Genomic DNA, 576,716 nt, shown 5'->3' on the forward strand with positions numbered 1-576,716 from the left:
GTGGTGAATTAACCCCTTCCATGCTCATGACGAGCTCAGCTCGTCATGCAGTACACTGCTCGTGTGCTCATGACGAGCTGAGCTCGTCATGAACAATGGGATTCAAGGGAGGTCAGCATCCGGGATGAATTGCCTTAGCATTGAAGGTGTTAAAACTATCGACAGAGTCTCCTTCCACAGGAGAAACTTTAATGCATTGTTTAATTTAAATCATAGGTAACCAGAGCACCTGAGTAGTGTATGCCACACATAATGGTGCTTGCTATTGAAAATTTTTACCGTATTGCATCAAGATCCTTTTTGTGTTATATCTATAGTTAACCTTATTACTTTATCTTTACAGATACACATGCTAGGTGAGAATCGTAAGTTAGCCTAATTTGTAGGAGAGAATGTCTTTCCATCCTACACTACGCACACTTTAGCATGTGCGCACACACTTTCTGGAGACTGAGCGAGTTGCTCAGCCTTTAATTCAACTGGTCCTGATGAAAGCCAACTGAGCTTCTGGTCTTTGGCTGAAACATGTAGACCGCTTTTAGGATATAGGAGTAAGGCTAAATAAACTCTACAATATCTGCACTTTTTAATTTTTAATCCTATCACAGAGCCCCAGTATTAAAGTTCTCCTGTGGAAGGGGACCCTGTAGATAGTTTTAATTCATCACCGTACATATAAAAAACCAAAAAAACAAAAAATACCAGCTCCGCTGCAAACCAGGCGTCGTAGCACACCTGGGATGCACTCAGCATCTTGGGTGGGAATCCGATAATGACGCATGCCACCAACTAGGTTGGTGGTTGAGGGTTCTTCTAAAAAACCTTTGTAATGCACAAATTCATCTGCATGAGCCTGTTCTTCTTTGATTGAAATAGTATAAACATCATCCAGAAAATATATACTATATAAAAAACTATCCACAAATATAACCAGTAATGAGACAGTCAGCAACCTCACAGTGAGAATGTTAAGATTATGGGAACTCTTGTAACCAAATAAAGCAGATGATACCAGTACTGCACAATATTTAAACCAGGGTGTCTTGTGACTCACTGTATATATTAACATTTATAAAGTTCTAGTTTTCATAAAGTTCTAATGCTCATGGGGAAGTGCAGATAAATTCAGAGAAGCAATGCAATATATTATGAAAATATACAATATGGATTTGGAGCTCATAAACAACTAGAGTTTGTAAAGTTCGCAACATATATTGTTTAAAATAGTGAATTAAGATTCCCCAGCCTAAAATTGGTAACCTAATTTACTTAATTTAATGTTTGCAACCGTAAAGGTTCAAAAATTCCTAAAATCTATAACGAACAAAGCACATACCAATGCATTTCAATAGCAGTATCAAAGATAAGGGTGAAATAAAGAACAGTGTCGCAGAGCTCATTTGTGTAGGCGATGGATAGGGAGGCTTGGCACCAGTCAAAATAAAGTGAGCAGTCTTCAGGCCTTCATTCTGGACACAGTGACATGTAGCGTCCAGGCATGTCTTCAGTAGGCTGCAGGGCAACTCAAAATTATCTTTCTTAAGTTGAAAAGTTGGGAAGATGCCCAGTAGCGTTCAATGTTCAATGTATTTTACAATATTAAAGGCTAAGTAAATCAGGTTGTAATAGAGTTTCCCTCTTCAGAGATGCCACTGGGATAATATGCTCTCCAGAATCCTTCATAGAGAAACACAAGGGAAGAAAAAGGTGGGGGATTGCATTTTCCTCTTAGGGCTGCACTCCTAATTTTCAAAATACCTTTTACCTTAACCCACTAGTCCGAATGTTCATTAAGGGTTACGGCAGCGGTGACTACAAGTGTCAGGATCTCAGACAGGCATGCAAGTAGCTGTGGATTATGACGTTAATCCCACTCTCTCCCCATGATGTTGACACCCTATGCCTGTTAACTCAAGGCAGAGCAGATACACTTAAGGGAAATAGGGCTATAGAAAAAGAGAGAATCAACACTAAATTCCACAGATGACCCATCAGGAGCTTCAAAATAGTAGAAAGGATAGAATGCATTTCGTGAGCATCAAGCATGGGCAGTCTAAAAGAGGTATATAAAGGCTTTCCTGTTTTCAGTTTCTATTTTTGGTAAATTGTGGTGGGGGTTTTTCAATGATTTCAATACCTGAAAAAAACAGTAGTGATCAATGGTTACACATTTCTGCACCATTAAAAACAATGGAATGTTTTCCCAGTGTTTATGAAATGTTTTGCTTTTATTATTGCTTGCTTTCTGTACTGATTGTGCATGGTATATAGGCAGTGTATGTACAGTGTATATGAGGTGTAACTACAGTTTTACAAATCAAATTTATTTTACTACATCATACAATACTTCTTCAGTGAGTCTTCGGTCATGCACCATTTCTATTTCCTTCCCATTTAAACTTTTATCTGTGAAAAGGCCCGCTCTACATTGGCACTTGCAATGCCAAAACAGCCAGTGCACAATTTGCTAGCTCTGGCCACCTACATAGCTTTCCATGCCAATACATGTAAACCTGAAGATTGTGATTCTCTGGGACAGATTCTGCAACATATGCATTAAACTGGGAGCATATGCCCTCAGAGTTATTGAAGAGGTAAAAAATGAAGCAGCACTTTTTAAGAATGTAGTAAAGATTACTTTTTTATATCACTATTAATATGCGATTGAAGATCCTCACATTTCTTGCATATGGCATCATCACTAAGCAAAAATTCTGTGAACTCTAGCCACACGGATAAAATAGCATTCACAGCCTCTAGGACTGAGAAACACAGGCTATATGACACAGATGGGCTGCACCTTTCTTTGATGCCACACAAAGCACAAAAAGAGAAACATTTGAGTATTAGTTACCGTGCGTAACTAAATTGTCCACCAGAATGGACTACAAAGTCAATAGCATTCTTCATTAACTCTGAAGGTTGTAAATATGCTTTCAGCATACCATATAGCAAGTGCCAAGGATCTCTTACAGGGAAACACTTCAGCTCAGGTATCGATTTTTACAGGTCATCACACAAATTTTTCATATACATAGCTGAATCCCTGCAAATACAAACAATATCACTCCAATCTTTGTTGAATTTGGTAAGAACTTTTTGCAGCAGCATTCCAAGTGTGTTCCTTGTTTTCCAAAATTCTGGTGCCATGTTTTCACCACTATCTCAGATGCTCGGTGTAGCACCCTTTCCACATATACCTGTCACTGCACCTTGCATTGACTGTTTAAAGCCTGGGGTGTTTGACAATTCACCTACTACAATTGCTAAATTACTAGAAAAGGGGGCTGATATTTCAAACAGTTTCAGCCATTCCCTGTCTGTCGATAAATGTGATCGTACATATTGGGAATATTCTTATGAAAAACCAGCAATTTCAAACATAGTCAAAATATCAAATATGATTTTGATATTTCCTGATTTGTTTAGTTTATAAAATATTCACATATGACCAAAACATGCTTCTAAACTCTGCACTTTTAGACCAAAGACCACACACCTGAAAAAAGCAAATGTTACCTCCCAAAAAGCAAAACTCAAGTAGAATAATATTAGCCCAGCCTTTCTTGCTGCTACCTTGTATAACAAAGTTATATTGTATTGGCCCCTTCAGGAAGAATTAAAAATGACTTTTTCACTATCCTTTTCCTTTCTTTATTGACATTTAGTTTGTGGTTCTGCAGGTGTTTTTCCAGTGTTTATATGTTTACACTGGTGAGGGCTTTTTCCCTTTCAGTGGGGTTTTATCAGTTATTATAGGGTAAACCTAAAACAGGATAGCTTAGGTATATAATAGGAAGGAATGGGAAAACATTGACAGTTCTCTGCTTAATCACGAATGCAATTGTTCTGCTGTGTAAAAGGTTTGTGTTGCTGTAACTAGTTCCCAGCCATTTGGAATCAGGCAGACAACTGAACAGGATAAAGGTGGATGCTATTTGGAAACTTTGAACTTCATGCTACTGTGATGCTACATTAAAGGGATGATAATTCAGTATCTTCAGTAGAATTGGTATATTTGAAAAAAGGTGGAAGAGACTGAACCATTAAAATAGAATGACCCCTAGAAGAACAATACAAATAACCAGTAAAGCACAAAGGGTGTACATTAATCAAAGTCCTTTGAAAATATCATTAAGTTCATGTTAGTGAGGCTTTGTATCTTCTCTTTCCTCTTCAGAACATATTCTCTGTATAGCCTGGAAGTGACTAACCCCAGCACCTTGTGGTCTAACCCAATAATGAGCACAACCTATTTGTTTCAGAAACCACCAAGACGAGAACCTGTACTTCCCATCTGATTAGGTAACTAAGCCAGGGCAACTATACATGATAATTTGGTGCTATAATGTTTTGGTCATAATGTAGGGGAAGGAAGAAAAGCAAAGCAAAGGCTGACTTACGTTTTTGGGAAGCAACATCAGTCTGTCAGTGCTAGGGGACACAAGAAATGAAGGGTGGTATCAAGTACTTGATGTACTAAGGGACAGGCTTCAAAAAGTAGTTCTAAATTGCGTCCCAACATTTTGTGACCTGTCTCCCATTGTGTGATGTCATCAGTGATGTCACTGACCATATCATCAGTGATGTAATATGTGAGGTCATAAGCAGTGTGTAGAGTTGCCGGTGAAATGATGAGCATGCAGGCAGAAGTAGAAACAGCAGGAGTTTTATTGTAAGCACTAAGCTAGAGACCTCATCCTTCAAAGTCCAGCTGACAGCTGACTTGTCACTGAGGCCCAACATTCAAAGTAAGTCCATTCCACATTGGAACATAACACTCAAGCTAATCAAGATGGAAAGTTTACAGTGAAGAATACCACAGCACCTCCCTCCCATCAACCACACATAAAATATGAACGTAAAACAAAATTAAGAACTGAGAAAACAAAAACAGAAGTAACAAAACCGCTTAAGCAGGAAGAAACAGTTTTCTCCATCATAGACCTTCTTACTTCACCAGCAGGTGACAGCGTTGATGAAGAGGACCAGGCATCATGTATGACACTATTAGAACGACAAAAAACAATCCTGCTGAGGTTTCAAACCTTATGATCTTGTGTCCTGATTGCGTTACCTAAAAGTTTGATAACTCTTATAGTCTTACTGAATTTAGAAAGACCAAACTTCCTTTCAGGTAATTTGGTCCTTACCAAATCCCCCACACATACAACTGTTCTTTTAACAGCCTTCCTCTCATCATGTTCACACTTTCTTCTATCCATTTTCTCTAATTCTTTCTCTTTCCATGTGGTGGTATTACGCGTGTTATCCAAGAACCTGCAGTCTGGCCAAGTTTACTTGAAACCCAAGAAGGCTTGAGTGGAGTACAAGCAGATCTACCTTTAAACAAAATGAAGGGTGTGACACCAGTGGAAGAATGTGCAGTGAAACTGTACTCACAAACTTTCTTTTTCACAGCCTCCTCCCAATCACACCTAGAAACAAGAGCTAACTGCATAGCTTTTTTAAGAACCTTAATAAATCTCTCGACAACATCGTTGCTTTCTGGATGGTACACAGCAGCACGCTTGTGACCGATGCTTCTCTCACTCAAAACTTCTCCACAAGAGCAGAAGTGAACTGCACCCCATTGTCAGTAAGAACTGAACTCGGCAAACCCTCATAAGCAAACAGTTCATCTAGGAACGAGATTACTGAAACAGAATCCACACAAAGTTACTATTTTGATGAAGGGCCACCTGGAGAACATATCCACACACACTAGAACATATTTGTCTTGACTATCTCATGAGAAGTTGATTTTTGAGGAACAGCACTTGAGGAGGTCTTTATTTCTTTGACCTCGGTAGTTCCCTTCTTCACCTCAGAACTGTTTTTACAAATCACCTCAGAGCATGTATTAGAATGTTCATGTAATTTAAGTGCAGTTATCACTTCTTGGAGAGTAGGGTTGTCCTTTTGCCATAGATTGTCTTTTGCCTTTTCGAGAGAAGAGCCAAGCATTAATTGGTCTCTGAGCCGCTGATCTAAAGCACCAGCAAAAGAACAGGTGGAAGCGAGTTTACGAAGAGCAGTAACATATTGCTCAACTGTCTCATCATGCCTCTGCATTCTCTTCCCAAAATGAAAACGTTCCAACACCATGCTCAGTTTAGGAAGATAATGCAGATCCATTTTCTTTTTGCATATCTCATATTCATTAAGAGAATCAGCATCAGGTAACTCAGGGAGATTTTCAAAAACATCTTGCCCCTCTGAGCCCAAACAGTGCATGAAAAGGGAAGACTTTCTCTCTGCACTGAGCAAAGTCCCACACACCCTGGCATAATGAGTGAAAACCTTTTTCCATTTGAGCCAAGGGATAGGAGGATCGCCGGGCTCAGAGAGAAAGAAAGGCGGAGCCGTGATATTCTGCATGGTAAAAAAAAACAATTGTAACCACCACACTTTTTATAGTAATGAACACTCAATACAAGTAAAGGTAGAAATTGACTTATGGCTATGAACACATATAGGAGAATTTATTTATTTATTTATTATTTATTCTTGTAGAGTGCGACAGCTACCCAAAAAGGGTTTCCCGGCGCTGGACAGGTAGGGTGCTATAAATGTCAACCGTCACATAGTTTTAATGGACAGGTGATGTGTGCTGATTACTGGTTAAAAAGCCAGGACTTAGTGTTTTTACGAAATCAGACATAGTTGGTTTCCGTCCGCACTTGCGGAGGCAATGAGTTCCACAGTGTTGGGCCCAGGTAGGCAAAGGACCGGCCACCCATTCAGGCGAGTCTAATTCTTGGTACACAGAAATACTCCATGGAAGATGAACGGAGTTTACGCGGAGGGTTGTAAGGATTAACAAGAGCTTGAAGGTACTGGGGAGCTGTTCCTGCTTTAATCTTAAACATGTAGCTCAGGGTCTTGAATTTGATACGACTCTCAACCCTGAGCCAGTGAAGATCCCGAAGAGACCAGAGATGTGACTGGATATGGGGATGTTATTCAACAATCTGGGTTCGGCATTCTGGACCAGTTGAAGACGTCTGGTCACTGTTTTGTTTGTCCCTAGGTAGAGCACGTTGCCGTAGTCCATCCGGGGCGTGATCAGGGCATGGATAACGGTTCTTTTGATATCGGTGGGCAGCATCCAGATAATTTTCTTAAGCCAGCGCAAAATTGTGATGCAGATGGCTGAGACCTTGTTGATCTGGTGTTGCATGGTCAAGGTGTTATCAATAGTGAACCCTACATTTCGGACAGATTCGGCTGGCAGAGGGATGGGGCCCATCTCAGGAGGCCAATGTTTGGAGCTCCATAGATCATATTTTTGGCCTAAAATTAAAACTTCGGTTTTGCTTCCGTTCAGTTTCAAGAGGTTCTGGTTCATCCAGTCCGCAATTTTTCTCAGACCTGACTGTAGGGGGGATGTTAAGCCTTAGGTAGGATCTGAAAGGGAAAAAGCGATTTAGGAGTCATCCACGTAGGTGAAAAGAATAAGGCCTTCTTGTTCCGCTAGTAGGGCTAATGATTTCACATAAAGATTGAAGAGAAGGGGGCTGAGTATCAAGCCCTGGGGCACCCCATTGGGAGATTTATGGGTATTTGAGGTTGACGAGTTAGAGAAGATCTGGAAGGTCCGATGTGAGGGAAAGGAGGCCAGCCAACTATGTGCAGCTTCGCCTATACCTATGGCCGTCAATGTTTCTATAAGTATAGTGTGGGAGATGGTGTCAAATGCGGCACTGAGATTGAGTAAAATCAGTGCCACTGTGTCTCCTCTATCTAATAGCAGGCTTACGTTTTCTGTGACTCCCAGCAGAGTTGTCTCAGTGGAGAAACCGGGACGGAACCCCGATTGAGAAGATGGAGTATAACATTGTCCTCCACAAACTGCGCGAGATGGGAATGAACATGCTTTGCGAGTATCAAGAGAGAGAGAGGACTAGAAAGCTAGTCCGAGTCCCTGTAGTTTATGTGTGATATCAAAAGAGACTAGCTTAAATTAAACCAATATTGTTAGGACTCTGGTTGGATTTGTCATGGGCACCTCGTTGGTGAGTTCATGAAGCCCTCACCCACCAACCTGGTTGGTGGCATGCTTCATCATCGGGCCCACCCAGTGACACCTAATGTGTCCCGGGTGTGCTGCGACGCCTGAATACAGCGGAGCTGGTATTTTACTGAGAGTGCAGTGTGAGGTGTAAAGTGAAGTGTGAGTTAAAACGGCTTGGCGGTGGTCCCAGTACCTGAGGGTAAATTACATTTTAATAACTGGGCCCCGTCAGCGGTTGAAATAAGGCTTGGGGATGTTTAAGGGAGGCAAGTTACTACCTCCTACATCCATCAGTTGGTCGACATGTTTCAGCCAGTGCCTTAAACTAAATCTGGCTTTCCTCAGGACCTTTTTAAAATAGAGTGTAGTGCAGGTTAAAAAGGAGTGTAATCCAGGCTATGTGTTACACTCACTAAGGTGTTTCTCTAAGTGTGAGAGGGGATTCCCTTCTCATATATGCCTGTACCGACAACATTGAAGTCATAGACAAAACATGTAAGAAGAGGAGAGTCAAATAGGCGTCTTCGCCACATAGTCATATACATAGAATGCCGAATCTACAGTGCTCAGTGGGCAGACTACAGTCGGCAAAAGTGTAATGGCACTGGTGGGGGGGTGGTGTCGCTAAAACACGGGTATCACACATATGCATGAGATACAAAGTGTGGTGGGCGTAAGTTAACACTCTTACGCTTAGATTTTGCAGCCAATGCTTCCAGGACTGAAGCGGTATGGGTTTGACCCTGTAGGGAAATAATGTTGGCCACTGGGAGTTAGAAACCTGTAAGGAGGGAAAAGCACTTACCCAGAGATTGTTGCTTGGAGGTTGTCATACTCACAGCTTTTCTGGTCAGAGCCTGCCTTGTACCTGTTGCACCATCCTCATACTCCGGTAGAAAGAGCTGGCAGTGGCACAAGCCTTATGGTACCTTCTTAATTCGTTTTTGTAGATGACTGCACGTTCCGGGGAGTAATTATTTCTCCAGCTACGTTTCAGACTTTTGCATTTGGATTTTGCTACTTTAAGCGATTCATTAAACCAAGGGGCTGGGGTCTTATGCATGTTGTATTTTTTCTTGGACAAGGGGAGACTGGCGTTAATGGCGTCGGAGAGCCAGACTTCAGTCCTAGCTGGGGGAAGGAGTGCATCCAAGGTCAGCTTGAAAATATTCATGTCTAATTTTTTCCAGTCTCTTTTTAAAATGCTTGCTGTAGTCCTTGCGTTGGGAGTGCTTGCTGGGGAAGTGATGTTAAAATTAGCGAGGAAGTGATCAGACCAGTGAAGTGGGAGCACAGGGGCGCAGTGAATGTGGGGAAGGTTGGAAAAAATAGTGTTAAGAAGATGACCAGCTTTGTGCGTGGTTCCTGAATTGCAGAGCAGAATATTCATGGCAGCTAGGTCAGCTATGAAATTACTACTTGTCGAGTTTAGGGGGTCTTCGAGATGCAAATTCAGGTCCCCTAGAATGGAAAAATTTGGGGCGTTCATGAGTAGTGGGGCCACAAGGTTGGGGAATTGTAGGGCCAACTCATTCGAGGCCCCCGGTGGTCTGTACAGTAATAGTCCTGAAAGAGTGAAATGTGAATGTAACGAAAGTTTGAATAGCGCTGCCTCGCAATTAGATGAGTTAAGTGGATCAAACTTACATTGAAATGTGTTTATGAAATCTACTGCTATGCCTCCTCCTGTCCTGTTATTGGGTCTGTCTGCTCTGACAATCGCATAATTGGAGGGTAGAGCCTCTGCAATGCCAGGGCCTGAGCTGTCATGTAGTCATGTCACCGTAAGGAACAGGGCATCGGGTACTTCATTCGTTAGCAGGTTGAAGATGTCCCTTTTATGTTTGCCTAGGGAACGGCAGTTGAGGCTAAGAAAGGAAAAATTTAAGTCTGGTTTAATTTCTGGGAGAAAGCGGCGGCACCTTTGAGAAGGACACAAAAGAAATTTGCAAGATTTGTAGACTTTAGAGCACAGGGAGTCCGGATGGAAAATGTTGCAGTCAGGGTTATCCTTTGGCCTCAGTGTATGGAGTTCGACTGAGGAGTAGATGGTGGATATAGTAGGGAATTGGGCAGGGGTCTTAGCCCCTAGGCCCGTTTGGGCGCGGACGGGCGCAGACGGGCTTGCCTTTGGCACGCCTTCGGCGCGCCTTCAGCGCGTCCGCTGCGCATGCGCTTGTTCTGGGCCCTAAGTAGTCTAGCGGCCCCCAGAGACTTCAGAGCTGACCCCGACATCTGCCGGAAGTGTAGGGATTAGTGAGAGGATTCCCGTGCCAGCCCTCCGATCAAGCGGCACAAGCCGTGTCGGACCGGGGCTGCGGGAGAGTGTGCAAAGGGTGAGGTAAGCACAGAATCATGAAGTAATAAAATCACAGTATACACAGTTTAAGATCATGAAAGGAGTGTCAATAAGTATGGAAAGATGAATGTCTAAAGCTTAACTCTATAGATAAATAGTACTTATGTTAGAAATACACCGTAAATGACTGGCATATGCTGTGCCAAACAGCGAGGTGAATGAAAGTGATGCTTTCAGTAATGAAGTATAAAACAGATGACTGGCATATGCTGTGCCAATCAGCGAGGTGAGTGAAAGTGATGCTTTCAGTAATGAAGTATAAAACAGATGACCGGCATATGCTGTGCCGATTAGCGAGATGCGTGAGCAATTATATCCCTCGAATGCAACAGTATGAAAGTGCTGTGCCGATCAGCGAGTGAAAGACCGGCTTCAATGTAAAAGAAATGGCTTACTTGAGGTTGACTCAAACAAACACTGTGCCGATCAGCAAAACCACAACCGGCATTGAAGACGTGTTTGTGGCTTTGATGCAAGATAATTTGAGAAACGCTGTGCCGATCAGCGAGAATGTAACCGGCGTTGTTGAAGTCTTGCTTTGCGTCTTGGCAAGATGGCAGATGGGTTGATGACGTCAGCGCGGAGCATAGTCACTCACGCACATGTTGCATAGGTAATGCGTCACACCGCTTTAGTTATAGGGAAGGATTCCAGTCGCTGGGCAACTCCTCACCAGGGGGTCCAGAGAAGAATTTCGGTTTCCGGGTCCAGTTGCCGGGTAACCAAAAGATGCTGGTCGAAGAGGATGATGGAGGAAGACAGCTACAAAGGTAAGATTCGTTGCTAGGTGCTGTTTCAAAGGTCAACACAGCGCGCTTGCAAAGTCGTTATAAACGATGCAAAAACAAGGCTTTACTTTTGAATAAACTTCCTCAAAGACATTCAGAATGAAATACAGGTGAAATAAAACTTGCTTGAAGACACAAAGCTGATTAGTTCAGATAATTCATATATTCGCATACAGCCTCTGATCCCTAAATTAACCCCTTCGCTGCGGATGACGAGCTGAGCTTGTCATCAGCCACGGGTGGCATGTGCTGATGACGAGCTGAGCTCGTCATGTAACACGGAAAATGGAAAACAGCCGCACAGCGCAAAAATCACCACAGCAGCGATGCGGTTAAGTAAAGGGAATAACCGATCATATAGTCAATTGGAAATTGATTTAAATTCCTTAAAAGTCCAAAGGAAGACAATAGAAAGTTCAAAATTTTTTAGAGATGGATAAAAAAAATGTCTCTACCTTCAGTGGAAAGTTGCAGCTGGAACTAAATGTAAGTTGTCTCCGGTGAAATGATGAGCAGGCAGGCAGAAGTAGAAACAGCAGGAGCTTTATTGTAGGCACTAAGCCAGAGACCTCATCCTTCAAAGTCCAGCTGACAACTGACTTGTCACTGAGACCCAACATTTAAAGTAAGTCCATTCCACATTGGAACATAACACTCAAGCTAATCAAGATGGAAAGTTTACAGTGGAGAATACCACACAGTGCGTTGTGGGGGTATGAGATAGTGTTAGCTCAGCTTATTATAACTGCTGAATTTCATTGGTCTTGTACGAGTGAAACCTGAGCCTTACTATAACGTCTCTGTAACCTTTGTTTTTTTTCAGTGAATTTAAAAGTATTTTTTATTGCATTTCCTAACTATAACGTACCTGTAACCTTTGATTTTTCAGTGCATTTCTATGGTTTTTTAAATGCTAATTCTTAAATATAGCTCCCTGTAACCTTTGTTTTTTTTAGTGAATTTCTATGGAATTTTACGTAGTAGTCACTTTTGCCGAGTGGTGGAGAAAGGGGCAGGGAGTTGGACCAGCTCTCAGCAATTCTACTGTGTAGGATTAAAGGTGGTACCAGGAGGGCTTTTTGGCCCTCAGGGTCCCTCAGGAGTAAAGTGGACTTCATCCCCTAACCAGTAGTGAACCATGATCAACGTTTTCAGAGTGGTGGAGAAAGGGGGTGTGGCCTCCGAAGACCTCTTAGTAATCCCGCTGTGTGGGACTTACTGGAGGTAACAGGAGGTGTAGTTGGCCCCAAAGGATGTCCTTGAGGGCAAATACTCCTCCTGTAAGTCCCACACAGCAGGATTGCTAAGGCCTGGTAGGAAGCCACACCCCCTTTCTCCACCACTCTGCAAGCTTTACAGGCAGCAGCAGGGGACTACGATGGGCAAGTGCTTCACCCCGACCCACGCAAATCTTTTCGTGGGCTGGTGGGAGAAGCCCGTGGTCTGGAGGGATACACCAAATAATTGGTTCGAGAACATGATATTCTGGGCCCGCTACATTGATGATTTATTAATTGTGAGGCGTGGCAGCCGTTCCTCAGCAGGGGAATACATAACTTTTCACAATACCAATGACTTGAACCTGAAACTCAGTGGGACATTAGCAACACAAGTATGGTCTATTTAGAAGTGGAGGTTTATGTAGCAGTCAGACATATTTTGACACAGCTGTATCGGAAACCCACAGCGGGCAACTCTGTCTTACACACCAGAAGCTTTCACCCAAGGAGCATGATTAACAACATCCCCTATGGGGAGCTCCTATGGCTGAAACGCAACTGCACAAAACCAGAAGAATATCTCCTAGCCAAAGAAGAAGCAGTTAGGCATTTTAAAACCAGGAGATATTCACAACACATCCTAAGTGCAGCTGAGTAGAAGGCTGATAAAATCACCAGATCAGAACTACTCATACCAAAAACATCACATACAGTAACTCATAGTAGTGAGGCCAAGCCTGCTAGAATGATTATCCCATATAACTCTAAGACCCCACAAGTGATACAAATTTTCCCCAAAAAATGTGGCATATCCTCCAGACAGATTCCATCGTGAAAAGCGTCATTTCTGCACAACCCCATATCACATACAAATGCTGTAAGTCCATTAAAGATCATTTGGTCTTCAGCCACTACCACCCGCCCACACAAAAGAAAGACAATGTCACCAGCTTTTATCCTTGCATGAAGAGTAAGGCTTGCAAACACAGTCAGGAAGTCAACAGTTACAGCACCTACAAATGTGGACCCAAAGCCATGAGAAAAATCAACCGATTGCTAAACTGGAACTCGTAATTCACGGTACACTGCTTGGAGTGCCCATGCCCAAAGCGGTATGAATATATGAGGAACTGGGTGGACCCTATACCATCCAGCTAGACAGGGTCAATATTAAGGTTCACTAACAGGGTACTATGTGTACTATGTGTTTGAAATAATGCAGAAACTGATAAAATTTATTCAAAACAGGTTGCTTATAAAATATATCCCTGTTGGGTGGTTGTCCGGAACCATAGGCTTTGGGCAGCTTTTGTTGATCTCTGCTTAAGACTGGCAGCAGTGTATCTTTGTATATATTTGTGATTACATGTCAATGTGAACAGTCATTGGATGTTTTTTTCTGTGCAATGTGGATTTTTGTCTAAATTCATTTATGTCTAATTGTAGATGAAATATAATATGTGTTTTGTAAATAATGAGAAGTGTGCATTGGTGTTCCTTATCTAACACCAAAAAATCTTTTTTTGGACATAACAAAAATATTTAAACATTGATAGGATTAAATCATTGCATTATTATATTTAATAGTTTGGTCTTGCAGTGATTGATAGTGGTTAAATGCAAAGCGGTATAAAGGCAGCACTATCCATTCTGCAAAGAAGCATCATTTAGAGCATATGCGTGCAATCACGAAAAAAGATCCAACTTATCCAGTTGCACGCCATTTCCAGATTGCACATAACAGTAACTGTTATCAGTTACAATTATTTTGTATAGATCAGGTCCCTAAGCATGAGAGAGGTGGTGACAGAGTTAGAAACCTATGAAGAATGGAGTCGAGATACATCATTGATCCCAATACCATGGCACTCACAGGGTTAAATATCACAGAAGAACTTAGGTTCACCTAGATTAACACTCGAGTCACTATGTACTGATTTTTCTTTCCAAGCCTTTCTTTTATAGTTGAGGGTGACCTGTCGTCATTCTTTAACCAAGCCCATTCTTTTGAGGCAACATGTAGTTTCCAAAAATACTTGCAAAATGGCAATTCTGCCGATTGATTAACCAAGGAGATTGATCTTGCTGATGTTGCAGCCTATGTCAGCCCATTTGCCGAGCTTAGAATTTATGCTCACAATCAGTAAGGCACAGTATCAGTTGTAAATAGAGGAGCAAAGATAAATATTTGAATGCATGATTTCAAAAGGTGAAATTTTGTATTTATAAGTAGATTTGTCTCCAAGTGATTTACATATCTTTGGTAAACAATTCAATTATCTGCCTTAAGATAAATGTACATATATTCTGTAAATAGATTTGTATATAGGAGTATCATTGCCAGAGACATGCTAGAAGATGGCCGCCATTGTAGATACCAATCATGGGTAAATGAGTTTTATTGGGCCATCTGTTCATGAAACTGATTTTACCGTCATCACCATGCACTTTAAAATGGTGGTTTGTAGATTTGTTGATTTCATGTTAATATCTAGAAAATCTGCCTTCCTGGTTGACAGTTTTGAGGTAGAGCCCAATAACGGCAGCGACCATAACCCCCTTACTGCCTACCGATACGTAACTGCCCAGGAGATGGAAGGTTGTTGGTCGCCCCACTCCAGTATAACTTAAAGAATGGGCTGAGAATGAAATGGAACAAGATATATCCCTTCACAATTTGAGGAGAGTATGTTCAAGGCTCACTTAAGCTCCATCCTGAAATTCCTCGATCAAGACTCCCCCCAGAAATGGTGATACAGGGATTCCAGGGAATTTGCAGGGATGTATCTAGAATTCTGAAGAATCCAATAGTAAAAAGGGAAACCCAGGGGCCTAAATTGTTCATTGCAGTATGCACAAGGGCCCGAAAGGACCTTAAGGAAGCACTACATACCAGCCCACGAGACAAAAACCTAATCAAAAATGCAAGGCAGGTACATACAAGAGCATAGTCACCCAGAGGAAGCAAGAACTGAGAAGGTTGGCCTGGGAGGGTTTAGAGAGAGCAAGTTCACTCAAAGACTCTAGGAGTTTTTGAGGGGTAATAAATCACCCATTATTTTCAAAAGATTCAAGGGAAATGGACTCATTGAATCCAGATAAAGTGTGGGAATCGCACAATACAAACATATTCAACCTGAATGGTATTATTGACTAGGTAAAATGTCAAGATGTCCCATTAAACTCAATTACTGCACGCCACTTGAGCTCTTCCCTGTCAGTGAGTGAGGTTGAGGATGCCCTTAGGAAAGGGATACACCTCAAAGCCCCAGGCCTTATAGGGTACTTCTTTATTTATTTAAAAGCAATACCCAACTCTGGACACCCCTCCTGACAAATGTCTTCAGAGCAGCAATAATTGGCCCTATTCCACCATCATGGAAATAGACCATAGTGGTACCTGTGTAGAAAAAGGAAAACGAGGAAGCCTGGCCTGTTATAGGCCCATTTCCTTAATCAACGCTACGGTTAAGGTGCTGGGAAGGGTCATTTTAGCGCTCCTTGATACCTGGGTAGATTCCTCTCGGTTAATGTCCCAAACTCAATATAGTTTTAGAAGTGGCATGGGGACAAATGAACAGTGCCTTAATTTGGAATTGATCATGGGCAAGTACATGAAGGCAAGGAAGGGGTCAATCCACTTTGCCTTCATGGATTTGTCCATGAAGGCAAGGTGCATTTGACACAGTCAATAGAGGAAAGCTGTGGTCCATGATGGGGGTTTGAGGAATCTCTCATCACCCTCCTGTGTAGGCTGCGCGCGTCTACCACGATAGCCATATGATTTGACCCTGGGAGAGAGAGGACCAGGCCCATTGTTTCTTCAGAGGGAGTTCATCAGGGGTGCATATTGGCTTCCTTTCACTTCCTTTTGTACACAAATGGCCTAGAATCAGCCCTAATAGATCAGGAATTAGACTTCCCCAGAATTGGAGGCAAACCGATCCCTTTGCTGGCATATGTTTTAATGGCTCTAACTGCAAATAGTTTACAGAAGTCCCTGAATGTTTTTACTGATTTTATGTCAGCTTTGGACCTCAAAGTTAATTTTACTAAATCCTACATTATGGCTTGTGGCCCAAGTCAAACGAAATCAAGATAATTTATTGTAAAGGGCAAGACCCTTGATAAGGTCTCCAATTTGACTTACTTAGGGAATACCTTTAGTAATAAACTGAACTGGGACAATCTTATCACATCTAGGGTGAAGAATACTAGCTCAAGTCAAGTCAAGTCAAAGAATTTGTATAGCGCACTACATACCCAGAGGGTTTCAAGGCGCTTAGGAAGGGGGGGGGGGATTACTTGTCAAATATCCAGGTTTTAAGTTGCTTTCTGAATGCTAGGTGGTTCTGGGTAAGGCGAAGGTATGCGGGGAGTGAGTTCCATGTTCTAGCAGCTAGGTAAGAAAAGGATCTGCCTCCCATGGTGGTCTTGTTGATGCGAGGTACAGTGGCGAGGGCTTGGTTGGAAGAACGTAGTTGGCGGGAGGGGGTGTAGAAGGACAGTCGTGAGTTGAGGCATTCTGGTCCGATGTCGTAGAGTGATTTGTGTGCGTGAGTTAGCAGTCGGAAAGTGATTCTCTTATTGACGGGTAGCCAGTGGAGGTCTTTCAGGTGACTGGAGATGTGTTCGTTGCGCGGGATGTCTAATATGATCCTGGCTGAGGCGTTTTGGATTCGTTGGAGTTTCTTCTGGAGTTTTGCGGTAGTACCTGCGTAGAGGGTGTTTCCATAGTCCAGTCGGCTCGTGACCAGAGCGTGGGTGACTGTTTTCCTTGTGTCGGAGGGGATCCAGCGAAAAGTTTTTTTGAGCATGCGAAGAATGTTGAAGCAGGAGGAGGATACGGCGCTGACTTGTCTGTTCATTGAAAGTGAAGAATCCAGGATGACGCCTAGGTTCCGTGCGTGGTCTGTCGGGATGGGTGCTTTTCCGAGGGCTTCCGGCCACCAGGAGTCGTCCCATGCAGATGGGGATGTACCTAGGATGAGGACTTCTGTTTTGTCTGAGTTCAGTTTCAGACGGCTTAGTTTCATCCATTCGGCAACTTCTTTCATTCCTTCGTGTAGGTTAGTTTTGGCGGTGCTGGGGTCATTGGTGAGAGAAAGGATCAGTTGCGTGTCATCTGCGTAGGAGATGATGTTGAGGTTGTGTTGGCGTGCGATGGCTGCGAGGGGGCTCATGTATACGTTGAAGAGGGTGGGACTGAGAGAGGATCCTTGTGGTACGCCGCAGATGACTTCAGAGGCCTCTGACGTGAATGGTGGAAGACGGACTCTCTGGGTTCTTCCGGTGAGGAATGAGGTGATCCATTCAAGTGCTTTTCCTTGGATTCCGATGTTATTGAGGCGTTGTAACAGTGTTTTGTGTTAAACTGTGTCGAATGCTGCAGAGAGGTCAAGGAGGATGAGGGCGACGGTGTCACCATTGTCCAGTAGAGTTCGAATGTCGTCTGTAGCTGCGATGAGGGCGGTCTCAGTGCTGTGTTTTGCTCTGAATCCGGATTGTGAGGGGTCGAGGGATTTGTTGGCTTCGAGGAAGGCGGCGAGCTGGTTGTTGACAGCTTTCTTGATGACTTTGGCCGGGAATGGTAGGAGCGAGATGGGGCGGTAGTTTTTGAGTTCGGTGGGGTCCGCTGTGGGTTTTTTCAGAAGGGCGGTGAGTTCAGCGTGTTTCCAGTCTGCCGGAAAGGTGGCGGAGATGAAGGAGCAGTTGATGACGTCTCGGAGGTGCGGTGCTATGACGGAGTCTGCTTTGTTGAAGATGTGGTGAGGACATGGGTCTGTGGGAGATCCTGAGTGAATGGAGTTCATTAGGCGGATGGTGTCTTCAGTGGAGATTGGGTTCCAATCGTTAAGGGTGTTCGCCGGGGGAGGATGATCAGCAACTGGTAGGGTGGGTTGGTTTCCGGGTTGGTTGTCAAAGCTGTTGTGGATGTCTGCAATTTTGTTGTGGAAAAATGAGGCTAGGGAGTCGCAGAGGGTTTGAGAGGGGGTGATGTCGTTGGAGTTGGCCGAGGGATTGGAAAATTCCTTGACGATGTTGAAAAGTTCCTTGCTGTTGTGAGCGTTGTTGTCAAGTCGATCCTTGAATGCTGTTCTTTTGGCCTTTCGGATTAGTTGGTGGTGAATGCGGGTGGCGTTTTTGAAGGCGTCCTTGGTGCTGGTGGTTGGGTCTTTTTTCCAGGTCTTTTCAAGGGTGCGGCAGAGTTTCTTGGACTTCTTGAGATCATCGTTGAACCAAGAGGCCTTCTTGCTGCCAGGTTTGTTTTGACGTTTTTTCAGTGGCGCTAGGGTGTCAGCGGTTTTGGATAGCCAGATGGTGAGGTTGGCGGCGGCTTCGTTAGCGTTGGATGAAAGGGCTGGGGTGTTTTGAAGGAGCGAAGCGGAGATTTGGTCCGTGGTGATTTTGTTCCAGTTCCTTTGCAGGGTAGGTTGGAGGTGGATGTTGGGTTTTGGTTTGTTGTAGGTGAAGTGGACGCAGCTGTGGTCAGTCCAGAGGAGGTCTGTGGTGTGGCTGAAGGAGACATGGTTGCTGGATGTGAAGATGGGGTCGAGTGTGTGACCTGCGATGTGGGTGGAGGTGGTGACAAGTTGTTTAAGTCCGAGATTGGCGAGGTTGTCCAAAAGGGTGGCGGTGTTGCGGTCGTTGTTCTTTTCAAGGTGAAAGTTGAGGTCTCCCAGAAGGATGTAGTCTTTGGAGGGGAGCGCGTGTGGAGTGATGAAGTCCGTGATGTCTTCACTGAATTTTGCGCGGGGTCCTGGTGGTCTGTAGAGGAGGGTGCCTCTGAGTGTAGTCTTGGGGTCGACGTGGATCTGGAAGTGAAGGTGTTCGGAGTTGGCGAGGTTGGCGTCCGAGCTGGTTGATATGCGGATTGATTTCTTATGGACGATAGCGATTCCTCCTCCTGTGCCGGTACGGTCCTTGTGAGTGATCTTATAGTCTTCAGGGATGGCAATGGTGATGTCTGGTGCGGAGGAAGCGTTCATCCACGTTTCCGTAAGGAAGGCGACGTCTGGAGAGATGGTGTCTAGTAGATTCCATAGGTCAATGGCGTGTCTGTGGACCGATCGGGTGTTGAGAAGGATGCATTGTAGGTGGGTGGGGTCGGGAGTCTGTGGTGTGGTCGTATCGGAGATGTTGTCGGTGCCGATGAATTTGCAGGAGTAGCAAGAGAAGGGTCCATGGGTGTATCCGGGGGCGGCTTGGACGCAGTTGGGAGCGCGACCGGGGTTAAGGGCTAGGAGGGAAGCGGCATCGTAGGTAATGTGGGGGGGCAGGGAGGGACGGGGGCCAGGGGGTCGGGCGCAGGGCGCGATCCAGGCGCGGACGGGCGTAGACGGGCTTACCTTTGGCGCACCTTCGGCGTGTACGTAGCGCGTGGACGCTGCGCGTAGTTCCATCTGTCCATAAATGGATAGTGGAGGGGGCGGAGTGTGGGAGGGTCGGCTGGGAGGCGGGCGCGGGGAGGAGACACGGGGAGAGGGTCAACACAACAACAACAGCAAATGGCGGTAGGGTAGCGCGGGACAAATCAGGGGCACAGTCGTCGTTCTGAAATGCTTAAATTAAGTTAAGCTCAGATTAATTAATTATTTTACCGCTACGTGGGAGCACAGATAAATAAGTAAATCAAAGAAGTTAAGCGCAAATTAATTATTTATTTTCCCGCTACGTGGGAGCACAGATAAATAAATAAATCAAAGAAGTTAAGCGCAAATTAATTATTTATTTTCCCGCTACGTAGGAGCACAGATAAATAAATAAATCAAAGTAAACGATACCAGGCGCTAGGAAAACGCCGAGGCACTTTCTCTGGACAGGCAGGGAGCGAGTGGGAGCGGCCGCTGAGTACACCAGTACTCAGTACCAGTACTGACCACCAGTGGGTGGTCTTTTCCGCTTTGCATGTAAGTTGAGCCACAAGCCAGTAGCGGAATTGATTACTTTATAGAAATCAAAATGCTTATCTGTTTCTACCTACGGGGCAGGAGTATGGGGATATCACAAAAGTACACAACTACAAACGCTAGAAAACAAGTTTATAAAAAGATTGGTGATGATCCCAAAAAGTGCCTCCATAGCTTTCTGCCACTCTGAGGTAAGGATGGATTTCATAGCGGATCAAATTAATATCGCCCCACTGATCCTTTGGGCTAAAGTCTGGCTGTCGGAAGACTTACAGCTCACAAAGGAAAGTATCAAGGACTGTATGACTCTGGACAATGCCGATGCTATTCCATGGCGCTGCCATTTGAAAGGAAAATTCAATGAAATTGGCCTAGGGCACTATTATGATAATCCTGCCTGCATCGATATAAACATGAAAGTGATCATAAAATATGCATATTTTGTTGAGTTGGACAATTGCTAGCTGCAATCAGGTCTGCAACCTTATTCAGATTGGTCCTTTTTATATTAACAATTTTAACTGTCTTTTACCACAAATGTACAGTTCGGATTCCTTTTGACTATGTTCCGGCTTTGCTCGTTGCACTTTCTTTTGGCCTTTCCCAAACAGACAGGATGGTGAAATAACCTTACTCCTTGTCCCTGCAATAATTCAGCACAACAAAGCGCCTTGCACTTTATTTTATTTTGCACACTTTAAAAGGAGCCAAGGGCACAGTTCCTTATTCCAATTTTAAGAGAAACTCGCTCCCGTAACTATCAGGAGGGTTTTAATCTCTTGCACTCCTTATCTACTGAAGTTATCTGTTCTGCAGTATTAACTTTTATTAGAATTGCACTTTTAATAAGGAACGGTATGAAATGTAAATGAAATTGGTGCTTTCTTTTTAGAACTTTGAATTTTAAACTTCTATTATAATTGTGGAATACTTAAGTCATGTGCCATATTAATGTACAAATTCGACATGTAAACTTTACCCATCTTGCTTGTATGTTATACTTTTATGGTTCATTTGAACCGAATAAAGTTATTTGATGATATGATAGTTAGGTTAGGTGCAAAGTTATAAAAATTCACAGAGAAAAAAAACAAACTTTTTAATGACATTATAGTTACGTTTTGGAATGAGACACGAGATATTGTTATAAAAAACACTGAAATATTCAGTTCTATTAGTGAACTATTTGTTACGTGCGTCCCATCACACACTGCTTATGGCCTCACATATTATATTATATCACTCTGGTGCGAACAGTGTTCCCAGTACCTAGAAGGTCCTAAAAACAGTGCACATGAAGAACAAACATTACATGTGTGACAGTGAGAGGAGCACCTGCAATTCTTAAATATTTTGCTTGACATTTCTGGCGTAATTGTGTCCACAAGGGTCCCCCATGACTGGAAGATGAAACTAACCATTGCTGTTTTAGATCAGTTTATAACAGCATGCCATCAGATCTCCTTAAATGTTGTGCACATCACCTGCTGTATTTGGATCGATGGTGCCAAAAATCAAAAGGACTATGACATAGGTTTATTTCAAACCATTTTCTCTGGATCAATGTGTTTCCTCAGAAGATGGTCCCAAACGGGGCACTGTAAATCTCACAATATCACAAATGAGCCTCGCTTTCTTGATCACTGTCACCCTCAAGACAGACACTTAGGGGGTCATTATGATGGCGGAAGGACCTACGTCCGTCTGCCATCCCAGAGGTGGAGGGACCATCCGCAGGGGCAGCGGCGGTCCCTCCATGCAAATATTTTCCTTACTGAAGCTCCTGTAGCTAATTTACAATAGCCTCCCACTGTCACCAGCTGATGATAGCCTTGATGAGGTGTGAAAATTGGCCTAGATGTCTGGAGGTGTTTTTGGTCCCCTATCAGAGAGACTACTTGGGTTGTGCCCAGTAACTTAATGTACTTCAAGGAAGCCTTCCCTAACACAAGAAAATGTCAGATGACACTTGAACAGACCCCTTCCTTTCCTCTCCCAGAGAAAGGGCTGTTAAGTAGCCTGCCCACACCTCTGGGTGGGCCGAAAGGCTCAACACAAGGGGAGAAAGGTTCCTCCATCTTCGACTTAGTGAATGAGGGACACTATTGGATTGTTTGCAATAGGGTACACAGTAACAGCTGCAAAAGTGTGGAGGTAGGGTTACCTCTGAAAGCCTTTAATCCATTGATTCAGGAAGGGGCCAGGAATCATTCCCACCCATAAGCAAGTGGCAGACATAAATGTGGCACCTCAAGACATCATCTTCAGAACTCTCTGGGCCTGTGGAAGATCAGAAGAAGGACTGCATCTGCTGTTTGAGATCTGTGAGGAGACATGAAAATCCAGATCTGCACCCCCTTATACCCAGGACAAATACGTGGACTCTAGGGCCAGTTGGCTGATCTGCTGTGTGGATACAGGAATGCAATCAGCTGCCAGAGGCATCAACTGGACCTGGACCCTTCTTGATCCTCATGTGCTCTTCCCAAGGTCCTGAGATCCTTGGTTGTGTCTAGCTGGACTTCTCCTTCCATTCCTGGTTATTTGGGAATTAGAACATTTTTGGACTTCGAGACCTCCAGACAATTGGGACAAGTCTACCAAGTTGATCCGCCACAGCACAACCTCACTGGGCTGCAGAGACAGGTTTCACTTGCTCAAGTTTTCTCAGGAGCAGCACATTCATGTCATCAGAATCTCTGTGAGAAATGATCTGGCTTCATGGAGCCCTTCTCAGACAAAGCCAGCAGCCTTGCCCCATTGGAGGAATTTGAACTCTGAAAAAGAGTCTAAGTCTGAAGGTAAAAACCTTGATCAGGCAAAGAAAAAGTATCCGACCAGTGTGAAATTCAGATTTCCCCACTCTGAACTTTTCCTGCCAAAATCAATGGCTTCACCAAGACCTTGTCCAATGCCTATATGATATCCCCTATGTTGATGCACCAAAAATCAGCCTTGCACCACACGCAACCTTTGCATCATGGTGCAGAGATGTGTGTGTGATGTCTAAAGTAGGCTTTGAATTGGAACCTAATCTTCTAGTACGAATTACATATATCTTGACAAACTGTAATACAAGCCACACATTGGATGGGTGCTGTACAGCAATGTGTGGAATGTTTGGAAACATAAATACATTTATCCAAAGTAGAACCCACTTCAGGGGAATGTTATTTTTTATACAAAGCCTGATCTATTCAAGTAGGCCAGACTTTCCTTCCAAAGCTATGGCTGATTGATTGTACAGTAACACCCAAGTTCCACCCAAATAACGGTCTTTTAAAGCAAAGTAGTGGAAACACTATTTGCACTGAAAAAAAGGGCACTGCTTTTTAGTGCAATTGCCTTTTGTGTTGGAAAGTAAATACCCTGACAAGAGTGTGTGCCTCTTTGTATCGCTTTGTGTCACTTAGTGGTACTGCAAACACTTAATAAGTCTGCCACCTTTTTGTTGAAGCAAGGACCTCGTTACCAGACTTTGTGAAAACCTTGGAGATTGTTTTTATGCCTTGAAGGTGTGATTGGAAGCCCAAGCTAAATACAGAAATCTATTCTAAGGAAATAAATTGTGTTTTGGAAACTAACTTAAGTACTAATTTCCATTGCACGCGTGTATTCTAATCTACCTGAAGAGATGGAAAATATGGTAATCATCTTCAAAGATTGTTGGCATTACACGGCACATGCATTTTGTGCTTAAGTGAAATATATGTGCTTAGAAAAGTGATTCATTGATACGAACACAGACTATATAATTTGTATAAAAGGAACCTTGAATATATTTCAGAACCAGAAAGTCTGTACCCACAAAACATGATAGTTGTCTTTAAATAAAAATCCAAGTAATAACAATTACATACATATTATGTATTTATCAGTTTCAGGAATGGCAAGCGTTCTACCAGTATGCCCATGAGTCTGAGCCATAGAGCTATTCTGGAGGTATATAATTTGCTAGAGAAAATTTTCGATGAGTTTACACTGACTTAAGATATTTGAAATATCAATCTTGTTTTTAGGTATCCACTGTTAGTAAGTAGATGGCAGTACCAAGTAGAGTGAGGAATCAAAGTGGAGACTGATTTCCTAGTAGTGACAAACAGCTACATTTGTTTTTCACTACTGTGAGGCCTACTCTTCTTATAGACTAGAATTGAGAATTCCTTAAAATACTGTTAAGCTGTAATTCCTGAATAGAAAGGAGTAGCTGCATCATGTTTTGTATCTTTGGAATGGTAAGGATAAATACTCTTTACTAGTAAAGTAGGATTTAACATTACTGTTTTAGACACACCCACTTCAAAGGTACAACTAAGTATATAGGTACTGGGGCTCTGCCCATACCAAACAGTAAACTACTGGACATGTGAAGAACTCTGCCAGGAGTAAAAACTGCTGTGCCACAAGGATTGCCACTTTGCCTGACTGTTGCTCTGAAGGAACTGCATTCTGCTTTGCTGAGCTACCCTGCTGCCTCCTGATCTCTGCCATGCTTAGGACAAGGACTGGCCCCATCTCACTTGAACCCAAAGTGACTCCAAGAGCTTACTGGCTTGCGCCCTGTTCTGATGTTTCAGGCTCATCAAAAACTTCCTTCAAATCTGTAAGAGCAGCTGGACTCCTCCATTTGTGAGTCCTTGCAGGTGGTGCCAATCCAGTCCTGGGCCCTTGAAAAGAGATTTCCATACACCGGATTGACGGCATTGTGTCTTCGATGTTGACGCATGCTCCATCTAAAGTTCTTTTTGAGCAGGACCTGCATGAGTCCTGCAGCTATCCGGTCCTTCATTGCGGTCGGCCTGAACTTTGGATTTGCCCAAGTCCAAAGCGACCTCAAGCAACTCCGAAGCACTATTGACTTCTAATCACTACTTTTTTATTTATTCTTTAAAAATTAATAACTCCAGTTCTACTAATTGGATTTTTTTGTCATTGTTGTCTTGATTTATTCACACAATTATTCTCTAGTTTCTAAACCTGTGTGGAGTATTTTTGTGGTGTTTTCAATGTGTTACTGTGTGTGTTTTGTACAAATACTTTACACATTGCCTCTTTAGAATGACCTGACTGCTCTGTTTCAAGCTACCAGAGGGTGAGCACAGGTTATCTTTTAGTGTGACTTAATGGACAGAGTGCATACCTCTGCCGATTAGAGATCCAATTCCTAACATTGCTCATGCTTCTTGACCTAAAGATAGACTGCTGTGAACTGCAAATTATGGGATTTTACCCACAAACAAATGGTTTGGGATACATTTACCAGAAAGTGACACTATATCTAAAATGGCATTTCACTAAGTCATTTTATACTTACGCTCAGAGTAAAGTAAAATCATCTGCTCCTAAAGGAGCAAAGAAAATGGGAGGAAGGCATAATTAATCACTGTCAGCTTTCTCCATTTGGGGTAGTGTATTGCTTAATCACAGTTGACAGTTTCAATGATACTTGATCTTCTATTGTTGCACCCCACTCAAACCGACTGGAAGATAATTGTCAAGATCAATACCCAATAATAGTGGGGTAAGAGGACCACGAATAACCCTTCCAGTACATAGCAGATTTAGTTTTGCTTTAAATGAGAGCCTTAAGAAAAGCCAGGAAACCCTAATTCAATGAGTTGTAAGCCAGGGATCGTGGTGATGACTGCGACAGGAGAAGGCAAACTAAAGATTTATGCATTGAGGTGAGAGGGGACACAACTGCAATGGCTGCCAAGTACTTCTGTAACCTCAACCATTCCAAAGCAAACACGTGGTATTTAGGCAAAAGTGAAGAAAGATGCATCTGCAACTGGCTATTTTCACGTTGAAAAGAAACATAAATTTGTGCTGATGACACAATGTAGCATGCTGAATGTGGAATAGGAGAAGGTATGAAGTGGAGGAGCAGGGAAAACCGTCCCCAGCAGCCTCCTCAGAACAAACATTCTATAGGTAGGATTATTTTCTTCTCATATTGTCATGTCTTCTGCATTAAGTCTACACACGCCAGACTTCAGTAGAACATTCATCATTACTTCAGGGTCCGCTAATGTAAGTTTGGAATAGGGGACATTGTGATAAGGAATAAATGTGACTTTTAGCTTTTTGAATGTCGCCCAACCTGTTTCCCTCATCTGTGCCTTTATCTGGCATCAATCACTTCAAGTCATCAGGTTATAAACAGGAAAACGATACATAGACACCTGATACATTAGTAAAGTTGGGGATGGTCAGTTTTCATGGGTCAAGTGGATTGAATTGCTCTGACTCCTGTATACATTGCAACAAGGAAGATGAAAGATGTGGAAAAAATATAAAGTATCTGAGTTCTGAAGATTATTTATCTGCTTGGGAATTAGAAACTCCCAGACCAGTGAATGTCAGTGCGCGTGCTAGAGATGAACAATGTGTACATTAAATAACTCAACTGGTGCGCCATATGACCTTGAATGTGTCCTTTTATCAGCAGCCCCAAATCCCAAATTGCAAATCCCAAATTCATGCCAAGGCCTTGGGATAGGGGTGTGCATTGTTCGTCAAAACAGGTCAGGGCTCAGTTCTGAACTCTACATCCTTAGGTTGTTGCAAATCTACACTTACCTTGACAATATTTTGGAAATTGCTATTGTGACATACAGCGCCAGAGACCACTGACCTACAACAATATTAATAAAAAGAAAGGCTAACATCTCGGACACTCCAAGAGAACGAAACACCAGTTAAATACGAGACCACCAGTATGGCTGGACTGGGCAGCTCTTTTATTCCACCAGGCATTTCCCCAGTGGGTTGGAGCGACTTGAGGCCGATTTTTGAAGAAAGGGGGGCGCTGCGGGGCGCCCCCTCACTTATTCAGCTCCCTAGAAAATTACATTAGGTAGGAGAAAGGTGAGAGTGGGGGGGGGGGTGGAGTGGAGTGACAGCAACGAGAGTGGAGGAAGGGAGTGGTGCTGGCTTAACATTTTCCCCAGAGCTGCTTTTGGTGCGCTTTCCTGCCCGGGCTATGGAGATGGGACGACCAGATCTTAGGAAGCAAAAACCGGGACAGGTCAGACATAAAAGTAGAACTAATGCCATCAACCTTACTTCTATGTCTGGCATGTCCCGATTTTTGGAAGAAAAAAAAAAGCACGCATGCAGGGTACATTCACATAGATTATCTATGGCAAGACTTCTAGCCCCAACCCTGACTACCCCTGCCCTCCTCTCCGATGCAGCATTCATGCAGCCGAGGTCATTCTGCCTGAAACAGATACATTACTTAAGGAAAGCACATATTTTATTTCTCTTTTGCAGGTGACTTGACCTTTGTCTCAAAAACCGAGACATGTATTTAAAATAAATGAAAACGTCGGACACCGGGACAGTCCTCTGAACACCGGACTGTCCGGGGAAATCCGGGACATCTGGTCACCCTATATGGAGAAGAAAAACGTGGATTACATGCTTACATTTGACGGAAAGAGGAAGATCACTTGGCGCTGTGTAATCCGAGCCCTTGACATGAATCCAAATGAAAGGAAAACTCATTGAGAATTCCAAGCAGAGCACAGACATAAATTCTATCACAATGGAGAGAAATGATAATTGAGTGTTAGTGGCAGCCTAGACAAAGGAAGCTTTCTTCTCATTCTTTCTCTCACGGCTGAAGACCCACGTCTAGATAGTACACATAATGGGTTTTAAGTACTGTTTAAAATGTGCCAATGAAAACAACGCATCTTTTGACGCTGTGGGTACCCTAACACCCAGGGGATAACAGCAAGGCGCCCATCTACTTCAACAAACATCAGTACATTGTTTTTCAATTCCCCCTTCAAGACTCGAAAACATGTCTGTGCTCCTATTTGTGAAGGATAAAATAAATATTTGTCTGGAAAATAATGATTTAATAGCCGAATGAGTTAAACTGGGAGCTCACAGGAGCCCTGAAAATTCATTATAACACTAGCCCTATACTGCATGGCAAAGTTGTCCATTCCCAATACTTTTTTCCACCCAAAAAAATACAACATATCTATTTCCAGGTCAATTTTTCATATTCATTGGGTAAAATTGGTTACAATGTCATGTTTTTATGTCAGTTAAAAAAGTACCTTATGAAATGTCTCAATAATTTGCGACTCTGCACTTTTACTAGGAGTATTATTTATCCACAGCAGCAAATCATTCATGAGCCACAATGAAAATGGTATACTGCTTTTGGGACTGAATAGAGTGAGTGTAGGTTGACTTCCTCCCTCCATGTCATTATGGACACGGTTTCCAGTCCTGAACTTTTGTGGGACCTATTGCATTCTGGGAGTTGGAATCTCACTTTGCTTCCAATTCCAAATACAATTTAAATCAATGTTTTGTTACTGGTGAAAGGTTCAAGATTGGAGCACTATTGGCCGACACATATTAAAAGTGGTAGGGTGGGGGAGTGCAAGGAGGCACATGAAGGTTACTAATAAAGAAAGAAAATGTACATAATGCTGCTTCTGTCGCCTCGGTGCTCCACTGCTTCCTAGTCCCAGCAGCCCCAAGGACAGCATCAGAGATTCCCAGTGCAATCCCCATGCTGTTCTCAGGTAGCATGAGAGCAGCACAGGGATTGGCTTGAGTGGGCTTGTTTATCGATTGCTCAAGAATTCTGTGCTCTTTCTCCAACTGTGCTACACAGCTGGGGTGGAGAAACCTAACTGCGCATGTCTGTTTGGCTGGCCCAAACAGACATGCCCAGTTAGCAGTGCACATCACGTCACTCCATCTGCCATGCCCCGGCCCTACCCCTCCCCTCACACTCTGACTCAGCCAGCAGCTGAAAAATAAAACAGTAATAAAATATTGTTTTATTTTTCCGCTGCCGGCTCTGAGCATTGGGTTGACGCTCGTCTACCATTGCGGAGGACCCGCTGCTGGACTGGAGACAGTGTAGGCTATGACCTGGAGTGGGTTAGTCACCCTACTTGAGGGACCTTCAGCACATTGTGCACTCAACTTTTGATATTATTTATCCAAAGATATATAAAAAATAATTTTGGGAGAACTGCAATTTGTGTTGGTGATATTAATTCATATGAAATAACTTCGAGAATTTATTTCAGCTGGAGGCTTAATTCATTTTTTCCTATCCATTTAATAGTTATTGTAGTATTGATTCCAACACATTACACGTTGTATTTCAAGTTTATATGTGCCCAGATGCATTTGGAGTAATACGGCTCCCAGTTTAGGTATTTACATTGTGCACTCAAAGGAGCCAAATCTCCTCTAGCGACCGAGGTCATTCCAGGCCATCATCAGCTTTACACAAATTCCCCATTTACTGTGCAATCACGTCCTAACAAAGGCCTTTTTTAGTCTACAGCCAGCAAGAGCTGGGCGCCTGAACTGGCCTAGCCGGATCTGAACTTATAAGTCATTGGGTGCATTAAAGCTGACTTAGAACACAAAGCAGACCAAGCAAGCCCTTAGTACAATATGTTTTACTGTATCACGTTACCACTTAAATACATTTCATTGCATCTGTTTGAGGTTAAAATGTTCTTTGAATAAGGGCGTGGCCGCGCAGGCGACTAAGATGGCAGTTGTGCTTGAAGCTCCGCCGGCCGGGGACTTTGCAAGCCTGATTCTAACGTGATGGGCGTGTTCTAAGAGGACAGACTCCTAAGTATCATGCGTCAGATGACCTGAGGAGTGTATCGGTGTCTGTGGTGGGCCGCTCCGATATGCAGAACAGTGTTTACCAGAGACTGCGTAGTGGAGGCCGGAGTGCGGAGCCCTGGGCCTTCTCGGAGCCTCCGCTGGTGTAGAGGCAAAACAACCAAACAACGAGGTGAGCGGAAGCCCCCGGTCTGTATTGGTTGCCGGTACCGGCCCCCTCCTCCCTGCTGGGCGGCCACCCTCCCCTATCCTCCCCCTGTTGGTGCTGAAAGCTGGGCTTTGTGGCGGACGTGGCGACTGCGGGGGCTTTGACGGCGCTGGGCCGTACCGGGTGTGCTGGCTCTCTCCCCCCTGGTGGGCTCCGGACGTGGCATGGAACATCGGCCCATCGGAGTTGGAGTCTCGGGCTTTGTGATAGGCCTGATACTGGTGTTTGAGCGGGCCCCTGCTGTTTCTGCCCTAATTTGAGTTTGAGAGGCCAAAGAGGAGCGCTACTGTCCAGAGTTCACGTGCAGCTGCCATCGGCCCACAGTTATGCAATGCTGGGCCCCACTGTTGTGCTGAGCTGATACAGGGCACGATGTGATTAAAGGAGACGTGCCCGGTTACCCACACGCTGGCACTCCTGTCTGTTGTTGCTGAAGCGGGCGACCCCGATGTTCCCGCTATCTCGGCTGCTGACTGCGACCCCGCTCTGGGCTGTGTGACATCACTGAAGGCCTCCATCTGCGGTTTGCTGACCAGCGTTGGAACACTGTAGGGCTCTTCTCTGATGCAGCCTGATTTGACCAGCTAATTAAGATGCAAGTATCTGTCCGCTTTGGGGCCTTGTCTGCGGTGCGTGTTGCAGGGGCTCAGGTGTGCAGCCTGCTGCTCCGTGGGCCGGAACTGAGCTGCTGGGGCCGTAGGGCCGACACCTTACATATGCAAGCGCTGCGGTGGTCCCGACTGGGGGTGCCCCTGCATCCACGTGTGAGCTTGGGGGCTCAATTCTGCTGCTTTGCGCCTGTCCTTAGGGGGCACTGACTTCCTTGTTACGCCATGGGAAGGAAAGTTCCCAAGCAGCAGACTCTGTCATTTGAGAGGTCATGGATAACGCATCTGAAGACACTACGGACCTGTCCGAAGGGGCGAGGGGCAATGAGGACTTAGACGACCCCGCCACGCTCACAGATGCCATGCTTAGGGAAATGAAGGCTGGTTTCAAGGCCCTGGACAGTATATTTGATGCGCTAGATAAGAGGGTAGCGGATATGGGCACAACGGTTTAAGCGCATGACCGTTGGCTTGATGTTGTGGAGGCTCGTGTTTCAGATGTGGAGGACAGAGCGTCGCAGAAGCACAAATGGCTAGAGAGGGTGGAAAGGATCTTGAAAGAAGTGGCGATAAAGAATGAAGATTTAGAAGCCCGTAGCTGACGGAACAACTTCCGCATTATTGGCGTGCCAGAGACGGCCACCACTGGCCGCATGGATGTCTTTGTGGAACAACTACTATCAGACTTGTTTGGCAGGGAGTCATTCATGCAAGGATTTGTGGTGGAGCGAGCCCATAGGTCGTTGGGTCAGCACCCCAAACCCGGACAGCGCCCAAGACCCATCATTGCTAGACTTAGGAACTTCAGGGTCAGAGACACTGCCCCTCGAGCCGCCCGTGAAGAGGGGGAGGTCCAGTGGCAGGGTTGCCAGCTATCATTTTTTCCAGACTTTACAATCGTGGTGCAAGATGCACATCTCAAGTTTAACGGCGTGAAGGCCACTTTGAAAAATCTAGGACTCAGGTACGGTATACTTTACCCTGCCAGATTAAAGGCTGTTTGTTCTGCGGTTGTTTGAGGTGTATGCGGAGGCGCTTGAGGTTGGCATCATCCCGCCCACTTTTAGAGAGGCTGTCATTATCCTTCTTCCCAAGCCTGGCAAGGATCCTTCGTTCTGTGGCTCTTACCGGCCCCTGTCCCTGTTAGATCTTGATTATTACATATTGGTCAAAGTGAATGCTATTCGGCTATCTTTATTGATGGAATATATTATTTCAACAGCTCAATCTGGCTTCGTCCGCCATAGGTCCACCTCGCTCAATTTGCATACCTTGTTTGCGGTACTCCATAGAATGGACCCTGATACACCGGCCGCTGCAATACTTCTAGATGCCGAGAAGGCTTTTGACTCTCTCGAATGGCCTTTTTTTCTTTTGGTGATGCGTCGTATGGGAATGCCGGAGTGTTTTGTCTCAACTGTTGCCCTTCTGTACACGGAACCCACTGCTAGACTACCCCTCAATGGTACAATCTCCCAGTCTTTTCGCCTGTCCCGTGGAACACGACAGGGTTGTCCCTTGTCCCCACTACTTTTCATTTTAGCAATGGACCCTTTGGTGCGTTATTTCCAAGAGAAACATTTGCATCGTGGTCTGCAGTTTCGAACGGGCCCGCTGTTGGTGTCCCTGCATGCAGAAGACACTGTTTTATATGTACGGCACCCCCAGCTCAATCTCGAGCCCATTATCAGGGAAATTCTTTGATTCAGCAGGTTCTCTGGGCTTAGTATTAACTGGCCCAAGTCTGTGATTTTTCCATTAACAACCAGCACGGCTGCATGGGAATGCGAATTTCCACTGAAGTGGTACCATGAGGATGTCAAATACCTTGGGCTTTATGTACACTTAGATGCGGCTACCATCATCAGGTTAAACTTTGGCCATGCGATTAGCTCGTTGGAATCCCAAGTTGAGAGTTGGTTGTGTTTGCCCTTGTTGATGGTGGGTAGAGGCACCATTTTCAAGATGTTGATCCTCCCGAGATTTTTATAACTTTTTAACAACATTCCCATCCCTCTTACCCAGTCCTTCTTTTTGCAGCTGTGGCAACATCTTGGCCTGGGGAGGCAAGAGACCACGGGTGAACTGGCAGATTGTGACTCTCCCGTTTGAGAGGGGTGGGTTTGGGGTCCCGGATATGTATTTATACTACTTGACGGCACAGTGCTGCTGTTCTCATGCATGGTTCCATCCGGTCGCCCAAATCACCTATTTGAAACCAGAGGCTGATTTAGTACTTCCACAGACACTGGCCACAGTTTTACTAAAGGGGGCCGAGGGACCCGCGGGACATTCAGACGGTATCCATCACTAGTTGGGCATGGGAGAAACTGCGTTGACTATTGGGTTAAGACTTAGTACATTCCCCGGCTCTGCCGCTCCCAAATACCCCATTGCTGCCCATTATGGGTAAAACATTAGTGCAACGCAAATTGGCGTAATTGCAGATTCATACGATTGGGGACCTCTTCCCCGATATCCATGTATTCCCAGTGTCAGAGGGATTGCGATTCCAAGACTGCTCTTTTATGGATATCTTTGTGCTACGACGTATGCATTCCATGTTACGGGGGGCCTTCCCCACATTCCCTGTTGCACCAGAACCTGCATCACCGCTAACGTTAATTATTGAAATCCCGTCAGGTGCACATTTGATTTCCAAACTGTATAAATGTTGCATCATGGATCGCCCTGTTTCTGATGTTAAAAATCGCATGGCATGGGAGCAAGATTTGGGCTGCCCTATCACTGATGACCAGTGGGAGCTATGCTGTAAGGTCATGAGGGAGGGTTCCCTGAAAAGCAGGCATAAATTGCTTCATTTTAGGTTTCTCCACAGGATGTACCACACCCTGGATTGGTCTCATAAGACAGACCCTTCCAGACCGCACCATTGCCAGAAATCTGCTGCTCCACGCGCAGACTTTGCACATCTCTCCTGGACGTGCCCAAGCTTACAGCACTATTTGGTACAGATATACGCCACACTGGGACACATGCTATCTATGACCCTGGTTCCTACACTGGAAATTTCACTGTTAAGCTATATGGTAAATTTCCCCAAGAAGGTTAGGAGATTTGCAGCACTTATATTCCTGTTGGCCAAGAGGGAGGTGGCATAGATGTGGGGCAGGAAGAGAGCACCTACATTGCAGGCATGGCTTCGCAGTCTGGCGTACAGTAATGTGAACTGCGAGGAGTATGAAACCCTTATGCCCAGTTCCTCACGACCTATAGATATATGGGGCTCATACAGAGTGTATATCACGAAGATGCGCAGAGAATCTGACACACAAGTTGAAAACGGCATTGTTACTGAAGGGATTGGTTAGGAGAGATATCACAAATAGCTTTTTTTATGATGGGTTTTAGTCATGGTCTTTTTATGCATGTATGCCAATGCATCTTGAGGGGTGCGGTTCGGGTTGGGAATAGATGCAACAACGAGGAGCACCTGAGATGTGGAAACTGACTGACAAATAGGGTGATTTATTTGCATGCTATTGGGTGATCTGGATCGGCTTATGACCCTGTTCATTTTTACTGTTGCCATAGGATCTGATATGTAACATCTGCCATGTTATATAACCATGTGAGAAAACACCTTAACTATGTACCGCTGTGATCATTGTTTTCTGCCATGTATGTATAAAACTGAAAAATAAAGATATAAAAAAAAGTTCTTTGAATATTTGTTTGAAGGTAAACGTCCACTTTATGAATACATTTTAACAAGAAAATGATATTTCCAACAGTGTCACCAAAAAGAAAAGTGGGGCTCTGCAAGGTTAGGTGAATACAGATTGTAGCTGCGGACTAGGATTGTGCAAATTCCTGAAGCTCCTGTGTCAGCTACTCATAGGACAAGAGTGGCACCAGAAACAACTGCATCACCACCAGCTGCAAGTAAACCAGAGGGGAAACGAGAAAAGGCTTGTAGAATGTAAAGAATTTGCATTATTCTTCAGCATTTCCTATCTGAATCCCTGCAGTTCACCAGGCCCATTTTCTAATAATGCCACCCATTCATTGGGGAGTGGAGTTGGCCTATCAGCTTGGGCTGTCGACCTCGAATCTAGGAACCTGGGTTGGAGTCTCGGCAATGAGGCTGAACATCCTATGATTCTGTGCTAATCACTTAATCTGCCCATGCCTAACAGAAATGAATGTGTCCTCATGTAACACAACTGGTGCTATGTAAATCTCTCCGATACCTAAAACTCTTTTTTAACACCTTTCCATTTTCCATTTCGTGCATCCATTTTGAACTATTAGTAAGATAATAAACAATGACACTGTCATTTAGCCTCTCTGCTATTGATGTCCCATTGCATGACAGCACATAGGCCACCTTTGAAGGCCTTTAGATTGACATTTTGGATCAACCGCTCCTCCACTGACTAATGACCTACGCCAGAGGTTACATTCGATAGGAATCGAACCTTTGAGGTACAATTGACATAGTTGGTCAGTCCCCATAGTCCTCTGAAAAACATTTCCCACAGAGAGTTCAAAGGCTAACATCTGAGCTATTATAACCACCACTGCAGAATATACTAATATATTTGGCTATTCATAAAGGTAAGTGTTAGACCTGACACCTTTGGCGGTGTATTCCCCCAGACTTCTTTGTTTTCACTGCCTTGTTTTACAGAAACCATTTTTGTTGGCATTAGGACCTCACTCTACCCCTGCTAACCAGTGGTAAAGTGCTTGTGCTCTCTCCCTTAAACATGGTAAAATTGGTTTACACCTAACTGGCATCTTTCATTTACTATTAAGGGGTTGATTCCGATTTGGGAAAAAAAACGTCCGCACGATTTTCATCTGGAGCCATTGCCGTACGATTCGTACCCGTCCGTCCGTGTCGTGTAGTACGATCCATATTCTGTCAATCCGTCCGAATTGTAGCGATACATACGTATTGCAAGGCTGAAACAGTGAATGGTACGACTCGTTCACATGCCGTACGACCTGACGAGTACGATCCGGACCGGGGTATGAGGACGCGATTCGTACGGTCCACGTCAGGTAAGGGCGATTCGTACAGAGAAGCACACAATCATTTACACACTGTACGGTGCATACACCCCATGATCGCAAGGGTACGGTGAGTACCCCTGCGATCTTGGGGTGTACGCACCGTACCCCGCGATCGCAGGGTGTACGCACCGTACACCCAGCGAACATGGGGTACGGTGCGTACACCCCAAGATCGTGGGGTACGGTGCGTACACCCCGTGATCTCAGGGGTACGTCCGTACCCCTGCGATCATGGGGTGTACGCACAGTACCCGCGGGGGGCATTCCGTACCTGTTTCAGGGCGTACTCTGCTTTTACGGCTGTTTTCAGCTCCCGTAGAAAAAGGGTCGGACGGTGCGTACCCGACACAAATCGTACTTGCCGGGTCGGAAAAAGCAGCAGCGAACCGTACAGATGTCGTGTCCTGAGGGAGATTCATACGGGGATTTGATTCATACGGTCTTTGTACGATTCGTAAGGAGTCCAGCTCCTGGTATGAATCGTACTTCGTTGTACGTACGGGGGACGTTGCAGGGTACGATTCGTATGGGAAAAACGCTCCGAACGGCTATTCGGAACGGTTATTCCCGAATCGGAATCGACCCCTAAGTGTCTAGTATCTGACTTGTTTCCCGTATCGTGGGTTGTGGTACACGTTCCAGTGTGTTTTTTCTGAAGGCCGACTCGATTTCAACGTTTAGGGTTTATTATAACCTTGTGGACACTGGAAGATGGGCTTCCTATAAGAATGACCTATGCTATTTGAATTGGATCCTTCCAAGTTTTAAAGAATAATAGATACATAAGAACATCATCTCTCTCCTGAGTGGATTTCCCTTGGACTATTTGGCCTGTGGAAATACATTGATTCCTACCACCGAATTGAATGTTTTCGGGCATCCTTGGGTAATTTATCGTTGATATTAGAACTCGGCTTCAACCTAGTTCCACTGTACACATTAGCGGAACTATCTCTAGAAAATATTATCGTGTCTTTATTGGACTTTTCAAACATTGGATGAACATTGTCTATATACTCATTTGTACTTTGAATTGAAGAACCGGGAGTTACGGTTTGCAGTAAACGGAATTCAGCTACAACCGCGTACAGACGTCTTCTAGAATCTGGATTGTATTTTATTCATCCGATCTGACTTATCACTAACCAGACTCATCAAATGAAGCGTGGTCCATCTAATAATCTTCTTTTGACCTGATGAAGTTCCAATTGAAAAAGTCGAGGCCATTTATAGGTCATTGTCCCAGTCTACCATCCAGGAGAATAACATAGCACCTAAGGCTTCCATACCACTGCTGACTATTCCCAGCCCTACTCTAGAGGAATTTAAAGCCTTGACAATGAAGGTTAAATCCGGCTCACCTGATGACCCCATGAGACCCATTCAATTCCAGGAAATTGCTGAGTGCTGCTACCCGGCCATGCACAGTCTCATTGAGCTGTCTTTTAACACCGGCTGTGTGCCCAGTGCTTGGAAGCAGGCTACCATCATTCCCATTCTAAAAAAACGGCCCTTGACCCCACCAAATCGGAACATTATCGGCCGATTTCCCTGCTTCCTTGGCTAGCGAAATTAGCAGAATATCATGCTAACCGCATCCTGTCACTCCATCTGCAGGAAGCGGAAATACTGGATAAATCGCAGAATGGGTTCCGTGCGGGTCGCAGTACTGAAACGGCTCTTCTAGCAGTGGTGGATAACATCAGTAAGATGTTGGACCAAGGTCAGACGGCGGCACTGATCCTATTGGATCTCAGTGCTGCGTTTGACACGGTGTCCCATCAGATCCTCCTCCATCGCCTTGAGGAGGCCGGAGTTGGAGAGAGAGCACTCGAGTGGTTTCGATCTTTTCTCACTGATCGAACTTTTAAAGTATCCACTCCCCCTTTTCTTTCTGCTCCTCGTCCGATCCTGCAGGGTGTCCCGCAGGGGTCGGCCCTTAGCCCTACCTTATTTAATTTATATGTTCAACCGTTGGCTGAGGTCGCCCATAGTTTTGGTCTCTCCATGGTGTCATACGCCGATGACACGCAGCTGGCGGTGGCACTTAATGGAGAGACCAACATGGATGCTGCCACTTTTCAGTCCGCGTTAAAAGCTGTGGCGGGCTGGATGGCGAACAATCGCCTCCAACTGAATGCCTCTAAAACCGAGGTTATTATTTTTGGTAGGGAAAGCGAGCTTTGGGGCGATCAGTGGTGGCCACTTGAATTGGGCCCTGCTCCCACCCCAGTGGCTGAAGTTAGGAACCTTGGGGTGTGGTTGGATGATAAACTTTCATTCACCGCCCACACTAAACGGGTTGCCGGAACTTGTTTGGGTGCCCTGCGGTGTTTGCGACCCATTTTTAAGTTTTTTGATGCTGACACGAGACAGATCATTGTCCAGGCCACAGTCTTGGCTAGATTAGATTACGCCAGTTCTCTGTTCTTAGGCGTTAATCAAGCAGAACTAGTTCGTCTCCAGCGGGTGCAAAATGCGGCCGCCAGGATGTTGGTTGGTCTTCCGAAGTTTGTTTCTGTGCGCCGAACTATTCAGGATCTTCACTGGCTGCCCGTGGGGCAAAGAATCAAATTTAAAACCCTTTGTTTAACTTTTAAAATCCTGAAGCTGGCTTCTCCCCCCATTTTGTCACAATTAATTTGTCATTATGAGCCATCTAGAGTCCTCCGATCCTCAGGGACAAACCTTGCTGTAGTGCCACGTTTTAAAAAAGCAAGGATGGGCGGACGCTCTTTCTCTGTGATGGCAGCAGCTCTCTGGAATTCCCTGCCTGCCTCTCTTCGCTCCATCCCTGATCTGCTCCCGTTCAGAAAAGCCTTGAAGACCTTTTTATTTTCCACTGTTTAGTCTTCTTCTCTGGTTATTAGTTTCCGTGTTGTGTTTTTTACCTTCTCCTAAGCGCCGGGACGCCTCTTGGCTGCGGCATCCGTTGCGCTTTATAAAATAAAATAACATAACATAACATAACATAACATAACAATAACAGGAACGAAACGCGTTGGCTGTTGTCCTGTGTTTTTATATGAGGATGAATATAGATCTTTGAAAAAGACAAAACTGGTTGAATAGTGACTCCATCCCTGGTGCTGCCTCCACCGTATCTGACACAACATGCGATCAGGGCTTGTAATTTAAATGCTACAAGGGGGCTGCAGCCCTCATTGTGCCACCGACTAAAGTGGCACTGTAATACATGTCTTAAGTCTTCAACTTAGGCCTGGAGTACAGTTTTAAACTGTCATTTCAACTTGGAAAAAAAAACTTTTGCCAGGTCTAAACTTTTCTTTTTAATACTTATGTCACTCCTTAAAGGCTCCTGGGGCAGGGTGCGTGGTATTTAAAAAAGTAGATGTCACACATTGAGGGGTAGAGTGCACACCTTTTCGTCATTTTCTCTATTTACTCAATTGAAACTGTATATTGTGTGCATACCGATAACGTGGTCAACCCTACAACCACGTGAGGCAAAAGCGATGTTCGTTGGGGGGAACGTATTTTCGCTCCCTTGCCGGAAGCACAGCTTGTTTACGTACTTTATACAAAAGATGCCACAATTCAATCCATTTCATGGATTTATTTGGTTATTCGAGTTTTCATTGATCATTCTTTTCCTCCGTCACATGAAAAAACAATATTTATTATATTCTGATGCGGTAGATATGCCCATCAGGGCCTTTTTCTAAGGCAGGAAACATACATAACATCCTCGGCAGTGATTATTTCCCAATGCATTTCGGGCTATTTCGTGCCCTTCTTCAGGGGTTCACTACAAATATAAACAACAACATTTTTAGACTTATATATTTGTCAAACATTCATTGCATACCACTATTTGTTACTCATTTTTTAAAGCTGTCTTAAAATTCAATGTATTAATCGGCGTATTCCCTCTAGTAACCCACAACACTAAGCTGTTCAAAATGTTCTTCCCTCCTTCCTTATCATAGTCACATGTTCTGTTCAAAAGCACGGTCTTGTCTCTCCTACTACCTCCGCATATAAACCTTTTCCATAACGTTCACAACCAACCTCATAACATCCCTCTCGTACCTGTGATGCAGTGCATAAACTTGATTCTCCTCGCTGAAAATGGGCTAGTAGCTCTCTCTCACCTGCATCCCTTTTAAACTCTTAAAGTCATCACCTTCGTAGCCCCACCCCTTCATCACCTTCTTACCACTATACTACAAAACTCATAATCCCTCTACATGACACCCGTATTGTTGTGACAAAACACCTTAGTGCAAACTCGATTAATTGGTTTGGGATTTTTCCTTTGTTGTGTTTTTACTTTATTACTGATTGAGTGCTGCACACATACTTTAAAAACATTGCCTCTAAGTTAAGCATAACTGCATTTGTGCCAATCTACCAGAGCATTACGCACATGCTTGTTTAGTGACGTTTGTGGTTGACCCTGACATACATTGTTTTTATTACTTGAGTAGGGCTCTCAACCCTCTCAACTATTAACCCCATGCCTTACAGTAAGTTAAACTTGTGAGTAATTAACACTTGTAAATGTACTCTTATATTTTGTGTAACTTTACGTCTTTTGGCTAATTATAAAACCTGAATGTTAAGTTACTTAAAAGTGTAGACTTGCATGTATCTATCCTCTGAATATAGGAGTGTAGCCTAAATTACAAGGGTAAGCTATTACAAAAAAAAAACTCACTAGTAAGGGAATAGGAATTAGTGTTAAACTAAATTAACTTTGTTTAAATAGTTAAAAATAGACATAAATATAATTTAATGTTAAATATTTAAAAATTGTACTTATTTGTTTTTTAATAACAAAATACTTTAATAACTGTTTTGGTTTTAAAAGTTGATTAAAGATAGTTAAATTACATGTAATTATTTCTGTGCCTCACATTTGATAAACAATAGTGCATAACGAAACAGTAAAAGAATTTCCTTAGTTTGGAATCTATTTTCTAATGTAAACTTCAAAGAAATAATTTGAATGTTATTTAATATATTTTAAATAAATAATTTTTTAATCTAAAAATCAGTTAATAGTGCTGTAGCATTTAGTTCTTTACAATGTCAAACTCCACTTTTCCATCACGAGTTTCCTGAAAAACAAATGCAATCAACATTAGACTGTGCCAGCAGTGCTCCCAGACCCCAAAACCCACCCCCAAACACCCGGAACCCCCCCAAACAGCACCCCAAAGAAAAGCAAGTGAGCAAAAACGTAAAAACTTTTTCACCTCCGATTTTCTCCAAAACACTTTTATCCGGTATAAGACCTTCCCAGCAATGGCCCCAGACCCGTCAACCCAGGCGGAAACGTAAAGAAGTCCCAAACTGGGGACTGGAGATGTCTGCTGGTGGTGGAGGAGCTACTTTGACTTTCAATGCCAGATGAAGTGGAGGATGGGCGTGGCTGAATTTGTTTCTGTAGTTGACTTACAGCACCACTACTTGAGGTAATGGAGGTCTAGCTGGAAGGAGGTCCATGCCGGCCCTTCTGACGAGAAAATATGGAAGCTGTAGGTCGTTTTGGTGTTGTAGGTAACTGCATTGGTGGTGGTACCAGTGCCACGCCACACACATGATCATCCCACTCAGCAGCCGTTCGGGATAGGGTGAAAATGTTAGTCTGCTGCATGCCCGCTGGGGCTGGAGTGACGTCTGTGATGACTGGGTCGTCATCAGACTGTTCATCAGTAGCACAAGACACTACTTCTTGTTTGTCATCATCACCCATAAGTCGAAGCCTTGCGGGAACCTTCCTTTTAGGCTTGGCTAACTTTGTTGGCTCATGGCGTGCCTCACTCTCAGACTGCATTTGTGGGTTCCAATCAAGATCAAGGTCATCAGAATGAAGGGGGCTTGAAGAAGAACTTGTAGTAGTAGTAGCCCTCCTTGACCTTTTTCTTGCTGCGGATCTGGTAGCCAATGGTGGATCATCATCAGGAGGAGTGCCTTCCTCGGATGATACCTCCGCTTCAATATCAATTTCCTGATGTGCCCCTACTACTGGAGGAACAAGCGTTGTAGGCAGTTGTGCCGCTCCATGAACCCCTACTTGCACCTCTCCATGCACCTCTACTTGTGCCTCTCCTTGTGCATGTACTTGCACCTCTCCTTGCCCATGTACTTGCGCCTCTCCTTGCCCATGTACTTGCGCCTCTCCTTGCCCATGTACTTGCGCCTCTCCTTTCCCATGTACTTGCGCTTGTACTAGTTGCACTTGTGGTTGTTGTTGCGGCTGTGGTTGTTGAACACTTGCCAGCTGAGTTACACCTGGCGTTGATTGGATGGTACTTTTTTGTGATGAGCCAACATCACTGGTCGATGGTGATTGAGAAAGTAAAGTGGCTGCCTCAGCAGCACTCATGGTCTTGGACCTAAGTTGGCGTGGTGGCACTGAGCCCAATGAAGCGGAGGGGCTGCTTATAGCTTGGTCCCCGGCAGGCACCGCTACTGCTGGAGGCGTAGTTTTTTTCTCTCCCAAAAAAGGTGTCGGTGGGCACACCAGTTTCCTTGGTAGGTGGTGCCACTTGCTTCTTCTGCTCTTTCTTACTGGCAGTGGCACTGGCAAGTTTTTTAGCTGAAGCGCTATGGCCAACTTTCTTTGGGGCCATCTTCTTGAGATGTCAGAACAGCAGGCCGCAGTTACACGAGTTGCAGAGTTGTCTTGTCTGTGGCCACACGTGACGTCATGTGACGTTGTGCTGCACACACCACTGCAGGACTTCTTCCTGGCACTGCTGGTTCTCTTGTGCACCTAAAAGCAATGGAAGTCAGAGGAACATCAGTTATACACCCCAAACAGTTGAAAAACACTCAAAAATCACCACAATCCCATGCCATCCATGCCCTCAATGATGTTTAAATTCAAGACACCCCGCAGAAAGACTAGGCCCATGCACCACTGAGTACCGCTGGGCATAATGGTTAAAAGCAAGGCAAACTGGGGGCAGGCCTGAGCACCCTGCCTGGCTTCAAAATGGCCCCTTGACCCCCACCACATGGCCAGGCCCTGCCTGTACCAGCCCTCAAAATGGCCCCCACCCACATGGCCAGTCCCCAACAACACCCCCAAAAATCGAAAAACATATCAAAATCACCACAATCCCATGCCATCCATGCCCTCAATGATGTTTAAATTCAAGACACCCCACAGAAAGACTAGGCCCATGCACCACTGAGTACCCCTGTGCATAATGGATGAAAGCTAGGCAAACTGGGTGCAGGCCTGAGCACACTGCCTGCCTTCAAAATGGCCCCTTGACCCCCAGCACATGGCCAGGCCCTGCCTGTACCAGCTGTCAAAATGGCCCTCACCCACATGGCCAGTCCCCAACAACACCCCAAAAAATCGAAAAACACATAAAAATCACCACAATCCCATGCCATCCATGCCCTCAATGATTTTTAAATTCAAGACACCCCACAGAAAGACTAGGCCCATGCACCACTGAGTACCCCTGGGCATAATGGATGCAAGCTAGGCAAACTGGGTGCAGGCCTGAGCACACTGCCTGCCTTCAAAATGGCCCCTTGATCCCCAGCAGATGGCCAGGCCCTGCCTGTACCAGCCCTCAAAATGACCCCCACCCACATGGCCAGTCCGTCCCCAACAACACCCCAAAAAATCGAAAAACACATAAAAATCACCACAATCCCATGCCATCCATGCCCTCAATGATGTTTAAATTCAAGATAACCCACAGAAAGACTAGGCCCATGCACCACTGAGTACCCCTGGGCATAATGGATGAAAGCTAGGCAAACTGGGTGCAGGCCTGAGCACGCTGCCTGCCTTCGAAATGGCCCCTTGACCCCCAGCACATTGCCAGGCCCTGCCTGTACCAGCCCTCAAAATGGCCCCCACCCACATGGACAGTCCCCAACAACACCCCAAAAAATCGAAAAACACATAAAAATCACCACAATCCCATTCCATCCATGCCCTCAATGATGTTTAAATTCAAGACACCCCACAGAAAGACTAGGCCTATGCACCACTGAGTACCCCTGGGCATAATGGATGAAAGCTAGGCAAACTGGGTGCAGGCCTGAGCACACTGCCTGCCTTCAAAATGGCCCCTTGGCCCCCAGCACATGGCCAGGCCCTGCCTGTACCAGCCCTCAAAATGGCCCCCACCCCCATGGCCAGTCCCAACAACACCCCAAAAAATCGAAAACACATAAAAATCACCACAATCCCATGCCATCCATGCCCTCAATGATGTTTAAATTCAAGACACCCCACAGAAAGACTAGGCCCATGCACCACTGAGTACCCCTGGGCTTAATGGTTGAAAGCAAGGCAAACTGGGTGCAGGCCTGAGCACACTGCCTGCCTTCAAAATGGCCCCTTGACCCCCAGCACATGGCCAGGCCCTGCCTGTACCAGCCCTCAAAAATGGCCCCACCCACATGGCTAGTCCCCAACAACACCCCAAAAAGTAAACAAACACTCAAAAATCACCACAATTCCATGCCATCAATGCCCTCAATGATGTTTAAATTCAAGACACCCCACAGAAAGACTAGTCCCATGCACCACTCACTACACCTGGGCCTACTGGCTAGTGAGGCTTTACAGGCAAACCAATTTCTTTTTTAAAAAATCAACATATAACAGTGAGCTAAAATTCCATGACAGAAATGAGAATTAGGTTAAAAAAATTACAGAAACAGTTGTATCATGCACCCATGACTAACCCTGGGCCTACTGGATGCTGTGGCTACCCACCACAATTTATATTTTGTTAAAGTTGTGAAAAAAGTTTTAGAACTGTAGTTGCCTCAACTGCAATGCTCCAAACACACAACACCATCTTACTTGTAAAATCTCAAGTCCGAAAGTGATCCAAACTCCAAAGTCCAAAAAGTCCTCAAATACAAATCCAGCAGCAGTCACAGAAAGTAATCCTTCCAGCTCAACAGCCAAATGAAAAGTGACCAGTACATGCACAAAGCACTGGGAGGAGCCTGCTGGACAGGAACAGGAAGTTGGAGACTCTGAGGCCCTTCCTTCTTCCCACCCCACCCCAAAAAATGGACTCCTGCACCAAAAAGTGCAGTCAAATGTCAATCTGAGGATTTATTCTGATCAAAATCATCATTTTCACAAGGTTTATGCTTCCTGCGGTGGATTTCTTGTGCAGAATTGCAATTTTTGCAATTTCGGGAACGCGAGCTGTTCGAACATCCCGCGGGAAGTCAGCTGCATGCCGTTGCAGGCATTTATGACGTACTCGCGTTCGCCGTGCAAGATGGCAAGCCGCGATGACGTAATTGCGGATTTTACGCCCACGCTTAGCATAAAGTATCATACAGTCAATTGGAGTAGAGTGGACCAGCGTAGAGTGGAGTGGTATATAAGCATGGGCGAATTTTGCGAATCTGGCGCTCGCGAATTTTGCAAATTTGCGAACTCGCAATCCGCAAAATCCGCAAATTCTCGCGAATTTGAGGATTTTTTTTTGTGTTTGCAAGGGTTTCTGCCAGTTCGCGAGGGTTTGGTACCAGTTTGCAATCGCGAACTTACTTGTCGGCTTGCAACGGTCGCGACTATGTTGTTTCTACGTCTGGTTCATCATCACAGGTTCCCAGCACCCTCCGTTTCACCACTGCCACCCTCTGTTTCACCCATGCCACCCTCTGTTACATCAATTCCACCCTCTGGTTCATCATCACTGTAGATTATGGGGGGGAAAAGCAAGCACACCTGCCCTCCTTCAACTGACATGAATTAATTTGGGGTTAGTTTATTAATGTGTCACTGTTTTAAAATTCCAAGTCTGGCACCTGCTTCCTTATCAGTAATTTGCTTTCTGTTGCAGTGCAATTTTTTTTCCAGGACCTTTGTGGCCTACTTGTAGCTATTCTATGAGCCTGCTGTGAGGGTCAGAGCAGGGTCATACAATTGTTGCAACTAGCAACTGAACTCTGGAGGGGCCCCAGTCAGGAAGCACTACAGGGAATGGTTACTAATGATGAATTTGAACTCTTGCACCTGCCGAGTGCTTTCAGTTTTGCAAAACTCGTTTTTCTGCAATTTCGCGGGATTCGCGGGGCGCGAACACGCGCGAGACCGGATTCGGAAGCCGCGAATTCGTGCGAATATGCGATTTGTTTTTTTTGCGGTGTGTTAGTTCGCAAGGTTTTATGCGTTTTCGCGAGCCGCTTGTAGCGCAAGGCGCGAAGTTACCCTCGCGGTCGTTCAAGGGCGCGGCCATCTTGTTTGCATGACGTATTTCCGTTTCCGGGCGCGAAGTGTAATCTCGCAAAGTGTGCGGCTCGCCAGTACAATTTCACGAGTGTTCGCGAGGAAAATCTTGCGCGAACTTACCCTCGCGGTCGTGAACGGGCGCGGCCATCTTGTTTCTCATTCATTGCTATGGTTCTGGGCATGCTTTTTGTATCCTCTCTAAATCTCTGCCATCATTTGCTTGTTTGAAGTTTTTTTTAATCTATTTTACTTATTATCTATCCCTCTATTTTTCTAGCCCTATATTTTTGTGTTTACTGCTACTTTTGGTTAATTTTAAACTACTTTTTTAAACTCTTTTCTTTTCTTCTCTTCCCTATTCTATTTTCTTTATTCCTTTCCGCCCAGACCATGGTGAAGGGAGCCGGGAAGCATCCTGAGAAGGGGAAGGGTCCCGCACCCCGTGCCCGGCTCCCGTGCGGGCGTTTGAGGGGGGAGCTAGTGATGCCACGGGAGATCTTTAGCGCGGAGGAGGTGGCCGCACTAGTGTTCTATGTACAGCGCCACCTCCCCAGGACCATAATGGCAGGCGGCAAGATCGGAGGCGGGTACGGGATCCGGGAGCGCCGGAAGCGCTGGGAGAAGGTGTGCCGGGCCATGTACCACCACTCTCGGGTCCGGCGCACCTACAACCAGGCCACCCACCGCTGGACGGATGTCCTGACCCGTGAACGAGATCTGCTCGACCTGCTTGGCCTTGAGATCCCCGGGCTTGGTGAGTAGTAGTAGCTATTTCTTTACTACTCTGTTTTCTCCTGCTGTGTTATTATATTGCAAATTTTAGTTTTTTACCAAGAGCAATAATGCTGCTCATTACATTGTAGGTAAATTATATTTCAAAATCTTTGGTGCATTTCAGGTGCACTGCTCTCCTTCTCAGTAGTGTTGCTACTATGCTTATTTGTTTTCGATTTTGTGTTCATTTCATTGGCCTGTGAAATTATGTATGAGTGTAGTTTAAAGAACTGTGTAATGCTACACACTAAGGTTCAGATTTTTAATTACCGGCGCATCCCTGCAAAGTAGCAGGGATGCGCCAGTAATTGTGCGCCACACCACCATCACCCATGGTGCGCCGTATTTACAATGCGGCGCACCATGGGCCCAAACATCACCAAAGCGTTACGCATCTGTGCCGTAAAGGCGGCGCATTGCTGAAGTTGCGTCGCAACGATGGCGCAGCTCCATCAATGCTCTGGGGTGCCCTATCTCCCCAATGCTGCGTCAAGCCGTACGTCTGCTTCAAGCAGGCGCAGGGTTTGAGTCACGCATCATTGTCGTTAAAGTGAGTGATTGAAATCTTGTAGGTTTCCCTCAGCCACTTTTAGGATGCGTTCCTGCGCAGGAACGCCCTCCCTTGCGCCGGAACACCCCCTATTGGCGCAGGGCTTTACAACGTGATGCATCTCCCATATATCACGTTGTTAATATACGCCGCACCATTGCGCCTCTTTTGTGCTGCCGCTGCGTCACAAAAGTCAGGCAACAATGGAGCAAAAGAGCGGCAAGGGGCTTCTAAATCAGCCCCTACAGACTCAAGTCCAGCCTTCCTTTCTACACATTGCGATAAGAAGAAATAGTGGTGGTGGATTGATAGTTTGAGTATTTTAATGACTGGTTAATGTAGTAGGAAACTTTAGTGTTGTCGCTGATCTGCAATCACGATGGACTTTGGCTGTCACTTCGCGTGCTGCGGACTGCTGCCTGCCAATCCTAGGCAAACCTTTTTAGTACTTTGTTTAGTGAGTTACATAAGAAGTTTCCAATTCGACGGTCCGCAAATCAAGCAAATCAAGCAATACTAATAACGTAGTAGACCACAAGAGATTGGTCAATAATATATCCCGTGGAATAGTTGTCTATTTGCTATTTCGCCAAAATATTTTGTTAGTTCTTTTGAAATGTTTGATTTGGTTGACTAATATCCATGTTTTCTGTTTTTCTTTCTTTCATGTTGTACATCAGCTTCCCCAGGGGCAAGAGGAGGACACAGGAGGAAGAGGAGGAGGAGGGTGCTGTTGAGGATGCAGGCCAGGATCGGGCAGGCGAGGGCTCCTTTGCTGGCCCCAGTAAGTTTTAATTTTAATATAGAGTACTTATTTTTTCCCAGCGTTCCTCATTCGATTTTTTCTAAATCGTCTTTGATCTTCTTGTAGACTGGATCTAAATTCTTATCCTGCCTCGACTATGACTTCATGTGGTATTACTAGATTATTCTTATTAGTCTGTCTGTGTAGCTAACTAAGATTGCACATTTGGCAATTCCATTGGACTCCCATTCTAGTCAGCAATAGCTCTATGCACTGAGTGCAGTCCTCTGGGATTGTCCATAATGTCTTTTCAAGTCTTCTAAATGTTTATGCTTTGACAATTGCCAACAATAAAAAGGTGAATGACCACCAAGAAAGAATAAGATACTACTTTACTTTTGGTTTGGATTGGAGGACAATCCATTCTACTACTGTTGCAGGGACAAATCTGCACAAACAGAACTATGGACACTAAATAATGCATTGCTTAGCTTTTCAATTATAATAGGTGCTGTTAGACTTTCCACATACCTCAGTGATAACAGACTTTGTAGTTGAACCCCCAATCTCCTTACTGACTAGATAGTGTGGCCGAGTCATTTAGCTCCCAAAGTCACCGATGATTATTCCCCAATGATGTCAGAGGCACGGACTCATGCTTGCAAAAATTGCAAAACCTTTAGCTCATCCACTCTAGTCTGGAGAACCAAAAACCACAGAGTCTATTTAAGTTTAAAAGCTTTTTTAAAAGTAAACATATTTATTAAAATCAAGTTTGTCATAAAAGTAAACGTTTAACTGAAAATGGAAAAGTGCTTAGTGCTGACGATTAATTGGACACATTTCTTGTGGTCGAGCCGAGCTCTCACCTGGTTTGAACTTGATCCTGCTCGTGTTCTTAGAAGTCAAGCTTCTGTCTGTTAGGAGAAAAAGTGGTGCGTGTTAAAAATAAAAAGCAAGCATTCATCAGTTGTGCCAAAAAGTGCAGCAAGACAACAGCCTTCCCTGGAAAAAGGGACATTTTTACTTTAGAGTAGACAGTCACAAATTAATAAATTGTATACTGTTTTTTTCACATTTCTTTCTTCCTCCTAGACCAAATATTATATAGTAGTGAGTGGTGTATTCTAACATTATTAAATGTACTTTGTAGGTGGAACATCTGGAGGCGGGACCAGCGCGGAGGTGGTGTTGGCATTGGACGAGGACAACTCTTGTGGAGGAGGCGGTGAAAGTGCCGGACAATTCTGTGGGGGATGACACGGTGGTGGCGGGCAGAGGTAAGCTATATATTCCTTACTTATTGAGATTGAAGACTGCAGAGTGTGCTTTCTGCATGGGTGTATTATAAATAAACCAGGTAGTAGCCTCCTCTAAATGTACTTCGACTTAGCTGTGAAGTTTTTGGCGAGAAGAATCCCAATCAGATCTGAGATGAACTTGATGGATGGGATGAACGAAAAGCGAAAGAAGGGTGTAAGTAAGTGTGGAAGGACGAGAAATGTAATGATGACTGGCAAAGAAGAATGATATGTGTTTGCTTGGTCCCCGAGGTGGCTGGGAATGAAAGAATATGGTATGGTGCATGGCTGGGTGAATGATGAAGCAAGGATGGGTGGAAGGAGAACAGCCTGGGTGGGTGAAACAGAAACTGTATGTGTGCATATACTTTGAATGGATGGATGCCTGGATCTTTCATGGTACTATCTGTCTCTTAGATAGCATATGTGTATCTAGAGAGAGTAGACGGTCACTGGATGAACTAAGTGTTACTTTGAAGAGCATGTGACACCGCACCCGCACGTCCGTTCCAGTGTAGGAAAGGCAAGGAAAGGCAAGGAAAAGAAGTTGTAATTTTGTCCAAATACTACCATGAATAGTAGCAGTAGTTTGTATTGCAACTGCAAGCACAGCATATATCCGGTTATTACGGTGGACACTCCCTACCTCTCTTAATAACTTTAGTTTAGTAGTAGTACGTCATTCATGTGTGGGTGTATCACTGTTTACTCAATAATAAGCAAAGCACCTAAAGTCATCCCATATGTCATCAAATACATCCCATGTGAAGTGATAGATAATCAGATTATTTAGCTTCTTCATTTTCCTTTTCTAATACTCATTTGCACTGTAGGGTGAAAGCTAAATTAATTAAGCAGTAGCCCTTTTAACAGGGTATTCTCAGTGCCACCCGTAATAGAAAAGTAAGAGCTTCACCACCTGCATGTACTAGACCGGTACAGTAACGCAAGTCTGTCTCACTCACCATGGTGTGCGTCTGTTTTTCTCGGGTGCAAGTTCACTGCGCTGGCATAGTGCTCGTAGAATTTGTTCCTTAAACTCCCACTAATGTTAGAGCAAGGATGAAGAAGTCGGAGGTTACATAGATACTGTCCTCAATAGTTATGCACTGTGCTTTCAATTTGCTACTTGTACTGTGACACAACTTTCTGCTCAATCATTTTGTGTTAATCTTAAGGAGCATTGGTTACAGACTATGTCTTTCTTTCTTCATATAGTTGCTCCTTCCAAATCCAAGAGACCATGAAGGAGGAGGGAGCTGGCTCGAATGGCCCGGCAACGGAGGCTGGATGCCACTGTCGCTGAATATCGGCAGCTGGTGGCCCTGGAGGAGGAGGAGACGCAGTCTGGTACTACAACAACGTCCACTGGGACAGCTGCACCCTCCTCCGTGCGGGCTGCCGGCCAGCGCAGTGCTCCAGCGGTACGGAGCCGGGCTACCAAAGCCAAACGCCACCGCTGAGCAGCAAAGACAGCAGCTGCCCCCCACAGGATTTGCAAGGCACACCGGCGCCGCTTATCCCTCAGACTGTCCTACCTGGAGCAGGAGGTCCTGAACTATAAGAACTTGGTGGAGGGCCTCCGCTTTGAACATGCCACCCTCCGCAAGGAGCATGATGCCCTGGCTGCTAAAGTCAACAGCACCCTGCCGTAGTGTCCCTTGCCCCTTTTTTAGAGACTTTTGGGGGGTGGGAATTGGGAGTTGGGTTTTTTGGGGACTTTTGAAGGACAATCGTTGGGGTTAGGGAGGGTCTTGCGGGAGATTATTTTGTTAGGGCTATAAAAATATACTTTTTGAAACTTTATCTGACCATACCTGTTTTTTACTGCTTTTGAGTCTGGTGGGTGGGGGTTTAACAGTAAGTTTGTTTTCCTGAATAGTCCTAGGACTTTAGTACTACTACCGTCAATCTCTCATCTCTCCTAATACTCCATTATACTACCTCCAACCAAACGCTTATCTTACCTGTAATTTCTGTTTTAAAGTAGGGCTAGGCCCAGGGCTGGCTCCACGGGAAATGGCGATTAAGGTTGCAATCCAGGGCGGCTGAAATTTCCTCCTCATTGCGGTGGTACTAGTGGTGTGACACAGTGGCAGTTGCATGGCTATGGAAAAAAAGAAAATGAAACCTGGTTTGTCCTTACTGTAGCATTACAATGGCACGATAGAGAATATAGCAGGTGACAGTACACTAGACTACAACAGTGCCACAATGTAGCCTAACAAATGGTAAAGTATTGATAGTATAACTTGTACTTGTGTAGGATTTCTTTGACATTGGCTACTACTACAAGAAATAGTACTGAAGCTGAGGAGTCTAGAATATATCCTCGGATTCCTTCACCAGCCTGTTGCTATGACCTTATCCTCCCCAGCAAGTGTGTGGAATTATTGATGTCATTTAGTCACACATCAAGCAAAACCAGAGGGTTAGGGTTTGTAAAATGGATGGGAATAGGGGTTTCTTTTTGGGTAGGTTTTGTTGAGAGAAAAAAAAAGCACAGCATGGACAAACAATAATTGAACATAAAGACATTTTTGGGTACAAAGCTAACCATAAAGCTTTTACGTGACATAAAAGAAGTGCATGCACTACTGAATGAATTGTTACAGAAAAGTAAGTAGTACTTTCGACAACCGTGAATGACAGAATGCGACAGTACAGGGCTACATTAAATTAGGTTTAAAAAATAGCCGAAGTAAAACCTATAGAATGGCTGTAGGGATCAATTTAGAAGCAGAGAGAGATCCAAGAAATGCAGTCACACACACTCATTGAAGAAAAGAATGGATACTGTATCTATATTGTTGTAGTTGTCCTGTTGAATTTGGTAAGTAAGTTGCATGCAGCAAACAATTCCTCTTATTAGCGGCACTCCTCCATTCCAGCTGACGCTTCGTCCATCAATGTTGGTGACCAGAAGACACCCTGTCCACTGCCTTCCTGGCGGATGCTGAATTGCGTCTCGCTAATGTGAAGCCTGACTCCATCCTTTTTTCCCCATTGCACAGACTGAAACCCGGCCTGTAATTATTGAACAAAAAACAGCACTGATAAATAAATATAAGGTATGTACGCTGTGTAGTGCAAAAAGTCACACTTTGATTTTCCTAATAGACAGTACAACATTTTTGAAAGTGCGTACTCTTTCTGAGTCACCTTTTGAAGGATAAATAAGTATGGGCAAATTAATTCAGCAGATCTTTCCCCTCAAGCTAGGTGTACTGTAAACTGTGTTTTAGAACAAAATTAGACCTTCCCAGCAGTGCTTCCACCCAGACCCTTACTAAAGCCAGTTGCAAAAAAATAGAAGACCCCCAATCAGATCTCAAAAAACGAGGCCTAGCAGAAAACTGGTGACAAAACGTACTTCGAAAGTAAAAGTAGGCCCAAATACCCCCTTACCCACCGTGGATTGTATTCAAACCACTTGCAAGCAAGCAAAAGTATCCATAGCCAGCATCGCTCCAAGACTCGAAAACCCCCCCACCCAAACACATGCAATAGAAATACTGCTAACCCTAACGAGCCCTAAGTTAAGAATAGTGGCAGAGGCTTTCTTTAACTATGCCAAATCCCCCCTTTCCCACCATGGATTTTCTTCAAATGACTTGCAACCAAAATTACACATTCTCACGAGTGCTCTAAGACCCCAGAACTCAGTTGCAAAAATCTAGAACACCCCAAAACACATGCAATCCTGCTGCTAGGGCTAACCCTAACGAACCCTAAGTTACAAAAAGTGCCAAAAGGCTTTTCCTTATGGATTTTGTCCCAACCACTTCTATCCGGTATTAGACCTTCCCAGGAATGCCCCAAGACCCGCCAACCCACCCGCCAAAAAGCACAACACCCCCAAACAGCCCAAAAGCAAAATCTCATACTTACAATATTTCTCGGCCTTCGGGCCAAACGCGCTGTGCAGCTAGGCCATAACTCCAGTTTTCCACCACGGATTTCCTGAAAAGCAAATGCAATCAAGATTAGAGTGTCCCAGCAGTGCTCCCAGACCCCAAAACTCACCCACAACCAGCCGGAACCCCCCCAAAGAGCACCTCAAAGGCAAGCAAGTCAGCAAAAACACAAAAAAAAAAGCCTCCGATTTGGTCCAAACCACTTTTATCCGGTATTAGAGCTTCCCAGCAATGGCCCCAGAGCCGTCAACCCAGGAGAAAACGAGTAGAAGACCCCCAAACAGCCAAAGAGCAAAAGTACAAAAATGGGGACGTAGTCATTTTTTTGCCAATTTCCCAAATCACTCCGCGCGCGCTCTGCAGCTAGGCCCTAACTCCCCTCTGCCACCATGGATTTGCTTCAAACCTCTTGCAAACTAAAGTATCCATAGCCAGCAGTGCTCCCAGACCCCGAAACCCACCCACAAACACCAGGAAGCCCCCCAAACAGGCCCCCGAAAATGCTACATTGAGCAAAATATCAGAAATAGCAAAAACAAATCAGCGTGGATTTTGTCCCAACCACTTCTATCCGGTATTAGACCTTCCCAGGAATGCCCCAAGACCCGCCAACCCACCCGCCAAAAAGCACAACACCCCCAAACAGCCCAAAAGCAAAATCTCATACTTACAATATTTCTCGGCCTTCGGGCCAAACGCGCTGTGCAGCTAGGCCATAACTCCAGTTTTCCACCACAGATTTCCTGAAAAGCAAATGCAATCAAGATTAGAGTGTCCCAGCAGTGCTCCCAGACCCCAAAACTCACCCACAACCAGCCGGAACCCCCCCAAAGAGCACCTCAAAGGCAAGCAAGTCAGCAAAAACACACAAAAAAATCTGCCTCCGATTTGGTCCAAACCACGTTTATCCGGTATTAGAGCTTCCCAGCAATGGCCCCAGAGCCGTCAACCCAGGAGAAAACGAGTAGAAGACCCCCAAACAGCCAAAGAGCAAAAGTACAAAAATGGGGACGTAGTCATTTTTTTGCCAATTTCCCAAATCACTCCGCGCGCGCTCTGCAGCTAGGCCCTAACTCCCCTCTGCCACCATGGATTTGCTTCAAACCTCTTGCAAACTAAAGTATCCATAGCCAGCAGTGCTCCCAGACCCCGAAACCCACCCACAAAAACCAGGAAGCCCCCCAAAGAGGCCCCCGAAAACGCTACATTGAGCAAAATGTCAGAAATAGCAAAAAATAAATCAGCGTGGATTTTGTCCCAACCACTTCTATCCGGTAATAGACCTTCCCAGGAATGCCTCAAGACCCGCCAACCCACCCGCCAAAAAGCACAACACCCCCAAACAGCCCAAAAGCAAAATCTCATACTTACAATATTTCTTGGCCTTCGGTCCAAACGCGCTGTGCAGCTAGGCCATAACTCCAGTTTTCCACCACGGATTTCCTGAAAAGCAAATGCAATCAAGATTAGAGTGTCCCAGCAATGCTCCCAGACCCCAAAACTCACCCACAAACAGCCGGAACCCCCCCAAAGAGCACCTCAAAGGCAAGCAAGTCAGCAAAAACACCAAAAAAATGTTGCCTCCGATTTGGTCCAAACCACTTTTAGCCGGTATTAGAGCTTCCCAGCAATGGCCCCAGAGCCGTCAACCCTGGAGAAAACGAGTAGAAGACCCCCAAACAGCCAAAGAGAAAAAGTACAAAAATGGGGACTTAGTCATTTTTTTGCCAATTTCCCAAATCAATCCGCGCGCGCTCTGCATCTAGGCCCTAACTCCCCTCTGCCACCATGGATTTGCTTCAAACCTCTTGCAAACTAAAGTATCCATAGCCAGCAGTGCTCCCAGACCCCGAAACCCACCCACAAACACCAGGAAGCCCCCAAACAGGCCCCCGAAAACGCTACATTGAGCAAAATGTCAGAAATAGCAACAAAAAAAATCAGCGTGGATTTTGTCCCAACCACTTCTATCCGGTATTAGACCTTCCCAGGAATGCCCCAAGACCCGCCAACCCACCCGCCAAAAAGCCCAACACCCCCAAACAGCCCAAAAGCAAAATCTCATACTTACAATATTTCTCGGCCTGCGGGCCAAACGCGCTGTGCAGCTAGGCCATAACTCCAGTTTTCCACCACGGATTTCCTGAAAAGCAAATGCAATCAAGATTAGAGTGTCCCAGCAGTGCTCCCAGACCCCAAAACTCAACCACAAACAGCCAGAACCCCCCCCAAAGAGCACCTCAAAGGCAAGCAAGTCAGCAAAAACACAAAAAAAATGTTGCCTCCGATTTGGTCCAAACCACTTTTAGCCGGTATTAGAGCTTCCCAGCAATGGCCCCAGAGCCGTCAACCCTGGAGAAAACGAGTAGAAGACCCCCAAACAGCCAAAGAGAAAAAGTACAAAAATGGGGACTTAGTCATTTTTTTGCCAATTTCCCAAATCACTCCGCGCGCGCTCTGCATCTAGGCCCTAACTCCCCTCTGCCACCATGGATTTGCTTCAAACCTCTTGCAAACTAAAGTATCCATAGCCAGCAGTGCTCCCAGACCCCGAAACCCACCCACAAACACCAGGAAGCCCCCAAACAGGCCCCCGAAAACGCTACATTGAGCAAAATGTCAGAAATAGCAACAAAAAAAATCAGCGTGGATTTTGTCCCAACCACTTCTATCCGGTATTAGACCTTCCCAGGAATGCCCCAAGACCCGCCAACCCACCCGCCAAAAAGCCCAACACCCCCAAACAGCCCAAAAGCAAAATCTCATACTTACAATATTTCTCGGCCTGCGGGCCAAACGCGCTGTGCAGCTAGGCCATAACTCCAGTTTTCCACCACGGATTTCCTGAAAAGCAAATGCAATCAAGATTAGAGTGTCCCAGCAGTGCTCCCAGACCCCAAAACTCAACCACAAACAGCCGGAACCCCCCCAAAGAGCACCTCAAAGGCAAGCAAGTCAGCAAAAACACAAAAAAAATTCTGCCTCCGATTTCGTCCAAACCACTTTTATCCGGTATTAGAGCTTGCCAGCAATGGCCCCAGAGCCGTCAACTCACCCGCAAAGAAGTAGAACACCCCCACAAGTGCTGAGTCTTTCTTCATTGGGCGTAAACCAGCCCTCTGCTTTGATGGAAATAGGAGTCTGGAGGAGGAGGATAGAGGAGCATGTTCTTCTGAACTTGTGAACCTGAGGAATGCAGACTGCGGCAGCTTCAAATCAATAAGCAAACAAGTGAAGACAGTTCTGCTGATGGGCTTGTTTTTGTGATTAGGTGATTAAATTTTGAATTATATTAACTGTGCACAACAAAGAAAGACAGACACACAGGAATAAAAGTGAATAAGGACGAAAAAGAAAGTTATTGATTCATTGTCTCATTTTCAGGGCTCGGTGTGAGGGTCCAGGAATAAGAATAAGGCTTTGTCATCATACTCTGCCAATTCAGGCAGGGTGAGCTCAGTGTCACCTGACAGAGAAGAAATTCCCTCATCTACGTTGCTGTCCACCTCGTCTTCATCCGGCGTGCTTTCTCGTACTCTGTAATCTGGTGGTATGAGGTGCTGATTCGTCTTGATCATTGTTAACCTCTCCACATTTTTGGGCGAGAGGCGGCTCCGTTTGGAAGTTACAATGCCACCAGCAGCACTGAAAAACCGTTCAGAAGACACGCTTGCGAGTGGGCAAGACAAGTAGTTTAAAGCCAGGTTGGAGAGCTGTGGCCACAATTCTTTTTTCCCATGCCAATACGCCAATGGGTCAGCATTAACATAGACCTCTGTTGAGTCATTCAGATAGTCCTTCACCATCGACTCAAGGTCCTCCTCCAAGGTTCCTCCACTTTGCTTAGCTGTTGCTGTGACCTTTTGAGAACCAAACCCAAGCCGAGCTAGCCAATCCTCCTCAGCCTCCAATGTTACTGTTGTTTCTGGTGCAGATGATCCGGTTGCCGGTGTCTTTAACGGCTGAGAGGTCACTTGTTCCACAGCCACAGGTGCAGAAGTGGATTGTTTTGACTGGGGATGGCCTGCTGATGCTGATGTACTGCCTTTTCCTTCAATTTTCTGCCATTCTCTTTCAAACCTCTTGGCTGAGAAGGCTAGCCACTATTTGTACTTTGTAACATCTTCATCAGCAAAAGGAAAGAATGCTCGGCCTGCCAGCGCCTTTTTGTAGCGTGGATCCAGAATAGTAGCACAAATGTAATGCTGGTTTGAGTGGATCATTTTAAGACGTTCATCACCTTGTAGGCGCTCTAATAATTTCTCCGCCAAAACAAAAGGGTCTTGTTTTTTTTCATCTTTTTGAAACACAGAACACACCTCCTTCAGTTGGTGCTCCAGCATGTACAACAATGGGATAGCTTTTCCCAAATTACAGTCCTCCTTGCTGACTGCACGCATGAAGACCTCAAAAGGACGAAGCATGCGTGTCAGGCTTTTAACTATGTCCCATTGCGCCGCACCCATCCTCAGGTCCTCCTTCTGAGCTGTACCCTGTGTTAAGAAATAGTGATCGAGTACCGTATACTGCTCATACAGACGCTCAAGCATGTAGAAGGTTGAGTTCCAACTAAGGGTGGGCGTAAAATCCGTTTCGCGGGCGAATTTGCGGATTTTCCGCGATTTCGCGATCAGCGAATCTCGCGAAATCGCGTAAAATCCGCGAATCAGCGGGGACGAATTTTCCGCCAAGCAAGGGTTACAGCAGCAGGTGCAAAAGTTGAACCTAATTTCTTTGTAAACTTTTACAAAAGGGTTACAAACAAATTAACTTCAACTTGGACACCTGCTGCTAATTGCTTCCTGGCGCCTCGTTGCCTACTTGCAACTATTCTCTGACCCTGCTCTGACCCTTGAAGCACGGTCAGAGAATAGTTACAAGTAGGCAACGAGGCACCTGTCCAAGGAATTAAACCGCATCAGGAAGCACTTACAGATATAAAAAACAGGAAGAAGGGAGAGGATGGCAAATACACTCATTTTGAGTTGTCAGGAGGGGTTAAACTAAAAGAGACCTTTACAGCACAATTTTTATATGCATTTTGCTAAAAATAAAAAGCTGTATGTTCTGTAGGGGCAACTCAGGAATCTGGCCCTTCAGAGATCCGGCCTCTCTTTCTTTCTCTCGTTCTCTCTCTCCCTCTCTCTTTCCCTCTCTTTCTCTCTATCTATCTATCTATCTATCTATCTATCTATCTATCTATCTATCTATCTATCTATCTATCTATCTATCTATCTATCTCTCTCTCCCTCTCCCATAAACGACTGCATGGGTAACTTCGCTATGCAAGTGGCTCGCGAAGACGCAAAAATCCCCGCGAGCACGCAAAAAACCCCGCAAACACGCAAAAAACCCTGCAAACACGCAAAAAACCAAAAATCCGCAAATTTGCACAAATTCGCGAATTTTACGGATCGCAAATTCGCAAATCCGCAAATTTGCGGATCGCGAATTCGCAAAATTCGCCCATGCTTAGTTCCAACGTGTTGCCACCTCCTTTATGAGTGCTTTCACTGGCATTCGACGTTCATGTAGCAGGCTCCTCAGATGCTTCCGGGCCTTAAAAGAATGGCTGAAATGGTTTCACATTTCTCGGCAGTTGTCCACTACCCTGTACGCTGCACTGTCTTTATCACTCAAGAATTTTTTGACAACCAGGTTTATACAGTACGCCAAACACGGCACTCTGAAATAGTCACCCAGCTCCATGGCCTTAACTACATTGGCGCCATTATCGGTGGAAACATAACCAATCTGGCGTTTTTTGGGGGACAGCCAGTCAAGGACCTTTGTGTTAAACTCATCCAAAATGTTTTCTGCTGTGTGACGTTTCTCCAAACCAAACATGGCTAGTGTTGCATGTTTCCGAGCAGCTTTAAAAACTTGGTCCGGGTCAACACCTGCGTTTAGCTTTGCTTTAACCCCTGAAAAAGAGACCCAGTGTGCAGTGAAGCACATGTAATCAGCGCCTGCGCCACTGGTCCACATGTCTGTTGTCAGATGTATAGTGTGAACAGCACTCTTCTGCAAAGCTGCCCCAATCACCTCCAGAACATCTTCATGTAGTGCTGGAACCGCAACTCGGGCAAAATAGAACCGGCCAGGAACCTTCCATTTAGGGCAGAGTGATGCCACTAATTCTAGAAAACCAACCCCTTCTACAAAAGAAAAAGGGAGAAGGTCCAGAGCTAGCATTTTAGCCAGCTTAGTGTTATACAGACGTGTCAGTGGGTGGTTGCGTTCATATTGCGCTTCTGTAAACAACATCTTTTTAATGTTGCCCTGGACCAAGCATTTACGGGATAATGATGATGATGATATCTTCGACCCAGTTACGCTCGCTGATGAACTTTTTCGCATTGGTGTCTCACTCTCTCCCACACTCTTAGTGTGGCTCACATGGGTTGTGCTGCTGACAGGGGTACTGGGTGTAAGTGAAGTGTTTGACACGTCTTCTTCCTCCTAGTCATCATCAGATGAAAAATCAACGTTTTCATTACGTGCAATTAGGGCTTCCTTGATCGCCTGTAGGTGCGCAAACCATTGGAAAGCGTGCTGTCTCTTAAGATGACCTCTCTGGCCTCCGGTACCATAGTTGGTACCAAACTTACCACGACTAACTGCAACCTTACAAATGCTACAAATGGCGAAGTTTTCCCTTTTTGGGCAAACACTAAAGAAGTCCCAAGCTGGGGACTTGAAATGTCTGTGGGGGCCGGAGGAGGCAGCGATACTGGTGGCGGTGGTCTTGCTGCTAATGCCAGATGAAGTGGAGGATGTGGATTGCCGAACTTTAGTACGTTGTGCACTTTCACCACCACTAATTGAGGTCGAGGTGGATGGAGGTCCCTTCTGGGGAGGAAGAAATATGGAAGCGGTACCTGTTGGTGTACTAGTTAACTCCAATGATTGTTGTGTTTCCATTGCCTCGTCGACATCATCATCACGCTCAGCAGCTTCTTGGGCTAGGGTCAAAATGTCTCTTTGCTGCATGCCCGCTGGGGCTGCAGTGACCTTTATGATGACTGGCTCGTCGTCGTGAGAGGCTTTATCAGCAGCAGTATCCGCCACTTCTTGTTGAGCCTCATCACACTCCATAACTATGAGTTTTTCGACGACCTTCCTTTTACGCTTAAGTACCTTTGTCAGATCATGGTGTGCCTCACTCTCAGACGGCTGTGCTGGTTCCCAATTTTCATCCAGTTCATCAGAAGGAGGTGGGCTTGAAGAAGATGTAGACACCCCCCTTGATCTTTTCCTTGCTAGGGATGTAGAAGACAATGAATGATCATCAGGAGGAGTGGCTTCCTCAAATGATACCTCGGCTTGATTGTCGATTTCCTGATGTGCCCCTACTTCGGGAGGAACAACTATTGTGGGCACTTGTGACCATCCATGCACCTCTGCTTGCGCATCTCCTTGCGCTGCCTCTCCTTCCACATGTACTTGGGCTTGTACTTGCACATGTGGTTGTTGTTGCGGCTGTGGTTGTTCAACACTTGTCAGATGAGTTACAACAACCTGTGTTGATTCAGGGACATTGCTGCTACTTTCTTGCGATGAGCCAACATCACTGGTCGATGGTGATTGAAGAAGTACACTGACTAACTCTGCAGCACTCAAGGGCTTGGACTTAAGTTGGCGTGGTGGTGGCGGCACTGAGCCCAATGGAGCGGGGGTGCCGCTCCCAGCTTGGTCCCCAGCAGATCCCGCTGCTGCTGCAGGCGTTCTTGTTTTTTTACTCCAAAAAACGTGGCGGCCGGCACACCAGCCTCCTTGGTAACTTGCTTCTTCTCCTCCTTACTGGCAACTTTCTTGCTAGAGGAGCTACGGGGACCTTTTTTTGGGGCCATCTTCTTCATAGCAGGTCAGAACAGCAGGCCGCAGTTGCACGAGTTGTCTGTGGCCAGACGTGACGTCGCGTGACGTTATGCTGCACACACACACCGCTGTAGGACTTCTTCCTGGCACTGGTGGTTCTCTTGAGTCTTGTGCACCTAAAAGCAATGGAAGACAGAGGAACATCAGTTCAGTTATACACCCCAAAAAAATTAAAAAAACACAGAAAAATCAGCACAATCCCATGCCCTCCATGATGTTTAAATTCAAGACACCCTACAGAAAGACTAGGCCCATGCAACACTCACTAGTCACTACCCCTGGTGAAAAGGCCACAACAACAGGCCAAAAAAACGAAAATCACAGAAAAATCAGCACAATCCCAAACCATCCAGGCCCTCCATGATGTTTAAATTCAAGACACCCCACAGAAAGACTAGGCCCATGCAACACTCACTACCCCTGGTGAAAAGGCCACAACAACAGGCCAAAAAAACGAAAATCACAGAAAAATCAGCACAATCCCAAACCATCCAGGCCCTCCATGGTGTTTAAATTCAAGACACCCCACAGAAAGACTAGGCCCATGCAACACTCACTAACCCTGGGCATAAAGGTTGAAAACTAGGCAAAATGGTTGCAGGCCTAACAACACTGCCTGCATTCAAAATGGCCCCCTCCCTCCCAGCACATGGCCAGGGCCTGTAGCAGCACTCAAAATGGCCCCCAGCCACATGGCCTGTCCCCATGAACACCCCCAAAAAATCGAAAAACACAGAAAAATCAGCACAATCCCAAACCATCCAGGCCCTCCATGATGTTTAAAGTCAAGGCACCCCACAGAAAGACTAGGCCCATGCAACACTCACTACCCCTATTAAAAAGGCCACAACAACAAGCCAAAAAAACGAAAATCACAGAAAAATCAGCACAATCCCAAACCATCCAGGCCCTCCATGATGTTTAAATTCAAGACACCCCACAGAAAGACTAGGCCCATGCAACACTCACTACCCCTGGGCATAAAGGTTGAAAACTAGGCAAAATGGTGGCAGGCCTAACAACACTGCCTGCATTCAAAATGGCCCCCTCCCTCCCAGCACATGGCCAGGGCCTGTAGCAGCACTCAAAATGGCCCCCAGCCACATGGCCTGTCCCCATGAACACCCCAAAAAATCGAAAAACACAGAAAAATCAGCACAATCCCAAACCATCCAGGCCCTCCATGATGTTTAAAGTCAAGACACCCCACAGAAAGACTAGGCCCATGCAACACTCACTACCCCTGGTGAAAAGGCCACAACAACAGGCCAAAAAAACGAAAATCACAGAAAAATCAACACAATCCCAAACCATCCAGGCCCTCCATGATGTTTAAATTCAAGACACCCCACAGAAAGACTAGGCCCATGCAACACTCACTACCCCTAGGCATAAAGGTTGAAAACTAGGCAAAATGGTTGCAGGCCTAACAACACTGCCTGCATTCAAAATGGCCCCCTCCCTCCCAGCACATGGCCAGGGCCTGTAGCAGCACTCAAAATGGCCCCCAGCCACATGGCCTGTCCCCATGAACACCCCAAAAAATCGAAAAACACATAAAAATCAGCACAATCCCAAACCATCCAGGCCCTCCATGATGTTTAAAGTCAAGACACCCCACAGAAAGACTAGGCCCATGCAACACTCACTACCCCTGGTGAAAAGGCCACAACAACAGGCCAAAAAACCGAAAATCACAGAAAAATCAGCACAATCCCAAACCATCCAGGCCCTCCATGATGTTTAAAGTCAAGACACCCCACAGAAAGACTAGGCCCATACAACACTCACTACCCCTGGTGAAAAGGCCACAACAACAGGCCAAAAAACGAAAATCACAGAAAAATCAGCACAATCCCAAGCCATCCAGCCCCTCCATGATGTTTAAATTCAAAACACCCCACAGAAAGACTCAGTGCACCCACCACTGAGTACCCCTGGGCAAAAGGCCCCAAAACAGCCCAAAAATTGAAAATTCCAAAATTGTAGTTGCAGCAACTGTAATGCCCCAAACAAACTTACTTGTGAAATTTCTAATCCAAAAGTGATCCAAAGAAAGTCAAAAAGGCCTCAAATCCAAATATCCAGCAGCATCCACAAAAAGTAATCCTTCCCGCTCCAGATCCAAATGAAAAGTGACCAGGAGATGGACAATGCACTGGGAGGAGCCTGCTGGACAGGAACAGGAAGTTGAAGACTGTGGGGCACTTCCTTCCTCCCACCCCCCCCCCTCCCCAAAATGGACTCCTCGCAAAATAAGTGCAGGCAAATGTCAACCTGAGGAGTTATTCAGATAAAAATCATAATTTCCAGAAGGTTTATGCTGCTTGCTGGTGGATTTCTTGTGCAGAATTGCAAATTTTGTATTTTCGCGAGTGCGAGATTGTTGCTGCTCGCCGCATCTACAAGCTCGCAATTGCGAAGTCCCGCGATACGTGATCACGGCTTACTCGCGTTGACAAACTCTCGCTGTGCAAGTTGGCAAGCCGCGATGACGTAATCGCGCTCGCCAAATTCCCACGGGATCCCGCAGCAAGATCCAAAATGGCGCAGCACTCGCAAAATATCGAGAAAAACAACTCGGCAAACGCTGAATGACGGTAAGTAAACACCGCGCGCCGCAAAATTGTATCACCAAGAAAAAAAAATCCGCTGCGTGCGAATTTGCGGATTTCTGGTAAATTCGCGAGCGTTCGCGGATTGCGAATTTACCGAAAATCCGCAAAATCCGTGAGCGTAACGGATTTTCCACCCATGCTTAGTGGTATATAGTGCAGTAGCTCACAGTACAGTGGCATACAGTGAAGATGCATACAATGGAATAGCATAGAGTGGGGTGGCACACAGTGGAGTGGCATAGAGTGGAATAGCATAGAGTAGAGTATTGTACAGTGGAGTGGCATAGAGTCAAGTGGCATAGAGTTGCTTGTCATAGAGCGCAGTGGTGTATAGAGGAGTATATGTCAAAAGAAAGTTCCCTTTGGGCACCTTAATTTAATGACACCAATTCTTACAGACAACTAGACAAATATCCTTCAGTCATAAAGACCTGTCACTTGGAGCAATGCAGTAAATAACAAAACAATTCTATAAAAACAAATAAATCCAGTTTGCACAGTTTATTCATGTATTTAAAAACAGTTAAAAAGACATATATTAAAATAAATTTGAAATTAAAATTGGGAACACAGACAATATAAAGAAGGAACAATTCATATACAAAAAGTCAGCCTAAACAGTTCGTAAGACTAGAAAGGGAGGTACACAATAAGGGTTAATATTCCCCAACAGTCAGAATAGTCCTTGCTCAATGTATATTGCACTTCTCCCTTTGTTTCAACGCGTTTCAACGGACAATTAAGATATAGCCGCCTTCCTCAGGAATATATTAGCTGTCTTCCCAAAAGACTTCTGGAATTCAAACAAAATATGTTTTAGATTCCAGAAATACTCTAGCATAATCCTGCACATAAAACTAAAATTAAAAGAGATACAGAATTCATGTCATGTAAGCATTGCTCCCAGATTAAGTACATCATACCGTGGTACACCTATAGACAATTTGGTACATTCAAAGACATTAGTACTACTCCTAGAGTTAAGGACAGCAACATATTTACATTACTAGTACATAACTAATACATAGACACATTACCAAATATACATTTGAAAAGACATTTTTATACAATAGTCCACTTAGAAAGGTCTTAATATACTTTGTCCCACCAAACATAATACTCCTAGATGTTTATAGCTTTAGTACATTGTTCTTTATGTTGATCAATAGACATATGTACCTGCTACTCTTAGCAGTTAGATATGGTTCATACTGGCTAGTGGGTTGATTATAATGTAAACCATTGATCCGTCCCCACTTGATGGATAAAAGCCTATATAAAGCACTAACCTTTAGAGAAAAACTGTCTGAAGGTAGAGGATTGGAGCCTCCTTCCTTGCTCTAAAAGACTGTGTCTGGATTGGGGACACAGAAAGGTAGGAGGAGGGCCTGAGGGATTTTAAAGACCAAGACACATTCCCTAGCCACATGTAGAAAAACAAAAGAGTGTCAGAGGGTCTAACTAATCTATGTGTGGGTCTTTAAACTAACAGAACAGTGTCAATTCATCTATCCAAAACAAAAAGAAGAATTGTTGGATACCAGTGATCACTTACAGGTTATCCATCAGTCACCACACGGAACCGCCCTTCATCATTTGGCATTCCTGTTGTTCACAATCATTGGTACGTCACTGGCTCAGACAAGGAGAGGTCAGTTGGTATAACCTCCCGAGAGCCAAGTGGCGGCCAAATAGTGGTAGAGTGTCACAAACTACCCATCAATTCGTTTGGTGGGTGACTGATTTGCAGTGCTGTGAAAAGGGGTGTGTGGATAGGGTGAGTGGAGATGTATAAAATTGGGTAAGTGAGCAGTAATAAGAGAACTGGCTCAGACGGAGGCTAAGGAGTACAGACGGAGAGTGCGGTGCTTCCCTCGACCCCTGAGCCGTTGGCAGGCGGGGTGGAGCCTTCTACTCCTACTATCATGTGACAAACATACTTTCTACAAACTAAAGAATACACCTCACATATCAGGTGATCTTTGCTCATGTTGGAAGAAATACAAGTATTGAGTCACTTTTAATTTATTTTTTCACTCCACTTCACTTTTTGCAGTAGCATTTATACGTTTTCCGGTCCTGATGAAAGCAATGGACTCGATAGTCCCTAGAAGTTTGCTGAAACATGTCGACCAATTTAATATCAGGGTAGATATTTGTTAAAACTACCTATGCTGCTTTTTAATGTTGGCGGAGCGAGCATGTGACCTAATAAAGTTTTCTTTGTTTTGGTTAGATGAATTGACACTGTTCTGTTAGTTTAATGACCCACACATAGATTAGTTAGACCCTCTGACACTCTTTTGTTTTTCTACATGTGTCTGGATTGACCTCACAATGATATCTGTAATGCATAATACATAGGGCATAAATATATATATTTTAGCCCTTGTCATATATAGAGGGGATATATAAAGCTATCCATATATCTACCTTGTTCAAATAGCCGTCTTCTGTTTATACATGATCAGCCAAAAATAGATAGGTAAAAAGGTCTAAAATCACAAGGCACATTAGACATTAGCTAACACTCTCTTGGTTATAATCGACATTCCTATTTATGACCAAAGATGTGATAATTACACCTTTCTATCTCTTGCTAGTAAACAATCGGGATTCAGTAATAATTTCGATGTATATGATGATTAAGATCAGACCTATAAGAAATTACATATGTCTCCTTAGTAATCACAGCAGCATTAATTATAGTCGCATAGTATGAGTGAGACACAATGTCAATACTCACTTTTAAAGGAAATTCAGATGTGATCGCTTTGCACGCGGTAATATGGCCACCGATATTTAATCTTTATTGGCGCACTAAAGGTTTAAAGATAGACAATAGCCACCGATTAGTACTGTAGTTTTATACATCTTAGAGGTCTAGAGGTCTAAACGTGCGACCGCTATACTCACATTAGTTATCGTATGCTGAAGGCTCTGCGCTTGGGAGCTATATCCAGTCTCCCAAGATTGTTTCTGCTCGTAAATACAGCCTCTGTGAAAAAACGTATCACAGGCTGAGGTTACAAAAATGGTATAGATTTTAGAGATGTAGAGTGGAGTGGCATAGATTGGAGTAGTGTACAGTCTAAATATTGTACAATGAAGTGGCATAAGGTGTAGTGGCATACAGTGGAGTGATCTAGAGTAGAGTGGAGTAAAGTGGAGTGGCAGTAAGTGAAATATAGCGGAGTTGTGTAGAGTGGAAGAGCGTAGACTGAAATACCACAGGTGTAGTGGCATACAGTGCAGCGGCATACCGTGCAGTGGAGTACAGTAGAGTGGCATGGAGTGGAGTGATGTAGAATGGAGTGGAATAGAGTGGAATAGCATAGAATGGACTGGCATGGAGTGGGGTGGTGTAGACTGAAATATCATTGAGTGGAGTTGCATAAAGTGGCTGGTGCATAGTCAAGTGATGTAGAGAGGAGCAGCACAGAGTGGAGTGGTGTAAAGTGGAGTGGCATGTAGTAGAGTTGTGTTAAATGGAATGGTATAGAATGGAAAAGCGTAGAGTTCAGTGATGTTGAGTTGAATGGCATAGAGTGGAGTGGTGTAGAGTGTAGTATTGAACAGTGGAATGTTGTAAAGTGTAGTGGCATACAGTGGCTTAGCATAGAGTAGAGTGGAGTACAGTGAAGTGGGAGAGAGTGGAATAGAGTGGAGTTGTGTAGAGTGGAATAGCACAGGTGGAGTGGCATACAGTGGACTTTGGTAGAATGCAGTTGCATACAGTAGAGTGACGTAGAGTGAGTGGTGTATAAGCATGGGCGGAAAATCCGTTCCGCTCGCCGATTTTGCGGATTTTTGGTAAATTCGCAATCCACGAACGCTCGCGAATTTACCGAAAATCCGCAAATTCGCACGCAGCGGATTTTTTTTTCTTGGTGATACAATTTTGCGGCGTGCGGCGTTCACTTACCGTCATTCAGCGTTTGCCGAGTTGTTTTTCTCGATATTTTGCGAATGCTGCACCATTTTGGATCTTGCTGCGGGATCCTGCGGGAGTTTGGCGACGCATCGCGAGAGTTCACAATTGCGAACATGTAGGTGCGGCGGGCAGCAACAATCTCGCACTCGCGAAATTACAAAATTTGCAATTCTGCACAAGAAATCCACTAGCAAGCAGCATAGACCTTCTGAAAATGATGATTTTTGTCAGAATAACTCCTCAGGTTGACATTTGCCTGCACTTTTTTGGATTTGAGGCCTTTTGACTTTCTTTGGATCACTTTTGAATTAGAAATCAACTTTCACAAGTAAGTTTGTTTGGGGCATTACAGTTGCTGTTCTGCAGAAAAACGAGTTTTGCAAAACTGAAAGCACTCAGCAGGTGCAAAAGTTCACTCATCATTAGTAACCATTCCCTGTAGTACTTCCTGAGGGGCCCCTCCAGAGTTCAGTTGCCTATGTTTGTTTGGGGCATTACAGTTGCTGTTCTGCAGAAAAACGAGTTTTGCAAAACTGAAAGCACTCAGCAGGTGCAAACGTTCAACTTCAAACTCATCATTAGTAACCATTCCCTGTAGTGCTTCCTGACTGGGGCCCCTCCAGAGTTCAGTTGCTAGTTGCAACAATTCTATGACCCTGCTCTGACCCTCACAGCAGGCTCATAGAATAGCTACAAGAAGGCCACAAAGGTCCTGGAAAAAAAATTTGCACTGCAACAGAAAGCAAATTACAGATAAGGAAGCAGGTGCCAGACTGGAATTTTAAAACAGTGACACATTAATAAATCAACCCCAAATGAATTCATGTCATTTGAAGCAGGGCAGGTGTGCTTGCTTTTCCCCCCCCATAATCTACAGTGAGGATGAACCAGAGGGTGGCATTGCTGTACCAGAGGGTGGCATGGGTGAAACAGAGGGTGGCAGTGGTGAAACAGAGGGTGCTGGGAACCTGTGATGATGAACCAGATGTAGAAACAACATAGTCGCGACCGTTGCGAGCTGACAAGTAAGTTCGCAATTGCGAACTGGTACAAAACCCTCGCAAACTGGCAGAAACCCTTGCGAATACAAAAAAAAAATCCGCAAATTCGCGAGAATTCGCGGATTTTGCGGATTGCGAGTTCGCAAATACGCAAATTTGCGAACGCCAGATTCGCAAAATTCGCCCATGCTTAGTGGTGTACACCAAGTGGCACAGAGTGGAGTTGCACAGAGAGTAATGGTGTAGAGTGAAGCGTCGTATAGTGACATAGAATCTGGCGACCTACTGTGGAATAAAGTAGAGTGGAGTGACGAAGATTGCAGAGGCGTATAGTAGTGTGGCATACAGTGGAATGGCATACAGTGGAACAGTATAGAGTGGACTGGCATAGCTTGGAGTGGCACAAACTGGATTGGCATACAATAGAGTGGTTTAAAATTCAGTGGTATATAGTGAAATAGCATAGAGCGGAGTAGCGTTCTGATACCTTCGGGTCTAGCCAGCGCTATATAAAACTTTTTAAATAAAATAAAAATAAAAATAAGTGGCGTATAGTGGAATGTCATACAGTGGAGTGGCTTACAGTGGAGTGACGTACAACGGAGAGCATTGAGTGAAGTAGCTTTCAGTGCATTGGCTTAGCATGGAGTGTCATAGGATGGAGTGGCATTGAGTGGAGTGACTTACAGAGAAATAGTGTTGAGTGTAGTGGTTTGCAGTGGAGTGGAGTGCAGTGGGATACAGTGGAGTGGCATACAGTTGAGTGGCTTACAGTGGAGTGTCGTAGATTGGAGTAGCGTACACTGGAATAATGTAGAGTGGAGTGGCATGGAGTGGAATACCATTCAGTGTTGTGGTGTACAGCAGAGTGGCGTAGAATGGAGGGTAAATATTGTTTACAACAAATCTTTTACAATGCGGACTTTGACCCTGCATACCTTTTCTCCGCATAGTGCTCCTACCCCGCATTCCATTACTCCACATTTTTTTACACCGTATGTGCACTTACCATGCATGCCTTTACAACGAAAACCGTTGTAAAGGTATATATGGTAAATGCACATACGTTGTAAAAAAAATGTGGGCGATCCACGTCGTTGTGAGGAAACCGGCTTTTCAGTTTCCTCACATCGACGTGCACCGCCCCTCACAGAAAGGCGACGTGATGCAGGAAGCAGAAGAAGAGATAAACCGCAAAGAGAGTGAGGTAGGGGGGAATGGGCATGGGGTGGGCATTCATTTTTAAGGGATTAGGGTAGTGTTTGTGTAGTGTAGGGTAGTGATTGTGGAGGGTAGGGTAGTGTTTTAGGGTTTAGGGTAGTATTTGTGTAGTGTAGGGTAGTGTTTGTGTAGTGTAGGGTATTGTTATAGGGTAGTGAGTTAGGGTTTTGGGTAGTGTTTGTGTAGTGTAGGTTAGTCTTTGTGTAGTGCAGGGTAGTGTTTTTCGGGTTTAGGGGAGTGTAGGGTAGTGTTATAGGGTTTAGGGGAGTGTTTGTGTCGTGTAGGCTAGTGTTTGTGTAGTGGTTTAGGGTAGTGTTAGTGTAGTGTAGGGTAGTGTTTGTGTAGTGTAGGTTAGTGTTTTTTGCAGGGTACTTTCACTTACCTTTAAAAATTTTACTAGGAGTATACCTTTAACACGCATGCCTTTGTGTTGTAATGGCATGCATGTTAAAAGTATACTCATGGTAAATGTTTGCTTTGTCATAAATTGCGGGGTGATTGAATTTGCGTGGTAAAAATTTTGTGGTTATGGTATACGGAGTGATTGTTAGTGGAGTAACGTCATATATTCAGAATGGAGTGCCGTAGACTGTACTATTGGAGCGTGGAGCGGAAATGAATGCAGTGAAGTGGCAAGGGGTGCTGTGGTATAGAGTGAAATAGCGTACAGTGGTTTGGCGTATAGTTGAGTGGTATACAGGGGAGTGTCATAGAGTGGAGTGGAATAGAGTGTAAAAGCATGGAGTGGAGTCGAGTGGCATCGAGTGATGTTGAGTTGAGTGGTGTAAGCTGGAATAGCATACAGTGGAGTGGCATAGAGTGAAGTCGGGTGTGGTGTACTAGAGTCAAGTTTAAAGAGACATAACATGAAAGTGTCTGAACTGATGTAGGTTAAATCTGGCAGGAGTATACATTATGGCGTTGAAAAGGTTATTTTTGGTATTAGCTGTAAATTGGTTAAGTACTGTTAACAGTAAAAGTGTCAAAACACTTGGAGGGTCATTATGATGGCGGGCAGACATCAGTCCGCCCTCCCATGATAGCGGTGCTGGGACCGCCCGCCAGACATGCAGCAATCCCAACAGTGCAATTAGGATGTGCCCGCCATAGTGGTTGGCGCATCCAGACCTTTTAACATTGCGGACGGTGCTGCTGGCTGCAGCATTGTCCGCAATGTTAAAAGGCCATGCTGAGCCTTTCCCCGCACTACGTGGCAGGCACCACACGATGCCTGCGCCGCAGTGCAGGAAAATGCCATGGGTACCCCCCAGTGCACGCGCCCAACACAGAAGGGGGCCAGCAAGAGGCCCCCCAATCCAGCCTCTGCCTGTGTTTTCGCAGATGGAAGACCGCAGCGAAAAGACAGGCAGAAAGTGATTTCCTAATCCCTACGTCGGTGCCTGCAAGGTATCGCCGCAATGCTGGCCTGTGTTTGGGTTCTGCAAGGTGGGCGGAAAAGGACCGCCTGTGGAACCGTGTTGGACAAGTTTTCCGTCCACCGCGGACACATTGGGATTCCCACTGCCATCCTAATTTGGCAGTGGGATTTTCCTGTGTGATAGCCGAAGGACCGCCACCGCCGGCCCAGCGGTGGCGGTCCTTACGTCATCATAATGAGCCCCTTAGTTACATATTGGGCCATTGTTTACCTCTATAACTTAACTGTATACAGCGGTACATGCCAATCAGAAGGCAGTACATAATTGGCTAATGGCTGCCTTTACAAAAATTAAAGGGCAGCTATGTAGTTTTCACCACACTTTGAATGTGTTCTGGGCTAGGACATTACTTATAGGTTAGCAGTAGTTTTTATTGTAGTTCCCTACCTATTACCACTTTATTAAAGTGGTAATAGGTAGGCAATTTTCTAAATATTTATATATGCTTTCAGCACCAGTGGTAATTCCCGCTGCGGTGTTGTGGTGTTCCAAAGCGGATTGTCCGGTAGAGGAGTTTCATAACGATAGGACGCAACGATTACGGATAGCGTTCTTCGTTTAAGGTGAGATGACATTGCCGCTAACTATTAATTCGCCATGTCAGCTGACGCATTAAGGGGCAGAGAGGAAGCAGCAATAAACCTCTTCGACGACTCCCCGGCCGAGGAGTCTCTTGGAACTGTTCCCACTGATACTGTGCAGGAGGGGGGCATGAGCCTCCGTGAAAATTACAAGAAGGCAACAACGAAGAAAAGCAGGCCGTCTCAGAAAACCCAAAAAGAAGTTTTACCCCAAGAAGAGGTGGAATTAACACAAGTAAATATAATCCATGATAACAGCACCCTAACACCTGACAATCCATCTGTTATCAATTTGACTCCCATTGCTCTCACCAATCAAGATATAAATATTTTGTCGCTGGGGTTAACATACAGTCCCGCGAGTAACTTCAATTAAGCAAGCACAAGAATTGATGTATTTAACTACACATGCAAATTGAAGTTGAAAAACATTTTTTGAGCAATAAATATCAGCCTAAAACATCTGTGGCAGTGGTAACATCTCCATTTTCAGGATTGGTTGCTAAAGACTCTGGCTTACTCCATGATTTGTTTTCATTACGCAATGAAGCTCCGATTTCAGGAACTCCGGAGCTATGCTTGTTGTTGGATATGGCTAGTCATACAGATTTTAAACCAAAATCAACTTTTACCCCTCTAATGTTGTATGACAACATCAACATTTTCCATGATTTAACAACAACAGGGATCAAGAAACTTCATGTGATGACTTTGAAAGAAAAGAAACAATATGGGGCAAATAACCATAATTACAACAGGTTGGTCAAGAAACTGCAAGCTGGCAACACTATCATTATACGCCAGGCCGACAAAGGCGGAAATGTGGTTTTGTGGCCTCATTCTCTTTATCTGCAAGAGGCCTACATCCAACTCAATGATCCTCTATGTTACAAAAGATGTGACATATCTACTGTCAGACAAGTTCAAGCAGAATATTACACACTTCTAACAGGTTGGAGGGGTGCCGGCCTTCTCAGTCTGGATGAGTTTAAGTTTCTTAAAAAAGACCACCCGGTTATGCCTGTCTTTTACTTGATCCCCCAAATTCACAAAAACCTTACAAATCTTCCGGGCAGACCAATTATTTCTGCTCGGAATGGGTTGTTGGAAAATGTGACCATGTACATTGATTTTTTTCTCCAGGATTTTTTTAAAACCTTGCCATCATACGTACAAGATTCTGGGGATTTTCTCAGACAGTTGGAAAATGTACATTGGGATCATGATTGTTGGTTGATTACGTTGGATGTTTCAGCTCTCTATACAAGCATTTCCCACATGGATGGGTTGAGAGCTGTTGAGTTCTATCTGGGTAATAGATCGATTCACCTACATGAACATGATAAGATGTTAATCTGTCTGATCTCTTTTTGCCTCCACAACAACTTTTTCTTGTTTAACAATCAATATTTCCAACAAGTCAGGAGTGTAGCCATGGGGGCCTGCTTTTCTCCCAGTTATGCCTGTTTGCATATGGGCTACTGGGAGGAGCAGGTCCTGCTTGGCGCATTCAATGATGTGGTTGTTGAACACGTGGTACATTGGTACCGCTATATTGATGACATCTTTTTAATATAGTGGGGTACCCAATTACAGGTGAGTGATTTCATTGACCGTTTGAACCAGAACTCGTTTAATCTCAATTTCACCTCCACTATCAGTCAGGAAAGAATTTGCTTTCTAGACGTAGAGGTAGTGGTTCAGGACAACAAATTGGAAACTATGTTGTACAGGAAGCCACCAGCTGGCAATAGCGTGCTGCACGCCAAGAGTCATCATCCAGCGCCTCTGATTTGCAGTATTCCTTATGGGGAAATGCTGCGAATCAGACGCATTTGCAGCACGGAGAGCCAATGTAGGACAGCTCAGGAGGAGAGCAAGGTGCTGTTTTTGGCAAGGGGTTAATCCAAGAACTCATTTGACGTTGCTATACTTAAGGTTAACTCTATTTCAAAGAAAGAAGTTCTGCTACATAAAAAATCTAAAATAGCGGACCCAGTCAATATCAATCCACCAGTCAGACTGGTATTAACGTAGAGCCGGTAACACCAAGCTCTCCATAAATTGTCACTAAAAACTGGAATCTGATATCAAGTGATCCAGTGATTGGCAAATTTATGTACGCTAAACCTGAGATTTCATTCAGAAAAGACCGCTCTTTGAGCGATTACTTTGTGAAATCTAGTCCGGAGGTGTTAACTAACATCTCATGGCTCAAAGCCAGCAAAGGCTTCAGAAAATGTGCTGTCTGCAAGGCCTGTAAACACGGGGTGAACAAGATGCAATTTATTACACCCTTTTCAGAAACCCCCATGTTATCCACAAACAATTGACGTGCAAGACCGAGTTTGCTGTTTACGTGCTGGAGTGTCCATGTGGCCTGCAATATGTGGGGAGTACCAAATTGCAGGTTCACAAACGGATACTCCCGCACATAAGTGCCATTAGCACCGGTGATGCAGCTTACCCGGTTGCACGCCATTTTAAAGATCTTCATGAAAGTCATAGTCAACTGTTGAAATATTTTGTCATTGACGCGGTTCCACCGTTGAGGAGGGGGGGAAATTGCGAGGCTATTTTACGAGCCCTTGAGACAAGGTATATTGTAGAACTCGACAGCAAAACTCCCTCTGGCCTCAACCCCAGTGAGGATTTTACACCTGTCTATAGTTTCGTTATTTGTCCTCTTCACCACTCTGAAATTTGTTCTGTATGCTCCATTACTTACTTCCCCTTTTACTGTATAATCAACGTTAACTCATGGGAAGTTTGGAGGCTCTGGCCTCTTCTCCTTCAGCACAGTACAGGGGTTCTTCCTTTTAATCTGGTTTTAATTGTTTTTTATAAAGGAACTAGCAGCCCGTCCCGACGTTGTCCGGGTATGAATTGCTGCCGGCCAGTAGTATATTGTTTTGTAGGATTTCGTTTTGATATCATTTCTTATCTGTGACAGGCCTGTGAAACGCTCCGATTCACAGTGCACTGCTGATGCACTTAAGAGTGCGCGTTCAGTAGTGTGTGAACTCGAGTTTCCCTACTTTATTTTTCCTTGCAATTTTATATAGCGCGAACTCGACAACATGGCATGAGCACAATTTACATTGCAGAAGAACACATTCATTTGTGGTAGGCACGGGGAGACAAAGCAATTTGCCTGGAATCACAGGATGTTGAGCTGATGCAGAGATTTGAACGTAGCATCCCAGCTCTAAAGTTCGCAATTCTAGAACTTGTGGCGGGAGGTGTGTTTAAAAGTGTATGTCAGTGCTGGCCATCAATGAGAGAGACCTGTGCATTTTTCAAATGGGTGGTGAAAAAATATGAGTATTTTGCTGGAGATGTGTGCCGCCGTGCCACCAATGTACTTACCGGGGGAGGGTAAACATCCATTATTCCGCAACTTTCTTTCCGCATACCATCACTCCTCATACTTTCATTATGAAAGTACCATGACTCCACAATGCCATTATAACGCATGACATTACATTTTATATGCTTTTACCTTCGTTGTAAATGCATGAATGATAAAAGCATGTTTTTTTTAATGTTTGGATAAGGTAAATATGGCTATAGGGGTATATGTTTTTGGGTACTGAGGTATATGTTTTGGGGTGTTTGGGTATTTTAAGGGTTCAGATATCGTTTTGGGTATATGGGGTACAGGGGTAGTTTTAGGGTTTAGGGACAGGTATGGGTTTTGGGGTACAGGGGAATTTTTAGGGTTCAGGGCTGGGTTTGGGTTTTGGGGTATAAGGGTATTTTTTGGGTTCAGGGGTTGTTTTGGTTTTGGGGTACAGGGGTATTTTAGGGTTCAGGGCTGGGTTTTGGGGTACAGGGTTTTTTAGGATTCAGGGCTAGGTTTGGGTTTTGGGGTACAGGGGTATTTTAGGGTTCAGGGGTAGGTTTGGGATTTGGGGTACAGGGGTATTTTTAGGGTTCAGGGGTAGGTTTGGGTTTTGGGATACAGGCGTATTTCAAGGGTTCAGGGCTAGGTTTGGGTTTTGGGGTACAGGTGTATTTTAGGGGTCAGGGGTAGGTTTGGGTTTATGGGGTACAGTGGTATTTTTAGGGTTCAGGGCTAGGTTTGGGTTTTGGGGCACAGGGGTATTTTTAGGGTTCAGGGGTAGGTTTGAGTTTTGAGGTGCAGGGGGTATTTATAGGGTTCAGGGCTAGGTTTGGGTTTTGGGGTACAGGGGCATTTTTCGGGTTTAGGGATAGGTTTGGGTTTTGGGGTACAGGGTATATTTATAGGGTTAAGATGGGTTAGTGTTTAAGGGTGTTGGGGTATTTTAAGGAGTAAGGGTGGGTTATGATTATGGAGTGCAGGGGTATTTAAAGGGAGCAGGGTGGGATTAGCACACGATATGAGACATGGCATGAAGGGCGGAACGTACCACACGCCCCCAGCGTTTGTCACTTCCCCAGCACACGCCCACAGCACAACGCAGACATGCCCACAAGGGACTACTTTGCTGGCACGGTTCTTTTACCTTTTAAATGTATATGGTGGGCGTCTGCACAGCCCATGTCCTTCTGCTGCAACTGCCCTTTCCAACGCTGTATTGGGTGTTGTGATTGGTGCTGTGGTTCCTGAGATTACCCGCCTCAAAGGTTTGGGCTCTCTCTTTATTATATTAGTATGGATTGATTCTTTTATACCAAGTGCCCAATTTGCACAGTATTTTTGCATTATGTTACGTTTTGCTTACACTGTGATGCCATTATAATGTTTGTAAATAAACCCACCGTCCAATTTATCATTACTACCATGAATTTACCCACTTGAGTTATATCAAAGGAGGATGTTTTACCATGTGTACATTATGATAATGTGATGCACTTGACGTCTCCGACCGAGTAGCAGTCACTTTTTTAGTGTTATATTGCTGAAATTATGCTTTGTGTATTATGTAAGCTCTTTCATTGCAAACATTGTATTTATATATTGATTAACACTTTTAACATGGTTTGTTATCCTCTTTGTGTAATATTTATGCTTTTTACATCAGATGGGAAGAAATTAAGTTTTCTATGTCGATTAGGGCGGACTTGGTGTTGCAACCAATCACGTATCTTGTTTTGGAGCACTAGCATTTTAAAAGTCATCTGTTCCCTTACTAGCTTTGTGTGAACAAGGCCTCTGGGCAGGCCGAAACGTTATGCTGATGACGGTTAAATTTAATAAATAATTCTTTCACCTGCAAGCTTGGTCGGCTCTCGTTTCTTCCTCCGGTGATATCCTGAAGACTGTGGGACCGCCGGAGTTTTTGCTCAAGTTTGTCTGAGCATATATATATATAAATATATATATATATATATATAATATTACCTACTGGCGGTCGCCAGTAGGTATATATAGTTAGGATTTTTTCTCTATGGGATTTTTGAAAATTCTATGTTTAATAACTTTGGCGTTTGTGGACGGAATTGGCTGAAATTTTCAGGAAAATGGAACATTTTGTTTCTGAGCAGCCCCTGACAATTTGGGGGGGTTTCATCAAGGGGGGGCCGAGAAAAAAGGGGGGTCCCAAAATGCGTTTTTCCCATGTTAATTTCCATAGGGCGGTTGGCCTCACTTTTAGCTCGAACGGCTGAATGGATTTGCACGAAACTTGGCAAAATTGTAGGGACTGTTAGCCCGATGTGCCTTTGCTAGGTCTCAATATATGTGCTCCAGTGGATTTTGAGTAATTTAGGTTCAAAAAAATATATATATCTGGGCGGAGCCTAACCACACATCTGATCTGATTGACTGTCAGCACTTCATCCAAGAAGTGTTGGCAGCCATCTTGGGACCAATATACATGATAGCACCTCATTAAAAAGCATTGTAGTTAATAGAGGGTTTTAGGACTTTAGTTACATTATAAATCATTTGTTGATGGTACCATACTCGTTTTTGGAATTGTGGTGGGTTCTAAGGTGATTTTACCATGTGAAAAAGCCTTCTGCTGTGATATCATGAATATTGTTTGAAAGAAAACTAATATCTCATGATTTTCCCACAGTGGTTTGGAAGGGGATCTATAAGCTAAACTGAAAGCATATTTTCTGTAAATTCACATTATCTTTCTCAGTCATGTGAAAATGAAGTCTGACATTCTCAGTAAAACTTGTACATCCAACAAGGACAGAGACTGTCAGTTGATTCCTTTGTGCTCTACTGCAGCCTCCTAAAGTGTTCTAAAGAACAACTAGGGCGCTAACAGTCCTACGTATTACAAAGGTATAGCACACCTAGAGCCATCGTGATGGGAATAAAGTGGTAACTCTTAAAACATTTAATTTAAAAAGGAACAAAATGAGGGGGTATATTATGCAATAGAAGGTATTATTAGTGCTGCAGAAAGAAAAATTAGGGCACATTTTGAGTGACTTTTCAAATCCTCTTCTATTTCATTAAAAAATTCTGACATGCAGTCTCCCAAAATGGCCACCAGAGACAAAAGAGCCCAAATGTAGCCCAAATATCACCCAGATGTAGCCCAAGTATAGCCCAATGACAGAATGTCCCAGAGTGTTCTAAAGAACAACTAGAGCGCTAACAGTCCTACTTATTACAAAGGTATGGCACACCTGAAGCCATCTTGATTGGAATAAAGTGGTAACTCTTAAAACATTTAATTTAAAAAGGAACAAAATGAGGGGGTACATTTTGCCATATGAATTATGATTAGTGCTGCAGAAAGAAAAATTAGGGCACATTTTGAGTGACTTCTCAAACCCTCTTCAATTTCATTAAAAAATTCTGACATACAGTCTCCCAAGATGGCCACCAGAGACAAAAGAGCCTAAATGTAGCCCAAATATCACCCAGATGTACCCCAAGTATAGCCCAATGACAGAATGTCCCAGAGTGTTCTAAAGAACAACTAGAGCGCTAACAGTCTTACTTATGACAAAAGTATGGCACACCAGAAGCCATCTTGATTGGAATGAAGTGGTAAGTCTGAAAACACTCAATTTAAAAAGGAACAACATGAGGGGGTTAATTTTGCCATAGAAAGTATGATTAGTGCTTCAGAAAGAAAAATTAGGGATCATTTTGAGTGACTTCTCAAATCCTCTTCTATTTCATTAAAAAAATTCTGACATGCAGACTGAAACATGCACTTTGAATACCAGCAGCAGACGTCCCTGGTGAGCAGTAGCTTTACTACAGTGATCTAATGTGCAACTAGAGTGCTAACATTCAGAATTTATGGCAAATGTGTGACACATCTGAATGCCTTCTTGATGGAACCAAAGTAAACAAGCATTGAAAATGCAATAGATCTCGCCCTCGTTTAAGTTAAAGCCATTCTGTTTGTAATGAGGTGGCTTTTTAGCTTTGCTTTTATTAGTGTTTTTTCAACTTTCATGTAAATAACATGCATCTGTATGCATATAGGTATATGTATGCATGCATTTATGTTTGTATTTATATAGATATACAGATGATATATGTTTATATATGTATGTATATATATATATTCACTGAAAAAACCATAGGTTATAGACCATATATAGTTAGGAATTAGCATTTACAAAACCTTGAAAATTCACTGAAAAAACCATAGGTTATAGACCATATATAGTTAGGAATTAGCATTTACAAAACCTTGAAAATTCACTGAAAAAACCATAGGTTATAGACCATATATAGTTAGGAATTCGCATTTACAAAACCTTATTTTACTCACACAAAACCATTGAAATTCCATATATAGTTAGTTGCACTAACTATATATCGCGCACCCGCAATCCACTGCTGATGATGTCACATATTACATCATTCATGACATGGTCAGTGACATCACTGATGACATCACTGATGACATCTCAAATGACATCACTGATGACATCACTGATGACAACATCCAGTGACTGTATGTTTCTGTAAAGTTAAAATATGTCTTACATATTGAAGAATGAGTGGATGTATACGTGTCTGGATGAAGGATTTAGTAGGTGCATGACTGACTGTATGAGTGAGTGATTAAATGTGTCTCACTGAGTGCATGGGTTAGTGACTAAACTGTCTTAATTTGTGCATCATTATGTCTGTTGTTCAATAAACTGTTGCATGTGTTGATAAGTAGCTATATGAGTAACTATATGGGTTATTGATTGGTTGCCCAAGTATTTGTATGGGAGACTGAGTGTGTGTGTGGGTGGCTGGGAGGTGTATGACTCTGTGCATAGATGTGTGAGCAGTTGATTCACTAGATGTATGGTTTCAAAAGTGCATGTGGAAACAGCTGTATGGGCGGTTGACTGTGTGCATGAGTGTATTGGTGAGTGAATGGATATCTCAGTGCTACATGTCAAAGTAAGTACATATGTAAAACATAGTACATGTGAGAGTTGACATATATAAATAACTGTGCATAAGAGCCAGTGAATGTGTGAGTGGCTGTATGGATCATTGTGAACTTGTATCAGGGATTGTATAAGAGAGTAAATATGTGTTAGTATATGTTTGAATAAGTAAAGTTTGTATAACTGTATAGTTGAGGAAATGGAGGTGTGATTGATTCTTTGCATGACTGACTAGGTGTGTGAGTAACTCCATGGATGAGTGACAGTCTGTGAGTGTCTGTTTACACTGATTGTATCTAAGGTTATATTCGAGTCTGAAGAGGTTCATCGTATTATCACATGAATGATATCATCAGTGATGTGATCAGTAATGTCAAATGAGATGTCATCAGTGATGTCATCAGTGATGTCATTTGAGATGTCATCAGTGATGTCATTTGAGATGTCATCAGTGATGTCATCAGTGATGCCACTGACCATGTCATGAATGATGTAATATGTGACATCATCAGCAGTGGATTGCGGGTGCGCGATATATAGTTAGTGCAACTAACTATATATGGAATTTCAATGGTTTTGTGTGAGTAAAATAAGGTTTTGTAAATGCGAATTCCTAACTATATATGGTCTATAACCTATGGTTTTTTCAGTGAATATATATATATATTGCTTTCTCTTCATTCGACACCACTCATGCAGCGTCACAGTCAATCCTAGACTGTCTCCAAAATGAATAAGTCAGCCCCAGTATAAGGTACAGTGTTTTAATCCATTTTACAAAATAAAACCCAGCAAGCCCGCATGACGCGTTTCGCCTCTAGCCAGAGGCTTGATCACATGATACATTGCTTGTCTTAGAAGAGGTTACTTATGGAGCACAAAAAGGGGCGGCAGTGTTTAATCATGGCCGGCCTGAATTTAACCCCTCATATTCACCTTCATAGTTAAACAGATGTGCATTAATTATAAAATAAAGGGCATAGTGCCCGTTGTTTGAAGAAACCTCATGGTCGTGAACTTGTGCAAAATACATTTGATGTGCAAGAGTACGCAATTATAAATTATCTCCATATATACAAAACTGTACATTATAAAAGACCTGGAAAAATTGTTATATAAATATATATGTATAAAAGAACAATTCATATTCATTGTCATATATACTCTATTTACAATAAATGACAAAGTGTCAATTAATATCTTAATTTTCTCCATAAAAATCGCTACTCAACTACAAATATTATTAGAAAAATTTAGACAATAAATATCAAGTTCCATAAAACCTCAATAAATATTGTACAAAAAAGACACGACCAATTATGAAATTTTATCTATATATAACTAAGAGGCATCATCCACTCCCCAAAAAAAAGGGGATATATCATTATGAGAAGATAATCTTCAAAACATTTCATATGAACTCCAACTGTATACTACATACTCCTCATCCAAATTATCCCTAAACCCTATGTGCAAAAAATGTGCAAATATGTGTTTAATAACTATGTATATAAAATTCATGGAAAAAGGAGAGTGTAGGAGGAGGTTATTATATATTAATATTCATCCTAACATCACCCAAGATGTTATCATGCTAAATCCCTTTCACTGACAAAATTCACTATACATTGGTACTCTTGCTTCCGAATGGAATAAGAGATGCGCAGTATCCTAAAAACACATTATGGCTCAGGTATATTATTACTCAAATAATTATTTACAAACATGTATACAGATCTTGGCTTGCATTAAGGCCACGTGGGGCCTTACTATCGAGTTCTATTATATACCTGGTCTCCAGTAATCGGAGCAGCGCATCCCTGTCTCCTCCTCTCTTAAGTGGCATGACACAGTCAATGGCATAGTACAGTAGGCCCGAAGGGACACTATTATGCAGACTTTCAAAATGGGGGGCCACCGGGTAGGTCTGATCTTTTCCCACGATGTCCCTTATGTGCTGCAGTACCCGCTTATGTACCGGTAGGCGGGTACTACCCACATATCGAAGATCTCATGGGCACTGCAGCACGTATACTGCAAATTCAGTTTTTTAATCAATATATAAATATATATATTCATTAGTGTTTACCGCGCTAGTACATACAAAACATTGCAGTAGTTGAAGGAATTATTTTTTTTTTAAATATAAAAGTACACTGTAGCATGCTGTATTTGTGAAATATAGTGTAGGTAGTACCATGGTACTGTGTACATTTGTAATAAATTGAAACGAACTCTATGGTACACTATGTTTGTGAAATATAGTGCCGTGCAGTGTTTTTTACCAATATAATCTAGTAAAAAAAGAATAAGTACTGCGGTAAGTCCTACGTGGTACTGCAGTACTCAGCTACCTTTTATTAAAATATATAGAAACTTATAAAAAATCCCTACCTATTACTACTTTAGTAAGTAGTAATAAATAAGGAAAAATATACCAGGATAATGTAAAATGTAGCAACCTAACTCCTATAAAAAAATAATAAAAATATACATAAATAAAAAACAATTACATACTCTATTCTAAAAAAAATCCTATAAAAGGGCGGGGATGCATGCATTGGGGGGATTATAATGTTCTACTCTAACACCGATCTACAAACATTTGGGAAACTGCATACACTAAGGGGCAGATTGACTATTCTAACTCCAGTCTAACAAACATAAACAGAGCATCCACTGATTGTAGGAAGCCAGAAAAACAATAAATTCACCCATATTCATAATAGATGATGGGACAGATATTGTCAATTATATCATGGCCGCAACTGTAATACTTTTAAAATAGGCAGCTCGAAACTTTGAATCTCCAGTTTGGACATATAATTCAGCATGGGCGACCATACTTGAGAACATGTCTTCTTCTCTGTATGATTAAGATCATGTGAACATTTCACAAAGGCCATCAGCTGCCAAAGATTCTCAACTACTGTGCGATGCTAGGTGGGCTATTTTCTCTCCAATATATTGCTATCAATGTCCTGACTACCCTAAGCTTGTGATATAATAGAGTAATTTCCTTAAGATCACCAATAGTCCTAAAAATGTCATCCCTGAATCTGCTGGAAACCCATACCTCAACACAGCAAACCTCCTTAATCTGGCTTAGAACCTCCTATGAAAAAGAGTAATTTTGAATCACCCCACCAAGAGTGCATCATAGTTCCTTTTTTACAACAAACACTACCTGCAAATATCAGGCACATCTGGGTAGATCTGGTAAAGGTGTTTGGGGAATCAGATAACATTGATATAAAACTGTGTAAGTCAATTATTTAAGAGGCACAGTCTCATAGGTTTTACAGAAGTTTAACCATGTTTCCCTCCAATCCTCCTCAGAGATATCTTTGTTGAGGTCTTTTGTCACCGAACCTGAACCTGAAAGTTCCAAAGGGTCATATTCTAAGCATACCTTAGAAACTTAAGGAAGCCTGAATCCATCCCTCAATACCCAGGATGGTCCTCACAAACATTTCCATCAATGTAAGTTCTTTGATAGCCTCATGTCTAACTGAGGGACACATTAACCAATGTTATATCTGGAAATATTGTAGCCTATCATTTTCTGGGATGGTGTGTGCCACTGGCTAGTTATAGTTAGGTTAGCGTTTTCATAGGACATGTGTTTTGTGTTGCTAATAACTAGGGCACCATTTGACAAATCTCCACAATACGTTCTGAATGCAGGCAGGGAAACAGATCAATGATTGCTCCAGCCCACAGGTCGTTGCATAAATAGCTGCTCCTTCTGGGTGGGAGCAATGCCGGCTCCCCAGCATGACCTCGAGCTCCCTTCTCAGCCCCGAATATATGTACGGTGTGTTCCCTGGGTGGGCACTAGGTCACCCACCTGTACTAATCTCAGGGCTCATAAAATATGTCCCCCGGGCCCTCTTCTTTGAAATAAATAAAGCCTGGGGTCCCCGGCTCTAATGAGATTGGGGAGGGACAGCCGCATGCCACCCTCCTCTTTTAAAATGCATTGTTGATTTATTGGAGCATAATTTCTTCTGCAGTGACAGTCCAAGACAAGTGGGTTCTTTCCTTGTCGTCTCCTGGTCCGAGAGTTAAATCCACAGTTCTTCCTTTTAAATTGCTGCTGAGTATGTAAATGCACCAAATCACCTAAAAGCTCTGACCATTTGTCCCCGCCTCTTCCACGTTAATAGTAAGCAAAAGAGCAGGCTCCTGATGAGTTGTCCACAGGGTCAGGCCTTGGACAATGCACCACAGGGAATTGGCTTTAAGTATGGTAAGAAAATACTGCTTTACGTTAACAGACATTTACTGAAAAAAACAAAGCTTAAAGTAATATTATAGTTACATGTGATAAAAACAGCTGTTTTTCTTTTTTTTCATCCTTGGGAATTCACTGGAAAAGCAAAGATTAAAGTATTGTTATAGTTAGGTGAAAATGTCAGTGACAATATTAGTGTTTCAAACTAAAAAGACTACAGAAATCTAGCAGTTTTAGTTAGCAGAGCAAACCATAACTGCACTTCTGCCATGCACTGCCTATGACCTCACATTTTACATCAGTCATGACTTTTCTATGACTTAATTTATGACATCTCTGATGACATCACAAATGACTTCATTGATGACATCACTGTTAACATCATCCAATGAGTGTGATAGTTTGTTTTATAGATTATGTAGTGGTGGTTATTAGACCTGACATTATTAGCATTGTTTTGCCCCAACGTTTTGCCTTCTGACCTCCTGTTTTTCTTGACCTCAATTTTTCTGGTCTGAGGACTCTGACTGTTAGCCAGTGTTAATGTGCTTGTGCTACTCCCCTAATATATGGTAATTTTGGCTTATACCCAATTGCCATATTTAATTCGCTATAAGTCCCTAGTAAAGTGGTACTACCTGTGCCCAGGGACTGTAAATTAAATGCTACAAATGGGCTTGCAGTACTGAATGTGCCACCCACTCAAGTTGCACTTTAAACATATCTCAGGTCTGTCATTGCCGCCTGAGTGTGTGCAATTTTAAACTGCCATGTTGACCTGCCAAAGTAAATTCTTTGCCAGACCCAAACCATCCTTTTCAAAACATATGTCACCCCTTAGATAGACCCTTGGCCTAGAGGGCAGGGTGCAAATATTTAAAAAGAAGGATATGTACTCTTAAGTTTTATATGTCCTGGTAGTGAAACATTTTTAAATTCGTTTTTCAATGCTGCAAGGCCTACCTCTCCAATAAGATAACATTGGAGTTACCATATCACATTTTATAAGTGTAATTTCTAAATGGGAATAGGTAACCAGATCATGTTTGGTGCCTCTGGAATCACAATTTCGAATCCTAACTTATGGTGAAGTCAGATTTTAAATTGCAATCCTGGAAATATCACTTTTTGAAAGTTGCTATTTTCTTGCCTAAGGGCCTTATTGTGACTACGGTGGTCCATTGGACTGCCGTAGACGTGGTGGCGGTCAGTGGACTGGCAGTCCACCCAGCATATTATGACTTTGGTGGTTGGACCACCACAAAACCACTCCCAACGCCAGGTATCCGTAGTCCCTGGCACTCTTGCAGCGCTGTGAGGCTGGTAAAAGCTGGTGGTGTCGCTGTGGCACCACCATGCATATTACTAGTTTCATCACCGCCATAGCTTTCATTGTGGTGCAACCTCCATAAAAAGTGTGGCAGTGAGGAAACAAAGGGGGTCCTACAGGGCCCCCTGTTGCCTCTGTACCATGGGATACATGCAGGGGGGAACATGGTCTGTCCCCCTGTCTGCATGCAATGCCAGTTTCTGCAGCGCATAGACAGTTGTGGTGCCTGTCACCGCTCTCCTATGAGCCTTTAAACATGCACTGCCATTGGCCATCTGCTGCAGGACCACCCGACCTGGATTCCAGTCAGAATTTGGTAGGCGGTCAAATTATGGCTTTGGCGGAGCGGGAGTGGGGCTCTGGCGTGGCGGCCCGCTCCCACGTTGCCAAAGTCGTTATAAGGCTCTATGCCATTTGGTGCCTGCTCCCTGTCTTTGGGTCACATGACTGGGTGTGTGTGACAACTGGGCTGTTTATACTATAATCAGAATGGCTTACTTGAAATAATGATGATGTGGAGTGCATTCTAGTATTTTTTGAAGCATCTACTCATCCTTGCTGGCTTTGGTTGGCCTTGGAGTGAAGGAGATGCATTGACAGGTTAAAGATGATGACATTATGGTCATACCCATCAATTTGTCTTTGTGGGTGGGCTGTGAGTTTTATTATGGTGATGCAAATGTGCATTCTGATGTTCCCACTGATGAGTATGGCAGCACAATGAGCAATTTCAGAGATGACAGCAGGTCAAAGAAAGCACTTTTCACTTGGGATGTTGAAATTGTTTGCATAGGTGGCATCAACTACCTTGATGACATTTGACAGCTTAGATCTGAATATTGGGTTGACACAAGGTTTACACTGGGAATTGGAAACCTATTTTTTCCTGGCTATCATTATTTTGTGGCACATTTAGACGTATCCGATCAGCAAACTGATGATGCTCAATGATTGGCTACATATATATATATATATATATATATATATATATATATATATATATATATATATATATATATATATATATATATATATATATATATATATATATATACGAGAATCCACAATCCTGCAGCGCAACGAACACCAGCGCGAAACCAGGTACAGACCACAACGAAGGAGAAGATTCTCAAATAAGTGCTTTTAATCCAAAACGGGCAGCAGCATGACGCGTTTCGTCCGGGAAACCCCGGACTTGATCACACAACATACCCAGAGACACAGGTGATTTAAATACTGCATACATCACGAATACTCCGCCTTACTACTACCATAGAGAGTGAAAACATACTTATGCTTAATTATACCCTTAGTCTATTTTCGTATCTATATGTCTTAAAATTGCTTTTTAGAAGACAAAACGATTTCAACAATAAATATCGCTAAAAGTAATATACAATATTTAACTTTGTTGAAGTTATAGAGGGCAAGTGCCCATAGACAGTGTGGTGACTCTATGCATAAATAGAAAAACTCCCAAGGAGAAGGCAGAAGCTCTATACAGTATAAAATAACCTACACAAAGTGCAAAAGTGCTAAACAGTACAGATAATGTGTATTCTATGAAAGTGTTAACGAGCAGTATTACAGACAATGTCACTGGTAATAGCAGCAGAATAGTGCAACATATAAAGTGATAAGTGCTAAAAAGTGCATAGTGAAATGAGATCGGCTAATTATTATAGTTCCAGGTATTAGCAAAAAATGCCAATCATTATAAGAACCGAGAAGATAAATATCAATCCACAGCAGGCAAGAACCTAATCCAGAGAACCTGAGATATTTACATTTCATCCTAATATATTCATGAATTTACTATAAAAAATTAGTTGAATTTATATAATCCCCATAGCATTTCCAAAATTCAGTAAAACCATAAAAGCAGTAAAACCAAAATTTCATAAGATATGCTAAAATTGATAAGATGTTAAAAGACTCATAAGATTTGCATATCTGAGGGAAAATATTTCAAATAGACCATCACAATTACATTGAATTAAAATAATTATACAATGTAAAGTTAAAAATGCATAAAACAGATTGAATCACAGGAAATTGTGAAGGTCCTCACCCATGTTTAAACCATTCAGCATTTTGCTGTTTAGAAGTACTATATAATGGCTCTCCAATTGTCGCAGTCTTTTTTCCCTGTCCCCTCCTCTTTTGAATAAGGGGACCGCGTCAATAACAAAATATTTCAAATTGTTCAAGTTGTTATTATGGACTAATTTGAAATTACGCGCCACCGGATAATTGGCATCGGAGTTGACTATAGCATGTAAGTGTTGTAAAATACGATTAAAAACCTGTATTTTAGTGCTGCCCACGTATTTAAGGTTGCACGTACATTGAAGAACATAGACCGCATGGTCAGTTTTACAAGTATACAGGTTGTTAATTTTGCTAATAGTCTCTGAGAATGCTTCTTTATACTCTGAGGTGTTAACTCCGAATTTACATACTCCACAAGAGCTACATTTAAAAAAGCCAGATCTATTGGATAGCTTCACAGATCTATTAGTAACTTCAGGGCTAGTTTTAACCAGCACATCCCTCTTAGAGGGGGCTCTACGAAAAGTAATTGCTGGAGATTCTTCCAACAGGGGTGCTAGAGTGATATCAGTCAAGAGGATTGGCCAGTTAGACTGAACAATCTGTCTAATTTTACGTTCCTGGCAATTGCAGGTGGTAATCAATCTAATTTTAGATTTTTCAATGCCTCTTGCTTCACTTTCTCCCTGCATAATGGTAGGAGCCTCAGAATTAGCAGGGGCAATTATGGTGTTGGTCATCACCTTTTTCAAGGATTTAGTGAGTTCATTTCGATCATACCCTCTAACTAAAAACCTTTAAAAAGATTCCTCAAGACAAGAATTTAGGTCCACCTCATTATTATAAATTCTTTGAATTCTTAAAAACTCTCCGTAAGGAATGCTTTTAATGAGGTGTCGGGGATGATTGCTCTGGGCGTGTAAAATGGAGTTACCTGCAGTAACCTTTCTGTGCATTTTGGTCATAATAGAATTATTGAGAATATAGATTTCAACATCAAGAAAATAAACTCTAAACTCACTTATAGTGGCTGTAAATTCTAAGTTCAAAGCATTGTTATTGATAGTATTACCAAAATCCTCTGCTGAACTTTCACAGCCATGCCAAACTATGAAAACATCATCTATGAACCGCCACATATTGACAATGCCAGTCTCAGTCTCTCTCAGATAACCATGGGGTCGGCCAAGGACATGCTTCTCCCACCAGCCCACGTGCAAACACGCGTAGCTGGGGGAGAAGCATGCACCCATCGCCACACCCCGCAGTTGCTGATATACTTCATTATTGAACAAGAAGTAGTTGTTGTTGAGGCATAGATCAATCATTTTAACTAGCATCTTACTGTGTTCATCAAATTTGATATTTTTTTCACTCAAAAAGATTTCTATCGCTCTAAGGCCATCACTGTGATTTATAGAGGTATAAAGAGAAGAGATATCCATAACCAGAAACCGATATTCAGGTTTCCGTACTACCTCACTCAATTTATTAAAAAAATCACCAGTGTCTCTTATGTAACTCGGAAGAGCCTCCATAAAACTATGAAGAAAAAAGTCCACATATTTTGATATTGTCTCTAGTAGTCCATTCTGGGCTGAAATTATTGGTCGCCCAGGTATTGGGAGAGTGCCTTTGTGGATCTTAGGCAATAAATAAAGGGTAGGGGTAATGGGATGATCCACCTTCAGAAATTCAAATTCTTTTTTAGTTATAAGGCCATCCCTCTTCATTGAGCCAAGTTAGTGTGGATTAATTGGTTAGTTTTGTTGAGTTCATTAAAAGAGGCCTTTCTATAACAATAAGGATCGTTTAGTTGCCTCTCAACCTCTGCAATGTAGACTTCTCGTGAGCAAAGAACAACATTTCCACCTTTATCAGCTTTGTTCACTATGATGTTTCCTTGTTTATTGATTTTTTTCATGAGATTAGAGTATTGCTTGTCCCTGTAGCTCCTATGTCTCTGGCTATTTGCCACAGTAAGATTCAATTTCTTTAATTCCACAATCATCCGATCACTGAAAATGTCAATGGCGTCCCCAGGCATAACAGGGACAAATGAAGATCGGAGACAGAAAGGACTAGTTGCTGCACTCCCACTAGGGATACCCATAGATTTAAGTACAGTTTGGGTATTGCCAACAGTATCCTCCTCTGAGGTCAGTAGAGAAGGGGCAGTTTTAAGTGACAAAGTGTCAGAAATAGCAAATGTCCTACTAGGTTGAGAATCTTGTACAATTTTTTGGGCTTGATTGCTTTTTTTGTTCAAGGTATGGAATTTCAAAAGCTTAAGTTTCCTAATGAACTTAAAAACATCAATCCTTGATTGCACATATTTAAAACTGTTTTTAGGGCAAAAAGAGAGACCCAAGGACAAGAGTTGAATTTCAGTTTTATTAAGAACCAAGTCGTTTAATTAATCACAGCATTCTCAATGTTTTTGTGGATTTGCTTATCTTTCTCCTTTTTATATTCCTTTTCTTTATTTTTGTCATTTTTTTCTTCTTTTTCTTTTTCCTCGTTTTTATGATTTTCATTATTTTTATTTGTTTCCAGTATCACTTCCGTACAGGACACTTCCGTGGTCGTGGTGGTCAGGAGATCAGTAATATTTATATAGTTCCTTGGGGATTCCCCTTCCCTCTTATATATATATGACACTGTTTCATGGTTGAAAAGCAAGGCACGCAGTGAGAGGAACAGTGCCTCGAATTCACTTGAATTGAAAAAAGTTGGTTTTGGAGAGAATGTAAAGCCAGCCCACTTGGGAAACAGTTGTTGCTGCACTACAATAACCAGGTGTCCTTGCGAGACCGCGCCCACTGCGGCAAGTATTTAGAACTGAATTGCAGCGTACAACGAAAATAGTGCTTTCAGAAACTCCGCCACATCGGCCACTGAGCAAGGGATTTGGTTTGTCCTGAAACGCGTATGGCGACTAAGAAACTTTCCGAGAACTGAACCTTCTCACTGCTTGCTGGCAAAACATGAAATAAACCAAAGTGTAAGATTACTTCGAGTGGTTTCCTCCTAATGTGCTTACCTGTTTGGTTGGATATATATATATATATATATATATATATATATATATATATATATATATATATATATATATATATATATATATATATATATATATATATATATATATATATATATATATATATATATATATATATATAAAATTCATTTATTTCACAAATAGAAAGAAAATACTTTTCTGTCATCAAATTACTCAGAAGATGCCACGACTGCCTCATTATACAGTGCCTAAAGAATAACAAGGGAAACGTTTTTCTAAATTAATGGTACAAGAAATGCCAACAGTAATCAATTACATTTTTTCTCAGACTACTTCTTCCGTAGTCAGATTCTGCAATCCTTAGAAGATCATTTGAACAAATAAAAAGCACCTGGCATATAGGGAGAGAAAAGACAAGAAAAATCACAGCCTCAGTGCTATTTTCCCCCAAAAAGTAATTGAAAAATATACATCTACAAATGGCAAAATTATGAGAGCACTAAAATGATGACTAATACCAATTTCTTCAATTAAGACAATGCTAGTTTTAACACATTTTGTTAAATAGAACAACTAACTCAAACCCTCCCAAGCCATTCTTTATAGCAATTTTTTAAATATTTTAAGTGAAGAATTAAAAAAAACAAATTACATGTTTCTGTCACTGCAAATTACTATAATAATCCAAAGAACTTCACAGAAAGCAACCAATTAAAGTATAGAGCAATAGCAAACTAAACATATAAACGTCAAGACCATCTTCAGAGTAAAACAAGGTAAACAACGAGTGAACATATCCAAACCTTTTCAATTGTAAATAATATTACATGTGCAGCATGTAAATTAACACTCATGTTTCATGTCGATTTCCTTTTCAAGAATATAGAAAAAATACAAAGATGCCGCACGCATCATTTCAAAGGTGAAAGAACAAATGTTAAAGCATTATTGTAACCTTTATTGTGAAAAAAAAGCACACTGAACCAAGGGATAATTGGAAGTGTGTCAATTGTTTTCTAACCTGCTGCAGGGGCAGGGAAGGTAGTCAGGGACAGAGAAGGTAGTTAAAGGACTTTGTTGAGAGAACCTCAGAACATAACTACTACGCTTCTACAAATGAAATAGCAAATAAAGAACCAGTAACAAAAATCATGACACTGTCATGCACTCCCAATGAGCCTTCTGGTGCATTTTTAACAGAGATCGCACACAATTTCCTATCCCCATTGCTGGACAAAGGCGTGTCATCCCAAATTAAGTAAGGTGTGAAAATTAAGTGGGATTTCTCACCTGAGATCCCCCTTACATTCCAATGCCAAAGAGCTAAATAAAAAAAAGGGAAGTTGCACTATTTAACAGAAAAAATACAATAACTATACAAAAAAAGGATTTAAAATAAAAGAGTACAGTTAAATTAACCGTATGCTGTACTGCTATTCCATATATTTGAAAAACAAAAAAAATACAAGGCCCCGGTAGGCACTTTTTCTAAAACTCTGCACAGGGACAAAGAGAAAACAACAAAACTCACTAAATATAGCAGATATTAATACCTGAGAAGACCCCTCAAACCCTTTTCTTACATTAAGAGTACCTGAAACATTAGTATTAGTTAAAAAATAAGTTTCTCATCTCTCTAACACAGTACCACATCCATCCAGCCTTCACTGTGACCCTCCACTGACCAAATAAACTGGGAAAAAGATTGTTTCCTCTATGAGCTTCAGTGTAAATCTGTAAAAAATAAATACAATTATTTTATAATGTTATTAAAATATACAAATATTTTTAAAAGCTTCTCAATGTTTCTAGATTTTTTCAAAAGAAAATTGAATAAATAAACAAATTATAAAATTTTAAAAAAAGATTAAAAAATAAAAAGTAAAATTAAAATTGCTGCTTTGTGTTGTGATGTGTTCTTGCACAAACCAAAAAAAACAAATGCCTATCCTGAATCCTAAAGTAAATTGCCCCAACACATAAGAAAAATCCTGTACCCATAAATATATTATCCATAATGATGCATTCTGCAAACTGAGCTCCTAAAACCCATACAGTCACTCCCTTGTGTGTGTCACACAAAATAAAAAATTGAATAAAATCTTGCTGTTAAATTCCAGACCCTTGATGCATAAGATGTAAAATTCCCAGGGCCATATATGTTCATGTAATTTGGGAGAGTGTGAATATTTCCCATTACTGGCAGGAGATTACAAATGACTTGGGACAGGTCGTGGGATGTGTACTTTTTGTGAACCCTAAAATGGTGAAACTGGGTAATATGGATAAATGAGTGGCCCGCGTAGTGTTAAAACTGTATGGGTCTATTACTGGCCAAGAGAGACATTGCCATAAAAGAGAAAATTTTTAAGAGTGATGGATCACTGTACCATGACCGTTGGTATACAGAGCACGGTGGATGCCAAATTAAATAAATCAAGATTTGGTGCAAATGCTAACAATATTCCCATAATTCCCATTGATCTGCTCTCATGTGGTACTTTTGGTTTAAGTATTATAGGAAATGATTATGACCAGTGCACTGTAATATACTTGTGCATGTTTTTGCTCAAATCATTAAACAGAGTTCATGAAAAAAATCCTTAGAGCCCCTTATCAGTCAATCAATCAACAGGGATTTGTACAGCGTGGCTAATCACCCGCAAGGTTATCCAGGTGCTGGGCTTCTGCTTCAGAAGGTGGGATCAGTCGAACAGTCAGGCATTGAGTCCCTTCCTGAATTCCGGGAGGGAGGATGAGCGTCAGAGGTGTAAGGGAAGGTCGTTCCAGGACTTGAGGCGAAGTATGAGAAGGGGCATCCACCACTGTTACTACAGTGGATGAAGGGAATGTGTGTGAGGGAAGGGGAGTGGAGGTGCCTGGACCTTACCCCAAACCATCCTGCTAGCACGGTGTGGCATATCCTTGGTGGCATCTAACTACAACCCACAGCAGCCCAGCCATCCCTCCAACTTATAAAAGCTCTCTGACACTAAGGAGAGACTTTTCTTTCTGCTGCAAACCTGTGGATACATCTGAATGACATCAGCATTTGAATGAAAGTCCTGATCCCAGAGATGCTTCATGGAAGAACATTGATACATGTTAAAGTGAGGCATAGACAGTCAATACACTTGAGGTAAATCGCCCAACAGAAAATGTGAGTTATAAAAATATAACCTTACCTTTTTAATATTATTATCTGAACAGTTCTAAACCACTTCAGGACCCTCTCAAAATCTGCAAAAATGGTGGCAAGGAGCTTTAAAAGTAGGCTATTATTCACTTGGTCAAAGGTCACAGAGAGGTCCAGCATAAAGATAATGGAAAAATCTCCATAACATGATGCAAGCTTAAAGAGCTCTTGATTCTTTGTCATCCTTAAAGGCCATGATAATCTTGAATTGCGTCGCACCGACGTAGGGAATAGGAAATCACTTTCTGCCTGTCTTTTCGCTGCGGTCTTCCAACTGAGGTAATATAAATTTTTATGCTCAATTGTGTCCCCTACTACGTACCCCAACGGCTCCATGTACGTGCTTAAAGTGCATGTAAGTTCCCTCCACAACCCGCTATGAAGACGCAAATACATTTGCGTCCAACGTTAACATGTCCTCTTTCAGATCCGCCATGAATGGATCAATAATTCAGTTCCTAAGTATGCCGTGCCACCATCTTTACATGGTGCACTTCCATGTTTTCATGGCTCTGGCGAAGGCCCTGATTTCTGCCATCGAGCCTTTTCCTGACTTCTGCCTCTGAAAGCTGCAGTCTGGACCTGCATCTGCAATCCCTGAACTTTGACTTACTCCCTGCGCGGCAAGTGGTGCCCGGCTCTGCCTGACTGCCTGCCAAAACTGTATTTAGCCTTCAAGTTATCTGCTCCGCTCCTCGAAAATACATTCTTGTCCAGTAGTTTAGGTAAACATCCCCCCAGCTGCAGAGTAAAGGGCCCGGCCTTTCTGTCTCCATGTAAATAATTCATAGCTCCTGTTACCATGGTAGGCCCATGGCCCCTCGCATTACACGTAGACACATATGCACGCATTAGCAGTCAGTATAGAATAGCCTCTGCCCGAGAGACCTTTCCTTCTAAGATAATACAGTTCTCCAAACACAAAATACCAGATATGATTTAGGAACAAGTCGATCTGACCCACCAGACTTTTGTCTCTAATCCTAGCGCTAAATGTCAAGTCCCCTTCACCCTCCAGTTCCACGTCAGTCACACGTCATGCTGCTGCGCGCGCATCTATGCCATATATTTCTGTTGACACTGCAGGATTCTTCTAGGGATCCACCCACTTGCGTCACTTCTATGACTGAAATGCTGAAATGTTTTTTTCTTCTATGTGACGTTTCTGGCACCCACCTCCGTGTACACCCTTGTGCACGCCTTCTGATTACATATTGTTACGCACATGTTTCTTATCTTGTTTCTTTCAGCTGTTACGCCTTCTGAACCCATCACCACTGTAATGATACTATATATACTGTGTACTGTTAATAAATCATTGTACATGTCCATGATTCCCTTCCTGAACCCTCGTGGTGATGGATCATGCTACCTGGTTAACCAATTCCATTTTATGGAATAAAACCCCTTAAACCTCAGATGCCACGGACTCTGTGTCTCTTATTTTGATTGAGCTATTTTATTGAACTTTACCACATAGAAATTAAGTACCAGGTAATTTTATTTACCACATAAATTGGCACCCCAGATGGGACCCTCCCCCACCTTACGCGCCGGCGGTGCGTTACAGGCCTAGTCCCCTGCCGCAGCCGGACGGACACTCATGCGCATCCGCAGGATTTCCTGCATCTCCCTCAGGCCAACGGAGGTGACTGAGACTGCGATCGACACCCAGACGAGGCGGTGAGGAGTGCGGAGGATCCCAACCCGAGTCCAGCCGAGAGTGCAAGGTCCGAGGTGTCTTGAGGCCCACCAGTTCCGAAGTTACGTCACGAGTCGAGTCGAGTCCGGTCCAGGGTCCAGCCCAGTGTCGAGTTTTCCGAGGCCTTCTGTTCCGTGCTTCCCGGTGAGTACCGTTGCTGGGGACGCATCTAGACGGGTGCATTAGTTTGCCCCGGTCAAAACGGGTTTGGGTACACAGACCCGGTCTGCACTGTTTAGCAGTGTATCTGTGCTGTTTAGCAGTACATCAAGTAAATGTTACTAGTTAATATGTGGTTTTCTGTTCGAAATGTTTAAATGTGTTCTAATGTCGTGGTATGTGTGATTGTTTGATCTGCATTACTGTGTATATTGTATTTATACTGTTCGAGTTCGAGTAAGTATCAAGTATCAAGGTTCAAAAATGCCGCTGTTCAGTAAGTTACGACAGATAGGAACTAGAAAGGGGATTCTAGAAGAAGCAGTGCCTGTTCCACCTAGGGACACTCCAGGGCACTTTATGTACCACAAGCATGGCTTAGATGCCATACTGTACTTAGACTTGTGGGTCGATTATACCAAACACTTAGAAGAGAAATATAGATGGCCTGTTTCAGGAACATGGGATGCCGAGTGCATCATGAGAGTAGAGGAAGCATTATTGAAAAAGAAAGCCCGACAGTCACAGAAAGACGCCATAGAATTATGGCGTAAAGAATCACATAGACGTACAGAAAAAGAATTCAGAAAAGCAGAGAAACATAGAGAAGATTCAGAAAAGACTCGAGAAAACGAATTAGTCAAGGAATGTATACGAGTTCGAACAGAACAAGTAGGCCGACAACTAAGTACGCTTAATAATGGCATGTATCCAGTTCGGGCCGAGGGCCTGCCCAAGGCGACCCCAGAAGTACCAAAGAATCTGCCCCCTTCATTGGTTCCGACTAAATTGCGTCACAAGACCGCAGCAGAGATTTTTCTTTCTTCCTATTTGGATGATGCAGCTCCAGCTTATACTCATGCACCTGCTCATGTACCCGTCCCACATATACCTGTACCCCATAATCAGCAGCCCCCGGGTCCGCAACAGCAGGTCCCTCCTGTCCCGAATCCTGCACCCCCTATAAATACGCTTAATCCTTTTGGGATTGGCCTAGTTCAGGTCCCAACGCAGCCAGGTTATGGTCAAGCCTCCGGCTCAGGAGGCGCATCAGGAGGTTTTTGAACCCCGCCGCAGTTACATCGAGTGACAATGAGAGATTTCGCAATGGCGCGGACACCTAAAGGTGCCACAGCAGAACAGCTCAGACAACAGCTTACAGATTGTAGATACGACACTGTGCCTGGTACGTCAGGACCCATGTTGTTAGCGTCCTTACGCTTAAGACGAGTTACAGATTATCTGATAATGTTACCAGAAATGCCAGAACATCTAGACAAAATGTATCATTTTATTAGAACAGGAGAAGGACCCGAGAGTGTTGGTGACGGCATGTCACGTCAGAAAGTTGAGAACAAAGGTTTAATTATGCGATTTTTGGTTAATTGTTTGATAAGAGAACAAGATCAGGCAGGATTTCCACAAAGTGAGATGGATAGATTGAACAGATGGAGTCAGAACATGGCTGAGGGTAAACATGATAGAGAGAAAAGTATACATACTATGGTTAGAAAGATCCGTAAAGAAATCATAGATATACATGCTCGTCGAGAAACAGATGAGCCACTCGAATCAGACGATCTAGCCTCCTCCCAGGAGGAGGATGAATCAGAGAAAACAGTAGAAACATCGCAGCTAATAAGTCAAGACATGATAGCCTATGTAGGTAAGGGTAGATCCTTTGATAAAACGTTACGCCCAGAAAGCAAGCAACTTTTTCACTCTGCTATGTCAAATCCGAAAACGCCTGAACATCTATTTCAGGCTACTGATAAAGTACTTCAACATCGGATGGGGTACCATGTACTCAATTCTATGGATGAACAAGAATTAGCCAGGTCAGCAGTGCAATGGGCTGACAATTCTAGTATGTATAATGATGATACAGTAGCGCGAACCTTTTTGAATCTGTCCCCAGACGAACAGCGACTGGCTGGTATGTACATGATACAACACCTTCTTTTGTTGTATAAATGCCAACGTTCTGATCCAGGTCCCTTATCTGATGTACTAATAGAACTACTCATGAATAAATGGAGAGGTCTAGGTACCGATCTAATTAAAGTAATTTTAGAACAGCGACACAGATATAGTGCTTTCTTGAATCCACAGTTTGTTTCAGCCCCACCCCCGGAAAGGAAAATGTTTTACTTCGACAGACAGAATCCCTTACGAGAAGTACATCCAGTCCAGAATGCCGATGACACCCTTAGACGTGTATTCGTATACACACCGTTATCTAAAATGGAATTATTGGAAATGAAGAAAATAGTACCTAGTCATGATAAAGATCCAGCAGGTTTTCACCGAGAAATAAAAGACATGTTACTTATGGGAGACTATACCTATCCCGACATTATGAAAATATTGAAAGTATTACTGCCTGCCGGTATTTACGAGAAACTCAAAGAAAAAGACTGGGAGGTGGGAGAGCAAAAGATTGATTGGGCTGCATTAGAGAATGAAGAAACGACTCGAACTCCAGGTCTAGGGCTTGGGGACAAAACTAAAGCATTACCAGGATTGTTAGTACAGGTTTTGCCAAGATTATTGTCAACTAAAAAGGAAGACTGGGATGCAATCTCAGCCTGCAAACAGAAACCCGATGAAGACACTAGTGATTTTTATTCTAGATTTGAGAAATGTTTTATTATTAATAGTGGCCTGAAACCAAGTAGCGAGTCATACCCACATCTTTTTGTAACGAAACTAGTTGAGAATTCCTTGCCTCAAGTTAAGAATCGTGTATTAAAAGTCGAGAGCACATGGCAAGCAAACACGCCTTCCCAGATGTTACAAATGTTACAGTACCACCAGAACAGAATTAGGGAAGAACATGATCACGAACAAAGACGCATGAAAGACACGAAAATGAAAATGTTAGTTGCTCAGTCAGTTCCAGCTGACAGTCAGAAAAAGGGCATGACACAGTCCAATAATTCAGCAGTTCCCGTTAAAGGGACATGCAACTACTGCAAACAGCCAGGTCATTATATAAATGAATGCACTGTTTTAAAATACAATATAGCAACAGGTAAAACTAAGGAGAGACCGCGTCCTCCTAGACAGGATCAGGTCCAGCAACACGTACCACAGAATGTACAGCCTATGGATGCTCCACAACAGACAGTACAGACCGTAGCGGTACCCCAGCAACAGCCAATTGCCTCAACACAACATGCAACTCAGCAGATGTACCAGTATGCACATACTGACTATCCCGAGTATCAGCGATACACATGAAACAGCCTAGAGGGGGAAGTTGGCTTGCCTCTCATTGAGATTCCTGTAGATCAAGAGGGTCCTTATGTACATAGTCAGGTATTAGGGAAAGAAAGAAAGTTTTTGATTGATACAGGGGCAAGCAGAACAACGATAAGTCACGACGAGGTTCCAGGGGCACCCCTCTCAGGCTCACAGAATGTTTCCCTTGGTTTTTCAGGAAAATCTATTGTTAATGAAGTATCGAAACCAGTTCCTCTAGCAGTTGGTCCGTTATCACGAACTACAGACTTATTGCTTACGAAATCATGTCCAGAAAACTTGTTAGGTATCAAGACACTGAAGGCTCTAGGAGCAGTCATATGTTGTTCTCCGGAAGGAGTTAGATTATTTTTACGTGACTTTAAAGGTCACTATGTGTTGAGAGATATTGATCCCAGGTTACAGAATGTTCCTGCACAGTTATGGGCACAAGGCCCAACTGATGTAGGTTGTATGCACATTACACCATATCGAGTTACACTCAAGCCAGGAGTTGTTTTACCCCGAATTCGACAATACAAGTTACCCCCAGATGCTGTAGTGGCTTTACTGAAAATTATTGACGAGCTCATTGCCCAAGGAGTGGTTGTAGAGACCGACTCCAATATCTGAAATTCCCCTATCATTCCGATTCTTAAACGCACTGATCCGAGTGCACCTCCAGTTTATCGATTAGTTATCGATTTACGCGAATTGAATAAATGTATTGTACCACAGTATCCTGTGGTCCCAGACATATCGTCTTTATTGACTGCAATTGATTCTGAAGCCACGTTCTTTACTGTAATTGATCTGAAGAACGCCTTCTTTAGTGTCCCCATTGATCCGGATAGCCAATACCTTTTCGGATTCTGTTTAAATGGTCGCAGCTTCAAATTTGCACGCGCACCTCAAGGATTCACAGAAAGCCCCAGCATCTATAGCCAAGCATTGAAAAGACAACTTGACAGTATCCACATGCCTGACAACACTGCCCTACTCCAGTACGTCGATGATCTGTTGATCACCGCTCGAAGTGAACACGAATGTGAACATGCATCACTGACAGTCTTACATTTCCTGGCTGATAAGGGACACAAGGTGTCCCCTTCGAAGTTACAATTCTGTGTTCAGCAAGTGGTATACCTTGGGCACTTGCTGTCCAAATGGGGGAGACAGCTAACACCCGACCGTATCCAGTTAATTGTAAATATGTCACAGCCCAGAACACAAAAGGAGGTACGGGCCTTTATAGGCCTCACTTCTTATTGCAGACAATGGATCCCTCAGTATGCATTTCTAGCCAAGCCACTTATACAGTTGACAACACAGGAGGCAGCGTCATCGACTGTCCTCCCTTGGACTCAGGAACATACACAGGCTTTTGACGAATTAAAGAAAGCTTTATGTCAAGCACCTGTTTTAGCGACACCATGTTACAGCAAACCTTTTACACTTTTTGTCACAGAACGTGAAGGTACTGCATTGTCGGTCCTCACTCAAGACCAAGCAGGTTCACACAAACCGTGTGCCTATTTTTCTAGTACATTAGATCCAGTAGCCCAGGCTTTGCCTGCGTGCTAAATCAGTAGCAGCAACAGCTCTAGCAATCAGACAAAGTGATTCTATAGTGTTAGGACATCAATTGACAGTACAAGTTCCACATTCCGTGGAAGTTCTTTTAAACCGAACACAAACTCAACATTTGACTATAGCACGACTGACAGGATATGAATTGACATTGTTTCAGCCACACATAGAAATCAGACGCTGTAACACATTGAATCCAGCTACACTTTTGCCATTAAATATGACAGACCCTTTGGCACATGATTGTGTTGAAGTTGTTACCATTACGACAAAACCCAGACAAGACTTGACAGACACCGCATTACCAGATCCAGACCTGACACTTTATGTGGATGGTTCATGTATGAGAACAAGTATAGGAGAGTTAGTGGCTGCATATGCAGTAACAACAGAAACTGATGTCATAGAAACACATCGTATTGACACCCTGTCAGCCCAAGCGGCAGAGCTCATTGCTCTGACCCAAGCCTGTATTCTAGCCAAGAATAAGAAAGTTAACATATACACAGATTCCCGTTATGCATTCGGAGTTGTACACGACTTCGGAGTCCTCTGGCAAGAACGAGGTTTTTTAACTTCACACGGTGCCAGGATCCAGCACGGTCCCCTCATTCAAGCTCTGTTAGAAGCAATACATTTGCCTACAGCAATAGCCATCATGAAGTGTAAAGCACATATTAAAGTCACTGACAACATTTCCCAGGGCAACGACCTGGCAGACCGAACAGCCAAGCTTACAGCACAGACTCACACACCTGACTTGACAAAGACAATAGTCCCGACGCCAACTCATTGCATGACAGTTAAGGATCCCGCCCTAGATGTAATTGACATACAGACACATGCTACACCAGACGAAATCAGGAAATGGACTGAACTAGGAGGGATCCAGACAGAACAGGGATGGATGACGAAGGGAAAAGCCACATGGTTTCTCCCCGACTCTATGGTTCAAGTTATCATTAACACAGCACATAGTCCTGCACACCTAGGAGAAAAAGCCATGTTGGACAGCATTCAAAATCTCTGGTTCAATAAACATTTACGAGCAGCAGCAAAACAGAAAGTGCGTACTTGCATGATCTGTTGTCAGTTCAACCCAGGTAAAGGCATTCCCGTAGAGCAAGGTGGATTTCATCCTCCCGATCACCCTTTTGAAGTCCTCCAGATGGATTATATCCAGATGGAACGTTGTCGAGGATTTAAATATGTCCTCGTAGTTGTCTGTGCACTTTCCCGTTGGACAGAAGCATATCCAGTCCCAGATTACACTGCTCCGACCACTGCCAAGCAGCTGGTACGTGAATTTTTCCCACGGTACGGTTTGCCCCGTGTCGTGTACTCAGATAATGGACAGCCATTCTCGTCCAAGTTAATGAAACAGGTATCACTCCTGCTCGGCTATCAATGGAAGTTTCACTGTGTCCGACATCCCGAGGCAGCAGGTCTCGTGGAACGTCACAATCAGACTCTGAAAATTCGTCTCGCCAAGATTTGTAAAGAAAAGGGCGTAGACTGGATAGTTGCATTACCCGTTGCCCTCTTCTACATGAGGATGGTAGCGCACTCGAGAACAGGGCTATCCCCGTATGAGGTGGTCTTTGGCAGGCCACCGAATATGTGGGGGACGCCTCTGCCTAGAAAAATCACAGATGTTGACTGTAATATGCTGACAGATTACCTTGCCTCCTTGATGTCTGCACTACAATCATGTCGTTCACAGGTTGCTGCAGCCTTTCCCGACAACACCGATGTAAAGCCACATGGGATCATTCCGGGGCACCTTGTTCTCGTCAGGAACTTTGATCGGAGGAGTCCGCTGGAGCCCCGTTGGCAGGAGCCAAAACTTGTCCTGCTAACCACGAGGACTGCAATCAAGGTCGAGGGCCGCAAAGGGTGGCTCCACTCCAGCCACGTCAAGATATTTCATGGACTGCTTCCAGTTACAGACTCTCAGCCCTCCCCCTCTAAGGACTGCCCAGATTTCAGTGACTCTAAACTTCCCCTGATAGAGAAAACTCCGTCCGAGGAGTATAAATCCAAACTAAGGTCTAGCAAGTCAGACAGTTTAATTGTTTAAGTCCTCCCCTAGGTGAATCGGTTAAACCTGATTCTGACATGTACCCGTTAGACCCCGACAGAGAGAGAGATAGACAGAAACAGCTCAAGAAACATGAATATTGTAAAACTCTCCGCAGTCACTGTATAGTGACATTATTGATTATGTTTTTCTGAGCTTTATGATTATTACTGCAAGTATACTGTTAAACTTATACTACCCTATATGCAAGCGTACACATTCTTCTTCAAATGTCACTGTCGAGCACACTTTCAGTGAACTGCCCCCGCATGAATTGTCATACAGACTTGCGCTGCGCAACAATACATTAATTAGTATGTTACACCATTCCCATCAGACCAGCAATGCTACCAATTGTTGGATATGTGGCCGACTCCCCCCCTATCAGAAATATAAGGGAGTTCTGCCCCTCTTTCCGTACCCGTTCACACACAATGGTTCCTGTGGTGCATGGTTTAGTTTAATAAATTCCTTAGATTCTGACTCCGTAGTTTACCAAGGCAATTGGGTATGGGGAAATCTGAACACTGTTCTGCACAAAGTATGTTTCCCTGACAAGGAGGGTCTTCCCAAAAGGACAGGGACCGATCTAGAAAACGAAGTATATGGATTAGGTAACTTTACACTCAACCTCATGATTCTGAATGTCGAGTCCGAAACCAAGCCAGACTTACCTTCTATGTCAGTATTACCTGTTAAAGGTGAATTATGTGTCAGAAAGAATGGTTCAGTACACCTAGGTCATAGCGAATGTACTACTGTAGTCGAATTTAGTGATAAAGGCAAGTCTACATTCAAAGCTTCCTGTCATTCCTATTTTGTTTGTGGCCATACAGCATACATACGTTTACCTCTAGATTGGGATGGCACTTGTTACATTGCATTCCTTCTGCCACCTGTTTTTCTAGCCCCACCTGACTATCATAGGAACTCCCACCTAGTACATACTAGACACAAGAGAGATCTCCCGATTGTAGACTATACTGAAACAGCATGGGAGCAATATACAGATTTCAATAAAGGTTTCTTTCCCTACTTAGGTACTGTCTCGAATAGTAAACTGATACGTAGATTGACCAGAACCCTTGAAGCAGTAGTGAATGAAACTACTTCCGCCCTAGGCAACTTAACAGAGGAACAGTCTGCTATGAGACTTGTTGTCCTTCAAAATCGTCTTGTTCTTGACGTCATCTTGGCCGATAGGGGCGCAGCTTGTAGAGTCATCGGATCGAGTTGCTGTATTTTCATTCCACAAAACGCACCTTCAGTATATAAAGCCATTACCCGTCTTCACAAAATTGCTAGTCAGATACACCAGAATCCAGGCACCTGGACTTGGTCCGGTTGGTTCTGGAGCGTGTTATCCACCTGGGGATGGAAAGTCCTATCCTTCCTAGGAATAGCCCTTCTCATAGTATTCAGTTGTTGCCTATGTCTACAATGTGGGGCGGCGATATGCGTCTTGTGCGCCACATCATGTATTCCCCATTCAAGTTCAAGTTCAAATTCCCGTCAGAAAAAGGAAGAGCAAATGATGTTATATGAACAAATAGATGGATTAATGAAGATTGATATATCATGAAGGGTCCGTAGGGGACAAGGAGGGAATGAGGTAATATAAATTTTTATGCTCAATTGTGTCCCCTACTACGTACCCCAACGGCTCCATGTACGTGCTTAAAGTGCATGTAAGTTCCCTCCACAACCCGCTATGAAGACGCAAATACATTTGCGTCCAACGTTAACATGTCCTCTTTCAGATCCGCCATGAATGGATCAATAATTCAGTTCCTAAGTATGCCGTGCCACCGTCTTTACATGGTGCACTTCCATGTTTTCATGGCTCTGGCGAAGGCCCTGATTTCTGCCATCGAGCCTTTTCCTGACTTCTGCCTCTGAAAGCTGCAGTCTGGACCTGCATCTGCAATCCCTGAACTTTGACTTACTCCCTGCGCGGCAAGTGGTGCCCGGCTCTGCCTGACTGCCTGCCAAAACTGTATTCAGCCTTCAAGTTATCTGCTCCGCTCCTCGAAAATACATTCTTGTCCAGTAGTTTAGGTAAACATCCCCCCAGCTGCAGAGTAAAGGGCCCGGCCTTTCTGTCTCCATGTAAATAATTCATAGCTCCTGTTACCATGGTAGGCCCATGGCCCCTCGCATTACACGTAGACACATATGCACGCATTAGCAGTCAGTATAGAATAGTCTCTGCCTGAGAGACCTTTCCTTCTAAGATAATACAGTTCTCCAAACACAAAATACCAGATATGATTTAGGAACAAGTCGATCTGACCCACCAGACTTTTGTCTCTAATCCTAGCGCTAAATGTCAAGTCCCCTTCACCCTCCAGTTCCACGTCAGTCACACGTCATGCTGCTGCGCGCGCATCTCTGCCATATATTTCTGTTGACACTGCAGGATTCTTCTAGGGATCCACCCACTTGCGTCACTTCTATGACTGAAATGCTGAAATGTTTTTTTCTTCTATGTGACGTTTCTGGCACCCACCTCCGTGTACACCCTTGTGCACGCCTTCTGATTACATATTGTTACGCACATGTTTCTTATCTTGTTTCTTTCAGCTGTTACGCCTTCTGAACCCATCACCACTGTAATGATACTATATATACTGTGTACTGTTAATAAATCATTGTACATGTCCATGATTCCCTTCCTGAACCCTCGTGGTGATGGATCATGCTACCTGGTTAACCAATTCAATTTTATGGAATAAAACCCCTTAAACCTCAGATGCCACGGACTCTGTGTCTCTTATTTTGATTGAGCTATTTTATTGAACTTTACCACATAGAAATTAAGTACCAGGTAATTTTATTTACCACACAACTGTGAAAACACAGGCAGAGGCTGGATTGGGGGCCTGTTGCTGGCCCCCTTCTGTGTTGGGCGAGTGCACTGGGGGGTACCCATGGCATGCTGGCCTGTGCTTTGGTTCCGCACGGTGGGCGGAAAAGGACCGCCTGTTGAACTGTATTGGACAAGTTTTCCGTCCGCCGCGGACACATTGGGATTCCCACTGCCATCCTAATTTGGCAGTGGGATTTTCCTGTGTGATGGCCGAAGGACCGCCAACCCCGGCCCAGCGGTGGAGGTCCTTACAGTATCATAATGAGCCCCTTAGTTACATATTGGGCCATGGTTTACCTCTATAACTTAACTGTATACAGCGGTACATGCCAATCAGAAAGCAGTACATAATTGGCTAATGGCTGCCTTTACAAAAATTAAAGGGCAGCTATGTAGTTTTCACCACACTTTGAATGTGTTCTGGGCTAGGACTTTACTTATAGGTTAGTAGTAGTTTTTATTGTAGTTCCCTACCTATTACCACTTTATTAAAGTGGTACTAGGTAGGTAATTTTCAAAATATTTATATATGCTTTCAGCACCAGTGGTGATTCCCGCTGCGGCTTTGTGGTGTTCCGAAGCGGATTGTCCTGTGGAGGAGTTTCATAACGATAGGACGCAACGATTAGGGACAGCGTTCTTCATTTAAGGTGAGACGGCATTGCCGCTAACTATTAATTCGCCATGTCAGGTGACGCATTAAGGGGCAGAGAGGAAGCAGCAATCAACCTCTTCGACGACTCCCCGGCTGAGGAGTCTCTTGGAACTGTTCCCACTGATACTGTGAAGGAGGGGGGCATGAGCCTCTGTGAAAATTACAAGAAATTGGAGAAACTAATGATGAGAGAGCAGGCTAAGTGGAGGGAGCACTGCTCTTTGAGCCGATATCTCGAGGTGGGGTGCATTCCTCGTGGCTTGAAAATCATGCAAGCACCAAGCTACGAGCAACCAGATCCTAACATGCTCAATGACTGGGCAGAGTGCAATTTGGAGTCATCCCGCAAATTGGTTACCATTTTGGTAAAATATGCAGAAAGTGATCGCGTGCTATTACAGCAGCAGATAGACCAATTGGAGGTTGAAATCGGCTCCATGGAAAAAGGAGCCGAAGTAGTTTCCACCAAACTAAGGAGCCCATTAGGATCGCGGACGGACTTGCGTCCGTCCGCGACCCCTGAGTAGGAGGGAACCTCCGCATGGCCTGCGGAGTTCTCTCCTGTGAAATTAGGATGTGACCACCACCCTGGCGGTCACATCCTCTATTTTTACCATTGCAGCGGGTGCGGCTTCAGGCTGCACCCGCCGCAATGGTAAAAATGCATACATTGCATTTGTATGCAGAAAGCGGCAGGCACCGTGCGGTGCCTGCCGATTTCTGCATACGAATACAGGGGGGTACCATAGGTACCCCCCATGTGTACCCCCCACCCCCCCTTCACCCAGGGGGCCCGCAAAGGGCCCCCGAAGTGAAGTTCCACATGCTTTTTCACGGCGGAAAACCCGCAGCGGAAAAGCATTTTTTTAAGCACATCCTAATGTGGCTGGTGGTGTCTGAGAGACACCACCACCATATTAGAGCTTTTCCTCTGCGGTTGTAAGCCAACCGCGGCAGAAAAGCAGCGGACTGAAACCAGGACCCACCAGCCTTCCTAATGTGGCGGTGGGTCTTTGGTGGGTCTGCAGCGGATTTTCCGCATCCTCCGGGCCGGCGGTGGCTTTCGCCGGCCCAGAGGATGCGGAAAATCCGCAATCCTAATGAGCCCCTTAGGGGTGAGATGATGGGCAGATTGAGAAAAGAAGAGGACATTCTTAAAAAGCGTAAAGCTTTTAAGTTTCAGCGTGATAAAGTTGATTACCAGCAGGGGCGAATCTTCACGTTCGCAAGGAAATTTGATGCTATAAAGGCTTCCAAAGGTCCTGCCAATTCGGATGTGTCCTTAGCAGGATCTAATAATGTGCTAGCCTCTGGTTTAACAACTTAGGCTTCTGATGTGAGTTCAGTGCCTGAAAGTGGATCTAATTCAGATACAGCAAGATTTGATCCACGGTTGGGGTTTACAAGATTTTCTCTAGCGCAGGAGGTCGACTGCCTGCGGCAGGACAGACGAGAAACCCGGCGACCACACAAACCCAACCAACCCGCAAACAAAGAAACAACAAAAGGCGACAACAACGAAGAAAAGCAGGCTGTCTCAGAAAACCCAAAAAAGAAGTTTTACCCCAAGAAGAGGTGGAATCAACACAAGTAAATATAATCCATGATAACAGCACCCTAACACCTGATAATCCATCTGTTATCAATTTGACTCCCATTGCCCTCACCCATCAAGATATAACTATTTTGTCGCTGGGGTTAACATACAGTCCCGCGAGTAACTTCAATTATGCAAGCACAAGAATTGATGTATTTAAATACACACGCAAATTGAAGTTGAAAAAACATTTTTTGAGCAATAAATATCAGCCTAAAACACCTGTGGCAGAGGTAACATCTCCATTATCAGGACTGGTTGCTAAAGACTCTGGCTTACTCCATGATTTGTTTTCATTACGCAATGAAGCTCCGATTTCCGAACTCCGGAGCTATGCTTGTCGTTGGATATGGCTAGTCATACAGATTTTAAACTAAAATCAACTTTTACCCCTCTAATGTTTTATGACAACATCGACATTTTCCATGATTTAACAACAACAGGGATCAAGAAACTTCATGTGACAACTTTGAAAGAAAAGAAACAATATGGGGCAAATAACCATAATTACAACAGGTTGGTCAAGAAACTGCAATCTGACACAACTATCATTATACGCCAGGCCGACAAAGGCAGAAATGTGGTTTTGTGGCCTTGTTCTCTTTATCTGCAAGATGCCTACATCCAACTCAATGATCCTCTATGTTACAAACGATGTGACATATCTACTGTCAGACAAGTTCAAGCAGAATATTACATACTTCTGACAGGTTGGAGGGGTGACGGCCGTCTCAGTCTGGATGTGTTCAAGTTTCTTAAAAAAGACCACCCGGTTATGCCTGTCTTTTACTTGATCCCCAAAATTCACAAAAACCTTACAAATCCTCCGGGCAGACCTAATATTTCTGCTCGGAATGGGTTGTTGGAAAACGTGACCATGTACATTAATTTTTTTCTCCAGGAACCTTGCCATCATACGTACAAGATTCTGGGGATTTTCTCAGACAGTTGGAAAATGTACATTAGGATCATGATTGTTGGTTGATTACGTTGGATATTTCAGCTCTCTATACGAGCATTTCCCACATGGATGGGTTGAGAGCTGTTGAGTTCTATCTGGGTAATAGATCGATTCACCTACATGAACATAATAAGATGTTAATCTGTATGATCTCTTTTTGCCTCCACAACAACTTTTTCTTGTTTAACAATCAATATTTCCAACAAGTCAGGAGTGTAGCCATGGGGGCCTGCTTTTCTCCCAGTTATGCCTGTTTGCATATGGGCTACTGGGAGGAGCAGGTCCTGCATGGCGCATTCAATGATGTGGTTGTTGAACACATGGTACATTGGTACCGCTATATTGATGACATCTTTTTAATATAGCAGGGTACCCAAAGTGATTTCATTGACCGTTTGAACCAGAACTCGTTTAATCTCAATTTCACCTCCACTATCGGTCAGGAAAGAATTTGCTTTCTAGGCGTAGAAGTAGTGGTTCAGGACAACAAATAGGAAACTATGTTGTACAGGAAGCCAACAGCTGGCAATACCGTGCTGCACGCCAAGAGTCATCATCCGGCGCATCTGATTCGCAGTATTCCTTACGGGGAAATGCTGTGAATCAGACGCATTTGCAGCACGGAGAGCCAATGTAAGACAACTCAGGAGGATAGCAAGGCGCGGTTTTTGGCAAGGGGTTACATCAAGAACTCAGTTGACGTTGCTATACGTAAGGTTAACTCTATTTCAAGGAAAGAAGTTCTGCTACATAAAAAATCTAAAAAAGCAGAACCAGTCAATCCCAATCCACCAGTCAGACTGGTTTTAACGTATAGCCAGCAACACCAAGCTCTCCGTAAAATTGTCACTAAAAACTGGAAACTGATATCAAGTGATCCAGTGATTGGCAAATTTATGTCAGCTAAACCTGCGATTTCATTCAGAAAGGACCTTCTTTGAGCGATTTCTTGGTGAAATCTAGTCCGGAGGTGTTAACTAACATCTCATGGCTCAAAGCCAGCAAAGGCTTTAGAAAATGTGCTGTCTGCAAGGCCTGTTAAACACGGGGTGAACAAGACGCAATTTATTACACCTTTTCCAGATACCCCCGTGTTATCCACAAACAGTTGACGTGCAAGACCGAGTTCGCTTTTTACGTGCTGGAGTGTCCATGTGGCCTGCAATATGTGGGGAATACCAAGTTGCAGGTTCACAAACGGATACTCCCGCACATAAGGGACATTAACACTGGTGATGCAGCTTACCCGGTTGCACGCCATTTTAAAGATCTTCATGAAAGTCACAGTCAACTGTTGAAATACTTTGTCATTGACGCGGTTGCATCGTTGAGGAGGGGGGAAAATCGCAAGGCTATTTTACGAGCCATTGAGACAAGGTATATTGTAGAACTCGACAGCAAAACTCCCTCTGGATTTTTACACCTGTTTATAGTTTCATTATTTGTCCTGTTCACCACTCTCAAATCTGTTCTGTAGGCTCCATTACTTACTTCCCCTTTTACTGTATAATCAACTAACTCATGGGAAGTCTGGAGGCTCTGGCCTCTTCTCCTTCAGCACAGTACAGGGGTTCTTCCTTTTAATCAGGTTTTAATTGTTTTTTTATAAAGGAATTGATTCTTTTATACCGAGTGCACAATTTGCACAGTATTTTTGCACTATGTTACGTTTTGCTTACACCGTGATGCCATTATAATGTTTGTACATAAACTCACCCTCCAATTTAGCATTGCTACCTTGAATTTACCCACTTGGGTTATATCAAAGGAGGATGTTTTACCAATTTTATATTATGATAATGTGATGCACTTGACGTCTCCGACCGAGTAGCAGTCACTTTTTTAGTGTTATATTGCTGAAATTATGCTTTGTGTATTATGTAAGCTCTTTCATTGCAAACATTGTATTTATATATTGATTAACACTTTTAACATGGTTTGTTATCCTCTTTGTGTAATATTCAATCTTTTTTCATCAGATGGGAAGAAATTAAGTTTTCTATGTCGATTAGGGCGGACTCGGTGTTGCAGCCAATCACGTAACTTGTTTTTGAGCACTAGCACTTCAAAAGTCATCTGTTCCCTTACTAGCGTTGTGTGAACAAGGCCTCTGGGCAGGCCAAAACGTTATGCTGATGACGGTTAAATTTAATAAATAATCTTTTCACCTGCGAGCTGGGTCGGCTCTCGTTTCTTCCTCCGGTGATATCCTGAAGACTGTGGGAGCGCCGGAGTTTTTGTTCGAGTTTGTCTGAGCATATATATATATTCATGCCTTGCCGGTGGTTTGTGATGAAAAATTGCTGTTGTTTAATATATTTATATATATATATATCGAGAAAGGCTGTGTGCCGAAATGCGAGGGAGTCTGTCTTGTCTGTTGAAAATAAAGCAACTCTGGAAATCGAAAATCCTGTGAGTGTGGGTAATTCTTTACAACGTGGAGGATTCGAGCAGAATATATATATATATATATATATATATATATATATATATATATATATATATATATATATATATATATATATATATTACCTACTGGCGGTCGCCAGTAGGTATATATAGTTAGGATTTTTTTGAATAGGGATTTCTGAAAAGTCTATGTTGAATAACATTGGCGTTGATGGACGGAATTGGCTGAAATTTTCAGGAGATTGGCACATTTTGTTTCTGAGCATCCCCTGAAAGTTTGGGGGGGGGGGGTTTGTCAAGCGGGGGCCGAGAAAAAAGGGGGTTCCCAAAACGTGTTTTTTACATTGAGTTTTCCATATGGCAGTTGGACTCACTTTTAGCTCAAACGGATGAATGGATTTCTATGAAACTTGGCAAAATTGTAGAGACTGTTTGCCCGATGTGCCCTTGCTAGGTCTCAAGATATGTGCTCCAGTGGATTTTGAGAAATTAACGTTCAAAAAAATATATATATCTGTGACAGCGTCCCGGTTAGCGCCTCGGTTCGCGTACCAGATGCGTAACGGAACTTCGCGAGGAGAAGCGGATTGGCTCTCCGGTGACTGTCAACATTCTAAACAGTCCGGAGCGGCCGTCATCTTGGACATTTTGGAGGCAGAGGCTGTGATAGTACGAGGGGACTCGAGGAGGGGCTGCATGATCTCAGAACAGACTGGTGTTTCACCACGTCTTGCTCCTTGTGGGTCCCGTGACAGAGGGTGACATCAATCTACTCTCTCCCCCAATTTCCACCAACCCGGATTGCTGACATACCTGGGCTCTCTGGGAGTTGTAGTTCGGAGTACTTACACGATCTGCAACAGGTGAGCTCCAATTGCAGGGGGGAGGAGCGGACCCGTGCTCACAGCATCAAAGGAGGCAGGACACACACTCTCACCGTGGCTGTTATTCTGGTGATGGGCGCTGAGGAAGGCGGAAGCCGAAATGCATTCGCCGCCACTGGATTTGCACTGAGAAAATAAAGCCTCTTCGACAAGTTTCTCCTCTGGGCTTCTGCTTCTTTCTTTGTTGGAGGGAGGTTCCTGTTCATATTTTCGCGCTTGCCAGCAGCGTGTTACAGAAGCCCCTGTCACGTCGTGGGTCTGGACTGTCAACTGGCACGCCTCACGGCTCACTTTGTTCTTCCAGGAATGGAATGGGTCCGGACCCGCCCCTGCTTTCATGAGGACAGACGCGGTTGAGGTACATACCTCTCCCTGTGGCAATCTGCACTGTGCATATAGCCCCCGCATTTTGGACATTTTGGAGGCAGAGGCTGTGATAGTACGAGGGGACTCGAGGAGGGGCTGCATGATCTCAGAACAGACTGGTGTTTCACCACGTCTTGCTCCTTGTGGGTCCCGTGACAGAGGGTGACATCAATCTACTCTCTCCCCCAATTTCCACCAACCCGGATTGCTGACATACCTGGGCTCTCTGGGAGTTGTAGTTCGGAGTACTTACACGATCTGCAACAGGTGAGCTCCATTTGCAGGGGGGAGGAGCGGACCCGTGCTCACAGCATCAAAGGAGGCAGGACACACACTCTCACCGTGGCTGTTATTCTGGTGATGGGCGCTGAGGAAGGCGGAAGCCGAAATGCATTCGCCGCCACTGGATTTGCACTGAGAAAATAAAGCCTCTTCGACAAGTTTCTCCTCTGGGCTTCTGCTTCTTTCTTTGTTGGAGGGAGGTTCCTGTTCATATATATATATATATATATATATATATATATATATATATATATATATTCACTGAAAAAACCATAGGTTTCACACCAGTTATAGTTAGCTGGAAATTTTACTGATATAAAACCATTGAAATTCCCACGTTATAGTTAGTCGGACTCACTATAACTTGCGCGTGCAATGCACTGCTGATGACATCACATATTACATCACTCATGACATGGTCAGTGACATCACTCATGACATCACTGATGACACCATCCAGTGAATGTGTGTCTTTCTGAAAAATAAATATGTTTTATATATGTATATGTAAAAGTCGATGGGAGAATAAATGTTTAAATAAAAGTCTAAATGGATGTTTTTTTTTAAAAAAAAATATTGAATAACTGGCTTATTAAGTGTATCTTAGTGAATACATATATTAGTAAGTAATGTTTAAATATTTAAATATATGTATCAGTGTTTCACTTTGTGTATAAGTGGCTGCATGGGTTGGTGAGTAGCTACATATGTGTGTATATGAGTTATTAGATGTTTTTTTAGTATCAGTATAAGTGTCTGTATGATTTGGTGGGAGTGTTACTTAGCACATAGATGCATAAATGACTGACTCACTGTTTGTATGTGTTTTAAAGACAGCATATGTGCCGGACTGTATGGGTGAATGAGTGTGTATATGTATGTGTTAGTAAGTGAATGACTGTCTTACTAGTGTCTTTATCAGTAACTACATATGTTTTAATCTAGTATATGTGAGTATTGATGTATATAAGTGAGTATATATGAGAGTGAGAGATTGAAAGAATTCTTGTTTTAATAAGTATGTGTTTCTATAAGTGATTTTTTAAGAGAGTAAGTATGTGTAAGTTTCTTTAGAAGTAAGGTGATAGAGTGTGTATAGCTGTATATGCTAAAAAATTGATGTTCAATAGTTTATTTGCATGTGTGAGTATGTGTATGAGCAACTTTTGGAAGACTGTCGGTGTGTTAACGGATGTATAGGTGTCTCACTACATATGATGAGTGAGTATATGTATGACTGACTATTTAGAACTGTTGATGAATGAGTGGATGTGTATATAAATGGTGGAATTACTGAATTGGTTGTTGCAACTGGTATAGATATCTTCACTTTTTTGAAAATATTAGTTTCTATTTTTGAATATGTGTTTCAAGGGTTACTTTACAGTGAAAGGAGGTCAGTCACTCTGTCACAAGGACGGTATCATCAGTGATGTCATGAGTGATGTCACTGACCATGTCATGAGTGATGTAATATGTGATGTCATCAGCAGTGCATTGCACGCGCAAGTTATAGTGAGTCCGACTAACTATAACGTGGGAATTTCAATGGTTTTATATCAGTAAAATTTCCAGCTAACTATAACTGGTGTGAAACCTATGGTTTTTTCAGTGAATTTAATAGGTTTTTTAAATGCTAATTCCTAACTATAACTGGTGTGAAACCTATGGTTTTTTCAGTGAATTTCATAGGTTTTTTAAATGCTAATTCCTAACTATAACTGGTGTGAAACCTATGGTTTTTTCAGTGAATTTCATAGGTTTTTTAAATGCTAATTCCTTTGTATATCGAGTTTCTAACCTTTTTTTTTTTTACAATTTGCTGTTTTTTTTTAAGTATTCATTTTTTTTAATAATTTTTTTCTTTTGCGCTCTGGGTGCGCGCTCCGGGAAGCTTTCAGCTAAGCTCTCCGGTAAGCTTTTCCGAGAGCTCATCTGAAAGCGCACCCAGAGCGCAACTGTCGTTCGTGAAAAAAAAATATGAATGAAAAGTTAATAATAATGCAAAACATTTCGTACCATACAAATAAAATTTGTTTTTTTTAATATGGAAAATGATTATGCATTTCTATAAAAGATTGATGACGTCACTTCGGCGCGCAACGTAAGTGCCCTCGGAAGCGCATACGTGCGCGGCGCATAAACGCACGGAAAAGCGCCTACGATCGCGCCACGTTTGCGCCCCGGAAGCGCCTACGATCGCGCTGCGTAAACGCACCCGGAAGTGCTCCGGAGCGCGCAGCGTAAACGCGTCGGGTCATGTGACCCTAAAATAACACTTTTCATTGGTTGCTAACAGTTTTTTTTTACAATGAATGAAATCCCCACCCATTTCCTTCACTTCTTCTTTCACTTTTGTGACTGAAAGACCTGCCTTTTTTGCTGCTCCATATTCCTGGATTCATCATGGCTGCCAGACCATCCAGCAGTGAAGATGACTCCAATGATTTCATTGATGAAGAGCCTCCTACCCCAAAGGTGAAGGAACATTTCATCTGGAAATTTTTTAAGTTTCCAGCAGGCCAGAAGAAGGTGAATGCACCAAAAGTAGAGTGCAGGATCTGCAAACAGGTCCTGTCACGGGGTAACCCCCCAAAAAAATACTCTTTTGGCAACTTCACCATGATTCGCCATGTGGAGAGGAGGCACCCCCAGAATTTTGCCCGGGAAAGTGTCAGGGCTCTGGCACAGGAGGTTCCCAGAGATGGGGCCTCTACATCAACAGGAGGAGCAACTTCTTCTGGAAGAGAACAATCTCAGGGGCAGGTAGCAAACATTCAACCTGCATTCAACCATGGGGTCGTCAGATGCAGATACTGCAATCAACTCCTCACCTATGGGGAGCAAAGTGTCCTGCTCATGGTTCGGGCATTGGAGAACCATCACTGCCCTTCCCACCCCTAATTTTTTTCTTTTCTTTTTGCTCCTGTTGAGCAGTTTCTATTCCCTGTTTTTGTTCCTCTTCAGTTAAAAGAAGAAAACCAAAAGTTCTTTTCAGAACTACCTCCAATTCTCATCAAAGAGCTATAATCTTAAAAAATGAAGAGTAAGTGAAATATAGTGCATTGATAATTGAAAGGAGAATGAGTAAGAAAGAACAGAAAGGTATGAGAGGTGAAAGGAAGTGAAGTAGGAGGAATGAAAGAAGGTGAGTGTTAGAAAAGAAAGTTATGACACAGTGAATAAACTGGAGGCCTCATTTCTGAAAAGTGACGCATCGCTACGTGAAAATAGCGATGCGTCACTTTTCTGGACGCACTCCTTATGACATTCCAGATATGTCATATTTAATATATGACTAATCAATTCGCAAGAAGTTACAGATATGTCAGTATTTCTGACATATCTGTAAACACAAAAGTAACGCATTGCAGGAGTGCGTCACAAAAGTGACGCAACTCCAGTAATGTGTCCTTTCACATGGAAAAAGCACCATGTGAAAGGTTTGCTGTGAAGCAGGCGCAAGATTTTGGCGCAACTGCATCCTAAAAGTGACGCACTGCGTCATTATTACCAAGCTTTTTGCGGGGCAACACCCCCTCTGCATGCATTATACCTGACGCTATTTTTAAAAAGTGACGCATCTAGGTACATGGGTCACTTTTTAAAACTCTGCGCCATATTGTATCTGCATCAGGTATAATGTATGCAGAGGGGGCAATCCCTCGCAAAAAGCTTGGTAATAACAACGTACTGAAATCTATGAGATTTCTCTGCGTCACTTTTAGGATACTATTGCGTCAAAATCTTGCGCCGGCCTCGCATCACTTTTATGTTTACACATATGTCAGAAATACTGACGTATCTGTAACTCCTTGCAACATGATTCGTCATACATTAAATATGACACATCTGGAATGTCATAAGGACTGTGGACAGAAAAGTGACGCATCACACCAGCAGTGTAATAAAATGTGCCTCGTTGCACTATATTTAAAGGATGCAACAGCATCCTAAAAGTGACGCAGTGAAATCTCAAACATTTCACTGCGTCGCTATTACAAAGCTTTTAGTGGGAGAACACCCCCTCTGCATGCATTATACCTCACGCAGATATAATGTGGCGCTTGATTTTAAAAAGTGACCCATCTACCTAGATACCTCACTTTTTAAATATAACGCAACGAGGCACATTTTTTTACACTACTGGTGCAATGCGTCACTTTTCTGTGCGCACTCCTTATGACATTCCAAGTAACGCATTGCTGGAGTGCGTCACAAAAGTGACGCAACTCCAGTAATGTGTCCTTTCAAATGGGGAAAGCAGCATATGAAAGGTCTTGCCTCAGTCTAACACCTGCTGTAAAGCAGGCACAAGATTTTGACGCAACAGCATCCTAAAACTGACGCAGTGAAATCTCAAAGATTTCACTGCGTCGCTATTACAAAGCTTTTTGCGGGAGAACACCCCCTCTGCATGCATTATACCTGACGCTATTTTTAAAAAGTGACGCATCTAGGTACATGGGTCACTTTTTAAAACTCTGCGCCATATTGTATCTGCATCAGGTATAATGTATGCAAAGGGGGCATTCCCCCGCAAAAAGCTTGGTAATAACAACGTACTGAAATCTATAAGATTTCTCTGCGTCACTTTTAGGATGCTGTTGCGTCAAAATCTTGCACCTGCCTCGCATCACTTTTATGTTTACAGATATGTCAGAAATACTGACGTATCTGTAACTCCTTGCAACATGATTCGTCATACATTAAATATGACACATCTGGAATGTCATAAGGAGTGCGCACAGAAAAGTGACGCATAACACCAGCAGTGTAATAAAATGTACCTCGTTGCACTATATTTAAAAAGTGACGCATCTAGATAGATGCGTCACTTTTTAAATATTGCATAACAATGCGCATTTTTTTACACCGCTGGTGCGTCACAAAAATTGACGCACAGGAAGCGCAAAACTAACAGCGCAAGGCCTTCATAAATATGGTCCTGGATTTTCCCCGTGCTTCGCCGGTGCGCGTACCATGCGCTTCCCCCGCGCAAAACGAAAAAAATTTTTTAATGCCCTGCAGGACCCTATTTTAGTCCCTACATCAAACCTAGGGGGTCAGAGGGGGTCTACTCTTCCCCCTTATGGTCATTTGCCCCTTTTTTTTTCAAACCCCTTGTGTCTCGATTTTACCGAGACACAAGATGGCGGCCGCTCCGCACTGTTTAGAATGTTTACAGACAACTGAGAGCCAATCAGCTTCCTGCGCGCAAGTCGCGTGTCGCGCCTGGAGCGCACTCCGGTGCGCGCACGGGAGAGCGCCTATAGATATATATATTTTTTTGAACCTAAATTACTCAAAATCCACTGGAGCACATATCTTGAGACATAGCAAAGGCACATCGGGCTACCAGTCCCTACAATTTTGCCAAGTTTGGTGGAAATCCATTCAGCCGTTCGGGCTAAAAGTGAAATCGACCGCCCTATGGAAATTAACATGGGGAAAACGCGTTTTGGGACCCCCCTTTTATCTCGGCCCCCGCTTGACGAATCCCCCCCAAACTTTCAGGGAAGGACCGGACCGCCATGAGACCATTTTCCTGAAAATTTCAGGCAGATTCGTCAACCGGCGCCAAAGTTATTCAAAATAGAATGTTGAGATTTAACATTGAAAATTATCCTAACTATAACTACCTACTGGCGACCGCCAGTAGGTAATATATATATATATATATATATATATATATATATATATATATATATATATATATATATATGTATATATTACCTACTGGCGGTCGCCAATAGGTATATATAGTTAGGATTTTTTTGAATAGGGATTTCTGAAAATTCTATGTTGAATAACATTGGCGTTGATGGACGGAATTGGCTGAAATTTTCAGGAGATTGGCACATTTTGTTTCTGAGCGTCCCCTGAAAGTTTGGGGGGGGGGGGGTTTGTCAAGCGGGGGCCGAGAAAAAAGGGGGTTCCCAAAACGTGTTTTTTACATTGAGTTTTCCATAGGGCGGTTGGACTCACTTTTAGCTCAAACGGATGAATGGATTTCTATGAAACTTGGCAAAATTGTAGAGACTGTTTGCCCGATGTGCCTTTGCTAGGTCTCAAGATATGTGCTCCAGTGGATTTTGAGAAATTAACGTTCAAAAAAATATATATATCTGTGACAGCGTCCCGGTTAGCGCCTCGGTTCGCGTACCAGATCCGTAACGGAACTTCGCGAGGAGAAGCGGATTGGCTCTCCGGTGACTGTCAACATTCTAAACAGTCCGGAGCGGCCGTCATCTTGTCTCTCGGTAGGATCGAGAGACAAGAGGTGGAAATAAACAAAGGGGGAAATGAATGAAAGGGGGCAAGGTAGACCCCTCCTGACTCCCTAGGATTGATGTGGGGGCTATTAAAGGGCCCCGCGGGGCAAAAAAAGAAAATACATTTTTTTTCGTTTTTTCGTGTTGGAAGCGCTATCCGGTACGCGAACCGGGTAGCTCACCGGTAGTGTAACGGGAGTCCGCCATCTTGTGTTTCAGACGAATTTAGTCACAAGATGGAGGATAAACAATGTTGGGAATGGGTATAAGGGGGCACGGGAGACATTTCCTGACCCCCTAGGTTTTCTGAGGGTGGCTGAGGAGGCCCATATATGTAAAAAAAAAACCTTTTTTTCAAATTTTCGCACGGTTAGTGCCCGGTCACCGCACCGGGTAGCGTTCCGGAAAGCGTAACAAGGGGAAAACCAAGGGAAATAGTAAAATAATATTTTCGAGTGCTTTGAGGTAGGGTAGCTCTGAATAGAGCTGTTGTGTTGTGTAGGTGATGTAAGTACCAACATGTAGGTACCAATGAAGAGTCTAAAATTCAATGTACACCGTCTCCTCTGTAGATATTTTGTATGTTCTAATATGGGTTATTTAAATGTAAATGTGTGGAAAAGAACTTCATGCTTTAAAGCAATTGTATTTTTGAACTGATTGTTCTTTCCTCTTAGTCCTCCTCTTTGTTTTTTTTTCCCCACACTCTTCTTCAGCATGATAGTTGATAAATTTGTTCCCTCAAAAAATGTATATACATAAAAAAATTATATTAAATACTTATAAAATATATTTTTCCTTTAAAAGAAGAATACATTTTACAGCTTTTGATATTTGCTATCTAAAAAAAACCATTGAAATTCACAGAAAAAACCATAGGTTATAGACCATATATAGTTAGGAATTAGCATTTACAAAACCTTGAAAATTCACTGAAAAAACCATAGGTTATAGACCATATATAGTTAGGAATTAGCATTTACAAAACCTTATTTTACTCACACAAAACCATTGAAATTCGCATATATATAGTTAGTTGCACTAACTATATATCGCGCACCCGCAATCCACTGCTGATCATGTCACATATTACATCATTCATGACATGGTCAGTGACATCACTGATGACATCACTGATGACATCTCAAATGACATCACTGATGACATCACTGATGACAACATCCAGTGACTGTATGTTTCTGTAAAGTTAAAATATGTCTTACATATTGAAGAATGAGTGGATGTATAAGTGTCTGGATGAAGGATTTAGTAGGTGCATGACTGACTGTATGAGTGAGTGATTAAATGTGTCTCACTGAGTGCATGGGTTAGTGACTAAACTGTCTTAATTTGTGCATCATTATGTCTGTTGTTCTGTAAACTGCTGCATGTGTTGATCAGTAGCTATATGAGTAACTATATTGGTTATTGATTGGTTGCCCAAGTATTTGTATGGGAGACTGAGTGTGTGTGTGGGTGGCTGGGAGGTGTATGACTGTGCATAGATGTGTTAGCAGTTGATTCACTAGATGTATGGGTTCAAAAGTGCATGTGGAAACAGCTGTATGGGCGGTTGACTGTGTGCATGAGTGTATTGGTGAGTGAATGGATATCTCAGTGCTACATGTCAAAGTAAGTACATATGTAAAACACAGTACATGTGAGAGTTGACATATATAAATAACTGTGCATAAGAGCCAGTGAATGTGTGAGTGGCTGTATGGATCATTGTGAACTTGTATCAGGGATTGTATAAGAGAGTAAATATGTGTTAGTATATGTTTGAATAAGTAAGGTGTGTATAACTGTATAGTTGAGGAAATGGAGGTGTGATTGATTCTTTGCATGACTGACTAGGTGTGTGAGTAACTCCATGGATGAGTGACAGTCTGTGAGTGTCTGTTTACACTGAGTGTATCTAAGGTTATATTAGAGTCTGAAGAGGTTCATCGTATAATCACATGAATGATGTCATCAGTGATGTGATCAGTAATGTCAAATGAGATGTCATCAGTGATGTCATTTGAGATGTCATCAGTGATGTCATCAGTGATGTCATTTGAGATGTCATCAGTGATGTCATCAGTGATGTCACTGACCATGTCCTGAATGATGTAATATGTGACATGACCAGCAGTGGATTGCGGGGCGCGATATATAGTTAGTGCAACTAACTATATATGCGAATTTCAATGGTTTTGTGTGAGTAAAATAAGGTTTTGTAAATGCTAATTCCTAACTATATATGGTCTATAACCTATGTTTTTTTCAGTGAATATATATATATATATATATATATATATAAATTCGAAAAGTTTCGCCAACTTTGGAAAAGCCCACAAACAGGTAAACTTTGCCGCTTTTGTTTATTAAAGGTTGCCGTGTACAGGAAACAAGAGTTACAGCCTGCATAAACAATTGTCCAAAGGTCAGTCCGACGCGTTTCATGCTCTGCCGCATTTCATCAGGGACTTTGGTTTCTGAACATGCTGAAAGCATTGCGTGTTTTAAGCACTTTCATTACATCACAAGTCCCCGCCTCAGTGGGCGTGTCCACGTAGTGAATCCTGGTACTTGCAGTGCCTTATTTCCACAGTGGGCTGCTTGCTTTCACTCGTCCATTTATCCGATGTGTTACCCCAGTGGGTTGAGGCATGTGCTCATTCCTCGTACCGGCATCTCGCAACCTTTAATTTGGCTCCTGTTCCTCACGCCGCCTCACCATCTGGCGCTGCAGCAGGTCCGTTTTTCCAAACAGCAATGCTTACAGCATGTTCAGAAACCAAAGTCCCTGATGAAATGCGGCAGAGCATGAAACGCGTCGGACTGACCTTTGGACAATTGTTTATGCAGGCTGTAACTCTTGTTTCCTGTACACGGCAACCTTTAATAAACAAAAGCGGCAAAGTTTACCTGTTTGTGGGCTTTTCCAAAGTTGGCGAAACTTTTCGAATTTATGTTGGCGGCCACGCCCGGGTCGCGGAGGAGCCCCGCTGTTTGGAAAAACGGACCTGCTGCAGCGCCAGATGGTGAGGCGGCGTGAGGAACAGGAGCCAAATTAAAGGTTGCGAGATGCCGGTACGAGGAATGAGCACATGCCTCAACCCACTGGGGTAACACATCGGATAAATGGACGAGTGAAAGCAAGCAGCCCACTGTGGAAATGAGGCACTGCAAGTACCAGGATTCACTACGTGGACACGCCCACTGAGGTGGGGACTTGTGATGTAATGAAAGTGCTTAAAACACGCAATGCTTTCAGCATGTTCAGAAACCAAAGTCCCTGATGAAATGCGGCAGAGCATGAAACGCGTCGGACTGACCTTTGGACAATTGTTTATGCAGGCTGTAACTCTTGTTTCCTGTACACGGCAACCTTTAATAAACAAAAGCGGCAAAGTTTACCTGTTTGTGGGCTTTTCCAAAGTTGGCGAAACTTTTCGAATTTATGTTGGCGGCCACGCCCGGGTCGCGGAGGAGCCCCGCTGTTTGGAAAAACGGACCTGCTGCAGCGCCAGATGGTGAGGCGGCGTGAGGAACAGGAGCCAAATTAAAGGTTGCGAGATGCCGGTACGAGGAATGAGCACATGCCTCAACCCACTGGGGTAACACATCGGATAAATGGACGAGTGAAAGCAAGCAGCCCACTGTGGAAATAAGGCACTGCAAGTACCAGGATTCACTACGTGGACACGCCCACTGAGGCGGGGACTTGTGATGTAATGAAAGTGCTTAAAACACGCAATGCTTTCAGCATGTTCAGAAACCAAAGTCCCTGATGAAATGCGGCAGAGCATGAAACGCGTCGGACTGACCTTTGGACAATTGTTTATGCAGGCTGTAACTCTTGTTTCCTGTACACGGCAACCTTTAATAAACAAAAGCGGCAAAGTTTACCTGTTTGTGGGCTTTTCCAAAGTTGGCGAAACTTTTCGAATTTATGTTGGCGGCCACGCCCGGGTCGCGGAGGAGCCCCGCTGTTTGGAAAAACGGACCTGCTGCAGCGCCAGATGGTGAGGCGGCGTGAGGAACAGGAGCCAAATTAAAGGTTGCGAGATGCCGGTACGAGGAATGAGCACATGCCTCAACCCACTGGGGTAACACATCGGATAAATGGACGAGTGAAAGCAAGCAGCCCACTGTGGAAATAAGGCACTGCAAGTACCAGGATTCACTACGTGGACACGCCCACTGAGGCGGGGACTTGTGATGTAATGAAAGTGCTTAAAACACGCAATGCTTTCAGCATGTTCAGAAACCAAAGTCCCTGATGAAATGCGGCAGAGCATGAAACGCGTCGGACTGACCTTTGGACAATTGTTTATGCAGGCTGTAACTCTTGTTTCCTGTACACAGCAACCTTTAATAAACAAAAGCGGCAAAGTTTACCTGTTTGTGGGCTTTTCCAAAGTTGGCGAAACTTTTCGAATTTATGTTGGCGGCCACGCCCGGGTCGCGGAGGAGCCCCGCTGTTTGGAAAAACGGACCTGCTGCAGCACCAGATGGTGCGGCGGCGTGAGGAACAGGAGCCAAATTAAAGGTTGCGAGATGCCGGTACGAGGAATGAGCACATGCCTCAACCCACTGGGGTAACACATCGGATAAATGGACGAGTGAAAGCAAGCAGCCCACTGTGGAAATAAGGCACTGCAAGTACCAGGATTCACTACGTGGACACGCCCACTGAGGCGGGGACTTGTGATGTAATGAAAGTGCTTAAAACACGCAATGCTTTCAGCATGTTCAGAAACCAAAGTCCCTGATGAAATGCGGCAGAGCATGAAACGCGTCGGACTGACCTTTGGACAATTGTTTATGCAGGCTGTAACTCTTGTTTCCTGTACACGGCAACCTTTAATAAACAAAAGCGGCAAAGTTTACCTGTTTGTGGGCTTTTCCAAAGTTGGCGAAACTTTTCGAATTTATGTTGGCGGCCACGCCCGGGTCGCGGAGGAGCCCCGCTGTTTGGAAAAACGGACCTGCTGCAGCGCCAGATGGTGAGGCGGCGTGAGGAACAGGAGCCAAATTAAAGGTTGCGAGATGCCGGTACGAGGAATGAGCACATGCCTCAACCCACTGGGGTAACACATCGGATAAATGGACGAGTGAAAGCAAGCAGCCCACTGTGGAAATAAGGCACTGCAAGTACCAGGATTCACTACGTGGACACGCCCACTGAGGCGGGGACTTGTGATGTAATGAAAGTGCTTAAAACACGCAATGCTTTCAGCATGTTCAGAAACCAAAGTCCCTGATGAAATGCGGCAGAGCATGAAACGCGTCGGACTGACCTTTGGACAATTGTTTATGCAGGCTGTAACTCTTGTTTCCTGTACACGGCAACCTTTAATAAACAAAAGCGGCAAAGTTTACCTGTTTGTGGGCTTTTCCAAAGTTGGCGAAACTTTTCGAATTTATGTTGGCGGCCACGCCCGGGTCACGGAGGAGCCCCGCTGTTTGGAAAAACGGACCTGCTGCAGCGCCAGATGGTGAGGCGGCGTGAGGAACAGGAGCCAAATAAAGGTTGCGAGATGCCGGTACGAGGAATGAGCACATGCCTCAACCCACTGGGGTAACACATCGGATAAATGGACGAGTGAAAGCAAGCAGCCCACTGTGGAAATAAGGCACTGCAAGTACCAGGATTCACTACGTGGACACGCCCACTGAGGCGGGGACTTGTGATGTAATGAAAGTGCTTAAAACACGCAATGCTTTCAGCATGTTCAGAAACCAAAGTCCCTGATGAAATGCGGCAGAGCATGAAACGCGTCGGACTGACCTTTGGACAATTGTTTATGCAGGCTGTAACTCTTGTTTCCTGTACACGGCAACTTTTAATAAACAAAAGCGGCAAAGTTTTTACCTGTTTGTGGGCTTTTCCAAAGTTGGCGAAACTTTTCGAATTTATATATATATATATATATATATATATATATATATATATATATATATATATATATATATATATATATATATAATATATATATATATATTTTTTTTCATTATTGTGTACCCCGCTAGTACATACAAAATATTGCAGTAGTTGAAGGAAATTATTTTTTTTTAAAATATAAAAATACACTGTAGCACGCTGTATTTGTGAAATATAGTGTAGGTAGTACCATGTTACTGTGTACATTTGTAATAAATTGAAACGAACACCATGGTACACTATGTTTGTGAAATATAGTGCCGTACAGTGTTTTTTACCAATGTAATCTAGTAAAAAAAAAAATAAGTACTGCAGTACATCCTACGTGGTACTCCAGTACTCAGCTACCTTTTATTAAAATATATAGAAACTTATTAAAAAATCCCTACCTATTACTACTTTAGTAAGTAGTAATAAATAAGGAAAAATATACCAGGATAATGTAAAATGTAGCAACCTAACTCCTATAAAAAAATTATAAAAATATACATAAATAAAAAACAACTACATACTCTATTCTAAATAAAATCCTACAAAAGGGGGGGGAATGCATGCATTGGGGGGATTATAATGTTCTACTCTAACACCGATCTACAAACATTTGGGAAACTGCATACACTAAGGGGCAGATTTACTATTCTAACTCCAGTCTAACAAACATAAACAGAGCATCCACTGATTGTAGGAAGCCAGAAAAACAATAAATTCACCCATATTCATAAAAGATGATCGGACAGATATTGTCAATTATATCATGTCGGCAACTGTAATACTTTTATAATAGGCAGCTCAAAACTTTGAATCTCCAGTTTGGACATATAATTCAGCATGGGCGACCATATTTGAGAACATTTCTTCTTCTCTGTATGATTAAGATCATGTGAACATTTCACAAAGGCCATCAGCTCCCAAAGATTCTCAACTACTGTGCGATGCTAGGTGGGCTATTTTTTCTCCAATATATTGCTGTCGATGTCCTGACTACCCTAAGCTTGTGAGATAATAGAGTCATTTCCTTATGATCAACAATAGTCCTAAAAATGTCATCCCTGAATCTGCTGGAAACTCATACCTCAACACCGCAAACCTCCTTAATCTGGCTTAGAACCTCCTATGAAAAAGAGTAATTTTTAATCACCCCAGCAAGAGTGTATCATAGTTCCTTTTTTAAAACAAACACTACCTGCAAATATCAGGCACATCTGGGTAGATCTGGCAAAGGTGTTTGGGGAATCAGATAACATTGATATAAAACTGTGTAAGTCAAATATTTAAGAGGCACAGTCTCATAGGTTTTACAGACGTTTAACCATGTTTCCCTCCAATCCTCCTCAGAGATGTCTTTGTTGAGGTATTTTGTCACCAAGCCTGAACCTGAAAGTTCCAAAGGGTCATATTCTAGGCATACCTTAGAAACTTAAGGAAGCCTGAATCCATCCCTCAATACCCAGGATGGTCCTCACAAACATTTCCATCAATGTCAGTTCTTTGATAGCCTCATGTCTAACTGACGGACACATTAACCAGTTTTATATCTAGAAATATTGTAGCCTATCATTTTCTGGGATGGCGTGTGCCACTGGCTAGTTATAGTTAGGTTAGCGTTTTCATAGGAAATGTGTTTTTGTGTTGCTAATAACGATGACACCATTTGACAAATCTCCACAATACGTTCTGAATGCAGGCAGGGAAACAGATCAATGGATTGCTCCAGCCCACAGGGCGTTACATAAATAGCTGCTCCTTCTGGGTGGGAGCAATGCCGGCTCCCCAGCATGACCTCGAGCTCCCTTCTCAGCCCCCAATATATGTACGGTGGGTTCCCTGGGTGGGCACTAGGTCACCCACCTGTACTAATCTCAGGCCTCATAAAATATGTCCCCCGGGCCCTCTTTTTTGAAATAAATAAAGCCTGGGGTCCCCAGCTCTAATGAGATTGGGGAGGGACAGCCGCATGCCACCCTCCTCTTTTAAAATGCATTGTTGATTTATTGGAGCATAATTTCTTCTGTAGTGACAGTCCAAGACAAGTGGGTTCTTTCTTGTTGTCTCCTGGTCCGAGAGTTGAATCCACAGTTCTTCCTTTTAAATTGCTGCTGAGTATGTAAATGCACCAAATCACCTACAAGCTCTGACCATTTATCCCCGCCTCTTCCTCGTTAATAGTAAGCAAAAGAGCAGGCTCCTGGTGAGTTGTCCACAGAGACAGGCCTTGGACAGTGCACCACAGGGAGTTGGCTTTACGTATGGTAAGAAAATACTGCTTTACGTTAACAGACATTTGCTGAAAAAAACAAAGCTTAAAGTAATATTATAGTTATGTGTGATAAAAACAGCTGTTTTTCTTTTTTTAACACCTTGGCTGCTAGAGGTTTTCCCCCCCGTGCTGGATTCACAGAGTTCCCTTTATTCATGACGAGCTCAGCTCGTCATAAGCACAGCTCAACCGTGCCTCATGACGAGCTGAGCTCGTCATGAGCAGCGAAGGGGTTAAACTTTGGAAATACACTGGAAAAGCAAAGGTTAAAGTAACGTTATAGTTAGGTGACAATGTCAGTGACAATATTAGTGTTTCAAACTAAAAAGACTACAGAAATCTAGCAGTTTTAGTTAGCAGAGCAAACTATAACTGCACCTCTGCCATGCACTGCCTATGACCTCACATTTTACATCAGTCATGACTTTTCTATGACTTAATTTATGACATCTCTGATGACATCACAAATGACTTCATTGATGACATCACTGTTAACATCATCCAATGAGTGTGATAGTTTGTTTTATAGATTATGTAGCGTTGGTTATTAGACCTGGCATTATTAGGGTTGTTTTGCCCCAACGTTTTGCCTTCTGACCTCCTGTTTTTGTTAACTTCAATTTTGCTGGCCTGAGGACTCTGACTGATAGCCAGTGCTAATGTGCTTGTGCTCCTCCCCTAATATATAGTAATTTTTGTCTTATACCCAATTGCCATATTAAATTCTCTATAAGTCCCTAGTAAAGTGGTACTACCTGTTCCCAGGGACTGTAAATTAAATGCTACAAATGGGCTTGCAGTACTGAATGTGCCACCCACTCAGGTTGCACTTTAAACATAACTTAGGTCTGTCATTTCCGCCTGAGTGTGTGCAATTTTAACTGCCATGTTGACCTGCCAAAGTAAATTCTTTTACAACAAAAACAGAAGTAGCATTCCACTCCATCCAGACGCACAGCATACTGCGTGAAACATTTTCACAATTAATCCATAGTTTGTCAAATATCCATTCTCTTTATTCCATTGATTTCAAACTGTTTATCCAATTTATTCACTTGTTCTCCTCCTGCCACATGTGAGGCGGTGTCTGTGCACTTAAACTTCTTCTGAATCAAATATGCCCATCCAGGCCTTTTTTCAAAACATGTTGTGTACAGAAATCATTATTGATAGTGGATGTAATTGACCCAATGCATTTCAGGCTCTTTGTAGCCTTTCTTCAGGGGTACACTAAAACGGTAAAATATTCACTTTAGCATAAATTAATGTGATTACAGTTCCAAATTTCCGAACTACGTAATGCCATATGGTGTTGTTATTCAAAACTAACGTTTTGCCTCTAAACGCGCAAATTGCGCAAAACATATCGTGCACCGAAACGCCCTTCAACCACAGTGTTCACCCTCCTTTTATACCACTAAAGTAAATTCTTTTGCCAGGCCCAAACCTTCCTTTTTAAAACATATAAGTCACCCCTTAGGAAGACCCTTGGCCTAGAGGGCAGGGTGCAAATATTTAAAAAGAAGGATTTGTACTCTTAAGTTTTATATGTCCTGGTAGTGAAAAATTCTTAAATTCGTTTTTCAATGCTGCAAGGCCTACCTCCTCAATAAGATAACATTTGATTTACCATATCACATTTTATAAGTGTAATTTCTAAATGGGAATAGTTAACTAGATCATGCTTGGTGCCTCTGGAATCACAATTTCGAATCCTAACGTATGGTGAAGTCAGATTTTAAATTGCAATCCTGGAAATATCACTTTTTGAAAATTGCAATTTTCTTGCCTAAGGGCCTTATTATGACTACGGTGGTCCATTGGACTGCCGTAGTCGTAGTGAGGTCAGTGGACTGGCAGTCCACCCAGCATATTACGACTTTGGTGGTTGGACCACCACAAAACCACTCCCAACGCCAGGTATCCGTGGTCCCTGGCACTCTTGCAGCGGTCTGAGGCTGGTAAAAGCTGGTGGTGTCGCTGTGGCACCACCATGCATATTACTATTTTCATCACCGCCGAAAAACGTCGCCCTCGAGTGCGGGCCTTCTTGACTCTATGAACAGTGGCCAAGTTGCCTTGAGATGAGCGCAGGGACCTGGAAGTTTTATAGGGGTAGAGTGTTGTCCCTAGCATTGGGGGCCCTTTACCCTGCAAGTATCTGTGAGTGATACATAGAGCCTTAAATTTGATCCTTTCCCGGACAGGCAACCAGTGGAGAGCTTTAAGCGCTGGTTTTGCTGATGCTCTCCGGGCGGTGCCTGTCAACAGCCTCCCTGCTGCGTTTTGGGTTCGCTGAAGGATGTTAATAGTGGATTCAGGCGCAGCCATGAAAAGGGCGTTGCTGTAGTCTAATCTGGATAAGATTAGACCTTGAATGAGCAATTTTTGGGACTGTGTCGGGAGTAGGGAGAGAATCTTCCGGGCTGAGCGAAGTAGGCCCACACAGGTACCAGCCATCTTTTTGGCCTGAGTTTTCAGAGAGAGGTCTTCCTCCAACCAGAACCCTAAGCTTTTGAGTTCTTTCTTAGGTTGTGGGAGAGCTCCTAGACGCGATGGCCATATGGAGGTGGGAAGGCATGTTATTCGATGACCCAGAAGCATAAGCTCTGTTTTTGTGCCATTGAATTTAAGTCTTGAGTCACACATCCAATTATAGATTCCTGCAAGACAATCATGCAGATTTCTAAGTTTATCTTTTCCCAGGGAGAATGAGACAACCATTTGGGTGTCGTCAGCGTATGTGACAGCTTTGATCCCAAAGGGAGTGACAACATCCTCCAGGGGGGCCATATAAATGTTAAATAATGTAGGGCTCAATGAAGAGCCCTGAGGAACCCCACACTGGAGGGGGAAAGACTTGGATTGCACATCACCTTCACAAACCTGGAAGGTTCTGTCCTTCAGGAAGGATGTGAGCCAACGTAATGCAGTGTCTCTCACCCCTAGATTGAGGATTCGCTGGATCAGGATCCTGTGGTCTACAGTGTCAAATGCAGCGCTTAGATCCAGGAGGATCAGCAAAGCCGATCCTCCTGAATCTAAGATGCACCTGGCCTCTTCGACCACTGTCAGAAGGGCATCTTCTACCTTGATGACATTTGACAGCTTAGATCTGAATATTGGGTTGACACAAGGTTCACACTGGAAATTGGAAACCTATTTTTTCCTGGTTATCATTATTTTGTGGCACATTTAGACGTATCCGATCAGCAAACTGATGATGCTCAACGATTGGCTAAAAAGACTCATTTTCATGAATTTGGCATTAGTTGCAAATGTCAGTTGCTACTTTGTTGCATTTTACATCAAAGTACCTTACATCACGGTTTTTCGTTGGATAGCTTTACATTGTGATATAATGGATATCTATGTAAGATAACTGTACCATGAATACTGTCATGTTGTGGTGCTATTTTTTCCATTGCATTTGTTTGTTATAATCATAATATTAGTATTTGTAAACATTTAATTATTCGTTCATACAGTTATTGCTAATATGTAAAACATTGCACCTACAGGAAATTATTTTTTTTTTACCCCAGCCAAGAAGGCGACCAAACATATATATATATATATTCACTGAAAAAACCATAGGTTTCACACCAGTTATAGTTAGCTGAAATTTTACTGACATAAAACCATTGAAATTCCCACGTTATAGTTAGTTGGACTCACTATAACTTAAACCTATGTTTTTTTCAGTGAATGCACCCGGAAGCACTCGAGCGCATACGATCGCGCAACGTAAGCATCCGACGCGCTTACGCGACGCGCCCGGGGGCACGTAGCGTAAGCGCATCGTGTCATGTGACCTAAAAAGAACACTTTTTATTGGTTCAGGACAGTTTTGGATTCCAAATGATGAAAGCCCTGGTCATGTGACCTGAAAATAACACTTTTCATTGGTTCAGGACAGTTTTTTTTCCCTAATGATGAAAGCCCCCACCTTTTTTCCTCATTCTCACTCTGTACTTTGAGTGAAGAAGACCTGTTGAAAGACCTCTCTGTACTTTTTTGGACTAAAAAATGGCTTCAGTAGCAGCAGGAACATCTCAGCCACCACCAGCACCACCACCACCAAGAGGACCACCACAACACCACAGTGGTGGAGATGAAGAAGAGGAGGAGGAGGAGGAGGAGGAGGAGGAGGAGGGGAGGAAGACATTCCTGCCAGAAGATAATACCCCATATAGGCCAAAGCAGCACATTGTATGGGAGTTTTTTCCATCCCAAAGGACCAAAAAAAAGTGAATGCGCCAAAGGTTACTTGCCAAATCTGTGGCACTCAACTGTCAGGGGGGAACCCTAACAAGAAATACTCATTTGGCAATAACACCATGATTCGCCACATGCAGCGCCTGCATCCTAAAAACTATGCTGCGGCAGAGGTTCGAGAACTGGCCAGAAACCCTCCCCAATCTTCACCCAGCACCTCCAAAAGAAAGCAACCCACTCCATCGGGACCAGAAACAAGGGAGATGGTCCCAAACATACAACCCCAGTTTGGGCAATACAAGATCACTTGTATTTTTTGTGATAAAACCATCACCTATGGTGAGCAAAGCATAAAGCTCATCAACCGTGCTGGTGACAACCACAATTGCCCCAAAAAAACATAATTTTTTCCTGATTTTTTTGTTGCTCCAGTTGAGCCGTTTACAATTCCCTGTTTTTTGTTTCTCCCCATAAAAATAACAAAAAAAATATAAAATTGTTCATAAAAGCCAAAAAAAAGGGCGCGTATCCAAGATGGACGCGTGAGCACAGGGCTCCCGAGACCCTCTCCGCCTCCCGCATCTATCCTGTAAAGTATCCTGATTTGGACGATGGGTACTTTTTGCTGATGCCCTGCTGATGCAACAACTTCTTCCAAAAATCGATTTGGCTGCCGGGAACCGGACTTACTGCACTTTGAAACTTGCGGCCTATACCGAAGACCATCCACGGGCTTGAGTCCTCGAGGTACCCAGGTGGCAATTGAACAACAACGGCTGGTGTGACACGCCCGCTGCCCCTGTGGCACTTTCGGTTTCGCTCTTGGTCCTTGTTGATGGCGACTTGCTGCCGATCGGCACGGCTGTCCTGACTCTGCTGCCAGCCCTACGCTTGCTCTCGTTCATTGCCCTCTCACCTCCACAGGCTTGTCACGAGGGGAATCATTCTGACCAGATCCCAAAGGTTCCGTCAGAGCTCGTCGCCCATCATGGCGGGCAAGGCGGATGTCGAGAAGCGTGCCACCAGAGGCTCATACCGAGGAGGGGTTGCTCAATCCCAGACCATAGATCGCTTTACACGCCCGAAAGGATCCCCAGGCGGAGCGAGCAAGGTCCTTGAGAAGACTGGTGACGGCCCTCCTGCAACTGAAGAGCCGACTTTGAAGGATGTTATGGGCGCCATTGCAAGTGTTCGGACAACAATGGGCCAGCAGTATAAAACCTTGGCAGCTAAGATAGACACGGTGGCGATCAAAGTCAATCTTATCAGGACGGACTTGGGGAAAACCAATGAGCGGGTCAAGTCCCTGGACATCAAGACCGCGAGCCTGACCACGGATGTCTCGGATCTCCAGACCGAAGTCCGTGATCTTCGAGCGGCCAATGGCTTGTTCGCCCGTCGGCTGGATGATTTCGAGAGCCGGGCCAGACGCAACAACGTCCGCATCGTAGGTGTTCCGGAGAACTCCGCAGACTTGTCTACATACCTTTTGGTGGAAGACCTTGTTTTAAATCATCTGGCACCAAAGGGCCTCAGTATTTTTTTCACGGTGGAGCGTGCTCATAGAGTCCCTGGTGGGAAGCCCAAACTGGGGGCTGCTCCGAGGCCTATAATAGCCAGGATTTTTAATTTCCGGGACAGAGACGCTATCCTGCAAGATTCACGCACCAACAGTTTTTACCCGGACTTCACACAGGAGGTGCAGAAACAACGTATGGGCTTTACGGGGGTGAAAAGGCGACTCAGGGACATGGGACTGAAGTACGCCATGCTTTTTCCGGCCCGCCTGAGGATTGAACATGAGGAACGTGCATTCTTTTTTGACCGCCCGAGGTGGCCAGTGACTGGTTAGACACTTTACCGACCCATCGTGACAGCCCAGAGAGTTCGAAGGGCGCCGCAGGAGGCTTGGAAGAGCAGGAGTAGTGAGTCTGCGCCGGCGGGCCAATTTTATGGACATATGGCAGTGGCTCTGTGACTGTTATGCCTATATAGTGTGGATACCCGGGGGTGGGGGGTATCGGGACTCTTCCTCCTCTGGGGACTTTTTTCTCTCTTCTTGTAGGTTAGTTTAATGGGGCGACAGGCACACTGCAAGTTGGGGTGGCTTTTTGGTCTACCACCGGGGCGCAGGGTGGGGGTGTGTGTTTTTGAGGGTTCTTTTGGGGGCGGTGGGGGGGTCTTTTCTTTCTTGTTTGTATCGAGGCCGCTCGTTGTTTCATATTTTATTCTATGTGCCTGTTTTGTGGCGGAGGGGACAGGGTGTTCATTTCTGGGATGTGGTGTAGGGGGCTGAGGGTGCTGAGCTGGAACGTTAACGGTCTTGGTGATAGGATAAAACGGGAGATAGTTTTGCAATATTTGAAGCGGTGCTCCCCGGATATAGTTTTATTACAGGAGACACATTTGGTAGGAAATGCATGCCATGCACTAAATAGACGGGGCTACCGTCTGGTGGCCCATTCCGGATTTACCACTGGATCGAGGGGGCGGGTGTCTTGTTAGGAACTCCCTCCCCCTGGAGATAGACGACACAGTGTTGGACGATAGAGGCCGCTATGCGGCTATAACAGGTCAGTGGGAGGAGAAGACGATCTCCATTTTGTCTGTGTATGTTCCACCCAGTCTACAGTCCACCACGTTTAGTGATTTGGGCAGGGTGGTCCTGGGGTTCCCTGATGGTATGTTGGTCGTGGGTGGAGATTTTAATTCAGTTGTTAGTGGGGATGAAGATCGTAGCCCCCCTAGACTCCTCCCCACATCGCAGCTGTGGCTGGGGAAATGTTTGGACGTGTTGGGTCTAGCGGATTGTTGGAGGCAACTGCACCCTCGACAGCTCCAGTATACGTTCTACTCAGGAGCTCATGAGAGTCTCTCGAGACTCGATTATATCCTTGTACCGGCGGTGCAGATGGTCTCTGTAAGGGAAATCAGGCATTTAGCTAGAGGGATTTCAGATCACTCCCCACTCTGGCTCACTATTGATGTACAGTTGGAGGCCGGGGGTCGTATTGCCCCGATTAACACATGGCACCTTCGCAACCCCAAAATTAGAACGGAGGTGATTAAGGGTATGGATTTCTACTTTGCTGAGAATGAGGGATCGGTGTCCTTCCCTGTCTCCTTGTGGGAGGCTTATAAAACTGTGATCCGTGGTCAGACTCTATCCTTGATTGCTAGCGAGAGGAAGCGCAAGAATGCGGAAGTGGTGGGCTTGGGAAGTGAAATCACTGGGTTGGAGGAACAGATGGAGTCTGGGGTTACGCCTGAGGTTTTACATTCTTTGGCCCTTAAACAGTTTGAATATAGAGCGCTGGTGACTGATGCGGCCAGGGCAATGAATCGTGAGCAACAGGGGCGTTTGTATGATGTTGGTGACAAGGCGGGAAAGCTGATTGCTTGGCTAGACAAAAGAGATAGATTGAATCGGGTGGTGCCTGTTGTTGAAAGAGTACATGGTACGCGAGTGGTGGGCCCGGTTGAGATAGTTGAGGTCTTTGCCCAGCACTTTCGGTGGGTTTACGCGCCAGTTTCGGATCGGCCGGAGGAGGACTCGCACTTGTTGCTTCGGGATATCGCATTGCCTAGCCTGTCGGAATCGGAAAAAGAGCTTATGGAGGCGGAATTCTCCACCGATGAAGTAGCGTTTGCTATTCGCTCACATCGCTCCGGGAAGGCCTCAGGCCCGAATGTTATACCAGTCGAACTGTACAAGCTGTGCCCTGACAAAATGGCGCCGTATCTTCGTCGGATGTTCTCGGCATAGTGAGATCTCGGGTCCCTTCCCCGGGATCAGAGATTGGCGTCCATTGTGGTCATCCATAAAGATGGCAAGCCCCGTGAACGCTGTTCATCGTATCGGCCGATCTCGCTTTTGAATGTGGAACCCAAGATCCTGGCAAAGCTTCTGGCTAACCGGCTGATAACGGTAATCAGTGATTTGATACACCCGGACCAATCTGGCTTCATCCCTCATCGAAACACGGCGCTCAATCTTCGACGTCTTCATGGCGTTTGGGCAAGGGCGGGGTCCCTTGATGAGCCGGCCATCTTGGTTTCACTTGATGCCGCGATGGCCTTCGACACAGTGGAATGGCCATATCTGTGGGCGGCCCTTGCTAAGTTTGGTTTTGGCCCTAAGTTCATCGGGTGGGTCAGACTCCTGTACGAGTAGCCGTTGGCTCAGGTGGTGGTTAACGGCAGGGCCTTGGAACCCTTCGTTCTCGGTCGCGGCACGAGACAGGGATGCCCTTTGTCGCCACTCCTGTTTGCGCTTGCCCTTGAACCCCTGGCTGCGTGGCTCCGTTGGGAGCCCTCGCTCAAGGGCATTCGATGGTCCCCTGACTTCGAAGATCGTATATCATTATACGCCGACGACATATTGTTGTACCTTACCTCTCCCCGTAAATCGCTGTGAGTCTTATTTGATATCTTGAGTTCCTTTGGGAGGAATTCCGGTTTGGTCATCAACTGGGCCAAGTCCTGTATCTACCCGCTCACAGGAGAATTACCTTCTCTGCCCCGCATTTGCCCGATACCCGTTTCTAGAGTTGGCTTTAAGTACTTGGGATCTACATTTCATTCGACCCCACAGTACGTTATGAGCGGAATTTATTACCTCCACTTGCCCGGCTAAGGTCGGATGTTGCGGCGTGGTGTGGCTTGCCTTTGTCCCCCTTGGGAAGAGCGGCCCTGTTCAAGATGATGGCTCTCCCCCGATTCTTGTACGCCATCCAAAACACACTTGATCTGGTGCCTGCTAGCTATTTCCGTGAAATTGAAGGTCTCCAGAGGAAGCTGGTGTGGGGTGGGCGACCTCACATAGCATTGGCAAAATTGACTTTGCCATGGTATGATGGTGGTATAGCGTTGCCTGATATTAAGCGTTACTAATGGGCGTCTCAACTAAGCGCTGTTAACCATGCCATGTACAGTCCTGTTCCGAATCCCGCATTTGAGATGGATAGGTGGCAACTTCCCGGGGGCGACTATAATAGAGCACTCTATTCTAGAGCCGCCAGGAGCAACTCGACGGGCCATACCGAGGTGGCGGTACGAGTGTGGGGTAGTGCAACTGCGGCCACGGGATGGACGGACAGGCTGACTAGAGCGACCCCCCTATATGCTGCGGAGAAACTGGGTGGTCTATGGACGTCGAAAGGGTTCGATAGATGGGACCTTATTGGCATTAGTAAAGTGGGCGATCTCTGGGCCAAGAACAGAGTTAAGACATTTGAGGAACTTAAACAGGAATACAATTTGAGTGATAGGGAATATTTCCGATATCTCCAAGTCCGCCACGCACTTGACTCGGTTTTCCCAGCTGGAACTACGATCCCGGAGTCTTCTCCCCTGGAAGATAGAGTGCTTGACGGGCATGTCCCTGACAGCACTATCGCCCTCATTTATAAAAAACTCATCAATGACCGTTCGGACCTCCTTGTACAGCTTCGGGCTGCCTGGACTGGCGATGGGCTGGAGTTGGACGATGAAGATTGGCAGGCTGCGATATCCTCCCCTAAAGAGGTCGCGATTCCGGCGCGTCTCCGTCTGGTGCAACTGAAGATTCTCCACTGTGTTTATGTCACGGGTCCACGTTTGATACATATGGGTTATTCTGTGGATGGGCTGTGTAGGCGTGGTTGTGGTGTGCTTGCTACCTTCCTTCATATTATATGGGAATGTCCGGAGGTAGTGGTTTTTTGGAATCGATTGCATGCGGTGATGGGTGAAGTGACGGGTATTGAGATGTTGCCTGAGGCCAGTTTGTTGAACATTTGGGAGCCGAATGACTGCACTGTTGCCCAGACTCAATGGGTCACATTGGGCAACATGATTGCGAAAAGAGACATTGCTCAATTGTGGGGATCTCAGAGGGCACCATCAGTCTCACTTTGGGAAGAAAACATGGATTGGTGCATGTTTAGAGAAAAAATCGTGTATGTATCCCGTGGTAGGCCCAAGAAATGGGGAAGGATATGGGGTCAATAGAATTCATACCGAGGAGAGATCTGCACTCCCCCCTTTACTGAAGCTCCCGACATTCCTCAATTTCCTTGACTGTGCATTCCGGTTTCCTAGCTTTCAGTTATATGTGATGTATTGTTTCGCTCTCGGCCCCCCTCTCCAGGATCTCTCCTTCTTCGTAGCTATGCCCATTAATCATTTGTCTCCCCCTGCCGTATGAGACAGTCACTGCATTACATGGTACCGCCTCGACTCTTTTTTGTGTTTTAATTTTTGTTATTTATAAAAAATATAAAATGTGAAACCTTTTACTTATCCTCTTATTGCCACAAGCTCTCCATTATATCGTGCCTTTTCGCTGCCGGGCCCTCGGGTTGTCGGCTGATGAGCTGTGTATTATTGTGTTACTGATATTACGTGCAACTGACCAGCCTCCGTGGTTGTAGGTCTGTAACTGTACTCTCTTTTTACAGAATACAGAATCACTAAGGCAGGCTGCATCTTTGTAAGCCGGAGGGCAGAGTGACTTCGAGTGTGTTCCTATGCTTCAGGGCATTTGCTTCAACATTTTCACACGGAGTCCTGGCCGTGGGGAGCTGCACCATCATCACCTGGGAGAGAACCTGCAACCAGATGGTGAGGCTGCCGTTTTTAACTTTTCATTTTCGGATCATCAAGTCACTCTATATGCTAAATCTGCCTGCCTGTGTGTGACATCACCTAATTAAGGAAATAATGACAATTGAAAAACGAAATCACACAGATTATGCATTTAAAACTTACGAAAGGAACACTGTTTCCCAACATGCACTATAATTAACATTGCTTCAAGCACACGCCCACAACAGGATGTAATGCAAATGATTAAAAAACGGAAATGCAGGCATGAAAGTTTCCGATGCTTTGTGTGTTAAGCCCATGAGGAAGGGGTCAAGGAACCCTGAAACGCGTTGGCACTTTAATAATTAATGGAACATTAAGGCAGGCTGCATCTTTACAAGCCGGAGGGCAGAGTGACTTCGAGTGTGTTCCTATGCTTCAGGGCATTTGCTTCAACATATATATATATATGGCGAGATTCTCAGGCTCAAAAGAATCTGTAGTTCCCCCTCTGATTATGAACATTGCCTAAATGAGCTGTTAGCGCGTTTGAAAGATAGGGGTTTTTCTGACACCATTCTGAAAAAAACAGTCGAAAAATCTGAACTCAGATCCAGAGAGAGCCTGTTTCCAATATCTCAGTTAGAATCAGAACAAGACAATATCTCTGTCATCCAAGAAGACGGTCCGCGTATGATCACTGCTTTCAGTAGTGAGGACAGAAAATTAAAAGCCATTCTAAAAAAGAATTGGCCCATTGTCCTTAGTGACCACATTCTGAACACTAAGTTGTCGGCCAACCCTATCATCACTTTTAGACGGGCCAAAAGTATGGGTTCTGCTTTGGACAAAGCAGCCCCTGAATTGAAGTCTAAAACTCCCTGGTTGAAACCCTCTAGGGGTTTTTTCAAATGTTCCAGCTGCCGCGCGTGTAGGTTCGGTATGAATACTCTACATTATTCTACTCCATTTGATGCAGAACCTAAAGTGATCACCGGCAATTTCAATTGCAAGACTGACTTTGTCGTATATGTCCTGACGTGTACCTGTGGATTAAGATATGTTGGAAGCACCAAACTGCAGGTACACGTCAGGATTTTACAGCATCTACGCGCCATACTTCATAGTGACCCAGCTTACCCTGTAGCTCGTCACTTTAAAAGAAAACATAATAATGACTTATCCTGTTTCAGATACTTTGTGATTGGAGCCATACCCCCCCTCAAAAGAGGTGGGGACAGGGAGTCATTATTAAGGCAGCTGGAAACCAAGATGATTTTAGAACTGGATACCCGTTGGCCGAATGGATTGAATAATATTGATGAAATGCATCACTTTCTGTGATACGTCTTTCTGATTCAACAATCCCTTATGCATCAATATCTTCGGACCCGGCAAATTACTTTTTTCTCCCTCTTAGTTAGGTTCCCTATTTCGAGGTTGAGGCCGGGCCTTATATCTGTCCCACACTTACGAATTTCACCCAAGAAATTTGGGATGACCATGGAATATGTGTTGATTGAAATGTGAACGCTTTGACCTATATGTGTGTAACTTACTTACTCTAGCTCATATAAGGTCATTCTGATTGTGTACTTTTCCTTGACATAGATACTTGTATATAGACATTTATATTTTTATATGTTTATCTATATACATTTCTATTTTTCTAAAAAGTTTTTCTACTTTTGTACTTTGACTGATTCTAGATTTAAATACATGAATTATCATATTTATCATGGTTTTTACTCTTTGTATATATATGCATGTATATATTATATTGTATATATGTGTATATATTACTGTATGAGAATTTAGGTGTATTTATTGGGTTTTTATCACAATTTTTTGATACTATTTTATACTATTTATTACAGAGTGATGAATCATGTTCATGAACTAGGCATATTTAAATGTTTCCAGGGACCTGAGAAACTGTTTTATGTCATGATATTCCTTGTCCCTCGATTAATGAATGGTATTGCACTGAACTTTTTTGCTCCCTTTCCTGCCTTTTCTCCATTTTTGCACTTTATTTCACTCTCACATAGCACTTTATTGTCTGCCTCTGTTTTATGATTATATAGGCACTTTATGTATCATATTGTATGTGGTAATATTGGTACGTCCAATGAGAACTCTGTATTTATACAGTTAGATTTTGTTCCATTATTTGACGTTATCATGCGGTAGGTTTATCTAACTCCCACATTATACATGTAAGAACCTTGGATTCATCCGGTGAATATTATCAGTGCTTATGTTTTGTCAGAGACTTAATAGCGGCAGTATGTCTTCACTTTTTAATTGTCACATGACACACTACGTCACTGTGAGGGGGTGTTCCCTTGTAACCTTGCATTTAAAAAAGCATTATGTCTTCATTACATGTTGCAGCGTGATCAAGGGCATAAATTGCCAGAAACGCGTAGCTGCTTTCTGTGTACCGAAAATAAAATCTTTCTGATGCTGGATTAACGTGGTCCGTCTTCCTTCTGTTTGCTGGTGTGCTAGCTGGAGACGCCGTGAGATTCGGAGGAGTCACGTGGTATATATATATATATATATATTCCAGTACTCTATCCTTGCCGAATCCAGTCACCAAACCACGAACTCAGATAGACAACGCGGACCCATTTTCTTCGTGCGTTTCTTATTTATTTAAAGTTTTTTCCGCCCTGCATCAGTATGCCGCCATGACGCGTTTCGGTCCGACCTGGACCTTGATCACATGACGCGTTACTCACGGACCAGTGCCAAATTTAAAGTGCAAGGTAACACAAAATTGTAAACAGCTGTGACATTACAAAAATAGAACTGAAAAACAGACTATGTAACGCACAATGTATATACAACAGACTGCAAAAGGAATACATGGAAAGTCCAGTGGAATGTACAAGTTAAAATCACACATATTTACAAATAATTTCATAAATGTACACCTTCATATATGTAAAAATATATATATATATATCTCATTAAAAAATATATATATATCTTTCAATAAATAAAGTCATTTCAAGTGCATTGCTCCTCAATTGATTTACGGAACACAAACCACATAATAATAATATGCAGCAAAACCACTGGTCACACATTATACGTGCGTCCATCTGCAGTCTGTAATAAGCTGTTTATATTAATATAACCCAAGTGGGCGAGCACTTAACCAAAATTAGGCATCCTGATCCTAGTATTGGATGATCGATTTTATCAGCTGCCTGAAGTTTTTTAGGCGAGAAATTTCGTGATAAATTAACAGTGAATCAGTGAAAAAAAATTCAAAAGTACTACATTCGATTACAACTAATAACCACCAATGTGTTCAGTGAGTATTAAAAAAAAGACAATGCTTAGTTACATAGTTTTAGCGCAGATCTATATGTAGAGAGACATGTGGAGGCATTCTATAGTAGAAAAATGGAGAGTTTAAGCAGTGCCCTAGCAGTATATTTTCTCAAACAATGTTTCCAAACCACCTAGGCAGTGCAAAGCTGACCAAGATTACAGTCTATTACTACAAGGACAGTGAGATTAGATTTATATACATGTGTATAAGTCCTCCGTGGTGTTAAGACCATTTGGAACTTTGGAATTTAATTCCAAAATGTATCTAGTCTCCAACACTCTTAAGGCACTATCCCTGTTTTCCCCTTTGCGCGATGAAGGTATACAATCAATGGCAAAGTACTGAAGCAAAGTGTTGTCACTGCCATGTTTGGCCTCAAAATGCCGTGCTACCGGGTATGTTTGGTCCTTGTTGTTGATGGCCCGGAGGTGTTGGAGGATCCTCATGTGCACGGGTAGCTTAGTACTGCCAATATAGCGCAATGCGCAAGGGCATTCCAACACATAAACAACGTATTCAGTTTTACAAGTAATACGTCGTTTGATTTTAACAGGTTGGGGCAAGAAAGGAGTATTATATTCCTTAACATTTTTGGCATGCTTACAAGCTTTGCAATGAAAACACTTGAAAAAGCCTTTTTGTTTGGAGAGCCAATTCGTGGGGGGCCTGATTTCAGGATTACATTTGTCCAGACTATTACCCATGGATCTGGCTTTACGAAAAGTTATTTGAGGGGTAGGGTTGTCCCTAAGTAAGTCCTCGCCTATAACAGGGTCCTTCAACAATAAATCCCAATGTCTTCTGAGTATTTTTCTAATGGCCGCCTGTTGTTTATTATAGGTGACAATGACCCTCACCTTTTTACTGGCACCACTAGCCGTGACAGGGATTCTGGGGGATAAGGCACTCTCACGATTCAGAGACTCAGTTTTATGAATGGCTTTCTCTATAATCGCAGGACTATATCCCCTTCGAAGGAACCGTTCCTTACAACTCATCTGTGCCAGTTTACATTCCTCCTCATCACTACAGATACGTTTGATCCGCAGCATCTCCCCGTAGGGGATGCTGTTGATCAAGTGCTGGGGATGGTGGCTAGAGGCATGGAGAACCGAGTTTCCAGCAGTAGGCTTACGATGTAGTCTAGTACATATACTGTTATTGTTAATATATACTTCAACATCTAAGAAGACTACCAAGGTCTTGCTCATGTGAGCAGTGAACTGCAAGTTCAGTAAGTTATCATTTAAGCTGTCGATGAATTCCCTGGCTACTTCCTCCGACCCCCTCCACAAGATGAAGAGGTCATCAATATACCTCAGCCAAAGGGGGACATGTGCTTTCAAGATGGTTTCATGCTCTCTTTACAGGACCTGCTCCTCCCACCAGCCCATATGAAGGCAGGCGTAGCTGGGGGAGAAGCAGGCCCCCATAGCTACCCCCCTTATTTGCTGGAAAATGGTGTTATCGAAAGTAAAATAGTTATGTTCCAAACATATTTTAATCATATCCACCAACATCTTATTGTGGAGAGAAAAGCATGCAGGTCTACGATTAAGGTAGTATTCAATCGCCCTGATCCCATCCCGATGACTGATAGAAGTGTAGAGGGATGTAACATCCATGGTAATTAAAATCAAATCATCAGACCAATTGTTGTCACGAATTTTTCTCAAGAAATCAGAGGTGTCCCTAACATAAGATGGTAATGTGAGCACCCATTCTTGTAAGAAAAAATCCACGTATTTGGAGGTATTTTCAGTTAAACTCCCAATACCCGAGATTATGGGCCTGCCAGGAGGTTTTTCCATATTCTTATGCACCTTGGGAAGAAAATATATCGAAGGTACAGTAGGGTAATCATTATGCAAAAAAAGATATTCATCATTGCTGATTAAACCACTACTTTTCCAAGCTAGTAATTTGCCATAATAATCCAACCAAGATGACTTCATTATTTGTAGATTACTACGTTTATAACAAGAAACATCATTAAGTTGGCTATAAGCCTCGTCCATATACATGAGTCTAGGCCAGAGAACAATGTTGCCCCCCTTGTCAGATTGTTTTATAACAAGTTCCTCACTGGCCTGTAACTTTTTCATCAATTCTATGTAGCACCTTTGTTTACAATTCATTTTAGTGTTACATTGATTAGTGACTCTGTAAAGATCTTTCAAATCCGAGGCAACCAGTTCATGAAAACGGTCTAAGTTATCATGCATCGTGATAGGCAAAAAAATCGATTTTGGTTTGAAAGGAGTTTTAGTAGTGCAACCAAAATCCATACCTTCCAACCCCAATGCACCAATGGGTTCAGTTTGATCTTCCTGAAGTTGCTGTAAGTCAAAGAATAAATTCACATCACCGGCAGATAGTAAAGGTGGACTGGTTGCATATTGAGGAGTCTTAGTGCTGTCCTTATTTGCCTTCGTTTTGTGAAATTTTTGCAATTTTAATTTCCAGATAAATCGAAACACATCCATTCGGGTTTCAGAATAATTAAAATTGCTTTCGGGACTGAAAGAAAGGCCAAGAGAAAGTATCTGACATTCAGCCTTATTCAATGCGATGTCAGAAAGATTGATAACAGTATTAGCGGTGTCTTCAAAATTCATTTTCGGTTCCATCTGCCCTTTGTTGTTTTTTTCGGAGGTTTGCTTACGTTTGCGCTGCCTGTTGCGCTGCCTCCTGACCCCCCGCTTGGCGTTTGCGCGCCTTTTTGTTGCTGCTGTTTCTTCCGGGGTCTTAGCTTGTCTCTCCAGTCATGGCAAAGTACATTCATTTCCTCTGCCCGGGAAATATATATATCGTTCCAAACTCCTACTGATCGGCTCTGGACGCCGATCCAACAACGCAGGTACAGACCACAACAGCGCTTCAAGGTACTTTCAAAGGTGGTTTATTGCTCCCTTGTCACCAGCATGACGTGTTTCGGCTACGTCACGGTAGCCTTGATCAAATGACCATAGGAACCAATAATCGTGCTTAAATACAGTGCATGTACAGATTGGAGGGGCGTCAACAAAAATAGACATGAAAGACATACTTTAACTCATCCTCCAATGCTACACTTCTTCAAGTGAACCCGGTGTAATAAATACATTAATTTCATCTTATAAAAATACATGGATCATCAATAAATATTCCATATAAATGTCCTACCATGGCTAATACATCGGAAGTAATATTAAAACTTATGTAAGTGATTATGCAAACAGTCTATTAATATATTGCTGACTCGAAAATTGCTCGATAAATCAATCTGAGAGAGAAAGTGCAAGTGCAAAAAATAGTAATAAAGTGCAAAACGTGTAAAGTGCAACAGTCAAAATCCTTAAATGGGATTTAAATTCCTGAATATGAGAGACGCAATTGGGACGGCATGTTAAAACCCCTAATCAAGAGGGTTACATGACGTTTAAAAACCAATTGTTGTATCAATCACATTAAAATACTAACACAGGGTATAATCAGAATGGCCAATTGGATTAGAAACATTATTGCATAGTGCCTTAATAACACAGGGTAACAATCATATATACAAGGACCAATATATATATATATATATATATATATATATATATATATATATATATATATATATATATATATATATATATATATATATATATATATATATATATATATATATATATATACATATATATATATATATATATATATATATATATATATATATATACATACATATATATATATATATATATATATATATATATATATATATATATATATATATATATATATATGTATATCAAATTCATATATTCCACAAATAGAAAGAAAATACTTTTCTGTCATCAAATTACTCAGAAGATGCCACGACTGCCTCATTATACAGTGCCTAAAGAATTACAAGGGAAACGTTTTTCTAAATTAATGGTACTAGAAATGCCAACAATAATCAATTACATTTGCACATTTTTTCTTAGACTACTTTTCCCGTAGTCAGATTCTGTGATCCTTAGAACATCATTTGAACAAATAAAAAGCACCTGGCATATAGAGAGAGAAGACAAGAAAAAAACACAACCTCAGTGCTATTTTTCCCCAAAAAGTAATTGAAAGATATACATCTAAAAATGGTAAAATTATGAAAGCACTAAAAAGATGACTAATAACAATTTTTTCAATTAAGACAATGCTAGTTTTAACACATTTTGTTAAATAGAACAAGTAACTCAAACCCTCCCAAGCCATTCTTTACAGCAATATATTTAATATTTTGAGTGAAGAATTAAAAAAAACGAATTACATGTTTCTATCACTGCAAATTACTATAATAATCCAGAGAACTTCACAGAAAACAACCAATTAAAGTATAGAGCAATAGCAAACTAAACATATAAACGTCAAGACCATCTTCAGAGTAAAACAAGGTAAACAACGAGTGAACATATCCAAACCTTTTCAATTGTAAATAATATTACATGTGCATCATGTAAATTAACACTCATGTTTCATGTCGATTTCCTTTTCAAGAATACAGAAAAAATACAAAGATGCCGCACGCATCATTTCAAAGGTGGAAGAACAAATTTTAAAGCATTATTGTAACCTTTATTGTGAAAAAAAGCACACTGAACCAAAGGATAATTGGAAGTGTGTCAATTGTTTTCTAACCTGCTGCAGGGGCAGGGAAGGTAGTCAGGGACAGAGAAGGTAGTTAAAGGACTTTGTTGAGAGAACCTCAGAACATAACTACCACACTTCTACAACTGAAATCGCAAATAAAGAACCAGTAACACAAATCATGACACTGTCATGCACTCCCAATGAGCCTTCTGGTGCAGTTTTAAACGGGATCACCCACAATTTCCTATCCCCATTGCTGGACAAAGGCCTATCATCCCAAATTAAGGGCCTCATTAAGATGGCGTCCGCCACCCCCTAGGTGGAGGGACCGTCCGCAGGTGCAGCGGCGGTCCCTCCGGTGCAATTAGGATGTGACCACCACCCTGGCGGTCACATCCTGGATCTTTAACCCTGCGGTGGGTGCTGCTTGAAGCAGCACCCCCCGCAAGGTTAAAAAAGCATGATTTACATTTACATGCACAAAGCGGCAGGCACCACGCGGTGCCTGCTGCTTTGTGCATGTAAATGCAGGGGGGTACCATAAGTACTCCCCATGAGCACCACCCTCCCCCCCTTCAACCTGGGGGCCCGCAGCGGGCCCCCAAAGAAAAGACTGTATGCTTTTTCGTGGCGGCATTGCCGCCGCGGAAAGGCATGTCCCAATGCAAATCCTAATATGGCTGGCGGTGTCTGATAGACACCGCCATCATATTAGAGCTTTTCCGCCGCGGTCGGAAGGCGACTGCGGCGGAAAAGCGACAGACGGTCTTCCCGTCCGCCGATGACCCCCCAGCCATCCTAATCTGGCGGGGGGTCTTTAGAATCACCGCAGCGGTGAATCCGCATCCTAAGGGCCGGCGGTGGCTTCCGCCGGCCCGGAGGATTCGGATTCACCGCAATCCTAATTGGCCCTTAAGTAAGGTGTGAAAATTAAGTGGGATTTCTCACCTGAGATCCCCCTTACATTCCAATACTAAAGAGCTAAATAAAAAAAATGTAAGTTGCACTATTTAACTGAAAAAATACAATAACTATACAAAAAAGGATTTAAAATAAAAGAGTACAGTTGTATTAACCGTATGCTGTACTGCCATTCCATATATTTAAAAAAAAAAATACAAGGCCCCGATAGGCACTTTTTCCAAAACTCTGCACAGGGACAAAGAGAAAACAACAAAACACACTGAAATATAGCAGCTATTAAAACCGGAGAAGACCCCTCAAACCCTTTACTTACATTAAGAGTACCTGAAACTCTAGTACTAGTTAAAAAATACGTTTCTCATCTCTCTAACACAGTACCACATCCTTCCAGCCTTCACTGTGACCCTCCACAGACCAAACAAACTGAGAAAAAGATTGTTTCCTCTATGAGCTTCAGTGTAAATCTGTAAAAAATAAATACAATTATTTTATAATGTTATTAAAATATACAAATATGTTTAAAAGCTTCTCAATGTTTCTAGATTTTTGCAAAAGAAAATCGAATAAATAAAAAAATTCTAAAATGTAAAAAAAAGATTAAAAAGTAAAAAGTAAAATTAAAATTGCTGCTTTGTGTTGTGATGTGTTCTTGCACAAACCAAAAAATACAAATGCCTATCCTGAATCCTAAAATAAATTGCTCCAACACATAAGCAAAATCCTGTCCCCCTAAATATATTATCAATAATGATGCATTCCTGAAACTGAGCTCCTAAAACCCATACAGTCACTCCCTGGTGTGTGTCACACAAAATAAAAAAATAAATAAAATCTTGCTGTTAAATTCCAGACCCTTGATGCATAAGGTGTAAAATTCCCAGGGCCACATATGTTCATGTAATTTGGGAGAGTGTGAATATTTCCCATTACTGGCAGGAGATTACACATGATGGGACAGGTGGTGGGATGTGTAATTTTTGTGAACCCTAAAATGGTGAAACTGGGTAATATGGACAAATGAGGGTCCCGCGTAGTGTTAAAACTGTATGGGTCTATTACTGGACAAGAGAGACATTGCCATAAAAGAGAAAATTTATAAGAGTGATGGATTACTGTACCATGACCGTTGGTATACAGAGCACCGTGGATGCCAAATTAAACAAATCAAGATTTGGTGCAAATGCTAACAATATTCCCATAATTCCCATTGATCTGCTCTAATGTGGTACTTTTTGTTTAAGTATTAGAGGAAATCATTATGACCAGTGCACTGTACTATACTTGTGCATGTTTTTGAGTTCATGAAAAAATTCCTTAGAGCCCCTTATCAGTCAATCAATCAACTGGGATTTGTATAGCGTGGCTAATCACCCGCAAGGGTATTCAGGTGCTGGGCTTCTGCTTCAGAAGGTGGGATCAGTCGAACAGTCAGGCATTGAGTCCCTTCCTGAATTCCGGGAGGGAGGACGAGGTTCGGAGGTGCAGGGGAAGGTCATTCCAGAACTTGAGGCGAGGTATGAGAAGAAGCATCCACCACTGTTACTGTAGTGGATGAAGGGAATGTGTGTGAGGGAGGGGTAGTAGAGGTGCCTGGACCGTATCCCAAACCATTCTGCTAACACAGTGTAGCATATCCTCGGTGGCATCTAACCACAACCCACAGCAGCCCAGCCATCCCTCAAACTTATAAAAGCTCTCTGGCACTAAGGAGAGACTTTTCTTTCTGCTGCAGACCTGTGGATACATCTGTATGACATCAGCATTTGAATGAAAGTCCTGATCCCCGAAATGCTTCATGGAAGAACATCGATATATGTTAAGGAGAGGCATAGACAGTCCATACACTTGAGGTAAATCGCCCACCAGAAAATGTGAATTATAAAAATATGACCTTACCTTTTTAATATTATTATCTGAACAGTCCAAACCACTTCAGGACCCTCTCAAAATATGCAAAATGGTGGTAAGGGGCTTTAAAAGTAGGCTATTATTTACTTGGTCAAAGGTCACAGAGAGGTCCAGCATAAAGATAATGGAAACATCTCCATAACATGATGCAAGCTTTAAGAGCTCTCGATTCTTTGTCATCCTTAAAGGCCATGATAATCTTGAATTGCGTTAAATATTTTTTAAGGTAATGGGATGGAGCATAATACTGTTCAAAATTGCAGCACTTACTTTTGACCACACATGGCACTATTCCAATCCTGAGGAGCAGAATTATAAACCTAGCCATGATTTTCAGCATGTTCTTTTGATGAAAGATAAGAAGAGGGATCATCAATATGTAGGACAATAAAACTGCATTTACCAGCATTGTGACCACTCCTCATGGTAAGTCCTGCAAGGTGGTATTCCTACAGGATACAAGTGAATATTCTCTGTAACTTTTCTCTAAAGTTATAGTTGAGAGTTTTGCATCGCACAGCTGAAGAAGAAATTTCAGGAATTACACAGTTGAGCGGCCATAAGATTCAAATAAGTATAAATCTTCTTGAAGTTTTCTCCACTGTTCATTGCAGGTCTGTATTATACTCAGCAGAGGTGAGATCATGTCTGAGAGATGGTATTGATCCAGCGGGTTACCAGCAACAGATAATCTAAGACCACTTACTCACCTGGGCCTATAAATTCATTCACAACAAACTGGCAATAACCGATGGGGTCATGATTTTTTGTAATTCTCTAGATTAGTCTTTGATCTCTAACTAATCTTTCACTGATCAAAAGTTCTTTGCTCTGGTCAATGGACTATTAGTTGGAACTAGTTGATGGTAAAATGACATATGATTTTAATGTACTTACTTTTAGAAACAATCATAGTCGGGATGTCTGTTAAAGTTTTATCTCACATTAAATTCAGATGAACCACTTACACAGTACAGAACAAACTCCGTCTCTCACGGAAGGAAGATTCAAATAATCAATCAAGATGCATTTCATTTATTCTATGCAATGATGCTGCATGAAAAGGGAGAGGATAGAGAGAAAAGTACATAGGCACATATACAGATATAGGTATATTTACCAAGTATGGTGTGGAAAACCAACTCCCAGGCCTAGGAATTGGAAAGGGTCCCCCAGGAAAGGTCTGGCGAACAAAGGCTCCAGGACAGGAATCAGGACAGGACAGGCAACCTCTCTATCACCGATGCTTGCGCAGCACCCCTCTCTGTCACTCTCTTCCTCCTCAAGATTCTTCCACCATATTCTTCTAAATTAATTTGCTTAATAAAATTGGTTCAGCAATTCGATTCTTCTTCAGCTTCATTCGTCACTCTGATAGCCTCTGGTCTCATCAGCATTTCTGTCTGGATCTGGTGCTCTCGGACAGCATCCTGGTCCCAAGCTAAACTAACTAACTAAGAACTCCCTCAATTATACCTTTCCGTATGCTAGTACCACCCATTAATGTTTCAAATTTATGAAACTCCTAACTCTGATTGGACAGGCAAGGGGAGGTGATCATCACACCATGCTTATTTTCTAATATTTTCTTTAAGCTCTTTGTTTAAAATCCCACCCCTTAAGTATTATACATCAATCTTTATTCCCACCCATATTCACAATGTAATTGTCACACATTAGAAGAAAAAACAGTAGATCTCATGCATTTCAGTGGACTGTCATTTCAGTTCCCTTGAAAGTAACAACCTTCAGCCTTGGCCAATGTTTAAGTTGACAGCGCGTCTTTCAGTCTGGGTTCACTGCGCATGTGTGTTAGAACTAGAGGGAATGGATTGTAGTTCAGAACTCTAGGCCTGTAACAAGCACTATTGAAAGAGTCAAAAAGACAAATGTTAACATTAAAAATAAATGGTTTCACTGTATACCATCTATCTCTACTCTAATCTCATTTATTTATTATTATTCTTCCAGCATTAGCATTAGTAGAATAGCTGGGTTTAGTTTTAAACAAGCAGGTGGCAAACATTTGAGTTTCAAGCAGCCATTTTGCTAGCTACTGCACAAATGCCAAAAGTTTCCATCCAAGCATAGATTCGTCTTACTACGTAGATGCAGTAGATGCATGTGCACTAAAGAATTTCGGTTAGCGGCCATTTTAGTATCACTCTTGCGTTACTGTTTAGTAAGACACATAGCCAAACTTCAGTCTTATACTCAAATGTTGTGTAAATGCATGTTATTTCCACAATACACATTTAATACGGGGATAGTGGTTACCAGAGAGGATTGCATTCAAGCAAGTCTCTTTTCCACGGGTCCTTGCTCCATCAATCCCCTCTCTGATGGCATTTTAAAGCCATCACAAAATTTCCCACCCTTCATCAGATGCAAACTTTAACATTTTTTTATTTCTTTTCTTCTATCACTCCTGTTCTCATCTTTGTTCTTTAATCTTTTCATTTGCTCATGGAACTTCCCTTTCATTTCTTCCAACTGAATCTCTTCAACATTTCTTTTGTTTGGTTTTCCATTTATTTCATATCTTCTTCTTCTCATTTACACCATATTTTTTATTGATACCACTATTATTGTTATACCTATTAAAGGGAATACTGTTTGTCCTGGGAGACTTTTCTTTATTTTGGAAAACCAATTCCCTACTGATGAAATACTTTTTGTTAGTTTGTCCCATACATTATCAACTTCCAGTGGCTTCAGTTCTTCTTGCATTTTTGTAATATTCTTTATATATCCTTTCATTTCAGTACTTTTATCTGGAATGTAAGTGCAATAATGTTGCGCCTTCAAAAAGTTACAGACTCCGACCTCTTTAGCTGAGTATATATCAAGTGTAAGTCGATTTTGTAAAGCCATAGACCTAATTGCAACCATTTCTGTATTAATCATCAAGAAGCCTCCAGCAGTATCAGTCGATAGACGATCAACTACTGTTGACAATTGACAGATTCTATGAGAATTTAATATGACTCCCACTGAAGGTATCAATGCACTGAATTTGTCACCTATTACTTCTGAAAAGCTAGTTCTCTTTCTATGTATTAGTTCATTAGCATTTTCATTGCTTCCAGTGATTCTTTTGACATGGAATGTTTTTGGAAAAACTATTCCGAAATAGCAACTCCCATACCACCTGGAAAACAGCTTATAATAAGCTTCATTCCCATACACATAGTAAACTATTGGAATTACTAGATCAGTTCTCCCTTTTAGTCCCCAGCCTCCCAAAATTAGGAAGTTATGTTCACATTCAATCGAACCAATAAATATGTTATTATAATTTGTCTTTAATCTATGGAGGCATATTTTCCCTGTCTTCACAAAATCTAGGGCCATCGCAGCATGTTCTTTACCAGCTGTGTAAATTCCCTCTTTCTCTGCCCATGATGGAATATTGTGTTTCTGTTCAGCAGCCTTTCTTTGGAAATCTTGCCTCCTTTCCTCAACTAAATTCAAAAATACTTTCTCTTCTTCAGGGAAAGAACATGTTAAATTATCTTTGTGTGCCATTTCTATATTTAATGATTTCAAAAATGTGCCCATAAACTGTGCATCTAAACTACTTCGTACTGAATTCATATTCTTTCGAATAGGAGTTTCTCTAAACACTACATCGATATAAGAATAAGAATATTGTAATTTCCCTGTTCTATAAAATAAACTTGACAATATACTACAAGATATACCATATGTTAAAGGTAAATCGTGATATGTCACTCCTTCAGCTACTGAAGTAGGTAATTTCATACAAACATAACAGTCACTATTCTCCCAAGTATCTACAAATTGAAACAATAGTTTTGTAAACACGTTTAAAGAGGTATCATTATCAGTTACTGAGTGGTGTAAATCTTTCTCATCTGATGCTTCTAGTTCTACACTAGCTCTTTTTATGTTAGCTGCCTTTTCATTATTGTTAGTGTCGCTCTTTTAATCAGTTATCAAAAAATAGGGGACTGCTATCGTTAAAAATAACCAAACTAATATTACTAACAACAAACTACATATACAAATTCTACAACATCTTTTTAAACAATTTATTTGTGGTCTTATTGTAACTCTGGTTTCAGACATTTTGATTCAAGAAGATTTCTCTTATTTCTTTTAATTTTGGAATCAGTATATTTTTAATACTTTATGGAGGTCTCACTTTCCTTTCGTCAATCTGCTCTATGTTTCCTTCTTCTTCAGATTCTTCATTATGTCAAGATTCTCAAATTCTTCAAGAATCACATAGGTCCACTCAGATCCCTTGAACTTATTATTTAACCCCTTCGCTGCTCATGACGAGCTCAGCTCGTCATGAGGCACGGTTGAGCTGTGCTTATGACGAGCTGAGCTCGTCATGAACAATGGAGTTCACCAAGGATCAGCACAGGAGGGGAAAACCCCTAGCAGCCAAGGTGTTAATACCTTCAATCTTGGACTTCTATGAATGTTTTTAGCAGTTGACTGTTCACCTTGTATTTGGCTTTTAACTTCGTTTACTTGTTCTGTATCTTCACTTATTGTTTTTAAACGATATCTTAACCTTTTGACCCCACCTGGCCAATTGTCACATTTTCTGACCTTTTTTTGCTTGTACTGCACTCTGACATTATGGGTCTCTTTAAAGAGCCCTTTTATTTTCGTTACATTGTGGCACAACTTGATTTTCTTTGTCTTCTTAGTTCCTTTCTACCTTTCTGTGTCCAGGACTTGTTTGTGTGGCTTTTTCTGCCTGAACTCATTCTTCTGTATCAACCTGTCCCTGTTTGGGTATTTTTCCAGATAGCTCTTTTTCTTCTTCTTCCTGAACTTGTTCTTCTTCTCCTATCTGGTCCTGCTCAGGTCTTATTGCAATTTGAGCTTCTGCAGCCTGAACGTGTTCTTCGGTCCCTGCTCAGGTCTTTTGATGTTTTTGTTGACCTGAGTATGTTCTTCTGTCCCTACCTGGTCCTGCTCATAATCTCCATTTTCTTTGTCGGATTCTTCTGGAGCATGTTCTTCTATACCTGTCTGGTCCTCACTATTCTCCTGTTCTTCTAATTTTGCTCTACTTTGTGTTTTGATGAATGTCAATTATTGGTACCCAGTCCGCCTGACTTGTGCTCGGTTGTTCGTTGTCAAAAGTTCCAGAGTCCCTTGCTCCAGATTCTTCGACTGTACAACGTTCAGCAACTTTCACTGTTTGTGTCAGTTGTTCTTCTTCATCAGGGGCTGGCACCCTTTTTGTATGACTAGCATGTACCCAGTTTGGCAGTCCTGCACACTTCACTGTTGTGGTAGTGACCAATATGACTTGTGGCTCATCCCACCTTGGTGCTAGGCACGATTCTCTGGTGTGATTCTTTATTACCAACCAATCTCCAGGACTCAAATCATGTGCTTGATCCAGCTGCCTGGTCACTGCGTCTTCTCCAACCTGATGAGAGATAGAATGCACTAGGTCAGCCAATCCTTTGCAATAGTCCAATACCAGATCATCAGTTATGCTCAGTAATCTATGTCCTGGTATAAATGCCTGTCTCATTCTCTTCCCATGATAATCTCATGGGGACTCAGTCCTGTGTTCCTGTCAGGAATACTTCTGACTCCCATCTGCACAAAAGTCAACGCATCTGGCCAACTCATTGAAGTGGATGCACACACCTTTGCCAATGTTGACTTTGCGATTCAATTGCTCTACCACTCCAGAAGCCTCTGGGCAGTATGCACAGTGCAGTTTCTGTTCAATTTTGATTGCTTCACAGATTATTCGAATTATTTCATTGTTAAAGTGAGTTCCTCTATCTGATTCCAAAGTTACTGGAAAACCAAAACGAGAACTAAGTTCCCTCAACAATAATCTAGCAACAGTTATGCTGGCATTTCTTCTTGTGGGGTATGCCTCCACCCACCGTGAAAACAAACAAAGAATCACAAGGACATACCTCAACCTCCTGCAGGGTGTTAGTGCTATGAAATCGAGCTGTAACCTCACAAATGATGCTTCTGCTTTTCCAATTTTTCCCCAACTGACCACTGTCTTTCTTCCTGGGTTTATCTGCTGACAGGTCAAACATTTCTGGCAAAGACTTTCTGTGTCTGCCCTAAATCTTGGATTGTACCAATCTTGTCTGAATAGCGGAATCATTGCATCCCTGCCTACATGTGTCTCCATGGTACATTCTTGCTATTTGTGAGAGTAAACAATCTGCCATAGCTGGTCTGCCGTCATGGTACACCCACACATCAACTGCTTTTCTTCGTGTGCAACCCTGCTTTATCCAATTTTCCTATTCACTTTCTTCCACTTCCTCTTGCAACTGTCTCACCTCCTCCCATGTTACAAAAACTGAAAATGACATACGTAGGCAGCTGATTCCACTTGTTTCCATTTTTCTGTTTCTTAACATTGTATTTTTAGCATAATACTGAGCAATCTGGTCAGCGTATTGGTTACTAGCTGTCACTTTGTCATCTCCTGACTGGTGAGCAGCACACTTGACCACTGCTAGTTCTTTTGGCAATTGTATTGCTTCTAGTAATTCTTTCACAAATTTTCCATTTCTAATAGGGGATCCTGAAGAAGTCATTTATCTCCTTTGTGACCATAATTGGCCAAAATCATGCACAACCCCGTAACCATATTGGATATCAGTAAATATGGCCACTCTTCAATTTTTCCAAATTTTGCATGCTTTAATTAAAGCAATCAGTTTGGCTACTTGTGCAGATTTTACTCCAGGTAACCAAGATGCTTCAACAACCGCAGTTAATTTGCAAACAGCATAGGCAGCATTCAGTCTGCCTTCCTCGAGCCGTAGACAGGAACCGTCAATGAATAATTCGTGTTCTGGTTCCGTCAGTGGTTCTTTCTGTATGACAGGACGTGGTTTGGTGCACATGTCAGTAACATCTAAGCAGTCATGCTCTACCTCATCTTTTACTTCTCCACATTTGGGATCTGGTAATAGGGCAGCTGGGTTCATCATTGTACATCTGATCACTGTCACATTTTCTGCTCCAAGAATGATTCTTTCATACTAAGTCATCCGACTAGGGGTAAGATATTGTGTTCTAATTCTTGTTGATAATACCTCCACTGAATGTGGAACATACACCTTTACTGGATGTCCCATCACAATTGACTCACTCTGTTCAATGCTCATACAAGCAGCAGCAAATGCTTTTAAGCAGCCTGCAATGTTAAAGCCACAGATTCCAAGGTGGCTGAAAAATAGGCTACTGGTTAGGTAGGTTGGTAGGTTAGGACTGAGAGTGCACAACTTTCTCTCTCACAACAGAACAGTGCAAACTCTTTTGAATAATCTGTCATTCCTAGGGCTGGGGCCTCACATAAACAGCTTCGTAATTTTACAAAGGCTTCTGCACTACATCCCAAACTATTGGATCTTTTACTCTTTTTCGTGACATCAGGATTAAAGGCTTCACCAGTAAGGAGAATCCAACAATCCACTGTCTACAATATCCTACCACTCCCAGAAACATTCTGATTTCTCTCTATGTTTGAGGTAGTTGCATTTGTCTTATTATTCTTAGTCTTTCTGTGGTTCCTTTTCTCACTCCTCTATCTATTTGTTGTCCCAAATATTTAACTCCTTGTTTGCAAAATTGTAATTTTTCTGGTGATACCTTGTGTCCTCCGTCAGCCAAAAGACTTAATATTGCAATTGAATCGGTGACACAATCATCTCTGCATTTTGATGCCACAAGCAGGTCATTACTATAATGCAATAAAACTGACAAACTTTTCTAGACACTTTTACAAAATTTGATTGAAAATAGATGGACTTTCAGTATACCCTTGAGGGACATGAGTGCATGCTAAAATATGATCCTCAAATTTAAAAGCAAAAAGATAACGACTGTCAGGGCGCAAAGGAATCGAGAAAAAGGCTTGACACAAGTCAATTACGGTAAACCAGCCAGCATTCCAGGGTATCTGATACATAATCACTGCTGGATTCGGCACCACTGGAAAACATGGTGGTACTACAATTTTATTGATTTCCGTAAATCTTGCACTATCCCGTACTTTCCACTGTGCTTTTTGAGACCTCTTATAGGCGAGTTACAAGGACTGCTCATTATTTCTTTTAGAATGCCTTGTTTAATCATTCGACCAATTTCAGAAGCTACTCCTGCTTTAACTTCTGGATTCATCTTGTATTGTCGAGTGTTTGGATAAACTGCACCTTCTTTCACAGTCACTTTTACTGGGTCTAAGTTTGCCATTAGACCTACTTCTTTTCCAGTGAAATCCCATACTTCTGGATTTATTGCAGCCTTCAACTCTTCTGGTAAGTCATTTTCTGTCATTAATGAGTACATTTCGTCAACTTCTGTACATTGCTTAGTGAACATTAGTTTGTAAACCATGTCTTCGTCAGGGGTTTGGAATGCAACACATTCCAGTGTGCAATAAATCATGCAATTCATTTAACACAAAAGGTCTCTGCCTAACAAATTCACTGGACTTGAATCACAGACTACAAATGTATGCATATCTTTGAATGTTCAAATCTGTACCATCCATAGGGTTTTAAACTGCTGGTTTGAAACTCCAACCATTTGGATCGCATCTCCCAAGAGGAGTAGGTTTAGGATGTCTGCTGTTCACACAGTAGAACAGGTAGCACCAGTATCTAATAGAAAGGTGGTGTCATTACCTTCCATTGTCCCATCTACAAATGAACCTGACTGATCTATCAGTAAGGATGCACAAAGTACATATTCCTCTTCTTCCTCCCTCAGGCACCGTCATTGCTTATACACATCTTCCTTAGCATTAGCATTATTCAGTAAAAAATATTGTGATACCACTGAATTTTTCTTACCGCTTCCTAGAAATCTGGTGTCCACACTGTACTGTGCCTGATTCACAAAATGTGGCATAGGGGCAGGTGGCAATTGATACTGCTGATTAACTACCTGCTGTGGTTGATTCACAAGTTCCTCATTCTGCGTCTGTGGATTTAAGTTTGGATTTGGGCCATTATTATTCTGGAGATTTTTGCAATCGTTTTTCCAATGTCCAAGCTTTCTGCATCAATGACAAGGATACTTTTTCTTTGCATCCTCTCTGCTCATTCGTCCTTTTGTTTACCACTACTTGCCACATCACCACTCTGACTCTGCTATTTTGTCTTTCCATCTGCTTGGCCATCTGATTTTATTCACTGCTGTTCTGCTAATTTCACTTGTGCCGACATCATCTTTTCCTTCAGTTTCCTATGCCTATCTTCAATGTCAATGCCAAAGTACTTAGCATTCTTTAATATCTTGTAAATAGTCTTGCTTTGCCAACAAATCTGTTGCTGTTGAATCATCTGACTAATCTCAGATTTTAGTCTGGTAACAAATCGATAAACAAAATGTCCCATATATTTATCTCCAGTACTTTTGAATCCTCTATACTACTTAAATACCTTCAATAACCTTCAATAACCATTATGAACAGATTCATTTGGTTCCTGAGTAGTTCTGTCTATTTTTATCCAATCTGTTTCTTTTGGAGGTATCTTCCCTTTCAAAAACATAGGGCCATATTAGCAAGCAAATGCGATAAAAATCGCAAAACGAGCTTAGCGCATTTTATTTTATCGCCTCCTATTGCTGGATCACATCACACTCTTAGCGGCGTATTATCAACGATTTGCTAAGATGCGATATGAAATCCAGCTATAGCGGGGATTAGCGGGAGAAATTCTGCGATAATGCGAGTGCAATACTGAAAAGCTTGATAATAGGCAATTATGGACTTAACATAACAATTCACCTCCCATGTTAAAGGTGGTTAAGTAAACAATTTTTCAAGTGTTAAATAGTTGCGATGAATGGTGCTTAGCGCACCTTTATTCATCGCTTCGCGGATATGGCTCCGCATTGATAATAGAGCGATGGTGTGTTAGCGACATTATTCATTACATTATAGTGGGGAATGCCTACTTTGCATGTTATTAGCGATAAATATCGCTGACATGCAATGCGGCAAAAAAAGGGTGCCAGAAAACTGTTGCTAACAGCTGTTAGCGACAACTTGCTGATAGGGCGATAAAACGATCGCGGCTTTAGCGGCAAAAAGTGCCGCTAAGGAGGCAATATTGCCCTTGATGATATGCCCCATTATTACTTGATGATTTTTTTTCATCACATCATCTGAAGGTGCTCCTGTCTTTGAATCTCTTGGATATTCTGCACTTGGCCAACCAACTGTAATTTTACATTCTGTCCATAAATCTGCAGGCACTACTATATCAAACGAACCATCTAAATTTTGCAGCAAAAAAATCAAACTTTCCCAAACCTTTCAACTTGCCTGTACCATTGAAATGATTTCTCTCTCAACTTTGGGAACTCGTTTGTAAATGACAAAATATTCTGTTAAGTCCATGGAACATGTATGTATCCTCCACTAGGTGCCTACCTCATAGGACACAATATTTCTGCCTTGCCTGTTTCTTTCATTAAATAGGCAGCGGACGCTTCCTTAGCCTGTGCTTCTTCCTTTTTCTTTTGCCATCTCACTCTCCACTTATCAAGATCTCCCCATTTCTGCAAAATATTCAACAATTCTTTCACTTGCAACTTCCTTCTGGACGCATTCACATTTTCCAAATCCTTGTCAGTAAAACCACTTACACATTACAGTACAAACTCTGTCTCTCACAGAAGAAAGATTCAAATAATCAATCAAGATGCATTTCATTTATACTATGTAATGACTCTGCATGAAAAGGGAGAGAATAGAGAGAAGAGTACATAAGCACATATCCAGATATAGTAATATTTACCAAGTAGGGTCTGGAAAACCAACTCCCAGGCCTAGGAATTGGAAAGGGTCTCCCAGGAAAGGTCTGGCGAACAAAGACTTCAGGACAGGAATCAAGGGCAGGCGGGATGACGGTGGTGTCATGGCAGAAGGTATGCTAGGCTCATAGGAGAGCTTAAACAGCATACCGCCTCTGTGACACTGCCTACAGCACATTTGTGTGAAATGTTGCATGCACTATGTTATGCATGCCACACAGTGCACACACGACCATGCATTTTTTGGGGGGGCATCAGATGCTCCCCGTATGCACCCCCATAGGCAGATTGGGGGCCCCTTTCCATGCCTTTTCTGCCAAGCATTTAATGGATGCTTGGTAGAAAGGTAGTTCGTAATTTGCTCTGAAGTGCCGCATTGGCACCTCTGCATTTCCTGCCTGCTTTCCACACCACCATGGTATCCTGGATCTTGGTTGTGGTGCTGGTCTTGTGGCGGTCCCACCTCCACTATCGTAATATGACAGTTTGACTGTTGGTGTGGTGGCAGTCGGACCACCACCAGGACCGCCGTACTTGTAATAAGGCTGTAAATGTGTATCTGTAATTACTAATTCAAGACAATACATATCTACATCAAATGTATTTGATAACAATAAGAATGGTCTCTTTATATCTATAGGACATAATGACGTTATTTTCATGGTTGTTGCACTCACCTATCTACTATAGAATTAAACATTGTTATTTCTGGTAAAATACAGTAATATTTCCTAGGAATAGAGAGGTATCACCAGAACATAAATCTTCAATGCTGGGGAAAAAGCTAGAGGGCAGCTAGAGCCATAACGTACAAATAAGAAGTCTAGACAGAGATTATATTTTCTTCTAGTAATAAGGAACCAGGACAGATGGTTTGCAACCTAAATTTTATTAAAACACGGAAGCTCAGATTATGAATACATCTCTTAGATTAGTAATCCCCAAGCTGTAAAAATACATCCAGATCATTAACCTCATGCGCGCTATTTGAATTCAGCACCTATGCTGAGATTTAAAAAAACCCATGTTACATGACGAGCTGGGCTCGTCATCAGCGTGCGAGGAGGCTACACCATGACGAGCCCAGCTCGTCATCAGCGTGGAAGGGGTTAAACACTATTCCTAATCTGACATTCCATATTTATGTCCTTACTGTTCAGAAGACAGAACAATGTTGTAAAGTTGCACCGTACAGTTCTTCTGATCAGTGTTGTGAAATCCTCCTTTGGTAAAGCTTACTTTACCCCAGAGCATCTTGACAAAGTGAACAAACTGATCTCAAATTTTTGCACAAAAATATGATTTTTTCAACTTCAGCTTCTCCGTTTCTTGATCTGCAAAGAGTGCATACAGCAGCAGATGTGCAGCACGCAGTTCCCAACTCATTTTGCAGCTCTGTTTGACATGATTTGGAATGCTTTCAATACTTCTTAGGTATTGCAGAAGCTTTTAAAGAAATTGCTCTTGTTTACTGACTGCCTAAAAGACTGTGCTTGCTACTTTTCCACTGATGTGGTCTCACTTACCTCCAATTTGCTCACCCGATGTTTGCCTGTTGTCATCATTTCAGTTGCTGTCATAATTATAATTCTAGGACAATAATTTTGATATAGGTTTCTGTCAGAGCCCATTTGAGAGAGCCACAGAGCATGCAGTGCTTACTAAGCCTAACCATGGTGGTTGAGTCTTTTTACTTCTGAGTAAACCTTGGCCTAACCTTCTATGAATCCTAAGCAACTGGGCCAAATGCCCCTTCTGCAGGTGTCTCTCAGTGGTAGCTGTGGATGAGCAGTCACAGCTTCCTGGGGGGGAGTGTCAGTAAATCAATGTCCAATCAAATACTTATTTTTATAATAAAAAGAAGGATTTTATTTCTAACTCTAGGCATTCAAAGCAATGTTATGACATATATAAAGAATAACACATTTCCTCTTGAGGTCGGGGCTTTAGTGTTTCACTGGTAAACCCCAGACCCACCTACTCTTTGTAATGTGGTAGGGGTTATTCCCCATTTACTGGTGGGCACATCAAGGGAAAGTGCACTAGTAGGCCTAAACTATCCACTCCAATTATTAGCGAACTAGTCAAAAGTGGCTTGGCAAAGAGCACCCTTGAATGTGAATCCCATCGGGCTCGATTGGCCCATAACCAGTCTTACCCGCTCCAGCAGTGAGGAAGCATGTAGTGTCTTAGCGGGTGCCCCATTTACTGCCATGCACAATGCTCCAGTCCTGTTCAGAGAGTTGGCTGTATGTGGGAGATGCAGCAGCTACCAGCACGTGTGTTATGCTCTGATATTACGTGGCCGACTCCAGCAGTAATCAGAGGTGCCCCAGTGCTCTTCATGCATGGTAACTTCTGTGCTCCCATAAACAGAGAGATGAGATTCCACTGGTCCTGGTCGCGGTCCCAGTGATTTAGTTATGCACCCACAATGTCCTCCTCTGTCCATGGGGCCAGTTCAGGTACAATAGTCAATGTTTTCTTGTCACCTGCTTTTCACTGGTGGCAGCCCAATCCTCAGAGCAATCTTGATTTTGGCAGTCCCTTACTGCACATCTGTCTATACCACAGTAGCCCCTCTTGGAGTATGGGGAACCTGCTAGGCCCCACATAGGCTTGCCACATCCCTATCCAGCAATAATGTCCAAGGGGAACCTTTCTGGCATCGAGGGTCACTGTAAACCACAACCCACAGGCTTCACTCATCCCTCAAGGCACTCTGCTCATGGCTATCCTTACGGCGGCTCTCTCTTGCCGTATGGGGATTGCAGACATGAATTTGCAAATGGGTAATGACCCAATCAGTGCAGCAGTCATCTCCTCACTGCTCACCCTTTCAGTTCACTTAGCTGAGCACCCAATTGCACCCTTCAACGCTCTCCTCTTTCTCACAGGGTGCACTGGCCATGGCAAGCAGACAGGCAGTCATGGCTGATTGCCAGATGTAAAATATTTGGGGTCTCAACTTCTCCTTCTAATAGTCCATTTCCAGACACCAAATGTGATTTAGGGCCTGGATCTTTGAAGTTTTATATTAGGGTTCTGTTTCCTTTAAAGTACACACTTCTCCTCCACCCCTTCCTCTTTAAAGGCTGTCTGTCACAGCAAGAGAGACTCTCAAGCTAATAGTTGCATAACACAGGCCGTTGGAGTGACTTGAATTACCACCTGTATGTCAGCCACAGTACTATGTGCATCAAATAGTCAATCCTAGACTCCCAGCACTACTATTTATAATTCCCTTATCAGCCCCATCCCCTTCCTGAGATGTGTCCAGGCTCCTTCCTTGTGAAATCTCACTGAATCAAAGAGCACCCTTTGAAGTGTACAGGGAGAGTCTCAATCTCTTCTTTAATGTGCTCCACCCAGCTCACAGGAATGTAGCAATACACAACTCTGTCTGGAGGGATTCCTCTACCTCCTCATGTCTTCACCAGGCATGCCTGGCCTTCCTAAAATGGAACCCAGGTTCCTGCATGTAATGTACTATTACAGGCACACTTGAATTCAATGTATTCCCACAGCCCACACATTAATCAGTGCTGTTACTGTCATGCATTGTGCCACCCCAGGGACACATACATTTAGCTCACACATTCACTCTGTGCCACACTGCTCAGTATTGAAGACTTTCTGTTTTGTGCCATGGTGTGCCACTTGCAAGCACATACTCAGCTAGCACACACATTCAACATGCACACACTGCACAATACTTCATCCTTCCTGTATTGTATTTCTTGCAGGTACATATACACCCAGTACATGCATTCACCACACTCACACATCACTACATCTCTCATGTAACGTACCCCTTGCAGGTGTACATACATTCAATACATGCATTCATCATGCATGCACTGCACAGCACTGCTGTATCCCTGTACTGTACTCTTCCCAGGCACACATACATCTAGCGCAGTCATTGCTCTTTCACTGCGAGCCACTTCATAGTTAACTGACATAGGACAATGGTGAGTTAAGCACACAGCAGCTAACCTTTAAAAAGATGAATGGGCTGATTGGGCTCACTCCAGAGATGCAGGCTAAAAAGGACCTGTTCACTCCTACGGATCACTATACAGTATGCTGCCATCACTGCGCTAATGCTGGTTAACTCTTTGTGAGGGTTGTTGCCTTTACCACTATGAGGGGAGAGTTTTGGGGGCCCCTCCCAGTCCAACAAGACCACAATATGTGAGAAGACCTAGATTATGGTGCACACACATGATCTGTGTTTGTTATACACAAAAATCAGCATTAAGGATCAAGACATCTGTACAGTTGGTTATTCAGGGCTGAGATATGCGTCCATTACCATGCAGAGGAATTTTCTTTCCCTGCACCTCCAGAAAAAGATTGGCAACATGCCGTCGCTTCTTATCCAAGGATAGATTTGCTTTTTAGTATGCACAAACTATGAACTTTGAGCTTTTAAATGCTTTTACCACCAGCAATGAGGCCTTTGATTCTTTTGGAACATCATCATGAATGCTGCTTATGGATCCTCTTTATTGTTCCCTTATGAGCTGACATATCATTCTGCTCTAGCGCAACTTGTGTCATTGATATAACCGTGTTCAATGATTTCTGTTTCTTCTTATATGGTATCTGTGACTAGTTAACCCAGACCTTTGGCCACTTTTCTTCCATGCGCATCAGCAGGTCATCCAACTACAACTTAAGTAAGTGTTTGTTCACCACAACATCTAAGATCCAACTTCCTGTTTATTTACTAGCACCTTTGATAATTTCGATCTGTTGTTTTCCCTTTGCCGTCTTTGATTGAACCTAGGTTTGATCCCATTGATTTGGATTTTACAGGCATGACTACTGCACAAACTTCACTTTAGGACAAAAAACACAACTGCTGGCATATTTTCCAAGACAGAATATTTTTCTGAATCCATCTTTTGCACCTGATTTAACACTCTCCTGCGCAGTAGGATTATACCTATGGCTATTGCAATGCTTGATTGTGGTATCAATATGCAACAAGATAATGGTATATAATCACATGTAATGATTTGTAATTGAGTATATTTGTCTACTTACGACACATATATTCATATGTGTACTAAAGATACCTATTATCATTCGAGGCATGTCATGTATTTTGTATTGTGTCTACAGGTACCCATCATATTGTGCACCTTTACAGATGGAAAAACTTGGATTAGAACCTTCAATCTGCCCAGTGTGTCCTACCCATTATTCTAGCACTGATAGTGCAGTGTCTACTGGGCAAGAAATAGAGAGGTGGTGTGTTTTCTGCAACCTCTTCCCTCTTTATCTACAAGTTTACTATTTAAAAAAAAAAGACATGCATTTGTCTTGCATGTCTCTGTCTACCCAAGATAGGGTGAGTCACATGCTAGTCAGACTCACCAGACCTTTGCTTTTTTTCTTTTTTATTCCTACATGGATCCTTCACATCTGTCTTTGCCCTTTTTCTTGATCGCGAGATGTGGAACATGCTGGATTAGGCCTGCCTTTATGCAGTAGATTGCAGAGCCACAACCACGTTGTATGTGAGAAACATCGAGGAGTGGGTTATTTTCTGTACGCAAAACATAAACCTGCTAGCGGTATAAAAAGATACAGTCAGAGCAACAGATGGTCCCATGACCACAAGCCCTGTGCTTATAAGTGAAAGGCCAAATAAAAGGGTTACAAAAGTAAAAAAAAAAACAACCTTAAATTAGGAAATATGAGCAAATCCAGAGTTGCATGAAGCTCCCAAACATTTACTGGAAACAAGTAACAACCCCAAGGGAAGAGCCCCAACTTCAAGAGGCACAAACCCTTGAAAACATAGTGATCCTAGGGGTGTCCATTGTGTAAAATCCCCAGCAGCTTTCACAGCATACCCTCCTACTTACTAGGGGCAAACAATGTGATTGCTTGGAAAATATTCTACACAGACAACATCCATTTTATGCTCTTCGTCTCAACCATTAATCCCAACCCCTGGAACAAGTTTGCTGCCTGCAGGACTGGAGTCACCACCTGGATGAAAACCAACTGTCTTAAACCTATCACGGATAAGACAGAAGTCATGATCTTCAGGAAGAACTATCACTGTGGGATTCCACCTGACTGCTGGCTGAACATGAACCTGCACACCCCTCACCAACTACACCAAGAACCTCTGGATCAGGGGTCTCCAAACCGGTCCTGGAGGGCCGGATCCATGCCAGATTTTTAAAATAACTACATGTATCTCAATGGGGATATCCCAAAAATCTGGCATGGATCCGGCCCTCCAGGACCGGTTTGGAGACCCCTGCTCTGGATCATCATTGATGGCCTACTGAACATTACTGCCCAAGTCAATGCCATTATGCCCCCTGTTTCCACACTCAGAAGATGCTGAAAAAGTTCTTCAAAAAGCTCCCATTCCTCACATGAAAAACCAACAAACAAGTTCTCATCGCTAGCAAGTCGGATTACAGGAACACCCTCTATGCCAGGATCAGCAAACAGCTCACCAGATGACTTCAAACCATTGACAATTCAGCAGCCAGGATCGTACTCAACATGCTATGTTGCACACACACCACACCACACCTTAAAGTGTTCTACTGGCTCTCAATTGCCAAACAAGCCCATTTTCAAACTCCTCACACACACCTTCAGAGCATTACATAACACAGGACCAGCTTACCTCAATAGCCAAATCTCATTTCACAGACCATACAGATACAGACTCCTACTTCCACATATCCCACACATACGCAGAACCTAGACGGCAGCAAGGGCCTCTCCTACATTGCTCATATAGCCTGGAATGACCTGCCTCCACACATCAGAGCCACTTCTTCAGTTCTGAAGTTATGCATGTACCTGAAGACCTGGCTCTTCAAATAGACTCACCCTAGGCCTGGCCACAAATACACCTACTTCAGCACTATGCTACCTACCAGATGATAGTGTGATGTGCAAGTAAGCATAACATAAAATGAGATAACCTAACCTAACATAACATACCATACCATAACATAACATAACCAATCCTAGGAAGCCCAGTAAACCCAGGACTTACTTTACATGCCCCAGGCTTGAATCTTGTGATGGCTAACTGTGGACACTGAAACATGCAACATGCAGTGCATTGCGCTCCCGACCCCGACCCCCCCCCCCCCTTATTGGCCAGTCAATGACTGAAGGAAGGGTGAAATGGTGGGACTAGACTTTTTTAATGATCTAAGGCTGATTCATGTGGTGCATGGATGAGATGTGGGACACCTCAGGTAGAAGGTAGTGGGATGAGAAATGGAAGAAATGGATTGAGAAGGTAAGGCATGGACAGCTTCATTGCTCGGGTACCCTTAAAATGACTAAGAGATGCAGGGGTGCTGCATAATGATTAATTTAGAGGCAGGTTGTGAGTGGTGCAAATCCTACTCCTTATCATTTGTGTAGCTGGGGGGTTCGAGCCCCTTGCGGCACTTTTGTGTGGGCGGCAGTGGGTGCAAGGTAAGTCGACTCCCGGCCGATCTGCACCGACCGTCACTGGGCATCAAACTCAGGAACCACCCAGTGTGTGGCAAAAGCTCTAACTACGCCACTGCTCCTTATCCTAAATATGCAGTTCAGCGTTGAGTACTTTACATTGAATGAGCTTGTATAGCTAACACTGAATCCGCTTCAACAGCATCTCTTAGGACAACGATGCAGAACTAAGGGGCATATTACCAACGAGTAGCGATATTTATCGCTAAGCATCGCCAGAAATTATCGCTGAGATAACTTGCTATTAGAAACGTTTATCTCAATAGTGATAAAAATTCTCACGCTAACTGCCAAATGAGAGATTATCGCTGGAAAACCAACGATAATCTCTCAAAGTTTGGCGTTAGCTTGATGATAGGGGCTCACAAACTTAGCCATGATATCCACCTTCCATAGGATATCATGGCTAAGTCAGGAAAATACCAGGTGTAAAAAAAGCAGCGCTAACCGTGGTTAGTGCGCTTTTTTTGTCTCTAACAGGGTTAGCGTAAAGCTTGATAATAGGAGAAATGTCGCTTAGTGACATTTCTCCTATTATTTTACTCTGGAACGCCCACTTTACATCTCATTAGAGATGCAAAGGGAAGGATAGTGAAAAAGGGTGCTAACATGCGAATTTGCGGGTTAGCACCCTGTTGCTGATAGGGAGATAATTTTATCTCCGCTTTCTTGGCTTTTAAAGCCAAAAAAGCAGAGATAAATCCCTTGATAATATGCCCCTCAATGTCCATGTAAAGCTGGGGATAGAACTGTGACTTACATTTTTCAACTTAACCCTCGTTCCTCTATGGTATAGCCCTCCGTGTTGCCTCTTTGTTATTCTCCAACGCTGCGTTGAGTTGACATGCCTTTTACAAACACCCAATATTCTGCTGAGCAGCTACAAGTTTTCCTTTGATACAGCCGGCCCTCCCACCCTTTGAAGTCAGGAAGCGCCAATATGCTATAACAGTTCAACCTTTCAGTTCTGAGCTTAACTAAGCTGTAAATCCCCCGCTGCAGAATCCGGAGGCTGAATATATGGTTCCCAAAGTTCAGTAAAAAGACTAACTAAACATTGGCATGTGTATCATTAGGATGTAAGCTGGACAGACAAGCATGCGAAATCCATTTCCAAAACACCCCGCAAAACGCCCTGTGTCACTGTCAAATCCAAAGGGTGTAGTGACAGTATAAACACAGAACAGATTTCCTAAAGGAGTCCTCCCCAGCGAGGAAACGTATTTGTGAATGTTTACAAATGACCTATTAATAAAAAAAATACTACTAAATAATAAGTCACCCATATGTTTAGAAAACACAAGAATCCACTTTTACTGCAGGAAAACATTTTTTCTTCACTCTCTCCAAATCACCCACAAACCAAACGAAAGTACTTTTATTGCCTGAAACGCTTTATCCAGCTCGTCTAAAATGGAATACTTTTTTGTAAAGCAAAGAAAAATCATTAGAGAATATATGTAATAATTCGAAAGAACTCACCGCTAAAATTCAACAAAGTTTCTACAAAATAATATTGAAGTGTGTTTCACGGCACATTCTTCCAACTAACACTTTGTTATTGTGGAAGAAGCTGGGCATTTGATTGTATAAACAGTGGGGAATGAACACGAGTAGTTGGGCAAATAATACAAATTCTGTGTCGTAGAACTGCTTCGTGGGAAAAAAAAACAAATTCCAACATAGCAGTGCTTCCTAAACTTTTCAGAACCAGGACCGAATTTGTAGAACTTTGTACGACCCGCCTAGCTTTATTGGGCATGAGGCGGTCATTTTTAAAAATGTTATTAAAGCATCATGTTTTAATGCACTGTCAATTACATTCAGCGCTTTTTCCATTGAAATGGCCTTTAAAGTTGCACAGAAATGCAGCTTTACTGTGAAAAGTATATTGTAAATAAATGACAATGTATAGAATTCGGGCTTCAATATATATTTATCATTTGTGCATCACCAAATAAAGTGTCTTGACTTGTATTGAGCCTATTTACATCTTTTTTCTGTCACACTTCAGAATTCCAAATTAATGAGTTTTCCAACTGCTGAATGTGTACAGTTCAATTACAGGTATCTACATGTTGTTGTGCGTTTTAAAAAATGTCATCCTACTGCCATTCCTTTGAGTCGACTATACTCCATCCAGATTGTCACTTTGCACTGCTAAATTAAGAGGAGTTTACAAACAGCAATCCCCACGTTAAAAAAAATGAACAGCAATTTGTCAAAAGATGCAGCCTGACATTTGAAATGTGTCTTTAAAGTACAGAACATTTGACAGGATTACTTCAGAATGTAAAGGCAAACTTGTTCATACCGACCGTATTCCTTCTTTTCCTTTCAAACCATCCATTCTCTGTCTCTCTCTCCTTTTCTCCTCTTCCTCGGTCTCTCTTTATACTCCACCTCCTTCCTTCCACTCTCTTCCACAATCTTTCTCCTCTTCCTCTCTTTCTCCCTCTCCCTCTCTCTCTGTCTGTCTCTTTCTCTCTCTCCTCCACCCTCCCTCCCTCTTTAGGCCGCCTGCCTGCTGCTGCAGAGACTGACAAGATTGGCAGAAGAAGCAGCAGAGGGAGTGCCCCTTCAAAAACCAGCCTCCAGTGACTCCTGCATATGAGAATATGTCCGACCGTGATCACAGAGAAAACAGTTTATGTAATAAATGTCCTATTTTGGTGTCTCTCAATCATTTTTAACAAACAAAGATCCATTCCCTGGCAAGAGGATACAACTGTGACCTCCATGAACCAGTAATGAGCACAATGTGGAGGTGACACACTTTGAGATAGAAGTTAGCAACAAAGTTTCTACTTCAATAAAAACGACTTGAATAAAAAAAAAAAAGAAGTGGGCAACAAAGAAAAATTATATGCAAATTTGAGTCAGTGACAAACCAGATTAAACAGAATGATTTTGGTTTACTTGCTGTGAAGGACCGGGTTTTTAGAACCCAGCGGCGTCAGGGAGAACGCCTGAAACCTTTGAGTTCACCTGTCTTGGCAAACAGAGACACGGGATACTTCTTGATGACGTCAAAGACCAAAGTTTATTGGCTGCAACCAGGAACAGAGATCTATGAAGCACACACGGGTGGTTCGCTAGAGACTGCACAAATTCAATAAGCGGAGCATGGTCTTTTATGCCACAAATCAAGCTTCAGGCAACATTTTAAATTAGCATTCGGTGCATACAAACTGACCAATGACAGTTTAACAGTTCAAAAGTAGCGTATGACGACAATCTCAGACAATCCCATTTTCCGTTGTCCAGCCCACCAGAAATGACCAAGCAAATTCCAGGTTTCCTGTTCGATCAGGCCGGACAAACCCATCATAAAGCCTTCAACCCAAATCAATGAATATGTTGTAAAGGAAAGGCAGAAACAGATTGGAAAGGAGATAGAAAGGTGGGAGCAATGTACCATAAACCCGGGCACGTCCTGCTCTTTGATCTTTATCAGGCCAGCTGCTGAACAAGGAACTGGCTCAGCGAGGTCAGCCTCGGGCAAGGAGTCAGTTCGGCCAGGTCACCCAGGAGTCAGCTAAGGCGTACGTATCTCAAGGACTCGTTCGGCCACAGACATCGGGCCTATGTTAGGGCAACCACACAAAATGGCTGCCGTATACAAAATGGAACCCGGAGGTTCAAACTAAATCCTTGAATACAGAATGTTCTCCTATATTGATTCATACGAAAACACTCAGACACGCTACACTCGCCATTTGCAGTCTGCCGACACCAAAATCGTCCATTTCCGACTATCTTTAGTGAACGGGTTCGGAACCATTGAACCCAGTTCACGAATCACGGAACCACAGACCCTCCTTTTGCCCTTACATAGGCAACAGACCCAAACCCATGTTAATCTGAATCCGGATCTATATTCATCAGATCATCGATATGTTGCTGTAGCATCATCCTATTTCTTAGTACCTCTCTCTGGACAGGTCTCCTTGCACACGAAGTGGCGCAGAGGCCACAAATAGCAGGAGCACACTGTACACAGAGACAGAACATGAAAAGTATTTCTAAGACTATCCCAATGACCATCAAAATCTTCCAACCCCAAGTGGATATCAATCCTCATATTCATCCCATCAAAGACCAATCTCTTTTGTCCAAGTGGACAGAATCGGAGATTTTATGCAATTTGGAAATGGCCTGGAAGACTGATGGAGCGTTATCTGGAATGAAAACACAGCAGCTCGATTGAATCAGCTTGCAAACTCCACCTCTATCTGCTAGAATAACATCAAGGGCAACTCTTATTTTGAAGTGTCATGAGTCTATCCGACTGAAGCTCAGCAGTCAGGTTACCAAGGGCACCAGCAGTTTCGACTATGGTGGACTCAACCACTCTCGTCAACTGGCGAATATTCCTACTGTTAGCCATAGGTCCCCAGAACGGCAGAAAACCCTTGAAGAAATCTCCCAGTTCTTGTCCTGCAGTGTCTTCTTGGCTAAAGACACCTCTAGCAACTCTTGTCTTATGGTAATCTGCCGCAGCTGTAAAAGTGGAAGGTAACAGAAAGGAAACAAAACATGTGCCCGAGAAGTCAGGGGGCAACCATATATAAGCTTTGTCGTAACAAACAAAATAGGTACCCTTAGCAGCTAAAAACGCTGGGGAAGACTGAGACGCAAATACATAAGTCTCAGCGCAAACACTCTTCCCTAACTGAGCCTTCGGATTCTTGCAGTTGACCTGCAGACAATAGTGGCCCTGATGGGGCACTATCCAAATCGGTGGAGAACTCTTCGCTCGCTGGTTAACACTCAGACTAACTCCATATCCAGTAACGTTCCAACCAATGTAAGCTAGTGTCTCATCCCTCGGAATAGTCTCATATGAGCTAATCCCTCTAATCATGTCAACAATGCCTTTAACTATAGCACTGTTCTTTGGGTTGTCTTTCAATGAACGTTGGGGGTAAACACTATGGGCATAGATAAACATCGTTCTATAAGCCCAAATCGAACCGTTTAAACTAAAGGGCAAAACTAAATAAGGAATACCCTTATCGGTTGTATGAGGCATCAAACCACAAATCCAACAGTTTGTCGTATTCATCACTAACTGGTGTTGGTGCAGAAGTTGGATGAAGGAATTGTTAGCAAATTCCAATCATCTAACTACCTCATTCTCAGGCAAAGGATGGAAAGAATGAGAAGAAATAGTAGGTGAAGGTGTAGGTTGTACAGTGGGATTAAACGTCACTTTAAAAACAAATGTTACATAACTAGCTATAAATATCACGAAGCTCAATAGTAAAAATAAACATGGTATCAAAAAACTCTTCGATATTATTTTACATATTCGTTTTCTAAAAGTCAATGTCTGTACAGGTCTCTCCAACTCAAAGATATCCATCCTAAACTAAATGTGCTGCCCGCGGTGGTAGGTTGTTTCTACTCCGGAATGCCTCTGCTAACCCAGGAAGGCTGCCTTGGGCCAACAGAACCCTCGACCTAGTGTCTCAGGCTTGCACCCCAAAGACTGATGGCAACCGCAACCCTAGCAGCAAGAACCGGATGGCGGTTCAAGAAAAAAAAAAATTAGTAGATCCTTGGTGGAGAGTTAACCTGTAAACAGAAAAAAATCATCAAACTTTATTAGTCTTTATTTATTTGTCCATAACTCTCGGTCTCAGAATATAGCGGCTCCTTCCAGTCAATTCTTGATCAGCGAACAAAAGGTGAGGCTCTGTAGTGTCCAATCGATCTGCAGGAGGTACTGATTCTTGCAAAATTTTATCGCTCTCTTTCTCTGAGTTTGTTCCAATCAGCGGAGCATCGCTGAACGGTATAAACCGTGGGACAACTTCTGTTTCAGAGTCTGCAAGTCCCTTCCGGACCCACTTATCATATGGCAATGGCAGAAGTGCCCTTTTAGTATGAGATCCGTGGATCCAGTTACGCTTGCCTCGGACTCGGACCGCAGATCTTGTTGACAGGAGTACTTGGTAGGGCCCTGTCCAACGGGGCTGTTCGTTCTTGGTCCGCTGGAAGTTACGTACAAAAATCCACGGTCCAGGTTCAATAGAATGAATCCTCTGCAGCTTGTGGAAGGCTGTCATGCACCTGTTGGCGTAAAACACTCATTTTAGTTGTCAGTTCACGCAAGTAGTCAAGCAACACAGGATACTCGAGGTCACTGAACCTCGTTGGTCTTGGTACGCCCCAAATATTTGCCGGGAGACCAAACATGACCTCATACGGACTCAAACCCATTCGCGAATGCACAGTCATTCTTGTGGACAAAAGTGCTAATGGCAAGGCATCTGGCCATTGTAAACCAGTGCTCTCTTGAATTTTGGCCAATTTCAACTTAAGAGTGCCATCATAGCACTCGACTACACCAGCTGATAGGGGGTGATTTGCAGCGTGGAATTTCTGCCTAATCCCGAGACCCTCACACACTCTCTTCATAACTTGACCCACAAATTCACTCCCATTATCACTCCAGATAATTCTCGGCATTCCAAACCTCGGGAATAATTCTTTTATCAAGGCCTTAGCTGTGGACAAAGCAGTATTGTCCTTAAGGGGGTAAGCTTCTACCCATATAGAAAAGGAGCAAACAACCACTAACACATATTTCAAGTTGTTGCATCTCTCCATATGGATGAAATCTAGCTGCAAAGCCTCGAACGGATACGTAGGAGGAGCAACATGACCAGCTGGTGTTGGAGTTCCCTTACCAGGATTATGCATTAAACACACCATACAGTTCTTGACCAAATTCTCTGCACATCTGGGGATTCCCACATTCTGCCAAACAGGGGCCAACAGTTTGCAAATCCCTTTCACACTAATATGTGCCATTCCATGAGCCATTGTAACAACTGGAAGCACATACGCGTTAGGCAACAACCATCTCTGATGCTCTGACAAATCAGTCCAACAACCATTCAAATCCAATCGACCCTTACTTTCTCTCCATTCATTCAACTCTTTCTCTGTGGCTTCACCCTGAATAGATTTCACACTCTCAATGGTATCTTCACACATACTCTTCTCTGGAACCCATCTTGCTGGACCCGCAACATACATTCGACTCATCACATTTCTCGCAGTTTCTTTCGCAACTTCATCCGCAAACGCATTACCACGACCAACATCATCCGTAACCTTTTTATGGGCACTGCATTTCACAATCGCTACTTGCAGTGGTAACGTAAGAGATTTGAGAAGTTCATTCACCAGTTGCCCATGTTGGATCTTCGTCCCATGCGATGTCAAAAATCCACGTTCACGCCACAACCGTCCAAAACTATGAGCCACACCAAACGCATACTGACTATCCGTGTACACATTCACACATTTTCCTTTTGCCAACACACATGCTCTCGTAAGTGGGATCAATTCAGCTGCTTGTGCTGAGTTATGTGGGATACGTGCAGCTTCAACAACCGTATGCAAAGTCGTTACAGCATATGCTGCAGTTGTATCACTATTCGGCAACTTAAAACACAAACCATCAACCCACAAAGCATCATCACAGTCAGGAAGATGAGTATCCCGGAGATCCACTCTCCCTTTCGTCTCTTCTTCGGTTCTCAGATAACAATCATGCTGTTCTTCACTATCATCATCTGTCTCAAGCGAAATTGGCAACAATGTAGCTGGGTTTAAGGTATTACACCTTTTGATGTGCACATGACTGGCTAACAGTGTAAGCTCATACCCTGACAACCGAGCACTAGTTAAGTGCTGTATTTTGGTACGATTCAACAAAGTATCCACTGCATGTGGAACCATAACCACTAACGTGTTATCCATAACCAAACCAGCAGATTGTCGAATTGACACAGCCGCTGCCGCTGTGGCTCTCAAGCAACTTGGCAACGCTCTAGCTACAGGATCCAAAGTCGACAAAAAGTACGCACATGGGCGTTGCTTATCGCCAAACTGCTGAGTCAAAACCGACAATGCACATCCCTCTCTCTCATGGACATACAATGTGAAAGGCTTACTGTAGTCGGGAGTACCCAACACAGAAACCGAACACAACGCATTGCGTAATTCAGAAAAGCTCTTCTGACATTCGTCAGTCCAAGGAATAGGATTTGGAGTATCCTTAACAGTAAGAGCTATCAAAGGCTTCGCTGACAAGGAAAAATTAGGAATCCACTGTCTACAGTACGACGTGATACCCAAAAATGATGTACTTCTCTTTGTGTCGTAGGAACACTCATTTTCGAAATAGCCTGAATTCTCTCTGGGGTCAATTTCCTTCCCTCCTTCGATAAGAGGTGACCTAGGTAGGGGACTTCCTGTCGACAGAATTGCAGTTTTGAGAGAGAAACTTTGTGATGACAATCAGATAAATGACGCAATAATGACAAAGTGGCATCCTTGCAAACCTCCTCAGTATCGGCGGCAACTAACAAATCATCCACATACTGGATAAGAGCTGCACCTTCAGGTAAAACCAACAGATCAAGTTGTGTCTTTAAAGCTTGACTATAAATCGATGGACTCTCGCAATAGCCTTGAGGAGCGCGCTTAAAGCGGAAACTTCGTCCTCCTAAGGAGAATCCAAAGATATCCATGCTCTCCATGGCAATCGGGATGCTGAAGAAAGCATTCTTCAAGTCGATCACCAAAAACCAGGTGGCAGAAGCCGGAATCAAAGTCAATAATGCATTAATGTCAGGCACAACAGGAAATTGCGGAACAACAATCTTGTTGACTTCACGAAGATCGATGACAAATCTATATACAGGAGGCTGTGAAGGATCAGTTCTCTTTAGAACAGGCAAAACAGGACTGTTGCACACATTACCTCGCGTCTCTTCAACAACACCCTTGTCGATTAGATCATAAATGATCACTAAAAGTGCACGCTCACCATCACTCGAGATACGATATTGTGGAATGCGCGGTAACTTAGCATTCGCCTTCAGTGTCACAACATACGGGGGAATATCAAACAGGCCCACATCATTTGGACCCGTAGCCCACAGTGAATCCGGTAACAAAGACAATTCCGATGGAAGACAATCTTTCAATACATACATCGGAGAGATCACACTCTCACCCAAAGTAAGATGTACTCCTGCCGGAGAACAATACAAAGTCGCATACAATCTCTTCAACAAGTCCAATCCCAACAAATTCTCATTACAACCTGTAGTCAAAAGAAGGGGTGCTTCAAACTTACAAGGACCAACAGAAAGGGGTAATGGAGCGGAAATCGGATTCGTAACGGGGGCGCCAGAAACACCTACAGAAACATTATTAAAGCAAGACAAAGGTGCGCCAGGGAGTTTAGAATGCATAATAGAACTTTTCGTAGCACCAGTGTCTAGCAGAAAAGGTTCTGACACACCTGATGCAATCACTTCAACATAAGGTCCACTCTGATCTACTGGAACTGAAACAACTCCCTCTCTTTGTCCATGGCTGTCCTAAAAAATCACTACCATGTGCATTGTCACCTTCAACGTAATAATCATTTACGTAGTACTGTGCTGTCCTACCAGACGAATTCTGCTGCTGGTCAAAACTATTCATTGAGTTCTGTGGAGGCAAAGAACGTACGTTCTGTCCGCGACCTCTACCTCTAGGCGCTTGCTGAGCACCTCTACCTCTCACACCAGGAGCACTATTCGCTCGTTGTAACAAGACCGGACAACTATTCTTATAATGACCCTCTTCTTTACAATACGCACACTGATTAGGGCCATACAGAAAACGCTGTTGAGAAGTCTCGTCTCTTTGCGAGTTTCTCGAATATTGTTGAGGTTGCTGATAATCACGCTGATTATTAACACGAGGTGGATAAGCTTGTTGTAGAAGAACTTTAGTCTTCAATTCCTTAGTCTTCTTATCCGCTTTCTCTAACTCATCCTTGCGTCTATTCTCATAGTACTGAGCCGTAGCTAAAATCTGCGCTGATGTAGAAACAGGCCAAGCACTCTCAGAATCCTTCAACTTAGTGCATACCTCAGGAAGAAGATTGTGTACAAATTTGTCGACGAACAATCTCTGGCCACCCTCGATAGCCATATCCTGCCCACTGTGATCGACAAAAGTTTCTTTGAAACGCGTGAAAAAATATGACACAGTCTCATCTTTCTTCTGCTTACATGCAGACAACTTGTCCCAATTAACACGTACCTCGGGCATTAAAGTCTTCATGAGATTAATGATCCTACCAGGAAGTTCTGTAATAATGTTTTCAGGCTTAGCACCTCCAACTTGTCTATCGTCTGCAGCAACAAGATTAACCCACGAATCACCCAATTCATTATCATGATCCGTATGTCGAATGACATTCCAGATGGGCTGTGGAACAACATTCCCAAACAACATATCTATGTCCGCCAAATTCATGACGCACAAACTCACAGTTTGCGTAAGCTCTTTATAATATCCTGCAGGATTTTTCCGCGGATCAGGCAAAGTCTGCTTAAGCGCTAGAACTTCAGCACGCTTCCATGGAACATGTACCCACACTCGCTGAAAGTGTGCAACAACAGGCGGAACAGCATTGGCATCAGCAGGTCTCCAAACCGGAGGAATCTCTCGCATCGGATATTGACGCGCTTTCCTCGCAACTAACGAATCGGGCTCCAACAGCCGTTCAGAAGAAGCATTATTTCGAAATGACAATAACGTCGACACCGCTCTCTCGATGTCGAGGAGACTCACAATCGTTACTTTTGCAAACTCAGAACGCAATCGGAACAACTCTTCAGGAGGTTTACCCACTTCGTCCATCCATTGGTCATGGAGGAACGCACACATGATCTCAAAGACATATCGTTGCTTAGGTGCTTCCCATTGCCGAAAAACATCCATGATACCCTCAAGATCGTACTGAGACATGTACGTAACCCATCTACGTGCCATGTGATACAAAACCACTCGTTCATCCGTATCAGGCAACTGATTACGCGACTGTCTACGCTCACTCACTGGAGACATACCCAATTGTCCCAACCAAGGAGTCAGAAAACCAGAAAAGGCAGCAGTCATCCGCTGTCTAGGAGAGGGAGTAGTCGGAAGAATAAGGGAAGATGAAACAGTAGTAGAAGAATCCAGAGTTGGAACTGAAGAAGCGTTAGGGACAGGCACAGAAGTAGCAGTCGAAGAAGAAGGCAATGTTGGCGGCCCCTGAGGAGGCTGCACCAAAGGAACATTAGCCAACAGAAGAGCTGGCTGTGGAGGGATTACCGGAGGCACAATAGCCGGCAATTGCACAGCCACTACTGGTGGCGATGGTGCCGTAGCATTCTGCGCATAAGGTGGCGGTGAATTCAACAAATGCGACATTAAAGGATCTTTCGCAAGATCTATCTCGTCCTTCTGCTCTTTAGGCGGCAAGACTGGGTAGCATCTATCTACCGCTAACTTCCTCACTCTGAGCATCTGTTCACTTTCTTGTTCTTCTTCCTTATCTTTATACGCAATGGCAGCTTGCACCATTGACATACCCCTTTCTCGCTAATTTCATTTCTTTCTGTTTGGCTTCTTTGCGCCATATGCGGAAAGAGTCAAACATCGCCGGCCGGGCTTTCTTCTTGAACAACTTCACCTCGAGGTTATCTAGAATTTCAGTTTCAAAACTACAGTAACGGGGCCACTGTAGGACACCGCCATTGTTCATATATTTTACCCAGATCTCATTATAACTAATAGGGCCAACACCGTGTTTCACATACAACTCATATGTAGGAGTTCTGATTGAAGGAACCGGACACAAATCCTCTAACTGGGAGTCCCTCATTGAACCACAACTAAACAAGTTTCTAAAACTGCTAAAACCAGGCATCTTGCTCACTAGTCTAGCTTCAAACAACAAGGGGAATCTTAAAACGATAGTCTCGTGAATACACAAATCCCATGGCTTTGGGGCCTGCAGGTACCAAATCAAAGCGATCCACTAAAGGATACCAAACAAACTAAGGACTAGGAGACGCTCCGCTTATACTTAACTGAAATGTCGATGGCGTCACCAGAAGACCCGTCAATCGTCTCGCTCTACAAACGTCTAAGGCTCCAAAACAGGGCGACAGTCAGGGCAGCAGTCCTTCGTAGCTGTCGGAAAGCGGGAAACCTCGCAGCAAAGACTTTCGGAACACGACGACATACAGGGGTCGATGAAGTGGCTGGCCTTCCTCCAGAATTTTCACACGAAGCTTCTCACGAACCTCTGGCTTGGACCAGTACCGCTGAAGTCGCCCAATGTTGGGCGCCAACTGAAGTACCGGGTTTTTAGAACCCAGCGGCGTCAGGGAGAACGCCTGAAACCTTTGAGTTCACCTGTCTTGGCAAACAGAGACACGGGGTACTTCCTGATGAAGTCAAAGACCAAAGTTTATTGGCTGCAACCAGGAACAGAGATCTACGAAGCACACACGGGTGGTTCGCTAGAGACTGCACAAATTCAATAAGCGGAGCATGGTCTTTTATGCCAAAAATCAAGCCTCAGGCAACATTTCAAATTAGCATTCGGTGCATACAAACTGACCAATGACAGTATAACATTTCAAAAGTAGCGTATGACGACAATCTCAGACAATCCCATTTTCCGTTGTCCAGCCCACCAGAAATGACCAAGCAAATTCCAGGTTTCCTGTTCGATCAGGCCGGACAAACCCATCATAAAGCCTTCAACCCAAATCAATGATTATGTCGTAAAGGAAAGGCAGAAACAGATTGGAAAGGAGATAGAAAGGTGGGAGCAGTGTACCATAAACTCGGGCACGTCCTGCTCTTTGATCTTTATCAGGCCAGCTGCTGAACAAGGAACTGGCTCAGCGAGGTCAGCCTCGGGCAAGGAGTCAGTTCGGCCAGGTCACCCAGGAGTCAGCTAAGGCATACGTGTCTCAAGGACTCGTTCGGCCACAGACATCGGGCCTATGTTAGGGCAACCACACAAAATGGCTGCCGTATACAAAATGGAACCCGGAGGTTCAAACTAAATCTTTGAATACAGAGTGTTCTCCTATATCGATTCATACGAAAACACTCAGACACGCTACACTCGCCATTTGCGGTCTGCCGACACCAAAATCGTCCATTTCCGACTTTCTTTAGTGAACGGGTTCAGAACCATTGAACCCAGTTCGCGAATCACGGAACCACAGCTGGTTGTCCCAAAAGTGTCACTCAATGAAAGCAATACCACAAAATGTGATGGGTGAAATGTTTGCAAAAGTCTCGGCCGCTGGGAATCACTCAGCCCACATTCCAATCCAAAGCTTTTTTCCCCATTGTGCCACCTTAGTTGGGGGAGCAGCCAAAGTCAAATCAATTTGAATCCTTGTACACTAGGAACACACTTTCTCAAATTGTCATGCTACACCCCCTCTAAACACAAAAACAAGCAACTTCAGACCAGTTTAAACCTTGTTGAGGTTCTTCACTAACACTGAAGATTGTATCCTGTTGCACAGTGAGCTAGGCACAAGATTAGAGCAAAAAAGCTGGCAGAGGAATGCTTGAAAGAGTCTATGCCACTGGCAATCTCACATGCCACATTTCAGTCCATAGTTTTTTGCCTAATGTGCCACTTCTGATGATGAATAAGAATATGCAAATGGGCTGATTCTCAAAGGGCCTCGCACTTGTGGTGGATGCCCAGGAGCTGTGGGGGAGTCTCCACACTCAGGGCAAAATCTTTGCAAAGAGAATTCTTATTGAGGAGATTCTGTCCCCAGTGTGGAAACTCCCCCATGACTGCAGGACCTGCTCCAAGAGAGTGGTGGCCCTTTGTGAATCAGGCCCAAAAAGTCTGGGTCCCGCTCCAACAAGACTCAGCCAGTCAGTACTTTGATGTTGTTCTACTTGAGAACAGGGAGATAACTGGGTTACCCAAAACCAGACTGTCCAAGGTCACTTAATGTGATTTGATAGGTTACACAGCCTTGTAAAAAAGGCAATGAACCATATCTTCTCCACTTTCTTGTTGTGCCCCATAGGGCAATGCTTTGAGCATACAGGTACATACCTTTCAAGAGCTTGAAAACTACATTGACTACAACAATATAAGTGCCAAAAAGACGCTAATTATAAGATAAATGAACTGTACACATGGCAACAACAAACCTCTCCAGGCAGCAATCATCCATTTCCACTGTTATGCAGAGCTTCACTAAGGAGACAAAAGTAAACAAGCATAGCCCCTTTGGACTCATTCTTGGGGAGTATCAGATATGAGCCTGCTCTATATCAGTCCTGCAAGGCAGGGCAGTTATCTCAGCTGCATTTGAAAAGCAATCCAAAGCGATACAGCACAACCTGAAACATCACATCTTGGAAAAGCTCCACGTTAACAGGTTGTTAGACTACGTCTAAGACAGACATTTTCAGCAATGTTGTAAAGAGCAAAAAGGAGGAGAGAACTTGAGCAACTGAATCACCATCTCAGAAAGTCATTGGAAATGTTCACATTTCTGGAATTCAAATGAGTCTAGAAAAGCACAATCACACAGTGGACTCTGTTACTTGTACCTCTGTACAGACATATTGAAGAAGCACAGTGTAAGATCCATATATGTTCAGGAAAAATTAGAAAATTCTGTAGCTTTGTTGCTCCTTGGTCAGAAAGATCCATTGAATGACTTTTGTTTCCCACCAATAACTGTTGACTGCTGACTGTGGATTATATAAGAATGTGCGTTGGTAGTAGAAGGAGATAGGTATCACAATGGAGATTCTTAAGGGGAGCCTCTCCAATGGACATAAATCATTGTGATGTGATTGGTTTGAATATTGTGCTCAGAGGATGTATCTGGGGACTGATATGTTGAAAATATTTTATCTGTTGTGCCATCCACCCTCACAGATTAGGAGTCTAAGGTGTCAATGTATTTTGATGGTATTGTCCTGATTTAGACCATCTTTATCAAGACTTTAATAATAACCCTCATAATGAATAATAGTGAGAGTAAATTATCGGTTGAGTTGTATACAAAACCAACCGATAAAAACACCCTCCTTTACTATGGTAGTTACTATCCAAGAACCCAGAGTAATATAATATTCCCTTTGGGCAATTCTTGAGGCTTCGTAGGAATTGTTCCACATTGGATGATTTCTATACGCACTCTGATGTGTTAAAAAGGAAGCTTACGGATAGAGGATACCTACAGAAACTGATTAACCATTCCTTTAAACATGGAAGGTTCTATAATTGAGAATATATGCTGGATATGAACAGGGACAGATCAAAGAATAAGAATATTAACAGAATAGTATTTGTTAGCCAATTTTCTGGTGTGAGCAACCTTATTAAAAATATTGTCAATAAGAATTGGAATATTAGCAACCTTATTAAAAATATTGTCACTAACAATTGGAATATTCTAATTGAAGGAGAGGAGTCTCAATAGAAAAAAACCCTATTTGTGTTCAGGTGCAATCAAAATATACAGACTCTCTGGTTACTACACACAAGGGCACTGAAGGTAGTGCACAGACCACATTGGACAATAGTAAAGCTGTAGGGAACCACAAGTGCGGTAATTGCTCCATTTGTGAGCACTGCATAGTTACCAAAACAATAGTGTTTAACGGCATTGTAATTACTGCCAAAACGTTAAACAATTGTCGCAGTAAGAATATTATTTATCTCCTCATATGCCCATGTGGACTGGGGGATGTGGGGGAAGCAAGCTGTGAACTGAGACTTAGATTATTGTACCATAGATCAGCACTAAGAACCTGTAAAGAAAATACTCCACTTACAGATCACTATATAGAGGCTAAACTTGGTTTCTCTGAATTTCGCTGGTTCATAGGCCAGTTTGGCTCTTTCAGTTCTATATCTCCTACCAAAAGTCAACAAGATAAAGACCAATCCCCCAAGGGGGTCCATCGTATCTTTTCCAAGGAGTGTTCTCAAGAATATCTCCAGATACGTTGACCACTTCCTCAGGGATCATGTTGTCACTTAACTTCCTATGTCAGGGATACAAAAGATTTTCTTATGAAAATTAACAATCTTAAATGTTAGGAGGATTACCTCCTCATCACCATGAATGTTAACTCCTTGTAGATGGGCATAGAGCATGAACAGGGGGTAACTGCCTGTTTCAAGTTTTTATCCAAGAGACCCATTTGGCATATTAGCCATACACAGATGCTACTGGGCATGATCAAACACTGCTTACACAACAACTTCTTCATGTTTAATGGCAACATATACAGACAGACCCCGGGCACCACCATGGGAACGTGCTTTGCACTGAGTTTTGCAAACCTGTTCTTGGGTGCCTGGGAGGAAGAGGAGGACATCAGGAGTGACATTACCTTTGCAAATGATTTTTCTAAGGTGGATCTGTGGCTCAGATACTTAGATGACCTGTTCATTGTCTGGAAAGGCAGTGAACAGGACACCCATGATTTTGTTGAGAGGCGTAATGGCAACACACATAATCTTGAACTCACCAGTTTAGTAAGCAGGAAGGAGGTGGAATACCTAGACACCAAGGTAGAAATAATTGAAAATGAGATCCAGACGAGCCTCTTTAGGAAGAGCCCAGCAGGCAAAACATTGCTTCATGCAATGAGTAGCCATCCTGATAATTTCAAATGGAGTATCCCCTACAGGGAACTCCAAAGAGCTAAACGTAACTGTAGCTCAGAGATTTCCTTTGAGACCAAACAAATGACTATGATTGCCAGATTCAAAGAACGAGGTTACCCCAACTGGTTTTTGAAAAGGGCAGTAGACAAAGTGAGAGGGGTCAACAGAAGCTGGATCTTGGAGGATGACATCAGAGAAACACAACCCATGGAGGCACATAATGACATTAATGTCACTCTGACCTGCAATGGGAACTCTGAAGATATCCAGAAAATTATATCAAAAAATTGCGGTATGCATACCAGAGATCCCATCATAGGCAATACCATCTCAGACAGGCCCAAGATCACGTACAGAAAAGGGCGTAGTCTTCGGGCCTCCTGGTACAAAGTGACATCATGAAAAAAATATGAGACAAGAGGCATCAACCTACAGGGCTTTTTTCCTTGCAGACACTGCAAGGCCTGCTGCAGTAGCAGGATGAAAAAAAAGTATTACAGTACTAGTAGCAACACCATGATTCCCATCAAACAATTCTTAACCTGCAGTACCACATTTGTGGTATATGTCCTAGAATGCCCTTGTAAACTTAGATACATAGGGAGTACTACACACATGGCCAAAAAAAGAAATCTGGAGCACATGAGGGCCATCACGAACAAAGATTACCCCATTGCAAGACATTTTGGAACTCATCACTTTTCAGACTGCTCGAAACTGAGCTACTATGCCATACAGCAAATACATACCAACAACATAGAGACCAATAAGGTACTCCAACTCAGGAAAAGGGAATCCAGACACATAATTAGCTTAGGTACCCCTTATTCAGAGGGCCACAATATGGACAAGGAGATGGCTGTTCACTTACAGGAGGAAAAGAATCCCTGAATCCCCCCACAGCCCCACCCCCTTTCTATTCGGGTACACCCCCACTCGGGTCATCGACTGGGCTACGCTGGGATCGGGTGCAAACTCACTCTTATTCACTCTCTTTGGCCAACCCTTTTTTAACACCTTTGTATTTCAGCATTGTATCTACAGCATTCTTAGCTTTTTATCATACAGCTTTTTATACATCTTCTAAGCATTTACTATCTGTTTTGTCTGTCTCTTGTAGGAGGAAAGGGAGGGGCCTGAGATATGAAACTGTGGCTGCATTGGGCTCCCTACCCTTTTCTTCGAGACATCCACCTGATGCATTGTACCTTTCAGATTAGGCAATATCATGCATTCTATTTTTTGTATACATTTTACTATTAGTACACTGCTTTTGAGTATCCTAGGGTGTGATATCATTGTAGCGCTGTCGGGTAGTCTCTACATATGTCCTTTGCGGCAGTTCAGTCCAGTGCTTAGACAACCAGTGACTTTGGTCCTGCATGGCACATGCTGAACCCAAGACAGTATACTAGGATCTTTCTGGCCCTTGCCGAGCTCAATAGGATGTCAAGCGCAGCACTGGACTTATCACCAATCGCATACAACATTAAAAGGACCTTTTTCAAGCATCATGACATTACCTGCCTCATGCATTTATAGATTGTATTACATAGAACATTAGCAGTTGTTACTTTTCGATGAACATGTTTCATTATGTCTGAAGATCTGTACACATGCTTATAAAAACAGCTATAATTAATTCAGCAAATTTAGCAATTTTAGCAATTATAAGTGTTTTTTAAATTATTTTATCTAACATTTAAGTCTAATATTTAAGATTTATTATTTAAAGTCAGTTTTGTAGCAATCTTAAATTTATGGTACATATAATAATTTTGAATGTGTTTACAATTGATGATATATGTATTTACGTATTTATCTATTGATCAGGTTAAATATTTATATTGTATTTTATTGATGTTGGATACCGTCATTTGCAAAGGCCACGTAGTGCTGCTATCATTCTGTTATTTCAATGTTCAGTGTATTCCTTTGTATTTTAATTCTAATTTTATGCCAGTGATAGTATCCAAGTATGCAATACGAATGCTGGGGATTTAGCCAAGAATAGTACCACCTTTTCAGGTTGCCTTATTTTTACATTCAATGCATTATTTGCACAAAATTTGCAGATATTACACATGGTCTGTGGGACATTGGGACTAGTAATGTAACAAGTGAGGTATTAACCGCTGGCATTAACAATCTGTCTCTAAAACAATGGGGCATATTAGCAAGAACCTCTTTAAAATTATCGCCATTTTAGTGGCAGGAAACTGCCGCTAAAACGGCGATAATGGGCTTGCTAATATACATTATAGAATTCCAATAGTAGCACAGGTTAGATGTTCTGCACATCTAACCTGGTCTTCCATTGGAATTCTATAACGCATATTAGCAAGCCCATTATCGCCGTTTTAGTAGCAGTTTCCTGCCGCTAAAACGGCAATAACTTTAACAAGGTTCTTGCTAATATGCCCCTATGGTTGCCACTGCATTAGTCTGTATTATTGAGTCTATTAGTAAGCCTAACGAAGTAAAAATAAGAGATATGAGGGAGAAACAATACACTACCAAAACGAGTAACTTGGTAAGGTTTCAAATGACCAGCAACACCCACCATATGACTATATATTAAAGCCACTTAATCATCAGTAACCTCTCTGAGTAGACATATGAAACATGTTTTTAATCGAGCACTAAGCACTTTACACTTTAGAGCATTTTTAATTAGCACATGTCTTGAACATATACCACCTAATTTACAAACGGCAACTCTAAAGAAACACAGCATTATTGAACACTAGAAAGTTTGCCATTCTATACATTTATTTACTCAAAACCTCTTGATATCAGTACTATGATTATATGTATTTTACAATATACAAAAATTATAAGTAATGTAAGTTGCTTGTTTCTCGAATGACTTGGCACCAAGATTAACATGCCCAATGTGGTATTTGCAATACAGCGGTCATACAAGTTAATTGCTAGATGAATCAACAAGATTAATCACTAAGATGTAAATCCAGACATTTAATGTTGTTAATATGCATGAAGTCAAATGTACATAATCAAGTGGTGATTAGATTGTTGCAAAAGAATTTCTTTTATGTCTGTCTGACGTTTTACTCACGTGGTATTTCACAATAGGCACTTGTCACTTTAAATACGAGGGGTTGCTTTTCTACCGCGTCATGTGATCAAGACTCATCCGAGCCAAAACGCGTCATGCCGACTGAGCAATAAAGGAACTTTTTGCACGAAATTGTGGTTCGTCTCCATCTGTGGTGTAACTGCGTAAACTGCGGTGAAGAGACGGCGGAGTGTATATATATATATATATATATATATATATATATATATGTATATATATATATATATATATATATATATATATATATATATATGAAGGCTCCAGAAGCACCAAATGATGAGTCACTCAAGCAGCGGGTGCCGTTTTTCGCGGTGGTGCTCCGCGATATTAATGATTGCTCAGCTTTCCTAAAAATAATCCCAGCCGGGTTTGAAAAAAGATACAGCACTCTCGGGGTTCCTGTTATTCAGCAGCAAGGATATATTAGTCCAAACAGACGCGTTTCGGGAGAAACTACCTTCGTCAGTGTTTACATGAAAACGCACGAAGCGGCAACATTATATCGCATTTTTTCATTGGTGACAGACATCAACATAAACATAGGACTGACGTGAGTATTTTAGTCAGCGCCCTCTTGTAATGTGTAATGTCCTATATACCAGTATGGGTGTTAAATTATATCGGCCTGCATTTGCCTTGATGGAAATTGTTCACAATTGTTTTGTGAGCATGGATATGGTGCATCTGGTACTCCACAAATTTATGTGGGAAATTACTTTAAAGCACAAAAATTGTGCATATCAACTTGAAGATCAAACGGTCTACATGTCCTAATCTTGCTTTGCTGAGAGGTGGCAAAAACAAACACCGAAACGCACAGACAAACCAGACGCGGTGGATGGAAAAGGAAAAGGCAGAGGAAAAGCCAACACAGCCTCAAGAGTGACAAGAAGTCAACGCAGAGGAAGGTGGTAACACAGACCAACTACCTTACAATCGTAAATCTATCCCAAAGAAAACTGACAACAACAGAGGAATCTGTTCTGAAACTGGGACTTACATTCTGCCCGAATGCAAATATGGAATACAAACAGACCAGAATAGATCGTTATAAGTTCATCCGGAAGGTTAAATTACACAAATTCTTCAAAGTGAAACCTACGGCCCTAGAGACTAAACAGCTGAGGCTTAACAAAAAGAACACTGCGATGCGATCGATACATTCTCTGACGCAGTCATCAGGGATCTGATGCAACTAAGAACAGAACATACCTCTCAAAAGAAATCTTTCTACATTTCAAAGGAACAAGAATGGCAATAACTAACTTATCACAGGATCAGTCAATTATATGCAAACCTTCTGACAAGGGAGGAAACATTGTGATTATGTTGAAAGAGCAATACATAACAGAAGCCATGCGGCAACTACAGGATGGGACCTGCTATGCCATAATATCAAAAGGGGATTATCTTGAAAGCGTGGACATGCTGCATGACCTTTTGAAGAAGTGGCATGGGAAGCTAATGATAGAATTGGAGAAATACTTGTTTTTAAAAACTATACATCCCATCTTACCAACTTTCTATCACCTCCCCAAGGTCCATAAGAACATTAACAACCCACCTGGAAGACAGATCATTTCGTCCATAGGGGGCTTAACTGAGAACTTGTCCAAATTTCTAGACCACTACTTGTTCGAATTTGTGCTCTCTCTGAAGTCATATATAAGGGACACATCCAACTTCATTGAAAAAATTGAGAACCTAAAATGGCATCCCACCTATGTACTCTTGACATTAGACATCACGAGTCTTTATATGTGTATTGAACACGAGAAGGGACTGTATGCTGTGAAATATTTCTTGGATAAGAAACCATTGAAATTTGCCATGCACAACAAAATGTTGCTGGAGTTGATCCAATTTTGTTTATATTATAACATCTTTCTATTTCAGGATCAAATATACAAACAATTGTCTGGCACAGCGATGGGCTCCTGCTTCGCCCCTAGTTATGCGAACTTGTTCGTAGGCTGGTGGGAGGAGCAGGTAGCCTGGGCCCCGGAATATAAAACATCTAACAACAAGGTGGTTGCCTAGTATAGGTATATCGACGACCTATTCCTAATCTAGGATGGGTCGGTAGAAGAGGCAAAACAGTACATTCAATTATTGAACAACAATGATTGTAATCTGAGATTTACGGGGGAGATCAGTCAAGAGCAGGTCAATACTTAGACCTCCAAGTTACCGTGAGAGATGATAAGACATGTACCGCTCTGTACCCCAAGCCAACTACGGGAAACAGCGTGTTGCACGCTACTAGTAATCACCCCAAAAAACTCATTAACAGCATTCCTTACGGAGAACTACTCAGGCTAAGGCGTAACCCCAAAAAACTCATTAACAGCATTCCTTACGGAGAACTACTCAGGCTAAGGCGTAACTGTACCTTGGAGAAAGATTTTGAACAGGCAGCTAGGGAAAGTATGGACAGATTCTGTGAGAGAGGATACAAACGTAACCTCTTGAACAATACCCTCAGCAGAGTAAGAAAACTTCCTAGACACTCTCACTTTGAGAAAAAATCACACCAAAATATTGATGGTCAATTCCGCATGATTACCCCCTACTCGGCCAACTCATGGAAACTGAGATCTATAATGCAAAAACATTGGCATATTTTAAAAACTGACCATATTATTGGTCCAGATATGCCAATTGTTCCATTAATCACCTTTAGCAAGGCCAGAAGCTTGCGTGACTATATGGTTCAGAGCCTCCTAAACCGCACACGCAAGAGTCAGGGCACATTGAATGATGCAAAGGGCTTCTTCCCTTGTGGGAGATGTAAGGCCTGTGCATCCAGCAAACGAACATTATCATTTGAGGTGAGAGGCTGCAAGGGTGGAAAGAGGATAAATAAATTTATGTCATGCCACACAGACTACGCGATTTACTGTTTGATGTGTCCTTGCCAAATGAGATATATTGGCAGCACAATAAATCTGGTAAAACTAAGAGTGCTTGAGCACATGCGAGTGATCGCAAACAGGGATTTCTCTTATCCAGTCGCTTGGCATTTTGCCATAAAGCACAATAGAAACAGGGATCTGTTGAGGTTTTTCTGTGTGGACTGTATATCCGAAAATCCACGAGGAGGCAACAGGTTACAGATGCTCAGGAGATTAGAATCCCGATACATCATAGATCTGGAGACTATGGCCCCTGGAGGGCTGAATATGGGGGAAGAATTATCATCTCACCTGGCTGAACCTTATTTGTTGGTTTCCGTGTAATTCCACCTGCATGACCTTTGTATTTTTGGTTTTTGCTTATTTGAATTGTATTTTTCTGAATCTGGAGAATTAATGTATTGGATGAGAGGATTTGAAATTGTCTGGATGGGTGTTTGGAGCTAGCCCTAACAATGTGATTATGTGAAGGTTCATGGGTATGATGCATTCCCTGGTAACCAGCAGCCTTACTGGCTGCAATCGCCGATCCACGGCAAGATTACGACATGTAGACCGTTTGGTCTTCAAGTCAATATGCACAATTTTTGTGCTTTAAAGTAATTTCCCACATAAATTTGTGGAGTACCAGATGCACCATATCCATGCTCACAAAACAATTGTGAACAATTTCCATCAAGGCAAATGCAGGCCGATATAATTTAACACCCATACTGGTATATAGGACATTACACATTACAAGATGGCGCTGACTAAAATACTCACGTCAGTCCTATGTTTATGTTGATGTCTATCACCAATGAAAAAATGCGACATAATGTTGCCGCTTCGCGCGTTTTCATTTAAACACTGACAAAGGGAGTTTCTCCCGAAACGCGTCTGTTTGGACTAATAAATCCTTGCTGCTGAATAACAGGAACCCCGAGAGTGCTGTATCTTTTTCCAAACCCGGCTGGGATTATTTTTGGGAAAGCTGAGCAATCATATATATATATATATATATATATATATATATATATATATATATATATATATATATATATATAAATATATATATACAAAAAGAGCAGCCTCCCGGAAAGTTCTTCTCATGTCGCTGTGGACTGCATTAAGAAACAGCTTTGCCCTCACATCACATTCCCTAGCTCAACATGTTTCAGACTGACGTCCTTTCTCAAGAGCCCCAAACGAAGGAGGAATGCAAACCGACAGGTAAGTCTTCTGCAAACATTATTTATTGATCACGCCCGTGTGGGCGTGTGTCCCACCCCAGTGGGTGTATTCCGCAAAGCACTGTGGTATTAGTAGTCCTTACTTGTCAAGTGTACCCATGTGGGTGCTTGTCTTTTTCCAACATGTTGTAAAATTCGACCCCAGTGGGTTGATGAAAGAAACATATGATGCTACTGTTGCAATACGATGTCACACAGCCTGAGCCTTCCGCTCCCGACGAGACAGCAAGATTTCCAGCCGCTCTGGATCTGCTAAGCACAGCGGCAGTTCTTCCCCTCGACCGGCAAAGGCCGAAATATATCCAACAAAAAGAGCAGCCTCTGTGGGGAAGCCCTCCCGGAAAGTTCCTCTCATGTCGCTGTGGTCTGCACGAAGAAACAGCTTTGCCCTCACATCACATTCCCTGGCTCAACATGTTTCAGACTGACATCCTTTCTCAAGAGCCCCAAATGAAGGGGGAAGGCAAACAGACAGGTAAGTCTTCTGCAAGCATTATTTCGTGATCGCGCCCATCTGGGCGTGTGTCCCGCTCCAGTTGGCGTATGCCGGAAAGCACTGTGGTATTAGCAGGCCTTACTTGTCAAGTGTACCCATGTGGGTGCTTGTCTTTTTCCAACGTGGTGTAAAATTCTACCACAGTGGGTTGATGAAAGAAACATATGCTGCTACCGTTGCAATACGATGTCACACAGCCTAAGCCTTCTGCTCCTGACGAGACAGCCAGATTTCCAGCCGCTCAGGATCCGCTAAGCACAGCAACGGTTCTCACCTGTCTGAAACCTATGGTTTTTCCAGTGTCAGTCAGTCAGTCAGTCAAGATACTTTTATTCGATTAATCAAAATCAAAATAAGAGACATAAATATAAATACATCACAGGGAGTAAACAACATCAATTCATATAGTATACAGTCAATATGTATATAAATTACCCATAGATAAAATACAATTAAGATATTTCACAATAAAAACAATTAAGAACAGCCAATATGCAATTAATTCATACACTGGGACAAAATACATTGAGACCTATGGCGACCTTTGTTAATACGGACACACGCTACCAAGTAGCTTGCTACATGGAAAGTGACTTGTGGGCTGGATAAAAGTTGTAAAAACATGAGGGCGGGCTTCACTTGGAAGAAACCCGCCTCCCTCAAAATCGGGAGCAAAAATGTTTTCTTCATTTCTGCATAGTGGTCACAAAACATCATAAAATGTAGTGTGTCCTGTATTGAAAAATTGTCACAGTCGCAGGGTTTGGCCTTTTCTGGTGTATCCCAGGTAGCGAAAGAACCAAGCATAAAATGTATTAAATTAAAACGGAATCTAGTTAAAACAAACCGATGAAATGGCCTCGTTACCACAAGGAGATAAGGTTCAAGACCAGGGGCAGTTATCAATCCATAATTCCTTCTAACAAGTGGTTTCTCCATCTCCTTTGCCTCCCGCTCAACAGTGGATAAGTTTAACTGGGCAACTTTAATCTCCCTCACGTCTTCTCTTTTAATACGACCGGTAGAATGAAAAAGCTCAGGTCTGCCTAATTTCGTTAGCATGGCTTTAATATAAACCAACCATGGAATCTTGCGAGCTTTATCCAGAGCCAGGCAATCCTTGAGAATCAAATGATTCAAGGAAATTTCCTGGTTAAGAAAGGTTTTGATCCTGCAAATTACAGGGGCGGATTTCAATAGGTCTGTAACAAATCCCAACCCCAACTCCGAGTGAGTTGAAAAGGTCGGGGTTGACTGTGGTACAGAAAGAAGAGATCTAATAAATGTATTCTCCACATTCTGGATATTATCCTGATTGTTGTATCCCCAAATAGAGGAGCCATAGGTGGCTATTGCCAGGCATTTAGATTTATATACTTTGAGTATAGCCTCCATTGGTCTGGCTCCCAACCGTTTGGCGAAACCCAACACAGCCGCGGCCGACCTGGCCACTGCGTTACATTTGAACTTCAGCTGGGGGCCCCAAGTTCCTTTTTCATCAAAGATGACACCCAGGTAAGAAAAGATGGGAACCCTTTTAACCTCTTCCCCCGTGCAAAAGAAAGAGCTACATTTACTTTTCATTTTCCTACCACAGGGACCCACCACCATAACCTGGGAATTGGAGGTGTTGATTTTCAAATCTAGTGATAACATGAAGTCACCGAAGGATGCTAGTAATCTATTTAGGGCAACTCCTGATCGAAAACCGCATCGTCCGCGTATAGGAGGACCAGTCTATTGGTATCTCCTACACGTGGTACGTCTACAGTTGCCTCTGCTAATACAGGCTCTAATGCATTTATATACAGAGTGAAGAGGAGGGGGGCCAGAATACAGCCTTGCCTGACCCCCCTCTCCGACTTAAAATGCCTTGTGCACCTCCCCGCTTGAGTGACAATGACTGAAGCTAGAAGACCGCAGTGGAGGTCAGCTAAAAATTCAACTAACGGAAGATCAAGAACTATTCCTAAAAGTGCCTTCCACAGCTTCGACCTATTAACTAGGTCAAAAGCTGAGGAGAGGTCCATAAAAGCCATATATAGAGAGCCCTCCTTAGCAACCGTATATTTACTAATTAAAAGTTGAAGATTGAGACACTGATCCAGAGTGCTTCTCCTGGCTCTAAAGCCATACTGGGCATTTGACATAATACCACTGTCCTCTAGCCTGTCAGTAAGCCTACCTAATATCAGAGTCAGAGTCAAATGCACTTTATTCGATTATTTTAAAATCATAAAAGTATGCTATACATTAATTTTTGATCATAACAAACATGATTATAAAAAGTTATTAAAAACAAGGATTCAATATATACACATCTTCGGTGGTGATCAAGGTAACTATACAACAAATTATTTACAATTTACATGATTTTTGGGACCACTGCAAAGTGTGCAAATCTTTCAAAATTTTACAAAATGTATACATTGAAATTACTACAGTTCTATTTACATTTCTATTTACAATCGTTTTACATCCATTTTATATCCAGGGGAAGTGTGCAAACTTTGCAAAATTCAACAAATAATTTTTGCTAGAGGTCATATGTTACAAGACTATTAGCCTAGAAATATATCGGTCAATCGTCAATTCCCCTAATATAAGGCAATAGATGGCCGAAGTCTATTTTGCCTAGACCGAATTGACATTGTCAGGAAATTGGCTACCCCATACATTACTAGTGGTGATTCCATAAGCTGCAGGAACAATAAAGCCGGTTTAACTTGCATAAACTCTTGGTCTTTCAGTATTGGCTTGATTAACTTCTCCCTGCCACTCTTAAAGAAGGGACAAAAGGATTACACAGCGGAGGTCACGAGAAGGAGGAGAACTTTTCTGGAGGTAAAGAAGACGCTACGCGAACAGGAATTGCCGTACTCAATGCTGTACCCGGCCCGGCTACGAGTGGTGGCCGACAAGAAGGTCTGGTTTTTTGACTCTCCTGAGGCGGCAAGAGACTGGCTGGAGGGATGGCGCACAGTGGATCGCACGTCCGTCCGACAACGCAGCAGGCCCCAGAACGACAGCCGGCCCGGCTCACAGACTTCGGCTACACGGAGTGCGAGTGCATCGCCAACGCAAGACCTATCCGGGGCTGCCGGGGGCAAATGAGGTCAGCAGGCCGCGAACTGTTTAGACTTTGACTTCTTCCCACATTGGTTGCTCTACTACGTCGTTATTGGACGCCGGCCTGGGCATCCCGAGGGCAGCAAGGGGGCCGCCTGCTTTGGGGAACACTCTCCCCCGACGTGCAAGTACTCTGTTTGTGGGATGGATTAGGCGCTCTGCTAAGTTGGGGTGGCGGGCAGTTGTAGGTCCGTTAAGCAGGGAGGCAGGGTGGGAAGGGGTGGGGGGGGGGTTTGTTCTTTTTCATGGCAATTTCACTAAGACGATCAAGAACTGAAAAGTGTGTTGCTATCAGAATGGTGTTATTGCAGGTGCGATTGATTCCCTCTGGACGTTTCGTGTGTTGTGTGATTGACGATGGCGGATGAACAACTCAATGCCGCGGGGCTGGATGGGGCGCGGACTAGTGGCTCCGCCCTTCGAATACTTTCCTGGAATGTGCGGGGCCTAGGGGACAAGGTGAAACGTGGCCTAGTTCTAACTGAGCTGAAGCGACATAAACCACAAATAGCACTCTTGCAAGAAACCCATCTGGTGGGAGGGGCTGCCAAGGCCTTAGACAGGAGGGGGTATAGGATGATCGTACATTCAGAATTTTCATCTGGTTCGCGGGGCATGGGTGTCCTGATTAAAAAATCCTCACACTTCATTCCACTGAGTACGAAAGCCGATAATCAGGGATGCTTTGCGGCGGTGGTGGGGCAGTGGGACGGTCGTCCGTTGACAGTGGTTTCTGTGTATGTTCCGCCGTCCCTCCATTCAGTAATGCTTCCAGCCCTGGGTGATTTCTTGTTATCTCTCCCAGACAGTGATGTGATCTTGGGAGGGGACTTCAATGCAGCTGCGGACTAAGCATGAGCGAATTTTGCGGATCTCGCGTTCGCGAATTTTGCGGATTTGCGGATTCGCAATCCGCAAAATCCGCGAATTCCCGCGAATTTGCGGATTTTTTTTTTTTGTGTTCGCCCGTGTTTCTGCCAGTTCGCGAGGGTTTTGTACACTTTCGCAAATTGCGAACTTACCTGTCGGGTCGCAAGTTTCGCGAACTTGTTGTTTCTACGTGTCCAACCTGTTTGGGACACTCTTCTTCATCACTGCCACTCTCTGTCACCACTGCCACTCTCTGACTACTCATGCCACCCTCTGGCCCACCCATGCCACCCTCTGTTTCATCACCACACCCTCTGGTTGTCCAGTGTACATTATTTTCGGCAAAGCAAATCAAACCTTCCCTGCCTCAAGTGACCTGAATTAATTTGGGGCTGATTAATGTGTCACAGAATATTTTTTTAGCTGGCACCTGCTTCCTTAGTGCGCCCTGATTAGTGATCTTTTGCACTTGCTAAGTGCTTTCATTGTTGCAAAATTAGTTACAACACCTGCCCTGCCCCAACTGACAATAATGAATTAGGGGCTGATTAATGGATTTTAACTTCCAGCCTGGCTCCTGCTTGTCTCCCTTAGCTGTAATTCAGGACCTTTGTGGCATATGTGTAACTATTCTGAGGTTCAGAGCAGGGTCACATAATAGTTTCAACTGGCAACTGAACTCTGGAGGGGCCCCTCAGGAAGCACTACAGGAAATGGCTACTAATGATGAGCCTGAACTTTTGAACCTGGTAAGTAGTTACTTTCAGTTTTGCTAAGATCGTATTTCTGCAATTTTGCACTTATTCGCGGGGCGCGAACTCACGCGAACAGTGCGAGCAGTGCGAGCAAAATCCGCTGCTCGCGGATTTGCGGATTTTGCGGGAGATTCGCAAATCTCGCGGATTGCGGATTTCCCGAAAATCCGCAAAATCCGCGAGCGGAACGGATTTTCCGCCCATGCCTACTGCGGACCCGCAGCTTGACAGGTTTCCGGTAGCTGCTTTGCCGGGGGGACCCTCCCGGTTTCAGCGGTTCCTAGAGGCATTGGGACTGATAGATATTTGGCGTCATGTTCACCCTCTGGTCAGACAATACACGTTCCACTCCACAGTCCATAACAGTCTCTCCCGCATTGATTATTTTTTGGCGTTGGGGGAGGGGATACAGCGAGTAGACACAGTAGGCATACACCCCCGAGGCATTTCAGATCACTCTCCGTTAACTCTCACCATTTCCACCCAGACAAAGTTGCGTCGCCGCATATACCCTATTCAGGCCTCTTACCTTAAAGTCCCGAAAATCAAGAGGGCTCTGCAAAGGGCCACCGAGCAATACTTTGTTGAGAACGAATCGACTGTGGCCTCCGCCGAGGTTCTCTAGGAGGCCTACAAAACAGTGCTAAGGGGGCAGGCTATAAGCTCCATAACGGCGCATGGGAAGGAACAAGCAGCTGAGCAATCTACACTCGAGCTCCAACTGCGCACAGCCACAACCACACACGAGGCAGACCCTACAGAGGACACAGCACACAATCTTGCACTCCAGCAGCGACTGTACACAGACCATGCACGCCTCACAGTACAGGGATATATCACCGAGACACAGAATCGGGTGTACGATGTAGGCGACAAGGCGGGAAAGATGTTAGCCTGGCTTGATAAGAGAGGGGGTAGCTCCAAAGGGATTCAGCAGGTGAAGGATGGGAATGGTGTGATGCTGACTGACCCCGAACAGGTAGTGGAGGCACTGGCGGCCCACTTCGAAAAGGTGTATACTCCCGAAAGGGAGGTGACCGCGATTATGGCCCAGTGTGCACTGAGCGACATAGATATCCCGATACTGCAACCGGAGGCTATGGCCGACCTAGATGCGGCATTGACCACCGACGAACTGCGGATAGCCATAGGGGCGCTCAAACCCAGAAAGGCCCTCGGTCCGAACGGCATTCCGGTCGAATGGTACCAAGCGCGCTCTGAGGACCTTTGTCCTTATCTACTTAAAATGTATGAAGAATGCCGCGAGAGGGGGCAGCTCCCACTGGACCAGCGAACGGCCACGATCGTGGCTATACCAAAGCCCGGTAAGCCTCAGGAGGAATGCTCATCTTACCGCCCCATCTCCCTACTGACTGCAGAAAGTAAAATCTTGGCGAAGCTCCTGGCCAACCGACTGCTGGCTCACCTGCCTGATCTTATCCACCCAGATCAATCGGGGTTCATGCCTCATAGAAACACTGCGCTTAATCTTCGTAGGGTTCATGGGGTGTTGGCGAGGGCAGACCAAATTAGTGATAGTGCAGTTATATTGGCCCTGGACGCGAAGATGGCTTTCGACCTAGTGGAGTGGGTCTACCTTTTCGAGGTACTGTCTCACATGGGCTTCGGCCCGAACTTCATATCTTGGATAAAGCTACTCTACGCGGCACCTGTGACACACGTGGTTGCAAATGGCCACATTTCACGCACGTTTCCTCTTGGGAGGGGCACCCGGCAGGGCTGCCCTCTGTCACCCCTGCTCTTCGCGCTAACCCTGGAACCTCTGGCTAATCGCATAAGACAAACTCCCTTGCTCAAGGGAATACAATGGAAGGAGGGATGGGAAGACCGCTTGTCCCTCTATGCGGACGACATGCTGGTGTATCTAACGGATCCCGAGCGTGGAGTTCCAGCTCTTTTGAACTTGTGCGACGAGCATGGCAAGGTTTCTGGTTACACCATAAATTGGAGCAAATCGGAGATGTAGGTGCTGGCAGGTCAGACCCCGATGCTCGGACCAGACTGCCCTCTGAGACTGGCTGGTTCCTCCTTTAAATATTTGGGCATCAATGTCACGGGGGATCCTCTTGAATACAAGAGACTGAACTTGGTACCACCGCTGGAGCGTCTCAAGCAGGACGCCAACTTCTGGGCAGGGTTGCCATTGACTATGCTGGGGAAAGCAGCGTTGTACAAAATGAAATCGTTGCCCCGTTTTCTGTACATCCTAGATAATACGCCATTCCCGGTGGCAGCGGGATATTTCAGGAAGGTCGCAGCGGTGGTTTCGGGGCTATTGTGGGGCAATCGGCCGGCACGCATAGCTCAAGCTAAACTCTGCAGAGGCTGGTATGATGGGGGCATTGCACTTCCGAACTTGCACTTGTACTACTGGGCGGCACAACTTAGGCCCATTAATCAGTGGCTACACGCCCCACAGTCTGATCCGGCATTCCAAGCAGACAGGGCGCAGTTGGGCGTCAATAACATACTTGCCCACTTTATGACCGGAGAAAGTTGAGACTGCTTACAGGACCCACTAAACTCACTGTGGAAACCTGGCACGCAGCGACAGCTGCGCTAGGATGGAAAGGGAAGATCACCAAACTCACCCCGCTCTGGGACGCACGCGCCTTAGGCAATTTGAGAAATAGCAAGGGATTTTCCCTCTGGGATTCCATCGGCATCTCCATGGTGGGGGACATGTGGGAGCGGGGGGATGTTATTTCATTCATCCGCCTGAGAGAAATATATGACCTGGGGCCGCACGAATCATACCGATACGTGTAGATTAGCCATGCACTGCTCTCGGCCATCCCCTCCGGATCGACTCTCCCTGAGTCCTCCCCGCTGGAGGATCGCCTCCTAACCGACTTCATGGTGGAGAGAGCAACTTCATTGACGTATCGTAAGCTCCTAAACAATTCGCCAGATCCTCTGGCTCCCCTGAAGGAAAGGTGGGAACAGGAGAAAGGCGCCCTAGATGAATACGAGTGGAATGAGGCTCTGGCTTCACCGAAAGAGGTGGGCATCTCGGCTAGGATGAGACTAGTCCAGCTCAAGGTCCTTCACAGGGTATACTACACGAGAGCACTGCAACACCGCATCCACAGAACACCACACCCATTTTGTTTGCGTGGCTGCGGGGAGGAGGGCACCTTCTTCCACACGTTTTGGGACTGCCCACGCATACAAAATTATTGGCGACAGATACTGCGTACTGTATCCCAGGTACTAGAGATTTCGGTTCTCCCAGAGCCAAGGCGGTGTCTCCTCAACGTATGGGAACCGACAGATCTGTCCCGGCATGGTCGACTCTGGGTAACATTAGGGATGATTGTAGCGAAGCGGGATATTGCACAGCGTTGGGGGGCGGCAGACCTTCCAACAACGTCACAATGGTGCATGACTATGGACAGAACAATGGTAACTGAAAGGGCGGTGTACTTGAGTCGTGCTTGTCCAGGCAAGTGGAACAGGGTGTGGTCTCCATGGAATGCGTATCGAGGCGACATTTGCGATCCACTTCCAGAAGATGATCCGCTGGAATCGGATGACGAGGGGGGGATGTAGTGAAGGGGGGCGGTTGAGGTAGAGGGACCTTTTGGGTGGAAAAGTGGGGGGGTGGTAGTTCTCCCACGTTCTACATTAGATCCTAGACAATACACGACACCTTATCCTGTCCTGGGGATCCTCCCTACAGCTATCCTGCAATGTTATTTATCAATGATCGCAATGTGATTTCCTGTTGTTCTTTTGATTCCTTTTTTATTTTTCTTCAAAAAACAAAAACGAAAACCTCATTTAATTTGTATGGAAACTTGGACTAATGACCTTCATTTATTTCTGTGGCGAGCCTTTCATTACAGTGGCTTCTTTACCACATGGACCCTATTTCTGCAAGGCTGTCATTGCTATTTCTTCTCATTTAGCGGCCGGCCCCTCTGGGTTGTAGGTGACTTGCTGTGTAATTGTAAGAAGGTACAATAAAGATTTAAAAAAAAAAAAAAAAAAAAGAAGGGACAAAAGAACACAAAATGCAATAAGTCCTGGCCAGAAAAATCATCACATTTGCAGGGAGCATTCTCGTGAGGCTTACACCACTTATCATATTCACCCAGCAGAAAGTGAACTTGGTTAAAGCAAAATTTTGTAAGGAGCCACCGATGGTATGGTTTATTAACTATCGTCAGGTATGGTTAAATAGATAACGATGTAATCATCATATAGTGAGACCTTACAGTTGGCTTCATTATTTCGCTTGACTCTCTTTCTGCTTCCCTTTTCTTTATAAAGTGGGTCTTAACCCATCTAATGTCTTCTCTCGTCAGACCCTCAGGTTTTATATATAGATCAGGGCGGCCCAGAAATCCTGCTGTTGTTTTAATATGTGTTAGCCACCCGATCGCAGCCACATTGTCCCGCCCCATACAATCCCTAATGATCTCATGATTTAAAGTTAATTCGGGATTAAGCCATGTTTTAATCCATGACAAAAGTGGGGCCAAGGACAGCGTGTCTTCAATATACCCCATCCCCAATTCCATATGGATTGTGAAAGCTGGAGTAGATTGGGGAAGGCCCATAAGGGATCGCAAGAATATATTCTCCTCTCTTTGTATATGAGTCATGTTTTTAAAACCCCATATCGAGGCCCCGTACCTGGCAATGGCCAGGGTTTTGGCTCTATAGATGGACAATATAGCCTCGGCTGGTTTGCCACCCAGTCGTTTTGCGAAACCCAGAATAGCGGAAGCCGATCTCTTTACTGCCGCTGCTTTGCTCGAAATTTATGGTGCCCATGTCCCTTTCTCATCAAACACCACTCCTAGGTAGGTGAAAACTTTGACTTTGGAAAGCACAGAGCCATTACAGGAGAGGGTTTTAATGCTATTCTTGCTTTTGCCCACTGCCATTACATGTGATTTCTCTATATTTACTAATAGATCCAGGTCTTGCATGAAAGTCCCAAAGGCATTTAATAGATGTTGTAAGCCATTTGGGGTTATCGACAACAATACCGTATCATCGGCATATAATAGGACCGGCATCAAGGAGCCACCCATGCGCGGTACATCAGTAGAAGCCGCTTCCAGGGACTTTCCTAATGAATTAATGTATAGGGAGAAAAGCATGGGGGCCATGATGCACCCTTGGCGCACCCCCCTTCCAGATTTAAAAAATGCGGTACAGTTTCCCTCTTGAGACATGCGAATAGTCGCCCTCAGGTCAATATGGAGTTGCGCCAAAAAATTCACAAGTGCTCGGTCCAGTCCCCTTTCAAGGAGTATTGTCCACAGCTTTGACCTATTAACTAGGTCAAAGGCTGTGGACAAGTCCATGAATGCCAGGTACATCATCCCCTTTGATGCTACTGTATATTTGCTCAGAGTAAGATGTAAATTTAGGCTTTGATCTTCTGTGCCTCTGCCAGATCGAAAGCCATACTGAGCCTCACACAGGATATCTTTATTAGTGGCCCAGGCTGAGATTCTTTCTAGGATAACCTTGCCTAGGATTTTAAAAGAAGAATATAACACAGATATGGGCCTATAGCATCTTGGGTCCCCCCTTTGACCCTTCTTAAATATGGGGATTATAATGGATTGTGACCAGGATGTTGGGGCTCTTGTCTTATCTATACTAACTACATTAAAGACATTAGTGAGGACCACTGACCACATGCCCGAGTTTGCTTTAAACATGTCGGCTGGTACGCCATCTGGGCCAGGGGCCTTCTGGCCCACCATGTCCTCAATTGCCTTCTGTACCTCCTTTATAGAAAATCTAGGTAAAGTCTCCTGCGTGTCAATCACAATTGGGTCTATGGAGCCTAGCTCGAAATTACTGCCATAGATTTTTTGAAAATGATCCAACCAGTCCTGTTCGGGGATATTTACCTCTAATGGCGCATTTTCTTTCCCATTAAATAAGGGGGTATTAACAATAGTCCAGAATTTAGCGCTATCCCTCAGAGTAGCCTTCTCATGCAGGTCGTCCCATGCCTGTCTTTTTATTTCGTTTTTTCTCCTTAAAGTATTCAAATTATACTTTTTCCTAAGCCTGGCCACCTCCAGTCTATCTCGGGGTATCTTTTTCAATGCTTTATGTAACTCTCTATGGGATTTGGAGCATTCATTATCAAACCACCCCTTTACCTTATTCTCCCTATTTTTCGATTTGCATTTTAAGTCATCCGCTACTTGGCGGCAGATGGTTTCGAATGACAAAATTATTTTCCCCTCAAATTTAAGTGGTTCCCTACAGATGTTAATTTCTTTACCCACTTTTTGGTTTAGGGAATAAAAGAAATCCTCTGGGATGATTTTGCTCCATTTAACCCGTCTCGCCTGGTCCTTAGCAATTAAGTCTGTAAATATTTCTGCTTTAGTTTCTTTATTAAATAAAAACAGGTTGTTGTTTTCTACTTCTAACACAACAGGATTATGATCACTGAATGTAGTATGAATAGCATTATAAAAAATAACATTATGTAACATGCCTGGAGAGATGAATATATAATCAATAATAGTATTACTGTCCCTAGCCCTGTAAGTTGGGACCCTCTCATTACTATCGAAGAACTCCAGTTCAAATAAATCATTCTCTAAAAGAAGTTCTTCTAGGGCAGACCCCTTTACAGAATGTTCAAAGTGTGGAAGTCGCAGCATATCTATATTTACAGTATCTCTTAGCTAGCAGTTCTGTTGACATAAATGTATGTTAAAATCCCCCATCAGGATAACATATACAAAAGTGGATTGACCCTCTTTATAATTACACATAAACACTGTCAAGGAGTTGATGTTTTCATTTACAGCTGTGCTTTGCATAGACTTATAAAAATTAATAGAAACACATTTAGAATTGTTAGGCATTGTAACTTCCAAAACTAGGTAGTTTTGGGATGGTGTGTTTAATACTTTTACAGTACCCCTCACATTAACTGATATTAGAAAGAGCAACCCTCCTTTATTTCGACCTGAGCTCGATGTCTGGGCAGCTAGAAAATAAGATGTAAATCCATCTAACCAGAAATCACAATCCCTAACCCACGTTTCCTGTAAGGCCACCACATCACATTCTTTTAACAAATCCAGCCATCTTGTATCATCCCTTTTAGAGCGTAGGCCTGCGATGTTCCAACTCATCATTTTCACAACATTACCCTTTTCATCTCTAGTAGGCAAATACCTAATATGACGCTGCCTAAGATTTTAACGGCAGAGTCAATTAGGGAGATGGGCCTGTAACAGGCCGGGTCTCCCCGTTGTCCCTTTTTGAAGATAGGTAGGATAATAGACTTAACCCAGGACTCCGGGAAATTGTTTCCTCTAGTTGCATTAAAAACATTTGCGAGGATCTTAGCCCAAAATTTCGGGGCACTCTTGTACAGGTCCGCTGGGACCCCGTCTGGACCTGGCGCCTTGTTAATTTGAGTTTCGTTTATTGCTTTTTCAACATCTGCCTCCACAAAGGCCATAATAGACCCTAGGTGGGTCGAAACTTGGGGCTCTTGAGGGAACTCATGGCTTGGCAGAGAATAGATACCGCCAAAATGGGCGAGCCATGACTCATCTGGGATGGAGCATTTTAAAGTAAGATTCTCCCCCCCCCCCCAAAAAAAAGGTGATTAATAATGGCCCAGAATTTAGCACTATCCCGTAAGGCCTCTTCTGATAACAAATCATTCCAGGCTTCACTTTTTATCTGAGATTTGCGATCGTGAATGGCTTGTTTATACAGTTTCCGTGATGTAACTAATTGTGTTCTATTTCTTGGGGATTCCTTCAGTGCTTTATAAAGGGCGGAGTGTGCTTTAGAGCAATTCTGGTCGAACCATCTTTTCCCTCTTTGGGTGCCATGTTTGTTTTTTGATACTCAGGGCATTGTTTACTTGTTGACATATTACATTAAATGATTCGACAATCTCAGTATTAGGGGCTAATTGGTCCAAGCATACTCCCACCTCCGCTTCAACCTTCTTCAGGACATCCTGTAAAAAAAATTCTGGGATCAGCTTAGCCCATTTCAGTCTTCTGCCCTGATCTTTGGGTAACAGGTCCGTGCCGGTAGGGTAATGTTTATCTTTAAAACTCAAAAACCTCCCTGCGACCATATCAAGTGTCACAGTGTTATGATCGCTAAAAACTGATTCTACTACCCTGTAGTTTAAAACATCTAACAAAACTAAGGATGACACAAAAATATAATAAAATTCTGTGTGACCTCCCTTAAAAGTGATTGGTCTTGGACCATCCGCGCTACGTCCTGATTCATACAGATTCAAAGAGGCCAAGAGGTTCTCCAGAGCTTCACCTTGCCTCGTGTGTTGGAAGTGAATTGATACAGAATTTTTGGGGGCCCTCGCTGTCTTCCAAAAAACACTTTAATCTGCAAGGATGAATATTAAAATCACCCATAAGCAAAACCTCAAAGGTATTATGATTACTTCTATAGTTATCAATAAATTCCTCAAGGGACGCTAAGTGTTGAATTGGACCAACACTGTCAGGAGAATTATAAAAATTAATAAATAATACAGTGGGAAAATTATTGACTGACAATTCAACAATTAAACAATTTTGGCACCCTGTGTTCAACTGTTTTAAGGCTCCGTTCAAAATCAATGATACTAGCAGAGCCAAACCTCCCTTCGCTCTGCCTGTTAGTCCTGGAGTGGCTGCGATACTAAAATGGACGTAGCCATCCACAATATGGGTATGTGATATGTCCCAAGTTTCTTGGAATGCTATAATATCGTACAGTTTGATGAAGGCCAACCAATTCTCATCTTGCACTTTAGCTCTGATTCCAGCAATATTCCAACTGAAGAGTCTGCAGATGTTATCTTTGGGTGGGATGCCAACACTCACAGCTAGAGCGTCATTCAAGTTGTCGAGTCGATCATTCCCCTCCAAAAAACTCAGAGGGGAAGAATGACTAGACAAATGACTAGACCAATTTAAGCCCCCTCTCTTTGGATCCGCTAATCCCTGCCCCTGCCCAGCACCAAGGTGTAAGGGGGAATGGAGAGAAGCGATTGGATCAGAAGGGTGATGCCCAGAGAATCCACCACGCCCCTGGGTAGGATATAGTTTCCTTGCGTTATCCAGTCGCACTGGGGGGACAATGGGCATTTGGTTATGATTATAATTACAAAAGGGATAGAAATAACCTAGGGATATTGAATTGATACCCATATTACTAAGGTCATACCCATCCCAAGACAACTTATCAGTTGCGTCCAGTCAATCAACTTCTTCCATTCCCGCTAACCTAAAATATCTATTGAATGTAGGGATATTAAAACACGGGTAATTGGTGTTATAGGGACACATGGGGGGTGGACGAGAAGATCTCTCCAATAGAGACTGAGGATAAAAATAAGTTAAACCCCGTGTTGTTATTCCTTCCCCACCTCTACCATCAAACCATTTACCAAAATGTTTGGTTACTCTATGATCCTTAAAGTTTATGATGATAACGTCCCCCGTTAGATCCTTGGGTCTGTGGCCCAGCCACCCTACTCTCCTAACATGTAATATTTCCCCGTTAATGTTTGGGGGTAGCGGTCTATTGGTGCCAACTAGTTAACCACCTCATTTATCAGGGTTCCAAAGTCCTCAATTCTACCTTCTTCTAATTCTGGTACCCCCGTTAGAATCACTACATAGGGCGCAACCTGTGGAGGGAGATCTACATTTCTCCTGTGGGCCCTAGGGGGATTAGGATGGGGTTGGGTCTTAGTTTCTACCGTCCAGATATTTCTATTTTGGATAATTCTTGGTTTTTAGACCTGACCTTCCCCTGTCTTGTCCTTAGGGTTTGTAAGTCCCTTAGGTGTATTACTGGTGTTCTTACTTTCTTTCTCTGAAAGAGGCTGCGGTTCTTTGCTATGTTTATTGCCTGAAGGGAGAGATGGTAAAAGTGGCTTACAGGTATGGTTTTTGTACGTTTTTGTTATTAACTCCCTAGTTTGGTCTGCGTTCTTCTGTATTGTAATTTCCAGTTCCCTCATTTTTTCTGATATAATTTTTACCCTGTGTACTAGGGGGAGTACTAGTGACTTAACTAAATGCTCCATAATCCCGATAAATTCTTTCATAAAGACAGAATACGGGGGATAATGCTCCAGCCCGCTATTCTTAGTTGGAAGGCAGGGCTTCATATGTGTTCCTTCCAACCTCGGGGAATTATGTGCTGTTTTTAGTGATTTTGCACTTCTACCTTGGAGATTGCCCCGCCTACATTTCCTCTTTTTATGCCAGTTGTTCTGTTCCTGCTTCGATTCCAGAATCGAGGGAGTAGGGGTCGGTGGCTCAGTAAACGATAACTCCTCAGATGAGGTCTCCAATGTTGTCACTACGTGCAATGCGTCTAAATTGGATTCAGTTAAAATATCATGTGAATTTTAAAGGTTTTTTAAATAATAATGACTAACTATAACATATATGAAACCTATGGTTTTTTCAGTGAATTTCAAAGGTTTTTTCAATGACAATTTTTTAATATATTAATTGTTATGTTTATTTCTTTCGTACTGATTTACTAAATTTTTTTAATTTATGTATTTTTAGATATGTTATTTTTTAAATTGTATTACACATTTTTAATATTTTTCTTTAAAAACAAAAATTAAAATATTTATTTAATAAATGTATTCTTAATACTTTATATAATATTCTTATAATACTTTCTTTTTTTTCTTAAATTTTTTGAGAAGTGGCACACCCAAAGCGCACCTCTCTCAATTACCACCATTTTACAATGGTTCTGTAGGATCCGGTTAGGGTATGCAATGGGTGCATATTTTCATGCGCGATCGCTATACGACCCATACGCTACTTCAAGCGCATATGCGACATATACGTATCACGCCACGCTTGCGCGTTCCCGCATGACGTCATCTACGTCTACAACGCAGTAGGCGTGCGACTGCCGTGAAATTTTTCGATACACAAAAAGATATATATATATATATATATATATATATATATATATATATATATATATATATATATTCACTGAAAAAACCATAGGTTTCACACCAGTTATAGTTAGCTGGAAATTTTACTGATATAAAACCATTGAAATTCCCACGTTATAGTTAGTCGGACTCACTATAACTTGCGCGTGCAATGCACTGCTGATGACATCACATATTACATCACTCATGACATGGTCAGTGACATCACTCATGACATCACTGATGACACCATCCAGTGAATATGTGTCTTTCTGAAAAATAAATATTAGTGAGTTATGTTTAAAAATTTAAATACATATATTAGTGTTTCACTTTGTGTATAAGTGGCTACATGTGTTGATAAGTAGCAACATGCGTATGTATATGGGTTATTTGATATTATTATTAGTATCAGTATGAGTGTCTATATGGTTTGGTGGGGGTATTACTTAGCACATAGATGCATGAGTGACTGACTCTTTGTTTGTATGTGTTTTGAAGACAACATATGTACAGGACTGTATGGGTGGATGAGTGTCTATATGTGTTTGTTAGTGAGTGAATGACTGTCTCACTAGTGTCTTTATCAGTAACTACATATGTTTTAATCTGGTATATGTGAATATTGATGTATATAAGTGAGTATATGTGAGAGTAAGAGATTGTAAGAGTTCCTGTTTAAATAAGTATGTGTTTCTATAAGTGATTGTTTAAGAGAATAAATATGTGTAATTTTAAATAGAAGTAAGGTGGAAGTGTGTGTATAACTCTATATTCAAATAAATGGATGTCCAATAGTTTATTTGCACGTGTGAATATGTGTGTGAGTAACTTTTGGATGAATGTCGGTGTGTAACAGGATGTATAGGTGTATCACTTCATATGATGAGTGAGTATATGTATGAGTGACTATATAGAACTGTTGGTGAATGAGTGGATGTGTATATAGATAGTGGAATTACTGAATTGCTTGTTGTAACTGATATAGGTATCTCCATTTTTTTAAAAATTTCAGTTTCTATTTTTGAATATGTGTCTCAAGGGTTACATTATAGTGAAAGGAGGTCTGTCACTATGTCACAAGGATGGTGTCATGAGTGATGTCACTGACCATGTCATGAGTGATGTAATATGTGATGTCATCAGCAGTGCATTGCACGCGCAAGTTATAGTGAGTCCGACTAACTATAACGTGGGAATTTCAATGGTTTTATATCAGTAAAATTTCCAGCTAACTATAACTGGTGTGAAACCTATGGTTTTTTCAGTGAATTTAATAGGTTTTTTAAATGCTAATTCCTAACTATAACTGGTGTGAAACCTATGGTTTTTTCAGTGAATTTCATAGGTTTTTTAAATGCTAATTCCTAACTATAACTGGTGTGAAACCTATGGTTTTTTCAGTGAATTTCATAGGTTTTTTAACTGCTAATTCCTTTGTATATCGAGTTTCTAACCTTTTTTTTTTTTACAATTTGCTGTTTTTTTTTAAGTATTCATTTTTTTTATATAATTTTTTTCTTTTGCGCTCTGGGTGCGCGCTCCGGGAAGCTTTCAGCTAAGCTCTCCTGTAAGCTTCTCCGAGAGCTCATCTGAAAGCGCACCCAGAGCGCAACTGTCGTTCGTGAAAAAAAAATATGAATGAAAAGTTAATAATAATGCAAAACATTTCGTACCATACAAATAAAATTTGTTTTTTTTAATATGGAAAATGATTATGCATTTCTATAAAAGATTGATGACGTCACTTTGGCGCGCAACGTAAGTGCCCTCGGAAGCGCATACGTGCGCGGCGCATAAACGCACGGAAAAGCGCCTACGATCGCGCCACGTTTGCGCCCCGGAAGCGCCTACGATCGCGCTGCGTAAACGCACCCGGAAGTGCTCCGGAGCGCGCAGCGTAAACGCGTCGGGTCATGTGACCCTAAAATAACACTTTTCATTGGTTGCTAACAGTTTTTTTTTACAATGAATGAAATCCCCACCCATTTCCTTCACTTCTTCTTTCACTTTTGTGACTGAAAGACCTGCCTTTTTTGCTGCTCCATATTCCTGGATTCATCATGGCTGCCAGACCATCCAGCAGTGAAGATGACTTCATTGATGAAGAGCCTCCTACCCCAAAGGTGAAGGAACATTTCATCTGGAAATTTTTTAAGTTTCCAGAAGGCCAGAAGAAGGTGAATGCACCAAAAGTAGAGTGCAGGATCTGCAAACAGGTCCTGTCACGGGGTAACCCCCAAAAAAAATACTCTTTTGGCAACTACACCATGATTCGCCATGTGGAGAGGAGGCACCCCCAGAATTTTGCCCGGGAAAGTGTCAGGGCTCTGGCACAGGAGGTTCCCAGAGATGGGGCCTCTACATCAACAGGAGGAGCAACTTCTTCTGGAAGAGAACAATCTCAGGGGCAGGTAGCAAACATTCAACCTGCATTCAACCATGGGGTCGTCAGATGCAGATACTGCAATCAACTCCTCACCTATGGGGAGCAAAGTGTCCTGCTCATGGTTCGGGCATTGGAGAACCATCACTGCCCTTCCCACCCCTAATTTTTTTCTTTTCTTTTTGCTCCTGTTGAGCAGTTTCTATTTCCTGTTTTTGTTCCTCTTCAGTTAAAAGAAGAAAACCAAAAGTTCTTTTCAGAACTACCTCCAATTCTCATCAAAGAGCTATAATCTTAAAAAATGAAGAGTAAGTGAAATATAGTGCATTGATAATTGAAAGGAGAATGAGTAAGAAAGAACAGAAAGGTATGAGAGGTGAAAGGAAGTGAAGTAGGAGGAATGAAAGAAGGTGAGTGTTAGAAAAGAAAGTTATGACACAGTGAATAAACTGGAGTATTTCTGACATATCTGTAAACACAAAAGTAACGCATTGCAGGAGTGCGTCACAAAAGTGACGCAACTCCAGTAATGTGTCCTTTCACATGGAAAAAGCACCATGTGAAAGGTTTGCTGTGAAGCAGGCGCAAGATTTTTGCGCAACTGCATCCTAAAAGTGACGCACTGCGTCATTATTACCAAGCTTTTTGCAAGGAACACCCCCTCTGCATGCATTATACCTGACACTATTTTTTAAAAAGTGACGCATCTAGGTACATGGGTCACTTTTTAAAACTCTGCGCCATATTGTATCTGCAACATGATTCGTCATACATTAAATATGACACATCTGGAATGTCATAAGGAGTGCGCACAGAAAAGTGACGCATAACACCAGCAGTGTAATAAAATGTACCTCGTTGCACTATATTTAAAAAGTGACGCATCTAGATAGATGCGTCACTTTTTAAATATTGCATAACAATGCGCATTTTTTTACACCGCTGGTGCGTCACAAAAATTGACGCACAGGAAGCGCAAAACTAACAGCGCAAGGCCTTCATAAATATGGTCCTGGATTTTCCCCGTGCTTCTCCGGTGCGCGTACCATGCGCTTCCCCCGCGCAAAACGAAAAAAAATTTTTAATGCCCTGCAGGACCCTATTTTAGTCCCTACATCAAACCTAGGGGGTCAGAGGGGGTCTACTCTTCCCCCTTATGGTCATTTGCCCCTTTTTTTTTCAAACCCCTTGTGTCTCGATTTTACCGAGACACAAGATGGCGGCCGCTCCGCACTGTTTAGAATGTTTACAGACAACTGAGATCCAATCAGCTTCCTGCGCGCAAGTCGCGTGTCGCGCCTGGAGCGCACTCGGGTGCGCGCACGGGAGAGCGCCTATAGATATATATATTTTTTTGAACCTAAATTACTCAAAATCCACTGGAGCACATATCTTGAGACATAGCAAAGGCACATCGGGCTACCAGTCCCTACAATTTTGCCAAGTTTGGTGGAAATCCATTCAGCCGTTCGGGCTAAAAGTGAAATCGACCGCCCTATGGAAATTAACATGGGGAAAACGCGTTTTGGGACCCCCCTTTTATCTCGGCCCCCGCTTGACGAATCCCCCCCAAACTTTCAGGGAAGGACCGGACCGCCATGAGACCATTTTCCTGAAAATTTCAGGCAGATTCGTCAACCGGCGCCAAAGTTATTCAAAATAGAATGTTGAGATTTAACATTGAAAATTATCCTAACTATAACTACCTACTGGCGACCGCCAGTAGGTAATATATATGTATTTAATATAAAAACTTATGTTACTTTTAAATGCAATTTCGCGGAGTCGCGCTAGGTAGTGCTGCGAGCACGCACTCAACGCGGATCCCATGTGACCAAACAAAAGAGATTTGATTGGTTTAAAACACTTTACTGTTCCAACTATTGAAGAACCCCACCCATTTCAATCACTCTTCTTGGACCTTCCTTAAGAGAAGACCTGTTCTGAGAAGAACCTCAGTTTTTTTTCACTGGAAAATACAATTTGTTTTTTTGGACAAAAAAATCGCTACAACGCAGGGACAATCATCTGATTCTGATGATTTTGTTACTGAACAATTTCTTCCAGAACCTCTCCGTCCCGAAAAGTACACCTCCATTGTATGGAAATTTTTTACTTTTCCAGAGGGGCAAAAGAAATGTAATGCCACCAAGGTGACATACGAGATTTGCCGGGCAGTGCTGTCCAGAGGAGATCCAAACAAGAAATACTCCTGTGGCACTGCAAGTATGCGCAAGCACCTACAATCCATGCATCCTGTGAAATATGCTCAAGAAGAATGTAGAAGACTGTGCCAAAATGCACCTCCACTACCGGCAATATCAAGTACATCTGTGGCATCACCTTTAACATCGCCACAGAGATACGTCCTCAACTTGTGAAAGTTAGAATGCACTGCGTGAAGTGCAATCGTTTAATTTGTTATGGGGAACAGTCATTAGACCTAGTTTGCAGAGCAATTGAGAGCCATCAATGCTAGGTTTTTTTATTCTTTCAAAGTTCCTTGTTTTGTTTGTTCTGTTGACTTTTTTTCATTTTTAAAACAAAAATTAAAAAAGAAGAAAACATTTCAAAAAATCAAAAAATATATATAAAAGTACAAAAAACAAAAAAAAGTTATTTTCAGAACTAACTACTCTGGTTAAAGAAAGAGTTAAATGTGTATGCTAGAGTATGAAAGTTTATATGAATGAATACATACTACATAATTAAGTGAAAGAATGCATTTGTGGTGTATGATAAATGTATAACTGCAGAATTATAAGCAAATGCTGTCGCATGATATTTATTTATTTATGAAATTTGTTAAGCGCAACAAATACCCTAAGGTGTCTCGGCGCTGTTCAGATCAGGTGCGTAGGCACTGGACTACTGGTTAAAGAGCCAAGTCTTTAATTGCCTCCGGAAGATCATCAGGGAAGGACATGATTTTATGTGTAGGGGGAGAGTGTTCCACAGCCTGGATGCAGCGACCGTGAATCGCCTGTCCCCCCAATTCACTTTTTTGGTGCGGGGAATTGGTAGCAATTTAGCAAAGGAGGAGCGCAACGCTCTTTTGGGCGTATCGGCAGAGAAGGCTTGCCTTAAGAACTCTGGGCCTGTGCTGTTCCTGGCCTTGTAGGTAATACATAAGGCCTTAAATTTGATACAGCTCCTAATCGGAAGCCAGTGCAGGTGCCGAATGATGGGAGAGATGGATGAAAATTTTGAGGTGTGAGTTAAGATTCTAGCAGCAGAGTTCTGGACGAGTTGTAGCTTATTCAGAACTTGTGCTTGAGCGTTTAATAGTAAACCATTACAGTAGTCAGCCTTGGATAGGACCAAGGTTGACATCAAGGTTTTACCTGCATTGGCTGGGAGAAATGGCAATAGTTTCTTAATCATCCTCAGGGTGAAAAAGGATGCCGAGACAACCGCGTTAGCGTGGCTTACAAATAAAAGTTTATTATCAAATAGGACACCTAGGTTCCTAACTTTGTTCACCGGTGTGGGGGGAAGGCCTAAGTCAGAAGGCCACCATGATGGAGACCAAGACGGGGTCAGATTACCGAAAATCATGACCTCCGCCTTGTCTGAGTTTAACTTTAAACAGTTATGGTCCATCCAGGAGCTGATGGCCACCATACCGTCTTGGAAGTTAGCTGCAACCGCTCTTCCGTTGTTATGAACAACCAGTACTAACTGGGTGTCATCAGCACAGGATGTTAAACCTATACCGTAGGATTTAATGACCCTCGCCAAGTCCGACACATAGATGTTAAATAGTGTCGGACTTAGCGAGGATCCCTGAGGAACACCACACGGCAAGGTAAAAGTGGGGGAGAAGAAATCACCCAGTTTGACGGACTGCTCACTGCCCGAGAGAAAGGAGGTTAGCAGTGATTTGGCCTTGTCCTGAATACCGATCCTTCCAACACGGTCGATCAAGATGTTGTGATCGACCGTGTCGAAAGCAGCAGACAAGTCCAGTAGTATCAGGACTGCTGCCCCTCCTTGATCCATGATTACTCTGACCTCATCTGCTGCCTTTATGAGGGCGGTTTCGGTTCCATGGCCCTTCCTGAACCCGAATTGAGTGTCATCGAGAAGATTGTTCTGATCAATATGATTGGACAACTGATGGTTCATAATTTTCTCGAATATTTTTGAGGGGAAAGGCAGGCATGCAATGGGTCGATAGTTTTTTGATTCAGAGGGGTTCAAACTTGTTTTTTTTAATAATGGTTTGATAATTGCTTTCTTCCAAACCGAAGGGTAGGATCCTGAGTGAAACATAGCATTGCAGATATTTGTCAGCATGGGGGCTATCAAGTTGGTCATGGGTTTAATGATCATTGGAGGACATGGATCGAGTGGCGATCTGGATTTGATAGTATTTATAATTTCCATTATCTGAGTAGGGGTGGTATGAGCAAATTCTGACAGAGATGTGGTAATGGGTGAGTACTTAGTGTTATAACTGGTGGATTCTAAAGTGGACTTTGTGGAAAAAGTGGAAAATATGTCATTGACCTTAAGTTTAAAAAAATCTGCGAGTTCATTTCAAAGCTTTTGAGTTGGTTCTATTGATGTGCAGGTCGGTGGGGTGGAAAGATTTGAAACCACTTGATAGAGTACTTTGGTGGAATTTTTAGCTGCTTCTATTTGTTCCATGTAGTATCTTTGTTTTTCTGTGTTTAGCATTACTCTGTAGATGGATAAAGCTTTTTTATAAGCCTCTCTATCATTGTTATTGTAGAGTCTGCGCCAGCGCCTTTCTAAGTTTCGACAGCGTTGCCTCTATAACCTGAGGGTTTCAGAAAACCAAGGAGCAGAGGGTATATTACGGTTTGAGCGCATAGATTTAAAAGGAGCCAGTGTGTTGATGGCATCGTTTAGCCAGGCCGTATATTTCTCAGAGGCAGTGTGGGGGTCTGAGGTATCCCTTGGTTGGGTGACCAGTAGAGTGGAGTGTAAGGTTTGTTCATCCAACTTCTTCCAATCTCGGAATTGTATAACAGAGTTTTTGGGGTGTGTATATTTGACATCCCTCATGCTAATAATGAAAATTAATGCGGAGTGGTCAGTCCATGTTAATGGTTTTACTAAAGGAGGGGTGATGTACGGATTGTTGGAAAAAATGCCATCAAGTGTATGCCCAGCCTGCCCTGTAAGCTCTTTACCTAAAGCATGCTAAGGTACTTCCGAACCACAGGGATGCAACATATATACATAAATATATTGCAACTCTGTGCTTCTCTCAGCACTGGTGCTAAAAACTACATCCATATGGTGACGTAGGCACCCTTGCACCATTGTGCAAGAATATCTGTGTCATTTATAGTTATTTTTGTACACAAAGGCTCACCTTCCAGTACAAAAATGAACACATTTTTCTCCTTCAATCTATGGTGTGCATTTTAGCATATATTAAAAGAGAAAAAAAGAAGAGAAATAAAAAGATTTCTCCTTGTTGTGCATCGCTATCACTATGTTCCAAAAAGCAACATATTGTTGGCATTAGATGCTCTCTATACATATCTGTTGGGTTAGTTGGTTCCCAGTGACACTCTGGGGCAGATTTACAAGATCTCTGTGCCACCAGCGCATCACTTTTTGTGATGTGCTGGTGGCGTAGCGGGCTGCTCCATATTTACAAGGAGAGGAAAAGTCACCATGCGTGACTTTCTTTTCCTTGTAAATACGGCTCCCACACACATAGCACTTTGTGATGATTTGGCATTTTGTGTGTGTGTCTCAACACTCATGGAACAAGATTCATCTCCAGATTAACAAGAAATAATCAAACTGGAGATGTGTCTGAATGCTACTCCACCCTAGATGTGGCATAGAGAGGCGCAACAAGAAGAAATGTTTTCATTTATCCTCGTTTTTTCCTCTTTCAATATGTGCTGTATTCTATAGCACGCATTGAAAGAGGAAAACGCTTCTAGTTATTGTTTTTGTGCAGTAAGTTACCCATGGCACAGGTATCCTTGCTTCATGGTGCAAAGGTGCCTGCGCCGACGCTTAGCAGCTGTTTCTGCGCCAGCGCTGGGGAGAGCACAGGAATGCGACATATCATTGTAGATATATCGCATTCCTATGCTCTGAAAGTGCTGCAGCATGCTGCAGCCAAAGGGTTTGTGGTACCACACTGCAGCACTTTTTTTCAAAATCTACTCCTCAGTATTCATTTTAACTTTATCCTGTAACTAAAAACACCCACAGAGCATCTTTCCACATATATCTACTTCTCCATTTTCTTCACTTGTGTGCAAACACAGGTTATTGTGCATTTTAATACTTCGTTAAACTTACCTGCACAATAATATAAATAAAAAAGGCTAGACATTTTTTTCAGTTTTTTAAATAAAATAAATTTAAATAAATTTGATAGTTTAGAATTAGAATCTGTAAAAGAGAAGAAAAAACACAGTTATAATACACAGTATTATACTTTTGAGAAAACAGAATAATTTTTACATTTCACAAATTATTTTCTTTGCCTTTTTTGCTGTTCTCACAATATATTGAATTTCACTAGAAACAGTGATTTCAATCGTACTCATCACATAACAGTGGGCAAAAAAAACCAATCAATAAGATTGTTTAAAAAAAAAATCCACCCCGAAGAAAAAAACATAAAATGCAAATCACACATACATAAAATGCTTACTGGTAAGAACAGTTTATAACTTAAATTTATAAACAATATAAATGCTGTTGCTTAAAACTATACGCTGAGACAATGTGCAAGAAAAAGTCAGTAATTCAAATAAAAACCTTTCCTTAAGGCCAAATGGTATTCTTGAAATCCGTTATATTGAAATTTTGCAACTGTAATCATACTAATACATATAAATAAATTCCTCAAGGCCAAAAATTGTACTTAAAACTTTGGTTTAAAAAATATTAGGTAGGAATTAGGTAATTCGCTTGGCAAACGTTGTTTAAAAACCAACTGAGCATCATCACAAAGTGTCCACCCTTTTTCTCATTTTAGCTAGGCAGTGTAACGTCCAGATGTTGTGGAAGGACCATCCCGGAAAATTATTGCTACTGCTACAAAAGTCCTTCCTGATATTGATAGCTGACTTGCTACAAAATGTTTTATTAAAGTTTCTATTTTTCTTCCTTCAGCTGTACAATGTTGCATCATTAAAATTATATACTGTCCATATCTTTGTATAAATAATGTTGATAACATTTCTGATTTGCATTGGCTGCACTCCATGTTCTGATTGGCTGCTTTAACTAGTTTATTAAAATACACTGATTTACAGTCTGGCAATGTCAATAATATATAACTCTTTCAGTGCCTATGATAGTGCTACATGTATACATGCGATTTTTACAATAATGTTCCCATTTATAACAAAGGCCAAAAAGGTTTTCAATTTGTATACATTCATTTTCCAATATGGTTAGCATATACATTAGAAATTCCTGAGCAGCTTGTTGGATATTTTGCTTAAATTGTGTAGAACCAGAACATACATCCAAAAGATTACGAATATCACAAACACTTTGTATTTTACTTTTATCAGTTCTCAATATTTCATAAACAGAATACAACAAAGAACAAAATCTTTCTTCCCGATTCTCTATAATTTGCTATTGCAAACCTTTAAGAACAGAAACAACCTTGGCCACTACATTAACATCGCAGTTGACACCTGAACTATTTTCGAACTGATAACAACAATCTCTTCAAGTTTTTCGTTTAGCATGCAATCACAACATTATCTTGTTTTTTTCCATTCTTTATACCTTCACTACAGATGTTCTCATATGTTCTTTTTCTTCCTACTACACGCTTTTCAAATATAGGATATTGACCTAAATTAGGAGCATAAACTCTTCCTAACCGATTATGCTCTTTTACACAGTTTGCATCTGCAGTAACCTTTGTGTAATCAAAATCAATCAAAAACAAACCAGATAAAGTTTTGACTTGCAACAAAGCAACACATGCCATACCCTCTTAAAACACACAATTTCCAATATTCACCAAAACACTTTCTACACTTAAACCCTGAGATTTATGAATAGTCACTGCATATGCCAGAGAAAGTGGAAACTGTTTCCTACGGACATATAAATCTTTAACAAGCAAAAAGTTCAATACCATCTTCATTCGGATAATTAACAAAATCCACAACTTTGCCCATTGCTCTATTAACTAAACCTTTTTCTACATCCAAATTACGCCTTAAAATTACTTTAATTAAGAAACTTTTTCCTGTTCCAGTTTGTCCACTCACATACATTCGGATAGGTTGAAAAGATGAGCATGTACATTTTTTCTTTTCATGAAGAAATCCATGGTCAATCTGTTGTCTCACTTGCTGATATCTTTCTTTCTGTTCAACATTTAGTTGTTCTTCCAAGTTTGGTAAGTCTGTTACTTCTTCTTGCGCTTGATGCATTACTCTTTCCACCTCATTCATGGCAATTGCTGCTTCATTTTCAACAATTGGTTGTCCTAGTGGATCTTGACTCAGCGCAGCAGAACTTTAACTGTCTTGAGAACTGTCTCTTGCAATCTCAGCTGCAATAGTAGCTTCTTGATCAATATCATTGTTCAACATTTTCACATAATTTGCAAAAGCAGTTCATTGTATGTTATCTTTGCAAGCATTTAAGGAATCTTCATAGCTCTAAAAATCTCAAAGTAATTCCAATTCTGAACGCCACGGCTTAAACAGTTGCAAAAGAGCTAAATAGTAAAATTCCCTTTTATCAGCAGTGTCGCAACTCAGCTTCCTGTGATTAATCAAATTTCCTTTCGTTTATTTTACCAAACATCCTTCGGATCCAATCACTCCATTTTTTTCATCATTGATGTTCTCAGTAGTATTCCGTTTAAAAGTGTAGTTTTGCAGCACTTCATAGAGACATACTTTCTCAAGATGATGACTTCTGTTTGGGGAATATTTGTCCAACATATTCGTTTTCAAAATGTCTGTACTTTCTGGATCTTTTTCTGCCTAATATTAAATTTCTTGCACAGATTTCAGTACCCGATTTCACATTGCAGCAAGACCTAGACTCACCCAAATGATTCTTCTAGATTTGGAGTATAGACTTGCAGATGATAACCGATCTGAGCATTTATATGCTCCGATTTCTCGATGGGAAATCTCTTCCCACATTTCTTTCAATTCCGTCTTTTCTGATTTCGTAATGTAGGATGTTACATATTGAGCAACAGCAATGAAATTGTCCGCAACATATTGAATATCCATGTTAGCATTCCACATGGACAGAATAACTGGATTGTAGTCATTTATGTATTTTGACTCTTCGCTTCTTCTTAAATTGTAGGTACTTTTTGGACACTTTCTTGTGATGACATGTCGCATAGCTGACATAAAACTATTCACTCTTCTTTGGATATTACCGGACGTGGAAATGCACAACGACATTTGGTATAGAACTTATCCTTAGACTTGTACTTTCGTCTGCAGTATTTTCCACATTGATGGCTTGGGAATCGTAAGACTTTGAGGTTCCGTGACAATTGTAAGTGGTGTTTTCGACTCGCACGAATATGGTCGAGTCTGGTATCTGTGAACCGCAAATGACGAGTTTAGTAAGTGTGCGCAGTTTCGCTGTGCTAACTTAAACCGTTCGTTTGTTATGTGGGTTTTTCATCTGTACCCACGGGTTCCATCTTAGATACGGCATCCATTTTGTCTCTTGCCCTCAAGTAGCCAGCGAACGGACGCTGTCCGCTTCGCGACCCTGGGACTCCCAAGATATTTGCGGAAGACACATGTCCTTTGTAAGTGTCTTTATGACGAGGGGGATGCTACTGTAAAGCAGATGGCGCCGCTCGAGGCTCATCTTGCCGCACGGACTTATTGTCTCAGCCGTGCATCTCATTAGGCACGTCCCTTTGATGCCTGTATCTCGTGTTTCCCGATACCTCCCCTTTTACACCCTTTCCGATCTCCCCACTGTCTCCGTCTTCCTCTGCACCTGTCCTTGTTCCTATTTCGATCTATTTTACTGCTGATTGGAATTTGTTAATGGTGGGAAGATGGGTTTTACAGTTGGGAACCGCCAAATGTTTCCGCACTTATGTTCCGGACCTCATGTGTTTCAAAGTGACCAAAGCGACCCCTCTGGGGGATAATGGTGAGAACCGGGTTGTAAACTTTTGTGTACCATGTTGTCTTATGGGTAAAAACTGTATAAAAGGAGCGATCCACAGAACCAATTTGAAGCAGTCTCCCCAAGTTGCACGTGGTGTACTTGTCGTGACTTCTGTGTTCCCTGCAGCAAATAAACCTTGAATCTTTGACGTCGAAGGAAGTGTCCCGTGTCTCTGTGATTCGTACGCCGGAGCAGGTTACCCACGAAGGTTTCAGGTGTTGTGCCCTGGCACCGCTGGGTCTTAAAGAACCCCGTCCTTCAGTTGGCGCCCAACGTGGGGCTGCATCAGTGGTACCGGTCCAAGCCCGACGATCGTGAGGAACTTCGTGTGAAATCTCCGAGGGAAGGTGCACTCCGCTTCATCGATCCTGTTGTCGAAATAAGTGGCCCGAAGACTTTTCCCGCGAAGATTCCCGCCTCCGGACGGCTGCGACGGACTGCTGCCCTGACTGTAGACCTGTTTTGGCGCCTGGCGTAGACCTTGGTATAGCGAGACGATTGACGGGCCTTCCTGGTGACGCCATCGATTTTTGAGTTAAGTATTTGTGGGTCGCTCCCAGAGTTCTTGGTTGTTGACACTTTAGCGAGTGTTTTTGTTGTTAACGCTGTGTGAGTGTTTTTGTCGGTGACACTTTGCTAGCGTACTTTGTTGTGTTGTTTGACGACTGCAGCCGCCAAAAACCGAGGGTTTTGTTCTTTGCTGGGAATTGGTAAATCCCGTAACCCTTGAAGTTTGTGAAACTCGGCTAGTGTGCAAGATGCCTGGTCGCAGTACTTTGTTTAGTTGTTTCAGACCTTGTGGTACGGATTCCCGACTGGAGGACTCGTGTCCGATACCTCCGGTTGGAACTCCCACTTATGAGCTCTATAGTAAGCATGGGCTAGGCCCAATTACTTTTAACGATTATTGGATTAAATACACAAAGAAGGACGGCGACCTTCGTTGGCCACCTCATGGTAGCTTCGAGGCCCCGATCTTAGATAATCTAGAGATTAAATTGTTCGAAAGAAAGTCAAGGCCGGCCATGTTTGATGCCTTTCGGTTGTGGCGCAAAGAAGCCCGACAGAAAGAAATCAGACAGACTAAACGTAATCAGCGAGATAATGTTGCTACCATAGTGAAGAAAGCAGAGCAATTTCAGCGTGATAAGGAGGTTAAGGATTAGGAAGTGTTCGACCGATTACAGCGTATGACTGTAGATAAATGTTATCCCGCTTTGCCTACGGAGTCGGAAAAGAAGGAAGAGCCAGTTGAGGATCCCTTAATGTCTTATCTTATGAAGTCGCCACCTCCGTATGTACAGGGTACCGCAGTTCCTGTGGTCCCTGCCGTTCCTATTCTTCCGCCTATTCTTCCTCCGCCTGTTCCTCAACCTGCACCCGTTCTTCCGACTGTTCCTGCTCCTTTGCCTGTTTCTATCCCTACTGCTCCTCCGCTTCCACATACTCCTGCTCCCGCTACTGCTCCTGCTACTGCTCCTGTATTGTTAACTCCTGCTGTTGCTACTGTTTCTACTCCTTCTCTTGTTAGTCCTGTATCGTATGCTTCTCCCTCTACTCGTTCTCATACTACTCCTCTTGCTGCTAGCTTCTTCCATTCGCTCGGACCTGTTCATGGGTCCGCTGGTTCTGATGGTCCTCAGAGACGTAGTCAGCTTCCTGGAAACAGAGAACGCGTTGCGTTATATAATATGGCGATGGGTTGGATGGTAAATCCTCTTAGAAGTCCACCCCGTGTTGTCCTCGAAACCTTTTGTCAATTCAACATACCAACCCAAAGATATGTGTTTAATGAAATGTGTAAGTTCCTTTATGATCAAATAGCGGCCGATGCGCCTGACGAGGTGCTCACCGCTTTGTCCGATCTTCAGCTTCAGTTCGCAAATGGACTGATAGTGGATACTAATGTTCGACGTGCTGTGGAACGATTGCTATCTTTTCGTCCCGCTCCGATACCTCATGCATTGTTCGTTGAGGATATTGAAAAACAACCAGACGAGTCTGGCCAATATCCCATGCGGGAAGTTCCACCAGTATGGATGCCAGGCGATGCTACTGCTATTCCTATTATTCCGCCGCATTTCCAGAGAGTATGGATACATCTCCCATGGAAAAGATCGGAAGTGTTACAGGTGAAGCAATCTTTGCCTGACCCTCGCAAAAATCCTGCAGGGTATTACAAAGAATTATCGCAGCTTGTAGACGCTACAATCATGAATCTTGCCGATATCGATATGTTGTTCGGCAATGTCGTACCGCAACCTGTATGGGCTAAGATTAGGCAGGAAAATCATCCGAATGAATTAGGTGGTGATTGGGCTGCCATTGTGGCGGCGGATGGTTTACAAACTGGTGGAGCTAAACCTGAGCAGATGATTACTGCCCTTCCTCAAAGAATTATAACATTAATGAAAACGCTTATGCCAGCTATGAGAGTAAACTGGGACAAATTGTCAGCTTGCAAGCAGAAGAAAGATGAGAGTGTTTCCGACTTCTTTACGAGGTTCGAGGAAGCATTCATCGACCATAGTGGACAGGATATGGGTACTGAGGGTGGTCAGAGATTGTTCGTGGATAAATTTGTTTCAAACTTATTGCCCGATTTGAGCAATAAATTGAAGAATTCGGAAAGCGCATGGGCCGTTTCTACTTCGGCTCAGATATTGGCTACGGCGCAATACTATGAGAATAGAGAAAAAGAAGAGAATGACCGTGCTGATAAAAAGACGAAGGAATTGAAAACTAAAGTGTTGCTTCAGCAAGCATATCCTCCACGTTCGAATCAGAATAATTCACAACAGAATAGATCACAGCCGCAATCGAACAGATCCCAAACTCGTAATGACTCCTCCTCCCAAAGATCCTCGTTAGGGTACAATCAATGTGCTTATTGTAGACAGGAGGGACACATTAAATTCAATTGCCCTGTTTTGAATGAACGTAATAGTGGTAACTCATCTAGAGGAGGTCGCGGTGGTTCGCAGCAGGCATCACGTGGTAGAGGTCGTGGTGCTCAGAACGATCGCTCAGATAACTCATCCAATTCTAATAATTGTTTCGATCAACGTGGATCATCGCAAGGACGATCTGCGCAGTACAATGTAGACGATTATTACGTCGATCAGGGAACTGACGACAGTAATTACTAGGACAGCCAAAGACAAGGAGAGGGAGTGGTATCAGTTCCGGTTGATCAGAGAGGGCCTTACGTCGCAGTTGCTACATCGGGCGTCGTTGAGCCTTTTCTGTTGGACACTGGTGCAGCGAAAAGTTCTATCATGCATTCGAAACTCCCTGGCGCACCTTTGTCTGGCTTAACAAATGTTTCCGTTGGATTCTCTGGCGCCCCCGTTAGCAATCCAGTTTCGCGCCCTTTGCCCCTTAAAATTGGGCCACGTGAGCTAGAAGCTCCGTTGATTCTAACCACAGGTTGTGGTGAAAATCTTTTGGGCCTGGATTTGCTTAAACGTTTGTACGCAACTTTGTATTGTTCTCCTGCGGGTGTAAAGCTTACGTTAGGAGAGAGGGTTGTCTCTCCTATGTATTTGTCTCTCGATAAGCTTCCACCGGAATTGAGTTCTCTTCCTGCGTCTTTGTGGGCAACGGGTCCAAATGACGTGGGCCTACTTGATATTTCCCCTTATGTTGTACAGTTGAAATCTAATGTGCGACTGCCACGTATTCCCCAATATCGTATCTCCCTTGATGGTGAGCGAGCATTGTTAGCGATCATCTATGATCTGATTGAGAAAGATGTTATTGAAGAGACTCGGGGAAACGTGTCTAACAGCCCTGTGCTGCCCATTCTTAAACGTACTCGTTTATCGTTTTGTTATCGATTTACGGGAGGTGAATAAAATTGTGGTTCCTCAATTTCCCGTTGTGCCTGACATCACGGCGCTACTGACTCTGATTCCAGCTTCTGCATCGTGGTTTTCGGTGATTGACTTGAAAAATGCGTTTTTCAGCATCCCGATTGCCGAGGAGAGCAGGGACCTTTTCGGTTTCTCTCTCGGTGGACGTAGCTTCCGGTTCAAACGCGCTCCTCAGGGCTACTGTGAAAGTCCATCGATTTACAGTCAAGCCTTGAAGGGTCAACTGGATGCGTTTAGGTTGCCGGTCGGTGCGGCCTTGATCCAATACGTCGACGACGTATTGGTGGCTGCTGATACTCAGGACATTTGCAAAATTGCTACGGTGTCGTTGCTGCAACATCTCTGTGAGTTGAATCATAAGGTGTCCCCTTCTAAACTCCAATATTGTTGTCAAGAAGTAACCTATCTAGGTCACTTATTGTCAAAGGAGGGAAGGAGGTTGACCCCAGAGAGAATTGCAGCAATTGCGCGAATGGCTGTGCCACAAACCCAAAGAGATGTGCGTGCCTTTCTAGGTATCACGTCGTACTGCAGGCAATGGAGGGAAGGAGGTTGACCCCAGAGAGAATTGCAGCAATTGCGCGAATGGCTGTGCCACAAACCCAAAGAGATGTGCGTGCCTTTCTAGGTATCACGTCGTACTGCAGGCAATGGATTCCTAATTTTTCATTGCTAGCGAAACCATTGGTGGCTCTTACGTGCAAGGATGTTTCAACTCCTTTACCATGGACGGAAGAATGTCAGAAAAGTTTTTCTGAACTGCGTGATTCATTGTGTTCGGCTCCTGTGTTAGGTACCCCTGACTACAGTAAGCCGTTTACGTTATATGTTCACGAGAGGGAAGGTTGTGCTTTGAGTGTCTTAACGCAACCTTTTGGTGGTAAGCAACGTCCATGTGCATATTTTTCCTCGACCTTGGACCCAGTAGCTAGAGCATTGCCGAGTTGTTTACGAGCAACAGCGGCAGCTGCGGTCTCCATCCGACAATCAGCAGGATTGGTCATGGATAATATGCTTACGGTGATGGTTCCGCATGCAGTCGATACTCTTTTGAATCGAACGAAAACTCAGCACTTGACGAGTGCGAGGTTGTCTGGGTACGAGTTGACGCTCTTGGCAAGCCACATTCAAATAAAACGTTGTAACGTTCTGAACCCGGCAACTTTGTTACCAATTAGCACAGAGTCAGATGAAGTAGCAGAACATGATTGCTACTTGAGGACTGAAGAGGAAACAAAAGGTCGAGTGGACCTTAAAAACACCCCATTGGAAGAACCGGATGGCACATTGTATGTGGATGGGTCATGTTTTAAGTTGCCGAATGGCGATGTGACTACTGCTTATGCTGTTGTAACATTGAATACTGTTGTTGAGACTGCAAGGTTGAATCAGAATTCTGCCCAAGCTGCAGAATTGATTGCTCTTACTAGAGCATGTGTGTTAGCGAAAGGGAAACGTGTGAATGTGTTTACCGACAGTCAATATGCGTTTGGTGTCGCTCACAGTTTTGGACGATTGTGGAGAGAGAGAGGTTTCTTGACGTCGCATGGTACGAAGATTCAGCATGGCCAGCTTGTGAATGATCTTTTGGATGCATTGACGCTGCCTATGCAAGTTGCGATCGTTAAATGTAGTGCGCATCGTAAGGTGACGGATGATGTTGGTCGTGGTAATGCGTTTGCGGATGAGACTGCTAAGGAGACTGCCCGGAACCTTAGCACTCGGATGTATGTGACGAGTTCGGTTAGGTGGCCTACAGAATCGAGTATGTGTGAGGACACTATCGAAAGTGTGAAAGCAATTCAGAATGAGGCCACCGAGACTGAAAAGACGAAGTGGAAAGAAAGCACGGGAAAGTTGGATGTGAATGGTTGTTGGATTGATTTGTCGGATCAGAAAAGATGGTTGTTGCCTGATGCGTATGTGCTGGCGGTTGTGACAATGGCACATGGGTTAGCACATATTAGCGTGAAAGGTATTTGTAAATTGTTGTCTCCTGTGTGGAAGAATGATGGTATTACGAAATGTGCTGAACGTCTGGTGAAGAATTGTATGGTGTGTATGATGTACAATCCTGGCAAAGGAACCCCAACTCCTCCTGGCAGTTTTGCTCCCCCTTCGTATCCCTTTGAGGTGATTCAATTGGACTTCATCCATATGGAGAGATGCAACAACCTGAAATACGTTTTAGTTGTGGTTTGCACATTCTCCCGATGGATCGAGGCCTATCCCCTCAAAGACAATACTGCTTTGTCTACTGCGAAAATCCTACTGAAGGAATATTTTCCTCGGTATGGAATGCCTAGAGTCGTGTGGTCGGATAACGGAAGTGAGTTTGTTGGAAGAGTGATGAAGAGTGTGTGTAAGGGCCTTGGAATAAATCAGAAATTCCACAGCGCCAATCATCCCCAGTCAGCTGGATTGGTTGAGGGGTACAACGGCACCCTTAAACTAAAGCTAGCGAAGATTCAGGCTACGACTGGTCTTTCGTGGCCTGACGCTTTACCTTTAGCATTACTGTCAACTAGGGCGACTGTACACTCCCGAGTAGGGCTTAGTCCCTATGAAATAGTGTTCGGCCGTCCTGCGAATGTGTGGGGGGTTCCTAGGCCAGGAATGTTTTCTGATCTTGAGTACCCAATGTTGATCGACTATCTACATGACTTGACTGCTAAACTGAGGTTAATTCACCAACAGGTTTACGACGCATTGCCGACGCAGACGGAGGGTCCAGGCCACCAGCTCCAGCCCGGAGACTGGGTGGTGACGAGAAATTTTTCACGCAAGAATAACCTGGACCCGAGGTTTACTGGACCCTACCAAGTGCTCCTGGCCACGAGGACTGCCGTTCGTCTCGAGGGACGTAAGAATTGGGTGCATGCCACGCATACCAAAAGAGTCCCTATTCCTTTGCCGGCAGACCCGTGGGTAAGGAGAGGCATTGCATCATCTGAAACAGAAACATTGCCGGCGTTTGTACCTTTTAGCGACGCACAGCCTGTTGGAGAATCCCCAGCGCAGCAGAAAGACATTGTTGAACAATTAGCATCAAAAGACTCAAGACCAGAACACTCAACTGATCAGCAGGACGCTGTCTCTTCAACGGATCCTTTGTTTGACGAGCAGACACGTCCTGGGAAAACCCGATACTTTTTGCGATCTCGCACTAAGGACAAATAAAAGATCTTGCTTTGTTGTATTGACAACTGCATTATCCCATTTTCCGTGATCAGTTTTGAACCTTCGTATTACTGTAAATATTCCTGTGTGTATATATATTGAGCTTCATTCCTTGTACTTTTTGCTTCCACAGCTGAGAGACTTTGTTTTTGCATACATACATATTGTGCATTGAAGGCCGTAGGGCCGCACGCGTACTTCCTTCTGGATAGTAGGTCTTGACGCTAGGTTAAAGGCCGTCGGTTCCTGGGAACTCCTAGGGATTGACTATTGCTACACAGAACGAAGTGCGTCAAGAAACGTTGCGGACGGTCGTAGGGAATGGCATTCTCGAAGCTGAATGATTTGGAGGGAGCTCAGGTTCACAGATTCAAGCTGCAGCAACTCAGTCGTACCAAATGTTTCATATTCCAACTGTTTGTATTGTTTTTGACTGCTTCAGCATTATTGGCGGGTGGGGTGTATTACACGATGTCTTACTTCTTACCTTCTGCTACACCTACTCCTACTCCTGACCCTAAACTTACCTCTACTGTTTCTCCCCATTCCTTTCATATGTTACCGGAACACGAACAGGCTAGACGTGTAGAATTCCGCAACAATTCCTTTATTCAGCTCCTTCATCAGCATCAGTTAGTGGTTAACACTACTAATTGTTGGGTGTGTGGGTTGATGCCACATACTACGGATAAGGGAATTCCATATCTGGTGTTACCGTATAGTTCCCAAGGGTCAGCTCGAGCATTTCAAACAATGTTTCGAAGCGCACTGGGTTTCCACCCCATTCGAGAACCACGTTCCCCCTACTCTGGTCCTACCTCGTATCAAAAACCTTTGTCGATAGCAATAGAGGATTTAGATAGTGATATCTATGATCCCTCGCTTATTCCCGAAGAAGAGATACAAGCCTATAGGGTCCTAAGTAGAGGTGAATATAGTGCGTTCACTAGCGAAAAGCAGCTTAAAAGCTCGCCTCCGATATGGGTCGTACCCCACACTGGTAATTTTTGTCTCATGGGTCGTGGCCGACGATCGCAAGCCCGACTTGGAGCAAGTGCTTGCACTGAAAATTACATTCTGCCGATGTTCTCATCCCCTGTGTTCCTGGCTGCCAAGGGTACATACTTTATCTGTTATGATCGTGCATACACATGGTTGCCCGCTGACTTCATGGGCTCATGTTTCATTGCAAATCTGTTGCCTCCGACGTTTACTGTAGATGCCGATTATCATAAGACTAGAGTTGTGCGAGGCGTAATTAGCGAAGAGGATACTGCCGGTCAAGAGGCAGGAGACTTTTTCAAGGGTTTCCTCCCGTTTTGGGGACCTATGGTCAATAGTAGGAACCTGAGACAGTTGACTCGAGTGGTAGAATCGACAGCTAATATTACTGCCAGCGCCCTTGGTAATATCACCACAGAACTTCAGGCGGAGAGACTTATGACGTTACAAAACCGTATGGTTTTAGATGTCATCTTAGCAGATCGAGGTGGGGTATGTAAGGTGATCCATTCGAGCTGCTGCATTTTCATTCCAGATAATGCTCCTACTGTCTATCAAGCCATCTCGAGGTTGCATAAGATCTCCGAATCCATACACGTGGATGTAGGGGATTGGACGCTACTTGGATGGTTTTGGGGCCTGATGTCGACTTGGGGTTGGAAGATTCTGATGATCATCGGAGTCGTTGTGGTGTTCCTGTTCACGTGCTGCCTTTGTGTGCAGTGTGGTCCTGCCTTATGTGGCCTCTGTGCTACAACGTGTATAAGACACCCACCTGTTACCAAGGGGACTCGATTGGACAGAGCTATGCTACAGCAACATCTCGATGGTTTGATGAATATCGAATATGATTCCGACTAGTGCTTGCCTACATGAGGGCAAAAGGAGCGTCTGAGGTTCCGTGACAATTGTAAGTGGTGTTTTCGACTCGCACGAATATGGTCGAGTCTGGTATCTATGAACCGCAAATGACGAGTTTAGTAAGTGTGCGCAGTTTCGCTGTGCTAACTTAAACCGTTCGTTTGTTATGTGGGTTTTTCATCTGTACCCACGGGTTCCATCTTAGATACGGCATCCATTTTGTCTCTTGCCCTCAAGTAGCCAGCGAACGGACGCTGTCCGCTTCGCGACCCTGGGACTCCCAAGATATTTGCGGAAGACACATGTCCTTTGTAAGTGTCTTTATGACGAGGGGGATGCTACTGTAAAGCAGATGGCGCCGCTCGAGGCTCATCTTGCCGCACGGACCTATTGTCTCAGCCGTGCATCTCATTAGGCACGTCCCTTTGATGCCTGTATCTCGTGTTTCCCGATACCTCCCCTTTTACACCCTTTCCGATCTCCCCACTGTCTCCGTCTTCCTCTGCACCTGTCCTTGTTCCTATTTCGATCTATTTTACTGCTGATTGGAATTTGTTAATGGTGGGAAGATGGGTTTTACAGTTGGGAACCGCCAAATGTTTCCGCACTTATGTTCCGGACCTCATGTGTTTCAAAGTGACCAAAGCGACCCCTCTGGGGGATAATGGTGAGAACCGGGTTGTAAACTTTTGTGTACCATGTTGTCTTATGGGTAAAAACTGTATAAAAGGAGCGATCCACAGAACCAATTTGAAGCAGTCTCCCCAAGTTGCACGTGGTGTACTTGTCGTGACTTCTGTGTTCCCTGCAGCAAATAAACCTTGAATCTTTGACGTCGAAGGAAGTGTCCCGTGTCTCTGTGATTCGTACGCCGGAGCAGGTTACCCACGAAGGTTTCAGGTGTTGTGCCCTGGCACCGCTGGGTCTTAAAGAACCCAGTCCTTCAACTTGTTGTCTTAAGTTGTTTCCTTCTGTACTTTTGGGGACAGCACATGTGGCATATTCTTCAATAAAAGATAAAACAGTATCATCTGAATCTGTTCCGAATTTTGGGGCATCCTTGATCCATAATAGCATTTGTATATGAGGAGCATCTCTTGCTTGATACTACTTTCTCCAAAAGAAATCCACAACTTCTCCAAATGGAGGATTTTTTTATTGCAGATAAAAGACATCATATCTTCAAATCTATGATTACAATACCTGCATACATTACCAGGATCCAAAGAGCACAATTCTCCAGGTGTCTTGTATTCAATATTTTTTATATGGGAATTTGCCTCGCAAAGAAATTCAAGTAAATCATCCCAAGCGTACTCAGCACAGCTTAGGGTAAGGAACCATGTGGGAGTAACTAAGTTCCGTAGCATACATTTCAGTTCTCCATGACAATGTTACCAATATTCATTAGTGCCACACTGACATGCCATTAGATTAATCAGCTCAGATTCTAAATGATCATCCCTCTGGTGCACTTTATCGATAAAATCCTTTGCAGTAACATTTGTATCCCTATTTTCAATATGTGATTGACTGCATATGAAAGTCCAGACAAGTCACTTTCAAACAAAAGATGAAATAAATAAGGGATACATTGTCTAAATTTTGGATCTTCTGCATATAATCTTGTTGTCCGATATACAGATGCAGGAATTTGCACAGGTTGTTCATCATATCGTCTTCCTTTTCCTGTTGGAAACAACTGTGGAAAACAATGCGCTTCCCAGCTCTCTTCCCATACACTCATTGGACTTCCCTTTGCTTTTTTCATTTGAAACAACTCAATAGTGTTCCCCATCACTTCTTTTGAATGAAGTGGATGTACTCTGTATTGTTCATAGATTTCTTCACTTCTTGACGTATCCACCTTTTCAATTTGTCCACTTGACATTTCAATATTTTCTGCTAAAACTATTTCTTCTTCTCCGATATACACATTTTTATAGTACTCATTGTTTTTATCAAATAAAAAGTCGCCTTCTGCACTTTCCTAACATCCACTAACTCCTGCCAGATTTTCTCACTTTTAGTAGGAACACCATTAACTAGAATCACTAGTGGTTCATTTTCTACACACTCTACACCAATAGTTTCAACATTTTTCTTTAAATCCAATGGTAAATATACAACTCTTCCGTTTAATCCTCTCTGTAAATCTGAAGGAGGCAATTTTTCTGTTTTAGGCTCCATACAAAGAATAGCCCGAAACGGGTGCACACATTGAATGAGAATAGACTCACAGGTATTTAATATATCAATTCTGGAGGAATAGCAACCAACTCTAGATTATTATGGACAGGCATTTTATTCTCGTCTAATTTGTTATAACAATATTTACAAATGCGCTAATCAGAACCCAAATCAAAACAATTCTTTACCAACAAATAAGTTGCAAACTCCTTCCACATATCATTATTTTCTCTTTCACTTTTTAAATACAGATCAACACTCCTAGTCTGATTTTTATAGTGAGATCGCCGGCAACAAATACAAGAGTAATTTGGCCTTTCACCTGAAATCATCTTAAACTTTGTAGTTTCACCTTCAATTTTTTTGGTACAACTATGTTCAACATTCTCTTCAACATTTTCTTCTATTAATGTCTGAGTTTCTTCACTCTCTTGTCTAGGAACAAAGTAACAAAACTTAATATCATCACAAATCTTCTTCACATCTGAAACTGACCCACGCAAAAGAGCACTGTTCAACTCATTTAACTTTAGTGCTGGACTTTTTGCATAATACAATCTTCTGACTAACTTCCGCATTTGAGTATGATGTACTACAAACATCCTGAAATGATAAAAAACACTTTGATATACTTTTCCAGAAAGACAAGCCAGAGAATGACCTTGCAAACCAGTATTTTTTCTCACTCTGCAAGGGTCTAGTCCTTGCAACATCTTAATCTTTTATTTAACACGTTTTTTAATATATTCTCGTAAGAAATTACGTAAAAGATCAATAGATTCTTGTCATACACTACAAATACTACTGCAATGCCACGTTTACACTGGGGCTTTAGCAAGTCTGCCTAGAACTTCGTCAGCTAACACTTCTTCTGCATTTCTGGGAAACATTTTTTCTTTATTAATTGGACAACCATTTATAACCTCATAAACTCGATCACTGGTATCAACTGCATGCAACAAATCATTGGTCTTAAAATAACTCTCTTCATTAAAAAAAGGCTCTGAACTTGAACTGTGTTTCCATTCACCCAAGAAAATCACAAAAATGTGTTCTGTTAATTACTCTTTTCCTCTTACATTTGGCCTTCATTGAATGGATAGGTTTATCTAGTGATCGAATTCTGTTTAACACTAAAATAAATTCTTTTCTTTTTACTTCAAAAGCCTTTTCAACAATGGATTCAATATGCTTCTTCTTTTTATAAAATAGTGATCTCTTTTTATATTTCTTCAAATCTTTCAGCAAATTATGTACGACTCTATTATAAAATATTTTCTTTTGAATTTCTTTATACTGATTTTCTCTTCTTTTACCAAAAGATGATTGTTTTGATTCTACATATGCTTTTTTTCCTTTCCTATTTTTCCTATATTTTTTTGTCATCAAAGCGTCATCACTGCTTTCAAAATTTTTAACATTATTTTTCCGTCTAGAAATATTTTTAATAAAATTCTTAGTAATCTTACCAGAAGATTTCCTCTTTTTGGCTACATTATGTTGATCATTCAATACTTGTTGAGTTTTCTTCAAGAAAATATCCTTTAGCTCTATTTTTTTCCCGACCTTTTTTGCAGGCATGATAACATTATTTTTACGATGATAAACAATATATGCAAAAAATAAACATAAATAAAAGTATATTACTAATACTGACAGAGATATTGTATACTTTAAATACAAATGGGAAAGTGGTTACACTACACCACATGCATACGAGTTTGAACCACTCTGTGTCCTAAAGCCTGACTCACTATATGATTACATGCATATTAACTGAATAATTAGAATACTACAAGAAAAGACACCAAGTAAGTTCATAACTAGTTTAATTTCACTTTACTGAATGAATTGAAATATAGTACTAAAAGATTCACTTTGGCATTGCAAAAGCAGTGACTGGGTGTTTGCTGTAGTGTAGGTATACTGACTAGAGAATTGTAGGCCTAAAACACAACTGTAAAAGTGATTACACCTGTACATGCATAGTGTACAGGAGTTTAAAACAGTCCATGTTCTAAAGCATGTTTATTTTTTTAAATGGAGAAATGTGCGCAGGGTACACGGAACCTCAGTACAAAAAATTAAAACCAAGAACGGACTCTTGTGCTTGTTTAAAAATTAGCTACCATTTGCACGAGCAATTTATAAGAAATAGGCAGTTGGATGAAACTGATGGCAAACAAAGATATGAAGAGAGGAGAAACTATGCATTTAGGCAAGGACACTCCATACACTGGGCACACAAATTGAAAATGAATTTATCTGTATTATACTTTTGTGGAAACTATGCTTTTATCATAAGGAATATTTTTTCATCCGGATGGCCCAGAGGGCCGATGGTTTCCACAACACGTTATGTCCTTTGCAATCCTGGGCCAGCGGCTGCGGGACGACTCATTGACTTCTGAGGATAAAACACTGAGAGCGTGTTGGAATAGAAGCAGGAGTAGGGGAGGCGACACCCGCCCATATGCACCGGAGATACCTCTTGGGATGTGTATGGCCTTCCCGCATGGAGGGGACTGGTTGGCACTAGCAGAATGGGAAGAACTGGGGTTGCAGATGGTCAGTGACTTATATAAGGTGGGAGCTCTCTTGCCCTATCAGACACTGCAGGACAGATACGGCTTGCCTAGCTAGGGGTGACGTCTTGCTGCATACTGCCCTGGTATCTGCGATTCAGAAATACTGGGGGTGAGGTTGCTAGAGCTGCAAACATCTCTGACATGCCAATATGTAGTAATGGCGGCAGGGACGGTGATGTGGAAAATGACATATGTATGTACATAAGCGGCGTTCATTTGTGTTCACCATAGGCGTTCATTTGTGTTCACCATACCCCTCTCTGTAAGCAAAACGAATACCGCGAAGCATTGACTGCATCATCCCGCCAGCGTAGGCCCATGCACGCATGTACGCAACAGCCATTTTAGGCACCATGGCCTCTCTGCCCGTTTGTTAAAATCCCCAGCACCCCCCGCGCATTGAACACCCCCCGCTCTCTCATGCATAGACCATAAAACCCTTCCTCCGCGTGACCCTACTCTGGAAGTGACACCCCCCGCCTGGCCCACACCCCCTGTAATTCCCCTCAGGAACACCCTTCCCCTCTTCTGATGACCCCCCCCCCTCCGGCTACATCTGGCCTCTCGACCCGGTCCCAAGTCATAAGAACGAGCCTCGTGGATGTACACCCCCCCCCTTTTTGCCCAGCATAACAAAACGTGATACACCAACCGAAGTGCCCGATCTTATCGCCTGCCCAACCTTTGACCTGATCACCCCCTCTCGCCCTCGTGTCCTGTTGGAATTTCCGGCTGCAAGATTACAATCACTTGTTACATTCGGGAGGGTGAACGACATCCGAGCGATTGGTATGGGAAATGGCCTGAAGCTGGGATTCCAAACATGCCTTTGAGTACTTCAAAGTGTCTTTATTGCAATAAGGACTGTTTGTGCATCATAAACCTGTGTATAAAAGACGAAGCCTCAGAGAAACTTGTTAGAGCACCTCTTGAAGACACTGTGTGTGTGTCTGAAATGACAGGCTCTCCTCATGAGAAATAAAACTCTGTTCTTGCGTCCCTGCCTCCAGCGCCTGTCTCTTTATTTGGTAACTGTTCAAGATGGGAACTAAGAGGCATCTTGTGCCAGCAGCCTGGGCATCGGTTGTAATCTGGACTGCTTTTTCCTCAATTGGCGCCCAACATGGGGCAATCAGCGACATAAGGTCCGGTAAGAGAGGTCCAGACGATGGGGTGAACATCTAAACGATTGGAGTATACCTGCCTTGAGAGGACCCTCGTCCGGCTGCCGATTGAATAAACTTCACCGATTCCGAACGGACCTCTCTCAAGCGACCTACTGTCCTGACTGGAATCCCACAGGAATGCTGCGGTAAAAACATGGAGTAAGAGAACGATCGGGCGCTGGAAGAGGGAAGGCGAAGAACTGTCCGCATGGTCCGGTCCGGGTAAGGTTAAGTAGGACGTCTTTTACGTCTGATTGATAGGATGGCTTTTATCCATCTGATTGACTGATTGATTGATTGATTGTTCGTATTGGAATCGGTAGTTAAATACTAATATTGTTCATTGATTGGTTCATTTAGCTTTGGTTGCTACTTGAAGTATTGGTTCTCTTTGAGACATTCTCTGTTTGCAAACAGCGACGAATAGGAACGTTTCTCTCTCTTTGCAAATAGGGAAGGATAGGTAATGCACACTTTTGTCCCCCATTGTAATCCGTCATGCCAATCTTTCTCCCCACTGATTGTTTGTTATCGATTTTTTTATCGATTATCGCTCTTTTGAGATATTCCCTGTCTACAAACAGAGAAGAATAGGAATATTCTGTCTCCCTTTGCAGATAGCGAAGGATAAGTAATGCAGACTTTTGTCCCCCATTGTAATCCGTCATGCCTGTTTTTCTCCCCACTGATTGATTGGTTGCCTGGACATTTATTGTTCCAGGGATAGTTCGCTTGAGGTATTCTCTGTTTGCAAATAAACGTGGAATAGAAATATTCTGTCTAGTCTTTGCAAGTAGTGAAAGGTAGGTAATGCGGACCTTTGTCCCCCGTTGTAATCTGTCATACCTATCTGCTCCCCACTGATTGGTAAACTAGTTCCACCCGGACCATTTATTAGAGGTAAATCATCTGGCTCAACCGGAGGGCACCCCTAATAAAAGGACATATGTAAAATACGAAGTAATCACTGTATCCTGTTAACAGAAACTTTAGCATGAAACACACTAGAAAAGGAAGGAAAAAGACATCGAGCAAAATCAGTAGGCCACTGATGAGTTTGTGACTTTGCTAAGAAATGAGAAACGTTAGAAACAGCCCACAATAAGAAACATGAAAGTGATAAGAGAAAGCCAAGCTTGACATCACGGCAACCACGAGGTAGCTAGGCTCCGCAGCCCCTCACTGCTCCAAACATGTCTGTCCCACCGCCCGCCATGCTCAAAAATGGTAGCATAAGATAGATACATGTCAGCAGATACCTACCCCCATTCCGGAAGCTCCCGAAGTGCAACAGGCCCACGGCTACGCCCATCTGGAAGATGAGGCCTCGACACGTGCAGGGCGGGGCCCGGCTAACCGCCATCAGCCGGAGAGGTCGTGGGATGGTCGGCCCGGAATGTACTGGTCCTCCCATCCTCTTCTGGTGCCCTGCAGGCCACGGGGGGGATGTCTTGCTTCTGCCTCCGACCCCCCCCCCTACTCTTATCGCCTGGTCCGGCCATCACGAATGTCGGAGCCGGGAAATGGCGTGGGGTGCGCTGGGAGGGAGAGGCGGCGCGGACGAGCCTCTCCCACCTCCCCAGGTGGAGGCTCCCAGCTGCACCCCCAACGCTCCACTCACCCGACAAGGGCTCATCCACTCTTGTGGTGTAGCGGCGCTCCACTCACCCGACAAGGGTTCTCCCACTCTTGCGGTGCAGCGGCGCTCCACTCGCCCAGCGGGGCCTCGTCCACTGCTGCGGTACAGCGACTCTTCGCCCGAACCAGCTGAGCTCATGAAATGGGCAGTCGACCCTGCAGGAGCGGGCCCGGCGTGAAAGGATGGCCCGGTCACCTGTCAGCTAGAAAATGAGTCCCACGACCAGAAGTGTTCCCCTCGACTTTGAAGATTCTATGAGATGGGGAATGACTGCCATGATCGCCCACGGAACGACCACGGCGTAGCCACGAGACATTGGTGCTCTTATGCCGGCACCAGCCTCAGTATGAATGACTAAAATCCTGCGGACTACCAATTTGATCAAGTTCCTGTGGAACACCAGTATGACCCAGTAGGAATGATTGTTGCCACCTCCCCCTTTCCCTTTACTGACTGATGGTTCATTTCGCCAGTCCCTTTTTGCTACCCTTTAATGAAAACTTTTGGACTGCCGAAAGAGGTTCTGGTCCAACCACGAGTTGATGGAGACATTTTGACTATACTTGGACCTGCCTGACCTCACCCAAAATGGCGCCGGTACAAATGAAACTCGCAACTCCTTGTTGTGTCCCGGTTGCTCAGCCTTGATATCATGAGATGCGTATGCAATTTTTGCACACGGCGAGATGGGATGGGCATTGATTATGTGTTCGGACAATGAATTGATATTAAGTTTTGACGCATCATGTTATCGAAGGTTTAACATTTTTCAACACTTATGGTACTTGCTCACAATGAATTTTCAACATGATTTTATCGTATTTGTCGCACTTTTTAATTATGAAATCCCTGACCACCGACTCTGTTATGCTTTCCACAAATAAATATCCCCGCGTGTACAGTTCCAGTCTGCTCCGTGGCCGGCCCACGTGGTTATAGGCCCGCATTTGTGCACCAACATTTTTAATTAAAAGTCTTTTGAAAAACAAACATAGTTGTAGCACTTAGATTGGTAAGTTTCGGATAAATGAACACCGTTTCCGATATGAGTACAATACAGGTGAAATTAAGCAGCTCGATTAGTTGAAAGGTTAAAAAGTATAGTACATAGAAATATTGCAAAACATGAATGGTCCAGGTTTGTTATGTGTGTTTTTCATTTCTGTGCAGCATAAAAGCATTCAATAAGGATCCTAGTATTTAGCCTCTACTTTATATTCCACATTTATCAGGGGAGTTGTTTTAGATGCCCCTAAACCACTCCGAAGGCTTGCCACCATGCCCCTCTAACACGAACGAAAACGACCCTGTACCACTGTAGACCATCCCTCTTCCTTGGAGGAGAACATGAGTTCACCCCCACTCTACACTGACTGCCCTTTTGCTTTGGCCCTTCTCCACACACAATTTGAAATGCCACGTTTGAGCGATCTATGCTATACACAGGCCATCAATAATTATCTCTCCTGCCCTACTGGTCCCTCTGGGCTTAAACGCCGAGATGGTAGGGACTGCATGCCGCGGAAACAGGCCGAGTATGTGGTAAGTAAAGGCATTTTCGGGTTTATGCGCGCTGATGTGTTTTAAAACGCTGCCCCCCCACCCTTTCTTTTTCCGCCTCCTTCTACAGATCACATCGGAACGTCGACTAAAGTATGGAGAAGACCTAAGCAGCACGCCATGGTCCCGCGCGGAAATCGGGCTAGCACTGAGAAAATTATATATTTCCTATGGGGACTGCCCCTGAGAACGTGGCGAATCTGTGCGATATGAATGCACATGTGCATGCCCTGATGTGTATAGCTCGACTGAATGTACGTTGCACATGTGTGGATTGATAAGAGAAATGTTTTGTGTATGATTTAAGTGATGATCGAATGACCAATGGAATGGGGAAAAAGGGGTCTGAACATGATTCCTATACACGATAGACAAACAAAGATATAGCACTCCCTTATTTAGAAATGACTGTCTCTCTCTCTCTCTGAGCACAGCGACTGGGAGGGTGAAGCAGAAACTTGACTAGTTATTGCAGTATGACAAAATATGACCCCAACCGGCACCCCAAATAATGCAACCAAGAATGATGGGCACCAATGAGTAAATCCATACGTTAACTAAATAGGGAAAGGTTAAGGAATACCCCGAGGTGAGGTTTACCCAAGTACCCTCCGCCTGAAAGACTAGGAATGTAATCAAAGTTTAAGATTTACCACCTTCTTCTTGCACCCTCATAGACATAAAACTCAAAGCTGCCCCATTGTTCTCCCGACTGATACCCTCTGTTGTCTCAGCTTGGAAACCCATTCACTAAAAACGATTCGGAGATCCCACCGTGAGCATTAGCCCGACCAGGTTAACTCCCGACCAATTGACAAAAGTGTAAGTATTTGCAACCAAAACGCCACCAGACAAGGCAGCCGACGATAAGAAAGAAGAAAAAGGTAAAAAGCTCAGCCCCCAGATGGATTAAGTAGGATACTAAGAATGCGCAGCATGCAGGCAGAAATCTTTGTGGCCAGAAACTGTTCTATGTTTTGTCTTGTTTTTTTTTGTATGTAATACATGTACTATCTCCCCCGTCTGAATTCGTGTGTACGTAATGTATGGATCTACGTCGTCCCTCAGCCTGTGTTTTTATATAACTCGACCCCCGCTGTCCTGTGTTGTGTGCGCACTGGATGGCCTATTATCGTACACGTCTCTCTCTCTCTCTCTCTCTCTCTCTCTCTCTCTCTCTCTCTCTCTCTCTCTCTATGTCGTACGTGTACCGAATAGGTCGTTTAGAATGTGGACGACTCTCTGTCTCTCTCTCTCTCTCTGAGGGTCCCCCCTGTTCCCTTTTCCTTGTGTGGTAACATTGTGCCCCGCCGGCACCAGCCTAATTGGTTTTTAAACACAAAGGTGTTCGGGAAAAAATTGACAGGAACTAAAACAATTATAACTTGCCATATTACTACCTCTCCTTTCTGCAAAATGATGGAACTTGAATTGGCAAAGAAGGAAAGGACAGGTAAGACGACTGATGACCCCTAATCTGGCCTTTTTATAGGGGGACTATACGTCAATGGCTTTCTGTTTTTCAGTTCGTTAGAAAACAATCTCCAATGTCCAGATTGCCCCACCTCTCTGCACCCAAGTACAGGATGTCCAAAGCGTCCTCGCTTCTCCCGATTGACCCCAGCTCCATATCAGCTGTCCCCAGAGTATAATTGATGACCCTGATTAACCGTCGCTCTGTGAGAAAGGAATGTTTAGCCTCTGTCCCTCTCTCATGACGATAGTATCCCCCCCCCCCCTGTTTGCAAGAGTAGCCGACCCTGAAGGGAAATGTAAGACCGTCAGGACTTGGGTTAGAAAGACGAGTCTCTACCAAAGGATTCGATTTTGAGGTTGATAGAATACACAGTCGATAGGAATCTGACTTCTCTCCATATACGTCACGAATGAACGCCAAATAGACGTACGAATTCAGTAGAAATGCCCTTCTACATACTCCATAGTGATAACTTCTGACTGTGACCGATAAACATATCCCCAACTACCTAAGGATTGGGGGTGGAATTGAAATGTATAAATGTCTTCTCCTACCAGTTCTCTAAAGCTTGTTTTGTACCCACTCAAGGATACACAATCACCGGAGGAGAGGGATCGGATGTGACGCTCAGCATGGCCACAGATCGTGAAGCACATGTGACCTCGACCAAAGGTGGAGCCGCAGAGCAACGAGACGTGGGACGAGGCACCACTCTCAAACACGGAAAATCAAAGGATGAAGGGCTGCCTTGAAGCCCTCTGTTTTGCTGATCCACTTGTGCCAGAAGTCCCCCGCCCCTCTGAGCGCGATCAATGGGCCTGCCTACTCGTTATCCTTTGCTCCCTTGGTTTGCTTCAAAGATCTAATCCCACTCCGCCCTCTCTTCCCTCGGTTATCCAGCAACACCCCCCTTTTTCCACATGGATTTTGACTCAGAAAAGAAGAACAGCATTTAGGTAGAATAGGGTTTTGCCACGGAAGGAGAAAAAAATGCAGGTGCCCAGCATGAGGCACCCCTAAGAAGATTAGTTAGGAAACAGGACTGTGGTCTAACAGCAGAGGACAGATCGCACCCTGCAACGCGTAAGGTTGGATCCGAGCTGGACCTATAGCTCCACCGCCGGTGCTCAACAGCGCCAACGGAAGAAGACGGACTACTAGAGCCTACCAGTGATGGCTCGCTGCTAAAAAGACACTGTGACGAAGACCCCCCCCCTCTATTTGACTAATTGCTTGTAGTGACCTGGATTCCTCCCTCAACCACTTTGTATTGCTTTCAAATGTTTATCGGTCACTTTTAACTGTACGTTGATACCACCAGAGAGAAAGTCAGAACATGGTTCTATAATGTGTCGGAGCTTTTCCTTGCTTGACCCCGACTGAGTAATATACCTATCACTAGACTTGTATGTATAATCCAACAAATGTAACCTCATATGTATTGCATCTCGTCTATTGCATCGACTGCCCATGGTTATACGCGATCCGCCAGTATTGACAAACGCTATTTCATTGACCACACATGGCTATATGCACACCCCGTCAGTTAGGATAATCATGGAAATGAACTAACTTATGTTAAAAAGCGGCGACTGTGGAAAATGACATATGTATGTACATAAGCGGCGTTCATTTGTGTTCACCATAGGCGTTCATTTGTGTTCACCATACCCCTCTCTGTAAGCAAAACGAATACTGCGAAGCATTGACTGCATCATCCCGCCAGCGTAGGCCCATGCACGCACGTACGCAACAGCCATTTTAGGCACCATGGCCTCTCTGCCCGTTTGTTAAAATCCCCAGCACCCCCGCGCATTGAACACCCCCCCGCTCTCTCATGCATAGACCATAAAACACTTCCTCCGCGCGACCCTACTCTGGAAGTGACACCCCCCGCCTGGTCCACACCCCCTGTAATTCCCCTCAGGAACACCCTTCCCCTCTTCTGATGACCCCCCCTCCCGGCTACATCTGGCCTCTCGACCCGGTCCCAAGTCATAAGACCGAGCCTCGTGGATGTACACCCCCCCCCCTTTTTGCCCAGCATAACAAAACGTGATACACCAACCGAAGTGCCCGATCTTATCGCCTGCCCAACCTTTGACCTGATCACCCCCTCTCGCCCTCGTGTCCTGTTGGAATGTCCGGCTGCAAGATTACAATCACTTGTTACATTCGGGAGGGGGAAGGACATCCGAGCGACTGGTATGGGAATAGGCCTGAAGCTGGGATTCCAAACATGCCTTTGCGCAATTCAAAGTGTCTTTATTGCAATAAGGAATGTTTGTGCATCATAAACCTGTGTATAAAAGACGAAGCCTCAGAGAAACTTGTTAGAGCACCTCTTGAAGACACTGTGTGCGTGTCTGAAATGACAGGCTCTCCTCATGAGAAATAAAACTCTGTTCTTGCGTCCCTGCCTCCAGCGCCTGTCTCTTTATTTGGTAACTGTTCAAGATGGGAACTAAGAGGCATCTTGTGCCAGCAGCCTGGGCATCGGTTGTAATCTGGACTGCTTTTTCCTCAATGGCAATAACTTGTCTATACAGCCGAATGACTGAAGAGGGGCTTCAACCACTGACTCAGCTGCAAGAAAAATTGGGAACCTGGGCAAATATATACCTGAATCGACATGGGCTAAACTAGTGGAAAGGCGTGGAAGGGCACACGAAATGCAAGATTCCAACGTATTCACTTCTTTGTCATACACAGGACGTACTTAACCCCAGGGCAGATAAAACAATACTTTAATGTGGAATCGGCATGCTGCCCTAGATGTCACTTGAATTCAGCGTACTTTCAGCACATGATGGGGAGTTGCCCGCAGCTAGGAAGGTACTGGGAGAAGGTGGTTGAAGACTATGCCTTCCCAAGTAATGAAGAGTCGGTCAGACAGTAGAGAATACAAACAGGTGTTTATTAGCAATATTCTGACCTGCACCCTAAGATGTTTGCTGAGGGACTGGCCCCCAAAAGCCTGCAACACCTAACCATACCTCCAGGAGCCCCCATCCACTCCCACAGTGGAAAGTTACTGGCTTAGGCCGAACGTGAACAAAGAAGGCGAAGACGGATGAGCTACCATCTGCTAGATGGGTACACACTATCATACTTTCAAGGTTGCCGGGCCCGGGTCTCAGCATCTCCTAACGTGGGACCGGAGCTACACACATGGAAAGGTATGCTAGGGCCGAATGGCTTATTCATTAGTAAGTCAGAATGCAACCTTGATCAAAAGAGAAAATAATAACTGAATACATTCTTCGGCTGAGGCAAACAAAATGAAAAACAGGGCTTAGTTGGGACACAGCCTAATGGGGATTGCAAAATACAAAATGGAGTCACACACGCTAATTAAGGTTTGGCAATTACAGGGATAACTCAGTGGGTTGCATAACGTAAATACACATGAGAAGTCATTAAGCTGCACACTGCTAACCTACTATAGCAATAATTATGTATATAATAAGAGTGGGGTTTCTCAAACCTAACACACCCTGCAGCCATGTTGCAAGGGTAACTACGCTGCATAGACAATTGTTTATGTGCACATTGCCAATGAATAATGGTGATTTGCATCTTCTATGTATGTTGCAGAATGTAGCACGCATGGCAAGTGCAAAAACAGGGAAAACATAATCATTTCTCCTCGTTGTGCCATTCTTATGCCTGCTATTCCATGGAACTCATTTTTGGTTCTGCCCCAGCCTTGTAATTCTGGGGCAATGTCAAAAAGCAATAAGTGTTGCGATGGAACGCATACATCAACACCCTTTACACGCCCCTTTGCTGCATAGAACTGCGGGGGAATGGACATATTTACAAGGTGGCATTAAGCCATGCAAAGTGGGTTAGAACCACCATGTAAATATGGAAAGGTGCGCAGGGCCACCTGAGTGTACAAAAAGTAACGCTCCAGTGGTATCGAGGGCTTGTAAATATGCCCCTTTGTTTCAGTACTTAGTATTCTACGTATAAATGTCAAATACATATTTTAGTTTGATTAACATGTAAAACAGAGGGGCATATTTACTAGCCCCTATTAGCACCACAAGGTCACTTTCAGTGAAGTTGTGATGGAGATAGGGGCCTTGCCTTATTTACAAGGCACCAATAAGCCACTTAACATGGCTTAACGTTGCCTTGTAAATAGGGCACCCTTTCACGTTATGTTTAGCGTGAAAAGGGATGGCAGTGGATGTTGCGGTGGGCGTTCCACTAGCAACACCCATTGATTTTAACACTGCCCTCTATTTACAAGGGCAGTGTAAATAGGAGGTAGCGCCAAAATTAAGACCAGGAAAAACCTGGTCTTAAACAGGCGAAACGAGGAGAAATGCCATATTTTTTTGCTGTTTCCATGTGTGCTACCTTGTGCAGCACACATAGAAACAGCACATTGACTATGATTGTTTATGTGCAGGAACAGGAAAGTCCCCTTCCTGCACATAAACAATCATTTAAAAAAATGCTGTTTGGCAACTTCTATGTGTGCTGCAGTAAGCAGCACACAAAGAAGTTACAAAACGGCATTTAAAGATTGTTTATGTGGAGGAAGGGAGACCTTCCAGCACATAAACATCTTCCCTCCAATGCAGGCACCCTTGCACTGTGGTGCAAGAGTGCCTGCGTTGGTTCTAGGCAGCTGAATCCAGCACCAGTGCTAGAGGAATGCGTCGCATCCCTGCATTTTCAGAATGGAGATGCGTCGTGTTTGCAATGTTTACTTAACTCCATACTTCTCCATTCTGCTCTAAATATGCTCCTCAGGGGGGCTTGCAGGTTACGTTATATTTTGTTTGAACAATCAATTTTATATTTGCCTTGGCCAACATTTGTCTTTGTTTATGTTAGTAGTTTTTTGGGTTCACTTCTGTAAAGAGTAAAAGCAATGTCTCCCATAGGGTGAATGCAGCACCATTGTGCACAAAAAATAGCTGAGCCAGGTTTCCAATTGGAATGCATTTATTTTCTTCTTTCACTTCAGCAACTAATCGCTTTTCATTTATTTATAAATGTAACGAAACAAATAGAAATTGCTTCTTACTTTTCCACATTTCTGATTCATGATCACAGCATCCTTTTATGGCTGCAGTTTACCATGCCATTGACATCACTCAAAGCAAATGCTTCAGGTCTCTAAGGCTGATATTAAACAGAGATTATGATTCATTTTCTTCACTGAAGATTCCGACAGCACTATGAATTTTCTTCTAGTGTGCTTGGAATGAACACACTGAACATCACTAGAGGCAGGCAATTTTACCAGGAAGGGGTGCCACACACACACACATACACACCCATGAGTTCACACCGGCACACACACACACACCCATTCATAACACTTGCTAACACATACACATACATTCATACACACACATGTACCAAACATACAAAAAATCCACAAAACCTACCTTCACTGTAGAGAGGGAATCATCGGAGGTCCAAGGAGGGTTGGGACTGCTGCCTTCCCTTGTTGGCTGACCTAATGCCAGCCAATGAGGGAAGGCAGCAGTCCCTCACTCGTCACAGAGTTGGATGGGGTCAGTGAGACTGCTGACCTCACCCCACTCTGTGAAGAGGTGTGACTGATTGACACTCAGCCATGGCCACTTCAGGGCTTAAAACTGAAGCGCACAGTCCATGACAATCAGTGACGTGCATCCTCATGACAAGGGGTAGGACCTCAATGCACATTTGACAGGCTAAGGAGTTACATTCTTGAGTGAGGCCCATGTAGCGAAGCAGCTTATTTCTAACCTTGTCTTCACAAAAACCATTTCCAGCTGTGACCTTTTTGCACATATTTGCATGCACATTAATGTTAGTTTAGTGGTATAGTTTCTCTGAAACAGAACTTGTTTTTACATCTAGCTTTGCACAACATTATCAAAACACGTTGAACATCATGTACAAGGACTTGTTTCACACTGCTACAAATGTCATCACTATCTTCATCTACGGGTTGACAGGGCTATCTACATATCCATAACATCACTAATCTATGCGCACATCACAAGGTTGCTTTCTTTTATAAAAGAGGAACATCCCACTAGATTAGGAAAGGAGATATTTCCGCTGACGTCCAGGATCCTTGCATGCTGAGAAATCAGAACGCAGTGGTCTGACATCTCGTAGGGGTGTCCAGTTTGTGACCAAAACGGGGTCCTACACTCTCTCCCATCAGGTAATGGGCATGGATCAACCATTTGGGCATTCTTAGCTCTAGACCTACACACACTCTAGGAACACTCAGGGTAGGGTTCACATAAGAGGAGTATGATAGACTACTGCCTTGTTTATATGCCTACATATATACATTGCTTAGCACGATGGTAGAACTATATCTACTACCTATGCTTTTGGTGCTTGTAATAACGTTTATCTGCTTCTGTCTACTAATCATTGCAGCACACATAATTTATGCAAGAATAACGCAGGTTCAATAAATATTATTGAAAACGTTCCTCTGTGTATTCTCTGTATATTTCTCTCAGACTAAGTAAGAACAAGTGACTTAGCGAAAGATTCTGTACTGTTTCCATGATCCCTGAGTCAGGGTTGTTATGTTCTGTGGTTGCCAGAAAACCATTCACTCCCTGGTAGGTTAGGAGGGCTTATGGTGGCCCTGTGAGCTAGCTGGTCTATAGGCCAACTTATCCTGTGGGGGTGTCCAGAATCAGTCTTGACAACAAGCCCTAAGTCTATTTTGTCCAAACAATGCACAGGTCCTACGGATTGGTAGGAACTACACGACAAAGGAGGTCGCACCCATTGGGCTGTGAAATCCTCAGCCTGGCAAAGTTTAGCTCAGGCAGCCAAGAGCATGCACATTTAGCACATGTCTAGCTTCTAGCTGCCTGACCTGAACAAAAGAGTGTCTGTCAAACTGACCTTTACACAGCCTGACAAATATTCTTCTTGCTGGGAAAAAGGTGGGAGGTTGTGGCCTCTCAGCCAATTTGGACGGGCTACTGCAACTCCCCAAGGAATTACTTTAAAATGAACAGTTGATGCTTGAAGTCTTACTTGAATATTAAAACAGGAAAGTGAAATGAATTGGATCTGTTGCACCTAAAAGAGCATAGAAGTAAGTATATAGATGTACATCTTCACCTGAATGTACTTCGTTTTTTAAAGTTCAAAAACATTCCTAGTAGACTTATTTGTACAGACGAAAATATATTTGGGAATTGTCCCTGAAGTCTATTTGCACGATTTAATAGGAGAAACAATGGAGGGGATTCTTTGGATAGTTTCTGATCTCCTAGAAAGCTGATAAACTCTGTTTGACTATTCACCACTCAGAAAGGAACCAGTGTATACAAGATCTCTCAATATTCAATTGTCTGTCACCAAATTAATGACTTCAGGAACCCATAAGAACAGAGCAAGTTGTTTTTTTCTGACTATGCCCATCACGTTGTTTTCCATGGTTATCGTGGTGTAAGAGATCAGATTTCTAGATCTGTTTGCAAACAGAACTAACATGTTTGTGGCAAAGTAATTTGTAATGCAACTATATAATGCAGCAGGATGTGTACTTAACCCCTTTACCGCGGTGGCAACTCCGCTGCAGTGCGGGGTGTTCCATTGAGTGGGCGGGACGCATCTGTGGTAAATAAATTAATTACCCTGTCGGAATTTCTGTACATTAACAAGGATCATGCATATAATGAGAGGCAGAGTCCGTGGTGTCCGATTCAGAAGGGATTTAATTCAGTAACTCGAGTTAAGGGAGAATCGGGTTCCATCACCACTAGGGATCAGGAAGGATCGTCATTTGAACTTTATTCACAGAGTGCATTATTTATAGTTAAAACATACATTAACTTGCATAGCGAAGGCGGAGCACTCCAGGCGGAGCAAGTGAAAGAGAGAGATAAGAGCACATGGGCGTGAAAAAGGGCGTGTAAGAAGGCGTACACGTGGGTGTTCACTTGATGAGTCATAGGTGTGTCATAGGTGGGTGAATACATGGAGGGGGTCTGCATGGTCAGCAGGAACCTTTACCCTACTTGTGTGCGCAATTTGGTCATGACGTGGAATTGACGTGTAACTGGGGGAAGCTGGGGTGAGCTAACTTTTGTGCTAGTAGAGGAGTCTTGGATGTCAGGACGACCTGCACTTCTGGTATTATCTGATATCTTGAGTTTGGAAGATGTATTATCTGACTTAAAGGTCGCTCGAGCAAAGGCTGCTCATCACTAAATGCTAGTGTGTGCATATATTTCTTTGTGCATTGCGTGGGGCCATGGGCCTTCTATGGATGCGGGTTCTGTAAATCACTTGGATGGAGACAGAAAGGCTAGGCCCTATCTTCTGCAGGCGGAATATGTTTACCCTTTTCATTAAGCAGGAATGTGTTTCTGTGGAGCAGAGCAGATAACTGTAGGCAAAATACTGTCTTGGCAGGCCAGGCTGGGCACCTCTAGGCTGAGCAGGAAGTATGTGAGAGGTCAGCTTTCAGAGTGTCAGGAGGCTTGGAACCTGAATTCGGGTCCTGGCTCGGCTGAGCCACAAAAACGAGTTCATCTCGACTTTTAAACGTGTACCATGTAAATGCATTGGCAACATAGGCCTCAGTGCAGAATTAACGTTTCTTTCATGGAGGGCCTGGTAACTGACATGCTAACATTGGGCGGAAATGCAGAGGCATTATTATTACAGGCATGAGAAGGGAATTGCATGATGACATGGACATACATGGGGTATATGTACATACATAGGGTGCATGTAGGGGACACACTGGCCACGTAAAATTTCTATTTCCTCATTCCCTCCTTGTCCCCTACTGTGCCCTTCAGGACACATCGATATTCATGATACCATATATCTGATCATACAGCATCATTTGCTCGTCTTTTTTCTTTTGTATACGTGGATGGGAAATACAGGCAGTGGCACACAAGCCGCAAATCGCCGGGCCACATTGCAGACAGAGACAGCAACTGAATATAACTAGTAGTATCATTCCTAGGAACAACAATACTTTCCATCCCCATGCTGATATTACACTCCAGAGCCAACCGGACCAAGTCCATGTGCCTGGGTTTTGGTGTATCTCGTGAGCTATCTTATGGAGTCTTGTTATTGCTGCGTACACGGATGGCGCGTTATTAGGAATAAACACGCAACAACTGGAGCCGATCACTCTACAAGCCCCGCCCCTATCTGCCAGGATGACGTCAAGAACAAGGCGATTCTGAAGAACAACAAGTCTCATAGCAGACTGCTCCTCGGTCAAGTTCGCCAGGGCAGAAGTAGTCTCATTCACTACTGCTTCAAGGGTTCTTGTTAACCTGCGTATTAATTTACTATTTTGGACGGGACCTATGAAGAAAAAGAATCCTTTATTGAAATCTGTATATTGCTCCAAAGCTTTCTCAGTCTGATCGACAACTGGGGAATCAGTCTCCCTCCTGTGTCTAACATGTACTAGTCGGGAATCTCGATGATAATGGGATGGGGCTAGAAAGACAGGTGGCAGTAGGAACGCTATATAACACGTCCCACCCCAGTCTAAGGGCAGACGTACATAGGCTGTCTGACCGCAAATGAAATAGGAATGGCGGGAAGCTTTGAAAGTAGACTTTCCTTTATCATTGAACTCGACCACAGTATTACAATCACTGTGTCCTAAATGCACTGATCCTTTCTTTCTAACGCATAATTCACCTTTTACTGGTAAGACTGTTATGAACGGTGGACCTGTATTTTTCTCGGACTGGACATTCAGAATCATAAAGTTAAGGGAAGCATTTCCTTGTTCGTACACTTCATTTTCTAGATCTGTTCCTTTTCTCTGGGGAAGACCATCTTCGTCTGGAAAACATGCCTCATTCATTACTTTATTTGAATCTCCCCAAATCCATTCACTCTGGGAATCTGTGAACTTTCTGTCTTGTGATGACATTAAAGCAAACCATGCCCCGCACGAACCATTGTGCGAGAACGGGAAAGGAAAGAGGGGCAGAACTCCCTTCGTTTTCTGATAAGGTGGGAGTCGGCCACATACCCAGCAATTCGTTACATTGCTGGTCTGATGAGAATGGTGCAACATTCGAATAAAAGTATTGTTGCGCAGTGCTAGTCGATATGACAGTTCATGGGGTGGCAGATCACTGAATGTGTGCTCTACAGTGTCGTTAAAGGAAGAATGTATATGTGAACCAATAGGAGGAAAGAAAACATGTAGCGTCAAGCTGATACATATAATCGATATACTTAGAAGAAACATAATAATCAGAGTTACTATACATCTGCTGCGTAAGGTCTTGCAGTATTTCTCTTTCTTATCTCTCTGTCTGCTATTCTGGTCTACGATCTTATACATGTCAGGAACCTGTCTAACCGATTCACCACAGGGTGGACTTAAACAATTAAACGCTGTCTGACTTACTAGACCGTAATTTTGACCTATACTCCTGTTGCGGAGTCTTTTCTAGCAAAGGGGGCTTTGAGTCACTCGTTTCGGGGCAGTCTTTAGTTTCGATCACAGTTCCGGTATGTCCATGGAATTTTTTGATGTGTTGGGCATGGATCCAGCCCTTACGTCCCTCGACCTTGACGGCAGTCCTCGTTGTAAGCAGTACTAACTTCGGTGTTCGCCAGCGGGGCTCGAGAGGGCTTGAACGATCAAAATTCCACACCACAACTACGTCTCCTGGAACGATGGTGTGCTCTTTAACTTGGGTGTTGTCGGGGAAGGCGGCTGCAACCTGTGAACGACAAGAGAGGAGTGCAGACATCAAGGAAGCCAGGTAATCTGTCAGCATATTACTGTCAACATCGGTAATTCTCTTTGGCATAGGCGTACCCTACATATTCGGTGGTCTACCAAAAACCACCTCGTAAGGGGACAGTCCTGTTCTGGAATGAGCTACCATACGCATGTAAAAGAGGGCAACCGGCAAGGCTACCATCCAATCCACGCCTTTTTCTGCACAGACTTTCGCTAGTTTTGTCTTGAGTGTTTGGTTGTGTCTCTCTACAAGTCCGGCTGCCTCTGGGTGTCGTACACAATGGAACTTCCACTGCTACCCTAACAGAAGAGATACTTGTTTCATTAATTCAGAGGAGAATGGCTGACCGTTATCTGAGTACACGACACGGGGCAATCCGTACCGCGGAAAGAACTCTCGAACCAACTGCGTGGCAGTGGTCACAGCAGTGTAATCTGGGACTGAGGACGCTTCTGTCCATCTAGATAGTGCACATACAACTACTAGGACATATTTGTATCCTCGACATCTGTCCATCTGGATATAATCCATCTGGAGGACTTCAAAAGGGTGGTCAGGAGGATGAAATCCACCTTGTTCCACTGGAATGCCTTTGCCTGGATTGAACTGGCAACAGATCATGCAGGTACGTACTTTCTGTTTTGCTGCTGCACGCAGGTGCTTGTTGAACCAAATATTCTGTAAACTGTCTAGCATAGCCTTTTCTCCTAAGTGTGCGGGACTATGTGCTGTGTTTATGATGACTTGAACCATAGAGTCAGGGAGAAACCATGTAGCTTTGCCTTTTGCCATCCAACCCTGGTCAGTCTGGACCCCTCCTTGTTCAGTCCATTTCTTTATTTCGTCTGGAGTGGCATGTGTCTGTATGTCGAGTACATCTTGTGAGGGATCCCTGACTGTCATGCTGTTTGTCAGTGTTGGCACTTTTGTCTTTGTTGTGTCTGTTGGAGTGTCTGTTGGAGTCTGGGCTGTAAGTTTAGCTGTTCGATCTGCCAGGTCGTTACCCTGGGAAATGGTGTCTGTGACTTTCGTATGTGCTTTGCACTTCATGATGTTTGTTAAAAACAAGGGGACCCCATACAGTAGAACCTGGGGTAACGAAATGCTTTTGAAAGAACAATGGTTAAAGATAGGCCTTAAGAGGTCCTTAGTGCGGAATAGAACAGAGAGCGAGTACTTAATAAGTCGCTAGGGAGCAAAGGTAGTAGGTACTGGTAGGAGTTTTTATTTTACTCTTTTTTCTCAAGGGTATACATAAATACTTATACTGTATTGCAGGTGCTCAAGTGAATAGTATGGTGCAGGACGTGACATAAGTGATCAAAGTGAACGGACTGTCACACAACAACAACAAGGATAAAAACACAACAATTATATACAGATAGAACGGGTGAAATTCCTTGGGTAGGTCGACGGCGTTTCGATCTATATAGCTTTAGATCATCATCAGGACAGATGAGCCTCCTGAAACTATAAGAATTTCAATTAAGATCTGTTTCCTACATGTATGCTTAGCTGGCATTCCTACATGTGTGCTTTAAATTGCAGATAATTTTGTGCTCCCGGGAAAATAGAAATAAAACCATGCACATGTTCATATCTTTACACATGCGCATTTGGTGAAGACTGAAATTAAAATTAAATTGAAATAAGGAGGCATATAGTTTTACCTCAACTTAGTATGTGGCGCTTATTTAGTCAAAAGTTATGTATAAGAGCGCATGCATTATTTGGTACAATTTATTTAATGCAAAAGTAATCAAATTAAATTAAATTAAATTAAAACTATACCTTGCCGGTGCTTTTTAAGGCAAGGTTGATTAATTGGCAGTACAGTGGATTGGGTGTTGCTGTTCTCATTTGAATCTGTAGGTAATAGAGAATAGTAGTGAGCATGGGATGTATTTTGTAACCTTGATTAGGGCAGCATAGTTCTTGGGTTGGTCTGGGGGTTTGAAATTAGTATCTATTAATATAGGGCCAGTTAATAAAACGGCGGGCTAAAGAATAACCACATATATTTGGAGCATACGATGGATTTGGTAACCTTAATTAGGGAAGCATAGTTATAGGGTTGGTCTGGGGTTTAAAATTAGTATCTATTAATATAGAGCTGGTTAATAAAAGGCGGGTTAGAGAAAAACCACATATACTTTGACTTACACTGTACTTAAAGAGAAAAAGGGTCTTCCAATGAAGAGACTCAAGTAGCGCTCGGTCACGTCTACTTGGACGAGGGTCCTACTTGAACTTATACAGAGAGAACAAAAAATTCTATTAATTGGGACCTTTAAATTGCTCGTAGTCACTACTGGGCTGTGTTAGGCCAAGGCTACTCATTTGAAGGGTTAAACGAACAGACCCCAAGTTAATACAGAGGGGTTCCTTTTAGCGCGTTCGTCGCTTTTGCAGTAAAGGATTTTTGGGCGCCTGAAACTACAAAAAACAATTGGGTAAGTGCGTGGCTAAAAGAGATTAGAATGCCAAGCGGTGCCCCGTTTGTCGGCCATACACTTACTTAATTCGGCAACAAGTCGTGGCAGGAGAAGGGGGTCCGAGTACCTCTTCCGCGATAGCTCACAACTCTGTGTGAACGCCCGATCCGCCATTAGTAGCGTGTGAAGGTAGATGCGCGCGCAGACACGGTAGTGTGTCATACGGAGCATGCGCGTTAGGGATTCTTTTGCGAGCATGCGCTAGGGGAGAGTGGTTACTCTGGGCTCATGCGTAAAAAGAATAAGTGTGTGAAAGGAATTACTGTTGGTCATGGGAGTAGAGTGAGGGGCGATATTAATCGTTATGGGCCAGAATCACAACATTCTAAGTAAAAGGCTAAGGAGCTAATCTAAAATGGACATTGTTAACCACATTTCTTGGAAAAACCATTAACTTGTCACATATAAGAAGGTGCTGAGACAGCTTGGAAAAACATTCAATTAACACATATAAGCAGGTACTGATGCAGCTTGGACAGTTAGTAAACAGAGACCATGGCTTAATGGATTCACAGAAAACTTCACTTGGTGTGATTCAGGTACACATGCTCCATTCATCAAGTGAATTGAGTCCTTTCTCAATTGTTTTGCAGTAGAATATCCATTTACATTCCAAGCGATTTAGTATTGTTTGTTGATTGCCTCCTCTGGCATTTGGCATCAGTTTGTCAATAACCTGCCACTTCATGTCGTTCTCAGTGTGTCCCAGTTCGAGGTAGTGCTCCACCAATGGGGCCGTTGTCACCTTACATCGGATCCTACTCCTGTGTTGGGATATTCTGGTCTTTATTTGTTGAGTCGTCTGTCCGATGTATAGTAGTTTGCATGGGCATTCAATACTGTAAACTACATTTTTAGAATTGCAATTGGTGAAAAAATTAAGAGTGTGCTTAACGCTTCCATACTCGAATACTTTAGTGTTGGTGGTGAATTCGCATGCCATGCACTTATTACATTTGAAATGCCCTAGGATTCGTGGTAGATTCAATCTGGTTTCGATTGTGTTATGAATGATTGGGTTGCTAGCTGCTCTCACTAGGTGGTCTTTCAAGTTACGACCCCTTTTAAATGAAAAGAGCGGGAGCCCGGTGTTTAGCTCTAAAGGGTCTAGTACATTCCAATGTTTTTTTATCATTTTCGTGAGTTTGTTGCTAGCTGTATTAAAGGTAGTTACACAGGTAATTTTAGGATTGGTTTCCTTGGGGTGAGGTTCAAGTAAATTTTCCCTGTGTGTATACCAGGCCCTCTTCATGGCCCTTCTTACCAATTTTCTAGGGTAACCTCTTGTAGTTAGTTTTTTTGCAGAGAACTTCTGCTTCAGTGAAGAAATCTGTTTTATGTTTGCAATTTCTCCTGATTCTCAAGAATTGCCCATAGGGCAATCCATCCCTCAGAGCCCTGGGGTGTGCACTATGGTATTGTAGGAGGGTGTTGCGTTCCGTAGGTTTACGAAACAGTGTGGTGTATAGTTGTTCTTCTTCGCATTTAATGGTCACATCTAGGTAGTCGATTTGGTGTTTATCGTATGAGTGGGTGAATTTAAGGTCTGTTTGGTGGGTGTTGAGCCATCTGCAGAAGTTTTCTAGTGATTCTTCATCACCACTCCAAATCATGAGGACGTCATCGATGTATCGATGCCATGACTTTATTTGATTGCGAAAGGGATTTATGTTATTGAGGATGATATTAGTTTCTATGTCATCCACGCACTTCATGATGGCTATGGCTGTAGGCAAGTGTATTGCTTCTAACAGAGCCTGAATAAGGGGACCATGCTGAATGTTGGCCCCATGAGAGGTCAGGAAACCTCTGTCCTGCCATAACACTCCGAAGTCATGAACGACCCCGAAAGCGTACTGTGAATCTGTATATATGTTCACTTTCAAGTTCTTGGCTCTTATGCAGGCTTGTGTCAGAGCGATGAGCTCTGCTGCTTGGGCTGACAATGTGTCTATTCGGTGTGTCTCTATGACTTCAGTATCAGTGGTCACGGCATATGCGGCCACTAACTCTCCTGTGCTTGTTCTCATGCACGAACCATCCACATAAAGTGTCAGGTCAGGGTCTGGCAATGCAATGTCTGTCAAGTCCTGTCTTGGCTTCGTCACTGTATTAATTACTTCCACACAGTCATGTGGTGCAGTGTCTGCTGTGCTTGAGGGCAAGAGTGTAGCAGGGTTGAGAATATTGCATCGTCTGATCTCTATGTGTGGCTGAAATAATGTCAGTTCATATCCTGTCAGTCTTGCTACAGTCAGATGTTGTGTCTGAGTCCTGTTCAAGAGAACTTCCACTGAGTGTGGAACCTGTACTGTCAGGGGGTGTCCTAACACTATGGAATCACTCTGCCTTATTGCTAGGGCTGTTGCTGCAACTGATTTCAGGCACGCAGGCAGAGCCTGGGCCACTGGATCCAATGTACTAGAAAAATAAGCACAAGGCTTGTGTTTTCCTGCTTGATCTTGTGTAAGGACAGATAATGCTGTTCCATCTCGTTCAGTGACAAAAAGCGTAAAAGGCTTGCTGTAACAAGGAGTCGCTAAAACTGGTGCTTGACATAGAGCTTTTTTCAATTCTTCAAATGCAAGTGTATGTTCTTGTGTCCAAGGGAGGACAGTCGAAGACGCTGCCTCCTGTGTTGTTAGCTGTATGAGTGGTTTGGCTAGATATGCATACTGGGGAATCCATTGTCTGCAGTAAGAAGTGAGGCCAATGAAGGCCCGTACTTCCTTTTGTGTCTTGGGCTGTGAAAGATTTGCAATTAACTGAATACGGTCTTGTGTTAGCTGTCTACCCCTCTTGGACAGCAAGTGCCCAAGGTACACCACTTGCTGTGCACAGAATTGCAACTTCGAAGGGGACACTTTGTGCCCCTTGTCTGCCAGAAAGTATAAGACTGTCAGTGATGCACGTTCGCAGTCTGGTTCTGTTCGTGCTGTGATCAGGATATCGTCTACATATTGGAGCAGTGCGGTGTTGGCAGGCATGTGAATACTGTCTAGTTGTCCTTTCAATGCTTGACTGTAAATACTAGGACTTTCTGTGAATCCTTGAGGAGCTCTCGTAAATTTAAAACTGAGTCCATTTAAACAGAATCCGAAGAGGTATTGGCTCTCTGGATGTATTGGGACACTGAAGAAGGGGTTCTTTAGATCAATTACAGTGAAGAACGTCGCCTCGGAATCAATTGCAGTCAGTAATGAAGAAATGTCTGGGACCACTGGGTATTGGGGTATTATGCATTTGTTCAGTTCTCGGAGGTCAATCACTAGTCTGTAGACAGGTGGTGCATTAGGGTCAGTTCGTTTAAGAATAGGGATGACAGGTGAATTACATACATTTGAGTCAGTTTCTACTACCACTCCCTGTGCAATGAGTTCGTCAACAATTTTCAGTAATGCTACTACGGCATCAGGTGGTAACTTGTATTGTCGGATTCGTGGCAGTACTACTCCTGGTTTGAGAGTGACACGGTGTGGCGTAATGTGCATGTAACCTACATCAGTCGGACCTTGTGCCCATAATTGCTGTGGTACTTTCTGGAGTCTGGGATCAAAATCTTTCAACACATAATGTCCTTTAAAATCACGTAAAAACAATTGCACTCCTTCCGGAGAACAACAAATAACTGCTCCTAGTTCTTTCAATGTCTTTATACCAAACAAATTTTCTGGACATGACTTAGTAAGTAACAAGTCTGTAGTACGGGACAATGGACCGACTCCTAGGGAAACTGGCTTTGACACTTCGTTAACAATAGGCTTTCCTGAAAATCCCAGGGAAATATTCTGTGAGCCTGAGAGGGGTGCCCCTGGAACCTCGTCATGACTGATGGCAGTTCTGCTCGCCCCTGTGTCAATCAGAAATTTTCTGTCTTTTCCCAATACACGACTATGTACATAGGGACCCTCTTGATCTACAGGAACCTCAATAAGGGGCAAGCCAACCTCCCTCTCTAGGCTGTTTCATGAGTACTGTTGATATTCTGGATAGTCTGACTGTGCGTACTGGTACATTTGTTGCATGACTTGTTGTGTGGCAGCTACTGGTGGGGGTAGAACTACTGTCTGTTGCGTGTTCTGTGGGGTGCTATTCTGTCTAGGAGGATGCGGCCTTTCTTTTGTCTTGCCTGTAGCTATATTGTGTTTTAGGACAGCACATTCATTTACATAGTGACCTGGTTGCTTGCAATAATTACAGTTCCCTTTAACAGGTGCCGTGCCCTATTTATTCCCATCAGCTGGTACTGATTGTGCAACTAGCACTTTCATTTTCGTATCTTTCATGCGTCTCTTTTCATGTTCCTGTTCCTCTCTAATTCTGTTCTGGTGGTATTGTAACATTTGCAACATTTGGGAAGGGCTATTTGCTTGCCAGGTACTCTCAACCTTCAGTACTCTTGATCGGGGGCAAGGAATTCTCTACTAATTTGCTCACAAAAAGATGTGGATACGATTCACTACTTGGCTTAAGGCCACTATTAATAGTAAAACATTTCTCGAATTTAGAATAAAAATCACTGGTGTCTTCGTCTTGTTTCTGTTTACAGGCTGAAATAGCATCCCAATCTTCCTTTTTAGTAACCAATAATCTTGGCAGGACCTGTATCAAGAGTTCAGGTAGTTCTTTGGCTTTGTCCCCAAGACCAACACCAGGGTGCCGGCCTTTATCCTCATTTTCCAATTCTGTCCAACTTATCTTTTTCTCTCCCACCTCCCAGTCTTTCTTTTTAAGCTTTTCATAAATGCCTGCTGGTAACAGTACTTTTAATAATTTAATGATGTCAGCGTACGTGTAATCCCCCATGCGGAGAATGTCTTTTAATTCACGGTGGAACCCCCCCGGGTCTTTATCACGGCAGGGCAGCATCTTTTTCATTTCCAGTATTTCTATTTTCGTCAAGGGTGTGTAAACGTATACTCGCTGGAGCTCACCCGCTGCATTTTTAACGGGATGAACCTCTCGTAGGGGGTTCTGTCTGTCTATGTGTAAGCTCTTTCTGTCGTGGTGTGGGGCAGGAATCATGCATGTGGTCAGAAAAGTCAAGTACTTATGTCGTTGGTCCAGAATGGCATTAATTAATTCGGTACCTAGGCCTATCCATCTCTCTAGAAGTATATCATCCAGTAATGTATACAAGGGACCGGGATCAGAATGTTGACTCTCGTACAACGTGATCAGATGTTGGACCATGTAAATACCAGCCAAACGCTGTTCGTTCGGAGGAAGGCTTAAAAAGGTCGGAGCCACTACGTCACTGCTATATATATTAGAATTAGACACCCATTGAACGGCTGACCGGGCTAATTCCTGTTCATGTACGGTGTGGAGTCTATCGCACTCTACTCATCTTTTCAGTGCGTTCTCAGTAGCTTGGAATAGATTTTCGAGGGAATATCTTTCTTTTAAGGGAGGTCCATGTTTGCTGTAGTCGAGGCACTTGGGCCTGTCAAACTGTCTTGCTCTGCCTACGTAATTCATTTTATCCACTTCCTCTGTTTCGTGCTCAGCATCATCTGATGCTGACTCCTCTTTCTCGTCAGACTCTTTCCTGTGTAAGTTTAGAATCTCTTTTCGTATTTTCCTGTACATGCATTCTGTCTTTCCCACTGTATCATGTTTACCGGCAGCTATGTTGTCACTCCAATCAGTCATACCTCTAGTTACTCCTTTATCTGGCTGGTCTTGTTCCCTGATCAGACAGTTAATCAAAAAACGTAAAATTGTGCGTTGAACCCCCACCTTTCTTTGTTCCATGGCCTCTTCTATACTCTCGGGTCCCTCCCCCGTTCTAATGAAATGGTATATTTTGTCTAAATTGTCCTTCATGCCTGGTAATGTGATCAGATACTCTACAGCGCGTCTTAATCGTAGTGAGAACACGAGCATTGCACCCACACCTGGTACTGGATCGTATATACAATGTGAAATTGTTACATTATGCTTATAGGGTGATGCTGTCATTTGTGGCGTTCGTTGTAATCCTAACTCTTGCAGTGTTCGCGTTGGTGGCGGTGTTTGTGGGCCCCCCTCCCACTGCCCCTTGTCCTACGTCATCTTTCACGGCCGGTGGAAGCCGCAGTTGTGTAAGCTGATCCTGTGGTGTGGGCAGAGGGAGAAAAGGATTTTTGACAGATGGGACAGGAGGAGGAGGAGGGAAGTCTGCGTTAACATAATCCGGAGCAGGCTCCGCTAGATAGGAGGAAATAAAAGCCTCAGCTTCTGTCTGTCTATGCCTACGTACTTTAGTCAGGATCAGTGGTGGCGGCAAATTACCGGGTACTTCTGAGGGGGTCACTTTAGCTAGTCCTTCATCGAGGACGGGATACATACCCATGATGAGGGCATTTCTTTCTCTATCTGCTTGTTCTGCCTTGACCCGTTCCCCCTCTTCCTTTAGCTCTTTTTCTCTGGCTTTTTTCTGCTGCTTCTTTACTTCTCTCTGCTTTGTGGAATTCTTTCTCTGCTCTCCTATGCGCTTCTTTACGCCATAACTCAATGGCATCTTTCTGGGACTGTCTAACTTTCTTTTTCCATAGTGCTTCCTCTACTCTCATAATGCATTCAGCATCCCATGTTCCTGAGGCAGGCCATCTATACTTCTCTTCTAGATCCTTCGTGTAATCTAACCATAAGTCTAAAAACAGTATGGCATCCAGCCCATGTTTCTAGTACATAAAATGACCAGGTGTGTCTCTTGGCGGGACGGGAACTGACTCTTCGAGTATCCCTTTCCTGGTCCCTATCTGACGTAATTTCGAAAACAGTGGCATGTTGGAACTAACTTTAACAAAAACACAATGTACACAAGAATAGACTAAAAACAACCATTCACACAACAACACTAAAACATTAAAATCAGATACATCCTAACTAGTACATAGAAAAAAACATGATCCTGAAAAGCTGTTTACTTTATGTACTGCAAAACAGTACAACCATACCGGTCTCGTAAAGAGACACGTCTTTACCGCGTCCACCGAAATGGACACGTCTCTACCGTGTCTGTGTACCCAGACACGTCTTTACCGGGCTCAAATAAATGAACCCGTCTCTATGCGTTCCCAATAACGGTACTCACCGGGAAGCAGAACTGAAGGCCTCGGAAACTCGATACTGCATGACTGCTACTGCTGCTGCTCATGCGCATGCGCCTCGGAACAAGTGGGCCTCGGGATACCTCGGACCTTGCTCTCTCGGCTTGGGCTTTGGTTGGGATGGTCCGCAATCCTCACCGCCTCGTGTGGATGCCTGGTCGCAGTCTCCGTCTCCTCCGTGGGCCTGAGGGAGTAGGCAGGAAGTCCCGCTGTCGTGTACACTTGAAGTCCGTCACGGCTGTAGAAGGGGGCAGGGGGCTGGACCTACATCTCCGGCGCGTGGGGAAGGGGACTGGTCCCTATTCGGGCGCCAGATTATGTGGTAAATGAATTAATTACCCTGTCGGAATTTCTATACATTAACAAGGATCATGCATATAATGAGAGGCAGAGTCCGTGGTGTCCGATTCAGAAGGGCTTTAATTCAGTAACTCGAGTTAAGGGAGAATCGGGTTCCATCACCACTAGGGATCAGGAAGGATCGTCATCTGAACTTTATTCACAGAGTGCATTATTTATAGTTAAAACATACTTTAACTTGCATAGCGAAGGCGGAGCGCTCCAGGCGGAGCAAGTGAAAGAGAGAGATAAGAGCACATGGGCGTGAAAAAGGGCGTGTAAGAAGGCGTACACGTGGGTGTTCACTTGATGAGTCATAGGTGTGTCATAGGTGGGTGAATACATGGAGGGGGTCTGCATGGTCAGCAGGAACCTTTACCCTACTTGTGTGCGCAATTTGGTCATGACGTGGAATTGACGTGTAACTGGGGGAAGCTGGGGGGAGCTGACTTTTGTGCTAGTAGAGGAGTCTTGGATGTCAGGACGACCTGCACTTCTGGTATTATCTGATATCTTGAGTTTGGAGGATGTATTATCTGACTTAAAGGTCGCTCGAGCAAAGGCTGCTCATCACTAAATGCTAGTGTGTGCATATATTTCTTTGTGCATTGCGTGGGGCCATGGGCCTTCTATGGATGCGGGTTCTGTAAATCACTTGGATGGAGACAGAAAGGCTAGGCCCTATCTTCTGCAGGCGGAATATGTTTACCCTTTTCATTAAGCAGGAATGTGTTTCTGTGGAGCAGAGCAGATAACTGTAGGCAAAATACTGTCTTGGCAGGCCAGGCTGGGCACCTCTCGGCTGAGCAGGAAGTATGTGAGAGGTCAGCTTTCAGAGTGTCAGGAGGCTTGGAACCTGAATTCGGGTCCTGGCTCGGCTGAGCCACAAAAACGAGTTCATCTCGACTTTTAAACGTGTACCATGTAAATGCATTGGCAACATAGGCCTCAGTGCAGAATTAACGTTTCTTTCATGGAGGGCCTGGTAACTGACATGCTAACATTGGACGGAAATGCAGAGGCATTATTATTACAGGCATGAGAAGGGAATTGCATGATGACATGTACATACATGGGGTATATGTACATACATAGGGTGCATGTAGGGGACACACTGGCCACGTAAAATTTCTATTTCCTCACATCGGCCAATGGACGTGCACGGCACTTTCGAGGTAGTGCTCATGACGGCTGTTGGCCAAAGGGCTCAACGAACAGTTTAATTTCATATGTTCACAAGATTTTATAAGTTCACACTACTCATCAAAACCTACGATACATCGCACACTGAAGGCATCCCATCAGATAATAATGTACATTGATATTATGTGCATTTCCAGTTTATCCACGAATCATAGTGCGGTGTAATCCTCTACTCAAATGATGTAGTAAAGATATTTGGAGTAAACAAACATATGTGCCTGTTACCTCACCAACTGATTGAAGCCAGCAGCATGAGAAACCTCTTTTAGGTTTTATACTCATCTTGTTTTTCAGAATCTCTCACCCAATTGACAATTTTCTTATATGTGTAGTACTAGTTCAATGATTTCATCCAAAAGGAAGTGTAAGTTCCTTGAGGTTGGCAGGACACTAGTGACCTTGCATCAAGTGCATTGTGACTTGTATTGCTTTGCATGTTAACACTCAACATATAGATCGTCTCTGTCTTTTCAGTACTGGACAGCCACTCTGTCTAACTAACAAAATTCTGGCTTCAAGAATCTGTTTAACAATAACAGGGTGCAAAACAACTCTGTCTTCTTGCTTCATGGACTTAATAGGGAAACACCACTTGATCCTGATAACATTGATAGTTTTCTTACTGACTATGGGATAAGTAGAAATACTTAGCCGGCCCTGGCTATACTTGCTATTAAAGACCTGCTCCCTTGTTAAAGTCCCTTGCCTTCGGCTTGGGCCTTTAAGGCTACAGCGGGCCTTTAATAGCCGGTATAATCCGCTACGGTGGGCTATAAGCCTATAGTATGGACATAGGCGATCGGCTACTATTATTGTGTTCATCTGATACTGGTAAATAGTGATTCTGTAATGGGCATACTCTAAGAGAAAAATATATCCTTAGTGGAAATAAAGAGAAACATATAAGAAATCAGGAGGGATGAATCATGCATATCCATGTGCAAGAAAAAGATTCATCAAGTCAAAATTGGGAATTTTCATTAAGATTGTGAGGTCATCCTCACTATTTATTAATTAATTATATACTATCCAGGGCTCTATGTAGCTTTAGAGGACATTCAGTGACAGAGCCCACAGGTTTATGTTGTTCAACCTATCAATCAATCTATCAAACAGGATTTATAGAGCACTGCTATCACCCAATGGGTTCTCCAGGTGCTGAGAGCTGAGCTACCAACATGTAGTTGTGTGTGATATACACAACATTTATCAGTGAGTAAATAAGAGCCCTTAAACCCCTGTTGTGGAGAGCGGTCCTCACTCTGTGATGGATTCTAGTCATTTCTCCTCAAGCCTATATATGTCAGTGTTCCACTCAGTTATGGTGAAATGTATGTGTTCCTCAATACATTTTGCATCGGGGCACATTGTCTAGTGATACTCGACTGTTACTGGTTAATGAAAATGAATTCTAATAATGGTTTGTTATTGCTTCTGATTACCAGCTGAGATGAGTTCTGTTTCACACTGGTATGGTAGCTTATGCTAAATATGAAGGAACATGCTATACCTTACTGTGGTCAGCAGAAAGAAGGCAGCAGTGACTATATGGTGTGTTTTCAGATAGGTGTAGGATAGTGTTCTCTGTAAAAGGGCTTCCCGTATGGCTGGTCAGGCTCAAGTGAGACATCAGGTCAGCATTGAGGGGCAAGTTGAGGTGAAGTCCTGCCAGCGTAGCAGTGTAGCACCAAATGTGATGATGTAGGGCTTCTGTGTGAGCACAAAGCAGCAGAACCTGCTTAATCCGGGTTTCCCATATCTGGAGGACAATTTTGACTGTAAATTCATGGCTTTTTCTGCTCTGGCCCACAACTGTAAGTGTGGATAATTAAAAGCTGTTATTGTTCACAGCTCCAGTGAAGACAATGTGGTGACAGAGGCCATTTATTGGTTGGTTTAGGTCCCCTGTGTAAAAATTTAAATATTGCTCCCCTTCCTATTTTGATTCTAAAACAGCTTTGTAATCTAGGTCCAGGAGAGTCAAATACTTAGCAGAATTTCAGGATAACCACTGACTATGTAATTAAGGTCCCTGTAAATTAATTGTTTGGGAATGTAGCCTATGTGACTAAACTGAAATTCTGGCATGCATCTGCCCCTCAGTGGGTAAAATGTTGTAATCGCATCATGGCCCATTTACCTCAAGACTTTACTTTCTTGTATATAGTTTAGGGCTGCAACCTGGGCAGAAAATTGCCTCTATACCCCACTCCGACAAAGAGTAATGGTAAATTAGCATATTCTTTGGAACGTTAAGAAAGGGCCAGCCACTCCGGTAACTAGGACTGAGGCGTGTAGCTACCAGTGCAGGATTTAATCTAGAACCTGCTTTGCAGCAGACAACCTTTTTTTTTACTGAACTGCAGGGGGCGACAGTACTGGCAACAGAACAGACCATGGATTTGGTTAATGTTGTATTCTTTTTCCATCCAGCCTTCCACATGGACAAACAGTATATTAAGTAGAGATGAGGAAATCAAGGAAAGAGAGTGCTAAATGGGAAAAAATGCCTCTTTTCCTAATTTATTCAACCTATCTGTCATGCTGAAACGCTACACGGTTGGTTAATTTAGAATAAGTCGAGGTACTCCCTTGAAGACTTGATCGTAACACACTGTTTGCTAATCTCTTGACCAGTTATCTGCCTGCCATTTTCATAGAGGTACAAACAGTGGAGGCAGCATCAGGGGAGGGCGATAGACCATGAACCTCATTTATACTTGGGCAGAGTGGCCGCCAGGTGGCTGCAATGGCAGAGACTACGGGGCATATTACCAAGGGCTTTTATCGCCGCTTTCTCGGCGAATTGTGCCGAGAAAGCGGCGATACAGCTAGAGCCCTATTACCAAGGGCACTTTAAAGCCTGGCCCGAGCCCACTTTGCAAACATCGCTAATGACATGCAAAGTGGGCGTTCCCACGTCCAACCACATGTAAAAAGTGGTTGGAGGTGGGAACACCCTATTACCAAGGCAGGCGTTGGGAGACAAAAACCTGCGATAAACTCATTTATCACAGGTCTCCCAAAGCCTGCTCCGACCAGGCGTTAGGCATTGTTAACATGGGGGTGTGGATCATAAAGCTGAATCCACCCCCCTATATTAACAAGGCCCACATTAGCGCATGAAAACAACGTTTGTTTTCATGCGCTAATGTGCCATATCGCCGACTATCGCCGTATTTCTGATCGCCTGCCTGATGCGCATTGATAATTGCGCGCTAATTAGGTGATGAAATCCGGCGGTAGCCGGCGATACGGAGATGTGCGTTTTGCAACGCACATCTCGGTAATATGCCCATACATTTCCACTCTTCCTTCTGTTTCTGACCCACTCAGCATAGAGTTTGTGGCACATATGGCAGTAAACTCTGCCCCGACCCTGGAGTTACCGATGCCCCATGTATTAGTACCTCCAGCGGATGAACTTAGCTGGGCTGGAAACAGGGCACTCATAACGAGGCTCATGGTACTGCTAAGAAACATTTCAAAGTACTTCTGACAGCATGACGAATTGCTACAATTGTGGCCAGTTCCCCATGTCATAGAAGAACGAAGAACTGCTCCTAATTTTTTATTTTCCAAAAAGAAAACTCTCAAAAGGACGTCGCTCACCAAAGGATGGTAGGTAGAGCTGCTTAAGAGTCCTCCATTGGAAGCCCACCTTTTCACCCACCTCCATCCATTGTAACTGAAAGACACACAGACGGTTGGCTGAAAGATGCCCTGTTAACGCCTGACTCTATATAGAACCCTATATTTAACAGCTCCATACTGTCATTGGTCATCTCCACACGTTGTCACTCTTGAATCAAGATCTGTTTCTTTTTCCTCTGGCGGTATGGAGGTGATGAGGGCACTCAGCAGCATATATCACATGGGAACTAGTAGAAGGTAATTAGAGCTATAAATATACGCTTCAAAACTGTAAATATCATTAATTTTTAAAGGAAAATGTTGCAGAGAACTACGTAATGCCTGAAGGTAGGAAGTACATTGGAATTAATCACTATTTAAAGTTCTTAGTAACTGAATACAGGTTCCCACAGTAATTCAGAGAAGGTCAGTAACAAGAGTGAGCTCCAACATAAATCCACTGATTCTATGGGGCTTATTTACAAGCCTCTTGCGCCGCTCCTACATCACATTTAACATACTGTAATAGAATATTACTAAGGGGATCCTGAGGGTCCCACTCAAAATTCTGTTAACTCTGCCCCCTCCCTGGCTTTACCGATGACTATTGTATTGCTCAGACGTGAGTCCCAGGCTCTCCACATCACTGGAGTCAAGCTATCCAGGCTGAAGAAGACTGATAGCCAGAAACCGGTCCTTGGATGCTTGATTCCGGTCTAGGAAAGACATGGCTTGGTAGTTCGGGCTGGACTGTTGCCATGAGGCACAGGGTCAAGGCTGATTTGCATATTGCCAGTTTCTGACCTAGGGTGGTGTGGAGTGCAAGAAAACGATGGATTTAGGCCCAGATCCTTGTACTAAGGGTGAATGTAAGACATTGTTCTCTGCATTCTGTCCATCAACTGTGTTTTTTGCAATTTTCACCCCGAGTGGGCTGGGTATGCTCAGATGTGAGTCCCAGGCTCTCCACATCACTGGAGTCAAGCTATCCTTTAGATATTCGGCTCGCCGTAAGCCCACTGCTCCGTGGTATACGGATTCATTAAGACTTCTTCGACAAGGCTGTAGAAGACAGGAAAGAAAATGGAGGAAAGCGTGGGATCCTATTGAAAGGGAAGTACATAAGGGCCTGCTTGCCGACTATAAATCTAGTGTTATCAGGGAAAAGCAGCAGTACTTCTCGAATCTCACTACCTCCCTTACTTCCTCCAGGGAGCTTTTTAAGATTGTCAACTCCCTCTGCTCCCTACAGGTCCCTGATCCAGTTGTGGGCTCGCAGGAACTCTGCAACAACATATCAGAGTTCTTCCACAAGAAAATTGAGGACATATATCTTGCGCTGGAAACTCAGAGAAAGTCCCTAGTCGACTCTTCACTTCAAACCTTGAACAAGTTAGAAGCCTGGACTAGAGACCACCCTGATAGTTTAACGGTCTTTCCGCTACTTATTCGAGAAGGACTTGAGCTTCTGCTCGATAGGATCAAATCCTCATCCCCTCTTGACCCTTGCCCTCTGAGGATACTGAAGGAATGCAGAGAGATATTGCTCCCGCCGCTGCTGGAAGTTATGAATGGCGCTATAACCCAAGGAACTTTCCCCTTAATATGGAAGAGGGCGATAGTGAAGCCCCTACTCAAGAAGCCCACGCTAGACCCGGAACAGTTGAAACATTTTAGACCTATTTCACTGTTACCCGCTCCTGCTAAGATTCTTGAGTCACACCTCAACGGCCATCTTACTGCCTTCCTGGACTCATCTGGGTATCTTGACAGCTCCCAGCATGGGTTCCGAAAGGCGCATAGTACTGAGACAGCTCTGACTATTGTGGCAAATAACATCCGTAGGAAGGTGGACGCTGGCCAAACTACAGTGTTGGTGCTACTGGACCTCACAGCGGCGTTTGACACCCTGTCTCCCTCAACGCTTACATCTCGGTTGAGGGAGGCAGGGATCTCCGGCATGGCTCTGAACCTTCTGCACTCCTTTTTACAGCACAGGGAGCAAAGAGTCAAGCTTGGTGAATTCCTTTCCCCTGCTATGTCCTTGCAATGTGGGGTGCCACAAGGGTCGGCTCTCAGCCCGACCCTATTTAACATTTATGTCGCCTCCCTTGCAAGGCTAGTAAAATCTCGGGGGATGGAATTGGTGTCATACGCCGATGACACTCAAATTATGGTATCACTTGCCCACTCAGTTTCAACATCTGCCACCAACTTCAGGTTCTGTATGCAGACAGTCTCTGACTGGATGCTTCATTATTCCCTGAAGTTGAATGGCGACAAAACTGAGATCCTGGTCTTTGCCAAAGACCAGGATATCTGGTCGGATGAGTGGTGGCCGGCCTCACTGGGAACTTGTCCATCTCCCTCCCAGTCTGCAAGAAATCTTGGGGTAATCTTTGACACCTCCTTATCCATGACTCTGCAGGTCAACCGTACGGTGGCCACCTGCTGGGGGGTGTTAAAGATTCTCAGGAGGATCCTTCACTATCTCTCTCCCTCAGCACGTAAACAGGTGGCAGTGGCATTGATAAGTTCAAGGTTGGACTACTGTAATGCGCTTTATGTAGACTCCAACAAGGGGCTCATTCAGCGATTACAGGTCGTTCAAAATGCGGCTGCTCGTTTTGTCTTAGCACTTCCCAACGCCTCTTCTGCTACGATGGCTAGAAAGAGCCTTCATTGGCTCCCTATTCATCTCAGGATCTCATTCAAGATCCTATGTCTTGTCTATCGAGCTTTGGCAGAGGGTTTTTCTGATCCCCTTGGTGCCTTGCTGACCCGTTACCAGCCTTGTAGATCTTTGAGATCTTCAGAGATGAATTTGTTGGTTGTCCCACGTGCCAAAAGGGTACGCTGGGGAAACAGAGGTTTTTTCCACTGCTGCCCCCAAACTTTGGAACTCGTTACCACTTGAGATTAAGATGCAACCCTCTCTGTCTTCTTTTAAAAAAGCGCTCAAGACCTGGTGTTTTGTCAGGGCATATCCGTAATTAGGACTATTCTCTGATAGCTGGTATTATTTGGTTATGCGCCTTGACGCCCACCTGGGCTTAGTTGCGCGATAAAAATTGTTTTTCATTTCATTTCATTTCATTTCATATCCAGGCTGAAGAAGGCTGATAGCCAAAAACTGGTCCTTGGATGCTTGATTCCGGTCTAGGAAAGACATGGCTTCGTAGTTCGGGCTGGACTGTTCCCATGAGGCACAGGGTCAAGGCTGATTTGCATATAGCCAGTGTCTGACCTAGGGTGGTGTGGAGTCCAAATAAACAATGGATTTAGGCCCAGATCCTTGTACTGGGGTGAATGTAAGACATTGTTCTGCATTCTGTCCATCAACTGTGTTTTTTGCAATTTTCACCCCAAGTGGGATGGGTATGCTCAGACGTGAGTCCCAGGCTCTCCACATCACTGGCGTCAAGCTATCCAGGCTGAAGAAGGCTGATAGCCAGAAACCGGTCCTTGAATGCTTGATTCCGGTCTAGGAAAGACATGGCTTGGTAGTTCTTGCTGGACTGTTCCCATGAGGCACAGGGTCAAGGCTGATTTGCATATAGCCAGTGTCTGACCTAGGGTGGTGTGGATTGCAAACAAACGATGGATTTAGGCCCGGATCCTTGTACTGGTGTGAATGTAAGACATTGTCCTGCATTCTGTCCATCAACTGTGTTTTTTGCAATTTTACCCCCGAGTGGGCTGGGTATGCTCAGACGTGAGTCCCAGGCTCTCCACATCACTGGAGTCAAGCTATCCAGGCTGAAGAAGGCTGATAGCCAGAAACCGGTCCTTGGGTGCTTGATTCCGGTCTAGGAAAGACATGGCTTGGTAGTTCGGGCTGGACTGTTCCCATGAGGCACAGGGTCAATGCTGATTTGCAGATAGCCAGTGTCTGACCTAGGGTTGTGTGGACTGCAAAAAAAGATGGATTTAGGCCCAGATCCTTGTACTGGGGTGAATTTAAGACATTGTTCTGCATTCTGTCCATCAACTGTGTTTTTTGCAATTTTCACCCCGAGTGGGCTGGGTATGCTCAGACGTGAGTCCCAGGCTCTCCACATCACTGGAGTCAAGCTATCCAGGCTGAAGAAGGCTGATAGCCAGAAGCCGGTCCTTGGATGCTTGATTCCGGTCTAGGAAAGACATGGCTTGGTAGTTCGGGCTGGACTGTTCCCATGAGGCACAGGGTCAAGGCTGATTTGCATATAGCCAGTGTCTGAGCTAGGGTGGTGTGGAGTGCAAGAAAACGATGGATTTAGGCCCAGATCCTTGTACTGGGGTGAATGTAAGACATTGTTCCCTGCATTCTGTCCATCAAATGTGTTTTTTGCAATTTTCACCCCGAGTGGGCTGGGTATGCTCAGACGGGAGTCCCAGGCTCTCCACATCACTGGAGTCAAGCTATCCAGGCTGAAGAAGGCTGATAGCCAAAAACCGGTCCTTTGATGCTTGATTCCGGTCTAGCTTGGTAGTTCGGGCTGGACTGTTCCCATGAGGCACAGGGTCAAGGCTGATTTGCATATAGCCAGTGTCTGACCTAGGGTGGTGTGGAGTCCAAAAAAACGATGGATTTAGGTCCAGATCCTTGTACTGGGGTGAATGTAAGACATTGTTTTGCATTCTGTCCATCAACTGTGTTTTTTGCAATTTTCACCCCGAGTGGGATGGGTATGCTCAGACGTGAGTCCCAGGCTCTCCACATCACTGGAGTCAAGCTATCCAGGCTGAAGAAGGCTGATAGCCAGAAACCGGTCCTTGAATGCTTGATTCCGGTCTAGGAAAGACATGGCTTGGTAGTTCTTGCTGGACTGTTCCCATGAGGCACAGGGTCAAGGCTGATTTGCATATAGCCAGTGTCTGACCTAGGGTGGTGTGGAGTGCAAAAAGTGCAAAACAACAATGGATTTAGGCCCATATCCTTGTACTGGGGTGAATGTAAGACATTGTTCTGCATTCTGTCCATCAACTGTGTTTTTTGCAATTTTCACCCCGAGTGGGCTGGGTATGCTCAGATGTGAGTCCCAGGCTCTCACATCACTGGAGTCAAGCTATCCAGGCTGAAGAAGGCTGATAGCCAGAAACCGGTCCTTGGATGCTTGATTCCGGTCTAGGAAAGACATGGCTTGGTAGTTCGGGCTGGACTGTTCCCATGAGGCACAGGGTCAATGCTGATTTGCATACAGCCAGTGTCTGACCTAGGGTGGTGTGGAGTGCAAAAAAAGATGGATTTAGGCCCAGATCCTTGAACTGGGGTGAATGTAAGACATTGTTCTGCATTCTGTCCATCAACTGTGTTTTTTGCAATTTTCACCCCGAGTGGGCTGGGTATGCTCAGACATGAGTCCCACGCTCTCCACATCACTGGAGTCAAGCTATCCAGGCTGAAGAAGGCTGATAGCCAGAAACCGGTCCTTGGATGCTTGATTCCCGTCTAGGAAAGACATGGCTTGGTAGTTCGGGCTGGACTATTCCCATGAGGCACAGGGTCATGGCTGATTTGCATATAGCCAGTGTCTGACCTAGGGTGGTGTGGAGTGCAAAAAAACGATGGATTTAGGCCCAGATCCTTGTACTGGGGTGAATGTAAGACATTGTTCTGCATTCTGTCCATCAACTGTGTTTTTTGCAATTTTCACCCCGAGTGGGCTGGGTATGCTCAGACGTGAGTCCCAGGCTCTCCACATCACTGGAGTCAAGCTATCCTGGCTGAAGAAGGCTGATAGCCATAAACCGGTCCTTGGATGCTTGATTCCGGTCTAGGAAATGCATGGCTTGGTAGTACGGGCTGGACTGTTCCCATGAGGCACAGGGTCAAGGCTGATTTGCATGTAGCCAGTGTCTGACCTAGGGTGGTGTGGAGTGCAAAAAAAACGATGGATTTAGACCCAGATCCTTGTACTGGGGTGAATGTAAGACATTGTTCTGCATTCTGTCCATCAACTGTGTTTTTTGCAATTTTCACCCCGAGTGGGCTAGGTATGCTCAGACGTGAGTCCAAGGCTCTCCACATCACTGGAGTCAAGCTATCCAGGCTTAAGAAGGCTGATAGCCAGAAACCGGTCATTGGATGCTTGATTCCGGTCTAGGAAAGACATGGCTTGGTAGTTCGGGCTGGACTGTTCCCATGAGGCACAGGGTCAAGGCTGATTTGCATATAGCCAGTGTCTGACCTAGGGTGGTGTGGAGTGCAAGAAAACGATGGATTTAGGCCCAGATCCTTGTACTGGGGTGAATGTAAGACATTGTTCTGCATTCTGTCCATCAACTGTGTTTTTGCTATTGTATTAGTACATTCAGGGAATGGACTTGGCTGGGCTGGAAACAGGGCACTCATATCGAGGCTCATTGTATGTTAGACCTGGCATCCTTAGGGCGATCTATCCCTAGACATTTTGCATGCCTGCTTCCTTCTTTTGCTGATTCTTTCTGATGGCCTTAGGACTCTGAGCACTGTGCCACTGCCAACCAGTGCTAAAGTGCATGCGATTCTCCCCTAAAACATGGTTTGTTTGATGTATCCACAATTGGCACATTTCATTTACCTGTATGTCCCTAGTACAGTGCACTACATGTGGCCAGGGCAGTGAAAATAAAATGTTGCTAGTGGGCCTGCAGCACTGATTGTGCCACACACACAAGTAGCACTTTAAACATATCTCAGGCCTGCCACTGCAGTGCCTGTGAGTGCAGTTTGCACTGCCACTTAGACTTGGCATTTAAAACCCCTTGCTAAGCCTTAAACTTCTCTTTTATCACATGGGTAGCCAAAATGTCACGGTGCTATGTAATTAAAAGGAAGGACATGTACTTCTAAGTTTTGCATGTCCTAGTAGTGTAAAACCGTCAAACTCATTTTTCACTAGTGAGAGGCTTACTTCGCTCATTGATTAACATTGGGAATTCCTTATGAAACTAAATAATATGTCATTCCTAATTAAGAGAAGGAAGTGATGTCATGTTTTTTACCTATGGTAATGATGTTTGGTACCTATGGTCATGACAAATCCCCGTTAATGGTGAAAGTGGATTTATAGTTACCCTTATGAAAATGCCACTTTTAGAAAGTTGGATATTTTCCTGCTCTTAGCTCTTTGGTGTCTGCTGCCTGTCTCTGATCACTGGCTGGCCTGGGTGACAGTTCACTTTGTATATTCCCTTTCGACAAAGATGGCGGCCACAGCATTGGCTGTGTGAGCTGCTTGTACACTGCTCTCCCATGGCTCCTCACCTGGACTGATTCACCGGACGTGGATGGAGTGAGGACGGGGCTCGGACAAAGTTTCGATCCCTCGGCGATTCAGTGGTGGTTGATTGAAGCCTGTGGACCGCTGTTCTGGCATAGAGTGGTGACTAGTCTGGCGTCCTCGGCTGCTCTCACGGAGTGGGGCGGATCACAGTGCAGCAGTCCTTGCAGATCGGAGTGAGTGGAGCGGAGCCCGCAGTGGAGAACGTTGCAGCAGCTGAATCGCGTGTTTGCCGGGCAGCTTGTTTTGGTTGGAGCAGTGGTGGAAGCAATGGCCCCAAAAGGGAGAGGTGCGTCAACCTGTGGGGGTGCCGCTGCGGGCTCAGCAACAGGAGCGGCAGTAATGGAAGGCGGAGGCGCTGTGGCGGAAAATGCAGTAAATACGGATGCAGACATCGTCCACAAGTGTTTAATGGTATTGGAAATGCCAGTGGGGCTTCCAGACGCCGGCAAACTGAGCAGGTTCGTGGCTCTTCGGGGCCAGGTGAGCAAGTGGATCTTGGAGATATGGGTCCGAATAATAGCTTAACGCTCGAGAGTAGGCGCACGCAGCAAGATACTCCCATTAAAAATCGTACTGTACCTGCAATCTTAAATAAAAAAAACTCATGTTAAAAGCCAAAATATCTGTAGACCCGGAAGTGGTACATCAAACCCTACCCCCGCCTGTAATTGGGGTTCCTGGGAACAGCATATTATCAGATTTACCGGCAGATATGGTGGATGTGGTCAACTCTGGGACAGACATGGCTGTGAATACGCGTATGAGTGACATTGCAGGGGCAAAACTCATGAATAGAACAACTGAAGTTCCTTTATCGGGGGCCGGGAAGGGTGTGGAGGTATCGAGCAGTGGGCTATCAACTTCGGGCAAAGCCACATCAGGTAGTCTAAACATAGATGACATTGGTTGCAATGGAGGTTCTCTTGTGGATTAAGGGAATGATGCTAAATCCGCTGGCTCAGGGGGCAAATTTTATTCTATGTCTGATCTTTCAATGGTCTCAGAAAATGACAACAAAAATGACAATGACAATGTGAGCACAGTTGGTGACTGGGGGGATGATGGGGAAATACAGGATGAAGATGATGACTTAGAGCGGTTTCTGAATCAAGAGACTGGAGAAAAATGCAGGAGTCCGGCTATCGCTCACCACATGAGTTGACGATGCCTCTTGATCAGCCATGATGAGATGGCACACCATCTGCGATGCTTGGTCAGGCGGCAACATTCAGTACGAATAATCCAGATGACGGTGATGGCGACGTGGTCACTCTGAACACAATTTAAAAGAGCATCATGGCCCATCGGGCTGAGACAAAGGCAGAAGGCTTGCGAACACAGGGGGCGGTGCGGAAATTACAAAATACTGTACGCCGTATTGCGAAGTCCTGCGCAGAAATAACCACTAGGGTAGTGGAGGTAGAAGAGCGTATTTCTGGTGCAGAAGACTCTCTGGTCAAACAACAGTCAGCTATTGAAATCTTACAAAAGACCAAGGCGGATGTTGATTTGAAGTTAACAGATCTGGAGAACTGATCAAGATGCAACAATCTACGTGTCTTGGGTATAGCTGAGTCCAAAGAAGGGTAGGATGTGAGACAGTTCGTTGTTGAATTGTTTAAGGAGGCCTTCCCGGACCTGAAGGACTGGAATTGGGAAACCGAGGTCATCAGGGCGCATAGATTCCCGTTTGTACAAGGTAGGAGAATAGGGGGCTCTAGGGGAGAGGTGAATGCGCAATCTAGAGCAATTCTGATTTGTCTTAATAATTATCTACTTCGTGAGGCAATTTATGATCTTGCTCGGACAGGCGTTGGCCTGTCAAAGGGTGCACATTTTTTGTGCGCCCCGATTTTTGTCCAACCGCTGTGCAACAAAGGTGGAAATTGAGGCAGTTAATTGCACTTTTTTAAGCCAAAGGGGGGCAGGCATTCCTCCTTAATCCCGCCAAGTTAAAGGTGATTTATAAAGAACAGACTCAGTATTTTACATCGGAGACTGTGGCGCAAGACTTTTTGAAGACATTGGGCAGTCAATAATATATAGTACCTGTTTTCTCATTATGTGTTATCTCAGTTTTCAGGTTCTCTTCTGGCTTTTGTTTTTCTTCTCTTTTTTTAATCTTCCCTCTTCCGGTATAGCAATAGCTTGAGTATGAGCATAGTATGAATATAATACTTGGTCACAAAGGTGGTGTGCTAATTAGTCAGGATGGTATATGATTACAAATGTAATGCTTTCTTCTCACACTTGATTGTATGCATAATATTTCAGTATGACATCATCGGAAGAGGGTCATATTGTAGTTGAAGAGATGCCGCAGTGACGGTTGGAGGTTGGGTTGAGGGCCACGGGGGGGGCGGTGTACAATTACTCTCAATCACTGAGGACATGGTCCTTACGTCCCGGTTTGGGTGGGGAAGGGTGGGGAAGGGTTGGGGGGAGTGGCTGATGGGGAAGGGGGGTGGTGAGTGGGAGGGGAAAAAAATAAAATCAATACACGAGTACATTTTTGTTCATTGCATGAATGCTTGGTATGTTAGGCACAGGTTCTTCCGTTGCGGTAGGTACAGTAGAGATAGATGGCGGTTAAGGGTATAAGATTAGGTACTATGAATGTCAGGGGATTGAATCATCTTAATAAAAGGCAGCGGGTTGCAAGTGAGCTACAGATGCTTCGTTGTGATGTGATATGTCTTCAGGAGACCCACATAGTATGGGCTAAGAGAAAAGTATTAACAGAGTTGGGGTATAATGTAGTGGCTTGTACTAAGCAGGCTTGCACATCTAGGGGCGTTGCAATTTTGGCAAAAAAACCTATTGCTAATACAGGTAGGATATTGACGGATGGACTTGGGAGACGGGTAGTAGCAGAGTGTGTTGTTGGGACACTGAAATTCACGTTATGCTCCATATATGGCTCTAATTTAGATGAGGCATCAATCTTAGAATTTCTCAATGTTGAGTTGGCGTTATGGCCAACTCCTGTAATCGTATGTGGTGATTTAAACATAAATCTGCTGCCCAATTCACTGGGCAATAACAGTTTTAGGTACACCGGTAGAAAACCAAAAGTGTTTAAGGCACTGCAATCACTGATTTCTGCACATGGTTTGGTAGATGCGTGGGTCGTACTGAGGGGTACTGACCCTGGATACACTTTTTTTTCCTGTCCACACCAAAAACTGGTGAGGCTGGATTATTTCTTTGTCCCGCTCCACTTGCTGAAGGACGCGTGTATCCAGGTCTATCCAAGGGTTACTGCGGATCATGGTCCAGTAGTATTAACTTTATCATGCACTGGTGTAGCAGTTAAGCCTAGGGGGTTCTCTTTTGATCGGAAACTGTTGTTGGATCAAACGTTTCTTTCGTATATGAAGAATTGGATCATTACTTTCTTTTGTATCAATCGGGGGAGTACGGATATGGGGTTCATTTGGGATGCTTTTAAAGCTGCTTTTAGGGGGGAAGCTCTCAGCTTTGGGCTATACACTTAAAAACAGCAGGGGTTAAAGTTACAGGAATTATATCAGGGTCTTACACTGGCTGAAGAGTCGCTTATGCATGGCATACATGCTGGCATGGATGTTGGAGAATTTACAACAGAAGTAGCCAGGTGTAAGGCAAAAATAAATCTTCATTGGAGCCAAGAGGAAGCCAAGAAATATGTAACTAAACGTCAATTGAATTATGAGTATGGGGAGGCAACTGGCAGGTGCCTGGCCCGAAAACCTAAATCAAAGGAAGCCGCTCAAAGAATTAATACTATTCTGGACTCTAGTAGGAGGCGTGTTGAAAATGAGACTGGCATACTGGATGTATTTAAAGACTTCTATGAAACATTATATGCCGGATAACAGTATGATGGTCAAAAAGGCGAACCACTCCTACAGCGTTTCTGTGAGCATGATCTTGGGGAGGAGGAAGCAGCGAGGTTGGAGGCCCCTATTACGATGTGTGAGTTGGAGAAGGCTATAAATGAGTTAGCAGCCACCAACTCCCCTAACTGTCTCATTTTAGAGGTCTTGATGAATACGGGGGAAAAACTCCTATATGTCAATTTTTATAATTCAACAGAAGGGTCTCAAGGAGGTGAAAACATCCTAATGTTGACTGATTTTTTAAACAATTACAAGAAGAGTCAAACTACTTTGATTTATTACATTGTTTTTGGTGATTTTAACATACATCTCTGTCAGCTTAACTGTTATAACGGAAATTTCTATGATGATGACTATTTGACTCACCCGCACTTTGAACACTCTGCTAAGGGGGGCGCTTTAGAAGAATTGTTGATTGATATGGATATGTCTGAACCAGCTTTTGCGAACCCGAAAGACAGAGTGCCAACATATAGTGCGAGAGGTAGTAACACTATCATTGACTATATCTTTGTGTCACCTAGTATCCTCATGAATGTTATTTCATATAACGCCATTATAACAGCATTTAGTGACCATAACCCGGTCGTTATGGAACTATCTAACATAAACCCTACTGTAGTAAATTATGACCATCAGTCAACATATTCTACAGTAGTCCGGGCTCACGACCAAGGGAGACGGGTTAAATGGTCTAAGATTAATGTTGAGGAATTTTTTATCAAATTGTGTGACGAATTAAGTGTGGAACTTAACATATGTAGGGATCCGCTAACAACTGGAGGAAATGTTACTAATGCTTTTTGTACCATATGCAAAAGTGTCGCTGAGGCACTCACAATCAAATCATCTGATAAACCGCGATTGGCACAGGGATGGTTCAATGCCGATTGCTCAAAGGCGCATAAAAATCTTCTAGAAGCCCTTAAATGTAAGCCTCGAAATATGACTGTAGTGTCCCAATTGAGGAAAGATTATAGGAGTACGATTGAGGCTCGTAAAAAAGAACTAAAACACAAGGCCTGGGAAGCACTTTATGACAACCTTACTTTAAGAGACAGTGCAAAATTTTGGAAAATAGTGAACTCCCCTTTGTTTAGTGGTAATGAGAATGAGATATTACAGGCTAATATCACGGAGAAACAATGGCTAGATCACTTTGAAAACATCTATGGAAGCAACTCCCTTACTACCCCTTTTACTCCTATAGATTCTGTACCTACAGACATGCCATTAAGGGTTTCGGTAAAAGAAGTACTAAATACAATCGAAAATACTGCCGGCGGGAAAGCTCCAGGCCCGGATGGGGTACCCGCCGATATGTATAAAGCTCATCCCCACATATGGGCAGTAGTACTCGCGAATGTTTTTAATTTAGCATGTATGAATCTGACTGACACCCCCACTACTTGGTCACACTCAGTTATTATTCCAATTTTTAAGAAGGGGCAAAGGGGTGACCCCAGGTGTTATAGACCTATATCGTTACTCGATTCTTCATTTAAGATTCTTGGCAAAGTCATTTTAAATAAAATCAACTTATGGGAAAAGGAAAATGCAATTTTATGTGATACTCAATATGGATTTAGAACAGGGAGGGGTACTGAGGAGCAGTGTCTTAACTTATACATGACTGTTTCTAAATATACTGCTGCTTCTAGCGGGTCAATCCACCTTGCTTTTATGGACCTGTCCACAGCGTTCGACTTAGTAAATAGGTCGAAGCTGTGGACAATTCTCTCTGAGCTGGGTCTAGACCCTGCTCTGATAAATTTCCTAGCTTTTTTGCACAGCGACCTGACGGCATCGGTCCGGATGACTACAGGTGGCAAGTGCACTAAGGGGTTTAGATCAGCTAGAGGGGTGAGACAGGGGTGCATTTTGGCCCCCATGTTATTCTCCTTGTACATTAATTCCCTGTATTCCGTCTTAAAAACTGCTACCCCAGATATACCTATGATGGGAGGATCACCGTTGCCAGTACTGATGTACGCCGACGACACGGTCCTCATTGCCAGAACCCCTAATGGTCTACAGCTGCTCCTTACATCGTTTGGAGCATTTATGGAAAAACTAGACCTGGTTGTAAATATGGATAAATCACACGTTATGTCCATAGGGAAAGGAAAGAACACCACCAAAACCCTGCGATGTAATGGAGTGATTTTAACTAAAGTTAAAACATTTACATACCTAGGAGTCATTTTTGATGACAGGGGCACCTGGACTCCACAGGTGGTTAATAAAGCAATGGCGATCCGGCGGTCATTTGGAGCGATACAGAGCTTCGCTAAAAGACTGGGGGGTAAACCAACGGAAGCCATTCTCAAGCTGTATAGAGCCAAGACCCTGGCTCTGGCTAGATACGGGGCAGGGATTTGGGGTTTCAGGGATTTGGCCCTGATACAGAAGGAGGAGAATAGGTCCATGCGTTCATTATTGGGCTTACCACAGTCCACACCGATCTTTTCTGTCTTAATTGAATTAGGCCAAGGTTACATCGAAGACACCCTTAACCTGGCCCCACTACTGCTTTGGGTGAAAACGTGGCTGAACCCAAACCTGACGTTAAACCGTCAAATTATTACTGACTGCATGGGGAGAGACAGAGCTAATGATATTAAATGGCTGAGTTATATTAAATCTGCTGCTACCCTCCTTGGCCGTGTTGACCTGTATAGCAACCCCGAGAGGCTGTGCAATGAAGATGTTACATGGATCAAAACACAATTTTTAGAGTCTAGGAACATGCGGCGAGAAGCACAAGAAATAGAGAAAACTACTGTGAGGGCTCACTATACTGTTGTATCCACCATGTCCATCCAGCCGTATTTAAGGGTAGTGAACAGGCCGTATCATCGGTGGCTTCTCACCAAATTCCGTTTCAACCAGATGCACCTTCTTCTGGGAGAATACCAGAAATGGAATAAACCAAGGGATAGTACCCCATGTAAATGTGATTCCTTTCCCGACCAAGACCTGACCCATTTTGTATTTTTCTGTCCCTTTTTTGCGGAGGGGAGAAAAAAATACATATTACCACTGATGAGAAATAGGGGATTTATGCAAGTGAAACCCGCATTGCTGTTTTTACAAATTATGGAGACCCCTATTGTGATGTATGGGGTGGCAAGTTTTTTGGTGGCAGCCATGAGAGCTAAACGTCTCAGATTAATGAATTCCTTAAATATTGATTGAATCACGTAAATATAGTTGTGTAGTATATTACACAACCTATGTCTGAAGATTTGTATAAATAACTTGCACCATATAGTTTTTTAATTGTTTTCTGAAATTGCCAATGAATGAATTACTTATAGAATATAAATGTGATATTGCATTAATGGGGTTTGAATATACTTTAAAAAGTAAAAAGTAAAAAGTAAAAAGGAAAATGAAAAAGTAACACCTGACCCCGATTTTCCCTCCATAATTGTTCTTTTTAATGTCTTTTAAAATACTTTTTATATGTATACCACATCCCTGAACCGTATTGTTTAAATATGAATGAAATGCCATCCCCATCTTTATATTTCTTTATATGTTTTGATATGCCTTACATGCCTTATATGTGTTGATATGTGTTTATGTGTGTTGTAGTATACTTTTATGATTTTAACTAATCGAATAAAGTATTTTTGACTCTGACTCTGACTCTGAGTTAGCAGCCAGAAGGTGGCAAAGCCCCAATAAACTTCCGTTGGAGATTTACAAAATCTTTTTCGGAGTCTTACAGGAGGATATGTTAGCCACATTTAGACGAGCTCAGAGTGGTGCCTCTCCTAAATCATGGGATGAGGCTAGCATCGTTGTGTTTAAGAAAAAAGACAAACCTGCTAATCTCCCGGCATCATATCATCCTATACCTCTGCTGAACATGGACGGCAAAATGTATAAAAAAATTCTGGCGACCAGGTTGGCGGAAGTGATAACTCCATTGGTGTCATTGTGACAGCACGGATGTATCCCTAAACGGGGAACAACGAATCATGTTAATAGGGTATTAACGTTGTCTTACCATGCTAACGGTACTGGTGACGCACTCAGCCTTATTTTATTAGATGCCGAGAAGGCTTTTGATCGTGTTTCATGGGGATTTTTGTGGGCTGTGATGCGACGTCGTGGGTTTGGGCAACAGTTTATTACAGCATTACAGATGCTATATCGCCAACCAGTTGCCAGGATATGTACTATGGGGCTTGAATCAAAAACAGTGTTTATCAGGCGGGGGACTAGACTGGGGTGTCCCTGTTCCCCATTATTTTTTGCATTATACATTGAACCTTTCTTAAATATGATAGAAAGTAACCCTCGGATCCAATCAATAACCTTACAGCAGCAACAATATCGCGTCTTTGCATATGCTGATGGCGTGGCCGTGGTATTGCCTAAACCAGCAGTGGCAATGCATGAAATAGAGCAACTTGCAGCTGAGTATGGGGCAGTATCGGGATCGGGCTATAAGCTAAATACATCAAAAACACAAATTTTATGTGTTAACGCAGGTCCATATACTGACTAAAGGGTCTTACAAGAGGTAACCTATTTGGGGGCTAGGATAAGGGCCTCTTTGTCTGTGCTGGTTGAGTCTAATTGGGTGAGGCTAGTGATGGGGGTTCGTAGGCAATTGGATCAATGTGAATGTCTACACTTATCGTTGGTAGGAAGAGGAAACGTTTTAAAGATGATGATCCTACCAAAAATATTGTAATTTTTTAGATGTGTACCCTTGGAGATACCGCAAGCTAATCTTGCTCAATTACAGTCTATCTGTGCAAGATTCATATGGGCACGCGGAAAAGCGCAAAGAACAATGCGATATATGGTTTTACCAAGGGCTTTAGGCGGTCGGGTTGTACCTGATTTTACTTTATACTATTATGCATGCATGTTACAACATATGAATATATTGCTCACTGGTAAGCATGGGCGAATTTTGCGAATCTGGCGTTCGCGAATTTGCGTATTTGAGAACTCGCAATCTGCAAAATCCGCGAATTCTCGCGAATTTGCGGATTGTTTCTTTTTTTTTGTGTTCGCAAGGGTTTCTGCCAGTTCGCGAGGGTTGGGTACCAGTTTGCAATTGCGAACTTACTTGTCGGCTCGCAACGGTCGCGACTATGTTGTTTCTACGTCTGGTTCATCATCACAGGTTCCCAGCACCCTCTGTTTCACCACTGCCACCCTCTGTTTCACCCATGCCACCCTCTGGTTCATCAATGCCACCCTCTGGTTCATCATCACTGTAGATTATGGGGGGAAAAGCAAGCACCCCTACCCTGCTTCAACTGACATGAATTAATTTGGGGTTGGTTTATTAATGTGTCACTGTTCCAGTCTGGCACCTGCTTCCTTATCAGTAATTTGCTTTCTGTTGCAGTGCATTTTTTTTCCAGGACCTTTGTGGCCTACTTGTAGCTATTCTATGAGCCTGCTGTGAGGGTCAGAGCAGGGTCATACAATTGTTGCAACTAGCAACTGAACTCTGGAGGGGCCCCAGTCAGGAAGCACTACAGGGAATGGTTACTAATGATGAGTTTGAACTTTTGCACCTGCTGAGTGCTTTCAGTTTTGCAAAACTCGTTTTTCTGCAATTTCGCGGGATTCGCGCGGCGCGAACTTGCGCGAGATCGAATTCGGAAGCCGCGAATTTGTGCGAATATGCGATTTTTTTTGTGTCGTGTTAGTTCGCAAGGTTTTGTGCGTTTTAGCGAGCCGCTTGTAGCGCAATGGCGCGAAGTTACCCTTGCGGTCGTTCACGGGCGCGGCCATCTTGTTTGCATGACGTATTTTCGTTTCCGGGCGCGATGTGAAATCTCGCAAAGTGTGCAGCTCGCTAGTACAATTTTGCGTGTGTTCGCGAGGAAAATCTCGCGCAAACTTACCCACGCGGTCGTGAACGGGCGCGGCCATCTTGTGTCTCATTCATTGCTATGGTTCTGGGCATGCTTTTTCTATCCTCTCTGAATTTCTGCCATCCTTTGCTTGTTTGAAGTTGTTTTTGATCTATTTTACTTATTATCTATCCCTCTATTTTTCTAGCTCTATATTTTTGTGTTTTCTGCTACTTTTGGTTAATTTTAAACTACTTTTTTAAACTCTTTTCTTTTCTTCTCTTCCCTATTCTATTTTCTTTATTATTTAGCTTCCTTTCTGCCCAGACCATGGTAAAGGGAGCCGGGAAGCATCCCGAGTAGGGGAAGGGTCCCGCTCCCCGTGCCCGGCTCCCGTGCGGGCGTTTGAGGGGGGAGCAGGTCACACCCCGGGAGATCTTCAGCCCGGAGAAGGTGGCCACACTAATTTTTTATGTTCAGCGCCGCCTCCCCAGGACCATCATGGCAGGCGGCAAGATCGCTAGCGGGTACGGGATCCAGGAGCACCAGAAGCGGTGGGAGAAGGTGTGCCGGGCCATGTACCACCACACTCAGGTCCGGCGCACCTACAACCAGGCCACCTACCGCTGGACGGATGTCCTGGACCGGGAACGCGATCTGCTCGACCTGCTCGGCCTTGAGATCCCCGGGCTTGGTGAGTAGTAGTAGCTATTTCTTTACTATGTTTTCTCCTGCTCTGTGTGTTATCTTGCAAATTTTTGTTTTTTACCAAGAGCAATAATGCTGCTGATTACATTGTAGGTAAATTATATTTCAAAATCTTCTGTGCATTTCAGGTGCACTGCTCTCCTTCTCAGTAGCGCTGCTACTATGCTTATTTGTTTTCGATTTTGTGCTCATTTCATTGGCCTGTGAAATTATGCATGAGTGTAGTTTAAAGAACTGCCTAATGCTAGACACTAAGAGTCAGATTTTTAATTACCGGCGCATCCCTGCAAAGTAGCAGGGATGCGCCAGTAATTGTGCGTCACGCCACCACCACCCATGGTGCGCCGTATTTACAATGCGGCCCACCATGGGCCCAAAACATCACCAAAGCGTTACGCATCTGTGCCGTAAAGGCGGTGCATTGCTGGAGTTGCGTCGCAACGATGGCGCAGCTCCAGCAATGCTCTGGGGTGCCCTATCTCCCCAATGCTGTGTCAAGCCATACGTCTGCTTCAAGCAGGCGCAGGGTTTAAGTCACGCATCATTGTCTTCAAAGTGACTGATTGAAATCTTGTAGATTTCCCTCAGCCACTTTTTACAATGCGTTCCTGCGCAGGAACGCCCTCCCTTGCGCCGGAACGCCCCCTGATGGCGCAGGGCTTTACAACGTGATGCATCTCGCATATGCGTCACGTTGTTAATATACGCCGCACCATGGCACCTCTTTTGTTCTGCCGCTGCGTCACAAAAGTCATTCAACAATGGAGCAAAAGAGCCGCATGCGGCTTCTAAATCAGCCCCTACAGACTCAAGTCCAGTCCTTCCTTTGTACACATGGCGATAAGAAGAAATAGTGGTGGTGTATTGATAGTTTGAGTATTTTAATGACTGGTTAATGTAATAGGAAACTTTAGTGTTGTCGCTGATCTGCAATCACGATGGACTTGTCTGTCACTTCGCGTGCTGCGGACTGCTGCCTGCCAGTCCTAGGCAAACCTTTTTAGTACTTTGTTTAGTGAGTTACATAAGAACTTTCCAAGTCGACGGTCCGCAAATCAAGCAATACTAATAACGTAGTAGACCACATGAGATCGGTCAATATATCCCATGGAATAGTTGTCTATTTGTTATTTCGCCAAAATATTTTGTTATTGTTCTTTTGAAATGTTTGATTTGGTTGACAAATCTCATCCATGTTTTCTGGTCTTTCTTTCTTTCATGTTGTACATCAGCTCCCCCCAGGGGCAAGAGGGCATTGGAGGAGGCTGCTGCTGCTGCTGAACAGGATCGGTCAGGCGAGGGCTCCTTTGCTGGCCCCGGTAAGTTTTAATTTTAATATAGAGTACCTATTTTTTCCTAGGGTTCCTCATTAGATTTTTTCTAAATCGTCTTTGATCTTCTTGTAGACTGTATCTAAATTCTTATCCTGCCTCGACTATGACTCCCTGTGCTATTACTAGATTATTCTTATTAGTCTGTCTGTGTAGCTAAGTAAGATTGCACATTTGGCAATTCCATTGGACTCCCATTCTAGTCAGCAATAGCTCTATGCACTTAGTGCAGTCCTCTGGGATTGTCCATAATGTCTTTTCAAGTCTTCTAAAGGTTTATGCTTTGACAATTGCCAACAATAAAAAGGTGAATGACCACCAAGAATGAATAAGATACTACTTTACTTTTGGTTTGGATAGGAGGACAATCCATTCTACTACTGTTGCAGGGACAAATCTGCACAAACAGAACTATGGACACTAAATAGTGCATTGTTTATCAATTATAATAGGCGCAGGTAGACTTTCCACATACCTCAGTGATATTAGACTTTGAAGAATCCCCAATCTCCTTACTGACTAGATAGTGTGGCAGAGTCATTTAGCTCCTGAATTCATCGATAATTGATCCCTAATGATTATCCAACGCCGCACAAGAGTACGGAGTCAGAGTCCAGAAGTGTCAGAGGCACGGGCTCATGCTTGCAAATTGCAAAACCTTTTGCTCATTCACTCATGACCAAAAACCACAGAGTCTATTTAAGTTTTAAAGCTTTATTAAAAGTAAAAATATTTATTAAAATCAAGCTTGTCATAAAACAGAAACGGTTGATTAAAAATGGAAAAGTGCTAATAGTGATTTATTTCACACATTTATTGTGGGCGAGCCGAGCCCTCACCTGGTTTGAACTTTAATTTTTCTTTTTGGTGATGAATCGTTGGTCCCTTTGTCCTAGTGGTGATGATGATGATTTTTTCTTAGAAGTGAAGCTTCTGTCTGTTATGAGAAAAATGGTGCGTGTTAAAAAGCAAGCATTCATCGGTTGTGCCAAAAAGTGCAGCAAGACAAGACCCTTCACTGGAAAATTTTACTTTAGAGTAGACAGTCACAAATTATTAGATTGGTTTCTGTATTCACATTTCTTCATTCCTAGACAAAATGCTAGTGAGTGGTGTATGTCTATGACATCTAACATTCTTAAATGTACTTTGTAGGTGGAACATCTGGTGCTGGGCCCAGCGCGGAGGTGGAGGAGGGAAGCTCTGGGGAGGATGCGGTGCAAGTGCCGGAGCCGTACCAAACTGCTGTGCGGGTTGCCACGGTAGTGGCGGGCAGTGGTAAGCTCTTATAGAGATTGCAGACTGCATAGTGTGCTGCTCCCCGTGAGAAAACGTAAGGTTTGTCCAGATGAGAGACATGAAGAAGAATGATTGACATTTAGGGGCCTATTATTATAGCGGACGGACCTGAGCCCGTCTGCCACCATAGAGTAGGAGGGACCGTCCGCAGGTGCAGTGGCGGTCCCTCCGTGGTAATTAGGATGTGACCGCCACCCTGGCGGTTACATCCTGTATTTTTGTCATTGCGGCGGGAGCTGCTTGAAGCAGCACCCGCCGCAATGATAAAAATGTAAGTTGTGCATTTGCATGCACAAAGCGGCAGGCACCGCGTGGTGCCTGCCGCTTTGTGCAGGCAAATGCAGGGGGGTACCATAGGTACCCCCCATGTGCACCCCCCACCCCCTTCACCTCTGGGGGCCTGCAACGGGCCCCCAAACAAAAATCTGTATGCCTTTGCACGTCGGAAATGCCGCCGTGTAAAGGCATGTGTTCCTCCAGACATCCTAATATGGCTGGCGGTGTCTGATATACACCGCCAGCCATTTTAGTGCTTTTCCGCCGCAGACAGGAGGCGACCACTACGGAAAAGCTGCGGACTGAAAAACGATCCCCCAGCCATCCTAATCTGGCGGGGGGTCTTTTTCAGCATGCTGCGGATTTCCCGCATCCTCCGGGCCGGCGGTGGATTCCGCCGGCCCGGAGGATGCGGGAAATCCTCAATCCTAATCTGACCCATAGTTTGAATGGATGGATGCCTGGATCATAGTACTATCTGACTCTTAGATAGCATATGTGTATCTAGAGAGAGTAGACGGTCACTGGATGAACTAAGTGTTACTTTGAAGAGCATGTAACACCGCACCCGTACGTCCGTCCCAGTGTAGGAAAGGCAAGGAAAAGAAGTTGTAATTTTGTCCGAATACTACCATGCATAGGAGCAGTAGTTTGTATTGCAAGCACAGCATATATCCGGCTATTACGATGGCCACTCACTACCTCTGTTAATAAGTTTAGTAGAACTCGGTCATTCATGTGTGGATGTATCACTGTTCACTCAATAAAAAGCAAAGCACCTAAAGTCATCCATATGTAGTAAATACATACCATGTGCAGTGATAGATAATCAGATTATTTATCTTCTTCATTTTCCTTTTCTAGTATTCATTGGTACTGTAGGGTGAAACTTAAATTAATTAAGCAGTAGCCCTTGTAACAGTGTATTCTCAGTGCCACTCGTAATAGAAAAGTAACAGCATCACCACCTGTATGTACTGGACTGGTACAGTAACGCAAGTCTGTCTCACTCATCATGGCGGGCGTCTGTTTTCCTCGGGTGCAAGTTGACTGCGCTGGCATGATGACGGCTTGCAGAAGTTAACGTACCAATTTTGCTAAACAAGAGAGAAGAAGAAGAATAAGACTAGTGTACTGTCATAGTCGACTCTAATGGAGTGAGTCCATAGTGCTCGTAGAATTGATTCCTTAAACTCCCACTAATGTTAGAGAAAGGGTGAAGAAGTGGGAGGTTAGATAGATACAGGCCACAATAGTTATGTACTGCACTTGCAAGTTGCTAGTTCTACTGTGACACAACTTTCTGCTGAATCATTTTTTGTTAATCTTAAAGAGCATTGGTTACAGACTATGTCTTTCTTTCTTCATATAGATGCTCCTTCCAAACCAACCCGGAAGGAGCTGAATACACGGGCCCGGCAACGGAGGCTGGAGGCCACTGTCGCTGAATATCGGCGGCTGGTGGCCCAGGAGGAGGGGGACACGCAGTCTACCACTACATCTACAGGGACTGCTGCATCCTCCTCCGCGCTCCCTGGGTCACTCAGACGGCGCAGGTCTCCAGCGGTACGGAGCCGGGGTACCGCAGCCACCCACCACGGCCGAGCGAAGAAATCAGCTGCCCCCCACAGCAGTTGGAAGAAACGTATGCACCGCCTTTCCCTGAGGGTTTCCTACCTCGAGCAGGAGCTGCTCAACACCAAAACCCTGCTTGAGACCCTCTGCAAGGAGCATTCCGACCTGGCCCGGAAATTCAACAGCAGCAGTCAGCAGTAGGAGGAGACTGTCCCTTTCCCCTTTTTTAAAGACTTTTGGGGGGTGGGAATTGGGAGTTGTTTTTTTTTACTTTTTTGGACTTTTGACGGACATTCGTTGGGGTTAGGGAGTGGGGGTGGGTTGGGTCTTGTGGGAGAATATTTATGTCAGGGATATAAATATACTTAAACTCTATCTTAGCATACATGTTTTTTTACTGCTTTTGAGGCTGGTGAGTGGGGGTTTAACAGCAACTTTGTTTGTGTAATTAATTGCCCAAATGTTTTCAAAACTAAGTGCCTGTCACAGAGTAAGTGAATTCAATAGTCCTAGGACTTTACAAGTACTAGCGTCAGTCTCTCGTCTCTCCTAATACTCCATTATACTTCCTCGCCCCAAACGCTTATCTTACCTGTAATTTGTGTTTGGAAATAGGGCTAGGCACAGGGCTGGCTGCACGTCAAATGGCGATATGGCAATCCTGGGCGGATGAAATGTCATCATTGCGTTGGTACTAGTGGTGTTACACAGTGGCAGTTGCAGCATCTGAAAAAAAAGAAAATGAAACCTTGTTTGTCCTTACTGTAACATTAGAACAGTATGGTAGAGAATATAGCAGGTGACAGTACACTAGAACAGTGCCACAATGTAGCCTAACAAATGGTAAAGTATTGAAAGTATAACTAGTACTTGCGTTGAATTTCTTTGACATTGGCTACCACTACAAGAAATAGTACTGAAGCTGAGTAAGTCTAGAATATATCCTCGGATTCCTTCACCAGCCTGTTGCTATGACCTTCTCCTCCCCAGCAAGTGTGTGGAATTATTGCTGTCATTTAGTCACACATCAATCAAAACCACAAAGCCCGGGGGAAGAGGGTTAGGGTTTGGAAAAAGGATGGGAATGGGGGTTTCTATTTGGGTAGGGTTTGTTGAGAGAAGAAAAAAAAAGCACAGCATGGACAAACAATAATTGAAGATAAAGAAATCTTTGGATACAAAGCTAACCATGAATCTATTAAGTGACTTAAAGGAAGTGCATGCACTACTGCATGCATTGTTACTGAAAAGTAAGTAGTACTTTCGACAACCGTGAATGACAGAATGCGACAGTACAGGGCTGCAGCATTTTCACTTGCCTATCTCTGCTCTCAGAGAAACACTTCTTACATTAAATTAGGTTTAAAAAATAGCCGAAGTAAAACCTATAGAATGGCTGTAGGGATCAATTTAGAAGCAGAGAGAGATCCAAGAAATGCAGTCACACTCATAGAAGAAAACAATGGATACTGTATTTGTATGTTGTTGTAGTTGTCCTGTTGAATTTGGTAAGTAAGTTGCATGCAGCAAACAATTCCTCTTATTAGCGGCACTCCTCCATTCCAGCTGACGCTTCGTCCATCAATGTTGGTGACCAGAAGACACCCTGTCCACTGCCTGCCTGGCGGATGCTGAATTGCGGCTCGCTAATGTGAAGCCTGACTCCATCCTTTTTTCCCCATTGCACAGACTGAAACCCGGCCTGTAATTATTGAACGAAAAACAGGAAGTGATATTACAACACCACTGATAAATAAATATAAGGTATGTACGCTGTGTAGTGCAAAAAGTCACACTTTGAGTTTCCTAATAGACAGTTAAGTATGGGCGGGAAATCCGTTCCGCTCGCGGATTTTGCGGATTTTCGGTAAATTCGCAATCCGCGAGATTCGCGAATTTCCCGCAAAATCCGCAAATCCGCGAGCAGCGGATTTTATGGCTTGCTCGCACTGTTCGCGTGAGTTCGCGGCTTCCCAGTTCAACTTCGCGCCCCGCGACTAAGCACTAAATTGCAGAAATACGATCTTAGCAAAACTGAAACTACTTACCAGGTTCAAAAGTTCAAGCTCATCATTAGTAGCCATTTCCTGTAGTGCTTCCTGAGGGGCCCCTCCAGAGTTCAGTTGCCTACTTGCAACTATTATGTGACCCTGCTCTGACCCTCAGAATAGTTACACATATGCCACAAAGGTCCTGAATTACAGCTAAGGGAGACAAGCAGGAGCCAGGCTGGAAGTTCAAATCCAGTGACACATTAATCAGCCCCTAATTCATTATTGTCAGTTGGGGCAGGGCAGGTGTTGTAACTAATTTTGCAACAATGAAAGCACTTAGCAAGTGCAAAGGATCACTAATCAGGAAGCACTAAGGAAGCAGGTGCCAGCTAAAAAAATATTCTGTGACACATTAATCAGCCCCAAATTAATTCAGGTCACTTGAGGCAGGGAAGGTGTGCTTTGCTTTGCCACAATAATGTACACTGGACAACCAGAGGGTGCTGTGATGAAACAGAGGGTGGCATGGGTGAGCCAGAGGGTGGCATGGGTGAACCAGAGAGTGGCAGTGGTGACAGAGGGTGGCAGTGATGAAGAAGAGTGTCCCAAACAGGCTGGACACGTAGAAACAACAAGTTGGCAAAACTTGCGACCCGACAGGTAAGTTTGTGTTTGCGAAATTGTTCAAAAACCCTCGCGAACTGGCAGAAACCCGCGCGAACACACAAAAAAAATCCGCAAATTCGCGAGAATTCGCAGATTTTGCGGATTGCGAGTTCGCAAATCCGCAAAATTCGCGAACGCGAGATTCGCAAATTTCGCCCATGCTTATAGACAGTACAATATTTTTGAAAGTGCGTACTCTGTCTTAGTCTCCTTTTGAAGGATAAATAAGTATGGGCAAATTAATTTAGCAGTTCTTTCCCCTCAAGCTAGGTGTACTGTAAACTGTGTTTTAGAACAAAATTAGACCTTCCCAGCAGTGCTCCTACCCAGACCCTTACTAAAGCCAGTCGCAAAAATGTAGAAGACCCCCAATCAGATCTCAAAAAACGAGGCCTAGCAGAAAACTTGTGACAAAACGTACTTTGAAAGTAAAAGTAGGCCCAAATACCCCCTTACCCACCGTGGATTGTATTCAAACCACTTGCAAGCAAGCAAAAGTATCCATAGCCAGCATCGCTCCAAGACTCGAAACCCCCCCCCAAACACATGCAATAGAAATACTGCTTACCCTAACAAGCCCTAAGTTAAGAATAGTGGTAAAGGCTTTCTTTAACTATGCCAAATCCCCCCTTTCCGACCATGGATTTTCTTCAAATGACTTGCAACCAAAATTACACATTCCCATGAGTGCTCTAAGACCCCAGAACTCAGTTGCAAAAATCTAGAACACCCCGAAACACATGCAATCCTGCTGCTAGGGCTAACCCTAACGAACTATAAGTTACAAAAAGTGCCAAAAGGCTTTTCCTTATGGATTTTGTCCAAACCACTTCTATCCGGTATTAGACCTTCCCAGCAATGCCCCAAGACCCGCCAACCCACCCGCAAAAAAGCACAACACCCCCAAACAGCCAAAAAGGAAAATCTCATACTTACAATATTTCTCGGCCTTCGGTCCAAACGCGCTGTGCAGCTAGGTCATAACTCCCGTTTTCCACCACGGATTTCCTGAAAAGCAAATGCAATCAAAATAGGAGTGTCCCAGCAGTGCTCCCAGACCCCAAAACTCACCCCAAACACCGGAACCCCCCCAAAGAGCACCTCAAAGGCAAGCAAGTCAACAAAAACGCAAAAAAATGTTCACCTCCGATTTGGTCCAAACCACTTTTATCCGGTGTTAGAGCTTCCCAGCAATGGCCCCAGAGTCGTCAACCCAGGCAAAAACTAGTGGAAGACCCCCAAACAGCCAAACAGCAAAAGTACAAAAATGGGGACTTAGTCATTTCTTTGGCAATTTCCAAAGTCACTCCGCGCGTGCTCTGCAGCTAGGCCCTAACTCCCCTCTGCCACCATGGATTAGCTTCAAACCTCTTGCAATCTAAAGCATCCATAGCCAGCAGTGCTCCCAGACCCCGAAACCCACCCACAAACACCAGGAAGCCCCCCAAACAGGCCCCCGAAAACGCTACATTAAGCAAAATGTCAGAAATAGCAAAAAAAAATTCTGCATGGATTTTGTACAAACCACTTCTATCCGGTATAAGACCTTCCCAGCAATGCCCCAAGACCCGCCAACCCACCCGCAAAAAAGCACAACACCGCCAAACAGCCAAAAAGGAAAATCTCATACTTACAATATTTCTCGGCCTTCGGTCCAAACGCGCTGTGCAGCTAGGTCATAACTCCTGTTTTCTACCACGGATTTCCTGAAAAGCAAATGCAATCAAAATTAGAGTGACCCAGCAGTACTCCCAGACCCCAAAACTCACCCACAAACAGCCGGATCCCCACAAAGAGCACCTCAAAGGCAAGCAAGTCTGCAAAAACGCAAAAAAAGTTCGCCTCCGATTTAGTCCAAACCACTTTTATCCGGTATTAGAGCTTCCCAGCAATGGCCTCAGAGCCGTCAACCCAGCCGAAAACTAGTAGAAGACCCCCAAACAGCCAAAAAGTAAAAGTAAAAAAATGGGGACTTATTCATTTTTTTGGCAATTTCCAAAATCACTCCGCGCGTGCTCTGCAGCTAGGCCCTAACTCCCCTCTGCCACCATGGATTTACTTCAAACCTCTTGCAATCTAAAGTATCCATAGCCAGCAGTGCTCCCAGACCCCGAAACCCACCCACAAACACCAGGAAGCCCCCCAAACAGGCCCCCGAAAACGCTACATTGAGCAAAATGTCAGAAGTAGTAAAAAATAATTCCTTATGGATTTTGTCCAAACCACTTCTATCCGGTATTAGACCTTCCCAGGAATGCCCCAAGACCCGCCAACCCACCCGCTAAAAAGCACAACACCCCCAAACAGCCCAAAAGGAAAATCTCATACTTACAATATTTATGGGCCTTCGGTCCAAACGCGCTGTGCAGGTAGGTCATAACTCCCGTTTTCCACCACGGGTTCCCTGAAAAGCAAATGCAATCAAGATTAGACTGTCCCAGCAGTGCTCCCAGACCCCAAAACTCACACACAAACACCCGGAACCCCCCAAAGAGCACCTCAAAGGCAAGCAAGTCAGCAAAAACGCAAACAAAATTTTGCCTCCGATTTGGTCCAAACCACTTTTATCCGGTATTAGAGCTTCCCAGCAATGGCCCCAGAGCCGTCAACTCACCCGCAAAGAAGTAGAACACCCCCAAAAGCGCAGAGTCTTTCTTCATTGGGCGTAATCCAGCCCTCTGCTTTGAGGGAAATATGAGTCTGGAGGAGGAGGATAGAGGAGCATGTTCTTGTGAACTTGTGAACCTAAGGAATGCAGACTGCGGCACCTTCAAATCAATAAGCAAACAAGTGAAGACAGTTCTGCTGATGGGCTTGTTTTTGTGATTAGGTGATTAAAGTTTGAATTATATTAACTGTGCAAAACAAAGAAAGACAGACACACAGGAATAAAAGTTAATAAGGACGAAAAATAAAGTTATTGATTCATTGCATCATTTTCAGGGCTCGGTGTCAGGGAATAAGAATAAGGGTTCGTCATCATATTCTGCGAATTCAGGCAGGGTGAGGTCAATGTCACCTAACAGAGAAGAAATTCCCTCATCTACGTTGCTGTCCACCTCGTCTTCATCCGGCGTGCTTTCTCGTACTTTGTAATCTGGTGGTATGAGGTGCTGATTCATCTTGATCATTGTTAACCTCTCCACATTTTTGGGCGCGAGGCGGCTCCGTTTGAAAGTTACAATGCCACCAGCAGCACTGAAAACACGTTCAGAAGACACACTTGCGAGTGGGCAAGACAAGTAGTTTATAGCCAGGTTGGAGAGCTGTGGCCACAATTATTTTTTCCCATGCCAATACGCCAATGGGTCAGCATTAACATAGACCCCTGTTGAGTCATTCAGATAGTCCTGCACCATCGACTCAAGGTCCTCCAAGGTTCCTCCACTTTGCTTACTTTTTGCTGTGACCTTTTGAGAACCAAACCCAAGCCGAGTTAGCAAATCCTCTTTTGCATCCAATGTTACTGTTGTGTCTGGTGAAGATGATCCGGTTGCCGGTGTCTTTAACGGCTGAGAGGTCACTTGTGCCACAGCCACAGGTGCAGAAGTGGATTCTTTTGACTGGGGATAGCCTGCTGATGCTGATGTACTGTCTTTTCCTTCAATTTGCTGCCGTTCTCTTTCAAACCTCTTGGCTGACAAGGCTAGCCAACGTTTGTACTTAGTAACATCTTCATCATCAAAAGGAAAGAATGCTCGGCCTGCCAGCGCCTTTTTGTAGCGTGGATCCAGAATAGTAGCACAAATGTAATGCTGTTCTGAGTGGATCATTTTAAGACGTTCATCACCACTTAGGCGCTCTAATAATTTCTCCGCCAAATCAAAAGCGTCTTGCTTTTTTTCATCTTTAGAAGACACCGCCTTCAGTTGGTGCTCCAGCATGCACAACAATGGGATAGCTTTTCCCAAATTATAGTCCTCCTGCACACTGCACACGTGAAGAACTCAAAAGGACGAAGCATATCTGTCAGGCTTATAACTAGGTTCCATTGCGCTGCATCTAGCCTCAGGTCCTTCTGAGCTGTACCCAGTGTTAAGAAATAGTGATCGAGTACCGTATACTGCTCATACAGACGCTCAAGCTTGTAGAAGGTTGAGTTCCAACGTGTTGGCACCTCCTGGATGAGTGCTTTCACTGGCATTCGACGTTCATGTAGCAGGCTTCTGAGATGCTTCCGGGCCTTAAAAGAATGGCTGAAATGGTTGCACATTCTTCGGCAGGTGGCCACTAACTTGCACGCTGGACTGTCTTCATCACTCAAGAATTTTTTAACAACCAGGTTTATACAGTGCGCCAAACACGGCACTCTGAAATACTGACCCAGATCCATGGCCTTAACTACATTGGCGCCATTATCCTTGGAAACATAACCAATCTGCCGTTTTTTTGGGGACAGCCAGTGAAAGACCTTTGTGTTAAACTCATTCAAAATGTTTTCTGCTGTGTGACGTTTCTCCAAGCCAAACATGGCTAGTGTTGCATGTTTCCGAGCAGCTTTAAAAACTTGGTCCGGGTCAACACCTGCGTTTAGCTTTGCTTTAACCTCTGAAAAAGAGACCCAGTGTGCAGTGATGCACATGTAATCAGCGCCTGCGCCACTGGTCCACATGTCTGTTGTCAGATGTATAGTGTAAACAGCACTCTTCTGCAAAGCTGCCCCAATCACCTCCAGCACATCTTTATGTAGTGCTGGAACCGCAACTCTGGCAAAATAGAACCGGCGAGGAACCTTCCATTTAGGGCAGAGCGCTGCCACTAATTCTAGAAAACCAACCCCTTCTACAAAAGAAAAAGGGAGAAGGTCCAGAGCTAGCATTTTAGCCAGCTTAGTGTTATACAGACGCGTCAGTGGGTGGTTGCGATCATATGGCGCGCCTGAAAACAACATGGTTCTAATGTTGCCCTGGACCAAGCATTTACGGGATAATGATGATGACTTCTTTGACTCAGTTACGCTCGCTGATGAACTTTTTCGCATTGGTGTCTCACTCTCTCCCACACTCTTAGTGTTTCTCACATGGGGTGTGCTGCTGACAGGGGTACTGGGTGTAAGTGAAGTGTTTGACACATCTTCTTCCTCCTCGTCATCATCATCAGATGAAACATCAACGTTTTCTTGACTTGCAATTCGGGCTTCCTTGATCTCCTTTAGGTGCGCAAACCATTGGACAGTGTGCTGTCTCTTAAGATGACCTCTCTGGCCTCCGGTACCATAGTTGGTACCAAGCTTACCACGACTAAGTGCAGCTTTACAAATGCTACAAATGGCGACGTTTTCCTTTTTTGGGCAAACACTAAAGAAGTCCCAAACTGGGGACTTGAAATGTCTGTGGGGGGCGGAGGAGACGGCGATACTGGTGGTGGTGGTCATGCTGCTAATGCCAGGTGAAGTGGAGGACATCATCATCACGCTCAGCAGCTTCTCGGGCTAGGATCAAAATGTCTGTTTGCTGCATGCCCGCTGGGGCTGCAGTGACCTTTATGATGACTGGGTCATCGTTGTGAGAGCCTTCATCAGCAGCAGTATCCGCCACTTCTTGTTGAGCCTCATCACACTCCATAACTATGAGACTTTGGACGAGCTTCCTTTTATGCTTAAGTACCTTTGTCAGATCATGGTGTGCCTCACTCTCAGACGGCAGTGGTGCTGGTTCCAAATTTTGATCCATATCATCAGAAGGAGGTGTGCTTGAAGAAGATGTAGACACCACCCTTGATCTCTTCCTTGCTAGGGGTGTGGAAGACAATGAATGATCATCAGGAGGAGTGGCTTCCTCAAATGATACCTCGCCTTGATTGTCGATTTCCTGATGTGCCCCTACTGCGGGAGGAACAACTATTGTGGGCACTTGTGACCCTCCATGCACCTCTGCTTGCGCATCTCCTTGCGCTGCCTCTCCTTCCACTTGTACTTGGGCTTGTACTTGCACATGTGGTTGTTGTTGCGGCTGTGGTTGTTCAACACTCGTCAGATAGGTTACAACAACCTGTGTTGATTGAGGGACATTGCTGCTACTTTCTTGCGATGAACCAACATCACTGGTCGATGGTGATTGAACAACTAGACTAAGTGCCTCTGCAGCACTCAAGGGCTTGGACTTAAGTTGGCAGGGTGGTGGTGGTGGCACTGAGCCCAATGGAGCGGGGGTGCTGCTCCCAGCTTGGTCCCCAGCAGATCCCGCTGCGGCTGGAGGCGTACTTATTTTTTTACTCCCCAAAAATGTGGCGGGCGGAACACCATTCTCCTTGGTAACTTGCTTCTTCTGCTCCTTACTGGCAACTTTCTTGCTAGAGGAGCTACGGGGAACTTTTTTTGGGGCCATCTTCTTCAGAGGTCAGAACAGCAGGCCGCAGTTGCACGAGTTGCAGAGTTGTCTGTGGCCAGACGTGACGTCGCGTGACGTTATGCTGCACACACACACCGCTGCAGGACTTCTTCCTGGCACTGGTGGTTCTCTTGAGTCTTGTGCACCTAAAAGCAATGGAAGACAGAGGAACATCAGTTCAGTTATACACCCCAAAAAGTCGAAAAACACAGAAAAATCAGCACAATCCCATGCCATCCAGACCCTCCATAATGTTTAAATTCAAGACACCCCACAGAAAGACTAGGCCCATGCACCACTCACTACCCCTGGTGAAAAGGCCACAACAACAGCCCAAAAAAACGAAAATCACAGAAAAATCAACACAATCCCAAGCCATCCATGATGTTTAAATTCAAGACACCCCACAGAAAGACTAGGCCCATGCACCACTCACTACCCCTGGGCATAAAGGTTGAAAGCTAGGCAAAATGGTTGCAGACCTAAGAACACTGCCTGCATTCAAAATGGCCCCCTGCCTCCCAGCACATGGCCAGGGCCTGCCTGTAGCAGCACTCAAAATGGCCCCCACCCACATGGCCTGTCCCCACGAACACCCCAAAAAATCGAAAAAAACAGAAAAATAAGCACAATCCCATGCCATCCATGCCCTCCATGATGTTTAAATTCAATACACCCCACAGAAAGACTAGGCCCATGCACCACTCACTACCCCTGGTGAAAAGGCCACAGCAACAGCCCAAAAAAACGAAAATCACAGAAAAATCAGCACAATCCCAAGCCATCCAGGCCCTCCATGATGTTTTTATTAAAGAGACCCATCAGAAAGACTCAGTCCACCCACCACTGAGTACCCCTGGGCAAAAGGCCCCAACAACAGCCCAAAAATCGAAAATTCCAAAATTGTAGTTGCAGCATCTGTAATGCCCCAAACAAACTTACTTGTGAAATTTCTAATCCAAAAGTGATCCAAAGAAAGTCAAAAAGGCCTCAAATCCAAATATCCAGCAGCATCCACAAAAAGTAATCCTTCCAGGTGAAGAATCCGAATGAAAGTGACCAGCACATGAAGAAAGCACTGGGAGGAGCCTGCTGGACAGGAACAGGAAGTTGGAGACTGTGGGGCACTTCCCCCCCCCCCCCCCAAATGGACTTTTGTATTTTCGCGAGTGCGAGATTGTTGCTGCCCGCCGCATCTACGTGTTCGCAATTGCGAACTCCCGCGATACGGGATCACAGCGTACTCGTGTTGACAAACTCTCGCTGTGCAAGGTGGCAAGCCGCGATGACGTAATCGCGGTTGCCAAACTCCCGTGGGATCCCGCAGCAAGATCCAAAATGGCGCAGCACTCGCAAAATATCGAGAAAAACAACTCGGCAAACGCTGAATGACGGTAAGTTAACGCCGCGCGCCGCAAAATTGTATCACCAAGAAAAAAAAATCCGCTGCGTGCGAATTTGCAGATTTTCGGTAAATTCGCGAGCGTTCGCGGATTGCAAATTTATCGAAACTCCGCAAAATCCGCGAGCGGAACGGATTTTTCGCCCATGCTTACTCACTGGGGTAGGGCCAATAGATATAGCTGAGTCTCCTTCCATATATCATATTTTTCTGGGTACTGATGCTAAAAACTGTTTGTTTCTGAAACTGGATTGGAGCTACTATAAGTGCACAAGATTCAAAATTCTTATAGCTGCATACAAAGTATGGAAAGCCATTTAGAAGAAGTATGAGGTAGAAAGAGTTTCCTGGTACACCCCACTAACAGCATCGATCTTTTTTCCAAGTGTATTCTGGGATCGGGTTGTATACAATTGGCGTGCTAAAGAAGTTGCCATGGTTGGTGACCTATTCACGGAAGGTGGTCTAAAATCATTTGAGCAGCTCAGGGAGCAGTATCAGCTCTCTCGGGCGGATTTCTTTAAATACCTACAAATTAGGGATTACCTGTTGAAAGCCCGCTGGAATATTCAACCTAATCCCCTTATCGAAGCAGTAAGAAAGGAGGCACGGATCGGCACACTCTACACTTTCATGCTCGGTACAATGCCTAATGATCTGGAAGCTCATAACCATAAACGGGAGAATAGATTAGGTTATCAGGGTATACAGCTGGAGACTTCCATCGAGCTGGCTGGACGACTATTTATGTCTGCTAATTTGTCTGCCCAACATTATAAGAATTAAAATCGCTAAATGGGGGGGGGGGGGCAGGGGGGAAAATGTTTTCAATGTGGGACTCCAGCTGCTGATGTGGTGCATATTTTTTACTCATGTGGGCAGTTAAGTAGGTTATTTGAGCATGTGGATAAGTTCCTTATCGAAATCTTGGGTGGACCTACACACTTTTCACCTATGCAGATTTTGTTGGGGGTAGAGATGGGTGTATCTATGGATACAGTACCCAGTAATGCAGTCTATTTGATTTTTGTAGCCACAGCTGTGGTTAGGTTGTGCATAGCCTCTTGTTGGCTACAAAAGGATGCCCCATCATTTGATGTTCGGAGGGCAATGTTCCTTGCTATGTTTAATATGGAGTATACCTTATATGCTCTGAAAGGTAGGCGGAAAATGAAACTTGGGCGGGAAATCTGGGGGGCAGTTATGACTTACTTTGGATGTGTAAAGTTTTGGTTCCAACACGGTCTGTTTTCTTATCCCGATTATAAGACTTTATTTCTTTTGAATCAACAAATTGGTTATAATTGGTCTTTGTTTTATTTCCCCCTGCACGTATGTGATGCTACGTATTAATTTGGTATTTGGTTTTTGATTCTGTTAAGATGCTATCGCCTTTTTGTTTCATGTGCCTTGTTTTCTTTTGTCTTTGTACTCAGGTATTTTCAATAAATATATATTTTTTTTAAGTATATTCCCTCTAGACACTCCCACAGAAAGGAAAGGCTGGGTATGACTTCATGCTTCTTCCTGGCAGGATAGGAGGGAGGGGCTGGGCACAGCCTCACACTTACACCTGAATAGGCTGTGCTCTGACCACACAAAGATCTGCATAACCCCATGTAGGAAGTCTGGAGCCAGGGCAGGATGAAGGGAGCTGTGTTCACCTCAAATAACTTTCTTTTAAGCCATCCCCTCTTCAAAGGCACAACTGTGTATAAGTACTGGACCACTGACCCTACCAACTCAGTACACTTCTGGACCTGAAACCATTTTGACAAGAAGAAGGACTACTGTGCTGAGGACTGCTGCTTGCTGGACTGCTGCTCTGGAAGAATGCTGCCTTGCAGTGCTAACTGCTGCCTGCTTGCTCACTCTGCCTGTCCCATGGTATCTCCAAGGGTTAGTTGACTAGCCTCCTGTTCTTCAAGACATAGGGACATCAAAGTCTTTATCCTTACTTCTGTGTCTGGGTTATTGGAAGTGACTCCAGGTGCTTGCTTAAGTGAAATGGATGCATCCTCTCTTTGACATTGTAATAAGAGACAATGTCCCACTAGGTATCAATCGTAAAGACAGTTCAAAATTATGCATACAGTACGTATTGCAAGAAAGGAACACCAGGGAGTCTCAGTACATTTTGTGAGAGGGTTATTAATCACCAATTGCATTAGACAAGGGAAGCACAGTTTAAAGGCAGCACTGTACATGAAAAAACATCATGAAGCAACCCAAATGACACTTGGTGAAAGTGTGATGACGCAGTGATAGTGACGACGCAAGTGAAGGTGAAAAGCAGCGTGGTCGGCGCAAAGTGATAAAAACAATCAAAACAAGGCTTTCACATTAAATATATACAATTATCACTATCCCAAATTCAACATGTCTCTCACAAAATGTACTGAGACTCCCTGGTGTTCCTTTCTTGCAATACGTACTGTATGCATAATTTTGAACTGTCTTTACGATTGATACCTAGTGGGACATTGTCTCTTATTACAATTTACGCACCCAGTCCCATTCTGGTCTATGGGTTATACTCCTGTTTCCTTCACTCCTCTCTGTGACAAGCAGAGTCAATGCATCACTGCTGAAGCAGGAACAGAATCGGTGCATCACACTTGGGACTCCAGCACCAACATTGGAACGCAGAGACCACTGCTTTGCCGCCTCTGCTGAAGGACGATCGACGCATACCTTTGACAACATGGAGAAACCCAGCCTATCGAGTGTAAACAAATATTTAGGAAATTGGTTACAAATGTGGACCTAAATTTATACGTAAACAATATATAGCCACCCTATGTTTTAGGTATCAAAAATATATTTTATATATAAAGACAATTTTATCTTATTATAAGTAAAAATGAGAAAACAGAGGGGACGTTTTCCCCTTGAAAACAATCTCACAATGTGCACATTGATGATTAATTTAGTAAATTCGGCTACATTAGATATCCATGTTTCCAAAAGTAAATATTCAGACAATCTGGTACATTCACTCAGTGCCTATTGGTACACAGTATTAGAAACCTGGTTATACAATTTTGCTTGGCGCTCTGTGTTTATAACTTGCACTTCATTGCTGTGTTGTGCTTTCAACGTTGGTAGTTTTGTGAGTGGCGCTTTGGCAGAGGTATTCTGCTGAGTTGAGAGCCTTTGGCTGCCTGTTGACGAGCATTGTGCTGTGTCCTCGCTGCTTTTACTTTCATTTTTGCCCTCCATTTTGTGTTTTCCTCTCCCCTGACCCGCCTCTCTGATCCCGCCTCCCAGCTGACCCTCCCACGCTCCTCCCCCTCCACCATCCATTTAAGCCAGATGACCCCACGCACAGCGTCCACGCGCTACGGCCGCGCCGAAGGTGCGCCAAAGGTAAGCCCGTCTACGCCCGTCCGCGCCTGGACCGCGCCCAGTGCCAGTCCCCCTGGTTCCTTTAATATCCCGCCCACTCGCATCACTTACGATGCCACCACCCTCTTAGCCCTTAACTCCGGCCGCTCCCTTAACTGCGTCCAAGCCGCTCCTGGACACACCCATGGTCCCTTCTCATGCTACTCCTGCAAGTTCGACGGCTCCAATACCAACTCCTCATCCACCAACGTGCCACAGAGACCCAACCCCAACCACCTAAAATGCATCCTGCTCAACACCCGCTCAATCCACAGACATGCCATCGACCTTTGGAATCTTCTAGACACCACCTCACCAGACGTCGCCTTCCTAACAGAAACATGGATGAATGCCTCATCAGCCCCAGACATCACCATTGCCATCCCTGAAGGATACAAGATTACCCGCAAGGACCACATCAAGCATACAGGAGGTGGCATCGCCATCGTCCACAAGAATTCCATTCACATCACAACCAGCTCAGATGACAACCTTGCCAGCGCCGAGCACCTTCACTTCCAGATCCACACCGACCCCAAAACCACACTCAGAGGCACCCTCTCTACCGGCCCCCGGACCCCCGGGCGCAATTCAATGACGATATCGCTGACTTCATCACCACACACGCCCTCCCCTCCGAGGACTACATCTTATTGGGAGACCTCAACTTTCACCTGGAAAAGAGCAATGACAACAGCACCACCACCCTTCTGGACAACCTCGCAAACCTTGGACTTAAACAACTTGTCACGTCCCCCACCCACATTGCAGGTCACACACTCGACCCCATCTTCACCTCCAGCAGCTACGTCTCTTTCAGCCACACCACAGCTCTTCACTGGACGGACCACAGCTGCGTTCACTTTTTCTTCAATAAGCCCACAATTCACCACCACCCTCAACCCACCCTACGTAGAAATTGGAACAAAATCACCATCGACCAGATCTCTTCATCGCTCCTCCAAACCCCTCCTGTCCACTCCTCTAACCCCGACCAAGCTGCCATTAACCTCACCCAATGGCTATCCAAAAGCGCCGACATCCTAGCACCATTGAAAAAACATCAAAACAAACTAAACAGCAAGAAGGCCTCCCGGTTCAACGATGATCTTAAGAAATCCAAGAAACTCTGCCGCTCCCTCGAGAAAGCATGGAAAAAAGACCCAAACTCCAACACCAGAGACGCCTTCAAAAACGCCACCCGCATACACCACCAACTAATCCGGTCCGCCAAGAAAGCCGCCTTCAAAGATCGTCTAGATAACAACGCCCACAATAGCAAGGAGTTATTCAACATCGTCAAAGAATTTACCAACCCATCAGCAAACTCCAACGACATCACCCCCTCTCAAGCCCTCTGCGACTCCCTAGCCTCCTTCTTCCACAACAAAATTGCAGACATCCACAACAGCTTCGACAACCGACCCGAAGACCTACCCACCCATTCTTCTGCAGGACTGTAGCAGGGTTTCCGTTCTCCCACAGAACTGTGCACAGAGATCTAGAACCTGGGTGAGTCAGGGTGACCCAGAACTCACCTTTGTTTCAGAAATCCCCTTACCTAGCTAGCTACAGTGTCTCATCGGTAGTAAATACTTCCCAATGACTTAGACAATCCAGAACATGAACTTAGAATACCTCAGGTATCGTGGAACACATGAACACTCTTTCGTTATATAATCATTCCAAACCGAAACTGGGAGGCAGAGAACACACGTGCAAGTTTGAAATGTTTATTTTTCAATGCAACATTCTCAAACGCAGTATCTTATATAATATCAATATACATATTATAAAAATCAGAGTTAGCAGCATAGTCACTAATCCATAATAAGCAAAAGGTGATAGCATGTTATGATGCAAAGATCTATATAATTCTGTATCACCTATATTTCGCGCACCCTAATTAGCATATTATATTATATCTAAGAAGGTCTCATCTGGGTTCTTAGCAGGGCGGACCCATACCTCTAATTCTCAGTAGGAGGAGATCACATCAACCGCTACCAGCTCTCAGCATGCGAAGCATAAAGTGTGTTCTTTCATTCTCTGTAACTCTATCTTAAACCCACGTAGAGCCCAATATTGGCAGCAACATTATTTGTGTTATGACTAACGTGGTGCGAGGATCAGGCCTTCAACAACCTTGTGTTAGGTTATTCTTAGAGTGTGCAGTTCTCAGTGTGCAGACAGTTGTACCAAGTGTACCAAGCACGACTGATACCAAGGCAATAACATATTATTCTCAAATAAATCACATCTTTCGTCTAGGTTGAAAGCTACAATAACAATTAGGTGTCGTGTACAAACCGAAGCAGAAAGAAAATATGGCGTTTAAACATTTAATAAGCACATGCTAACTTAACACAATATATAGAAACGTAGTAACCATATGACAGGACCTTCTCCCCCCTTGAACATCCTTAACATCTGGAACCCAATCTCCACTGAGGACACCATCCGTCTGATGAACTCCATACACTCAGGATCCCCAACTGACCCATGCCCTCACCACATCTTCAACAAAGCAGACTCCATCATAGCACCACACCTCCGAGACGTCATCAACTGCTCCCTCAACTCCGCCACCTTCCCGGAAAGCTGGAAACACGCAGAACTCAGCGCCCTTCTGAAAAAACCCACAGCTGACCCCACCGAACTCAAAAACTACCGCCCCATCTCGCTCCTTCCTTTCCCGGCCAAAGTCATTGAGAAAGCTGTCAACAACCAGCTTGCCGCCTTTCTCGAAAGCAACAAATCCCTCGACCCCTCACAATCCGGATTCCGAGCCAAACACAGCACTGAGACCGCACTCATCGCAGCAACAGACGACATCCGAACCCTACTGGACAATGGAGAAACAGTCGCCCTCATCCTCCTTGACCTCTCCGCAGCATTCGACACAGTCTGCCATAGCACCCTATTACAGCGCCTCAGTAACATCGGAATCCAAGGAAAAGCACTGGATTGGATCACCTCCTTCCTCACCGGTAGAACTCAGAGAGTCAGGCTCCCTCCTTTCAAATCAGAGGCCTCTGAAGTCATCTGCGGCGTGCCGCAAGGATCATCACTCAGCCCCACCCTCTTCAACGTATACATGAGCCCCCTCGCAGCCATCGTTCGCCAACACAATCTCAACATCATCTCCTACGCTGATGACACCCAACTGATCCTCTCACTCACCAAAGACCCTAACACCGCCAAAAACAACTTACACGAAGGAATGAAAGAAGTAGCCGAGTGGATGAAGCACAGCCGTCTGAAACTGAACTCAGACAAAACAGAAGTCCTTATCTTAGGAACCTCCCCCTCCGCCTGGGATGACTCCTGGTGGCCAGAGGCCCTTGGAAAAGCACCCATCCCGACGGACCACGCACGGAACTTGGGCGTCATCCTGGACTCCTCACTCTCAATGACCAGACAAGTCAACGCTGTCTCTTCATCCTGCTTCAACATTCTTCGCATGCTCAAAAAAACTTTTCGCTGGATCCCCACCGAAACTAGAAAAACGGTCACTCACGCACTTGTTACGAGTCGCCTGGACTACGGAAACACCCTATACGCCGGTTCCACCGCAAAACTCCAGAAAAAACTCCAACGCATCCAGAACGCCTCAGCCAGGCTCATACTTGATATCCCACGTAAAGAACACATCTCTGGTCACCTGAAAAACCTCCACTGGCTCCCAGTGAATAAGAGAATTACCTTCCGCCTACTAACCCACGCACACAAAGCACTTTACGATCTCGGACCCGAATGCCTCAACACACGAATGTCTTTCTACACCCCCTCCCGTCAACTACGTTCCTCCAACCAAGCCCTGGCCACTGTTCCCCGCATCAACAAAGCCACCATGGGAGGTAGATCCTTCTCCTACCTGGCAGCCAAAACCTGGAACTCTCTCCCCACTCACCTTCGGCTTACTCAGAATCACCTAGCATTCAGAAAGCAACTTAAAACTTGGACATTCGACAAGTAATTTTCCCCTTCCTCAAGCGCCTTGAGACCCTATGGGTATGTAGTGCGCTATATACATTTTTTGACTTGACTTGACTTGGAAAATGTCTTTGAAAAGAGGAACATGGATTATACCAAACAAATCACTTCATTTCATTTTATTGGAGAATAATCAGATTTAGCATGGCTCTTGAAAATCAGTGTCCTGCGCGTGATTCAGCGATGCGCCTTCATCAGGACACCATGTACATGTTAATTATGAAACATAAACAGAATGCACATCCCCTCTGTTTTCTCATTTTTACTTATAATAAGATAAAATTGTCTATTTAAAAAAAATATATTTTTGATACCTAAAATATGGGTGGCTATAAATTGTTTATGTAAATATTTAGGTCCACATTTGTAACCGATTTCCTAAATGTTTTGTTTACACTCGATATTTATACCCTGATTTAGGAATTTAGTCAGAGGTACACACATATTCTTACACAAAAACCCAGCCTATCAGCCACGGACTGAATGCAGAGACCACTGCATTGCCGCCAATGCTGAAGGATGATCACCGCATCCCTTTGTCCAAGTCCAGCACAACTTATTAACTCATAAAGCGCTATTTGATTATGAGCGCTATTTTTGCATTTCATCTTTAAAAGTTCATATCGCAACTTCTACCCATTGGATTACTGTCGCTTTGGTCTTGTTTTCTTTATAAAAATCCTACTTTATTTTTCTAAACCTGTGTGGAGTCTTTTTGTGGTGTTTTCACAGTTTTTCTGCCAACCAGAACCCCAATTTCTCACCGTAACTGCATAGTGGGCATAGGGGAAAATAGAAATTAGGGCACAAGTGATTCTCTATTTGGTGGATACAAATTCTGCTTGTGTTCATGGAAGTCTCTTTGGGCACATATCGGTGATCCAAGGCATGCAAGATACAGCAGCATCACGTCAGACAACTTCATAGCCTCGGTGTGGGACAATCTCCCCAATCCCGGAAGCAGGACAATTCAAACCAGCAGCACTCTATATAAGGCTGAAACTAAAATTGGATGTCAGGGCTTTCCTGTTGCAGTCATGGTATCCCACGCATGTCTAAAAGCGGCACGCTAGCTTAGTGCCAACTGTAAAAATACTAGAGTAGCAGGTTAGCCAGCCCGCCCTTGCATTTGAGTCCCTTTTTATTAGGCCAGTTATGGGTTATTGCTTAGTGCAACCTTGGAGCTGCATGACCCATCTTATAGGGTCACGTGTGTCCAGTGACGTACATAACTTTCCACCTAAACCCGAGCTATTAGTAAGGTACATATAACACGAAAATGAATATGAGAATAACCACATTGAAAAAATGAGCTGAAACAGTTCAGAGTTCAGTGGGTCACTCCAATCAGTTATCAGGAGAGACATTGGAGTGTCAGCTCCCAACACCTTTAGCCTTTTATGAACTGAACAAGCTAGTTCTGTGTTGGGATGACTTCTAATTGGAACTTTTTGCAATACACTGTGGGTGACACTAACATCACAAAATCACCCTGATTGGCCATCATCGTAGCCCCTGATGAGCTATTATCATAGTACTTCTCAGGTGTTTGTTGACTAGCACCGTGTTTCCTGGAGATGGTTTGTTTTTTTGCCCCATGCCCCCCCCCCCCGCGTTGATAACTCATAATCATTTGGATGCTTCTACCTATTGATAGGCCATAAGTGTCAGGGGAATAAGTGGTGAGATTCAGACAGAACTGAAAAACTGGGGTTGTGTGTGTTCTCTGAAGTGAAAATAGATTTCCTGAGAAGGGGTGTAATTTAAATCAAATATTACCTGAAGGCTGAAAGAGAAGCAAGACAGAAGCTGACTGAAGTTGGTTCAAACAGGCAGTGCATGGGGAACTGGAAGTCTGCATGGAAAACAGAAGTATAAGCAACAGGAAGATAAAGCAGGAAAATGATAGACAAGCTATTATTATACATTACAGTTTGTCTGCTTGTTGGAAATGATACGTCTGTGAGGTGAAAAAAATCAAATCTTACTAGAAATTAAGGAGTAGATTAATCTCACAGAGTTCTTGGAGATACCCAGAGGCTCCTATGGAAAAAGAGCACTGGGCGGATCTCTGTGTCAGGAGCACAAAGTCCCAGAAACACATTGGCACCCATGGTAACAATGACAATCAAGATTGTAATATAACACACGAGAGAAGACCAGCGGGAACAGAACAACGAACAACAAAACAGAAACTAGGATAAATGAAAAGTTGTACTGGAGTCAGGAACAGGACTGGACTATACAGAACTGAAATATTGGACTAGGAAAGATCTGCACTCTAATAAGCCAAGACAGAAATATGCATATAGGAACACAGAAACACAAGGCAAGGAGTCTGCATATAACAGAAGAGTGCAGTCACATGATATGGGAAAACAAGGGACAAAAAGAGATACTACAAAATAGTCAAAAAGAAAAATGAGTTAATGAAATAAGGGAAACAGAATCAAGGAACAAGGCTGGGATGACTGCAGTAGGACCCCGACAGAGCACAAGGAGACTCAGCAGATGCCAGTTCCGAGCCACTGCACTCAGTGCTCACAGAGCTAAAATAGATTTAGGCTCAAGGGAAGAGAACATATGCAGGGAGAGAGCCAGGTTCAAAGCATAACAGGTGCAAGGAATCAGAGAACCACCAATGAAGTGAAGGCTGAGTTGGAGCTTATGAGAGAGAAGACCAAGGTAATCAGGAGACACAAGAAAGGGAATAGGAAAACTTGGAAGTTATTATGGATTAGAGAAACCATAGAGAAGGGTCCAGGATGCAAATGTAAAGAGGTCAGAATGACCATAGGATCCAGGCACCAATCTAGTGAGCAGGAAACCACCACCGGAACGTGATCTGGGAAGGGACTGAAGGCAGAGAGGACTACATGGACCATAATGCATCAGGAAAGAACAGAAGCAAAACTAAGTATGGATGATGGGCATAATTTATACACATCAACCATGCTTAGTTGTGCTTCACCTTTTAGCCCAGGTTTCTGTTAATGACCAATACTGATGTAAAAGTAGGTTAGCAAAGGACCTTCATTAGCCTCACCTATTGACGGGATTTACTAATCTCAGTGCCTTCCTATTGCTATGTATGGTGCTGAGATATGGTGGATGTTAAACTGTAAGGCAATCCAGCAAGACAAACTTATGGGCATATTATCAAGTGCAGTATCCCCGCTAACATGCATAAGCGAATGTTAGCAGCCAAAATACTAACGCTAAGCATCTCAGCGATATACATCAGTAATGAGATGCAAAGTAGGAGGTGCCATTGAGAAACACAATGAATACAGTCGCTAACATGACTACCTCCTTTTATCAATGCAGCCTCAAACCCGCGTAGCAATAATTAAAGTCCTGCTAACCGCGATTATAGCTGGTTCCTAACGCCTGATTGACACCTGACTTAGCCATCTTTTCAATGGGTGGTGCATTGTCAGGCTGAGACCACCATGGCTTATTACCAAGGATTTCACTATTGCAGACTTTTTATCGGTGGATTTCCAGTGCTAATCACGTATTTAGCCGCTATCGCAGGATTTTTTATCAACTTGGAGTTAGACGTTGATGCTAACGCGCTAACTCGGCGATGTAATCCAGCGATAGCCGGCGATATTTAAATTTGCACTAAATGCGATCTGCGATATATATCACGTGTTCTTGGTAATATGCCCAGTAAATTCCTCAAAAGGGTGTTATCTCTTCCCTTATCAGCCGCCCACTCTATTTGTCCTAAGGAACTTGGGATGCCATATCTTGAAGATCTGATTCGCTACAACTGGCCTTCTGACTGTCGATTTGGAAAAACCCTGAGGCTATTTTAATAAAAGAAATAATACTAGCCTGCCTTTCCTTGGATAAGGGGTTACGAATCCCCTGGTTATCTTATGTAAAGACTGCATATTGCCAATTAAGGATAGAATTTATCTTCTCAGGCCCCTCTACATGTGTCAGTCCAAGTAAGAAGAGTCTGACCAACACATTTTTCAGTTATGAGGAATCCCAAAGGGTAAAAGACCTTTCAGAAAAACTAACTGCGATTAGCTATCCTGACCTATGGGATCTGAATTGCTCACCTAATTATGGGCCTCATCAGGATGGCGGTGAATCTGCATCCTCATGGCCGGCGGAAGCCACCGTCGGCCCGGAGGATGCGGATTCACCGCTGCGGCCACAGAATACACCCACCGCCAGATTAGGATGGCGGTGGGATTGCGGTGGGACCAGCGGCGGATGCCAGGTCCGTCCGCCGCTGATCCGTGGGTGTGGAGGGCCATTTGGTGGCGGTGTCTGCAAGACACCATCAGCCAAATTAGGATGTGCATCGTTACATGCTTTTCCACTGTGGCTTTTCCGCTGTGGAAAAGCATGTGGTCTTTGGTGTTTGGGGGCCCGTTGCCGGCCCCAGGTGTCGGGGGTGGGGGGTGCACATGGGGGGTACCTATGGTACCCTCCAGCATTTACATGCACAACGCGGCAGGCACCGCGCGGTGCCTGCCGCTTTGTGCATGTAAATGTTAAACATGTATTTTTAACCTTGCGGCGGCTGCTGCTTCACTCAGCACCCACCACTAGGTTAAAGATACAGGATGTGACCGCCAGGGTGGCGGTCACATCCTAATTGCACCGGAGGGACCCCAACTGCCCCCCTGAGGACGGTCCCTCCACCTCGGGGTGGCGGACGGACGCAGGTCCGTCCGCCATCCTAATGAGGCCCAAAATTTGGCTTGCCCACAGTCTGTGGGAGCGCTCCTTATTATTCTGTTTTAGAGCAGACACAAATACATACCTGCTTTGCTTCCTACAGGGCTACACTCATCATCTTGAACTCTTGCATTGCCCTTGTGATGATTTATCTGGACAAACGATGCTCCATTTAACTTTTTTTTGTAAGGTTTTTTGCACGTTATACTAGGCTTTTTCTAATACCGCTTTTAAAACAGACATTGGTGTGATTTTAGTCAAGGCAGACCTTCTCTTAGATTTTTAATACTTTTAAATAATGAGGAAGTTATTTTAAATGTTGGTAGCTTTTTAAAAACTGGCATACATGCCCATAGATCAATTCTCTGGTAACAGAATTGCGGTTTTTCTGTTCTGTATACTGTGTGTACCAGATTTGCACTGAAATGTTTTATTGAGTAAGATCGGAACATAAAATGTTCAAATTGCTTTGAGGACTTCAAGAAATATTCTCTATAGCCACTCATGGCCCCAAAGAAAGCAATGCTCACTGATATTGGTGACCCTCAGAAAATGGTGACCAAACAATATAATCACTCTTTAAAGCTGTGTAGTTTCTCAATCCATATTTAATTATTCAGCGATATCTGTTATCTCACATCCATATATCTTTACATTTTCAGCATATTACTCAGTCAGCCAGTCAGTAGCTTATTTTGAGTTTTGGGATGGGTTATTCCATTACAAAACTTGTGGATATTCTGTCCACCATAGCATACTATTCTACAGCATTTGTAATACGTCGGACAGGATATCTACCACCTGTCATGGAGTAACCCATATGCCAAATGTTAAATCAGGCTGATAGTATTTGCAAAACAGTGGATTCTACAACCGCCACATTTTTGATGTAGCATCCCACCAATCACACGAGCAGCACAAAAGTCTCAAATGTAAAAAAAAATCACAAAGACATAAATAATGCATATATAAAAGTACATATATATGACTTGTAAAACTTTGCCATTTTATACTAAAACAGCAGAAAAGACAGTTGAAAAAACTGTTAAAAAAATATACAATAAAAGTAAGGGAACGCTACTCAAAAATATATAACATTAAAACCATGAGGTCTAAAAAGTCTAGCATTCTTTTACTCTTCTTATCCTAAGAGCAAGTTGGGCATAGCGAATAACAATCAGGTGGCAAATAACCCGCGAGTCAAGACACTGTAAGGATTTCAGACATGTGGTGTAGGATCTAAGACCAGATGACCGAAGTATAGGGCATACAAATTAAAGTGTGGGTCTAATATAGAAACCACAGAAAAACATGAAATAAGTAAGAGATTGTTTTGAAATGTTATCACTGGGACAGCAGACTAGGGTAGAGGACCACGGGGCATATTATCAACTGGGAGTGACAAATATTACTAAGCGCGCTTAGCGCGAAAATAGTGATAGCCTGCTATCGCTGGAATTTATCCCTAACATAGCACGTTATTGTCAACAGCTATCTCCAATGCGATAAAAATTCCAGCGAAAGCAGGGAAATGCTGGATTATCGCTGGTAATTGAGCTATAATATTTATTCGATAGGGAATAGCTTGGTAATAAGCCATAGTGGATTTAGCTGGACAATCCACCTCCCATAGGGTAATGCTGCTAAGTCAGATATTTTCCTGATGTTAGATTCCTGCGTAAATGGGGATTTAGCACCAATTCTATTCTCGCTAGGTGGATATGGGGCATCGTTGGTAATAGCACGGAGCTGCGTTATCAATGTTTTCTCATGCTGTGCATGTGAGTAACGCCTACCTTGCATCTCATTAGCGATGAGATGCACGGCGTTGGTGAAACGGGTGCTACGACAAGGGGACATACGCTGAAGCCTGTTAGCGTGCCCTTGTTGATACTGCAATAGAATTATCGCCGCTTTTAAGCCGAAAACGTCCACTAAAGAGGCAATAATTCTCTTGATATTATGCCCTCAAGTCCCCGGCTGCGGGAATGCTACCTAAAAGTACAAAGTGCCTAGTCTGAGACTGGTCAGGTAAAATATTTGTTCGGGGTTCGCTATCCATAAGCACATTACACACATGAAAGTAGTAGCACCTGGCTCCATGCCATTTTTATGTGGATAAATTCAATGCTGTGATTTTTTGCGGTAGACTAATATTGAGTTGTATATATTTTTTCGTCTTATGCACATTAGTCAAGCATGGTCAAAGTCATTATTAAATGAAACATGTTTTCTATTCACTAATTACCTTAACCATAGTAATAGAGCTTCTATCCCTAGTGCTATTACACGGTAGGCAGTTAAAATATCGAATTGGTAATATCGAACTACAATAATATCGAAGTAGTAATATCGAAGGTAAGTAATATCGAATGTAAGTAATATCTAAGGTAAGTAACATCGATTTTGTCAATATCTATGTAAGTAATATGCAGGGCCGGACTGGCTACCGGGCAGTTTGGAATGCTGCTGAGCTGGGGGCTGATTTCGTTAATGGGGACTGTGTGAGCTAAACGAAATTAGTTTTGCTTTCAATATTTCAAAGCACACGCAGGTCTCCTTGGACGAAATCAGCCCGTACCGCAGTGAAATCAGGCAGCAGCTCGGCAGCCTTCCAAACTGCCCGGTAGCCAGTCCGGCCCTGGTAATATCTATGTTTCTAATATCTATGTAAGTAATATCGATGTGACTAATATCTATGTTAGTAATATCGATGTTACTAATATTTATGTTAGTAATATCGATGTTATTAATATAAATTTTTATATGATTTTTATGTATATTATTATGTATTTAATATGTAATATTTTTTTAATGGAATTTAAGTAAATTTTGTATTTTAGTACCATAGCTGGTTGTGGGTTTATAGGGGAATAGGCTGAGAAGTAATTTAATTATACTAAATTAATTATTAATTTATTAGGAATTATTAATTAATTTTTAATTAATAGGTAATTAATTTGTATTAATAAGTAATTTAGCTTAATTAATTGATTTATTGATAATTATGTTCTGTAGCGGATTATGGGTTAACAGGGGAATAGGGTGGGAAGTAATTTGATTCTAGTAAATTAATTAGTAATTATTAGGAATTATAAATCAATTTTTAATTATAAAGTCATTAATTTTTATTAATTAGTAATTTATTTTAATTAATTGATTAATTGATAATTGTGTTCTGTAGTGGGTTATGGGTTTTCAGGGAATAATGTGGGAAGTAATTTAAGTATAGTAAATTAATTATTAATTTATTAGGAATTATAAATTAATTATTAACTAATAGGTAATTAATTTTTATTAATTAGTAATTTATTTTAATAATTGATTAATTTATATTTATGTTCTGTAGCGGGTTATGGGTTTATAGGGGAATAGGGTGGGAAGTAATTTAAATGTTATTAAGAAATAATTGTTTTATTAATAGTTTTTGGTAATTATATTATTGTTAATTAATAATTAATTGGTAATCAATATTTATTAATTGGTAATACATTTTTATTAATGTATTAATTGATAATTATGTTAAGTGTATTATTTTATTATTGGTGTTTGTTGTGTGCTCATAGGGGAATAGTGTGTAAAGTAATTGATATGTAATTAAGTAGTTATTACATTTATATTTGTGTATTGGTTATTAATTTATTGGATATTAACTATTAATTGGTAATTATTTTTTAAATAATTATTTATTGGTATTTGTAAATAGTTTAGATTTATTTTATAAGTAATATTTTTAATATTTTAAAATATAAATGTATTTATAAGTATGTTATTTTAAATGTCTACGCTATCCAACACTTTCCCTACTGTTGCACTCTGGAGTTGGAATAGTAATTTTTACCCCTACGCTATCCAACACTTTCCCTACTGTTGCACTCTCTGGAGTTGGAATAGTAATTGTTACCCCTATGCTATCCAACACTTTCCCTACTGTTGCACTCTCTGGAGTTGGAATAGTAATTTTTAACCCTACGCTATCCAACGCTTTCCCTACTGTTGCATTCTCTGGAGTTGGAATAGTAATTTTTACCCCTACACTATGCAACACTTTGCCTACTGTTGCACTCTCTGGAGTTGGAATAGTAATTTTTACCCCTACGCTATCCAACGTTTTCCCTACTGTTGCACTCTCTGGAGTGGGAATAGTAATTTTTCCCCCTACGCTATCCAACGTTTTCCCTACTGTTGCACTCTCTGGAGTGGGAATAGTAATTTTTACCCTTACGCTATCCAACGCTTTCCCTACTGTTGCACTCTCTAGAGTGGGAATAGTAATTTTTACTTCTACACTATCCAACGCTTTCCCTAGTGTTGCACTCTCTGGAGTGGGAATAGTAATTTTTACTTCTACGCTATCAAATGCTTTCCCTACTGTTGCATTCTCTGGAGTGGGAATAGTAATTTTTACCCCTACGCTATCTAACGCTTTCCCTACTGTTGCACTCTCTGGAGTGGGAATAGTAATTTTTACCCCTATATGCTATCCAACGTTTTCCCTACTGTTGCACTCTCTGGAGTGCGACTAGCCATTTTTACCCCTACGCTATCCAACATTTTCCTTACTGTTTTTTTTTTGGGAGTTAGAATAGTATTTTATTTCCTCTGTTATTTAATATTTTGTTTTGTTTTACTTAACGTAGTATATAATTAATTTTAGAAATATTAAAAGTAAAGTCATTTTTTTTAATTTGTTTTGTATAATTATTACATTTTTATTTATGTTATTATTTTATGTTTATAGTTGAATTTGTAATTTATAATATTTGTAATTATTTATAAGTTATTAAAACTGATAATTAAGTGAGTATATATATTATCTATTATATGTATGTGTTTAATATTTTTTTATTAAATTATGTATATTACTTATTAATTTTAAATAATATAAAAAGTGTTTAACTATATTATATTTGAAAGTATTTTTTAAATAATTTTACATCGTTTTTAATTAAAAAAACGATATTTTTTTTAAAACAATATTTTTGATATCTACATTTTTTTCTCAATATTTTTGTACTTACCATGTTGTAGATAGGATGTCAATATTGTTGACATCGATACTTTTGTTGCAATATTTTTGTATCTCAATATTCTGACTTTCGATATTCTGTCATAGATTCCTATTACACAAAAACAGTGCCTATTTACAATGTAATGGTAGAGAGCAAAGCTGCTCAAAATTTGGCAGCACCTCGCTCTGCCATTTCCAGAATGCAAGGATGCGCCATATTTACAACAATGCGGCACATCCCTGTGTTTTCCCTAGCGCTGGTGCTAAAAATAGCTGGCTTGTGCCAACACAGGCACCCTTGCACCATAGTGCCTGCATTGCAGGGAATGATTGTTTACATGCAGGAAGGTCTCCCTTCCTGCACAGAAAAAAATCAATAATGGTATTTGCAGAATGCAACACATATAGATACAGAAAAAGAGAGGAGAAATAAAAGTATTTCTCCTCATTGCACCATTCTAATGCTTGCTATTGCATGGCGTTAGTTTTTGGTGCCGCCTCAGATTTACACATTGTTGTAAATCTAGAGAAGCAGCAAAAATTGATGGGTGTTGTGGTGGAACGCCCACAGCACACCCATTGCACGCCCCTTTCACACAATGTGATGCATGTAAAAGGCCATACTTGCAAGGTGGCGTTCACACAAAGTGATGCATGTAAAAGGCCGTACTTGCAAGGTGGCGTTAAGCCACTAAAAGGGGCTTAGCACCTCTTTGTAAATATGGAGAAGGGCATAGCGCCACCAGAATGTTGGTAAAAGTGACTTTCCGCTCGCGCTATCCTCTTGTAAGAAGCCCCATATGTTGCAAAGAATAAAAAAACTGTGGGGCATATTTACAAGCCCGTATCGCCACCATAATGTCACTTTTATTAATGTTGTGGTGGTGATGGGGGCTTTGCCTTACATACAAGGCAGTGTTAAGCCACTTAACTTGGCTTAACGCTGCCTTGCAAATAAGGCACCTTTTCACGCTGTACTTTGCATGAAAGGAGAGGGCAATGGGTGTTGCGGTGGGTGTTCCACTGCATCACCCATTGATTTTGATGCTGCCCCGTATTTAAAAGGCTAACGTAAACAGGAAGCAGCACCAAAATTAAGACCAGGGAATAACTGGTCTTAAACAGGCGAAACGAGGAGAAATGCTTTATTTCTCCTCGTTTCTGCTCTTTCCTTATGTGCTGTGTTATGCAGCACACATAGAAACAGCAAATTGTCATTGACTGTTTATGTGCAGGAAAGTTACTCTTCTTGCACATGAACAATTAAAAGCAAAATGACATTTTGCAATGTATGTGTGTGCTGCAGCACACATAAAAGTTTCAGAACTCCATTTAAAGGAAGGTCTTCCTTACTGCACATAAACAATCTTCCCCTCAATGCAGGCACCGTTGCACTATGGTGCAAGGGTGCCTCCGTTGACACTAGGCTGCTAATTTTAGCACCAGCACAGGGGGAAACGCAGGACTGCACCATATTTTTGTAAATATGGTGCAGCGCTGCGTTTCTGAAGTGGCGGAGCGCAGCGTTAAGCCAAGGAGGCTAACGCTGCACTCCGCCACTTTGTTGTAAATATGCCCCGGTGTCTCTTCAACATCTTTAGTCTGCAAAGTAAAAGTTTTCTTTTTCTCAGAATACTGTTTCAGAAATGTCTTTACGAAGGGAGAGGCTCCCGGCATGGTTTTGCAGACCTGCATCTTCGCCCTGAGTAACTCAACAATATTTGTTTACAAATATTCAGGTGCGTTGAAGCCTAGGATGTGTGAAGGATTCTGAGACCAAAAGCATAGCTCTTTGATCTGAAGGGGAGCACCAAATAAGAATTTCTAGGACTCAGAGCTACAGTCTGCATCCAGGCACAAAATCATGGAGCAGTTGTAGAAGCACATAGTTTTCTGATCGATACTACAGGTCAAGCTTGTTTTCTGTATTAAGAGTGAAATGTTACCGGCCTTACATTTGTAATTTTCAAACTACCTCGATTTGCCCAACCCTTTAATTATATCATGCGTGAGTTATGTGTGCACAAGTAGTATAAACAGAGTCTGATAGTTTGTCTCCAGGTTCAAATATGTGACCGCATGGCCAATGGGATTCATTATCGATCACCACTGGTAAAGAATATCACAAGATGGAGGCCCAGGAATAGCCTTCACAGACAAGCAAAGTGTATAACTGCCATTATTGAGCTTTGGATTTAGTGTCAGACAGTAAGGTGTGGGAGTGTGGAGACAGGGTTGTTTTATTTATGCAGCAGTTACATTTGTAGCAGAGGCCTGTTGATTGTCTCTTCCTCAGCACCACCAGTTACTTTGATGAGCGGTGTGAGGAGATGGGAACAGTGGTCTCTTTGAATCATCCAGACAGGTTCTGCCCATTTATTTCTCACAGAGGTGCAACTTCTAAAGATTTATGTTTGCCAGGTGCAATGTTTTCATGTATGATTGTACTTATGTTTTGGGTGCTCCAGTTGATACACCCCTCACCACTACCTCCTGTGGAAACCATGACCTGCTAAGCAGAAGAGAGATAGGCTAAATGAGACAACTACTTTAGACTGGTTCACGTACCCTTACAAAGGAAACTACGGGGCTATTAGCAACAACTTGCAATAACTATCGCAAACCTCGCTTAGCGTGAATCTTTTTATCGCCTCCTATCGCTGGATTTTATCGCGGAGATAACTCACTATTACCAACGTTAGCTTGATAGGTGCAGAACATTATTGTTTTGTCTGAACTGTGGGGCATATTATCAAGGCGGGCGAAATGAAATTATCGCTGCTTTAGCTGCCATTTTCGGCTGCTAAGCAGCGATAATTTCATCGCCCTATTAGCAAGCTGTCGCTGACATCAGTTAGTGACAGCTTTTAGGTGATAGTGAGCACTTTGGGGCCTGCTTTGCATGCCAGCGATATTTATCGCTAATGACATGCAAAGTGGGCATACCCAACCTGTTAGCGACTAAAAACGGTCGCTAACATCACTATCGCCTATTATCAATGCAGGCGTAGCAATGGAAATATTTGCGCTAAGCACGAATATCTCCAAAAGCTAATGCCTGCTCAGACCAGTTCTTAGCCATTATATCCAATGGGAGGTGGATATTGTGGCCAAGACCCTATTGGCGTTAATGCGTGAATATCGCTGTATTCTCAGCGATATTCACGCATTTCGCCGCTATCGCTGGATATTTTATCGCTTTAGAGCTACACGTTGCTAATAGCACGTTATCTCTGCGATAATATCAGGCGATGCTTGGCGATAAAAGAAAACTCACTAACCCATTTAGCGATAAATATCACTAGTTGTTGGTAATATGCCCCCAGATACCTTACAAAACCGCTCTGATTTCACTGATGGGAGTGGTGTGTGTTGCAACGGTGTATCTTAAGGATCATCACAGCTCTTAAGGACACTTCAAAGGTTCTCCATGATCCTTCTGTCTAGGATACACGAATTTCTCTAACAGTTCATTTTGGCTGATCATACATTTATTAGGTATAAAAAATAAGGAGTAGAGGGCAATTACTGTTCTATGGTCATACATTTATTAGGTATAAAAATAAGGAGTAGAGGGCAATTACTGTTCTATGGTCATACATTTATTAGGTATAAAAATAAGGAGTAGAGGGCAATTACTGTTCTATGGAGAACAGAAGATCCAGTCACGACGTGCCCTGAAAATACGTCTATGCAAAGAGTTGTCGTGCTGTTCCTAACAAGAGAGAATGGATTGGTACAGTCAGTGATGTTTATGGATTATGGGAGGGTGGTCAGAAGTTCACCCTGGGAATCCATTTTGTTGGATTTAATGCCCTCACACACCCTTTCAGGTGTCATGCTTCATCATTTGGGCTTGCTCCTCGTTGGGTCAGCGGTGCAATACCCAACGGGCGACACCTCAAAGAGGGGCTCTTTGGCGGAGATCTTTTTCCAACTGCCGTATAGATGAAGTGTGGGTATGGGGCCAGATACAGGTGGTAGATGTGGGTGTTGTGGATTAAAATAAAGCTAGTGGTACCAAGAGTACTTTATTCAGAGGGCCACTGCTTTGGTTAAAAACGGTTACCCTGGAGGAGAGTAATGGAAAATAATGTTTCCAACTCTGATCCTTAGGTTATTGTAGTCAGGTCAACATGTTTCACGCTATAAAGAGAATATCTAGCGATTCTTCAGGACCACGATTGACTATGTTAGCAGGTATCTAAGTGTGAAGGGAACTGTCTACACTAATTGATATAGGGTGTGGTGTATGTATGCTCCTATGGCTACCACAATATATGTATTTAGAGAGGATAACACTATTATATTAACCTTCTTGCGTTGCAATTGTCAATACCTGTTGAGAGAAAGGCATAAGCATATCACAACGAGCTGTTAATAGAGAAGTACATCAGAATTAGAGTTCTGTGATCCTTCCAAAAATGTACGCTTTCTTCTTTCAACTATGCTCCCTAAGGCTTTACTTTTCCTTAGTAGCTATTGCTGAAAGGCAAGTTAGTTGTTTCTAGGGTTCACGTTAAGCATGGGCGGAAAATTCGTTTCGCTCGCGGATTTTGCGGATTTTCGGTAAATTCACAATCTGCGAGATTCGCGAATCTCCCGCAAAATCCGCAAATCCGCGAGCAGCGGATTTTATGGCTTGCTCGCACTGTTCGCGTTAGTTTGCGGCTTCCCAGTACAACTTCGCGCCCCGCGAATAAGCGCTAAATTGCAGAAATACGATCTTAGCAAAACTGAAACTACTTACCAGGTTCAAAAGTTCAGGCTCATCATTAGTAGCCATTTCCTGTAGTGCTTCCTGAGGGGCCCCTCCAGAGTTCAGTTGCCAGTTGCAACTATTATGTGACCCTGCTCTGAACCTCAGAATAGTTACACATATGCCACAAAGGTCCTGAATTACAGCTAAGGGAGACAAGCAGGTGCCAGGCTGGAAGTTCAAATCCATTAATCAGCCCCTAATTCATTATTGTCAGTTGGGGCAGGGCAGGTGTTGTAACTAATTTTGCAACAATGAAAGCACTTAGCAAGTGCAAAAGATCACTAATCAGGAAGCACTAAGAAAGCAGGTGCCAGCTAAAAAAATATTCTGTGACACATTAATCAGCCCCAAATTAATTCAGGTCACTTGAGGCAGGGAAGGTGTGCTTTGCTTTGCCACAATAATGTACACTGACTGGACAACCAGAGGGTGCTGTGATGAAACAGAGGGTGGCATGGGTGGGCCAGAGGGTGGCATGAGTAGTCAGAGAGTGGCAGTGGTGACAGAGAGTGGCAGTGATGAAGAAGAGTGTCCCAAACAGGCTGGACACGTAGAAACAACAAGTTCGCAAAACTTGCGACCCAATAGGTAAGTTCGCGTTTGCGAAATTGTACAAAACCCTTGCGAACTGGCAGAAACCCGCGCGAACACAAAAAAAAAAATCCGCAAATTCGTGAGAATTCGCGGATTTTGCGGATTGCCAGTTCGCAAATCCGCAAAATTCGCGAACGCGAGATTCACAAAATTCGCCCATGCTTAGTTCACGTTGGAAGATGATATAATTTCTCAATATACAGCGCAGAATAATTTCTGTAGTTTTTGGGAGTCACCAGCCTGCATTTCGAGTGATTCTTCTCTGAAACAAGTGAGTTCACATGAGTGAGGGTGCTCTGATGTGATTTCTCCCCAAATCCAAGACCAGGATCTATGCCCAGGACTGTACCAGGAAACATATAAAGCAGCTGCACATTGCCTAGGGCCACACAAAGCAAATTTTGGTTGCATGGCCTGGCAGGGGGTAATTTTAAAGAGGAGATCAACAATCTTTTACTTGGTGATGTTTGACTGATTTGTATGAACTTTTGCCAGACATTTAGCATATTGAGGCCAATTCTTGCATGTCTTGTGGCAATCTGTCAAATGGTGCCAAAGTTATTAGCAAAATGAAAGCTTTTTTTGACCCCGCCTGTTGGAGCTGCACAAAACCTTATGATTACATCACCGAGCTTGACATAGTTAATGCCTGCTTAATGCGATGCAGATTTGTCAGATCTCGACAAGGTTATTAGTAAATGAACACTTGTTTGTTTAACAACCCCTTTTAATATTTCAGCCAGTGACAGACCTGTGTGAAAACTGATTTAAAAAATAAACAAAAAGCATGCTAAAGGTTGCCAAGATGTGTGCAGATTTGCCTGACAGCACTAAAAGATCTACGATAATCAACACTATGGAGAATATTTGCACGAAGCTACAAAAAGGGTAATATAGTAATAAAGGGGTTTATTTTGAGTAACGTTCTAGTTCCATGCCAGGTCACGTGTAATTTGTTCAATAGATTTCGAATCAGAAAGTCACATTTCTATGGGTTTTATTATGAGTACAGCGGCCCATCAAACCGCCGAAGACACAGTGGAGGCGCGGGCACCTTTGCATCGGTGGTCCAACCTTCCCAATACAACTGGGGTGGTCGGACCGCATTGGCACCACTGAAACTGCCAGGAATCGCAGATCAGTGGCAGTGTTGCAGTGGTCTTGAGGCAGCAATATGCTTGGCAGGGCCGCTGCGACCCACCAAGCATATTATGAGTTTCCTCTCCGTCACGGTTTTCATGGTGGTCAGTCCACCACGAAAGGATTGGTGCAGGGGAAACAAAAGGGGCCCTACATGCACATGATGTGCCCCCAGTTCCTGCAGGGGATGGACCCGAAAGTCCATGCCCTGCAGGAACCTGTAATGGCATTCCCATTGCAGGTATCCTATGAGCCTTTAAATAGATGCTACCATCGGCCAGGTGCCACAAGACCGCCCGACCTTAATTCCAGTCGGAATCCGTCAGGTAGTCTAACTATGGCTTTGGCGGTGCAGGAGTGGGACACTGGCATGGCTGCCCTATCCCACACCGAAAAAGTCATAATAAGGCCGAAAGTTTCTATTTAACTACCTGGATATGCCTCTGGCAAAATCTTAACTCAACTATTAGTCTGAGGCAAAGGGGGCACTGAATGAAGCTATCAGGCTTATATTTTATGGCTGCTCTCTGGCATTCATGATTACATTCACCCAATGCAAAGTAAGGGATGGTGTCAGTTACGCCTACTCTGTTAGTCCGCACCTGTTTAGAAAATTATTAGCAGATTGACAAATGGTATATGCATAAGAAAGCTAAATTGAAAATTAAAGATTTTAAAAGGCTATGAAAATTTGAGGGAATTGGAAATTAGAGGCTAAAAACTTAAGTTGGTATCCATAGCTTGATTTGTGAGAGCCGCACAGGTACAGCAAATAGATTCAAGTATGAACGGGTGGTGGCCTAAATTAAAGCACTGGTATGCATGGATGAAAAGAGAACATGCATTTGGAGCAAAAAAGACACATTGTTATGCCAGAGTCTAGCAAATAACTTTGGGGCTTATTTATGATCCCTTGCATCACTTTTGCGCCGCCAGTGCGTCGCTTTTTGTGACGCACCAGCGGCGTAAAAGATGCACCATGTTGCATCATATTTACAAAGTGACGCATCTAGATAGATGCATCACTTTGTAAACCCCTGCGCCACATTATACCTGCGCCAGGTATAATGTATGCAGGGGGGTGAGTGTTCTGACGCAAATAAGCCTTGTAGAAGTGACACCGTGAAATTTATGGGATTTCACTGCTCCACTTCTAGGACGCAAATGCGTCAATACCTTACGCCTTCCTCACAGCAGGCGTAAGACTGACGCAGGCACATTGAAATGGGACTTGGCTATAGCAAATGACCCATTGCTGAAGTTCCGTCACTTTTGTGACACATTCCAGCAATGTGCCATTTTTTCGCCTACAGATACATCAGAAATACTGACATATCTGTAACTCCTTGCGACATGATGTGTCATATTGTAAATATGATGCATCCAGCATGTCGCAAGGAGAGCGCAACAAAAAGTGACACATATGTGTTTTCACGTAGCGATGCATCACTTTTCATAAATGAGGCCCTTTATCTGTTAAAAATTAAATAATTTGGAGAAAAAAAATCCCATTCATTAGAAAAATGTCAATATATTTATTTTTTCTGAATTAAATAAATGATTTCATAATTTGTGCTTTTATGTGGTGTATACTACGTTTTGTATTTTAGTCATTATCTTAAGGTTCAGTGAGTCAACATTGCTTAGGATGACGTTGTTACTTCAGTAATGATTCAGTGGAGGTCCACAGAAGTCAAAATGTTAAAAGAAGCTGCACCAGACCATTTATAATACTAAATTAGAATGTGTAGTTATATGACTTGGAAATAAACCATACTATTCTGTGAGTGTACCTCTTTTTCTAAGTTCAGAAAAATGTTATTGAAAGAATATAACATAAGCTTACAAAGTAAGACAAAGAAAATAACAAGCAAAAGTATACATCAAGATAATTAAAGGTAATAATATAAGCTACAAAAAGAAACATCAAAAATTGAGAATAAATATAAGCAAAATTGGCAACTGGTAATGAGTGTACCTCTTAAAAACAAGTGTTACTTATACCTGCCATATTTTGGCTTGTTCACCTAGGGTCCCCGAGAGTTATCAAGCGTCTAGAGCTTCATTTCTTTACAATAATTTATTTAAAATGTTCACCATGTCGTAAGGGAAAGCAAACGCACTTGCAGTTGAGGAAGGAGCTCCATAGGAACTTCGTGCTATAGCACTGATAGCCCACGGTGCACCCCAAAGCGAATCACCAGCAATGTCTGTCTGTGATGTCTGACAGGATCTTTGCCCTGCAGCGACGACGAACCGTGAAGCCAGGCCTGCTCCTTGCAGCCTCCTCCAATGCCAATTGAACTCTTCACGCTGGACTTTATTAGATAACTTCTACAGTGGTACTTACCTAGTCCTTGTATCCGGCCTATGCTCTAACGTGGTTGGCCTGAACTCTTGATTTTCACCTGGTCTCATACAACCAGATAACCGTGAGTGCTGCTTTGTGCTTTAAGGTGCAATGAAATTTGAAGTCTTTAAAATTGCATATCTTTGGTTCTACTGATTGGCTTTTTGTCATTTTTGTGTCAAATTGTTAATCACATTTTACTCTATTTTTCTAAATTGTTGTGGATTTTTCTTTTTTGTGTTTTCACTTTATTGCTATTTGTGTGCTGCATAAATACTTTACACAGTGCTTCTAGGTTATGCTTGACTGTTTTTGTGCAAAGCTCCGGGAGTACCAAGCACAGGTTAATTTAGTAACTGATGTGGTTCACCCTGACAAAAATTAAGGCTGTAGCTAGAAAAGGGTTCTCAATCTGCCCCAGCCATCAATCCAATTACTTACAGCCACTAATATTATGAAGAAAGACAAGCAAAGGATGTGAACTGAATCAGGCATGCACTTAAAGGCACTAATATGAGGAAATAAGAGTATTACAGTTAGCAATGAAAGTACTTAAATTCATTAACAGGATGATACCATGGGTAGCCCTAATTACATCTGCAAATTTACAGTAATAAATCAATTATGCAACTTCATACAATTGAGTCACTGCCTATCTACACTGCTAAAACAGGAGAAATGTCAATGTCAAGAATTTAAAAAGCTTACTATCTGCAAAGAAAAAAATAGCACATACCAATCAGAATTTGTTTATAAAGTGGGTTGAACTGCAAACTCACATACATATAATAAGGAATATAATTCTGGGGCACATTTGGAATAGCAATAGCGCAGAACTCCACAAAGAATGCACAAAAGAGGAGCAGTTACAGTGCACAGATGATTGGAATGTATTGCATTTGACATTGGTATAACGCATTGCTTCTGCTGATCTGGAGTAAAGCGCCATCTATTCTCATCCGAGTTGTTGCATGCTAGGGCTTGCATGCGTGGTTGGTATAGAGTATGGTTGTACAGGGACCTATATGAAAGGTGTTCTGCCAAGGACTAGTGGGGGGATCTTCTCTTGTTGTTTTGGTGGCATTTATGGTTGAGAGAAGAGTTAACTTCGTAGAGCCAAACTTTTTTTGATATCCATAACTTGCTGGTAAGTATTTAGGCACTCATTGTGCTATATTCACAACCATGTCATCCTTCTCAGAACAGGGTCTTCTAAAGTGATGGTAAAGAGGTGTGTCACAAGGCAATGCAAGTTCTTAGCTGGGATTTACTAAGCCACGCAAACCCACTTAGCGTAGCTTTGCCGGTATGGTGAATACTAAGGGGGTTTTACCAGTACGGCGGGGTAGCAGTCTGGCCACCTCCACCACTGCAGCACCATGCGTCTCATTAGGTGTGCAGTGTTCGGAACCCCACTGGACCGTTGGATTCCCACAGAGGTGGCACAGCAGTACCGGCAGTTCCAAGCATATTACGAGTTGCCTTTTCACCACACTTTCCATGGCAGTGAGCCCACCGTGGAAGGGTGGCAGCGAGGTAACTCAGGGGCCCTAATAGGGCCCCCTGCTGTTCTGCTCCAGGGCCTGGGGGTGCATGCGGGGGGGGGCACATGTTGTGCCCTCCTGGAATTGTACCCCCAGTACCTGCATGGCATGGACTGCATGATATGGTGCAGTCCAAACTGTGCAGGAACATGCTGCAGCAGTCCCACAGCGGTGCACGTTTAAAGCTCTCCTATGAGCACCACCATGAAAACACTACAGCACTGCCCAACCACCAAGGATTCAACTCTAAATCTGGTGGGGGATATGAGCAAGGCTTTGGTGGTCCTCCTGCGGAGCACTGCCGAGATGGTTCACAGGAGGACCACCGAAGTCATAATAAGGCCCTAAGTAACGCAACACAGTGCAGAGCACTGCCTTGCGTTACATTGAGTCGGGTACGTGTCACATGTGTAGAGCATAGGCATTCCCATGCATTTTGACACAAACCCAGATTTAGCAAGACTTGTAAACCTGGATTTTCACTAAAATGGTGTGTCTACCCAACAGTCACATACCCAAAAATATCTTTATTCCTCCTCGTTATTTCCTGTTTGCATATGTGCTGCATTCTGCACCAAAGATAGAAAGAGGAATATGGCTATATGGTTTGTGCTTTTACAGGAAAGTGTCACTTCCTGCACAAAAACAATCCTGACTGTAATGCAGGCCCCCTTGCACTGTGGTGCATGGATGCCTGTGTTGGCTCTAGGCAGCACACAGTGGGCCAGAGCATATAGAGAGCAGAAATACTCCGTATCATGGTAAATATAGAGCTCTCCCTTTCACACAATGCAGCTCAGCAAGTTGTCTTGCTGCGGTGCAATAAAGAACGGTAAATATGCCCCCGAATGTACACTTTCCAATGCATGCAATAACTCTCTGAAATACCGCATGCATTGGACAAAGCACTGTAGTGAACGATGAATCAGTGGTTCTAACTAGTGCTACTACTTCCACCGCAGGGCAACCCATTCTGCGATTAGAGAGGAAACAGGTACTGCTGCAGGAGGCGTAGTGTCTGGCTGCACTCAGGAGATACTCTTGGGAATACCCCAGGGGCTGTCCATGCCGGTCATAAATGTGTGTCCTTAGTTAGTGCACTGTGTACTACTTACTAGGAGTTATATAGTGGGTGTACTTACCAAGAATTTCTTTATCCATGCCCTTGCCTCTGTAATTGGGCACAGAAGCACTTGCAAAGGTATTCAATCGAATCATGTACCAAGGACACATGGAAATGCCTCATTTCAGGGTCATTACATAGGCCTCTTAAGCCCCATTCTGGGGGGGCCTTCATTCAGTGCAAAGCCTATGAATATCTGTGAGTTGGAGGAGACTTGGTGGTGTTGCACCACATTCTGCACAGACCCTATTTTTTTGTGTTACCCGTCAGCCAACTGTATTTGCATGAAATGAGCAGAGAAGGTGTCACAGAGCATTTATTGCTGACAGGGGAATCATTCAGAAGCATAATAGTCCCTCGGAGGATATGAGAAGTGACTTAAAGAACAGGATTTTAGAAGCAGATTGTGCAGTGATGATATAATCAAAAAGGTGTATATTGGGGCAAGACACCGGCAGTTGCTAGAAATTCTGAAAACTAAAGGAGCAAACGTTGAGTGAGTTAAGACAGGACAAGATGCGGTCTAAGCTGCTGAATTTGAACCCCCTAGTTCAACAGCATTACCAAGATATTCCTAAAAAGAACTGAACACAATACATTTTTTACAAAATGAGAAAAGGGTAGATTTACTTATAGCTTGGATACTTACTTTTCTGCTATTTTATATAATTTATTGTATTTTAGATTTACTGTAGTCTGTGAAAACACAAAAGAGAAAATTAATAAACAATGATGTCAAGATAATCTCACAACAGTGAGTAGCTTATCACGATGTCAGTTGGCACATGGGTTTTGGACCCACCAACATCTGGTATTGCGGTCCTCATGCCACATTTTGATGTAAAGGGCAGAGGATATCGAGCGGAGGGACCATTCTTTCGTGGCGCTTCCAACGGGCTCCTTGAGCCCGTCGGTGCATCGGAATGCACCGTAATCCCTTGAATGGCAGCAGAGCCAGGTTCGGCTCTGCCATCGGGATTATGATGGCAGCTTCCAACAGCCTTTTCATGTTCGGTTTTCTGACATGAAAAGGCTGTCAGAAAGTGTCTTTGGGTGCCCCTAGCAGGGTCCACTCCACTCAGGCCCTCTGCAATGGGGCCTGGAGGGCACCTATGGTGCCCCCCCTAAACATCCCTGCACCATGTGGCTAGCAACAGTGCAACGACGTTTGAAAACATCAATTTTCCATGTAAGCTTGTGCTGCAGGCCTTTCCCGCCTGCCTCATTTATGAAGCCCTTGGCCTCTGGAGCTTCACTTTTTTGATGCTCTGGTTGCGCAGTGTGCTGGCTCATATTTACAATGTCAACTGAATAGTGCACACATCAAAGGTAAGTGCATCCCTGCATTGGGCACACCTTTAGTTCTTCGTCGAAGACTCCAGATAAAAACGTTTGATCGTTATTAGGATTGATTTATTTTAAATTTTTTTGCAAGTACTCTTGTAGAATAATGTCTAGCTTGTATATATATCACATCGTTAAATTTGTGTAGGTAATGAATGATGATTGTTATGTTTTGTGAACTGCCTAATGATACACATTATGGTTTATTTGCATTTCTACAGCTCCTTGACAAAGGGCTCAATTAGCCCGAAATGCATTGGAGAGTTCATAATAAGCTCATGGAGAATGTACAATATTGATGAATGTCTGACAAATACATTTGATATGAACAAACAATATTGAATGGAAATAAAACCTTTGAACCTCTTGAAAAATTGAAAAATAAATCAATTCTAATAACGATCAAACGTTTTTATTTGGAGTCTTCGACGAAGAACTAAAGGTGTGCCCAATGCAGGGATGCACTCACCTTTGATGTGTGCACTATTCAGTTGAATTTCAGAGACGTACACGGACGGATACGTTACTTGCTGGAGCACCCAAACATCCCTAAAAACTAAATTTACATTCATTTACTTTTCCTTAAAGTCGTTTAATCAGCGGTGCACCTAGCCTATTTTCTGATTGATCATATTTACAATGTCACACAAATCTACTCTGCATGGCTTTTCATGGCCTTGTAAATATAGTCCCCTTCTACAGTACTCTGCATGGAAGAGGCGTTCCACGGGTGTTGCTGTCGGTGTTCCCAGCAACACCCATGGAATCTGACTCTTTCCCAGATTTACAAGGTTTAATACATTTTGGAATGTGTTAGATTCCTACGCCTCCCCATGGGATGTGTAACAGCGGCGCAACAAGGAAGAATCTCTTTCTTTCTCCTTGTTTTTTCTTTTGCTATGTGTGCTCCATAGAAAGAGGAAAACACTTCTCGTGATTGTTTTTGTGCGGGATGGTGTTCCTTCCCACACAAAAACAATCATCCATGCAACGCAGCCACCCTTGCTCCATGGCGCAAGGGTGCCTACGTTGGCGCACGCCAGCCCATTGTACGCCACAGCAGGGAAAAAGGATGGGAATGCTCTGTATCTCATAGATATCGCGCTTTTCTGCCCTTTTCTTTTGACACAGGGAAAAGCAGCAATATTCCTTGTGGCACTGCCCTGTGTCAAACCTCATAAATTAGGCCCATAGAAGATAAACCCAATTTATCTACATTTTTTACAAACCTAATTGACTCATTTCTGAGGTTTTGGTGCAGGGCAGCACCACAAGGAATCTTGCCTTGCTGCCCTGTGTCAAAACAATGGGACAGGAAAGTGCTGCATCTATGAGATACAGCACATTCATGTCCTTTTTCCCTGCAATGGCAGACAATGGGCTGCCATATGCCAATGATGGCACCCTTGCACCATGTTGCAAGCGTGCCTGCATTGCAGGGATGTTTGTTTTTGCGAAGGAAGGGACACCTTCCTGCACAAAATCAATCACAAGAGGTGTTTTCCTTTTTCTATGTGTTCTTCAGAATGCAGCAAACATAGAAAAAGGAGAAACAAGGAGAAATAAATGTACTTCTCCTCATTGTGCCACCCTTACGCCTCCCTTTGGGGAGGCGTAGGAATCTGACACATTCCCAGGTTGATTAATTCTTTTAAATATGGAAATGTGTCGGATTCCATGGCGGTTGCTGGGAACACCCACAGTAACACCCATGGAACGCCCCTTTCACGCAGAGTACTATGTAAATATGGGGACCATATTTACAAGGCCAACAAATGCCACGCAGAGAGGCTTTTCTTGGCCTTGCACATATGGGCCAGCACACTGTGCCACCTGAGCGTCCAAACAAGTGACGCTCCGGTGGCATAGGGGCCTCGTAAATGAGGTCCCAAAACCTTAAAGGTGAATACCCTTCACAATATCAGATTTTGAAAATACAGCATACATAGACAAAGCAAAGTATTCACGAATTATCTCACAGGAAAAGTAATTACAGGGTGGTGAGGAACCTACATCTTAGAAGCACGATGCCGCAAGGAGGGAGATGCATTTCGGCTCTTCAACAGGATGACTGATTGCATTTAATTACAGGTTATTCACACACAGCGAGCATTTCTTTAGTACTTGTTTGCCAGACTGTGGTTTCTGCCTAACGTGTGAAGTCTATCAACAGACCCTTTTCTTTAATTAAAAGCTCAGCCTTTTAGATGTTGCGACAAGGTAAAAGAGGACCCGACCGTGACAAGTTGTGAAACTTCAGTTTGTCACTTGTAATAAATAGTAATTTATATAGCAGACAACTAAAGGGATAGAAAAGGAGCTACTGATGACATAGATCATCAGATTCGCTGAGAGGTTCATGCATAGATATCTCCACTCTCATCTATTTGCTATTTTGGAGCCCTGAAAAATTTAACGCTGGACTAAAGTCTGGCTGCAGAAATGAACAAGTGAGGGATCTTCAGTGCTCCAAGTGAAATAGAATGTTGCATCCTGGAGCGCTCCCGATACCCTGAAAATTCAAACTGCTTACTGCTTTTTTTCAGGAATTCGGTTCTACCACTAGGAGGCATCATGAGGCCCCTACTCTGACTCGCCTTTCGACAGCACTGGTCTAGGCTACAGAAGATGCATCAAAATGTTCTTTGTGGTACTCATTTGTCCTGGAATCATCCTAGCAGCTTGCCCATTTGCTTGGACAACTGGCTAGGAATTTGAAACTTATCTCGACATATAGCTTGTGGAAAGGAGTATGCTAGGTGGAATGATTAAGAGGCTTAAACAATTGCACACAATAGGCCAGAACAAGAATGTGCTGCTCCTGAATTTTGGTAAACTGACACACTGTGCAAAACTTCTCTGGGGCAAATTCACAAGGACCTATCGCTGAATTAACGGCACTTTTGCGCAGCCAAAGTCGTGATAAATTTAACCCACCATTCACAAGCAGGTGCTAACAGCCCACAGCACCACGATAGCAGTCGCAAAAACATCGCCACAGAGGACCCCTTCAAATATTGCTAATGAGATGCTGAGTAGGCGTTCCTTTATCAAAAACTGCGACAACACCACACCTCAACATTAACAACGACCAGACAGATTAGAGATAAGAACACAAAACACGCGAGAAGCCGCGTTAGCTGCAGGAATTTTACACCTGCTCTGTCCTGGTGTAAAGTCAGATGGCAGTCTGCACCACAATAGGGATCCCAGCCCAGGGTATCATCGGAAGGGCAACAGATGCCCAGGAGCAACTGAACATGCAGCACGGACACCCAAGAGGGCCACAACACCCAACCCGGACCACCACAGAGGCCCTCCCCCCGGACCACCGCAGAGGCAGTGCAGACAATGAGAGTGGCCCCCCAGGAAACGCGCCTGTCTCACAGGCACAACATCTGATAATGACACTGTCCACTACAAGCTGAAAGGAACAACCATCCTACGCATCCTGGCCGTCATCGCCTAACAGGCCAACTACACCAACACAGCGGACAACCAACATCCCACCCCACCCCAAGCTGTTGGCTGTTCAGCACCTGTTGGCCCCTGGCATACCCCAACCAACACCCACCAGAGTCGTCAGAGTCTCACATCCAGCCACATCCAAGACCCCTACACCTGTCCTGGACATCACCATCACCCTGGTACCCCAGTCCCCGTATGGCAAACACAATGGGCAGGAACCGCTGGAGACCAAGCAAGGACCATGCGCCATACCTGGATGTACGTACGTGTTGGTGGAAAACCACTGCATACATGTCCCACCTGTGCCCCCTGGTGACACAGCACACAATCAGAGCAACAGGAAGCACACATCACACATTAATGTGCAGGCAGCATCAGAAAACCGTGGGACCTACACCAATCTCGCCTCCAAATACATAGCCAGTGTGCATGATCTCTTCACCCTTCGACAGTCCAATAGCAATCAGCTGTCCCAGGATGGCAAAAAGAGAAATGCGCAGCAACTTCCCAATTAACACCCCACTCACCTCAACTCCACAATCATGCAATCCACAACCCTGGCAATGCACACGTCACAAGTCCACAACCAAGATGCACAACAACATGCCCGCCCACCAGACATGATAGAACAACTCACAATGGTAACCTGGGCAAGCCGTGAACATGACCAATAAACAGCATGGCACCTCAGCCACAAAATAGACAAAAGTGGGGAGAGGAGGCAACCAGGAATGTGTGAAGGATGCAGTAGAACCATGATTGGGAAAGTACACTATGCCAAGAGTGGCGGCAAAGTGCTGAGCAGACCGCAGTATGCAGAACACAACCATATCCACAGCGACATACACCTCTGGTGAATGGAGTGTAGGGGACAGGGGTAGCAACCATGTCACCCCAGCCAGTGGGGGTCCTCGTGGAAATGTTGCCTGTTACGCCCCCCAGTAGGCGTGATGGGCCGACGTATGCCAGGCCAGCGTAGGGGTTTGAAAAAAAAGCACGTAGCCCCGGGCGTTGGCCTCTTCCGGAAAACTCAACATCTCTGCCAGGGCGGTGACTCCCACCCCATCACGAGGCTGACGCCGTCCTCGTTAGCGGAGTTGCCTGAGAGCCTGTGTGCCTGCCATACCCCGGCCCGCTGAACCACAAACCCGTCAGGGCCAACCCTATGCAGCCAGGCCACACTAATCATCATCTGACACCGGCGTGTGTCATGGAGGGCCCACCAAAATGACAGTGTAAGCTCCAATCCCAAGGCCCGCGACCCATCCAGCCTTTCAGATCACCGCTGTCCCCCCAGCACTGGCCCACATTACTCCTTTCTTGTTTACATATTCTACTGGCGACCTCGGCGGCCCAGTGGGTCCCATATGTGAGAATGTGTCCTGGCTTCTGAATGGCAGTGACCCCAAATCCAGGACAGCGGCCACAGCACAGACCCCCTCCGATCCGTGAGGCATAGTGCCATATGCACATCTTGCTACACATGTTGCCACGAACCCTGTTCAACACCTTCTGGTGAGCCATGCTGCCACAAACCCCTTCCAACGCCAGTCGGCGACACGTGGATAAGGGACCAGGACTACCCTGCTGACCAGTATGTCTTAAATCCAGCACCTAGTCACGATTCACGAATGGCTGAGTCCACACCAGTGGGTGCACGGAGAGGAGTAAAAGGGAGATGCGGCTCAGTCCGGATGAAAGCCGGGTCACAGTCCCGGAGGTGACAACACGTGGTGCCACTGAACCTGAGCTACGCAGGCTGGTGGGGCCACCAACCAATGCCGGCGACACTTGGTGGACGGCCCATGCTGACCGCTGCCTCCGGCCTACACTGCTCTCGGCCTAGGCTGTCCTCGAGTAGGTCACAGATTTGGAACTGAACATCGAGTATGCAAAGGCAGATGACACATCATTGCACACAAGGAGAGGCCCAAGAGGATGTCATGTTGCATCTTGGCATAGAGAAAAGGATCATTGTTACGGAGGTGTTTTTACACTACTGACAACTGACCTGGGGTCACTAGCGCTGTGCATCGCGAGCCAAAGACACGTGGCTGTGGGCCACTGCTGACCGCTGCCTACAGCCTAAACTGCGGTCCAGTAGGTTACAGAGTTATAATTCAGCAATGGCGGAGTCCATATTAGTGTACCAGTATCATCGCAGTCTGCATCCCCACTCAGCCCCGGTGTTCCCTGACATCCATGGACACTCTCTGGTCGAACAGTGGTGGTGTCTGAGCCTATGGACTAGGGGGCAGTTTTCACCCCATGTAGCTGATACGGAATTGGTGGTGGCAACGGGCTGTCACATTCCACTCCTTCATTTGCTGCTTATGGATAAAATCAAACCTTTCAACGTCTTGCCCTGGAGGACACCTTCCAATGTCCTCAAAAACACTCAGAGACATACATCTCGGGCAGTGATGGTTACATGCTCAGGTCGCATGACCCATCTGACTGCATCGCAAGTCACAGTCTCATGGCTGGGTGACTGTGTCGGCCGCAGTGCATTCGGGACCACTAACGCTGTGTTGGTCCTGTCTGGGACCCCTTCTCCAGAGACATAGGCTGGCCCCTGAGGCTTAGGCCTTGGAGTGATCAACGCCCTGACTCTTAGGCCTAGCGCTGTACGCAGCCTCCGGGCCCAAATGCATCCCACCATGGCTCACACACCAAAGTGAATCCAGACTGGCCCGGATGACGCATCACCACATGAGGCACACGCCACCACCGCAAGGACCACCTCCAAACGTCATCTGCCAGAGTTGAAGCGTGGTCCTGACAGACTTCGGGGTTGCTCAGGCCTGACATGGATGTCATCATTGGCCTGATTCCCTGCTCAGCACTCCAGATGCCAGTGGCTTAATGCACCGCAGGCTATTGTCTGTTGCTAATTGTGTTTATGCTGTGGAACAGTTGCACAGGTATGTCACCTCAAACAGTGTGCGGGCCCTGAGACGTTGATGGTGAAGATGATGCAGGTCCGACAAACCCCACTGCATGTGCATCAGGAATGTATCGAAGGGACGCAATCCGAGATTTTTTCTGCACATGAGCGCGCTCATCTCTAGTGTCCACAGCCCAGTGCACTGCAACTCATGGACTCTTCTGTTTGCATGTTGGCTGTTCTCTGGACTTTATCCGGCTCACCCCATGTTGCTCAGCAGTTGACTCTGTATTGCATGTGATTTCTGTTTCTGTTGCACTGGTTATCCAATGTCCAAGTGGTTGCCAACACCAGACATTCCGTGCGGGTTGGCTTACACTCACCCCACACACATCCAGCACAGGCATCACTGTACATGTGGCCCTGCCAATAAAGGGGCTGGGCGCATGTGCCCGTAGCCAGTTCAACATGACCTCTGCGTGTGTCCCCATGTAGTATGCATGTGGGCCCTAGACCCTACGACTTTAGATTGTGCGGTGTACATCGGATGCAGCAGGTTGGGGCTTGGACATGTAGCTTTGTTGTCACCCACTCAATTCATGAGTGGAGTGGCCAAGGCCATCATATGCACAGCCAACATGGGTGTGTGACTGCTATTTGTACGCCCCTGGGTGTGGTTCTGTGCTGCGAATGTGCATCTGCATGTGTCTCTATGGCAGGATGGGTCTCCTTTGTGGGTATGGATGGGCCCTGAAGGGTGATAGACCCCTACGTATGTGTCCTGGTTCACATTCTATGGGTTCAGCCCCCACCCACACCTGTTGGCCCACTTCCTTTTGGCTTGCTGACACATGGCATTGGGGTGCCATGTGTGGGTGGGTGAAGTGTCGTGAGCCAGCTGTGCTTGCGGGTGCTTCCTGCTGTGTGGTCTTTTGCAGTCTCGGTGTTCTCCTCTGAGTAGCTTGGCTGTCCGGGTCCTGATGGGGGGCTGCGTGGGATATCCATGTGCTGTTGTAGGGCTTCAGTGTCAATGGTGTGGCGGACCTCTCCGGCATCACTGATGTGTTGTATTATATGCTCTGCTGCAGGTGTTGTGTGCCCCTCTGCGATGTGAAGTGGAGGTGTGTGTTGCCTTTATGTTGACATTTATGTTGGCTAATTGTGCTAGTTAGCATGCAGACTGTATGGCAGTGTACATTGTGACTGTTTGGGAGTGCTGGATTCTTCTGCGGGTAAGTGTACATTTGGACTACATGATGAATGTGAGGCCGTAGGTGTACATTTCCATTTCACTGTTACCGGCTCTGTCAGCTGTAGTGGGCATGTTTCTGTGTGTGGGGGTTGTGGGGTTCGAGTTGGCCTCTGGGCTGGGTCAGGGTGCATCCATATTGCTATGTGCTTTGGCTTGTTTCTGGTGTATTTTTTCCGTGGTTTTTATGGTGCTTTGTCCTGCCAGACGCTTGGGATTTGCAGGCCTCTGACTGGTTTTCGCTATTTTTTGTACCGCGGTTGGCCTCATTGCATTTTTTTTGCGATTGCGTATCGCATTTTTGCGGAGTGGCGTTGATTTTCACGTGGACATTTGCCACGTTAACTGGTGTCTATCACATGCTACCACCTTATTGTGAATTCCCCGTTGACACTGGGTTAATTTCCTGTGATATGCTGCGATGTTGAAAGTTGCTTTACGCTACTCTTACTGTAGTTAACACAGTGAATATACCCCTAAATGTATTGATACCGAATTATGCAAATGGTCCGAAATGTGGTTTGCCTGTTTCTTACATAACATATACACAGGGGTTTACTTCACATAAACAGCCAGGTGTGATATCAGCAGCAAACAAGATTGAGCATAAAATGTCTCTTGGCTACTTGTTTTGTATTTAAACAAGTCTCCTGCAAACAAAAAGGATTGAAAGTTTTGAATTATCATAGCACAAAATCAGCAAATTCTTGTGAGCATAATTAAACTTTCTGCCAGAGTTTGAATACATGCTGCACATTGACACTTGTTTGATTAGTTTTATTAACAGTTTGATATCATGCGAAAAAGGAAATACAAAACATTTCATATACATACACATCATAAGATAAAAGAATGCAACATACTGCTTAAAAAAGAACTGAAGTTGTACTAAAAACATATACATTTTTACACTAAAAGAAACTATTACTACCAGTCACTACCCACCCGCCATAAAAAGATATTTTAGGATCCAAAAATGCTAGGTTTTAACTACTGTGTAGCCAATATGTATAAAGTTAAAATGTATGCTGCTTCTAAATCAAGCTGGAAGACTTAACAGTAAACCCATTTTCAAAAAAATATGTTATTAGTCCTATATTTAAACTGGATAAACATTAACATTGTTCAAAATACAATTCTTTTTCTGCAAAATATAACGACACTAGTGCAAAATATAATTATATTCATACAGTGTGCAATTGATCAAAATATGCATTACCATTGTACAAAATACAATTCCTTTTGTAATGGGCAAGACCATAGCAATACAGTATACAATTATATCTGTGCACAAATGCAGGTATATCTAGGATGCTTCAATGTTCCCATTCCATATTGCTAATGCAGTTGGCCAATCTGCTCTGTTAACCATTCGTAAACAAAAGACAGGAATTGCCCTGTAGCACAGTTCAATTATATGTTATCGCACCTTAAGATTATTGTCATTAGATCACTTGTCTGGCAAACCTGTAACATTCTAAAAGCCAGCACCAGTAATTTTCAGCTGGTATTGTCAAAACATGTGTAGACTATAAGCAAATGTAGTAAGGTTAATGATGCATTTTTGCAAAAGGGACTCTTAACTATTTTTGCCCCTGCCTGTCTGACCAACTTCCATCTTATTCAGGCTGGGACCTGCCCCAGCCTAACCTTTAGGGCCCACCTCCTTATGTGAGAACTTTGTATATCCCGCAGGTAAGGCTGAATATGCCCCCCGTAACTTGACCCCTTTAAATGAAACAAATTATCTCTCTTACACACTTCTATATCACCATTCCTGGAGCCCTCTTTTGCTAACAGCTTTAATATATGTTTCTGCTGTTCTACAGACATTCCTTGAAATTCTACTCATATGGGAGCATTCAAGGAGACCTTAATATCAAGGAAATTAGCAGCCCATTGATCAGCATAGTTCTCCAGCAGATAAGATTCTACTATTTGTTTTAAGGAGCCATTGTCAGCTCTAATGAGATTAAACCAATAATTAAGGAGTCATTGTTTGTACTTAAATATCCTCAACAAGCTATTTATGGATCCTCTGGGTAAGCCAAGACAAATTTTCCAGACATTCATTTCTATTGTCTGCACCCTCTTCATATATTTTATGAGCAGCACCTCACATCCATACGATAGCAGACCACCGATTCTGGCGTGATATGTCTATCTTAGCACTTGAATGGACTTATGGCCCAATGCTAAGTCCATCCTATACAAAGCGCCTGCAATAGCCTTAGCTCACGCCTCCTACAGATCAATATAAGGTGTAATGTTGAGGTTACATCTAAAAAGAAGACCTAGATAGTAATATTCTTTTGCCACCTCTACTGGGATGCCACTGAGCCACCTCTCAAACCTTTTGTTCTGTACCCTCCCTTTCAAGAAGACCATTACTTTGGTTTTAGCCAAATGTATTTTCAGATCATTAGACTTGCAATATTTAGCAAAAACATCAAACTGCCTCTGCAGGCCAAACAGGCATAAGATCCAACAAAACTGTGTCATTGGCATAAAACATTACTAAGATGGCCTCATTGCCTAATTTTGGTGGAAATAATCGAGCTAGTTTTAATCCTACCATGGCATCTGCAATATATATAAAGAACAGGAGTAGGGGCCATCATACACCCCTGCCTGACACTGACACTTGTGAATGAGCCATTATAAAAATGGGGTAACCCAAAACGGTTGTTGGACCTGGGTAGTCAGTATTATCAAAAACAATGGCCCAACCCGTATTTATTGGTTGGATCAATCAATCATATGCTCACAGTTTATCACTTCTGAAATTCAACGAGGATTAAAGCTATTCACCTCCAAAATGATTAAATCATAAAATGTTCATTCCATTGGAAAAGCAACCACCTATCACAACTCATTTATTTACAAAAAGGAGTTTTAATAGAGTACTCCAAATACAGCGAAACATTTATTTATATACATTTGTACAGTATTCGCAGCGAACGGTAAAGGAAAGAGCTAGTGCTTCTATAAGGGTGCCAGAAAAAAGGAGAAAGTGGTGGTTTAAAGAAAAGGGGTGTAAGCCTCAATGAAAAAGTGACATAAGATTTAATTAACTTAAGGGAAAAAGCTGGTATTTATCCAACGTATTAAATAAACAGGCCACTATTAGTATTAATCCAATTTTTTTAACAATCATACAGTCTTGACTGGCATGTATAATGTTCGGGGGAGTAGTGGTCCTGGTAATAGAAGGGGGGAGCGTCGACGTTTCGACCCGTCTTGGGGTGCTAGGGTAACTGGGGACCTCGACCTGCGGGTCTTCCTCAGGACGTAAAAGGCAAAACCTTCGCTGTGAATACTGTACAAATGTATATAAATAAATGTTTCGCTGTATTTGGAGTACTCTATTAAAACTCCTTTTTGTAAATAAATGAGTTGTGATAGGTGGTTGCTTTTCCAATGGAATGAACATTTTATGATTTAATCATTTTGGAGGTGAATAGCTTTAATCCTCGTTGAATTTCAGAAGTGATAAACTGTGAGCATATGATTGATTGATCCAACCAATAAATACGGGTTGGGCCATTGTTTTTGATAATACTTGTGAATGAGCAACATCATGGAGATTTCATAACTTAGTTCTGTAAGCCATTAGGTGATAATGGAAAATCATCAGATTTCTGAGGAAAGGTTACATCTTTACAAGAAATCACTAGCAAAGATTCCTCTTATCAAAGGATTATGGTTTTTTTGTAGGAATAAAGACTTTTACAGTGTGACTCTAGTTATAAAGTAGCGAATAACATAGCGGAGTTAATTTGACTTGTGAATTATCCCCTGGAATTTATCACTTTCTTCTGACATCAGAGGATTTCCCACACAGCTCTGCATAAGGGCCAAAGTATTAACTACTCTTACTACGTTAGTAGAAAGTGAAATATTCTGTAACATATACTATGTGAACAAAGAACCCTGCAGGACTGAGACTGTACGGTACCACATGGAAAAGATATGTTTTATTAGGTGAACAAAAAACTATGGAAATTTTAGTGACAATTGTGGTAAACAGAGATAATGTGTACTCCAGTTGATGTACTTTATACACTTATATCAGAGATCTTCAAACTTTTTGATGCCGAGACCCCCTTGTAAAACCTTTTTAGGGGTAAGGACCCCCTTCTGACAAAAGTTTCTAGAAACTGGTACTCCTCATCATCATCTTTTGACAACCATAAATGCGCCTGTTAGACCTCATCACATCCATCCATCATTCATCCACCCACACTTTCACACATCCATCCATACATCCATCCTTTACCCATCCACCCTTCCATCCATCCACCCATCATTCATCCACCCACTTTTTCACACATCCATCCATCCATCCATCCATGCAACCTTTTATCCATCCATACATCAATCCACCCTTTCATCCTCCCATCCATACATGCATCCTTAATTCATCCACCCTTTCATCCATAAGTCCATCCACCCACCCTTTCATCCATCCACCCATCCATCATTCATCCTCCCACCTTTTCACACATCCATCCATGCATCATTCATCCATGCAACCTTTTATCCATCCATACATCCATCCATCGGTCCACCCTTTCATCCTTACATCCATACATCTATCCTTCATCCATCTATTCTTTACCCATCCACCCTTTCATCCTTACATCCATACTTCATCCATCCACCCTTGCATCCTTCCATTCATACATCCATCCTTTACCCATCCACCCTTCCATCCATCCACCCATCATTCATCCACCCACATTTTTACACATCCGTCCATCATTCATCCATGCAACCTTTTATCCATCCATACATCCATCCATCGGTCCACCCTTTCATCCTTACATCCATCCATCTATCCTTCATCCATCTATTCTTCACCCATCCACCCTTTCATCCTTACATCCATACATCCATCCTTCATCCATCCACCCTTTCATCCTTCCATTCATACATCCATCCTTTACCCATCCACCCTTCCATCCATCCACCCATCATTCATCCACCCACATTTTTACACATCCGTCCATCATTCATCCATGCAACCTTTTATCCATCCATACATCCATCTACCCTTTCATCCTCCCATTCATACATCTATCCATCATCCATCCACCCTTTCATCCATCCACCCACCCTTTCATCCATCCATCCACCCATCATTTATCCCCCCACCTTTTCACACATCCATCCATGTATCATTCATCCATGCAATCTTTTATCCATCCATACATCCATTCTTCATCCACCCACCCTTTCATCCATCCATCCACCCATCATTCATCCCCCCTCCTTTTCACACATCCATCCATGCATCATTCATCCATGCAACCTTTTATCCATCCATACATACATCCATCCATCCTTCATCCGTCCACCCTTTCATCCTTCCTTCCATCCATCCTTCATCCGTCCACCCTTTCATCCTTACATCCATACATCTATCCTTCATCCATCTATCCTTCACCCATCTATCCTTCACCCATCCAACCTTTCATCCTTACATCCATACATCCATCCTCCATCCATCCACCCTTTCATCCTTCCATCCATACATCCATCCTTTACCCATCCACTCTTCCATCCATCCACCCATCATTCCTCCACCCACCTTTTCACACATCCATCCATCATTCATCCATGCAACCTTTTATCCATCCACCCATTCATCCTCCCATCCATACATCGATCAATCATCCATCCACCCTTTCATCTATCCACCCACCCACCCTTTCATCCATCCACCCATCATTCATCCCCCCACCTTTTCACACATCCATCCGTGCATCATTCATCCATGCAATCTTTTATCCATCCATACATCCATCGTTCATCCATCCACCCTTTCATCCATCCATTCACCCATCATTCATCAACCCATCTTTTCACACATCCATCCATCCATCCATCATTCATCCATGCAACCTTTTATCCATCCATACATCCTTCATCCAGCTACCCTTTTATCCTTCCTTCCATCCAACCTTTCATCCATCCATCCTTTCATCCATCCACCCTTTCATCCATCCACCCTTTCATCCACCCATTCATCATTCATCCACCCACCTTTTCACACATCCATCCATCCTTCATCCTTACATCCATCCATCCATCCACCCATCATTCATTCACCCACCTTTTCTGTGCCTTTCTCATGGGGGTGTGGGGGGTCAGTATCTCTCTGCGTGTTTTTCCTTCTTTCCCGATCATGGGAGGGCATCTCTGTGCCTCCCTGCTGGTGGCGGGGGATGTGTCACGGGACCCAGAGCCCCAGGCGCGCAATATCCATTGACCTCAAAGGGCAGGCTACACTACAGCCTGCTCCCCCAGCCCCCCTCCCCGACTTCCCCCAGCTCGAAACGGCTTCAGGGACACACACAGCCACACCTGAGTACTTGACAAGTCTTTTACTTGTTAATGAGGCTTCGATGTTTTTCACACCTCGGTGTGAATTAGGCCTCGCCATGAGCACCCTCATCAGCCCAAGCCAGGGACAGAATCTGCGACCCCCTTCAAAGGACTCCACGACCCCCCTGGGGGTCGCGCCCCACAGATTGAAGACCTCTGACTTATATGTTTTTGACTCTTCTCATTCAGTCTGATTCTGGTTTCATAAATCTGGTTTTCAGTGCAGTCTTCAACTCTTTTCTAAACTGGAGCAGCATTGGGGCGGTTCTGAAAGTGTACTGGCTGTTTTCCTGATCCTGTGTACACAGATGGAAAAGGGATGCTGCCTTGCTTTTTCGTTTGTACACTTCTTAGTCTCCAGTCTGATGGTGTCCTAGCTCTGGGTGTTTTCGGGAAGCCACTGGAGATTGTGAGTTTATATGTAAGAAACGCAAAGGCGCTGGTCATGATGGTTTTGTAAATAATGCAGCTGGTTGTGAGATGGTGCAGGCTGATGAGGGGAACCAATGGAGTTCAGTCAGAATGGGATGATGGAGGTGACAATTTTGCTTTCTTTTCTTATTATTCCAGTAGCAGCCAGAATAAACAAACTACATTTCAAAATGCTTCAGTGCTATGAAACAATGTAGGAATGCTTACTGGTAGCACATCAATTCTAAATAAGCTACCCCATGAATAGTCTTCACTGAGAGCATTAAGTTCTCTTGTCTTGTGGAAGCTGAATAAGCATGGGCGGAAAATCAAGCTGACTTTTGTAACTCTTTTAGAATGGTGCCGGCAAGCTGCCAGAGCCATTCTAAAATAGTTACAAAAGTCAGCTTCAACAGGAAGCTCTAATAGATAAAGTAAAGCAGGTGCTGCTCAAATTCAGTTAATTAATTAATTCAGTAACTTAATTTGACCTTCAACTGGAGCACCTGCTTTACTTTATCTATTAGTGCTTCCTGTTGAAGCTATTTCTAGCTATTTTAGAATTGCGCTGGCAGCGTGCCGGCGCCATTCTAAGTGGGGCTGAGGGCAGAAGGGCACAAAAGTGGGACAGAGGGCAGAAGGGGACAAAAAATGAGTGGGGCAGAGGGCAGAAGGGCACAGAAACGAGTGGTACAGAGGGCAGATGGGCAGGAAAAACAAGAGGTTGGCAGTGATTAAGCAGGCAAAAAAAAAAACCCGTGAAATTGCAAAGCGCCTCGCGAACACCCGCGAACACGCAAAGCGCCTCGCGAACACGCAAAAATAAAAAAATTCGCGCGAATTCGCAAATTTTGAGGATTGCCAATTCGCAAATCCGCAAATTTGCGAATTGCCAAGTCGCAAAATTTGCCCATGCTTAAAGCTGAATCATTTCAAATAATGGAGCATGGGGATAATGAACAATATAAGATTTAAGTCCAACAATAAGGAGAATAAGTCTTGGGTAAACTCCATAATGGCAGGCCATTGGCGAGGCATTCAGGAAGGAAAAGATTTATCTAAAGGTAAATTAAAATGACCAGATGATGGAGGTCTGGTGAGAGGGCTGCAGTGACTATGGATGGGTTTTGGACAAATACTCACTTTAAGATTACGCAGGCACTTTTCCTGAAGGGGGTGAACAAAATAAGGGATGCTGTTATAAAATAGATATACATAGGTAAACCCACCCACCCCGATGGACCACGCCCGGAACCTCAGCATCATTCTAGACTCCCCCATCACCCTGACCCACCAGATCAATGCTGTCGCCCCCACCTGCTTCAACACCCTCTGCATCCTCCACAAGACCTTCAAGTGGATCCCCCACAAAATCACCCAAGTACTTATAACCAGCAGACTAGACTATGGTAACACCCTTTTGGCCGGAATAAACAAGACCCTGCTACACAAGCTCCAAACCATCCAGAACACCGCAGCCAGACTCGTCCTCGGAACCCCCCAACACGAGCACATGACCCAGCACCTACGAGACCTCCACTGTCTCCCCATCAAGAAGAGAGTAACCTTCAAGCTACTCACTAATGCCTACAAATCCCTCCACAACATCGGACCCAAATACCTCAATGAAAGAGTCTCCTTCCAAGTACCCAAAAGGAACCTCCGCTCCTCCGACCTCACTATGGCAGAGACACCATGCATCCGCAGAACCAGAGCAGGTAGAAGAGCCTTCTCCTACGTTGCAGCAAAGACCTGTAACGAACTCCCAGTCAACATCAGACACTCCCCAACTCTGCACAACTTCAGGAAGTCCCTCAATACCTTGCTCTTCGACTGATCCGGAGCTGCACCCCCTCCCCTCAGCGCCTTGAGACCCTCATGGATGAGTAGCAGGCTTTATAAACCCCTGATTGATTGATTGATTGATTGCTAGATGAGATGATACTCAACTCTGTGTGTTTAATAAAATCAAGACTTCCCGTCACAAAATAGCTAAGAAAATCTACATTTTACTACAAGACTGATGGCTCCTATTATACTTGGCTAAACCATAGCAAATACAGGATTAGCCTCATGCAGAACTGATTTGCAATAAAAGGTTAAAAAAGTGGAGACATTGGACCAATTCACTGTTCTGAGCATGTCCTGAAGGCTAGTTCTTGCCCAAAAGACTTTCAAAGCCATAGCTTCTCTAGTAGAACAAACTCCAAAAGTGTATTGATTCTAGCCAAATTCCTGACCCACCGGACCAACGGATCTAAGATAGGGGAGGATACAGGAACTGAAATGGAGACCCTTCCACACATGTTTACTGGAGAGAAATAAAAGATAAGAGGGGGTTTATCCTCCACTCATCAACATAAACAGAGCTGGGAGACCCATAAGTAATTAAGCTCTTAGAAAAGGAAGTAACACTTCTTAAAGAAAAAGTGAAGAAGGAAAATTCTGAGACACAAGGATAAAGGGAGATAGCATAATTAACTGCCTGGTATGCTAAGTTATGCCATCATGATAGACTCGAACTGTATGGCTAAACTTGTCTCCCTACTGCTATTTAAGCTTATTTGTATAATTTTCTGTCTAAACTAAAAAATTCATGAAGACTTTTTTTTGTCTTGTCCATCGCTTTGATGTCATATTGGTTGGTATAGCATGTCATGTTAAGAGAGTTCAGTTAAGTTGAACTGATTCATGAATCGTAAGTAGAGATAGTGTTTATATGTACGTTTGTGTGTGAGAAAACGATAGAAAAGGAGAGAGGCGAGGAGTTTACATAAAGGAAAGAAGAGGAAGCAGAGGTGAACAGGACAAAAAAACAAAAAGGGAAAAAGAACGGAAAAGCCAATATAAAGAAAAAGAGGGTGAGATAAATTGGGACGATGAGAGTGAGCAGGAAGAGTGAATGCAAGGAGCGATGGACTTAACAGAGGAGAGGTTAATGAGAGAGAGTGATGGAGGGAGCGGGTTGCAAAAAGTATTGAAATTAACAAGCAGGCATGTCAGAGGAACTCATCTTTTTACAGTAATACTATAATGGGAACCCAAGTGCATCACTGTTCTGAACAAGAGTGGCTGTTGCCTGCTCAACCCAGGCTAAGTGGTGACTGGTGGTAGTGACAGTGATTAGTTATCCAGGAGCAAAAGGCTTTGTAGTTGTACTTCTATGAAGAGAAGGCCAGTTTCCTGGATAAAGCTCCATCTTGCCTCCACAGCGGAGCCTTTTTCCTTCCTCAACGTGAAATGTGTGAAAGCACTATGTACATTTATGTTTAAGTGTACATAATGAAGTCCTTTTTGACTTTTTTGTCCAGGATGTTCAAGAAAGTGGCTTTTGTCTATACAGTCTAGTTTTATCCAGGTGCGCATCCCAGCTTGCACATATTCCTGCACACCAGACCTCCCTTCCCTTAACCATGATATACCTTGTGGGTGGTGGGAGATCCAACCAATTTCCTTTGTTACAGTAGGTTTCACCCTGCTCCACTGCAAGACAACACTTCAACTCTTCCTCTGTTGCAGATGGTCACTGAAGCCACAGTGGCCTATAATGAGCAGTGACTGATTTGGAATGCATAAAATCCCCTTGATCTTTCCATCTTGTTTTTTATTTCTGGAGAAGCCCATGAAACCTGGATATCAAGGGCAAGATGAACTTCTAATGGGTTCCATTACCATTTGTATTTTTTAAAAGGTCATCACTTCTTTTTTGCTCTTAATAGCTTTTTCACCAAAGTGGGGTAAATAACCGTTAATTGTACTAATTTAGACTTTAGCTGGACACTGCACTCCACTGCAGAACACATGCACCTCCTTCTGGACTGGGTTCAAGCCTAGATTCTGTCCTCCCTGGTCCAGCTTCCAGACAGGAGGTGGAGAGAGCATTGGGTAAGGCAGACCAGGCCCAATCAGGTGAAAGGAAATATCCTCCCACTACTTTAAATGCAGCCCAGGTCTATTCAGCCCAGCCCTGACTCATCCAGGAAAGGCAGGACACACCTCAACCCCCCAGTGGCTGTCTACAGTGAAGGCACAACTCTAGTTCTTGTCACTCCAATCTAGACAAATTAAAAACAGCAGTAAAAACAATCTTGAGTATCACAAAACACAATGTTATACATAAAAACAAAAACCATTTGGATACATAACATCAAGTGATTCCTAAGAATCGGTCCTGAGGAAGGTGTCTCATAAAGAAAAAACGAAACGCCGCGTCGACCTAAAATCTTCGATTCTTGATGTTATGTATCCAAATGGTTTTTGTTTTTATGAATAACATTGTGTTTTGTGATACTCATGATTGTTTTTACTGCTGTTTTTAATTTCACGACATGTTTTAATTTTTACCAAAAGAATAAATTTGTATCTTTTTCTACCTGAATCTAATTTGTATTCGCATTAGTTTATATCAGTGTCACCCTCTATCAGAAATATTTTTTGTTATGTTTTTCAATGGTTTCTGATTATTCACATACAATTAGCATAACGTATACCAACTGTATACTGTTGCCAAATCCGCACTAGTTTGCCTCATGCTCACATATAGTCTGATTAGACAACAAGTCCAGTGGATCTGTAAACGTGGGACACCCCATATTTCCTACATTCATTCCCCCTAGTCCCTGACAACTATTTAGAGGGGGCCTCCTTAATAACTTTCTTGTTTACCTTTCACATACACTGCACCCTGCCCACAGGGGTACCTCAAGCCTACCTTAGGGGTGACTCACATGTAAGAAAAGGGAAGGTTAGGGCCTAGCAAGTGGGTGCAATTGCCAGGTCGACATGACAATACCAGACTGTGCACACTCACTGCAGTGGCAGGTCTGAGAACCTTTTGCAAGGCTGATTGTGTGGGTGGCACAATCAGTGCTGCAGGCCCTCTAACATGATTTGATTTACAGGCCATGGGCACCCACAGTGCACTGTCCTAGGGATCCTGTAGTAAGTCATACAAGCCAATCATGGAAACACCAATCCATATTAACAATTTACACAGAGAGCATATGCACTTTAGCACTGATCAGCAGTGGTAAAGAGCCCAGAGTCATAAAACCAACCAAAACAGTGTCAAAACAGGAGGCCAAAAAGCAAAACTTCTGGGGATAAACCCACTGAAAAAGCCAGGTCTAACAGTTCCACATCGGTTTGATTTGGGAAGGTGTTCAGATACTGGAACCTTTGAACTATTTGTATGTATTCTATTTAGTATAGATATATATTAAAGATGCAGTTGAACTTTTGGGTTCGGTGAGTGCCTCCACTTTCCTGGTAGCCACTGCCACTAGAAGATGCCAAACACAACAGGTATACTTCAAGATAAGGATGACAAGATATGGCTCTGTTGAAAGGAAACACGTATTATGATCTAAACTGTGTTTTAGACTCCATTGGGCTGTGTCATGACTGAACATTGGTGAAATGGGGCCAGATGTAGGTAAAATAGATTTACCGATTTTCACAAGGGTGCAGGGGGTGTCACTTTGACACCCTCTGGCACCCCCAAAACAGGCTCGGGTGCCATGTGGCAGGCATACATGCCCTAAGGGCAGGTCTGCCTGTCACATGGCATAGGTGTGCATGCACACATGTGCATGCACACCGGAATCAGTATTTTACCATCAAATTGGATTTGATGGTAAAATACCGATTCGGTAAGGCCTCTGGGACTCAGAAGAGTCCCACCTACATCTGGGTGCCTCAGATTCGGTAAATTTACCGAATTTTTATTTTACCGATTCGGTAATTTTACCGAATCGGTAAAAAAATGCCCCCTACATACCTGTCACCCATTTACTGATCGGTAACGGCCAAAATCAGCTGTTACCGGTCGGTAAATGGCCTGAAACGGCCACCTACATCTGGCCCTAGATCCCAAGTTGCCATTGACGTGAAGAATGGTGCACTCATGCATCTCGTAACTACACCTTTGACTTTGCTGGATTTGACGTCTACTTTGTGGAGGATGGGGATTTGTGTCTAGGATTTTATACAATATATTTATTTTATTGCTAGAAACTCAAATTCTGACCAGTCGGAAAAAAATTTTACGTCCAATTTTTTTAAAAAATGAGGTGTTCTCACGGGCTGAGGCTATTGGCCTCCTTACAGAAATGTCTTCTTTGGATACTACAATTGCGTTGGGGAAATTTCTGAAAGCAATACGAGAATATGTAATGGAGACAACAAAGGAGAATGGGAGAGTTTGAATTTATAGAGTATCCCAATTTTATGTATATGGCCCTCATAAGTGTTGTAATTGTATAAAATGAACTGTGGTTTTAAATATTGTATGCGTATGGTTTTACAAGTGCTGTAATATGTAAAATGAATTGTGGTTTTAAATGTCTTATCACGATACGCGATCCATTGTTCTATGTATGGTTTATAGACTATGGTCTAAATAAACTTATGTGTTAACAGACCAGTCTAGTACCTGTGATATAACCAGTGAAAAGACTTGGTCAGAAACTACAGCAATCTTTGTCCATAGCACAAAACTGAATACACTGTGGACAAAAGGGTTCACTTAAGGTACTGAACATATGAACTCCTCCAGTAGGCCAAAGCAAAGTGCCATATTATAGAAAACCTAGAGCTTGGTACTCAGAGGTCTGTATACATGTTAGGTTATATCTCTACTTCAAAATGTGGTAGTACCTTCTGTTTTTTGCATGAATCACATATTTAACTCCTTTATTTACTTTCCAGCAATGCGATGTTCCAGTCTTCCTTAATGTTATGGAGCTGAATGAACACTAATGTTACTGTATACCATTTTCAGTGTCATGTACTTTTTAGTTCCTTACCCTTACCACCTCATAGAGTACGCCTTGAATGTTTTCCCCTGATACCCTAATAGAGTCAAAGCTCCATTAGCACCAACTTTTGTACGCATTTGCAGTGCATTAGTAGAGGTGCCCTTCAGACACCAGAACTAAATGTCAGTAACCAAACAGGATCCCATCTAGTAACCACTGTCTGCTGCAGAACCTCAAGAAAAGGCAATGCTGGGAGTCCTTAAAGAGAACAGAATGCAACAAAGAGAATAAATAGGGAATAGTCTGAAACGTTCAGAACTTGAGCAAGAGAAAGATGCTGTGATTACTTTTATAACAGAACAGTGTGAAGACAAAAAGTGAATAAATATGCATATCACTGTAAGTGTCTATCTCATTTCACATATTTTTCACAAGAGCACCTTCTCAGTAGGGGTGGACATAACTTGTGGAATTCCCGGCAGCGGCCTATGCAGGTAAGAGTAGTGGGGCGGGATTTTAACAGACAATGATGAGGGAAACTGAATTATTTATTTAATTTTCCCTCATGGTCATCTGTCGAAACCCCCCCCAATCCCACCGTTTTTATCTGCATGGGCCGCTCCTGATAATTCCATGTAACGTGATCAGTAATTCTGCATCAAAGAGTAGCACGGAATTACCGAAATGACTCCCAGACTGACCTACAAACATGACCATGATTCTACGGTAAAGGATTATATTATTGAATATCGACCCCCCATAATATTGTGGTACAAGATATCAAGGCCAGAATAGTGAGGGACAATATATTGAATGGTAAGTGCAGATAATGATGTATAGATTTTCTATCCTTAACTCTACATCTATATACCTTGAAGAAACATGCATTCACAGATGCATATCTGTCAGTATTTTTTTTTCAATCTTTTATCATTAATATCATGTCCCATCGATATTCTTGGGTCGAAATTCAAGGTGTACACCATAGTGAATACTGAGAATAGCATTGTTTAACCAGAATCATTCTCCAGCTTAAGGAGACTCAAGAAAGGCAAAATAAAGTAATTCATATGATGCCAAGTTGGTTCCCAGTAGAAACGATCGCTATAATCCAACACTTGGACTACCTATTAAACATGTTGACAATAAGCCACTGAATAAATTAAACTAAGGTATGTGAACTAGTTTGGAAGCTGTCAACATAGATTACAAATGACAGCAATTCAGATATTCAGTGAACTGTTTTATACACATCAAACATATTAATAATTGATGAAATATAATCAGACTGACACATGTAGTTATTATCACATTATTTAAATAACGATTCAAAGTGCAATGCATTTCAACACAGAACCCACCTATTCCCTCCAGCTAAATACCCACAGATAAGCTTGTCACTCTATGTCTAGCATCAGGTGTTTTTTCATCACAATAGAAAAATTATAGCGTGTCAGTCAATTAGATACAATTTCCTCATGCATACAATGTGGATGCAGGTTTTGCTGTTTGAAGTGCTATTTATAAATGTAGATGAAGCTTAGTAAAATGACTCCACATTGTTCATTTTAAATGCCAAACATATTAAAAGTACTTTGGTGCCCCTCAGGAAAAAAATGCAGGGACCTATTTATGAGCTGGTTTGTGTCACTCTTGCACCATGTAATGTGATTTACAAAGCTATGAACGGTCACTTTGCTTGTCCTAAGTGGCTCCATAAATCTGGAGTTAGGCAATGCATTTCAAATCGCTGTGTTTCCTTACTCTGCCCTGGAAAGGGGTCTATGGGGGCTCCTTGGGTGTTCCCAGGCAACTCCCATGGATTTTGACACATTCGCAGATTTACCAGAACTAGTAGACCTGGGAATGCACCAAAAAGATACAAATTCTCAGGTGAGGCGTAATGAGGAGAAATATCTTTTTTTCTCCTCGTTACTTCCGCTTTCTATATGTGCTGCATTCTGCAGAACACATAGAAAAGGAATATACCTCTCAGGATTGTTTTTGTGCAGGAAGGTGTCCCTTACTGCACAAAAACAACCCAGCATTGTTGGAAGGTGGTTTATTAGTAGGTGCAGGTAAGTACCTACCACTAGTAATAATGCCACAATAACAAATTTGGCCAACTGCGAGCGAGCACAGGTCGGATACAGTGAGCGGTAGGGCCCGGTCAAGTTTTCACCTTCTGACAGTGATGACCAGTTCCCCTGAAGTATGGCACTGTTCTTTAAAGACCAAAATGGAGAAAATCTCTCCTGGAGCATAAGGTCTGGCTAACCCAACCCTCAAATGAGGCTAACTTTCCCTAACACTCCGCTTCCAGCCAATTTACTAATTAAACTACAGTTGCTCCCATCTGGCTGGTGGTGGGGTCGGGCCGGGGACCTGTCCTAAGTGTTATTCCCTCTTTGAAGACCAGTTTGGCTACCCAGCCCCCTTCCCGACTTTTGTTCTTCAGCCTGCAGATCTCATCCCTCCAATGCTGGCCAGTCAGAAGAGGCTACTCTAGAGTTGGATTTAGGCACATCAGAAAAGCAAGATCTCTAACTTTTTTTTTGTCATAGTTATAATAAATCTAACTTTGGCAAGTTGTTGGATTTATTCTAGCTATTATTTAGACACTTTAATGTATCAATTTCACTCACTCCTGTCAATAGTTAGACTTTATTAAAGTTTAATAAAGCCTTCCCATGTTAGCCTATGGTGCTAACCTACAAGAATGGGCAAAAACAAAATTAGCAGTTTTGCCTTCATCAAAGCAAATAAAACATCTTTCATTATGTCCCTGCTTATAGTTACAATGCATGCTACCCCTGGGGCACCTAAGGAAGACCTTAGGGGTGACTTATATGTAAACATAAGGTAGTTTAAGACTTGGAAAGTACCTTTAATTCCAAAGTCGAATTTGAAATAATTTTAATTTAAAAGCAGCCAGCATGGTTGGCTTTTAAAATGACAGCACGCCACCCAGCAGTGCACACTTAAGTGTATTAAATCTTCTGGCCCACTAAACCTACATGCCATACCATATAATAGGGGCTTACAGGTATATTGTCATACCATATGTAACTATACCTATTCCCCACATACCTTTTAAACAGAGCACTGGCTCTGGGCCTGTCTAGAAGAGCCCTGGACACAATTATAGCAAGTAACCACCAGTAGCAGTCAAAATATGGGGGTGAACAGGACAAAAGGAATGACTTTACCACATGCATGCAACCCAGGCACCCTTGTACCAAGGGGCAAGGGTGCCTGCATTGGCCTAGGCTGCCAGAATGGCACCATTGCAAGGGAAAAGGCAGAAATGCACCATATAGCCTTAAATTTGGAGCATTCCTGTCCTTTCCCTGTCACTCAGTTCAGTGCAGCAAGGTGACTTGCTGCACTGCACTGCATGACATTCTCATAAATAAGCCCCACAGATCCAGACTGAATGCATGGAGAAACATGCACCCAGAAGAACTTGGGCCCAGATTTCAAATCTTTTCTCACTGCAGCATTGTGTACCAATCGACAGCGTGGTATCCCTGTGGTACGCTGCAATTCAGTTGGATATTCGCTGAGCAATAGGGAAAGAGGTGAACTGATTGGGAGCGGTCTTTAAGAAATGGTTTTATCCAGATTAAAACTTTGCCTTATAAAACCCATAGCCACGACCCAGTCAGTCAAAATCGCATGATGCACCATGTCAAAGGATGCAGATAGATTTAAGAGGACCAATGCCCGGGTACTGCTCCATCTGCTTTTTCTCTCATGTCATCCTCCACTGAGAGAATGACAGATTTTGCTGAGTGGGTGGGATGTAAGCCTGCCTGGTAGGGATCAAGGAATGTAGAGTCATCTATGAAGGAGCATAAGTGTTGCACCACATGTGAGTCTAAAGGTTTAAATGAGTGCGTCTAAAGGAGAAGAGAAATTGGTCTATACTTTCTCAATAAAGAGGGGTCCTCACCTGTTTTTTTGTAGTGGGATTACTACGGCCTCCTTAAAGGTTTGAGCAACATAGCCTTGATTTAAGGAGCGATTCAGATGGAAGGTGGCAATATCTGGGAAAAAGGAAAAAATTGTTTTTTGGATCTGAGGGGGGCAAGCATCTTTTGGAGATCCAGATTTAACTTTTGTCATTAACTCCATGAGATGATCATGACTAATAGTAAGGAAAATTGAGCGATAGGTGGAGTTTCTTTTTTCAGGGAGCGTCTCTATATCAGATGTTTTAACGGGGATGGTCTCTTTTATCTCTTTAATTTTAGCCACAAAAAAAGAAGTTTAAATTATTGCATATTTTTTTGGGTGGGAATCACTGGTATGGGTACTCGATCCGAGTTTGTTAGGTCTCCGAACATTTCAAAAAAAATGTTTTCTCCTGCAAAATAGATTTGTGGGTGTCTTTCAGGCTTTGGGCAAAAATTTCCTTATTTTCAGGCAGATACGTTTTTTTGCCATTTCAATTCTGCCTTGCGAAGTTTTAGTTTGGATATATTTAAATCTTCTGAGAACTATTTGGCCATCTAGTGTTGTCAGAATGATTTAGTTCTTTGAATGGGGGCATGAATGTTAATGGTCATTTTTTCCAGTCTGCTATTTCCTCCTCAAATTCATCCAGGTTCTCCATAGGAGTGGGTAAATGAGATGCCAGTTTCACAAAAGGTTTTGACGTTTAAGCGATTCCAATTTCTGGAGAAGGTAGTTTAGGTAGGGCAAGATCATCTACTTTGATTAAGTGGTGATTTGACCACATGCATGGGGAAATACAAAAGATTGGAAGATCATCTCATTTGATTAAGTGGTGGTCCGACAGTATGCATGGGGAAATACAAAAGGTTGGATATGGTCAGGTTAATAGACCAAACCTGGTCGAATGTCTGGCCTTTAATGCATCTTGGCACAAATATATGTTGGTCAGAATTGAGACTATTTTGCATATCTGTCATGTCCATAGAAATCTGACCACCAATCTCCTCATTTCCTCAATAATTCAGATCTCCTAGAAGCAGGATTTTTGCATGGTCGATAGTCACATGAATTAGGAATGGGGAGTACATTTCCTAAGTAAATGTTTCAAGCTACACCTGGAGGAACTTTTGTGGAGTATTTGCATGGGTGAATGCGCAATTTGTCTGGGACTCAATCAAAAATGAGGTACAAACACCCCTTGTCTCTAATTTTTTAGGCTCGCAATGACCACCCTAGAAATTAAAATTATCAATGCTCTGCAAACTAAACATGTGGATGGTCAATCCATGTTTTCTCGGTAGAAATTGACATTATTATGGACTATGGTTGTTTTTTGGAACTTGGAGTTGAGTTGTGGGGTTTGATGTTTAGGTGTGATGGCTAACAGATATGAATGAAGAATCCTAGTAGATAACACTTTGAGATAAAAATGTAGAAAGCGCATGGATAAATTAGAGTTTATGGAGGTCTCGTAATTAAACTGTATATGGGGACTGTGGTAGCAGAACAAACATAGATGTGGTGTGAGCAATACGAAAATTATATATCACATGCTTCTGTTCTGTATCTGATATGAGAAATCAAAAAGTATGAATTTGCTTCCACGTTGGACATAAAGAAACGGCAACAATTTCTCTCCTGGGAAATTATCATGGCAATTTGTCTGAACGACATTAGCAAAGTTATGTGCAATCTGTTTCTTAACAGACTACGCTTCATGAAATCAAGAGTTTATGAGTATTGTACACAGAAAGATCGTCTAACATAAATATTTGATACATTTTCTTAATTTATGTGGACAACGGCCTGAACTGGGGGCTCTCTAATGCCTTTGATAGCAAGAACTTATAGCCTGATTTAGATTTTGGCAGAACAGGTCCCGCGGTTGCTTTTACAATGATTTTCCCAGCCGCTGACTTGGCGGTCCACTGCCCGCCCTATTTAGATGTTGGCTGGTCCATAGATGAAGGCCCCCCAGAGTTCTGCCGACCCCCTTAGAATTTTTCAACCGCCTCAACAGCAGAATATGCAGAAGCAGCTGTCAGCAGAATTCCAGCCCAGATTCCAGCCATCCAGATTATGATTTGCTTTCCTGCTGTGAGAACTGTGGCGGGAATCCCTCCTACTTCCAGTTGGTGGAATTGAAGGAAATGAGGTAAAAGGTTACCCTTTTTCCTGCTTCCTGTTTCCATTTCCATCTTGTACCCCATCATCCAGGTCCCTCCTCTGTAGCACCAAAACCACCATGATGCCAAAAGACTCCGTTGTCACCAAGATCTATGGTTAGCTACTTGTACAATTGTCCTATGTATCATGTATTGACTAATGCTGTAGCCTCGTGTACTTCTGCGTTGCTCTTGCATGCAACATTTTTCTTAGGTGTAATGCAGTGGTTTTCATCTACCTCCTCATCAAGGTCAAATGAACACACCTGTATTGACACTAAAAAAAATATTGCTGTTGTGGTGTTTATGGGTGTTGTGCTTGTGGTGCCTGTGGGTGTGAATTCAATAGTTTATGCATGGTTTATGTGTTGCATGCAATATGTACTGAAAAGGGGCATAACACATTACATACACATACATTATGACACATTCAAAGCATTATGAGTAATACTTACATGTCTCCACACCACCATGGCCTCACTCCGCTGGACACTGCCCCAGAACACCACAAGCTCAACGGAAACATCTAAATCTGCTTGGTGCCAAACTGCCAGCATTAGAACAATGGAGTACTATTAGCCAGCAGAGAAGACCGCCGCCACGGAGGTCTTCTGGATATTTCTAAAAAAATCTAAGTATGACAGGTGGACTGCCGCCACTTGGATGGAGTACTTGGGACCGCCGCCATGGCAGGACAGAGGTAGTCCCACCAACATCTAAATCAAACCCTTAGTTAATCTACCAATCCTGAGACAGAGAACATGGTGGATTATAACCCCAAGAACCTCCTGCACACTAAATGGAGATGAAGGATTCTGGGTCAAGTTTACTTCTGTGAAACTCACAGGAGTACCTGTTGTTAATAGGTTCCAAACCCTCTTTCACCATAAATAGACACACTCAGAAATACACACTGAGAATATATCTTCACAATTTTTGTATAAAATGCCAAGATCAAAGTCCTATCTTAGTACATAAAATATGCATAGCAGTAACTATAGGAACAAACAATATAATGACAATGACAGTGTCTAACAGGCTAAATAAAAGGAGAAACTACAACATTGTACAAGCAGTTCAGCATGTCACTATATTTATTGAGTTTCTATTATTAACTCCATGGGGTGATACTTTGGTAAACTATATTTAGGGCATGATACGCTATTTCGACCACATATTTATCTCGCACATACTGTGGCACAAAGCATTATTTTGCTTCATTTGGGAATTCTGCCTTTGAACTCCCATACCAAATATAGGGATAACTCTACCGGAGAAGCTGGAATTTGTACTTTTTGTAATGGAGGAGACCAAGATCTAGCTCACATGATACATAATTGTCCAAATAGAGAGATAGTAGAAGATCGGCAACATTTTTTAAATCAAATACATTTTAGGAATAATGTACTTACTGTGAAAGATCTGTGAAGGATCTGATGGCTCTTATTAATTTTCCGCCAAAGGAATTTGTTTGTAATAATGTATATACATTTTTAAAATCCTTTTTACAATTTCCAATTTCCAATTTCCAATTTAAAACATTTATAGAGCGCAGCGTGCACCGTACGGTTTCTTGGCGCTAGTAGAGAGTTCGGCAACTGAGGCAAAATAAGACCTGTCGTAGAGAAAAAGGGAAGTTACACGGGGAAGGCCTGTTTGAAAAGGAACGTTTTTAGATCTTTACGGAAAGAAAGATAATGAGTGGCAGAACGAAGGTGATCAGGGAGAAGTTCTGGAAAGTGGGAGCCAAGGTAGAAAAGGTGGTTCCACGTTTAAAACGTGGAATTTGAAGGAGAGACTTGGAAGAAGATCGAAGCTCTCTGGTGGGGACGTATTCTTTTATTAGCGAGGAAATGAAGGCGGGGGCAGTGCCTTGACGGGCCTGGAAGACCATGCAGCCGGTCTTGAAAAGGGAACGTTCCTTGACAGGAAGCTAGTGAAGCTCCCTGAGGAGGGGTGTGGAGTGATGATAACGTGGGAGACCATAGACCAACCGGGCCGCCTGGTTCTGGACCAACTGGAGCCTCCGCAGGCTGTATGCTGGGATGCCGTTGTAAAGGGCGTTGGCATAGTCCAGCCGCGATATCACCAGTGCGGCCATGATCAACTTAAGTGCCTGGGGGGAAAAGAAACGGGAGACAGTGCGGATGGTTCGGAGGGTGAGGAAGCAAGAGGAGACTACAGAGCTGATTTGTGAATGGAGGGTGAGCTGGTTGTTCATTTTAACACCCAGTGTTTTGACCGTGGTTGAAGGAGTGGGGGAGGGACCAAGAGTGGGGGGCCAGAAGAGAGAGTTCCAGGGACTGGAAGAACCACCGGTGAGAACCAACTCGGTTTTTTCCGGGTTCAATTTGAGATGGTTGTGGTTCATCCAGTCCCTGATGAATGTCATGGTGGACTGGAAATTAGAGACAGAGAGGGGAGAGGAGGAGAGATCAAAGATGAGCTGGAGGTCATCCGCATAATTGTACACGGTGACCTCCAGCTGCTGAAGCGCGAAAATGAGAGGAAAGATATAGAGATTGAATAGTAAGGGGGAAAGAGCCATTGTATTACCATTGTATTAGCACTTGATTAATTTATGGTTATTAAGTACCTGTACTATTGTCTGTTACCTTTTAAAAATATTTTATTGTTGACCTCAGTAGAGGTCTAAATCATTTAATAAATATATGTGATTTGACCACATATTCTCTTACGGCACCCTTCAAGAGCTGAGCAGCATGAAATATGCTGGCTTGATAATTATCATCCAAGAAAAAAAACAAGATGCGGAAAATTCAGACATATTCTTTAAATATTCCTCCAGGACATTCAATGATGGACGAACAATTCTGTTTTTAATGGCCATTAATACATACTTTACAGTTGTGCTTTCGTTGTGTGAGCCTCTAATTTTTCTCACACTGCTGCATATGGTGGTAATATCCGTTGTGGACTCCAGTAACATCATCTTCAAAGGCCTCCCTTCCAAGACTCTGAAAATAAATAGTGAGCACAGACATGCCACCCATCTAATCTTCACCTTGTGATCAGCATACAGCCACATTACCACAATCCTGAAATATAGGTGTGGCTCTCCAGCAATAAAAGAATGATGGGTAAAATGTTCGAAAGAGTGCACAGAACAACCCAATTTCAGCTTCATAACACTGGCAGAAGTAACTCCACTTTACCCAAAGATGTCTGTCTTGGCAAGTCTTGTTTCCCTCAGTCTACTTCACAATGGGAGGACCCAATTTGAGGGGAAACCCATGGTGTGAAATCCATCATGCCCTTTGCAGATTATGGAATTTCTGCTTCTATTTTTGGGATTTGGGAATGCACCCTCAAGTTGCAATACATATCCAGTACGTACATGGTATGCCTTCCTCACATTTTGGGTATTACATTTTAACATGTTGGGGAAGAATGTCATATATTCCAGGTACACAGGATCCTCCTTTCCAATATCCTCTTTTAAGGGTAAATAACGCCAAATATAGTGGTGAAATGGTCATGTAGCTTGAGTTGTTGGTCCACCACCATTTCTGGTGGTGTGAGTACATTCCCTTGGTGGTCCAGGACATGGAAACAATGTGGTATATTTACAAGAATTGCTGCTAAGCAAATTTGACGTTGCTTAGCAGCAATATTTCTACTGCTGACTTTGCCGAAATTAATTGCCATGTAAGCAACGTATTTACAGTACGTTGCAACATGGCGATATTATCAGCTAGCCGTGGTGAAAACTGCTGCTAACACTAGCATTACGGTGATAACACATTTGATATTAGTGAGAGAAAAGTGTCGAAAATCTAGTTAGCAGCAAAATATTACTGTTAGTCAGCCCAACGTCACTTTTCACCCTCTAAAGGCAAAAATCGCCTATAAATCCACCTCTAATGAGAAAAATAAAAATAAAAACAATGGAATGCCGACTGGAGCAGCCAGGGCCAAGTACAGCACAGGTTAACAACACCCCCCAACACACCCAATAGCCAGGATGCCCAGCCATAGTCCAAAGGGAAGAGGAAATGCAGAATCAGTGTCTCTTATATGTAAAACGATGCATCACTGGGGAAAAACAGTGATGCAACACTTTTCATTGAGCCATCCTTGAGACACCCTGGCGGGCGATGCCTGGAAGTACTGGCAGTCCCCGGGGCCCAGAGGCCACGCTGGACCTGCGTCTGAGGCCTGGAGTGGGAGGCGTTGGTGCTTTGGATTTGCTGCAGCCTGATGGAAAAGGCTGACAGTGTTGAGTGCAAACCTGGCGGCCATGGCAGTGGACATTGAGGCATCAGCGATTGCCCTTACCTGGTGGCATAGTCTGGCCAGTAGCATGGAGACACAATGCTGACCTGTTGAGAAAACCGGCTGGCGCCCCTTGTAGCTGTGATCGGTAGAACGCTCCTGCACACCGACGTGGGGAGGTCTGCATTGCATACCATGCACCACCATACACCAGGGTGCATAGAGGAAAATGTCAATGGGGGCCTGTGCCTCTCTGCATAACAGGCCAGATGATGTTGACTGGCCGGATGCTGTGCAGGGTGAGGCCCCTGATCTTTGCTGAACTTGCGTGGTGGAAGCACCGCAACTTCACACCTAAGGAGGCCCTGTTGAATCACCTGCATCAGCAGGTTCCACATAGGTTCCCCATTGTCCATGTCCAGGTGAGGAGGAGATGGAATGGGGAGCAGTAGACTAAAGCCCAAGCCTAACCCCTGTGGGCGGTGCACACCATGCCCTGAGCAATCCCTCTGCTGCAGCGGACCTACATCACCAACCGCACTGCACAAGACTAGTGGGGGACTCCAATAACTGGCTCTGGTCGCTAATATCAGTGGGTACGGGGTTCATTCAGGCACTGGCCCTTGGGCGTGCTGCCTGATCTGCCCTCACTCACTGGGGCACTGGGAAACATGGAATCTGGTTGACCCTGTTAGCTCAGTGGAGCGGCCGGGTGGTGCTGCCTTACCTAACCCACTGGTAATGAGATCCTAGGTATATGGGGAATTTCCAACAGTGCCACCCGAATGAAGATTCCTGCCTAGCATACAGCTGACTAGAGAAGAGGGGCTGGCTGACCACACTGCACTGCACCGCATGTCATACATACTGCCTGGATGTCTTGCACAATGAAGTCTCGCCTGCAGATGGGGTGGCATCGACATTTGGCAGCTCCTCCATGTCGGAGAACCGAGAGGCTGGGCTTCACTGTCCAGCGGGGCAGGTGACAGAGGACACCCTGGACTCCAAACTAGACTCTGTACTCGCAGCGGGTACCTTCCTCGAATAAACGTGCACTTCCTTAGAGGGCCACATAGACAAAATCACAGTCGACTTCACCCTGTAAGTGCACAGATCATCGCAAACTGACTTAGAAGGCACACAACATTGAGCAAGAACTGGCCAAAGTCCTCCCGATTACCCTGAGCACATCATTGAAGGTGCAGCAGCTATTGGTACATGTGAAGTCACTGGAAAGAACAGCAGAGGATGTGGAGCGCTGCTCCCAGCATAACAACGCGAGGGTTTGGGTCTGCCGGAAGGAGAAGAAGAGGCTGATGCAGTGGCATATGCCGGGACATGCTTGTATGACCTACTGCCAGCAGGTACACTCTCATCATTCTTTCTTGTGGAGTGGGCCCATCAAGTGCTGGGGAGCCCGCCGCAGCCAGACCATTTCTCTTCTGCCTCCTACAGTGATCCTGACGCTGTCCTGAGGGAGGTACGCAAGCTGGGGGATGTGAAAGTGGATAACGCCACAGTTATTTTCTTCCTTAACTACTCCAGCAGAGGCAGAGGGGCTCTTCTCTATTGGTTAAGAGATGCCTCCAAGAGTTAGGCATCAAATACTCCCTCTTCTATCTGTAAAGGCTGCAAGTGCTCTCAGATTTTGACATGCAAATCATTGACACTACTGGACAGATCTTGACCTTACTGCAATCTACTGGTCGACAGGTGCTGCAGACAAGGAGTGAAAGGTCTGCACAACAAGCTGTAATTGGTGGAGCCACTCATACTCGGAGGCATAGAACTTCTATGATAGAAGTAGCAGGCTTCCTTCACCACAGATACAAGCCACCCCCAATCTGGAGCAGGTTATACAAGTGAGGCGGATGGCGCTGCATGCGGCAGCGACGATGCGCAATCGCACTCTGATACAGGATCCCAACACTTCCCCTGATTGCTCTCCGAGCAACGTGGGCTCCACTACAACATGCTCATTCAGTGAAGAGTCTGTGCAGCCCTTAGGTGTGACTACTTGGATGGCAGATAACCTAATTTAATGTTGATTCGTTGTGTGTCTCTCCTTCAACGGTTACAGACAGCTCCGGAGAGTCTCTTGCTTTCTGCAGTTCCTGGTCTCCAGTTTCTTATTGCTGAAGTTCTGGTCTACTGAGGTCAGCACTTAGAGGGGATCAGGTCCAGTCATCACCTAAAATGAATGGAGCAGTTGTTCAGGTGAGCGATGCATGTCAGGGGTGATGGTCTCCTTGGTGCTCCGAGCTGCAATGGCAGGAGGTCCATGGCATTGTTGACCTTGCCAATGATGAATTGTGGGAGTTCTTCTATTATCCTAGCTGCACTCTTGCAATATTCCACAGCATGTTTACAAGGCCATGCAAGCCACTTTACTTGGCTTTTCATGGCTTTGTAAATATGTGTCCCTTTCCCGCATTAAACAGTGTGACAGGGTATTCATTTGGTGTTACTGTGGTCGTTCCTACACCAAACCAATGGAATCAGAAGCATTCTAGGTTTATCGGTAACGATAAACCTTCAAAATGCGTCAGAATCTAACACCACCTCAAGGTTGGCGTATGGGAGGTGTTACGAGGATACATGTTTTAATTTCTCCTCTTTTTGTCACTTTGTCCATGTGTACAGCATTCTGCAGCACACAGTGAAATAGGAAATACCCTGGAGTGATAGGTGTTATGCAGGTAGGTGTCCCTCCCTGCACAACATCAATCAACTCTGCAACACAGTCGATCTTGCACCATGGCGCAAGGGTACCTGCGTTGGTGCATGGCAGCCATTGTGCACAAACATAGGGGAAAATGACAGGGATCCTATTGATGAGCCCCTTGCGACAGTTTAATGCTGCTGGTGTGTCATTTTCTTGACGTACTTGCAGAGTGAATGTTGTACCACGTTGCAACATATTTACAAAGTGACGCATCTAGGCATATGCGTGGCCTTGTAAAGCCCTGTGCCACATTATACCTGCCTCAGGTATGATGTATGCAGTGCGGTTGTTCCCACGCAACAAAAACTCGTAGGAGTGGCGCAGTGAAATCTATCAGATTTCATTGCAATAATTCTAGAATGCCACTGCATCATAAACTTACGCCTGCCTCATGACAGGCGTAAGGGTGATGCAGTGCCATAGGGATAACTTGGCCCCATGCATAATTGCAGTTACGACTTGCTTGTGACACAACTGCAGCAATGCGTGACTTTAGCAATGACAGATATGTCAGGATTCCAGATGTATCTGTCAATGATTGCGACATAGAGCACCGTACAGTAAGTACGTGCAGTGAAAAGTTTCCAATAACTGTTATATCGCAGTGGTGCAACACTTTTCATGAAGGCACCCTATCTTATTGATAGAGCGCATTCCTGACCTTTTGTTTTTGCACAGGGCAGTGCAGCAATATTCCTTGCAGCGCTGTCCAGCACCCGAGCATCTTATATGTGGCCCCAAGTGTTTGCACCAGTTTTAAGACCAGGTATTTTCTGGCCTTAAAAAACTGCCTTTAATTGGACTTGGCAGCAGTTATTTTGGTTTTGGAACATACCAGGAAATTCTTGTAAATAACGCGTTGTCTGTTTTGCTAGATTTTTACACTTGCATCTCATTTTCGTTAAGTCATGCTAAAAGAAGTGCCGATGTGATGTGAAAAATTCATGTTTATGCTACAAAATTGCAACTAACTGGAATTCGCGGCAACTAGTAAATACAGCAACAAAAAAAAAGCTGCCACTGCGGCAGCGTTAAGTTCTTGTAAATATGTCTCAGTGTAGGCTCCTTCATTGAAATATCTTCCAGCTTCCACTCTACAAATAGGTAATCGAATAATAGGAGAAGAAATTAATTCCGCCTCTTTTTGGAAAACTTCCTTAAAAGACCCTCCAGTAAATCACCACTCAAGGAATCATTCTCAGTATTTTTCAAGACCCAGTTTGGGAGTAAATCAGGGTTCGCGGCTGAATCAGGATTTTAGGTTTTGTAGACATTTCCAGACATTTGCAATTTTCCCCAGACATGTTTCCCAGAAAACCCTTTTGAATGTATTCAAGGAAAAATGGTCAGAAAGAGGCATATCGTGTAGTAATCAGGAACGTAAAATCCACTACTGAATGCTAAGCCTCATTCTGACCAGCAGAATTTACCAGATGCAGTATTAACACTCAAAACACCAAGGCACACAGAATGAGTCCTTAGAGATTTTTTTATTACTGTATTCAACAAATCAACTAAAGTTGCTACACTGTGCTGCTTGTAAGGGAGAGAGCAGAACAGCGCCATATCTTAAGATATGGCGCTGTTGCTTTCTCCTGTAGCGATGGCACACTTTAGGATATCTTGCGTCAACTCACACACCCTTCCACTATATTGTAAAGGGGTGTGTGTGTGTGTGTGTGATGTCAAGCATAGGTTTTCTACTGGAAGAGTACCCCATCCAGTACTAAACACTATACGTGTTTAAAGCTTTGTCTCCTTTGTGTGTGTGATGAACGATACAGCAAACATGCAAAGAAGGAAAGGTTTGGAGAAAAGAAAAAATTTATCTGTCATTAAGCCTGCCTCGAGGGGGCATAATATTTTAATGCAAATCCCTATCTACCAATGTTAGTAGATGGTGGATTGTGTCAAAATCCCTGGGTTGAGAATGGCAACGACCCTGTTCCACCCATGTTACCCAACTCCCTCTTGACATACAGCTACATTGTGTCACTTTGAAGCTATTCACACTGCGAAACAATTTTTGTGCTGGAACATAAATCCCAAAACAACACTTCATATTCAAATTTCAAAACGTTATTTCAGCGCTTAATAGCACATCATAAAACAATGCAAACCATTTTGCATGAAAATACATGAATAAAATAACATTCCTAATCCGTTGCATATAATTTTTCTATTTCAATAATCTTACATAGAAGCCTTCACACACATGCAACCCCTCCTTCTTAAAACATTCTGTTGCTTAAGAAAATTGCTTTGCAAATAAACAAGGCTTCCTTAAAACAGATAGCAGGGGGTTTCAAGTTAAAAAACAAAGCCATGGCAACTTTAAAATCTCAAATATTAGGTGCAATAAAAATTGGTTTAAAAAGTGTTTCCGTAGACTTGCACAAAACGGACAAAAAAGCAGAAAGTGCAAAGTACAGTGTTGGGAAACTCCATCGCATGGGCAAGAGGTTGTACTAAAATCCCAACAGTTTACCTTATTATTATTATTATTATTATTATTATTAATAATAATTTGGTCTTATTAAGCGCGGAAATATCACCTTATATGGGTCTCATGGTGCTGCTTCGGCGAGAGTTCCAACAGCTATTGACAGCGGGGTGAGGAGTGATTAGAACATAAATGTTTTAGCCCTGTTGTGAATTGTTTGTGGTCAGTACAGGTGTATATAGAGCTGGTTCCAGTATTAAAAGGCTAGGTAAGAAAATTATCTGCAGCCATTTCTGGCAGCGCCAGCCCTATGGGGGAACAACAAATGTTTTCCAACCGACTTTAGGGTACTATATGAGCTGATGTTGAAGGTCTGGGCTATTTTAAGGCCCAGCGGTGCCAGGGAACAACACCTGAAACCTTCGTGGGTTACCTGTTCTGGCGCACAAATGACAGAGACACGGGACACTTTCTTCGGCGTCAAAGATCAGCGTTTATTTACTGCAGGGATACAGAGATCGCTAGAAGTACAACAGATTGTAGGTTCTGAGAGTCTGCTTCAAATTGCAAAAGTGGATCGCTCCTTTTATACACATCTTCGTCATTGCACAACATAACGAACAAAAGGTTACAACTCAGTTCCCACAGTAAACTTCAAAAGGATTGCATTCATGGTTTCAGAAGCCCGGAACATAATTACAGTAACATTGCCGGTTCACAACTGTAAAAGCACATTATCTCGCCATTAGGCACATTCCACTCTAGTTGTAAACGGGCTAAGGGAAAAGACAGAAACAGGTGCAAGGAAGACAGACAACAGATTGAAAAGAGTATGGGGGTAGTATCGGAAGCGTGATCACAGGATCAAAGAATTCGGGCCTAGCACATGCAAGGCTGAAACAATAGACCAGCACTGCAAGATTACCCTCTAGCGGAGCCATCTGCCTTTGCGATGTCGCCCCCCTAGTCATAAAAGACACACTAAAAGAATATGCATCTTCCGTAAGAGCTTGGGAATCTCAGGGTCATGAAGCGGAAGCGGACACTTGCCCGTTTGCCGACTACGTGAGGGCAAGAAACAAAATGGATGCTGTATCTAACTTGGAACCAGAGGGTTCAGATGGAAAACCCCACAAATAAGACGAGCCCTTCCAAGTAGTGTAGCGAAAAATGCGTACACCTACTAAACTCGTCATTTGCGGTTCATAGATACCAAACTCGTCCATATCCGAGCATGCCCAAAAACGTCATTACGATTCTCAAAGAACCTCAGACGCTCCTTTTGCCCTCATGTAGGCAAGCACTAATCGATATCAGAATCAATCTCGATATTCATCAAATCACTCAGTTGTTGCTGGAACATTATTCTGTCCATCAATGACTCTCTGGTAACAGATGGCCTTCTTATACACGTTGTAGCACAAAGGCCACATAAGGCAGGACCACACTGCACACAAAGACAACACGTGAACAGAAACATCACAACAACCCCTGCAATCATCAGAATCTTCCAACCCCAAGTCGACATCAGACCCCAAAACTATCCTAGAAGCGTCCAATCACCTTCGTCCACGTGTATGGACTCGGAGATTTTATGCAACTTCGAGATGGCTTGATAGACAGTTGGAGTGTTATCAGGTATGAAAATACAGCAGCTCGAATGGATCACCTTGCACACACCACCTCTATCTGCGAGTACAACGTCTAGAACCATACGGTTCTGTAACGTCATAAGTCTATCCGCTTGAAGCTCTGCTGTCAGGTTACCAAGAGCACTTGCAGTTATGTTAGCAGTTGATTCTACCACACGAGTCAACTGTCTCAAGTTCCTACTATTAACCATAGGACCCAAAACGGTAGGAAACCCCTAAAGAAGTCTCCTGCTTCTTGACCGGCAGTATCCTCTTTACTAATAACGCCTCTCACAACTCTGGTCTTGTGATAGTCTGAGGCAACTGTAAAAGTCGGTGGTAAAAGATTCGCGATATAACATGTGCCCAAGAAGTCACGGGGCAACCACGTATAAGCGCGATCATAACAGACAAAATAAGTACCCTTGGCAGTCAGGAAGACAGGGGAAGAGAGCATCGGTAAAACGTACGTCTCAGTACAAGCACTCTTCCCAAGCTGAGCTCTCGGATTTCGACCAAGACCTTGCAGACAAAAATGACCTAGGTGTGGTACGATCCAGATTGGAGACGAGCTCTTAAGCTGTCTATCACCCACTGACATACTATACTTGGTCTCGCTCAGATCCTTGTATGCTCGCACCTCTTCCTCTGGAATAAGCGATGCATCAAAAACATCTCTATCTAGATCAGCAATCGCTATTGCTAAAGACTTGTGGTACGGGCCAGAACCAAGGTCTGTGGAGCGTGGCTCTCGACGGGGGTAGGAATCTAGTGCACTACGAAACATGGTTTGGAATGCTCGAGCTGACCCCTGGGAGCTATAGGGAAGAATATCGATACAGTGCCAGTGTTTAAGCTTGACAGATTTATTGTGCAAAGAGGGAAGAGCAGTTCCATTGGTTACCGTGATAAGGGGAGATCAGATTTTCGTAGTAGCTTAAGAAGGTGGCTCAGTTTATTTTGGGCAGTGGCTAGTGTTAATGCATGCGATTAAGATTGTTATAGTATTGGTTCAGTTCAAACAGTATTCAAGAACGATGTTGTTGATACGTGTGGTGTAGTAATTTTCCAGTCCTTTATTGAGTCATGAATCTTTTGAGAATATCAATTTTGCTGGCAAGACAGGAATTTTCTAATATACCCTTGCTTTTTTGCATCTTAGATAGTGAAATATCAAGAAGCATTTCCCGCAGGTGCCGGTACGTGCTCGAGCACAGATGGCTGCGGTGCTCACGCATGAGTGATTATTGTCTTTCCACTTAGACTTATTTCTTTCAGTCACAGCTACTTAGTATCAAGTAAGTGAACATTTAGAGGGAGAGATTCCCCATTAGGCTTCTGAACAAATTGATGTCTAGGTTGTGATACATATATATCTTGTCGTTTTCGTTCTCAGCTGAGAGATTGAGATTTATCAACTTTACATGTTGGAGCACTTGAATTCTGATAAATGACATTGAGGAGTTGAGATGTGAGTACCTTTGTTAGTATTTCAGCCCCTACAATATACGCAGTATGGTGGCACACTTACCATTAACATCGAGTTTATCCCTTGTTGCGCCCTGAATTTTGTAAATTAACACTGTAACGCAAGACACATTGATAGCGGTAGAGAAGTTTCCTCCAGTTTAGTTCTTACCTCTTTTCTCTTTCTATTTTTGACCTGGATCAATTGTTCGATGTTGATATCATTCATGTAAACAACTGTTCAAATTAGATGCCAGAACACATATATCTAGCTTCAGTGTTTTTCATGAACTGCCTTCGCAAATTATTTAATGAGATGTTAGTTGAAGTTCTTTGTAAACAAATGAAATGTTAATACGGATTATTGATACGTTGTCTCATTCTTACAGTGCCCCTGAAGAAGGGAACCCCCCGAAATGCATTGGGCCTATTTCTCAACTATGTCTTCACTTTCATCAAAAAAAATTTCAACATCAAAGTTATTACAACAAATTTATAATGTGATGGCATTTATTTGTTAATTTTCAGATTGTGTATTGATTTCAAAATGAATATGTTGAAATGAACAAGATTTACAAGCAAAAGATTATATAAAGCTACGTTTTGAAAAAGAATTTCTTTCTTTGAATTTTCTCTTCGAGTGATAACATTGAAATATTATAGGTTATCAATTGTTCACATTGGTTATACTTTAAATATATAGGAGTGCGCTTGGTAAACTAGTGGAATTTTCCACCAGAGGTTGATTGTTACTTTGGCCTGGCTGCCTTACAACCAAGCAGCACACAAACAGTGTACAAATATTATATGAACAGTGTATTAGTATTACATTAGGGAGTGCGCAGATAAGAAAAACATTTATTAACCCACATACCCAACAATTGGTAGTATTCATCACCAACTGATGTTGATGCAAAAGTTGGACAAAGGAATTGTTCATAAATTCCGCACGTCTGACCTGTTCATGTTGAAGCAGAAGATGAAAGGAATGTGGGGAAATAGTGGGAACAACATTCAAATTATAAGAAGGAGGAGTAGTTGAAGTGAAAGGTAATAACGACTGAATCCCTAAATACACTCCACCCACCAGTAGCATGGAAACAGGTAAAAACAACATAAAAACCTGAAACAAAAAACATTTGGTTCGCGAAATCTTATTCAATTTGGATCTTTGCGCCGACAACCTCTCCATTTCCGACAGCTTAGAAAACTCCACCCTCTAAAGACCGTCCGTAACGTTCTTGACGCACCTCGTTCTGAGTAGCGATTATCAATTCCCAGGAGTTCCCAGAAATCGACAAAAGTAACCGACCTAGTGTCAGAAACCTGCTAAACAGAAGTAGGTACCCGCACGGCCCTACGGCCAACCCAGATGGTAAGTTTTAATCAATTGAGCATTCAGTTTAATATAAGTCTCCTAGCTGCACAGAAAAGGTGCACACGCAATATAAATGTCCACAATATTCATGACAACAGTAAGGGGGTAATGTGAATTCAAAAACAAAAAAGGTTTTATTAGTCCTTATCACGCGATCGAAGAAAATATCAATATTTTCCAGGTCGAGTTTGCTCTTCAAACAGCGATTCAGACGGCAAGACAGTGTTTGCTTGTTCAGATGACAGTTCAGAACTTGAATTCTCCAATGCTGAAGACGAAGGTACAGTTCCAAATGATTCAACAGGTATATCTGACTGAACTGAATCGTTCTCTACCAGTTGAGCATCACTAAATGGCACGTAGTGTAAAATGGTATCGGTCTCAGTCGAGGCAACTCCTTTCTTTATCCAATTATCTGCTGGCAAAGGAAGCGGAACCTTCTTGGTATGGGTGGCATGCACCCAATGCTTCCTGCCGTCCAGCCGAACTGCAGTCCTTGTTGCTAACAAGACTTTTGAATGGGTCCCACAAACCTTGGCTCGAGATTACGTTTTCTCCCAAAGTTGCGGATTACCACCCAATCACCAGGTTGGAGCCGATGACCAGATCCTTCTGTTTGTGCCGGTAGAGCTTCAAAAACCTGTTGATGAATCAAACTCAATTTAGCAGTCAGATCGTAAAGATAGTCAATCAACATTGGACATTCAAGACTGTCAAACTCCTTAGGCCTTGGAACTCCCCATATGTTCGCAGGACGGCCGGACACAATCTCAGATGGGCTAAGCCCTACTCGAGAGTGCACAGTCGCCCTGGTCGATAAGAGAGCTAAAGGCAATGCGTCAGGCCATGATAAACCAGTCGTTGCTTGAATTTTAGCAAGTTTCAGTTTCAGAGTACCATTGTACCCTTCACTAAACCCGCCGACTGGGGATGATTAGCACTATGAAATTTTTGGCGAATTCCCAGACCCTTACACACACTCTTCATCACACTTCCCACAAACTCACTTCTGTTATCCGACCATACGATCCGTGGCATGCCATACCTAGGGAAATATTCCTTGAGTAGAACTTTTGCTGTGGACAGGGCAGTATTATCCTTAAGAGGGTAGGCCTCGATCCATCTGGAGAACGCACAAACCACAACCAAGACATATTTCAGGTTGTTGCATCTCTCCATATGGATGAAGTCCAACTGGATAACTTCAAAGGGACATGTAGGAGGAGCAAAATGACCAGGTGGAGTGGGGGTGCCCTTGCCAGGATTATACATCAAACATACCATACAGTTCTTAACCACTCTCTCCGCACAATTAGCAATCCCATCATTCTTCCATACAGGAGACAACAATTTACATATACCTTTCGCGCTAATATGTGACATGCCGTGGGCCATAGTAACAACAGCAAGCACATATGCATTCGGTAACATCCATCTCTGATATTCTGACAAACCAACCCAACATCCATTTTCGTCTAACTTCCCCATGCTTTCTTTCCACTTAGTCTTTTCCGTCTTGGTAGCCTCATTCTGAATTGCCTTCACACTCTCAACTGTATCCTCACACCTACCAGTCTCCGCCGGCCATCTTACTGAACTCGTAACATACATTCGACTTGCCAGATTCTTGGCAGTTTCTTTAGCAATCTCATCCGCAAACACGTTACCACGACCAACATCATCTGTAACTTTTCGATGCGCGCTGCATTTAATGATTGCCACCTGCTCAGGCAATGTAAGTGCTTCCAAAAGATCGTTCACGAGCTGTCCGTGTTGGATCTTCGTGCCATGTGACGTCAAAAATCCTCTTTCTCTCCACAATCGACCAAAACTGTGCGCTACGCCAAATGCATACTGACTGTCGGTGAACACATTCACCCGCTTCCCTTTAGACAACGCACACGCTCTCGTTAACGCAATCAACTCTGCCGCTTGAGCTGAACTCTGACTCATTCTCGCAGTTTCCACAACCGTACTCAACATCACTACTGCATACGCAGTCATCACATCACCATTCGGCAACTTGAAGCATGAACCATCAACATACAAAGTACCATCGGGATCTACCAATGGAGTGTTTTTCAGGTCAATACGACCCTTCGTCTCTTCTTCAGTTCTTAAGTAGCAGTCGTGTGGTGCTACATCACTTGATTCCATATTGGTCGGCAACAATTTTGCTGGATTCAACACATTACAACGTCTTATCTGTATATGACTTGCCAAAAGCGTCAACTCATAACCAGACAACCTTGCGCTCGTCAAGTGTTGGGTTTTCGTTCGATTCAAGAGAGTGTCAACTGCATGCGGAACCATCACCGTAAGCATATTATCCATGACCAGACCTGCGGACTGTCGAATGGATACCGCAGCTGCCGCTGTCGCTCTTAAACAACTCGGCAATGCTCTAGCTACTGGGTCCAAGGTCGAAGAAAAATATGCACATGGACGCTGTTTGTTGCCGAATTGTTGCGTCAAAACACTCAACGCACAACCTTCCCTCTCGTGAACGTATAGTGTAAACGGCTTACTGTAATCAGGAGTACCTAACACAGGAGCCGAACACAACGCATCACGCAATTCAGAAAAACTTTTCTGACACTCTTTAGTCCATGGCAAAGGAGTCGGAACATCCTTGCACGTGAGAGCTAACAATGGCTTCGCCAACAATGAAAAGTTTGGAATCCATTGTCTACAGTATGACGTGATACCTAGAAACTGTTCAAAGAAGGGGTTTGGCCCAGCGAAATTGAGGAAGGAAGGTAGGGCCGATTATTGCAAGAGAAAAAGAGTGTACCTTCACAACCAATTCATTTGAAGAATTATTTTAAACAGAAATAAACGTAAGTCAATACGTTTATCCTAGCCTTTGATTTTGGCTACTTAGTTTTTAATTATTCAACATATTTAAAACAAGAGGGACATGTAATCTACTCAACAGAGAATCCATTTTAGTGATGTCCTACTAACCATACACATAACAACTGCAATTATCACAAATCAATTGCACATACAGAAAAAATATGAACAAAATTTACAAATCTTATCAACAACAACAACAACTATGACATATAGTGATCAAATCATGTAAGTGGTGAAACAGTTGGAATATAAATGAAATTACTCTTGCATATTTAGACAATTCTTAAATGTAAAGAATGCAACTGTGCGAAATACAATTATAAATTTATGCAAGGATTCCTATCGTTCAGGATTCAAACTATACTTAATATAGTAGCCGACGCGTTTCAAGTCTCGGTTTTTAGAATTCCCGGACTCTCATCTGGGCTGGATGAGTCTTTTCGTGGTAAACCAACTGTTTGTGAAAAAAACAACAAAAACTGATTCAAGCTAATCTTCCTAGAACGTCTTTATACAAAACAATCAGTTATACAGGCAAAAAAATGCTCCATACCTGGTCTGTGACCAGCGGAAAAATAAGGGCCTTCTGATGTACGTTTATGCAGCGCTCGCCTGAAATTGACAAGGCAACAGAGGCTAAGTCGAGTTAAAGTCATTTTATTAGCCAACAAACCTTCAGATTGGTTTAGTGAAAAAAAGTTTACCTAATGTAGGCTCCCAAGGGGCATATCGTCTCCAATCTTCCAATGCACTAATGAACAACGTGGCCTGTTTACACATGAACTCTAGTAGGGAGAAATGATTCAAAAAACCATAGCGTAAGACATTTAATCCGTCATACCAGGAACGCGTGAAGCGCTCATCAGACCAGCACTTACGTGAATGGTTGTTATATTCATGCAGAGGTGCCACGAATTAGGGGTATGCGGGTCAGCGCCGATTTTGGTTTCTAAAAGCGAAAAAAATCAGAGTTTGTGACAACTCGACTAGCCGAGTCAGATGGAAAACAACTCGTCAGCGTGCCCAGTATTTGATGAAACAGGGGGACGCGCTTACCTTCGAGGTATGATTGAATCTCAGAAATGAATGTCTCCTACACGGTCAGGGAGAGGGCGAACCTCCATGCTGCCATCTTCATTATTAGTTAGAAAGAAAGGGGGGATCACGTGACAAGGGCGGAGCAAGCCCCACTATTCATAGAAGTGCATTCTGGGGTTTGTGGTCCAAAAGCCCTGGAGTAACCATTAGTTGTGGAAAAAATTTTCGTAGCGGGTGGCCAAAACAAATGACCCAAGCTGGAAATACCTAGTAATCAAACCGGGGCCCAATCAGCCGATTAAACCCTATTCAGCTCACTCATGCAGTTCAGTCCTTTATTTATACTATCAAATTTCATGATTAAATACGCCTCCTTGCGCAGTAAGGCACTGTCCACGCACACAGATCCATGTTTTGAGTCAATTGTTGCCAGAACAGTCCACTTAAACTGATTCTCATTGTGATTTAGGGTCAAGAAGTGTTCAACCATTGGTGCTGATTGGACCCTTTTCTTGATTCTTGATCGATGTTGGGTTATTCTGATGTTGATTTGTTGACTCGTATTGCCGATATAAACCTTGTCACATGGGCAAAGCACTGCATAAACCACATTTTTCGTTTTACAATTAGTAAAATTTGTGTGTTTCCATGAAATCCCATCATGGTCAAAAACATCCCCCTCCAGTGTTGTCGGGCAAGCAACACAATTCCCACATCTGTGATGTCCCACAATTGGTGGCAAGTTCCATTGTGTTGTCAGATTGCTTCTGGGTTTCGGAATGTAGCTGTCAGCACGTATCAGTTGCTGACCAATACTGAGGTTCTTCTTCATTGCGAAGATATGCTTGGGCATAGGACAGTTAAGATTCTCCAATAAATGCCAATTCTTAAGGACAATTTGTCGAAACTTGTTAGTGTGGGGACCAAAGGTGGTCACACAGACAAGTTTGTTTAAATCTGACTTAATTTTTTTCTCTAATAGAGACTCTCTGGGTGTGAATCTTGCTCTTTTTTTTGAATGTTTTAACAACTTTTTGGGATATCCCCTCCCTTCCATTTCTTTACAGAAGAATTCAGCATGTTTATCAAAGTCCCCAATCTCAGTGCAGTTCCTCCTAATTCTTAGCAGTTGTCCATAGGGCAAGTTTTGTTTTAAACACTGGGGGTGTGAGCTATTGAAATGCAGAATAGTGTTTCTATCTGTCTCCTTTTTGTACAGTGATGTGACAAGTTGTTCATCTTGGCATCTGATTGAGACATCTAAAAATGTCATTTCATGATTACTTGATTGTAATGAAAATTTGATGTCAGTATGTCGTGAATTGACCCAGTTGTAAAATAGGTCCAACTCGGTCTGGCTCCCCTGCCACAGGAGCCAGACGTCGTCTATGTACCTCAACCACTGCAGTATCTTGTCAGAAAAGGGATTATTGTTGAAAATTAATTTCTCCTCGTATTGGGCCATATAAAGTACAGCCATTTCCGGCGCATAAGGACAGCCCATGGCTGTCCCTTTGACCTGTACAAAAAACTCATTTTCAAACTTGAAATAATTCATGCGGAGGGAAATTTCCACCAGAGAGAGTATAAACGATGTGGGCACCCTATGGGGTCTTTCCCTAGAATCAAGATATACTTCAATCACCTCAAGTGCCTCGTCCTGAGGGATTTGGGTATATAGTGATGTGACATCCATTGTGGCCATAAATTGCGTCTCCTTGTTGAACTGTATGCCCTCAACCTTCGTGATAAAGTCAGTTGTGTCCCTGAGATATGATGTGACATGGCAGAGAAACGGTTTCAGAAAATAACCAATATATTTAGATATTGGCTCTAGTGCTGAATCGCAGCCTGAAACTATGGGCCTTCCAGGGGGGTCCAAACTATTTTTATGTATTTTTGGCAAAAAATACAACACCGGTGTCCTCGGATGTTTTTTATTTAAAAATTCAAATTCTTGGGGGCGTGGCTAGCAGCCGACGATGGCGGCAGCCTAGAGGGAGAGCTCCGTGACTGAGGCGGCTCCCTGGATTAATCCGAGCATTTATCCGCTCTTGAAACTTCCCGGGCGGGAAGGCACAGAAGCCTAGGACCGAGCGGCGAAGAACCGTCCAAACGGGACCTCAATCCGAGGTCGGAAAGTACGGTTCTGGCAGCGCCCAGGAGGGGCCTGTGCGCAGCGTCCAGACCGGGGACCACAGTAAGCGGCGAGCCTGGAGGAAGTGGCCCGTCCCGGCACAGAACCACCGGAAGTGCCCGGCCCCGGAGAGCGGCGATGAAAGGCTGACCGGAGCACCCGGCCGCCATCACCAGACACCGAGAGCCTGAGGGGCCTGGCGTGAGGCGCATTGGAGGTGAGGGCGAAGCAATTACAGACGCCCGGCAAGGGCGAAGGGTGCAACTCGGAACGGCGACATTCAGGCCGGCGACCGCCATCTTGGCCGGCGGCGTCCGCGCTAATAACTGTACAGCGCAGCAACTCCCCAGGGGCGCTTTTGAGCAGCGGAGGGCCCGCATACCGCCAATAAACCACACAGACACCCCAGCCCGGCTTGGACCCTAAGACCTCACAGACACTAACACGGGGCACCCATACTTTCCCCGACAGGACCTGACTGGCCCCGGCCGGGGCCCCACGCCTCCATCAGAGGTCCCGAACAGAAGACCCCGACGGCCGCGAAGAGAAGGGGGCACGCGTGGCACTCAAGAAGAGCAGTGGCAGTTCCCTCAGGGAGGCACCGATCGGCAGCATACCCCGCGCATCAGCCCGAGACCCTGCTGGTAGCCTCTCACCGCCACACAACAGAGATCCGGTCCAGTAGGGCGCCTTTGCTGGTCACGGCACCTGGATCGCCCCTCAAAGGCTGCGCCTCACCCCTGCACACTGCATGGACCCCGGAACAGCCCCATATTAGCTATTTGTGGAGGTCAGTGAGGCGTGGCCCCAGTGACTCTTGGAGTGAGGCGACTACGCAACACCAAGTCGGCCCGGGAGCTGCAGGAATGGCAGGCAAGGGACCTAAAAACGTGGCGGCACAGTCACGCCTGGACCGATTCGCGTATGAAAAACCCAGCTCTCCCTCGCAGGAGGCCAAACCACAATCTAGCAAGGCGACCGACGTGCCCAGTGGCAAGAAGGCAACCATTGACGATGTCATGCGCGCCCTCACGCAGGTACAAGTCACCGTGGGGTCGATCTCAGCCGAGATTACGCTCATAAGGGCAGACTTTCATAAAATGACAGAGAAGGTGAACAACATGGAAGTGGTGACCAAATCCTTGGTTGAGGACGTGTCGGAACTGCAACTTAGCATGGAACGCATCTCGAAAGAAAACAAGGAACTGCGCGAAAAGCTCGATGACCAGGAAGGGCGCTCAAGACGGAACAACATCCGTATAATAGGTGTGCCAGAATCGGAAGACACGAGGGCGATGGACCTATACGTAGAGAACCTGATCAAAGAGACCCTGAAGCCCAAAGGACTCTCAGCCTTCTTCACAGTGGAAAGAGCGCACCGGGTACCAGGAGGACGCCATAAGACAGGCGCTAACCCCAGACCAATAATAGCGAGGCTCTTTAATTTCAGGGATCGAGATGCCATCCTGCAGGCGGCGAGGAACTCACCTCCCATTAAGATCCAAAACGCGACACTGGCATTCTTTCCTGACTACACGGCCGAGGTTGCACGGAGGAGAAGAACCTTTTTTGAAGTCAAAAAAGAACTGAGGGCCAGAGAAATCCCGTACTCCATGATCTTCCCGGCCAGGCTTCGAGTTGTGGCTGACAACAAGACTTGGTTTTTCGATTCCCCGGAGGTGGCGCAAGATTGGTTAGAGGGATGGAGACCGACGGGCCTCCCCCGTCGCTCCAACAGACAGAACAAACACCGTAATGCCGGCTCTCGGCAAGGCTCGCACACCAACGAAGAAGACGCTGAGGTACATTCTCCTTTGGCTGATCAGCATGAGGACAGTGCTGACGGGGGGCTGTAAGTCACTGCCGTTGACTAGATGAACCGATGAATACGAAGACTGACAAGGCCGCTTTGGACACTGGGCGGAAGGGCCTCCGCAGCTGAGGAAGGGGGCCGCCGATCACGGAGAGACCTTCACCCCAGCGAGCAAGTACTATGTTATGGATGGGGATCAAGCACTCTGCTGAGTTGGGGGGGGGCGCAGTTTTGAGTCCGTTGAGCAGGGGGGCAGGGAGGGGGGGAGTTGGGGGTAGGATGGGGTTATGGTTCTTAGTTTCTACACGGGGTCAAGATTGCTACGAAGGGGCACATGAACACAAAATGCTACTGTCACGACACTGCACACAGAATCGCTACACGGACCTCCTGGTCCTCTATGCGCATAACTTCTCAGTCCGCATGCCCAAACGGGATGGGGGAGGGCACTGATGTAGGGTGGGCGTCCCCATTGAGCCTCATGTCGTGGAATGTGAGAGGTCTGGGCGACAAGATCAAACGAGGGCTGGTCCTGCAGAGTATAAAAAGAGTAAATCCCGCCCTGGTCCTATTACAAGAAACACACCTCACAGGCACGGCCACAAGGGCCCTAGATAGGAGGGGCTATAGCATGGTGGCACACTCTGAGTTCACGACAGGGTCCCGAGGCACCGGGATACTAATTCACCGCTCATCCAAGTTTGTAGTCCAGTCAGTGGCAGTGGATACACAGGGCCGCTTCGCAGCGGTACATGGACAATGGGAGGGAAAACCACTCAACATAGTATCGGTATACATCCCGCCGGCGCTGCACACTATAGCCTTCCCGGAACTAGGCAAATTCATATTAGGCCTTCCAGAAGGGGCTCTTGTACTGGGCGGGGATTTTAATGCAGTGGCTCATGATTCCCTAGATCGATACCCAATACGTACACAAACGCCGGCACACTCCAAATTGCATGACTTCATAGAAGCGCAAGGCTTAGTGGACATATGGAGACGGCTACACCCAGTGGACCGGAACTACACATACTACTCATCCGTGCACGACAGCCTGTCGCGGATTGACTATTTCCTGACGTTGGAAGGGGGACGCCTCACTTTCACTGACTCTCAGATTAGACCGCGAGGGGTCTCAGACCACTCTCCGCTAACGCTGACTCTCTCCAGTCAGGAACGGACCGGTAGACGGATCTTCCCTATCTACCCGGGATACCTTGGGATACCTGACATAGCCAAGGCCCTGAAAAGAAGCACGAGATCTTACCTCACCGAAAATGTGGGATCGGTGGCGTCGCCTACGATTCTGTGGGAGGCCTACAAAACGGTCCTCCGCGGGCAGGCGATCTCAGTGATCACACAGCACAAGCACACACAGCGTCAGGAACTGGTAGGTCTAGAGGGACAACTTACAAAAGGGGGTGGTGATGAACAGAGTGTCTGAGTTAAACAGACCACTCTAACCCAGTCCAAAGATCAGGGCTTGATCCATCACCGTTATTTATCTCACTGCCCCATCCCAGCTCAGAACCTGGCTATATGCAAATCAGTCTGTCCCTGGCCCAGTGCATCATGGGAACAGGGCAGACTAAACTACCAAGCCAATTCTTCACCAGAAAGGAGACAAGCTACCGGGGACCGGTTTCTGGCATTTCAGCCTTCTTCGGCCCGGCTTGCTTGAATCCTGATGGAGCAGTGAGAAAGGGACTCATGTCTGAGTATACCCTGCCACACCTATAGTGGCCAAAAACGATTCAGAAAAGGGGGTGGTGATGAACAGGGTGTATGAATTAAGCAGACCACTCTTACCCAGTCCAAAGATCAGGGCTTGATCCATCACCGTTATTTATCTCACTGCACCATCCCACCTCAGAACCTGGCTATATGCAAATCAGTCTGTCCCTGGCCCAGTGCATCATGGGAACAGGGCAGACTAAACTACCAAGCCAATTCTTCACCAGAAAGGAGACAAAGGAGACAAGCTACCGGGGACATGAGGCGGCTGAAATGCCAGAAACCGGTCCCCGGTAGCTTGTTTCCTTCCCAGTGTAAGAATTGGCTTTTGTAGTTTGGTTTGCCCTGTTCCCATCATGCACTGGGACAGGAACAGACTAATTTGCATACAGCCAGGTTCTGAAACTGGGATGGTGCAGTGAGCTAAAAAACGGTGTTGGATCTAGCCCTGATCTCTTGACTGGGTGAGAGTATTCTGCTTAATTCAGAGACTCTGTCCCTCACCACCCCTTGTTGTAAATAGAGGGACAACTTGACAAGGCAACGCAGAACCACGAAGGGAACCCCAATGGGGACACACAGCACGCGCTCCGAATAGCCCAGCAACGACATACCGACTTTCTGCGCCGCAGAGTGAGGGAACACATGTCAGCTACTACGAGTCGAGTGTACGACATAGGCGACAAAGCAGGGAAACTCCTGGCGTGGTTGGAGAAAGCACGGGGCGGTCAGAGGGCCATACTCCAGTTGAAAGACCCCAATGGCGGGATGCACACCAGTCCGGCAAAAATAGTGGAACTCTTGGCAGACCACTTTCACTCTGTGTACACCCCTGAGTATGAGGTCACACGGGAGATGGCAGAAAGCTCGCTTTTAGGAGTGCAGACCCGCACCCTCACCCCCGACCAACGGGACGAGCTTGACGCTGACCTGACTGCAGAGGAAATACAGATGGCTATAACGGCACTACACCCGGGGAAAGCGCTAGGCCCTAACGGGGTCCCGATAGAGTGGTACAAGAGTATGTCTGAAACACTGTCCACACCATTGCTTGACATGTTCCAAGAGTGTCGGGAGCAGGGGAGACTGCCTCCTGACCAACGCACGGCCACAATTGTTGCAATACCCAAACCCGGCAAGCCCCCTGAGGACTGCGGTTCCTACCGCCCGATTTCCCTCCTCAACGCTGAGAGTAAAATCCTGGCGAAACTGTTGGCCACCAGGCTCCTGCCTCACCTGACGCATTTGATACACCCGGATCAGTCGGGCTTCATGCCACACCGGAGTACGGCGCTGAACCTGAGACGGCTGCACGGGGTGCTGGCGCGTGCCAAGCGACTGGAAGAACCAGCGGCGGTACTGTCACTAGATGCCAAAATGGCATTTGACTTGGTGGAGTGGCGCTATCTCTTTGCGGTCCTGGAACATGTGGGTATTGGCCCGACGTTCATATCGTGGGTCAGACTACTGTATGCCGAACCCGTGGCGAGGGTGACTGCAAATGGCCACATATCAAGAGAGTTCCCGCTGGCGCGGGGCACGAGACAAGGGTGCCCACTCTCGCCACTACTGTTCGCCCTAGTGCTGGAACCCCTAGCCACAATTATCAGAACCACCCGACTGCTGAAAGGCATACAATGGGGAGGTGGCTGGGATGACAGAGTATCCCTATATGCCGATGACATGCTTGTCTACCTTATGGACCTCCCAAACAGCATCCCAGTCCTACTGGCACTGTGCGAATCCCACGGTACAGCTTCGGGCTACAAACTTAACTGGTCCAAGTCCATAATCTTCATGGTGCAGGGCGACCCTCCAGCCTTACCTGAGGATTGCCAATTGGTTGTTGAACGCACCTCCTTTAAGTACCTAGGGATGTGGATCACGAGGGATCATTCGACCTTCATGGAACTGAATCTTAAGCCCCAGCTGGAAAGGCTGAAGGCGGACGTGCGCCACTGGAAGAATCTCCCCTTAACACTATTAGGTAGAGCGGCGCTCTTCAAGATGATGGCGCTGCCCCGCTTCCTCTATGTCCTGGAAAACACGCCAGCGATGGTCCCTATATCATTTTTCCACCACGTAGCGGCACAGCTGTCCGGCCTTCTGTGGGGAGACAAACCAGCTAGGGTTGCGCGATCGAAGTTGACCAGGGACTGGTACAGTGGAGGGATAGCCCTCCCCGACCTCGAACTGTACTACTGGGCCGCTCACCTCAAGGTGATCAACCAGTGGGTTCACGCGCCACAGGATGATCCGGCGTATGAGGCTGACAGGCACCAGCTGGGCACGTCCACCCTACTGGCCCCACTCTACAACAAAGGACTAGTGAGAAAACTGGAGGGACCTACCAAACACACAGTAGCCATCTGGCACAAAGCACAAAGGCGGTTGGCATGGGAGGGAGTGATCACTAATCTCACGCCACTATGGGACACAAAGGCACTCGGCAACCTGCGCAGCTCCAAAGGGTTTGATCAGTGGGATACCATTGGGATCTCCGTAGTGGGCGACCTATGGACAAGGGAGGGCGTGCTCTCCTTTGCGACCTTGAGGGAGCAATACAACCTAGAGGTGACCGAAACATACAGGTACATACAAATTAGACACGCACTCTTGTCGGTATTGGAACCAGGTGCCACGCTGCCGGAATCGGCCCCTTTAGAGGACCGATTGCTTACGGACTACATGGAGTCCAGTGCAACCTCCCTCACTTACCGCAAACTGATGAACAACCTGCCGGATCCCCTTGGGAAGTTGAAGGAGTGCTGGGAGGATGAGGTGGGCGACCTAGATGAGGCAGAATGGAACGCAGCCCTGGCATCGCCCAGGGAGGCGGGTATTTCCACCCGATTCAGACTGGTCCAACTCAAGATACTCCATAGGGTCTACTACACCCGCACCACACTACATAAAATACACAGGGCAGAGCACCCATTTTGCCTGAGAAACTGTGGGGAAGAGGGTACACTGTTCCACACTATATGGACCTGCCCAATTGTACAGGACTACTGGAGGCGAGTCGCACGCACAATCAGTCAGGCCCTCCAAAACCCGTTCACGCCTGACCCCAGAATTTGTCTCTTGAATGTATGGGGCCCAACAGATCTGTCATTGTATGCCAGGGGCTGGGTGGTCATCGGCGTTATGATGGCAAAGCGAGATATAGCGAAGAACTGGGGGGCACTGGAGGCACCGACACTGGCACAATGGTGCAGGAATATGGACGTGCTCATGGTGACGGAGAGGGCAGTATACCAACAGAGACATAATCCACGTAAATGGAACAGGATCTGGTCGCCGTGGAATACTTACAGGGGGGACATTTGTGAGCCTTTGCCCGAAAGGGAGGATGGGGAAAGCTCAGGGGGCGATGAGGAAATGGAGTAATAAGAGGGAGGTAGAGGGAGGCCCTGCTACACTGCATGGCCCCGGGACCAGAGAGACACAAAGGGAGGAGTGATTGTTATTGCTAGAACTGTTTGTAGGACTGCTGAGCACCTGTCTACGGACCATTGTGGTACTAGCATACAGTTCATGATTATACAAGGCAACCCCTGAAGTAGCAAGTTGTAAGTTGGGGGGGGGGGAAAAAAATAAAAAGTTGCTCTATTGATCGTAGGCAGCTGAATGTTGACGCTGCTCTACAGTACGGTTCACTGTTACTGAATACCATGTGATAGCAACACCAAAAATAAAACTTTAAAAAAAAAAAAATTCAAATTCTTTGGGACCAAGAAAGCCTTGTTCAAGAGCTTCTTTAGTCAATTTGTCAATTCTTCCTAGAATCTCATGGACAGGATCTTCCTTGACAGGTCGAAACCATTCCAAGTTCTTCACATGTGTATCGCCAACAGCCTGATACATGGTGCGGGGCCAGATAACTACAGCCCCGCCCTTGTCGGCTTGCTTAATGATGATACTAAATATATTATACAACGACAGACTCTAGACGAGCCTTGACTTCCTTTCAAGGACGCTCAAGGAAAACATCCGAGGACACCGGTGTTGTATTTTTTGCCAAAAATACATAAAAATAGTTTGGACCCCCCTGGAAGGCCCATAGTTTCAGGCTGCGATTCAGCACTAGAGCCAATATCTAAATATATTGATTATTTTCTGAAACCGTTTCTCTGCCATGTCACATCATATCTCAGGGACACAACTGACTTTATCACGAAGGTTGAGGGCATACAGTTCAACAAGGAGACACAATTTATGGCCACAATGGATGTCACATCACTATATACCCAAATCCCTCAGGACGAGGCACTTGAGGTGATTGAAGTATATCTTGATTCTAGGGAAAGACCCCATAGGGTGCCCACATCGTTTATACTCTCTCTGGTGGAAATTTCCCTCCGCATGAATTATTTCAAGATTGAAAATGAGTTTTTTGTACAGGTCAAAGGGACAGCCATGGGCTGTCCTTATGCGCCGGAAATGGCTGTACTTTATATGGCCCAATACGAGGAGAAATTCATTTTCAACAATAATCCCTTTTCTGACAAGATACTGCAGTGGTTGAGGTACATAGACGACGTCTGGCTCCTGTGGCAGGGGAGCCAGACCGAGTTGGACCTATTTTACAACTGGGTCAATTCACGACATACTGACATCAAATTTTCATTACAATCAAGTAATCATGAAATGACATTTTTAGATGTCTCAATCAGATGCCAAGATGAACAACTTGTCACATCACTGTACAAAAAGGAGACAGATAGAAACACTATTCTGCATTTCAATAGCTCACACCCCCAGTGTTTAAAACAAAACTTGCCCTATGGACAACTGCTAAGAATTAGGAGGAACTGCACTGAGATTGGGGACTTTGATAAACATGCTGAATTCTTCTGTAAAGAAATGGAAGGGAGGGGATATCCCAAAAAGTTGTTAAAACATTCAAAAAAAGAGCAAGATTCACACCCAGAGAGTCTCTATTAGAGAAAAAAATTAAGTCAGATTTAAACAAACTTGTCTGTGTGACCACCTTTGGTCCCCACACTAACAAGTTTCGACAAATTGTCCTTAAGAATTGGCATTTATTGGAGAATCTTAACTGTCCTATGCCCAAGCCTATCTTCGCAATGAAGAAGAACCTCAGTATTGGTCAGCAACTGATACGTGCTGACAGCTACATTCCGAAACCCAGAAGCAATCTGACAACACAATGGAACTTGCCACCAATTGTGGGACATCACAGATGTGGGAATTGTGTTGCTTGCCCGACAACACTGGAGGGGGGTGTTTTTGACCATGATGGGATTTCATGGAAACACACAAATTTTACTAATTGTAAAACGAAAAATGTGGTTTATGCAGTGCTTTGCCCATGTGACAAGGTTTATATCGGCAAAACGAGTCAACAAATCAACATCAGAATAACCCAACATCGATCAAGAATCAAGAAAAGGGTCCAATCAGCACCAATGGTTGAACACTTCTTGACCCTAAATCACAATGAGAATCAGTTTAAGTGGACTGTTCTGGCAACAATTGACTCAAAACATGGATCTGTGTGCGTGGACAGTGCCTTACTGCGCAAGGAGGCGTATTTAATCATGAAATTTGATAGTATAAATAAAGGACTGAACTGCATGAGTGAGCTGAATAGGGTTTAATCGGCTGATTGGGCCCCGGTTTGATTACTATGTATTTCCAGCTTGGGTCATTTGTTTTGGCCACCCGCTACGAAAAAAATTTCCACAACTAATGGTTACTCCAGGGCTTTTGGACCACAAACCCCAGAATGCACTTCTATGAATAGTGGGGCTTGCTCCGCCCTTGTCACGTGATCCCCCCTTTCTTTCTAACTAATAATGAAGACGGCAGCATGGAGGTTCGTCCTCTCCCTGACCGTGTAGGAGACATTCATTTCTGAGATTCAATCATACCTCGAAGGTAAGCGCATCCCCCTGTTTCATCAAATACTGGGCACGCTGACGAGTTGTTTTCCATCTGACTCGGCTAGTCGAGTTGTCACAAACTCTGATTTTTTTCGCTTTTAGAAACCAAAATCGGCGCTGACCCGCATACCCCTAATTCGTGGCACCTCTGCATGAATATAACAACCATTCACGTAAGTGCTGGTCTGATGAGCGCTTCACGCGTTCCTGGTATGACGGATTAAATGTCTTACGCTATGGTTTTTTGAATCATTTCTCCCTACTAGAGTTCATGTGTAAACACGCCACGTTGTTCATTAGTGCATTGGAAGATTGGAGACGATATGCCCCTTGGGAGCCTACATTAGGTAAACTTTTTTTCACTAAACCAATCTGAAGGTTTGTTGGCTAATAAAATGACTTTAACTCGACTTAGCCTCTGTTGCCTTGTCCATTTCAGGCGAGCGCTGCATAAACGTACATCAGAAGGCCCTTATTTTTCCGCTGGTCACAGACCAGGTATGGAGCATTTTTTTGCCTGTATAACTGATTGTTTTCTATAAAGACGTTCTAGGAAGATTAGCTTGAATCAGTTTTTGTTGTTTTTTTCACAAACAGTTGGTTTACCACGAAAAGACTCATCCAGCCCTGATGAGAGTCCGGCAATTCTAAAAACCGAGACTTGAAACGCGTCGGCTACTATATTAAGTATAGTTTGAATCCTGAACGATAGGAATCCTTGCATAAATTTGTAATTGTATTTCGCACAGTTGCATTCTTTACATTTAAGAATTGTCTAAATATGCAAGAGTAATTTCATTTATATTCCAACTGTTTCACCACTTACATGATTTGATCACTATATGTCATAGTTGTTGTTGTTGTTGATAAGATTTGTAAATTTTGTTCATATTTTTTCTGTATGTGCAATTGATTTGTGATAATTGCAGTTGTTATGTGTATGGTTAGTAGGACATCACTAAAATGGATTCTCTGTTGAGTAGATTACATGTCCCTCTTGTTTTAAATATGTTGAATAATTAAAAACTAAGTAGCCAAAATCAAAGGCTAGGATAAACGTATTGACTTGCGTTTATTTCTGTTTAAAATAATTCTTCAAATGAATTGGTTGTGAAGGTACACTCTTTTTCTCTTGTGATACCTAGAAAGGCACGTACATCTCTCTGAGTTGTTGGCACAGTCATTCGAGCAATCGCTGCAATTCTTTCTGGGGTCAACCTTCTTCCCTCCTTTGACAATAAGTGACCTAAATAGGTTACTTCTTGATAACAATACTGTAGCTTAGAAGGTGACACCTTATGATGTAAGTCTCATAAATGCTTTAACAACGACACTGTAGCAGTTCTGCAAATGTGCTCAGTGTTAGCAGCCACTAACAAATCATCAACGTATTGAATTAAGGCCGCACCAGTCGGTAACACAAATGCATCAAGTTGACTCTTAAGGGCCTGACTGTAGATGGATGGACTCTCACAGTAGCCCTGTGGTGCGCGTTTAAACCTAAAACTGCGACCACCTAATGAGAATCCAAATAAATCTCTGCTTTCCTCAGCAATCGGAATACTAAAGAAAGCATTCTTTAGGTCGATCACCGAGAACCAGGAGGCAGAGGCTGGAATCAGAGTCAAGAAAGCTGTAATGTCAGGCACCACGGGAAACTGTGGGATCACGATTTTATTCACTTCTCTCAAATCAATTACAAAACGGTACACAGGAGGTTTAGAGGGGTCAGTTCGTTTCAAAATGAGTAACACAGGACTATTACACACATTTCCCCAAGTTTCTTCAATGACATCCTTTTCGATCAAGTCATAAATTATCGCTAATAGCGCTCGCTCGCCATCAAGAGAGATACGATACTGAGGTATACGAGGTAATTGCACATTCGATTTTAATTGAACCACATAAGGTGGTATGTCCAATAGGCCCACATCATTGGGACCCGTGGCCCATAAAGACGCAGGAAGGGAACTCAATTCCGGTGGGAGCTTATCGGTTGACAAATACATAGGAGAGATCACTCTCTGACCTAATGTAAGCTCCACTCCCGCAGGAGAGCAGTACAGAGTCGCATATAACCGTTTCAACAAATCCAGACCCAGGAGATTCTCACCACAACCAGTAGTTAAAATCAAAGGAGCCTCTAACTCACGAGGCCCGATCGTAAGGGACAAAGGGCTAGAGACTGGATTGCTAACCGGGGCGCCAGAGAATCCAATGGAAACATTCGTTAAGCCAGACAAAGGTGCGCCAGGGAGTTTCGAATGCATGATGGAATTTTTTGCTGCACCAGTGTCCAACAGAAAAGGCTCAACTACGCCCGATGTGGCGACTGTGACGTAAGGCCCTCTCTGATCAACCGGAACTGATACTACTCCCTCTCTTTGTCGATGGCTGTCCTAGTAATCGTCGTCTGCACCAATCTCATGCTCAACATAATAGTCATCCACATGATACTGTGCAGATCTATCAGACCTCGTATTTCGCTGGTCAAAACAATTGTTCGCGTCCGATGAAGGAGTAGAACGCTCATTTTGATTTCGGAAGGTGCCACGACCTCTACCTTTAGATGCCTGCTGAGGACCACCACCACCTCCTCGGGCCAAAACACCATCATTACGGTCACGTAAAACGGGACAATTAAACTTTGAATGGCCCTCAACCCTACAATATGCACACTGATTATACCCAAGCATAGGTCTAGATGCAGAAGAGTCAGAGCGTGACTGCATCCTGGAAGACTGCGTTTGTGGTCGATACTGCTGTTGCGAGTCATTTTGATTTGAGCGCGGAGGATACGCTTGCTGCAACAGAACCTTAGTTTTAAGCTCTTTCGTTTTCTTGTCCGCTCGATCATTTTCTTCTTTTTCCCTATTCTCATAGTATTGAGCCGTCGCTAATATTTGAGCAGTGGTTGAAACAGCCCATGCACTTTCTGAATTTTTCAATTTGTTGCATAGCTCAGGCAACAGATTTAACACAAACTTATCAACAAACAACCGCTGACCTCCCTCAATGCTCATGTCCTGACCACTATGATCGATAAATGCCTCCTCAAATCTAGTAAAGAAATCAGAGACACTCTCGTCTTTCTTTTGCTTGCAAGCAGACAATTTGTCCCAGTTCACCCTCATCGCTGGCATAAGTGTTTTCATAAGCGTAATGATTCTTTGGGGCAGATCCGTAATTAACTGTTCAGGCTTAGCCCCACCAATTTGTCGTCCATCAGCCACTACTAGTGCAGCCCAATCACCACCTAACTCAGCTGGATGATTCTCTTGGCGGATTTTCGCCCAAATCGGTTGCGGTACAACATTACCAAACAACATGTCGCTGTCAGCAAGGTTCATAATAGAAGCATCCACCAGTTTTGATAACTCCTTATAATAACCTGCCGGATTCTTGCGTGGATCAGGCAAAGATTGCTTTACCTGCAGGACTTCTGATCGCTTCCATGGGAGATGTATCCAAACTCTCTGGAAGTGTGGCAAAATTGGAGGATTAGCAGCAGCATTACCTGGCATCCACACTGGGGGAACCTCTCGCATAGGGTACTGACCAGAGTTCGCTTTCTGGTTATCAGAGTCGTCATCAAACGACACTCGAGAAGGCACTACGGACCTAAAAGCTAACAATCGCTCTAATGCACGCCGTACATCCTCACCTACAATCATACCGTTCAAAAACTGACTCTGAAGTTCAGTCATATCGGGCGGTACATTATCTAACTCATCATTATCCCACTCTTCTCTCAAGGATTTGCACATTTCCCCAAACACGAATCTCTGTGTGGGCTCATTAAACTGAGAAAACGTATCGAAAATTATGCGCGACGTGTACTTAGCGGGGTGTCTTATCCACCTACGCGCCATAGTTACTAGCGCCGCACTCTCCCTTCCACCAGGGATTTGACTTCGTCTCTGAGGAGTTTCAGAGACATCAGATTCAAATAACGATCCGAGAAGTGGGGAATAGAGATTAGCAACAGAATTAGGTATACGATTACGAACAGAAGGAGAAGAGGAAAGAAGAACAGGAGCGACTATATTAGGAGTGAACGTAGGAGCAGTGGGGGTAGCCAAAATAGTTGGAGTAGCAGTAACAATATACTGAGAAGGTACAGGCAAAGGAACAGTAGGAAGAAGAGCAGGTAAAGAAGCAAGGCCCACTTGAGGAACAAAAGGATTCGGAAAAACAGGACCAACGACAGGCTGACCAGCAGCCGCCGGAACAACAGGAGGAAGAACAGGAAGAACTACAGGGGCTGTAGCACCCTGTGCATAAGGAGGCGGCGATTTCAATAAATAGGATAACAAAGGATCCTCTTTCAATTCTTCCTCCTTCTTTTCAGAACTAGACGGTAAAACCGGGTAACATTTATCCACCATCATGCGATGCAGTCTGGTAGAAACTTTCTGTTCCTTGTCTGCTTTATCTCGCTGATATTGTTCCGCACCTTGCATCATCGTAATGATACCCTCTTTCTTATTTTTCTTAATCTGTTTGATTTCTTTCTGTCTGGCCTCTTTGCGCCATAACCGAAAAGAATCAAACATCGCTGGCCTAGCTTTCTTTTTAAACAATTTCGCTTCGAGATTATCTAAAATCTCAGTTTCAAAACTTCCATGGGGTAGCCAAATAAGGACACCATCGTTTTTCGTATAACGGATCCAATATTCATTATATACAATAGGGCCCGCTCCATGTTGACTATAGAGCTCATAAATCGGAGTTCCAACTGGAGGTATCGGACACGAGTTCTCCATCCGGGAATCCATGTTGTAACATTTAAGGAAACCAAACAAAATACTACGGCCAGGCATCGTGCACACTAACCGAGTTTCAAACTTCAAGGGTTATCGAAATACGATATCCTCGCAAAAATACGAGACCCTCGTTTTTGGCAATTGCAACTGTCAAAGAACAACTAAGAACCTACAACTAAGAACCACAAATGCAATGGAACCATGCAAACAACCAAGTTTCAACAACGACCAAGTTTACTGGGAGCGACCCACAAATACTTAACTGAAAGAACAATGGCGTCACCAGGAAGGCCCGTTCATCGTCTCGCCGTACAAAGGACTACGCCAGGCGCCGAAACAGATCGACAGTCAGGGCATCAGTCCGTCGCAGCCGTCAGGAAGCGGGAATCTTCGCGGGAAAAATCTTCGGACCACTTATTTCGACAACAGGATCGATGAAGCAGGGTGCACCTTCCCTCGGAGATTTCACACGAAGTTCCTCACAATCGTCAGGCTTTGGACCGGTACCGCTGATGTTGCCCAACTTTGGGCGCCAACTGAAGGACTGGGCTATTTTAAGGCCCAGCGGTGCCAGGGAACAACACCTGAAACCTTCGTGGGTTACCTGTTCTGGCGCACAAATGACAGAGACACGGGACACTTCCTTCGGCGTCAAAGATCAGCGTTTATTTACTGCAGGGATACAGAGATCGCTAGAAGTACAACAGAGTGTAGGTTCTGAGAGTCTGCTTCAAATTGCAAAAGTGGATCGCTCCTTTTATACACATCTTCGTCATTGCACAACATAACGAACAAAAGGTTACAACTCAGTTCCCACAGTAAACTTCAAAAGGATTGCATTCATGGTTTCAGAAGCCCGGAACATAATTACAGTAACATTGCCGGTTCACAACTGTAAAAGCACATTATCTCGCCATTAGGCACATTCCACTCTAGTTGTAAACGGGCTAAGGGAAAAGACAGAAACAGGTGCAAGGAAGACAGACAACAGATTGAAAAGAGTATGGGGCTAGTATCGGAAGCGTGATCACAGGATCAAAGAATTCGGGCCTAGCACATGCAAGGCTGAAACAATAGACCAGCACTGCAAGATTACCCTCTAGCGGAGCCATCTGCCTTTGCGATGTCGCCCCCCCTAGTCATAAAAGACACACTAAAAGAATATGCATCTTCCGTAAGAGCTTGGGAATCTCAGGGTCATGAAGCGGACACTTGCCCGTTTGCCGACTACGTGAGGGCAAGAAACAAAATGGATGCCGTATCTAAAATGGAACCCGAGGGTTCAGATGGAAAACCCCACAAATAAGACGAGCCCTTCCAAGTAGTGTAGCGAAAAATGCGTACACCTACTAAACTCGTCATTTGCGGTTCATAGATACCAAACTCGTCCATATCCGAGCATGCCCAAAAACGTCATTACGATTCTCAAAGAACCTCAATGTACATTATTCAACCATTGTCTAGTCAAGTCATACTGATGCAGATAATTCGTCACCCAGGTACGACAGGGTTTACAGCCTAGGAGTAAAAAAACATGGGACATATAAGTTACCACGATCTGTTTTTTATCATCGCCCAGAGCCCTTCCCCTTGCCCTAGCATCAAGCATAGGAGCCTTTATTGCCATCTTCTCCAGTGTTAACATTTTTTATGGGTCTACAAAACCTAGAAGACCTAATACAGTTTTAAGGGTTTTATCAATAAAATACATTCATGGTAATTTTAGGGCATAATATAGGGTAAGACAATTTTGTATGATTGCCTTTGTTAGTTCATTTTCTGGTTTGGCCCATATCGAACGCCACAAGGATATGGGTTTGACTGTCATGATGTCATCCAAGTGGTCAAAACTCACTTCTCTGTACAGTATGGTAGCTGGAGCGGTCGATGGGGTTCACAGCAAAACCTACGTAATGTATTTACCTCAATATGCAACAATTTAGTGTCCGTGTAGCCCGACACCCCTCCACCATAGCTTATGCAGATACGGCCTTTGCCTTGAAAATTTTGACCATCTCTTTAATGAGCCGGCTGCCCAGAATACTGGAAAAGCTACTAACCCCCTTGCAGGCTTTTTTTTTTATTTGCAGACAGGCATTGATTACATGGTCTCTCCAGGAGGCCTTGGAGGTGAATAAGACACCCAAATAGAAAAAGGATATAACCTTTGCTCTCTGGACCCCCCTCAATATAAAAAGATCTTACATGCTTCAGTGTTTACTACATAAAGGAGTACAGGTACCGGGTGGCAAACAATCATCGGAGCATCAGCCTGCAAGGGCCATTAAGTGTCATCGACCCCATTTATAAATAAAGAAAATAAAAAAGGGAACCCGTTCACAACCGTGGTGGACTCCTTGCCTAATTCTAAAAGGGGGTGTTAACTTCCCATTTGGGTCAACTCACACTTTTGCTGAGAGGTTCTCATATAAGTGTGCAGCTCTATAGGGGCCCCAAAAGTCAGAAATATATGTCATAAAAGTGAGTGATCTACTAAGTTGAATGTACTAGAAAGATCAGCAAAGCACAGATGGGTGATCCTGCTTTGGCTCTTGTGGAGTACACAATCAAGAGTTCAAGGTTTAGGCATTGTTCCACCATCCCAAGTCCCTTCCTGAATCCATACTGAGCTTTTTACAACATGGAATTAGCAATTGCCCAGTTCTCTAATCTCTTTAAAACAAAGCTTCCCCAAGAGTTTTGCCGATGAGTCCAGTAGGGAAATGGGATAGAAACATTTTTGGATCTGCTTTATCACTTTTCCTAATTATAGGCACTATAACCAGCTTAGCTGATAAAGGGCAATCACCCCTATCTGCTGCATTAAAAATGCATATAAGTATTTGGGCCCACAGTTCACTCAAATGCAGGAACATTGACTGGGGGCATTTCGTTTCTTACCTGCCGCTTTGCTTTGGACCCTGGACGTCTAATCCTCCGGTGCCTGTGTAGTCCTGCTGTGTCCCCCTCCCGCCGCCGCAGCTCATTATCCTGTGGCTGCCGAGCGGAGGGAGACCACAACTCCCAGGCTCCCCAGCTCCCCAGCTCCCCAGCTCCCCAGCACTGGAAGTGACTCTGCCTGGTTGGCGCCCGGAGGCGCTTAAAATCACTGCAGCCCCCGCGTCGCGGGACCGCGTACGGGCATCGCCGGGCTAAGCCTGGGCAAAGGGCGGGCCCTCTGTGGCCCTCCGAGGCCTGAAGAGACTGGACTGGGCCAGAGGCTCTGCCCATTACTATTTAAAGTACAAACTTCGGAAGAGTAAGCTATTGTTCTTGCTAAATGTGATTTGTTTATTTCTGGACACAATGTGTAGTGCAAAGAGCTATTAATTACATGGTTTATAGCTTTACAGAAAGGATCCTTACGTTTGTTATATGTTTTGAACTACCTATAATTGCAATCTGTTTATATTTATAGCCCAACCACGAACTGAATGCACTTTTGCCCATTCTTAATCAACACCTTGGATGGTGTATAGTTAATAGCTACTTATTCCTCTTTTCCTTTTGTTCCACCATCCCATAGCTTTTGTTCAGGGGATATACATAGTATATATACATAGTATACAGAAATGGTTTCCCGTGAAACCAGGAGTAAGGCAGCAGCAGGTGGCACTAAATTGACAGGAACACTTGATGGATTTTATCGTACGCACCAACACTCTGATAGACCAGGGAATCCTCCTTATGGAGAGAAGGGTTTCACAGGACCTCGTGTTAGCTCAGAGATCTTCCATGGGACATATCGCTGCAGCGCGCACGCCTGAAAGTGTTTTAAATAATTCCAACAATTCAAATCTTCTACAGACAACTGCTGAGGTCCATTAAACCATTAGCAGACAACCTGATTTCCAGGATCTGAGCCTCGATGATCCGCAGGTGTTGGTAATCTCAGGAAACATTACAACTGCTCCACTATTAGATACGCAGATGGACAGTAGCAACCATCAAATAAGAGGAAAAAGGGAAGGAGCTATCCAAAAAACAAAAGCAAGCAAACTAACAAAAACAATCACTGTGCAAAAAAAGCAAAAGTGATAGAGAACACTGATAAAAATGATGTAGGCACCATAGGGGTGTCCTCGAATACCCATGGGCAGGAGTCAGAGATAGAAGGGGCAGGACCTAAAACCCTACTGCCAAGCATCCAAGATGATACAACCCTTGATGACTCCATAGCTGACATACTATTTGACAACTCGATAGCTGATAGTATAGGTACAAGAACGAATAAAGAAGAACTTTTCATGTCATCCCTAACGTCACTACTCAAAACCCTACTTCTTCCTTTAGAAGATAGGCTAAGAGGGATGGAAAATCAACTGCTTAAGCTACAGAAAGATATAAAAACCTATCACACCAGTCAGGTAAAAAAGGTAACCCATGCACCTGCTCCCAACACCACACTGCAGATATATAAAAAAAATGAAGCAGAAAGTAAAAGAAAGCACCCAAACCCCCTGTGCCAAGCTTAATCAGCCTTGAAGCAAGCAAAGCCAGTCCAAAGCCTCCCATGGTAACTGAGTCAATTCCTAAAAAACAGCCAGCATTAAAACACCGACCCACAATGCTGACAAAATTCAACCAGATAAGATAGAAAAGCATAGGAATATTAATTTACCACCTGAGGCGTGTGATTATGTGGTGATTTTGACAGGGGTCCCAGAATTGGACCCCTCAATTTCTGAACCACATGGGGCACTTAAAAACAAGGTGTTTTACTGGTTAAATTCTAACCACCCTCTACCACCAACAAGAAGTAGTAATATTCTAAGGGTCGAGAGAGCTCCCTGGGTAGGCTACAACAGAAAAAGAGTGCAGGGAGACTGTGTGGTTATAACCTTTGAAGATCATAGATCTGTGGACCACATTCCAGAAACAATGGATCTACGATTGTGACAAGACCCTTGGCGTATTTTTATACGCCAGCGGAACAGCCTGACAATAGATGGAGTTGGACCAGGGGTAGTAATCATGTTAGGGGCGGGAGGGGGCGTGAGATGTACAGGGATTTGAACTATAACAACTGGGGAGAGGAGAGGGATGATGGTTGGACCCTAATACAACGCAGGGCCAGGAGATTTCCAGATGGTGGTCCACAGCATTATGGAGGATGGATGGGCCCACAGTTTGTACCACCCTTCATACCATGTTACAATAGGTTCAGTGAATTAGAGGCAGTTGATTGACTTAGAGTACCCGAGGAGGTTTTCCAGCCCACTTTCTCCCCTTCTGTTCCATTGGCTCCCCTTGACAGTAGTTCACCTAGGCTGGCAGAACACCATGATAGCCCTGTTCGATGGTTGCTATCGCCCCGTTTACAGAGGGATAACAATTCGATTATCTTAGATTCGGGGCACATCAAGGGATTGATGGCAAGAGTGGGCCTACCAAATTCAACAGGGAATGGTGTATGTAATCATAACAATGTAGGAGTAGATAGTACAATATGCAATCTGTCACCACCCGTTGGAGGCAATCTAACCTCCGGTCCCTCTGGGATTAGGCTTGTTTTCTAGAATGTGGCAGGAGTGGGTTCAAAAACAAGCGATCCGGATTGGAATGATTACATAAATACCAGTGACATCTGCGCCCTGCAGGAATCATGGGCTACAAAATCTGTCCACAGGGTAGGATACAAAACCTTCCAGCGTGACGCAGTTCCATCGGTAAGAGGCCGACCCTCTGGAGGGCTGATAATATGGGTTAAGGTGGTCATTAATATAACCATTAGCAAACTAAGTATTGATTCCCTAGACATACTTGGATTGAAAATGGTTACCAACGACAAACGGGTGATATACTTATTTAATGTGTACAACAGGCCTTGTCCATCTTACAAGGAGTCACCCTGCATTGACAAACTAGAATCAATATTAGGCGCTCTGGACCCAGGATCAAGCAAGATCATATGTGGGGATATGAACTGTAATTTTGAGCCCATTACATGGATGAATAAATTGTATGAGGATGAGGACCTTGCAAATGGCATACCATGCTTATCTAGTGGTGGGGTAGTTGCTGGTACAACTTTAGCTCTCCAAATTACTAGGGTAATGGTAAGCCACGGTATGAGGGCATGTAACGGCCGCCTACCATCTGATAGCCCAAAAGCCCCCACTTTTTACAGACAAAATTGCCAGAGCAAAATTGATTACATTATTGTCTCCTTGGATCTGAGGCCATATGTCATAGACATGATGGTCAAAACAAGATCAGATAGTGACCATCGCCCTCTCGAAGCAACCTTCCTTAGCACCCTATTACTGGGGTTGGAAATTAAGGATGGTACACATAAAGCAATCCCAGACAACATCGTATGTAGTAATAATAGACGGTCTGTTAAATGGGCCTACATTCTAGAACACGAGGAGATTGTGGCCAACATCTATAGTTGCCTCTCAAATATATTTGAAACATACAACCCCTCCCAAAGTGAACCCAGCCTATTTCTTAAACTGCATCCAACTTTTTTTAATGAATTATTAAAAAAAGGTGCAGGAACTGTCCAGCTACATTCTGTAGGTAAACCCTGGTTCAACAAAGAATGTCGCAAAGCAAAACTTACCTTGATTGAGACAGTCAAAACTAAAAACGCTGTGGCAGTTAAAGAATCTAGGAAAGCTTTTAAGAAAGTGTTGGCCAATGCTCAATCATCTTGGGATGATGAATTATGGTCATCTATGTTGTTGGCGGCTAAAATGAAGGACCAAAGGGTATTTTGGGAAGTAGTAGCAAATGGCAATAAAAAGGAGAAAGGGTCACAAGAGGTTTTTTCTAGATAAGGCAACCTGGATTGTACACTTCACAAAACTGTATGCCGCTCCAGAGCTTGAAGGTGTTGTCCACGAAGAGCATGCTCTGTCGCCTACAGATGATGAAGGCATACAATTAGCCTTTGATCTGCAGGAAACAGACCTAGCTATAAATTTAGTTAAACATGGGAAGGCTCCAGGGCTTGACAAAATCCCAGGAGATTTATTTAAACAAGAAGTGGATGTCTGGGTACCGTACTTAAATCACCTATGCAATGTTATCGCGGCTGGGGGGAAATTCCAGACACATAAAAGTCAGCGGAAATTATTACTATTTTTAAAAAGGGTGATCCGGCTAACTATCGCCCTATAAGTCTTATTGACATAACACAAACAAAAATTGCTAGGCATATATTAAATCGTATTAATACATGGATGGAACAGGAGTCAGTTCTCACTAAATATCAAGCCGGGTTCAGAACAAAAACAGGAACTATTGACCAAGTACTAAGGTTTTGTTGCTTGTAATGGAAATATGTTACTCTTCGTAAAGGCCACTTGTATGTGGCATTTGTCGACCTACGGGTGGCGTTTGATTTATCCCACGTAAATTTCTGTTGGAATCTCTCAAACGCCAGGGCCTTCAGGTAGACTTACTGAAATTAGTTATAAGACTGCACATGGACACTTATGCAAGGGTCAGATGGGGTCCAACTGGGGAGCTAACAAAACCAATCCCAAAACAGATGGGAGTGCGTCAGGGGTGTGTATTGGCCCGACCCTATTCTCCCTGTTTGTAAACGACATCCCGTCCTACATGGATGAGTGTGACAATGATTCCCCAAGATTGGGGGGTGAACGGGTTTCGTCCCTCCTTTTTGCCGACAACACTATTCTTATTTCCCAAACACCCTGGGGTCTCCAGAATTTACTGCATAGGTTCCAGTCTTATTGTAATTCCAAAGGCCTAGAAATTAATGTTAAAAAAACCAAATACATGGCGCTGAACCCACATAAAAACTTTAGGAAGAACCTAACATTAAATTAACAGAAGCTTGATTACGTGCAGAATTTTACCTACTTAGGCGTATCACTTGATTCTACTTTATCATTGAGATCACAGCTAGAAAAGAGCAAGATAGTTTTTAAACAAAACTGTCTTCCAATCCTTAAAAGACATGCTAAATGCCTGAGCAAAGCAGTAACCCCAGCCCTAGAGATCTTTAAATACAAGGTTCAATCAGCATCATTGTATGGGGCAGAATTGAGGGGTCCCTCATGTAGAAGTACATTTGAAACAGTAGAGAACAAGTTCTTCAGGGAGCTGTTAAAACTACCTGTAAATACCCCTCTAACCCCGCTCATTCTGGATCTTAATATGAAGGGTATAGATCATTATGCAATACTGAGACTCCTAATGTTGTGGGTTAGACTGTGGACGACTCCCGAATTATCTAACTATAAGGAAGACTTGGAAGAAGTAATGGCCCTTGATTTTTGTAACAAAGTTTACTGGCTCAAACACATTAGAACCTGGATGGCCAAGATTGGCTTATCCCATTATTGGAAAGACCCAGTGGCCATGAACTCTAGTGCAAAGAAAATTGTTAAACTTTCCTTTTGGACATTTGTGAGCTATGAGTCTGTGTATGTAAAAGCCCACGGCCCTCTATCAACAAATTTCATAATGTTCAAAGTTACTGCATTTTTTGAATTGTTCTTAGACGAGATCAATCCGCCATTGGAAAAAATATGTATATGAAATTTATATATGGCACACTTAGGACCAATATGAACGAAAAGAGCTGGTCAAAATCGAGATGTAATCTTTGCACTGTACGTACTAATCAGGCGAGGGAAGATGATCTACATGTACTACTGTTTTTCCCTAGTTATGCGACACCACGGAGAAAGTGGATATTGCCACTTTGTCATAGGATTGGCTCAAGATCCTATAAGGAGGCTGGAAGAATCCTAAAGTCTGACACAAGTCAGGCTGTAGTCTTTTTGGCGTTAGTAGATTTCTTCTTGCTGTTAATTTTATTAGGATCAAATTGGGTCTCCATTTTTAATAAAAAATTATTATATCGAATACAAGGTTGATACGCAACAATTAACATGTTAAAATAAGTTGTAGGTTACGTATTTATATTGCACGCTAATTCGCCCATCGATGTGAACAAATCAATTGACACTAAATTGATTTGTTTTTTTAAAGGGACTAATTTTTAAATTATGTACTAGCGGCTATTTGTTTAATTAAATTTTTTAATTCTGTTGTTTTAATCCGTATTTATTTATTATTTTAACTTGAGCGTATAATCTCCGCTCCTAGAATATTGTTTGACATGAAAGTGTACATAAATAATAGTCTTGAATTTTGAGAAAACTATCCCTGAAATATGATGTGAAACTTGTCCTTCTGATTTTTAAAAAAATGTCTTTATGTGCAGCAGTTGTAATGTTAATGAATTGTTATGTTTCTTTTATGATGCTTAAGTGTCGAAATAAAGATTGAATAGAGCAGCACTCAAATCTAGGAATGCATCCACTGGTACCCCATCGGGTCTGGGGACATTCCCTTTCGCACACTTATCCAGTGCGGCCAGATCTTCATTCAGGGTAACTACCGGACACAAATTAATAGATAGGTTCTCATGAAATTTACATGAGACTAATAATGAGGGAGTCACTTCCTTAGTTTGTACTGGGTCAAAAAAAACTCGAAGTGATCGACCCAAGCCTATGGGGAGATGAAGACGGGACCAGGACTGAACTTCAAAAAAGGAGTATCCATATTATGGAAGTCCATCTTCGATCCAATTAAAGTCTACCTATAGAGAAGGACAAGCCTCCGATTTAATATTCTCTGCAATATTACTACGTCATAAAAGACCCGCTTCTATTCCATCTAGCACATAGGATACCTGACCCGATCACTGATTCCCGAACCCCAAGCACACTTAGAACCCCTGCCGCCGGACCTGCTGGAGAAGACCCTCTCCTCACAGATATCTACTATTTATTGACGCAGAGAGAATATGAAACTTATATTCCGCTCCCTTGTGTAGCGTGGAAATTGTGTGTGAGTCCCCGCCCCCTGGCCATCTCCGCCCTGATGAAGGTGCAGCGTAAATAGATCCAACACCGAAATGCGCGTTGGCGTGACTATTGTGGATGGCTCAAAGTGTAGTCTTTGTAAAACTATTTCTCCTCCATCTACTTGCCTCCATAATGTGACTGTAGTCTAAGCAGCTGTAAGATATCCCTTCTGCAGGCCTTGATGTACCTTTATGAATGTTATGTATGTGACTGTGTATATTTGTAACTGGTGAGTCCGATAGTAAGTGGGAATTTAGTGGATGAGTCTGGGAGTGTGTGGGACATGTATTTATGCATCTTGCTCGGTTCAAACAATGGTTCATGGTAAAACCACAAAACCAATCGTTTTTCTTTATCCTATATGATATGTTGAGTCTAAACTAATTTACATTTATCCTAAGCACCTATACACATTTTGTATATGAATTCAATAAATAAACTGTATAAAAAAGGAAAATGAACTATGTTTGATGTATAATTGGCTTTGATACATATTTCTCTGTCACCACTTACTTATACTTAAGGATCCCCCCGGGACCTTGAAATATACCCTGGCAGGGTAGCTGTTGTCTCTATTGATTTGTTCTTTTCCCCTCCTTACCTGCCAGCATCCTAAACTACCTTGGGGAACCCCATTCTATTCTGTTGTCTTTTCCTCAATTCCGCCTTCTTAGTACTCAGGACATTGTTAAAATGTTTCTTTAGCTGTTTAACACATGAATGATTTCTTGGAACCTGATGTAGGGCAGTCCTCAGCTTTTTGGGGATTTGAGTGCATTCATGATTAAACCTTCCCCGTATAGGAGGTTGCTTTGATTTTTCCAGGCTGACTGGGAGAGCATTAAGTGCCACAGCGGTCTCCTCAAAGGCTGGAACCAAGATGTTGTCCCCCACATCAGGGGCTGAGCATAATACAAACTTGTTAGTCTTTTGGATCAAAAGCTGTTGGAAAATACACTCAGGATCAATTTCTGTCCATTCAATGCACACTCCGTTCAGTCTACTTGGAATAATATGTAAGAACTTAGTGGGGGTTTTAGAGCAATGAGCACACATTAGGTGAGAAGGAACTAAAGGAATATGATCACTGACTATTGTTTGTTAGACCCTAAGTTAACGGCCAGCAGATCAACAGATGAACTAATCATTATGTTGTCAATTTTAGGGTGCTTTCTTCCCCCTTAAATGTGTGGAACTGTAAACTACACTCATACCTGAGTCCTTCCAGTAGTACCAAATCCTTCCTCTATATCAAATTATTCAAGAGGTCTCCATGTTCGCTATGCTCAAAATACAAAGAACCCCCTGGCCCATTCAGAAAGCCACAGACTCGCTTTGCTGTCTAACAACATCTCTGAATATTGAAATCCCCAACCTATGTATTAGGACATTCTGTATTGAATTGCCTAAGGAATACGTTAAGATCTGACTCCAAGGAACTCATGACATCCCCCACGTGGAATTAAACACATTGTTATAGTAGTTAATGATAATCACATCAGACACCCCCTTTAAAATTCAACTTTACAAATTGATAATAGGGGGAGGATGTGTCATGCCTTTTTATCTTTACCGGGAGCAAATTGGAAGTCAGCAGCTGAAACCCACCTTTTGTGCACCCTGCTGGAGATGGAGTGGCAGACGTGAAAACTGACTAAAACCCCTCGATGTGTATAGGATCCCCCTGCCAAGTCTCTTGGATACAGTTTATATGTGAGAACCGGGTGATGTTCAGCCAGTCTTTTGCATTTTCTTTATTCTTAAGCCTAGCAATATTCCAGGATACAATGCCACATACTCCATCATCCATACACCACAGCAATGCCAGACCTGATACCATTCACTAAATTAATTCCAGCAATCAGATGACACTCATAGTGATTGCAAAAAAAATATTAGTTAGCAAACATTTTATTTCCTTTTAAATTCAATTTTACTTTTCAAAGTATGTTAATTAATAGATCATTACAATAAGCAATCCAAACATTAAGTGGACCATACAAAGACAATACAATATTTACAATTTAACAGCAACACAGACATTATATTACTCGAAGAAATACACTAAATACGCCAAATTTGAGCTCGCTCAAATTCCCTCAAAAGTAAAAAAAGAAAAAGGAAAAGAAATGAAAAAAACCCAAGGGAAAGATTAAAGAAATCACACAATTATGAAGGAATACAATACTATCCCAGTGAATGTTGGCCAAACAGAGGCAGCACAGACAAAGACAGCAGACCTTCAGGAAACGCACCAGCCTCACAGACTTAACACCAGAGAATGTCATTGCACTACAGGCTCAAAAGGACAACCATACTCCGCATCCTTAACATCATTGCCAGCAGGCTGACAGTACCAACACAGTGGACAACCAACATCCCTCCGCAGACAAAGCTGCTGGCTGTGCTGCACCGGTTGGCCTCTGTTACCTTCCAAACAACAACTGCCAGAGTCGGAGGAGTCTCACAGCCAGCCCTATCAAAGTTCCTCTCACCTGTCCTGGATGCCATAATCAGCTTGGTACCCCAGTTCCTATACTTCCCCCACATTGCGCAGGAACAGCTGGAGACCAAGCAAGGCTTCTACGCCATAGCTGGCTTCCCACACGTGTTGGGGGCAATTGACTGCACACATGTACTACTTGTGCCCCCTGCCGAAACCGCATACAATTACTGCAACAGAAAGCACACACATTCCATCAATGTCCATACAATAGTGGACCACCGGGGACACTTCACCAATGTCGTCGCCAACTACCCAGGCAGTGTGCATGATTCCTACATCTTCAGGCAGTCCATCATCAACCAGCGCTTCCAGGCTGGCACTTACGGAAATGCATGCTCATTGTTAAGTACCAAATGAACACACCACACAAACACACCACACATCTCAAATCCACAATCATTCAACTCACAACAACTTTTGGAATGCACATGTTTCAAACTCAAATACAACATGCCAAAATACATGCCCACCTACCAGAAACGACAGCACACCTTACTGTGGTAACCTGGGCTAGCCATGTACACAAGCCATCAACGTCATGGCACCATAGCCACGAATCAGCAGTATGTGGGGAGAGGTGGGAATCAGGCATGTGCAAAGGAGGCAAGTGACCGAAGAATGAGAATGTACATAATGTCCAAGTGTGGCGTGGATGTGCTGTACAGACTGCAGTATGCGGACCACACCCATATCCATCCAACACTGCTGGTGGTGGTAGAGTAGTGGACAGTTGATGCAACCATGTCATCCTCGCCAGTGGGGAAGATCACGGAAATGTAACTTTGTATGACCCCCCTGTAAGTGTGTGCGGAGTGGGCTGGCCCGGCGTACGCCAGGCTAGCGTAGGGGTGTGAATAAAAAGCACGTAGCCTCGGGTGTGGTTCCATTCCAGAATGCCCAACGCCTCTGCCAGGGCAGCACCACGCACCCCACCATGAGGCTGATGCCGTGATCGGTGGTGCTTGCGATCCTGTGCGCCTGCCGCAGCCCAGCCCCCTGGTCCCCGAACCAGTCTTGCCCACCCCTGCGCATCCAGGCATCACTGCTCACCTGCCGACACCGACGTACATCACCGAGGGCCCACTACATGCCGGTGCAAGCTCCAAGCCTGAGGCGCACGACCTTGGCAGCCTCCTCAGACTTTCACAGCCTCCGCAAGCAAGGCACGCAGTACTCGACAACTGACACAGCGGACAAGTAGGTCACACATTTGGGACCCGAGTCTTGATTACACAATGGCTGAGGACATATTTCATGGCAGAGTTTATAACACAATACTCCCTTCTATGTGGTGCCACCAACTCTGTGCATAGCATTCCAACCCCATGTGTCTGTGGGCCCTTGCTAACTCACACCAATCCAATAAAGTCTTTACCAGCAAGAACACGGCATCGTCTTAGGCTGCACACCTTCTCAGCTCTGGTGCCACTACCTCCATCAGCCACAAATCTGCTCCACATGCCATTCCAACATCATGTGTTAAAGATCCAGGAGGAGCTGGCTGGACAGCGGTTGACCCATGTTGACTGCTGCCACTGCCTACACTGCGGTCAACTAGGTCACACATTTGGAACTGAGACTTGATTTCTCAATGGCAGAGTTCATGTCACAGTACGCAAGGAGAGGAGTAAGAGAAAGAAGTGGTTCAGTCCGGAGGAGAAAAGGATCTCCGTTATGGAAGTGATGGAACACAACCAACAACTGCACTGGTGCCACTAACTCTGTGCATCGCAAGCCAACGACACGTGGCTGTGGGCCACTGCTGACCGCTGCCTCCGGCCTACACTGCGGTCGAGTAAGTCACACATTTGGAACTGAGCCTTGATTTATTTATGGCAGAGTTTACATCACTGTGCAGGCCTCATCGCAGAGTGCATGCCCTTTCAGCTCCGGTGCCACTAACTCTGTGCCACGGAAGTCACGGACCCTCTCTAGTTGAACTTTGTTGGTGTCTGAGTCCATGACCCAGGGGTTGTCTTCATCCTCATATAGCTGATACTGACATGGTGGTAAACAGGAGTCTGTAGCATTCAACTCCTCCATTTGCCTGTTTATGCTTCCTTCTGCCCTCTGCATCATGCCGTGGAAGAACATGTTCCACTGTCCTCCATTCACACTCCGCGACATTCTCCTTGGACATCAACTTGGACCCGCTCAGCTCACGTGGCCCAACTTCAGTGCAACGCAAATCACCATCCCTTGGCGGTGTGACTGTGTCGGCCGCTATGCATTCGGGGTCACTAACTCTGTGCAGCTCCAGTCATGGATCCTTGTTGCTTGAACTTTGAACTTCTGATTGTCTGATCACTGTTGTAGTTGTTGCCTGCACCAACCAATCCCTGGGGGTTGGCTTACACTACCCTACACCCATACAGGACAGGCGTCACTGGACATGTGACCCTGGCAATAAAAGGGGCCGGGCGCACGTGCCTGTAGTCAGTTCCACAAACTATCTCAGTGTGTCTTTGTGGTCATTATGTATGCATGATGGCCCTGGGCCATACCACATGACATTGTGCTGTGTACAGCGGGCGCAACCATGTCACCTCAGGCAGTGGGTTAGACCTGGCACATGTAGCAGTGTCGTACCCCCCTGTAAGTGTAAAGGGTGTGGAATGGCGTATGGCAGTACAGCGTAGAGGTGTGGTTAATCAACACAAGGCTCTGGCATGGTTAAGTTTTGGCCCTGCCAAGGAAGTAACTAATGCGTGTGTCTCTGTTGTAGTGACTGTGCCACCCTTCCCGCAATGGACAATTTTGCATTGTAGCATGCCCCCGGAGTGCGGGCTCGGCCGAAGGGGTACATGAGGGAGTGCAAGCCCGCTCGGGGTCCAGGATCATACATACCAACTTTTGTGTGTGTCTCTTCTGGCGCAGCATGCACCAAAAGTCTACCCTCAACCGCATGGCGAGTTCAGTCAGGCATGTGCTCTACATCTGTGTCTGCCCTATCCTTACCATAGGCCTACACACATGTGGCCGGCCCCCTTCAGCACACATCCTCACTATGTCGTGGCCGGGCTTGTGGACATGTGCAGACAGGCATGACAATGGTGAGCCATAGGGGTAGAAGTGATGCAACTCGCTGCACACACAAGTGAATATGCTCGGGGGAGGGAAGAGCAGCAGTGAGGCTATGTAATACACATTGATGCCGCTCATTAGCAACAAGCAGTACATGTCATACAGGAATCACTAAGTCACACATATTACACCCCAATGGCCCAGTAAGTGGAGAACCGCAGCCTTAAGGCCCGGCGGCGCAGGGTACGCCTAAATCCCCGGAGTTCACCTGCCTTATCAAAGACAGAGACACGGACTCTTCGCCTGGCGTAGAAGATGGTATTTATTAGCTGCAGCTAGTACAGTGGTCTTAGAAGTCGTCAGTGCAACGAGGTTCAAAAGAGACTGCCACTTAACTCCGTGGCGCACAGGTTTATATATACAGTACAACACAATGCAAAAAGGCAATTACACACAAGCATGAGTTATAGGCAAACGTTAGAAACAATGTTTTAAGACTAAGGCAACTCAAATTCCCGGTCCCGTTTGTCACTCAACCTCTTAAGTAAATTACAAATTAATCTACATTATTCGTTTTACAAGCAGAGAAAAAACACAGCTGTGTATCATAGAAGGACAATCGTGAAACAGGAGAATACAGGAGACATGTAGCGAAGGACAGCAGATAAGATAACCTAAAGGAAACAATGGTGTGAACCAACATGTAGTCCGGACGGGGATTAATCAGCTCAGAAAGGAATTAGTGTACTCGGCCAAACCCTGACACTCACTAGTAAACATTAGCAGAGAAGCCACCTGACACGCAAAGGCAGAAACAACAAAAACATTGTGTTCGCCAAGCTGCCTGAGTGAGGGCAACACAAAATGGCGGCGATCACAAAATGGAGGCTGAGTATGAACGAATTCGTAATTTTCAGAACCTCAGACCCTCCTTTTGCCATTACTCAGGCAAAGACAAACCAACTCACGCTAATCTGAGTCAGAATCGACAAAAATGTTCATAAAGTCTTTAAGTTGTTGCTGCACCATCATTCGAATATTCTCTGTCTTCTGAGTAGCAGATTGTGGAACACATAAAGTAGCCAACAGGCTACAAACTGCAGGACCACATTGCACACATACACAACAAGAGAATATGACGGCTGAGATTGCTCCAAGGAAGGTTAAGATCTTCCATCCCCAAGTTGACAATATTCCCCAAAACCATCCCATAAAAGACCAATCTCCTTCGTCCGGATGAATCGACTCGGAGACCGTGTGCAATTTGGAAATGGCTTGGTATACTGCCGGAGCGTCGTCTGGAATATAAATGCAGCAACTAGATCCGATCAATCTACAGACACCACCTCGGTCTGCTAGGATCACATCTAATGCAATTCGATTTTGCAACGTCATGAGACGATCAGCCTGAAGCTCTGCTGTAATGTTACCTATCGCACCTGCAGTAACATTAATAGTGGTCTCAACCACTCGAACCAGTTGCCTAATATGTCTACTGTTAATCATCGGGCCCCAAAAGGGAAGGAATCCTTTAAGGAAATCTCCTCCCTCTTGTTCTACCGTGTCTTTGGCATCAATTACACCTCTGCTATGTCTAACTTTGTGATGGTCTGACGGAGCCGTATATGTAGGGGGAAGGAGAAAAGCTACGTAGCAAGTCCCAGAGAAATTAAAAGGGAGCCAAGTATGAGCTCGGTCATTACAAACAAAATTCGTTCCTTGTGACGGAACCAACGGTGGGAAATCAAGGGACGAAAAGAAATATGTGTATGCACATTTCTGCTGCATGTCAGCTTTCTTGCTATCATTTGGAGACAAAAATTACCTTGATGGGGCACAGTCCATACTGGAGAAGACTCACCCTTCTTAGTCTTGTCCCCAAGAATAGAGACATACCCCTAGATGCATCAACATTGTCATTTGCGATTCCTTAATTGCGAAAAATAAGGAATCGCAATTAAGGATTCGCAAATGGCAATGCATCATTAATTTCGCAATTTTTTTGGGATTCGGTAAAAATCGCATTTTTTACCGAATTCCAAAAAAATTGCGATTTCCAAAAAGCGAATCCGATATTCCCATTCATTCCTATGGGCTGAAATGCCCATAGGAATGAATGGGAATTGCGAATTCGCAATTTAAATTTGGAATGCATCAAAGCCTTTCAAGGGTGGAGAGGGGGGTCCCACGGACCCCCCCCTGCACTCATGAAATGCACTTTTACATGTGAGTTACATACACACATGTCCTAAGGACATGTGTGCCTGTAACGTACACGTTTAAAAAATGCATTTTCATGCGTTTTTAAACATTTTTCCAAATTACCACGAAGTTCAACTTCGTGGTAATTTGCATTTGCAATTTTGGAAATCGCAAATGTTTTGGGGATGATGCATTGCTGTTAAGGAATCGCAAATGTGCGATTCCTTAACAGCAATCGCATTTTTTTGGAACTCGCAAAAAAAGCGAATTCCAAAAAATGCTTGATGCATCCCAGTAACCAATTTAGGAAGTGCAAAAGGCCGATTTATGCGAATCGCACCGTTTGCACTTCCTAAAACGGTTGATGCATCTGGGCAATAGTGAGTAACATTCCATCCAACATAAGCTCTCTTCTAATCTAATGGAATCTTACTCTTCTCTACGATTTTAGCCATTATTACTATGCCTTTTATCAAGGAGCTATGACCAAAATCTAGTCCATTCCCAGAAGTTCTTACAGGGCTTCTAAGACTGTTGTGGTATGCGGCTGAGAACATCGCCAGATAAGCCCAAGCTGAACCTTCATATGAGAAAGGAAGGACCAGATATGGCATTCCCTTTTGCGCATTATGTGGCATAAGACCGCACACCCAACAGTCAGTCATGTTAATAGCCAACTGATGTTGGTGCAACAATTGAACAAACGTATTGTTCATATACTCGGCTCTCCTTATCAGCTCATGAGGGGGTAGAGTATGCATTTTATGTGAAAAGACAGAAAGGCGAGAAGGCAAAGAAGATGTAGATTCAGCTACATTTCTGATTTGGAATATATGAACGATACATCCTGTGCAAGCTAATAAAATACATAAAACCATCAAAACACACAAAGTTACGCCAAAGCGACTACGCAGTAATTTACAGTATTTAGTTCTCATTTCCTGCTTCCTATTTTCCCTACCTATGGTTATTGCGCCATCCATCTTTGTCTAAAAAAAATGTCGCTCACGGCAATCTTCCTTAATCACTCAGCTACTTATTTCTGTAAATCCTGAGGCACTAGCCACTTACTAAAAGGTCAAAAACCAGGTTACAGTCTGAGACTCCTACCGTGACCCTGCGACGGAGACAGATGGCACATCTAAAACTAAAAAAATGATATAAAAAAGGAAGCAAAAAAGAGTTTGAAAAGAAATGTCTTTAAATAGGAAAATGTTCACACAAAAAAATTCAGTTCTTTTTATTAGCTCTTGGTGTTTTGTTCGGCACGGTCTGGTCCCGAAATAGAACTTCTGGATTTGTAGTATCTATCCGACGATGCAAAGGCACATTAGCTTGAAGAATGTCATCATCAGCTTTTTCTGACTGAGTCCCATAGATTTGAGCGTCACTGAAGGGTACGAAGCGAGGAATAGCTGCTGCGTCCGATTCTCTCACACCACTACGAATCCACTGGTCAAAGGGAAACGGCAGTGGTACTTTTTACAGTGCACGCCATGGACCCAATTTCGCTTTCCCACCACCTTGACAGCCGTGCGGGTGACGAGCAAGACTTGCGTGGGCGCAGACCAGCGAGGCTCCAGATTCTTTGTCCGTTGAAAATTCTTCACACAGACCCAGTCTCCAGTTTGAATCGTATGACCTGGGTCTGTGGAGGCCTCGAGCAAAACACTTTGCACCTGTTGGCTAATAACACTCGATTTAGTAGTCAAATCGTGCAGATAGTCAATCAACAAAGGATATGGTATTTCAGAATATCTTTTGGGACGAGGGACACCCCAAACATTTGCCCAGCGTCCAAATACCACTTCATAGGGGCTAAGTCCCATACGAGAGTGCACAGAAGTTCTGGTGGACAAAAGAGCTAAGGGCAAAGCATCAGGCCAAGCAAGGCCAGTCCTAGCTTGAATCTTAGCCAGCTTCAGTTTGAGTGTACCATTGTAACACTCAACCAAACTTGCTGACTGTGGATGGTTTGCCGCATAAAATTTTTTGTCTGATACCAAGACCAGCACATACTTTCTGCATAATCTGGCCCACAAATTCACTTCCATTGTCACTCCAGACAATGCGCGGCAAACCAAATCTAGGGAAGAATTCCTTGATTAGCACTTTAGCAGTCGACAGAGCAGTATTATCTTTCAAGGGGTAGGCCTCTATCCAATGGGAAAAGGCACATACCACCACCAGAACATACTTGAGGTTGTTGCAGCGATCCATATGAATGTAATTATTCTGCAACACCTCAAAAGGATATGACGGAGGAGCAAAATGACCTGCCGGAGTTGGGGTACCCTTTCCTGGGTTGTGCATTAGACAAACAATGCAATGTTTAACCACATTTTCTGCACATTTCGGAATTCCTTCATTCTGCCATACCGGGGCCAAAAGTTTACATATGCCCTTTGCACTAAAATGAGTTGGACCGTGAGCCATAGTTACGACCGGTAACACATAAGCGTCTGGTAACAACCATCGCTGATGTTCCGACAATTCTGAACTAACAATCCCGTACTTTCTTTCCACGTACTCAATTCCTTTTCAGTAGCCTCTCCCTGAATCGTTTTCACACTCTCAATTGTGTCTTCACACATTCCAATTTCCCTAACCCAATTTGCAGGGCCTGCCACATACATTCGGCTAGCAATGTTTCTAGCTGTTGCTTTCGCTACCTCATCTGCAAACGCATTTCCACGACCCACATCATCTGTAACTTTCTTATGTGCACTACACTTTATGATCGCTATTTGTGTAGGTAAGGTAAGTGACTCAAGAAGATCAGTCACTAACTGGCCATGCTGAATCTTTGTCCCATGAGAGGTGAAAAATCCTCTCTCCCACCATAATTTGCCAAAACTATGTGCAACGCCAAAGGCGTACTGGCTATCCGTGTACACATTCACTCTCTTTCCCTTTGACAACACACATGCTCTAGTCAAGGCTATTAATTCAGCTGCTTGGGCTAAATTATGTTCAATACGTGCCGTCTCAACAATAGTGCATAAGGTAGTGACAGCATAGGCAGAAGTGGTTTCTCCATTCGGAAGCTAAAAACAAGAACCGTCCACCCAAAGGATCCCATCCGGGTCCTTGAGCAGAGTGTCCTTTAAATCAATCCTACCCTTCGTTTCTTCTTCCGTTCGGAGAAAACAATCATGTTTTTCCTGATCATCTTTCTCATCTGGGAGTGGCAACAACGTAGCTGGATTTAACCTGTTACATCTTTTTATATGTACATGACTCGCTACAAGTGTCAGCTCGTAACCAGACAAACGAGCACTCGTGAGATGCTGCATCTTAGTTCTGTTCAGCAAAGTATCCACTGCATGTGGAACCATAACGATAAGTGTGTTATCTAATACTAATCCAGCAGACTGTCTAATAGAGATTGCGGCAGCTGCTGTAGCTCTAAGACAACTGGGCAAAGCTTTAGCTACTGGGTCTAATGTAGCGGAGAAATAGACGCACGGCCTTTGCTTATCTCCGAATTGCTGTGTCAGAACTGACAATGCGCAACCTTCTCTCTCGTAAACGTACAGTGTAAAGGACTTGCTATAATCTGGGGTACCCAACACCGGAGCAGAACACAAGGCAGTACGTAAATCAACAAAACTTTGCTGACATTCATCCGTCCAAGGGAGCGGATGGGGCGTGTCTTTCAACGTTAGTGCTACCAATGGTTTTGCCAAAAGGGAGAAATTGGGAATCCATTGTCTACAGTAGGAAGTGATACCCAGAAAGGCATGCACTTCTCTCTGTGTAGTAGGTACAGACATCTGTGAAATAACATGAATGCGTTCTGGGGTCAATCGCCTTCCCTCCTTCGACAAGAGATGACCTAAATAGGTCACTTCTTGGCGGGCATATTGCAACTTAGAGGGTGACACCTTATGGTTTAAAGTAGCCAAATGACGCAACAAAGCAACAGTCACACTCCTACACACATCTTCCGTATCGGCAGCCACCAGTAAGTCATCCACATACTGAATAAGCATAGCACCTGAAGGCAAAGAAAAAGCATCAAGCTGGGATTTAAGAGCTTTACTGTAAATAGAAGGACTTTCACAATAGCCTTGAGGAGCTCTCTTAAAGCGTAAACTTCGGCCACCTAAAGAGAAACCAAAGATGTCCCTACTTTCTTCAGCAATAGGAATGCTAAAGAAAGCATTCTTTAGGTTATCACAGAGAACCAAGCTGCCGAAGCAGGGATCATCGTTAACATGGCTGTAATGTCCGGAACAACAGGGAACTGCGGTACCACTATTTTATTGACCTCCCTCAGGTCGATAACAAAGCGATAAACAGGGGGCTGTGAAGGATCCGTTCTCTTAAGGATCAGAAGAACAGGACTGTTGCAAACATTGCCTCTTGTTTCTTCAACCACACCTTTCCCAATAAAGTCATCAACAATAGCCAATAATGCCCTTTCTCCATCACTTGAAATACGGTATTGGGGAATACGTGGCATCCTAACATTCTCTCTAACTGTAACAACATACGGCGGGATCGCAAGACGACCCACGTCATTCGGACCCGTGGCCCAAAGACTTTCCGGGAGAGAAAGCAACTCAGGTGGAAACTGATCTCGAGACAAACACATGGAAGACATCAATTTCTTTCCCAATGTAAGATGCACACCAGAAGGAGGACAATACAATGTTGCATGTAACCTTTTTAACAAATCCAAACCCAGCAAATTCTCCCCACAACCAGTTGTCAAGATAAGGGAAGCTTCAAAATCATGAGGACCAATCGAGACAGGCAAGGGGCAAGAAACCGGATTACGGACTGGGGCGCCAGAAAAACCCACAGATGTATTCATAATGCCAGACAAAGGTGCCCCAGGGAGTTTAGAATGCATAATAGAACTTCTCATCGCACCAGTATCCAAAAGAAACGGTTCTAAAACGCCCATAGTATTGACAGTAACATATGGCCCATTTTGATCTACTGGAATCGACACAACTCCCTCACTTTGTCCATGGCTGTCCTATTCAATCTGAAAATCGTCGACCCTATGTTCAACATGATAATCATCATTGTAATATTGTGTGGACGGAACTGCTTGTTGGTCAAATTAATTCAAAGTAGATGAAGGAAAAGATCGTTGCTCCTGAGAGGACGCACCCCGTCCTCTACCTCTAGATCCTGTCTGAAGATTACCACGACCTCGGGGAGCAGACATACCATTATTACGCTGTAATAGAACCGGACAACTATATTTGAAATGCCCTTCTTCCCTACAATATGCACATTGATTAGGGCCTAACGAATGTCTCAGCGCATAATACTCTGGCTTTTGCAACAATCTCTGAAATTGTGGAGGCTGTTGAAACTGGGAGGACTGCTGATTCTGATTCGAGCGAGGCGGATACGCCTGCTGCAAAAGAACCTTTGTTTTCAAATCTCTATTTTTCTTCTCTAGTTTTTCCTTTTCTCCCTTATCTCTGTTCTCATAATACTGTGCAGTAGCCAATATTTTAGCAGGAGAAGAGACAGCCCATGCACTTTCAGAACTCTTTAATTTGTTCGATAACTCAGGAAGCAAATTATATACAAACTTATCCACAAATAATCGCTGACCATACTCAAATCCTGGCGACTGTGGTCTATAAACGTCTCTTCAAAACGAGTGAAGAAATCCGAGACACTTTCATATTTCTTTTGCTTGCACGCCGCCAGCTTATCCCAATTTACTCGCACTGCAGGCATCATTGTCTTCATCAATTCAATTATTCTACCTGGAAGAGCCGTAATCAAATCCTCGGGTTTCGCACCGCCCACCTGATTCGCATCCGCTGCTCTAATAGCAGCCCAATCACCACCTAATTCAGCCAAGTGATTTTCCTTACGAATCCGCGCCTATATACCTTGCGGAATCCAATTTCCAAATAGCATATCAATGTCGGCCAAATTCATAATGCAGGAATCGACTGTTTGGGACAATTTTTTATAATATCCAGCAGGATTTTTACGAGGGTCCGGAAGAGTGCTCTTAAGTGCCAAAACTTCAGACCTCTTCCAAGGTTCATGGACCCAAATACGCTGGAAATGGGCGGGGACTGGAGGTGGACCAACCACTGCTTCTCTCCATACAGGAGGAACCTCACGCATCGGATAATTCTTACTACCTTGTTTATTGGTGGGATTAGTCTCGGAAACAGACAGGGACAAGAACATTGTACGAAATGCAATGAGTTTATTCACTGCCTCTTCAACCCGATTTCCTACAATAACGCCTTTATTAAAGTCCGCCTGCAACTTCAGCAATTCCAAGGGAACTGTATCTGACTCCATATCTTCCCAACCTTTGATAAGAGTTTGACACATATCGTTAAAAACATATCTCTGCGTAGGTTCTGACCATTGATAGAAGTTACTCATAATATCTGCAGTACTATATTCTAGTCCCTGCTCAATCCATCTACGAGCGAGAGAACTCAAAACTACTTTCTCATCCGTAAGAGGAAGCTGACAACAAGATTGTTGTCTAGAGAAAGGTGGAGACAGATTGAAAGACCCAATGAGAGGAGAAAAGAAACTTGAAACAGCATCCGCTATCCTCCTCTGCGAAGTAGGAGAATCCGTCAAAAGAACAGGAGTCATGACAGATGTAGAAGGCAGCGGAGACTGAAACATAGCAGGCTAAAGAGTAGGAGCAGGAGAAGATGGAGGCTGAATTGCAGACTGCGAGGATGAAGTAGAAGCAGGCAAAGAAGGATTAACAGGCTGAGCCTGTTGTTGAATAATTGGAAACTGAGCAACCACTTGCTGAGCAACAGGAGGGGGTAACGGAGGTGCGGTAGCATTTTGCACATAGTGCGGAGGGGAACTCAGTAAGCAAGTCATTAGGGCATCATCTTCTAATTCCTTATTTTTATCCGAAGAGGAAGTAGGCAACATCGGATAGCATATATCTATCGCCATACGATGTTGTCTCTCTTATACCTCCTTCGCACCATCTTCTTCATTATCTTTAAACTGTTGGGCAGCCTGTAAAATCGACATGTCTTGTGCTTTCTTATCCTTTTTCGCTTGTTTAATTTCTTTCTGTTTGGCTTCTGTACGCCAAAGGCGAAAGGAGTCGAACATAGCCGGCTGGGCTTTTCTTTTGAACAAAATCGTTTCTAAATTGTCTAAGATAGTGGGATCAAAGCTACCATTCTGGGGCCATTTTAAAACTCCACTATTTTTCGTATATCGGACCCATGTCTCGTTAAAGGTAAAGGAACCAATACCATGTTTTGAATAGAGCTCATAAGTGGGAGTTCCAACTGGAGGGATCGGGCACGATTCCTCTAACTGGGAGTCCCTCGTACAACCTAAACAAAAAATTCTATAAAACTTACTCAGCCCAGGCATCGTCACTTCTCTAGACTGATCACAAACAACAAGGGGTATAGATCAGTGTAATAGTACAATCGTACTCACCCTTTGGCTTCGGCTATTGCAATACCTGAATGTACCATAGACAAAACAAAACAAAGGTCTGTGGGAGCGACTCACCAAATACTTAACTAAGGATCGTTCTACACCAGCGAAGGTCTGTCTATCGTCTCGCTCTACCATATGTCATCAGAAGGGTCCAAGGCAGGGCGACAATCAGGGCAGCAGTCGTCAGCAGCCGTCCGAGAGGAGTAGCCACGCTGTCAAAGACCTTTGGTCCACTTCCGACATACAGGGGTCGATCAGGTGGTGCGCCTCCTCCGGAATTTTCTTGCGGGGCTCCTCACGACCCTCGGGCTCAACCGCTACTGCTGAAGTCGCCCCACATTGGGCGCCAGTTGGAGAACCGCAGCCTTAAGGCCCGGCGGCGCAGGGTACGCCTAAATCCCCGGAGTTCACCTGCCTTATCAAATACAGAGACACAGACTCTTCGTCTGGCGTAGAAGGTGGTATTTATTAGCTGCAGCTAGTACAGTGGTCTTAGAAGTCGTCAGTGCAACGAGGTTCAAAAGAGACTGCCACTTAACGCCGCGGTGCACAGGTTTATATACAGTACAACACAATGCAAAAAGGCAATTACACACGAGCATGAGCTATAGGCAAACATTAGAAACAATGTTTTAAGACTAAGGCAACTCAAATTCCTGGTCCCGTTTGTCACTCAACCTCTTAAGTAAATTACAAATGAATCCACATTATTCATTTTACAAGCAGAGAAAAAACACAGCTGTGTATCGTAGAAGGACAATCGTGAAACAGGAGAATACAGGAGACATGTAGCGATGGACAGCAGATAAGATAACCTAAAGGAAACAATGGTGTGAACCAACATGTAGTCCGGACGGGGATTAATCAGCTCAGACAGGAATGTAGTAAACCCTGACACTCACTAGTAAACATTAGCAGAGAAGCCACCTGACACGCAAAGGCAGAAACTACAAAAACATTGCGTTCGCCAAGCTGCCTGAGTGAGGGCAACACAAAATGGCGGCGATCACAAAATGGAGGCTGAGTACGAACAAATTCGTAATTTTCAGAACCTCATAAGCCTGCCAACACATCATGCACTATGAAGTCTTGACTCATGTCTCTCTGCACTGTCACAGGTGATCAAGGATATGCACTCTTGGATGATGACACCTCTCTGAGCCCCGAACACACAGACCCAGAGGCAGTACAATTTGGCCCACAGACGCACCAGGGGCATCGTGAAATGCACATTTGGTGTGTTGAAGTCACTTTTCAGGTGCCTGGACATCACAGGTGGAAGGCTCCTGTACAGCCCAGACATCGTGTACAAGATGATCGATGCATGTTGTGTGTTGTGTGTTGTGTGTTGCACAACATATGTGTACGCAGCAATGCCCCATGGATACAAGTGCCAGATGTACCATGATGATGATGATGATGCACTGCAGCCGCAGCAGGAATAGCCTGTAGGTACACCATCATTGACAATTTTTATTCATGTTAACGTAACATTGTGACAGCCCTTAGCAATCATGGGACAGTACGATGAATGACCTCAGGCACATCATGTGCAAATAAATGCTTTCCAAGACACATTCCCTGCGTGCATGTCACTTATCTGTACAGGCACATCACTCAGACATGTGTGAGTGAGACATGTTGTGCTATCATTTTTTCAATTTGTTAATGGATGGTCGGTGTGTCACCTCTGTGCAGAGAGGCTGTTTAGGGTGTCAAGTATTCGAACTGACAGTTCTGTGTGTCACAGTTAGTACAGAATCCCACTCTTCGACGTTTCTCATGGGTCCCAAATCATCCCATATTGTCTGTCATTTGTGACCTACAGGTGACAACAGGGCTTCTTTTGGGATTCAGATATGTACCACCGTGATGCAGGGAAGCACCCTGTGACTCAAGTCCCACGACATGGGCAACATGTACGTAAGGGTTAGTCCCTGCCTCTACATTCTTACATGCTTTCATTATTGTTTGATCATGGACATGGCACGTCTGTGTGCAGGAGGTGTTGATTGTCCCTCTGCAATGTGAAGGGGAGATGTGGTTTCACAGTGTGTTCCATGTATGTTTCAGCATTGGCGCTGTTTACATACAGAATGCATGTCAATAAACATTGTGACTGCTTGTGAGGAGATGCCTCTCTGATGTGCAACAATGGTCATTTGTTCTACGTCATGGCTGTGGGGTTGTGCTTGTACGTTGTCATCTCACTGTTTTTTTACTCTGCATATATGGAGCATTTTCCCGCATGACGCGTGGGAATCGCAGGCCTGTCGCTGGTTATCGGTAATGTTTGTATCGCGATTGGCCTCATCGCTACTATTTTCGCGTTAGTGTTTCGCGTTTTAAAGGCGTCACATTGGTTTTAACGTGGACATTTGATGCCTTATCGTGAGCATATCGCATGGTACCGCCGTGTTGAGAATTCTATGTTGACATGGCGTTATTTTCCCGTAATAGACTGTGATATGCAAAGTTGCGGTAAGCTAATTTTGCAATGCTTATCACACGTTCTTGTGAATATGCCCCTGTGAATTTTGCAAATCCTGCAGTACTTAAAAGCTGTGCAAATCATAAATGAGAACCTGCGATGCAAAGATTCCTGCTTTTTAAAAATGCTTTTTTGAATCTCCTCCAATCTTTCCCTGTGCCCCGAGCACAGCTCGGGTCTTCTGATGAACCTAGATATCCTGTGAGCAACAAACGAGAGGAACTCTGTTATGTGCATCTTTCTTTCTAATCCTCAAGAGAAAAAAGTGGACCCTGCAGCTCTTTGTACAGATCCACCTCAGTGATAGGCTTACGGGAACGAAACGCCATGTTGTAATACTTTCACGCTGATAGGAAACAGAAGATTGAAAAGGGAGATTGCCTCTCAAGTGGCATTTGTTCCAGATGTGGAATCTGACAGGGCTCCTCACAATTTCCTGTACTATTAAGTGTTTACCGACTCCCTTACCAATGCAATCTGTGGCCGAGGCTCATTTTGTAAGTGTTTGACAACAACGCCCTTTGGTCTATGGCTAATATGTCTGCGTGCTTTAACAACATAGGCAGATGGATGGACTGCATCTAGAAGAAATTAGTAGAGATGACCAGGAGGTTTTCACTGACTGAAAACATATGCTGTGTGCCAAATGTAGAAAAAGGAAACAGTACAAAGCCCTTGATAAATTGTGTGGACGGTTCTAGATAAACCAGACTAATGATGCAGGCTTTTGTACACATAAGGTACGGTCTGGTGGATACTGAAAATTTTACTTTCTCTGCTGGAATTGTTACATTGACCACTGTTTATTGTTGTCTACATCTTTAAGAATCTCAGCGCATTGAATGCCCTTGATATATTTTAGATGCTTGTTCATTTGAGTAGAACCCATTCTTTAATTTCATTCCTCAAATCAGATGATTTTTTGCATTCTCTGTTTCAACAATTGCAGGCGAATAATTTCCTCTTCTTCCCATTCCCTGGTTTGTCGCTTAATTTCTGCCAGCCTGTACTCATTTTGTTGGTCGGCACAAGGATGTTTAACCATGTCAGCTGTTTAAAATGAATGTCTGCCACTTTGTCCTCTGTGGAGCACATAGTTGCAAAGAACATAGGTGGGCCGTCTTGCATTTCCCTTCTTTTCCCTTCTTGAGTAAGTAAAGGATCTTCCAGGGGAGTGACTCCTTGGCCGGGTGTTCTGTTCTGGTGGAAGTGGTTGGAAACTCCACTACCTCTTTAGCTTCTTCACTGCACAAGATGGTGGATGACTGCTGCAGCAGGCTTCCCCTTCATTTCTGCTGCTATATAGGTGCACCATCTTTATTTGACTGTTTTTACATTCTTCTTTTCTAAACAAAGTGGAACAGAAAATGGTGCCTATATGGAAGTTGCTATCCTATTTTCGTTAGGAAGTTGACTTCTTTTTCTGTGTGAAATATTTCATTCAATCACAGCTCTCCTGTTTTTTGCTGTTTTCGGATTATCAGTTCATCCACGACCTCAGTAGAAACAAAGCTATGGTGCAGGAAGTCTTTTTCTGCGTCCATGACTCTTGTAATTTAAAAAGGCTGGAAGCATTTTTTCGAGTTCTCTGAATCCTAAAAATGAGTTCTGCAAACATCCATAAAGTTTTAAAAAGTTACGTTTCTCATGAAAATGAATTGTTAGGTATTGTCTGAGGTCATGGTTACATATGAGCAACTAAAAAGCCACCACTGAAGCAATTCATTTCAAGCTTTCCATGTTTAAGCATTTTAGAATTTGAAGTACCAGGAACTGGAACTAGATGTCCATGGTGTGCCGGATTTACACATTCCTGAGTCCTTGGAATCACAGAGGATCCACAAATATTTATGGATCATTGCCGAGTTGTGTACATGTACTGGGAATGTACTGTTTGATATTCAAAGAGTTCTTGACTTTTATGAACACATTATTTAACTACTTGAGATAGGAGAGCTGGGCAAAAAAGGAGACTGTATATGTTTTTGCTAAACTTTTACTTTTTGGGAAAGCAAAACCTTACAGATTTTTCTGGTGACTACTGGAGAAGACAAAATGCGAGGAGAAATCCAGAAAGAAATGAAGAACTGGAAGAAGTTCCAATGAAGGACTCTTTGTTGCCTGCAGAATTAATTGGATGGATTTTTTTTACATTTTCACTTGCTGAAAACATTATCAGCCAAGTCTGTAGCATGCACTTTGTGCCATCAGAAGTTAGTTATTAATGGGCGCAAAAAATACCGCTTTAGAACCTCATTGATGCACAAGCTAGAGAAAGAATGAAGAGAAAGAGGGACGCTAAAGAGACGTACATTGTCTGTACCTATGTTGGGGCATATTTACAAGGGCTTTATCTCCGCTTTTTTGGCTTACAAAGCCAAAAAAGCAGAGATAAAACCAGCTAACATGCATACTCGCATGTTAGCACCTTTTTTCCCAACGCCTCCCTTTGCATCTCCAATGAGACGCAAAGTGGGCGTTACTGGGGGTACCCCAGATGGATAACCTTGCAAATATCGACGATGTTTACTTAGCAGTATTTACAAGGCAGCCCACATGATTTTAGCACACAGTAGATTTTGGCGATCTAACGTCTGCTAAAATCCTGACTTAGCCATCCCTAACATAGAGGGTGGATTATGCTGATACGACCCTGTGGGTCGTATCAGCAAGGTTATCGCCCTTTTGCAGGGAACATCGCTGGAAAACCAGCAATGTTCCCTGCAAAAGGGAGATAACCTCGCTATCTCTGGAATTTGAATCACCCTGGAGTAAGGCGTTGTTAATTACGCGCTACCAGGGCAATTAATCCCAGAGATAGCCTGCGATAATATAATTATCGCTAAGCACGCCCAGCGATAACTATCGCTCGCCATTGTTAATATGCCCTGCTGTATTGTATGCCATCCCTATTGGGAATCGATTACCAGAAGACATTTTACAGGTGAAGCAGGGAGCCAAAAATCCATGTTAGTAGGATTGCATTAATTATGAGTGGCACAACTATCTGCTGTTGTGAGCAAAATCATGATGTTCGGATGAAGCAAATGAAGAAACACCAAAAGATTTGCAAAAAAGTTATGTTTGGTCATAACAGTTTTGATTGACATTTTAGTCATAACAACAGGGCTATTTGTTCCCCTCCCCCCCTCAAAAACCTCACAAAAAAGTTTATTTTGCATTGCTTTGAGTTTCCAGCATAAAACACATAATTATCACCATAGGAGTCCCAGCAACAATCCTGACCCTTGCTCACAGCCATCACTGTAACAATGGATACGGTAAGCACATCTACCCACCCTCTCTTGGACCACCCATCCCAAACCTGCCCCTGCTGCAGTGTGGGCAGTTACATCACGGGTGTACTATAGCGCGCCAATCAGCGACCAACCTCATCACCCTCCGTTCCATAGCAGTTCTACACACCAGACCATCTCCATTCAAACCCTGCCAAGAACACAACACCCCAGCTTACGTCGCCCCCTTTCATGAATAAGAAAGAAACAAATGAAAGGGTATATAACCAGATGTCTAAGGGGGTCTTGTGTCATCTTTCACCTCCAAATTCCGAATGTAGACATCCCCACTGGGAACCCCTTGTCCAGAGCCCCACCTCCTGCTGGACTCTGCAAGGACTTCAGATTCGGCCCTCACCCATTTCAACAACATGTGGAGTCAGCACTTCATTTCCGAGGTCACAAGAGACACCATTGTTATTTACCGCTTATACAAAAATCAGTCAGGAAACTTATGAATGTATTGATCTACTTTATCTCTGGGTCTATTGCCTAGCAAACAAGATTCAGGGGTGGCCAACACAGTGCTGTTAACCAGGTAGGATGTACTCCTTACTATCACCTCCTACGCCTGCCCAATCACTAGGCACTCCCGCGCCATGTGAAAAAAATCCACCTCAAGAGCCCCACAGCGTGAGCACCCAGAATTTGCGTTGGGATACATGCCTGCTATTGGTGTTGTTGTGAGATACAATTGATGCAGATAGTTAAATTGGTTAAAGCCAAAGCGGCGGATTCTGGGTGACCCCCCTTGCCTGCTGTAGGGCCTTTGTCCACTGTTTATATGAAAACTGCATTTGTGCCCCTATCAGAACGTCAGGTGCCTGCCCATGGGTCAGTAGAGCAAGATAAAGCACTGATATAACCTTCCACGTGCTGCCTTTGTGTAAAGGGGCAGTGCGGTAGGTGGCTTGGTGTGCCCCAGACCCTAGTGCGAGGTGTACACACGATGTACTGCAATATAAGTCAGGAATTGTCCTGCCTTAATGTCAAAAGTATAGATGAGTTCCTGGAAGGACCGGAAAGTTCCCTCCGCATAAAGGTCCCCCTGCCTGTGCTACACCTGCCTCCCTCCAGCGAGTTCAATTGTGATGTTTGGCAACTTCTAGCGTACCCTTTATGTGGCAGACAGGGTTCATGAGTGAGTATGGGGGGCATGCGATCTTATCATGTATGTATTTTTGCCAGCAGTAGCGGGGGGCCCACATCTTGCATGTCTCAACCAGGAAGTGGGGCCCAAGGATCGACAACCAGGTGTAACCGGACCAGGACATCTGTCCGTTCAACACACGTAGTCGCCTCAAGCAAAAGCAGCGGTCATAGCCACATCAGGTCAACAAAACCCCCTGCCCCGCAACATACCCAACATCCTGCAAATAACACACAGACACCAGTGCTAGATTGGGAAAGGTTGCTGCAGGTTTATTACATACAACACGTTATGTAATCACAGTGGGTTATCTTACGGACGATCCAAGGGCAGGCCGCATTCTCGCCACCTGCCCGCCTGATGAGCCAAGCAGCACAGTGGCGAACCACCCATCTGCTGCGCCATTATGGTAATCACTCTACTCACGCCCCTTGTGGGGTGTATCTAAGCAAACCCCCGGTTGCACAGGCACACAACCGCCCGAAGGGCTACTGGGGCACCGACACGGGTTCCTGGACCTCCCATGAGGTTCCAGGTTAGGCTCTGGCACCCCTATGTCCCTGCTGAAGTACAGTGCTGCACCTCTCTGCTTCCAGATCGCCCTGTAACTCCGCCTGAAACGAAAAAGAACACATTAAGCTCCCACAGGTGCCTCCCCCTAGCTGACACTCAGGGTAAGAGGTAGGGAGGGAAAAGAGTGTCCGGAAACTCGACGCGCGACTTCCGAAGTGGCAAAGAGGCTACTAAAATGGCGAGGGGAAGTTATATACCCCTCGCCTTGCCTGCCGCCCCGGACGTTCGTCACTGGCCCGCCCTCCCTCCTGCCGGGCTCCACCTGCCCGGGGAGGAGTGGATGAACGAAGGCAGGGGGCGGGGGAGGCCCTCTGAGACTACGGGTCCGCCCTCCTGGTGGCCACCGGGTGGCCTCGGGCAGCCGCATAGTCACATCAGGTCAACAGAACCCCCCGCCCCGCAACATACCCAACATCCCGCAAATAACACACAGACACCAGTGCTAGATTGGGAAAAGTTGCTGCAGGTTTATTACATACAACACGTTATGTAATCACGGTGGGTTATCTTACGGACGATCCAAGGGCAGGCCGCATTCTCGCCACCTGCCCGCCTGATGAGTCAAGCAGCACAGTGGCGAACTACCCATCTGCTGCGCCATTATGGTAATCACTCTACTCACGCCCCTTGCGGGGCGTATCTAGGCAAACCCCCAGTTGCACAGGCACACAACCGCCCGAAGGACTACTGGGGCGTCGACACGGGTTCCTGGACCTCCCATGAGGTTCCAGGTTAGGCTCTGGCACCCCTATGTGCTCGCTGAAGTACAGTGCTGCACCTCTCTGCTTCCGGATCGCCCTGTAACTCCGCCATAGCCGGGCCGGCGGCCGCCGGCGCCGTCCAGGCCCCCCACCACTTCGCTACTTAGGGAACCTGCAACCCTTGCTCTGCAAAGCTTCTCGTCAGTCCAATAGGAGCAAGTCCAAAACAACAGGAGAGAGACCTTTGCCCCTGTCCTGAAACAACACATGCCTGACGAACCAAAGCCCCTCTGTCACTAATTTGCAGTTTACCCCCGGGTCCATATTCCTCTACAGCATTAGTGTAGACTGTCCCCGGATTGTAGGGTCATACCCTCAGGTGAAGGACTACGTGCTGAGGAGGGGGCCCCCATTGCTGATAGCGCTTCCTGTAATCTGTACAATAGGAGATCCAGCGCACGCCACTGAGACCCAACCACACACCTTCACACAAAGCGTCGGCAGACTACACCCCGGTAAGTTTCAACTTCTGCCGTACCGCGGTCCCCCGAATAATCAGTTAAAAGTGCTTTTATTAAACGCTTGTGATTCAATACTCATAAAGAGTACAGGGGACCAATCTGGTGAAAATTACATATACTTTAAAATGTAAACTAGTGTGGGGTCCCTACATTTGATATCACAGGATTGCAATGGTAAAACACAGGCTGCACATGCCCTCGTGAGTTAGCCTCGAGGCATCTAGTCCATGCTACCTCTAGGATAGCTTGACTAAAAAGTTGACAACAACCACCACCATAAGGGATTGCTATGACTGCTGCAAGGTGCCCCCAGAGTTGGAGACATCATACATCAGGCCAACTTCGCACACTCAGAGAGGCTTCCAAGAAATTTAAAGGTTACTCAAATTTATTCACGAGGCTGTTCCGGCGCAAGCCAGGGGAGCCCAACCACACGTAAACGTGTACGTGAAGCCGTGTGTCCAATTCCTGATAGGAGCCCACCGTGCAAAGCCACATCCCCTCTGAGTGAAAACGAGCAAAAGGGTTGTTGGGTTACCAGAAAGATCAGTGATAACCCTCACAAACTAAGCGGGGAAAATTGTGAGGGCCCCTCCCCATTGAGCGCCACAGGAGTAAGCCCAGACAGCAAATTTGTAAATTGTATAATTTAAGGTGCCCAGGTGAATATTCGCACAGCACTTAAAGAGTTTCACAATAGCTGAAAAGGCAATTCCAATAGCTTATATACCCAAACTATTCGCTGCACGTGACGCTGTACTGCCTCCTACTAGCCCTATCAGTAGGATGTAAACCGTTGCCTGCCGGACATGTGCTAGGGGTAATGATCCGCTTGTATAGAGCACTACCCTTAAGTGCATGTCAGCAGGAGGATGCCCCAAAATACTGTAGTGCGAACAGCTCGACTCCCGCCGTCGCAGAGCGGCTCACCGGTATATCCAGCCCAGAGCAATGGAACATTCTGCTACTGTGGGCCCTTTTCCCAGGGAAAAGAAAGAGGGAATGCCAAGGTCAACGGACCCTGTCGCCATTGGCTCTAACACTGTGGGCCGCACTTTCTGTGCCACAATACACTTGAATGATGCAACTACCTCCCCCCGCCTGCTGCCCTTGCTAAAGCGCGGCTGGCTATATCTTAACTGAAACGACCAAATATCATTCGCTACCTCGGGTTAGCCCCAAATGACTGACACCGCACTCCCTTCTGTGCATTGTGTGAGCATGGCCACCATTGAGTAGGAGCAGCGCCCCATGAAGTGAACTTGGCTCCGTGGCCGCTGATGCACCAGAAACGTGAGGAAGAAGAAACAATACTAGCAGAGTCCTGTACTGGCAGTGGGGGTAGCGTAGTATCGTGACTTGCAGCTGCGTCCAATATTCGGATGCTAAGCCGGATAATCACCATTGCACTTAGGTATGTGTGATATAGTATCCCATCCTAACCAACCCCATACCACTCTACCCAGGAACCTTCCTCATCCCAGGCCTCCAAACTGAACTTCCAGTTCCCCTCCTTTAAGGGCACATCCAATTACAATTAATACCCTTTCCATTATTTGCAGATGGCCTTTTTATTCTACAAGTTCTATTCTCCCTGACCCTGGAAGTGTCTTCCCCTACTGTTCATGTGATTAGAGAGTCCGCCAATTGAAGCAGTGTCATCTTCTTACATTGTATTTACTTCTGGTACTTGACAAGAGCCACCTCTGGGTCAAGTCTGCACTTACATACGGCATAAGGAGCATAGGCTGCTGACAAGGCCCAGGAGGGTGACCTTTGACTAGCTGTGAGCTGACTCACATGACACTCAGTCATTACCCCGGGAGCTCGCAGCATGAGAGAATGGGGAATAATTCCATTCAACAGGGTCGCACAGGACGGCAAGCCTGGGGCTGAGTTATGCGACAGGTTCTCGTCCTATACATATCACAGCTCCGCTGAACTAAAGGTGAGATAACAACTTCGCTCAATGGCTTGCCCAGTGACCTAACAGCTTAGGCCAACATAAAAACTTAGAATGAAACATAATCTACCACAGCCCCTTCCTACGACGACCTATTCCAACCACTTCTTTAGGAATGAAAGAAGCGCGACAAACCAGGAATTAATGTGGGGTACCTGACGACGTCCAATATTATTCAAATACTTAATGATCAATAACTTAAGACAAAGCAAAGTCCTGAAACAGTTTGAATCAAAATTACAATGCCAATCGCTCTGTAAACATTTTCGTAAAGACCCCTGTTGAGAGTTAAGAATATCCTTAGTAGTATGGCCTTAAGGTACCCCTATCAGTCCTCTGCTTCCTTCCAAAGCCCTTTATGAAACATTTAGCGAAATCTGGAATCCGCGGTCCATCCTAATTGCATGGAGCTCAATATGCTTTGCAATAACTTTTATTTCAGTCTAAAATGGAATGAAGTAGAGAGTAGGCCCACTGATCCTTGGGACGCGCTCACTTTGCTTACTAGTGTACCAACCTGTACAGGCATTAGTTCCAGTTTGCAATCGAGGACACATTCAGTGCTGATTCGTTAAAGGTGTTGTGATGTATCTCATCCTAAAATGAGTTTCCCACTGTGATATACATAATGTGCTAAAGTGACCCTGTGCCTTATGTGCTAACATTCACGGAATAACCTAACATAGCACGACAAGTTTGCAATTTAATAAACAATAGGTAATAAATAGCGTTCCGGTGTTCAACAGCATTGCATTGGAGTATGTAATATGCAACCATCCATCTCACCACCTAAACTGAAGATGTGTGTTCATGGCTCATCACAAAAAAGGGTATCAGAGGGTCAGAATTTCTACAAGTGATTATTGGAGACCAAAGTAGTGAGTTATTACCACTAGCCATACAACAGGTTTTTTTTAGTAAAAATGACAAGAGCCAGGTCAGGTCAGTGTCTGGTCTCTAGCACCCATCAGTCACCACTCGGAACCGCCCTTCATCATTTGGGGCTCCGAGGACCAACACAGCACCTGTTCTTATCTCTAGCAGGAAAGGGCTGACTTTCCTGTAGGCAGGGCGCGGTCGCTTTCAGTTGGAAAGATATGTATGAGTGATGTAACTGACGGGGTGAAAAGTGCAGTGCAAAAGAACAAAGTGATATCAAAAGATAAAGAAAAAGTGAATAAAATTGGTTTAGGAAGCAAAAAAAAATTTTCATTGGATATAGCTCCCAATACCAATATTAAAAATAGCCAAGACAGGGAAAAATATATAAACTGTCTAGTGGTGGAACGTGGTTCATGGCTCATACAATTAGGTGCTAGTCTACTTCGCAAAAATGCAATCTTTGACAATCATATATGGGCACATTTTCCACTGTACACACACGTGTCATTTGAAAATCAAATGGGTGAAAGGATATCTTGATGCATATCGCCTTAGATTGTCTTCACAGCCGTCAACTAACTGATTTTAGTCAACTCATAGGGTGTGGGTATAATAACTGTGCCAGCATTACTTTTCTGGGTGGGTCTGGAGCAGGGGACACCTGATCACAGCTGGTAATCGTTGACTTCTTGGAGTCAATCTCTACCAATTTTCTGGATATTCATTTGAAGTAAATTTACTAAAAGAACTAAAGATGGCGCAGTGCACACAGCCAATGTTACTCGCAACATCCGACTTGGGAAGGGCCCCAGGCCCACTTTGGCCAATCCGGTACTATACGATAATATAATGTATAAGTTTCTTTTTGTTTCAATCTATACTACTATTATAAAGAGAGAACACACACTTTTGAGCCAGGTAAACTCGGGAACCACAGCGCCAATCAAAACACCCAATACATCATAGGAAACGTCAGGGTAAGCAGATGGACATAAGCTATATAACAAACAAAAAATATACGTTCTTTAAAAAAATTACCATAAAAAAAAGTAGTCCCTTGGAAGTAGCGCCGGCCGCGATGTGCGTGCTGACATCGGGAGCGCAGGGAGGAGCCAAGCCGTGGAGCAAAGCATCCAGTCCGGATGGGCTGTTTAAAAAAGAGGAAGGGCTGCAAGCAGGCTCAACGGACACAAAGCTTTAAGCTAAAGCTTTCCTTACACGCAGGAAAAATGAAAGCATTGCCAATGTTTGGCTTACGAAATCGTGACGCAGTAGCTATATTAGAGCATGCATGCCACGACACCTCAAAGAGAAAGGTAAAGGTACAGATTTGTTATTGGCTCCCGGAGGCGGCCGGCGCGAAGAGCAGGAAAATAAAACAGAAATCCCATGGAATACCAAATATTGTACAGCATCGGCCTGCACGCTCCCCAGGCTGTTCTTATGCCCTGAAGTGTTGAAATAATAAGAAAGAAAGAAAGATCGAGGCGCTGGTTCTTGCCGAGTTCTGTGGTGCGCATCATGTTGTCGCACTGAGAAGGATGACCTGCTGATAGACCCCTCTGGAGTTTGAGACTCAGAACTCGAGCTGCGTTCACATCTCTGCAGCAGGTGCTTAAACCTTAGCGCCGCAGTAGGAGCTTGCAAAGACGCACTGGAAGCCTGCGGCATTCCTATAGAAAGCTTGACCCCGAGCAGCTGGCGCGAGGGACTGCTCCCCTAAAGAGAATAATGCCTCGGCTCATTAATATTGTGGTGCTTAACTGGGGGGCTTGGCAACAGGGCTGGTGAAGAGTACCCCAGAACTTATCCTTTTACAGGAGGAGTGCTTACGGGCGTCAGTGTGCTTGCTAATTAAATATCAAATCAATTCTGACAAATCAGAAGTCCGAAGCTGTTGTACACACAAAACCAGGGCGGATTTGAGCCCTTAAAACTGTCTTCTCAGATGTTTTTGCTACAAAAGTGCTTAATGCTGCAAGGAAATGACCAGACAAGGTGTTTCACGCAGCGTTTCCCAAACATTGCAAGACGATTTTTGGGGGATCAGAAAGTTCCAGCAATAAAGAAATAAAGAGATGCCTTTCAATTCTGTGTTTATCTTGGCAGATATACAGTTGCTTTGAAGACAGAGGTCAAAGGTCAGGCTATGTCTTCTGACAATTGCTGCTTATTCTTTTAACATGGGATTGGTGTTTATTTTTCTTTCACTGACTGCAAAGTGAGAGGATACTATAAAGTGAATTACCATTTGAGTGCTATCTATACTCTATACTACTATTATAAAGAGAGAACACACACCTTTGAGCCAGGTGAACTCGGGAACCACAGCGCCAATCAAAACACCCAATACATCATAGGAAACATCGGTAAGCAGATGGACATAGGCTATGTAACAAAAAAAAAAAGATACGTTCTTTAAAAAATTTACCATAAAAAAAAGTAGTCCGGCCGCGATGTGCGTGCTGACAGGAGCGCGGGGAGGAGCGGCGTACAGGAGCGCGAAGAGGAGCGGTGGACAGGCAGCCTCCGCAGTCAGGACAGGAGCATGGGCAGAAGCAGCAAGGAGCAACGAAACAAGCGTGGCCAGAAGCGGTCAGGAGCAAGAAAACGGGGGCAAGGAAACAACACCCTGGGCACGTGATGCTGGTGAGTACGCTCTGCTGCTCCCGCTGCTGGCTGCTCTGCTGCGCTTCTCATGCAGCGGTGCTGCCCCCAGCCCCCTTCTGCCCCGGACAACGTCGGGGCGGGCTGCTAGTAAACAATAAAGGCATCCCCCACAGCACCTACCACACAGAGTGCAGCACCGAAGAGGACTTCACCTCACTAGCGCATCCCGTCTTCCACATAACTAAAAAAAAGCCCCTGGTGGCACTAGAGGTGTCAGAAGCAAACCCCTGCATCTTAAGTACCAGTTTTTAGTTAATGAAATCCCCTCTAAAACATTTCTTTCTCGAAGCACATCTAAGCCCCACCCACCCAAGCCAAAGGCAAGGCCTCCTTTCCAGCTTCACAACAGGCCACCTTCAATACAACATAGAGACCAAAATCTGCATATTTTCTTTTCCCTTTTTAGACGTATATCCTGTCATTCAAATACCTTGCTTTCAAACATATACCCTTTCCATTTACTTCGCTTATGTTGTTGTCCCTTATGCCTATCATGTACCAATCGCTGCCTACAGTAACGTCTGTCATCTTACTGTGAAGAACCCTGCCATCCCGTGTATCAGCCCAGCCCACACTATTATTAAAATGCTCGTGGTAAATAACGGATATGTCCCAGTAAAGTGTGTAGCTCAGTCCACGCTGCCAAAAAAGTAACCGTAGAAATCGCCCCCCCCCATATCAAAAGGTGAAACAAATCAGCTGTATAAAAAGGCTGGCTACCTATGTGATGGCTAACGACAGAACACTCCCAACTTTCGCTAGGAGCTATTCACACAGAGGACATGTTGTCTGCAGTACCATCAGTGTGCGGAACTTTAATAATTTGGACCTTAAGATTAACTTCAATCGGATAAGGTGATACACTTAAGTTAGCAAGAGTAGGCCAAACTGTGTTTTGGAAACCTTGCACAATCACAACCAGGGCTTTAAGTGGGCCGGGTCTCAAGGGGTCTGAGCACCGGCAGTTTTTTAAAGGGGGCCTCGAAACGGGTCTCTATCGGGCTCTGTTTTGAGCCCTGGCACAGGCGCTCCGTTTTTTTCCGGACTGCAGTGACAGCAGTTTGCTGTCAGTGCAGTCCAGAAAAAAGTGCCAGGGCGCACAGAGCCTGATAGAGACCCGTTTCAAGACAGCATACACATTGGTGTGTATGTGCTCACATTGCTCACTTCTCACTAGGGGAAGAAGTTACGGCATGACGTCATGCCGGGTGAGCTGTGTAGGGGAAGGGAAATCATTTAAAGAGTCATTTTCTTTCTGGATATCCCTTCTATATCTGAAACGCAAGAGCAGCAGCATTGCGGTAGGGTCACCAGGGCTTCAATTGGAAGCTTTTTCAATGTTCTATGTAACAAGCCATAGTTGCAGCGTATTTATCTTAAGCAACTAATAACCATTGACAAAGCCAATACTCCTTACTTGTTGTAGGTGTAATGTGACTTGTTGTCTCACATATTTGGATGCAATGACAGGAACAGCAAAATACAAGTCGGGCGGCATACTATGCTAAACACAGATTTTTAGCGGAAGTGTGTTAACGCCACGCCCCTAATTACATTGACCACGCCCCTTTGAGAGACCCCCCAGTTTTTTCATCCCACTTAAAGCCCTGATCACAACAATTTTATAACTGTCATGGCTTCCTCTTTCCATGCCTGTGTATCGAGAGCCCCGGATTAGCTGGGTCTGGGTGGTGGTAGATTATAGCCTGTATAATTCATCGATCCGCTCTATATATTTAAGAAGCTTCTGGCCTTTGAGAGGGAGAGGGAGGGCGAGGGGTGGGGGTTAAAGCAGACCAAGAAGCTTGAATGTGGAAAAGGCCGCTTTATTAGGAACAGGTGCATATCACAAATAATAAACCTTGGCAAAGCCTTCCAAAACTAATCCTCACTAAATAATTAAATAAACCTAAACCCCGCCCCCACCCCCTCCCCTAAAATGTTATGGCCCCTCCCCCACCTATACAATACAACAATTCAAACATTACAACAACATTATAAAACATTACATCATCATATAAACATAACGTCATCATTATAAAACATGTCGTCATCATTATAAAAATACGTCATCATTATAAAACATTACGTCATCAACAACCCCAATAACATTATGAATACCAGGCCCTCCATACACCAATCACCTGCCTGACCCTTCACCCCTGTCAAACCCCGCCAAAACATCTAAAAGGTCAACCAACGACCAACTCATCGTTTCCTGACGATAAACAAACCTGACCATTAATCACCAAAAACTGACACAAACAGCACTAAAACAACTAGACCCCGCACCGCACCTGTTACAAGCGACAATTACAAAACTAAATCCCCTGCACACCTGCTCTAAAGAAAAAAGCCATCCAGATGAAGGGAAAAAAGGCGAGAAATTATATAAAAAAGAAAGGAGGGGAGGTTGACAAAAATATAAAGAAAACGAAAAAAGGGGTCACCACTAAGGAAAAAAGATTGGGAGGGAGGGGAAACATTTTCCACTATCTAACCTCCCAGCCACCAGGTCACCAAACCTAAAATGGTGGCTGGGAGGAGGAGTCAGGGACCTATATAGCTAGGGCTACCAAAACTACCAAAAATAGCCTAAACATTCTAGAATGTTCTGGCATCAACCCCTGCCCCCCCCCCCCGCAGCCCTCCCAAATCGCCCGAGGGGGGACCTCCCTGTGGTCGGCTGCCCCTCCCCAAACCCCCCTTGGGAGGGAGGACGAGGGGGGGGGGGTTAAAGCAGACCAAGAAGCTTGAATGTGGAAAAGGCCGCTTTATTAGGAACAGGTGCACATCACAAATATTAAACCTTGGCAAAGCCTTCCAAAACTAATCCTCACTAAATAATTAAATAAACCTAAACCCCGCCCCACCCCCCTCCCCAAAAAATGTATGGCCTCCCCCACCCATACAATACAACAATTCAAACATTACAACAACATTATAAAACATTACATCATCATATAAACATAACGTCATCATTATAAAACATGTCGTCATAATTATAAAAATACGTCATCATTATAAAACATTACGTCATCAACAACCCAAATAACATTATGAATACCAGGCCCTCCATAAACCAATCACCTGCCTGACCCTTCACCCCTGTCAAACCCCCCCAAAACGTCTAAAAGGTCAACCAACGACCAACTCATCGTTTCCTGATGATAAACAAACCTGACCATTAATCACCAAAAACTGACACAAACAGCACTGAAACAACTAGACCCCGCCACCCAGGAAGGTGGGGGGGGGGGAGGAAAACGACCCCCCCCCCCTTTCTGCCCCCCCAGTAGGAAAAGAAAAGAGAAAAACCTGGGAAAATCACCGCAGCATTGTCAAATACCTTGCTAAAACTTCTCGTAACTCCAACAAATACAAATCCATACCTACTCTGGAAAGGTGAACCCCATCATCCCTGAAGAACTTTACTGACTCAAAACGAATCTCTCTATGAGAAACTCTCCCAAAACTAAGCTGACAGCAAAATCTAGAACCCTCAGCATTCACCTTCTTCCTGGCTCGATCAACTGCTCTAGGGTTCACTGCTCCTCTCCAAATCCTACGTGGAATCAATTCCGTCCAAAAAACATGGCAGCCAGCCCAATGCTCCTCAATACGCGCCAAATCCTTCTTGATGGCCCACAACAGAACCACACCCTTAGTTGCGCAAAGATCGTTCTCACCCAAATGGATCACTAATATGTCCGGGCAGAAACCCCCAACCATACCGTTATTAAGGCATGTAATAAGTTCTCTCCAGAGCCTTCTGGACATTCTGACATTAAAACCCAATGTGTCTCCAAAATAACTTTGGGCCGCTTGAACCCGGGCCCATTTCACGAACGAGTGCCCCACAATCCAAACCGTCACGCTTGAGATCGGGGCCCAGCAACTGAACCTGTAAAAGAAAAAACAGTAAATACTTATGCAAAGAAAGATGACGCATGCGCCTCCTCCACGTCACCTCTCACGTATCGCTGAAATCACCTTGATGACCATCGCCCCAACCTCATGATGTCCCCCTGTGACCAACCTCTATTAAATGCTTCAGTCGCAGCGCCAATCCTAAAAGAGTGCGTACCGTAATGCTCCCCATCCAGACCAATGCGCTGTAAAGCCTTACGCAAACCATGCGAAATTGATAGGCTGTAACAGGAGATTTATTAATATGCTGAAACACAAGATCATCATCACCACCCCCTGATAAAGAACGCCAACGGCAAGCCAACAACAAAGGACATGTAACTCTAGGGGAACTCGCCTCCAACCACACTCCTTTACCCAACTTCTTCTGGTCAGTTTTAGAGCTAGCCAGCCACACATGCACACCCTCCTCTGAGCAAAAAACATCTCGCCAACAAATCCTTCCCTTAGATTCAGAACCCAACAACTCAGACACCCGAAAGGCACTAAAGAACATAAAGACCAATAACAATGCAAACAAACAAGCCTCAAAGTCATCTGTACAAACAGAGGGCAAAATTGCTAATAAACGCGCCAGAGTCTGCCAAGATAGTGGAGCCCTCAGCCTTCTAATACTCTCCTGCTCTCTGGCCCAACCTTCAAGCATTCTCCTGCCAATCTCACCAGCAGAGGGGGAATAACCCCAAAATAATTTACCCATAAAGGAAATGCCCGCCAACTTTCCTGAAATAGTCACTCTAGACAGACCCTTGTCCATGAGATCCAAGATGAACTTAACTACATCCTCCGAGCGACGCCAAACTTCTTCACGTCTAGAAGCTCCAGATTCCAAAAACTCCTTCCAAGCCAAAGAATAGGCAGAACGCGTAGACACAGATAGAGAACCTACCACCAGTTGTAAGACCCGACGTTGCCTACGTGCCACAGATGTATCGGCATCGGGGTCGGTGATGTGTCCGCCTCCCTGGCCAGTCCACGGAATCTCTCCTACTGCAAACGAGACAAAGCATCCGCTATGTCATTGTCCACACCAGGGATGTGCAAAGCGCGAAAGTTATTGTCATGTTTCAAGCAGCCCAGCACAAAGACTCTCATGAGTTTCAATACCTGTTCATCTCTGGCAGATTGCCGATTCACAATCTCTACCACAGCCATGTTGTCAACGCGGAAAATAACTTTTTTGTGCGCCAAATCCTCCCCCACAGAGACAAGGCTACTAGCAAAGGAAAAAGCTCCAAAAAAGTTATACTCCGACCACCATTCAACCAATCCTCAGGCCAGCGTTCCGCACACCATTTACCATTCCAGTACAGTCCAAAGCCCTCACTGTCTGCAGCATCAGAAAACATTTGCACATCCCATTGGAAATCAACATCTCTCACCAAAGGCACACTATTAAAGGAAGTGAGAAAAAATTCCCACATACGCAACTCTTCCTTGACACCCGCTGACAGGCATACACAGTGGTGAGGCAAATGCTGTCCTGCCAGAGCCCTGCCTAATCTGCGACAAAAAGTCCTTCCTGCTCTCACCACCCTGCACGCGAAATTGAGGTGTCCCAGTAGCACTTGAATTTCTTTCACAAACACCTTCCGTTTTGTCAACATAACACTCAACAACTCCAACATCTTCACTTTTTTGTCATCTGGCAAGCGAGCTCGCATTGCCACTGAATCGATTTCAATCCCCAAAAATGACAAGACTGTGGCAGGGCCCATTGTTTTCTCAGGAGCCAAGGGGACCCCCAAATCCTCCATGAGCCCTTGGAAAGTGTCCAAAGCTGTTTGGCACTCCGCGGAGCCCGGGGATCCAACAAAGAAGAAATCATCTAGATAATGCGTTACCAGTGAATGACCAGACTGGTGTGTAAAATGCCACTGTAAAAAGGTGCTGAAACATTCAAAAAGAGCACATGATATGGAGCAACCCATCGGCAATGCTTTGTCCACGTACCATTTCCCTTCAAAATGGATACCCAGAAGACTCCAATCATCCGGATGGACTGGAAGCAGCCGGAAAGCAGACTTAATGTCACATTTAGCCATCTCGGCAGCTGCGCCCACGGTCACAACAAGTGACATGGCCATGTCAACTGAGGAATATGAAACCGAAGAAGCATCCATATCAATAAAATCATTAACAGATGACCCCTTCGGCCATGATAAATGTTGAATAAGTCTGAATTGCCCCACCTCTTTCTTGGGGACCACTCCAATAGGGGAAATAATCAAGTCACGGATCGGCCAGTCATGAAAAGGGCCTGCCAACCTTCCTTCATGTACCTCTTTATTAAATTTCTCTTGCACCACTGCACTATGTTCAGATGCTGACTTCAAGTTGTCAGCCCAACGCCTCTGCCTTGGTCCCAAATAACCCAAATGAAAACCAAATTGAAAACCTTCCAGCAGTCTCTGTTAAACACCAACATCCTCAAACTCCTGAAGGGCAAGCTGTAACTGCGCCAGCTTATCCGGCGTATGAGACTTTGGGCCCAGTACCCTGTGCACTATCCCGATCACCCTTCGGAGCCCTAGTGCCCCCGTCACCAAAACAGTCTTGACAGAGCTGCGCTGCATGCTTCACAACTGCAGATCTGCAGTAAAACACAAACTTGAAATCTCCGATACCATCACCCTTCATAATATTGACATGCTCTTCCTCACAGAGACCTGGTTCAAAGATACATCTCACTCTATATTTGATCTCCTATTACCCACAGGCTACTCTTTACTTAGGAATGACAGAACTGACAACACGGGGGGAGGTGTTGCAGTCATCTTTAGAAACACCCTCCAACTCAAGGCCTCTCCTAACAGCTCCTCCAAAACCTTTGAATGCCTTTCTCTTGAGCTTCAATTGCAACACCGTTCACCCCTCAGACTCCATGTCATTTATCGCCCGCCTCGTAGTGGCCCTTCGTTTATGGATGAACTCACCGACTTCATCAGCGACCAATACTCGCGAAGTGACAATCAGACCTTCGTGGGTGACTTCAATCTCCACTGGGGAGTACCGCAAGACTCCTCTGCGAACTCACTGGCCACTTTCCTATCTTCTAACGATCTTATCCAACACTGCACTGAATCAACCCATTCTAAGGGCGCAATCCTGGACCTTGTTATTTCTAAAGCAGGCATGCTTTCTACCACTACCCCAATTCATGTAGATTGGTCTGACCACCTCCTCATCCCATTCTCTCTTCAACTTTCACACTCTATAACTCTTGGCCAACCCAAGAGGGCCATCTCATGGTTCCGGGATGCTAAAAATATTGATGTCGGTCCCCTCTGCGAATCAGCTTTGCTATCCCTTCCAAGGCTCGACCCGAACCTAGATGTTGACGAACTCACCTCTCAAAGCCTCACAGTTCTTGCAGCTGAAATTAATAAAGTCGCTCCACTCAAAAGCAAAAGGTTAAGGCCCACTCCCTCAGCACCTTGGTTCAACAAATCCCTTTATGAGGAAAGGAAGCAGCTAAGATCCCTGGAGAAACAATGGAGGCAAGTGCCCTCCTCCGACAATTTGGCCAAGCTTCGCTCAGCAAGATCCAAGTACCACAAGCACATCTTCCTTGGGAAAGCGACACACTTCAAAACCCTCCTTGACTCCGCCAAAAATAGACCCAAAAAACTATTTGATCTCATCAAAATGCCTAACTGCTCTCCCCCAACCTCCAAGGTGGATGATTCTACAAAGAGAGCAGCAGATTTTGCTATTTTCTTTGATGAAAAAGTGAAATCACTTGTGGATCAGGTCGCTCATCCTACCCCTCCAGAGGAGCGCAAATCCTTAGCCATTTGGCAGAGCTTTGACCCTATATCTGAAGATGCCCTTCTCAAGTGCATACGAGAAACGAAGCCATCCAACCATTCTCTTGACCCTATCCCCAGTGCCATTGCCATTGACTTATATACCCATTCCCTCTCCTATTGGACCACTCTGATCAACCTCTCCCTCTGGCAAGGCTCCCTTCCTGCCTCCTTCAAAACTGGGCAGGTCACCCCTCTTCTGAAAAAACCCACTGCTGATGCGAATGACCTCAACAACTTCCGCCCCATCACTAACCTTCCCTTTCTGGCGAAGATCACAGAAAGATGTGTAGCAAAACAACTCTCCTGTCATATCAAGGACAATGACCTTCTAGACCACTGTCAGTCCGGCTTCATCCAAAACTGCAGCACTGAAACAGCCCTACTGCAAGTGGTTGATGACGCGTTGAGGATACTCGATTCAGGGGGGTCCTGTCTGCTAATTCTCCTTGACCTTTCCGCAGCCTTTGACACTGTCAATCACAATACCCTCCTCAATATTCTTCAACAGAGAATGGGCATGGAGGGCACTGTGCTTAAATGGTTTGCATCCTTCCTTTCTGGCAGATCCCAAATGATCAAAATAGCGAACAGTCTTTCACCTCCTGTGGCGGTAGGTCAAGGTGTTCCCCAAGGCTCGATACTTGCTCCCACACTGTTCAATCTCTATTTAGAACCACTGGGAAATCTCCTAAGTAAATCAGGGATTCACTATCATCTTTATGCTGACGACACTCAACTCTACCTCAAGATTGCCTCTACTCACGATCTTTCCATCCTAAGCTCCACTCTCGACTCCATTCAAAACTGGATGTCAACTCATCAACTGATTCTGAATCCCTCCAAAACTGAATTCCTCCTCTTCTCCTCCTCACTCTCTCCTCCCCCGGTTCAATCATGGATGGATCAGATGAATCTACTAAACAATAAACCCATCATTGTCGACAGCGCCAAATCCCTTGGTGTCATACTAGACAAAAAACTTAATCTAATTCCCCACATCAATTCCATTGCGAAATCAGCTCGATACCAACTGCGCCTTCTTTGGGGAATCCGTCGCTTCTTGCAAGCACTGGTCCTCTCCAGACTCGACTATTGCAATTCTCTTCTTACTGGCCTCCCCAAATCCCACGTGTCCCCACTTAAGTCTGTTTTCCACTCAGCAACTCGTTTCATTTATGGGGCCAAAAGAAGCGATCACATCACACCAATGTTATCTACCCTCCGCTGGCTTCCCTTTGAGGCTAGAGCTATCTACAAGACCGCTTGTATCACCCACAAAGCCCTGCACTCCTCTTCTCCTCTCTACCTGGTGAATAAACTGAAACTCTCTGGAGGTTCTAGACCTTCACGCAATGCGGAGAATCTACTGCTTGAACCTCCCACTTTCAAGAAGGAAAGAACGATGGCCCAATCATTTTCAGGCAACGCAGTGAGAATCTGGAACTCATTGCCGCCTCAGCTCCGGACCACAGCCTCCTCCCAGGCCTTTAAAAGGGACCTCAAAGCTCTCCTCCTCCAGAGACACCTCCAAAAGTAACTCTCTTCTGTCTGAAGGAAGATCTCCCACTACTGATAATTTCTACTTCTCATGTCCATGGAAGTGCCTTCCCAGTGTGTTCTTGCGGTTAGAGTGTTTGCCTTTTATTGCAGTATTATCCATGTACTTGTGTTTGGTACCCTCTTGCAACTTGCACTCACCACTTTGCCCCTGTAACACACGGTTTGCTTCCTCTCACAGGTTTTTTACCTTTGATACTTGCACAAGTGCCACTTTTGCCTACGTAATCGTTTGTTCTTGTGCTTGAGTGTGTAACATATATTGCAGTATTATACCACAAATTATACTCTATTTTCTCTTGTAGCCTGCACACTTGTCACTTTTCCCTCCTGAGCACTTTTTTACTCATGTATTTTTGGTAGCCCACTTTTTTACTACCTCATGTATTTTGTTTGCTCACAAGTGTCACAATTACCTTGTCTACCTCATGTATTTTTGGTTTCTCACAATTTTTACTACCTCATGTATTCTTGGTTGCTCACAATTATCACTTTACCGTATGTAACGTAACGAATGCCTCTGCAATCTGTTGCTCGTGTAACGTTCTCAGTTTGTATCTTTTCTGTTCCTATTGTGAAGCGCTCTGACACCTTCGGGTAAAGTCCGCGCTATATAAAATTGCATAAATAAATAAATAAATAAATAAGTGCACCTCTGCTTCCCCAACTCCCTTGAAACTGCTGGGACGTCCCACAACCTCCTGCACCTGACTGATTCCCTTGCTGGCCACCCGCTGGTTTGTAACCCCAACATCTAACCAAGGGGTGTCGTCTACCACAGCCGGAGCATTCATGCCAATACTTGCAATATTCTCTAACACACGACCCCTTGTTAAATTCCCAGCAGGTGCCACTTCCTGACTGTGTATTAGACAGACTCCCCACCCCACCACGGGTGGGGTTGCCTTGAAAGGGCCGGTAAATCAAGGGTAGACCATTGGCTGTAAAAATTGTCTTACCCCCTGATGCAGCCCCCATCGTATGCTGCTACAAATCTGTATCCCGCTCCCCCCATTTAGCCTCTGGGTTACATGCGATCCTAGCCCTAAATTCTTCATCATATTGGGCCCAAGCATATCCCCCTCCAGTTAATTGCGCCTTCCGAATGACATCCATGTATTTAAAAATAGATACTCTGCTCTCTGGAAAATGTTAACAGTACACACTTGCATATATAAGAAATGCCGCCGTCCAATTCTCAATAGTTAACGGAACTCTTGGACGCTTTGCAAGCTCATATTCTTCCTCCTTAGAACCCTCCTTAGATCGTACTTCACGATGGAGGAGTTTCAGTATTTCAACATACTCACCCTTCCAAATGCGCTCCTTAGTAGACAACATTAAATGAGCACCCAAAGGTTTAGTAACACCCATGTAAGGCCATTTTTTAATCTTCAATTCCTTGCTATCAAGAGGCTCCTTAACGCCTCCAGAAGCCTCAGTATTTGTACTACTTTCAACTTTGCCCCCTGCAGACCCAAAAACTTCATCCGTGCCCACAGCAGTGTCTTTCACATACCTCCATTTCAATAACCTCCCTTCGCCAACCTCAGCAAAACCAACCACCGCCGTCCCCACAGACACCATTGTAGGTTTGGCCTGTGTAACTGGCCTCTCACCTGGCAACAGAGAAACAGCTCTCACAGATTCCGCACGTGTTGCTGAAACATCAAGCGTAGGCCCCCTCGAGGGGCCCTGACTGGCGGGCCGCGCTCTCATCTCTCCTGAACTGGCCTTGATACTTTCTGTGTCTGAAAAACACTACGAGACACATTAGAGGGCTCCCCCCATCCACCTCACGCAGTTCACCTTCTTCAGGAGTATCTTCGTCATAATCCAACACCACAGCCTCCATATCAGGAGGGAAAGCAACACTTCGGGTCTTACCCAACCCTTCATCAACCACATTACTTTTAAACTCATTAGAAGATCCTCCTGGCGGGGGAGCAGACTGTACTCGCCTGTGCCTCCCCGTGCGTTGACTCTTTAGCTCCATAGCCGATGGTAAGGTAGACCACCTAGACCTGCTATTCGGCGGGGCCAGCGAGATCGCACCAGACCTACACGTGCTGACCGCGACGGGCTCCCTCGGTGGAACAGAAAGGGCTAGGCGCTCTCCTCACTTCACCTCGGCGAAGCTGGGCTGGGCCACACCCTACCGAGTCTGGACCTCCGCACCTATCCCCCTCCTGTAAAGAAAAAGTTTGGACTAGTGTGCTGGGTTCCCTAATAATAACACCTGCCCCAAGCTCTGGCCACTGGAATACCACAGTACCCACTGACTTCTCCTGCAACCTATCAAGCAACAATCCTCTACCAAAACTTCTCAGAGGCACCTCCCTCACCGGAGAAGCACCCACCACATCCTCTTCATCACTCCAATCCAATCTAGTATCAGAAACCGCCGCAGAATCACCTCCACGCAACAACCCCTCCGGCATTGCCTGTTCCTCAACCTCCCTCTGTGCCGCACCATGATCCACAGGCCCATGTCCAAAAATGTCTAAACCAAATTGATGTGCCCCAGAATGGGGGCCACCTATACCCTCCGACCAATGAGGAACAGACCTAGAAGACCCTTGAAAGGAAAAACTAACTCCCTGCCCCAAACCTCTACCATGGTGAGGAAGTGCACCAGGCACCACAACCTGAAAAGCAACCTCATTCAAATTCTGCCAAACCCCAGCAGATCTAGTAACCACTGGCCCTCCCATCCCTACCCTACCCTCACCCTGCAGAGAAAAACATGACTTGCTGGCAGCCCTCGTGCCCAAAAATTCACCATTCGCCCCTCCACTAGAAGTGTGCAATCCTAAATCCTGAAAACTACCAACCTGCCCCACACCGCTGCCATGAAAAGGAAAAACACCAGGAACCAATTGCTGTGCACCACCATGAACACTTCGTAAACTACTCTAGGCTCCTATTAATGACCCACCAGCCCCAAATGACGTACCTTCATCCTCCAAAACGACCCCAGAACTAAAACCCCCTTCACCCATTTGTGCCCACTCCCCTTCGCCCCTAGAACTCCCCACCACAGATAATGCAACCCCTTGAGAAGCGGGGGTAGAGAAAAACAAAGGACTACCCACATTCCCCTCCTCATTATAAAGTGCAATCCTTGCATCATTATCAGAAAAAACCTGACCACCTTGAAAGTCAAACTCCCCATGCCCCCCTGCCCCACCTGTCCCTTGATTGACAATACCACTCACTCCAATGAACTGTGTCTTCGCTATAAATTGCCCCACAGGATTAGACAAGGACTCCGATGGCTGCAAAAAACCTCCACCTACACCCTGTCCATCACCCAGCTGCAAAGACCCTCTGCGTGCTCCACTCTTTAAAACGCCTGAAACCGGCCCAGATAAATGGTCCATAACAGGGTCAGAGGCGGAGCGCTTCTTGCTCCCTCTCCGCCCCCACCGCTTAGGAACAGACCTCAAGGAAAGCACTTCAACAGTTCGCGCCTGCGAGCGAGGCGCCAACCCCGCCTGCTCCGCTTCCGGCACTTCAGATGCCCCCCCGCTTCAGCAGAAACACGCGGAGGCACGCCAGCACAACAAAAACCTCCCCACCCCCCGCAACAACGCACGCTGAATCAGAAGGGGACGGCTTCCTTGTGCGAGACCGGCCCCTCTCACTCACCTGACCCGCCCGGCGTTTCTTCGAAGAAGAGCACGCTGCAACCACTGCAGCCACACCAGCAGAGACCTGACGCTGGGGACGCGCCGGCCCCCCGCCGACCAACAAATCCATTCGACCAGCCTCCGAGAGCAAGCGCATTGCCTCGAGCACACGAAAGTCTTCCATAGAAAAAGCGATAATGAAACACTAGCCTTAAAGACAAAAATCACTAAAGGCAATTACACTAAACAATGACAGAACATTTTTCCACTATCTAACCTCCCAGCCACCAGGTCACCAAACCTAAAATGGTGGCTGGGAGGAGGAGTCAGGGACCTATATAGCTAGGGCTATCAAAACTACCAAAAATAGCCCAAAACATTCTAGAATGTTCTGGCATCAACCCCTGCCCCCCCCCCCGCAGCCCTCCCAAATCGCCTGGGGGGGGACCTCCCTGCGGTCAGCTGCCCCCCCCAAGCCCCCCTTAAAAGAAGCATGTCAATCGCAGTTACTTACATTTAACCTGCACTGAGTGTTCTTAATTGAAAAGAATTTGCCGCCAGCTTACGCAAATCAATACAAAGGACTTCTTCAGCCAGCTTTTGCTAACTATTTAAATATAAACTCTGCTGTTTGTGCGCTGAGTTCATTCAAAGGAAAAGAGTTTTGCCGTAAATATTTAAAAGTAAACGATGCTGCCAAGTGTACGAGATAGGAGGATCGAACCCCGCCAAATGTACACAGAGCACTAAAGACCAACGCTCGCTGAACTGAGCTACAAGCCTCGTAAAGCTACGTCGGGCCTCGAAAAAACATTAGTCGTGCTGAATTAAAAAGTAAACGCTGCTGCCAAGTGTCGGAAAAGACTACTATCCACTCGCTATGACCGCGTGAAAGCACCACCCACGGTGTGCCAGGCGGGAGGACAGTCTGGATCATGTCATGAGGAGTCATACCTCACCTCCGCCATTACCCTCCGAGGAATGCCCGTCGTGAGCCACAGAAAGAAAGGGAAGAGGGATCCATGGTTGACCGCACCTAGCGGACTTCAATAAAGGTGACCAGAGTCCCCTGAAAGCCACCTTGGGAAATGCACAAGGGCTGAACAGAACAGCTGCTCTCCCCCACCCTCGGGATAATCTGCTGAGGGAAACTGCACACCTGCTAGTCAGGCTTCTTTGCCAAGTGCCACGTGGGGCCCGAGATGATCGGGCCCCAGACCCCGCTGCATGCAGGCATTCTCAGGCTTCCAAAGATGCAGTGTATTATTAAGCCAACAACCGGAAAGTTCTTTCCAAGGTTATTACCAGATGATATTTCAACTAAGCAAAGGATTACCTGGTGTCCCTTCGCAGGCCCCATTTTAAAATGTTGAACACGCTGGATGTCAGCAGGGCATTAAGATATAACGTCGACTGGCATAACAATACTTTTGAATTGTTTGTGAGCGGTAGCGTTAGAAGAAAAACACTTTCAAAGGGTCATTTCACGCCGAATCCACATTCTCACTTCCCTGCGCAGTGCATGTGAATCTACCACCAATACACGATGCAAAGAAAGATTCCCAGCCCGCCAGCCTACAGCACCTTTGCATTTGAAGTAATGCTATATATTCACGAGCGACTCACATTTCCTCTTGTGGGAAACGTTAATAAATGAAGCTCTTTCCACATACTTCTCGGCATGCACCGGATGTCCGAGACCTCGAGGGGGTAGCCTACGGGACACACAACAACCCTTCCCGCCTTGCCCCCAGTCCCAATGCCAAGCCTCCAGCCACACATGGCCGTCTGGCGCGGGCCCAGCGGGGGCTGGGCCGGCACCAGTAATTGGGAAAGGGACCCCTCCTGGGCATGGCCCATGTGGGGGGGCGAGGTATTTGATAACAGAATTCGCGGGCCCATAGGGCCCGCACGCATCCCGCCTGCCTGCCCCAGTGGCCCGCAGCTAAGCATGCCGCCTGGCCCAGCTGCAACCCCCGAAAGGGGGGGGGAGCGAGCATGGGGTACAAACTCACCGAAATCGAGCAGCACTTCAGGGCACTCCAGCGGGGCAGGCAGGCACCGGACAAACGGTACAGGGACCGGACAAGAGCAGCCGGGAAGGCAGACGAAAAGAGTGTCCGGTAACTCGACGCGCGACGTCCGGAGCGGCAAAGAGGCTACTAAAATAGCGAGGGGAAGTTATATACCCCTCGCCTTGCCTGCCGCCCCGGACGCGCGTCACTGGCCCGCCCACCCTCCTGCCGGGCTCCACCTGCCTGGGGAGGAGTGGATGAATGAAGGCAGGGGGCGGGGGAGGCCCTCTGCGACTACGGGTCCGCCCTCCTGATGGCCACCGGGTGGCCTCGGGCAGCCGCATTGTAGTTGAGCGATTCCATAATAGAGCTCATAATTAGGCACACCAAGGCCAGCCTCAAGTAGCAGTCTGTATAATTAGCCACCAGCCGCTCACCGCCTTCCCAAACCTCAAATCAACTCCAATAACAGAGCGCTGGGATCAGCGAAGAAAGGTACAGTGAGAGTAAGCGGGAGGGCTGCAAAATAATATTGTTTTTTCTAAATCGCCATCCGACTCTGCGGAGAAAGTAGGAGCGACGTCCAAAACTGCATTGATTTCTGCACCAAGCTCAGTGCTCTATGCAATATTCACCTCCAAGAGATCATTATCAGAATGATACATTTGGTCCAGTTTACCCTGAGGCCTGACATCTCCACAAGCTCATCCTGTAGGTCCATCACCAATGGAAGCAAATTGCCCATTTCCCGCAGAGTAACCAGAGCATTGTCCGCATATAAGGAGACCGCCCGATGAACCCTGTGCACCTCTATCTCCCACAGACTCACCCTTATGCACCCTTATTCACAGCTGACAGGACAGCGGTTCCATGACTCAGGCAAATATCAATGGCGACAGAGGGCAGCCTTGTCTGGTGCTCCGAGGGTTATAGAACGTGACAGATATCAGCTGCCCCATCTTGACTCTTGGCCCCTACTCTTGGCCCCGGCGTCACATAAAGGGCTCGAGTCCAGCCCAGGTATCTCGATCCAGCATGCATCTGTTCTAGCATCGCAGACAAATAGTCCCATCCCAAAGTATCGAAAGCTTTTTTGATATCAAGCGCCATTGCCACAGGCACCTCTGTCTCCCCCAGGCCAATCCTCATCAACCGAAGAAGCCAACAAATATTAAGGAAGGTGTTATGCCCTGGGATAAATCCACTCCGATCCACATGGACCAAAGTACGAGGTAAGGGGAGGAGTCTATTTGCAAGGATCTTTCCCAGTATCTTATAGTCAAGATTCAGTAGCAACAGCGTCTGATTGGAGGGAAGATCTAAGGGGTTCTCTGCCCAGTTTGGGCAGCACCGCTATGACGGCCTCATGCATCCTAGCCAGGAAGTGGCCACGTTCCCTTGCTTCATTAAAGACCTCCAGCAGCTTAAGGACTAAGGTCACACTATAAGCCACATATAATCTATGGGAAGGCAGAACATGACTAGAGACTTGTTGCAAGCAGTTTGGGAGATGGGAATACGGATCTCCGCTAACTGGAGTGGCTTGTCTAAGTCAAAACTCTGTAATGGCTTCAGGAAGGGGAGTAGCATTCCCTGTAAATAACCATGCAGTTTGGGCCCGAGGACCTGACACTGCTGCATACAGGAAGTGATAAAAATCAATAAAGGCATCATTAATATTCACTTGGGTATTCAAGACTGCTCCCCCATCCATTTGATGCGCCCCTATGGGGGACTGCAATTGGCCCGTACGAACCAGCCATGTGAGCATCCTACCAGCCCAGTCGCCCTTACCATGTAGCCAGGCCAGATAATGTTTCTAATCAAGTTTTCCCAATCGAGCCATTAATTCATGGGCTCTGTCCATACCTGGTGTAAGTGTGCAACCCTCTCAAATTGCTATGGCTGCTCATTCTCCAGGGCACCCTGATCCTGCTCCTTAACCAATAATTCCCTGTGAATATAGCATGTCACAACGCATGCTATTACATCACATGCTTTTACAATGCAGTCGTTACAATGACCACGTTGTTAGTGCGCAATACCTTTACATCGCAAGTCATTAGAATGACTTGCTGTTGGGGGTGCGCTGGACTTAGGAATAGTATTATTTACTATTTCTACTCCAGTTTGCGCAACAGTAGGGACGGTGTTGGAATTCATTTCCAATACCTTAGCACCCCCTACACCAAGTTGTTCTAATGACTTGCGATGTAAAGGTATTGCGTGCTAACAACAACCTTGTTGTAATAGCAGTGCAATGTGATGACAGCATTGTAAAAGCGGTTTCTCATTCCCTGCATAGTGTCTGATGGCCCCCAAATGGTTGTGATGCAATGACCCCTCAGGACTCTCTTGTGTGCATACCTTTCCATCACCCTATAAGAACGCAGTGCTATCATTATGTTTTAAGTATTAGACCAAAGGCTCGCCCAGATCTGTCCAGAATGGGGTGTGAGAAGTAAGTCGGTCTGGAGTTTCCATATCGGTATCTGGGGGTGGGCATGTCCCCATCTCACTGATATCAAGAGCGTGCAATTGCTTTACAACGTGCACACCAGATACTCCATGATGAGTAGCAAGGTGGCAATTGATTTGCTACATAGGAAAAGGTCCAGTCGAGTGTGGACGACAGGCACCATTGAATGGAAAGAGAATTCCCTATGTTCAGGGTGCTGGAGGCGCCACATATTGCATGCCTTGTGACTACACAACCAGTCCCAAAAATGTTGTGCACTTCAGTGGCAGACCGCCCCTTCAACAGTGGGACAGAGGGTCCCTCTGCACATACGGCTTGCAATTAAAATTCCTGCCCCATATCACTCTGGTGTGAGGGTCTCATAACAGAGCCGGAGTCAGGAGGTCAGCAAAAGTAGAATTTCTCATGGTAGTAACAAAGATAGCCAAGAGTGCAAGGGGTATAGAATCTGCACGCCCCTCTGCTGTAACATACCTGCCCTCTGGATCTACTCTGTGAGACTCCTGCACAAACTATATCAAAACAAAGAAGGGAGGACCAGGGAGCTAATTAATGGTCCAGTGTCCATGCTCCCCAATACATTTGATGTAACTCCTGCACAAACGGCACCCAGAAGGCTATCTAGACCAGAACTACCTTGGCATAGTCAAAACCGTGGTGCAAAATACCTAGCCCCTCCATTTTGGATGGAGCCGGTGTAGTTCCATTTGTATTAGGTGCATCCCCTCCAGAAATGCCATGTTCATGTGTCCATGATTAAGATTCAGTATTGCTTGACCAAATGTTCCAAGCCCCTCACAATCCAGGTGAAGGGGTTGTACTGTAAACTTACATTCCTGTCAGGTGTGTCCATCTATTGTGTGTATTGCCACTTGGGGGGTTTGATATCACTCCCCACCTACACGGAGGCACCCCGCAGGTGACCCTCCATCTCCACTCCCCAGTAAGTAGGTGAGGAACAATAGTGTGACTGAGTACAAAGTGGATGAGTAACTCCAATACCCAACTAACAACCCAAACGACAACAAGCTCTCCGACTCCCATGTTGGCAGAGCAAACCCCAAATACCCTGCCACTTGCATACAGAACCAGCATTGAAACAACAATGCATAGCAATGACGAACTCTAGTCCATTATGGTAGTGAAGGCTTTGGAAGGTAACAGTCATTGGTATTCGGCCCTCTAACACCCATGTGCTAAGTGCCCACCTCCCATGCCCCCCATCTCCCCTGTTGAAATACCTCTGAAAGTCAGACTGGTCCACAAAGACAAACCCAGGGCCCATCACCTAGTAGAGTCTGAGGTCCATCAAAGTAAGTCATCTGCCAGCCACAATGCCAACACCGTATCATTGGACCCATCACTGGCAGAGACCACAGTCTCACTAGAGTCCAAGTCAGAGGTGCAACCCAGTCAAAGGACCGCAAAGGGGTTGCGGGCCTGCTACAACAGTTCCTCCACCACTTGTGCAAGTTCTTTAGCCACCTGCTCAAATGAGGGGTTGTTCCGCGATCTCCTAGAGTGCCAACAATTCGTCCACTGGGCCAGGCACTCCTCAGTGCCCCGGCCCATTGCCTTCTGTGCCGACAGACTCTTGATGTGCAACCAGGTCCAAGCATCTTCAAGAGTCGGAAATGAGTGAGTGGATTCCCCATCAATCATCCTATGTTTGGCTGGGAGAAAAAGAGCATTCTTCATCACTAAGCTATGCAGCAGCGCCATGTAGGAACAACAGCGCTGCTGCACCTCCGCTGTAAAATCTGGTTAAGCCGCAATGACACTACCCTCAAACTGCTAGGGGCCCTTTGACCGCAAAAGCTGGAGCTGGAGAAGTAAGTCTAGGTCTCTTTAGTTGAGTAGCATCGCAATCACGGTCCGCAATTGCGCCCCGGCAGGGTAGGTCGCCACGTCAGTCGGTGAGCCGGTTTAATTGAATTTCGAAATCATGCCAGCCAGTACTGTATCCATCAACCATTTTTCAAGGAAGAGTTCTTTGTTCAGTCCTTTGGAGAATTCAGAGAACCCCACAAAGTCAACATTACTGCGACCTAGCCTCCCATCAGCTTCCTCCACCCTCCACTGCCGGGCAATGGTAATGGTATCAACATGCCGGGCAATGGTATCATCTCTCATCCCTTTCACCTGCAATTGCAGTTCCTGCACCGTGGGATGCATTGTGGTCAGGGCCGACTCAGTATCATCCATCCTCTTTACCAACCGATGATGATCAGCTTGTAGCAAGCCAACATCCAAGGAGACCATGTCTATTTTGAATTCCAAGGTAGTTTTTGTGTCCCGGATTGCCTTCAGGATCGGCTCAAACTGGCTCGAATGTTTATCTAGAGTGGTCTTGACGTTTCACAATGAGCCATCCACCCCTCTCTTGTACTGTATCCTGGGAACAAGCCGTCCCATCAGTTGGGGCAGACGTCTTGGGCTGCCATGGTTTCACCGTCTTTACATACCAAGGCAAGGTCCCAGCAATCACAGGTTTTAACCACTCAAGCACAGATGGCGGTCCTCCCAGATACTCCTAGGACCATCAATTAGTCTGGATTCCCCCACAGCCCCAAAGCGATCACCAGGGCTAGGGCCTGAGCAGCGACAGGCCCTCTTTTAGCCCTTTCACCAGTTGCTGTGGGCCTCCCCAAGAGTGACATCTATCTGTCATCCGCGACTCAAACCATTCTCAGGGCCCACTCACCATTGGTCAATTATAGCAGGAGTGCCAAAGGCCCCCATATACCTTCAGGACACAAATGAGTTCCAGCAGGATGATAGCACCCGGTGCCATGAGGGACTCCAGAACCATCCCCTGGGGCTGGGCGCAAGACTTCACCAACAACTAGGGAGGGGCAGGATCCTCCCTCACTAGGGCCATTCCTCATGGGCCCCCAGGTCACAGATTAGCATCCTCAGCATACTCTCCTGTGGGCATGGTCCCCCTTCAGTCAAGGCTCCTCAATCTGGGAGCTATGCTCATCCCAGGTACACCACTCCAGTCACGGGGGGAGGACCTAAGGGCAGCAACACCATTATTCACTGGCCGGCAGAGGCTTTCAATATGAAATGCCATGCTCATAACACCTACTCCAACGGCCAGCCGGGTCCGGTCTGCAACAGCGGAAAGTAGGCAGCTCCCACAAGGCAAGGCCACACTGAGCCTTGCTCTGATGGCAACATCTTACAGGGGCCTCGTGGGCAGGTGGCTCGGGCCCAACTCTTCTGCTGGAGCACCTGTGACTGGGAGACACCTTGTGGCTATGGTCGACACAGAGCCACCACATGTCACAAGCAGCAATCCCACATCTTTCTGCGGTTCAACTGCATCGGTGGGTGCAAGGGGTAAGACGCCCTCAAGCCGCGCTGAGATGAGTGCTGGTGTGAGGGTGCTGTTGGATTTAGCCTGGTGAAGACAGGAGTTCAACCTACACCTGCCATTGTGGCCATGCCCCCCACACAAAAATATATTTAAAACATAGTTCTTCTCAGAACCAACTTTTCTGCCATTAAAAAAGATAAAAAAGTATGATGGCTATTTTATATTTGAGTAAGTGAAAGATATTGGATGACTACCACCAAATGTCCATGGCCACCTGGAGATTGTGAATAGTGTAATTATCACTTACAGTACATACTGTGAAAATTGTTACTCAATGTTACATCAGGATGTGACATTGTTTCTTTTAGGGTTTTTAGAATTGTACTTAGCGGAGGCACCTTGTGCAATAGCGAATGTATGATAAAGGGCTCTAGGCACCTTCTTTCACATTGCCAAAAGGGTCAAGCCATGATCTCTAAATTAACTGTGACTTAATTAAAAGGAAGTACTGTTTCCACAAAATGGAAAATCGAAATAATCAGGCATACTTATCACTATACATAGGGTCAGGAAGGAGAGAGTCTATTTTGAAAGTCTAACGTTACTGTTCTCACAGTGGATCAATCCTTATTTCTTTGTCTAGTAATTCTTTACTGGTTTTTTAGATTTTACATATATGATATATCAATTTTACATTACTCGAGTATGTTACTGCTTTAAAACATTTGATAGAACTCAAATATGTACATCCTTTATCGTTATGTGTTGTATAGTATAGTTATTATGGTGTTGAGACAAAATATCGATTTGGAAATATCGTTATTCAGAAATATCAACAGCAAGAATACCGTGGTCAAGAATATCGAATTTAAGGTAAGAAATATTGTTTTTAAAAATATAGAAGTTATTAATATTGTTTGCAAAAATATAGTTGTTTAAAATATCGATGTTTTTATAAATTTTCTGTATTTTAGTTTATATTTTAAATGTATGTGAAGTATGTTTTTTGTATAAGTATTGTTTTAGCCTTTTAATATTTGTGTTAAATGTTTAGTAGTTATCAATTGTATATTAATTACATTTTGTCTTGTAGGGGGTTCTGGGTTTATAGGGGAATAGGGTGGGAAGTAATTTAATTATAATAAATTAATGATTTTTTTTATTTAATTTAGATTTTATAGTGTTAATTGTGGAAAGTAATTTATTTGCAATGAGTCATTAATTGTTTTTTTATTAATAATAATTAATTAAATTATAAATAATTATGGTAATTGTGTAATTTATTTGGGTTGTGGGGTTTTTAGGGGTAAAGGGTGGGAAGTAATTTATTTTTGATTAATTAATAATCAGTTGTAAATTTATATTAATTAACTGATTGAAAATTAATTAATAATTTATGGGGCAGGTTATGGAGTTTATAGGGGTAAAGGGTGGGAAGTAATTTATTTTTAATTAATGTATAATTAGTTGTTAATTTATATTAACTAATTAATTGATAATTAGTTATGGTAATTGTGTGATTTTCTTTCAGGTGTGGGTTGTGGGGTTTATGGGGTAAAGGGTGGGAAGTTTTTTCGTGATTAATTAATGATTAGTTCCTAATTTTCATTGAATAATTAATTGAAATTTAAATATGGAATTTGAATAATTAATTTTAGGTGTGGGTGTGGGATTTATAGGGGTAAAGCGTGGAAAGTAATTTATGTTTAATTAATTAGTAATTGATTGATCATTAATGTTAATTTAATAATTGATATTTAATTAGGGTCGTTTTTTTATTGTGGGTTTTACTTTTTTGGGGTAAAGCGTGGGGAGTAAGTTAATTTTACTTACTTTATAATTAATTTTGTTATCTTGTTAGTTTAATTGAAAATAAGATTTAAATGTGTAAATATTGGTTTTACAATTTATTTTACCAGTGGTTTGTGGGGAATATAGGGGTAAAGTGTGACAAGTTTATTAATTTGTATGAGTTTTATTTAGTTTTAAGTTAATAATATTTCTATGATTGGTGATTAATTATGTTAATTATGTAAGTACATTTTTAAATAAAATTTAGATGTGTGTTGTGAATTGTGTTGTGTTATAGGGTAGACATTTTTAAAAAAAGTAAATACATGTAATAATTAATGTTTTTGATTCTAATAATTTCTAATTAAAAATATTTATTTGTATGAAAATTATTTTTTCTTTTATCTAATGTAAAACCTTTAGGTATTTGCCATATGAATTTAACATTATAATATATATGTTTTAAATTTGTAATATTAAATATATTTGTATTTTAATTTTTAATATATTTATATATTTTTTTAATTATGATGTTTTTAAGTCCTTAACCGAGGTGCAAATTTTGCCGCAGGAGTTTTAATGAGTGGGCGGGGCCACGTCGGCCAACGGACGTGAGCAGCACTAGCCAGGTAGTGCTTGCGACGGCCGTTGGCCAACGCACGCATGGAAAGGGTTAAATATTTTTGTTGTTAATATTTTGTTTGTTTTTACTTTTGAACTTTTATCCTGCCACTATCCAACACTTTCCCTACTGTTGCACTCACTGTGGGAATAGTAAGTTTTACCCCTCCACTATCCAACACTTTCCCTGCTGTTGCATTCACTGGAGAGGGAATAGTACGTGTTACCCCCTGCTGTCGAACACTTTCCCTACTGTTGTACTCACTGGCATGGGAATAGTAAGTTTTACCCTTCCCTATCCAACACTTTCTCTGGTGTTGCACTGATTGAAGTGGGAATAGTAATGTGTTCCCTCTAGGCAATCCAACACTTTCCCTACTGTTGCATTCATTGAAGTGGGAATAGTAATTTTTACCCCTAGACAATCCAACACTTTCCCTACTGTTGCACTCACTGGAGTGGGAATAGTAAGTTTTACCTCTCCGCTATCCAACACGTTCCCCAACTGTTGCATTCATTGGAGTGGGGATAGTAATTTTTACCCCTACGCCATCCAACACTTTCCCTACTACTGCGCTGACTAGAGTGGGAATAGTAAGTTTTACCTCTCCGCTATCCAACACTTTCCCTACAGTTGCACTCATTGGAGTAGGAATAGTAATTTTTACCCCTCTGCTATCCAACACTTTCCCTACTGTTACATACACTGGAGTGGGAATAGTAAGTTTTACCCTCTGCTATCAAACACTTTCCCTACTGTTGCACTCACTAGAGGGTGAACAGTAATGTTTACCCCTTCATTAAAGCTTTCCTCACTGTTGCACTGACTAGAGTGGTAAATTTTAGTTTAAAGATTTTTAAATAGTTTAGTGTTTTAATGTATAATAGAATGTTTTTTTTAAAATAGATTTTATGTTATTGGTGTATAAATATATAAACATATTATACATACACATATATATAGCTCTATCCTTGCCTCGCTCCCCGTATTCGCATACTGCCGGATCAATGTCAGCCACGGCTGAGGTGTGACCCCGGCCTGACCCCCCCGCACTGCAGCCACCAGAGTTCATGCAGGCTACAGAAGCTAAAACGTGTGATCAGGTTGAAAGGGAGGGAGTCTTACTCCTCCCAACATTGACACTACAGACACGAAAATGGCAAGTGAATTTCTGAAGGGGCGTGAGACTTCAGCTAAAGCAATCTTCACAATAAATAAGGAAACAGCAACAATTAGAGCATCACAAATTCATCTATCAGAAACAGCAGCTATAAAGGCATAAAGCAGAGAGGCAACATCTTAGAACAACTGCGACGAAAATAAATTAGTCAATGGTGGGATGCGAACTCCCTTCAAAACAATCTGGAGGTGAATAGAATCCCTAGACTCCTTAGGATTTTGATTACACCAACTGTGTCAATTCCAAAGCCACAAGTGCTAAATGTTTAAAGTTTAAAGTTTAAAGTTAAAAGTTTTTATTAATTTAGCACAGTTACTTAAAACCATTGCTATAAAAAGACAACATTAGCGCATTTATAAAATCAGCATTAACACTTTTGTCATGTTAAAAGACAGAGCTGAGAGACAGCTCTCAAGGCTTAGTGACCATTATGCTTGTAAAAACTCAGTCTTATAGTTGCCGATGTAAACATTTTGCTGCACCAGACCAAAAATAAGAGATGAATAAAACAAAGGATACTAAACCACAGGAGAGAAACAATCTGTAATGAGTTTTTGAGAGGGAAGGGGTAGGAGAGCAGGGACCGAAGAAGGTGACAGAGATTGTCCAAGAGTCTCACAAATTTTCCAGACCTTGCAGGCACTTAAGTGTCAGTAGACCCAAAACAGAGGGCCGAAGCCTCCCAGCATGTCCTAATGCCCCATCTTAAATACAAAGGTTTCAAGAGAGACTTTCTTGGGGCAGCTAAGGCCGAGGAACAAAATAGAAGATGCAGCCATGATTCAGAGTGGTATTTGCACAATCTGCAGGCCCCCCCCTCACATGTTGGAACCCATCTATTGAGAGCCGTCGAACGCAGGCCAAGAAGATGCATGAACATTATATTCTTCCGTGCCACTGCGTTTAAATTTTCCTGGAAATAAGCTTGCGGTTTCCCGGGAAGATACGAAGAGTTCAAGGGGAGCAGAATGGTAGATGTTTTTACGGAGTGCTGATCCATACGATGGGAGATTAATTTGACCTGCCTGTAGATGGCATTTTTCCAGGCAGAGTATGGAATAGTGTCCGAAAAAAGAGATGCTAAATGACTGGTTTGAAAACACCACTGCTTGCTCTAAAAGGATGCTGGAAATCCTCATTGCCAATACATGGGAAGGACATAAAGAATTAATGAAACAGATAGATGGATTGATGGAGGAATTCAGCAAAGAAAAGTATCAAACTAAGATTAGCAAAGTCCTTAAACTAGTGGATGACAGAGTGAGAACACATGAAAAGGAAGTAGTGGCTAGAAAACAAGGCAAGTTTCTACAGGACGAAAGAGACTATGCCACAGGTAGGATACTAACATTTGCCAGAAAATTCGACAAGGCAAGATCAGCATTGGGAAGCGACAAGGCCTTGGGCACCCTGGAGGCAAACAGAGAGGGATCCAACACTGACCTCAGTTCCGATCAGGAATCCACAGACAGCCTCTCATTTAGCTTACAAGAGCAACATTCTTTTCCCCAAGAACTGCACCTCTTACAAATACCAAAAGAACATTCTGTCAGAGGGTAACCGAGAGGGAGAGGACGCAGCGAAAAAGAAAACGGAAACGGAGGACAAAAAGAAGAACATGTAAGAACTGTTGGCATGGGAACACGAGGCCAAATGAACAAGAAACCATAACGGAGGACAATACTACAAAGTTAATGGTAATGAACCTTACAAACGGAACACTATCTAAAGAAAAAGAGATTGTACTGAACTTGGGGCTGTCTTTTTGTCCCGATATTAGCTTTGATTTTGCTCAAACAAGGGGTGACCTTTATAAGTTTGAAAGAAAATTGAAACATAATGGAATGTATGGAAACAGGAAGGGCTAGACAACCTAACCCACCCGGTACTGATAACAGACTAGCAATTGAAGACATACCTATGCTACAGTTGATGACTGACCTGGACAAAGACATAGATCTGAACACTACGGACAAAGTAACTGACCCCTTCGACCCTACACATATACAAGACATAACACAGAAATTTGGGATGGGAACACGAGAAACCCTGACGACAGAGTTTAAAGACAGGTCAAGATATGTGCCCATGACAGTTAAGGACAATATTGACATATTCTGCGACCTCGTTATACAAGATCTTGAGAGACTTATACACTCAACACTACGCAACAGTAATATGACCAAAACTCAGTGGGAAGCCATAAGAAACTTACAGAGTGACCAAGATCTTATTACCAAACCCTCGTAAAAAGGGGGCAATATAGTCCTTATGACCAGAACTATGTACTCGAGGGAGGCCTACCGGCAACTGAATAATACACAATGCTACTACAAAGTGGACAAGAAATATCTTAACGAACTACAACACAAATACCACAGTAGACTAGATGACTGGCATGAGGGAGGGCTTCTGACATGGGATGAAGGAAGGTTTCTCACAAATGAGACACCGACCACACCCACATTTTACCTTCTGCCCAAAGTCCATAAAAATGCACAGGAACCCCCGGGTAGACCAATAGTTTCTTCCAAAAATAGCCTTTTGGAAAATACTTCAACCTTCACTTCCTATTCCCCTTTGTCAAAAAAACTCAATTCTTACTTAAGAGACACCAGCGACTTGAGAGAATAAGTGGCACAGTCATCAGTAACAATCATTAGCTAGTATGTCTGGACGTAGAGTCTCCTTACATGAGCATTAAACACGATGATGGACTCAAGGCATGTAAATTCTTTCTGAAAACCCGTAATATTCAATTGTTGGAACACACACATGCTTCTAGAGATGATAGATACATGTTTAAAAGAGAATGGATTTATGTTTGAGAAAGATCATTACAAACAGCAGCAGGGGATTTTCACGGGCACCTGCTTCGCCCCAGCTATGCCAACCTCATGGTATGCTGGTGGGAGAAGCAGGTGCTCTGGAACGACTGGACTATGAAATGGATTTACAATGTAAAAAAATGGCTAAGATACATCAATGATGTGTTTTTGTGTGGGAAGGAAGTGAAGTGGAACTAAATCTGTTTATTGCCCTATTGAATGAAACTGATGTAAATCTCACATTCACCAGACACTACAGGCAGGAAACAATTGACTTTCTTAATTTGAAGCTTTTCATTGAGGGGGGAACAATTTGCATCAATCTCTTCAGGAAAAAAATGCAAGGAATTCTATCCTGCATGCCTCTCGCAGTCATCCACTGAGCTTTAGATGGGGGATACAATACAGTGAATTTCTCAGTGCAAAGAGAAACTGCAGCACTGCCACTGCTTTCGAACAAACAACACAGTCTATGAAAGTGAGGTTCAGGGAAAGGGGCTACCATACGAGAGCTCTTAAACAGGAGAAACCCAAGTTAGAGGTCTCCCTAGAAATAAGCCCTGCCCAAAGAAAGCGGTACTAAGGTGAGCAATCCGGACACAACTGAACCAGTCAGGTTCATTACAAAGTACAGCAGCCACGCAGAACAGTTACGTAAAATCTTGAAACAGAGGTGGGGGATCCTGAGGCAGGAACCTATCCTAAGGAACAAGATAGGACCTAATCCATCTATGTCCTACAGGAGAAGTACCTCACTCATAGACAAGCTTGTACATAGCCATTTACAAACCAAGGAGTATAGGAGTATAACTGGCTCAAACAAGTCAAAGGCTTCCGCAAATGTGGAAACTGTAAGGCTTGTAGACACAGCAGCAATGTGACAGAAATCACTCTAGGAAAGGTCAAAACCCCTTGGAAGATCCCCAAGCTGATTACCTGTAACTCTGACTTTGTCGTCTATGCCATAGTGTGCCATGTTGCCTATGGTATATTGGCTCTACAACATTCCCAGGGAAGAAATAGATTTTAGAACACTGGAGAGCAATAACTAACAAAGACCACAGCTACAGCACAGCCAGGCACTTCACAGCTAAGCATAACGGAGATTGAACCAAGGCTAAATATTTTGGCCTAGATTGCGTGAACCTGAATCCGAGATGTGGGAATAGAATAGGGGCCCTTTGCAGAATGGAATCACGCTTTATTTTACAAGCCGGTTGCAATTTCCCAGGAGGGTGGAACATAGATGAGGAAATGCATTCCCATTAAATAATAGAGGTAGCCTTGAAATCCGTTGATTGCTGACCTCACACTCCACTACCCCATCCTTCCTTTCCCCTCCCTCTCCTCTCCCCTCATCTTCACAATTCTTATATTTCACAGGTGTCACTTTTATGAGCACAACATTGCAATGATGTGGATGCATGTGATGTTTTGACAACTGTTTAAAAAATCTCTAGTGGTCAATTGATGCAAAAGTTACTGTGTCATGTGTGGTAACATGTTGGGATTCATCCAGTACCTAGACGGCAGACTTGAATAATTCTACCATATATTAACATTTGTTATTTATATTTCCATTATAGGGGGAATACGGAAGTGGTTCACATTGGATTCACTCACCCACAATAAGGTTATGCGCACCCAGAGTTGATTGACGACTGTGATATCCTTCGTACTCTTTGATACTATAAACATTAGTTGAACTGTTAAAATAAACAACCCTAGTACTAGTTGAATTGGGTTGCCGGACAATTGGTACCATCACTGCCTCACAACTTCATTACAGGCAACACATAACAAGATGCCAGGGCCACGTAATCCGGTAGTATACCTTGACTCACACGCGCCCCTAACAGGGAGGATGTACTCATGCACCTCACCGTTGGCACCACACACATAACCCACATAATCCCTAGGGCGATTGAGCAAATAAAACCTGCACCAACACCCCACTGTGAAAACAGATGAGAAGCATACCATTTAACCAAATGCAATTCACGAAATGCACATTTTGTATTTGTTATTCACACAAAAATTATAGATATTTGTTCTATGTTTATTATTGTGTCACATTGTATGTTTGACCACAATGACAATACTTAAATGGGTTATGACCCAGGATGGGGTCAGGTGATCAAAACCACGGATGTGGTCAAAACGCCGTCTTTTGTCAAGGAGAAATAAAATCTTTAACCTGATCGAGTGGGCTCGTGGATTTGCGGTTCGCTGCATCCCTCTACATGTGGAATATATATGTCACTGAATTTAAAAAACTTTCAAAAAAGAAATTTACTTTTGTTAGCAATCTGACGAAAAAACAAGAAAATGCTTTAAAAGATTTACAAAATAACAGATCTATTGTAATCAAAAGGGCAGACAAAGGGGGAAATGTTGTGGTGTGGCCCCTTGAAATGTATTTGCAAGAGGGTAAAAATCAACTTAATGATGCTAACAGTTATAGTAAAACTGATAGAGCAACCTATGAAAAATGTAATGAGAACTACAGGAAACAATTGGATCAATGGAAATTCGAAAAATTAATTTCCAAGGAAGAACATACATTTTTGGACTGTAAGCATCCTAAGTTAGCCTCTTTATATCTGCTACCAAAAGTACACAAAAACAAAGACACACCCCCAGGACGCCCAATTTTGTCATCTATAGGCAGCATGTTTGAAAATACGTCAAAATATATTGACTATTTTTTAAGAGAATATGTTCAAATGTTGCCATCCTATGTGCAAGACACACGACACTTCCTAAGACTAATTAAAGATATAGTCTGGGAAGAAGACATGCTACTCATGACACTCGACGTGAGCAGCCTTTACACGTGCATACCACACAACCTTGGTTTAGAAGCCTGTGCACACTACTTAAGGAACAGACCTGTAGGTTTTCTGAAACACACAGAAATGTTACTGACTATGATATCCCAATGCCTAAGAAACAACTTTTTTATTTTCAATCACCTGATGTACTGCCAGTCCCGGGGGACCGCGATGGGAACCTGCTTCACCCCCAGCTATGCGGGTCTTTACCTGGGCTGGTGGGAGGAGCAGGCGGCCAATAACATCAGTGCCTTTTCCCAACACGTGGGCCTCTGGGCTCGGTACATCGACGATATTTTTTGCATTTGGAGAGGGGACACTGCCACTGCTGAAAACTTTGTCAAGGAACAGAATGTTAACGATTTAAATCTTACATTCACCAGTACGTTGGAAAGGGACAGCATAGAATGTCTGGACATAATGGTGAAAGTCAAAAACCAGAAATTAGAGAGTGAGCTATTTCGAAAACATACAGCGGGTAACAGTATTTTAAGTGCTGCAAGCTGCCACCCCAGGAGTCTTATCAACAGTATCCCATACGGGGAACTGTTGAGAGCGAGAAGAAATTGTAGCTCAGACGACACCTTCCAAAAAGAAGTAGAAACTATGCAAGAAAGATTTAAAGAGCGAGGTTACTCGAAAAAAACAGTAAGAGCAGCATATGAAAAAGTGAAGGTTATCAACAGGGAGGATCTACTTGTTGAAAAGGAGGTGAATGAGAAAGATGAACCAGTTAGATTCATCACCACCTTCAACAACCAAACCAAAGAAGTCAGAAAATGCTTAAGTAAGTTTTGGCACGTACTGGGAACTGACACTACCCTAAAAGATTGTATAGGAGAATATCCCAGTATCACTTACAGGCGATGTCCAGCATTACAAGACATACTTTGTAATAGCAGTTTACCAGACGAACAGGAGAAAAAGACATCTATCAAAGGTTTTTTTAAATGCTTTAACTGTAAAGCGTGTAAAGCTAGTAACAATCACAAACAAATCACGCTTTCAGGAAATCAGAAACTTTTTATGATTTCAAAGCATTTAAACTGTAAGACAGAGTTTTGTGTTTATGCCCTGATTTGCCCCTGCATACTAGTGTATATAGGCAGCACCATAAAACCAGTCAAACTGCGCATACTGGAGCACATGCGAGCTATTACAAATGACGACAAACAATACCCAATTGCTCGCCATTTCCAAATATACCATAAGGGGAATGCTAATTTGTTACAGTTTTGTGCTCTAGATTCTATCCCAAAATCTGAAAGAGGTGGGGATAGGGAATTAGAACTGCGTAGATTGGAATCCCGATTAATCATTAAGTATGAAACGATGCAGCCAGGGGGAATTAATAAGGATGAGGAATTGTCAGTCCACCTAGGCTGAAAACTGTACTGTGTTCAACATATTTGATGTATGGTATTTATTATCGCCGTGTTGCTATCTTGTGAATGTTATTACATGTTTTTTAATTGGTACTTGACCATTTTAACTGATTTGCACATTATTCACTTGTAGGAGACGGAGTGTTTTGCCCACTATGAAGATGTTCTGAGCACTGAAGGGACAATGAAAGAAACTTATGGTTTCAGCCCACTTGGGCAGAATTGTATTAATTGCATATATTTCCATGAGGACAGCCGTAATTTGAATGCCCACTTGGGCAGAATTGTAGAAATATAATTAAGTTAACAACCTTTTTTTTAGAAATGCATAATAATTTCTAAATTCCAGTTTATACGAGACAGTAAAGGTTATAACACTCTTCCCTATCAAAAGAGGTTCTCTGAGGTTTAATTCAGATACATTAACACAATCATGATGTATGTAAAATTACGGCAAAATCATGTTAAGGCATTAACTGAGAGTATCAAATGACTGTTCCAAAATGGCGACTAAGTTAAACTAAAATAATGGGCAGAGTAAAATCCGTAGTCCTCTTTCCATTTGAAGTGCACTATATCACGTAACATTGTGTATCTGACCCGTGACCAAGGAACCGGCTGGTTCCGAAACGCGTCGGGTATGTTTGCCGCTGCTGTTTAAATAATAAACTGCTTCACCGAAGAATTGGGGCTCGGCGTGTTTCTTACTACACAACGTAAGATTTCTGGTGTTAGAATATATATATATATATATATATATATATATATATATATATATATATATATATATATATATATATATATATATATATATATATATATATATATATATATATATTATAATTTTTAATTGATACATTCTTTAATTATTTTAAAGTAAATATGGATATATATATATATAGAGAGAGAGATTCTTGTGTATGTGTGTTTAATTTTTTTAAATTAAGTTAGTTGTTGTATTTGTTAAAATTGATATGAAATCCACTTTATTATTTTTAGTTAATTTTATTATTTAATATGTTTGATATTTATTATTTTCACATATATATATATATTTATATAGATATATAGATATTATGTACAACTATATTTTTAACATCAATATTTTTTTCGGCATTTTTGTACTTACCTGTTTAAGTATAGGAAGTCAATATTTTTGCATTCTATATTTTTTCATCGATATTTTTTACTTCTATACTATTTACAACAATATTTTGTCATACTCACAAAGTGTTTTGTTATTAGTCTTTTGTGTCTTCAAACAAGCTGGGGTCAGGTCAGGGAGGCAGGAAATTTTAAACACCTCTAAGAGTGCAAACCACCAAAACCTTCTCCTACTTCAACATGGACACCAGGTATAAATAGTAGACCCTTAGACGCAACTCTTCAGTACACCACTGGACCTGTGGAAGTCTCTTAATGGCTGCTGTGCTGCCCTACAAGAAGAACTGCTACTCTGCTCCCCTGCTGACTGAGTGAAAAGGACTGATCACTGCTTATGGATCAGAATAGGTTCCAGCCCTGTTGATCCTTGCACTTGGACTGTGCCTGGTGTGATTCCTACCCCCAAGGGGAAACAATCTTTACAACGCAACTTTTACAACGCACTACCATTACAATGAAACTTTTACAATGCAAGATCAATTACATCGCATGCCATTACAACGCAACCATTACAACGCATGACACTACAACGCATACCACTACAACGCAAGTCATTACAAGGAAGTCATTACAACGCATACCAATACAACGCATACTATCACAACGCATAGTGCCCTTACACTATCCAACACTTACCCTACTGTTGCACCCCCTGGAGTTAGAATAATAATTTTTATCCCTACACTATCCAACACTTACCCTGCTGTTGCACCCCCTGGAGTTAGAATAGTAATTTTTACCCCTACCCTATCGAACACTAACCATACATGCAATGTAATGGTATGCGTTGTAATGGTATGCTTTGTAAAGGTAGTATGCGTTGTAATGGAATGCGTTGTGAAGGTAGTTTTTAAAAATTTGTTGTAATGGCATGCGTTGTAATAGAATGCGTTGTAGAATAGAACCCTGCAATCTCCTGAGGCGGAAGCCGGGAGACGACGGAATTTTTTAAAATTTGAAATCTTCATTGTGTCACTTGTTAAATACCTTGTTGTTTTTAATACGCGCACTCACCTGGTTGCCACCTTCATTGCGGGCCAGTGATACGCCAAAACAGCGACTCCTTCGCTGCAACGACCCACTCGAAAACAAATGTTGTGCCGCCATTGACGGCGAGGAGGAGAGGCCACGCCTACCTCTAGGCCACGCCCACCCGCCGCACTACATAAACGCTGCCCCTAGCGCTACTTTACCAGAACCCTGCAATCTCCTGAGGCGGAAGCCGGGAGACGACGGAATCTTTTAAAATTTGAAATCTTCATTGTGTCACTTGTTAAATACCTTGTTGTTTTTAATACGCGCACTCACCTGGTTGCCACCTTCATTGCGGGCCAGTGATATGCCAAAACAGCGACTCCTTCGCTGCAACGACCCACTCGAAAACAAATGTTGTGCCGCCATTGACGGCGAGGAGGAGAGGCCACGCCTACCTCTAGGCCACGCCCACCCGCCGCACTACATAAACGCTGCCCCTAGCGCTACTTTACCAGAACCCTGCAATCTCCTGAGGCGGAAGCCGGGAGACGACGGAATCTTTTAAAATTTGAAATCTTCATTGTGTCACTTGTTAAATACCTTGTTGTTTTTAATACGTGCACTCACCTGGTTGCCACCTTCATTGCGGGCCAGTGATACGCCAAAACAGCGACTCCTTCGCTGCAACGACCCACTCGAAAACAAATGTTGTGCCGCCATTGACGGCGAGGAGGAGAGGCCACGCCTACCTCTAGGCCACGCCCACCCGCCGCACTACATAAACGCTGCCCCTAGCGCTACTTTACCAGAACCCTGCAATCTCCTGAGGCGGAAGCCGGGAGACGACGGAATCTTTTAAAATTTGAAATCTTCATTGTGTCACTTGTTAAATACCTTGTTGTTTTTAATACGCGCACTCACCTGGTTGCCACCTTCATTGCGGGCCAGTGATACGCCAAAACAGCGACTCCTTCGCTGCAACGACCCACTCGAAAACAAATGTTGTGCCGCCATTGACGGCGAGGAGGAGAGGCCACGCCTACCTCTAGGCCACGCCCACCCGCCGCACTACATAAACGCTGCCCCTAGCGCTACTTTACCAGAACCCTGCAATCTCCTGAGGCGGAAGCCGGGAGACGACGGAATCTTTTAAAATTTGAAATCTTCATTGTGTCACTCGAAAACAAATGTTGTGCCGCCATTGACGGCGAGGAGGAGAGGCCACGCCTACCTCTAGGCCACACCCACCCCCCCCTTTTTCCCCTCTTTAGGGATGTGCATTTTCCGTACGCGCAGCGGACGGGCGCAGCGGGCGCGCCGTCAGCGCGCCGAAGGCGCGCCAAAGGCAAGCCCGTCTTCGCCCGTCCTCGCCAAGTTCTCGCCTCTCGCCAGACCCCCTGCCCAAAAAATCGTCTACGACAGTAACACTCTGCGGTCGCTTAACATCGGCCCCAGATGCAACAACATAGAAGGTTGCATTGGTCGTACCTCCCTATACTGCAAGCTTTGTAATCTGGCCATACCGGAACCATGCCTGACAAGCCATAAAGAAATCATAAGGGACGACACCTCACTCACCATCATGCAGCTGAACGTAAGATCGCTGGTTAAACACCATGCAGAGGTAAGAACTCTCCTAATGGACGAGAACCCAGATATAATGTTTCTAAGTGAAACATGGCTCAAAGACGACCTTACTAGCATCCCTAACTTAACAATACCAGACGGGTTCTCTATGACGTGCATCAATAGAGACTCAAGAGGAGGCGGTATTGCTGCCATCTACAGAACCCCCTTTACCTGCTTCTTCCAAAAGGAAAGTATTGCAGACTGCGAATGTGCCCGTTTTAAAATCTCCACGAGCCCCCACTGCACTTTCTCGGGCCTTTTTATCTATAGACCCCCGGGGCCTTCTGCTAAATTCACAGAAGAGGTCATCGAAGTTACACATGCCTTGATCACTGGCTCGGCTAATTTTACGATTTTAGGAGATCTTAATCTCCACTTAGACAATGGAACAGACGCTAAAATTAGCAACTTTGTCGCGGACTTAGCCGCCTTGCAACTAACCCAGCTGGTCAAATCTCCCACACATGTAGCAGGACACCTACTTGATCCAGTATTTACTAACATTCCCGAGGCCAAAACGGATGACCCTAAACCCATGGCATGGACGGATCACTCATTAGTAACCCTCTCCATACCGAATAACTCCCCTCTTAAGAAAAAACTACCCACCTCCTGTTTAAAAAGACCCTGGCATAAACTCCGACAAGGTGACCTTGCGGCCAGCCTGGGGCAACCTACCCTGGAGATTACAGACGACATAGAAAAATCTTACGCGTCCTTCCAGGACTGGATCACCAAGGGGCTGGACAATATCATACCAGCCAAGTGGACTAAAGGACGTACTACTCCTTCCAACCCTTGGTTTGACGATAGCCTGAAAAAAATGAGGAAAGCCTGCAAGAAAATGGAACGGCAATGGAGGAAGGAATATAAGCAGGATGATAAAATCTTATACTTGGCTTCGCTGAAATCTTACCACAAGGCAATTCGGATAGCCCGTGCTGCCTTCTACGCTTCTGAAATAGAATCCAGCCCAAACCCCACGAAAACTATCTTTCAAATTGTGCAAAAAATACAAAACGGAGCCAAACCGGCCTCTCATATCACCTCCACGCAACAATGTGAAGACCTAGCCACCTTCTTCACAGACAAGGTGAAGAAAATCTACAACACCTTCACCCAGGACATCCCAGGAGACGTCGACTCTCCTAACGCCACCTTCAGAGACGCAAGACTCACTTGCCTACCCGCCATCTCCAGCGAAGAACTTGCCAAACTCTGTAGGAAGGTGAAGTCGGGTGCACCCACAGACCCAATGAGACCTAGTCACTTTTTAGGAGCCTTGGGATTCTTCCTCCCATCCCTAACCGCGATTCTGAATCTATCATTCGCTACGGCCACGGTACCCATCTGCTGGAAACAGGCCTGGGTAAACCCGATTATAAAAAAACCCTCCCTAGACCCCGCTAAACCAGAGAATTACCGGCCTGTCTCACTGCTACCCTGGGTCGCTAAATTAGCAGAAGCCCACGCGAATAAAATACTCAGTGAGTATATGGCGAAAAATAATATCCTGGACCCCTCCCAACATGGCTTCAGGCCGGGCCATAGTACGGAATCCGCGCTCCTCACCACAACCGAGAGTCTGCGAGAAATCATGGACACCGGTAAAAGTGCCGCGCTGATACTGCTCGATCTCAGCGCGGCCTTTGACACGGTGTCCCATGCTATTCTCCTAAAACGCCTGGAAGATATAGGAATCGTGGACTCAGCGCTCCAATGGTTTCGGTCATTCCTAACCAGCAGATCATTCAGGGTATCTGCCCCTCCGTTTATCTCCAAACCCCAAGACATAGGACAAGGTGTCCCACAGGGCTCGGCTCTCAGTCCCTCCCTGTTTAATCTATATATGCAACCGTTGGCGGACGTTGCTAAGAGATGGGGCCTCACAATTGTGTCCTACGCTGACGACACTCAGTTAGTCATCAGCCTCAGTGAGGCCCCCTCCCCGGAGGCCACCAACTTCAGGGATGGACTGTCTGCTGTCGCCAAGTGGATGACAGCAAACTGCCTCCAACTGAACGGTGGCAAAACCGAGGTACTGATAATGGGAAAAAACAGCAACAACTGGAACGATTCATGGTGGCCTCAGTCCCTGGGCCCAGCACCCCCTCCAAAAAACTTAGTAAAAAATCTAGGGGTATGGCTGGACTCGTCCCTGAGCTTCCAATCGCACACTAAAAAAGTTGCCGCAATCTGCATTGGACTACTGAGAAGCCTATACCCCATCTTAGGCTACTTCGACTCCAAGACACGACAACTCATAGTGCAGTCTACCATCTTATCAAGACTGGACTATGCGAGCGTCCTGCTGCTGGGAGCTAATAAAGCTGAGATAAAAAGATTCCAACGAATCCAGAACTCGGCAGCTAGAGCGATAGTAGGCCTTCCAAGAAGGTGCTCAGTAAGAGCGACTATGTACAGACTTCACTGGCTGCCCATAGAAGCCCGTATACAGTTCAAGGCCCTCTTATTTGCCTTTAAAATCTTAAAGAATGAAGGCCCAGAGCTTCTCCGTCCTCTGATGACCCCCTACAAGCCTAAACAGAACCTCCGGTCTATGGGGACACATCTAGCTCTGATACCCCAGACGAAATTTTGTCGCATCGGAGGTCGTTCGTTCAAGCTACTGGGGGCCAAGCTGTGGAACTCCCTCCCTCTCCACATCCGGTGCATGGATGACTTGCTAGCGTTCCGAAGAGCGATCAAAACCCATCTATTTCCCGCCCCGTAGGTCCCCCTTCTGCAGCCAGTAGATTGTGTTACGGTTCTAGCGCCGGGACGCCCCGTCGCTGGGGCAGCTGTTGCGCTCTACAAAACAGGTAACATAACATAACATAATGGATGTTGCATTGTAAAAAATGCATTGTAAAGGTATGTGTTGTAGAAATATGCGTTGTAACGCCATACATCCCCCCATGTGGTGCCTCCCCAGTCCAGGACCCTTGGAAGTGAGCCTGAGGGCGCTCTGCCAGTCCAACTGTGGCCCTCTGGGCAGAACCGACATAGCACAAGGCATCTCCTCAGAGCTCTGCTTTGGAACTGCTGCTACCTGATACATACCCATCGCAGGACCTTACATCGCAGCCTCTTTGAAACTGTCACTGCGCAATGCATCCTCGATACAGGGCTTCACACCACAAACCCCTCAACTATGGCACCCTCAATGACGACGCAGGACTTCGTATTGCAGCCCCGGTACTTTTTCAGAACCTCCACAGCTTGATGCATCCTTGTTGCCAGATTTTGTACCACAAACCCCTCTCAGCAACGATGCGGGACTCCGCATCGCAGCCTTGTATCTCATTGGAACTGCTACTGCGCGATGCATCCTCGACGTGGAATCTCACAATGGTTCACAACCAGTATTTACAGTACTTTGTTCAGCAGGTCTAACTTGGTCCCCCTGCGTTCCATCATCCATCATGGTGGACCTAAACTATTGACTTTGTCCTGGTCCAGTGTGAACAGATAACCACAGTTGGCATTTTGTGCTCATAAGCTCTAGTTCTACTTAAAGCATTGTAATTGCATATCTCCGGTTCCTATGATTAAATTTTTGTCATTTTAGTATATGTACATTTTAGTTAATTTTACTCTGTTTTCTAAGCTGGTGTTGGATTTTCCTTGTGTTGTGTTTACACTTTATTACTGTCTGAAGTGCTGCATAAACTTCCTCAAAGTTAAGCCTGACTGCTTGTGCCCAGCTACCAAAGGGTTAAGCACAGGTTAGTTTGGGGTTCGCTTGGGACTTCACCCTTAAAGAAAGTGTAGTTTCTGCTTTAGTAGAGTTTCAGCCCCTCAACCAGTAACCAAATTTCCTGCAACACCTCAGCCAGACAAGCCTATCTCCTTGCCAATATAGATGTCCCTGACCCTACGGCTCATTGAAGATATTGGATATCCACATCATAGCCAATAACAAAGGTATGTATTCTATGCCAATGGGGGTTGACTTTCGAACAGTTTCTTGAGGAATGGTCGTCAGAACTCTTGAATGGACTCAAGGGAGAAAAGTATTTGTAGAATGCAAGATCACAATTTGGGCACAGATTACTAAAGTAAAAACACTGAGCTTCAGCATCTCTTATGCAAGCTCTTCCTGTACTGCATAATAGATAGGAATTAGCATGGAAGGCACCCTGAGAATCCTAACAATATAGCATACTACTCATGGACTATCTCAAACATAACACTAAAACAATAACTGTGTCTTGTTCCTTTCCATTGTCACTATACTTAATTCCTTCCCCCATGATTTTTTTCTCATTAAATCAGTCTCTGTCATTCACTTAACCCTGATCACAAGGCCAATCAGACAGGGAGGAGATGGTCCTCAATGAAGGTGTCTGCTTTATATGTTTCTTTAGTGTCACAATCTGTTAAAAGAAGTGCAGTTAAAAACTCACATTTATTTTGCTTTTTCCTTCAACATATACATCTTTGACCTGGTGTCATATGTAATTCATCCCTTGTTGGCATTACACGCTCAAATAGTATATGTGGATGACTGATCTAACCTGTTACAAGTGATAAAATGTCAACAAAGTATTGTTTAAAGAAATCAGGATACCCCTGGATGCTCATTAGGAAAAATTCAAAAAGGAGGCAAGAAGGATTCTATCGGGGGTTCAAGTGGTAAAGTCCATCTCACTTGCTCTTTTCTAAGCAAACTCTGCATGCTTACATTTAATGCTCCACCTTTGTGCTCAACAATGCAGGCATGCCAGATTGGCGACACATTGAAAGTGCAAAACATTGACACCAATGAAAAGACTTGATAAACAACGGTTTTACTATCCGTACTATATGTTTCTTGTATTATCTAACACTTGCCCACATTATTATTTTCATGTTGGTGCATATTTAAACAGTGCAAACCTCAATTTTTTCCCCTTCTATAGGTTGCACATTAGATGAAACTTGAGAGTAAGGTCTCACTGGACTACCACAAATTCTATTGAAAGTACATCAAGATCTCGGGAGATTTGAGGAACTCTCCATAGCTATCCTGGAATCAGGATCATCTATTAGATCCTCTTCCTCATTGAATCGCTTCTTATTCTGGAGTCAGAACAGGAGCGGTTTGGAATTGAATGGATCCCTGCACTGTCTCCTGGTGAGTAAAGATTTGTGTCTCGCGGGGGGAGGCAGGAATGAAAAAATTAAATAAAAACGTACCTTCTCGCTGCTTCCTCACCTCTCTTGTCCTCCCTCGCTCTGCCTTGCTGAACCACACCCAGGCGACCAGCCAGCCAATCACAACGCTGCCTTAGCAGCTTTGTGATTGTTCTGAATGCCGTGTTTCAGCGCTCAGACCATGCCTGGGGGCCTAGGCATGTTCTCTATGTAGGCTATAATGCAGCCTACAATGAGAACATGCGAAGTGCGCAAAAGTGTTTTGGGCGGCCCGAGAGGGCTGGCCAAGCAGTCACTCTGCACTTTAGGAGAGAGCTACCATTCCTCCCCTGCCCCCTAGCACAAAGTAGGTGGAAGTAAGAGAAAATAAAATTATAATAACGTGAGATATTATCATTTTATTTTGCCTTTCTGTCTCTGCAAAAAAGCAGTGGGTGGACACTCTTTCACCTTAGAGGAGGAGCCGCCACTGCCATTAAAGGAACTGTTTGATCCCATTAAAGCAGGGGTCTCCAAACCGGTCCTGGAGGGCCGGATCCGTGCCAGATTTTTAAAATTACTACATGTATCTCAATGGGGATATCCAACAAATCTGGAATGGATCCGGCCCTCCAGGACCGGTTTGGAGACCCCTGCTTTAAAGGAACAGTCTGGTCCAAATCACTAGGCAACGCCTCTTCTGATTAAGAACATGAGCAGCTCCTGTCTGGTTTTGACCCATTTACGTTGCTTGTATTATGTTCGATGACACTTTTGCTATACCAGTTAGGCATAACCAACCACAGTATTACAAAGTAAAGTGATCGTACTTTGATTTATTTTCTTGCTTTCATTCTCTCTATTCCGTCATAACGGTAACTGCCTCGATTTAATTTCCTTTCGTTGTCATTGTCAAGTTTTGCATATGTAATGTTATTGAACTCAACGTGCTGTTTCCTATCGTGAGAGATATGGTGATTTACTTTTCAATAAATATGTAAGGAGATATATGAAATGTGCATGAGTCTCACAAGAAGCGTCACGGAATCAATGTATTTGTTTCATGGTGCTAAAAAAAAAAGCGAAAAAAGATGCTTCTAATTTAATATGGAGTCTTCAGGGGTATATGAGACTACAGCTTTATGAAGAAATTGGTAAATGCATTTATTCTAAATCCATATTGAATTGGATGTTAGTGTTGCCTGAGACTCAGTTTCTAATAAAAAATGGCCAAGACAGTATGATTGATATATCAAAGGAATTACAGGCAGCTCCAAAGAGAGATTACTTGATCTTTTAAGATTAAAAACACAATTCTTTTTTCGTACTTCTTGGAAAAAAGAATGTATATTGGAAAAAAAAGATTTTCACAAAAGTATTACCAGCATAGCAGAACATGTATATATATTTCCCACTGTTCCAAGACAGTGAAGTTGAGCACAAATCTTCAAGACACAGTTTACATGACCCTTTCTAGATTTTTTAAATACTCTGAAATCACTTTTAACAAATCACCATTCTACCTGTGCTAAAACAAATACACACAGTGGAAATAAAACTACCCCTGGTTGGCATGGTCTGGCGCATGCCAAGATGGCAGCGTAGAGCTAGAGCTCCGCTGGGGCCTCAACGAATGCCCGAAAATATGCACTCTGAATCCTATCGTTGCAGCCCTACACCCGCAGGGCCGGCTCTAGGGTCATGGTGGCCCTGGGCAGGGAGCGTAGGTAGGGGGCCCCGGAAGAGGGGGTCCGGGTGGGGCAGAGCGCAGAGGCCAGTAAAGAGGGGGGGTGGGTCAGGGTGTTTAGAAGTGGAACTGAGCCGGAGGCCACCAAATCCCTGCCAGGGGCCGCCACACAAATATGTATCCATCCTCAGAGGATAAATATATTAAGGATATATATTGGTGTGGTGGCCCCTAGGGTTTGGTGGCCCTGTGCAGGTGCACAGCTTGCACATGCCTAAGGCCGGCCCTGACACCCGAGTGTAGGTCTGCGAAATATCGCGCACCGGTGTTTGACACCCGACGACGGAGCCCTGTCCCGTGCATTTGGAGCAGGGCGGTGATGGGCCTGTGAGGTTGCCGGGATTGAAGGCCCAAGGAGATGTTTGGCGGTACTAGAGTGGGGCGCGCGCTGAGACTGTCTGCGCAGCCCAGCTGCAGGAAGGAGAAGCGATCGAATGAGAGAGAGAGAGACGCCTGGGGCTGGGCTCCTGCGATCCTGTGATCCTGCTGCTGCTCTGGAATGGTAGTTGAGAAGCCAGAAGCCGGGTGCAAGCAGTCGACAGAAGAGAGGAGCGCGGCAGGAAGGTGTGAGTCCTGCGGGGTCAGAGAGGCAGGGCGGCGGCTCATTTACACAGACCGCACAGGCAGGTCAGAAGAAGCGTCCCCTCCCTCACAGGTGCCTACAAACTCGGCAAGTGCCAGGGGTGCCACTGCAGCACGGGCCCGGGCCGACTCGGCAATGGGGACATTGCAGCACCTCCTGAGATCCTGTGCACCCGCTGCCGCTCCTGCCTGGTAAGGCCTGAGAAGCTGGGTGCAAGCAGGCGGCTGAAGGGAGGAGCGTGGCTGGAAAGAGTGAGTCCTGTGGGGGCAAGTGAGTCAGGCGGCGGCCCAATTACACAAATTATGCAGACAGGACAGGGGAAGCGCCCCCTCCCTCACAGGTGCCAACAGCCTCGACAAGTACCCGGAGCACCACTGCAGCACGGGTATGGGCTCCCTGGACGACTGGGGCAGCGCAGCACCTCCTCATTACATGGAGGTAATACTGATCTGAGACCTCAGAACTAGGAAGCGGCTGGCCTAGAGCCCTTTCCATCTCTTGGGCACGCACAGCAAGAGTGGCCCAGGATGCGAAATCTGGCACGTTCGTGCTGTAATTGAAGGAGCACCTGGCTTGTTCAATGAGGGCTGGAGATCTGGGCCCCAACACAAGCTGGCCCACAGGATCACATCGGCGGCGCAATAGAGGGTGGGGCTCAGCTTGATAAAACCCTCAGGAGCAGATATCGAGCACAGCGGGTGCCACATGGGGGTGGGGGCGGTGGACCTAGAAGTTCCAAGAAGGTACTGAAACCTGATTTACTGGCACCCCCCCTGCACTGTGATCAGATTGACGCTCCGGGAAGGACCTGTGAGCATAGGTTGCCCGCCATATATCACCCCTACTGAGTTTTGGAGCCTGACACAATGAAGCCTAAGGGGGCCCGCCAGTGTAGTCCAACAAGTTGGACAAATATGCGATCCCAAAGCAGCCACAAATGGAGGGAGGAGCTACCAGAGAACGGGAAGATGCACCAGAACCATCACAAATGGATAAAGTTACAATAGAAATTAATTTAATGCAGGCCGATATTAACAAGACCGCAGAGAGGGTTACTGCGGCCGAGACAGTATCACGGATCTCCAATATGCCACAAGTAAACTTGAAGAAAAGGTCCAGCAGCTGGTCCATCAACACAGACAAGTCACCCTGAAGCTGGAGGATCAAGAAGGAAGGGCCCGCGGAACAACATACGGGTTGTGGGGATCCCAGAGGGAGCGTAGGGCCCTAGTGTGGATCTCTTCCTCGAAGACATAATATTGAACCACCTGAAACCTAAAAGACTGTCCACCTTTTTCACAGTGGAGGGGCTTACAGGGCTCCGGTCCCCCCACCAAAACCTCGGGCTCCCTCTGGAACTATCATTGCAAGGATTCTGAATTATAGGGACCGGGACGCCATCCTGCAGGCGGCCAGACTACATAGTGATTTTGCCTATGAGAATACGACAGTGAGATTCTTCCCAGACTTCACTCTGAAGGTGCAGCAGGAGCGATACACCTATGACGGAGTAAAATGTACTCTAAGAGAAAAAGGAATAAAGTACGTGATGCTCTTTCTAGCAAAACTTAGAGTGATCGACAATGGCAAGTCCTTGTTCTTCACAGCCGCATTGGAAGTTCGGAAATGGCCTGATGAAGGGCGCTCCCAGAAGCGCACCCAGCACCAGGGGGGCAGCTGGAGAGGAATCCGGAGTCGGCAATCAGGATTTCCAAATGGGTGAGAAGGGACAGACACACACTTGAAGCGATCTAGGAGTTTGAGATCCCTGAGCCCAGCGGACTTGGAGAACCACTGAAAATAATCCAGGTATCACAGATGTTTAGACATTGGGACTTATAGACCATGCTCATGACTGAGTTAAGCGCAAAGAGAAATGGACTCTATAAGGTGGGTGGGCCTGCATGTTCTTAAGCCGCAGTGAGATACGGACCTAACAATGCAACAAACTCGGAAGGACTCGGGCTGAGTTTGTATTTGTATTTGTAGGGGTATTTGTAAAGCGCGGCGTTCGCTCCAGAAGGCCTCAGGGAATCTAACGGAGGGGGTGCTCGGCAGCCCCTGCATTAATTGTCTGTTTACTGGGTGACAGACGCTCTGCTAGTTGGGGATGTGGGTAGTTCTAGACCTACAATGCAGGGTAGCAGATAGGGGGGACTTGTTAACGGGGTCTGTTCTATTGTTTTGTAGATTTAGCACCAGGTATTTAGGATTTTACATACATGCTCTCCATGACATCCCGTGCATGGCAGTGATCTAAATCCATTTCTGATGAGGTCACCCAATTTTTATGCAAACAGTGCGTTAAAAGATTGCTTTTATGTTCTGTTGCTCGAGTTAGAAATCCTTACAAAGAAAACAGAAGACAAGAGGCAGTTGGCAAAACAGGAACAGTTTGTTTAATTAAACATAGCAGCCGGTAGAACAGTTACAGGCACGAAGTCTGAGGACTATCCCAATTTACAATTGGTATTGGTCCTTCTTTTATACAAAAGTACGTCAGGTAATTCAAGTTTCTGTTGCACCATAAATGGCTGAATGGTTAATACAGGTGGGTCTCGACCTCACGTGAACACAGTGTGGCCAGTGGATACCATGTCCAGATGTCCAGCATGGGGTGCGAGTGATCACTACTTGTGTTACATGTGCTAGGTCCTGATTGGCCAAGTGTTCCTAACTCTTGTGGCATCTGACTTTTTATGGTGCTTTTAGGTGCGGGTGTACCCCCTTTGGCTATGTGTGCTTTATTGGGGCAATCTCCTCTGATCATTGTAATGTTGCTGCGCTTATCTGTGGGATTTTTCAAGAGTTTCCTGTCTATCAGCTACGCAACCCTCTAGTCTGTCACATATCAATCAGTAACCACGGGCCTAGGCCTCAGGGCCTGCTTGACTACATATTTGTGAGTCGAGTCGAGGTTGATGTCGAGTTCAGAATGGGCAATTCTATTAATACGGACAAGATTTTATTTTTATCGATGAACACATCGATTCCCATATTAACAGTTCTTTTCCTCTAAAATAGCATTGCAAGTTCCACAAAATGCAAAATTGCCGAGAAAAAACTGCATACACTTTACAGCATGCAATTTAATTATTGCAAAGTGAAGGCAGATCAAATTGAACTTCATGGGTGCTTTTGGGGTTTCAGGAGGCACCTGCATACTACCACATAGTGCTAGGATTATTTATTTATTTATTGATTGATGAATTGAAATTGTAATGCATCTGTGTGCTTAAGTGCTAGTGGCAGCTGGTGACTATTAAAAGTGTTGGGGCTTTAATGGCAGAAAGCTGTAATTTAAAAAAATCTGCAGCGGCATTATAAGGAGATCGTCCTACAGGAACTAATGCCCAATAATATCAACAAATTCAACAATAAATATAATGAGCTCTATAAGGGCTGCTCTAAATAGGCAAAAATGTATGGAGGCAATCGCAATGCTGCATGCACATCAGCAAGGGCTTGTTCAGGCTGCTGCACTGGACTCACCAAATACACATGCCTCATGCCACATAGCCCGTCATCTAAACCAATCTCGATTATGCTTTCATGGTGTTTGTAAAAGTGAACAATATGACAGCAGCACCCGGATTGGGTAGAGCAGGCCGCCACAGCGCTCACACAGTGACCTGGGGGCTGTTACTATGTTCCTCCTGGCTCACTGACACAGCACTTGTTCGAAGAGTTGAAGTACGCATATCGGGTTGGCTGTGGCTAAGGAAATTGCCAGACTGGCAAACACACTTCCTTTTCACAGTGAAGGGCAGGTTGGCTGCCAATCCTCAGGCCTGGAGCCAACCACGTATCCACCATCCAGTGACCCGAGTAACGTCACAAAATATAAAACACTATGAATAACTTTCCCATATTTGACAGCTTGCTCGCACTTGGTGGGTCAACGCCCTGGTGCCCCTTAGGACAAGCCACCAAAGCTAAGTGTGTCCCGGCACTAATAAGACTGTTATGAGATCTGAAACCTGCTTGACGCTCATAAATTAAAGCTTAAAAAGTCATATATTTAGGGCTTCTATAAAATTCATATGGGTGCTGGTGGTAGAGGCAGAGATAAAGAATTCTAAAAATTGGCAATATTGAAAGAGAATTCACGACCTCCTAGAAGCAGTTTTCTAATTTTCTATACCACTAATAGGTGGACAGTGGCAGAGAGCATGTGCTTGCGTGTACCAAGTAAAACACTGTGGGGCATATTTAGAAGCCCCTTGGGCCACTTTTGCGTCACTTTCAACATGGGAAAAGTGACACAAAAATGGCGCAGGGGGCTGGTAAATTTAAATTTAAATTTAAATTTGCTGGTTTCTAACGCGCTAGAATCGACTCCTGAAGGAGTATCTCCGCACCATAGACCACTGGGGAACCCGTCCTGGCTTTCCCTGTGAAATGGTCCCTACTGGGTATCTCCAAGGTGAAACCAGGCATACCCGGCGTTTGTGGGGGGCCGTTGTGGAGATGAGGCAAGCTAATGCCCAGAGTTGCCGAGTGTGATCCCTGGTTAGAGAAGGCACTGAGGTGAAAATTATCGAGTCTGCTGACCCTGGTCCACTACCCTACCGCGTCGGAAATTGAACCCTGGTCCCGGGCCGTCCCCTGCTTCCGGCCCTGCTTCCGATCCCCCTTACACACAGGCAGACTGCTGGTCTCTCTCAAATTGCTGCTTCACTGGCAGCTCTTTTCATGCATATCTTTCACAATACTTTATTACTAACAGTAAGTAATAATTGACTTGCAGGTGATAGATTGAAAACTGGAAGACTGGAAAACACTCAAAGACCTGTAATCCGATGACCCCAAACTCTGACATAATCCTCAACACATTCTTTATTGCACCTCCAACAATGCTTCACAAACAAAGCATTATTCTGCTCGTGAATGCATGTGTATTCGCAGTAAATGTAGTTTAATTGGAGTGTGTGCTTTTATCATCGTGCGCCTAAGACCTCCTTGTTTAATAAGCTAATTTAATTTTCCTGCACCCACTGTCTAGTCAGGTTACAATCTATTGGGAAGCAAAGAGTGTGTGACGGTGATCTTGTGTGCTAAACGCATAACCATCTTCGTGCTTACTAAACAAGAGTTGGCCTTTAACTGAAACCCTTTCAAGTTGTTTATCCCTGCGCGGAGTTCTGCTATGCAGATTTCTGCAAAGTGGCAAAAGAATTCTGCCATGCTCTGCAGTGTTCTGTGAGTGCCAGTGTGTGGTAAGTTGCGCTACTCGTGCTGATTTTTAGTGACAGGCGTGTGTCCCAAGCTGTAAAGTTGGTGTGAACAGCAACACATGCAGAGCAAGAGGATGCTGCTTCTTTCTGCCACTCGAGTAGTTGTTCTACTCGAGCAGCAGCTCCCTCAATGCAAGTGGCAGGTTTCTCAATGTGAGTGGTAGCGGCCTGCCGCGACTGCTCGCAGGAAAAAATCTTGTCAGAAGGTGCTCTAGCGTATGATTTTTCTCACTCACCCTTGCCTCTTTAATGTTGGCGGTCTATGTGAGAAGAAAAACTCTGCTCCGCACCACATTGCAGAGTTTTGCAGAACTACGCACAGTGCGGGGAGTGGGCGAAACTCTGCGAACTTCACCGGTGGAGCGGAATTCGTCATCCACCCCTACTTTTACCCTTACTCCTGTCAGGGAAAGACTTGGTCCTAAACTGGATTTTACCCATGTACAGCTGGGTGTTTTCTACTTGTGTGTGTTGTTGCAATATGTTTTCTTGTTTTACATTTTCCGAGCACTTTATATTTTCTGTGGTGTGCTCAGATTTTGCATTTCCTACAACACTCTATTATGCAGCTACGTAAAACTGAAACATAGGGCTTGATTCACAAAGGAAACTTCAAATTTTGAGAAAGTTTACACTTTTGAGTAAGTTTAGCACTTTTTAGTACAAAAAACTGCCCCTTTGTTGCAACTTACACTTTTGTAGTAACTTACACTTTTGTGCTAAGTACAGCATTACACGTAGCCAACCACAGGTACTAAAACACCCACCCATAAACAATTATGGAGGTAGGGACTTACTATAAAAGTGTAAGTTACTACAAATGCATAAGTTATGACAAAAGTGCAGTTTCTGAATACCCAAAACTATTAAATCTACACAAAAAAGTATGCTATTACAAAAGTGCAGTTTATGAAAATCACTGTGGAATAGCTTTTATAGTACTACTGTAGTATTCAAAACATACTATAAAATGCTTCACATCTTCTACCAGGGTTTAACTAACAGTGTGCGAAATTCATATAATTGGTTTTTGTATTATTAACCACAATTCCAGAGAAATTATTCAAAATTACGCATAGTTAAATAAAATTCTAAACTGGTATTTGTCACAATAATTTAGCATAAAATGAGACCATGTGTTTTTCCTGTGTGTGAGCTTCAATTTTTTGCCATTAACGGCATGTAATTACACAATGTGTTGTGATAACTTTCTTTTTGTATTTTCTTGTAACATAAAACTACTGATATTACATGGGATTATGTAAGCATAATGGAAATGTCATCCTGGCCTAGTTTAAATGTACAGTGCCTTTGTATGAGTAAACACATTACTTCTGCCCAGCGGCTATTGTGCTCATGATAACATGAATGTATACGGCTGGCACAAATGATGGCTGAAAGATGCATCACCATTCAAAAAGCCATGCAGGAGAAGATGGGTGCGAGTGTTCAGGCAGTCCATAAAACACCAAGAGCAAACAGAGGCAGAAAATAGCTGCTAAACACTTCCTGAGAAATGGGGCTGCCTCTCACTTCACTGCTGTACTGAGACCTTGTATGATAATACAGTCACATACATTTTATGCTGTTTGGCATTCACTGGCTTCTGCTGAGAGTCTGATGTTATAAGCAGGTGGCATAGCCCTGTTTTCACTTTCAAGGTGCTTTCAAAACACTCAAACACCACCAATGCTCCTATGTACGTGCAAAAAACAGTTGCACATCGGGACCTAGATAAAATAGGCTTCCATGGGCAATAGATTTTTAAATCCTTAGCTAAAAAGCAAAAAAAGAGCATGTTAGTCAAACAGGATTTCAAATGTCCAGTGTTCTAATAAGAAACGTCAGAATGTCTCAATCCTGAAGGTGCATCTTTGTCAACGCCTCAATCACCAGTTTGCTGTGGCTCGTGAGTGGCAAATAATTTCCTCACCAAAATCAAGATATTACAACTACATCTAAAAAAAGAAAACAACTAGTTTCCAATCTGAACAACATGGCTCCAAATGACTCAAAGTACAAAATCCAAATTTAGACTCCTTCGAGCAACTGATCATTGTGGGATTAAATGGCCCGGTAAAACTCAGCAAGACAGCACACCCATCATACCCCTGTCAAACATTCAAGACTGTTACCAACTTCCTCTGCAATTCTAGAAATGAATATACTCAACAACTCATAATCCATGGGCACAATACCAGCACAAATCAATACAGTTATAGAGCCACTTATTAAAAAAAGGAAACTGGACCCAACAGACCTTAACAACTACATGCCAATATCAAACACTACAGTACTTGAAAAAGTAATAGGAATAGAAGCTTTCTAACAGATCTCAAACTTCCAGGAAAAGTACATGCTGCTATTCGACCAACAAACACACCTCCGCATACTCAAATTGCCCTGTTCTGCTTTTAGAATGACCAGAAAACAATTGTGGATAGAAATAGAGGAGCAGCACTAATTCTCTATTTGTTGGCAGCCTTCGATACTGTGGTCCATGAAACATTAATGCATAGCCTAAAGAAACTAGCTTTTAGGAATCACCCTTGGCTTGAACACTTTCTACCTCATGGACGGATCAAGCATTATCTTCAAACATCCAATCACCTCAGCTCCATTCAGCATCCAAGCAGGAGTACTTCAAGGCTCAATCTTATCACTACTCCCCTTCAATGCACACATTAGGACACTCCCATAACTCATCAAACTGTTTCACCTTGCATGTGATAATATTCATAGATATGATGTTATTACACACAATGATATATGTCGGCCTGACCACTGCAATACCAGTAGAAACAATGTCAGTGTATGCCATTATCTATGCACGCATAACATTGCAATACCAGTAGAAACAATGTCAATGGTTGCTTCAATTCATGCATGCATAACAATGTCTATATCAGAAAATGATCAATGATCGCCTTGTTATTTGTAGTAATTTTTACAAAATCATATTACCAAAGTGACCTCCCCATCAACCAGAGTTAGAGATACATGGTGAGACTGGCCCTGTGACACAAACCTGAACCTACTGATTGACAGGTCACAGGTGGGGTTACACTTAGCCTAAAGCAAACGCGCACCCAGGGAAAACCCTGATCGATCCCACAGATAGGTAGTTACACCACAAGCAGGTTAGAGGAAATTGGCCCCAATAAAACAAATTTGTCCGAAGGCGCACATTCCCACATACCACAAAGATAGATGTCACATAAAGTTAGGAACACTCAGCCAACCAGTACACAGCATACACACCACATCTAGTGATCACACGCTTCCCACACTGCCCATCTGGACACATAAGCACTGGCCCAAACTAGCTCTCCCGAGGTTAAGAGCTACCTGTGTCCCCCTTATCAGATGGTTGTACTTGTTGTTTATGACTAGGCCCAGAATGCCAGATCGGTTTACTGTACCTCAAGAATGGTTTAAATGGACGGTCAAGTTTCAGGACAATGAGAGACTTTCTTCAGTTGCTACTCTGTTGCTACTCTCCGGGCTGCTGTGTTTAATTAAATCAACTTGTTCCTGTTTTGCTAAACGCCTCTTGTCTTTCCATTTTTTAAGGTAAATTCATAACCGATCAACACGTGTAATAATTACACTGATGACCCCTGAATAATCCTTAAACTGGAAAAACTTCATGATCTTGAAACTAAGTGATTATCTCAGAGACAGTTGACCACTGGATGGATGTTGACCTCAGTCTCAACAGTTAATATCTTTTATCATGCCTTTTGGGACATATAAATATGTGCAAATGCCTTTTGGTTTAATTTGGCTTCTGCTCTTTTTCAGAGGGCAAAGAAACATGTATTGGAAGGAATTAAAGGTGTGAAAATATACCAGGATCATGTATTAGTGCATGGGAAAAACCAGGAGGAGGATGGTTTTAGAGTTGGTGAAATGTTGAAGAGACTGAGTGAAAGTGGACTTCCCTTAAGCAAAACTATAAATGTAGTGTATCAGAGCTCGGATATTTAGGACATTTGATTATTGCAGATGGAATATTTGTCCTCAGGAGAATCTGGTTAAATCCATAAATGAAAAGGCAAGCTTCCAATACAAAAGATGAACTGATGAAATTTTACAGGATGTAGAATTTTACAGCAAGTTCATTCCCAACTCTGCTGATGGTAGTTATAGTATGAGGAAACTGTTAAAGAAATGGACATACTTTGATTGGTAGCAAGAGTGTGAAAAGGAATTTGTACTGGTAAAAAAAAATCTGTCCATGGCGGCAAACTTAAGTAGTTTTGAACGAGGAGCGAAGACCATTCTGAGAACTGATGGCAGAGCAAAAGATTTAGGTGTGGTATTAGAACAGATTACTGCAGAGAAGGTGAACACAATTAAAAAAAATTATTTGATCGTTGTGGGGAGCTGAAACCAACTATTGTGTCATCGAAAAGGAAGCATTGGCTGTTTATTGGGTGACAAGAAGACAAAAAAAGTTCTTGTGGGTCAGCTCTTTTGAGATAAAAACTGACCATAAGTCTTTTGTAGGATGGGTATTGATGGTATATCTGGTAGAATAAGGAGATGGGTTAAAGCATCGGAAGAATTTGACTTTGTTGTTTCATTATGCAGGGTGCGGTGAACATCATTGCTGATTGTTGCTCTAGATTATGTGTAGATGGGGAAACCAATCAGGACAGTTTTGTAATGGAATATGAGTTTGGTGATGAAACTGTTAAAGTCTGTATTGTGTTGGATGGTATTGTACAAGAAGATAAATAGAAAGAAGCGCTAGAAGGTAACACTCAGTTGCAAAAAGTTACACGTAGAATAAAGGATGGATGGACTGGAAAAGATAAGGCGTGAAATTAATTAAAAGGTTATTGGCAAGTAAAAGAGGAACTTTCTTTGGAAGATGGTTTGATGATTAGAGTGGTAAGATTAATTCCGCCTGATAAGGTAAGAGTGAGATTGATTGGTTGGGCCCATGAAAGCCGTCCTGGGATATCTAAGACCAAGGAAAGAATGAGGGAAAATTGCTCAATGCCAGGAATGGACATCCTAATCAAAGGGTTGTTAGTGATTATATAGAATGTGGAGAGAGTGACAAGATTTTGAAGTGCAGGTTGCAACCCATGGTGATCAGAGCACAAGCACCAGGTCCTTGGATTGATCTAGCTCTCGATATTGTAGGTCATATTAGGGTGTTGGGTAGTGATACATTCATAATTACATTCATCAACATTCTCTCTGTGTGGCCGGAGTTGAAGGTGGTAACCTCAGTGGAAATACGTGATGTAATGCTGTTTTTGGAAGATTTTTTTGGAAGGGAGGGATTTCCAGTTTCTCTCTTGACTGAAAATGGGGTTCAGCTGAATTCTAGATTGATGGAAGAATATTTAGAGGTAAGGGGCAATAAACACAAAATAATCACTTTAGCATACAGCTGCAAACAGTACGATTGAGCACTTATTAAGGAGATCAAGGATTGTATACAGCATGCGCTGGTCAATGGTCTGAATTGAATGGAAGAGCTAGAAAGGAAAGTTTACAGGTATTGACTGACTCAAAGTTCATCAACAGGGGTAACACCCTTCTTGTTGTTCAAGAAGAGATTTTTAAATGGCATGATCAGTCCAGCATGGGTGAACAGGATAAAAAAAGGAGGAAGTAAGAAAGAAACTTAGGATGTGTTGCAGGGATTCTGCTCCTACACAGAACTGTGCACATAGACTTGGGACCTCAGTGAATAAGGGTGTGCAAAACTCACCTTAGTACCCCAAATCCCCCACCAGACTAGCATCAGTGTCACATTGGCTCTTCCAAAATACCAATTATTAGACAACCCAGAACATGCAACTTAGGTTACCTCAGGCAATGTGGAAAACATGAACACTCTTTCGTTATACTCTCATACCAGTCCAAAACAGGGAGTAAAAAGAGACACGAGCAAGTTTGAAATATTTATTTCTAACAATGTGTTCTCATGCGCAGCACCGTAGCTAATATAAGCAGACATATTATTAGAAACAAGATTGTCAGCATAGTTACTATTCCGTAAAATACAAAGGGAGAAAGCACGTTATAATGCTAAATGGAAACAGGTTTAAAATATACCTATGTTTCACCCTCCCTTGCTAGTAGGTTATTTTATAACTACAGAAGGTCTCTTGGGATTACATAGGCAGTCCCATACCTCTGGTATTAGCAGAAGTGGATCACATCAAATTCTGCACAGGCTCTCAGCATATGAATGTTCTCCAAGTGTGTGTGATCATGCCTACGCTATGCATTATTAAACGTGCCAAAATCAGAGGTGGCCGCAGCTGCATATGTGTTATGTCTAGAACGCACGCTGATCAGTTCGAACAATAACCGCAGTGTTGAAATACCCTTGAAGGTCTCGGCACTCACTGTTCAGACTAAGCTTACCAAGCGAGGCTACTAATGTAAAAAAACATGTTATTCTCGTGTGAAGCAAAACACTCTGCTAAACTCTAAATAATTATTAAAGTGTGTGCCGTGTGCAAAAGGCAGCAGAAAGGAGAAATGGTGTTTAAACGCCTAATAAGCTCATGTCAACTTAACACTGTGTGAATGCAAGGCTTAGCCCCACGACACCCTCCCTTGATCTGAGCACGGATAAGAGGGGTGCAAATTTGGAACACAGAGGTCAAGTTCAAGAGTCAGAATCAAGTTCCAATTGCCACAGTGGAAAAAACGGGAGAAAACTCAAAATTTTGAAAACACTTCAAACTAAGCATGGGCGGAAAATCCGTTCCGCTCGCGGATTTTGCGGAGTTTCGGTAAATTCGCGATCCGCGAGATTCGTGAATTTCCCGCAAAATCCGCAAATTCGCACGAAGCGGATTTTTGTTTCTTGGTGATACAATTTTGCGGCGTGCGGCGTTCACCTACCGTCATTCGGCCTTTGCCGAGTTGTTTTTCTCGATATTTTTGAGAGTGCTGTCCATTTTGGATCTTGCTGCGGGATCCCGCTGGAGTTTGGCGACGCATCGCGAGAGTTCGCAATTGCGAACATGTAGGTGCGGCGGGCAACAACAATCTCGCGCTCACGAAATTACAAAATTTGCAATTCTGCACAAGAAATCCACTAGCAAGCAGCATAGACCTTCTGAAAATGATGATTTTTATCAGAATAACTCCTCAGGTTGACATTTGCCTGCACTTTTTTGGATTTGAGGCCTTTTGACTCTCTTTGGATCACTTTTGGATTAGAAATCAACTTTCATAAGTAAGTTTGTTTGGGGCATTACAGTTGTTGTTCTGCAGAAAGCACTCAGCAGGTGCAAAAGTTCACTCATCATTAGTAACCATTCCCTGTAGTACTTCCTGAGGGCCCCCTCCAGAGTTCAGTTGCCTATGTTTGCTTGGGGCATTACAGTTGCTGTTCTGCAGAAAAACGAATTTTCAAAAATGAAAGCACTCAGCAGGTGCAAAAGTTCAAACTCATCATTAGTAATAGTAACCATTCCCTGTAGTGTTCCTGACTGGGGCCCCTCCAGATTTCAGTTGCTAGTTGCAACAATTGTATGACCCTGCTCTGACCCTCACAGCAGGCTCATAGAATAGCTACAAGTAGGCCACAAAGGTCCTGGAAAAAAAAAAGTTACACTGCAACAGAAAGCAAATTACAGATAAGGAAGCAGGTGCCAGACTGGAATTTTAAAACAGTGACACATTAATAAACCAACCCCAAATTAATTTATGTCAGTTGAAGCAGGGCAGGTGTGCGTGCTTTCCCCCCCATAATCTACAGTGATGATGAACCAGAGGGTGGCATTGATGTACCAGAGGGTGGCATGGGTGAAACAGAGGGTGGCAGTGGTTAAACAGAGGGTGCTGGGAACCTGTGATCATGAACCAGACGTAGAAACAACATACTCGCGACCGTTGCGAGCCGACAAGTAAGTTCGCAATTGCGAACTGGTACCAAACCCTCGCGAACTGGCAGAAACCCTTGCGAACACAAAAAAAAAATCCGCAAATTTGCAGATTGCGAGTTCGCAAATACGCAAATTCGCAAACGCCAGATTCGCAAAATTTGCCCATGCTTACTTCAAACCAAGAATCACTTTAACGGGCACAGTGAAGTCAATGGGCCTGCGGGGAAAAAAAATGAGGATGGAAAAAATATTAATTACAAAAAATCCAACGTCCAACATGTGACGTCGGCCACAAAAGGGGGAGAAGAGGAAATCACAGTACGTTGCAGCAGCCTCCAACAGGAAGTCAATGTTCTCATCTGAAAACATTTCAGCCATCCAAGTAATACGAAGGAACATACATGTTCCTCAATAACCGGAGCCTCTAGTACCATCAGAGGACAACTCAGGTTCTCTTCAATATAACTGCGTGCCAAGAAGTCATGCGCCGCAGCAGAAAAATTTCAACGTCCCAGGACTTCATGCATCTCTGCAAAGGCCATAATCCCATTGCTAGAACAAAACAATTCATGAGCAACTAAGGGGCTCATCAGGTGATCATAATCCGCGTTGGGAGACACCGTATTGCAGAGACACAAATCCAGGGCCCAGTCGAAATTGCAGCTCAGGCAATGAAAGACAGGCTGGATGCATGTGAAAAAGGAAAATCGAAACGATCATCCATAAGCTGCACTCAATGTAGCAAGAGGCAGAGCTCCATAATAATCAAGCATTCGGTTACGGAGCAGCAACAGCCTTGGCAGATCGTCTTGTAACACAGGACGTGCATTCATTTTGATATAAAGAAAGCAACAGAAGCACTCCTGCAACCAGAGCGAGCATCAAGGGAAATCCAGCAAATAGGCTGGAAAGAATCGAATGAAAAAATGCCGGGAACACATCAAATATAGATTGAAAAGAAGTCACAAAGCCACTACTAACAACCTTAAAAAAGTGAGCCAGCCCCGTGGTGGAGGAAGCATTAAAGGTAGTGTGAATTAATTCACCGAAATGCAAGGGCAAATCCGTATTTAATAAAGCATGCACCTCTGTGCGGGTGTTTGCCACGTGAAGGACAAATGTTTCACGAGCAGATGTGAGGGCGACTTCTTTTTGGGACAAAAGAGCTCTTATGCGACTCATCTTTCTGAACTCTGCTTTCAAGGTCTGAATCGACGGCCAGATGGAAACCTCCAGCTTCCATGTGGAGAAGGAAACATTATGTTTTTGCAACAAACCACACGTTCAGAGACCGTAACGACGTAAGGAATTCCAGCTAACATCCCACATCAATCTGCATTATTCAAAAGTAAATACCTACTGTTTGCTAGTAATGTGAATGTGGGTATGATAGCAGGCGTAGGTATACCCTTCAAAACACGGGCTAGATTAGGCACATCCTGGTTGCATGAGCCAAGCAATTGGATATTCCTACACACTAATGAGTGATCGGGTGTTGTTGTTCAATCCTCAGCATTCAAATAAACTTCGTTTTCCTCCCTCAGGCACCTATAGGTAAAAGGAAGTGACCAAGCTTCATGGAGATAAGCGGTGCCCAGAGGTTCATATCTGCCAATTGCGTAGTACTTCGTGCAAGCTTCGAATTTGAACAAAGGAAACGGTAATGTTATTAACCCATGGACGAGCCACACAGCAGAATTTTGTCCACAGAAAATGGCAAAGGTTTCAACTTTTCAATATGTAACATAGAAAAAGTTGCATCCTTCATAGACATAAAACGTTGCTTGTCAGTCAAATTAAAAGGGGCAAACAAGGATGATGTGTTCATGTAATGCCAAGGCACTTTTACTGCCTTTAACATTTGCAAAGTCTATGCGAATTGCATAATAGAACGCAATTGATTTTGACCATGGTACAAAACAGATACATCATCTTACACAATATCAGCAACAGATGAAACAATATTATCTAAAGTGTAAATGCGGGAAGAAAGCGTGTTAATGCTGTTATCTACAACTGCCAGCACCTTTTCTAAATTTGCTTGATCTATTGCTGTTAAGCGGGAAGCAGCCCCAATCTGGGAGAGTTTCCAAACTTCATTATAAATAGCATATATCCACCTTTTGGATTTCCCGGAAGCAGGGCCCTTGACTAAATCATTTAGATCAACGTTGTCAGTCAATTTAGACAAATTAAGCTTAACTGACGCCAAAGTGGAGTGTTTGAGCCAATTCTGACATAACTTGCCTATCGAAAAGGTAGTCACAGAATGGTCACTCTCAAAACGGGGATCCACCCTAACCTCTGTGTAGCCAGGGGCTAAACCCAGAAAATTATGTTGACAAGAATCTGCACTTTTGTGCCACAACAACCAACCATTTTGATCCAAACTGGATGTGTTAAAAGTAGAAATCAGCAACAGGGTCTGTAATTCTCTAATAGAAAAACTGGTATTATTATTCCAACCAGGGTATTCTTCCAATTCAGGGAAAGAAGGAGCATTTACATTTTTAGGAGTAGCCAATTCAAAGCAGGTGGTTTTTGAAATAGTACAATTCAAAAACAAAATATGGTTTGGGATGAGACATGCACGATGCAAAGCCTCAGTGCCTTGCACTTGCCAACTTTTCGAACCCCAAACAGATTTAAGGTCAACAGTATCTTTCCACAGTTCATAGCCCCCAATAGCCAATTGGTCAAGAAAGGACTTGGAATATAACTATTTTGTGTGGGTAAGTCTAACTTTGGAAGTGGACTTTTCGGTCATCTTAAAATAAAATGCATTGGGATTTGACTGATTAAAATCAGTAAAATAGGTGAACCTCTTTTAAAAGAGAACTGGAGCTGCCTTTAACAGGAGCGGGCAATGTTCCCATTGCGTATAATTAACCATATTCCTCCTGGTGTTTACCTTATGCAGGTAATGATTGCCAAAGTGTTGATAACAAAACAAATCACCATAATTCGCTGAATCTAAATATAAATCTTCAACATCAAAAGCAGAAAAATATTTAAAATCTGAAAACAAAGCCTCCACGGCTTGAACATCACAATTCTCAGAGCGTATATTTCTTTTAATCACATCCCCCATAGAAACTCTTTGTACATTCGTAACATTTATAACCTCTGTGGGACCATGGATTTGAAATTGAACAGCATCCCATACAATCCCATCTAAGACGGTCAAGCAGTAATGTTTACAAAAGCAGGTACCTCTTCAATCTGTGTGATGAGGAATGGGGTGCCAATGTTCCATTAATGTGTAGAATAGACGTTCTCTCTTCAACATAGTGTCCGTTTACAAGAAGGAAAAAATACACCACAAATCCAATTGACATGAACAAATTTTTTTTTTTAAAGTACCAACCAAATGTAGGTCCAAGGTTGAATCAAAAAAGGTTTTTTAAACCATGTAGCAAAAACAGAGATTTTTGAAGGGGACTTTGATGTGGTAGAGTTAGTGTCAAATGAAAATCTGGACTCAGTTGCCAAACGTGTTTGTAGATCAGGCATCGATAAGTCTGTGGGGTAAGTATATTCAGTATCATCAAGATGATCATCAGGTGGGGTACTTAATAAAGGACTTCAAACAGCAGGCATCTCGATGGCAATGTCAGGCCTCGTGTTAGGAGCCGAAGCCAAAACAGAATGTCTCAGTATAGATGGACAGGAGACCACAGGTGTCATACTAAGAAGAATAGGCCACTCTGTGTAATTTGACATTGTCAATGGAGATGTACCTTTTTTCCTTACGACCTGGAAGTGGAGGTAAAATGACTGTTCTTGTGCCCTGCATGCCAAGTACTGGAACTGGAGCTCGATATGAGGGACCAAATTTTTTCTTGTTCTCGATCTTCTCTCAAACCAGTTCTCCAACTCGGGGTAGCCAGCCGAATACCGGAATCTGCAACGCAACTTCTGATGTGGAGGGCAAGTGCTCCTTTGCAAGACTGACTCTCGTCTCTTGTAGATTCTGTAAAACATGAAAATGTTCATCTACGTCAAAGCGGGCAGCCGCTGCCGCCTGGTCTAGACCTTCAAGGTCTGGGACGAACATTTTGATACCAAAGAGCATTTCGTATATGGTCCGCCCACCCAGAGACCTTCTAGGGAGATTATTAAGGGCACGCTGTATGCTATTGAGAGGGGCTAGCCAGTTCCTGCCAGTACCTATAACTCTGGCTGTCAAAGACTGCTTTAAATCATGGTTCATTCGCTCCACAACACTGTTGCCCTCTGGCCGGTATGGAGACGAAAACTAGACTTGGACCCCCAATGAACTCATGGCATCCTTTGACGACTGAGAGGCGAATGCTGGACCCTAGTCCGAATAGAAGGTGCCACAGGCAAAAATTCCTACAAAGACTCGCAAGTCTCTTATGACAGTTCGCGAATCAGCGCTGTGGTGCGGCCAGACCCAAACAAAACGTGTGCAAGAATCAACTGCAACTAAGATGTACTTATACGCAGTATCAGAGGAAAAAGGACCGCAGTGATCTAAATAAACACAACCAAGTGGTCTATTAGAAATGTACAACTGTGTCTGGGGCAGACGCGCAGCAGTAGGCTTTATCTGCTGACAAATGTCACATTGAAGGACATAATCACGCGTCTGTTTGTACAGTCCCCGCTACCAAAAACATTGTTGTAACTGAGATACAGTAGCCGAAACGCCTGCATGCGCAGACGCAACGCCTTCGTGGGCAGCTGTAATCAGTGTGGACCTGCGGTCCGCGTTTGGAATCAATCCGTCACCAACGTCAGGTATTTTCACATAAGGAACTTTATCAGGACTTAAATGATAAAAATACTTTGAAGGAAATCCAGTAGGACATTTATTTCCCTTCTCAGTAGCGGCAATTGCTGCCAAGATGTCATCATTAATCTTACTTTTGGAACGTGTAACTGCTGCAACCAAATATGTCGAAACTGCTGTCTTTGCGGCCTCATCGGCCAAACTATTGCCAACAGCGTGAACTCCCACACGTTGATGAGCAAGAGTATGAATTACATACACGAGTGGTAGCTGCTCTTTAAGTTCAGCCACTCGAACCCAGATCATTTTATGTTTTATTGTGCTACCCTTGAAATCACGAAAATCATTCTGAATCCAAAAGAACAGATTTTCATTGTAGGACTGGACGCAGTAGTAAGAGTCACTCACAATGAGAGTAGTCACACCAGGATCAGCATACTCCAATGCAAGCATCAGAGCACGGAGCTCTGCCAGTTGGGCAATACAGTCTCCTAATGTCTGCATATGTACAACATTGGACTTGAATTCACCATTCACCATGGTACCAACCACAATGCCGCAGGCTGAGACATATGCGTGCTTAGACCCATTCGCAACTTGCGCTTGAACCATCAGTATAAATGATACAATGGAAATACTCCAAAGGCTGCATAGTCAACGGAGCAGGATGAACAAAAAATCATACTGCAAAAACTCCTGCGACTGTAAGGAGGCATCAAAAATGAACGTGACATCCGGAGACGTCAAAGATGATGCCCATTGTACCCACTGTGGGCGCAAAGTTTTAGAATTAGGTACACTGGCTTTTGTCACTGCCTCCAGGGCAGGATACGGGGTAACAACTAACATGAGTTTTCCCTGCGACAGTGCGCGTTCCTTCAGAATCGCCATTTGCACTGCTGTCAAAACCTTTTCCACAGTGGAAAACTGCATTTCAGCCAAAGTGTACAAGTGTGACTTGTAAGCGATAGGTACTGTGTCACCTTTGTTAAAAGTAAGGTATGTGAAACCCACCGCCCCAGGGATCATTTTTATCATCAGGCTGGTGTGGTTATTACGAGTCAGAAAGAATTTAGATTCTAGTAGATCAGCCTGCAAAGATTGCAAAATGGCTGAATGTTAAGGCAGCCAGCACGATTTGGTAAAAGTAGGCTGTATCAAAGCATACAATGGCTTGATACGCTGGGCATATTTGGGAATGTATGTATGCCCGAAATTCAAAAATCCCAGCAAGGATTGCAATTTTTTCAGTGTTGAAGGAGCACGCAGTTGTGCGCATTTCTCCAAGAAGTGGGGAGCTAAACCCCGACCTTCATTATTGAGCTCATAGCCCAGAAACAACACTGTGTACTCTGCAATGTGCGACTTTGCAAAGTTAAATTTGTAACCGAAGTCCGCAAAATTACAAATTATGCTGTCAACGCGGCTCAGATGCGCCCATATTTCGACGTCTGTGAGATAAATGTCATCCACATACGAACACGCATCTGGGTCGACTCTCTCTAACAGAGATAGGATACGTGCAGCAAACACACCTGGACTATTCTTATAGCCCATGGCCAAGCGTTTAAATTGGCGTTGTTTGCCACCACTGGTAAAACTGGTCCATTGGGAAGACAAGTTATGGGAAAAAAAAACATTGGATATGTCAAGTGTGGTTTTAAACCGTTTCCACACAAGACCATCCACTAAAGCTGAGCTGTGGGTATTCTGTACTGCACAGGTATGGCAATGCGAGTTTAAATGCAGGCAAACCAATACCAAATGGTACGAACCATCAGTCTTGGTCACAGTAAAAAGTGGGTTATTCATCGGATACACACAAGTTTCAATCACTCCTTGATATTCCAATTGTTCAAGGATTTCCGCCACGGAAGCTTTCACTTCACGCCGCATGGGATATTGAGGTTGAGTCTGTGGCATAGACCGTAAGGGAATCTCATGGTGGGGGGAGAATTTATCCCAACCACAGTGAGTACGGTACAAAGCCGGCGCAAGGACCTTAGCCCACTCTTCTGCAAAATTCAGCGCATGCTCCTTAGACACTGTGTCCACAAAACTAGGGAGGATTACCTCCTCCTTCTCGGAGTTGCGAGAACAAAAGGTGGGGGCCAGTCAGCCTCCGCTAACAAAATGTCATAGGTAGTTGTAAGATTTTCCCAAAATACCCCTTTTATGGTACGTTGTATGTCACCTGCAATCAAAAGGTCAATCTCAAAAAGCCTATCAGGGGGAGCTACTCTAGTATCAGCTGTCTCAACAACAATAAATTGGTCAGTCGCTGTCACCTTCAGTATTGGACACAGGGCCTCACGGACAATGGTAATCTCCGCCGCGCAATCCAACAACGTCAGCGCCCTTGTCAGATTCCGAAGCTGCGTTCTCACTATCTGTGGCATATCTCGCTGTTAAAGCGGCAACTTTCTTTTTCTGAAACAAGTCTTTTCTGTGAAGAATCGTCCTGTTTGCCTTTTCCGTCTTTCGGGCGGGGTTGGTCGTGACTCTGCTGACCACCCTGACCTCTGATGCCGCCTCCACCACCGGACAAAGAGGCCGATGTGTCCTGTAAAGAACGAGGGGAGCGTTGATCAGGAACCTGAAATCGATCAGGTGACTTAATCGTAGAGCGGTCGTGCAAATCATAAGCGTGTACAGTAGACTCAGGCGCGGGGGAAGCAGGACGGGACTCCTGTTTCTGTTGTTGTTTTCCCTGTTTTTTATTTCTGTTCCAATTTTGCTTTGGAGCTTTGGGTCGAACGTATGTTTCAGGCTTCCAGCCCTGAGGTTGTTTTTTATCTTTGGCAGAAAAGAGCTTGACACTAAACTATTGCGGCCAATGGTTTTATAAAACGCTGTAATAATTCTTGGTCACTGGGGTTGGTCAGCATCGGGGACATTGCGCAAGGCATTAGCCACTTGAAAGTTCACCGCATCTCCCTTTATATTAGAAAGGGCAAGATCGGAAACTACGTCAAATGTGCCTACGAGTCTCATTCCCAATTCAACCTCAGCCTCCGGTCCATGTTCATCTTGAACACGCTTAATGACCATCGGAAGGACAGCCATTGACGTAGTGCCAAAGCACCTCGTGTACACTGCCGAAAAAATTCTACCCCAAGACTCGCAGTCACCGGCTTCTGGTACCAAGTCCTTGGGTAAACTAATTGTAAGAGTCCTATGTTTTTCTACAGGAGTCGAATTAGGAAAAACTGCCTCCCGCTGGTCAAATTTCTCGGCAAGCCAAAAAGGCATATCATCCTTATCATGGGGACGCTTGCCCATAACCGCATTAACCATCACAGGACTAAGCTTCATTCCGCTTGGTCCAGCTGGAAGTGACGCAACACCAGGGGCCCTGCCCTGGAAATTGCGGGTAATATATTGAACTAGGGCCCCTATAACACTGATTGCAGAGCTATACAGGGGCCGTAATTCAGCAACAGGGACAACCCCCACACGAGGATGCGGGGTGAACCCAGCCAAAACAGGCCAAGAAGCGCCTGGAATGGACAAAGGACCCAATCTAACGCCGTTACACTGTGGGGAAGGGTGCCATCAAACCAAACACGGTGCTGCCATGCAGAAATCAGAATCTCCTGTGTCCTATAAGGAACATATTCCAAGGGCACGGATGTTTGAGTGTAAGTATGAAATACCTGAGTAGCCACATCCATTGGAGGAAATGTCACCCATGAGTAGAATATCTCAAACGGGTGAGCAACCTCAACACTCACCACCCAAATAGCCGCCATGCCCTCTAAACCAATGTTATAAGCCTGCAAATGATTGTGGACCGCAATGTGACTATGCTGCAGTATGTCACCGTTAGCCATAGCGACACAGAGAAGTAGAGGTAAATGTAAAACAATGTAGCACAACTGGGTAGTAATTCAAAAGGAAATCTTTTTGAAAGATTCAAGCTTGAAAAGACCTATGTAACTATAGGTAGGTTTATCCGACACCACTGTTAACCGGAAACAATAGTGAAGGGGCTAAGGACTGATATAAGTACTACTCAAGCGTCTTGTAATAAGACCACCATCGTTAGGGAGCCATGTTGCAGGGATTCTGCTCCTACACAGAACTGTGCACAGAGACTTGGGACCTCAGTGAATAAGGGTGGGCTAAAACTCACCTTAGTACGCAAAATCCCCTATCAGACTAGCATCAGTGTCACATTGGTTCTTCCAAAATACCAATGATTAGACAACTCAGAACATGCAACTTAGGTTACCTCATGCAATGTGGAAAACATGAACACTCTTTCATTATACTTTCATACCAGTCCAAAACAGGGAGTAAAAAGAGACACAAGCAAGTTTGAAATATTTATTTCTAACCCCGTGTTCTCATGCGCAGCACCTTAGCTAATACAAGCAGACATATTATTAGAAACAAGATTGTCAGCATAGTACTATTCCATAAAATACAAAGGGAGAAAGAATGTTATAATGCTAAATGGAAACAGGTTTAAAGTATACCTATATTTCACCCTCCCTTGCTAGTAGGTTATTTTATAACTACAGAAGGTCTCTTGGGATTACAAAGGCGGCCCCATACCTCTGGTATTAGCAGAAGTGGATCACATCAAATTCTGCACAAGCTCTCAGCATGCGAATATTCTCCAAGTGTGTGTGATCATGCCTACGCAGTGCATTATTAAACGCGCTAAAATCAGAGGTGACCACAGCTGCATATGTGTTATGTCTAGAAAGTGCGCTGATCAACCTGAACAATAACCACAGTGTGGAAATAACCTTGAAGGGCTCGGCACTCACTGTTCAGACTAAGCTTACCAAGCAAGGCTACTAATGTACAAAAAAATGTTATTCTCGTGTGAAGCAAAACACTCTGCTAAACTCTAAACAATTAATAAAGTGTGTGACGTGTGCAAAAGGCAGCAGAAAGGAAAAATGGCGTTTAAACTTCTAGTAAGTTCATGTCCACCTAACAGTGTGAATGCAAGGCTCAGCCCCATGACAGAGGAAAAAGTGAGAATGGAAAGTAATAGGGGCATGGAAAGAGAAAAAAGGATTTTGAGTAAAGGGAAAGATCGATTTAATGAGTGGATGGCTTTGAAGAACACAAGGAGAGGTGGTTTGATAGATAAGTCGGGAAACCTATAAAGGTTTACAAGGTATTTAAAATTGCACTGCAAACAATATATCACCACAATTGGAATTTAAATATGGGTTCTCTTTGGAAAAGAGCTTCATGTAAGGAACACATAAATGGTGGGCATTGGTCAAGAAGGTCACAGAGAAATTGCATACCAATGATGAAATGCAGACCATAAAAAGGAAAAGTTTACTAGTGAGTAAGAGACCTGCCACTTTGATGATTTTGTGTGAATTTCCTTAGCAGAGATGCTGTTGTATGTATAGTTAGTGTTTAGCAATGTGTATATTGTTAAGATTTAACATGTGTTGCATTGTACCTTATTGTAAGCAAAACAAAATTTCGGATTTAATCCATTTGATTATTATTATGGGGGAGGTGTATGGTATGTTGGAATACTTAGTATGGAATCTTAATATGCTGACTACTCCAGGGTTAGAATGTGATGATTTAAAGGGACAGGAGTTGGAGCTGAGAAGCTGGAGTGGGCAGACATCTGATGGATGGGGTCTCTAGACTGGAGTCTACAATAAAGAAAACTACTCATCTACTGTGTTTGTGTGTACTTTCATCCTTACAAAATCCCCAACCCTTACCTGCCCTGAAGAGAGGGAATGTAGTTTCACAGCTAATGGCTTCACAGTGGAAAAGTAGCAGCAACAATCACAGAGTTGAGCCAGTGTCCTGTGAGGACATATGATGGGCACTACAGAGTAAATAATCTGTATCCATAGTCCATCCCTCATTGCTAACATCTTCAGAAATGTTACACCTCTTCAAAGATCTGGAACCCAATGACTTTAGCACACCTTAAAATAAGGAGTGATGGAAACTATGGGGCATGAGTGCTAGGAGGCAGGTGTGGATCAAACACAGGAATGTGACCAGTAGGAATCGTTTTGTAGATGTATTATATTCACTTGCTGCAGACAAATAAAAAGAGTGAACATTATATTGAACATTAATATCTTTTAAAGAAGGAAGGAGAATATGAAAATTCTAGATTGATTAGGAAGCTTGTTTCAGTTTATTAATGTTTCATAGGGTCCTGGGTACATGAAGACAACCGAGCCTGCACAGGGGAGGCCGCCAGTGCAGTGAACAGAAAATGAGAAGCCACTGTTCAGACAGGTATCAAATGCTTTTCTTTTTCAGGCTCACTGCTCGATCAGTTTCAATAACCGGATAGGTAATCCTATCACAAAAATGGTCTTCTCCATGGCTTCCGCTGCTCTCCTTTACCTGGAAATACATGGTATTACCCACAGAGTTAGATTGTAAATGTGAAGAGGAATGGGTAGAGATGCAAAAAAGAGAAAAATTCAATTGGTCCTCAGTTATATGATTAGAGTAATTCTCTGCATACTCAGTATACCAGAACAATTTTGGGATCAATTATTAACAGTAATTTTCTCAAGAAATACCAGAGAATTGTGTTGGGGTAATCAGATTTTTAGGAGAGATTTAAGGGAAGGGGCAACCTATTGATGTCACTTGTGAATATTTTGTCAGAAACTGCACTGAATTTAATCTCCACGCGTAGGATAAAAAAGATAATAGCTTCACTAAATTTATCAAGAGCTGCTGTTCTTGATAATATACATGCAGTTGTTATAAAAGTGAACCTAGATTGGTGGGCTAGGTTTGTTCTCCAGGTCTTTTGTTGGCTCACTATAAATTAGTCTTTCATTGAAAGTTGGAAAGGAGCAGTAATTAAGACCATAATACATAAGAAATATACACACAAAAAAAATATTACTTGTATTAACGGACAGGATTGGGGATCATTATCTTATACTAGTTGAGGAGGGTGATGTTAAACCAGATCATTCTACACTGGATCACTTCTTTTGTCAGTGGTCGATTGCCCAAAAGTAAATCAAACAACAGAGTAATTCATTTGGCTGTTTTGTTGATTTCAGGGCAGCCTTTGTGCTTTTGAGTAGAGGGCTACAGTGGAAAAAGCAGAGTTTAAAGACCATCTTGAATGGGACCATATCAATTCCAAAGAAAATTGGCATCAGAAAGTTTTCTGTGTTAACCACCAACTTGTTTGCCCCTTTTCTCGCAGATTTACCATGTATTCTGTTAAATACAGCTTCCTTTTCTCCTAGAATGGCTAGTTATCAGATCCCATGCCTGTTGAATGCTGATTGCCTATTGATAATAGACCGTACCCAGATTGAATTACAGGGAAAACAACAAAAGTTCTACTTTTGATGTGAATCAAAGAGAGTGACAGTAAATATGTAAAAATAAATATTCTAATATATGGCCACAAATCAAAACCCTGTGCTTGTTATTTTGGGAAAGCAAAAGTTGATGAAGTATCTGTTTATAAACATTGGACTTGATATTTCAGAAAGACCTAAAATGGAATAATCACCATGATCTATTGAAATCTAGAGCTGCTGGCTCAATACAAGTAACAAAGTTGATAGTGGTCTCTTTCCTGTTCCTTTGTTAGCAGCATATAAGGCAATGGTTGAACCCCAGGCTTTGTATGGTGCAGAAATCTTGTGACTGGACAATATCAATCCTTGGGATCAGGGAGAGGAGGGGTGCTGTCTTAAATATTGGTTAGCCCACCCTAAAACCACAATGGTGCAAGCAGTAAAGCTGGAATTAAAGTTCATTTCTTGGAATTTTATAGCACTGCATCAAACCTGTCAATATATATGTATTTATGTGTTACACCAGGCTCCCTTGGCATAGTTTCCCCCAAATCTTTTGCTTTCTTGTCTCCTGTTTTTGCTGGCTTCATATTTACAGGCCTCAGGACTCTTCCCACTTTACCACTGCAACACAGTGCTAAAGTGCTTGTGCTTTCTGATCTGAACATGCTAACATTGGCCTATACCCAATTGGCATATTTATTTGGTGAACAACCTTTACAACAAAACTTTTACAACGCACTACCATTACAAAGCAACCATTACAACGCAAACCATTACAACGCATTGCGCTGGGGGGGGGGCGCTCTAGGATAGGGAATAAGTTTAATTTACTATCCAACACATTCCCTAGTGTCCACGGGGACTGGAGTTGGAATAGTAAATTAAACTTTTCACTATCCAGCACCCCAAAGCGCTATGCGTTGTAAAGGTTTGCGATGTAAAAACCGCATGTGTGGTAAAGGTATGCATTGTAACGTCATACATCAATGCCTATTAAAGTGTACTATATGTGCCCAAAGCCTGTAAACTGAATTTCACCAGTGAACCTGCAGCACTGATTGTGCCACCCACTGAAGTAGCCCTTTAAATCTTCAAACATTTCAGGCATGCCATTGCAGAGCCTTTGTGTGTAGTTTTAACCTGCCATGTTGATCTTGCAAAATAAACCTTTTATGAAAAATTATCCTAAAATGCACTCCTGGTTCTTCCCAAAACGTTTATAAATAGTTAGGTGGCTGACCAGTAGCGATTTTATGCACGGTATCACATGATGTAAATACATTTTTATCACCGATTTTAAGCTGGTTCCTGCTGACATTGGGATGTTTCTAAAAAAGGTATCCCTGAGGAAGGGCAGCAGTGCCTGAAATGCATTGGGTTCCATTTTATGGACTGCGCTATGAAGAATCATGAATTGATGTGGGTTGTAAGGAAAGCTAGATCTTCACCTGTTGAAACTTTGTTGGACCACTTGTATTAAACTTAGATGAATTTGGAGTGCTGATGGATTAAAACATGATGAAGAAGTATGAACATGTATGACTGCAAATTTGCTTGGTTGTGCATCCTGGTGTTTGATTGGCCTGGCAAAATTGAAACCTTTTGCCAGGCCCTAACCTTCCTTTTTGATACATATGAGTCACCCTTAAGGTAGGCAGCTCCAAGGGTAGGGTATAATTAGGGCTCCCGGTTTTCCGTTTTTACGGATTTTTACATATAAATACAGATGGAAAACAAGTTTTCCTTCATCTGTATTTATATATAAAAACGGAAAAATACTAATACATTTTGGTGTGCTGCCGTGCTCCAGCAGACCTGCCTACAGTAACACAAACCGCTTTTATTGATGCCCCAGCCATTTCCCGGGGCTCCGCTCCGCCTCTCGAGTGAGGTCTTCATTGAGATCAATAGAAACACAACTCCAACCATCTGGTGTCTCCCCCTCCTTAGAGGGTTAAGAGGTGTCAGCCTGGGCTTAGACAGCTCCAGGGCCCACACAGAGCTGCCAGCCGCACCCGGGTACTTCACAGGTCTTTGAAAGACCATTTACTTTTTAATGAGGCTTTGTTGTTCTGTGAGGTAGTCGTCACTTGCTTGCAAGAAGCTCTCCCCTTGCCACTGTGGTTGAGGGAAGCAGTGCAGAGCCTGGGTCTAGCATCTTCTGTTTCAGACTGCATTTTTTTTTTTGCTGCTGGACAGCAGCAAGCTGTCATTTGCTTACTTGAGTGACTGCGCCTGTCCAGGCATCTTTTAAAAGTATTCAAAGATGGAACTGTATTCAGTTCTGCAAATGTTTTCAATAGTGGTGCTCCTGTTACTAGACAAGGGCTTTCAATCTTAAACTAAAAAGTCTGCCATTATCTCTACGGCACCACAAAACACCTCCTACAGTTTTTGCGGTCCTTCGTATCCTCCACGCCTCCAGGAACACCTGCCTGGTTCCGCAGAACCCTGCAACTCCGAGTCAGACCTGGTCCCCCGCAATCACTGCACTAGAATACTAAAAGTAAAGTTTGCATGCAACATCCCAAGCAGCTATGATTCTAGGGGGCGCCACCCACCCTTCACCGATGAAGGGACTGAGCACCTTGTTCTGTGATAAAGGACTCACGCCCTGCACTCTTCATGCCGGTGTAGCAAAGGCACCTGATGGAGACAGTGCACAAGTGGGCCCAGGCTGATGTAAATCTCGAAGGCCGAGCAGAGGGCATCGGATGGGATACTCACCTAATGCTGTGATGAGTGGCACCTATACAATGTTAAGACAGGGCCACCCACTGGTTCAGAAAGAAAAATTTAAGGGGCAAGGTGGAAGCAAGGACCGCTTGCATGCTCAAGGGAGGGGGTGCCGATACAGTGAAGGGCAGGAGGGATATAGTACAGGTTGCAGAGGGCCTTTGTCCGCAGTACCCTACACTTGCATGCAATGTTCAGGAGCCTGGAGAGGGCAGTGACCACCTGCATAGTTCATTTTGTCCCAGAGGGTAAGCTCCCCCACAGTGATGCCATTACTAGGGGAGAGGGAGGTATGGCATGGGTAGTAAGTATTGCAAGTACCCCCACAAAGGGGTCCCCTGGTGAGGACAAAACCTCCCCCCCACAGAGGAGGCTGCAATACCGCTGGGCCCATGCATGGTGCTGTCACACAGCCCCCAGCCGGTGGGGGTCCCTCAGGCCCCAGCCGTACCCACCTGGGCCACTTGCTGCTGGCCGAGCAGATGAGCATCCTTGGCAGCTGCAAGAAGAGCGTCTGAGTGAGTGCTGGTGCCCAGCTCTCTGAGCTCCTCGCCGAGATCGTGGGCCACAAGGCGAGTACCGGGAGCTGGGCCTGCCTCTTCACTCTGCTGATTGCTGAAAAATTAGCCCCCCCCCGCCCCAACATTTTTATTAGCCCTCCCACCCCCTGAAATCTCACTCTAGCTGCGCCTCTGAATGTGGGACCCTTCCAAACTGTTTGACTTTGATTTTAAATAAACCCAGAGCTTCGACAAAGCACTGACAAGGTTGCAGTTCCGTTTTTGTTTATCGCAGGTTTGAAGCTACCACCAACATCAGGGCCTTAGAACCAGATAACTTATCTGTTTTCTGCTCATTTGTAATTTGCAAAGACAGTGAACGCTTTTGGAAAGTCCTTCATAAGTGTCACCGCACACTTACGCCCTCATCACGAGTGTCCGAGTGTCTGTGGTAACTCCTGTTACTGCACATATTGGATTATGAGTTTTGCTTTTTTTATTGCATTACTGGTGGGATACACATTAGCTGTATAAATTTCGGCATGCCAAACCAGCAGACATTTATCAAAGGGAAAATGGCAGGTGAATAATGGGATATGTAGATTTTGGTGTGTACGCTCCAAACTTGCAATATGTGCCCCATTTTAGGGGCAAAACTGTGAATAAATAATAATTATTGCACACAATAAATACCTTGCACCTCTGTATCAGTTTTTATCTTCTGTACACACAAAACATCAATCCTCATAGTGATGGCCAGGAACAGCTTTAGCGCTGGTGGGGCACAATTGGGTTGTAGCTGAAGGCAGTGTGAGTTTCTCTCAGTGGGGCAGTATGGTGTTCAGTGGGGGAGATGATGTGGCACGCTGCTGATGACAGAAACTGCAAGGCTCTGAGACAAATGGCTTGTGATAGCACGTTTAAGCATATTTGTGACATTCTGCAAATTGCAAAGTTTTCAGATGAATGTACAGTGTTGACCAATAACAACCGAGCGCATGTGTCCATTGTCAGTTTAAATAAATGTGAAAAAATACTAGCTGTAGCGTCGTCTTTTGCTTGTGGCAAAAATAAATGTGGATAAATACAGAAAAAATGCCCAGAAAATAAATATGGATAAATACAGATGGAAATGGCAAAAATATAAATACCATAAAACCGGGAGCCCCAGGTATAATGTATTTAAAAAGTTGGACATGTACTTTTAGGTTTTATATGTCTTGGTAATAAAAAAGTCTTACATTTGTTTTTTACTGCTGCAAGGCCTATCTCTTCCATAGGATAACATTGGTGTTGCCTTACTACATTTTATGAGTGTATTTTCTAAATGGGAAGAGATAACTGATTCATATTTGGTGGTGGTGGAATCTTAATTTAAAATCCTAATTGATGGTGAAGTCGGATTTAAATTACAATTCTGAAAATTTCACTTTTAGGAAGTTGGCATATTCGTGCCTTAGCCATTTGGTGTCTGCTGTCTGTCTCTGATCACAAGGCTGGGTGTAGTTGGCAGTTAGGCTTTATGTATGCCCCCTAGACAGCCAGACTCAGTGAGAGCTTGGATGTGATTAGATGGGCCATCACTGACAGGATGGGAAAGTGGAGCTGTGCCCAGTTTTACTTTCACCTGAAAAGGCTGTGATCAATCTCCACACAAAGGGCTGCATACCCCCTGTAGTTATTCTAGAGGCAGGGCAGAGAAGACCGGACATCTTTGCACTTCAAGGGCTTACCTCTAGAAGCTTCTCCCCACTTCAAAGGAACAACTGTGTATAAAAGAAGGATCTCAGACCCCACCACTCCAGTACACTCCTGGACCTGTGGATACTCTGCCTGGGCTATCGAAGGACTGCCACTCCGCTGTACTGCACTCTGCTGGACTCCTGCTTTACTGTGCTGACCTACTGCCTTCTGCCCTCCTGCCTGAGTGAGAAGGTGGGACCTACATCTCTTTAACACAGAGTAACTCCAAAGGCTACTTGGTTGGCCTCCTGATCTGAAGGCTCTGGGACATAAAAGGCTTCGAACAACCTTGCATCTGAACCCGGAATCTGCCATGTGGGAGTCTACCCTGCCAAGTGGTGCCACCCCAGTCCTGGACCCTTGGATATGGGCTTAAGGTGTTTTGCCAGCTCTGTGGATCCAATGGAACAGATGCATCTCCTCAGCTGCATGACGCAACCTCAAGCAGAACTGACACGACTCCGCTGCTGTGTGGATTGAATCCACCACAAAGACTTGCATCACAACCCCAACCTGCATCGCCTTCAGAACCATCATTGTGCAATGCATAGTCGGGGTAGGCCCTCACATCTGTCATTGACGGCTGCTTTGATGACAATGCTGGACTCTGCATTGCAGTCTTGCAACTATCCAGTACAGACGCATCGCCCCGCCTAAGCATTACATCCTCAACTCCGGGTTTCACATCGCAAGCCTTGTTAAAGGGATCCTAGATCACTACGCAGGCCCTCGCACCGCAGCCTTGCCACATCTCGGGACTGACACATCACTTCGGCTGCACGACTCATCTTTGACGTAGACCACCACAACGCTATGCAAACCAAAATTTAAGATACTTTGTTTATGAGGCCTAACTAGGTCCCTGTAGCCGGCTCGCACTTCATCGCAATCGGCCTGAACTTGTGATTGTGTATCGATCAAGCACAACCAAATATCCACAGTTGGCGCTTTACTCCTTGTTGTGCTATTTTCTTGAAACAATGTAAAATGTAATATCTCCGGTTATTCTTATTACATTGTTGTCATTTTGGTCTTGTTTTATTTATTAAATTTAACTCTCTTTTTCTAATCTGGTGTGGGAGCTTTTTGCCGGGTGTTTTCACAGTTTTACTGTTTGAAGTGCTGCACAAATACTTTACATGGGGCACGGTTAAGTTGAGGTTTCCTTCTGCCTCACCCTGACTAAGAATGTGGTTGCTGCTTGACCAGGGCTCACACCTCAGTCAAACTGTAACACAACTTCTAACAGTATGTATGTATGTATGTATGCATGTGTGTTGAATGTGGATAACACACATGTGGCCAAGAGGCAGTGGAGCACAGTATGTGGTGAAAGACAAGAATAATGGATAGATTCACCAAAGAAATCTGAGACATATCCTAACTTTATGACTTTCTGTATCCACAAAGTGCATTTATGAGTAGTAAAGTTAGGAATCCTAGCTTTACTACTCCTACATGCCCTTTGTGAATATTGAAAGTCGTAAAGTTAGGATTTTGTCTCAGTTTAACCTAAGTTTTAGTCTTAAATTTACCAACTTAAGTAATGGGAGAGGAGGCTGGGTTGTTGACTGTTAATGCATTGTAAAGTGGTGTTTTTAAAAAGGTGAATATTAATCTCTTAAATTGAAGCTGTGTTGGGTCAGTCCTGATGGATGAGGGGATGCTGTTCCAAGTCCTGAATGCATGGATAGAAGAGGCCTATGGTCTTGTTTTTTCTTTTTTTTACATTTCCTAGCCAGCAGTCTGATGGGGCCATGGCTGCAGGTGTGCCAAGAACCACCAAAGATTGTGAGCTTGTCTGCAAGCTAAGCAGGGGTGCTGGTCATAATGTCTTTACAAATTGTGGAACTGATTTTAAAGATTGCTAAAGCCGGCAAAGGGAGCCGGTAGCGTACCATCAAGATGGGGGTGATCATATATCAGATGATATGTGAATAAACTTGTCAGTCACAAAACTTTATTTTGCCTCAATTAAGAAGCGTAAAAGTACAAGTAATATAATAAGATTAATATATAGAACAGATAATAATTTAATATAAATATATAATATATATACTATACATAATATAATAAAACAAATAATAGGGACCTTTTAATATAAAATTCAATATTCCTATGATCCCTTCATAAATCACAAACTTGTAATTAAATTAAATACATAATAAGTCCATAACTTTAGACTCAGCATCTATACAATATTTAGACAATCCCACAACCTGGTCCCCTTCCAATCACTCAATTCATTTATATAAAAACTCATAAAATACTCATATGTGCTAAATATTACAATCACCTAATAAGTATAAATGTATAAAACGGGTAACATTTAAGCCATAATTCTTTATTACTAAAATCCATGCATAATTCATAAATTTATAGTTTAGAGAAATTTGTGAAAATCCATTGCTTTTAACTCTGCATCTGTATGATATTTAACACTCTCAAAACCTACCCCATATATGCCAACATTATATTAATCAGTATCCATACTATACTATCCATACTAATATAATAAAGAGAGAGCCTAAACCTTTGAGGCGGGTAATCTCAGGAACCACAGCACCAATCACAACACCCAATACAGCGTTGGAAAGGGCAGTTGCAGCAGAAGGACATAGGCTATGCAGACACCCACCATATACATTTAAAAGGTAAAAGAACCGTGCCAGCAAAGTAGTCCCTTGTGGGCGTGTCTGCGTTGTGCTGTGGATGTGTGCTTGGGGTGTGACATTCGCTTAGGGCGTGTGATGCGTTCCGCCCTTCATGCCATGTCTCATATCGTGTGCTAACCCCACCCTGCTCCCTTTAAATACCCCTGCACCCCATATTCATAACCCACCCTTACTCCTTAAAATACCCCAACACCCTTAAACACTAACCCATCTTAACCCTATAAATATACCCTGTACTCCAAAACCCAAACCTATCCCTAAACCCTAAAAATACCCCTGTACCCCAAAACCCAAACCTAGCCCTGAACCCTATAGTTATTAAAGTAAAACACTTTATTGTATAGTTAGTAAAAACCATTACAAAATATAATACGACAATATACAAAAACACGGAGGCTTTACATTGCTGTTTGTGTGATAAAAAGTTATAAAATGAATACCCCTGTACTTCAAAACCCAAACCTATCCCTGAACCCTAAAAATAACCCTGTACCCCAAAACCCAAACCTAGCCCTGAACCCTAAAAATACCACTGTACCCCAAAACCCAAACCAACCCCTGAACCCTAAAATACCCCTGTACCCCAAAACCCAAACCTAGCCCTGAACCCTAAAAATACCCATGTACCCCAAAACCCAAACCTAGCCCTGGACCCAATAAATACCCCTGTACTTCAAAACCCAAACCTACCCCTGAACCCTAAAAAAAACCCTGTACCCCAAAACCCATACCTATCCCTAAACCCTAAAACTACCCCTGTATCCCATAACCCAAAACTACATCTGAACCCTTAAAATACCCAAACACCCCAAAACATAAACCTCAGTACCCCAAAACATATACCCCTAAACCCATACTTACCTTATCCAATCATTAAAAAAACATGCTTTTACCATTCATGCATTTACAACGAATTTTGTTGTAAATGTATGCGTGGTAAAAGCATATAAAATGTAATGCCACGCGTTATAATGGCATTGCGGAGGCATGGTACTTTCATAAGGAAAGTATGCGGAGTGATGGTATGCGGAAAGAAAGTTGCGGAATAATGGGTGTTTACCCTCCCCCGGTAAGTATATTGGTGGCACGGCGGCCCACATCTCCAGCAACATATTCATATTTTTTCACCACCCATTTGAAAAATGCACAGGTCTCTCTCATTGATGGCCAGCAGCGACATACACTTTTAGACACAACTCCCGCCACAAGTTCTAGAATTGCGAACGTTAGAGCTGGGGAGCTACGTTCGAATCTCGGCATCAGCTCAACATCCTGTGATTCCAGGCAAATCGCTTTGTCTCCCCGTGCCTACCACAATTGAATGTGTTCTTCTGTAATGTAAATTGTGCTCATGCCATGTTGTCGAGTTCGCGCTATATAATATTGCAAGGAAAAATAAAGTAGGGAAACTCGAGTTCACACACTACTGAACACGCACTCTTAAGTGCATCAGCAGTGCACTGTGAACCGGAGCGTTTCACAGGCCTGTCACAGATAAGAAATGCTATCGAAACAAAATCCTACAAAACAATATACTACTGGCCGGCAGCAATTCATACTCAAACAACGTCGGGACGGGCTGCTAGTAATATAATAAAATCACATATAAAGAAGCCTTAAAAAAGTACCATAACAGCTGCAAAACTGCTAAAGCAAATTACACCACAAAAACAGTGACTGATGCACAAAACTGCCCTAAGGTATTATTCTCTGTCGTGAAAAAATTGACCGGTGCAAATTCCACTCCCCCTCCCCCGGCTCTTGATGCCGCACAATGCCAATCCTTGGCAGATTATTTTATAAAGAAAGTGGATCTTATTTATGACCACTTTTCTCCATGTCCTGAGATTACTCTCATCTCTCCTAATAAGTCCAAGGAACTAGTGAATGCAACCTTGGATGCTACCATCACTATCTGGCAGCCGTTAGACGCCACTTCTTTTGTGTCCTGTTTAAACAGCGTGCGATCTGGCTCCCCACAGGATGTGCTCCCGGCCAAAATCTTAAAACAATTGGATCCCCTTACCCATCCCATTTTCATTAAACTACTAAACACCTCTCTGAGCGAGGCCCAGGTCCCTCAACCTTGGAAACACGCTATGGTGGTACCTTTACTAAAAAAATCAGGCGCTGATTCTTCCAACCCTGCCAACTTTCGCCCGATATCCTTGCTGCCAATCTTTTCTAAGATATTGGAGAGACACATTAATTCACAGCTTTCTAAACTGGTCGAAAACACCGCTTTTCTCCACCCTTCTCAGTCGGGTTTCCGGCCTAGGCACTCAACTGAGACAGCACTCCTGGGGGTAACGGAGAGTCTGAGGCACGGTGTCGACCAAGGTAACACCATGGCGCTCATCCTGTTGGATTTGAGCGCAGCGTTCGACACCGTGTCACACTCCATCCTTATTGACTCTCTGAAATCTCTAGGAGTGGGTGGACAGGCCTTGGCCTGGCTGGTGTCTTTCCTCAATGACCGAAGCTTCCAAGTGTTCTCTCCTAAAGCAGCATCCACCATCTGTCCTTCTTCCCGCGGTGTCCCTCAAGGCTCAATCCTTAGTCCCTTATTATTTAATATTTATGTTAAACCCTTGGCATCCATTGTAGAACAGGCGGGACTTACCCTGTTTTCGTACGCGGATGACACCCAGATTGTCTTCTCCCTATCAGGGAGAGACGAGAACAACATCTCCGCACTCAAGTCAGGCCTCACTCTTGTGGCCGATTGGATGCGGAGAAATTGTCTCAAACTGAATGGGGAGAAGACCGAGGTGGTTATTCTGGGCCGGAATAAACATCTCTGGGGTCCCTGCCACTGGCCCACTGAATTGGGTACCGCGCCAACACCTTCCACCGCTGTTCGCAACCTGGGTGTTATCATAGATGATAGATTATCTATGCGACAACAGGCCACTAAGGTTGCGGCCATCTGCTTTTCAACGTTACGGTGGCTCCACAAGATCCTGTGGATGCTTCCTCTCTCCTCCCGCAGAACTGTAGTCCAGGCGCTTGTAACATCTCGCCTGGACGATGGCAATATCCTTTATCTGGGCGCAGATAAAGCCACCTTACAGGTGCTACAGGTAGTGCAAAATGCAGCTGCGCGCCTTCTTAAGAATGTTCCCAGACGCTCCTCAGCTAGGGCCGCCTTACATGACCTTCACTGGTTGAGTATCCCTGAACGTATCAAATTCAAGGCACTTTGCTATATGTTTAAGGTTAAGCAAGGCAGTGCCCCAGCCTACCTCCAAAAGCTGATAACACCTTATAAACCCTTACGGCCACTAAGGTCATCAGACATGGGAAATTTTACCATGCCAAGATGGAAGCTGACAAAGATGGGAGGTCGCTCCTTTTCCACCCTGGGACCCAAATATTGGAACTCACTCCCATTGGCTCTAAAATTAGAGACCAATTTGTTCCGCTTCCGTAAGGCCTTAAAGACACTGCTTTTCACTCAACGTGCCTAATAGTCTGCTGTAGCTCAATCAGGTGAAGCTGCCTCCTTCTTCTTTAGACTATCCCTTGCGCCGGGAAACCCACTGTGGGTAGCTGTGCGCGATACAAGCTTAAATAAATAAATAAATAAAATAAAAGAGCCCAAACCTTTGAGGCGGGTAATCTCAGGAACCACAGCACCAATCGCAACACCCAATACAGCATTGGGAAGGGCAGTTGCAGCAGAAGGACATAGGCTATGCAGACGCCCACCATATACATTTAAAAGGTAAAAGAACCGTGCCAGCAAAGTAGTCCCTTGTGGGTGTGTCTGCATTGTGCTGTGGGCGTGTGCTGGGGGTGTGACAAACACTGGGGGCGTGTGGTACATTCTGCCCTTCATGTCATGTCTCATATTGTGTGCTAATCCCACCCTGCTCCCTTTAAATACACCTGCACCCCATAATCATAACCCACCCTTACTCCTTAAAATACCCCAACACCCTTAAACACTAACCCATCTTAACCCTATAAATATACCCTGTACCCCAAGACCCAAACCTATCCCTGAACCCTAAAAATACCCTTGTACCCCAAAACCCAAACCTAGCCCTGAACCCTATAAATATCCCTGTACCTCAAAACCCAAACCTACTCCTGAACCCTAAAAATACCCCTGTACCCTAAACCCCAAACCTAGCGCTTAACCCTTAAAATACCACTGTACCCCAAAACCCAAACCTACCCCTGAACCCTAAAAATACCCCTGTACCCCAAAACCCAAACCTAGCTCTGAACCCTAAAAATAACCCTGTACCCCAAAACCCAAACCTACCTCTGAATACCCTGTACCCCAAAACCCAAACCTAGCCCTGAACCCTAAATATACCCCTGTACCCCAAAACCCAAACCTAGCCCTGAACCCTTAAAATACCCCTGTACCCCAAACCCCAAACCTACCCCTGAACCTTAAAAATACCCCTATACCCCAAAACCCAAACCTAGCCCTGAACCCTAAAAATACCCCTGTACCCCAAAACCCATACCTATCCCTAAACCCTTAAACTACCCCTGTACCCCATAACACAAAACTATATCTGAACCCTTAAAATACAAAACACCCCAAAACATATACCTCAGTACCCCAAAACATATACCCCTGTACCCATACTTACCTTATCCAAACATTAAAAAAACATGCTTTTACCATTCATGCATTTACAACAAACTTTGTTGTAAATGTATGCGTGGTAAAAGCATATAAAATGTAATGCCATGCGTTATAATGGCATTGCGGAGTCATGGTACTTTCGTAATGAAAGTATGCGGAGTCATGGTATGAGGAAAGAAAGTTGCAGAATAATGGGTGTTTACCCTCCCCCGGTAAGTACATTGGTGGCACGGCGGCCCACATCTGCAGCAGCATACTCATTTTTTTTCGCCACCCATTTGAAAAATGCACAGGTCTCTCTCATTGATGGCCAGCACGGACATACACTTTTAGACACACCTCCCGCCACAAGTTCGAGAATTGCGAACTTTAGAGCTGGGGAGCTACGTTTGAATCTCGGCATCAGCTCAACATCCTGTGATTCCAGGCAAATCGCTTTGTCTCCCTGTGCCTACCACAAATGAATGTGTTCTTCTGTAATGTAAATTGTGCTCATGCCATGTTGTCGAGTTTGCGCTATATAATATTGCAAGGAAAAATAAAGTAGGGAAACTCGAGTTCACACACTACTGAACGCGCACTCTTAAGTGAATCAGCTGTGCACTGTGAATCGGAGCGTTTCACGGGTCTGTCACAGATAGGAAATGCTATCAAAACGAAATCGTACAAAACAATATACTACTGGTCGGCAGGAATTCCTACCCGGACAACGTCGGGACGGGCTGCTAGTACATCTCATAAAGTGCAGATATGTGTTAAAAATTAGAAATACATTTTCCATGCGGTTGCCTCTAAGTGTGTTTACAAACAAAACTTATTGGTCATACATATCCAAAGGTTGCTACTTATTGTTACAAATGAGTGCAAAAAAAGTGAACTATAATGGATCCAGGGTTTAAGAAAGCAGGTTAAAGTAGTTGGAAGCTACTTTATAAATATTGCTGAAGTGACTGTCTCTCTTAACTTACAAAAGTCAGAATTTCATGCCGTGAAATTTGAGAAATCTAAAAATAGGGACATAAGCTCTCTAGAATAAAAATATATATATATATATTGAGATCTGCATGGGAGATGGAACGAGAGTTTTCCTTTGTCCAACTTTTTGCAAACAAAGCTCAAAGGCAAGAGATCCTAATATGTTTGCATCGGACTTTTAATTCAATTTTGGAACAGCAACAATGTTTGTGTTCCTGGTAGGAAACCTTCCAACACTAATATTTTTCTTGATTGCACATTGTTAAGGAGTTTACAAGAACGTTTCTTAAAACCGGTTCTATTAAAGTATGGCAATAAAACACGAGCTGCAGCTGACATTTGTTTATGTAGTCTATGTTTTCTAAAGGTGGTAATTGCAATCAGACACGCTTTAAAGAATGTAAAAAGTGCAAAGTTTTCATTATAATACACTATGTGTTTTATACGAGTTCAATTCAGTTGAATATGTAGTATGTTTAATTGCCTTTTGTTCTAAATGAGCTGAATTTAAAACTTCGAACTTCAAGAAAAAGGGAAGAGGAGAGGGAAGGCAAGGAAAAGTGGTAGAGCGAAACAGGACAGAAAATGTGATGTGAAGAAAGGGAGGGGGTGAGAAGAGGAGGCGGGGAGAGGTATGTTGGAAAAGCAAATTGGGAAACCTTCTGAATGGGAGACATGGGAGATAAGGGGAGAGGCTGAAGGGAAGGAAGAAAATGAAAGGAAAGCAATGGGGGAATACAGCTGTAAGGAATTTGAGGGAAGGAAAGGGAAGGTAGAATGAGGGAAAGCAGAGAAGAGGTTAGAAAGGGAAACTATAGGAAGGAAAGGGAGGCTAAGAAAGGAATGAGTAAAGATGATGAGCAGATAGGAATGTCAAGGAAACAAGTGGGAAAGAGGGTAAATTGAAATGAAAGAGAAAAGGGTAGGGAATCAAAGGGGAGGGAATGAAAGGTGGTAAGTGATAGGAAAAAGGTAGTGTTGGAGAAGGGAGTAGAGAGTAGAGGAGAGAAGGAATATTAAAGGAATGCGAGGGGATAAGGAGGGAAGGGTAGTTAAGGGAAAAGGTAAGGTAATGTCCAAGGGAGCAGAAGGAGAGGAGATCGTAAGGAAGCAGTGAGAAGAAATGGGCAGGGAATAGAAAATGAAGAACAGAAAAGGAATGAATGAGTACTGAAGGGAGAGGACTAATAAAGGGGAGTAGCGAAGGAAGGGAAGGAAGAGGTACAAAAAGAAGACAAGCTGGTCCGGACTGGCTACTGGGCGTTATGGAATGCTGCTGAGCTAGGGGCTGATTTCGTTGATGGGGACCTGCGTGTACTGAACAAAATTCGTTTTACTTTAAATATTTTGAAGTACACGCAGGTCTCCATGAACGAAATCTGCCCCCACCGCAGTGAAATCAGTCCCCAGCTAGGCAGAATTCCAAAACGCCCGGTAGTCAGTCAGGCCCTGAAGACAAGGAAAGGTAGTGGAGAGGATTGAGATGCAGAAGAGGAGAGGACAGAAACAAAAGGGAAGGAAATTAAAGGTAATGAATAGAGTGTTGAAAAAGATGCATAACAGTGTTAGTTATTGTCAGTAGAGGTGGGAAGAAAAAAGAGAAAGGGTGAAAGGGAAAAAGGGAATAGGGAACAACGGAAAAAGGAAGAAAGGGAACATGTAAAAGTTATAGAGAATTGAACGAGCAATTGAACAGAATGAATACAAACATAGGAAGGAAGAAAAAAGCAAAGGAAAGGAGTAACAAGAGGAGGAAATGTAAGTTAGTGAAGGAAAAAGGAAAGAGTTTGTTAGTGGAAGGGGGATACGGTGTAAGACAGATGTAGAAGGGATTAGTCAGAAAGGAAAGTGGACCAGTGGAAAGGGAAGATGGATGTTAGAAATGGGGGTCTCTAGTTGGCAGAGGTAGGCACCTTTGTCCAAATGGGTGCCCTTTCTTCTAGTCAGGGTAAGGAGGATACACACTCTAAATAACTCCTGCTCAACCCCTTGGTAGCTTGGCATGAGCAGACAGGCTTGTTCCAAAGGCAATGTGTAAAGTATTTCTACCAACACTCACAGAAACACAGTGTTAACACCACAAATGGACACTACACCGGTTTAGAAAAATAAAGTATCTTTATCTAACCTAAACATAAAAAAACATAACATGTGTATTTGTAAAGCACACGTTCACCCCTGACGGGGTATCTTGGCGCTGAATACCAGATCGTTATTGTTACCCAACTGAATGGTACTCATTTCATCGACCTAAGGTGGATGAAAAGCTGAGTGGACCCGCCGGGATTTGAACCTGTGAACATGAGGTCGAACACAGGTCCCTGCACTGGATGTATTAGTCCACTGAGCCACCAGGCAATGCAGCAGACAGAAGACACACAATTGATGGACGGAATGCAGAACAAATCAAAACATTCAACCCCAGTCAAGAGATCTGAGTTAAATCCATCATTCTTTTGCTCACCATGCCACCCCAGTTTAGACCTGGCCATATGCAAATCAGTCTTGACCCTGTGCCTCATGGGAACAGTCCAGCCCCAACTGTCAAGCCAGGTCCTCCATGGACCAGAAACAAGCATCCTAGGACCGGTTTCAGGGTTTCACCCCTCTTCAGCCAGGATAGCTTGATTCCAGTGGCACAGTGAGCCCAGGACCCAAGTCTGGGCTCTGGGCATGCCTGGCGCTCTTAGGGCGAGAAAGCAAAAGACACACAATTGGTGGACGGAATGCAGAACAAAGCAAAACATTCACCCCAGTCAAGAGATCTGGGTTAAATCCATTATTCTTTTGCTCACCATGCCACCCTTGTTTAGACCTGGCCATATGCTAATCAGTCTTGACCCTGTGCCTCATGGGAACAGTCCAGCCCGAACTGCCAAGCCAGGTCCTCCCTGGACCGGAAACAAGCATCCTAGGGCCGGTTTTGGGGTTTCACCCCTCTTCAGCCAGGATAGGCCTGAGACATCCTTTCAGGGCTGCTCATGTGGGTTGCGCAATAAGTGCTGCAGGCCCACTAGTAGCATTTGGATTACCAGCCCTGCCACACCCAGTGCATTTTACTAGGGACTGACCAGTAAATCAAAATATGTCAACCAGGGAGAACCAATCATTTTACACAGAGAGCATATGCACTTTAGCACTGATTAGCAGTGATAAAGTATCACTCCTAATCAGCAGTGATACTTTACCAACAACAACAGGTCAGGAATAAATAGGAGGAAGAAGCAAAAGGTTTGGGAATAACCCTGAAAAAGGGGCCAAGTCCAACAGTGGAGTAATGTGAGAAAGTAAGGGGAGGTAGTAAAATATTAAGGAAGAAATTAAAGAATAAAGCGAGGGAACACGTACAAGGTAAACGAAAGGAGAAGGTAACGGGAATGGGGAAAAGTGCAGGGGAAGCAAGGGAACAAGCGGAAGAAGACAAGAATGGAAGGATATGGAGAAAAGGAATGGGGAGAATAGGAAATATTCAAAGGGGATGGCAAATACATACATTGAGGAAAGGGCGTGAAATGAAGGAATGCAAGAGGAAGTGTAGGTAAGCAAGCAGGAAGAAAGTAAAGAAAAAGCTACGGTTGGGCACAGAATGGGACTAGCAAGAGTAAGAAGGGAGAGGATAGGGGTAGGTGTAACAGGAAAGGAGCAGAATGGTTATGAAAGATGCCCCGTTCTGAAACAGAAGAGGGAATGATAGTTATGCCAGTTAAAGGGTATGTTTCAGAAATGGAAACCGAGGAGAGAGATATAGGAGAGGTAGAAGGAAATTGAAGGGGAGGAAGAGGAGTGTGAAGCAAATGTTAAACAAAAGAAGTAGTAAGGGAGTTTGGAAAGGAGCAGAAGGAGAGAATGATGTGTCAGTGGGAATCCTTGGAAGGAAATGGGTAAGAACAGAAAACTGAAGAGTATTAGAGCAAAAAAGAAAAGAAGGAGTAGGGAAGCATAGATGTGGGGAGGAAAATGAAGGAAAGAGGTTGACAGGAAGGAAAGGAAGAGAAAGGTAGAAAAGAAGGAAAGGAAGAGAAAATGGTGGGTAAAGGGGAGGAGAGGAAATGAAGGAAAGAGATGGGAAATGGAAGGGAATGGATGGCGAGGGATGGAGAGATGAAAAAGATACATAGCATTATTGGGTAGTGGGAGTGGTAGAAAGAAAATGTGAGGGGAGAAAAAAGGAAAAGGAAATGGAAAGAGGAATAGAAAGAAATAGGGAAAGGGTAAAGGGAAAAGGGAAGGAAAAAGTGAAGGGGAAAGTGAAAGGGAAAGGAAAAGGGAAATGGGAAGGGGGAAGGGGGAGCAGAGGGAAGAGAAATAGCTAAATGGGGATGGGAGGAAGGTGGCAGGAAGAGAGCAGTGCTCAAAGGGTAAATGAGGAATGGAAGAAAAAATGGATTGGTTAGCCAAGGAAAATAAGGAGTGGCTTGCATTGATGTATGTTGGGTATGCGAAGATTGTTCTGCTACTGGGTGGCTGTGCTCTCATAGCCATCCCAATGTTTCTGTGCTCAAAGCCTCCTGGATGGGTGCTCTGAAATTTAGTTGAGGCATTAGGCACAGGGGGGAAGCAAAGTTGCAAAGCTGCAAAATTCTAGATCCCTATTCTAGCCACATTATATAAAACTTGGACTTCTTGGACTTCCTGGTGAATGCCATGAAATCTGGAAAGTGGGTATGTTTAAGCCTTATCTACTAATCTTATCCTCGATGGAGGTGCACATGGGATTTCAGCAGAAGTTCCTAATCCAAGATGTGGCTGAGCTTTTTCTGTGAGGTCAGTTTCTTTTAGTCCAGTAGTCCATTTCCATAACTGTGCTAAACTGTGCTAAACAGTTGCAGACAAGAGAATGCGGCTCCTTTACATTGGATCAATAATGAATCATACTAGTTGTCTGAACTGAGATGGCAGAGATGGCAGAGTGGGCTAAAGAACGGTGATGGATTAAACCCAGATCTTTTGACTGGGTGTGAGTGTTTGATTGATTCAGATGCTCTGTCCATCACCACCCCCTTTTGTACCGCTTTTGGCCGCCATAAGTGTGGCAGGGTATGCTCAGACGTGAGTCCCTTGCTCACTTTGCCACTGGATTCAAGCAAGCCGGGCTGAAGATGGCTGGAATGCCAGAAACCAGTCCTTGGAAGCTTGTTTCCGGTCCAGGGAAGACATGGCTTGGCAGTTCGGGCTGGACTGTTCCCATGAGGCACAGGGTCAGACTGATTTGCATATAGCCATGTCTGAACTGGGGTGGCAGAGTGGGCTAAAGAACGGTGATGGATTAAACCCAGATCTTTTGACTGGGTGTGAGTGTTTGATCGATTCAGATGCTCTGTCCATCACCACCCCCTTTTGTACCCCTTTTTTGAGATGGCCAGTTGGCCAGGGGAACTGTTAGGTAAATAGGGCGCCAGGCCCTAATGTGATTTTGGTGATAGGAAATGTAATTCATGTAGTGTGTTTTACGCACCCTGTGTTATACCTCTGAATGTGGTCTTTTATGATTATGAGGTTGTTTTGCATATCATGGTTTATGCTAGTGAGATTATGTCTCTTCGTTTGATTTATGCCCCTAATGCGAGTTGCGCTTAGGAGGTTAGTGTCTAATGTGTTTAGACTTGTAAGAGGATTGCATAATGTGTTTATGCTGGTGAGTTGACGCAGAATGTAATTCGCACCTGATGTGATACTGTGCTTAATGTAGTTTATGTTACAGGCTGATGCTAAGTACAGTGATTGCCAGTGTTCGCTTTGTTATTGTTCTAACAGTGGTCCATGTAGCCCTTTCATGTGTATATAATCCCTTGTGAATATTGCCCGTGCCGGTTGGCACAGTGTATATTGTGTGATTACTATTCTAATGTGTTATGAGAATACAAAGGCTATTTTTGATCTAACCTTGTGTGGAGTTCCTTTTGTAGTGTGGTTGGGATGTTGTTGCTGTGTGCGTGCGCAAATGCTTTACACAATGCCACCGGGATAAGCCTGACTGCTCATGCTAAGCTACCAAGGGGGTGAGCAGGGGTTATCTTTAGCATGTAACTCCCTTGCCCTGACTAGAGTGGTGGTTTCTGCCTGGCTTTAGTGCAAGCCTTAGACAAGCAGAAATTCAATTTCTAACACTAGTAATATGTCTTCCTTGTAATGATTGTTCAAAGTGAAGGTTAGTTGGATAGTGGTACATGGAGGATGTTTCTACATTGGTTTTGGCCCATCATTCTCTCCACGGGTGCGGCCCTCTCTATCTGCTGTGACGGTTTTCTTTTTATGTTCCTTCACAAGCCCTTTGATCCATGTCCCTTTGCTTTGTCCAGGTCCCTCGCTTCAAGTATCAGAGGTTAGGCGGCAGCTCCTGTGCTGTGAAGGCCGCTGCAGCCTGGAATGCCCTTCCTCTTGCACTGCAGTCTATTCAGGACCCAGTTGTGTTTAAAAGGAAATTGAAGACTCACTTCTTTGCATGATAGTCTCTCTCCATACCCCTTTGGCTTCACGCCGGGACACTCATGAGTATCCGTGCACGTTATAAATATATGTAACACAACATAACATAACATAATATCAGGATTGTACCTCTAAGAATGAGAGTTAAGACGAATCCTGAAGCTGCTCTAACGGTTGACGACTCATTATTAACTTCAAGGCCTATAAAAGATGCCTCTGCTCCTCTGCAGGATTCATTTGGAGATAAGATAGAAGCATTGTATTGTGATATCATTGTCTCTCACAGTGTAATTTAGGGTTTTCTTTTGTTAAAAAGACATCACCTGTATGTTAATTGGTCTACTAAAGCATATCTTTGTCATCACAGTTGAGTCATGATCATTGTTACATTTCTGGAAGTAGACTCCCCATTCGGTTTAGTAGTGGTTAATCTATTTTCAGTACATCTTTAGTGGCATGCCTTTTCTCCACTGTTTGCTAAACCCAACGTTGGCTCAATTCCTTCTCAAAATGAACATGATGGCTTCATGTCAGTCGAGCCTTGTGCCATTGTTTCTTTGGATGCATTTATGCCTTAACATTTCAGAATAGCCTAATTGTTCAGTCTTCATCTCCACTGAAGAGCCGTTATTTTTGTAACCAGGAAAGAACAAGATCTTCAACTACATATTTATTTTTAGAGGCTTAAATCAGATTACGGTCATGGAAAATAAGCCTTTCCTTATTAAGGCTATTTTGGAGTCAGTCGATTGAGCACACATTTTTACTAAACTTGTATTAAAAGGAGCAATTAATCTAATGATAGGAAAAGAGGGTGATGAATGGAAAATGGCACGTCACTCTTCATTTGAATAATTAATAATGTTAATTGTAATGTGTAAAATTCCTGACAGTTTCCTGCATCTTATGGATTTAATATTCTCACATGTTTTGAATCCAGTTGTGCAATTCTTTCTGGATAACATCCTGATCTGCTCACAAACTCATGAGCACCCTAAAGCATGTGTGTCTAGAATTATGAAGACTTTAGCAATATCACTTGTCCTATAAAACTGAAAATTGTGAGCATGAGAAAGAAGATGAGTACCATGGTTTCATTTTAAATGCTTCAAATTCCTCTATTGATCCTAAGATGTTTGGGTGTAGCCTTTGCCTATTAATGTTAAAGAGCGTTTTCTGGTATTCACCAATTTTTATCATAAATGCATCAATAAATGTGTTTAATTAATTAGTGACGTTACTGGAGCATATGATCGTTTTTGTTGTAATGAAAAAGATTTTTAAGGAGTTGTTGACTCAAGCACTAATCTCGTGTCACTGTGATACTTCACAGAAAGCTGCTTGGCTATTTCTGTGTGAAGAGCAGGAAGATGGGCAAAACATCCTATCTTTTACTTATCTCATGTTTTGTCAGACTGATATCAGAACGTTTTAGTACTTGAAAAGGAACCTTTAGTTATGATGATAGGCTGTACCTTAGTGAGAGTGGAGAGATCTGCTGATAGGATCAGGGCAATCATTTGAAATCTGAACTTAATTTCCAGTGATTGTAAAAATTCCAGTCCTCAGGCTAAATGGGAATTTTTCTTTCCAAAATATGACTTTATTATCACATACATTCCTGGTTTAAAGAATGAGTTAGCTGATGCCATTTATTGTCTCTGTCTTAAATCAGGCATCACGTATGAGCAACCTGCAGTTCTTGGTGAGCGAGATGTAGTTTTAAATCAGTCTTGTTTAGACAAAGTTATGTTGACTCAAGAAAAGATGAATCCAGAAGAGTTGGAAAAGCTCTAAAAGACTTCTCTGAGACATAGGAACAAAGAATAATTTAGCTAACACACTATTTTTGTTACCACTAAAGAATTACATTGGAATGCACGGAAAACTTCGGATTTAGTTGTGCAATCTGTTTGGTTACCTCCTGTATATCTTGATATTTAGAAATATGTTCTTGTCTGCCCTATATATGTCCTGCACAGAACATTGCATTCCAGGCCTTTTGAATATCTGCAACTGTTAAGAGTAGCTTCAGGGCCTTGGCATATTCTGTTAAGCTTCCTCCTAATAGCTTTGTCGTACCTCAGGGCGTGGCCCGACCAGCGACCCCAATTGCCGCTTGGAGCTGAAGGTCTGTGGAAACCCCGAGCACATTATCCCTAGAGCGGTGTTAAACAGCATCAACACCCCTTTAATACAGTGTTCCTGCAATCGGAACACCTGATGTGGCCACTAAGCTCACAGCAACTCGTCTGCATTGCTGCCATGCCGACTAAGCGGCTAAAGAACTCCTCAGAGACCGGGAGACAAGAAGGTGACAGGGACGTGACGCCGCCGCTTTCTGACGACCGAGCGAGGGAGCCCAATAGTGTGTGCGAGATCCCTGGAAGCAGCAACATGTGCAAGTAAGCAGCATGCCCCCCTACCTCACCCCGCCTTCATGCAGTGGAGCTCCAGCGCAGCAGGGGGCTCGGAGGTTTCACCCGTTCATGGCACGCGTGCGCAGCGGGAGCGCCCCGAATGAGAGAAGCGGGGCCCGCGGGGATGGCAGCCTTCCCCATCAGCGCAATCTTGTTGAGTGACTGAATCGTGTAGCTGGTCCCGCTACCCTGCCACAGTTCGCCCCTTGTATGAGACCTGGATGGGATGGGAGAGACCGCAGGGGCCACAAATCGACTGTGGGGGGGAGTGTGACTCTGGCTGGGAGACGATGCAGAACACAAAAGAATTACATTTATTAAAGACATTGCCACAATTTGAACACTGATGCCCATACAGTGCATGGGCACCCTGACTGAGACCTGGATGGAGGAGGCTGCGAGGGCTACACATTACCATTTTGGGAGAACACGTCTCAGCTGGGGTGATGAGCAGAAAGTTAAAACAACCACAAACTAAAAAGACATTGCCAGAACTGCAAACTGTGCACGTCATTTATTAGCAATGAAACACCAGTGTCCTCCCCCAAATATAAAGTCTTGCCACCATGCTAATAGCTGGGCATGAAGAACCGGGTTTTAGAACCCAGCGACGCCAGGGGAAACACCCGATATCTACGGGTTCACCTGTCTTAGAATACAGAGACACGGGATACTTCTCTGTGACGTCAAGACCAAGTTTATTGGCTGCAACCAGGAACAGAGGTCTACAAAGCACAACACGGGTGGTTTGCTAGAGACTGCACAAATTCATAGAGCGAAGCATCGTCTTTTATGCTAAAAATCACATTCCTGGCTAGCATCAGTTACATACAAACTGACCAATCAGATGATGACATTTCAAACATATCGCATGACGACAAACCCACTTTCCGTTGTCCAGCCCACCAGAAATGACAAGGCAAAATCCAACATTCCTGCTCGGACAGGCCGGACGAACACATAATAAAAAGGACCTTAACCCATATCAGAAATTAAGCCATAAAGGAAGGAACTTAAACAGATGAGAAGCAAGATAGAAGGGTGTGTGCATGTACCATAAACTCACCACTGTCCTGCTCTTTGATCTTTATCTGACCAGCTGCCTTACAAGGAACTGGCTCAAAGAGGTCAGCCTCGGGCAAGGGAGTCAGCTCGTTCAGGTCACACAAAAGTCAGCTAAAAGTGTACGTGTCCCAAGGACTTGTTCGGCCGTAGTCATCGGCCTATGTGAGGGCAACCACAAAATGGCTGCCGTACACAAAATGGAACCCGAAGGTTCGAACAAAATCCATGAATACACAGTGTTTCCATTGATCGATTATGACGAAAACACTCGTACATGCCGCACTCGTCAGTTGCGGTCTGCTGATACCAAAATCGTCTAGATACGATGACCTTTATTGAACAGGTTCAGAATCACGGAACCTCAGACCCTCCTTTTGCCCTTACATAGGCAACAAACCCAAACCAATGTCAGTCTGAATCCAGGTCTATATTCATCAGATCATCAAGATGTTGCTGTAGCATCATCTTATTACTTAGTAACTCTCTCTTGGCAGGTCTCCTCGCACACGAAGTAGCACAAAGGCCACAAATAGCAGGAGCACACTGCACACAAAGACCACTCTTACCCAGTCCAAATATCAGGGCTTGATCCATCACCGTTATTTATCTCACTGCCCCATCCAAGCTCAGAACCTGGCTATATGCAAATCAGTCTGTCCCTGGCCCAGTGCATCATGGGGGCAGACTAAACTACCAAGCCAATTCTTCACCAGACAGGAGACAAGCTACCGGGGACCGGTTTCTGGCATTTCAGCCGTCTTCGGCCCGGCTTGCTTGAATCCTGATAAAGCAGTGAGAAAGGGACTCATGTCTGAGTATACCCTGCCACACCTATAGTGGCCAAAAACGATTCAGAAAAGGGGGTGGTGATGAACAGAGTGTCTGAATTAAGCAGACCACTCTTACCCAGTCCAAAGATCAGGGCTTGATCCATCACCGTTATTTATCTCACTGCCCCATCCAAGCTCAGAACCTGGCTATATGCAAATCAGTCTGTCCCTGGCCCAGTGCATCATGGGAACAGGGCAGACTAAACTACCAAGCCAATTCTTCACCAGAAAGGAGACAAGCTACCGGGGAACGGTTTCTAGCATTTCAGCCGTCTTCGGCCCGGCTTTTTTGGGTAAGAGTGGTCTGCTTAATTCAGACACTCTGTTCATCACCACCCTCTTTTCTGAATCATTTTTGTCCACCATAAGCGTGGAAGGGTATACTCAGATGTGAGTCCCTAGCTCATTGCACCATCAGGATTCAAGCAAGCTGGGCCGAAGACGGCTGAAATGCCAGAAACCGGTCCCCGGTAGCTGGTTTCCTTCCCAGTATAAGAATTGGCTTGGTAGTTTGGTCTGCCCTGCTCCCATGATGCACTGGGCCAGGGTCAGACTAATTTTCATATAGCCAAGTTCTGAGCTGGGATGGTGCAGTGAGCTAAAAAACGGTGATGGATCAAGCCCTGATCTTTGGACTGGGTAAGAGTGGTCTGCTTAATTCAGACACTCTGTTCATCACTACCCCCTTTTCTGAATCATTTTTGTCCACCATAAGCGTGGAAGGGTATACTCAGATGTGAGTCCCTAGCTCATTGCACCATCAGGATTCAAGCAAGCCGGGCCGAAGACGGCTGAAATGCCAGAAACCGGTCCCCGGTAGTTTGTTTCCTTCCCAGTATAAGAATTGGCTTGGTAGTTTGGTCTGCCCTGCTCCCATGATGCACTGGGCCAGGGTCAGACTAATTTGCATATAGCCAAGTTCTGAGCTGGGATGGTGCAGTGAGCTAAAAAACGGTGATGGATCAAGCCCTGATCTTTGGACTGGGTAAGAGTGGTCTGCTTAATTCAGACACTCTGTTCGTCACCACCCCCTTTTCTGAATCATTTTTGTCCACCATAAGCGTGGAAGGGTATACTCAGATGTGAGTCCCTAGCTCATTGCACCATCAGGATTCAAGCAAGCCGGGCCGAAGACGGCTGAAATGCCAGAAACCGGTCCCCGGTAGCTTATTTCCTTCCCAGTATAAGAATTGGCTTGGTAGTTTGGTCTGCCCTGCTCCCATGATGCACTGGGCCAGGGTCAGACTAATTTGCATATAGCCAAGTTCTGAGCTGGGATGGTGCAGTGAGCTAAAAAACGGTGATGGATCAAGCCCTGATCTTTGGACTGGGTAAGAGTGGTCTGCTCAATTCAGACACTCTGTTCATCACCACCCCCTTTTCTGAATCATTTTTGTCCACCATAAGCGTGGAAGAGTATACTCAGATGTGAGTCCCTAGCTCATTGCACCATCAGGATTCAACCAAGCCGGGCCGAAGACGGCTGAAATGCCAGAAACCGGTCCCCGGTAGCTTATTTCCTTCCCAGTATAAGAATTGGCTTGGTAGTTTGGTCTGCCCTGCTCCCATGATGCACTGGGCCAGGGTCAGACTAATTTGCATATAGCCAAGTTCTGAGCTGGGATGGTGCAGTGAGCTAAAAAACAGTGATGGATCAAGCCCTGATCTTTGGACTGGGTAAGAGTGGTCTGCTTAATTCAGACACTCTGTTCATCACCACCCCCTTTTCTGAATCATGGAATGAAAACCCAGCAGCTCGATTGAATCAATTTACACACCCCTCCTCTATCTGCAAGTATGACATCTAACGCAACTCTGTTCTGAAGAGTCAAAAGGCAATCCGACTGGAGCTCAGCAGTCAAGTTACTAAGGGCACCAGCAGTTTCGACTATGGTGGACTCAACTACTCTCGTCAACTGTTGAATGTTCCTGCTATTAGCCATAGGTCCCCAGAATGGCAGAAAAACCTTCAAGAAATCTCCAAATACTTGTCCTGCGGTATCTTCCTTACTGAAGACACCTCTAGCAACTCTCGTCTTGTTGTAATCTGCTGCAGCTGTAAACGTGGGAGGCAACAGGAACGAGACAAAGCATGTGCCCGAAAAATCAGGGGGCAACCATGTATACGCCTTATCGTAACAGATGAAATAGGTACAAACATACGTCTCAGGGCAAACACTCTTCCCTAACTGAGCTCTCGGATTCTTGCCATTACCTTGCAGACAATAATGACCCTGATGGGGCACTATCCAAATCGGAGGGGATCTTTTCGCTCGCTGATTAACACTCAGACTAACTCCATATCCAGTAACGTTCCATCCAATGTATGCTTGTGTCTCATCTCTCGGGATAGTCTTATAGGAACCAATTCCTCTAATCATGTTGATTATACCCTTAACCAGAGCACTAGTCTTCAGACTATCTTTCATAGAACGTTGGGGATAGACTCCATGAGCATAAATGAACATTGTTCTGTATGCCCAGACAGAACCATTGTAGCTAAAAGGCAAAACCAGGTAAGGAATACCTTTATCAGTAGTATGAGGCATAAGGCCACACACCCAACAATTAGTCGTGTTCATAACTAGCTGGTGTTGGTGTAAAAGCTGAACAAAGGAATTGTTAGTAAATTCCAGTCTTCTAACAGTTTCATGTTCGGGCAGAGGGTGAAAAGAATGTGAAGAAACAGTAGGAGGAGGCATAGGTTGTGTAGTGGGCAAGAACGTCACTTGAAAAGAGAATGTCACATATCCAATTAAAAACATCATTAAACTAAGCAACATAAACAAACACAATATTAAAAAACGTTTTCTGCTCATGACTGTACATATTTTGCTCTTGAAGCTCATTCTTTCAACAGGTCTCTCCATCTCGAAAAACCCCATACTCTAATTGTGCTGCTCGCGGCGGTAGGGTGCTCCGTGCTAAGGCATGCGCCTGTCAGTCCAGGGAACGCCCTTAGACCAACCAGAACCGTTGACCTAACGTCTTCGGCTTGCACTCCAAAGACTTGACACCGCGACCCTACAGCTGAACCCGGATGGTGGTTCGAAAAACAAAAATCAAAATAGTTCCTCGGAGGAGAGCTTAACCTTAAAAGTCAGAAAAGAAAGAATTTATTTATTTATTAGTCCCACGACTCTTGGTCGCAAATTATAACGCTCTTTGCCAGGCAATGTCTGTTCTCGGAACAAGAGTTCAGATTCAGAAGTGTACAAACGATTCGACGGAGGCACAACTTCTTGCAAAAGATCGTCGCTTTCTCTTTCAGTGTTCGTTCCAATCAAACAGGCATCGCTAAAAGGCAGAAAACGAGGCACGGTTTCAGTCTCAGAGTCAGGAAGTCCTTTCTGGACCCACCGGTCGTATGGCAGAGGCAAAAGGGCCCTGTTACAATGTACGCCGTGGATCCAGTTCTTTTTACCGTGCACTCTTACTGCGGAACGTGTAGACAGAAGTACCAAGTAGGGGCAAATCCAGCGGGGCTCCTCGTTCTTGGTCCACTGGAAATGTTTAATTAGGACCCACGATCCAGGTTCAATGGCATGTCCTGGATCTTCAGAAGCTTGTGGCAGTGTATCATGAGCCTGTTGGTGCAAAACACGCAATTTAGCTGTCAATTCGTACAGGTAATCAAGCAATACAGGATGTTCTATCTCGCTAAATTTTGTCGGCCGCGGCACTCCCCAAATATTTGCCGGGCGACCAAACACAATTTAATAAGGACTAAGTCCCATTTGTGAATGTACAGTCATTCTTGTGGACAGAAGGGCTAATGGCAAGGCATCTGGCCATTGTAAACCAGAGCTCGCCTGAATCTTGGCTAGTTTTAGCTTAAGGGTGCCATTATAGCATTCAACTAGACCAGGTGATTGGGGATGATTTGCAGCACGGAATTTTTGACGGATTCCTAACCCATCACACACTCTCTTCATCACTTGACCCACAAATTCGCTCCCATTGTCACTCTAAATCATTCTCGGCAAACCATACCTAGGGAAAAATTCCTTAATAAGGGCTTTCGCTGTGGACAAGGCAGTGTTATCTTTCAAAGGGTAGGCTTCCACCTATCTCGAAAAAGAGCAAACAACCACTAACACATATTTCAGGTTGTTGCACCTCTCCATGTGGATGAAATCTAGCTGCAAAGCCTCGAATGGATACGTTGGAGGAGCAAAATGACCAGCTGGAGTTAGAGTTCCCTTACCAGGATTTTACATCAAACACACCATACAATTCCTAACCAGATTTTCTGCACACTTAGGAATTCCAGCATTCTGCCATACTGGAGCTAACAACTTGCACATCCCTTTCACGCTGATATGAGCCATTCCATGAGCCATCGTAACCACTGGAAGTACATACGCATTGGGTAACAACCATCGCTGATGCTCTGACAACTCAATCCAACAACCATTCGAATCCAATTTACCCTTGCTTTCTCTCCATTCATTTAACTCTTTCTCTGTAGCTTCAGCTTGGATGGATTTCACACTCTCAATCGTATCTTCACACATACTTCTATCCGGAACCCATCTCGCCGGACCCGCAACATACATTCGACTTCACATCTCTTACAGTTTCTTTCGCAACTTCATCTGCAAACGCATTACCATGACCAACATCATCAGTAACTTTCTTATGCGCACTGCATTTCACAATCGCAACTTGCAACGGCAAAGTAAGTGACTCAAGAAGTTCATTCACCAACTGACCATGCTGAATCTTAGTTCCATGCAAAGTCAGGAACCTACGTTCTTTTCACAAACGTCCAAAACTATGAGCCACACCAAACGTGTACTGGCTATCGGTATACAAGGTCACTTGCTTTCCTTTCGACAACACACACGCTCTTGTTAATGCAATCAACTCTGCTGCTTGCGCTGAATTATGTGGGATACGTGCAGCTTCAACAATCGTATGCAAAGTCGTAACAGCATATGCCGCAGTCGTATCACCATTCGGAAGCTTAAAGCACGAACCATCAACCCATAAGGTACCATCAGACTCTGGAAGAGGAGTGTCCCTAAGATCTATCCTCCCTTTCGTTTCTTCCTCTGTCCTAAGGAAGCAATCATGCTGTTCAACAACATCTGTCTCAACTGAAATCGGCAACAACGTAGCTTGATTCAACGTGTTGCATCTCTTTATATGCACATGACTCGCTAAGAGTGTCAATTCGTAACCCGACAACCGAGCACTAGTTAAGTGCTCTGTCTTGGTGCGATTCAACAAGGTATCCACTGCCTGTGGAACCATCACATTCAATGTATTGTCCGTGACTAAGCCAGCAGACTGTCGAATCGAAACAGCCGCTGTTGCTGTCGCTCTCAAACAACTCGGCAACGCTCTAGCTACCGGATCCAAAGTCGACGAAAAATAAGCACATGGACGTTGCTTATCGCCAAACTGCTGTGTCAAAACTGACAATGCACATCCTTCTCTCTCGTGGACATACAATGTAAACGGCTTACTATAGTCGGGAGTACCCAACACAGGAGCCGAACACAACGCATCACGCAATTCTGAAAAGCTCTTCTGACATTCGTCAGTCCAAGGAATAGGATTTGGAGTATCCTTAACAGTAAGAGCTATCAAAGGTTTCGCAAGTAAAGAAAAATTAGGGATCCACTGTCTACAATACGACGTAATACCCAGGAAAGCACGCACTTCTCTCTGTGTCATAGGCACACTCATTTTTGCAATAGCTTGAATTCTTTCTGGGGTCAATTTCCTTCCCTCCTTTGATAAGAGGTGACCTAAGTATGTAACTTCTTGTCGACAATATTGCAACTTCGAAAGGGAAATCTTATGATGGAAATCAGACAAATGACGTAACAACGACAAAGTAGCCTCTTTACAAATCTCTTCGTTATCGGCAGCAACTAATAGATCGTCAACATACTGAATAAGAGCAGCACCATCAGGTAAAACAATCGAATCAAGTTGTGTTTTTAAAGTCTGACTATAGATCGATGGACTCTCACAATAACCTTGAGGAGCGCGCTTAAACCGGAAACTTCGTCCTCCTAAAGAGAAGCCAAAAATATCCCTACTCTCCATGACAATTCGGGATGCTGAAGAAAGCATTCTTCAAATCAATCACCGAAAACCACGTGGCTGAAGCCGGAATCAAAGTCAGTAAAGCGGTGATATCAGGCACAACAGGAAATTGAGGAACAACAATCTTATTCACCTCGCGGAGATCGATCACAAACCTATATACAGGAGGCTGTGAAGAATCAGTTCTTTTCAGAACAGGCAAAACTGGACTATTGCACACATTACCTCTCGTTTCCTCAATCACACCTTTCTCAATCAGATCATAGATGATCGCCAGTAGTGCTCTTTCACCATCACTAGAAATCCGATATTGGGGAATACGTGGCAATCTAGCATTCGCTTTCAACGTCACAACATATGGCGAAGTCTCCAAAAGACCCACATCATTAGGACCAGTAGCACAAAAAGAATCAGGGAGAGAAAACAATTCAGATGGAAGTCGATCTTTAGACAAATACATCGGAGAGATCACTCTCTTACCCAAAGTAAGCTGTACTCCTGAAGGAGAACAATATATTGTCGCATACAATCTTTTCAACAAGTCTAATCCCAACAAGTTCTCACCACAACCTGTCGTCAAAATGAGGGGTGCTTCGAATTCACAAGGTCCAACAGAAATAGACAAAAGACTAGAAATCGGATTCGTAACCGGGGCGCCAGAAAAACCTTCTGAAACATTCGTTAAGCCAGACAAAGGTGCGCCAGGGAATTTAGAGTGCATAATAGAACTCTTTGCAGCACCAGTATCCAACAGAAAAGGCTCTGACACACCTGATGCAATCACTTCAACATAAGGTCCACTCTGATCTACTGGAACTGAAACAACTCCCTCTCTTTGTCTATGGCTGTCCTAGCAATCATTACCATCCATATCCTCACCTTCGACATAGTAATCGTCCGTATAGTACTGAGCTGTCCTACCAGACGCACCATTCTGCTGTTCAAAGCTATCCATAGAATTCTGTAGAGGCAAAGGACGCGTATTCTGACCACGACCTCTACCTCTAGGAGCTTGCTGAACACCTCGACCTCTCACACCAGAAGCACCATTTGTGCGCTGTAACAGAACCGGACAACAACTCTTGAAATGACCCTCTTCTTTACAATGCACACACTGATTAGGGCCTACAGGAAAACGCTGTTGAGAAGACTCGAACCTTTGCGAGTTTCTCTGATAGTGCTGAGGTTGCTGATAATCGCATTGATTATTACGAGGCGGATACGCTTGCTGCAAAAGAACCTTTGTCTTAAGCTCTTTAGTCTTCTTGTCTGCTCTATCTTTCTCGTCCTTATCTCTATTTTCGTAGTACTGTGAAGTAGCCAAAATCTGCGCTGACGTAGAAACGGCCCAAGAACTCTCAGAATCCTTCAACTTAGTACACAATTCCGGAAGCAAATTATGTACAAATTTGTCAACGAACAACCGTTGACCACCTTCCGTACTCATGTCCTGACCACTATGATCAATAAACGTCTCTTCGAACCTAGTGAAAAAGTCAGACACGCTTTCGTCTTTCTTCTGCTTACACGCAGACAATTTGTCCCAATTGACACGCATAGCAGGCATCAAAGTCTTCATGAAGTTAATAATCCTACCAGGGGGGTTCTGCAACTAAAGGCTCAGGTTTAGCACCACCAACTTGTTGGCCATCTGCGGCACCAATATTAACCCAGGTATCACCCAATTCCTGCGCATGATCCGTATGACGAATCAATCCCCATAAAGGCTGTGGAACTACATTTCCAAACAACATGTCTATATCAGCCAAATTCATAGTGCATGAGTCTGCGTTCTGAGACAATTCCTTATAGTACCCTGCAGGATTCTTACGTGGATCAGGCAAAGTCTGCTTAAGGGCTAAAACTTCAGCACGCTTCCATTGAACATGTACCCAAACACGCTGAAAATAAGGCGGAACAACTGGATTAGCATTTGGATCACACGCTCTCCAAACTGGGGGAACCTCTCTCATTGGATATTGTCACGCCTTTCTCCCAACTAAAGAATCAGGCTCAAACAAACACCTAGAAGGAGACTCACTCCTGAACGACAACAACGTCGCAACCGCTTTCTCAACTTCAATACCCACTACAGTTCCCTTAGCAAACTCAGACCGTATACGGAACAACTCAGGCGGAGCTTGTCCCAATTCACCTTCTTCCCATTATTCACGAAGGAAAGAACACATTGTCTCAAAAACATATCTCTGTGTCAGTGATTCCCATAACACACTCAAGACTATAGTGCAAAGGGTAAGTAACCCATTTACGCGCTAAATGATCCAATACTGTCCGCTCATCTGGACCAGGCAATTGGCTACGCACTTGTTTACGCTCTGCAACAGGAGACATACCCAATGACCCAAAAAGGGGAGAAAAGAAACCAGCAGTATAAAGTCATTCTCTGTCGAACGGAAGGAGAAGTTGACAAAAGAACAGGAGGAAAAACAGAATGGGCAGAAGCATGCACAGGAGCAGTAGCAGAAGGAGTAGACAATACAGGCGTAGGAGTAGCAGACGAAGGAGTTAACAAAGTCGGCGGCCCTAAAGAAGGCTGCGCTAAAGAAACAGGAGCCAACGGAAGAGGAGCTGGCTGTTGAGGAACCACAGGTGGCAAAGCAACCAGAGGTTGCGCAACTAAAGGCGGCGGAGGTGCGGTAGCACTCTGCAGATAAGGGGGTGGCGAACTCAATAGATGCGACATTAAAGGATCTTTTACAAGATCTTTCTTTTCATCCTGCTGTTGAGGTGGCAAAGCTGGATAGCATTTGTCTATCGCCAGTTTACGTTGCCTAAGCAACTGTTCGGTTTCTTGTTCTTCTTCGTTATCCCTAAACTGTATAGCAGCTTGCACCATTGACATACCTTTTTCTCTCCTATTTCGCTTCAATAACTTAATTTCTTTCTGTTTGGCTTCCTTTCGCCATAAGTGGAAAGAGTCAAACATTGCCGGCCGGGCTTTCTTCTTGAACAGTTTAACTTCGAGATTGTCTAAAATCTCTGTTTCAAAGCTACCATATCGGGGCCACTGTAGGACACCGTCTTTCCTGGTTTACCTAATCCATACTTCATTATACGTGATGGGGCCCACGCCATGTTTTAAATAGAGCTCATAGGTTGGAGTTCCAATCGGAGGAACCAGACACGAGTCCTCCAATCGGGAATCCCTATTACAACCACAACAAAATATCTTTCCAAGTCTGCTAAGACCAGGCATCTTCGCTCACTAGTGTAGCTTCAAACGTTTGCAGGTCCCAAATCAAAGATCCCAAGGGGATACCCAAAACAAAACTAAGGACTGGGAGACGCTCCACTCGTACTTAACTGAAATTTCGATGGCGTCGCCAGAAGACCCGTCTATTGTCTCGCTTTACAAATCGTCTAATGGCTCCAAGACAGGGCGACAGTCAGGGCAGCAGTCCTTTGTAGCCGTCGGAAAGCGGGGAACCTCGCAGCAAAGACTTTCGGACCACAACGACATACAGGGGTCGATGAAGTGGCAGGCCTTCCTCCAGAATTTTCACACGAAGCACCTCACGATCTTCAGGCTTGGACCGGTACCGCTGAAGTCGCCCCATGTGGGGCGCCAACTGAAGAACCGGGTTTTAGAACCCAGCGGTGCCAGGGGAAACCCCCGATGTCTTCGGGTTCACCTGTCTTAGAATACAGAGACACGGGATACTTCTCTGTGACGTCAAAGACCAAGTTGATTGGCTGCAACCAGGAACAGAGGTCTACGAAGCACAACACGGGTGGTTCGCTAGAGACTGCACAAATTCATAGAGCGAAGCATCGTCTTTTATGCTAAAAATCACATTCCTGGCTAGCATCAGTTACATACAAACTGACCAATCAGATGATGACATTTCAAACATATCGCATGATGACAAACCCACTTTCCGTTGTCCAGCCCACCAGAAATGACAAGGCAAAATACAACATTCCTGCTCGGACAGGCCGGACGAACACATAATAAAAAGGACCTCAACCCATATCAGACATTAAGCCATAAAGGAAGGAATAGAAACAGATGAGAAGCCAGATAGAAGGGCGTGTGTATGTACCATAAACTCAGCAATGTCCTGCTCTTTGATCTTTATCTGACCAGCTGCCTAACAAGGAACTGGCTAAACGATGTCAGCCTTCGGCAAGGGAGTCAGCTTGTTCAGGTCACACAAAAGTCAGCTAAAAGTGTACGTGTCCCAAGGACTTGTTCGGCCGTAGTCATCGGCCTATGTGAGGGCAACAACAAAATGGCTGCCGTACACAAAATGGAACGCGAAGGTTCGAATAAAATCCATGAATACACAGTGTTTCCATTGATCGATTATGACGAAAACACTCGTACATGCCGCACTCGTCATTTGCGGTCTGCTGATACCAAAATCGTCTAGATACGACGACCTTTATTGAACAGGTTCAGAATCATGGAACCTCAGACAGAAGTCTAATACAACGTAGGTGACACCCGCAGAGCCCGCGTATCAACGCCTGTCCATGAGGGGACAACTGTGCTTACAGGGAATGATGCGCAAGGACCTCAAGAAGCGGCAACAGCAAATTTGAAGCATCTAAGGCCCATTAGGGTCGACAAACCACCGTAATGGCAGGAAAAACGACCACTGGTGCGTCAGCATGAGCTGCTTCCCCAGATACCACTGCACTCCTCCTGGAATTGAGCTCAGGGTTTAAGGTGCTATACACCAGGTTTGACACACTAGATAGATGGCTGGACAGGCTGGGTAAATACATAGATTGGCACCAAACCCGCCTGGATACAGCGGAAGGGCATATATCAGACTTGGAAGATGGTGCGGCCCAGACTAATAGAGCGCCTCAAGCGTATCATGAAGACAGTCGCCACCAAGAACAAAGATTTGGAAGCCAGGATCCACCACAATAATGTGTGCATAATGGGAATACCTGAATCCACCAACACTGGGAGATTAGACCAGTTTGTTGAACGCCTACTGACTGAACTGTGCAGGTCTGAACAATTCACAAACACGTTGATAGTGGAGCAGCCGCATAGAACATTGGGGCCCAGACCAAACCCTGGAAGCCCCCCCCAAGGCAGATGATGGCACGACTCCTAAACGTCAAAGACAGGGACACAACACCATGGCTCGCCAGAGAAGCAGGGAACTTGACCTCGCAGGGATCAACTGCCTCGATATACTCAGACTTTACTGCACCAGTGCAGGATGCCAGGCGCAAGTTTGCCGGAGCAAAGGCTGGAGTGCTGAAGCTAGGCCTGCTCTACGGGATGTTATACCCTGCAAGACTCAAAGTCGATGTGAATGGAAAGACGAAAATATTCAACAACACTGAAGACGTCCTACACGTATGTAAGCAGCATGCAGGGGCAGGTGACTTGCACAATGGCAATTCCCCAGGTGGAGCGTCGCAAGAAGCCCAATCGGGCATGAGTGCAGACTTGTTCACGACCAGTTAAAGAGTACTGTTGGCGGAATGGTTTGAGTAGTCATGAGAAGCGTAAGTGGACACTCACATGAGTTACAGGCACGTGGTGCGAGTCGAGGATGAGGCAAGCAAGGCTGAGTAAGCACATGGGATCTGCAGTGGGACTAATGTATCAGACCAGCAGTAGTGCGCGGGCACCCACGTGGCGTTGCCGCTACTACAATGAGTTCACAATACTACTGGAATGAGGAAGTTTGCCTCGTTGGCGTTGTGAGAATCACTATTTAATCCTAGGGAACACAGGCACAGCACCTGGTGGGCAGCCACTAGGTGGCGGTGGGTGAGGGGGATGGGTATATAAATGTTTAGAATGTTAAAAGACACAGATTCACAAGTTCAATTGACAGGCATGTTCAGAGCACGCATAGCATGTTAGAACTACCACAATGGCACAATTGGTAGAGATACACCGTAACACGAAAATCGCCTTAATGACATAGAAAGTACGAGGCCTTAACAATCAAAAGAAATGCAGATTAGTGCTCCAATATGCATGCAAGCAAAGCACTTACATTGTATACCTGCAAGAAACACACTTGTCACCTACTACTCTACCCACGTTCGCCTCTGCTTGGGGCCCCCACAGGTTCTTCCTCAAGCCACAGCTCATATGCTCGAAGAGTAGTAATACTGATCAATTAACGATTGCCTTTTGTACACACAGCTCATGGACCTGAAAGGGTGCTTTATCCTAATTGCAGGAACTCTTGCGGGGCACAACGTTTTACTGGCCAATGTTTACTCTCCAAATACAGATGGCCCGGCCTCTTATGAACAACTACAGTCGCAGTTAGACATTCTAGAGGCTGATCATGTTCTCTTGGGAGGGGATATGAATATCCTGTTAGAACCCACGATTTGACAGCACTACTGCTTCCCCAGTCAAAAAATGCAAATTCTACATGTAATTCACGGAACTCTGCCGCAATTGGGAATTAAAGGATGCCTAGCAACACCTTAACCCTCAGAGCACTGAATTTACTCATTATGCACAACAATATAATACATGGACAAGACTAGACTATTGGCTAATATCACGATTGACGATCCCATGGGTACAAACAGTGGCACACTTACCCCGCACCATATCAGATCACTCCCCAGTGCTCCTCTCCCTACAATTACTGGGTGAGGGAGGGTTTGAAAGCAGTGGAGGTTCCCCTCTATGGCGCTGGGAGAATTTTTTTTTAGAGAGGAGCTGTGCACAGCAATAGTGGAATACTTCACCCATAACACAGGATCGGTCTCTACCCAGAGTGTTCTATGGGAGGCCCTTAAAGCAGGTATCACGGGGTATGCATTTCCATGCACACAAGGTGCTAAGAGACCTGAGACGTAGCCTTGCTGGACTGTAGGAAGAACTACCTAAACTAGATAGAGAAAACATGGCAGGCATATCCCGAGATAATGCACCATATATGAACCGCAGGGCGGAATTACTAGCAGAATACACTGAAGCAGCAGAACGGGAAGCACATCACCGGGGAAAATATCCAAAGGCCTGAAAGTATGGTGAAAGGCCGGGCCGCACACTTGCGCAACTACTTTGGCCACATTATAATCAGAATTATATCACCAAACTGCAGGAGCATGATGGAACGGTGTCTGTGGGTACGACCGCCATTGGGCAGACATTATTGAAATACTATATAAACCTCTACACTGCAAGAGCAACTACCAGTTCAGACAAGATCCAGGAGTACTTAAGGGAGATAGCTATGGTTTGGCTTCCCGATGCACACAGACAGTTTTTAAGCGAAGAGATAGAGCAGGCTATTGAGGCTTGGTTCTATTGAGGTTCTAAGGCCATGGGCCTCGATGGCTTCTCTGGGACCTTTCACAAAGCTTTCAAGAGATTATTTTTCCCTCAACTCTTAGAAATATATGCAGAAGCATTGGAGGAAGGGCTACTCCCCCCCCCACATTTAGAGAGGCAGTCCTTATCCTGTTACCAAAACCGGGCAAAGACCCCGAGAAGTGCGGCTCATATCGACCGTTTTCATTACTTCATTTTGATGACAACATTTTAGCAAAGATGTTGGTGACTAGACTATCCTTGCTTATGGAACAGATCATAGCACCAGCGCAAACTGGATTTATAAGACACAGGTCCACAGCATTAAACTTTCAAACCTTTTTTTTAGTAGTTAATAGAATAAACCTGGCCACCCCTGTGTAGCAGCGTTTTTAGACACCGAAAAGACATTCTATTCCTTGGAATGGCCTTTCCTACATGCAGTATTGGCTAAGATAGGCATTCTGAAGGGCTTTGCGGACTTGATTAAGCTAATGTATACTGCATCTTCTGCCTGTATCTGATTTAATGGCATGATAACAGAGCCCTTTCCATAACTAGAGGCACCAGGCATGGATGCCCTTTGTCTCTGTTGCTTTTTATAATTGCAATGGACCTGCTCATACATTATATTCGGAAGGACCACTTACATAGAGGTCTCTAGTTTAAGCAAGGTCCGGTACTAGTGACTTTATACGCGGATGATGTTGTGCTGAACGTTAGAACACCAGAAATCAACCTCCAGCCGCTATTAGTGGATATAGTGGAATTTGGAGCCCTATCCGGCCTCCACATTAATTGGGGCAAATTAGAGGTGTTCGCACTGATGGATGTACAGGACCACTCGTGCGGTGAATTCCCACTACATTGGTGTGAAGCTGAGACAAAATATCTAGGAATTCACTTACACAGAAACAAAGAACAAGTGTTGCTCCTCAACTATGGCCCAGCGATGGACCGCCTACAAGCACAAGTTGAGCGATGGGTCAAACTACCACTGTCTTGAGAAATTATAATATCCTCCTTTGTCTACCATATCCTCTTAACCCATTAACATTTCATCTAAAAATCCTTAGGGTATGAGTCATTCTTCCCCTTTGGCCTGATAATAAAACACCCTAAGATCATTTGAGGACCAATTTTTTGATTTATTTCCCTAATGTGCCCCACCCTGTGCAAAAATTATAGAAAACTAATTTGCCTGTGTCCCTTTCCTACCCTCACCCCTGGGGAACCCTCCCATTAACAAAGCAGGATTTTTCCTCATGCCTCATCTCCAGTTTCATGCTATATAACCTCTATTTTTATAACTTTTTATAAGATTAATCTGTGCTATAAGATTTTCAACCTTGAGTATCTCCTTTAAATTAAACATCTTATTACGATACATTATCCTCAGCATTGCTGGAAATTTCAATTATGCTGTTGTGCCTAAGGTCTTTAACTCTTGAATATAGTGACCTAACTCCCACCTCCGGGTTTGAGTTGCTTTCGAGAAATCAGACCTTATAGTAAAGCCTGCCCCTAACTTTGGTATTGTTTTGCGCTAAGTGATGCAATAAGAATGACTTCTCTTATGGAATAGGAGCAAAAGTTTATCAAGATCTTCCTTGCTTTCCTATTATCTAGCGACTTCCTTAAGGGGTCTCGATGAACGTCTCTGTATGTCCAACTCTGCTGTTTCCGGGATATGTTCCTTAAGCAAGTTCACTACAAAGAGCTTGATGTTTCCTCCTTCCTCACCCACCGGAACATTCAGAAGTCTTCCTTCAAGAGTTATTTTCTAGCACTTCCAATTGACTCCTTAGTTCTTTTCTGCCGTTTTTAGGGCAACAATCTCCTTTTGGTTACTCCTCACTTCTTCTTCTTGCAGAGTCCCGAGAGAGTCTTCCATAACCAACAACCTTTCTGTGATGTCTGCTAACCTCCCTTCTAAACCCTCACATGTACTTTGAATTTTTGCTTGATTACATTCAGATTCTGAGCATTTCTCCTTTATCTCATTTGACAGAGCAAGTAGAATCTGGCTAATTTCAGTGCTTTGAGTCTCATTTACTAAAGAGGACTCCCTCTCTCCTCGATTCTCTCCTGGATTCTGTTCACTCCCGGCTTTCCTTCCAAATCCTTCAGGAGTGTTCAGGTCGTCTTCCCCCTTCCTCTCGGCATTTCTAGATGTATTTTCCTCCGAGTCATTATTAACAAGGTCGTCATTGGCCAGTGGTGCGAACAGGTTTGAGACCTGTAGGTCTTGGGACCTACCAGCTGCAGTTACTTGTTCCATCTCTACTAGAGCTAAGTTCTTCTCTGCTCTTCCTGTACTGCCCAGACAGCTAGTCTGTTTCTAGGTGTCTTTTAATTTAAAATAGGACCTCAAGGGATGGGGTGTTTTTAATTCTGCTATTATTGCTATTTTCCATCTGCTGCGCGATTTTTGACCCCCGTTTGAGGATTTTTTTGGTACTTGTTTGTAAGGGTGGTTGGTTATAGTGCACTCCCTTTTTGACGTCATTTGGGGAAGCCGTAGCTACTATTGTGTTCTTTTGACTTTTCCCCTTGCAGTTACGTGACGAGGCTACTTCTCCTAATCTAGCTTTTCAGATAACGATGTAATAATTTTACAAGAAACCCATTTACTGCTGGAGGAATGGCAGAGAGTGCTAATTCAGAACAAATGGTTCACGTATTTAGGATGTACTAACCAATCTTGTAACACGAATGAAGTGGCAATATTACATAAGAACACAGCTCAAGCTAGACAGGAGGGTTTTATCGCAGATCCACAAGGTAGATGGCTAATTAGTCTTGTTAAAATCAATAATATTGGGTACACTTTTTTAGGATATTATGACCCAAATGTGCATAACTCATCACCCCTTAGGGAATTATATCAACAGCTGTTAATAACAAAATATTATATTATTATAGGGGGGGTTTAATACACTATTGGACCCATACTTCATAAATCCACACCTAGACCAGCCGTGAATGCACCTAAAATGAAGGATTATATTCACCAGATAATTAAAAAAACTATTGCTGGTAGATATTTGGAGACTAAAAGCTGATCAAAGTAGATGGTATAAATAAAAAATAAAAATTCTCTCATTCATTTAGAATTGATTTTTTTTCTGGTAGATCAGAAGCTTGGTAAGTATAGCAGTGGTGTAGCACAATAACCTTCACATCTATCAGATCATGCAGCAGTAAAATTAGAAATGATGCTAGAGGCCACCTCCTCACACACCAGGTGGACAGTAGATAGAACGTTACTCGCAGATCCAGAAGTGATATCAATGCTAAAAGTAGAGACAGTTGTTTTTTTTAAACAAAACAAGAATTCTGCACCACCGCATGTTGTGTGAATTACATTGAAGGCTTATATTCGAGGCAGACTGATTAGTGTTGCAGCAAATAAGAGGAAGATAGAAAAAAATAAATTGAATGATTTGGAATTAATCATTGAAGAGACACAGGACAAGATTGCAAATAGTGCATACAAGGATGCCAATATAGCAGAGCAGTTGTAAAATGAATTAAAAGAAGCAAAGGAGGCACTAGCAGAATACCTGGAAGGAAGAGTAAAAAAAAGATGGGAGGCCTGTAAGCTAGCGAATTATGAATACAGAGAACGGTGTAGGAAGATGCTAGCCTGGAAGGCGAGGCAGGATCAGGTTAGAAATCAGGTTAAGGAAGTATTTAATAATACTACTAAAATGAGATGCACTGAGGATCAGACAATAGGGGAGGCTTATTATTTAAAGAGCAGTATACAGAAGATACAGAAGTATCCCAAGCAGAAATTAGAGAATGGTTGCAACAAGATACACTTCCTTACCTTGGGGAAAGTCAACAGGCGTTTCTTAACCGAGAGTTTATTACCCCAGAAATAGAAAGTATAATGAAGGATTTAAAGAATGGGAAAGCTTCAGGGCCTGATAGACTTCCTAAAGAATTGTACAAAATTTTAAGGGACAAACTTACTCCAGTTATAGTTAAACTGATAAATAACATATACCGCCACCACACTTCTACCCCGACCTCGTGGAATGAAGCAGTTATAACGCTGATATGTAAGCCTGGGAAAGATAGTAAGAAATGTGAATCATATGGACCGGTTTCATTGCTTAATACAGAATATAAAATATTTACAAAGATACTGGCCAAAAGACTGGAAAAAGTATTGGGATAGATAATTGGTGATAACCAAAAGGCTTTATGAAGGGGAGACACCTCTCAGATGTAACACAATACCTAGTGTGTGCAATAGGTATGGCGACAGTCACTGGTGCCCCACTGGCAATTATAATGATCGATGCGGCAAAAGCCTTTGACCAAGTTAGTTGGCCGTTTTTGTACGAGACAATTGGAACAAAATGGTTTGGAAGGAAACTTTCTTTCAGCAATTAAGAAAATATATGATAGCTAAGGTATTGGTTAATGCACAACTAACTGCAAGTTTTCAGATAAATAGGGGCACTCGTCAAGGGTGTCCATTATCGCCGTTCCTGTTTAATTTATATATAGAGCCACTGGGGAGAAAAATTAGAGCCGATAAAAGCATACCACCTTTCCAATTTGGGGTCTGGCAAAAAAAGAAAGCTCTGTATGCCGACATAATTATTTTTACAAGCAATTTGGAGGTATCTTTACCAATAACGTTGGATACAATGGAAAGATTTGGGAGAATTTCCAGAAACCCGGTGAATAAAGATAAAACAGAGATGATGACATGGAACAGGTCTGTTCAGAACACCTTAAATAATTAAATAAATCAGAAATTAGTTATTTAGGAATCCAAGTTACAAAGGAAGTGGGAAAAATGGCTCTGACAATTTTCAATCAGCTAATGCAGGAGACGAAGAAATTATTACAAAGATGGACCTCGCTTCCAATATCGATTTTAGGGAGGGCCAACGTAGTTCAGATGACGATTTTTCTAAACTGTACCTTCTTTTTAACTCTCTATGTCTTTATTTTAAGCAAACCTGGTTTAAAAAATTGCAAGGACATCTCAGTAGTTTTATTTGAGAGTCCAATTCTGTGAGAATAGCATGGAGAAAACTCAGGAAATAAAGGACGGAGGGGAATTAGGCTCCCTGATTTCAGCTTTATTATTGGGCTTTCTTTAAAAAACATCCCAGATGCTTGTTGATGAACGTAAAAGATATGCTGTTACGATACAAAGCCTTGGTATGGAATCTAGCAGGAGAGGCTAATCACTTTTTATTCAAGTTTGACCACCCGAAGTTTTTTAAAAAGATAAAATTTAAGATCCTAGGGCCACATGTATCATTCAAAATTGCGATCGCAAAGGCCGAAAATCGCAATTTAGCTAAGTGAGATGTATGAATGGAAAATAGCCTTGCAAAATAAGGAATCGCAAATTGCTATTCCTTAAATGCAATATAAGAGGCCAATAAAAAGTGCAATTTGGCCGTAAGGAATCGCAAATTACCACAAACTTCAAGTTGGTGGTAATTTGTGATTTCTTTGAAAAATGCACTTTTTTGCATTTTTCATAGTGCCATGTGGCGCACATACATGCCCTTAGGGCATGTATGTGTGCCACATGTGCACACATGCACTTATCAGGGATGCAACAGCGTGTCCGTTTGACACCCTGGCACCCTTGAAATAGCATTTTCAATTTGGGATTTTGTAATTGAGAATCCCAAATTGAGAATGTCTTCCCATTCATTCCTATGGGCCTCTAGGCCCATAGGAATGAATGGGGAGGTATTCCTTAATTTCAAATCGAAATTTGCAATTTGCAATTAAGGGATATGTAGGATTCGCAAAATTATTTGCAAATCCTACATACATAGCGTTTTGCGATTCTCAAATAGAGATTCGCAAAAAATCGCTATTTGAGAAACGCAAAACCAAAGTTTCATACATATGGCCCCAAGTAGCAGATGCAAAATATGGATTCAAATTAGGAGAACTCTAGAGATCCCTTATTATAGTTATATGGCACCAATTTGGAAATCCCCAGGAACCCCACAATGTTTAAAGGATAGTTTGGGGATCCCTTTGCTAAATGCTGATTTAGTGAGATGGGGCCAACTTGCTGATCAAGGAGGCCTGATGTCCTGGTCTACGTTATCCCAGGTTGTTAACCACAAGTTACCCAGGTTCAAATATTATCAGTTGGGAAGTTGGACATGGTTACAGCCAAACTTGAGTTTTGAAACAGAGATGGAGAATAACCATAAATATATGAAATAAATATATAAATGGTACTGGGCATTAGTACAGGGGGAAAACGCTCATCTGATCCTGACGGAAGAGATCTGTAAACTGGACATGCCAGGATGCGATGTGGCATATGTATAGCAAGTATCTGCTACTACATAATGGGCATCGGTAAAATTGGCTGCACTTAGAAGGAACCATTTATTCACACTATACAGGCTTTACTGGTCCCCAAAGAAGTTGGCAAATGTTATGATGTTGTATTATTGTTGTTGTGCTGTGTCCCTTTAATGCCGCGAGGTTAGAGCTACAGAATGTATGATATGATGTTCTATGCTCCTTGAGTCAGTTAGAGAAGAGCCTTTGGATTGTATGCTGCTCTCCTGGCACTCACCTGTTGTATTCCTATACTACGATTTTATATTGAATAAATACTTATTCAATCTACCTGGACTCATCTCTTCAACTTGGCGACGATGTGGGATGCTGAGCCTTAACAAGGATTACTTATTTTTGTATCTTTTTGCCGTTCCTACAACTTTACGATCCTTTGCCTAATTGACTATCAAGTTTTGAGAGTTTAAGGAATCGATCGCCTTCAGTGTGCCTTGTGCTTTGTGGGAAATTCTTCACTGTGTTGCGGTAAGACTCACCCTCAGTTTAATGTATGCATTGGTGACCGTTGAATCCTTGCTCGGCTGCATTTTTCTAAGCGGTGGCAGGATTCGGTACGGGCTGTGTGTTCCAGCATAGACGCCTTGTTCATCAGTTCTGTGACGGAGTTACGAGCAATACGTATCACGTCAGCGCGACTAGAAGTGGGTCACGCTACGTATCCTTGACCCGGCGGCCATGTTTGTTTTTTTTTTGGTTGTTTATTCAGAGGAAACGCCGGAAAACGAACAAGTTTAGAAACAAGCTGGAACGAGGGTTGAGAATCGCTACAGTGCAAAGATGGTGGCATATTGGTGCTTTGGTACAACAGGTGAGACTGTCGGGGGAAAGCTAAATTATACATTTTTTTTTTGTTCCTTTCTTTCATTTTTTTTCTCTGAATGTTTTAAAAGAAACTACAACAACAATTGTTTTTTAAACAAGTGCATTGTGTATGGAAGAAGGAGACTCTATCCATAGTGGAGATATGGCTCAAGAATGAGTGAAGGGTTAATTCCTGATCTTCCTTGGGAAACAGTGGCAATGGATATCATTGGGCCCATTGGTGAACTTAAGGAGTATGGGTTAGTGGCCATTGATTTATTTACCAAGTGGCCAATCGTCAGGTTTGTTGACAAAATTGACACATCTACGGTTCTCAAGTTTTTGGACAAAATTTTCATTATGGAAGGTCTACCTGCCTGTGTCTTAAAAGATAATGGAGTACAGTTTTTGTCTAATATGGCAAAGAGTTATTTTGGAGAAATGAGGTGTTAAACATAAAACATCAGCCTTGTATAATCCAAGTGGCAATGGCACAGTAGAGAGATTTAATAGAGTAGTGAAAGGTGTTATTCAGGCTTCTGTTGATAAGGGATTGGAGTGGAAGGTGCAGGTAGAAAAGGCTGTTTGGTCATATAGAGTTACATCACAAACCAGTACAGGGTTATCTCCGTTTATCATGATTAGGGGGAGATTGCCTAGGTGCAAGTTTAACCCTGGTTGGCTGTTTGATGGCAAGGTTACTCAATGGTCTCCGGTCAAAGTGAAAAATGATTTGGTGGGTGTTCATGCAACGACAAGGAATTTTATGACCAGCATCATAGCATAAAAGATGTAGAGGTTAAAGTAGGTGACTGGGTACGTGTTAGAAAACCTTTTAAGGTATCCAAAAGTGAGAGTCGTTATGAGTCACCTAAGCAAGTAGCAGAGGTTTTGAGGAATTCAGTGAGGCTTTCAGATGGAAGAGTGTGGAATCCTAAGAATATTGCTACTAATCCTGTACAGAATGAGAATATGGGTTCTCCTGAATTCATGGGTCAGGATGATTTTGAATGGATTGAAGATCACTTTGACAACAGCTATTTGCAGTCTCAGTTAGCCACTGATATTGAAAATAGTTCAGACTTGATTGATGTTTCTGATTCTAATGACCTTTCTTCCTGCAGGAGGGGGGAAAGGACAGGTGATGAGAGTTCTAATGCAGAATGTGATTCTAATATAGCCAATTCTTCTTATGGGAAGAGAATTAGACTTTTACCTGGTTGGCTTAAAGAATTTGTCATGTAATGATTTTTATTTTATAATGTGATTCACCTATTTTGTCATTTTAGAAATTGCTTTGTTTTCTCCCTTCATGTTCTTTCTTTCTTTCTTTCTTTTCTTGTTTTCTTATGTTATTCCTTTTTTCCTTTTGTTATAAGGAGGGGGGAAGTGTTATGATTTTGTATTATTGTTATTGTGCTGTGTCCCTTTGATGCCTCGAGGTTAGAGCTACAGAATGTATGATATGATGTTCTATGTTCCTTGAGTCAGTTAGAGAAGAGCCTTTGGATTGTATGCTGCTCTCCTGGCACTCACCTGTTGTATTCCTATACTACGATTTTATATTGAATAAATACTTATTCAATCTACCTGGACTCATCTCTTCAGCGAAGTTGGGCCGAAACAAGGAAAGAAGCTTTCCTAAGTGCGACTTGGAGAATGCGGACAATGTACATCTTTTTTCGCAGTGTCCAGCTATCCAGGCCTTCTGGCAAGAGGTGGGGGAAGTCTTGAAAAAAGTTCTGGGGGTTAATATAGAGGTAAGCCTATCTAATTATCTTTGGCGTACTAAATGAAACTACATCTGGTTTGGGGAAATCTTAAGCTTGTTTGCTTTTTTATATTAATTGCTGCCACATGAAGGGAAATATGTAAAAACTGGGGGCCCGATTCACAGAATGAACTTAAGACTAAATCCTAAACTTACTACTATTTGGTATTCACAGAATGCACTTACTACTTTCGGGATTCACAAAGTGAACTTACTACTTTCGGGATTCACAGAATGAACTTACTACTTTCGGTATTCACAGAATAGATTTAAGACTACTAACTTTACGTCCGAACTCGGGCCGTAAATTCCGGCCCGGAGGCGGAGTTTCTGGCTTGGGGGCGGAGCTTATGGCCCAGAGGCGGAGCTTGTGGCTTGGAGGCTGAGCTTCCGGCTCGGAGGTGGGTATTTAGCCATGGCTGAAATCTGCACCTCCGGGCCGGAAGCTCCGCCTCCAAGCCGCAAGCTCCGCCTCCAGGCCGTAATCTCCACCCCCAAGCCGGAAACTCCGCCTCCGGGCCGGAATTTACGGCCCGATTTCGGACGTAAAGTTAGTAGTCTTAAATCTATTCTGTGAATACCGAAAGTAGTAAGTTCATTCTGTGAATCCCAAAAGTAGTAAGTTCACTTTGTGAATCCCGAAAGTAGTAAGTGCATTCTGTGAATACCAAATAGTAGTAAGTTTAGGATTTAGTCTTAAGTTCATTTTGTGAATCGGGCCCTGGGTTTTGGAACACCCATCGACAAGTCATGGGTGGTTAAGCATTGTCAAGCAGGTGGCAAGGTTGGACTGTCAATGAGGTTCGGCTAAAAGGGAGAACATGTGGGACAGTTTCTTAATGCTAGATTCCCAGAGCTAATGTGGGTTGTTGGAGGTGGATAGTTGAAACATGCAAATATAAAGCCCATGGATTAAGGAAAATTCAACTGGATGAGGTGTTTGATGGGAATATCACTAAGATCTACCTCAGGCATCAGTTGAAAAGGGCGGTTTTAGGACGGTGGAAGTAAGAAGGAATGTGGCGCCCACAACAAGAAAACTAGGTTTCCTCTCCCAAGCTGTGGCCAAGCCTTTGTCATATATGAGGACAACAAAATTACCAGTGGCAATGCTCCTAGCGAAATGCGAAATAGTAATCCGATGGGGCACCAGACAGAAGCCCACAGTTAAAAGCTGGATTAAGAGCATGTCATACTGTGACACCATGTGCAAGCTACATGCTGAACTACAGCCACCCACATCTCGCCCGAAGGACATATGGCAACCTCAAAGGGAATACCTCCGGCAGCAGGAGGAACGCAACACACAATCTAGCCAGGACTGCCAGATCTCAGAACAAGGTTTATAGATAATCAGGGGCAGCGTCAGGAAACTCGTGAGGACGTGGCCTACAGTTGGAATTGGGGAGTGAGGCCAGGTGTAAAGCATTGAGGGAGTAAATAAGGGGGGAGTAATACAATGTGTAACTGATAAGAAATCTAACGGCGAAAGGATGATTGTCAAATGTTGATGGTGACTCTGAGAAGATGATGTAACTGTACACCAACATGCATTTAATCTTTCTCTGTATTGTTTAATAAAAGAATAACGTTTTAAAAAAAATACTCCTCTTTTTCAGATTTATCAAGAAGCAATGCTTCTTAAACTTAGACCTGATTAATATCTGATGGAATCCACATTCATTTATTCTATGCTATACACCTGTACTGTTACTTAGCGCCATGTGTCCCGTGGGCAAATGCAGTGCTTTACCAATTATAAAAATACAAATATACTGGAAAGTCCAATGCTCATGTTATTATGTCAATTGAATGTACCTATGGCCTTATGTAGCTACAATGTACCTGAGTTATTTGCCCAACATATTACCAAGTCTCTACTGTGGTCCATCTAGGTATGTAACTTAAAGAGCTGTGCTCTTTCTATGATTTATCACAGTAACAAATCATTTTCCATATGCACAATATGTCTCAATCAAAATGGGGCAGCAGTTGCGTCGTCCATGCACCACGCAATGGAGTGCAAGGGCGACACAACTACTAAGTAAGATGTATCAAGCCATGCAAGGTCACCGTGTGTGGTTCTGCGTGGCATAATAAATCTAGAGTAACGCAACTCAGCACAAAGCACTGTGTTGCGTTACTCTGCTCCATGGAGGCATTCCTTGGGTGGAGCGTGGGTGTTCCTACGCTCTACCCATATATTTTGGCACATTCACAGATTAACCATTAATGGTAGACCTGGCAATGTGTCAAAATGCTATGCCTCCTCAGTTTAGACGTATCGAGGAGAAATATCTTTATTTCTACTCGTTTTTCCCTTTTTTCTATGTGTGCAGCATTCCGCAGTACACATAGAAAAAGGAAAATGCCTCTGAGGATTGTTTTTGTGAAAGAAGGTGCCCCTTCCTGCACGAAACAATCCTGTTTGCAATACAGGCACCCTTGCACTATGGGACAAGTGTGCCTGCACTGGTGCTAGGCAGCAGTTTGTGCGCTAGCGCAAGGAAAGGACAGGAGTCTGCCGTATAATGTTAAATACCGACCAATCCCGCCTTTTCCCTTTAATGCAGTGCATGAAAGTTTGATAAATGAAGCCCAATGTTCTAGCATTGACATGGCTTCAAAACACTGCACCTATATATTTGAGTGCATTGTAAAACATAGGGAAAAGTCTCTGAGATGGCAATAATGTTAGGTGCATGGATTTAGGTGACTGCATGTGTTAGTTACCTGACAGCCATAGGGTGGCCTTCCCCAAACTTTTTGGCTGCTTACATCCACTTTTTGATTTATTATTATTTATTTTTTTTAATTTGTTTTTATTGCAGAATTAGAAACCATTGCATACAATAAATCAACCAGCACACTCATGGTGTCCCCCCGCTTGGATCGAGTAAACATAGAGTATACACAGCCATTCAGCCCGTATCCCGGGGGCCGGGCGGCATAATGTTCCAGATTGCCAGCAAGACATCATAGTGAGCATCCCTGAGGGACAATTGGTCGAAAATCTCTTCATGTATCTGCATTTTACCCCCCCAACACCTAACCCATCCCCAACACCTTCCAGCATAGTCTAACAGCCCGGTCTCATGGCGATAGTGCGATCCCGCCCCCCAGTCCCTGTGGGGCCCTAACACAACAGAGCCACGTGCTCCTGCCCCTGCTCCGCTATCTATCCAAACTCTGCAGACCCGTAAGGACAGTCACATGCCCGGAATTACCTCCGCTCCCCAACCTGGATCCCGGTGCCCAACCCACCCCTCACCAACCCCAAAACAACACCCATTCCCTCCCCCCCAGCAACCGCTAATGATGTGGGCCGTGTTCCTAACGCCAGTATGGGTCCTGCTACAGATCTACTAATACCTCCATACTCGTAAGCCTCACGGTGTCCTCATGCCCTATCCATTCAGTCCTCATCATCCACCAGGGAGTCACGCAGAGCCTGCACTATCAACTCCCACGCGCGCGCTGATTCCAGGCTCTTTTCATTGTCAAGCTTGACTGCTTGTCTCATACGGAGCACACTCTCGCATTCAGACCACCTCAGCAATTCATTCGTCCATCTCCTCACAGACGGCCCCTCCCTGGACTTCCAGTGCCAGGTGATCTCCCTCTGCGCCAGTATCAGCCCCAGGTCAATCAATTTACTTGTCACCTTAGTGTTTTTTGTGTGTGGGAACCAGAGCAACAAGCACGCCGCCATGTCAAACGCCACCTCCTGTCGGTCACTGCATTGAGGAGTTCCCCAACCTCCGCCCAGTAACCCTCCAGTTTCGGGCAGCCCCACAACAGATGATCCAGATCCGCCTCCAACACCAAGCATCTCGGACACCGCGCCTCCTGTACCTGAAAATACTGTTTGATCTTCTCCGGGGTCAGGTAGGCCCTATGCAACACATAAAAATGCACCTGCTGGAAGCGTGCGTTCCTCGTGCCCTTCCATGTACGCTTAAGGATATGACCCAACACCGTGTCCGGAATGGGCCTGCCTATGCTCACCTCCCATTTCGCTTTCAGGCCCAGGAGCGGTTCTAGCCCCTCATGCAACATCCTATTATGGAGGCAGGTCACCGCTTTAAAGGTGCCGGCGGCCATCACTACATACTGGCAAGCCATAGTCGTTTCCGGTTCAATGAGCCCCCCTTTCCAATGCTTTTGCATGGCCGCCACCACGGCCGCATGCAAGAGGAAGCTCCCCTCCGGCAGCCCAAACTGTTCTCGTAGCGTTTGGAAGGGCACCAGCGTCCCATCAATATACAAATCCCCCACCACTTGTAGTCCCAGCTCCTCCCACTCTAGTAATGGAGACCAGTCGCCCCCATGCGGCAGCGCAGTTAGCATACCTATCGGTATCTCCGGGGCATACGGTCGGGACGCCCTCGCTCTCCTCAGACTCCTCTGCCAACATAACCTGAGCGTCCTCTCTTTCATGGTGAGGCCTCGCAACTCCAGTTTCTGCTGCATGATTATGTAGGCCAGGACATGGCGTTGTATCCCCCGCTCTCGGTCGTGTTCCGGCCCTCTAAACACCCTAGCCACATGCTGTGTGAGAACCTGAAGTTGCGCGGCCAAGTAGTACAACTCAAAGTCAGGGACTGCCATCCCCCCCTCAAGCTTGGGACGTGTTCAGTGCCACTCTACGGCGACCATGCCCCCATAGGAAGTCGATGACCATCGTCCGCAAGTACCTAAAGATCCTCTGAGGAATCCAAATGGGCAGCGTGCGAAAATAGTACAAGAGCCGCGGGAGCGCCACCATCTTCAGCAGAGCAACCCTACCCAACACCGACAGAGGGAGGGAGGCCCAAAAAGACATGCAACCTCTCAGCGCCCGTATGCACCGCCCAATATTACCCTCTAATAAGTCCGCGACCTCGTGGTAGATACGGACTCCCAGATAAGTAAAGCAAGATGGCTCCCAGACCACCCCTACATCACAGGCGGGGCAGGGCGCGTCCGCCCTAAGCGGAAAGACACAAGTCTTCGTCCAGTTAACCCTGAGGCCCGACAACCGACCAAACTCAGACAGCATTTCCATCGCCCCTTCCAGTGCCCGTTCCGTATCCTCCATGTACAGTAGCAGATCGTCCGCATACAATGATATGTAGTGCAACTGCCCGCCTCTAGCGATCCCTGCGTACATGTCTCCCGACCTGGCACGCACCGCCAGTGGTTCCACCGCCAGTGCAAACAGAAGGGGGGAGAGGGAGCACCCCTGTCTCGTCCCCCTACCAACTGGATAAGCCGCAGACACCAGAGTGCCCAGACGTACTCGCGCCGTTGCCGAGGAATACATCCATCTGCAAAACCCTTCACCAATGCCGAACTTCGCTAGGACTTCATCCAGATAGACCAATTCCAAACTATCAAAAGCTTTCTCAAAGTCTACAGATAACACCGCCTGGGCATCATCCGTGTCCGCTGCACCATCCAATATCCCAATCAGACGGCGAATATTAAGCGCCGTGCTCCTCGTGGGGATAAACCCCGCTTGGTCCCTGTGCACCAGTCCGGTCATATGTGGGGCCAACCTGGTGGCTAAGACACGGCTTAAAATCTTATAGTCCACCGTCAACATGGACAATGGCCTGTAAGACCTCACATCAGTCGCTTCCCTGCTGGGTTTCAGCAACGGTACTATCAGTGCCTCCCTCATTGATCCGGGCAGACCCCCCAACCAGTGAGCCTCCTCATACACCACCAGTAGTCTGGGTGCCAAGCTATCAACATACTTCTGGTAAAATTCTATCGGCAGGCCATCCACCCCGGGTGTTTTATTCCTCGCCATATGTTTAATGGCCGCCCTAATCTCGGCCAGCGTGACAGGTCCACCTAAATCCTTTGCATCGTCATCGTCAAGCACCGGAAGCTGCATCGACTCCAAATATTCTGCGATTTCCCAAGCCTCCACTCCTAACTGACTCTCGTACAACTCAGCATACTAGGCCCGAAAGCACTCCAGCACCGCCGTTTGTGAAAAGACCGTCTCCCCCAAGTCATTTTTGATGCTCAAGATCGGGCAGTCTCTGAGTTCAGGATTAGCGAGCCTAGCCAGTAAGGTGCCTACCTTGTCCCTCTCAGCATGCGCTCTAACGGCATACTGCCTGTAGTCATAGCTCCGCAGCCGTTCCGTTTCGGTAGCCACCACCTCTTTGGCTTCCAGTAACCGGGCCTGTAAATCCGGTCGGTCCGGCCTACGCCGCTCCAGATCCCTCAATTTCCCCTCCGCACTGGCAAGCGCATTCAACACGGACATTCGAGCATTCGAAAACTTACCCATGCATACTCCTCTCACCACCACTTTCATCGCGTCCCATTCAGTGGACCTACAAGTAGCTGTCCCCTCATTCTCATCAAAATACTGATCTACGCCCCGTTGGACCGCGTCACTAAACACCGAGTCCTCCAGGGTGTCGGGCCGGAGCCGCCATGTTGGAATCGCGGAGCGCGCTTGCTGCCATTGGACGTGCACCAGCAGAGGATTATGATCCGAAATGGTCCTGGCCAGGTACTCCGTATGGGAGACCAATGGGGCTAGGGACCCGCTGCACAAGACCGAGTCGATCCTAACATGTAAAGCGTGGAGGGCTGAGAAAAAGGAGTAATCCCTACCACCCCGGTGTTGTTCCCGCCACACATCCAGCAGTCCCCATCTTTCCTGCCAATCCTTCCTGTGTGCAGCTAACTTACGTACAGGGGAATCGACCAGTGGTGGGTGAGATCTATCCAAGGCCACATCCGTGATCGAGTTGAAGTCCCCCCCCAGTATCACAGGCTCCGCTAATAAAGAGGCCAAGGAGCCGGACAAACCATCAAAGAAGCGGGCCTGATCAACATTTGGAGCGTATACACAGCTGAAAACCACATCCCGACCATACAACCTCCCCTCCACCGCCACATATCTGCCCTCAGGATCCACCAATTGATTCAACACCTGGAATGGTATCCCCGCTCGCACCCATATCAGTACCCCTCTAGCAAACGCGGAGTAAGTGGTGCGAAAGACCTGACCCCTCCATCTCTTCTGTAATGCGATGCATTCCTGTTTCGTTAAATGAGTCTCCTGCAACATGGCAACCTGAACCCCCCACCTCACCAAATAAGCATGCACTTTGTGGCGTTTGACCATAGTTCGCAGTCCTCGGACATTCCATGTTAGGCATTTCAAGTTAGGTAACGTCCCCATACCAACGTAGAGTGATCCAGTTCAAGTATAGCCATTCAATGCCCACACCATAGCCGTTGCCCCCCCTAAAAAAACCATAGAAAAAACTCCCCAAACCCCACTCCCCAGGACAGAGCCTACAAACCCAGTTTCAGCCCCGATCCAAACCGTAAACAAAACACACATCCGACTAACCTGTGGTCGCCACCACAGAAGGCCTTAAGGGCCCTGAGGGGGTGAGTTATCGCCGACCACGGGCAGGCGGAGCCCGTGCCCCGTGCCTTCCATCCCGCAATGCTGATGCTTCACCCTACCTGGCGACTCATCTAGTGCCAACAGGATACCTCCCCACAAGAGACAGTGTCCCAAGTCCCATAGAAGAGTCAGCCATGAAAAATCTCATCAGATGTCTGGGGGGTGACCACCGGCCCCTTCAAGCTCTCCACCTCCGAAAATTCCTCTCCAGTCCTGCCACCGTCCTCGCCAGAGTCCGTAGCCGCCAAGTCACTCTCCTGCTGCGATCTCGTGATGGCCGCCGTCGCTGCAAACGCCCCTCTTTTGTCCGCAGCCATTTGGGCCTCCCGTTTCGCTCGCTGAAGCTTATTGCGGGAGCGAATCCGTTGAGATTTCCGGACCTGAGGTAGTTTAGGCCTCTCTCGCTGACTTTTGCCAGTCCTGTCCGTGCCAGCTCGATACGATTCCAACCACGACCACGCTTCATCCGGATTTTGAAAGAAATGAGTGTTCCCATCCAGGATTAACCGCAGCTTGGCCGGGAAGAGCAAGGAATACTGGATGCCCTCCTCCCTCAGCTCCTTTTTCACCGCCAGGAAGAATGCTCTATTCTTCTGGACCGCCTGAGTATAGTCCGGGAAGATCGTGACTCGGCTGTTTTCCACCTCATACGGACCCGAGGCCCGAGCTTTCTGGATTAGGAGGTCCCGGTCTTTATAATGGAGGAGCTTCACCACCATCGGTCTAGGGGGGCGGCCAAGCGCTGGTGGGCGAGCCGGCACCCTGTGTGCTCGCTCTAACGTGAAGAAGGGAGTGAGACCCTCCGGGGCCACCACTGTCCGGAACCAGTTCTCCATGTAGGCCACCGCGTCCTCCCCTTCAATTCTCTCCCGCAGGCCTACGACCCGCACGTTGTTCCGTCTGTTGCGGCTTTCGGCATCCTCCGCTCGTCGCTCCAACGTGTCCAGCCGGGTCAGGAAGTCCGTTATCTTATGTTCAGCGGTCACCACCGCCGGTTTCAGGTCTAATAGCAGCTGCTCATGGTCCTTAACCTTATCCGCCAATTTGGCATGATCCGCTCCCAGGAGCCCCAGCCCCGTAGAGACCTGCGCAACGTCCTGCTGCAATGCCTCCTTGGTCGAAGTGATGGCATTCAGAATAGCATCCAGGCGCCGGTTCAGTCTCTGCTCCTGGTCCATCATAGGCGGGGAGGCCTCGCCGACCTGGGATAGCGCGGCCGAATTCTCCCGGCCCTGCTCCGTGACGGCCGCTCCTCCCGCAGCCGCCATCTTAGGTGTCTCTGTCGCCGTTACACGGGCAGGCCCGGACCTCACCAGGGCCCGGAAACCTCTGCCCAGGGGACGTGCGCATCAGCAACGATCGTGGTAGAGTGCCTCCGCTGTGCCTGCAACTCTAAGAATCAAAAGTTCTAGCGCCGTCCGCCCCACTGTCGCCAGAACCGGGGGGAGGGGGAGGGGGGGGAAGTAGAGACGAGTGCATGCCCCCAGTACACCAATCCAATGTTGGTCACCAATCTCCCCGCTCCTCAGGTCCGTGCCAGCAGTTCCCGCAACTCCGATCTCGCATAGGCGGGCCACCCCGCAAGCCGATGCCAACTCTACTCAGTTTCGGTTCAGAGACCATCGACCCTCGCCGCCGCCATTTTCTTCGCACTCCGGGCAACACCTCGGACGTCGTCTTACTAGGTCTCCGTGGGACTAGCGGTCCCCAAAGAGTTCTCAGCCGCTCTCCAGTGGTTCCCCAACACCTCGCAGGCCAGTTGCGCCGATCAGGGGTCGCCCCAGGCGCAGTTTTCAGGAGAAATAGCGGGACCCTGCGCGGAGCTGCAAGCTCACGCTGCCATCCCGATCGGCGTCCAAGCCACGCCCCCTACATCCACTTTTTGATGTATTCTTTTTGTTGGCCTTAGGATTTTGAGCATGTTGCCACTGCAGACCAGTGCTAAAGTGCATGTGCTTCTCCCCTAAACATGGTTTCATTGATCTATCCACAATTGGTATATTTAATGTATCTGTAAGTCCCTAGTAGAGTGCAATACCTGTGCCCAGGGCCTGGAACTTAACTGCTTCTAGTAGGTCTGCAGCACGGATTGTGCCATTCACACAAGTAGCCCTTTAAACATGTTTCAGGCAGCCCACTGCATGGCCTATTTGTGCAGTTTACGCTGCCATGTCGACATTTAAAACCACTTGCCAAGCCTTGAACTCCCCTTTTATTACATATAAGTCACCCCTAAGGCAGGCCCTAGGTAGCCCATATGGTAGGGTGCTGTGTAACTAAAAGGTATGAATGACATGTACTTTTAAGTTTTGTATGTTCTGGTAGTGAGGCCTACCCCTCTCATAGGTTAACATTGGGAATTAAGCTATAATTCCTGATTGAGAAGGAGTAGTTCTGTCATGTTTAACAATGTGGCCTCAAGCCTGTCTCCAATACCCGTTTGGGGTGGGTGGCAGCCGGACCTTCTGCATTCCCTCTAGACAGCCACACACATTGGAAAGGGTAGGTGCCACTGAGTTTCCATCTGCATCCTTATGACTCATCCTGGGCAGGATGGGATTGAGGAGCTGACACTTACACCTGAATGTGCAATGCCCTGTCCCCACACAAGAGGTTGATTATTCCTCTGTAGTGAGCCTAGAGCCAGGGCTGGGAAGGGAGTACCTCTGTGCACTTCACAGCCCCTCTTTGAAGTCACCTCCACTTCAAAATCACAGGTGGGTATAAGTACTGGGTCTCAGACCCCACAAAATCAGACACTTTTGGACCTGCAAAGAAACTGTGCCAGGAAGAAGGACTGCTGTGCTACTACAAGGTCTGCCATTCTGCTGGACTGCTGATCACGAGGAACAGTTTTTCTGCCATGCTGCCCTGCTGCCTGCTTCCCACATCTCCTGCTGAGGAACTTTGGAGTGATCTCCAAGGGCATGATGGTTTGCCACCTATTTTGAGACTCAGGGATATCAGAGTCTCACCTCCTACTCCTGTGCCTGGTCCAAAAGAAGTGGATCCAGGTGCTTGCTCCAGTGGATCTGACATATCCTGAGCTGCATAAAGCAGAATCAATGCATGGCCACTGTTGCTGGAACAAGAAGCGGTGCATCACACTCTGAACCAGCGTATCGCATCCAGAACCGCATTGCCGCCACTGCAGTGTGAGAAGATCAACGCATCCTCGTGACTTTGTGGAAAAACCTGGCACATCAGCTTCGGAACCAACGCATCTCAGCTTCAGTGCTTCATTTTCTAAACTGGCTCATCACCATCTTTGCATGGAGAAAATCAATGCATCACCTTGAGTACAGGGATCGACACCAACGCATCCCTCAGCTGCGCCCGCATCTCACCGTGGTGACCAGGATCAAGGTACTTTAATTTTTGTGTGGCTTATGTATCTGGGCCACACTCTATCACTATTGGCCTGAACTCTTGATTTTGCTCCTGGTCCAGTGCGACAGATTACCCCAAAAGGCACTTATTGCTTCTATATGCTATTTTTACATTTAATCTTTAAAGATTCATATCTTGACTTCTTCTTATTGGATTGTTGTCATTTTGGTCTTGTTTTACTTATAAAATCATAATCTAAATTAGTGTAGAACCTTTTTGTGGTGGTTTCACTGTGTTACTGTTTGAAGTGTTGCACAATACTTTACACATTGCTTCTTAAGGTATGCCTGCCTGCTATGTGCTAAGCTCTCAGAGGGTGAGCACAGGGTATTTTATAGTGTGTATCTGACTTACCATTTCTAACATTAGTGGCAGCGGTGGGAAGGTACTTGTGTTTGTGCAGTGCCATACAGTACTACTCCATATCTAGACCAATATGAGGCAATTATCCTTATTTGACATGAGCCAAAATCCTTAATTGACATCTTTGATTTTTCCAAAAGTCTTTTTCACAATTCCTTCTTTTTTCTGCTGTGTCTGTGTACTTACTTGATATGAAGGCATTCAAGCTGGGTAATCTGGAGGGCTACACAGTGGCACAGCTTAAAGATATTCTGTCCAGAGAAGAGGTTGTTCTCTAAGGGGAGTTCCAAGAAGGCCGATCTCCAAGCAGGCCTAGGACCATGGGCAGATGATGAGGTGGAAGTGTCAGAAGCTGAGGAAGAGTTGGAACAGGACCTGTCAGGAGGTCGTGTCTTGCAGCCTACTGAAGAGGGGGGGTAACATCCTTCCAAGACTGGAAATCCATCCAAGAGTAGGCAGCAGTGTGTCTCCTGGAAATCGATCCCCAGAGGAGCTGGAGGAAAGGAGGGAGGAAAGGAGGCAGAAAGTAGAGCTTGACAAGATTAAGCAAGAGCAAAAACTTGCCAAGTTGGAGAAGGAGCAAGCCCTAGAGAAGTAAAGGCTGACCATGGAGGAGAGGAGGATGGCCCATTAGCCGAGCCTGAGAGAGCTGAAGATCAGAGGCATACAAGGGGAGTCCAGCAGTAGTGAGGGCAGCATACCTGCAGTACGAGTTGTAGAAGGGAGAGTTTGCATTCCACAGCATTTGGCACCCAATTTGGTTGTGGGGATGACATAGACATCAGTTCTTCACCTATAGGGTGTCTCTAAGAGTGCATAAGGTTCCTGAGCAGTCCTTAGGGTTGTATGTGGAGATACATTCCAACAGTGGGGAGAGACACACTCCTTATACTGGAGGTAAAGGATCAGACCCAGTACACCCCTATGAAGGCCATTTTGCTTAGCAAGTTTGGGCTGACCCTTGAGAGGTAAAGACAGAAGTTCAGGGGCAGCCACAAGATGTCCTCACAAACATGGATAGATTTCCTTGACTATGCAAGCAAGGCACTAAAGGGCTGGGAGAGGGGCAGCAAGGTTGAGGATCATTTTGGGCAGTACAACTTAATTTTGAAGGAGCACATGCTAAACACATATTTTCATGAGCTCTGCCAATAGCTAGTGGACAGCAAGCTGACTGACCCCAGGAAGCTTGCTGTGACGGTGAACATCTGGGTCAGCACTAAGCCTGGGAGGAGATATTCACTCTGCTCATGGAGTTGGTGGAATTCGGGAACTCCGCTTTCCGTCTTGCAACCCAGAGTTCCTGATACATTCCCCCTTTATCTGCGCAACAGAGTTTTTTTCTGTTGGCACGCACCAGACTTGTTTTGGCATGTTCTGGTGAGAGCAACAAGACTTGCCGGCTGGTAGGGAGCGCATGCAAGACTTGGAGGGTGCAAAGGCGCCTACCGGCGCTTTTTTAATGACATTGGTGAGCGAGAGCAACTGTGGCAGCACCTCGAGCAGATTCTCTACTCGAGAAGTGGCTAAATCTACTTGAAGAGGCATTTTCGAGTTACTATGCTATTCCAATGGACCGTTCTGGGTTCTCTTTTAGTGCACAAAGACTTTTTTTCATTTTAATTTTTTCCCCTCAAGAAGGTAGCGCCCCAAAGACTCCACCTTCCTGTCTGTGTCCAGCAGGCTCCTTCCAATGCTTTGTCCATCTCTTGGCCACTTTTCATTTGAATTTGGCGCTGGAAGGATCACTGTCTTTGCTGCTTATATACCATTAGATTTAAATTACAAAACCTCTTCTGTAAGGGTGTTGTTTGTTTGATAGAGGGCATGCACCAGTATATATTTATAATTTGATTTGATTTGGAAAATGTATTGTGTTGGGTGGCCTGCAGTTTCAGCAGGGGCCTAATTAGATTATTGCCTTAAATTGTTCTTGTTTTGTAAAGGAACAATGTTACACAGTTGAGTACATTGTGTCCATGTTTGTTAAATTTGCAATATTCAATTATTTTACTATGCAACCTAATCTGCCAATGGACCCATGACCAGTACAAGTCATGGACGCATGAAACAAGTGTTTCTGTGGTGTATGTTGTTATAAAACATCACTTGTGGTGTTTTTTTGTATTTCACGTTTATTGTATGTACAAAGAGTATATGCAGAGCAATATTTGATGTCTTGGAAGGATGTGTGGTGACTTGTAACATTTTTAAAGCTTAGTTAATTTTCATTTTTGGCATTGCTGAATTAATGGTAGTGTTTTTTTCACTGTTACCAATGCCTTCTTTCTCTGGCCACTGTGTTTGTGTTTGCCATAGGCCATCCTTTGTCTTTGTTCTCCATGCCATGTGGGCAGTGGCCATTTTTTGCAATCAGTGTCCATAGGACTACATGTTTTCTTTGTTTTCTATGGCTCCTTGCTTGTTTTCATTTGACCATGATCCCAGCAACCATTTTGTGTAGCCAGGCAATGTACTTTTGCCACACGCCTACTTGTGTTCGTTGTTGTGGCCAAGCCTCCTTGATTGCTGCTGTTGGGTGATCATGCGGCTGACGGTCATTTTGTGCAGCCATTTTCCTCTAAATTTCAAAAGGAGATTGATAGGAGAGGGCTATACCTTTTCATATTTGTTCATTTTTTATACTTTTTGCTGATATCAGTTAAATACTATGCTTGAGGATTATTGTAGTATTTGTATATTAAACAGTGTTTTATATTATATGCATTTTTTGCATTTTTCACCTGCACCCCCTTGCCTTCCAGTAGGTCTCTCATAGTCCTGTAGTTACCCCTAATACACAGCACTATTTATTTTATTTATTTATTCTTTAAAAAAAATTCTTTTAATTTTTATATTTTAATTTTTTTATTTGTTATTGTAATTATTTTCCCAAAAATTGTTTTTTTTAACATTTTCCTCCCGTCAATACTAATAATGATGGTATGTTATGTTTTTTTTTAAATTTGTTTATTAACATTTTCATGAATACACACATACGTTATACAATGAATAATCCCAGTTGTTCATATGTGAAGTGTAGCAGGAAAGTCTATGCTAACAACAAAATAAAAAACAGTCAGAGAACATCATAACATCTTATACTATCATACTAGAATATCTCGACAGTGTTGCGAGTTCATGTTAAAATCATGAAGTGGCATTACACGATTAGGCTGCCGATATCAAGACACCCCGGGGGATGGACAGGTACCCAACCAGTGTTACTTTTCGAGGGGGGGTGTCTTGCCAGACTAAACTAGAGACTAAGCAGCATTGAGTGTAGGTTATGAGTTTCAACTTTTGTGTCCATCACATACCCCAATAACCCAATGAGCAGTGAGGGGTCACTGGGTGTGCCCAAAATTTCTCAAATTTTGTTAAAAACGTCAGACCAATAGGTAGCCACAGGTGGGCAGTCCCATGCCATATGTAAAAAGGTTTGAGGACGTGGGAACCCAATAAACCCTTGTTGGCTTGGGCAATGATTACTAGAAACTTAATTGTTTTTTTTCATTGGGCAGAGTATACATAATCTCTTTAGTGATTTGCTACAGAAAAAAAGAGGGGGGAAGCAAAAAAGCACACAGCAACCGGAAGTTATGGTAATTGATTTTTAACCATAACTTCCTGTTGCTTTGTGCTTTTTTGCTTCCCCCCTCTTTTTTCTGTAGCAAATCACTAAAGAGATTATGTATACTCTGCCCAATGATAAAATACAATTAAGTTTCTAGTAATCCTGTGGATACATTTGGCTCAATTTCCTAAAGAGCCTCTGATTCGAATTTCTATAAATTCATTTGAAATGGTTGTGAAATAAAATCCCTTGTAGTCTCTTTTTCACTTAAACCATATGTAAAAAGGTGACTGGGATGAAGCCACACTTCCAGAATTCTTCATCAGGTCTGATCCCCAAGTGATACAGCTGAGAGGGGGTCCCATAGAACTTATGCAGATATTTAAAATGTAGTAACCTCTGTTTGTAATTGAAGTTGTCCACAACAGACCACCCACTGTTCCTCTGTTATGTGGCCGCCCAGTTCAGTGTACCAATTGTGATGGGACCTAGAGGCAGTCGGCAGGGTATTATTCTGCATGGAACTGTACAAACATGTGACAAGTCTGCAGGATGATGCATTAGTTATAATCTGTTTTAGGGCTGGCAGCTGGGGCGGAGGAGTAGGGAAGGCTGCGTGAAGTTGCCTACATGTAGCCCTAATCTTATGATAAAGAAGCAACTCAGAGAAGCCCATCTGGCCCGCAGCCGCGAGGTCTGGTGGTGGGCGAAAGTTATCTTCAGGGTAGACATCTGCAAAGGTTTCAAGGCCAATTGTTTTCGCTAGCTTCACATTTCCGCCGTCCGTCATAGAGGGGATCATCGGGTAGCGCGCAAGGGGGATCAAGGGTGCGTACAGTGTCTCCAGACCCACCCTGAACCCGTAGTGTGTCCCACATCCACCAAAGTATCTCAATTGTATTTATCCCATCCCTAGGCCTCTGGTAGGGCTGGTACAGAGCCACACGAAGCGGGGGTTGGGCCGCTATGTCCATTTCAACAGCCACATGAGGCTGGAATGGGGTGGGGTGCAAACAGTAATGCAAATATTGTGCTTGAGTGCAGAAGGCATATAGCGGCATGTCTGGAGCCCCCAGCCCTCTCTGCATCAGGGGGAGTGTGAGCGATTCCTATGAAATGTGCGCTTGCTTACCTGCCCATACCATCGATATTAGCAAGGAGCGGAGAGTTTTGAAAAAGGCCTGAGTAAGGGGTATAGGAATTTTCATAAATAAATAAAAGAATTTGGGTAACACAACCATTTTAGCAATGGCTATCCTTTCAGCTAGAGTGATCGGGTATTCTAAGACAAAGTGTTTGGTAGCAGCCGTTGGTGTGAATGGGGTGTACTTGGCCCAATTTATGAATATTCCGGAGAGGCTGCCAAACTTTATAAGCTCTCTGAGGACGGGCCCAGATTCTCTTCCGGATCTGTTATATATAACGTGGCTCATATAATGGCTCATCTAGATAGGCCCTGTGCACCCTCCCTAACCATAGCAGCTCAAAGGAGTCCAAAAAGGGTAGGAGTTCCTCAGGGGTTGTCCTGTGAGTGGCTGTGTATTAGTTGGTGTAGAATGTGGTGAAATGTTCCACTATCTTGCACTGACCTCGAATGAAGGTGTGGTCGTCCCCTCTAATCTCAGATATTATGTGGTAGTGTGAGGCTTTCTGAGCATGTTCGCTAGGGTTTTACCTGGTTTGTCACCCTCCCCATAGCGCCTGGCCTGTGTGTATTTGCCCATGAATTTAACTTTGTGCTGCGCCTCTTCTTCAAATTCTGTGATGTGTTCTTTAATGAAAGCAAGTAGCTGTGGGTCATCAGAGGCATAATATTTAGTTTCAAGCTCCTTGATGCATTTTTCGAGGGTGGTCAGCGTCCCTCTAATTGCCTTTAATACCCAAGCGTGCCTTGAAATACATTTCCCCGTATCACTTTGAACACCTCCCACAGAGTTGCTTGTGTAGCTACAGACTCCACGTTAGTTACAAAGTATTCTTCATGAAAAGCTGTGTCTAGTAGGGCGTTTGGGGCGAGCCTCCAGCTATACATCTTCTGCGGTTGGTCAGGAACGACCAGCTTTAGGAGACATGGAGAGCGATCAGATAACATTCGAAGGTGTGTAAATTCTGTTGTCCAGTCTACAACATCCAGTGTCACCAGCCAGTAGTCCGGCCTGTACCATGCTTCGTGATGAGCAGATATGCATGTGCCTTCAGCATCACCCGGGTGCCTCTGGCTCCAAGCATCAGTCAAGATATTGTGTGCAAGAATGGCGTTCAGCGTGTCATTGGACTTGGGGTACAAAGTGCAGGATGTACCCTTTCTATCAAGAGGATGTTATGTTATGTTAAATTGACTTGGTATAGCGCACAAATCACCCTAGGGCATATCTGCGCTTCTTGCAGCGCAAAAACAGGAGTCGATGAGGGTGTTTAAAATAAGTGGGCTTTGAGTTGTTTCCGAAACTTAGAGTAATTTGGGCAAGAATGCTCATGAAGAGGAAGCTTGTTCCAGTACACATGGCGAGATAGGAAAAAGCCTTTCCACTGCTGCATATTAAACGGATGACAGGGACCCACAACAGGGCTTTTGAGCCAGATCTTAGGTTACGGCAGGTGGCATATGGTTTTATTCTTTTCTGAAGGTAAAGTGGGCCTTTGCCCTTTAAGGCATTATATGTGAGATAGCCGATTTTAAAATAGGAGCGTTTCTTCACGGGCAACCATTGTTATTCTTTTAGCATCTTTTTGCATACTTTCAGCAGAGGCACCGAAGAAGTGCCAGAAGGGCAGTTGAGCACGAACCTGACTGCCATATTTTGAACAACCTAAAGTTTAGGTATTAGCATTTCACCGACGTTTGCCAATAGGGTATTGCCATGATCCAATCTGCTTATTACGATGTCCTGAACCAAAATTCTCCGGGCGGAAATAGGAAGGTATGGGAAGATTCTGCACAGTAATGGTAACATGAGCCAGTGGTGGCCAGAAAGTGCTCTTTCATAGTTAAGGCTTGGTCCAATTTTAACCCAGGATTCTTTATTGCTTGATTGGGCACAGGGGTAGCACCCAGTTGATGAGGCCACCAATCATCAGCCCAGATGGAAGAGGCTTTACCGAACAGCATGATCTCGGTCTTATCTGCATTCAGCTGGAGATAGTTTTCATTCATTCAGTCTGAGATGGCTAACATGCTTGAGGAGAACCGTTCTTTTTCTGCCACCAAGTCATAGCCTGGCGTAAACATCAGCTGGGTATTGTCTACATATGAGATTATATCAAAGCCAAAATGCTGAGCGATCCCAGGCAAAGGAGCCATATAGATATTAAACAAGATGGGGATCAGACATGACGCCTGCAGCACGCCCTTATCTAAAGTTATTTTACGTGAAGAATAAGGACCCAAAATGACAGTTTGATGTCTCTCAGTCAGAAAATGTTGGAGCCATTTTATTGCCAGGCCTGAATGCCAATTTCTGGTAGTCTTTCCATCAGCCTCATATGGGAAATGGTATCAGTGGCTGAGGAGAGGTCAAATAATACAAGTATCACTGGGTTTCCTCCATCCATTCCCAGGCACAGAGAGTCAGTTACTGCCAAAAGTGCCGTCTCTGTGCTATGGCCTGGGCGGAAGCCAAATTGGGAGGGATCAAGGATATGATTAAGTTCAAGATAAGAACTTAGTTGCTTATTAATAAGACCTTCAAGCTGTTTACCCAAAAGAGGTAATAAGGATATAGGGCGAAAGTTACTTAGCGATTTTTGATCCAATGTAGGTTTCTTTAGAATGGGAGGTACACAGGCCATCTGCCACTCTGGCCGTATGGTACCTGTTTTGATTAAACAGTTAAACATCTCTGAAATCCCTGGGATGCAAAGGGTGGCCAATAGAGACTTTTTTTGGGTGGACAGGTATCCAACGAGGAACCAAACTTCACTGATACCAAAGATTTATGGATTTCTTCCACTGAAAAAGGCTCAAAACTATCTAGAGTGTGGGAGGTAGTTGTTGACTGCTTAGGCTTAAAGGTAGAGATCCCTGAGTCTTGATGGGTGACAATGTGAAATTTTGAATAAATGTAGGACATTGTATCCTGAAAGAAATTGGCCAACGAATTGCAGAAATTCTGGGATTCAGACAGAGACTGGGAGCACGCAAGAAGAGTAATAAAGTCATGGCTTTGGAGGAATTACCTGCCCGGTCGATTTGATTGATAATAAAACTACGCCTGGCTGTTTTAATGTTGCAGTGGTAGCAGGCCAGCGCTTGTTATACAAATCCTTGTCTATGGGTCTGTTGCTCTTACCCCAGCGCCGCTCTAGATTCTTGCACTTTGATTTGACTGTTTTTAACTTTGTTGTAGACCAGGGGGCCGAGGGTCAGTGATGGGTAGAACAGTAGGTTTTATGAGAGACGGTTATATCCAATGCAGCCGTCAGAGCAGAGTTAAAAGACTCCAACAGCTCCGAGATCGTTTGATTATTTTGTGACAAGATCAGATGGAAAGCTTCCTGAAAGGCTTCAACAGTGAGTTTGTGCCATGGTCTGTATGTGTCACCTGCCAGTCTATTATTCCTAGTATTATACAGGGGTTGAGAGGACTGAAGATCAAAAAGGATTAGATGATGGTCTGTCCACATGAGTGGTAGTTGAGCCTTATAGTCCAAATAGTCAAAATTGGAGAATAATAGATTAAGTGTGTGGCCAGCTGTATGTGTGGGACCTCTAATTCTTTGGGAGAGCCCTAGTGTCTCTAGGTCAGTTAGTAGTTGCATTACTTCCGGGTTGGCGAGGTCCTCTCCATGGAAATTAAAATCGCCAAGGAGAAGGAATTTCTTTGACGCTAGGACATACGTGGCTATCTTTTCCACCTGCTGTTGACTAAAGTCAATCTTGGACCTAGTTGGGCAATATATCAAGGGTCCATTCCAACTATTAGTTGCGGAGACTTTTATTCTAAAAATACCAAACTCCATGGAGTCAGAAAGGAAGGTTGAAATCCATATCACATTGATAGTGTTTTTAATAAAGTCGGCTATGCCACCACCCATTTTTAAGCCTCAATGAAGTTTAATAAGTTTGTAATTATCTGGGATTGATAGCGCAATAGCTGGGAGATTGGAGGGATTTAGCCATGTTTCTGTTAAAAAACAGATATTCGGAGACCGGTAGGTAATTGCATCCCATATTTCCGTTGCATGCTTAGGTACCGACCCTACATTGCAGAGGTAGCTTTTCAGCTCACACTCAGTTGTGGTGGGGGAAAAGCTCTTCCCCGTACAATTTCCAGAGTTGTAGTTACTTTGAAAATGACACTTATAACATGCCACCGTGCCTTCTAGTGTATGTGAATAGCTATTAGTACATTGGAGTTGATGTATTGGACTGGTCTTATGCTGTACTCCCATTTGGTGTTAGGTAGCTGCTGGGTAATAATGGTCATAGGTAGCCTTCTTTTTTGCCTTAAAAGAGTCAGAGGTCCTGGCTCCTGGTGATGACCTGGTGCGGATGGGCGAAGATGGGCTTGCGTCCATCACAACATCGGTCTTATGACTGAGAGTGACAGCAACACTAGAGCGCTAACCCGCCTCCGAGCCGGACGTGGGGATGGAATGCTTTCTGCACACAATTAGCGTACTCTGTGGTGGACCGGAAAGCAGGCACGTAGGAAGGTGATCGAGGGGACAGGCGACACAGTGCAGTAAGTAAATACTTAAAATATCAAAGAAGAAATAAAAGCTGATACAGTTAAAAACAGTTAAAGCTAAAATAATGAGTAAATGCTGCAACACAGCGTGTGCAATGTTGCTATTTTAAAACTGTAAAGAACAGTATACAATTAGCCTGGGCTTGAAGCTGCAAAGAAAAGCTGAACAGCTATTTATGGTCAGGCACGGACATGCAAATTCTGTGCTTGATGATAACCTAGGTAACCACACTAAATTATATTGTCTGTACTAATTCAAACTGCAACAATGCCACATTTCACTTGCTTTTATGTGCACAAGAGAAATCACCCACAGTACCGACAGAAAGTCTTGCGATTCCTCCAATCTCTCCACTTGGGCAGATAAATTCCACTGCCATCTGACAGCTTCAAGATGGCCCAAACAAAAGGTGTTACCAAGAAATTGGCCAGTGGTGAGGAGAAGAAGAAGCAGATTTCTACCTCAGGCTTTTCAGCCCAGACCTTTTTCGGGGATCGGAGGCCTGTCGCATTGGCCTCAAGGGAGCAAGCTGGGAGGAGCATTCCAAGATCAGATAACACCACCCCAACCTAAGCTTCAGGCCAAGTCTCTCAGAGAGGCAGCCACTACACTACAATCATGTGTATGTGACAAGCAATGACATGAAATGGGATTTTTCTCTTTTGTGAAGTAGTTCCCAAACGTTGCAGAAAAGTGGACAACAGCCACAGCCAGCAATAGAGCTTCCAGGAGTAGGAGCAGAACAGGTGGTTGAGCTTCCTGCTTGGCAAGAACCTCCTCTTTTAAAACATTTGGCTTCCAGATGTTATGTTATGTTATGTTATGTTATGTTATGTTATGTCATGTTATGTTATGTTACTGTCCATTTAAACCTACATCAGGCGGTCTCTTGGCTCTAGGTGTAGCCAATCCAATTCAACCTCACTTAGTGGTAAGCCTGTCTGAAAAGCAGTGTTTTCAGGAGTTTCTTAAATGTAGCAAGATCTAAGGAGGACCTAAGGTCCAAAGGCAGGCTATTCCATATTCGAAGGGTGAAAACTGCAAACCTACGCCCTCCGATCCTTTGTTTTTTCCAAGGGGGAATCATCAAACAGTGCAAGTTGCAAGATCTTAAAGCTCTGGTAGGGCAGTATTTTCTGATCCTAGACTTCAAAAATGTAGGGTAATTCAGGTAGAGGGACTTAAAAACCATGCAGCATGCTTTAAACATTGATCTCTGTACAAATGGCCTGGGAGATGTGGCAATGTTTGGGCAAAGTGTATATGAACCGAGCAGCCTGGTTTTGAATCAGCTGGAGCCTGTGCATGATGATTTTAGGAAGACCCAAGTAAATTGAATTAGCGTAATTTATTCAGGACATAAATAGATCTATGATTACTTGAATCAAAGACTTCCTAGTAAGGAATGTTTTCATATTTTTTATGCGACGTAGCCGGCAGAAGCTAGCTGAAGTCACAGCTTCTACCTGCTGTTTAAAGGAGAGTTCCACATCTATTATGACACCCAAGCTTTTTGCAGCCTTTTTGGGTGTGGGGGGAGAGCCCATCTCACTAGGCCAGAACAATGGGGACCAATAATTCTTCTTACTTTTTGTGAGAATGATCTCAGTTTTTTCGGGGTTCAACTTCAGATAATTGCTGTTCATCCAATCTCGGATGAACAGCATAGTATACGGAAACAACTGGTGAGACGAGGGGTTGTCATTAATCGTGAATGACAGTTGCATGAAATCTGCATAATTGAAAATGTTGATTTCTTTATTTTTGAGGGCATTAATCAAGCAGCAAATATAGATGTTGAAAAGATGGGGAGACAACGAAGAGCCTTCAGGACCACACAATTTAGTTGCACCTCTGTAGACGAGAAAGGAGGAAGCCTGACTGATTGAGATCTATCCCTCAAAAAAGGAGATAAGCCAGTTCAGTACTGAGTCTCAGAAACCTGCAGCTCAAATCCGATTGGTCAGAATGATATGACTGTCCGTGCCAAATGCTGCATACGGGTCGAATAACACCAAGTCTTGGGTGTTGCCATTACCTCCCTCTTTGCTCATGTCATCGACAACAGACATGATCACTGCTTCTGTAGAGTGTGCTGCTCGAAACCCTGCTTCTGCAGGATCCAAAAAGCCTGACTCTTCAATGAAGAGACATAGATGACAGGCTATGTGGCCCTCAAGTAGTTTTATAAAATAGGGTAGAAGCAAAATAGACTGGAAATTTGTCATATCCGTGGGATCAGCACCAACTTTCTTTATGATTGGAGCAATAATCGCTTTTTGTAAGGACCTAGGGATCACCCGCAAGTTGATAGATTGATTAAGAAATGACAGTATACGGTCAGGCCATCAAGTACATACTGCTTTTAAGACCTTCGTGGGCAGATATCAATTGGAGAAATAGACTTTGCCTTTTTCAACAGGAGGGTTATTATTATTATTATTATTATTATTATTGGGTTTTGTAGAGCGCGTAGTCACCCGTAAGTATCCCAGCGCTAAGATCCTCACAGACAAGAGGGTTACAGGGGAAGTGACAGGAAAGAGAAGGGGAAGGGCTCAAGGAAACAGGTGAGTTTTTAACCGTTTCCTGAATCGGAGATAGTCTGGTTCAGTCCTGAGAACAAGAGGGAGGGAATTCCATAGGCGGGCTGTGTTGACAGAAAAGCGCCGTCCACCCGTACGGACCTTCTTCACTCTGGGAATAGTGATGAGGTGTTCATGGTCGGATCGGAGGGATCTTGCGGCTTTGTAAGGCCTTATGAATTTTTTTAGGATGGAGGGGCCTTTGTCCTGTAGAAGTTTGTGTGCTAGACAGAGAGCTTTAAACTTCACTCGTTCTCTCACTGGGAGCCAATGTAAGTATTTCAGTGCTGGTTTGGCCGAGGATCTCAACGGAGTGTTGGTGAGGATCCGGGCTGCAGCGTTCTGAATTCTTTGAAGTTTATTAAGGGTTGCTTCGCGGGCACCCAGATAGATGGTGTTACTGTAATCCAGCCTTGACATAATAAGGCCTTGGATTAACAGTTTCTGGGAAACAGGAGGAAGTAATGGCAGAATCTTCCTGATGGATTTAAGAAGCCCGAAGCAGGTTCCGGCGACTTTATTGGCTTGCGTCTTGAAAGAAAGGTCTTTTTCAAGCCAGATTCCTAGGCTCTTGATCTCAGGCTTGGGCGCCGGAGGATCACCCAAGCAGGGTGGCCAAAGATTATGCGAAAGGGAAAGCCCTTTCTGGCCAAGGAGGAGAATATCCATCTTTGAGCCATTGAGCTTTAATGCCGAACTGTTCATCCATCCTTGGATTTCCGTAAGACAATTATAAAGGTCCGAGGGTTTTTGGTTAGGGTGAGATAGAGACGCTACTAATTGTGTGTTCTCAGCATAGCTGATGATTTTCAATCCAAACGGGTTGACCACCTCCTCCAGTGGGGACATATAGACATTGAATAATGTCAGGCTTAAAGATGAGCCCTGTGGCACACCACACCGGAGGAGGGTATCGGGGGACCGGATGTCATTGAGCCCTGTGGCACACCACACTGGAGGAGAGTATCGGGGGACCGGATGTCATTCTCCCAGACCTGAAAGGAGCGGTGGTCGAGGAAGGATTTGAACCAAGTCAGGGCAGTGCCCTCGACCCCGATGTTCTTGAGTCGTTGAATTAAGACCCGATGGTTGACAATGTCGAAGGCCGCACTGAGGTCCAGGAGGATCACTGCCACTGATCCTCCTGCGTCCAAAAGGGCTCTAGCCTCCTCCACTGCTGCGAGAAGGGCGATGTCGGTGCCCTGGCCTGGACGGAATCCAGTTTGCGAATATCTGAGCAGATTATTGGTCTCCAGATAGTGTGATAGTTATTAATTAGGTCCTCTTGCGTTAAGTTGAGGAAACAGGTAAGCATTTGAGGATTCACCATGCCCCGGATAGATCATTAAGTGGTTGACAAGGAGGAATACTGATCATAATGGCCTTCATCTTATTTACAAAAAAGGCATTCAAAGAACCGCACAGATCTTGAGTGGGTAAGACTGGCAATGTAACTCGGCCTGGGTTAGAAAGATCAGAGACAATCTCGAATATCTCTTTCGATTTATTAGAGGCATTCATCCTTCTGCCTGTGAAAAAGCTTACTTTAGTTTGCTGCAAAAGTTTTTTGTGATTTCTAAGTTGTCGAGGAAAAACAACCTTTACAATGCAGTCATTACACCGCACTACCTTTACATAGCAGTCATTACATCACAACATCCTTTACATCGGATGTCATTACAACTCAGCCATTACATTGCATGTCACTATAACACATGTCATTAAAATGCATGTCACTGCAACGCAGGCATTGCATTGCAAGTCATTACAATGCATACCATTACAACGCATAGTACCCTTACACTATCCAACACTTACCCTCTGTTGCACTCACTGGATTTAGAATAGTAATGTTTACCCCTACACTATCCAACACTTACCCTACTGTTGCACTCACTGGAGTTAGAATAGTAATTATTACCCCTATACTATCCAACACTTACGTTAAATGCAATGTAATGGTATGCATTGTAATGGTATGCGTTGTAAAGGTAGTTTCTGAAAATGCGATGTAATGACATGCTATGTAAAATAATGCATTGTAAAGAATGTTGCGATGTAAAAACTGCAGTGCACCTATCACTCCCACACCCTGCTTGGGATCACATATATATGTTGTTTGAGAGCTTGGTTTCTCTCTTCTCTTTGTTCCTCCCACATGACCCATTTAAGAAACAATCCATAAGAATTCGCTCTATGATCAAGAGCTACGGAGGTTGGTAGGAAGGATACCCAGATGATTATACTGATCACTTTGGTGAGTGATGGGAATCTGATTGTTCCTAAGGGTCTCTCTAATCTGTTAACTCTTTTTCTGTAGTACTCCTGGTGTTATATATGTTCAGAGATTCTCCCCAGATAGGTTTCTGTTTGGGTAGACCCCCAGATTAGGTGTTTTGTTTTGATAGTATTTTTTGGAAATCTTTTTATTAACTTTGCTCAAGGTCTCATACAATACACAGCAGTGTTCAATTGGCATGCAGGAGATCAACATAAATCGTACAATTGAAGGCAAACTTGGCAGTACAATGGACCAATTACACTTATTCTTCCTGCCCACCCCCACCCAGTAAGGCTCGATACTTCCGCCAAGGCCCCCACACCTTCTTTTATTTTTTAACACACCCCCTACTTGTAGATCGTTTCCTCTGCGCTCTGACACCAGTCCAGGTCTTGTAGCCATTGGTCCAATTGTGAGGGCGCTTGCGCCCCCCAGCAACTGGCTGTATTACGTTTTGCCACCCCGGCTGTCATAGCCAACCAGATCTTGTATCTGGACCAGTCCGTGGCTCCCTTGATCATGAGTAATAGCCGCCTGGGTTCCACCGGGACAGATGATTCCACTACTGTTGCCATAGTATTTGCAACTTTGGTCCAGAAGGGTACTATATACAGGCAGTCCCATAAAATATGGTAAAATGTACCCTCCCCCTGGCATCCCCTAACACACAGGGGAGACAGGCTCCTGGCCCATGAGAAAAGGTGGGTTCGCGGGTAATACACTCGATGCAAGCTCTTTAATTGCACAAGACGGAACCTAGTCCGAATTGCAATTTCATGGGGGCTTTGCAGGGCATACTGCCAATCCTCTTCCACCAAGCCTCCGACATCCCCCTTCCATTTCTCTCACAAGGACACTAGGGGATCAGGCATATTGTTTATGAGCTTGCGGTCGATGGTAGATGTGGGTTTTCCGAGGATAGGGTCAAGTTAGAGCCTGTCCTCCATGGGAGAATATTCTGGGACTCAGGTGCCTGTGTGTATGTGGGAGCGCAGAGCATGTGTAAGGTGCAAATAGTGGTAGTGTTGGGAGTCATGTAGGTGGTACTCTTTTTTGAGATAGTCAAAGGATCTAGGGCACTCCTTTTCCACACGTCGCCCAGGTAGTCAATCCCAATTAATTTCCATCCCCTGAAGCCTGTTAATCTCGTCACCTCCGTTAGCTGATCTCGAAGTCAGAGTGGGGTCCTACCTTTCAGGGTGCTTGCCCACGCCAGAAATGTATTGGTCTCCCTCCAGCATTGAAGCACCAACCCCGTGTGCGAAGGCATATCACAGTGCTGTTTTCGTGAGTACATAAGGGGTTCCCAATTGCCTCCTGGCATGACATATCTATCCACTCTGTAAACTGGCTCTGACCCTACCGTATATATATATCCAGTCATTAACCACCTGCAACTGGGAGGCCCAATAATATAGTTGGACGTCCGGGAGGGCCAGCTCCCATCATGCACCGCTCTTGTGAGTTTTTGCTGTGCTATCCTCGGGTTCCCACCCTCCAAGAGCAGCGTCCGCAAAGCATGAGATATGCACATGAACACCCCACCGGGGACTGGGTATGGTGTATTTTATAGGATGTATAGGAGTCGCGGCAGCGCCAGCATCTTGAATAGCGCAGTGCGCCCCATCAGGGAGAAAGGCAAGGACCTCCAGTGGATAATGGCCGATGCCAGCCGCGCCAGGTGGGGCTCACGATTTTTGGTGCAGAACTCCGCTCTGTCTCTGGTGATGTATACCACCAGATATTTGAATCCATCATTCACTATCGAGGCAGGACACCTCCACGGAATCCGCGAGGGAGGGCCCGACAGTGGGTAAATCAGAGACTTGGCCCAGTTTATCGTGTAGCCGGAGTAGCTACCAAACAGTTCAAAGAGAAGAAGCTCCTGCCCCATTGGTAGGGTCTGGTGATATAAAGGGCAATGTCATTTGGATATAGAGATATACGCTCCTCCCATTCATCAGAGAGTGACAGGCCCCAGAAAGACCTGTCCTGCCGAATCCAGTGGGCCAGCGGTTCAAGGACCAAGGCGAACAGGAGGGGGAATGGGGGACACTCCTGCCTGGTGCCCCTGTGCAGGGGAAATGCACGAGACATCGCACCGTTAAATCTCACCCAAGCCACTTGTTGTTCATACAACAGGCGCAATCAAGTACAAAAAAACGGCCAGAAGCCCAGTCGCTGAAGGACCACCATAAATAAGTACGGGCATTCGATATTGTTGAAGGCCATTGAGGCGTCCAGCGCCATGATGTCTTTTGGGTATTGCCCACGTCTTCCGTCATGTATAGAACCCCGTAGAGCCTGCGCAAATTATGCTGAGTGCTCCTGTGAGGCATGAACCCCGACTGATCAACGTGTGTCAAGTCTGGTAGAACAGAGAGCAGTCTCATCGCCAGGGCCTTAGCCAAGACCTTGGCCTCCACGTTGAGGAGCGAAATGGGCCAATGAGACGAGCACTGGTCAGCCAGTTTCCGAGCCTTGTGAATGACCACAATGGTAGCTTCTTGCTGATCAGGCGGGAGCCTCCCCACCTTTCGTGCTTTGAGGAACATCTGTCGTAGGGAGTTAATTACAATGTTAGCCTGCTTTTCATATATTTCCGCTAGGCATCCATTTGGCCCCTGCGCCTTTCCGGCCTGGAGGGAGTTAAGGGCTTTGCCCAGTTCCAACCCCGTAAGGTCAGCCTCTAGGCAGTCCGTTTGCTCCTGGGACAGTGTTGGTAACGCAAAGTATCGTAGGAACTCCTCACAATCTAGCTCCCTTCTGGTGCATACCGGGGTATAGATCCTCTCGTAGTATGCCGCAAAGGCCTCTGCTATGTCTGTACTGGTGGATACAAAGGACCCTGACTCGTCTCTTACCTCGGTCACCCAGGATCGCTCCCTATCCCTGCGTTCAAGCCACACCAGTAATTTCATGCATTTGTCCCCCGCATCGTAAATCCAATGTTGCGTAGCAAGGGAGTAGGCGCGTGCATCACCCTCCACCAGCGAGCGAAGTTCCTTCTGCTTGAGGGCAAGTTCATGACAGGGCTGCCTCAAGGGAGTCTCACTGACACCCTGCTCCAGAGATTCGATTTCCCTCTCCAACTGTTTAATCTGCAGCAATTCCTCCTTTTTCTGGGCTCCAATCAGCGCTTGGGCCTGGTCCCTCAAGACCGTTTTATAAGCTTCCCACAGGATTAGCTGGGAATCGACCGAGTCCTGGTTCTCAGCGAAATATAGTTGGGAGCCCTTTCTCAAATTGTCAGTTATGGATTCGTCCTTGAGGCGCCACGGGGCTATCCTAGGGAAGACCGCCCTGACGGTTATTGCCCCTTTGAGAGTGACACCAACCGGAGAATGGTCAGAAATTCCCCGGGCCATAATGCAGGGGTCCACAAAGTCGCCCAGCTGGTCCCCTTGCGTGAAGAAGTGATCTATCCTGGAGAAGGACCCATGTCTAGCCGTGCAAAAAGTGTATTGCCTTTGGGGGGGTGATGTGTGCGCCATATGTCACTGAGACCCATTGCTGTAATAAAGCCCTGCAGGGCCATCTCCCCCTGTTACCCTGTCTCTCACCTGAGCGATCTATGTCAGCGTCCATGACTGCATTGGTGTCCCCCCCCCAGAACCAGAATTCCCCTGGGAAGGTCCACCAGGTGGGTCCCCAGTTTTGTATACATCGAGGCATGAGCTAAAAACTATTGTTTGCCCCTCCCATCTGGCCACCACGGCTGCCATGCATCCCGAGTCTTCAGTCCATGTGCCTGTGGTTAAAATCGGCAAGCCATTACGGACTAGAATCCCTACTCCCCTGGAGCCCAACGTAAACCCTGAATGTGCCACCATCTTATAGCCGAAGCCATCCAGGGCCCTGTATCTGTTACCTCGTAGATGTGTCTCTTGTAGGAGCCAATGTGAGCTTTATTTTGTTACCCAGTCCATTGACGTTCCACATCCATATCTTCATGTGAGCCTGTTCACCCATTCCTGAACAAGGGCCTGTATAGTCTCGGATCCTTTACATTCCACTGCACACATTCACAAGTAAACAACCAAACATTTGAATTTGAGATGCCTTGAGCCAACCATAAACTTTCCCTCAAACCAGTCCCCCCTCCCCAGCGCCGTACCCCCTCCCTGCCTCCCTGCTAAATGGGCCCCCAACCACCCACCTGTTAAACTCGCAGAGTGCCTGTCGTCCCATTATCGCCATGTCAACTGATAGAGGGAACATAAGCCTGCATCCACAGAAGAAGACATACCCAGTTAGCGGAGTGCACACCCCTTGGATGGATTGTATGTACAGACCCTACCCCCCACTCTAGACTCACCCCCCAGCCTTTTTGGCTAGTGCAGAGGTCCTTGAGTGTTCACAATAAGTAGCAGTGAGAACCCAAAACTTACAACTTTGAGGAAGTCAGCAGTTATAGAGCATCTCGCCCGACTTCCACCTAGAGTCAAGGACCCAGGAAACATGCCATCCTCCCTTTCTCTCATATAGAAGTCGCCCAACATAGTCACTACCTCTATAGTCACTTGAGTGATGACTGTTCGCTCTCTTGGGTCTCTCGTGGTAGAGTGTTGCTGTTCTGAGCCACCTGGCCGGTGCGATTGTGGGCCGATCGTCGCAAAACACTCTGTCGGCCCACGGTCTGCCATCCCTCCATCCAGTCGTGCACCTCAGTAGTATGCCTTTTTGCCATCCAGAATTTTAAGTCGCGCAGGGTACAGTATCATATACTTCACTCCTTGGTTCCTGAGTGGTCTCTTGACTCCTTCGAACGATCTGCGCTGGTGTTGGACGTTTAGCGTGAAATCTGGGAAGAAGCAAATTGTGGCGTTTTCCCACTGTAAGTCTCCAGACACCCACGATGCTTGCCGGATGGCATCCTGATCCCTATAGTACAGGATCTTGCCAATGGTGGTGCGCGGAGGAATCCCAGGCTTGGGCTTCCCCCAGCCCACGATGGGCCATCTCCACTGAGAAGAAGTTGGATAGGCTCTTTGCCTTGCGATGTTTAAGTATAAGGTCCTCCACGAAGCAGTCTATGGATGGGCCCTCCATGCCCTCCGGGACCCCCGCAAAGTGGATGTTATTGCGCTGTGCCCGGCCCTCCTGATCCTCCAGGCAGGCTGCAATGTCTGCTTGGTTCTTCATGAGCGTTGCAACCTGCTCCTCGAGTCTCTTTGTTTTGGATTGTCGGTTTCCATTGCTGCTCTCCGCCTCCACCACTTTGTCCGACATTTTCCTAAAGTCTGTGCGGAGTAGGTTAACTTCTTCAGTTACTGAGTTTAATTTAGGTTCCATAGTGCCGTGCATCTCCTTTATAGCCATCATAATGTCTCTGAACGATGGGTCAGGTCCGTCGGCGGCCGCCTCGCATTTCTGGCTTCCGCCCTGGTGGCCTTCCTCCCTTCCCATGGTGACTGTGTGTTTGTCAATGTTGTTTGTTTGGCCCTGTGCTGCTGGTCTGTTATGGCCCATGACCTTGAATTATGTCTCAGTAGTCCACTTGGCCCACTGGTCACCCGAATCTGGACCCCTACTCCCACGGGGAGGCGGTTGATGCTGAGCTGCTAGGTTCTTTGAAGCTCAGTTCAGTTCACGCTGGGCGGTTCAGTGCGCCACCTCCCCCAATCGCGGTGTCTGTGGACCTTATGTGTCGTATCTGGCTTCTAGTTGAGACGGCAATCAGAAGGCACTCGGCGCCCCCAAGGCCGGCCCCAGTCGTGGCCTCTGGCACCAAGGTCTGTGCAATGTCGGGGTTAGCTCGCTCAAACACATCGGTCTCAATGCCTCGGGTTCCTCTCCTGGTCCAGCCGCTGATCCCGTAAGAGCCGGCGCCAATTCCTTTAGCGCCCGTCCACGGCGGCAACCCCACTAACTCCAGGTGCTCCAAATGCGAATTACAATGTCAATCTATGTTTCCGCTGTCTTCCCGCCTCGGGTATCTCAGCGGTCCCTGGCGCAGAGGGTCTGCAGATTTGTGTCTAGGCATGCGGTCACTCGCTTTGTCCAATTTTTCTGTTGCCCCTGGTGTGGTTTTTAACGTGCAGGATTCCACTAATATTCCACCCTGGGTAGACTTTTAGGAGCAAGCAGCGTTCTGTGCACTCCTAGGGCCTCACGCCCCTCCTAAAGGCCCCACGCTGTTGTGGACTGAAGCAGGCTGCACCTATGGCCTCGAATATGTGGAGCATCGCCCGTCGTCCTCTCATTCCAGGCGGAGAGCGCCAACGCCGGTCTGTCTCCACCCAGGCTCGTGGGCTCAGCGGTCCCACCAGGCTTGGTTCACTTGGACTCCCAGGCCTGTGCCTCTATCACGCCGCCCCAGCTGCTCTCTATCATTCTCTGCGGTGCCAATGGACGCTGCAGGCCGCAGTCTTCCCGCGTTGTACCCGGGCCCAGCCGTAGCTCTCCCACCTGTGCCACGACCGGCACGTCTCAGCCCCGCTTTGCCACCAGCCCCCAGGAGAGCACCAGGCTGCTCAGCTGTTGGGGAGTCCTTCCCGTGGTAAGCTGCGGCCACTCCCGGCACAAACACACCTCATTTGAATCGGCTCCGCAATGCAACCATCCACCCGTAGCTTCCCGAGACTCACTACCTGGTGCGTTGCTTCAGCAGCGGCTCTCGGCGGTGGCGGAAGCCATTTTCTTTCTGCAGGACTCGCGACCCAAGTTGCCGATCAGCGGCAAGAAAGCACTTGCTGCTGGGTTTTATCAGCTTCTGCCGCTGGCCGCCATAGATGACATCATTTTAATATGGCATGGATCTGTAGAACAGCTCAACAGTTATTTCTGTTATCTGGAGGAAAACAGGTTCAATGTGAAACTCACCTTTTAGTACTCTGAGACAAGCATTGAATATTTGGATCTGAGATTATTTATCAAGGATGCAAATATACAGAGTGAAATATTTAAGAAAAAGACTGCATGTAATAGTCATCTACACGCAACAAGTGCACATCCTTATTCTACCATTGAAGCCATACCTTATGGCGAGATGGTTCGCGCCAGACGTAATTGTAGTTTGGAAGAAGATTTTACAAGGAACCTCATCAACATTAAGACCAACTTTGCTAAGAGGGGTTATAATCGAGCCTGCCTTGACAAAGCAGAGAGAAGAGCTTTATCTATTAAAAGAAATGAAATCCTGATGCCGAAAACTGGTAGGAAACAAGGTGCAAATAAATCAAATTCTGAGACTCTCTTAATCACTGAACACAATATGATCAGTAATCATATATGCAATATTTTGAGAAAGAATTGGCATCTCTTAGGAATACTGTAACAGCTCGGAAACCGAAAGTAGTCTATTGTAGGAGTAAAACCTTGAAGGACATAATAAGCCCCAGCTACACCAGGAATGTCCTGACTCCGCCAACAACGTGGTTACCTGACAAACCTGTTGACTTTCATATCTGTGGAAACTGTAGTGTTTGTAAATTTGGTCTTAACAAAAGCAAAACATTTGGGAACAACACCTCTAGGGAGTTCCAGATAAATTGTTTTATCAATTGCAACACGACTTTCACAGTATATATGATCACATGTTCCTGTCAAAAGAAATATATTGGAAGCAGTATACGCAGTCTCAAACTGCGGATACCAGAGCATGCAAGAGCTATTAAGAATATGGACGTAAGATATCCTGTTTCCATGCACATACAAAGTGAGCATCCAGATGATATGAGTTTTCATTTTTATGGTATTGATCAGGCCAAATTGCCAGAGAGAGGAGGCAATAGGGAATTGCTCCCTAGGCAACGAGAAGCATCCTGGATTTGTTGTCTTAGGACTGTGAAATTTGGGCTAAATATTAATGATGTGATGCATCACTTTCTGTGAAGAGACTGAATCTAATATATATATGATTTGGCCTGAATAGGACACTATAGACCCGCATAAGGCTATTAATTCATCAGAATTGCCTCAAGCCTAGAGAACTGCTATTTCAATGTGAGATCTTTGCATATCTCTCAGGTGAATATAAAAAAATTCTGTGAAATTTGTTGAATGTTACCACTCTGTGCACCTATTTTTTAGTGACATGATGATGCTGTGTATCAAACTCTGACAGGAATGACAATCAGTTTGGAATTTATATGAGAAATAACTGTATTATTGTATTTGTTTGCTCACATACTCTGGTATTGTTTTTGTCATCACCGATTCTGTATACCTGTTTGTTTGAAACTTGAAGAAAAAAAGTTGTATAATTTTCTATCATATGTGATGCTGTTTTTTGATATTACCTACGTTGTCGACATGCATCTCTAGCACATAATATAAATTAATATGGGTTTATTGTCTAATAACTTGAGGAAATATATTGCATAATGCAGGACATTTGATCACTTATCCATAAATATGTTGTCTTGTGGAGTATGTTTAATAATGCGATAGAGGCATAAAAAAGAAAATGAATATGACGATTAAGATAAGCTGTCACTTGACACCTTAGGTCGCCTCTCTTGTCATTCTGTATTTACAAAACATTCATACACTTTTTCACATATATTTTTTCATGATGTCTAAACAAACTTTTTAAGGACGTTTGCGACTTTTTAATACTTTTTTAATATTCTCGCTAAGGCACACCGATTATGGCCTACTATTTTGCTTGTCTTTTTTGATAATTCGCTTTGCTTACATACGTTTTTTCTGACTTCTGAGCAGACTATGTGATCTCTTAATATTCTGGCCAGCCATTATAAGATGGTCGCCTCAGTCTTGATTGCCGATATTAGACACTTGTGAAACATGAAAGATATCTTGTTGTTTGGCCCAGTGTAGTGTTACTGAACACAAATAAACTACAAATCGTAAGATGGCCGCCACACCCATAGATGCACTATGATTGGGGATAATGCAAGTCATATGACGTTTAGTTTCCAGGTGACTGCCTTTAAAAATGTACGTTTAGTGATACGGAAACACTGACCTGACTGCTGGCGGTTACTAGGCCGCTTCTCGGTAAGTCATGGAAGGCACTACAGTCCCTATTTTTATTTTAAAATTATAGGAGTGGGTATGAGGGATCATGGAGTTCGTGTCAGTATTATAATACCACCTTTTAATAGTTTACTACTATACTACTGGTATACTTATTACCGTTTTGAGACGAGGATATGATGCACAACTTAGTTGTTTTTTAACATATTACCCAGGACACATATCTGAATACGGGGCAAATACGTTCAAATATGGCGCTGCTAGACACCGTTCTGTTTATAGTTAATATAACCAAATCTTTTTAGTAACAGTGGTCTCGTTATGGAAACTATACTTAAGATAATATTGATGAACCATCTATGTTACGGAAGGTTAGGATATAGGGTTCGTTGATCAAATAAATATTTG

The sequence above is a fragment of the Lissotriton vulgaris genome, chromosome 6 (genome assembly GCF_964263255.1).
Source record: "Lissotriton vulgaris chromosome 6, aLisVul1.2, whole genome shotgun sequence".
Taxonomy (NCBI): domain Eukaryota; kingdom Metazoa; phylum Chordata; class Amphibia; order Caudata; family Salamandridae; genus Lissotriton; species Lissotriton vulgaris.